Below are 560932 nucleotides of genomic sequence, written 5' to 3'. Positions count from 1 at the left end.
AAGATTTGAGAAATGCCATAAATCGATTAAGAAAGGACCGGGAAATTAATAGGCAATTCGGTATATTTCTACAGAATTCTAAAATTAAGACGAATTCCAATTGTTTTGAGGAAGGATAGTGCAAAGCTGAAGTTAGTGCATAGAAGAAAATAAGGAATAAGTAGATTACCTAAAACGAGTGCGTCAAGACTTGTGAAACTCTATGTTTAATATTTCAGTTATTATAGTGAAGATTTCTTTTGATTAGTGTTACTTCAACGTAATAGTTAACTACAGTTCTAAGTGTGCCTATAGTAAATCCAGTGTATAAAAGGTGTAACCCAGTAAGAGCAGTCCCTTTTAATATTTCAGTGTGAAGAAATAAGAGTTAACTCCGCCTGATATATCTTAACATTAACTGTGGTGTTCTACCAAAAATAGCCGAAGTATGGAGCTTTAAAGTGTTTCCCCCTTGAAACGATAACTGCCTCATAATTAAATTAAGTGTTTGTTGACTAAGAGAGAATTAGAGAATTCTACCTTAAGAATAATTACTGTAAAATTCTGGAATATTGAACTGTGTGAACCATTTTCAATTATTCGGGGGAATATAGAATTGACAGCTGAATGTTTAATGCCTAATGTTTTATGTTGGTTATGAGTATTTGAACTAAGTTGATGTATAAAAGAATTGAATTATCTCATTGAATAGAGACAAGTTGCAATGATATTTAAGCATTGGAGAATAAGATCTGTAAATTTAACTTCAATCTTTAAACCTAACCGAGAGGCTACTAGAGTGTCTCAGAGATATTTTGAATATTGTTTAATTAGATTATCTTGCTTAGAAAATTATGCTTAAATGTACATCTTCTATAACCCTGTATTAAATATTTATTTTATTGAATTCAATTTGTTGTTTGCCTGATTTTTCTTCATCTGCACCGCTCATAAAAATTTATCGGACCTTGCGGAAGCCTTAAATGATAATATTAACCTCGGCCTGTAGAAAAGTGAGATTGCAAAAGTTAGTTGATGATTGATTCCACTATATTATATAGACTAATCTGAATATAGGGTGGCGCAGGATAATATAAATTTCTCTATATTTGGATCAGTAATCGACCAACAATTAATAATAAAAAAAACGGATAATTTAAATAAGAATAGCGTTCCAACAAGATGGCGGATTCAAAGCCAGGATGTACGATCCAACACAATTATCTTTTGAGTTGTATTTGCAATCTTTGCTACATGGATCTGCTCTGAACTTCATCTTCCTATCTACTAACACCCCAAGATCGCTAGCCTCATCAGTTTCTTCTAGCATTATCCCATCAATATAATACGACATTGGATATCTAATCGACAAAGTGTATGAAAACATTTAAAGACATCCATTTTCCAATGCCCATAATTCCAGCATATTAAAATCATTCTACAGGTACTGCCCATATATCTTTGCATCATCAGCAAACAGCTGTATGTGCTTGTCAAATCCTTCCCAATATCAATGTATATATGAATGTATATATTGAATAACAGTGAACCAAGGACTGATCCTTGTGGTACACCACTACTTACCTTAAATCTTGCAGACTCATATCCCCTGTATATAACTTTTTCATATCTGTCAGTCAACCATCCTCTTATCCACTCTAATATACTATAATCCAATCCGATATTCTGCAATTTGTGCAACGCCTTTCGTGTTGTATTCTATCAAAAGCCTTAGCAAATTCCAAAGGTATCAAGGTGTATCCATTCCCCTTGTCTAGTCTAATGGTAATATTATTATAGAATGTGAGCAAGTTGCTAAAACATGACCTTCCCTTAGTAAACCCATGTTGTTCATTGCAAAGTAGAGATTCACTGTCAACCCATTTCTGAATACGAGCCCTAACCAATATTTTTCAAAAATCTTCACCACCACTCCTGAGATACTGAGTGATCGATAGTTGGATACATCGGTCTTTGCGCCCCCACCCTTGTGCAACTGGATTACCATACATTCTTTCCATTCCTGCGGAATCTTCTCTGACATCAAATTATAACCTGTTCAAAGGAATAGTCGGTTCAGCTGAACCTCTTTTAGCACCCATGCTAAAAGGCCCTATTCATGAATTCTCATTCGTTTTGTGCAACAGCTTTAATACTTCCTCTTCATATACCTGAGTTTCTTCAGAACAGGTAACAGTGAACTCAAAGTTACAGTGAAATGGCACTCATTAGTTGAACAACCTCTTCTGCATCTGTAACCCTCACACCATCTGCATTCAGAAGAGTTATTCTTTCATATTCATTCTTTCTTTTGCTTGCAGCATATCGATAGAATTCTCCCTTCTTCGTGGGTTGTCTATAACTTTCAGAACCACTTTCTTTTCAAACTCAGCTTTCCGGATAACAGTTGTGATTGTTCTAACCTACTGTTTATAACGTTCATAATGGACATCATCCTTATGCATTTATTACTGGTATTCCTTCCACTGGTATTCATTTCTTATGACTCTCTTGCTTAATAAGATTACACATCCATTTGACTCCTACACTGTTTATTTTTCGAACTCTGGACATATTTTGATATTGCATCACTTAAGTATTTTTTTTAAATGCTTCCCATGCGCAGTCAATATTCTTCTCATCCAGCAATAATATCATGGCGCTGAACTCGGATTACTCCTCAGTTAGTCATAATTTTCTGCTTTGTAGTTCAGCATGTAACCTTTACTGATCTTACGGTACTCACTTCCCTAGTGAGTGCCTTAAGACCACTTTCATCAACCAGAGGCAGAATAGTTACATCTTTAATTGAAACACCCTCCGACACTATAATCAACCTCATGAGATTTTACTGCTACCCAATAAATATTTGAATAATTAAAGTCTCCCATTGTGATTACTCTTTTCGCGCCCATCATCTCTATTTGGTGGTGCATTTGTTCATCACTAGCAACCGATCCACCAAGTCTGTAACAACACCCCACTATGTAATTGATCTTGCTAGATTCCACCTCACACCAGATGGCTTCAAACTCACTGCCACATGAAATACTATTACTGGTACTACAATTATAATTCTCAACACCAACTGGATTCAAGTCATCCAGTATCATTAGCAGCACGCCCCCATCTCCTCTCCTCTCCGATCTCTCTATCCTTCCTAAAATGAGTGTATCCTTTACACTCGATACCAGTTAGTAAGTCTGATTCTGATATCCAGGTCTCACTATGACTACAATCTGAGGTCCCAACATGTCAATATGGGTAACAAACTCTACCCTTTGTTTCTGATACTCCTAGCATTCGTGTACAGACATAATAATCTCCCTGCATGTTCTTTTGCATACTTTTGTCTGCAGTCTGCCTGACACAGTTGGACAACTTGCCCATCTCTATTCTTCTCTAATGCCTTACACTTGTAGACAACTTTGCACACATTTGATGGGTCCGAATCGGGAGAACACAAACCCGAAATCGTTCTCTCTTCGTCATCATTTCCACGACAAAGCCCATTTGCGTCATTAACACAGTTATAACACTGTCGCGCTTACACTCACATTCACACCATTCCTCCCTTTATAATTTAGTTTGCCTGACTCTGTGTTAAGTCTCATACCAGTTATTAGTTTTTCCAGACTCCTGATACCAAACGCTTTCAGGTGTAGGCCATCCTTCTCAAACAAATCCAATCTTCCCTCAAACTCACTCCACATATCCAAAAACTCGCATCCATTCCTTCTACACATCCTACGCATTGAATCGTCTACCATCATTGCCCCTCTTCTCTTCCAACAACCCTTTCATGTCCTATCTCATACTGAACTTATCGCTAGTTAAGTCGTTAGTACCCACTACAATTACGATTTCGTTTACTATTTCGTTTAATTCATTTTCAATAACCTCTTCAATAACCTTCTTGGCGGGGCAAACCTTCCTGTTCTCGACTTCGCCAAGTCATCCAGATAGGTGGCGTTTGCGTACTAGCCTTTTTGACTAATCCCTAGTGTGGTGTTTCCCAAAGTGTGGTATGCGCATACCCAGAGATACACGAAAGATCTTTTAGAAGGTACGAGGCACTTTAAAAAATATATATAAAAAAAATGTGGATTACTTTTTTTATATACCTTTATATTTTGTCCCCATATTGTCACAGATAAGTGCAAGTCTATTCTAGAATTAACTTTCACTCACTAAAAATATCCAAATGATTTGTACTTAAATTGTAACGATCATTAGTGGTTTCACCATCTGTGCGTGCATCAATACATGTTTAGTCTTATTTGTGTCGCACGTTGTGACGAAGGTACAGATTATACGCGCGCGAATAATTGTTTTTTAGTAGCTGTATTATTGATTATTAACAAATCTCGAAGTGCAGTCTAATAATAATTAATATTAAAAACATTTAATTAATATTACCACCTCTCTTCCGTATTTCTTAATCTCTTTAATATTGGTTAAAAAATGAGATGTTTGACAATAGAAAATAGTGAATGAAATAGTAGCAGACGGTAGATGGCGTTGCGTGTTGATCGTCGTTCTGGTAGGTAGAGGAATGAGTAGAGAATACTGAGAGCTGTGTAATGGAGTAGAATGCCCTCCCACGATGGTTCTTTGGAGGTGTCACATAATATTAATCATATTTTTTTCGTAAAGAGATTGTTTTGGCTTCGCCATTTGTTTTCTTCCTATATTAGTGATATAGGAATTTGCCTAAAAAAAATTGTAATACGGCTATGAATTCTCATAGCTCTGTTTTTTTTTTTTTTTTTTTTTTTTTTTTTTTTTTTTTTTTTTTGTTCAGTTTATCTGTCTTTCAGGAAGAAAACTCCAGTCTTTTCACCTACGAGTCTGCAGAAGGAAAAATCATTCTGCCTGCTAACTAATTTTCAGTTGATAATAATAAAATTAGTTTAATTCTTTATCCAAGTGTAAGCAAAGAAAGTTGCGCCTGAAGTATTTTCAGGACTGAGGCAACTCGTGGCAAAGGCGGACCAAGCTCTCATCACTCCTTGTCTCAGTATCTCCCATAGCACATCTCCTTGCGACATGTATAATGCTATGCATTAAGGGAAGGGTCACTACTCAGACCACCTATTTCGACCTTTATTGAGGTCTCGTCAGTGTGAGCCAGACCTAGAAGTGGGCGATACTAAGGCAATGGAGAAGTCATATTTACCTATACGAGTTGCCAAAAAGGTGTACCACCTTATTATTAAATTACTCTGGATGTAGAGAAAGATGTCTGCAAGGAGATGTACTTTGCATTATGGGAGATACTAAGACAAGGAGTGATGAGAGCTTGGTCCACCTTTGCCACGAGTTGCCTCAGTCCTGAAAATACTTCAGGCGCAAACTTTGTTTGCTTACACTTGGATAATGGATTAAACTAAATTTATTATAGTCTAACCAATTGGGAAAAAACTTTCATCATTTTCAGTTGAAATGGCAATCAGGTTACAATAGCAATATATTAGCAACTATCAACATATGTGACAATTTCTCCTTTGAAAATTTGTTTCATTGATATTACTCGTTAGTGTTTCCTTGAACAAACAAAAGCATCGAATTCATAACAAAGAATTCGATGCTTTTGTTTAAATACAATATTGTATTTTGAATGATACAATATTGTATTTTGAATGAATTTGATGCTGAAATACTTCTTATTTATAAATATTTCTAATAAAATAAAAAAAAGGTGTGTTAACCATTTGCTTCTAATAAAAATCAATTTTAAAGAGAAATGTGTTTTCATTTGATTTTTACTTTTTTTTATTAGTGTTTATATTTAATTTATATAATTATGGAACCATCAACCACATATACATACGAGATTTTGCAGATCCAGAACCTATAGTACATTGTCGCAATGGGCAAAATTTTTTTATATGATAAAAATACATGAAATATATAACTACCCTCCAGTAAAGACATTTAAACTAAATAGGAGAAAAATTTACAAGCATTTCGCAAATCATATACTCCCAATTCGAAAACTTGATTATTAATTCAAGTGCAATATTGACATTAGATTAAAAAAAAAATCTCCATATCAACATCATGGGCATTCAAAAACACTGGCTTACCCTCCTAGCTTATCTGAAGGAATATATACCGCTTAGAAATAAGTCAATGAACACCATAGTGTGAGGAACAAACAGCCATAGCGCAAACCTTAATAAGATGTAGGACCTCCTTTCGCTAAGATCACTCCAGCAATCCTACAGGGCATATTTCCACAAGTGTACAATAGCAATCGATGGGATGGACCATTCTTCCTGTAAGCATGTAAGGCGGTCCTGAACTGTTACGGAGCGGACGCCCCTTGACCTCGCGTAACGCTAGAGTTCATCCCACAGATGTTCATTAGGGTTGAGATCAGGACTCTGTTGAGGCCAGTCAAGTGTGGCGACGTTCATGTCCACAAACCACGTAGTTACAACAGCAGCCCTGACACGATGAACTGTCTTGCTGAAAGAGACATGGTCAGTTCCGTAGAAATGCCACAAAGTAAGAAGCATTTCATTGTCCAGAATGTTCAGATACCTCTCGGAGTTCAGTGTTCGTGGCACCACAAACAGAGATCCTACACCAAACCAGGACCATACCATCACACCATCGCCTCCGAATTTTATGGTTGGGATTACGCACTCTGGAAAGAGACGTTCGCCCGGCATCCGCTATACCTACACCAGTCCATCTGCTCGGTAGAGGGTATAGCGGGATTCCTCTTTCGACAACACAGCTTTCCGAGCTTCTACGTCCCACTGTGGAAGCCCACACATTACCCGACCCAACATGCAGCGTCATCTTTGCACCACTGAAGACGATGCTGCATGTCAGTTCGGGTAATGTGGGGCTTACATATTGCGGTCCTGCCATGGAAACCCATGTTGTGAGCCTCAGTTCTGAATGTTTTTGTGCAAATTTATGTTCTAGTCGATGCCGGAAACGCAGCATTCAAGATCTCGGCCGACGAATGGCAGATTTTTACGTATTATCGTTCGTAGCACTCTACTATCAAGTTTGGTGAATGTGGTCGATCGTTCACTGCTGGTAGCACTTGCAGTTGACTCCATGCGCTTCCATCTGGGTATGGAATCATTGATTGTTGCCTGGGATGGCGTAATGTGTCAATAACTTGTGAAATTCCGTCAGTTCCCTTCTTGCAGCCATTTCACTCCGACACGCTGACTTGGGAGCATCATATGCCTCAGATTTATATCGTCTACAAACACCTCACTCGTTACATGGCACGATATACCTTGTCCGTGGGAAGGGGGGGATGTCCGTTGACTTCTTTCCAAGCAGTGTAGATATTTTTGTATTAATAGACGTATTCACAAAATCGAAGAAGCAACCAGTTACCAAATTCTAAAGTTTGCTGTTTTATTTTATTATTATTTGGTGACACTCTAAGGAGTCCAAAGACTCATCGTGGGATGACACCTACTCTACAACTCTCAGTATCCGCCACATAATCCACCAACTACAGAGAACCGCCACTATCATTATCACATAAACCAACGGCATCTACTGCCCACCTACTACCACTAGTATTTTTGTATGTAAATTGCGTGTGTTCTCAATGTTGATTTTTCTGTATGCGGGACGAAAAACCGAAGTTACCGGGAGAAAAAAACCTGCTATGAGATCGGCTAACTCACCTTCAATGAAAAAAAAAAAAAAAAATCACATAAAGATTCCTCCCCTCATAGCTATGCGGTTGTGAGCTCAAATCTCTCATACAGTTGGCAAGAACTTTAATCAGCACTTTGAACTCTGTCCGAAAAACTGCAGGAAACACACGAAGAGTCACGGACAATCCAGTCAATGCCGTTCCCAAAAGGAAGAACTGTTACTTGCAGTTCATCTAATTAACCCCGACAAATAATCAGATATAGACGAGGAAGACAGGAAACTCGGTACCTACCTAAAACACTAAAGACTTCATTAATCACTCCCATACATAAACATGGAAAATGAAACGTTATAAGTAAATTCAGACCCATCGCCACATTGTTTGTAATCAATCAAATTAGGGAGGCGTATTGTGTATCGCAAACTGGTTAACACAATATGGTGGTTTTCAAAATAATAAAGGAACAACAACACCTGAAAGATTTCACAGACCTAATAAACGCTGCGTTAGATAAAAATAGAATATTAAACGTATACACTAACGACAACAACTAAAAAGTATCTAATATTTTCAATATGTTGCAGATGGACACGATGGCATCCATTCACGTCTAAAGACGCACACGCAGCTTACGCAAATATGCAATACGACATCAACCTGATCACCAGTGAGTTAAATGAAAACGGCATATGCATAAACCTTGAAAAAAATATATTATTGTTGTTGTTGTTGCTGCACGGGCACCTCCATGCAGTCCTAAGACTCATCGTGAGAGACCCAAAGTATCAACACAATATATCATACCTCTCCTTGAATCCATCAATGAACAAAGCACTCACAACCAACTGACTCTTGCAACCCATTCCACTCATTCGCAACTCTCCAAGAAAAACCCCTATTCCTCACGTCCCTAACCACACTCTTACCCAACTTCCAGAGATGACATCTTTTGCCTCTTCTAGTCAAGTACTGAAACATTTCTCCTGCATCAATCCTATAAAACTCTTTAAAAAACTTAAATGTTTCTGTCATATTCCCTCCCCCCCCCTTTCTCTTTTTGTTTATCAACCAACTTTTGCAATCCACAAACCCTTAGTCCATCTTCATAGGAAGCATTCCACAGACCACTCACCATCTTGGTCACTCACCTCTGAACCTTCTCCACCACTTCCTGATCCCCAAGAAACTAAGTGATCAGAATTGAGCAGAATAATCCAGATGTGGTTGTATCAAGGCTTTATAAAGAAGAAGAATAACTCCTTATTTTTTTAGTGTGTTCTTAATTATCAAGTAATACTATGAGCTACCCTAGCTACTTCAGCAACATGCCCTCTAAATTTCTATTCTCTATCTACTACCCGAAATCCCTGATTTCACCAATTTCCTGTAGTATTCCCTCGTCCCAGTGGTCCAAGCATAGAGCCCTAAGTATTTTTTTCAGAAAGGATTTTTAGTGCACTGAACTCAAAGTGGAGGGATGAGCTTTAAACTAGATGTTTAGTTTTACTCATAAAAAAGCGAAGTAATTGATCTATTTCGATTTTAAAGATAACTGTTTAGATTTTTCGGAGAAAATTAAAAATGATTTCGAACTTCTTAAGGCTGCTCGAAGTAGTACAAAATATGTTAAGGTGATGCAGAGTGCTCCCAGGATGATTTGAATAAGCTGAAAAATACGAAATGACCTTGAAAATATTTGAAAGCTTTAGTATAAGACAAGAACAGTTGTTTTATAACTGTCACAAAAATAAAACATAAACACATCGTAAAACGAGGCCTAACACGACTCTCCACACTGCCAAGCACTTCAACAATAGATACGGAGGAAACATAGCGAAAAGAGCATCTGATAGCTACTCTAATCCATAATCTTCCACATAACTTAAAACACCTAACTAGTTATCGAATACTAAAAGGACTCATCGATGGAGGACGCTCTACTCTACACCTCTTATGGCAACATTTCTGGTTCCATAATGCAAAGCTATGAAAAAGAAAGTCCTACACCCGGCCGGCTATAGGACTTTCCATAGGACAAGAATAACAAAGATAATAAAGAATAATTAATAGGATAACTTGAAAATTGGTGATGATTAATTGCAGCTGAAATCTTAACAACTTCTGAAAACAGTGGCACAACTGAACACGTGAATTCAGAATGATGTTGTCACTGGAAGTGTATGTAGACAAAGGCACAAATAAAAACGCTACAGAAAGAAGAATTTCATCTAGAGTTTTAATGCTGATTTTTCAGGAAACCTCGCGGGATATGACATTAGTAAACTGATTTATAACTTGTAGGCAATAAACATAATTCATATGAGAAAAACACATTTGTCTTTTTGGTGTGTTAATATACCACATTTGTAATTACAGATACACATGTGAGATATTTACATCAGAAGAAAGTTGCAGGTTTTTTTTGTTTTTTTTTCCCAAATTCTGGAGATTTCCTCTTCATTAGAGACCTGGATAGTATTAAATAAAAATATTATGAGAAATGAGCCAATATTTTTTTTCTCCTGCATAATTGGGTTTTCATGAAACGTGAAAGCAGCTCGATTATCTTATAAGGTATAAAGATTAGCATCTAAAGGATTAGTTGTAGATAATTTTGCAAATCTAGTTGGTATGGTATATGGTATTTAAGATCTGCAGATTAAGCATATGAACATTTTTAAATAATTTTTAAGCCTTAACAGCTTTTAAGTAATGCATAATTCATATATTTCTCATATAATAATAATGAAAAGATGTATTAACTTACTATTAAAATACTCTGGAATAAACAAAAATATTGGCAAATTTTTCATCAAATTACACTATAAATTAAAGATGCCAACAAATTATATTCTTGATTTAATCCTTTAAGTGAAAACAAATAAAGTTTGCGCACGAAGTATCTTTACGACTGGACTACTTTTATATACAGGCTGATGATTTCACATCACTTACCCAATGCAAAGCACCTAACTTTTCGATTATTTGAAGATTCAAGATGACAAAGACTTTCGTTGAGACTATTCTATAGATATATGTTAGTGAAGTTTTAAGTACACCCTCTATCCAAAAAGAAACCGAACTTTTCGAAAATAGAAGAAACTAGTGGCGCCACCTGTTGTATCTTTTTGTTGTCGAAAGCGGCAACCTTTCGACATCGTGTCTACTGTTTATGATATTTTTTTCATTAGAAGCCGAGTTATAGTGCCAAGAGTGACAGTGTGTTTTGACGAACGGTCGGAAAATGAGCTTCAAACAGAGAGCCGCGATTGACTTTTGTGTTTAACTTGGTAAACGTTTTACCGAAACGCATCAAATGCTTCAAAAAAAAAAAAAAAAGCATACGGTGATGAATGCTTATCCCACACACAAGTTTGCGAGTGGCTTAAGCGATTTCAAAGTGGTCGTGAGACGCTTGAGGACGAAGAAAAGCCGGGCCGTCCGAAAACTGGACTGAGCAAAGTTAACATCCAAAAAGTGCATGATTTCATCAAAGAAAACCCGAAATTTTCCTTGAGATTGATTGAAGATGAATTGAGGATTCCAAAATCAACTGTGGACAACATTTTGACCGAGAGGTTGGGCCTTCGTAAATTGAATTCGCGATTTGTTCCCCCACAAGTTGACAGAAGACCAAAAAATGAATCGAATTGAACACTGCAAGGACCTCATTAAAATCACTCGTAAGGACTCAAACTTCCTTAAAACGATTGTTACTTGTGATGAAACGTGGTGTTTTGAGTATGAGCCCGAAACAAAGCGCCAGAGTGCTGAGTGGAGACCACCAGAAGAGGGGCAGCCGAAAAAAAGTCGCTTGGAGAAGTCAACAGTAAAGACAATGCTGATTTGTTTCTAAATTCCAAGGGAATTATCCACAAAGAATTCGTTCCGCCTGGCCAAACGGTCAAAGCTGAGTTTTATCTCGAAGTTTTGAAGCGATTGATAGCGAGAATTCGTCGCGTACGGCATGAATATCGTGACGACCGACCGTTCGTCAAAACACACTGTCACTCTTGGCACTAGAACTCAGCTTCTAATGAAACAAATATCATAAACAGTTGGCACAACACTAACGAAGGTTGTCGCTTTCGACAACAAAAAGATACAACTGGTGGCACCACTAGTTTCTTCTATTTTCGAAAAGTTCCGTTTCTTTTTGGACAGAGGGTGTATTTTAAGATTTTTTTTTTCATGAATTTTCAGTTGGGAGACTCGTACCTCCTCTGTGACTAAGCGAAAATGATTCTCGATTATTATCTGTACGAGCAAGAATATCAAGCTCTGCTCAAACTTGACACACTAAACTTACTCCATCTCGGGTTTCCTATAAGCAAAATCATTCACCAACTGACCCAGAAGCCTCCTGACATAATCTCGAGATGTGATTACGCTATTTGTCTGGAGGTTGGAGGCATCGTTTTACGTAAATGCTATACCCTCCGATGGTGTGTGTGTGGGGGGGGGGGGGGGAGAGTTGTTTCCCGGAGGAATATATTATATCCTAGAAGTACGTCAATCAATGTTTATGATAGATGAGACATGGGTTGGGGAAAAAGGGAGAAACAAGAGAAAAAAAAATGAAAGCCAGAACTCCTGCTTTGCTGCATGCTTTCTCTATGTTAGGCTTTCGATAACGATGCTGTAGTGTAAGCAGAGGTAAAATATTATGGATTTTTTAATGAAATAATAACGGTAATAAAAATGCAATTTTTTTATATGATTTCGCTCACACAAAATTGACATATTTGTCAAATAAGCAATAAGGACAAAATGACTTGTTCTTAATGTGAATGGCACGCACGAAAGGTTATAAATCAATAGCACCGTGGTATTAGTATCAGTACCATGGATAAACTGAAGATTATATAATCCTGAAACCCTGCTCTATAGACCAAACATAGAGGCTTCTCAAGATCATCTCAGGCCTCCAGGAAACAGGATCGTGGTCTTACAGCGCAAGATGGAATTCGAATTAGATAAAAAACGGAGATGCTATTTACGCTATCAACCAAACTGGCATGAATTTCAGCTAGGAACAATTTATCGATTATTATATGACACCTCCCAAGATTCATTGTAATTCAGGATTCGATTCTCGAACCCAATTAAGAACCAAACTAAGCAACATTTAGAAAATACAAAACAAGACTTGTAAACCAGGTCACATGCTACTTCCGAACATCCAAACACATGTAGTCCTTATAGTCCTTATAAGGACTGGCTTAAAGGGGCGAAGCAAGAATGCTTTTCATCTTCCCCGTTATCTGTAGAGGACAGTGTAGGGATAAGATGTTATTGAGCTATTAAAGCTCTCATCATGGCAGGAGGGTAACAGCAATAGCCGAGCCTCAGTTAGAACTTCATTAGCTACAGCATTGCCATCCATTACCCTCCAAGGATATTGGATTGAATAAATCAATCACCGCATCTCCCTCCCAAACACATGTAGTTGTAGCAGTAGTAATTTTATTATAAATTTATACCAAAAAATATATGGTGTTGTAAACGGAAACCTAATTTAGTAAGTCTTATGCCTTTATAATGATGTATCTTTAACAGATTTTTCTCTATCCTAACTGATCACAAATATGTTATTACAAAATATCTATTTCTAATCTTAAACAATATATCATTTCTTGATAAGGACTACTGATCTAAACGGCGTTGTATCAAAAGGAAACTTAGATTTTGTTACTTTATCCTCAATATACTGAAATTGTTGTATTAACAATTAATGAGTAGAAATAAGTATTGATATTTCATTCAATTATCTAGTTTAAATAAAATTTTGATTTAATTTTATTTATGCATTTAAATTATAATACCGAATATAAAATAAAAGTTTAAATATTTCTAAGACTAACCTTGTAAAATTATCATAATCATTTGATTGTAATAATGAAATTATATAATATCTAAATAAGTATTAGGGTAACTGAGAATGGTTCGGAACGAGGATGGTAAAATGGAGCTGGGTTGATATCCATACCCTTGGAGGGTAACGTATATAGCAATCTGTAGCCAATGAAGTTATAACTGAGGTTCGGCTATTGCTGTTACCCTCCTGCCATCATCAGAGCTTTAATGGCTCAATAACAACTTATCCCTACACTGTCCGCTACAGATAACGGGGAATATGAAAAGCATTCTTGCTTCGCCCCTTTAAGCCAGTCCTTATAAGGACTATAGTTCGGAACTGTTTGCATGCAAAATTTGATGCAAACATCACGCGGATTAATTAATTTTTTTAGGTGATTATTATTACTTTCTTGTAATACATACACATAATTTTGTTTATTTTAGATAATGATAATAAATTTTAGAGATTATTACTTTCTTGTAATATAATTTTGTTTCTTTTAGATAATAATAATAATAAATTATTATTATATTTAATTTTGTTTCTTTGAGATAATAATAATAAATTATTATTATATTTTAGAGATGCTCATTGTTATTATATTATACATATATTTGTAGATTGGAAAATTTTCTTTTATCACCATCATCATCAAATTCCTGCCATGTACCCTCAAGGGGTGTACAGGATATGACAGTACTACATAAAAAAATTACATCATTACTAACTTCCTATCTACAATTTTCCTCCAAATCAGTCTGTTACTTGTCAAGACTCCAACATTAGCAGATCTTATATTTCTATCGTCTAAGGCACTTTGTACCGTATCAATCCACCTATATCTTGGTCTTCCTCTGGGTCGTTTTCCTGCCAACCTTGCAGAGAACACTTGTTTTGCTAATCTTTCCTCTCCCATTCTATTTAAGTGACCATACCACCTGAGATTAGCTCTGCTAACACATTCCAGGATGCTGACAATGTCAAGTTCTTTCCTAATATCCTCATTTTTAATATGATATTGCCATTGATGCCATCTGTTCACGCATCTAATCTTTCTCAGGACTCTCATATCTGCGGTCTCTAGTCTTTGGTCAAGTGTTTTACTTCTGACCCAGCTCTCAGATCCATAAGTTAAAACTGGTTTGAACACTGTCTTGTATACAGCTAATTTAGTGTTCCGACTAATTTCTCTCTTATTCCATATGAATTTATTCAATTGACTTCCCACCATACCAGCTTTGCTGATTCTGTTGTCTATTTCTATATTTAATTTACCATCTTCACTAAAAATCGTGCCTAAATAGCTGAAATGTTTTACTTGTTCCACAGGTTCTCCATTCACAACACAGTTTACATTTTCAATGATTCTGCCTATTTTCTTGTCTTTGTCTTTTTATTGCTGACCTTCATACCATATCTATTACAACAGCTATTCAATTTAGTCAGAGAATCTTGCATACTTGTAGCAGATTTATTTAGAAGTATAACATCATCCGCATAAAGCAAAGAACTGACATTAACATCTCCAATTTTGATATCAGGTTTAATACCACTTTCCTTCATAATGTGATCCATATAGATAATGAATAACAGAGGGGATAATGTACATCCTTGTCTCACACCAGATTTAACATTAAACCATCTTCCTGTTCTTCCTTCAATTCTAACTGCTGACTTACAACTCAAATAAAGACTAAGTATTGCTTGATATAATGCCCCATTGACACCATATAACTGCAGCGTATTCAATAGCTTCTCTCTTGGCACCTTGTCATATGCCTTTTCCAAATCGACAAAACTTAAGTACAGATCTTTGTTATATTCCCATGCTTTCTCGACTATTTGTCGTAAAGTGAAGATCTGATCCTGACAGCCTCTATTTGGCCTGAATCCAGCTTGTTCTTCACCAAGCTTTTCTTCCACAATTCTTCTCAACCGTTTCTCAAGTATACTTGCATAGATCTTGCCAGGAACACTCAGTAGGGAAATACCTCTGTAATTCTCACATTCAGTTTTATTTCCCTTTTTATAATGGGTACTATGAGAGCTCTACTCCAATCATCGGGAATTCGTCCCTCTGTCCAGGCTTTCTGAACTATGCAGTGCAGCCACTGTAAGACTCTTATACCACCATTTCTGGTCGAATATCATCTACTCCTGCTGCCTTTCCATATTTCAAGCCTTTGATGGCTTTTTCTACTTCAAGTATGGATATGTATTCCTGACTGCATGCCTGGTCAGTGTTTTTTATCACTGTGCTGTCATCACTGCTTGTTTCATTTAGCAGTTTTTCAAAGTAATTACTCCATACTTCAAGGATATCATTTTCTCCTGTTTTCATGTCACCTTTATCATCTCTAACTCCTTTTACAGCACTCTTTCCTCCATTCCTAAGCTTCTTCAACAACCTCCAGAATATTTTGCCACCTTGATATTTATTTTCTATATTCTTGCCAAAGTCCTCCCATGACTTTTGTTTAGCTAGTTTTACACAGTGTTTAGCATTCTTGCATTTGTCTCTATATTCTCTAAGAGCACAAGCTGACTTATTTGACAGGAACTTTTGATATGCTTTCTTCTTTTCCTTCACTGCCTCTTTAACTTCCTGTGTCCACCAGGGAGTTCTGATTTTTTTATCCTTGCACACAACCTCACCACATGTCTCTCTGGCAGAATCAATCAATGTTTTCTTCAGAGTTTGCCACTGAATCTCCAAGGTTTGATTCCTGTTCTCAAACTCTTTCATTTTATTTTCAATAACATTTCTGTATTTTAGTCTGCAGTTCGCATCTGAGAGCTGCTCAACTTTTATTCGCTTTAAAACTTTCTTGCATGTTATTCTTTTCAATATGAAATTCAATTTTATCCTGCTCAAGACTAAATAGTGATCACTTCCAATTTCAAATCCTCTGTACACTCTGGTGTCCTGCACCAGGGAGAAAACATCACTATCAACAATAACATAGTCAATGAGACTTTTCTTATTCCTAGCCTCTTCTCTCCATGTGAATTTGTGCACATTTTTATGTTGGAACATGGTGTTAGTAATAACCAGTCCATGTCCTGAGCAGAAATCCAACAGATATTTGCCATTATTATTAGCTTTGCTCTTTTCTCCAAATTTTCCCAAATTGTTTTTGTATGTCTCACAATCATTTCCTACTCTGCTATTTAGATCCCCAACAAGGACCAACTTTTCCTTTTTCATTGTGTCAGTTGCTTTTTCTAAAGCGTCAAAAAATTCCTCCACTTCTACCTTAGTAGAACCTTCTGTGGGACCATAGGCACAAATAAGTCTCATTGTCCAGTTCCCCATTCTCATATTTGCCCACATCACTCTACTTGAGACTGACTGCCATTCAAGAAGATGAGCCTCGTATTTTGTGTTGAATACTATGGCTACTCCTTCTTTTCCTTGATTGTCATTGCCTGAATATAACGTTTTGTATTTATTGCGGTTATTGTGGTTATTATTGCGGTTATTGTGGTTATTATTGTATTATGTTTTATTTTTCGGTGACTTCAGAATGTTTTTATACCTTTGTTATTTATTTACTTATGAGGCGTTTATTGTAGCTTTATATACATAATAATAATTCTATTGCATCCCAGAGGGTTAATAGTTACTATTCAACACTGAAGAACTGTTATAGATGGTGGATAGTGGAATACAGTAGTCCATTCGATTCCACAAATCGAACTTTTAACACTCTAAGGAAGTGACGAAGTTATGATCTGTGGCAAGAGTATCATCTCTCACCAGAATACATTCACAAAAGGACATACTGAACTACAACAGAAAAAAAGACACGCCATTTAATCTTTGTAATGCACTCCGTGGCCAAAATATTGTTAGAAACATCATCCATATCAAATGAAATCGAGCTTTAACCTGCCACCACGTTACAGACACTGGCTGTAAATATCTTCATACTCTTGTAGAAGGAATGGTTTCGATTATTTTGAATTACAGCTGAGTCCTTAAAAGCTCCAAATTTTATGCTGTAAAATTATTTGTAATTAATAAATAGGCTGTATAATTTTCATCAGAAAAATCTTTGTTTATCATTGTTCAAAGTTCCCATCATCGTGTGGGCTCTGAAGCATACTCACCAGGAATATTGATCTGATAAAGACTAAGCTTTAAAACTTGGCTATTCCATATAAAAAGCACGAGAACTGCGGACCATTTATGTGAAAATACTTCATTACCAAGTTTAGTAAATTGCAGTGTTATGATTTTATTTATCATAATTTTATTATAATAAATAAAACAGACAAGGAAAAGTGCTGTTAAGTTCACTGGGAAGACGATTGATTCTGTTCATGTTAGAAAACCACTTTACGGGTAAGTTTTTTTTATTTTATTTTACAATTTGCCCTTTACTTTTAAGAATTTTTGGACAATAACAATAAAAGTATTTTTTATTACTTTTTGCTGCACTGTTTACCTTTTTCTTGAACATACTTAGGAACAACTTGTGAAGTTGTTAGAATATGTTCTGTTTTTGAAAAATTTGTTTTACATAATAGTATTACTTCATTTCTCTGAAAAAAGCAATGTTAGATCCCTATGTATTCATTATCCTTATGAATATGAATAACAACTTTTAGTCCTTATAAGGACTGGCTTAAAGGGGCGAAGTAAGAATGCTTTTCATCTTCCCCATTATCTGTAGATGACAGTGTGAGGATAAAGTATCATTGAGCTATAAAAGCTCTGATCGTGGCAGGAAGGTAACAGCAATAGCCGAGCGTCAGTTAGAACTTCATTGGCTACAGCATTGTCATCCATTACGCTCCAAGGGTAATGGATGACACCGCATCTCACGGTCGATTAATTCCCACCCTGACTGACAACTACATTCAAGATTGCTACTTATATTTTCATATATAAAAATAAAAAAGGTGTATTATTCTATCTATATTTTTATTTAGAAATAGCTGAAAAACATAACTCTTTAATTAAATATATTATAATAAAAGAAAGTAAATTCTTGCTTTATTTTTATCCATATTATAATATGGATTTTGAAGAATCCTTGGAACTTATAAATGGCCACTGCTATTCGAAATCTTTCCAGAATCGAAAATTGAGAGATTGTGTTCTGTTTGCAAATGATACGATGGCTCTTCCGATGTCTACAAGACGTCCTTATTTGCAGCTAATTCGTAACCTTCAGGTTCCTATTGTGTAGAAACCTCTTTTTTTTCCGCACGTGTTATTATATATAAGTTGGTTTATCTTTCATTATAGTTATCATTATAGCCATTTTCTTCCCGGAAATCTTTACATGCAGTTTTTCATTTTGATTTCTTTTTTTCACTCGTGATAAGGATTTTGTAAACAACCAGATTGATCTAGTTAAGTTTATATAAACGCACAAATTATATTTATCCTTTTATTCTTAATTAATCATAATTTTAGAGGCAGATTAGATTTAAAGTTAATGCTATCCGTAAACAATGCATCTTACCTACAAATGAATAAACCAGTAGTTACGCATTGCATTATGGGACTATAATATAATATAATAGACGACTTAATTGACGATGTTCGGGTGGTATATGAAGGATTTAAAATACAATCCAATTCTAATTTTGTAGCCGTTGCTAACCCTCAAGAACGTAAAATACAGAAAAGTTGCCTTAAAGCAACTAAGAATCTTGTTGTAGGCTTGTAGCTGAACTGTTAGGGGACCACCAATGGGCCCTCTAACAGCCAGCAACAACAGGAAATACTTCTGCAACTAACTTCAGTATACTCCGCGCTGTCTGTAAATTATCAAAACACCATAAACACTGTCAATTTCCTCGCAACTGGTGTCTCCCCCCCCCTCACTCCCCAAGTCTTACCCCTCCCCCAGTACCACACAGCCCCTTCCGTACTTTAGATTAGTTTGTATTTCAGGCAATTTCCGGTGAACAAGCAAGTTAGCTCAGGTTTATAGACGCGAGCACAACCACCCCGACTTCCCTTAGAAGATTGTTCGTATTTAAAAGCTAAGAGAAAGTCGAGCAGCCAATGTTCCCAAGGTATCGGCTCCCACGGCTCAGGTGGGGAATAAGGGTAGTGAGCGGTTGGTTACACCCTAAAGCTTCCCGTTTTTGAATTGTCTCTCTACACTCCGATGAGTACACAGGTCAGACTTTCCCAAAATTGTTGACAGTCTTGAAGCCAGGAAGACGAATCGGAAGCTGTGATTTTCAAGTAAAGCACAAATCCAGTAAGCTGGCGGATCTTGGGAATACGGTCAGGTTTCGCTTTAAACTGCAAATGTTAATGGTTTTGGTTAACACAGAAAAATATCCAGCCGTCTTTTAATAAAGTCGTTTTTTTTATGATAATTCCACCCACAAAAGTCTGAAATCTAATTAGCACATATTAAGACTGGTGGAGAACTGTAAATGCATAGGAGTCGGGTTTTATTGGATAATTTTTTTATAATGAGGAATTAATAGCCTTGGTTACAATTTTCGAAAATTTAATGTCATTTATTAATCAAGCTTGCTAGTGAAATTTCTCACTTATAAAAGAATGTAACAAAAAATAACTTTTACAGAAACAAATAATATTTCATCATATTTTAAGATATTTTCTTTTAAATGCTATTTTTATTGATACAGTAATTTAATTTCCAGATAATTAAAGTAGAATATTTCATATTATGTTAGCATTCTGTGATGTTATGATGGCTTCGTAAATGTATATAAAAATATTGTGGCTTTATATATATTTTCGTATTTACTTACTTAATCCTCTTCACTCCACCTGGGAGCATAGGTTTTCCACCACCATTTCCCACTGGACTCTGTTTTTTTACTTCTGCTTTTATTTGGTTCAAGTTTTTATTAATATTTGTTATTTCTTTCAGTATTGTTCTTTTCCATGTTTCTCTTGGCCTGCCTCGTTTTCTTTTACCTTGGGGGGTTCCAATCAACCTGTTTTACTATTATTTTTTCTTCTTTCCTCAACACATGCCCCAACCATCTCCATTTCCTTTCACTTATCTGTGGCAACATGGGTTTCTGGTTTATTCTCTGCCTTAGTTCTTCGTTTGATATTTGTTTTGGCCAATATATTCTCAGTATGATTCTTAAGCACTTGTTTAGGAAGACCTGGACATTGTTAACTATCTCTTTTTGTTTAACAGTCCACGTTTCTGATCCATACATTAGTATTGCCTTTACATTTGAGTTAAATATTCTCATTTTAGTTTTTATATGTCTAAGTTGGTTGAAAGTTGAATAAGCCATCTATTTATATCCTCAGTAGTTCCTTCTTTTATTGATACTACTGAACCAAGGTATATAAATTGTTTTTCATTAAGCGGCATTTCTTCTATTGTTATTTGTTTATTCTGCTTTGCATTTATTTTCATCAACATTGTTTTATTTTTATTTATCCTATGACCAACTTTTTTGGGTGTTTCTACAAGTGTTGTTGTTTTTTCTTCTATATGTTGGTGCTTCTGTGAAAGTAAGTAGATATCATCTGCAAAATCTAGATCGTGGAGTTGGTTTTGAAGTAACATTTTCGTATTTAGAATATTATATGATTTTTCATCAAGTTATATGTATTCTAACTCGCTTTTCAGATCGTTATAGTGTCTTCAATCTTTCAGTATTATGATATTGTCAAAGATGTTGATGCAATGTTTACATCGTCAACACTCATGTCTTTCAATTTGTATGTTCTTTTTATTTCCTTAAACTGGAATTTCTGTTGTGATCTCTCAGAATTACTATATTTACTCCTGATATGTACTGTATATTTAATTTGAATTTCCTAGTAATACTATATATAACAATCTAAAATCATATTACTCTATAGTTGAAAATCGCATTTAAAAATACAAATGTTACTTAAATTAGCTCAATGTTTATTTCCATTTCATAAAAACAAAACAACAACAACAACAAAAAAAGCAATCACATGCAGAAAGATGAACCAAGTATTAAGAACGCAGGAGGTTGGCTGCAATTGAATTCGCATTCTCAACAATCAAAGCTATTATGTTAGCAAAGTAGACTTGCGACGTCAGTTGTGTTTTCAGATGAAGTAAGTAAAACACGTGACGGATAGGTCAGTTGAAGGATTCTTTCTATAGACATGTTTTGGAAGCAAAGGTCACCTCCACAATCTATTCTTCATTTCAGATTATTTCTGTTGTAAACAATGCGGCATCTAGAAAGGAAAGAAAAAATTTGTCGGCACGCTAACCATATAGCACAAACTCAGCAAGGCGAGTTAATTCTGTCTATAATAGGAGGACTAAAGCAATGAATCCTTAAGTGGGACCGCTTCTTCATCTCCATCCTTTTTATAACGTTTTAATCCCGTTTGATGCAGGGTCCGCTATGATTATAGGGGACCCTGCTATAATCATAGTCGTTGGAGGAAGGGGGGGGGGTTCACACGGCTCGTTTGCCTGTTCTGGGGGGGGAAGAAAAACCCTAGTTTCAGTGTGAAAAAACCCCTACCACCACATGAGACCGGCTAACTCACTTTTCGTCGAAAGAGACCAGCTAAAGGTTCCTCACGTCATGAACGGGAATCGAATCCAGGTCTTTCCTGGACCAAAGGGCTTCGTCTATACCGACTGAGCTACGAAGGCTCTTCAAGTGGGACAGCTATCCCTGATAAATAATAATGGGCATAGCATCCAAATAGATGATCATGCGTATGATATAATTCAGAGATATATTGTTGACGAACGCTCCTTTGTACAACATATTATTAAAAGAAAATATTAAATGACAGGCTGTAGAAAAAAAATATACCCAAAAATACAAAGCTATGAAGAAAGTAACCAATACTGTAATATATAATAATATTTTTCATCTCAAAGATAAACCTGATTATCCAAAACTATTAGAATTACTTGCATTGTTTATTATGTTCTATCTATGCATGTACCAAATCTATATATTACTTGTAAACAGATTATCCCTCATTGTTTGGAAGGAATACTGGAATTTCGTTTTTATTTTTTTCTCCTCATATACGAGGTCTGTTCGAAGAGTTCTTTGACATAAATTATAAAGAAACTGGGCACGCTAGCGTAGTGTTATGTAAGCAGATATGTATGGACACGTTGCAATATGACCAAACAAGTCATTTCGTAACCTCAGTTGTTAGCACTGCTTTGATGAGTGACCACGAGTATCTGTCTTCTTGAGTGTTCTGATGTTATTAGGAATTAATGAATGACGTGTGTACATCAATTTTGCGTTAACCTTGAAAAAACAAACAAACAAACATATAAACTCAAATGCTTAGGGATGCTGAGATGTAGCATCAGTAGCATCCAGGATGCTACTGATACTCACTAATTGCAAAATGATTTGAATAGACTGGAAATCTGGGCAAAAGAAAATGGTTGTCGGTTTAATCTTAGTAAGTGTCAAGTTATGCACTTTGGCGTGATTACAGTTCCAACGGCATATTATATTAGCGGGGTTATGCTACAAGAAACTGAAGAGGCAAGGGATCTTGGTGTATTGGTGGATAAGAATTTAAAAGTTCAAAGGTCACATAACAAAAGTTGCATATACAACTCAGAGGATAATTGCGATGTTGAAGCGAACCTGGACATGTAAGGATAAGGAAGTCATTTTGCCTCTTTATAAAGCTTTGATAAGACCACACTTGGATTACTGTGCGCAGATTTGGTCTCTCGGGTTCCAAGAGGATAAAGAAGCTGTGGAAAGGGTGCAAAGAAGAGTTACAAAGAGAAACAAAGATTAGAAGAGTTACTACTATAAACTTTTGAATGGGTGTTATAGGATATCAACTGATGAAATTTTTCGTTATATGGAAGACGGGGAGCGAACACGGGGCATCCACGGTTGTTCACAGTCAGGAAAGGGGTAAAAGCTAGGTTTTTCTCCCAGAGAGCAGTGAGTGAGTAAAATAGTTTGCCTTTAGGGGTAGTGAGTGCATCTAGCGTGAATTAATATAATTAATATATATATATATATATATATATACACAATTACAATAATCATCTTTAGTGACATTCCAACTTGTGATTTTTACAAAATTCAGCACATGCTGCATATGCGATTCATTTTCTACGTTGCATTTCAATTAAAATTTTGATAATAATACTTTTTTGCATCTATATTTACAACACGTGTTCTAATATTAACAATGAGTATTACACGGAATTTTTGAATAATGGATAATAATAATAATAATAATATGATAATGTCTCGGATAAATTACATACATTTGATTATTACAGACATTTTTTGCATGTTTACACATTATGTATAAAATAGCAATTTTTCTATTTTCATCGTACAGAGTATTTACATATTTGCAATTAATGCATGTTACCCTTGATGATCTGTACTTTATACTGTACGCAGTTTAAGGCACATTATTTCTTTTCAATATTTTTTATTTGGATACAAATTCATATGCAGTACTTCTTTTTTATATCTGTATCTTCATTATTGTTATACACTTTACTGACTGTTTTATTACATAATTTGCAGTCTTTGATTATGAGGATTATGTGTGGATGAGTGAGGCAAATTAATCCTACCTACTTCGAAGCTTGGGTTAGCTTTTATGAAGAGAGTGGGATTAGCCTTCACTATTTATGTTGTTTTTGTTACTGTTTATGGATGGGATGTAGGCATTCAATGCTGATGATTTGTGATGTGTATATTAGTGTTAATGGTATATTAACTTTGTTGGTGTATTTTTCAGAGTTCGTGTTTTAATGTTCTGTAGTTATCTATGTGTTTTAAATTTCTTGGTAGGTTGTTGAGTTGCGTGAGTATCTGATGTGATCTCACCAAAGAACCATATGAGTTGTTGAAGGGTGTAGGGATGTAGAGAGTCGTTGTGGGTCGTGTTATATGATTTGTGTTTCTGTTGTTTTGATAGGTGATGTTGAAGTAATGGTTCAGATTTTTAATGCTCAGGATTCAAATTCTGAGCATAAGTATCACTATGTGCTGGTCGGATATTGGCTGTTGTGTATAAAGTGTCCAAATCACTGTTGACACAATTGTCCTATGTAATATTTCTAATTTTGTTAGGTGGCTGTTTGATGTATTTGCATAGACTGTATCTGAGTAGGGATTCGCATTGATAGAGGAGTTTTTTTATGTTAGATGGAATAATGTCTTTACTTGGAAGAGTTTGCTGCGATGATCCGGAGTTTAGTGTGTAGGTAATCTATATGTTTTGTCCATTTAAGGTGGCAATCTACTGTATGTAAAGACCAAGGTATTTTGCATATGTTACAGGTTCGATTTCGGGACACTGGCAGGTTTTTTTTTGTTGTTAATGCAGCATAATAATAATAATAATAATAATAATAATAATAATAATAATAATAATAATAATAATAATAATAATAATAATAATAATGTCTTAAAGCAGCTCAAAGATATTCGACTCGAAAGGTTTAAACATAGTCGAACTTCGGTTCAAGATGTCATTCACTTTGAACGACCTTCGACATCCCGTATCTACGATTTAGGCTCCTGTTTGCGAAAAGCTCATCAACAATCGACGAATTACTGTTCGAGAGTTAACCTGTGAAACAGGAATCTCAGTTGGATTCTGCCACCCAATTCCGACCAGAGATTTGGAAATGAGGAGGACTGCTGAAAAGTTTGTGCCGAGACGTCTCACTCAGGATAGCTAGTTTCTGACTGGAAAAAAAAAAAAAAAAAAAGCGAAATTTATTACATGATATTTTTCTGCATTGTTATTTCCAAAATCTTCCTATGATGTTTATTTAACTACTTTTAACAAACATTCTTATCTCTCTCAAAGATTTTGATGCAATATTCAAAATCTTTGAGAGAGATAAGAATGTTTGGCTACTAAATCAGACCATATGCATATGATTTAGTAGCCAGACTTTTTCTCTAGCTACTAAATGTATTTATTTTTCCAATCAGTCTCTTAAATTTAGTTCTTGTTTGCAGACGTTTTCACATTTTCTTCAATAATCATTGTGTATTTGAGTCTACAATTCACATCATTGTTCGAATTTATATATATATATATATATATATCAACAATAATATTCTCCCCATGTGAATTTATGTGCATTTTGATGTTAGATCATAGTATTAGTAGTAACTCGTCCATGTTCTGAACAGAAATCCAACGGTTACCATTCATTATTGGTAATGTTCTTTTTTTTCCAAAATTAATTTTCCAAAATTGCTCAAAACATTTCCCCCCCCCGTATATTGGAGATTCATTTTCAACTCTTTTGTTTATGTATCTAACAAGAACCAACTTTTCCTCATTCTCCATGTCAGCGGTTCTCTTGACTGACTCCAATTTTTTTTTTTTCCTTCTCAGTAACCATTGGTACAAATATGCCATTGTTCAATTCTTTATTTTGAATGTATGATTTAGAATTATCTCACCTGTTTTTTTGTCTTCTTTGTCTGAACTGCAGCAATCATATGGACGTGATATTTCTGAAATTCCTTTTCTGTTGTTGTTATTTTTTAGAATTATGGCAACTAAGGGTATGAGTCTGCTAACTGCGTGTGTTGTTCTGACAGGATTGTCTTTATTTCTTTTTTTTCCCCCCTCAGGATGAAACCCTCGATTTTGCAAAAGTAAAAAGCCTTGTAATAACTGACAGCTAACTCACCTTCAGTTGAAAAGTCCTTAGAAAGGTTCTTCGCCTCCTAGACAAGATTCCGACTAGAACTTGTCAAACAAAGGGCATCGTCGAAACCGAGTGAGAATTCCTTTGATAGTTCCACGTCTCTTAGATTATGTTTTTTTCGTTGACGTTGCCTAGCTTCAGTTCTGTTAAATGAGTAAAAGAATTTCATCGCTGGGTTCTATCGAATCGTTGGACTAGAGTCTGGATAATCTAACTCTCACCCCACTCGCAGTACTGTATGATTACGATCATCAGTGGGTGGCTGAGATTCTCATAAATTTATTTTATGAAAATATTTTTGAAATTTCATAAAAACAATTTTTATGAAAAAAAAACAAAACAAAAACATAACATTTAATAACTTTAATAACTTCTGGGGGGGGGGGGAGAAATGTTTACTAAGACCTTTTCACTAGAAATTCTTATGGAGTTTGCATATAGATTCACACTCTCTTTTCACTATGTTTATTGTTTTTATGTCCAGTTAGTTCGTTGTCTGTTCCCAGTAAATGCATTATAGCATACATTTTTTTTTTCTATTTTCAAGGGCATTCGAGCAAACTGATACATTTATCATATAAATGATAAATGTATCAGTTTTTACACGATTTCAATGTTATTGAAGTTATCATCTAGTTAAGGTGATGATATCTCGCTTGGAACTTTTTTTTATCTGAATATGACACCATTTCAATAAACTAATAGTATTATCCCAAATTGATTTTAAGTGGAACTAAATAATATTTTGGATATTTCACTTTAATAGTGAAAGCTGTCACAATTCGGTTCCACGAGTACATGCCCATTTCAGCTCAATAATACAATTTACATTATCGATAATAGTAAAAAATTAAAAAAAATAATAATAACCTTCTACATGCATTTTCATTCCCCAAAAGATAGAACTTTTTTAGTCTTAATGTTTAGAAATTGACAGGGAGGTGGTCTTCACCCTTGAGCTCATTTCTATCAACGATTTTTAACTTGAAGGGTGAGGAGCGTACGGCGGACAGAAGATGCCATATCTTTATCCTAATCCTAAAAGTTATTACTGTGTGAATACTACAGGTGATTTTTATGAGATATGAAATTAAAACTTCGGGTTCTGGGAGAAAAAAAAAACTACTTGCTTGTGCCAAAGATCAATTAATTTCTGAACAACAGACCAAAAAAAAAGTTCTGGTCATTGACTAAAAATCGAAATGCTCTATGTATCATTGTCTGAAGAATTCAATGAAAGAGACCACTCTACACAATAAAGCATAAGATTTGCTAAGAGGGAGATGGGAAAATGCATTTTGTTGTTGTTGGAAGTTATATTCTATATCTTAAATAAATATTTTATATCTTAATTATTACACACACACACATATATATATATATATATATATATATAGTCATCCACCGACTTACGTAATACGCGACTTACGTAAATTCGCAGTTACGTAATAAATCTCGAAAATTACAACTACTAACGCGTATGAGGGGAGTGAGGCAAGTCCACGTCGTGCTCCCTGGGACCTTCCGTAGGATACACTCCCTACAAGGATGCTAACGGATCTCTGTGAAGAACAACGGACAAATCAGTGGAAGAGGATTTGTATCCCAACAGTGAAATGTGCGGAAGAATCTTCAGAGGAGCAGACCTCTATAAACAACCCGGGCTCAGCTGGCTCCGGCTGTCAGTACCCGGTTAGGGCCCCTACCTAGGGTTACAAGGAAAAATAAAGGATTCAATCCTCTGGCAAAGGGAAGCAGCTTTGTCAGTACTGACACAAGGTTGAAGTCTCATGATGACGGTAAAGCTTGTGATTAGAAAATTGCAGATATTGTGTACGTCTGTAATACTGTAGAGCAGAAAGCAAATCGAGAAACTACTGCTCTATTCTCTCTCCAGACTAACCACCATGGCGAGCAAATCTACACAGATGGCCCCGAGTTACCGGCGTCCCTTAAATGGGACAGGGGTGCAAAGAATCCCCGGGCTCAACATGGTGCGCTCAATAAAACTAGGAACCTGGAATGTCAGAACCTTGTATAAAGCAGGTAAGCTAAGAAATGCTATCCAAGAAATGAAAAGACTTGAAATTGGAATTTTAGGAATGAGTGAAGTTAGGTGGCCAGGATCAGGCAAAACTCAAGTCAATGACATGACAATGTATCACTCTGGAAGTTGTGAAAACAACCATCAAAACGGAGTTGGAATAATAATAAACAAAGAGATCAATAAGTCACTGTTGAGCTTCATCCCTTACTCAGATAGGATGATGTTATTAAAACTGAAAGGACAACCACTAGATGTTAATCTTATACAAGTCTATGCCCCTACTGCTGACAAGAGTGATACCGAGATTGAAGAATTTTATGATCAATTAAAAGAACTAATGAAAAATACAAAAAAGCATGATATTAACATAGTCATGGGTGATTTCACTGCTAAAGTTGGGAAAGGTAGAAGTGGAGATGTAGTTGGCGAACATGGACTGGGCACAAGAAATGAGAGAAGTGACCGTCTTTTTCAATTCTGCCAGGAAGAGGAGCTAATAATCACAAACACATGGTTTAAGCTACCACCTCGAAGATTGTATGCTTGGCGATCACCACAGGATAATAATGGGAATATAGTCAGAAACCAAATTGATTACTTACTAATTAATCAACGATTTCGAAGTTCTATAAAGAGTACAAAAACCTATCCTAGTGCAGATATTGCTTCTGATCATAACCTACTGGTGGCAGAGTTACAACTTAGACTGAAAGCTATGCTTAAGAAACATCAACAAAAAAGGTTTGATTTGGGAAAATTAAAAAACACAGAGATAAGAAGCAAATTGAGTCAAGATCTGAATCAAGCGCTAGCACTTATCAAGAATGATGACATCATGAGGGTTGATGAATCGTGGGACAAATTGAAATCTGTCTTCATAGAGAAATGTACCAATACCTTATGTCCTAATAGAGCAGTAAAAAAGAAAGATTGGATGACTATGAAATTCTTTCTCTCATTGATCAACGCAGATCATATAAAAATCATAATCCAACAAAATATACAGAGGTTCAGAAAATAATTAAACACAAGATCAAAAAAGCAAAAGAAATCTGGATGAATGAAAAATATAAAGAAATAGAAATTCTACAGGAAAAACATGACAATTTTAATCTACACAAAAAGATGAAAGAGACCTCAGGTATATATAAGAAAAAACAATTCTGTATCCTTCGAAACAAAAAGGGAGAAATTATATCCAAAAAGGATGACAAAATACAAGAATGGGTGAAATATATAGAAGAACTCTTTACTGATGACAGACAGAACCCAGAAAATACTTATGAACATATGGAAGGTCCATGCATTCTAAGATCAGAGGTAGAATGTGCATTGAACTCAGCTAAAAATGGTAAAGCCCTAGGACCAGATAGAATACCGGCAGAAATAGTAAAGTTATTAGAAGGTGACAACATTAACATATTAGTAAAGCTATTTAATAAGATCTACGATACAGGCATAATCCCTCAAGACTGGTTACAGTCGACCTTCATCATGCTACCTAAAAAAGTAAATGCGAAAACTTGTAATGACTACAGAATGATCAGCCTAATGAGTCACGTTCTCAAAATGTTTCTGAAAATAATTCAAAAAAGAATATACAGAAAATGTGAAGACACCATCAGTGATACCCAATTCGGCTTTAGAAACGGCTTGGGAACAAGAGAGGCCCTTTTCTGTTCTCAGATGTTATTTCAAAAATGTATTGACCAAAACAAGGTAATATTCATTTGCTTCATCGACTTCAAGAAAGCATTTGACAAAGTCCAACATGCTAAAATGATTGTACTATTAAAAAGAATTGGATTAGATGGTAAAGACATCAGGATCATTGAAAACTTATATTGGAACCAAAAGGCATCTGTTCAAGTTGATGACATTATTACAGACTCCATTAACATCAAACGAGGAGTAAGGCAAGGATGTGTGCTGTCACCTCTTCTTTTTAACATCTACTCAGAAGCCATATTTCAAAAAGTCTTGGAAGGAAGAAAGGAAGGGATTAGTGCAAATGGTGAAATCATCAGTAACATCCGATATGCCGATGATACAGCTCTTTTGGCTGACAATATTCAGGATCTTCAAAATCTTTTGGAGCTAATAAATGCAGAGAGTGAAAAAATGGGATTAAAAATAAATATCACCAAAACTAAATTCATGGTCATAAGTAAGAAACCAATTCTTAATTTAGCACTTTCTTTAAATAGGAAACAAACAGAAAGAGTGGCAAAATTTAAATATCTCGGATGCTGGTTAAATGAAGATTGCAATCCAGAAATGGAAATAAAAGTTAGAATTGAAATGGCAAGAAAAAATTTTCTCTTGATGAAATCAACACTGTGTAACTGCAGTTTAAACTTAGAGCTTAGAGTACGCATGGTTAAATGCTATGTATGGTCTGTGCTGCTGTACGGTGCAGAAACTTGGACCTTGAAGACAACATCAATAAAAAGACTTGAAGCCTTTGAGATGTGGTTATACAGACGAATGTTAAAAATCCCATGGACAGCAAAAACGTCCAATCAGGAAGTACTGAAACAAATGGGGAAATCACGTGAACTTTTAGATACCATAAAAAGAAGGAAAACTGCATATCTTGGTCAGCTACTTCGTAATGAAAAATATAAGCTACTTCAATTGATTATAAAAGGGAAGACAAATGGAAGAAGAGGACAAGGAAGACGAAGAAAATCTTGGCTGGCAGATATCAGACAGTGGACTGGTATGAACTCTGAGAGACTGCTCAGAATAGCTGAGAATCGCTCAAAATTTGCCAAGGTGGTCGCTGACCTCCGATAGGAGATGGCACTCAAAGAAGAAGAACGCGTATGAACATGTTTGCAGCTTTTGCGTCTTTGACATCCATTGCAGTATGCAACGACATAATGTTAACTAGACTCGGCATTCACAGCAAATGTAACGAATAGTAACAGGCAGTGACAAGGTACCAGGTAAACGCCGAGAGCAGCAGAGGGCAAGTGCGCAAAAGCTGTAACATTCAAACTGAAATCTACCAATTAGAAATAAGGACACCGTAAACAATTCCTCCTTTCCCCGACCAGTCAGTAGTCCATGGCTCGCGCAGTTAGTTTAGTCACTTGTTCATCACCGTTAGTGTTCGTTGTTTATTTACCCTTAAAATGGATTCGAAACGTAAAACCCGAATGCGCTGGTAATAAATCTAAAAAACAAAGGTCTGCAATTACTTTAGAAGAAAAGTTAAAAATAATTCGTATGTATGAAGATGGGAAAATTATATCAACAATAGCTCAGGATATAAATCGAGCTATTTCGACAGTGAATACGATAGTGAAGGATAAAGTTCGCATTGTTGAAAGCATGAAAGCTGCGGTAACGTTGAAGGGCACAATCATTACCAAGAAGAGGCTGGGCCCGATTTCAGAGAGCTAAATTAGCTGTCACAAGACATTTTTTTATTTGAAAAGTGCTATTTCAGTTTGTTTTTATATTCTTTTATATATTTTCATATTTTTATATCTGAGTAAATACTGCTGCATGATGTTTCATTTATAAAATAATACTGTGTAAAATAATATACATATCTGTATATATACATACATATAATAATAATAAATATTGCAGTTTCTTACGAAGTTACACTTAAGTAATTTACAAATTCGACTTACGTAAAATTCAAGTTGCGTAAAGGTTTACGGAACGCATTACTTACGTAACTCGGGGGTGACTGTATATGATTAAAATATTTTTAAAAAATCCTTAGCCCGCATTACAAATTTAGAAAACCTGTTACATAAAGCGAGTTTTTAGTTCTTAGTGATTGTATTACTGTAAAAGGTAAATTATAATTATACGTAAACAAATAAATAATAAAATTAAATTAAACAGAATGACGGTAATAATAATAAAACTGAAATAATGCATTGTTTTTGTTATTTTCTACTCAAACCTCTATATTTAATAAATATATATACTGTAAAGGAAAATTACGGTAATTTCGAGTGGCAATGCTGTAGCCAATGAAGCTCGGTTATTGCCATTACCCCACCATGACCAGAGCTTATAGCTCAATAACATCCCATCCATACATTTTATTCTACAGATAAACCAGAATATGAAAAGTATTCTTGCTTCACCCATCTAGCAAAAAAAAATATGTAGGTGAGTTTTCCTCTCAATTTGTTGAAGGCGTATACCTGTAAACAAAGAGCAAAGGTTAATGCTCTTTGTTTACAGGTATACTTTATGTTTACAGGTATATTTTATGATAAAATGTAGTTTTAACTAACTACATTTTATCATAAAATATTATTACTACAATCATTTACATTTAATTTTAAATGTAGAAACTTAGCAGAAAATTTATAAAATTTTCTGCTAAGTTTTTCTGCTATATATATATATATATATTATTATTATTATTAATATATATATATATATTAATAATAATATATATATATTATTATTAATTATTATTATTAATAGATATTCAAAATAAATTACAATAAAATAATTTAGTTAATAAATTATTTTTAAATATAAACAAAAAATGAATTGCAAATTAAGGAGCACGTGAAATGGCTATGAAACAGCCAAACATTTTACAAATAAAGACATTTAAAATTAAACGTAAGGGATTCTGGTAATAATATTTTATGATGAATTCTTCTTCCTCTTACGTCTCGATTTTTAGAAAAATGACAACATTTTAATTAATTCATTATTCATATTAGCTCAATATATATATATATATATATATATTGAAAAAGACCATTAGATTTTCACTGACAACCCGTTCGCAGTATAATAACCAACCCGTAGATCCTTAGTTCGGCCCAAGTTTCAGGTTTACTTAATTTAAGATTCCGATATTTGACAGTCGATAAACCAGGTTTCTGACATTTTCTCAAGCTTCCCAATCCGTCTTGTTTAAGGCACCTCTCCCCGTACTTGCCCTCGATCCTTTATTATTATTATCATTATTACGCGACACCTCCATGGAGTCCAAGGACACCCACTCCTCTACTATTTAATTCTTCTAATACCACTCAACTATCATCAACGCCAAGAACAATATTTTTTTTCTGTAAATTGCGTGTGTTCTGAAGGCTGATTTGTCTGTGCGCGGGAGAAAAAAACCCTACTACCTTCGTATGAGATCTAACTCACTTTAACTGAAAAACCCCATATAAGGATTAACCTCGTAACGACGAGAATCGAACCCAGGTCTTTTCAAATCGAAGGGCGCAATGTTCCGCTGTTCTTCCAATTGCGCTAAGGAGACATTTTAAATCATCTCCCCCCACCACACACACACACACACACACACACACACACACACACACACACACACACACACACACACACACACACAACCACTTTGTCTGATCACAAAGAAATATCTTACTTAAGGAGATAACACATCTTTATATCCCATTTCTCTCCCCCCATTTACTTCTTGACTGAAATCATAGCCACACTTTTTTTTTTTTTTGTCTGCGTTATTTGCACCTCTAAAACACTAGGGAAAACTACGTCTGATCTTGCCAATTTCTTTCCTCTAAGACAGTGGTAATTAACATTTTCACAATCGTCACACAGTTCTAAAAAAGTGAAACAACTTTGCATGACGCAATGAATTACGTCATTGTAACGAACATTCAAGTACCTTTTTCTTTAATTGTGATTCACTTGATGACTTATTTATATATTTTTGTAAAACAAATAAATAAGAAATAATAATTTTAAGATTTGTATTCTAATCAGTTCCCACAGAGGAATTTTCACCTCTTAAGATAGTTTTACACAAATCGTTTGAAAACCGTGATTGATGACCGGCTCTACTAGAACAGCGCTTCCCAAACTGTGGGCCGCGGCCCCCTTGGGGGCCGTTGGTTTTGTTGAGGGGGGCCGTGAAATAATGAAAACAAATTTAAAATGTTTTAAGACTAAGAAGAAAGTTTTTTATTTTAAAAGAAACGTATTTAACTTTTATTATTTATTATTTCTTTTTTGTTATTTTTTATATTTTAATGGAAAAATTCACACATTGGTGTTGGTTCACAAACTTTGCTTCCTGCGTATTTCGGCGCTTAACGAATATTAGTAAATATTGCTTATTCATATGTTTCATTTCAAAGCAGTGGTTAATTGTATTTACTTCGAATGCTCTCCAGGGAAGCTCCAAATCTTCCTGTCCCTTTCATCATGCGTTCGTAATCAGGGACTGTCGATATTGACTTTATATACATATCAAAACTCGTTTTATATTATCACTGTCATCCGAGCTAGTTTTTTGTTACCAATAAAAGTTTCGCATATACTTCACACATGAAAAAAGGCTTAAACAAGTTCATGTGGGGAGATAGTAACTCGCTTGCAGTGGTAAACAACACGCCCTCCCTAAGAGCCACTATACTGCAGAGGCAATAAAAACAAGTACTTTTATTATGCCAGTGAATAAGGTATGAATGAGGAGTCTGTGTAATATATTTCTCAACAAATAGGGGAATTAGAGACAACTGGGATAAAAACACACTAATTAATGAATCACATGTCCCCTCATACAGAAACTATGCTGTATAGACTGAAACAAAACCATCTGCCGCATGGGGAAACACAGTATCTAACTAAAAAAATTCGTAAAATATTAAAACTAAGTAATATATATATATATATAGAAAGTATTTTACCTTGGGTATAATAAATGTTAAAAATACCAAGCAATTTTAAAGCTGGTTTTACTCCATTTCCCAAGTAAGCAAACAGACAAACAAGTCAGGTTTGCGCCTGCAAGTGATGCAAGACTAGCTGATCTTACAGGTAGTGCAAGACCAAGGCAACTCGTGGTAAAGGTGGCATAAGCTCTGATCACTAATCTTAATATTTACCCTTAATGCCAAAACACATCTCCAAGAAGGAGATGTATGACTACATCTTACATTTATACTTTCTACATTTATATTCTTCTTTCTACATTTATATCTCCTCCAGAGATTTTTATTTAATAAGGTTAAAACACCTTATGGTAACTTGTTCTGGTAAAATACTTAATAAGCTCTGTATTACCAAATCTTAGTATTTCTAGCTTGGCTCCCACTGATGAGACCTCAATAAAGGTCGAAACCGGTCTGGGTAGTGGCCCCTTGCCTTTAATACAAAACATCATACATCTCCTTCTTGGAGATGTGTTTTGGCATTAAGGGTAAATATTAAGATTAGTGATCAGAGCTTATGCCACCTTTACCACGAGTTGCCTTGGTCTTGCACTACCTGTAGGATCAGCTAGTCTTGCATCACTTGCAGGCGCAAACCTGACTTGTTTGTCTGTTTGCTTACTTGGGAAATGGAGTAAAACCAGCTTTAAAATTGCTTGGTATTTTTAAATAATGAATGTTATGGCAGTTTCATATATGGAATTCGGTTGAAGAGAGTTAGCATTTCAACTCAATTGTCAGCTATGCTTTTATCTTTCGGTCGCGCGATCTTTTGTTAATACTGCACCAATCATATGCACGTTTTAATAACCTGCCTTTGCTGTCTGTTTCGCGTTAGGCTTAATTACCGTAAAGGGAGAAAAGTCACAAAAGAGAAAAATATTCTTGGTCCGGGGATTCCCTTATTCAGGTAATATTCACTAATTTCATTATCAGTCTGTGGTGTGCCAGTATCGGTAAGTGGTGATATTATTTGATCTATTCTACGTTTAAAAATTTAACCCTGAGATGGATAAGTGGCTGATAAAAAAAAATCCCGCGAACAATCAGAAGAAGCAGAAACAGACTCAAAAAAAAAAAAAAAAAAAAGGACAGTATTTCATATTTTACCAGAACAGCCCGCATCGTCTTCAGAACCAAATGGTAAGAGGCAAAAAATGTAATATATGCATTTGATTTTTGCAATATTCGCTGTGTATGTTTTGTATTGAATATAAATACAATAAATATTATAATAATATATCTCTCTATTACGATTTTTTTTCGAGGGGGGGCCGTGAAATTTTTTAATTTTAGCAAAGGGGGCCCTGACATCCAGAGGTTTGGGAAGCACTGTACTAGAACATATAAAGAAAAAAATAAAATAAAATAAGCCATTTATATTTCTCAGCAGAAGGTGAAGATTTGTCAACTTCAGATGTTGATAACTAAAGTTGTTAAGCTAAATCAAGCTTAACAACTTTTCACATTCTTTGCAAAACAACAGATGGGCTATCAGCGTGCATAAGAATAAAACAAATGATAAACGAAAAAATTTCCGTAATCAGAAAAAAATAAAATAATAATACTAAGACGGTTTCATTCTTTTACTAAAGAGCATAATTTAAAATATTCTTAAAATTGATGTCTATAAAATATTATATACGGTGTGCTTCGGCTAGGAAAAAATTCAACAGAAAAATTAAAATATATTAAAAAAGAAAACAAAAATTTTTAGAGCAGAATAAGTTAGTGCTTTCTTTATTTTATATTTACAAGACATTCGTTTTTCAAAACTGCATATTTTGAACAATATCCACTTGATGGTTCTTACTTAATAACATTATAAATTTTTTAGGAGAGGGGTATTATAGGGAACAGAGGGAGAGAAGCGATAGAAATATATACCTTGCATATGTTGAAAATTCTTTTTTTTTTTCAAGTTTAAAAGTTATTATCAGTATTTGTTTACCTAATACAATCAGCGAACATTTGTGTGAGAGCAATAATCATTCTAGACTACGAAGTTTCTTCTTTTCACTAAAAAAGTGAAAAAATAAAGTACTTTATTTGATTGACATTGCCTTAACTGATCGCTTGGTTCCGCTCGACAGCAACTACAATCTGATTTTTTTTTTTTTTTTTTTTTTTTTTTTTTTTTTTTTTTTTATGTGGCTCCCATCCACGAATGGTTTATGTAAACCTATAGTACATTCAATCTGTGAGTGGGCTCATGTTTTTTTCCCCTTCTATTTTTATTAATTTTATGTGATTTTTTGCGGTTTTATGTGAGTGGATTAATTTTGTTTTTTATTTTTATTAATTTTATACGAGTTTTATTTATTTATGTGAGTGGGCTCATTTTTATTTTATTTTATTAATTTTATATACGAGTTTTATTTTATCTTATTTTTATTAATTTTATATAAAACTCGTATATTTTTTATATAAAAAAAATAAAACGAGTTTTATTTTTCTATTAATTATATATATATATATATATATATATATATATATATATATATATATATATACGAGTTTTATTTTTTTTTTTTATTAATTTTATATATATATTTTTTTATATACGAGTTATATATATATATGTATATAAACCAAACTTCTAAATCCATCCTTTTACGCATGGAGGAACATCAAAGAGACATTTCTTACAACAGAACCAGAACCAGCGCTCTCTCTAGCCACGTTCTCTTCTCCGTCAACGCAGATGATGGCCGCCAACACATCGTTGATTGGCAAAAAAACCTGTAATATCCATGTGTGCTATGATGAACTGGAAAGAAGAATAATTGAATCTAAAGAAATATCACTTGATTCATCTCATATTAATAACAGCCTTAGCTATAATATTTCTGATGCGCACATTGCTACTGTCCAATACTGGCGCACTACTACCAGCTCACGCACGTAATCAACTTCAGTTGGAACTCTAGCACGCACTCCTTTTAAATGTACTTGTTTTATACTAGATCTGTTAATGTATTTTTTCATGTGTCTGTTATTTTTATTTTACTCTTTACCAATGATACCTGAAGAAGTTGTATTTCAACGAAACTAGTTGTATCTTAACAATAAATTTGTATTCTCGGTATAAAGTCATTTAATTTCCTTTATATATATATATATATATATATATATATATATATATATATATATATATATATACACTGGAGATCTGAAGTGGCTTGAAAAAGTTCGTTTGGTCTGTCGAGCAGGATTTTCGGAACAGATAAAATAAATAAAACTCGTATATAAATAAATAAATACGAGTTTTATTTATTTTATCTGTTCCGAAAATCCTGCTCGACAGACCAAACGAACTTTTTCAAGCCACTTCAGATCTCCAGTAAGCAGGAAGGTGCTCTCACACCGAGAAATGAAAAATGAAATATAACTCCTGCCTTATGAATAAGTAACGCCGTCTCTAAAAATTCGGACGATCCCTAGGCCACTCAATTGTGGGCGAAAGACCGTCCATCTCAGCGGTGGCTCCACTCACTGATGGCCTTCCACCCACCACCGAGCAGAACCGCTCATATTCCGAACACAAGCATTCACCGACAAAGCCCCTCACCGGGCCGTGCTGGAAAACCGGAGACTCAAATTGCTCCCTTAAAGCAAAAATCTTAAGAGAGCGAACTCATAATAGTCCCCCACTGGTTTCAGCCTTTATTGAGGCTTCATCAGTGAGTAGCTAGACCAAATTAATACATACATCTCCTGCCTAAAGATACCCATTCTCACAGTGCAATTCGAGCCTATAATAGTCCTTATAAGGACTGGCTTAAAGGGGCGAAGCAAGAATGCTTTTCATCTTCCCTGTTATCTGTAGAGGACCGTGTACGGATAAGGTGTTATTGAGCTATTAAAGCTCTGATCATGGCAGGAGGGTAACAGCAATAGCCGAGCCTCAGTTAGAACTTCATTGGCTACAGCATTGCCATCCATTACCCTCCAAGGGAATATTTCTATAGTATATTTTATTAAATTTGGTGGATTAGGATTTTAATATTCTATAAGAAATAATAAACGAACATAATTAAATTAAAGGGATATTATAAATTGCTACAAAATTATTAAATTTTATTATAATATATTTAATAATATATATAACTTTTTGAAAGATAGCGACGATCCTATAGTTATTCATTAAATTTTATTATTATTAAAAATTATATATATATATATATATATATATATATATAATTACTTGGTAACCCTAATATACAATATCCCCAAGTTAAAAAATGAATTATATATATCCTGAAAATAGAATAGTGTAATTTATAGTGTTAAAATAATATGTTCCCTAAAAGTCGATCATTTTCATATTTTATACAAATTAAAAATGTTCCTTTCCCAAATTGCATATTTTATTTCTATTAAGCCTAATTTAATTATTCCAATACGTAGGTTTAGAAAGGTAAAGAAATATGTTCATTTTTACCTAAACGACCATAAGTCATTGGCTCAAAGTGACAAAACCGGAGAAATAACATATTTCTATAGCAGTGGGAACTTTCTTAAGCTTTGTTCCACTAGCTGCACATTGATTTTGCTTGCTCCTAGTCTCCCATCAGAAACACGAACATTTTCCCATGAGACAAACATAATTAGTGACCAGTGAAGGGAAGGGCGTGAGATGCTACAGGACTTAAGTCAGTCTACCCAGGAGAAGTGAACATATACGCATACTCACATTATCTATGTGCTATCTCTATTTATCTATCGATCTATCGATGAATATATTTTTTGGTTGAATGATGTTTCGACGCTTAAGGGGATTTTCTTTATGGATGTGAAGACGATGACACTCTTCCCTAAGAATTTTTTTTTTTTTAAGTTCCTCAAATTCTTTGTCGTACTCATATCGACAGACGGTCCCATTTTGTGAATGCATCTTTTTCTATTTGATTGGTATTTATTGGGATTTTTCGATTATATTAATTATAATATAATTTAGGGAGATCAAAGAACTCCCAGCTGTGCAGCAGGTTGCCTAACATAAGACAAGGTAAAAAGTATTAGAAAATTTTGCTGACCATCTGCCCCATCAACCAGGTTACACAAAACCCAGTTTTTTAAACCATTTGTTAGTGGGAGAAAGGTGGCGTGCAACACGGCTTCTGCTAATTCCATTCCTTATATTCAACACAAGAGTCGCCCGATGTTCTATTGTTAGAGTCATTTGGCCTTTCGTCTCAGCCGACTGGCGTTTACAATGCAATCTCTTTCTCGAATAGGGGTGTATGTGGGGTGATCTCCAAGAGTGCTAACGGACGCTCATAAAATGAAACGCGCGACTGCCACGTGCAGCTGTTAAGTGAAGTGTGATGTTAGAGACCAGCTGTATACTGATAGGGAGTGCTTAACTTCCTTCCCCCCCCCGCCCCACTCCAACCACCCTCCCGTTTTTCCTCGAAAATGGGGGTGACAAGAACCGCAGTCTGCACCAACTGTTATGCCTTCGTTTAAACGAAGCGCTTTTTTTTTTCTTTTTTTTTTTTTTTAAGCTTCAATGTTTTCGTAGTTTGCGGAAGGCAGAATTTTTTAAAAGACAGAAGGTAGCAAATGATTCACAGAAATTGGCCCATCTGTCAATGTAGATTTAGAATAGCAAAATTTCCATATGGGAAATTATTGCTCATCCGTAATCCCCGAGATTCAAACTTAGTACGAAATAATTGAATTAAACAGAAGCAATAGTAAACTGCATGATGCAAAAAAAGGGAAAATTATCGTATATGTTGGAGTATAGGAGAATATTTGAAGTTTAAAAAAAATTCTGAAACCAAGGTTAGTCTTATACTTGGGGTATAAAATCTCAACTTTGAATTCGGCGATGGAAAACACTTTTTGAAGGGTAAGCGTGCTTTTTTTTTTTTTAATTTAAATCTTAACCTTGCTGGCATAATCACACGATTTACAATATACCAGCATGATCACATGATACGAAACCGAAGTCTGCCATAAACATAACAAATCATTCTAACAATAATCATCCATAAATTACAATAAACACCTGCTAAAATATAAGATTTATAAGTACTATAAGAGTTGTAGAATAGGTACCCTCCCTCGATGAACCTTTGGACTTTTTGATGGTGTCACGAAATAATAATAATAAATAATAATATTTTATTTCAGGAGGTATTTTGTAGGCATAGAAATATTATTAGATTTTATGTTTGCATATCATTTTGAAAATCTGAAAAATTTAATTTGAAAATTTGCACTATTTCTTCTTTTCTAGAAGTAATATTTAAACTGAATTATGGTGTTTAGAAGTATTTCTTATTTATCTTTATAAACAGGATTTGGATTTACTATCACTGTCAAGTAATGGTAATGAATTATCTGATTGTTATTAAATTATTTTACCACAACTAGAATGATAAAATACTATCGCTTGCGAAGCTGTTTTTTTCAACAAATAGCTATTTCCTTCTAATTTCTAATACATTGAAATTAATTATCAATTTACTCGCATAACGTTGCTGGTTCCAAGGATGAAGCAAGATGCTTTTTATACTCCCTGCTATCTGATAAGGATACAGTGAGGGAAAAATTATGAGCCATATGCTCGCCCTGAGAGGGCATGGAGATTACGTATCATTACTTGAAATTAAGATGACTTTTGGTGTTTTGTGTTTGCAAAGATCCGTTTCGTCGTAGTTAGCAGCTTGTTGCACCAGTTGATTGGGGGGGGGGGGGGGGGGTAGACGTTTTTAAAAAGAACTTTGCTGCTAGAGATTGTGGGAAAGAGTACGTATAGGGGATATCTGTGTCCCGATGGAGTTGAACGTCACTGACAAACTATGGAGCGTATAAAATTATCCATAAACATTTGTTCTGCACTCGTTGCAATTTGAGAATATTAGTATTGTAGGTATCGCTCCAAGATGAAGCATTGTAATAATAGGACGAATCATCATCTGGTGGAGAAGAAGTTTGACTCTGGTGTTTAGTTTGCTGTTCCTGTTAATCGGGGGGGAGGGGGAGATGGCTTTAGATGCCTTTGCACATAAGACCTTGATATGATGGTTGAAGCTTAGTTTTCTGTCCAGCATACACCGAGATATTTGGCTTCTGTTTGCCAAGGAATTTTGGTATTTAACAGGAAGATGTCCCTTTAAGGAGATACCGATGTTCTAGTGAAGAGCATAGCTATGCTCTTCTGGGGGGGTTTACTTGTAATCTCCATTTAGAGAACAATTACTCTAGAGTATTAGCAAGTTTTCTTGGAGTTTTTTGGTGACAAGATGTGGCTGAAGAGATCTGGTTAGTATCACTGTGTCACCTGCGAAGAGGGCCATGATGGATGACAATGGGTTGTGCGAAATATCTGCCATATATATTGAGAACAGAATCGGAGCCAGCAAGGATCCTTGCGGAATTCCAGCCAAGATACGACGCTGGGTGGATATCGTCTCCCGTTTATCTTGACCTGCGCAAATCTGTCACAAAGATATGATTTAATGAACTGTACCGTCTCCAACCGTATGTTAACTGTGATAAGTTTGCACAGTAAACCATAGTGCCAGATTTTATCAAAAGCTTTAGCTATGTTGAGGAATATAACTCCAGTGTGTTGATGCCAATTAAAGCCAGTGGTGACAAACTCAATTAATCTGTGAATTTGCTGGGTAGCGGTGTGATGTTGAGGAAATCCAAATTGTTCTTCTGGAAGAATGTTTAACTTGTTTACTGAGGTTTCGAGTCTGGAAAGGATAATTTTTTTCCACAATTTTTCTTAAATTTGAGATCAGGCTAATGGGACGATAATTATGAGGTAGATACGGATATTTTCCTGGTTTATGTATTGAAATTATATCTCCAATTTTCCAAGAGGAAGGAAAATATTTTAATCTGAATATTGCGTTGATTATGTTGGTAAGATGCGCAATGGCTCTACTGGGAAGCAATTTGATGACTTTATTTGTGATGCCATCAGGGCCAGGAACTTTTTTTTTAATTCTTTAATTTCTTCATGATATCATATATTTCCGCTGGAGAGGTAGGTGTGATTTAGCTGGTACAGGTGTCCGAGAGTTTTAATGTGTATCTGACATGGCGATGAATTTTATATATATGTGGTTGAAGTTGAAGTTTTCATATGCGGGTCTACATTGCTTTTCTAGGTTTCTTGCTATGGCTTCAGCTTTTTCTACGTCCGTATATGCAAGGCCCAGGTCTGATTGGAAAGGGGTAAGAGATTTACTCTTGTTTCTGAGATTCGTCAATAGTTTCCAGATGGAATGATCAGTAGATGAGACAGAAGCCAAACTTGTCTTCATAGTAGGTTTCTCTGCATTTCAAGAGCCTCTCTGACTGAGTGATTGAGTTTGCTGAGAATTTTTTTGTCTTGTGGAGCACGAGTGTTATTATATCTTTTCCTTGCTTTGTTTTTCTCTTTAATTAAGTTCATAATGTCTTCTGGTAAACGAATGGGCTTGAGGGCAGTTGTAGTTGAGGTGACTGCCGTTAGACCTGCATTGACTTGTGTAGTGAGATTCTTAACTGCTATTTCGATTTCTTCCTTGGATCTTATACAAGGAACAGGGTCAATACACTCCGGGAGCACCCTAGATAATTTTTCCCAAGATATGAAGGCGTGTGTGTGTGGGGGGGGGGGGAGACAGTTGTTCTTGTTTTCCCAGATGGAGTAGGATTGGATTAGGATCCGACGATAGTTCATTTGATGTACTTAGGCTGAATTGATGTTTAATATTCTGTAGAATGACTATATCTAGAATGTCCGCAGTGCCAATAGGACTATGATGAGTTGGTTCGGTGGGGCGTGCCACAACAGCGTAGTTAGATCCTGTGTAGTTGAAAAGGATGCGGCCATTTTTGTTGGTAGTTCTGCTGTTTCAAGAAGGATGTTTGAAGTTCAAATCTCCAGCGATAATGATGGGCTCACTAATGCCAATGATAGCATCTAGATCAGAAAATAGCAAAGTTTTTAATGACGTGTTGTAGGCAGCATAGATTTTAAGTTTTTCCAGCTGAGCTTGTGAGAACTATGCTAGTGATCCAAAGATTAGGTTGAGAGGTTCAATAATGAGTGATGTATAATATAACTTTTAATGATGATAGTGCCACCGCCTCTTTAATTAAGTATGTGGTTTCTGTGGAGCTGGTATCATTAGTTTGAGGTTATCTGCAGGTCTTAGATGGGATTCGTTTATTAAAATAATATCTGGATGATATCTTTGAGTGAATTCTTGTAATTCTAATATTTTGTTTTTTAATATCAATTTACTGCTTTATTGGCACTAAGTGTATTATCATGATGTAGAATAAATACTAAAAGGTGTATAATATTTTAAACTGTTTCAACTCATTAAAGCTAATTTAAACTATCTAAAATGTTGATTCACGACATAATTCACCAATTACAGATAATAATATCTATGTCCTATATTTAGTTAAAAATAAAAATAAAGAAAAACATAGACTCAAAGAGCTATACAGGTGGTTCGTCTACAGCAGGCTTTTACGAACACCTGTGCCCACAGCAGGAGTCGAATATTTTGACTACGCTATATATATATATATATATATATATATAGCGTAGTCAAAATATTCGACAGTCAAATGCAATATTTCTGCTTCACAATCTCCGAGCATTACAAATGATGTCTTTGAACTCGGTCTCTTCTCTCATATCTGAGCTTCTAGAACAGAAACATTCCGTGATTTGTAAACAGTTTGCCGCTCTTATCACCTCACGTTGGAATGCTGAAGTAACGTGATAGCCGATAGCATCGCTATGGTTTACGTCGTAGTCATAGTTGAAGAGGTCGTGATCGAGCCGCCTACCTGATATACGCAGCAACTGTTCCTCACTGGTACATCGAGCTATGTCGCTAGTTCAGTCACGTGTTCGTGGATACCCACAAAGAACATTAAAACACCACGCGAAAAAAATAGGTCGATTTCTAAAGCCGCGCTTTTCACTAAGAAATACTTGAAAGCGCGCTAAATTCCTTTGTTATTAAGATTTTAATTATTTATAATATAAACACGATGTCGGAAGTTCTCGTTCTTGTTTTCATTTTAATAAGAAATATAGCGAAATTAATTAAAATTTGTTCTGCATATTTTTTTCATAAGAAACTTTTGATAGCCAACAATATTAGTCTTTATAAGTAAATGAGAGTTGCAGTAAATTGATTAATGACTCGTTTCGAATCAAGTCACTTCACTCACTTTGTTTATCATTCGTTACAAACCTTTCCATGATCACTGTTCATCCGAATCGACATCTGTAATTTCCCCCCGCTTACTTCTAAATCTGTTAAAACACGTGCAACCATTTAATACCACTTCAATTTCTGTTCCTTTTATTCGTCTCCAACTATTGTTGCCTTTTGAATCAGATGGAAGTCTATTCGTGAATATAACTGGCAGTCTTCACATCCAATGGTAATTTTTTTTTTTTAATTTCCCTTCAGCTGTCTACTTATTCACAGTACTACCAATGCATTATAAGGTTCCAGGACAATTCATCGAACATCGAAAAGACTCCGAAAAAAAAAAAATAAATAAAATACCGTATATGTCGGCGTATAGGACGACCGGTGTATAAGACGAGGCCTAAATTTTAGGCTATTTTTAGGTTTTAAGCTTATGTCGGTTGTATAAGACGACTTCCCCCAATTTCTTCTTTCTTGTATTAATGCAACGTTAGGTATTGTTGTTATATCCGTTATTTTTATATGTATGCATATCCGTTATTTTTTTTGCATATCATAGATGCGAATTACCCTAATTAAAAGTGATTAGCTCCAATTTTAATTATTAATTTTGCATTTTTTTAATTTTTGGATTATTAAAACTGTTATCATTTAAAATCATGGAACCAGCAACAAAACGAAGAAAGTATGAAGCTCGATTTAAAATAAGGCGAATTGAAATGGCAAAACAATCTAATAACTGTGCTTCTGCAAGAAAGTTTGACATAATCGAGAAGATGGTAAGAGAATGGAGGAAGAAAAAAGATATTTAAAAAAAAATTGCCAAAGAAAAGATGTGCGATGAGAACGGGGATCACCCGATGGCCGCAACTGGAAAATCACTTTGCAGAATGGGTATTCGAACAAAGGCAGAATGGTTATCTTGTTACAAGAAATATGATTAGAGCATATGCACTAAAATGGTCAAGATTGAATCCGGATGAAAGTATAGAATTTCAGGCTACTTCAGGATGGTGTAATCGTTTTATGGACAGACAAAATCTGGTAATACGAAAAATTGCTCAAAAGCTACCAGCAGATCTTGACCACAAACTTACCAGTTTCCATAAATTTATTCTTCAGTTGAGACAAGAACATAAATTTCTATTTCAAATATTGGAAATATGGATGAAGCTCCCATGAGCTTTGATATGATAGCAATAAAACAGTGGAGTCTAAAGGTAGTAAGAATGTGCTAGTTCGAAGTACAGGTCATGAAGAAACAAGGTTTACGGTTGTGATGCCATGTTTGGCTGATGGAACCAAGTTAAAACCAATGATCATCTTCAAACGTAAACCTAAGATAAAATTTCCTTCAGGTGTTTTTTGTACATTTTCACGAAAAAGGATGGATGAACGAAAATGGTGTGAAATTATGGATAAATAATGTGTGGAACACGCGCCAGGCGGTATAATGAAGAAACGCAATTTATTAGTATGAGATGTTTCGTAGTCATTTAATTGAGAACACTCAAAGTCTTCTAGAAAAAAATAACACAAAAATTGCTGTTATACCAGGTGGTTTAACTTCTATATTGCAACCACTTGAACAAACCATTTAAAGATTACATGCGAGAAGAGTGGAATAATTGGATGTTGACTGGTGAAAAATCATTTACAAATGGAATCATTTACATGGAATAAAGTAAAATTAGAGACTGTAATAAAATCATTTAAAAAGTGTGGTATCTCTAATCTTATGGATGGTACGGAAGAGGATCTGTCGTGGGACACTGATGACGATGAAAACGAAATCAATTCACGGGATTCGAACTGGGATCCATATGACGATCATTTAAACAATGAACCTGAAGAACTATTTTCAACAGATGATGAAGAAAATTAACATGAAAATTGAGGTTAATAATTATTATTTGTTTTTTTAAGACTTACATATATTGTAATATTTTAAATGTTCATCCAAGAAATTAAGCTTCCCTTTTTATACTCGCCAATATATATAAGACGACCCATGATTTCGAGGGGTTTTCTGTAGTATTTGAGACGTCTTATACGCCGACATATACGGTAAATAAAATAAAATAATTCGTCGAACAATTCATCTTAAAACAGTTTATCGAAAGAAATTACCCACAATTTTCAATAAATTATCGTTATATTTTCCTTGCGAAATGTTGTTTTAAAGTTTTATTTATTTATTTATTCGTATGGCGTTTCCTCCCTTTTCTCTCCCCCCGTCCCTATTGGGGCGAGTTGAGTTCCTCATGGGGGGGGGAATAAGTATTTATAACTGTAGATCCGTGTATGTGTGTTCACGGAGCCGGTTCGCCTGCTTAAGGGATAAAAAACCCTAGATAAACTGGCGGGAAAAAAAAACTGCTGTCCACGCCCAAGACCGACGTGGACAGCAGGTTTAAATTTCAAAATGAAATCAAATATACATCGGAAAAGCTTTGTTAAAATTATCTGACTTACCCAAGATGCAGAAAACATGATCGGATATCATAGAGGATTTTAACAACTATTTTGTTCTTTTTTTTTTCGAATGTTATACTGTGACGTGTACGTGCTACTTCACAGTGAAGTTTGGTGATCCATCTTTTAATTTTAAAATAAACATAATAATGACTGTGGCTAGTCGCTGTCATGGAACAGAACACAGAAGTACTCGTGTAAATATCAATATTGAATTGACTTGACTTTAAAATATTCTTCACCATTAGAGATTCCTTTAAATTTCGCTTTGTTGACAAAATCACAGTCGCGATGAATTTATTTATTTATTTTTTTTTTAAATCCAACAATGCAGATAAGCATTTGATAATGCTTACCTGCAGTGGTAAAGATTTGATATACTCTTCAGTAGTGCAACACGATGGTGGCAACATTCCTTTCCCACGTTTTCCCCCCTCAGGAAAATGCGTCCCCTATTTTGAACCACTTGTAATGTACTCTTATCCTCCAGAGAAAGATAAAGGAGTCTTCTCTCCATAGGGCCATTATAAGTGCGCTTTGGTGGCGAATGGGGGGGGGGGGGGTAAACATTGACTACCATCCGTTGGATATCATGACAGTTCTAAATGTAATAAATAAAAGAGTTGTGGGTCAGTCACCAACGCGCAATGAACCAGCGTGGTGAATTATGGCCCAAAATTCCAAAATGAATGGAATGGCAATAAAATGACCCTCATTTCCCGGACGCCAGATTGTTACTGCCTACACACAGTAGCAGCAACAAGCAGTTAAACATGAGTAGAGGGGGCTACGAATCCCGCGTAAAACAGATCACGCTACATTGGAAACTACACCTTGGAACTTTATAAGACTCTCAGCAGTGAAGCACAGCTAATCGAATTAACAGCAGAGTTAAAGCGACTAAAATGGGACATTCTTGGATTGTGTGAAGTTAGACATATTGGTGAAGAAAATCTTCACTTTAAAAAAAAAAACAAAAAAAAAACGGAGGCCTATTATACCGTTGGCACTGACGAAGAAACTGGTCTTCTATCATGATGTGTCACAACTTTACAAAGGAAAATATCCGTTCAAAATTATCAAGGGAGATTTTAGGAAGAAGAAGAAGACTTTAAGGCCAAAATTGACACAAAAGTACCAGTGAAAGCTGAATGGGACATTTTGGATTTGGCACAAGAGATGATAGAGGAGCAACACTCGGAGAATTTTTCATAAAAAGAAAACATGCATGTAATGAGTCCTTTTTTTTAAGGAAAAAAAACATGAAAAGTGGAAGTGGAAAAGTCCACTTTCTATGAAGATTTTCAGTTCTTTCCAAGAGGAAGAAATAATGAAATTGAATTGATCCTCAGTAGCACAAATATACATTTCAGGACTAATTGGATTATTAGCACCTTCAACATTGAAAGCTGATATCGCATAGTAAGCGGTAAGATCCAAATGAATTATTAAAAGGAATAAGAAAATTGTTTCGACAACAAAACCTAAATTCACACAAACTCAATACCGAAAAAGAAAAATTCCAACTTGAATTAAAGAACAGATTGATAAATTTTAATATCGATGACAATGCTGATCTATCAGAAAGTAATGACATTATTGTTATTATCCCAGAACGCTTTGCAATGCTCACTTGAAATAGCTTACACCACAGAACAAAAACAAGGTCAAATATCTGAAGAACCAAAACAGCTTATGAAGAAAGGAAGAGAGATAGCACAAACTGGAAATCCAGTGGATAAAGCTGAATATACTGAAAACTGTGCAAAGCATTCAGAAAACGTATCATGGAAGAATAGTCTATGATACGAAAAAAAGAAAAAAAAGTAATCCAAGTACAGGATAGGAGCATATAAAGAGATTTATTATTTATTTTGGTTTTAAGGCCAAATCAACTCAGGCTATGTAGTCCGTATAATTGTGTGTGTCAATTGCATGTTTACTTCTGACCGGTTAATCTATTTTGCGGCACGAGAACCCCCCCACAAGATTCTTCATGACCAGAGACAGATATACTATAGTAAAGAGAACTGAAGAATTTTACTCAACATTATATTAGCATAAGAAAACAAATGAAAAAAAAAAAAAAAAGGAAATATTTGAAGCGCCAGAAATCCTAACAGAAAAACTATGTGGAGCACTCAAAGCATGCAACATGGAAAAAGCTCCAGGAGAGGATGGGGTCATAGCTGAACTTCTAAAAGTAGGTGGAGAAGTGATCTACAATATCTCAGCCATACTTTTTATCCTATGTCTGAAGAAAAGGGTGTACCGAGAGCATGGAAAAAGATTACTATTATTCTGAAATACCCGTAAAAAAAAAAAAAAAAGAGGCAGAAGACCTGAAGAACTGTGGACCCATCAGTCTGCTATTGGTAGACTGATGGGTGATGCACAAAGTGTGTTTATAAAAATCTTGACTCATAGTCTTTGTTCAACTGTAGATTTTACGCAGCCAAAGTTCTGTTGTACAACAGATTATTGAATTGGGCAATGAACACAAATCTCAGTTATGTTTTTTTTTTCGACAAAAATTTTTGCAATACTTAAAGTGCTACGACAAGGATGGAAACGTCTCTACTGTTGAAATACAGAGAGGCATAAGACAAGGTGAGACAGTATTCCCAAAACTATTTACCACATGTCTAGAAAATGTTCAAATATTTTAATAGGAAAGAAAATAATCTCAAAATAAATGGGAGATATTTAAGCCATTTACGATTCGCAGATGACACTTATGACGGTGGTCTGAAAAGTTCTCGGCCTCCACCATAAATGGCTATACTATCGGCAAGATTTTTTTTCTAAGTTGGTACATCTGTCATAAGCATCCATGTGAAATTGCAAGTCATTCTATAAAGTAGTTTCTTTTATACGGCTGTCTGAAGCAAAAGTGTTGTCTAATATCCCTTGAAATGGATAAAATTGAGTATCGTGCGGTTATAAAATTCTTTGTAAAAGAAGGTTTAATGCCAAAAGAAATTCATTCGAAGTTCATAAAAGTTTATGGGCACTCTTCTCCATCGTTTTCGACAATTAAGAAATGGGCTGCCGAGTTTAAACGTGGCCGTACCAACTTCGAAGATGATCCACGTGAAAAACGTCCAAAAAGTGTAACAACACCAGAAATCATTAATCAAGTGCACGATATGATATTGGATGACCGGCGAGTCAAAGTGCGTGAAATTGCTGAGACTATAGGCATTTCATAAGAATGTGTAGGATATATTTTGCATGAAGAATTGCAAATGAAAAAGCTTTGCACAAGATGGCTGCCGCGCTTGCTCACAGCAGATCAAAAACGCATTCACATGAAAATCTCTGAACAGTGTTTATTACTATGGATGAAACTTGAATTCACCATTACACACCAGAATCCAAACATCAGTCAAAAGTTCAGCGCCAAAGTCGGTTCCATCGGCAGGAAAGGTCATGGCATCGGTGTTTTGCGATGCTAAAGGCATTTTGTTTGTTCATTATCTTGAAAAGGGTAAAAACAATAACCGGGGAATATTATTCCGATCTTTTAACCAGACTAGACGAAAACATTCGTGAGAAAAGACCGGGTTTGCAGAAGAACAAAATCATCTTTCATCAGGACAATGCACCTGCCCACAAAAGTGTTTTGGCAATGGGAAAATTAAGGGATCTGCACTATGAATTGTTGGAACATCCACCCTATTTCCCCAGATTTTGCTCCCTCTCACTTCTATCTCTTTACAAAACTAAAACTCTTCCTCGCTGGTCAGCATTTTCCTTCGAATCAAGAGGTGATTGCAGCTGTAGAGGGACATTTTGCAGATCTTACTAAGAACCACTACAGGAACGGGATAAGGGCTTGAGCATCGCTGGAATAAATGTATTAGCCTTAAATGAGATTATGTTGAAAAATAAAAATAATTTTAAAATTATAAATTCGTTTTTTTCATTGCTAGGCCGAGAACTTTTCAGACAGCCCTCGTATATTTACTTCAAGTCCACATAAAATATTCGTATGTGTGAACTCCATTTGCTAAATAATAATAATAATAAAATATTACAACAGCTAGTTTAAAGAAAAACGTAAATAAGACCTAATTTATGTTTTCATGTTCAATAGCTATGTACAGCTAGAAATAATAAAAATCAATAATGATCAAATTGAACAAGTAATAGTCCCCCCCCCTCATCCGCGGAGACACGTTCCAAGATACCCCGCGGATAGTACCGAACTCTCTATATATATACTATGTGTTTTCCTATACATACTTATGATAAAGTTTAATTTATAAATTAGGCACAGTAAGAGATTAACAACAATAACTAATAATAAAATAGAACAGTTATAACAACACACTGTAATAAATTTATCTGAATGTGATTGGAATCTTAGCAATCTCAGCATGTGTGTGTAGCTTTCTCTATCTTTGCAACGAGTTGCCCTGGTGTTGGACTACCTTTGGGATCAGCGGAATTGTCTATTACTAAACGAAAGAGCCATACAGCTTCATTTCTGCGATGTAAAATTACATCGGCCTTAAATTGTCCTACTTGACTTAAGTAGCTAAGGCAACTGGGGGGGCGGGTGCCAATGATTGTATTCTCTTAAGCTCTCAAGTCAGCTTACGAAACTTTCATAGTTTCTGCAAACATTCGGCTTTGAAATAATGTTGGATCTAATATCCACTTTGCCGATGTAACTGTAAATTGTTTAATTCCGGAATTTTCCATTTAATATCTTATGTCGTAAAGGTAAGTTTTTAACAAGTGGATTTTTCTTATATTGACATGTGGCACGAAACAAAAGGACGTTAAATGTAACAGGAAATTCAAAACCTAAGAACAGTTTAGTATGAAAAGATCTATGCTTGGTATCACAAGACTGAGTCACAAAAGGAATGCTTGGATAAGAAATCAAGTTAAAGTCTCTGACATAGGAAGAGTGAAACGTCTGAAGTAGCAATCGAAATCTGATGGACTCATGTCGGAACTATATTGAGAGGGAGGTTAAAGAAGCACTCGCATCAGAGTCTTGTCACACAGAGTGCGCGATATTCGACTCGAGTTGGATTTTTCCTCTATTTTGAAGTCTTATTTCATGGAGCAAGAACACCAAAAACGGAAACCAGCACGGCGATTTTACTCAGTGTGGCTTACAACCGACTTCAAGGTGGAAACTATTACATCATCATCCAAATGACCATGTGTGAAATGTTTGAAAACCCCTGTACTAAAGAGAAATAATTCGTTGTTCATTTGATGCTTCTTCATTATTAGAAGCATTGGTATTATTTAAACCGAGTTTTTATTTATTTTTTTCTTAATTTTTAATAGTTGTTCCAAGAGACTATCTAAAGTCTCCATTGAGCCACGCGTACAAGGACAAGTAAATAATTATAGCAAATTTGAAAACAGATCTATTCTGGTTGGATATATCTTACAGTTAAGTATTGTTTTTTCAATCTTTTTTCTAAAAGTGCTTTAAACGTACACAAGTCTTGCAAATGTTCTGAATAAAGAAATTTACGCTACATTTGTAAAATGTAGTTGCAGAAAAGATATTAAAATAACTGTTTCTTCCCTACAAAACTTGCTTTATTGAACTTAGTCGGAGTAGTGTAATTAGGATGATTGTGGTTTCTCAGAATTTTCATGGTGTGTGTCATTCGTCAACATTACTTCATCTCTCTCTCTTTCTCTTTGTAAGAGAACATCGGTAGCTTTTTAACAAAACGTGGAAAACTGAGAGTATTTGCTTTTTTTGGGGGGGGGGGAGATGGACCGAGTCCTTGACTCTTTATCCCTTCATCTGATTGAAGAAAATATATGGATGGGGTGTTATTTAGCTATAAGCTCTGGTCAGCGGGGTAACGGCAATAGCCGAGCCTCGGTTAAAACTTCATTGGCTACCCTGTATTATGTGCGGGGTTACCTCTCCAAAAACTCGTGAGATCCTCCCGATCACCCAACAATGAGTGACCCGAAGGATCGTTTAACTCAGCGATAATTCCACTTAGTATTAACAGGCTCACCCCACCACCGAGCAGAGCCGCTTGTATGTCATCTGAGGGGTAACGGCAATAGTCGAGCCTCAGTTAACTTCTTTGGCTACTGAATAAGTAAAGCCATCTCTAAAAATTAAGACGATCTCTAGACCACTCCATAGAGGCGAAAGACCGTCCAACTCAGCGTTGGCTCCACTCAGTGACGGGCTCCCCAACCACCGAGCAGAACTGCTCATATTCCAGGGAAAGGCATCCACCGACAAAGCCCCTCACTGGGGCAATGCCGGAGAACATCCTCCCCGGTGACTCAAAATGCTCTCCCAGGGCAAACCTCCCGAAATCTAAGCCCCTCCCCCTCACCGGGAGCAAAATTTCGGAAGAAACCTAACAGAGCGAAACTCAGTGTCCCAGGGTAACGGCAATAGCCGAGCCTCAGCTAAAACTTTATTGCCATCGGTTACCTTGCATCCATCCAGTGTGTATAAAACTTCATTGGCTACAGCATTGCCATCCGTTACTCTGCATCCATCTAGTATATATTCATCAAAAAAAAAAAAAAAAATATATATATATATATACACATTGAGGTTGATTTACTCGGCTGTTAAACATATTTTTTAAAGAATTGAATGACATAAACTGAGAGCAAAGGAAAAAGGTTTAATAGTATCACACGACTAGTTTAGGCTTTTTACAGCCTTCTTCAGGTGTTTTCATAAAAGAAAAGAAAAAACATTAAATATTGAAGATAAAAAACTGCGAACAGCACAGGAAAGTCACTATACATATTCAAAGTTGTTCCTTCGTTGGCCACATTGTTGGGTGAGTGCGTGCATATAGCATCTCGTGAGCGCCAGTATTTGATAACAGCAGCATGACAGTCTGGGAGGTTGCAGCTTAAATTATTATTTGAATGTACAGGGTTGAGGATGATTTCTCTAGATTCTACAAATTTTCTCTCCAATTCGTCATGGCAACGGAAAATGTTGTTAGATCTATCCCAAAGGATTGTATGACCATGCTTTTCATCATCAGAATCGGCCGAAAAAAAGGATATGGCTGGATAAAGCACTGGCACGCGTTCTCTTGTAAGCGATCTCCCTCCTTTGCTCCTCCCAGGGCCCACATCCTGAAGCGGGCCACCAGGCCAGGATTTTTGCAGGCCCCCTACCTGTCGTTCAAGTTAAGGACAACACATTGCTCTAGAGGGTTTAGGATCAATTAGTTTAAATGATAACACAAAAGCTTAGCCAAATCATTTTCGATGCACAAAATTGCTAGGGGATTAAGTCGTTCTTGGGTATATCTAATATACCTAGGAAATTCCCATTATGAACATCTCCAATCTTCGTGTTCTCTCCTTGAAATGCTAAACCTCTGGATGATTAAAATAACGTTATATCTACAATCCATTAGAAAAGTGCTCTCCACTTATTTGTTTCATATTGAATTTGTAGTTGTAAGTCTTTATCGATTCCATGTCCTTTCAATGACTGCAAAAGGGATTTCCAAGCCAGACACTGTTTTCTGTGTTCGGCACTATTTTCGTGAAGAGGCAATATACCATACAACTTTTTCCAAGGCTTATTTCTAGGCGAAAATCCTTCTTGGGCTAAACTGCTTAAGTTTTTGTTATTAGAGTCGCAAAAAATACGACATGGTAGACAGTGAAGAGTTTCTTTTGATACACACAATGTGAACCATTCTCTTGGAAAATGTTCTCTTGTTCTTTCATCTTTCGTTTTCATATAGAGCAAAAAATCTTGAAATTTCCTACCATTAAGATCTCTTGGCAATTCCTTATAAATCTTTTGGAATTCTTGAAAGCTGATAGTTCGTACTAACTCTTGCCGCATATTGTTTGAGATTACTCTAAGCCAAATACTAGGGTCATCATATTTTATATCAGGTTTTTCAACAGGGCCTGCAACTGAAGCATCATCATCATCATCTTCCTTATACCCTCTTTTACCTTGCGGTGTGGAGGGTCCATTGATCATCGGACCTCACTCCGTTTACAGGATAAGGTGGTCAACCTTATGCCCCGGTGTATCCTATGGCCTGTAGTGTTGAGTTCTCAAGCCAGTTTGCCTGCATTGCGGGATGAAAAACCCCAGAATAAACTGGGGAAAAAACCCTGCTGTCCACACTGGCTAACTTGGCTATGGCTGAGGAAGATCCTTCAGCTCCTCACGTCACCGACGGGAATCGAACCTAGGACACTCCTTCCCCAGGAATATGGTTGAGAAGCGCATAGCCACTAGGCTAACCGCGCGGACACTGAAGCATCAACTGTATCATATTCTTCCATAGTCAATCCTTCTGCAGATTTTTCACTTGCGGCCTTTCCTTCAGTTGCAAGAGGTTCACATGTAACGGTCGCTTGACTTTCGACTGCTTTATGAGTTTCGATTTGACACTGATATTCTGTTTGGATTTCAGTGTCACAAACATTATCACCACCTTCACTATGATCAGTACTGGGAACTATGTCCTTTTCTTTATTAGATCTGAAAAATTTGGTTATGAATTGACGACCTCGCGATGCTTTCTCGAATTTAAGTTTCCTCTTTTGAGCTCCGGACTTATGTTTGTACTTTGAATCAGACATTGGGATTTTATTGACTTTAACTTGAACGTCTTTGCTTGCTTGAGAGTAATTTATTTAAATATTTTTAATATCTCATATTTTATGATCTGAAAAGAAATAATAATTAAGTTTGTTTCATACAAAAAATCATAACTACAAAAGCTTTATATTTTCTTTTACTTACTAACTAGCAAAATTTTAATTCAAATAACGAAAATTCTTCTCAAATAAAGAATTTTGTAGAAAATTTTCAGTTTCTGGAGATCAACTTAGCCAACTAAAACTATCAAATAAAGCTTTCTCTTTTATGAATAAAATAAAATTCTCTCACATCCGTAGCATACGCACCGGCAGGGTAGTGTGCTGGTAACATCGGGGCAGCGTCGGCATTGAAACGACGGCGTGCATAGAAAGCGATATGGGCGAACAAAAAACGAAAACTAAAGTAAATCCTTTCAAATGGGAAGTTCAGAAGAGTCTGAAAAGATGGATAATGGGCTGGAAACGATTGCAAAACCTAGTAGTCCCTCTCAGCACATATTCATTCTTATTTTATAAAGTTTCTTTTTGTCTTTTGTTAGTCTCACTTAACTGGCCGACCCAACAAGACGCCCCCCCGCCTAATTATGGGCCCCCAGGCTATAGCCATATCAGCCCTACCCTTGTGGGGGGCCATGGCTCCTACATACGCAATTCAATAGACTTATCCGTCTGGCCAAAGAAAGGAATGTCGCAGTCGCCATATCTTGTACACACGGATTCATGTTAAATATGTATAGTGACTTTCCTGTGCTGTTCGCAGATTTTTATCCTCAGTGTTTATTGTTTATTTCTTTTCTTTTATGAAAACACTTGAAGAAGGCTGTAAAAAGCAGAAACTAGTCGTGTGATACTATTAAACCTTTTTCCTTTGCTCTCGGTTTATGTCATTCAATTCTTTAAAAAAAAAAATAATAAAAAAAAAATATATATATATATATATATATATATATATATATATATATCGCATATATATATATATATATATATAGGGACTACTAGGGACTATATAGGGACTACTAGGCCCATAATTAGGGGGGCGTCTTGTTGGGTCGGCCAGTTAAGTGAGACTAACTAACATGAATTCGCATATATATATATATATATATATGCGAATTCATTTTTACTCGGTTGGAATATTATGAAAAAGTTTTAATGACTGTTACCGAGAATCATCAAGAATTACCGAGAAGTTGAAAAAAATCAACTTCTTCAGGTGTCAAATACAAAGAATTATATAAAAAATAACAGAAACATTATAAAATAACAACAGATTTAATATAAAAAACCGTAGTACAGTTTAAAAAGGAAAACGTGCTAAAGTTCCAGTTGAAGTTAACTACGTGCGTTAGCTATCTCGAGAGCGCCAATACTGGACAATAGAAATGTGCGCATGAGATAAATTGTAGCTGAGGCTGTTATCCATATTGGTTGAATCGAGGGATATTTCTTTAGATTCAAGTATCCTTCTTTCGAGTTCATCGTAACAAGTATGTATATTGGATGTTTGAGACCAGTCTATGAGGTGTTGGTGGCCTTCGTCGGAGTTTATAGAGAATAGAACGTGGCTTGAGAGAGCGCTGGCTCGGGGTCCTATTGTAGGATATGTCTCTTTTGTGTTCTTCAATGCGTAAAAGGACAGATTTAGCAGTCTGACCGTCGTTTACCTACTATTAAAGATTCTTCTTCCCCAAGAGTATATATATCTTTGCCATACATCAGCTCCCTCTCTCCCAAACCGGCAAAAATTGTTAAGTTCAACATTAAAACATATTTCACTACGTTTCCTAAACTTCGCTCCATACTGAGTAGATCTAAAGTAAAACAACTCTCTCTTCAGTATCCAGGAGTTTACAAGATCATTTATGAATGTGGCAAACCATACTACGGTCAGATATACTGTATTTTTTTTTTTTTTTGTAAAGCAAATATTCTTATAAGGACTGGCTTAAAGGGGCGAAGCAAGAATGCTTTTCATCTTCCCCGTTATCTGTGGAGGACAGTGCAAGGATAGGTGTTACTGATCTATTAAAGCTCTGATCATGGCAAGAGGGTAACAGCAATAGCCGAGCCTCAGTTAGTACTTCACTGGCTACAACATTGCTATCCATTACCCTCCAAGGGTATTAATTAATCACCGACTGTTTAAGTAAAGGTGATATCTCAAAAAATCGGACGATCTCTAGGCCACTCCATAGTGGGCGAAAGACAGTCCCTATCTCAGCGTTGGTTCCACTCAGTGACAGGCTCCCCGACCACTTCGGAATTTGAGCAGAATCGCTCAAATTCCGAAGAAAATAATTCATCGACAAAGCCCCTCACCGGGCCGTGCCAGAGAACACCTCCCCGGAGACTCAAATTGCTCCCTTAAGGCAAAAACCTCAAGAGAGCAAACTCTCGAAACTCATTATCCAACGGGGTAACAGCAACAGCCGAACCTCAGTTAAACTTCATTGGTTCAGCATTGCTATCCGTTACCCTCCAAGAGTATTAATCAATCACCGTATCTCACGGTCGATAACCATTCGATCTTCCTTAGTCCTTATAAGGACTGGCTTAAAGGGGTGAAGCAAGAATGCTTTTCATATTCCCCGTTATCTGTAGAGGACAGTGTAGGGATAAGGTGTTATTGAGCTATTAAAGCTCTGATCATGGCAGGAGGGTAACAGCAATAGCCGAGCCTCAGTTAGAACTTCATTGGCTACAGCATTGCCATCCATTACCCTCCAAGGGTATTGGATTGAATGAATCAATCACCGCATCTCACGGTCGATTGATTCATCTACCAAATTCCATTCGATCTTCCTTTAGTCCTTATAAGGACTGGCTTAAAGGGGCGAAGCAAGTATGCTTTTCATATTCCCCGTTATCTGTAAAGGACAGTGTAGGGATAAGGTGTTATTGAGCAATTAAAGCTCTGAGGGTAATGGATGGCAATGCTGTAGCCATTCATTGGCTACAGCATTGCCATCCATTACCCTCCAAGGGTATTGACTCTTCCACTACTTTATCTAATCAAAATATATTTAAGAAATAAAAAGGTGTATTTTTATATTTATATTTATTTTTATATATTTTTATTTAAAAATTTAAATTTTATATTTATTTTTATCTAGTAATATATATATATATATATAATAATAATAAATTTTTTACTATTCTATAAACTTGGTTATTTTAACTCCTAAGACTTGAACTTTGTTTCAGGCGCAAAATTAATTGTTTGCATACTTGGGATTAGGAGTTAATATATATAACTACTCACTGAGGAGACCTCAAAAAAGGTTGAAACCGGTCTGGGTAGTGACCCCACCCATAATGTATTGCAGTATACGTCTCTTAGTGAGATGTGCTTTACATTATGGAAAATACTAAGAATAGTGATCAGAGCTTTACCCACCTTTACAATGAGTTGCCTTGGTGTTGCACCACCTTTAGACTTGAACTACGTTTCAGGCGCAAACCTGTTTGCTTACTTGGGATTAGGAGTAAAATAACCAAGTTTATAAAATTACTTGGTAACCCTAATATATATTATTCCCAAGGTATAAAAAATTATTTACACATATATAAACAATATATATATATATATATATATATATATATATTCCGTGTATTTATATTTATATTTATTTTTATATATTTTTATTTAAAAATTTAAATTTTATATTTATTTTTATCTAGTAATATATATATATATATATTTTTTTTTTATCCTGTTGTCCTTTCTAGATAAAAGCATACCTGCAGAAACAAAACATTCAGAAGGCTACCATGGACCTATAATAAAGCCTGGAATTTTTGTCTCCTATATATACACGGAATTTCTAACTCAAAGTACACATGGTTCTTATTGCCATCTCCTTTATACACCTCTATACCATGTGCATCATTTATATAGCTATATAGCTTCCATTTATATTTTCTCACATGATGTTTGCTTCTGTTCCAGTACTGTTATTAATACGATAAACAACAGCATTTATTTAAAAAAAGAATAAAAAAAAAACATGGAAACGTTTAGAAATATACGTAAATATAGCAAGTACAGTTGACTGATTAATATCTTTCGCTAACATCTTTGGAAGATATTAGAAAGAAAAAAAAATGGATTGCCTTCATTCAACAACATTCTTTCTTGAAAAAAAAAAGTATGATAGATGATGTGAAGAAGTAGCTTAAAATAACCTTTTTGACTAAAACATGCTTATTTGGTATAAGAAGTTCAATCGATATAGTTTATGTGTAATTTAGTACGTTAGACATGTAGACTTGATGAACTTTTACACCAAGGCTGTTTGATCAATCTATAACTGAACAGTTTGGTGTACTGAAATTTGTATTTCAGGATTTTGTACTGTCATCAGTAAGCATTATTAAATACTTACTTCCAATGATTATCAATTAAAATTGGATTTTTTTTCTTTTATTTCCATTAATATTTTATCCTATTCTCCTTTCTAGGTAAAAGCATACCTGCAGAAACAAAACATTCAGAAGGCTACCATGGACCTATAATAAAGCCTGGAATTTTTGTCTCCTATTAAACATTGCTAGCTTTGGTGAGTGAAGCAATAGGGAAGAGCCAAACCAGACAATGCTTTCGTCATACAGAACTTCTATTTTCGTACAACTACATTTTACTGTACGTTTAATGCTCAGTACTATTTGCAAAGTGAGATTCGTGCCATGAATTGTCATGGTGATAGTGCAATGATGTGTGTGTGTGTGTGTGTGTGTGTGTGGTCCGGCGAACGCTTTTAGAGCGTGGGAGAAAATTGCTGATAGGTTTATGACTGATAGTTATTGCTGATAGTTATTACTGATATTGCTGATAGTTATTACTGTTGGAAAAATAAATATATATTTATGAAATTATTTTATGTGCTTACCTTTGGAAATTCTAAAGAATAAATTATTATTATTATTAATTGCTGCCCTAAATCGGCACACAAAAAAATTTATACAGTAAAATCTCTCGTAACCGGCACCCAGTTAACCGGCAATACCAAAATAACGGCACTTTCGAAGGTCTAAATTTAAACCCGAAATTTAAGCCTATGAGATAGAAAAATATGCATCGGGCTTGCATTCTGGCAAGATTTGCCGAGCAATTTTCATCTATCTCAGCACACGATGTTATGAAACTTCATTGTATACACAGTGAATTTTTAAAGCTCCAGTGACAATTTTGTAAGCGGCAGATATTCGAAGTTATGTTATGACGTCACACTAAGAAATTAACAACAATTTTCATGTGGTAATACGTACTGTAAATTTTTAAATGCTGTTTAAATTTGATTTTGTGAAATATAAACTTATGTGCATGTGTTTTAAATTTTAAAAAATCCGCACCATTTTTTATGTTATTTATTTATGGCCAGCAGATCGAAAAACACGACCAACGAACTTCGTATGCTGCAGTTTCTACACATGACATCACAAAACACGAACAGGTAAGTTCTCAAAATATATATTCAATTATGCAGCAAAATCTCGTATCCGGAATCGGCGAAGTCCCGTTATTGCCGGTTAAGAGAAATTCTACTCTATATTAAACCATACAACTGAGTCCTATTTTTTTTAAATTTACATTTAATTTAAATATTATTTTCAAATATATTATTTTTATCACAAAACATATATTAAAAACTAAATATCGCATTCTAAGAACACATTCTGGACAAATATTTAAGCATTATCTATTTTAGCAAAGCACGCTTAATATAATGTTCTTTGAGCATTTAAAACAATCTACAGCGCAGGCGCAAAACAGAAATCAGCAATACACGCTGATCACTCAAAAATAAAATAAAACTAAGAAAGTCTCCCGCACAACCCAACAAGATTGTTTCTGCCAATCTAAAATGTGTATTACGCTGTTAAAAAATAAACATGGGGGGGGGGGATGTGATGTAGTACGATCATAACATTGTTATACTTAAATAAATTTAATAAATATTTTTTATTAACAGACTAATAAAGAAATATGGTTCAGTATTAATTTTAGTTGAGAGTATATGTATTCACTATGTTTCTATTTTTTAGCTTAATTAAATAAATTACCTAAACTAGTAGTGTCCAGAATTTCTAGTGTGTCAGTCAATAGCAGGTTGAAAAAAAAGATTGAAAACAATGTTATAGAAAGTTATGGAGAACATTAATAAGTAAAAATCTCACATTTCCAATAGAGGGCGTCCTGAAATTTCCATTTTCCGATTACAGTAAAGGAAAACTTTTGAATTTTAAACTTGGTCTAAGCTTCATCACTAAGATTTATCTAGAATTAAAGATTAAAAAAAGAAAACTTCGATCTAAGCCGCATCACTAAATATTACCTAGGATTAATAAAGATCAATGTTTTATCAAGTTGATTTGACTTTATCAAACCAAAAACCAAATCTGTCAACCTGCGATTTAAATTCCAGGTGTGTCAGGCTTAGGGGAAAGAAAACCAAATTTCCTTGGGAAGAAAGCCAACCGTTTGGCAGGTGTGTTTCCCGCAATATTAAGAACAGTGTGCTTGCAGGTTTCATGAGTGATTTTAACTAGAATCTTACTCCGAGCGAAGTATTCCCTGTGGTATTATGTTTCTCGCATGACTCAAAACTGTCCCCTTGGTAGGCGTGCAGAAATTCAGGCGCCGTACCAGGCTAATACTGGAACGCTGTCTCGAGCCATCCCTCTCCCTGTACAGTGGCGGACTTTGTCCTATATTTCATGACTACTAGTCAGGAAGGAAAGAACACGATAGCGTCCTCTCCTCCTCATTTCTCATCCCCCCCCCCCTTCTCTCTCTCTCTCTCTCCCTTCACTAGCATCGTGAGTTAATACACTACATGTTTTCGGCTACCCACGGAGCCCACTAATGATCACACTATGCGGAGCGGAGTGTAATCTTTATCGTGGTATTCACATAGGGAATTTCGTGAGCCGCGGTGACCAGTAGCCATGGGAGTTGACGAACAGGCAAAGAACCACCAGCGCAATAGATCTGGATCTTCCTCGTAATGAGTGATGAGGAGATTGTGTGTGTGTGTGTGTGTGTGTGTGTGTGTGTGTGTGTGTGTGTGTGTGTGTGTGTGTGTGTGTGTGTGTGTGTGTGTGTGTGTGTGTGTGTGTTGCTACAAGCATCACAGTTTTTCAAAGCATGGAAACTGGTAAAAGACAGATAACATCAAACTACAATCACTCACTGATCCTAACGCGATCAAGTAACACACACACACACACACACACACACACACACACACACACACACACACACACACACACACACACACACACACACACACACACACACACACACACACACACACACACACACACACACACACACATCCTCGTATGTGCTCTTCCTTGTGGTTATATCAAATTGTTTTTGTTCTAGATGTTTAATATACATCTGAAGATTCATGCTATCTTTATCAACTGCCGATAAATTGGGAAATGAGAGAAACGAAGAAACAATTGGGAACTATAAACTAATAATAGATTAATAAAGAAATGTATATTTAGATATATGATTAATAATTATTGTTAGTTATTACTGTTGGAAAAATAAATATATATTTATCGAAAATTTAAACGCTAAATTATTGTAAAAAGAATAAATAATTCCCCCAACGTCTATTATTCTTCAAATGGAGTAAGCATAGTTCCTCTGTCCCTGACTTTGGGAAATTTGTGAGCAGCCGAACTCCACTCTGAGCTATTACCGTAGCAGAGTTTACGGCTATCGATGATTTTAAAGTTATCGGAGGAAGAGTACAGTGTTGCCATCTCGTAATCCTAACTTTTACTGTTGTATAAAAAATGCGAGTTCTATGGTCGATTTTTAGACAATAATACGAGTTAAGGTTTAGTTGAGGTTATAGTTCGAGTTTCCTGGAGAAGATAAAAAAAATTGATCCTTAATGTCGGCATCAAGGAAATATTTAACTTAGTAACCAGCAGATAAAAAAGAGCTAGAAAAAAAGTTTTTTGTAGTTGACTAGATTCGAACCTATAATAGTCTTTCTTCTGATGGTCTAGCATTATTTAGCCAGAAATAAACAAAATTTCTCTTCTTAAAAATAAATAAATAAATGATGATGGTGATGATGATGATGACTCGTTTATGACAGTGGCAGAATTTGACATGCAAGACTCTAGGAAAAGAAATGTAAAAAAATTCTCAAGAAAGCTTTTTTCTTAGTGGAAATATGAAAATAAAAAAGAAAAGAAAAGAATGAGGGGTTTCTTAGAAGTACGTGTATATCTTTCATGCTTACACACAAAGTTTTTTATGCCTATCTTCGCTTACGTATGGTGATTTCATTTGGATAAATGTCATCCTTCAACATCGTATGAGCGAGCATTGGTAGTTTGAAAATCTCTTAAAACGTATATATATATATATATGTATATATATATATATATATATATATATATATATATATATATATATATATATATATATATGTGTGTGAAAAAGTTTTAATGACTGTTACCGAGAGATAAAAAGATGACAAAATATATTTAAAAAGATACTACTAGTTTACTAGTTTCGTTGAATAGATCAACATCTTCAGGTATCACAATCAAAGAAGAATATAAAAAATTACAGAGACTTAAAATTGTAATAACAGAACAAGTATAAAAAGACAGTAGCGTGTTTGAAAAAAATGCAAGTATGAGTTCCAAACAAACGTATACAACGCGCTATCGGGAGTGCGCCAGTACTGAACAGAAGCAACGTGTGCATCAGAGAGATTGTAACTCAAGCTGTTGTTGATATGAGAGGAATCTAGAGAAATTTCCCTGGATTCGACAATCTTTCTTTCGAGTTCATCGTAGCACACATGGATGTTAGAAGTTTGAGTCCAGTTTACAATGTGTTGGCGGCCTTCATCTGAGTTAGCTGAAAAGAGAACGTGGCTAGAGAGAGAGCGCTGGCTCTAGTCCTGTTGTAGGAGATATCTCTACGGTGTTCATCCAAACGTAGAAGGATAGATTAGGCAGTCTGCCCATAGTATGGCTTTCCACAATCACACAAAATCTTGTGTGATTTTTTTCAAACACGCTACTGTCTTTTTGTACTTGTTCTGTTATTGCAATTTTAAGTCTCTGTAATTTTTTTTATATATTTCTTTGATTGTGATACCTGAGGATGTTGATCTATTCAACGAAACTAGTAAACTAGTAGTATCTTTTTAAATATATTTTGTCATCTTTTTATCTCTCGGTAATCAGTCATTAAAACTTTTTCATAATATTCCAACCGAGTAAAAATGAATTCGCATATATATATATATATATATATATATATATATATATATATATATATATATATATATATATATATATATATATATATATATATATATATATATATATATATATATATATATATATATATATATATATATATATATATATATATATATACAGTATATGCGAATTCGTATATTCTTGTTCCGAATAATTGTTACATACATAATATAAATCTGAAGATTCATGCTGGCTTTATCAAGTGCCGATAAATTGAGACATGAGAGAAACAAAGAAACAATTGAAAACTGTAAACTAATAATAGATTAATAGAGAAGTGTATATATATATATGGTTAAGTATTAAAAAATATAACGAGTTTACATATTAAACTGAGGTACTATTATTAAGCACTTTAAAAATTAAAACTATATTTATAAAAGAATCTTTAACATTTTTTATAAATTGGTATTAAAATTTTCTGTTACCTGTGGGGAAAAATGTTTTACTGTAATTTAAAATAAGTTTAACACCGTTTATAAATAAGTATAAAAAGTTCTATCATCAGAGCTTTAATAGCTCAATAACGCCTTATCCCTACACTGTCCTCTGCAGATAACGTGGAAGATGAAAAGCATTCTTGCTTCGCCCCTTTAAGCCAGTCCTTATAAGGACTACTGGACGTTATTTTTAATCTTCTTTGCTTGTGGTGTCGTCAATTATTAATGTATTTACAGGCAATTAATAAGGATTTTAGATGAACTAAAATAAACGATAATCAAAAAAGGCTTTATTATCAGTGAAAGTGCCGTATTTTACCTCTTCGATGAAAATAAATATACTGGCTACGTATTCTGAATTTCTTAAAATATATTTTTAAAAAAGCGTTGGTTTTAGTCGACATAATATTGCAAAAATACTCTATGGAGAAATAAATAGTGATGAATATATGAAAAGAAATACACACACACAGAAAGAGAGATAAAGTTTAAGTATATAAAATAGTGTGTATGTGTGTGTGTTGTGTTTATATATATATAAACAAATAGGACTAAGCCTAATAAGGTTTGAATGCTGATAGAATAGCAGGTTATCATAATTTGGTTGCATGCTGAACTTCAAATCCGGTTGGTTTTTATAGCATTATTTAATATATATACAGCAACCAAATCGTCTGCCAAAACCTTCACATTAGTGGGCCTATTATTAACCCCGGATATACTCTCCAGCGAACGGGTAGTGATTCATCAGGATATAAACCAACACAGATGGGATGGGGTGAGATGCGGTATTCGCACTCCAGAGAAGAGACAATGTCTCTGCAGTACTAGCCACCACGGATGATAGATTAGTTCACCGCCCCAGTGTAATACTCTCGCATTTCTTAATGAAGCAATGTGATGTTATACTGACCACTTCAAGCATTTAAATCCTTCATATTACATTTGGAATATTCGAAAGAAAAATCCCAGTTTCTTTCAGCATGCAATATGAGTAACAGTTACAGAGATTGTTGCTGATATAAGCCGAGAGCCTGAACTTTCCAGATTAATTTCGAAAGCATATGATCACGGTTCTAACTTCGATAATGTTCACTTCCATTTCCATTTTGCCAAAACACACCTAATTTTCTTAAAAGTAACTTAAATTACTTCTGATTCAAACCTATTCTTAGTGAAGGCTAATAAACCTGTTTACCTGAATTCTTGCAAAATTTAATTGTTTTATTTATAGCAGAAAAAAATTTTTTTTTAAATTGTTATTTTGGAGAATATCCACAAATCATTAGAAGATGGAGAGAATTCTCTTCTTCGAATAAATTTGACACCTAATATTTCTTAGCATGAACATATTACAAATATTGCTTGCTCAGCATTTAAAAATTTGGATTTCTCTTTCGTTGAAAACAGTTTCTTAATAACAAATTCGTCCAACTATTTACATTTTTTGAATTTTGAGGTAATCTTTTATGTACTCTCTCTAAAAAACCTTGATTTGGTACCAAACAGAACAATTAGGTTGATCTCTGATCAATTCACGCTAACATAGACGTTCATTTTTCTGTTATTGAAATGTTTAACAGACACTTCTCTGGTCACTATTCATCAGAATTGACATCAATAATTTCTATTGTGCATAAGATAGAAATATTATTTTATGCACGATATTTACCTGAATATCGTACATAAGATAATCATACAGAATACAATACCGAACTCAGAACAACAAAGTTTCTTCCGTATTCGGAGAATGTTTTCACTGCTTATCTGATATACTCTTTGTTACATAATATATTTAGGTTTTATTCGAAAAAATTCTATATCTGTTATATACTAGCGATGTATATAACTAGGTGCATAAATGAATTATTGAAATAAAGAGCTTAAAGGCTTCAAACTGGTAATTCTAAAGGAACAATACGTTTCCATGGCAACAATGCATTCTACTTGGAAATATCGAATGTTTAGGTACGTCTTTCTTTCTCCTATCCACCACTCAGGGATTTCGCACTTTAATGTCTTTAATATTAACCTCATTACATAAACTGCGTGGTCAAAATAAAATAGACAGAAAATTTCGGGACAATTAGACTACAGCAGACGAAGGAGAAATTTGTAAAGGAGAGAAAGACGCGTACATTTTTTTCTTCCACATATGTCAAAGGACAAAAAAAAAAAAAAAAAAAAGTGAGTCAAGTACAAATAAAACAGGAGGTTGTCCGTAATTCAGAAGCAGCAACAGTTTTGTAAATAAGATTTAAAGTGTTACGTGCGAGCGAGGATTAGCCCTGCTTGTCCATATGCAAATTGGCTCGCTGCTTTAAGGTGTTTTCGTTCAGAAAGAATCAAAACTATCCCACATTTACAGAGAACAAAGTGTGATGAAAAGTGGGGGAAACGGGTAACATAGTTGAGATGAGCCAACTAAAAAAGTTCCAAAACCTGCTGTAAAATCAGTGGAATCAGTGGAATACCAAAAATGTTCATGTATCAAGGCGATGTTCAACGGCTTCTGCCGATAAAATCATTGAAACAGTTCAAGAAAGACCTAGAAAATATTTCTATAGTCAATTATGATTTCTGACTCGAGGGACTTTTTTTTTTTTTTTTTTTTTTTAAAGCGCTGGTTCTGAAGTTAATTGATCTTGGATCCAACTCGGAAGAATCGACTGTAGAGCTCACATTAATTTAAACAATAATATGATATCAATTTGGGTTTCGGAATATGAGATGCCTGCAGTTTTGTGCAGCACTTTCGTCTCAAAATGTTGAAATCGCTGTTACCCAGAGCTGAACTACTGTCGGCGACTAAGAATATAATTGGCTGCACACCAAGTTCCAAATGTTTGTTAGAACTAAAAGAGTTCGCATTTTCCCTTGGAAATAAATTCTTAGTGAAGGCAATATTAGTTTTAGGGAAAATCAGGAGATAATCAAGGTTATAAAGAATATAAATGTTTGTACAACGTCACTGGAGTACGATGCGGACTAGTTCGATGTGTCAGTTTTGTTTTGCTTTTATTGGGGGGGGGGGGGGGTAGGAGGAGGAGTTTGTGCCTCTTTGGTCGGTCATTTAGAGTTGGTTACAAGCCTCTGGTTCGATTTATTTTCGCAGAGATCAGCATGTCACTCTTCCCACATGATTCCTTCTCACGTGCCACAGTCTTCTCTTCCCAAGGTGGGGAGGTAGTAGATCGGATGCCGTGACGCGTTACACGAACGTTGTCACGAGCCTTTTTCTTCCTCACCTACGGTCAGGGGATGATGTCCTACATTCCGTGACTTCCAGTCAGGAGAGAACGAAAGATAGAAAGCGATCGTGTCTTCTCCTCCTCGATCGTCCATCGTGAGGGCTGCACACCCTGCGTGTTCTCGGCTACCCACCGAATTCTCTCGGTTACGGTCACTTTGCAGAACGCAATCGGTATCGTGATGTTCCCATGCGTAGACGCGTGAGTAGCGACCAGTAGCCATGGGAGTCGACATGCCGGCATAAACCTCACAAAGCAGATCTTCGTTCGTGTGAATGAAATGAGTGAGAGAGGGAATTTGGACATTCGTTGTTTTCCGATATTACTGAACATATCAGGCATTGCAAATATTAAAAGAGAAATAAACACTAGCAACGTAGAATAGACTGTCTGCATTTGAAACATTGTCGTACTAATTATTATCGGCTAGCTTTGGCAACAAAATTCTATTATAGATAATAGAACAATTTTATATTATAGTTGATAAAACAATAGCTAATAGTGCTAAAAAATAGCGAGTATTAGTGGAATAGATTCCTTCCATGATTAGAATATCGTATTGTAAAACAATTTATATCCATCAGGCTTAATATTCCTAAACGGTGTGACAATTACGAATCTTTTTTTACAAAACTCTAGGCAGTATAAATCACAGATTCTTAAACTTTTTTCTTTTTTTCTTTTTTTTTTTTTATCCACGACTCCTTTTCATAAGACGAAATTATTAGCAACTGTTGGCAGTACCGGTTAAGTTAAATTAGTTTTTATATATATATATATAATTTATAAAAGATACATTTTATATTTTACCAAAACAAGAAATGCAAGACGCAATAAGAAACACAAAGAATTTTAATAAGATATAATATTCAAGCAATAATATCAAGGAACGGAAAAGCTATCTTATCCACTCATTTCCGAGCTATTCAACAGTAAACACTAAAATAATATTCTTGAATATCATCAGGAAGTATCAAACAGAGTGAGTCATTGGAAAAGGAAGCTGACAGGAATAAAAATGAAAAGTTGTTCCTTTTTCCAGCTCTAAACAGTAGAGTAGGAAATGAATGCAAACATATGCGAATGTTTGGGTAAAATGGAAGAAAACGGCAAACCTACAGAAGATACCGGAGATTGGAAATTGCAGCGATGGAAGCCGAGCAGCAATCAGAGTTGCATATCAAAAATGCATATAAGATGCCAAGGAAAAAAAGCATTCCAGAAAATTACACTTATATTAAATTTAGGTCGGCAGTAGAGGTCGTATGCAGAGAGGGGCGGGGGGTGAGAAAGATGCACCCCATCGTCGCTGTTATCCACCGTCTATATAGATTATATTATGAAGGCAATTAGGCCTGATATAAGAAGTGGAGATGTTAATCTTAACTCTTTAAATCATGCAGATAATGTTATCCTCTCAAATAAATCAAGTGCAAGTATGCGGTATTCCTTAATTAAACTGAATAACCGCTGTTGCAAATTTGGTATGAAAATCAGCAAAAAAAAAAAAAAAAAAAAAAAAAATCAAAGTACTATGACAATAGGCGGTAACATTGAAAACATGACTTGTATCCTGAAATGGAGAACCTGTAGAAGAAGAAACATTTCAGCTATTTAGGCAGAATTTTTATATGATGACGATGATGATCAGAGCAGTTAAATATGGAAATAGGCAATAGAATAAGTAAAGCTTATAAGATAGCAAGTCAACTTAATAACTTTATATGGAATAAGAGAGAAATCAGCCAAGACTAGTGGGAAAAGAAATATTAGAAAAACAGCTGTTTATGTCAGGTCGACAGCATAAAAACCCAGAGAAAGTTCAAGATCTTGGTCGATTGATGTAGTTAAAAGATCGAAATATAAATTTGACATATTAGAGTCTAAAGAAATATACTTATTTACAGGAACTCTTTTGAACCACTAGGCAATTATTATAAATTTTCCTACAGTCATTAATGTGCCAAGTTTCCTACAATTTGTCAGTATATTATTTCCACTTTTAGAAAAATAATAATATAAAGTAATTTATATTTTTATTTATATACTTAATTCTTAATTTTAAATTGTTTAAAATATTTCTAGAACTATAAATACATTGCATACACCTTTAATCTTTTAATATTATTATTTGACAAGTACATTATTGACTGCAGTCAATAATGTACTTGGTCGCTAGTGAGTCTTCACTGATACGGTTGTGAACTTTCTTCTCTGTAGAACGTGGTAATTAAATATGATGGTTTTGAAGTGTAGCTGCTAGATTAACTAGCAGAGACGCGTTTATTTAAAGTCATTAAATTGCGGACTATACTGAATCTAAGAACATAAGCAAAGGTAAGTGGACGGTAATTGCAACGAGGGCGATTCGTTAGGCCTAACAGCCGATAGAATCGCCTTTGTTAGCATATTTATTCCAGATACATTTACTTGCGTTTATATGCAAACTGTCAATAATGAATGTGTCAGATTTGGACGCCCTCACAGATTCGCTGGACGAAGAGCCAGCGCTCATACTTGTAAATAAACTTCAAAGGAAATTTAAGCTCAAATGGCCATCAAACTTGATAGATCCTGATACAATTATAGACTCTCTAGATAAAGGATTGGCTTTCAGCTTCATAAAGAAACTCCTTAAGAAGTTCGAGCGTGAATGGCCCGGCTTCCTGAATCTTTACTCTTCACCTGAGACTGACGATGATCCAAATGAAGACACTCCTCAAATGGAGGAAAATTTAAATCCAGTCACCTCTGAATCTACTCATTCAGATCAAGGAGAGAAGCACGTGCGTAAAAAACGCAAAACTCTCGCCTCGGAGTCAGCAAACGAAAATGGCATGGATGAAGATGCCCCCAACATAGATTCCTCTGCCTCCACCAATGAAAAGGTGCCTCCAGTCATTCTTAGGGAAAAACAGAGATGGACAGCCCTAAGAACCACCATGGCCAACCTGCAAATAAATTACTCCACTGCCAAGAACATAGAGGAGGGCATCAAAATTCAGCCCACTACAGTGTCTGACTGTAGAAATCTAACCAAGGAGTTGGACACAAGAGGTATACAATACCATACCTTCACACTTACCTCGGAGAAAAATCTTAAAGTGGTACTCCGAGGAGTATCTGAAGACATTGAAACAGCTGAAATAGCTGCTGACCTCAACATGCAAGATCTGCCTCCCATCAAAGTTAGTAGAATGTACAGATCTAACAAGACCCCTATGCCTCTAGTATTGGTAGAAATACACAACATCTATAAAGATATTTACAATTTGAAGACAATCTGTGGGCTCAAGATCTCACCAGAGCCACTTAGGAAGAGGGCCTCTTCTGGGCAATGCCATAGATGCCAAAAATTTGGTCATGCCCAGAAGTTGTGCAAAGCCCAATACAGATGTCTGAAATGTGGTGACACCCACCCCACATATACCTGCTCCAAGCCAAAAACCACCCCGGCTAAGTGTGCTAATTGTGGTGGCCCCCACCCTGCAAATTACAGAGGATGTATATGCCACCCAAAAAACAGACAAACTGAGTTAATCAGTCAGTCTAGCTCACTGACAGAAACGAAAGCCCCAGAAGCCCAAGTTCATCAGGCTCCTATTAGCTTGAACAAGATGACAGGTGTTCACCCACCATCAACTGAGCCCCCTAAGAAAATAAATCTTCAACACCAAACAAGAACATATGCTGATGTGGCCCGCCCCAAAAAAGCAATCCATGACCAGAATATGACAAATCCACATTCAAATATAACAGCCATCATCACCTCTTCTCTTGTAAATATGTTACAGGATTTCAGTAACGCAAATCCATCACTGAGCACTACAAAAAGTTTCTTGCAGCAAACACAGCTCATTTTATCTGCACTCTCCAATGCATAGGAAAAAATTTACCCCAGATTCTCTAATGATTATCTCATGGAATGCCAACGGCCTTAAAAATAAAATACTAGAAGTACAGGAATTCAATGACAGATATAATCCGGATATATTATTAATTAATGAAACTCACCTGAGACCTGCTGACAATCCTAAATTCAAAGGATATCAGCTCTACAGGAATGATAGACTGGATTACAGAGGTGGTGGCACAGCCATCCTCATCAAAAATCACATCAATCATCATTCTGTAGCCATTCCTACAACCACCAATCTCGAACTTACAGGTATCAATGTCATCACAAACTCTATCGGAAACATAAAAATATATTCTGCTTATAACCCACCATCAAAAACATTGCTGACCACAGATCTGGATGCTATCCTCGGCATTAAACTGCCGGTTATTATTGCAGGAGATTTTAACGCAAAACATCACGCCTGGAGCAGTAGGTCTATAAATAGGAATGGCCGCATCCTCTATAACTACACAAGCTCAAATTGCGCAACTGTGGCTGGTCCCTCAGTGCCAACTCACCACAGTCCTACTGGCTCATCCGACGTCTTGGATATAGCTGTCCTTCAGAACGTTAACCTACAGTACTCCCTGGAATCATTGAATGAGTTATCATCAGACCACAATCCTATTCTGCTCCAAGTGGGTTATCAGAGGGATCTTCCCCATTCGCCTCATACCTTCATTCCCTGGGAAAAACTATCCAAAATGCTTCCAAACTACATTGATCCCATCCCTCATATTAATTCCAAGGAAGAAATTGATTCTGCAGTCAATAAACTTACTGATCAAATCAACACAGCCATAGCATCTATCACCTCAAATTCAGTTGCCTTCAAGCCTAAACGACTACCAGATGACATAATGAACTTAATCAGGGAGAAAAATAAAGCAAGAAAAAGATACCACAACACCAGAGCACCCCAAGACAAGAAATATCTCAACAAAATGAACAGTGCAGTGAGAGATGCACTTAAAGTCCATAGAAACAAACTATGGGAAGATAAATTAGCCTCCATATCACCTGGTGATCAATCCGTTTGGAAGTTCCTGAGAAACATCAAAAACAAAAACAAATCTCTTCCTCCTCTCAAATAGAACCTGAACATTGTTTACACAGATACAGAAAAAGCCGAAACTATAGCTAAAAATTTAGAAAAACAGTGTAGCCCTTCATACAATAATCTAAATTTCAATCATATTTACAAAGTCCACCGCCACGTCAGACACGTGTTAAAACGGCCTGATACTTGTACTAGCCAACTCACACCTATTTCCCCAGCTGAAATTTATGACATTATAAAGAATTTAAAGAATAAAAAAGCTCCAGGGCCTGACGGCATCTCCAACAAAGTTATTAAACTGCTACCCCGAAAGGCCATCATATATCTCACAACAATAATAAATGCTATGTTCAGGTTTAAGTACTTCCCCTCTGCATGGAAGTTGGCAGACGTAGTTCCTATATACAAACCAGGCAAGGATCCTCAGCAGCCTCAAAGTTATCGTCCCATAAGTCTGATATCTAATCTGGGCAAAATAGCAGAAAAAGCTATCCTTTCCAGAATTCAACTTTCAGTAAAAAAATTAAACATCCTTCCTTCAGAATAGTTTGGTTTTCGCCAATTTCACAGTACCACCCAACAAATTCACAGACTAATAGAATTCATTATCACAAGTTATAATTGGCATCAATACACCGGGGCAGTTTTTCTTGATTTAGAGAAGGCGTTTGACAAGTTATGGCACTTTGGACTACTATACAAGTTGATTTTAGCTGGCATTCCATCAGATCTAGTTCAAATTATAAAGTCATTTCTTAGTGACAGACGAATGCAAGTCAAACTAAATGATATATTATCTACCCAACGACGCATCTTGGCAGGAGTTCCTCAAGGGTCCCTTCTGGCACCGATACTTTTCACGATTTACATGGCGGACATTCCGCACAATCCAATGTCATCCATCATTGCCCTATACGCAGACGACACAGCTATACTAGCCAGATCTATTAAACCTCACCTTGTCACCAAGAAACTGCAAGAAAATCTGCAGAGATTAGAGCACTGGTTCTCGGAATGGAGACTGCAAGTAAACCCTCAGAAGAGTATTGCCATGTTCTTCACTAAAAACTCAATACTCCCCAAAGATGATATCTTCCTATTTAATACCAAGATTCCCTGGAAAGCAGAAGCCAAATATCTGGGTGTACTGCTGGACAGAAAACTAACTTTCAGTTCTTCACTAAAAACTCAATACTCCCCAAAGATGATATCTTCCTATTTAATACCAAGATTCCCTGGAAAGCAGAAGCCAAATATCTGGGTGTACTGCTGGACAGAAAACTAACTTTCAGTTCACATATAAAAGCCTCATGTTCAAAAGCATCAAGAGTCATTGCACAGCTTTACCCTCTTATCAATAGGAATAGCAAGCTGGATACCAAAATAAAACTGCTCCTTTATCAACTGTTGATTCGACCCATTATCACTTACGCATCCCCAGCCTGGAGTCACACCTCAAGTACCAATATCCTCAAACTACAGAAAGTGCAAAACAAATGTCTCCGCATGATATTAAACGCACCATGGTACGTCAGAAATGTCCAACTTCACCGGGATACAAATATCCCCTACATCTATTCTTTCCTGCAGTCTTCAGCAGTGAAGTTCTTCTCAGTGTCCTCTTCACATCCAAATGAATTAGTGCAACAAGCAGCAAATTATGATGAAACAGACTTCTCAAAATATAGTAGACCGAAGGCCATCCTACTTCCAAATGAAGATCTCTGAATCGCACCCACTCAGGCAGAGCTCTTAGCTCATAAACTTTTCCTCACACAGTAATCCTTATCAGATAGCAGGGAATAAGAAAGCATTTTTCTTCGCCCTTATAGTCAGCAACGTCTTGCGTCTTGCGTCAATAATGTACTTGTTCACTGCAAATACGAAAATAGTGCTGAAGTATGGTTCAGCACTATTTTCGTATTTTGCGCTTTGTAAATTATATTCTACTTTTTTTGAACAAATTTTCATGGAATGAAAATGCATTGTGAAAAATGTGCAAAACTATCTGTTTTAGTCGTTTTATCAAGCTCTTCATATTCATATAATAACTCCGCAAGTGATTGGGGCAAATTCTTATTGAAATTTAGCATTTCAGAACGCTAAAAACTTTTCGATCAATGCGAAATCATGTTTCATTAACCATTTCAGTGCAAAATCGCAAACCGTTTTAAAGTGATAATAAATAATTCCGTTCAGGACAAGTTTTAGTAGCAAAATTTAGCAAACGACATATGTTTCAAATGACAATAAACAAATCTGTAGTACTTCAAGCAGTAAATTAGCCCTTTGAGCCCAATTATATAGAGTCATTAGTTGCCCACATAATGCATCTTCTCATGTAATGTGAAATCCTATTCTACAAATAGGATTTCATACGCGCCACAATTTCCGCTGAAACAGATCAATAAAAAAAAAAAAAAAGAAAGAAAGAAAGAAAGAACGTTGCTGATTAAAAGACATATCATCAACATTGTTAAATTATCAGGGTGACCATTCAGCAAAAATATTTTGTACCAACTTATGCAAGAAAAAGGTACTAAATCTGGAAAAAAAAGTACTAGATTTTTATTTGCTTTCGTTTCAGTCTGTTTTGGGCATTTTACGATATTACTATCTTATTATCATAGATGAACTCGATGTAAAACCTCTAAATTAACACATGTACGACGAAAATGAAAAGAAAAAGTCAAACTCATCTCACTGTATCCTCTATGAGTCCAAGAGCTGCAGTTGTCATTCATCATAACAGAAGTCCCAGTTGTAACTCTAGCACTTAATATGTGTATTAATTTAATATATAATTTTTAGTGTTTTAAAATAATGTAACATTAAATTTTCAGTTATTTAATATGCTATTTACATATATACATATACAGGGGTGCCCATTCACCAGAAAAACACTGGAAATATTTATTATTTATTCATTATTTTTAGCAGATTTTGCTAAATTAATTAACTCTTCAGAAATAGTAAAATCTGTAGCTGATGAAAGTTTAAATTTTTCTTTTGTCAAAAGGAGTCCATTCATCAAGGGAGTTTGTAGTGTTGATTTCTTATTTATTATCACTGCTGAAAATATTCTTTCAGTTGCTGCTGATGAATGAGGGAGGCACAGTACAGCTTTAACTGATGTTAAATTAGGGAATATTTGTTCTCCTACAGCATTTTTCATTTCAAAAACCTAATTCCAAAAAAAACTTTTTTCAAATGCTTCCACAGTCTTCAATAGTTGCCATTCTCTATCAAGCTCTTCGTAACGCCCCTAGATATACATTTCTATGTCTAAAAACTGCCCATTGTTGGTTGGATTCATCTTTTCAATGGGGTCCAAATGACGCTGTGCATAAATAAAAGGTGGTTACTCATATTAAAATATTTAATTTTTCCGCTTGTTTGAATTGCTATAGTGATCTTATGATGCACGCGAGAGGTGTTTGAATAGCAAAGAATATATTTTCATTAGCTAATACCAGTCGGATTGCGTGAGTATGGATTCGGGGGTGGGGCAGAGAAGATTAGCGAACAGTGAGAAGGGAAGAAAAAAAAGAAAGAAATCATGCTTGTGTCACTTAATGTGACATATGGGAAGGTGGGAGAAGAGAAAAATATTAAACTCATATGTCTAACTCTCATGTTGTTGTTATTATTATTATTCGGAAGGAAGAAAGTACTAGATCTGTTGGTGAACGTACTAGAACACTAAAAATTTACAAAAAGTACTAGATCTAGTACGAAAGTACTAGATGTGATCACCCTGTAAATTATATTATACATTTATATACATTTATAGCATTATTTGCATTTATATATATATATTTGATTAAAGTTTATAAGGCAGAAGACTGGAATAAGTTCATAAGATTTATTTTAACTGAGAGCACGACATTTTTTATATATACACAATCCGTCGATTAGTGCGCGTAATGCGTTCTTTAAAACAGGCGCATTAATCGAAAACGCACTAATCGAATATAATAACCTATGGGAAAAAGTATAATTCGTTCCTCAAATTTCTTTTTTGACCCTTAATTTTTTTATAAAAGAATTAAGGTATGAATCAGGATCTAGTTAAAGGAAAACCATGAAGCTGAAAGACAATAAAACATTTTCAGAATATAAATTTTATTATTCTACTTCTTAACAAAGAATTGAGCTAACGTAGTTTGGCGGGCATTTTTTTTTTTTTTTTCATACAACCGACGGTATGGCCCTATTGCCTCTTCTACTTTTCTGCAAAATTTTACTGCTTCTCTCTTCATCAGGGTCAGCCTCTAAGCATTGCTGCTTAAAAACTTCGACTGTGCGAAAAATATTTTCGAATTGTTTCTGTGAAATTTCTTTTGGCTAACTATCAGTGGTTAAATTTTCTTCATATTCTTCGGGATCTTCCCGATGTGCATCTAAACTTAGCAGGTCGGAATCACTCACTTCTTCAGAATGAGATTTAATTAACTCTCGGTTATCATTGAATTGGCGAAAGAAATGAAGGACGTACAAATTAGTCGTCAATACGCGAAATCACGTGCTTTATAGATAAAATTTTTCAACTGTTATACAAGCAAAATAGTTACCACTTTAAAAACTGCAATGATCATAAAAGAGAAGTTAATTTTTCGACGTATATAATAATAAACAACTCATCTCAGAAGACGGATTGATTACCCTATTATCGGAAAGGATTCTCCTTTTTGTGACATGCGCAGAAGTGTCGAAGGGTCTCGAATCTGTGAGCGTACTATAGCAGACGACATAAATTTTGGCGGTAAAAATTTGGAACATAGTGTATATGGAAGTAGTGTAGCATGCCATTAAAAATAACTTCGTAAAATGTTTTAAATCGCTAACTAAATTATTTCATTCTGGTGAGTGATTTTTTAAAATAGTTAGCCATAAAAATGTATAGATAGAAAATTTTTTAAATCTGTAACATTTATTTTTAAGATGTATATAGGCGCACTAATAAAATTTTAGAGGCTCACTAATCGAATTTGGGCATCGAAAAAAAAAAAAAAATGACGCACTAATCGAAAATGCACAAATCGGGGAGCATTAATCGAGGGATTACTGTATTTAAAACCATTTCTTTTCTAATTTACTGATTAATGTAAAAAAAAAAAAAAGGCCTGTTTTCAAGGTACTGTCTCGTAAAATCGACCAACTAAGGGATAAAACTAAGTGTTTAAGAATACCCTTAGTTTTTACACTTTTCCAAATCGATTTCTTAGCGAAAAATACCGTTTTTCGTGCAAAATGTTTTGCTATTCTTTCTATCGTCCATCAAATGCAGTGTCTTTGCCAGTTTCTTTGAAATATCGTATGAGCTATGGATATTTCCTACCGCAGTGCTTATTAGACTGTGTTCCGCGAAAAATTGTAGGTTTTAATTAGAGCATGCAGACATATTTACAACTTGTATTAGATGTAGTTTGCGAGAGAAAAAAAAAGATCGGTGAATGAGTAAAATAAAAATACTAATTTTTATTGATTATTCGTAAAATATATATTTTACGTAATATATTTATTATTCGTAAAAAACAGTTGAATTACTTTATTATTCGTAAAATTATGTATCATGTTTCCTTGATTAAAGTATTTTATTGGTAAAAGTTCATTGTCATGAATTTTTTCCGATAGTTTTTTTTATAAAAATTTACATAGTAGTTCCTTGATAAAGAAATTGCGGAACCGTACATATTTTTATGTAGGGTTAGGCAGTTCTAGCGGATATTTCGTGTCCCGCTTTCCGTATGCATATGTGTGAGTGTGAAGCATTTACCTGCCTTTTCTCCGCGTACTGTCTTCCGGTTTTTTTTTTTTTTTTCAGGGTTTCGCACGTGCGTTAAAATCAGGCATCCCCACTTTTATCCACTATCCCATGGGAAAGTGTCATAGTAAAATGAAAGGATGGACGAAACACTTTTTTTTTTTTAAGAGAAGGGGAGATTTTTGGCGCTTTATCGTCAACTTGACCTTCCTACTTGATAATGGATTTAATATCCACGAAGAAAATAAAGAAGTGCAATAGATAACGACTAAAAATGAACAAACATCACTGACATTATTATAAAAGTATACCAAACTTGTATCCACACACACACACACACACACACACACACACAGGCTAAGTATTGCGATTAGGTTATCTCCGATCACAGCTAGATAATGCGAGACAAACAGTAGCAAGTAATATTAACCTTTACTTCTCTCTTCTAATATTCCAGCTGTGAAAATCACGCATTTACTTTTCCAAGAGAGAAAAAAATACACAGAGAGTAGAAATAATAGGAAGTAGGCTTATCATTAAACCACAAATCTACCGGTGGTTGCTGTGAGCTGCTATTAAAACAAAGCGCAAGTTCCGGAATCCGGTATGAGTTTTTCCCGCCTGCTCACGTATACAGAAAACCGGATTTGAACACACGATATTAGGGATGAAGTCTGAGAACTTTTTTTTTTCGTTTTTTTTTTTCTTTCTCCAACACTCTTCCCTGTTGTACATATATTATACTTTATAACTTGAACGATGAATATGTTTAACCATCCATAATAAATTCTCATCCACAATTATTAGTAAGATGAATAAGGTGGATATTTAATAGCGAAAATGGATTCTCTCTACTACAACTACACAATTACAAAAAGAATAGCATCGATGTAGCTCATGCATATCGTATGAGGCGACTAAAATAAGTACCCAGGGAGAGTAATGGATGGCAATGCTGTAGCCAATGAAGTTCTAACTGAGGCTTGGCTATTGCTGTTACCCTCTTGCCATGATCAGAGCTTTAATTAATAGCTCAATAACACCTTATCCCTACACTGTCCTCTACAGATAACGGGGAAGATGAAAAGCATTCTTGCTTCGCCCCTTTAAGTCAGTCCTTATAAGGACTAAAAACGCGTGGTTTTTTTTTTAGCATAACATGGTTGTGCTATGGTAACTGATACGAGATAAATACTTATTTAAAAAAACATAATAAGTACAGTAATTCCTCGATTAGTGCGTCATTTTTTTTCGATACCCAAATTCGATTACTGCGCCTATATATACATCTTAAAAATAAATGTTATCATCAACCACACACGGAATTATCGCGCGTTTATTATAATTTAATATAATGAATCTGATATAAATACGTTATAATATAAACCATTTGGTTTGGCTATTAATGCTAATTCGTTATCTTAATTTTTTAAAAAAAATATTTATTTTATGTATTTTTCCTAAAATATATTATTTTATACAATCTTTAATGTAATTAGTATAATTAATACCTGAATTTCTACATGATACACAGCCTAAAATTATCTTGAAAATGTAGGTTCTGTTAACCAACAGAATCCTATTCGTGTTTGTGCTATGGTAATTGACATGAGATAAATACTTATTTAAAAAATAATAATAATAAATTGAAAGAACGGTCTTTCTATTAACGTGTCTCGTTAATGTGCTTTTTTTTTTTTTTTTTTTTTTTTGTAGGTACTTAATGACCGATAAAGATGGGAAAATCTGTTTTTCGCGTCGCATACAATGAATTGAAGCTTTCTCATCCAAAACAACTGGAGGAATGTTACAGTCCCACTGGTAGGTAATAATTTTGGGAAACGCCCCGGGGTGTAGGTTCTGTGGGAAATGTGAAAGCCCACAGGACAGAAAGAAATGATCTCAATTACCCATCTATTTGGTTGTCATTTGCTGACCTGCTTGAGGCTTCGGTGCTTCCCACATAAACTACCATTACGGTTGCATCTTACGGTTATCTGTTTCTGGTTCGTTGCGCGTGCAGCTACTGTCACATGGCAAAAATTATCGAGTTCGCGTAACTTCATCATTTTTGTTGTTCCTCTCTTTCGATATGCACGGTAGCGTTGCCTGGAGAGAGGAGAGAGGCAGTTAAGACATTCCGTAGTAGATAGATGGTGTGAAAACAGATCGCTGTGCGATTAAAAAAGAGAGAGAGAGAGAAGTAAAAAAAAATTTTAAAAAAAAACCTCTACATAAATCATTTAACGGCTAGTTTGAAGGAGTGTGTTATTCTCTGAGATTTTGTTCTAACTAGTGTTTATGCAGAACATTTAGAAACGCTGAAAACAGCTTTAGCAATGCTTATTATTGTCGTTATTCAAAGAGCTGCCAATAGAATATCTTGAAATCTGCGACCATTGTTAATTTGTGCTTTCAGTAAAGCAATGCCATTTCTAATAAACATAGAATTTTGACATTATGCGCATGCGTCCGATGCTTATGTAGAGTAAATAGGTTGCTACAGCAACCAACTTTCCCCGCCATTCGTTTTTATACATATTAAGCTTAATAATACTAATATATAATATATATAACAAAATCATACACAAAATCATATATATGTTGGCATCGTATAAACAAGTTTCAAATTGTGATTTCAAATGTTATTTATTTTTATTCATTGAATTTATTGATATTTATTTCATTCGTTTTCATTCATTTACAGTAACACATACAGTATACGCCATATTTATTTTAACGTTCCTTTCAGAGCTTATATATACAATTTTTAATTTAAACGTTTTCCTTAATTTGTCAAGCAAATGAGGAACAAAATCTTCAGTTCTGAGTAGTGATCGTCCCATAATGCATGGCGTTATACACAGCTAAAAAAGGGGAATGTGTTCTGCATTTATGGGATAATAGAGCAACTTGGTGTGAAGCCACCTTCCTTTGAATACAAGTACGCGCTAGTCTTGAAAATATTTCGCATGTAAAACTGCTCACGCTTAAGCAAAACAGAGATCAAAATAAAAATATAATTTCTTATCAACGTATAATTCACTTTCCTTACAAGAAAAGACTAGATATACATAAATTTAGAATTGAAAAAAATAATAATAATAAATAATAATAATAATAAATACACCCTGAAATGTTCCACATCCTATGAAGCTTTAACTGCGGCTCGGCTATTGCCGTTACCCAGGGAGAGGTAGTAGGAATTCTGGAAGAGAAAATGGCGGCCCGTGTGTTAGTGTTTTGTGTTGTGTATTATTGATGATGAAATTAAAGAGTCAGCTGAGTCATTGTGTTGTTAATTAGTGGCGATAGTTTTGAATGATAAATGATATATACAGAAGTAAGTGTTCTTCATTTTCTGAGGTTTTTTAAGGTGAAATATTTGCTACCGTTGCTGGTAGATCGATTTGATCTACGGGATATATATAATAGAGTAACATTTTATTGCTGGTAGACACCTAAGAGTGTCTACGGGATCTGCTAGTGGACCCTCAAAAGTCCACAGGATTGTCTTTGCCTGCTCGGGGCACCTAAGGGACCTCTACTCTTTCTCCATCTGTGTCTCAACACATTTTTATTTCTTGAAATGACAAAACTTCTAAATGAGACCCAATTCGAAGAAGTCTACAGGGAATTCCTCAGACTGGGAAAGCTACTGAGTGATAACTGGCCGGGAAAGGTTAAACTGTATGACACGTTTCCCCCCGAATGTGTCTCAGACGCTGTCGCTGAAGATCATTTAGAGTCGATGCCTTCTACTCCTTCAGACTTTGCAGAAGTGCGTGCTCACAAAGTCGTCGCTGAAGATCATTTAGAGTCGATGCCTTCTACACCTTCAGACTTTGTAGAAGTGCGTGCTCGCAAAAAGCGAAGAACAACAGAAGAACCGCACAATGACAATACTGTAATGGAACAGGATTCTCAGGGTTCGGACGCCGCTACTTCTCCCAAAGAAAAGGTGCCTCCGGTCATCCTTAGAGAAAAACAAAAGTGGGCAGCTTTACGATCCACAATGTCCAATCTGCATATTGGCTTCATTAAGGCCAAAAACATGGATGAAGGCATAAAGATTCAGCCAGCAACAGTGACAGACTACAGAAGGTTGACCAAGGAACTGGACAACAGAGGCATCCAGTATCATACCTTTGCGCTCAGTTCAGAAAAAAATTTAAAAGTAGTCCTTCGTGGTGTCTGTGAAGACATTGACACAGCAGAAATCCCTGCTGACCTAAATTCTCAGGATCTGCCACCAGTCAAAGTGAGCAGAATGTATAAAGCAGACAAAACTCCCATGCCATTAGTCCTTGTTGAGATTCACAAAATATATAAGGATATCTACAACTTAAAAACAGTCTGTGGTCTCATCGTCACACCGGAACCACTCCGTAAAAGATCATCTTCTGGGCAGTGCCACAGGTGCCAAAAGTTTGGCCATGCCCAGAATCTATGCCGAGCAGAATATAGATGTTTAAAATGTGGAGACAGCCACCCAACCAATACCTGCACTAAGCCAAGGACCACCTCGGCCAAATGTGCCAACTGCAGTGGCCCTCATCCGACGAACTACAAAGGATGTACTCAACACCCAAAGAACAGACGGATGGAGGCAATCAATCAGCCCTCCTCCTACAGTACAAGAACACCAGCGGCCCAGACATCAAAACCGGAGACTCAGCGACCACAGTCGGAGACCTCCAACCAAAAGCAAACAAGAAGTTATGCCGATGTGACCCGTACAACTAGGCCAATTCCAGAACAAAATCAATCAAGAGCACCTAAAAACCTAACAGCTATTATCACGGCCTCACTAGCAAACATGCTACAAAATTTTAGCCTATCAAACCCTACTGAAACCTCCACTAAAAGATTTCTTCGTGAAACACAGGTCATCCTCACAGCTCTCATAAATGAATAGTAACAAACTCATTCCAGCATCTCTTCAAATAGTTGCTTGGAACGCAAATGGCCTCAAAAACAAAATCCTGGAACTCCGTGCCTTCACATCTAGGTATCAGCCAGATGTTATTCTAATCAGCGAAACTCATCTAAGACCCTCAGACAACCCTACAATAAGGGGCTATCACCTATACAGAAATGACAGACTACTCTACAGAGGTGGTGGCACTGCCATCTTCATTAAAAACTTCATTAAGCACCACTCTGTGAGCATTCCTTCAACCACTAACCTTGAGATCACAGGAGTGGAAGTAGTCACCAGCTCCACTGGCAAACTGAAAATCTACTCAGCTTACAACCCTCCCCAAAAATCTCTACTTCACTCTGATCTAAATGCCATCTTAATCATCAGAGGGCCCACCATTATTGCCGGGGATCTGAATTCCAAGCACCCTGCCTGGAATTGTTCAACCACAAACAAGAATGGTTGCATTCTTTTCAATTACTTAGGATCAAACAACGCTGTTGTGGCAGGCCCCACCGAACCAACTCATCTCAGTACGTTCGGCACTGCTGATATCCTGGATATAGCTATCCTGCAGGATATTAAACTTCAGTACAGTATCATATCTATGGATGAACTATCATCCGATCACAATCCAATACTGCTGCAGCTGGGAAATCAGGAATTCCTGTGTCCTTCTTCTCACTCCTACATTGTATGGGAAAGACTGTCAGCAGCACTCAAGGATTATATTGGACCTGTTCCTCACATATGCACAAAAGAAGAAGTAGAAACTGCAGTTACAAATCTCACACAACAAATTAATTCTGCTATAAAGGTAGCTTCCTCCTACAAATCTGCCCGCAAGCCAGATCGTTTGCCTGAAGACATCATGAACTTAATCAGAGATAAAAACAGAGCTCGAAAGAGATTCCGTAACACGTGTGCACCACAAGACAAAACAAATCTAAACAGACTAAATGGGGCAGTAAGAGATGCACTGAAAGCTCACAGAGACTATGTATGGGATGAAAAGTTATCCTCCATTTCACCTAGTGATCACTCCATCTGGGGACTACTGAAAAATACCAAAAACAAAGGCAGATCCCTTCCCCCAATATTAACTGATCAGGGCCTTGCTCACACAGATGTGGACAAAGCAGAGGTTATAGCGCACAGCTTGGAAGAGCAATGCAGGCCTTCGTATGGAAACCTTGACTTTGACCACATACATAAGATTCACAGCAAGGTCAGACACTCACTCAAACTTCCTATCACCAGCACTGACCATATTGCATCAACATCACCTGCTGAGATATATGACATTATTAAAAATTTAAAGAACAAAAGAGCTCCTGGACCAGACGGCATTACTAATTGTGTGATTAAACTTCTGCCCCGGAGGGCAGTAGTGTACCTGACCAGTATAATAAATGCAATTTTAAGATTTCACTATTTTCCTTCCACCTGGAAACTGGCTGACGTAATTCCCACACATAAGCCAGGCAAAGACTCACACCTACCCCAAAATTATCGTCCAATCAGTCTCATCTCAAATCTGGGTAAGGTTGCAGAGAAGGTCATCCTCTCACGACTTCAGACCTCAATAAATGACCTAAACATCCTTCCAAAAGAACAGTTTGGTTTTAGGCAACACCATAATACTACCCAGCAAATCCACAGAATTGTTGAATACATCACAACCAGCTACAACTGGCGCCAGTGCACAGGCGCTGTTTTCCTAGACTTATCCAAAGCATTTGACAAAATCTGGCATTTTGGACTCCTGCACAAGCTTATCTCAGCCGGCATCTCACCTAAAATGGTTCATTTAATCCACTCATATCTTCAAAATAGATCAATGCAAGTAAAAATCAACGGTTCTACATCCTCCCAGCGCCACATCTTTGCTGGAGTGCCGCAGGGATCTCTACTGGCTCCATTGCTGTTCTCTGTATACATGTCTGACATCCCACACAATCCGATGACTTCCATTTTGGCCCTATATGCAGACGATACGGCAATACTAACCAGATCTCTCAGACCCCTTTTCATTACCAGAAAGCTTCAAGAAAACACTCTAAAGCTGGAGGGTTGGTTCTCTAAATGGAGATTGGAAGTCAACCCCCAGAAAAGCTCAGCCGTTCTTTTCTCAAAAAGGCCAATGTCTCCTGTAGGAGATTTGTTAGTATTCAATATTAAAATTCCCTGGCAGTCAGAAACAAATTACCTGGGTGTAATTCTCGACAAAAAGCTATCTTTCAATCAACACACCAAGTCTGCATGCACAAAGGCATCTAAAGCCATAGCACAGATCTATCCGCTAATTAATAGAAATAGCAAGCTCAGCAACAGAATCAAATTGCAGCTATACCAGTTGACGATTCGTCCTATAATCACCTATGCCTCTCCGGCCTGGAGCCACACCTCTAATGCTAACATCATCAAAATACAGCGAGTGCAGAACAAGTGCCTGAGAATGATTTTGAATGCCCCGTGGTATGTTAGAAACACTCAACTCCACAGAGACACAAATATTCCCTATATCTTCTCTTTTCTACGATCCTTAGCCACCAAGTTTTTCCTAAAGACGTCCACACATCCCAACGATTTGGTTCAACAAGCTACAGCATACGATCCAACGGACATATTCAAATACAGAAGACCAAAAGCTATATTGGCCTCCTTTAGTGATGCATAATCTCCATGCCCAATCAGGGCGAGCATTCTGCTCATAAATTTTACCTTCACTGCAACCACAACAGATAGCGGGGAATATGAAAAGCATCTTGCTTCACCCCTAAAGACATAAATGTCAATTGTCAATTGCCGTTACCCAGCCATGACTAGAGCTTTTAGCTCTAGTTAATAACACCCCAGCCACACATTTCTTCAATCAGATGAAAAGATAAAGAGTCAAGGACTCAGTCCATCTCAAAAAAAAAAAAAAAAAAAAAAAATATATATATATATATATATATAAATTATTTTAAATTATTTTAAATGACTGATATCGAGAGATAAAGAGATGACATGGTTTATTTAAAAAGATACTACTAGTTTACTAGTTTCGTTGATGAATGGATCAACTTCTTCAGGTATCACAATTAAAGAAATATACAAAAAATTATAGAAATATACAAAAAATAACAGAGACTTAAAAATAATGCGAGCTTTAGTTCCAGAGGCAATGTGTGCGTCAGAAAGATTGAAACTTAGGGAGTTATTTACATGGGAAGGATCTAAGGCAATTTCTCTCGAGTTCATCATAGCACACATGGATTTTAGAAGTTTGTGTCAGGTCCACAATGTGTTGGCGGCCTTCGTCTGAGTTAACTGAAAAGAGAACGTGGCTAGAGAGAGCGCTGGCTCTAGTCCTGTTGCAGGAAATATCGCTACGGTGTTCTTTCAAACGTAGAAGGATGGATTTAGCAGTTTGGCCGTAGTATGGATTTCCACAAATACATAAGATCTTGTACACTCCTGGAAACTGAGTTGGAAGATGTTTCTCTTTAGGTTTACTAAGTATGGAGCGAAGTTTTGGGAGTGTAGTGAAGCAAGTTCTGAAGTTAAATTTCTTGAGAATTTTAGCTAGTTTTGGTGAAAGAGAGCTGATGTAAGGCAAAGAGATGAAGGCTCTGGGTGGAAGAGGAATCTTCAGAAGCAGTTGAGTGACGGAGAGAAAGAAATGTTTCAATCTTATTAGGAGAAAAACCATTATTGATAAAAGCTTTTTTAAGAAAAAGGAGTTCATTTTCAATTTCTGTTTCTTCTGTTAGTTAAGATTTGGCCCGGTGTGCTAAGGTAGAAATAGTACCAAATTTTTGCTGAGGGTAGTGATGGGACGAAGCATGAAGGTATCTGGCAGTATGAGTAGGTTTTCTAAAAATTGAGATTTTAATACTTTCAGAACATCTGGTTAGTTTCAGATCTAGAAAGGGGAGACAGTCATCGGATTCCAGTTCGAAGGTAAAAGAGATTTTTTCATGAAACTTGTTTAGGTGGTCCAAAAATAAATTCAGGTTGTTGACACCTACTTCCCAGATGAGAATATCGTCTATATAACGATACCAAAATTTTGGTTTAAGGGGGAAGGAGTATATATATATATATATATATAGTAAGAAAGTAAGAAATAAATAACACAAAACTTATAAAACTAACAAAGTAAAAAACATGGACTTTCCAGCTTATATATATATATATACACACCGGATTTAGAATTCAGAAGGTACTACCAGTCTAACATACTCGACAAAAAGAAACGTGAACTGTAAAATAAACCATAGAATATTACTTGTGAAATTCACTAGTGTGCAAATGGAAATGATCATCACGTGATTACCATTCTGTGTCTTTACCAAAAAGCAGTAATAAAATCCAATCGCTCCTGCACACTATCATAAAGTTTAAATATCATATAAATGAAATTAAGAAATTGTAGTTTTATAAAATAAAACGAAATGTTTTATATGAAATAAGTACCGGATCAGCTGTGAATTTTTTTTTTTAAACATGTAGTTATTAATAGCCAAAATTCATTCATTATGTTTTTGTTATTTCTCCCAGTAGCATACGTAAAGAGACACAAGTTGTTGGTGGTGATGGGCGGTAGATGGCGTTTATGGTAGTAGTGGCATTGTGTGTAGTTGAAGAATTATTAAATAGATGTGTACAGCAGAGTAGAGTGCCCTCCTACGATGAGTCATTGGAGGTGTCACGTGATAATGATAATAATAATAATAATAATAATAATAATAATAATAATAATAATAATAATAATAACAACAACAACAACAGATTGAAGTTCTAAATCAAAGTTTCCCTTAAGCTTTAACAATATCCTATACTAGCCGTTGTGTTTTTCCCTTAAGGGAGTAGAGAATGGCATCGAATAGGCATGGTCACTGTTGGTAGATAGACCAATTTCAGGCCATTCTCCATGAGGGAAATTTTTCGTAATGATTTTGGTACAATAATCTTAGATATGTTCTATAAAATGAAGGCTTCCCTTAATTGAATTTATCCACTGTGTATGAGCGACTAAAACTAAATCATGAGAAATTAATTCTAATGTCAATAATACAGTCCTATGGGATATGTAGAATAGACATGAAGTCTTTATCTAAAAAGTCTAATGAATCTACAGTAATAACTGTTTTCGATCCCTAAATTATAAAAAATCAAAGTGCTGTAGATCGAGTTCCAAGCAGATTATAATTCAAGTTGAAAACGTCTACAAAATTAAGGAGTCACATTAGAACTTCCCAAATCGAGTGAATTACCCTTACATTTTCCAGTTGTCTTTGAGAGAGTTGCATTCGTCCATACGACGGTTTGAACGACATGACGCACCCTTTGAATCAACCGATACACAGTATACGACGTCGTTGATCGCTGCATCTGTGTTTAGCTGTAAATTATAAGTTTATTATTATTATTATTATTATTATTATTATTATTATTATTATTATGTGACACCTCCAGGGAGTCCAAAGACTCATCGAGGGAAAGTGTGCCAACAGCATCGAACGATTCACTCTTCCAACTACTAACCGCGCTCCAACTTGCCTAACTTTTTGCTTGAGCCATTAGTAGCAGAGGCTCTACCAACGACCAACCTTTATAACTATTATTCCATGTTATTGTTGTTAATAACGGCAGATAAAATTCAAAGTAAAGGTTAAAAAAAGTAAAAAGTTAATATTATGATTATCCCTAAATGCGACAGTAAGATGTTGCTCAGAATAACAGGATCTCATATTTAGTTTAAAACTTCATCACGGGAAGCTTTTAAAATCCTTAACAGAAATGCCGGTAAGTCAATGTCCATATGTCCTTAGCATCAGGTCATCTACAAGCTAGATCCTAAGTATGTTGACTCTTATCTGATCGATACATTTAGATTTCTATCTTCCATCATTAAATGTCCATTGACTTCATTGGTCTCATTAAAAATTTACAGGGCTCCCAGTGCTTATGAGGCTAGTAGTAGATCTTTTGAATGTAAACGAAGTGCTAACGACAGCTACAAGACAGCTACAAGACAAAAAATATATTGCGTGCTAAGAAAAGCACTAAAAACACGAATAATGTCTCCTTAAACGACTATGATTTTAAGTAAATAAATTATCGTAATAATACACCTTTCTCAATGTTTGGTAAATAAATCGTTAAAGATATTTCACCTGTGACATAACCATAAAACGTATTTAATGTTATTTTAATATTAATATTTCTTCAATGTCAGGGCTGGATTTTCGTAAAAATTTACTTACTGAACGATTGATTTGATTAAGAGATTAAAAAAAAAAAACAGAGAAAAGATGAAAGTAAATGGTATATTTTAAATTAAACAACTTAGAATTTTTTTTATCAAAAAGTAACACATAACCAAAAAAAAAAAAAAAAAAAAATCCGCAAAGCGTTTAATGCATATATCGTCTGCTCTTTACTTGTTCATGAAAATATTTCTAGAAATATTTTAATAGCAATAGTAATTTCTATAAAATATTTATATAGAAATAGCAAATAAACTAATAAATAAAGTTCTAAGTATAAATACATACATCGTATTCTCATTGCTTGTTCATAAAAATTTACATTCAAGGTTAAAGATGTGTATAAAATCTAGATAAATAATAACACAAAACTGCAGAAAACTTAGACTATTTTTACTTAGGTAATGTGTGTGAAACTAGATGGCGCTAGCGGAAATGAAACAAAACGTTCGTTTTCAGTAATATTAGGTAATATTAATATATATTCTTTAGTATGGAATCAATCCGAAATCAACGATGTTGAGGGAGGGGGAATGCTAGGAAAGTTTTGATCTCCGAAATAGCTACTTCTCGGGAAAGCTGTGTTTCTTTGTAACAGTGTGTTTAACATCATTCATAAGCATCTGTTGTGGATTATTTGTAGTTTGGTAACGTTTGAACATGGCCACTTAACCCTCAGGATTGCTTGCCTTCTTGTAAATAGAATTACAGAATTTTTTGTTTGCATTGACGTCAATTATCCATTTCTTGAATCATCGTTCTAGTTCTGCGATTGAGTTTTGTAGTTCCTGGTTGTTAGTCTGGGTAGGAAAAAGTGAATAATTATTGAAGTATCGTCCGCATATAGGGATATATAGGGCCGTGATGACGACACTTGGGTTGAACAATAGTCGCATAAATGGTGTAAACCAAGTGATGATAGTAGGGAGTCCTTGGGAACTTTGCTGTGATTTTGCGTTCGGATGATTTGGTTCTGAAGTTTCACTCTGAGTTCCAGTTTGCTAAGATGGAAACCGATGAGTTTAATCAGGCCTAATAGAAGTTCGCCTAAAGGATTGGAAAAGAAGTCCAATGCGCCATATTTTGCCAAATGTTTTAGCAACGTGAAGGAAGACTACTCTCGTGTGCTGCCTCCAGTTGTACTCTACGTTGATGTGCACCACGACTCTGAAGACATGTTGTTTGGTTAAGTAGCTCTTCTGGAATCAAAACTGCTAATCGAGGATGAGGTTTGCTGCTTTCGTCATGTTTTGCATTCTTGTCAGTATTACTCTCTTGTGGGAGATTCCATCGAGGCCTAGTTCTTTCCGATTCTTATGCTTCACAGTGATTTCAGCGGGGATGGTCTGTAGTCTGTTGGATAGAGTTTGGGTTTTAATTTTAGGATGTGTACCTTTTGGTACTGATGACATTTTGGACTATTATTATTTCTAGGATATCATGAAGTTCTGCTTTATAATACAGAGGTCAGAGAGCCTAGAAACATCAGGTTCTACTGGAGTTCAGGTCTCCTGCTAGTAAGGCTTGATTGTTTTAGTATTTCGACTAAATCGGGTATACATCGAGTCAATTTTCAGGGGCGGCCTACTTTAGCGGTTAAGACCTCCATTCCCCAGTAATTTCTATGTTGACAGTCGAGGGATTACCAATTTCGTTGTGCTCAAAGTTGCGTTTTACAAAGATGGCAGTACGACCCCGCATTGGATCTGTCATTACACTGTAGTACGTCGTTCCTGAACTTTGGGTTGTCAGAGATTCGAGACCTAGGATCAGCCTAGAGTCGTTGTGAGTTCCTGTCGCATTTTGTTTCCTAGGCCATACACGTTAAACCTGTTTATGTTTAGAAACATCTGGTCTTAATACCGAGAATTAACTGAAGATTACTGTGCGACCACAGATTCGAGACCCTTCACAACGACTCTGGGCTGATCTTCTTAGGTCTCGAATCTCCGATAACCCAAAGTTCAAGAACGACGTACTACAGTGTAATGATAGACCCAATTCCGAAATAGGATAATCAATGCGTTTTGTGGGATGAGTGTTTATTATTGTACGTCGGAAAATTAGCTTTTCTTTTATGAAACGTCTAGTTTTTAAAGTTGTAACTTTGTTTGTACAACAGTAGGAAACGTTTACGTATAAAGCACGTGATATCATACGGCGTCTTATTCCTTTTCCCCCTTCAACATGAATTGACTCTTCTTGGCATATTGCCAACCGAGGGTCTCGCATCTGTGGTCGGACAGTACTCACTTTACTCAGGCATATGTCGTTATCTGGAATGGACCAACATATTACGTTTTGGCCCTCGATTTACTAATTGTGTACCCACCTATACTTTTCGCATCATTGCTACTATAGAATACGCTTTGAAACCTTTTGCTTCAGTATAACACTGGCAGCATTTAGGCCACTGCACGCTCGAATTAAAAACCGTCCTTGATCAAGTTTGGTTATGTGGTTGGTGTTTAAATTATGTAAAAGTAACTAAGGCTAACTAAATCTCTTTTAGTTTAAAAGTTCTTGAAATATTTCTCTTGTACGGTGAAAGGAATTGAACCCAGGTCTTTCCAAAGTGTGATATCGCTGCCAACTGCATTATAGAGGTTCTTATAAGATTATCAGACTTCGATTGTTTTTATGGATCTTTTTACCTGTTTTGTGAGCGGAAAATAGAAGAGAAAATTGAATAGGAAATAGATAATCCGTGAGTTCCTGTCACTTCCATCTGTCATTTGTTTGCTATGATAATAACACATGATTTAGCTGAACAAATGTGATAATTAATTACTCCCGAAAAAATACAGTTAAACGATGCAGATGAAGCCGTAAACAAACCCAATCGTATTTCAGTAAGAAAAATATGACGTCACATCTATCTTGTCTTGAAAAACAGAAAAGTTACATGAATGACGTGCTCACGCACCAGTTACAGAATGGCGTCAAATGACATCGTCTGCTGGTGCCAGTTTGTTTTTGACTACGTCATTTGCTTGTATATTTTATGTTTCAAACGTTGTCGTAGTTTATAATTTTTACTGTGAGCCACAAAGAAAACAAACTGGTGTTATAAATAGCAAATATGGGCCATAGCTTATACACACATTGCCAACTTCCTTCTCAGATAACTTTTAATATGTCGTTCAATATACTTTTACATGTTGTAGTAAATGGCAGCCAAAATATGAACCAATTAACTCTGTGCGGCTTGGAGGAGAGAAAAAAAAAATTCTACCCTTCAAGAAAAGTAAAAATGATTTTATATCATTATCGACAGTATTAGCAAAGCATGCGCGTGCCTATCTCAAATATGACGATCTCTTCATTTGCAGTCCTGCTGTTACATAAGTAAGAAAAAAAAATATAAATAAAAACTACTTAGCCGTAAATTACCTGTCACAAGCCATTTGATGTGTTGAATATTACACGAGTGTGGTCTTCTTGAGCTGTGCCGGAAAGGTAATTTATAGAAGCTGATAATGCCGCGGAGAAAATTCCTTGAGTTGATTATTAGGTGGTAGTTTTTATTCGACATTTTTATCTGCACGGTGGCTAGGGCATTTTAAAAGTATTTTTTTTCTTTCCTTTTTTTTGTGAAAGACGATTGCCCAGATATTGATATTGGCATGAAGGATGGTTTTGGCAACTGCAAAATAGTATCATCATCATCATCAAATTCCTGGTATATACTCTCAAGGGGTGTACAGGATATGATAGTACTTCATGAAAAACCTGCATAATTACTAACTTCCTATCTACAATTTTCCCTCAAATCAGTCTGTTACTTGTCAAGACTCCAACATTTTCAGATCTTATATTTGTATCGTCTAAGGCACTTTGTACCGTATCAATCCACCTATATCTTGGTCTTCCTCTGGGTCATTTTCCTGCCAACCTGGCAGAGAACGCTTGTTTTGCTAATTTTTCTTTCCTCGCCCATTCTATTTAAGTGACCATACCACCTGAGATTAGCTCTGCTAACACATTCCTGGATGCTGACAAAGTCGGGTTCTTTCCTAATATCCTCGTTTTTAATATGATATTGTCATTGATGCCATCTAGTCAAGTGCTTTTCTTCTGACCCAGCTCTCAGATCCATAAGTTAAAATTGGTTTGAACACTATCTTGTATACAGCTAATTTAGTGTTCCGACTAATTTCTCTCTTATTCCATATGAATTTATTCAATTGACTTCCCACCATACCAGCTTTGCTGATTCTGTTGTCTATTTCTATATTTAATTTACCATCTTTAGTAAAAATCGTGCCTAAATAGCTGAAATGTTTTACTTGTTCCACAGGTTCTCCATTCACAACGCATTTGACATTTTCAATGATTCTGACTATTTTCATTGTCTTTGTCTTTTTATTGCTGACCTTCATACCATATCTATTACAACAGCTATTCAATGTAGTCAGGGAAACCTTCAGACTTGTAGCGGATTTATTTAGAAGTATAACATCGTCTGCATAAAGCAAAGAACAGACATTAACATCTCCAATTTTGATATCATGTTTAATACCACTTTCCTTCATAATGTGATCCATATAGATAATGAATAACAGAAGGGATAATGTACATCCCTTGTCTGACACCAGATTTAACAATAAACCATCGTCCTGTACTTCCTTCAATTCTAATTGCTGACTTACAACTCAAAGAATAAATATTGTTTGATATAATTCACCACTGACACCATATAACTGTAGCGTACTGAATAGCTTCTCTCTTGGCACCTTGTAATATGTCTTTTCCAGATCTACAAAGCGTAAATACAGATCTTTGTTATATTCCCATGATTTTTCAACTATTTGTCGAAAAGTTAAAATCTGATCCTAACAGCCTCTATTTGGTCTGAATCAAGCTTTTCTTCCACAATCCTTCTCAACTGTTTCTCAAGTATACTTGCATAAATCTTACCAGGAACACTCAGTAGGGAAACACCTCTGTAATTCTCTTATCTTACATAAAAAGTCTTACAGTGAAGCCACTGTAAGACTTATATATATATAATGAATAACAGAGATAATGAATAACAAATAAATGAATAAATAAATGAACAAATAAATAAACAAATAAATGAATAATGAATAACAGGGATAATGTACATCCTTGTCTGACACCAGATTTAACATTAAACCATCTTCCTGTACTTCCTTCAATTCTAACTGCTGACTTACAATTCTATATAGCACCATATATATATATATATATATAAAAAGTCTTACAGTGGCTTCACTGCATAGTTCAGATATTTTTATACAAAGTGTTTTATTTAAAAAAAAAAAAAGAGTAATAACTGAACATGTTATAAAAGCTTGCAATTCATTTTGTTAAAAAAAATACTTCTTTAAAAACTCATACTTTAGTTTATGATAGCTAATTATTTAATATATTATTTGGTAACAATTACTTGCATTTTTTTTCTGGAATTTTAGGATCTTTTATTTATTTTATTTTTATTTATTTTTTGTAAAAACTAACTCAAATCTCTCGCAATCATGTGTAAGCGCCCTCTAACGAAAAAAAAATTATTTGTCATGTATAGTTTGAAATTTCTTTTGAATTTTGAAGTTTAAAAAAAAGAAAAAATCGCATTTTCCACTGATCGATATCCAGGTGATATCTACATTTCATCTAACATTCCGCACATTTTTGCCGCAGTTTTTAAGAACACACATTAACATTTAGCCTTGGGATAATGAGACGCCCAGTCCTGACGAAATGACGTCTCTCGTAGAACCTACGTCCTTCTGCCGTTTCAAGTGTTAATTATGGGTCATCGCATCTCCTTTTTTTCTAATGAACTTGTTGTGAGTAGAATAATAAAGCAGTTTGTTGGATAGAGCAAGAGCGGTTGTTCATTGCATGGCGTGCGATGTCAATCTATCAACGTGATTAATTGGTAATTATCAATTTTTCCGTGTAAGTTTAGGAAGCTATATTACTCTACTTTCTTTAGATACGCCTTTCTTCAGATAAGTAAGGAAAGGCGAAATCGCAGAAATAATAAAAGTTCACTTCTATTTTCTATTACAGGAGCAGAAGATAGTTTTTGGTTCAAAACCCGAAGCGCGCAAAGGTGCTCTTTTATATCATTGTAGCAAAATTCTATTATTATTTAAAAATAAAAAATAAAAGTGAAAATGCACAATTAAATTTTTAAGCCATTGGGTTTACAAATTAACTGCTTTTCATTTTTTGCAGCTAAAATCGTCATTCTTTTATGCAGTTGTATATTTCAACGCTTCCCAAACTGTGGGCCGCGGCCCCCTTGTGGGTCGTAAGTTTTGTTGAGGGGGCCGTGAAATAATAAAAACAAATTTAAAATGTTTTAAAACTGAGTAGATTTTTTTAATCTTAAAAGAAACCTATTTAATTTTTATTATTTCTATTTTGTTCTTTTTTAGATTTTAAAGGAAAAAAATCACACATTGGTGTTGGTTCACAAATTTTGCTTCTTGCTTATTTCGGCGCTTAATGAATATTAGTAAATATATGCTTATTCATATAAGTTTCATTTTAAAGGTATTGATAAGAAGCACAAAAAATATTACAAACGCAAAATCTTGGAGATAAATTGTATTGAATATAAATACAATAAATTTTATTTTAAAGGTATTGATAAGAAGCACAAAAAATATTACAAACGCAAAATCTTGGAGATAAATTGTATTGAATATAAATACAATAAATTTTATAATAATATATGTCTGTATTACGATTTTTTTTTCGATGGGGGGCCGTGAAATATTTAAATTTTTCCAGAGGGGGCCTAGGCATCGATAAGTTTGGGAAGCACTGGTATATTTCACTGTGGCAGGGATAGATGTTGAAAATACAAAAATGAAAATTTTCTTATTATTTTGCAGATACGAAGAAAGACCCATTGATGTATTTCTCGAATAATTGGACGTTGTGGTCTTTATGCAAGCCTAAAACCTTGTGTCAACGTTTTTGGTTCCATAATGCTACACTACCAGAAGAAAGACAGTTATAAGTTCGATTATAGTCCCCAAGTAGAAAAATGTTTTTCTTGCCCTTTTTTCGGATGGTTCCTTAGGTAGTCAATCTTTGATGCATCTCTCGAAAACTCCGATTTTTAAACTCTGCAACGCATAAAAATTGCAATAGAATTCACATTATTTCAGACGATATACGAGTTAGCGTTTAAGGTCAACAGGTGGCGAGTGTTTTTTGCCTCGATGCATAGAAATCATCAATAGCCATAAGCTAAGGGCAGAGCCCAGCTATCTACTGATTCCCAAAATCCAGGGATAAAAGAGTTCTGCCTATTCCCTTTAAGAATTTTTTTTTAGAAAAATTATGTTCAAAAATTTAAAGTTTTGTCTATTAAACTATGTACTGTATTTATCTATTTTATAGCAGTAACTGTTTTGTAATAAAAAACCGGAGAAGTAATAGAATAAGACCAACGCTTAATCTTGTGCTATTTACTATCATTATGGATGGCATACGAAATATCAATGCTAAAAGACAGTTACTATGCCGGCCTGGTTGGCCGAGTGGTTAGCGTATCCGCTCTCCAGCCAAAAGGCTGCGGGTTCGAATCCCGCCGTGGGCATGGATGTTTGTGATTGTCTAGTTCGCTGTAGTTGGTGGATTGAGTGGTGGAGATAGAGTTGTGGAGTGGATGCCCTCCCTAGATGAGTCTTGGAGGTGTCACGTAATAACTCATGTATAAATTTTCATTAGAAGTAGAACAACATTCTGCAAACGCCTCTTATTCCCCCAAGGGAGTAGCCGAGACCATTTAGCACTTGACTTTTGAAGACTAGTGGGTAGCTAGTTTCCACCTCAACTAATCACAGAATAGCTGGTTCAACAGGATCAGTGATTTTAATTGGCATCTGGGAAGGAGAGTACAGCAGACGTGCCATCTTGCAGTCACTAATCCCAAAATTATATTACTGCTTGAAAGAGTCAGTTCTACAGTAGATTCTCGAGTTTACAGGATGGGGAAAAAAAAAAAAAAAACGAGTTTCTGAGAGAGAGAGAGAGAGAGAGAAACACTTGTCTGGGAACCTTTCTTCGACCATTTCCGGTATACCGTCATTAAACTCGAAGCTAGAACTGTCTTTCTTCGAGCTGCTTAGCGATATAGACACAACACTACATTCACGGAATTCAGGCAGATTATATTGACGCTAAAACCAAATTAATTAGACAGGCCTGCGATGGAAAAGTTGTCTGAGAAGTAACAATTGATTCTTAGAGATTTTTAGGTGCTGAGTTCAGAAAAAAAATAGCAAAAAAATTCCATTACCCACCAATTTTATCATTTTTATTAGTAGTATTCGGATTTAAATTCAGTATTATTTATTTATTTAGGTATTTATTTTCATTCTCCTTCATTTACAGCTAATTAGTTGTGTAAGTGCTTTTTTTGAAGTGCCTTTTTTATGGTAATAAAGAAATTTCCACGAAACTTCTCATTCTTAAGATAGGAGAGGGAGGGAGGAATGCAGATAAAAGGTTTAGATATAGAGAAAGAGATTTTCTTCCTTACTTTTCAGAGGAAGGTGATTTAGTTTATTGTAGTGATATTCCTGGACTGATAAGCAAATTCAATGTAAAATATGAAGTCATGATTGGAGGTTGTTTATCGATTCCTCAAAAAGAAGCCTCAAAGCTGTGCTACTCCATAATTACAAGTATGCTTCAGTACCATTAGCACATTCCATGCATTTGAAAGAACGATACGAAAATTTAGTCTCCATTCTCAGCAAACTTAAGTACAATGATCATGGATGGACAGTTTGCGGTGATCTTAAAGTCATATTTATGATTTTGGGACAACAAAGAGGATATACCAAATACCCGTGCTTTTTGTGCGAGTGGGACAGCCGAAATCGAGAGCAACATTGGATCAAGAAGGAATGGCCAGAAAGAATCACATTAGAACCTGGAAGTAAAAATGTTACACGAAACTTTGGTTGCTCGGGAAAAAACTCCTTTTACCCCCGCTTCACATAAAGCTGGGATTGATGAAGCAATTTGTCCAGGTTTTGTTGAAAGAAGGAGTGTTTTAAATACATTCTGCAAAATTTCCGGGATTATCTACAGCAAAATTGAAGGAAGGTACTTTTATCGGTCTGGACATCAGGAAACTTATGAAGGATAAACTGTTTAAAAAAAAGGGAACTGTTGAAAAAGAAGCATGGAAAGCTTTGAAAGAGGTGGTGACCAAATTTTTAGGAAATCACAAGGACCCCAACTATAAAATGATTGTAGAAGACATGCTACAGAAATTCAAGGATTTGGGATGCTCCATGAGCTTAAAAGTGCACTTTCTGAACTCTCATTTAGACTACCTTCCTGAGAATCTGGGAACTGTCAGTGAAGAGCAAGGAGAGTGATTCCACCAAGACATCAAGGAGATGGAAAGAACGTAGCAGGGCAGGAGGAATGTCAACACGATGGCAGACTATTGCTGGATGTTACACAGAGATGACCCAGGAAGAATTTCACAGAAAATTTTCAAAGCTTTGAAGGAAAGACACCACAACGAAATATAAAGTATGTACTAAAGATTGATCTTTAATTACTTTAATTAAAAACTTTTTTCCAATTATTTAAATTAAGGGGATATTAAATCCCACATTGTTTTAAAACCGAATAAGAAACTCAAAGATTGGAATCAGAGAGTTTCTTGCCGAATATAGTATAGTAAACTATAAAGTATCGGCGATCACTAAGCGTCCGCTAAATGCAAGTGACCCCGCACGTAGTGCAGTACGGGAAATCTCGCAGCAAAGTCGGTAAAGTTCTGATCACTATTCTTAGGTATTTACCATAATGTAAAAACACATTTCCTAGGAAATGTATGCTGTTATTACATTATGGTGGGGAGGTCACTACCCAGACCGGTTTCAGCCTTTTTTGAGGCTTCATCAGTGAGTAGCTAGACCAAGTTAATACCAAAGTGTATAGCGAAAAGAACTTATACTCTGCTATACGAGTTTCCAAACAGGTGCAACCATTAAGTTACTTAAATATAAAGAGCTAAAAAGCTTCATTTCGGCAACAAAAACATTATTTAAATTAAGGGGATATTAAATCCCACATTGTTTTTAGTGATCGCCGATACTTTATAGTTTACTATACTATATTCGGCAAGAAACTCTCTGATTCCAATCTTTGAGTTTCTTATTCGGTTTTAAAACAATGTGGGATTTAATATCCCCTTAATTTAAATAATGTTTTTGTTGCCGAAATGAAGCTTTTTAGCTCTTTATATTTAAGTAACTTTTTTCCAATACTTTCATTCCAAAAATGTTTAAGGAAAAATTTAAATACTGTTATTATACTTAATATAATGCGTTTTAAAGCTATTTTACTGTAATATTGAGATCTATTTTGTGAAAAAACCTTACGTGATGGAGAAAAATATTTGAAATTAGCGGTCAAAAATAAATCAGAAGCAGTTAATAGTTTCCAGACAACTTTTCATGACTCGAATTTTGCAGGCCTGTGTTATCTCATTCCCAGAAACAGTGTGATGCAAAGTTGTAATAAATAAAGGACTGAGCAGATAATGGAATTCTAGTTGTAGTTAACAGCAGTGAATGCCTGACCAAAATGTAGAAACAATTATTTTACAAAAAAACGAAAATATTAGATTGTTTAAAAATCACATGGGAAAAACAGAAATTAACTTAATGAATAATCTCAATATTTAAACTTATTGGGCTAACGATAACCTGCTTACTGGAAATAAGACCATAAAAATATTAGAAATTAATCAGATATTAGATATATCATATAAATATCTTACACCAAACACTTCGTAAAAAGAGATAAGTTGAAGGGTGGTGTCGACAGTGTAAAATCCACTATGAGGTAAGTTTACTTGTTCGAAAATTATGCTTTCTCTGGTTGTGTCCATGAAATATCCATGCTCTTCAGCTGCTGACGAACAGCTGTGGTGTTGCTTGCAGAAGCATTTTGGAACACGGTAGCGAGTGTTTTAACTGAGGAGAGGCAATTTTTTTTGCACCACACGCTTTACCAATTATTGGTCCAACACTCTGTGATTTTATTATTATTATGTGACACCTCCAGGGAGTCCAGACTCATCAAGGGAGGACACCTACTCTACAACTCTTTGTCTCCACCACTCAATTCACCAACTACACTAACGCCATCTACCGCCACTAGCATTTTCACAGACGATCACAAACATCCATGCCAACAGCAGGATTCGAACCTGCAGCCTTTAGGCTGGAGAGCAGATACATTAACCACTCAGCCAACTAGGCAGGCACAAATTAATCACATGGCCTTGAATTGTTGCAAAGGTGGTATCCTACGATAGCTCCAAGTCGAAAGTCACCACTGATCTCTGCAGTATGGGTCTATTTTACTATTTCTCTGTGAAGACTGCAAGACTGTTTCCGTTCCTTTATATCTGTATCAGCCATCGTTGCATCGTATTACAGCTATATCCACTACTACTACGAAGCAGTGTCCACATATTTTTTATTAGATAATGTACTATACTTAGCCTCCTTCATGAATTATGTGGCAGCTGGATTACATACTGTCTGATTGAGAGTGAGACCTAATGCATTATCATCAGGTTTGGTTCCACATACTACATAGCGGTCAGACGGTGGATAGTTATTCACATGATGTTGACTCTGGGTGGCCACTCTCGTACATAATAGTTTACGGGAGTGAGGCCCTCTGCTAGAAGTGACAGGATTGCATATGCCCTTTCCACACAAATTTAGTAGGATAATCACAAAAATTCATGCCCATGGCAGTATTGGAACCCACAGGATCAAATTCCACCTTTTTGGCTGGAGAGCAGATATGCTAACCACTCAGCCAACATAGCATGGTGTTGTGGAGCTTCATTTATATTCAGAAATTATGATCGTTAATAAGAACGTTTCTTAAATGTGCTCGGCAAAAATACATATATGACAGTGTAATGAACATGCTCATGGGTAGCAGCCCAAAATGAGTGACAGCATACTCAATTTTCAGATTTCTGATGCATGTATTTGTGCATTATTAAAGATACCAAGAAATTATATACTTGGTTTAATTCATTAACTTTGTTTGCTTACACTTGGATAAAGGATTAAACCAAGTATGTAATTTATTGGTATCTTTAATGTATAATATAACCAAGTGAAAAACTTTCAACAAGAGCAATTATTATTAGGTGACACCTTCAGGAAGTGCAAAGACTCATCGAGGGAGGACACCTACTCTACAATTCTCCGTTCTCCACCACTCAATCCACCAATTTTTGATATGTTCCTCTTGAAGGAACATATCAAAAATTCTGATATGTTCCTCTTGAAGGAACATATCGGAAAATTGATGATGATTAAAATTGTTTTTTTAATAAAAATATAATGAACAAAACTCTTAGCCCTTCAAAGGTTTTAACTAATTTCATTTCAATTTTCAGACTTCTGATGCATGTATTTGTGCATTATTAAAGATACCAAGAAATTATATACTTGGTTTAATTCATTATCCAAGTGTAAGCAAACAAAGTTTGTGCCTGAAGTATATTTCACTTTCTGTTAAATCCATTGAAACATATGAAGCAGCTATTCAAAACTCCTTCACAGTTCAACTCCAAAGCCACAAAACCAATTTGTCCTCTTCCTCTATGTTCATCACCGTACTGCTGCCCTCTGGAACAGTCTTCCATCTTGTTTCCCAAGAATACAATCTGCAGCTCTTCAATTCAAACAAGTTCCTACTTGACCATCTACAGTACTAGTATACTATAAGTTCACCAACCTTTTGTGTATGGGATCTTATTAAAAAGGGAGAGCGAGAGAGAGAGAGAGAGGGGGTGTTTGTGTGTGTGTGTACTTAATATGAAAAGTCACATTTTTTAAGAAACTATAAATCAAATTTACATTTATTTTTATTCTCTACAAAATTTACAACACAATTTTAACTAAATCCAGACCACTTGATGATAGAGTAATTTTTTTTGCCTGTAAGGAAAAAAAAAACTATTAATTTAGGAAGCACTTATAACAAAATGAGAAATCACCTCACATTATAGTAAACTGAATACTTAAAATAAAGATTATTTACAAACATAATACTGTAAACATTTATTATTATATCCATCCATTAAAAAAATTACATTTTTAGAATTAAAACGAGTATGGTCAGTCCTCGCCTTATGATGGAGTTCCATTATGACGATTCCATCATATGTCAAAAAAGGTCATGAGTTGGAAATCTATGAACCATAAGGATATGTTAACAATTAACATACCTGAATGATAAAATGTGTAGGTCTATTTTATCATATTTTTAACTAATTTTACTTTTTGTTTATAGTGAAATAATACAATGATGTACATATTATAACATAAAATTACTGTACTGTATTGGAAGAAATATTGAAACATCAGTGTACAGTGCTTCTGTGCACTTACCAGTAAAATAATCAGCTGGAAACACATGAAACAATAAGAGTAATTCTTCAAAGCTACTGCTTTAACCACATCACCGTCAATATGGATAAAATACATCACTCCTCTACACTTCGTATCCATCATATATTTCAATGCAATATCAATGGTATTACAATTTTAATATGCACTTTGAATCCATGGTAACCTGGATGTGTATATATATATATATGTCTTGGCCGGTTTGGTGGCTAATGATTCCTTGGAGGAGGATGCAGTGGAGCCTGGTTATCAAGTACAAAGCAGTCTGAAGAATGGTTCAGCAGATGCATAACTTGTGGAAGGTCTAGGCTTGTCTTCAGAGGGTGAGGTGATGGCAGGAGTGGACATCAATGTACATTACATCCAACCTAGTCTGCAGTTTCCTTTTTGTTTTCTGCATAAATTTTTCTCTAACAAGCAACTGCAACTTGTTCAATATTAACAGAGGCAAATATCTCTGTCAATATTAATTTCAATCTGCCATATTAATAGAGGCAGTTGCCTCTATTAATATGGCAAATTCAACATGGCTTCAGATTGTCATGCAAAACAGTCAGTCATGTTTATGGCTAAAGTTATAAGTAAAAGGCCTGATATGGTCTTACCTTTTACTGCAAAATACCTTTAAGTACCTTTTACTGCAAAATTTCGGCAATGTCTTGCAAAAACTACCTGTAGCATGTACTGTCACAAATTACTCTGCAGATGTTCTTCTGTTACTATCATTTTATTATCATAATCCATTATCACCATTAAATTAACTTCGATTGCTGACTTCTCTAATATTTTCTGAACAAGCAGAATTTAGAAATTTGCACTGTGTGGATGAACTTTTCACCAGTTCAGTTCTGATTCAAAATCTCATATCCAGGTTTCATTTATGACAATAAATCTATTCAACAACTGTGTGCCTTCACTCTCATTTTGGATGCAGCAGTTCTTCTGTATCCTCTTGTGAAATATTCACTGGTCTTTTATCAGTTAGTGCAGTATCTTTGGTGGCAACTTTTCTCTTCTTCAAAATTTCAATAAGAATTCCGAAAACAGATGTGGAGGTGATGTTTGCTTCATTTGTGATTTCATCATGTTTTGCATTGATTTTCCAGCAGGCTGTTGATGGCCTGTGCTTCCTGTATCATTAATGCTTTGTCCACCCTTCAAAAATAAGATGGTCACAGTGACACTGCAATCATCTCCAAAAAATGCATGTTAAGCATCTGAATCTCTGACATTTCCTTGTAAAGTTTCAATTTTAATGTATGAATGCTGGTCACCATAAACAGTCTGGCTTACAAGTGACATGGGGGGGGGGACTATGAATCTATGACATCATACATGTGCAGTGTACAGTTTTTGTAAGAACTCTCTCAAATGAGCTGTCTCAGTACTACACCACTGATTACAAAGTACTACACTATATTACAAAGACAATACAGAAATATCTGAATTATATTATCATCATCATCAAATCCCTGCTATGTACCCTCAAGGGGTGTACAGGATATGATAGTACTACATGAAAAAAAAATTACATCATTATTACTTTCCTATCTACAATTTTCCTCCAAACTAGTCTGTTACTTGTCAAGACTCCAACATTATCAGATCTTATATTTCTATCGTCTAAGGCACTTTGTACCGTATCAAACCACCTATATCTTGGTCTTCCTCTGGGTCATTTTCCTGCAAACCTGGCAGAGAACACTTGTTTTGCTAATCTTTCCACGCCCATTCTGTTTAAGTGACCATACCACCTGAGATTAGCTCTACTAACGCATTCCTGGATGCTGACAATGTCAAGTTCTTTCCTAATATCCTCGTTTTTAATATGATATTGCCATTGATGCCATCTGTTCACACCTATAATCTTTCTCAGGACTCTCATATCTGTGGTCTCTAGTTTTTGATCAAGTGTTTTACTTCTGACCCAGCTCTCAGATCCATAAGTTAAAACTGGTTTGAACACTGTCTTGTATACAGCTAATTTAGTGTTCTGACTAATTTCTCTCTTATTCCATATGAATTTATTCAATTGACTTCCCACCATACCAGCTTTGCTGATTCTGTTGTCTATTTCTATATTTAATTTACCATCTTCAGTAAAAATCGTGCCTAAATAGCTGAATTGTTTTACTTGTTAAACAGGTTCTCCATTCACAACGCATTTGACATTTTCAATGATTCTGACTATTTTCATTGTCTTTGTCTTTTTATTGCTGACCTAAATACCATATCTATTACAACAGCTATTCAATTTAGTCAGAGAATCTTGCAGACTTGTAGCAGATTTATTTAGAAGTATAACATCATCTGCATAAAGCAAAGAGCTGACTTTACATCTCCAAGTTTGATATCATGTTTAATACCACTTTCCTTCATAATGTGATCCATATAGATAATGAATAACAGAGGGGATAATGTACATCCTTGTCTCACACCAGATTTAACATTAAACCATCTTCCTGTACTTCCTTCAATTCTAACTGCTGACTTACAACTCAAATAAAGACTAAGTATTGCTTGATATAATGCCCCATTGATACCATATACCTGTAGTGTATTGAATAGCTTCTCTCTTGGCACCTTGTCATATGCCTTTTCCAAATCGACAAAACTTAAATACAGATCTATGTTATATTCCCATGCTTTCTCAACTATTTGTTGTAAAGTGAAGATCTGATCCTGACAGCCTCTATTTGGCCTGTTCTTCACCAAGCTTTTCTTCCACAATTCTTCTCAACCGTTTCTCAAGTATACTTGCATAGATCTTGCCAGGAACACTCAGTAGGGAAATACCTCTGTAATTCTCACATTCAGTTTTATTTCCCTTTTTATATATGGGTACTATGAGAGCTCTACTCCAATCATCGGGAATTCGTCCCTCTGTCCAGGCTTTCTGAACTGTGCAGTGCAGCCACTGTAAGACTCTTATACCACCATACTTCAGCATTTCTGGTCGAATATCATCTACTCCTGCTGCCTTTCCACATTTCAAGCCTTTGATGGCTTTTTCTACTTCAAGTATGGATATGTATTCCTGATCAGCCTGGTCAGTGTTTTTTACCACTGTGCTGTCATCACTGCTTGTTTCATTTAGTAGTTTTTCAAAGTAATTACTCCATACTTCAAGGATATCTTTTTCTCCCGTTTTCATGTCACCTTTATCATCTCTAACTCCTTTTACAGCACACTTTCCTCCATTCCTAAGCTTCTTCAACAACCTCCAGAATATTTTGCCACCTTCTTGATATTTTTTTCTATATTCTTGCCAAAGTCCTCCCATGACTTTTGTTTAGCTAGTTTTACACAGTGTTTAGCATTCTTGCATTTGTCTCTATATTCTCTAAGAGCACAAGCTGACTTATTTGACAGGAACTTTTGATATGCTTTCTTCTTTTCCTTCACTGCCTCTTTAACTTCTTGTGTCCACCAGGGAGTTCTGATTTTTTTATCCTTACAGACAACCTCACCACATACCTCTCTGGCAGAATTAATCAATGTTTTCTTCAGAGTTTGCCACTGAATCTCCAAGGTTTGATTCCTGTTCTCAAACTCTTTCATTTTTTCTTCAATAATCTTTGTGTATTTTAGTCTACAGTTCACATCTGAGAGCTACTCAACTTTTATTCGCTTTAAAACTTTCTTACATGTTATTCTTTTCAATATGAAATTCAATTTTATCCTGCTCAAGACTAAATAGTGATCACTTCCAATTTCAAATCCTCTGTACACTCTGGTGTCCTGCACCAGGGAGAAAACATCACTATCAACAATAACATAGTCAATGAAGACTTTTCTTATCCCTAGCCTCTTCTCTCCATGTGAATTTGTGCACATTTTTATGTTGGAACATGGTGTTAGTAATAACCAGTCCATGTTCTGAGCAGAAATCCAACAGATATTTGCCATTATTATTAGCTTTGCTCTTTTCTCCAAATTTTCCCAAAATATTTTTGTATGTCTCACAATCATTTCCTACTCTGCTATTTAGATCCCCAACAAGGACCAACTTTTCATTTTTCATTGTGTCAGTGGCTTTTTCTAAAGCCTCAAAAAATTCCTCCACTTCTGCCTTAGTAGAACCTTCTGTGGGACCATAGGCACAAATAAGTCTCATTGTCCAGTTTCTCATTCTCATATTTGCCCACATTACTCTACTTGAGACTGACTGCCATTCAAGAAGATTAGCCTCGTATTTTTTGTTGAATACTATGGCTACTCCTTCTTTTCCTTGATTGTCATTGCCTGAATATAACATTTTGTATTTATTGCTCAGAAAGATCTTACCAGTTTTGGTCTTTTTTGTTTCAGTCACCCCTATTATGTCGATCTGGTACTTATCTAATTCCTCAGCTAGCTCCATTTCTTTGCCATTCAGGCTTCTTATGTTGATAGTACTGATCTTTAACTCTGGTGATGTTGAGTTGGTGTTTGTTTTCAGGTTTGTTCCAGTAGCTGATTTTTCGCTGTTCGCCCTGGTTCCCTGGCGAAAACAACGGGGGGCCTTGTTTAACCGAGCGACGCCCCAGCCGACATGAAATTTTGTCATGTCGTACCATCATTTTTTATTTTGGTTTAACCAGTAAGAATACAATTTGGTCGGCTAAATTCCAAATTGCCAGCCCATCCTCGTTCGTTCAGTATCCAAGTAGATACCCAACAGGGTGCACCACGAGAAGGTGAGGATTGGACATTAGGTCAGAAGCCCTGGTCGGTTCTCCGCATTCCTTTAAAGGCTATGTGGAGGTCTCCTCTCAGTTATACAGCTTTGACCCTTAAGCACCCCTAATTAAATTATTAGATTATTAAATTATTATTAGTGAACGAAACCAGTGACTTGTCTTTATTAAAGCTGTCTTTTTATCAGCTAAGAAACATCTACTTATATGACCTGATTAGATGGCAATCCTGAAGGAAGCATGTTAGAGGATCAATCTTCATAATTTATTACCAAAGTACCATCATCATCATCGAATTCCTGCCATGTACCCTCAAGGGGTGTACAGGATATGATAGTACTACATGAAAAAAAATTACATCATTACTAACTTCCTATCTACAATTTTCCTCCAAATCAGTCTGTTACTTGTCAAGACTCCAACATTATCAGATCTTATATTTCTATCGTCTAAGGCACTTTGTACCGTATCGATCCACCTATATCTTGGTCTTCCTCTGGGTCGTTTTGCTGCCAACCTGGCAGAGAACACTTGTTTTGCTAATCTTTTCTCACCCATTCTATTTAAGTGACCATACCACCTGAGATTAGCTCTGCTAACGTATTCCTGGATGCTGACAATGTCAAGTTCTTTCCTAATATCCTCGTTTTTAATATGATATTGCCATTGATGCCATCTGTTCACGCCTCTAATCTTTCTCAGGACTCTCATATCTGCGGTCTCTAGTCTTTGGTCAAGTGTTTTACTTCTGACCCAGCTCTCAGATCCATAAAGTTAAAACTGGTTTGAACACTGTCTTGTATACAGCTAATTTAGTGTTCCGACTAATTTCTCTCTTATTCCATATGAATTTATTCAATTGACTTCCTACCATACCAGCTTTGCTGATTCTGTTGTCTATTTCTATATTTAATTTACCATCTTCAGTAAAAATCGTGCCTAAGTAGCTGAAATGTTTTACTTGTTCCACAGGTTCTCCATTCACAACAGAATTCACATTTTCAATGATTCTGCCTATTTTCATTGTCTTTGTCTTTTTATTGCTGACCTTCATACCATATCTATTACAACAGCTATTCAATTTAGTCAGAGAATCTTGCAGACTTGTAGCGGATTTATTTAGAAGTATAACATCATCTGCATAAAGCACAGAACACACATTAACATCTCCAATTCTGATATCATGTTTAATACCATTTTCCTTCATAATGTGATCCATATAGATAATGAATAACAGAGGGAATAATGTACATCCTTGTCTCAGACCAGATTTAACATTAAACCATCTTCCTGTACTTCCTTCAATTCTAACTGCTGACTTACAACTCAAATAAAGACTAAGTATTGCTTGATATAATGCCCCATTGACACATATAACTGCAGTGTATCGAATAGCTTCTCCCTTGGCACCTTGTCATATGCCTTTTCCAAATCGACAAAACTTAAATACAGATCTTTGTTATACCAAAGTACCATGGAGGTTAAAAGCACAGATATGAAAAAATTGGTTAACGATAAAATTTTTTTATTTATGCAGTGTATACTTTGTTTGCTTTTAGCTTGCAAAATAGTGAAGGATTTATATAATTAAATGCACTATTAATACAGATATAAAGCAAATCATGATTTTTAATAATATAGATAATTTTATCTATTATTACTCTATGTTTTTGAATATGCTTAGGCAAATGAATGCTTGTGATAACATAATAAGTGTTTGCGATAAACACAGAAGATCCCCCCCCCCATTAGGAGATGCCTTATTATGCCAAATTTTTCTTGCACTGTCCTGACTCCCTTATATACCTTCAATAACATTTTCATTTTTGCAACTCAATGCTACTACTCATCCAGCTAGCTCCTACCAGATTTACCCTCCTGACATACAGTCTGGACATGTCACCCAAAATCAACAAGAACTTAGGCATTTAAATGACTTAATATGGAAGTACAATGATAGTTTTTAAAAACTAGATTAAATGAAAAGAAAGTATCCAGAGGTTATGTTATATAAGATTAAAATAATGATGATGACAAAAAATAAGAGTAAAATGAATAGTTAGGAAGAATAGCTAACAGGAGAACTTTAAGGAAAATAAGGGATTGTAAACTAAAAGATAAAAGATGAAATTTGGACAGACATGGATACAATCAAGAAAATGAAAATTTCCTGGCTGCACTAGGAAATTTTGATTTTAATGCAGTAGGCATAATGTCTAAGATATGAAAGAAATTTCATGTTATATTACGGTTTTTTAAAGTAATTTTAAGACAAACCAACTTATATAGTCAACTGTCACTATAGCAAGATATTTTCTTGGTTTCAATAAGTTCACCTGAGTGAGAGTTGACATAAAAGTAAATGCTTCTCTATCATTTTGTTGAATTCATTTTTGCTTTTGTTTCTAAGAACTGAAATTGTTCATTTAAAAACATAAATTTAAAAAAAAAAGAGAGAAATAGCCATAAAACATTTAGCATAGAATAACTAAAATTAATAACTTAAGAATCTTACTGTCAGCAACTAGATTAAATAATAGGAGAAACAATTCATTTTTATGTCCAATTTTTAAGATAATTTTCAGTGAATTATTATCTTAAAATAGTTCTGGACACATTATTTAATTTTTTTAAAATCCTTTTGAATAGCAAATGGCTCACCAGTTCGAACTAATGTTATTCCATTTGGAAGAATATGGAGAGATCTTAAAAGAACAACACCAGGCTCAGTAATCCTTTCCTGATTAACATAAAATCCACCAGCTTTAATTATCCTATGAGCTTCATCTAAAATAAAAATTAAAAAAAAAAGAAAGAAAGATTCTTACATTATAAACTTATGTTCTGGTTCTCTTCTTACTCTAGCTCTTATCAAATAAATATTTAAATATCTGCCATTACATTAAATCTTTTACCAGCAAAAATTTATTCTCCAAAATTAAATCTTTTACCAGCAGAAATTTATTCTCCAAAACAATTTAAGATTTTTAAATTGAAAACTACAAATATTTTACAACTTCCAGACAGCCAGCTTATCTTTATCTTTAGTTTTTCATGTTACCATTATAATCTTTGATTCCTTTTACACTACTCTCTTCTCCATTTCTAAGAATTTTCAATAGACTCCAGAACATTTTATCACCTTCAAGATATTTATGTTCTATATTCTTCCCAGAGCTTCCATTTAGCTACTTCATCATCAAATTCCTGATATGTACCCTCAGGGATGTACAAGATAAATTATGATAATATTACCTGAAAAAGTTACACCATCTATATTGCTAATTTTCATGACAAATTTATTACAACAATTATTCAATTTTGTCAAGAAATCTTGCTGAAGTGCTGTATTTATTCAGAAATATAACATCATCCGCATAAAGTAAAGAGCTAAGATTAACAGTGCAACATCAGTTTTAATACTACTTTCCTTCACAATGTGATCCATATAGATAACAAATAACAGTGGAGATAATGTGCACCTGATTTTACATCAAACTATCTTCCTGTATCTCCTTCACTTCTAATGGCCAACTTACAGCTTAAACAGAGACTATATGTTGCTAGATATAATGTCCCATTTTAGAGTCTCCATAGTTCAGTTGGTATAGGCGAAGCCCTTTGGTCAGAAAGACCTGGGCTTGATTCCTATCAAGAGCGAGGAACCTTTATCTGGTCTCTATTGACTAAAGGTGAGTTAGCCAGTCCCATATGGAGATAGGGATTTTTCACTGGAAACTCTAGTTTTCCCCAGAACAGGCAAATCAGCCCTGTGAACACACATGGATCTACAGTCATAAAATGCATACTTAATCCCTCATTAGGAGGGCTCAACCCATCCTAAGGGATGGGGGGGGACCCATACAAAATAAATTTATACCATAAAACAGTAGCCTTTTGAAGAGCTTTTCTCATGGCACCTTGTAATATGTCTTTTCTAGATCAACAAAACTTGAATACAAATCCTTGTTATATTCCCAAGATTTCTCAACTATTTGTCTTAAAGTGAAAATCTGATCATGACAACTTCTATTTGGCCTGAATCCAGCTTGTTCTTCACCAAACTTCCTTTCCGCAATTTTTCTTAGACATTTCTCAAGTATACTTGCATAAATCTTATCAGGAACATTCAATAAGGAAATACCTCTGTAATTCTCACATTCAGTTTTATTTCCCTTTTAATCGACTGGTACTATGAGAGCTCTACTCCATCATATAGAATTTGATCCTCTGACCAGGCCTTCTGAATTTTGCAATGCAGTCACCATAAAACTTTTATACTTCCATATTTGAGCACAGCTTTCTCTATATTCTCTATGAACATGTGTTGATTTTCTTGCCAGGAATTTTTGATATAATTTCTTTTCCAGGATTTTATCTTAAACGTCTTGAGTTTCATATACAGTTCTCATTTTTTTAGTCTTCAGCTTACATGCTTCTCACTGAGCCAATTTTTCAATGTTTCTCCCAGTTTTTCACAGTATCTGTAAGGTTTTTTTTTTTTTTTTTTTTTTTCACTCTCAATTTTTTGCCAATAATAAATTTTTATGTTGGAATTTATAATTCATATTTGAAAACTGCTCAACTTCGATTGTTTTTAAAACTTTCATATACATTCTTCTTTTTGATGTGATATTTTTTATTGTGTTTAAAAGTAATAAATAAAATAATAATAATCAGCTGACTTCTTTTATTCCCTTATATGGAACAAGTGAGGTCTTCTGCCCCTATCTAGCTTTTGGAGACAACCCTCAGAAGAGACTCTGCCCAATGGCAGGCTCACCCCACCACTAGGCAGAGTTGCTCATTTATCAGGGAAAGCAACCACTTCAGCACTGAGGTCTCTTGTGGGAGCCAGACCCAGAGGTTAGTACTACCCACTGAAATATTTTCAGTACTAGATTACACCTGGATAAAGGGTTAAACCAAGTATATAATTTCTGTATCTTTAATTTATAATATAATCAAGTGAAAAAACTTCCAACAACTTTCTCTAATCTAGAGTAATTTAATAATAAGATGAACACCTTTTGGCAACCCATATATGAAAATGTGACTTCTGCATTATTTCAACCTTAATGTCACCTCTGGGTCTGGCTCCCACTGAAGAGACCTCAATGAAATTTGAAACCAGTTGGTTTGATTCCAGGGAGCAATTTTTTTCCTCTCTTAAGGTTTCTGCCTTAGGGAGCTTTTGAGCATCCAGGGATTTGGGTCTGTTGGAGTGGCCGGATTAGGTCTTCCTTGGCTGATTCTTTTCCCTGGAATATCAGTGGTTCTGATATTCCAGGGAAAATGTGACTTCTGCATTACTTGGTAGGGGTGCTTGTCACTGAGAAGAGCCACTGCTAAGTTAAATGGTCGCTCATTATTGGGTGATCTGAGTGATCGCACGCGTTTTTGGAGAGGTAAACCTGCACTTAAACAGGGAAACTGGTCTCGGTAGTGACCCTTCCCATGATGCACAGCATTATACATGTCTTCAAGGAGATGTGCTTTGCATTATGGGATACTAAGGTAAGTGATGTGAAGTCTTGGTTTCCTTATATGTGAGTTGCCCCAGTCCTGAAAATACTTCAGGCGTAAACTTTGTTTGCTTACACTTGGATAAAGGATTAAACCAAGTATACAATTTCTTGGTATCTTTAATTTATAGTATAACCAAGTGAAAAAACTTGGTTATACTATAAACAAAAATGCTAAAATTAGTTGTATACAAGAGAGCATTCAAAACAATTTTAGCTTATGGTTCTGAAAGCTGAGTTAGAAATAAAATTTAAAAAAAATTATCAGACTAGATCATAGATATGAGTGAGAGTCCTGAGAAATGTTTGGGGAGCAAAGATCATATTAAAAATATTATTGGGGGGGGGGGGGGGGACTTGACATTATTAGCATTTAGGAATGTGTGAGCAGAGTCTATAAAGTGATATGGTCACTTAATCAGAATGGTAGAGAATAGGTTAGCAATACGTGTTTTCCAGGATGTCATAAAAAAAAGAAAACCAACATCTAGATGGACTGACGCAGGAAGAAGTGCTAAAGAAGACTGACTGAAATATAATATCTGATCATATCCGAGTCCTGACAATTTGGAGAAAATTCCAAACTAATATGGAGGAAAATTGTCAACATGAAGTTAGTAATCACATAAATTTGTTATATTCTATCATAGTATGCTATACACCTCTCGATAGAACATATTAGTAATTTGATGATGATTAATAAGATGCATTATCATTTATAAAGTACAAACACTTAAAAGAGTAACGTATATACATTCAGTGATATTGCTTTCTATTACAGCTGAGTAGTTTTTTTTTTTTTTTTTTTTTGTTGTTGTTGTTGTTAATTACTGTTGATTTACTATACTAATGTAGGAAGCTTTCTATTACTAAATACTATCACATTTTTGTATTAGCATTAATTACTAACCTAATGTGGGAAAACACTTTGCCTTCATAGCCAAATCCAAAATGGTGGTTCCAGGCTCCATTAAAAGTTCCTGAAAAGAGGCTTGCTGAAATGCCTGTTTCAATTCAACCTCTGTCAGCCTAGACACAGTTTCTAGTGATGAGTTATAGAGTACATCAGTAACATTTTTAGCTGATTGTAATCCTTTCTCTAATTAAAAATAAACAAAGTCATCAACATGAATTCCAGTAATAGATTATTATTCACATGCTTACCAATAAAATTATAAATCTAAATCATATTAAAACATTTTAAAATACCCACTAAGAAAAAAAAATAGTTTTGTTATAAGAAATGTTCACTGTATCACCGTTTTCAGGAACGTATATCCTCTGAGATATATAAGATATTATTATAAGCAATAATTTTCATTATCTATTTTCAGATTTGCTCATTTATCAGCTAATAATCTATATTAAAATCTATACAAAATGAAATGTAACTGGAACATCAATGAGATGAAACGAGTATCACTACCTCCACTTAAGGATATTCATCAAAATATGATGAGAAGTAAACAATCATGTTAGACGCTACAAAAATGGATTAGAAAATAAGTAGAGCAAAATGATGTTCTCAAAGGTATGTTTACCTTCATAGTTATATGAGGTGTGTTCAAAAAAAAGACTGAACTTTTTAAATAGCATGCAAACTGGCACAGAGAGCATGCTGGAGCTACCGAGTGCACCTACCAGAAGTAGGTGCACTCGGTAGCTCCAGCATGCTCTCTGTTTGTTGTCCAAACAGAGAGCATGCTGTTTGGACAACAAACTGCCATTTGTCCCATTCTACTATGAGCACTAGTTGTCAAGTTACATCCGCTGAAGTGAGCACGTACACAAGCTGTTCATCAGATTAGTGACAATGAAAGAGCTTGAAGAAGAATGTGTGTGAGTGTGTATGTGTGTGAAATTTTGCCACAAACTTGTTAAGCAATTAAAATGTCTCTGTAAAATTTTTACCAAATTCGGTCAAAGATCAAGATGATGTTGGTTGTGTTTTTTGATTGGAAAGGCATTGTCCATTATGAATTTGTACCACATGGATAGATGGTAAACAAAGAGTTATACCAGGAAGTTTTAGCACGTTTGAGGGATGCTGTGCGCAGGAAGAGAACTGAATTGTGGGAAAACCAGACTTGTCTGTTCCACCACGACAATGCGCAGCTCCTCATTTGTCCCATTCTACTATGAGCACTAGTTGTCAAGTTACATCCGCTAAAGTGAGCACGTACACAAGCTGTTCATCAGATTAGTGACAAAGTGACAATGAAAGAGCTTGAAGAAGAATGTGTGTGTGTGTGTGTGTGTGTGTGTGTGTGAAATTTTGCCGCAAACTTGTTAAGCAATTAAAATGTCTCTGTAAAATTTTTACCAAATTCGGTCAAAGATCAAGATGATGTTGGTTGTGTTTTTTGATTGGAAAGGCATTGTCCATTATGAATTTGTACCACATGGACAGATGGTAAACAAAGAGTTATACCAGGAAGTTTTAGCGCATTTGAGGGATGCTGTGCGCAGGAAGAGAACTGAATTGTGGGAAAACCAGACTTGTCTGTTCCACCACGACAATGCGCAGCTCCTCACCCACAGTTATATGACAAAACATCAGACATCCGTTGTACCCCATCCACCCTATTCGCTGGACTTAGCCCAAGCAGACTTTTTCCTGTTTCCAAAACTTAAAACCTCTTTGAAAGGATATCATTTCCAAACAATAGAGGAAATTCAGGAAAATATGATAAGAGAACTACATGACATCACAGAAAGTGCAATCCAACAATGGAAGAAGCATTGGGAACACTGTATCCCCATTAAGGGAGGGGGACTACTTTCAAGGGGACAGTGTTTAAAATGTTGTAAAATGAGCAATAAAGTCTTTATAGCAAAAGTTCAGTTTTTTTTTTAACATGCCTTGCAAAAAAAAATGTTTTGCTGTCATTTAGTAATTCAAATACATTCAGCACAAAACCAATTTTCTCTTTATTATGCACAAATTCTTTATAAAACATTGTGGACATTTAATTATATGTTCGAAAAAACTGTAAAAATAATATATATATATATATATATATATATATATATATATATATTGCAAAGAGAATGATATATATACATTGCTCTCTTGATGATATATATATATATATCATCAAGAGAGCAATGAGAAAAATGTGTGTGAAAGTTCAGTTATGGTATGGTATGCAAACATCATAAAGATACGAATATCTTCACAACATACACTCTGTCCAAAAAGAAACTGAACTTTTCGAAAATAGAAGAAACTAGTGGCGCCACCTATTGTATCTTTTTGTTGTTGAAAGCGGCAACCTTCATTAGTGTTGTGCCAACTCTTTATGACATTTGTTTCATTAATAGCTGAGTTATAGTGCCAAGAGTGACAGTGTGTTTTCACGAATGGTCAGAAAATGAGTTTCAAACAGAGAGCTGCGATTGACTTTTGTGTTAAACTTGGTAAAAGTTTTGCCGAAATGCAACAAATGCTTCAAAAAGCATACAGTGATGAATGCTTATCCCATACTCAAGTTTACGAGTGGTTTAAGTGATTTCAAAGTGGTCATGAAATGAGACATTTCAGGGTGACGAAAAGCCAGGTCGTCCAAAAACTGGATTGAGCAAAGTGAACATCCAAAAAGTGCGTGATTTCATCAAAGAAAACCAGAAATCGTACATGAGATTGATTGAAAATGATTTTGGCATTCCAAAATCAACTGTGCACAACATTTTGACCAAGAGTTTGGGCCTTCGTAAATTGAATTCGCGATTTGTTCCCGCAAGTTGACTGACGACCAAAAAATGTATCGAATTGAACACTGCAAGGACCTCATTAAAACTGCTCGTAAGGACTCAAACTTCCTTGAAATGATTGTTACTGGTGACGAAACGTGGTGTTTTGAGTATGAGCCTGAAACAAAGCATGAGCCTGAAACAAAGCACCAGAGTACTTAGTGGAGACCACCAGAAGAGGGGCATCCAAAAAAAAAGTCGCTTGGAGAAGTTAAAAGTAAAGACAATGCTGATTTGTTTCTACGATTCCAAGGGCATTATCCACAAAGAATTCATTCCGCCTGGCCAAATGGTCAATGGTGAGTTTTATCTTGAAGTTTTGAAGCGATTGATAGTGAGAATTTGTCGTGTACAGCATGAATATTGTGATGCAGGCAGCTGGTCACTTTTGCATGATAATGCACCATCTCATCGTTCAAACATTGTTCGACAGTTTTTGAGCAAAAAACCAAGTTTGTGTGTTGGATCACTCACCATATTCACCTGATTTAGCACCCTGTGACTTCTTTCTCTTCCCTCAACTGCATTTGCCGAGGAAAGGAAAGTGATACGACACCACTGAAAATATTCAAGGTGCAGTAATCACAACCTTCAACAGTATCCCAAAAACCAATATAAAAAATTCATTTAACGAATTAATTGACCGTGACAAATGCTGTATCGAAGCTGAGGGAGAGTATATTGATTGAAATAAATTATTTGAATAATTATAATTGGCCTGTGTTTTATTTTCTATCAAAAGTTCGGTTTCTTTTTTGGACAGAGGGCGTATGTGGCGAAGGGGTGGAAAAAGACAAAGTTCTAGAACATGACCAAATAGATTGCATGTCTAATTATAAGAATAGGCTAGGTGATAATTTATTATGTCTATACACAAATGCCAGGAGCATCAGAAACAAAGGGGTTGAGTTCGTTGCTTTTTTGAATATGATGTGGCCTAAGATTGCTGGCATTAGTAAAACCTGGCTATCAGAATCAGATATGGTAACTGGAATCGAGTTTAATGGGTATACTATTTTTAGGAATGACAAAAGAGATAGGAGAGGGGGGAGGAGTACTACTAATGATATCAGATGACTTATGTCCAGTTAGGATAGAAAAGAAGAAAACAATGATGGTAACAATGTCCCATGTAGCGGTGTGTTTGAGTCTATCTCTATCTGGTGTGAAGTGGAGGTTAACAGAATGAAATATATGGTGAGTGTTGCTACAGATCTGGTGGCTCAGTTGCAGGGGCTAAAGAAATGCATCAGCAATTTAGCCTTATGGGTGATTCATTGCATTATTCTTTAATTTTCCAAACATCGATTGGATAGAAGAGAAATCTCATGATAAGAAAGAAGAGGAATTTATTGAATTGTTGCAAAACAACTTTCTCAAGCAGTATGTGAAAGAAGGAACTCAAGGTCAAAGAGTATTGGATATGCTCATAGCATCAGAAGAGGTCTCTGTCAAGAACATGGCTATGTTACCAGCAGTTGGTGACAGTGATCATGCTGTGCTTTCTTGAGAAGTATCTAATTGTACTGATGCTCCGATTAGAACAGGGTTAAATGCTAAACTACACAGCTGGAAATGATGATCAACTTAGGAGAATACCATCTTTAGTCCCATGGTTTCAGTTACTAAATGGGAAAAATGTCAGCAATGCATGGGAATCTTTGAAACAGTGCTTAAATGAGGATATCTGAACATATCCCTAGTGTTCGAAGAATGAATAGGTTGGGAGGGAAATGGATGTGCAACCTTATTAAGCAAGAGATTGACAAGAAGAAGATGATGTGGAAAGAATATCGTGAGAATAAGAGAGAGAGGGGTTATGAAATATTATTATTATTATTATTAAGGGCAACTCCAAGGAGTCAATAGACTCATCGAGGGAGGCCCTAATATCATGTCAAGAACAACTATTCAACATTCACACAGTATCTATCATACTTCGTCTTGAACTCATTTACAGTCATGGCACCCACAACAGACTCTGGCACTTATTCCACTCATTCACCACTCTCCAAGTAAAAAACCTAGCTCTTTCAAAAATATCTTCTGAATTAATCTTATAGAAACCCTTCAGTAATTTGAATGTCTCAATCCTATCACCCCTTTTCCACCTATCAAACAATTTCTGCAACCCACAAATCTTCAACCTGTTCTCATAAGGTTCATTCCATAGACCTGCTATCATCTTGGTCACTCGTTTCTGGATCCTCTCCACCTCCTCCCCATCCAGAAGAAACCCTGGCACCCATATCTGGGCACGCACAGTAGTCTAGATGGGATCTTATCAAGACTCGATACAGAGGAAAAATAACTTGTTTGTCTCTGCTTGTTAAAGTATTTTTCAGCAACCAAGTGATTTGATGAGCTGATTTAGCCACTTTTGCGATGTGCCCCCTAAACTTCAACTCCCTATCCACCAACACTGCCAAATCCCTGGCCTCATCAATCTCCTAGAGTACAGTTCCATCAATGTAGTATACTGCTGCTAATCTTTTCACCCCAAAATGTATAACCTTACATTTTGCCACATTAAATTGACATCCATTCTCTTTAGCCCAGTCCTCCAAACTATCCAAATCACACACTATTGCTCTACCTAACTTTGCATCAGCAAACAAATGAACAGTTCCTCTCAGATCCTTTCCTATATCATTAATGAACAAATTGAACAGTATTGGTCCAAGAACAGAACCCTGCAGTACACCATTAGTCACAGGCCATCTTTTGGACTCTACCCCTGAATAAACCACTCTCCGATATCTCTCCATCAACCACCCTCCTATCCATCTCACCAACCCTATATCCATCCCCATATGCTGCAGTTTACTGATTAGAATTCCATGTGGTATCCTGTCAAAGGCCTTAGCAAGGTCCAGTAGAATCACTGTAAACCCATTACCCTCATCCAGTTCAGCCATCACTGTGTTATAAAACATGAGCAAGTTACTGAGGCATGATCTATCCTTCACAAAACCATGTTGTCCCTCACACAGTATCCCATTTTCATTTATCCATTCCTGCATTTTTCTCTTGACAATTTTCTCCAAGACCTTTACAACGATTCCTGATATGCTGATCGGTCGGTAATTTACAACAGCAGTCTTGGAACCTCCTTTATGCAGTGGAACTATTTTTCCCTCTTTCCACCCCCTTGGGACTAACCCAGACCTGAGACTCAAATTAAACAAAATAGTCAAGGGCACTGACAATTCTTTAGCCGCTTCACATACGACACGAGCTGGTATACCACCCAATCACACAGATGTACTGACATTGAGGTTTTGTAATAGACTATTCACCTCCACTTCATTCACCACAATTCCGGTATAAGCTGTTGGTTCTTTTGTTCCTGCAATGTCACCACCTGGATGATATACTCTTGCAAAGTGCTCGCTCAGTAATTCCACTATATCAACTGAATCGGTTACCTTCCTACCATCGACATTCTTTAAAATCATTCTGCCGTATGCATTTTTTCTTTTACTTGCAACATATTGAAAAAACTGTTTGGGATTCTCTTAAGCCTGTTTGGCTAACGTTCTTTCATAATCCGCTTTTGCTTTTCTTACCACATTCGTTACCCTTCTGGCCTACGCTTTATACCATTCATGTGCCTACCGGTCACCTTTCTCCTTAAATTCCCTCCACAGTTGTTTCTTTTTTTGCAGCTCAAGCTTAATGGTGTTATTCATCCATTTAACCCCCACTTGATTTATTATTCGGACTCTAGGTATACAGTCAGCCATTGCCTCCTGCAAACACTTCTTAACTGCCTCCCATGCACTATCAACATCCAGCCCTTGTAGTTTTACATGCCATGGCACTGAACCAATCAAACTCCTAAGCTTGTCATACTTACCAGCCCAATAATTCCACATGTACCCTGTCTTAATTGTAAATTCCACACCTTTAGCCACCTCCCAAGTCAAGACCCTATGATCACTCTCACCAATTGGTGGCAATGTGGTCATATTCGTTACAGCCAAATTCTCAGATGCAATTACTAGGGCAAGCATTCTCTGACCCCTAGTATTTTCCATTACGTGCTGTCACAGATAGTTATCCCTTAATAACCACATAAAATCCAATTCCTTCCTCATATGTATACTCTCCTCCTTCCAATCAATGTTACCATAGTTGAAATCTCCCATAATAATTACCCTCCTTCCACTCATTTCTTCTGTTGAATGATATATAAAGCTCAGGCCAGATAAGTAAAGAGTATTGTGTGAAAAGCTAAATTGAAGTATGAAAAAAAATTGTCCATGCAAGCTAGACGGCACTCCAGTAGAATTTTATCATTATGTCGTAAGCAACAGAAAGAATGAATGTGAAAGAATAACTTAATTGAATGCAGATGGTACTTGAGTGTCAGAAGCTAATGAGGTTCTGACACTCAAGTACAATGAGGTTAATGAGTGCTCACTTTGCTAAGATATATCAACCAGGTGTATGTAAAATAGTACACAGCTACTGCTACATTGGATGAAGAATTACAGGTTCATGAAAAGGAGGTTGAAGAGCTGTTGCATAACCTGGATAAGAATTTGTTAATAGGGACAGATGGAATATCAGCATGTTTGCCAAAGAAATGTTCAGCCAAATTGGCTAGGCCTTTCACGTGTTTGTATAACTTGAATCTCAGCTCAGGAATGTGACAGTTACAACGTACAAGGGTGGTGCAAAAACTGACGTGTCTAACTACCGACCTATTCTTACCTACTTCAGTGAAGACTAGAGAAGTTGGTAAGAATTCTCATACAGAAATGGGTAGAAAAAAACAAGCAATACTATGCAAGGTGCAGCATGGGTTTACTAAAGTTATGTCATGTTTCAGCAATTTGCTCATATTTTGGAAGTTTTTTCCAACATCTTTCTCTAAATCCAGAGTAATTTAATAATAAGGTGAGACACCTTTTGGCAACTCGTATAGGTAAATATGACTTCTCCATTGCTTCCACCTTAGTATCACCACCTCTGAGTTTGGCTCCCACTGACGAGACCGCACTTAATGCATAGCATTATACACGTCTGCAAGGAGATGTGCTTTGCATTATGGGAAATACTAAGACAAGCAGTGATGAGAGCTTGGTCCACCTTTATCACGAGTTGGCTCAGTCCTGAAGATACTTCAGGCACAAACTTTGTTTGCTTATACTTGGATAAAGGATTAAAACTAAATTTATTACTGCTCATATTTTATAACAGTGTTATGGCCGAGTTGGATAAAGGGAATGGATACACTATGATAATGTTGGATTTTTCTAAAGCATTTGATAGGATACCACACAAAAGACTGTTGTCTTTTGTGTTGGAGAATATCCTACCAAATGCTTTTGTGTTGGAGAATATGAGATTGGAATATAAACTCTTGACTTGGATCAAGGGATGGTTGACAGATATCAAAAAGTGATATACAGTGGGTGTGAATCTGCCAGATTTAAGGTGACAAGTGGCATATTTCAGGTCTCAGTCCTTAGGCCATTATTGTTCAATCTATACACTACTGACATCAGGAAGGTCATCAGATGTGCAACTGTTTGCCGATGATGTGAAGATAATGAAATATTTATACAGTGGAATACCTTAAATAACCCACGAACAGAAATGTTGACTAGAATAACAAAATAAATACGCTGTTATTTACAGATGATCAAGTAACAATATCAGCAATAATATATTATTAGTTACAGCTTAACAAATTGTATAAACCTAAAGAGAACTAAAATAATATAAAACTCACCCAATGGAAATTTTAATCACTTTTTTACATATTTATACAATTTGTAAATTTATATTTCTATAAATTTACGTATATTTATACAACAACAACAACAATTTGTATCACTTATTTCATTTTATCCTAGTCCAAACAAAAATGTACCTTAATGAAGTTTTTTTTCCTTAATGAGTACAACACACTTTAAATTGTCTACATAATTTCAAAAAACAAACAACTGGTTGTTTTATTCATACCTCCATGAACCAGCAATGTGAGATCCTCTGCTAACTTCTTCTGTCCAAATCTTGAACCTGGATTTTTCTAAAAGTATTATAAAAATAATGAAAAATAATTAAAGAAAACATTATGTAATTAAAATGAATTAAAGTTTCAGGATAACTTGGTACTTTCATAATGGAATTAATTCAAGATTTGAACAGAAGAAGTTAGCAGAGATTAAATGCAATTATTGAAATTCTTACAATAATTGCATTTAAGCTCTGAAGAATATCTGAATCTTTTTTGTGGGGGGGAGGGTATTTCCTCCCCACAGATACTTTATTTGGATGCTTAAAGGTCAAAACTGGATAACTGCAAGGAGGAGTGCATATCAATTACTTGAGGTATAAAAAGCTATCATAAACTTGAACCGTGGAATGGCAGCTGGAGTAGATAACATTTGACTAGAAATGCTTAAGTATGGAGGTATAAAAGTTTTGCAGTCACCACAGTGCAAATTCACAGGGCTGATTGAATTCCCAATGATTGGAGTAGAGCTCTCATAGTACCAATTTGCAAAAAACTTAATAAAGCTGAATGTGAGAATAATAGAGGAATTTCTCTAGTAACTGTGCTTCCAGGTAAGATTTATGCAAGCATACTTGAAAAAAGGTTGAGAAAGATTGTGAAAGAGAAACTTAAAGAAGAATAAGCTGGGTGCAGTCAAAAAACATAGGTTGTTGCAATCAGATTTTCACTTTAACAATAAAAGTTGTGAAATTATGGGAATATGAAAAGGATCTGTACTTAAGTTTTGTAGATCTGGAAAAGCATACAAGAAGGTGCCAAGAGAAAAGCTTTTCAAAACACTACAATTACGAGGTGTGACAATTTTATTCCCGGAACGGCAGCGTAGTGTCACCCGTGGTGATTTGGTTGGAGTCACATGAGTAATGGGGTTTGTACATCTTTTAACTAATGCATGCATGCATAAACCTCAAGCCGATAGAGCATTTGCTAGTTGGCTATTGCAAAAGCAATAGAGATCTGCATGTCAACTTTGGTGTAAAAATGTGTGATCGAAATTTGGAGCAGTGTGTTAACATCAAATTTTGTATGAAAATCAGCAAAACTGCTACTGAAATGTTGATGCTGTTGAAAGTGGCATATGGCATCCATGCCATTCTCTTATGCCACTCAAAGACACCTGAAAAAGTCAGGTGTCTTTGAGTGGCATAAGAGATTCAAAGTTGGGCAAGATGTGAACGACAACCCCAGAAGTGGACAGCCAAAAACAGAAATGATGGAAGCAAATGTGAAAAGAGTGCAAGATTTGGTACGGTCTGACAGATGATTAAGTGTGTGATTAATTTCAAAGTGGCTGATAAATTTCAAATGAATTGAGAAAGTCAGGTTAATTTTAACTGACAAATTGAGTATGCAAAAGATTTCTGCAAAGTTTGTGCCTCGGATCTTGACAAATGAACAGAAGCAGCAGTGGGTTCAAGTTGTGACTGATCTTTCTGCAAATAAGCACATTTTTGTGAGTAATTATGGGTGATGAAACCTGGTGCTTCCAGTACAACAAAACAAAATGCCAGAACATGCAGTGGAAAAACCCTGAGTTCAACACGCCCAAAAAAAAACATGCATCTCATGTTCGCAGTTCAAGACCATGCTGGTGCGTTTCTTTGATCAAGGGGATAGTCCACTATGAATTCATTGAACAGGGACAAACAGTCAAACAACAATGCTATTTAGAGGTGCTGAAAAGATTATGAGATTCTGTTCAGAGAAAAAGACCCGAATTGTGGCCTGACAAGTGGATCATCCATCACAACAATGCGGCAAGCCATAGTGCACTCATCGTGAGAGAGTTTCTGCAAAAAAATTGATTACCGAATTAGGTCATCATGCTTATTCACCTGACTTAGCTCCCAGTAATTTCTGATGACATCAGGATAGACAAAGATTTTCTGACATCGCTGATATCCAGCATAACGTGATAAAGGAACTCAAGAGTATTCTGCAAAAAAAGAGTTCAAGGCCTGCTTCCAAAAATGGGAACACCGCCTAAATAAGTGTATAATTGCACAAGGGAACTACTTCGGAACTATACATTAGTGACAGTAGCCAGTAATGTATAGTTCCGAATGTAGGTTTTTTACAGGTGCATTCCAGGAATTAAATTGTCACACCTCATATATGGGGGGAATGGAACATTATACTGAGGAATACATAGTCTATATTTAAGTTGTCAGTCAGCAGTTAACATTGAAGGAAATACAGGAAGATGGTTTGATGTAAAATTAGGGGCAGGACAAGGAAGAACATTATTTACACTTTATTCCTCATCTATATGGATCACATTATGAAAGAAAGTGGCATAAATAAATTTAGGTCTGAATAAATTTATATGGAATAAGAGGGAAATTAGCCAAAATGCCAAACTAGAAGTATACAACACAGTGCAAACAAGTTTTAAGTTATGGATCTGAGAGTTGGGTTAGAAATAAAGTACTTGATCAAAGACTAGAAACCACAGATATAAATGTTCTAAGAAAAATTAGGGGAGTGAACTGATGGCATCAATGGACGAATCATATTCAAAATTAAAAAAAGATATGAGAAATAAACTGGACATCATTAGCATTCAAGAATGTGTCAGCAGATCTAATCTAAGGTGGTATAGCTACTTAAATAGAGTAGGTCAGGAAAGGTTAGCAAAACAGGTCTTTGATGCCAAGATGGTAGGAAAAGAGAACCAAGAGGAAGACCATGGTCTAGGTGGATTAATTCAGTCAGAAATGCTTTAGAAGCACGAGTTAATTATGACATTAATAGTAATGTAAACTTAATCATGTAGTAAACTGAACACCTCTCAGTGATACATATCAGGAAATTGATGATGATGAACTCTCCTGATGAAGTGTACTGTAATGTTCATGAAACTAATAGAGGTTTAAACTCAATAAAATAACTGGTCATTAGTCTCAATTTAGAATTTATACTGGATTTAAATGCTTGACAAACCTGACCAGCATTTCTCAAATTATGTATGACTGGAGCTCTTTTTCTTTTTTACTCTCTGTTCTTTTAATATCATTTTTTTTTGTGGTTCTTCACATTTATATATATACTTATATGCATGTATGCAGTTTGCTGAATTAAATATGGTGATCTATGCTACTAGTAAAAATAAATAAATTCAATTTCATTTTTTATTCAATCATTATTACATGTTTCTTACAATGTATTTATTAATTTTTTAAGTAAGCAAAGAATTAATGTGAATGATGATGTTGTTTGGCATTATAAAAACAACTTCAAAGAGAAAAAAGAAGTCAATTTAATTCTCACATCCTGTCTGACATCCATTTCTTACTTGTATTTTTTTAAAAAATCAATTTCTGTACTTGATTTCCAAGAAAATCAAAGTTGAAAAGACAGTAACACACCTATGTCATAAAGAAAAGCATTAAAAACAAAACTGTTTTCTTACATCCATCCATCCACTGTTTTCGTACATGCATCCATTTTACACCCATCCATGGTACTAAATGTACTGTAAAATCTCTCATGATAAGTGACTTCATAACTTATCATGTTCAGTTTTACATTTTTAATTTAAGAGAATGCACTCGCACAATTGTTCAATTTTGACTGAAATTATGTTTACTGTAATATTATTGTATTCAGCTTTGTTAAGAATAATGCATTGCATGATGTCATCAAATAAGTCTAATAAGTAATGTTAAATACATAAGTCTAATGCTAAAACTAGTGAAGAATTCTGATAATCGCCATAACTGGAAAATTCCAAAGACCCGCGAAGAATAATGGCATCATATCCAGAGGTTAATATGTGACCAAAAATGCGCACAAAGGGAAGTCCGGGCCTATATAAGGCAGCTTGCCGGAAAGGAATTTTATCTTAGGGGTTCTATCTCTTCCCTTACCTGAAGTCACTGTCATGCAAGATTTCATTGTCAGGAATTGAAGGAGAAGTGCCGTTTGTCATCTACCTGGATCGCCGAGTCGCTCTATCGCTATACATCACTGCATGTTAAAGATCCAACAAGGAAAGGTATAATCAACTACTCAAACAAGGAAGAAATTTAGTGGGACAACAGGAATGAGTCAGCAAGCGGAAAGACAAAAAGAAGACTTACGTGTGTACAAACGTTTGATGTGAGAGACTGTCTGCTGAACAAATATCGTAAGTAGTTATAATACTGAACAAGAGTATATGTTTGTGAGATATTGTATGTTAAAGGTGAATTAGGCTTAACCAAGGTATGTCCTATATTCAGGTAATGTTACTGGATTGTGAAATAGCTTAGAACTAAGATTAGATTATAGAGAATTGAGAATTGTAATGGCTTTGTGTAATAAGTAAATCGCTCTATTTGACTTAATTAAATGGGGTTGTAAACAACATACTGGACTGATTCTGTCAATGCACTATCCTAAAAAAAATTATTCAAACCAGTATAAGATAGAAGTTATTAAGATTTACATTTAAGCGACTAGTTTAAAATAAGAATAATATAAGCAGCGAATATAAACGATATCTGCTTTGTCGTTGGTTTAAGATCTTATACTCATGCACTCAATATACAGGTAGGTTAAAAATTCAACGTACAAACTTTGAGGAGAGGCAGGGAACATCAAAATCAACCATATTCACATAGGAAAGCATGAAACGCCACCCAAAAGTGATAGGTGGTGCTGTTAGCTAGCGCTGCAGGTGAGCAATTAGGGCTTCCTCATTCAAGCTTTCAATGTCGTATGAAGAACATGCGTCATTTTATGAATGCTGAGATGGCAGACATGCACTTTGTTTACGGGTTAGCTGATGGTAATGGACGAGCCGCTGTACAAAAGTATCGCAAAAGGTACCCAAACAGATGTGTACCACATCACCAAATGTTTGAGCATTTGCATCACAATTTGTGCGACTATGGATCATTCAGGGATCGCAGGCATGATAGTGGGCAGCCACGATCGACGCAAAATCCCGCCATGGAAGAGGAAGTGCTGCATCCAATAATCCAGAGACAAGCACACTACCATTGCCTCTGCTATAGGAGTATCTCGATCCAGTGTATTGCGCGTTTTGCACTCTGAGTCCTTACATCCATTTCATCTGCAATGGGTCCAGTTACTGATGGCCGAAGATTATCCACACGTCCAATCAGGACGTGTGGAATTTGTGCAGTGGTTTCTGCAGAAAAGTGCCGTAGACCCGATTTTCCAAATTGTGTTTTGTTCGTAGATGAAGCTTCATTTACCCACAAAGGGGGGTCTTCAATCACCACAATGCTCATGTGTGGGCCCATGAGAACCCATACGCTGTGCAATCACATGCTGCACAACAACGATTCGCCATTAATGGATGGGCAGGTATCGTCGCAGACTGTTTAGTCGGCCCGTACCATTACCACCCCGACTAGACTCCCAGAAGTATCGGACCTTTCTGGAAGAAGGTCTGCCAGATTTACTGAACAATGTTCCAATGACTGTGCATCGGCAGATGTGGTTCCAACACGATGGAGCTCCAGCCCATTTTGGCATTTCTGTGCATCAGTATTTGGACAGGTCCTTTGGGGATCGATGGATTGGGCCTGGTGGACCCGTCGCATGGCCCCATACTCACCTGATTTATCAAGCATTGATTTCTTTCTATTGGAGACTCTTAAAGCCATGGTGTATGAAACGCCTGTTGCTTCTGACATGGACCTCGTGGCAAGAATCACCATCGGCGCTGCTAATATCTGGGAAACTCCAGGTATTTTCGAAAATGTATGCCAATCAATGCGTCGTCGGTGTCAGGCATGCATCACTGCTAATGATCGTAACTTTGAGCACCTGATGTGAAACCATATTATGTATCCAACTACTACTGAACTGTCAGTTACGCCTAATAAAGTTTTTTACACTACTTACTGCCTTGTGTTATTTCTATATCTTTGTGTCCCAGTTAGTACCTTCTAGTGGCATTTCCAGTTATGCTTTTCTATGTGAATATGGTTGATTTTGATGTTCTCTACCCTCAAAGTTTGTACATGGAATTTTGAACCACACCGTATAGTCTAACTGGCACAGTTGTTAAACAAATGAATTTGTTAGACTATAGAGCGTGGAAGATAAAATATAGTAGAAACATATACAGGGTGTTCGGGATAAATTTGACATATTTATAATTAATTATATTTTTCCGTAAGTTACATGTATTAACACACACTTCTCTTCATTTAAAAGTTTGGACCCTTCTTCATTCATATACAAGATGTCAGAAAGGATGGATAGCTGGAACCCACCTGAATCATGGAAGAGAATAACTTGTATCATGATGATTCGTGCCCGCCATCAAAATAAGGATATTACGACTGCTGCCCAATGCTCCCTGAATACAGTAAAAACAATCAGGCATGAACTAGAGACTTGCAATGGTGACTACGAGGATGTAGCAAGAAGAAAGATCCCTAGCAGACGATCTGATTGCGTTCGTACAGCAGAATTTCTCGCAAATCTGCAGGAACAGGTGTTGAAGAACCCTGGCATTGGAATTCGGGCTTTGTTCGTGGAGTTGCTAACTGTAGTCAAGCCCTGGATAACAAGGGTAGCCAATGGTAGGCCGTATGTATGGCAGCAGGATTCGGCCCCTTGCCACACCTCTGGGAAAAGTCAAAAATGGTTGTCTGAAAATTTCTACGACTTCACCAGTCCAAATGTTTGGCCTCCAAACTCCCCAGACCTTAACCCCATGGATTATTTTGTATGGGGAGCAGTTGAAAAAGACACCAATCGCACTTCCAGTAATACAAAAGCCCAGTTAATGGATAAAATTAAAACAGTTTTTGCGGCCCTTCCCAGGGAGACTGTAGCATCAGCTTGTTCGAGGTTCCGAAGCAGAATTGAAGCTGTGATCGATGCTAATGGTGGTTATTTTGAGTAAATCTTGTTGATAGTATTGTAATTAACTCTGCCTGTAATGTTTTTTTGTCAATTCATTAAATTTAATAGATACAAAGAAGATTTTCTTTTTCCTTACGAAACTGTCAAATTTATCCCGAACACCCTGTATATGGTGGCAATTGAGAAGTAAGACAGTTGACCATTAACGATAATTAAGTAAGGAGAAATTAAAGACAGAGCAGGGTAGTGTAAGTACATAGTATAACAAAAGGCACAGCCGACAAGAATACTGAATGTATAACCACAGATTATATAGTACTATACATCACTCGACCTGTGATGTATGGGATTATCATTTAAAAAAAAAAAATTGAGAATATTCATTCTGGCAACTCGGTGAACAAGTAATCATTAATTGAACTTTACAGAAAGAAAAACATACCTCGAGTTTTTCTTTCAGTAAAGTTCAATTAATAATCCATTTCTAATTCATTCATTGCAATATTTCTTCATCTTCCAAGTTACACTGCTTGGAAAGAAGTCAACGGACACTGCCATGGACAAGGTGCATTGTGCCATGTAACGAGTCACATGTTTATAGCCAGTATAAATTGGAGGAACATGATGCTCCAAAGTTAGTGCTGCTATATCCAGGTGAAATGGTTGCGAGAAGAGAACTGATGAAGTTTGAAAGAAGCATTGTGATAGGATGCCATGTTGCAGACCTATCTTTTTGGAAAACTGGGTGCCATCCCTGGTCAACAATCAGTGATACCATACTGAGAGGGAAACATAGGGAGTCAACTGCAAGTGCTACCCACAGTGAACAACCCATCACTATCACCAAATGCAACAGTAGGTTGCTAGGAACGATAATATGTAAAATCTGCCATATTTTGAATGGCTAGGAAGAATAATATGTAAAATCTGCCATGTTGGATGGCATGTTGAATGGTGAATGCAGAGTGCCAGGCATCAACTAAAACATGAATCTGCACAAAAACATTCAGAACTGAGGCTCACAACATGGGTTTTCACGGTAGGACTGCAATATGCAAACCCCACATTTTTCAAACCAACATGCAGCATCATCTTCAGTGGTGCAAAGAGCATGTACAGTGGGACATGGAAGCTTGAAAAACTATATTATGGAGTGACAAATCTTGCTACACTCTCTTTACTGAGCAGATGGACAGGTGTGTGGGTGGTGGATGGCTAGTGAACATCTCTTACCAGAGTATGTAACCTAAACTATGAAATTCCCAGGTGGGTGTGATGGTATGGTCCTTTTTTCCTAGAGAGGCATCTGAACATCCTGGACAATGCAATACTTTCGGTTTTTTGAGGTGTTTCTAGAGAACTGCCTATTGTCTCTTTCAGCAAGACAATGCACCATGTCATAAGCCTGCTGTAACTGCGTGATTTGTGGACATGAACGTCACCACACTTGAATAACCTCCATAGAGCTCTGATCTCCAGTTCATCCCACAGATGAACTGGAACGTTGGGTGAGGTCGGGACATGTCTGCCCCACAACAGTCCAGGACCCCATTACATGCCTACGAAAAGAATGGTCTAAAATTCCCATTGATTGCTACCATACTTATGGAAAGTATGCCTGGTAGGACTATGATGTCCACTGATTTTCTTCCAAGCAGTGTAATGTAAATAGGGGTCTAATGGGAATCCACATTTTACTAGTATCAGTTGAAGAAAAAATATATAAATAATTTATGATTGCTTCACTAAAAGATGTTCTTTAATCGATGCATAAACTATACCTAGGATACCATTTTCAGCATATTTTTTCTGTAATGAGTTTAAAAACAAAAAAGAGCAGGATACTTGCTACCAAAATGCAGTCTTGCCTTTATCTTGCAAAAGGTATCTCAGCTCACCAGATAGAATCAGATCTTGCTCCTTGGATTAACATTTACCTCTGGCCTCTCCTGGCATAAACACATAACATCAAAAGCTTCCTCGGCTTCTAAAAAACTGGGCATTATTTTCCACTTATCCAGTTACTGTGTAGAAATCCCAAATCCACCCTTCCTTAGAATACTGTTCACATGTCTGGAGTGATCTACTTAAAGCTTCTATAAATATTCTTGATGCTGTCCAGAGGAGAGCTATTCAGCTAGATAGATGATCATTTCAGTGACTCACTTTAGCACTGTAAAATACATATGTGTATTTAGATCTTTTATCTTTATGCTTTAATTTACTTATAGTTCTTCTATATGATGTTTCTTATCTATTAATTAATTTTTTTTCAGTTGTGCAATCAACTCTTGGCCGCCACTTAATTTACTGATAGAGTGTGCAAAACCTAGGTGACAAAGGGATTGCCTCTCGCAAGAGCCAATTCCTTTGTTTCAATTCTGATGCTAATCCTTCTTCAAATTTAGGAAACACTTATTTGATTATGCTGGACAATCCAAAATTCTAGACAAGAGGAAATTTCATTGTCAAGGATCCAGCAATCAGAAATGCACACTATTCCTTAAATCTATATTTTCTGTTCTAAACTTTAATGTCATGCAAATCTTAAATTTCTCTGCAGTCGTAGCTATCTTTAAACATTAATTCCGCACAAATTCAAATTTTCATGAGCGATGCATTAAGACCAAGATCAGGCAGACTATTTAATTGATAAAAAATGGATTTATTCATAGAACTAAGTAAGATACAAATAACAACATTTATGTGGTTAAAAACTAAAGCTATCAAGCAGGCTAACGTTAGTTAACAAAACATCTCCAGGTCATTCTTTACATCTCTTATAAAGCTAAGTTTAAACTCCTTCTAATTGCTTAACATTTCCAGCTAATCATTCAACAATTCTCAGAACCAGGAACTAACAGACTGTACATGCCATAATTCATTTGACACAATTCCTTACAATTCTCAATCGTATAACTTTATGGTTCCACATTATGATTCTGGTTTTTTAAAGTCCTATCACGCACTGTAAATCTAGTAACTAATCAGTTCATTTCTCTGACTCCTATTACTCCTCTCAGTACACAAGTAAATTGAATAAGATACTACTTTACCGGGGATTCTGGAATTCTTTGGCTTCCTTCTTGATCGTCTGTAGGATGTCTGGGTCTCGCTCGTTGATCCAACATCTGCATAACTCTTCCTAATAAAACGGACTTGCGGGTTCGATCATGACTCGGTTCCTTCGGTATAATCAAATCTGGTCTGCCACGATCAGATCAAGAGGTTCTGCATAACTTCTCGGTCTACGCTGTATTTTCCAAAGAGCCGAGGTCTGTACTCGAACTGGATTTCAGCTTGACTGCCGGGTTGCATACCGATATCGTCCGCTTTGATCGTACTCCTACCACCGTCCACGGAACTCCAGAACTAGATGACCAGCACAAAGGGAGAAAAAGCCTTGAGTTTGCGTCGCCAAGCTCTATATATCTTTGTCACGATGTTCTCCCTCTTATATCACGTTCTTTCTCTCGGCACCTATATTTTCTTGCACCCGGTGCATCACTCCTCCTAGCATGTTTACGGGTAACTTCTGCACGTAATTCAATCCTTGTGTACATGACTGCCTCTGGCCTTCATTCCTAATCTGCTTAGTTCGCTAGTAGTAAGACTAAGATATTCGCACACTAATATAATCCTTACATATTTTCAAGTTCTGATAACTTCACAAGAACTAATAACAGTACTACAAGGGCATAAGGAAAATATTTAAGTTATGAACCTTATCAATAATTCACAATCAACTTTAATTTTACTAATGTACAAATATTGCTCCTGGAATTTTGTTACTTGTTAGATTTGAATGAAATAATTTAGAATAAATTCTCTTTCATTCAGGATTTAACAGCACTATCTCGCACATGTACTGCTTCATTTTTTACAGATACTTTTATGGACACTGATCTAGCAACATCATTTTTCTTCTGTTTTTTTGTTAGCATGTTAAAACAAGAGAAGCAGTTATCCAACATCTCTGTTTCCAGTTTAATTGCAAACAAATTGCATCCGCTTATCCTCTTCTATTCCATCAATATATGCCTCTGAAACAGCCTTCTTCAAGAAGTGTTTCCCAATAACTAAAACCTACTTTTCAAGAAAGATGTCAGTACTGATTTCTTTTTTCCCAACTCTCATCTGTACCCCATGAAAATGGGACTGACGTGCTATGGGTTTTCATTCCTTCTTTTAAGGTTACGTGGTGGTCAGCATTCATAGTGAAAAATTTATGGAGCCACAACACACGTGTTGGAATAATTACTTCACTTAACATTAAGAAAGTAACATTCAAAGGTTTGACGTCTGTATTGCGGTCATCATCAGGAAAAATACATATGTATAAGATACAAGGTACATGACACTATGTAAAATATCACGAGAAATAAGTTTTGTTTAACGAATTTTCGCTAATTATTTTTCAATTAAATTTTTGTCTAGAATAACAAAATATAAGAATGTATTAAGTAGTTGCAATAATAAAAGAATTGTAAAGATGTACATGCTGTTAAAAGTGCACCTGCACTAAAGAAATGTTACTAAGAGCTTAAAAAGACATAAGTTGGATTAGTGCCGAGCGCCAAAAAGATCATAAGGTCAAACGGCCTGCGATGACGTAGGTTCATTCATTGCTAGTGGCTAATCCTGGAATATTCCAAATTGAGAACAAAGAACTGTGATTTGAATAAAAGGGAAATACAGCACGTGGTTCAGGGCTTTTTTCGAGCTGTGGCTGACCTTTCCTGGACTTTAGCGCAGCACCTACGAGGGCTCCTTCCGGAGTAGAAGGATGATAGTTTTTCCCGCCACCAATGCCTATTGTACTTATGCCGCCAACTCGCTCTAGGCTGCGGATAGCCACGGCAGAACTCCAGTGCATATTCGAAGAAAGACTATCAAGGGTTTGACCTGATAGAAGTGGCCACGTGTATCATTAAGGAATCGAACTTTCCTCTTGGGAAATTGTTAACAAGTAAGCCCTCGTTTTGTTTTGCAGTATGTGATACGATTGTGTCTAGAAATCATAAATAGAAAGAAAAAGACTAATTGTTAACTGGCGGCTATATGTGAACTGAAGGTCTTGTTTTTTTGAAGAACTTGTTTTGTTAATGTTATCTGATTCTCGGGATGCTTGATACGATATCTGATTTAGCCTTAATTAAGAAGTAAATGCAATGGAAGAGAATTACTGTGTTAACGTTCTTATAACAACTGTGCATGCTTATGAGCTATATTTGTCCCATAGAGGATATTCTGTGATAAGTAAGATTGAGTAATTTTGCTAGTAAAAGTGTTATAATCTATGATGTTCAGATAGTGAGTTAAAGTGTGATATATGGTGCATTTTGTTTAAGTTAGTATTTAATCATTCTTTCTATGCTTTGTATCATGTTTTCGAAGTCAAAATAAATATGTTTTGTTTTTTTCAACTGCCTGATTTAATTCCTAAGCCAATGCACTATCCCGAAAATAATACCGAACCTGCGGGAGTAAAACTTAGTATCGAACCACAACTTGCCTTTTAGGAAATTGTCTAGAAGTCTTCGTCTTGCCCCTGACTTTCAAACATAAAAGATCAATTAAGTGGTGCAGTCGTAAAGAAAAATAAATTTCTTAATTGATATTGTGCGATTGTTCAGGGACTGTCACATTAGATAGATCTTCAAAACGAGGTCTGACTAGCAGCAGGAAAAAAAAAAAAGGGGGGGGGGGGCAAGAAGTAATATTAGATAAGGAAGTAAATAGGCAGATAAAATAAGTATAAACCAAAAAGCTAAAACGAAGAATAGTAATATATTACAATGGAGCAGTCGACAGGATAAATAAAATTCTTAATTGCTTTGTGTACGATTGCTCATTGATTTCCATGCCAGATAGATCTAAAAAACGAGGTCTATCTAGCAGCAGAAGAAAAGGGGGGGGCAAGAAGTAATACTAAATACGGGAGCAAGATGGATAGAATAGAAGACACGGAATATTTTACAATGGCGCAGCCGTCGGCAGGATAAAATCCACATAATAAAATTTAAGTGAAGTGGATTGGGATAGTTTTGACTTAAGGAACAGGTAAAGTTTAGGAAGTAAGAATATTTCCTTTTTGCAATTGAAATTGAATTTATATGAATTGTGATACTACCGATTGTAAAGTAACTAGCACTGACATAAGAATGGATGACAAGGAGTTTTTTAGGACTGTAAATCCTCACCTTGTTATTCCATCATTCTCTGGGGACAAAAATGATGACAATTCATTCCTATTTTGGTTTTGTAGAGGAATTAAGAAAAATTGGGAGGTGGAAGGACTTCCGTTTACTGATTCTCCTAAGAAACAAACTGATTGGTAAAGCAAAGATCTTCTTAAATGCTTCCCCTATTCTTAGAGACACATTAGAGTATACAAAGTTTAAGGATACTTTAATATCTCAGCATTCCAAAATGAGGAACGTAAGCCCCAATCTTTGGAAGTTACAGAAATGCAGGCAAGGAAACAAAGAAAGTGTTACAAACTTCTATAATAAATTACTAACTCTTGCAAGTAGTCTGAGGGTTTTTGAGGAGGATAAGCTGCATTTAGATTGGGCAGTCTTCCATCAATTTCGATTGGGATTAAGGGAAGAACTAAAAGAAACAGCATATAAAAAGAAAATAAAGAACTTGGAAGAGTGTTACCTTGCAGTCAGAGACAGAGAGGAAAGGCTCGGTGATATACATCCCGCCTCTATCTCCAAACAAGTACACTCTATTAAACAAGTAGGTGATTCCACGTGTAACTCCAAAAAGGTTCTTGATATGCTGCAAGAAAAAACCCCAAGAGAAGTGGAAGGAAAGGACATAAACCTAGAGAACATGGTGCATATTAAGGTTGTGACTGAAGAAAAATTGACCACCAAACCGAAGGTAACTGATCCCTTTGATATGGAGTCGGTAAGACTATTAATTAAGCATGTAATAGAGAGGTTACATCAACTGGTAATGGAGCAATTAGACGCCATTATCAAAGAATTAGGTGAGCTCAAAATGATCGCCCAAAATTTAATCCATGTCAGAAAAGGGGGGGAGGGTAGTGAAGAGAAAGACAGAACAAAGCCACCTAAATGTTACAACTGTAACAAGGTAGGACATTTAGCTAATAACTGCTTTATGTGGAGAAATTCACCCCCTAGAGGAATGAGATATGAATCAAATGTCATGTTTAATAAGAAGTTCTGATAGTTCTATGACAATTATTCAAGGCTTGGTAAGAGGGATACCGTGTGATATCCCACTGGATACTGGGTCCCACGTCTCAGCTATAACCGGGTCATTCTTCAAGAGAGTATGTACCCATATCACAAATAACGTGATAGAGCTGAGAAAGCCAATCAAGCTAACAGGCATCTCAAAATCTGAAGTATGTACTCAGAGAAAGATAAAAGTAGGCATTAAGCTACCTGAGTTTAATTTGAACTTTTCCCAAGAAGTATTAATTCTTCCTATGTCCTCTCATCCGAGCGTTCAAATTATTTTGGGATTAGATTTTCTGCAGAAGTGCGGCTTTTCATGTGATTTCCAAAATTGGAATATTTCACCTAATGGGAATTAAACATGCACAAAATGGCAGCAGCAATCCAAGGTCTCAGGCAGAAAAAGTGGACAAGAGAACCAAGCCAGTAAATAATGGCAGAAAGATAATTAGAGAAAGAAAGAAAAAAATATGTACCGATTTGACTCGAATGACTCTTTCGATAATCTTGTAGAAAACGGAAGTCTCAAAAAAGGGAATGGTTACTAAAACATACACAATCTCCAGTGTTGCACTATCTGACCCTGTTAAGAGGAAAGACAGTAACATGAATAAGCTAGGCAGTACTGAGACTTTAAGTAAAGTCTTATATAAACCTCCTCATCGCCAAACCTGGGGCAAGCCCCATATTATAGAGGCTCAGAAAGGAGATCCTGAGTTGAGGAATATATAGGAAAAAATTTAGAGAGGTGACCATACTCCCAAGAACCGAGCATACCTCAAAACACTTTACCTAGATAAAGATGGACTTCTCTTGTCAAGGAAGAGAGTTTTAAGAAAAATTGCAGAAAGATTTCTTGTTCCAAGAAACATGATTCCATGGATAATCTACCAGTTCCATGATTCAAACGGACATAGGGAATTTGATGAAACATGGCATCAGATCAGTGAAAACTACACAAGAAAAGGAATGAAAAATAACATAGCCGATTATGTGGCAAGTTGTCGTATGTGTCAACAGAGATTTGAAAATTGAAAGTGTAAGGAACTAGTCAAGGTTCCTCATGAAAACGAGGAAAGCAAAGAACAAAAAAATTAACCCTTCAGTTTAATTTTTTTAGAGAAAAGGGTGGCCTTTGTAAAATATCGTAAGGAATAATTAGTGAAAATTTAAGAATTTTCGCTAATTATTTTTCAATTAAATTTTTGTCTAGAATAACAAAATATAAGAAGGTACAAAGTAGTTGCAATAATAAAAGAATTGTAAAGATGTATATGCTGTTAAAAGTGCACCTGCACTAAAGAAATGTTACTAAGAGCTTAAAAAGACATGTCGGATTAGCGCCGGGCACCAAAAAGATCATAAGGTCAAACGGCCTGCGATGACGTAGGTTCATTCATTGCTAGTGGCTAATCCTGGAATATTCCAAATTGAGAACAAAGAACTGTGATTTGAATAAAAGGGCAATACAGCACGTGGTTCAGGGCTTTTTTCGAGCTGTGGCTGACCTTTTCTGGACTTCAGAGCAGCACCTACGAGGGCTCCTTCCGGAGTAGAAGGATGATAGTTTTTCCCACCGCCGATGCCTGATGTACTTCTGCCGCCCGCTCGCTCTAGGCTGCGGATAGCCACGGCAGAACTCCAGTGCATATTCGAAGGAAGACTATCGAGAATTTGACCTGATAGAAGTGGCCAACTGTATCATTAAGGAATCAAACTTTCCTCTCGGGAAATTGTTAACAAGTAAGCCCTCGTTTTGTTTTGCAGTATTTGATATGACTGTGTCTAGAAATCGTAAATAGAAAGAAAGAGACTAATTGTTAACTGGCGGCTATATGTGAACTGAAGGTCTTGTTTTTTTGAAGAACTTGTTTTGTTAATGTTATCTGATTCTCGGGATGCTTGATACGATATCTGATTTAGCCTTAATTAAGAAGTAAATGTAATGGAAGAGAATTACTGTGTTAACGTTCTTATAACAACTGTGCATGCTTATGAGCTATATTTGTCCCATAGAGGACGTGGCCAGACGGACGAATTCCCAATGATTAATTGAACTCTCATAGTACCCATATATAAAAAAGGGAAATAAAACTGAATTACAGAGGTATTTCCCTACTGAGTGTTCCTGGTAAGATTTATGCAAGTATACTTGAGAAACAGTTGAGAAGGATTGTAGAAGAAAAGCTTGGTGAACAACAAGCTGGATTGAGGCCAAATAGAGGCTGTCAGGATTAGATTTTAACTTCACGACAAATAGTTGAAAAATCATGGGAATATAACAATGATCTGTGTTTACGTTTTGTAGATCTGAAAAAGACATATGACAAGGTGCCAAGAGAGAGAGAGAGAGAGAGAGAAGCTATTCAATACGCTACAGTTATATGGTGTCAATGGGGCACTATAATCAAATTCCTGCCATGTACCCTCAAGGGGTGTACAGGATATGATAGTTCTGCATGAAAAAAATTACATCATTACTAACTGCCTATCTACAATTTTCCTCCAAATTAATCTGTTACTTGTCAAGACTCCAACATTATCAGATCTTATATTTCTATCGTCTAAGGCACTTTGTACCGTATCAAACCACCTATATCTTGGTCTTCCTCTGGGCCAAGTTAAGTTTTCAAATACCAAATTTCATTAACATCTCTCTCTCTTTCTTTTAAGCAAAGCAAAGATTTTATATGCATATGGAAAGACAAGGGGGGGGGGGGAATAGAATCTAATAAATGCTGTTGCATTTCATTAAAAAACACCTTGTATTTTATTATAATTAAAAACTACTGCATTTATTATAAAAATCAAGTGGATATTAAATCCAGCATTATTCTAAAGCCGAATATAGAAACTATAAAAGTTTCGTATGAAATTTGACCAGAGCTTACAGGAATACACTCGCTGTTATTACCGAGTTTCCCTAGCTGGACCTTATAGGAGACATGCGCTATGACAGCATCCATATATTCGCCTCCTATTGGTCCATTTTGATAAAGTTTCACTGGCCTGACAGCTGTTTCAAACTGGTTATTTTGTTAGAGTAAACTACTGCAGTAGACTTAGTAAACCACTGCACTTATTATTAAATTCTTACAATATTATTGAATTCCTACAAATCAATGCTTTTTTTGGAAAGGTACGAAATGGTACAGCACCTTTATTAACTGTATGACATATAGATGGAGTTCATTTAGAATATTTTAATATTCAATAATTTTTTACATGCTTATCTTCTATGAAAATAAACTTTTATTTAATGAAATTTTTATTTTTCAATACTTCTGTTGAAAAATATCTAAACAAAGCTTTTTTGTCAATGTCTATGTAAAGTTTTTTTTATATTTGCTATATAAAAATGTTTATTAAAAATTATCGTATACATTTTACTTATTTTTTATATACTTGTACGATACATTTATGCTTAATAAACTGTGTGTTATATACTTAAGTTTTGGTTCATATCCCAAAATCATTATCGCACTATGAAAAATACCCATTAATAATTTATTTATTTTTGTTATTCATGTTTTTGTTTTCATCTCATATCCTTTTAATTTTCAATTTTATTACTAGTAAAGATGAGTACTGACATCTGTTGTTTTACGATAAAAAGCACTGTTACAAATAATAAGTTAATATTTAACAATAAATAAGCAGAATACCAACCATGTGTTTCTGGATCATAGTTTCAGTAGCATCCATATGATGAAAGGTGAAATATTTCAGGAACCTTGGAACCTCACTGTCAGGAAGCCGAAGAAAATACTGAAAAAATAATTCAAAAATATTCATAAAATTAACATGTAACAAACTAAATGCATTTTAAAATCTTAATAACTGTCTTGTAGTTGTGGTAGATTTAAAAGATCTCATGATTCTTGCTATTTTGGTGGAGACTGATCCAGCATAGGGTATTTCATCACAGAGGAAAAAGACATACTTGCTGAGCTTTCCCTTATATCAAAAACTCTATCACAAAATGGCTGTCCTCAAAATATAATCAACAAAATTCTCTATAGAAACAACCTCGGACGACTCAGTACGTATCATCCATCGTCATACCCTATGCTGGATCAGTCTCCACAAAAATAGCAAGAATCATGAGACCTTTTAACATCCAACAAACAGGCTGCAGATTCAAATCTCTTCATGGGCATAGTTATAAAATGAAGTAAATCTGCATATCTAGGCATTGGATGGCATTTTCTCCAATCCAGATGTTACAGTTATACCACCAATACTGAGTCATTGGAGCCCCATTTATTTTCAAAAGCCTACACCACGCAAAGGTGTGTGTATGTGGGGGGGGGGACATTTAGTTAGAAATGACTATGTGTTGCACATCACCAACCTCATTAGCAGCCCTAACATCAAAGTCAGCAATAAAAGCAGACTAAAAATGAAGAATCTTTTATCAAAACCAACATTATTATATGACAGTGAAGCATGGACAACAAAGAAGGAGATAAGAAAAGAATCACTGCAGCAGAAATGAAATATATAAGAACAGCAGGTCATACAACACTAGATAAAAAGAGAAATGAAGACATGGCAAAAGAACTAACCAAACATCAATAATGGAAAACTACTGAACCAAATGGAAAGAGCATCTTAAATGAATGACATATAATGACATTAAATGAATGACAGACTGATGAAATACTGGGGACTGGGATTGAAACAGGTCAACTGGCCTAGATTTATGAAAGGAGGAAGAACATTTCAGAAGGTTGTATCTATCTATTTTTAAATGCATTTTTTATTTAATTTTTCAATTCACTTTTTTAAACTCTATGAGCTATTGGCCTATAGTAAACTAGAATGTAAGATTCTCGTTCATATTCAGACACTCTCCAATTCAGTAGTCAACAAAGAGGGTATAACTTTTTTTTTTTTTTTTTTTTTTTAGCCATGCAGGCAAGAACACATCTATGAATGCTGTGCAGGGAATTATCAAAAATCAGTTGCTTCATTTTCATTCAATTTCAGAATAAGCCACTCATTTTCAGTGGTTGTGCTTGTACTGGTTATAATAGACCAAGCTTCTGTGGCACTAAACCACATTGTGCCATTCAAATTGCTGGCTGGGTTACTGCCAAGGAAAGTCAGCTTACCTAGTAACTACTTTCCATGACCCGATCATTTCATTTATGGTAGACATCTACTTTGTCTTCTTTTTCCTCAAACTGCTGCCTGTCCATTCCAAAATTTTCAGTCCCATTCAAGCGAAAAAAATTATCTTTGATTTTCCAAATAACTGAAGAGGGTGACAAGTGATTCTTTTCATTTTTTATGAACAATCATTAATGGACTGACGTATTTTTTACAAGTAATTAATAATTCTTATTTTCTAACAGGCAATAATTATGGCAAAGTGATGAGAAAGTTGTCAACATTCATTTCATTCTCGACTGAATAACAATTTGACTATTAAATATTTCAGGAAATTACAACGTATACTAAATATTAATTAAAAAAAAAACTTTACTCAATACTTCCTATATTTCGGCAATGTTACATTGCCATCTTCATGGGAACATAAAACTATGATATGTGCACACAGGCACTAACAATGAGCAAATGAGGCCAAAGAGAGTAACTAATGTTGTTCCCAGAGTCCTAAAGGAGTCACTTGGCAGACTAAATTGCGTTGTCTTGGCTGTTGGGCTGCTGTCCTCATGATGCAAGCTTCCCAAATTTGGGGCAATCTCATGCACCTAAAAAAAAACAACAGTCTTCCTGTCCTTTCCTAGACACTCTGATTACATGCCAGCCTGATGGATCCTTGGCTTTCTCTGTTTACAGAAAACCACCCATACAGGCAGATACATTCACCAGCAATTCCCCCCCCCCACAACAATATGGGGTTATAAAAACCCTATATAACAGGGCAAAATTAATCTGTTCAGATGACAATGCTCTAACCACTGAACTGAACCACATCCTTAACATGCTCTTAGCCAATGGCTACAACTCTCCAAAAAATCCAGAAAATATTAAAACCACAACCCCTCCCCCCCCTTTCATAACAAAGATCACACTAAATCTATCACCATTCCTTACATCCGGGGCACCTCTGAAAAGTTAACCAAAATCCTAAAAAAATATGACCTCATGACCTTTTACAAACCATATAAGAAATTGGCATCCCTTATCCGCTCCACCAAAGACCAGCCACTTCCCCCTAGACCTACCTGGAGTATACCAGGTCCCTTGCAGCTGTAAACTGTCCTACTATGGCCAAACAGGCAGGACAGCTAATATCAGGATATCCAAACACAAAGACTACATCCGGTTTCACCAATACAGCCATTCTGGGCTTGCAGACCATGCTCTGGATACCTGCCACAGAATACCCTGGGAGAAAGCCACTTTACTACACCACAGCAAATATAAATACAAAACATTGTTCATGGAATCAGCCTCAGCTCTAAAAACCTTCTCAAACCTCAAAATTTGGGAAGCTTGCATCATGAGAACATCAGCCCAACAGCCAAGCCAACCCAATTTAGCCCTCCATGGGGCACCTTTAGGACTCTAGGAACAATGTTAGTCAGCTTCATTTGCTCGTTGTTAGTGCCTTCATGCACATATCAGTTTTATGTTCCCAAGAAGATGGCAATGTAACATAGCCTAAATATAGGAAGTCTTGATTAAAGTTTTCTTATAATTAATATTTAGTATACATTGTAATTTCCTGAAATAATTTAATAGTCATGCATTACCAACGTATAAGCTTATCTACAAGAATGAATAACAATTTATATTTTAAGAAATGCAAATATATATAATGTGAGTATTTATATACCTATATATAAATATGCATGTATGTATGAGTTTAGTTTTTATAATATTGCAATACATAGTGATAATTGCATTGAGCTATTATTATATTTACTTATTTTTGGAGACAAGTTTTGCAATGAAATTTCAATTTTTAATGCAAATGTTGATTTTATGTATTTCATAAAACAAATTCCATAACATCCATAAAATGTTTGATTAAAAAACTCATCATCATCATTGGCTCAACAGCCCTGTGTGGGTCCTGGCTTTCTTCAGAAACTTCTGCCAGCCTTCCTTATTCCATGCCAAACTCCTCCAATATTTGACTCCTACAACCATAATATCTTTCATCACTCCATCTTCGCATCTTAATCTAGGTCTTCCAATTTTTCTTTTCCCTTCTGGCGTAGCATTAAACATCTTAACTATTCTATTACTATCCATGCATATAATGTTTCCAGCCCAACTTAATCTATTTATTTTTACATACTTAATAATGCCGGGTTCATTAAATAATTGGTATAGTTCAGGGTTATATCTTTTTCTCCACACACACACACACACACACACACCATTCTCTTGTACTGCTCCAAAAATATATCTGAAAACTCTTCTTTCAAACAGACCTAGCAATCTTTCATCTGCCATTGATAATACCCAGTTTTCAGAGGCACAAGTTAGTTAGGCCTCTGAAAACTGGCATAACAGGTTAAAAAACTCATCATCATCAATTTCTTGATGACTATGACAGACTTACATGATTAAGTTTATATTATTATTATTAATCTCTTATCAACAATTGTCCTCCAAATCAGTCTATTACTTGTGAGAACTCCAATATTGTCATATCTAAGATTTTGTGCTTCTAAGGCACTTCTGAATGAATCAATCAACCTAGACCGTGATCTTCCTCTGGGTCTGTTTCCTGCCATCTTGGCAGTAAACATCTGTTTTGCTAACCTTCCTCACCCATTCTATTTAAGTGGCCACAGATTACCACTTTAGATCAGCTCTGCTGAGACATTCTTGAATGCTAATAATGTCAAGTTCCTTTCTAATATCTTCATTTTTAATATATGATTTAGCCAATGATGCCATTGGTCAATCCCCTAATTTTTCTCAGAATCCTCATATCTGTGGTCTCTAGTCTTTGATCAAGTGGTTTATTTTTAACCCAACTCCCCAATCCATAACTTAAAACTTGTTTGAACACTGTCTTGTATACTGCTAGTTTGGTGTTTTGGCTAATTTCCCTCTTATTCCATATAAATTTATTCAGCTGGCTACCCACCATATACCAGCTGTTGTCTATTTCCAGGTTTAACCTGCCATCTTATAGCTGAAATATTTTATTTGTACTATAGGATCTCCATTCAGAATGCAAATGAAGTTTTCTATGCTCCTGCCTATTTTCATAGTTTTGGTCTTTTTTATTGCTGATTTTAATGCCAAATTTGTTACAGCTGTTATTCAATTTAGTTATAGAATCCTGGAGACTTTCACTAGATGTGTTTAGAAGTACAACATCACCTGTATAAAGCAAAGAGCTAAGTTTGATATCTCCAATTCTGATATCTGCCAGACTTAATGCCACTTTCTTTCATAATGTGATCCATATAGATGATGAATAAGAGTGTAGATAATGTCCATCCTTATCCTACCCTGATTTTACATCAAACCATCTTCCTGTATTTCCTTCAATTCTAACTGCTGATTGACAACTTAAATATAGACTATGTATTGCTCTGTATAATGTTCCATTCACTCCATATAATTGTAGTGTTTTGAAAAACTTTCCTCTGGGCAACTTGTCGTACACCTTTTCCAGGTCTACAAAACTTAAGTATAGATCCTTGTCATATTCTTCCCACAATTGCTCAACTATTTGTCTTAAAGTAAAAATCTGATCTCCACAACTTCTATTTGGCCTGAATCCAGCTTGTTCTTCTCCAAGTTTCTCTTCCACAATCTTTCTCAACCTCTTTTCGAGTATGCTTACATAAATCCTACCTGGAACACTCAGTAGAGAAATTCCTTTGTAATTCTCACATTCAGCTTTATTCCCTTTTTTTTATAGATTGTTAGTATGAGCGCTCTACTCCAATCATCCTAAATTCGACCTTCTGACCAGGCCCTCTGAATTATGCAGTGTAGCCACTGCAAAACTTTTATACCTCTATATTTAAACATTTCTGGTATCATCTACTCCAGCTGCCTTTCAAAAAACTCACTGTGCCAGATTCATTACATAGTTTATTCTTATCATACCATATCATAACTACAAGTGTAAGCCTTCAGTTTTGAGATCAAAAAGCTACATGATATCAGAATATCACTATCATTATTAAAAACAGACCAAAAAACACATGAAAATTAACAAACAAAAATACATTTATTCAGCAAAACAGAGGAATTAGGTGGATTGCATCATGTAATATTGCCTCCTGCAAAGGATTGCTCTCTCTTTTCACATTATTACAACACAAAAAACAACAACAATAAATCGTACAAAATATTTATTAACTGGCTTATATTTTGCTGGATTTCACACCAAAATCTTCAGAACACAATAATTTGTTACAACACACATGCAACAATGAATAAAGGAAATAACTGAAAAACATGAAAATTAACAAACAAAAATATATTTATTCAGCAAAACAGAGGAGTTGGGTAGATTGCATCATATAATATTGCCTCCTGCAAGAGATTGCTCTCTTTATCACATTATTACAACACAAAAAACAATAAATCATACAAAGATATTTATTAACTGGCTTATGTTTTGCTGGATTTCAAACCAAAATCTTCAGAACACAACAATTTGTTGCAATACACATGTAACAGATAAAAGACCTGAAGTACTAATTTGGTTTGGTGCCCTCTTATGTTGAATAGAAGTTTTTACAGCTGTTAGATTGAAGCTGATCTTAAGCTTCAACCCAACAACCTATTTTCCAAATGTCTCCATTCTCTATCACAGTAAGCATGTTACAGTCCCCTGGGATTGTAACATTGTTTACTATGAATTGGCAGGAGGACTGATTATCATTTACACCAGAGAACACATAAAATACATTTCCTACTATTTTTATGGCAAGGCAGAACAAGCAGACTATTCTTTGGAAACCCATTCTCACAGGATTAGATGGAAGAAAACCAATGTGCTATGCAGAAGTTGTCAGAAGTCAGAGAGACTATTTTTAGAGTTGGCAGTGGCCTATGAAACGCTCTTCCAACCTCAACAAGTATAGCTGCATTAATCTGACAAAAATTTAGGACACTGTGAGCTTAAGATCAACTTCAACTCAATGACTGCAAGAACATCTTCTATACAACATAAAAGTGAGCCAAATTAGGGTTTTAGGCCTTTTGTTCTGTTACAATTTGAATTGTTTTCTGTACTCATTGTCAGGTATGTTTTGTAACAAGTACTTGTGCTCTGAAGATGCTGGTTTGAAATTCAGCATAATAGAAGACATATCTTTGTGTGATTTATTGTTTTTTGTGTTGCAATAGTGAGAAAAGAGATGAATAATGTTCACATCTAAGACTGTCTACAAAGCTCCTTCAAAGGACTCCATATGTTATGTAGTAATAACAATATTCAGCATATTTCTGGACTTCTTTGGTTTGCAAACATAGCATGTGCTGATTGTTGGACTGTTACGATATCTAGCATTTCAGATTTTTACAAAAATAATAAAATAAATAAGAAGTTATCATCTAGTGCAATTTTAAAGGGAAAAAAAAAAAAACACCTTAGAATCTAAATTGTCCAAGACTGATGGCAAAGGTTTTGTTTCTATATATTTCTATGATTAGGAGAGGACCAGAAGTAATAGTACTATGGTTTCAGTTTTCTCCAGAACATTATTACATTACTGCCTAAATTTTAATCTATCATTTTTCACTTTCCATTACAGGCCTATCATGGTCAGGCTTAAGTAATGAAGCCAGTAAATTTCCAATATACTACAAGTGGGGGCTATAAGTGAAATTTTCAAAAATGTTATTGGTAAAGACTGGTAACTCCTTACTTATCTCCAAGTGAGATCATGGTGTATTAATAAGCCTATAATGCAGAGACACCTGTGACATATCCATAATTTTTAAAACATTTAACCACAGTAAAATATGAAATAATTAAAAGAATTGAAGATTAATTTTCATATGTCAGTGCCATCATTACTAACTTCCTATCTACAATTTTCCTCCAAATCAGTCTGTTACTTGTCAAGACTCCAACATTATCAGATCTTATATTTCTATCGTCTAAGGCACTTTGTACCGTATCAATCCACCTATATCTTGGTCTTCCTCTGGGTCGTTTTCCTGCCAACCTGGCAGAGAACACTTGTTTTGCTAATCTTTCCTCTCCCATTCTATTTAAGTGACCATACCATCTGAGATTAGCTCTACTAACGCATTCCTGGATGCTGACAATGTCAAGTTCTTTCCTAATATCCTCATTTTTAATACGATATTGCCATTGATGCCATCTGTTCACGCCTCTAATCTTTCTCAGGACTCTCATATCTGCGGTCTCTAGTCTTTGGTCAAGTGTTTTACTTCTGACCCAGCTCTCAGATCCATAAGTTAAAATTGGTTTGAAAACTGTCTTGTATACAGCTAATTTAGGGTTCCGACTAATTTCTTTCTTATTCCATATGAATTTATTCAATTGACTTCCCACGATACCAGCTTTGCTGATTCTGTTGTCTATTTCTATATTTAGTTTACCATCTTCAGTAAAAATTGTGCCTAAGTAGCTGAAATGTTTTACTTGTTCCACAGGTTCTCCATTCACAACACAGTTGACATTTTCAATGATTCTGCCTATTTTCATTGTCTTTGTCTTTTTATTACTGACCTTCATACCATATCTATTACAACAGCTATTCAATTTAGTCAGAGAATCTTGCAGACTTGTAGCGGATTTATTTAGAAGTATAACATCATCCGCATAAAGCAAAGAGCTGACATTAACATCTCCAATTTTGATATCAGGTTTAATACCACATTCCTTCATAATGTGATCCATATAGATAATGAATAACAGAGGGGATAATGTGCATCCTTGTCTCACACCAGATTAAACATTAAACCATCTTCCTGTACTTCCTTCAATTCTAACTGCTGACTCACAACTCAAATAAAGACTAAGTATTGCTTGATATAATGCCCCATTGACACCATATAACTGAAGCGTATTGAATAGCTTCTCTCTTGGCACCTTGTCATATGCCTTTTCCAAATCGACAAAACTTAAATACAGATCTTTGTTATATTCCCATGCTTTCTCGACTATTTGTCGTAAAGTGAAGATCTGATCCTGACAGCCTCTATTTGGCCTGAATCCAGCTTGTTCTTCACCAAGCTTTTCTTCCACAATTCTTCTCAACTGTTTCTCAAGTATACTTGCATAGATCTTGCCAGGAACACTCAGTAGGGAAATACCTCTATAATTCTCACATTCAGTTTTATTTCCCTTTTTATATATGGGTACTATGAGAGCTCTACTCCAATCATCGGGAATTCGTCCCTCTGTCCAGGCTTTCTGAACTATGCAGTGCAGCCACTGTAAGACTCTTATACCACCATACTTCAGCATTTCTAGTCGAATATCATCTACTCCTGCTGCCTTTCCACATTTCAAGCCTTTGATGGCTTTTTCTACTTCAAGTATGGAATATGTATTCCTGACTGCATGCCTGGTCAGTGTTTTTTATCACTGTGCTGTCATCACTGCTTGTTTCATTTAGCAGTTTTTCAAAGTAATTACTCCATACTTCAAGGATATCTTTTTCTCCTGTTTTCATTTCACCTTTATCATCTCTAATTCTTTTTACAGCACTCTTTCCTCCATTCCTAAGCTTCTTCAACAACCTCCAGAATATTTTGCCACCTTCTTGATATTTATTTTCTATATTCTTGCCAAAGTCCTCCCATGACTTTTCTTTAGCTAGTTTTACACACTGTTTAGATTTCTTACATTTGTCTCTGTATTCTGTAAGAGTAAAAGCTGACTTATTTGCCAGGAACTTTTGATATGCTTTCTTCTTTTCCTTCACTGCCTCTTTAACTTCCTGTGTCCACCAGGGAGTTCTGATTTTTTTATCCTTGCACACAACCTCACCACATGCCTCTCTGGCAGAATCAATCAAAGTTTCCTTCAGAGTTTGCCACTGAATCTCCAAGGTTTGATTCCTGTTCTCAAACACTTTCATTTTCTTTTCAATAATATTTCTGTATTTTAGTCTACAGTTCACATCTGAGAGCTGCTCAACTTTTATTCGCTTTAAAACTTTCTTACATGTTATTCTTTTCAATATGAAATTCAATTTTATCCTGCTCAAGACTAAATAGTGATCACTTCCAATTTCAAATCCTCTGTACACTCTGGTGTCCTGCACCAGGGAGAAAACATCACTATCAACAATAACATAGTCAATGAGACTTTTCTTATTCCTAGCCTCTTCTCTCCATGTGAATTTGTGCACATTTTTATGTTGGAACATGGTGTTAGTAATAACCAGTCCATGTCCTGAGCAGAAATCCAACCGATATTTGCCATTATTATTAGCTTTGCTCTTTTCTCCAAATTTTCCCAAAATATTTTTGTATGTCTCAGAATCATTTCCTACTCTGCTATTTAGATCCCCAACAAGGACCAAATTTTCCTTTTTCATTGTGTCAGTTGCTTTTTCTAAAGCCTCAAAAAATTCCTCCACTTCAACCTTAGTAGAACCTTCTGTGGGACCATAGGCACAAATAAGTCTCATTGTCCAGTTCCCCATTCTCATATTTGCCCACATTACTCTACTTGAGACTGACTGCCATTCAAGAAGATTAGCCTCGTATTTTGTGTTGAATACTATGGCTACGCCTTCTTTTCCTTGATTGTCATTGCCTGAATATAACATTTTGTATTTATTGCTCAGAAAGATCTCACCAGTTTTGGTCTTTTTTGTTTCAGTCACCCCTATTATGTCGATCTGGTACTTATCTAATTCCTCAGCTAGCTCCATTTCTTTGCCATTCAGGCTTCTTACGTTGATAGTACCGATCTTTAACTCTGGTGATGTTGAGTTGGGGTTTGTTTTCAGATTTGTTCCAGTAGCTGACTTTTCGCTGTTCGCCCTGGTTCCCTGGCGAAAACAACGGGGGCCTTGTTTAACCGGGCGACGCCCCAGCCGGCATGAAATTTTGTCATGTTGTACCATCGTTTTTTATTTTGGTTTAACCAATAAGAATACAATTTGGTCGGCTAAATCCCAAATTGCCAGCCCATCCTCGTTCGTTCAGTATCAAAGTAGATACCCAACAGGGTGCACCACGAGAAGGTGAGGATTGGACATTAGGTCAGAAGCCCTGGTCGGTTCTCCGCATTCCTTTAAAGGCTATGTGGAGGTCTCCTCTCAGTTATACAGCTGTTGATATTATTTTTGAATAGCTGGAGGTTTTAATATTTGGGAATAATTCATAATAAAGGCTTTCCAACTGAGATAGATGGAATGAGAGATGAATGGGAGTAACAGTTTCAATGAGTCAGTGATTCAACTGTATAAGGATGTTGAGTAGCTACTGTTCATGATACTATAGGTTTGGTAGAAATAGGGAATGATGGATGCCACTTCTGCTGAACTGTCATCTATATTTGAATACCCAGATCTCTGGACCTGAACCTTTTGTTGTCTGTGAGAATAGATAAAAGAGTTGATGCATTAGACAAAAGTGAAAACATGATGCATGGCCCAGTTGCATGCTGCAGTGGATTGATGAATGGCCAAATGAACTAATGTAAACTCCATATACAAATGAAATGGATTGTGTAATGAAGGCAGTATTTTTGAAAATCTACTGTAAATTCTTAAATCAGTGAATTTGCTTATTCTTATTTTTTACCAATGAAAATTCCACAGCTATTTTTATTCCATTCAATACTCACATTCGTATGGAGTTTTTTTACTCAAAAAGACTTTCAGCTCCTAAAGTTATGCACAACTTCTTCCAAGTTTTATGCTTTCCTATATTTTCATGTTTTCTGTGTTATTTGTATCTCGTTTAAAAATTTCTATCCTTATTTTGAGATTAGAGAGCTTGGAAATCATTTGCATGGGAAATAAATTAAATGAAATTGAACAAAGAATTTAAATATTTCCCACTAAATTTGAATAGCAATAACATCCCTGATTATCTATCAGAAATAACATAATAGTGGCAAGAAAAAGCACGTACCTGGTAGAAGTCAAAAGGTGTTGTTTTATTTTCACTTAACCAAAGAACAGGAATACCTGATGTTTTTCCATATTTATGTCCCATATCATTGATGAGAAGGGGAACTGTTAACCCTAAAAAAGAAAACATATTAACATTAGTGAAATCCATTGAAATTTCATAAGAATGTATTGGATTTGATACTAAGTTGTAAAATAAATGTACTATGATTCACTCTTATACTATGATGGGAACCAAAACATGTCTTAATACCCATTGTACTTTGTCACTTGTCTGAAAAAAAAAAAAAAAAAAAAAAAAAACTGTACCAGAAATGCTGAAGTATGGTTAGTAAAATTTATTTTGCCACACGAAGTAACCGGAGCATAGTACGTGGACAAAGAGGGCCATAATGTGGGCGGAAATTTGTTCTGTAGAAGAATTGTGTCATTGATTGGGACATTTGTAAAAAGAGCAGAAACGTTGAAACTGACTAATAGATCATTTTTTCAGAGTGTTATGTTTTTAATTTTGTTTATAAAGTGTCGTGTGTTCATTATATTACATTATATCTACATTACGGCCTCTTTGTCCATGTACTACGCTCCGGTTACTTCGTGACAAAATAAATTTCACCCACAAAAAGAAGGTACGGCCATGGGCTCATCACTATTCCCCCCCCCCCTCAATTGCTAACTTTTATATGGAAGCCTTTGAGCAAAGTGCTCTTGATTCCTTCACTCTAAAACCTACAGTGTGGCTTAGGTATGTTGACGATGTTTTCGTTATCTGGCCACACGGGCAACAAACATTAGACACATTCCTTAGCCACCTGAACAAACAACATGAACGCATACAATTTACTATCGAAATTGAGAATAAGAACTCACTCCCGTTCCTGGATACACTAGTCACATGTCTTCCTTCAGGCAATCTATCATGGTCTACCACAAATCGACACATACTGGCCAATACATATATGCTAAATCATACCACCACCCATCACAAAAATATGGAGTCATTAACACCCTTAAAAACAGAGCTACAACAATTTACTCTAATCAGCAAGCTCTTAAACTAGAATTAAAACATATTAGCAACACATTTAACACTACAGCCTACTTAATACTAGAAACTAGAATTAAAAAATATTAGCAACACATTTATAAATAATGGCTACAACAAAAATACTATTAATAAAGTCCTTCATAAAACTTCATCAAAAAAGAATTTAGATTACAGTAAAACCATAGCCATCCCATACATTAAAGGGTTATCAGAAAAAATCAACAGAATCCTACACCATTATAATCTCAATGCCACCTTTAAACCACCTACAAAATTAAAAAAACATATATACAACTCCTCTAAGGATCCTCTCCTCCCATTGGCACATCCTGGAGTTTAATGCATCTACTACACCTGTAATTTACCTTATATTGGTGAAACTGGACGTACAATCCCTATAAGGAAAAAAGAACATAAAAGACACATTAAATATAACAATTTTGATGAAGCAGGCCTATCAGACCATGCTCTCAACAACTTACCAAATTGATTGGAAAAGTGCCCACTCTCTACACCATACAAAAACATGGTATGAAAGAAAATTTAAAGCAGCCGGCAAAATTCTGATTAACCACCCTAATATCAACAATAATGGTGGCATGAAAATTCCAAGAATCTGGATGGCACACATTCAGCCTACTTAATACTTAGTACCCAGCATATTTTAGGACCTTAAGCAACATTCAGCTAGTACTGGAAACCATTCCATATCAACTGGTTGAAATTTATATGTATAATCATGTTTTTAATATATATATATATATAAACATGTTGCTCTCCAGCTCAATGTAATTTTGTAACCAATAGATAATAATAATAATAATAGGACTCTAACATTGATGTAGTCGAGGTTTTTTTTTTTTTTTTTTTCACCAGAGGTCAGGCCAATAATTGTTGTAATGGTTGGTCAGTAACTTCAGCAAACCATGTAGATTGTAGTGCAGCTCGTATCTCTGTATATAGTGTATATGCTCCGGAAGATGATCTTGATATAAAGATCGAAACATCGAATGTTGATTTTGGTTTATATTAAACAAGTTTTACTCAAACACGGTAGTTGTCTCCATAATTTTCCAAAATGTATTCTGATCACCAAATAAGCCTAAAAGAAAGGATTCTATTAAAGATCATTCTAAATAGGATTGAAGCCAAAGTCAAGGAGGATACTTGAGGAACAAGCAAGTTTCAGGAAAGGCAAGGATACCAGAGATCAGATCTTTTAGATACATCATTGAGAAGTACAGAGAGTTTAGATTCCTTTTGATAATGTACTCTAAAGTCTGATTGTGTTCAGCATGTGAAATTATAGGAGGAAATGAAAATAATAGGTTTCCAGAAACATATTAGTAAGTTGGCAGCTAACTTATTTAATGAGAAAAAATCCACAGTAAGAACAGGTTTGGATTAACTGATTGGTTTCAAGTAAGCAGAGGAGAATTAGCAAGAATGCATACTTTCTCCTCACCTGTTTAGTGTCTTCACTGAGGCATCATTCATGTAGCACTAAATGAGATTAAGACAGGAATTAGAACAGGTGGCAATGGGTCTGTACTGTATTATCAGCATACCTCAAATTTGAGGTATGCTGATAATACAGTACAGTGCTCCTTGGTAATGACAGGGAAGAACAAGACAAATCCTTGACAGATCTAATATTATCAGCAAGAATTGAGAACTTGAGCTTAACCTTAGCAAGATAAAATTATGGTTCTTGAAGGAAATATAGACAGGGAAGTTCCCACAAAACAAGTATACCTTAATGGAGAAATAATTGAGGAAGTCAGTAAATTTGGGTACCTGGGATCAATCATTAATATGAAGAATTACTGTTCAGAATTCAGAAGAATTCTGAACTTTCTTTTTTCTGAAGAATTCTTTTAGCATAATCTTCTCCTGATGTCTTCTGAAAAGAATTCAGAAGACATCAGAAGAAGATTATGCTAAAACAACAGTCAGCCCTTGTCTAAAATCCTGGAAGAACAGATCTATCACTACAGGAACCAAGCTGAGGATTCTGGATGCAGCTGTTTTTCAACAGCAATTTAAAGAAGTGAAACCTGGAACCTAAAGAAGTCTGACAGGAAAATGATAGTTGCTTTTGAGATGTGGTGTTATTACAGGAGACTGTTGAGGATCTCATACCGAAAGGTGGACAAAAGCAGCTATTATTTTCCTAAACAAAGTTTATCTATAAGTGCTAGAAAAGATCAGTAGAAGTTGAAAGTACTAAGGCAACTGATGTGAAGCTATCAGCCTCTAGCTGTGCAAACTTTGCTTATATTTGGATAAAGGATAAAACAAGATAATTTCTTGGCAATTTTAATTTATAGGATCAGTAGAACTTTAAGGCTCCTTAAGGGTATTTTTCTTCTTTGGACAGTATGTCCAAAGAAGAAAAATACTTTGGACATACTGAAGAAATGGAAGGAGGACTTCTCAAAACAGTAATAGAAGGTAACGTTCTTGGAACAAGAAAAAGATGGATGGATGGATGGTGTGTCTGGAGTGAATGATTATTGAAGAGATGAAGTCTCCAGAAAGACATAAAACAGGACCGCCTGGCAAGGATATGTGTGGCACATCACTGAGGAGCAAAGTGACCACATGGCTTCTGATAACATCCAATGAAATAACTATAAATTCACATGTATGCTACAGTAATTAATTTTTTAATAATATATAAACGTTTTGTCTTAAGTATCATAAGACGTCATCATTACAGTTATTAAACAACAACAGGAATTACATTCAAAAAACACATTAGTGCACATGCTTACATTGGAATCCCTCTATGTATACAGTAGAATGTTTAAGGATAAATACATAGAGGGATTCCAATGTAAGCATGCGAACTAATGTGTTTTTTTAATGTAATTCCTATTGTTGTTTAATAACTGTACTAATGATGTCTTATGATACTTAAGACGAAATATTTACATATTATTAAAAATTAATTACTGTGGCATACACATGAATTTATAGTTATGAATATGCCACAGGTTTCACTATATAAGAAACATTCAATGAAACTATGAATGGCACAGCGGCGGCTGGCTGGCTGGCACCGTGCCATCTTGGTATTGGGGGGGGGGGGGGAGCAATGTTATACCTGCTGCTGCCTATGAGTAATAATACTATGGTACCTTGCACAGCTGAACAATTGGTTTTTTTTTCTTCCATGTTTAAATTTCCATAGCTATTGCTAACATTCACATTGAAGTTCTTGGAAGATAAAACTACATAGGCATTCCATGTCTCGACATTTTGCTAGTATTATCAAAGGCAATTTAACACTATATGCTCATCGAAGACAACTAGCAAAAATGACCTGGATAACAAGAACAGTCGTGTATGGAGGGCAACATGCACTCTTTGTGATGATTCCTGTTGTTAATGCTAATGGGTCAGTGCATCAAATTCTATGTAAAATCATTCCATCTATTCTGTTAGAGTTAATTGGATTCTGTAGAACCTGTGCCGCTTCCTGGAACAGTTGCTTTGATTTAAACTGAGATTTGTGAAGTAGCCTGGCTTTCTTCCATCTTATGAAGTGGTCTTTCTCTTAGGCATGTTGAGATAGTCCACTTTTTGGTTCTCCATTCTGGATGTATTTTTTTATGTTCTTTTTTTCCTGAGCAAAGTAGTTCACCCTGTCTGTCTGAAATATTAGGTTACATATTGGGAGGGGAGGCAGTACACACCTGAGAAGGAGAGAGGATCCAGGCAATCCTTGATTTCTCTTAGACAGATAGATACTTTGTTTAGAGATACGTATACTGTTCTGATTCTGTGTCATTTCAGGAGGGAGTCCAGTTTATCTGTTATGTCTTTGATGTGAGGTAAAGATATAGTGTATGTATAGTCTGGCTTGGGAGGGAGAGATTTGTTGTTCTTTTTAAGGAGTTTGGCAAGGGCTTTTATTTTTGTTATATCTATTTTGTTGGAATGATATGAGTAAAGCCTGTTGTTCCAGGTGCAGTAGTACAGATCCTGAGGATGAAATTCACTCTGCCCTAGAAGCTAAAGTTTTGAAAATTCCAAGTTTCTGGGCACAATGGTAGTGTGAAGTGCCATGTAGGTATGGCATTTCACACCACCTCCCCTACCTAGCCTGTGTGTAAGTGTGTGGGAGGGTTATGGTAAACTGAACATATGGGGACCCATCTGCTTGCAACCAAATTATTAATGACTATCCAAAAAGGCAGGAGTCCCTTCTTTTTCCTCTTCCACAGTGAAACTAACTCGAGGATGGATATTATTGAGGAAATGTAAAAATTAGGGAGAGCTGCAGTGCAGTAACTTTGATTGTTGACCCAGTCCTTCTTAGACTTAAAATCAGTTGATTAAAATATTTTTTTTATTATAATTTTGTTTTTAATGATTTGAAAAATTAAAAAAAAAATTATTTTTACACTATAACTAGACTATTTTTATTGACAAAGTATCTCAAAATTACAGTAAGAATTCCTTCCTGGTTTGATAGAATATAATAACATTTGGTATTTTGTTCAGTAGCAATACCATATTAATAGTGTGATACAAAACCTTTGGTATAAATCTCACAAGTCTGGTCTCACACAACATGGTGTTTGGACCAAACAGAATTCTCTGAAATGAACTTGGACCTAATTCATAGATACAATTTTAAACAAGAAGATATGCTGAAGAAGAGGTTTTAGCACACTGTCCTAACTTAAATCAAAATGACTGTCTCCCAAATGCATGGGAAATTCTCATACTTAGCAAATATCAAAAATGAATAATTTTTGAATTATTCATTGTATTACTTTGTATTCTACTTCAATTTGCTTGTTCATTCCACACTGACGATGGACTATTATTTTCTGTACAAAATATCTTTTGCTAATTTTTTAATAAATATATACTTCTGTTTACATGTTTTCACACTCTATTAATATCTCATTGTTTGTTGTTGTTATGTTCCATCGAGTCGTTTGCGACTCCTATGAACATACATTCTCCATTCAGATCTGTCCCTGGCCATATTGTTCAGAATTTCCAAGCGCATTCTAGTTGCTTCTTTAACTCCATCCACCCATCTAATTCTTGGTCTTTCTCTTCTCCTGCTTCCATCAACTTTAGCAAACATCATCATCTTCTCCAGACTGTCATTTGCTTGAATAATATGTTCAAAGTATGACAATTTTTGCTCGATGATCATAGCTTCAAAGGAGCAATCTGGCTTTATTCTGTCTATCACTGATTTATTGGTTTGCTTTGCAGTTCATGGTATTCTTAAAAAGCATCTCCAAACCCATAATTCAAATGCATCTATCTTCCATCTTTCACTCTTTCTCAGGATCCAACTTTCACATCCATACAGTACCACAGGGAATACCATTACTTTCATGATTCTGATTTTTTTTGCGAGGCTAATATCTTTATCATTAAAGATCTTGCTTAAATTTATCATTGCTTTCTTTCCGAGTAATAATCTTCTTCTATCTTCTTCCATACAATAACCATCTTTATCAATTCAGGATCCTAGGAGCACAAAATTGTTAACTGCTTTCATTTTCTCCCCATCTACTTCAAAATCATTAAGTTCACATGTTGCCATAACTTTTGTCTTTTTGAGGTTAAGTTTAACACCATATTCAGCACTTTCTTCTTTAACTTTCATAATAAGTTCCTCCAAATCTTCTTCTTCGCATTCTGCTAGCAAGGTGGTATCATCTGCAAACCTCAAATTATTAATGACTAAACAAACACACGTAATAACCATTACGTGAGTTTGCTTAGTCATGAATTCTCCACAGGTTTCATTGTACAACAAATTATTAATATTTCTTCCACCAATTTTAATTCCTACTGAAGACTCCTCCAGCCCTGCCATTCTTAAAATGTATTCGCTGTACAAGTTAAACAGGTAAGGAGATAAAATGCATCCTTGTCGCACTCCTTTACCTATAGTGAAATACTCAGTTCCTCCACGATCTGTTCGGTAGCTTCTTGTTCATAATAAAGATTCCTCAGAAGGATAATGAAATGCTCTGGTACTCCCATTGTTTTTAATACATTCCACGGTCTCACATGATCTACAGAGTCAAAAGCCTTGTTATAGTCAAGGAAACAAAGGTAGACATTCTTTTGATATTCCTGTGCTCTTTCTATTATCCATCTCACATTGGCGATTTGATCTCTTGTTCCTCTGCCTTTTCGAAATCCTGCCTGTTCATCTGGCATTTCTCTCTTTATGAATGATCTTAAGTAAGACTTTACTTGCATGAGAAATCAGTGCTATAGTTCTGTAATTTTTGCACTCTCTTGCATCGCCTTTCTTCAATAAAGGTATATAAACTGATTTTTTCCATTCCCTGAGCCATGTAGTTGTGACCAAATTCACTGACAGAGAGCTGTTAAAATTTTAACTGCCTTTTCTCTCAGGGCTCTGAGCAGCTCAATAGGTATTCCGTCTCCTCCTGGTGCTTTCTTACTGGATAGCTGTTGCAGTGTCCACCTCACTTCACTCTCCAGTGGTACTGGCTCGTGTGTATAATCCTGCTCTTCAAATTTCTCAGTAATTTTGGAGTCCTTTCTGTAAAGGGTTCTGTATACTCTTTCCATCTTTCTTTGATGTCTGCAGCTTCTGTAAGATATCCTTTGTGTTTACTTTTCAATATTGTCAAACTGGCACTAAACTTCCCTGTTAGTTCTCTGTTCTTTTTGAAAAGATCTCTTGTTTTGGTCTTCTATTTGTTGGCATTCCTGATTAAAGTATATTTCCTTGTCTCTTCTGGCTTGTCGTTGAAACTCTGCATTCAAATGCCATACTTCCTGCAAATTTCCTGTGGCCTTCATTTTCCTCCTTTCCTGAGCAGTTTTGATGGCATCTTCTGACAGCCATTTAAACTTCTTTTCCTTCTTACAAACTGTTGGAATATTCTTCTTTTCTGCTGTTTTAATTATATCTTTAATCTCTTCCCACAGTTCATCTGGTTCTCTTTCATTTAAATTGAGTGTGTTAAATCTATTCTGTATATTAATATTGTATTCAGCTGGTATGTTTCCAAGATCATATCTGATTGACATTTGTTGTTTTCAGTTTCCGTAATTTCACATGTATCGTAGCCACTAATAACTCATGGTCTGTTCTACAGTCTGCACCTGGAAAAGTCTTGATAGACTGAATTGCACTTCTCCACCTTCTTTGTCCAAGTATATAGTTAATTTGATTTCTGTATTGTCCATTAGGTGATATCCATGTGTACAATCTTCTTTTGTGCTGTTTGAAGTAGGTGTTAGCAACAAACAAAGAATTCTCTGCACAAAACTCAACTAGTCTCTTCCCTGCAGTGTTACGAATACCTAAACCAAAACAACCCGTTATTCCTTGTTCCTCAGTCTCTCCCACTTTTGCATTCCAATCTCCGATTAGTAGCCATTCGCTTTGGTGTTGCATCTATCACTTTTTGTAACTTGCATTAAATTCTTTAATGTCTTCTTCTGGTGCCTCTGTAATGGGTGCATAAACCTGAATGATGGTCATATTCATTGGATGTCCACTCACTCAGAGAGAAATGATTCTATCACTCACTGGATTATAACCTAATACATACCTAACCATCTTTTTCCTGAGCAAGAAAGATACTCAATTTTTACGACTTGTTTCATGTCCTGAGTAATACACCATATAGTCACCTGATTGAAAATGGCCGATTCCTGTCCATTTAAGTTCACTTATTCCCAATATATCCAGCTTCTTGCACTCCATTTCCATCTTTATTATTTCCAACTTACCTTGGTTCATACTTCTAACATTCCAAGTTCTAATCCTGGGTTTCTTGTGAAACAGGGAGCCTCCCTTTTCCAACCAGCAACATCCATGACCAAGCTTCCTTCTGGGTTTGACCTGGACACATCATAAAAACTAGTTCTACTCGTGGAAACCCTCTGTTAATATCTTATAGGTTTCATAAAATTATGACTCATATTAGAAAATTGTATTTTTCAAAAATAAACTCTCTCTGTTGGTGTTTAAATACAAGTACTGAAGAAAGATACCAAAAGATTTCATTTCACTTAAGTTCCCTTATGAAAATACAACTTTCAAACATGATATTTCAAATGTGGTATTAAAAAGAGAGTTTCTGCCTATCTCTGATGAGAACCAACAGTTCGAAACAGTGATCAGGCCAGTGAAACCTTAATCAAAAGAAAAGATGAATATGATCTCCTGGACATCCTTTTAAATAGTGCAATATCAAGGCAAATCTCATGTGGCTAAGATTGTACCTCATAAGCTCTCAGTCCAATTTTGAAACTTGGCTATAAAGCAGTACACAGTTGACACTCACTGTGGCAAATGCAGAGCGACAGTCAGTTTGTTACAGTTGGATAGTTTGCTATAATGAATTTTTTTTAGCAGTATTGTAACTAGAGAACTTTGTTATAGTAGAATCTACTATATTAAGAGTCCACTGTAATGTATTTGTCATCCTTTCTTTTTTTGATGTAAAATTAGCCCTTTTTTTACAATTAATTTTCTTTGTGAAAAACAATAAATATATAAGTATAGGGAAAAAACAATACCATATGTAATATCTTTTCTCACTTTTGCCACAAGATCATGACCTGCACTAATATTACCCAACTGGTCACCACCACCAACCTGTTAAAAGAAAAAAAAAAAAATATATATATATATATATATCAAAATTTATTGAGTTAGTTAATAAGCACAAAAAGCTTTGAATTCTAGAGCACTATCCTATAATTCTTCTTGCTTAATTTAAAAAACAAGAAAACTAGATTTATGCAACATACAGATAACGATGCTTCAGCAGATGTTAATATTAAACACTGGTCCTGATGGTATTCCACCTATTGTGTTAAAAAATTGTGCCACAGAACTAACACCTATCCGGTATTACCTCTTCAATCTATCCTATTCAACTGGCATCTACCCTACAACATGGAAACAGGTCCACATCCAGCTCATCCCAAAGAAAGGTGATAAAAGTCAACCAACAAACCGCCGTCCATTGCTCTCACTTCTCTTCTGTCAAAAATTATGGAGAAGGTCATCAACAACCAACTCTTGAACCACTTAGAAGCATATCAACTAATCAGTGACCAGCAGCATGGATTCTGCAACTCACGATCTACAGCTGATCTTCTTGCTTTCACCACCCATCTATGAACTCAGGCAATGGGGAAATTTGGATTTGGTTTGGCCTAGTCACCAAATTGTCATCATATGTCTGTTTTCCTCACTCTGCAACTGGATCACCAACTTTGTCACTGGTCACTCACTACGTGTCATGGTGGACAGTTTACTCTCCTCAAATTTCCCCACAATGCAGGAGTACCCCAGGGTTCTGTTCTTTCACTCACTCTTTTCCTCTTGTATATAAATGACCTGCTCTCACAGATTTCCAATCTTATCCAAAGCTTTGCTGATGGCAGTACACTCCATTCCTTCTTTACATTCCACAAACCTTGTAATGATCAAGTATTAGAATCCTCAAGATCTACCACGACCAGGGACCTGAACTCAGATCTCCTAGCTATATCCTAGTGGAATAAGGACAACCATGTAAACTTCAATGCCACCAAAACTCAGTTCTGATCTGATCTCTTGCAAGAAAGAGCTTGCATCCTTCAGTAATACTGAGATATCCAAATACGATAAGATTTCTCTTCTTGGACTGATTTGCACCTCTGATCTTAACTGGCACAACCATATTCTGACTATAGCTTCTGCAGCCACCAAAAAACTTGGTGTACTTTTTCACACAAGACACTACTTCACAGCTGATAACTCTATACAAGGCCTAAATTCACACAGCTATGGAATGCTCCCATATTTAGGGTGATTCACCAAAATTCTCTTTTAGATTGCTCAATTCTATCCAGAAGAGGGATCCTGATAATTAATGATCCCTCTCTCACAAACCCCACTTCAATCCCTCTCTCACAAATGTTCAGTTTCTACCTTGTGCTTCTTCTACAAATACTCTCATGGACAGTGTTCTGCAGAATTGACCACTCTCCTCCAAAATCATTAAAACAAGAGCCACTACTAACCAACATCCTCTTAAAGTCCATCTTGAAACTCACCAAACCAATGTCACTGCCTCCTCTTTCATTCCATCTACTTCTGTCCTTTGGAACAGTCTCCCCCAATCTGCCTTTCCCAAAGATTACAACCCTCAGCTGTTCAAGCAAAATGTCAACAGACTCCTCCACTCTTCTATTCCTCTTGCTCACATATGGCATTAATGTGCTATACATGTAGCCTTTCATGTGTGGATCAGATATTTAAATTAAAAAATAAATAAATAAATAAAAGCTAGCATTACTTGATGATAAATTGTTCCAATACAGTCAATTCTCACTATAGAAACACTGTTACAGTTAATTCATTTATTATAACAAACTATTAAAATGTCCTGACCAAGTCCCATTATAATAATGATGCTTTAAATAAATATATAATGAACTTTCTGGAATATATCTCTTGACTCTTACTATAGCACATTTATAGTGACCAAAGAGATATTAAATATATAACTGTAATAATGTATGATGCTGTATTAGGACAAATACAGCATCATACATTATATTAAGACAAATGAAAAGCCTACTATTCTATTAAGCACTGAAGTGAATACTTTCAAGCATTGCTTGTCTACCATTTCACCTAGATGTTTCTTATTTGAATATTTCAGTGTGCTGAGTGATTTGCTGAATGCAGCAGTTATAACTGTTGATTTACCACATCTACTGACTAGTCAGCAACTTTTATACTTATTACATTAATTAAGAATTTTAATTTAGCTTATATTTTATGTGTTATTATGTGCATGTAGTTTAGAGTGTGATTATGTAGTTATGATGTTTCTGCCCTGCTATTTAAGGATGTAATAGCAACAATGGTAATTCAGATTTTTCTTCTCACAAAACAAGCAATTAACAGATGTGATATGCTGGCCTCATAGCTGCTTTGAACTGAATTCGAAACAATCCAATCCTTTCAAATTCTTCTCAATGCATGAATCAAAAGTTCAGCGAGATATCATATTCCATCTACAGTTTCTATAGCTATATTTCTAGGGTACCAATATCCAGCACATTTAATCTTCTCTGATAACAGACTAAATAATTGTTTCATGGACTAAAAATTATTGCATACCTGGGATTCTTACTGTGACTGAAAATAGTACTTATCATCTTTTTTAAACAACATTAACTCAATGATAGTTTTAGATTTCTGTGATTATAAAGATATTCTTCAAAATTCCAGTATAATGACAACATGATAAATGCTTATATTAAATTTTTTTATTAAACCTACAAATGCTTGACTATAGTTTTGGGTGTCAGGAGCATGCAAATAATTAGCTACAGATGTAAAATGTATCACAGTAAGCAATGAAAAAGAATACAATGGGTGAAAAAATTAAAATAAACAATGAATGTGTGAAGGATGTAATAGACCAGAAATGCTTGTCAGACAGCTTTGCTTATCCAATTGCTTATTTCCATACTTAATTTGCCATCTTCACCAAAAATTGTGTCTAACTACGGAAAGTTCTTCGATGAGAATGTAGCTGATATTTTCCATGTTCCTGTCTATTTTTATAGTTTTGTCTTTTTTCTTTTTTTTTATTGCCGATTTTTATACCAAATTTGTGACAGCAGTTATTTAAAAGTAGAACATAATCTGCATAAAGAAAAGAGCTCAATTTACCATCAGTGATTCTAATATCAAGCTCAATGCCACTTTCCTTCTAAACGTGATCAATACCAATGATAAATAACAGTGGAGATAGCATGAATGCTTGTTTTACATCAAACCATTCTTCCTGTACATCCATCAAATCTAATAGCTGGCTTACAACTTAAATACAGGTCATATCACTATAATGCCAATTTACAATATACAATTACAGACTTTAAACAGCTTTACTTTTGGAACATTGTTGGCTTTTCCAGATCTACAAAATTCAAACACATATCCTTGTTATATTCTCATGATTTCTTGAAGTCTATCATAAAGTAAAAAAATTGGACCTTAACCTGTTTTTATCCTGAACCCACTTGTTCTTCACAAGAATATTTTCTACAATTTTTCTTATCTTGTTCCTTCTTTAGCTAAGTAGATTTGCACCAATCCTACCTGTACTACAGGCAGGATTGGTGCAAATCTACTACAGGTAGTATTTAAGATTTCTACTACAGGTAGTATTTAAGATTAAATACCTGTAGTATTTAAGATTAAATACCTGTAGTATTTAAGAGTCACTCATAAGAGAGATTCTTAAATTATAATAGATAATCAATTCTTCATATGAAGTATCTTCTCAGCTAGGCTACTTATGTATGGAGACAATGACCTCATATCAAATTGCACTAGTATTTCCTAATAATGCCCAGCACATTCCCTTATCCAGTCTGGTTTCAACCTTTATTGAGGTTTCATTGGCAAGCACCAAACCTGTATGTAGAATAATACTGAGAGCTGAATCAATGAAGAAGTCATATTTTCCATATACAAGAACAAAATGGTGTATCACCAAAATATTATTAAAATATCCTGGCTTAAAGATAGTTTGTTTCTGGTTGGTTACAAATTAAATTATAATATAAAAGAAATCATTTTCCAGTTTAATTCTTTATCCAAGCATGAACAAAAACAAAATACTCTTCACAACACAACAGAAGTATCTTCACAAGTAGTCTACTTGTATGTAGAAGCAGATAACTTTATAAATTACACAAGTAGCATAGTCACGAATATAGTTTCAATGACAGGTCATTTATGTACAGGAGAAAGAATGTATATAAAACTGTAAAACCCTAGGATATTTATGCACTGGAGAAATCTGAAGAGGTGACAGTCAACCACTATGATATAAATAGCCAGAGAGGAAATTTATCATCCAGATACACAGGGTGAAAGGCAAACCATAGAACATCAGCTTACTGAGCAGGTCTTCATGATATACCTCATCAAATAACTTAGAAGAATCAACAGGAACTGCACAGGTTTCTTCAAACTTTTCTTTCTATGGCACATGTCCTGAGGTAGATGATGCAGACTAGAAGATTGACTGTGGATCTAGAGTGGAAGACTCCATACTGATGTTCAGTAATTATCTGGTGGACTCCTAGGTGGTGAGGAAGTTGACCATTATTTTGAAGAACACTGAGGATGAACATAATGAGCAAGAGTTTGGGGGGAGACTTTTTATCTTCCTTTTTTGGAATGGATACAAGGTTGCTTTCATGATATGGAATACATAACAGCTGAATAGGAAAGAATATAGAGATGATACTTCCAGGTATTATTATTCCTGTAGCAAAGTTCGTGAATGCATTTGGAAGGATACTATGATGATCAAAACCCAGATGCATCTGATGTCTTTCTGGTGTTAAGACCATGGAATTCTGGCATGCAGCTCACTGTTTCTGGATAATCACAATAGGATATGATTAGTCTTGACCATTGTCATTTATGCAGGAGATGGAGAAGAATAATTCAGAAGTCACTTTTGTTTTTAGGATGATGTCATGGTCATTCAATCTGGAAGAAAGGTACAGAGATGCAGTCAGTGACTTTTGAAATGGAACAGAAAGCATGACTGCCATTTGCACAAGAGGTTAGTTTTATGCATTTGGCCCATTTTATTTGTTAATGATTACTTTGCAGTTGTAAGCTTCAGCATAGGATTATGGCCTGTATGGATGAGTGATTGGCATATCCAATCTCTGACAAATGGGCTGAGGGTTTTCAAATCCTATAGATGTTTGTGACTGCCTTTAGATGGGGGGATGAATTTCAGTACTCAGAGTGAGACCACTGCTCCACTTATAGGAGATTTGAAGTGGTGGCTCAAAAAAGTTCCATGTTTGGTTTCTACAGAAGAAAAATGTTCTACATTATGTAAAAAAAAATTAAAATAAATATAAAACTAGAATTAAAAAAAAAAAATAGCCTACTTATGGTACTAATGTATTATAGGCTTATAATCTCTCATGGGTGAGAGTCCTATAAAAAGAGAGAGAGAGAGAAAAAGGAAGAGAATGAAGCAAAGCTTGTCTCAAGTCATTTGCAGTATGCTGAAATCTGACATATTTTTTTAAAAAAAATGAAGCCTTGGACAGGAAGCAAGAATTTTGAATTAAGGGGATGAAAATTCTTCATTTCAGTTAAAAAGAGTGTACAGAGGATTTGAAATTGGAAGTGATCACTATTTAGTCTTGAGCAGGATAAAATTGAATTTCATATTGAAAAGAATAACATGTAAGAAAGTTTTAAAGCGAATAAAAGTTGAGCAGCTCTCAGATGTAAACTGTAGACTAAAATACAGAAATATTATTGAAAAGAAAACGAAAGAGTTTGAGAACAGGAATCAAACCTTGGAGATTCAGTGGCAAACTCTGAAGGAAACATTGATTGATTCTGCCAGAGAGGCATGTGGTGAGGTTGTGTGCAAAGATAAAAAAATCAGAACTCCCTGGTGGACACAGGAAGTTAAAGAGGCAGTGAAGGAAAAGAAGAAAGCATATCAAAAGTTCCTGGCAAATAAGTCAGCTTTTACTCTTACAGAATACAGAGACAAATGTAAGAAAGCTAAACAGTGTGTAAAACTAGCTAAACAAAAGTCATGGGAGGACTTTGGCAAGAATATAGAAAATAAATATCAAGAAGGTGGCAAAATATTCTGGAGGTTGTTGAAGAAGCTTAGGAATGGAGGAAAGAGTGCTGTAAAAGGAATTAGAGATGATAAAGGTGAAATGAAAACAGGAGAAAAAGATATCCTTGAAGTATGGAGTAATTACTTTGAAAAACTGCTAAATGAAACAAGCAGTGATGACAGCACAGTGATAAAAAACACTGACCAGGCATGCAGTCAGGAATACATATCCATACTTGAAGTAGAAAAAGCCATCAAAGGCTTGAAATGTGGAAAGGCAGCAGGAGTAGATGATATTCGACCAGAAATGCTGAAGTATGGTGGTATAAGAGTCTTACAGTGGCTGCACTGCATAGTTCAGAAAGCCTGGACAGAGGGACGAATTCCCGATGATTGGAGTAGAGCTCTCATAGTACCCATATATAAAAAGGGAAATAAAACTGAATGTGAGAATTACAGAGGTATTTCCCTACTGAGTGTTCCTGGCAAGATCTATGCAAGTATACTTGAGAAACGGTTGAGAAGAATTGTGGAAGAAAAGCTTGGTGAAGAACAAGCTGGATTCAGGCCAAATAGAGGCTGTCAGGATCAGATCTTCACTTTACGACAAATAGTCGAGAAAGCATAGGAATATAACAAAGATCTGTATTTAAGTTTTGTCGATTTGGAAAAGGCATATGACAAGGTGCCAAGAGAGAAGCTATTCAATACGCTTCAGTTATATGGTGTCAATGGGGCATTATATCAAGCAATACTTAGTCTTTATTTGAGTTGTGAGTCAGCAGTTAGAATTGAAGGAAGTACAGGAAGATGGTTTAATGTTAAATCTGGTGTGAGACAAGGATGTACATTATCCCCTCTGTTATTCATTATCTATATGGATCACATTATGAAGGAATGTGGTATTAAACCTGATATCAAAATTGGAGATGTTAATGTCAGCTCTTTGCTTTATGCGGATGATGTTATACTTCTAAATAAATCCGCTACAAGTCTGCAAGATTCTCTGACTAAATTGAATAGCTGTTGTAATAGATATGGTATGAAGGTCAGAAATAAAAAGACAAAGACAATGAAAATAGGCAGAATCATTGAAAATGTCAACTGTGTTGTGAATGGAGAACCTGTGGAACAAGTAAAACATTTCAGCTACTTAGGCACAATTTTTACTGAAGATGGTAAACTAAATATAGAAATAGACAACAGAATCAGCAAAGCTGGTATCGTGGGAAGTCAATTGAATAAATTCATATGGAATAAGAAAGAAATTAGTCGGAACACTAAATTAGCTGTATACAAGACTGTGTTCAAACCAATTTTAACTTATGGATCTGAGAGCTGGGTCAGAAGTAAAACACTTGACCAAAGACTAGAGACCGCAGATATGAGAGTCCTGAGAAAGATTAGAGGCGTGAACAGATGGCATCAATGGCAATATCATATTAAAAATGAGGATATTAGGAAAGAACTTGACATTGTCAGCATCCAGGAATGCGTTAGCAGAGCTAATCTCAGATGGTATGGTCACTTAAATAGAATGGGAGAGGAAAGATTAGCAAAACAAGTGTTCTCTGCCAGGTTGGCAGGAAAACGACCCAGAGGAAGACCAAGATATAGGTGGATTGATACGGTACAAAGTGCCTTAGACGATAGAAATATAAGATCTGATAATGTTGGAGTCTTGACAAGTAACAGACTGATTTGGAGGAAAATTGTAGATAGGAAGTTAGTAATGATGTAATTTTTTCATGTAGTACTGTCATATCCTGTACACCCCTTGAGGGTACATGGCAGGAATTTGATGATGATGATGATGATGATAATTTTAAGAGAGAAGAAATTGCAGTCTGACTATGAAAGGATTAGAAGTTCTAGAAGTTGTTTCTCATAATTGGCATTCATGCTGCAACCAACCTTTTGGTTTATAGGGTTTTTATTATTGCAATTTTGCTATATGGTTTAAAAAAATTAAACATTTAAATTAAAAAACTGATTTATTATAAACATGTAAATTAGAAAGACCTTGAAAAATACCATAACATTGTCTTCAAAGACTCCTTATGCTTCAATAGGAAGGCAGGTGCACTAATATCAGTATTCTAACTGCTGTAATCTGTATGAGTACTGAAGTAACTACCATTTAACTTTGCTGGATTGCCCTAAAACAGATCCTTTTTTTCAGTACTGAAAGAGAACCAATCCATCATTCAATATCAAGGATAACCACAAGACAAATGTGAAGAAATGTAAGTAACATCAACATAAATTGGTTGAAATGGAAAAAGATAGTGTCTACAGGATCTTAGTATTCTGAAACCATACAGCATGCCAAAAAGAGACTGAAGAGAAGAATAAGAAAAGATTATGAGGTCACATTAGGAAATGTACCTCAATCACCAAAAGACAGTCATACCCATTCCTGAAAGTGACTGCTGATGATACATTATTCAGATGGCAACATTAATTATCAGCACTGAATCAGTTACCTGTGCAAGTTTATTGATTCAATATCTTGGACTGGCTCTGCTCAAGAACTTAACTAAAATGTTGATAGGTAAGTGATTCTTTTCTTGAGTGTGTCAATCCACTGTAGAGTTATGAAGGTTTTCATCTGGTTATAAATTAAATTAAACTTAACAAAAATTATATTCTTTAAAATTAAAGTTCATTCTTTAAAATTAAATTAAAATTATATCCTAAAATTAATGTGAAGTCATCAGCCTCTATATATATAAGTAGCTTAGTTGTGAAGATACTTCGCACACAGACTTTGTTTGCTTTCACTGGAACAAAAAATTAAACAAGAATGTAATTTTTTGGCAAGTTTAATCCTCTCTAGTTTTTTTTTTTTTAATGGAATTATATCAAAATGTAATGACTTACCTGGAACTTACATTTATAATTATCATAAAGGTGTAGCCAATCATAGGACTGAAAAATCTGATATGCAAATTCTGCAAAGGTCATTCCATCTGGACTTCTGAGTCTGCTTTTTACACTAAATAAAGATATAAATATTCTAATATACCAATGTAAATATAATGTATTATTAATTGAATATGTTCTTACATGGTCAAATTAAACATTAAATGATAGAGAGCAAGTTAACTATCTCAAAATTGTTAAAGTTTGTCTTTCTTATGTGTTTTTAATAACAGGGAATAATGGAATAAACTTTTACTACACTCTACTACTATTTAAATTTCTAAACTCTATTATTATCTGCTACTTGATCTATCTGCTTTTTAACTGGCATTCATGTCAGTTAAAGAGCAGACAGATTCACATATTTTTTGTAAAATGACAGAAATTCAGATGTTTATATTCAGTTTATAAGCACAGAAGTTGAAGATGTACACATCTTGAAAAAGAATTTCTACAACACTTTTCTGGGGGAAAAAAAAAGAAGTGTTTCTGCAGTCATGCAAGTATGATGCATGACTAACATTGTGTAATGCAGTTGTTAATAGCAATGCATGTTTGATCATTCTTTTCTCAAAAATTAGGAAACAGGAGAAATACATATGTATGATATAACTGTAGTTTCAGAACTTTCTCTTGTTTGTGTATAGCAACTTCTGATTACAGCATAAAGAGGCAGGTAAAGTGTACATATGACCAGCGCACTGGTAGCAACAGGTGATAAAAGAAACCAACTACCAGATAAAAAATTTTATAAGCATCTAAGCTATAGCAGCAAGGTCGAGTATAGCCTATTAACTGTAAAACATATGCTTCACCCAAGTATGTGGAGCTTCTATTTTATTCAACTGGAGAAAATGATATGTATACTTTCCAGATTGCAGACTATTTTGCATGTTTGACATAACATCACTGCCTTAGTGCCTGATCCTCAACTAGCTAAGGTCTAGGTTGAAGCAGCGGTATATGGAAGGCAAATGTGGATGTCATGAGTTTTGTCACTGAGTTTCAATGTTTCATGCTCCCTCATTAATTTCTCAAGGTTTTCATTATTATTATTATACGGGCACCTGCATGGAGTCTGAAGACTTATCACAGGAGATCCAATTTATCCACACAATCTATCATGTCTTTCCTTTAACTCAGTAACAGACAAAGCACTTACAACTGATTCTGGGAACCCATTCCATTCATTCACAGCTCTACAAGTGAAAAATCTAGTCCTCATGCCCCTACTGACCACACTTTTACCCAACTTCCAATGGGACAGAACCTCTTGTTCTGTCCCATTTAGCTAAGTGCTGAAACATTTCCCCTGCATCAATCTTATAAAACCCTTTAAGTAACTTAAATGTTTCTATCATATCCCCCTATCTCTTTTTTTTTTTTTGCCTATCAACCAACTTCTCAATCAATCCTCATAGAGAAGAACATTCTACAGTCCACTCACCAACTTGGTTGCTCGATTCTGAATCCTCTTCACCACATCCATAAGAAACCCAGGAGACCAGACCTGAGACAGTAATCCAGATGTGGATGTATCAAGGCCATATAAAGAAGAATAACAGCTTCCTTATCTCTACTTGCTACAATAGTCAAGTAATCTAATGAGCTACCTTAGCAATATTTCCTTTAAACTTCACCTCTCTGTCTACCACTATCCCTAAATTCCTAGTTTCATTTATTTCCTGGAGTACAACACCATCAATATGGTACACAGCTTGTAATTTATTTATCTCAAAAGGCATAACTTTACACTCTTCCACATTAAACTAACGCCCATTATTTTTTGCCCACACTGACAGCCTACTTAAACCATCCTGCAAGCTCTCCACATTGCCTTGATTCACTATTAATCTGCCTAATTTTGCATCATCAGCAAACACCTGAATATTTCTTTTTAGAGATTATTCCTTATACCATTTATGCACAAATTAAACAGTAGTGGTCTTAGCACTGAACCTTGCGGTACAGTGGTGTGATACAAGGTTCAGCTTTCATCTGGATTCTGCTCCTTCATATACCACTTTTTGATATCTGTCTCCAGCAGCTGCCCTCTTATCCACATAACAAGTGTCATATCCATCCTCATTTGTTATAATTTGCATAACAGAGTTCCATGTAGTATTTGGCCAAATGCCTTTGAAATATCCAGTGGAATCATCATGTAGCCAGTTCTCTTATCCAACTCAGTTGTCACTCTATTATAAAAAGTTAGAAAATTACTAAAGCATGATCAACCTTCACAAAGTCATGTTGCTCCTCACAGAGTATCAAATTCCTATCCACCCATTCCTGAATTCTCTTTTTGACCAATTTTTTCAGTACTATTACCACCACTCCTGAGATACTGATTGGTTTATAATTTGCTGCACCTTTGCCCGCTTTTCACTCCCTTGGAACTCTACCAAGCTGAGACTTAAATTAAAGAACCTAGTCAGAGGCACTGCCACTTCCCTTGCATTATCTTAGAAAACGTTATCTTATCTTATCCAACAGTTGTATTTACACTAAGATTCTGTAATATCACAAGAACCTCCAATTTATCCACCTCTGTTCCCACATAAGTCCCTGTCACATGTGTCACAGCATTAACCTCACTTGTATGATATACCCTTGCAAAGTGATCACTCAATCATTATCATCAATGCTTTCTGTGTCTAGTGGCACATAAGTCTGCTTCTGTCACTTCGTGACTATCACCACTCATTAAGGTTATTCTTCCATAGTCATTCTTCCTCTTACTTCACATTGCAAAAGAATTCTTTGGGATTTCCCCTGGCTTGCTTGGCTAGTTTTGTTCTTGTAATCTGATTTTGTGTTCCTTACCATACTGGTCACCCTTCTTGCCTGACTCTTGTACTGTTCATAAGTTTGCTGGTCACCTTTTCCCCTATATACCCTTCACAGCATTTTTTTTCTGAAGCTCATGCTTAATGATATTACTCATTCAATTCCTACCTGATTACCCCCCCCCACCTCCTTAGGTATACAATTTACTATAGCTTCCCCTAAAGGGGCATCTTAACTACCTTCCAAACACTACTAACATCATTTCCTTGTAGTGTTTTATGCCATGGCACATCTTTAAGCTTCATCCTAAGCTTCTCATAATCATCTCGTGATTCCACATATACCCCTTTTGATAGAATATTTCTCCTTTTTTAGGGGAATATTCTATTCTCCCAAGTCAAGACAGCATGGTCACTATCCCCAATCAGAGGGGATGTGGTGGCCACCTTCATTATGGATAGCTCTTCTGACCCTATGAACAGGTCCAATACTCTCCTGTTATTGGGGCAAACATCCCTTGACATCATCTGATGCTCCAGTTCATCCCACAGACGTTCAATAGGGTTGAGATAAGGGGTCAGTGGAAGCCAGTCAAGTGTGGTGGTGGTGGTGAAATTTATATCCACAAACCATGCAGTTACAGCAGCAGACTTATAACATAGTGCATTGTCTTGCTGAAAGAATTAATGATCGGTTCTGCAGAAATGCCACAAAGTAGGAAGCATTGCACTGACCAGAATGTTCAGATAATCCTTGGAGTTCAATGTTCGTGTCACCACAAACAGAGGTCCAAGGCCAAACCAGGTCCATTTCATAAATTTCATAGTAGGGGGTTATGCACTCTGTTCACCAGGCATCCATCTACTCGGTAGAGGGTATAGCATGATTCGTCACTCCATAACACAGCTTTCCAAGTTTCCATGTTCCACTGTACACATTCTTTGCACCCCTGAAGATGCCACTGCAGGTTGCTTCAGGTAATGTAGGGATTGCATATTTGCAATCCTACCATGGAAACCCATGTTGTGAGTCTCAGTTATGAATGTTTTTGTGTAGATTCGTGTTCTAGTTGAAGCCCAGATTGACTGGGCATCGACTAGAACACGAATGTGTCAATGCCAACACAATGAATGCCCAGCATTCAATGTGTTGGCCATTGAATAGCGTTTTTACATATTATCCTTCATTCATATTATCCCACATTTTATGGTCATGTTTGGTGAATATAGTGGGTTATCTGCTGAAAGCAGCACTTGCATTGACTCCCTGTGCTTTCATCTTAGTATGGTTTCACTGACTGTAGACCTGAAGACCAATTTGTCAACAATTTGCTGAACAAGAAGCCTGCAACATGGCATTCTATGACAACATCCTTTTCAAACTCTGTCAGTTCCCTTCTTGCAACCATTTTACCCAGACACAGTTGCACTGACTTGGAAGAATCATAACCATCCATTTTATATAAAACATTTGACTTGTTATATGGCATGATGCACCTTGCCCATGGGGGGGGGGTGTCAATTAACGTCTTTCAAAGCAGTATATATTATTTTCTTTGCATAATTCACATTTTTTTTTTTTTCATTTTAAAACATCATTTCATTCATCATCAATTTATTTGATCATACTTGGCTGTAAATAAATTTATTAGAGAAGTTTTATTTCTAGAGGGTTGGAAATAAAATTTCTGGAACTTCATCATCACATCATCATCATCAAATTCCTGCCATGTACCATCAAGGGATGTACAGGATATGATAGTAGTACTACATGAAAAATTTACATCATTAATAACTTCCAATCTACAATTTTTCTCCAAATCAGTCTGTTACTAGTTACAAGACTCCAACATTATCAGATCTTATATTTCTATCGTCTAAGGCACTTTTTACCGTATCAATCCACCTATATCTTGGTCTTCCTCTGGGTTATTTTGCTGCCAACCTGGTGGAGAACACTAGTTTTGCTAATCTTTCCTAACCAATTCTGTTTAAGTGACCATACCATCTGAGATTAGCTCTGCTAACACATTCCTGGATCCTGACAATGTCAAGTTCTTTCCTAATATCCTTGTTTTTAATATGATATTGCCATTGATGCCATCTGTTCATGCCTCTAATCTTTCTCAGGACACTCAAATCTGCAATCTCTAGTCTTTGGTTAAGTGTTTTACTTCTGACCCAGCTCTCAGATTCATAAGTTAAAACTGGTTTGAACACTGTCTTCTATACAGCTAATTTAGTGTTCCAACTAATTTCTCTCTTATTCCATATGAATTTATTCAATTGACTTCCTACTATACCAGCTTAATTGATTCTGTTGTCTATTTTCATATTTAATTTACCATCTTCACTAAAAATCATGCAATTTACAAACAAAAAATACTGTTGTTGATGGTAGATGGTGTTGATGGTAGTATGTTCATTGTGTTGGAGAATTAAGTAATGGGGAAGACAGTGAGATGTATGTAGTGGAGTAAAATAGCGAGCCCTCTCATGATGAGTCCTTGGAAGTGTAACGTTGCAATAATAATAATAATAATAATAATTCATACAGTTGAATATTAACTTTACAAGCATTTACAACATGTATGACATATGTTATAGATAATTTATTATTTCATCATCATCATGCTTTTCAAGGATTTAGGCCTGGAGTGCCTGTTCCAGTCTTAGAAGTCATTGTTGAATCTCTTTAGAGGATGTCCTGGGTTTCTTTTTTTTTTCCTAATGGTTTGTAATTTAAGGCTTGTTTTGGTAATCTTTTAATAATTTATTATTAAAAAAAAATAACTGTTCTTTCCTCACAATATAATTTCATTACAAAATTAAATGACAATGATAAACAAAAAATTAAAACTGGTACAATCTAATTAAATACTGTAGTAGATCTATACATATCTTATTCTTCCAACATCATCTCATAAATAGGTGTGCAATTGTAATATTGTACTAGCCTAAGCTTATTTTCACAGCTCACAACATAAATTAGCCTAGTGTAATTAAATATGTTAAAAGTTTACATAATGCAGATTCTTTTTTTAATACTGTTATTTAAAATGTACAATTATCTTGCAGAGACAAATCAAAGATTGGACTAGAGCATACTAGACATGCTGAGTGCATTTTGAAAAGTGAGTCTTGCACCACATCAAGTGCTACATACTTTCCTATTTTTGTGAATTATATTATCTGTATTTTTTATTGTTCATGGATAATTCATATAAATTCACCCTTCATTAAGAACAATAAATGAAAGAAAACACAAACATGATGAGCTGTGTTGTGATATATATTTTAAACTAACATAAAAGAACAGTAGAATCCTCTTTAATTATATGTAATGTGTAGTGTAAAGTAAACAATATATTACTTTGTTTTTTTAACATAACGTTTAGTTAGTTTGTTTGTTTTTTTTAAAAAAAAAACATCACCTGTAACAATTTTTATATAAAGTAGACCGATACCTTAGGAGAGTCAATTTTTTTTGTGGCTAGTAGATTTAAGTTGTATTTTTGAGGCCCTGATAGTAACTTCTGCAAACACAATTAAAATTATTTAACTATGTAATCAGTGATAGAACAGTGAGAAAAAATATTTAGAAAGAATGTAATCAAAAGTATATGCTGGCTGCCATAAATTAAGAAAAAAAATACACAATAACTCAAAAACCGTATGATGAATTTTTACAATTCATTGAAAACAGTATGATATGCAATGTGAAACATCTACAAAAATTGTAAAGAAATAATTTAATTCAGTAACAAATGGGTACATGAATGAAGACAATGGCCAAAAACAAGAGGTCAAAGTGGCTCAATAAGGAATGTGGTCATCCCTCACAGCAATACAGTGCTCGCAACAATGTCATGCTGTTTATAATGGTGTCCGGGAGCTCAGTTGATAATAACAACTATTGCACCTGCAAAGCTCTCCTAAGTCCCTCAGGGTTTGGGGGGGGGGGAGGAGGAGGTTGGGATCAGCAACATGTCTATCTAGAGCATACTAGACATGCTCAATAGGATTAAGGTCAGGAGACCTGGTCAGCCAGTACATATGCATAATAGTCTCTTCTTGAAGATATTGATCCACAAGCTTCCTTCAATGAGGACAAGCATTATCGTCTTGTAAGATAACTGTTTTCCATATCACACCTGCATATGGAAGAGACTGGGAAAGAATACAGTGATCCAGAACCTTGTCTGCAACATTTATGGTTCTGCAAGGAAGCACATACAGGCCGGTGCATCCACCCAACAAGATGCCTCCCCAAACTACCACACTACCTCCACCATAATTGTCCCTTTAACAGATATTAGAGGGATGATAATGTGCCCCTGTTCTCTTTCTCTCCAGATCAGAGCATGTCTAGTGTGGACCAGTCAGGTGTGATGCTGCCATCACTAAGTTTCTCCATCTGTCTTTCTCATAGGCTTAATCTGAATTTCCATTTCCACATCCATCTATCATGCTTGGGGTCTTCCTGCAAGTTTTTTCAGTGTTAACTTTATTTGTAAGCACTTGTTTCACAATCTGGCCATCTGCTCTCTCCAAACATGGCCAAACCACTCAATTCTCTTTCTTATAAAAGACAGAATGTTATCTTTCAAAGTTGCATAGTTTCTCATTATATCTTCATTCATATAGCCCATTATTTTGATTGTAAGATGATCCCAAAATCTTTTACAGAACATCTTTCAAATGTAATAAGTTTTTTATTAGCTCCCTTCATAGCTGACCATGTTTCACAAGTGTAAGTCAAAAGCAGGGGCGGGGAACCCCTCGCCCGTGAGTCTATTTCAATTCGCCCCTTTGCTGATGTACTCGTATGTACATGTAAATAAAATTTTATAATAATTTAAATATACAAATTGCAATCGTGACTTATAAAATCCAAAATATTATCAAGAAAATCCAAAGAAAAACTATTTTAAGTTTTCTATTTATGCTTTTGACCAGGGGTGGGGAACCTTTTTAGTATCAAGGGCGAAAATTGCAAATTTAAAAACTTCCATGGGCGACTCACAAATTTTAACTCTTATATAGTGTATGTAGTGTGCAATATATATCTCAATAAGTAAATGTGCAACATTCTCATCTGATATGGTATATTTTAATTACAATTGTGTAGACATAATTATAACAATCTTAAACTTTTTAGTGAAAAGGCTGAAACTGCTTTTTTTGTGAAAGCTTAGAAATATTAACCGCCCTTGATGAGACGGCTACTTAGTTCATTGGCAAGATTTTTGTCAGTGAGTTTTGTATGAAGCTGATTTTTTGCCAGACTTAATTTTGAAAAAAAATTGCTCGCATTGATAAGTAGTAGAAAACTGAGAAGCTATTTGGCATTATTTTTTAAAGAAGGGAATTTCTCAAAATCAATAGATTTGTAAAAGTCCAATATAGGCAGATTACTATATTTTGATCTCAAAGTATCATCACACTGCAAATCAATCAACTCTAATTGCAAGGAATCGGAAGCTTCCTCAGGGCATATATCAAAAGGTGTTTCAAATATTTGTAACTGAATTCTTTGATTTTTTATATCTTCAAATCTCCTTTGAAATTGATTCAAAACACTTTGACACTCATCAGCATACTCACTCGTTGATTTTGGATTGTGTTCTCTTAATTTTGGAAAATGTGTAAAGCATTTTTTTTTTCAGTTGGGTAAGAAATAATTGAAGCATTGATTCAAAGCTCTTGATATGAGTGAGTAAAGAGGGGCCTTGGGGTTTCAAATTACAAGGCCCCAATCCTTAGCTGATTGGGGCCTTGTAATTTCAAATTTAGATTATTCAAAGGACTAGTTATGTCTACTAAAAATGCTAAATCACTTTTCATCCTCCAATTCTTTAATAGGGACACCTTTAATGTCCAAGAAAATTTTCACTTCATCTTTAAGTTCATAAAATTGCTTGAGCATTTGAGCTCTGCTTAGCCACCTAACTTCATAATGGTACAATAAGTCCTCACATTCCGCTTTAAGATCTTGCAAAAATTCTTTGAATTCCCTGTTGTTCAATCCTTTACTTTTATCAAATTAATCAAATTATCAAATTTTATCAAACCTTTGTTTATCTTGAGTGCTTTGCACATAGATTTTCCATATGAATGAAGCAGTGGCACACAAAGTATTTGGGTTCAACTGACGTTTCAAGCGAAATCTTTTAATGCTGAATTGACCATTTTGAATAAATCTTCACCTTTAGTTGTCCCCTTCATTGATTTTAAAGCAAGAAATTCTCGTATATTGAAATCTGTAGTTATTCCCCGTATAAATATAGCCATTTGTGCAATATTTGACAGATCAGTAGTCTCATCGATGGCTAATGAGTAAAACACAAATTCTGCTGAATCTACTTTCAAAGAAGTTTGGATGTCATCAGCGATATCTTTAATATGGTCAAAAACAGTTCTTGATAGGCTAATATTTTTAAACAAACTCAGTTTTTCTGGACATAAAATCTCAACAGCAGTAAGGATGCAATCTTTCACAAACTCACCTTCATTATGGGTTTTAAGTTTTTTTAGCAATTTGTTCACACAACGCATAACTAGCTTGAGTTACAGATGGTCTTTCCTGAATAAGAAGAGATTGGCTTTTGATTATATTTTCTTTCAAAGTCACTATCTTGTCTAAACGTTCTGATCCTTTTAAATTTTCATATTTCTTATGCTTACTCAAATAATGTCGTTCAAGATTATATTTTTTGTAAACTGCAACATGTTTGTTACAAATAAGACAAATGCACTTGTCAATCCTTTATACACTTAATCTTTTCTTGGTTTATGACAAAATCCAAGACTTACATAAAACTTTATAGGAGATCATTTTGCAATTCAGAAAACTTGGTCAAAAAGTTCCTGAATGACTTGGCATGGTGCTCACTGTACCAAATCTAGCTAAAAAAACAGTTTTGCATATGATTGATTTCAGTGGAGATGCTAGTGTGGCCCATACAGATGATTCTAGCTTTATTTGCTAAGGTTCTGATAACAATGATACTGCTGAGAGGAGCAGTAGTATGATAGATGGTGGATGTACCTTCCAGCATGGGTGGATTTTCTGTAGACTGAAAAAGATGAGAATCCATTGGGTAGCCAGGTGACCAGCATGTCAAGGAAGGGCAAACAGATATTTATTCAATGGTGAAACAGATCTGTGAGTGTTGGGTGAGGTATGTTAAAAACGTTTTAGCTATATTCTGGGTTAAGGTGGACAGAGTTCAGTGTTATATTTGTGCACTTCATATCTTGATTGTCAGATATGATCTTCAAAGACACCATCATGGTTACTTTTGATATAGCCTCCCTATTCATTAATGTACCTCTAAAAGAAATTCAGAACTCATTCATACTCTCTATCCTACCCTTCCTTGACATCAGCCTTATTCACTTTTATCAGACTCTGGCTATTTCACCTGGCAGGGGAAAATCTACAAGCAGACTGAAGGCACAGTTATGGGCTCTCTCCTCTCCTTTCACCTCCCCTCTCTTGCAATCGTTTCCTTTCTTGGATCATTTTGAAAATATGCCCCTAAACTCTACCCTTCTCAAATCTACAATATGACTACACTATGTTGACGATGTGTTCTCCATTTGGCCACATGGTTCTGGTACTGAAAAAGAAAACAATAATCATCTGTCCTTCCTTTACATTCTAGTCACTCAGGTACCTAGTGAATCTTTATCCTTTTCGGTCTACAGAAAACCCACCCATACTGGAAGGAACAGCCACCATAAACAATCATATTCAGAACTCTTTTTTTAGCTAGAGGCATCCCTGTTTTACAAAATCAATAGAGCACGCTCTGTCCATCCCCAAAACCCAACCTCCCAAAAATTCCATTGACATACCCTACATCTGGAGTATCTCAGAAAAATTAGCATGCAATCTTCAAATATATAACATACAAACCTCATTCAGGCAATACCAAAAATTAGCTACCCTATCTACTCACCAAAAGATCCACTCCAGCATCTGGATCATCTTGGAGTCTACAGTATTCTTAGCTCCTTCAAAATGCTTTACTTTGGACAAACCTATAACCACTACTAATATCAATTTAGAAGAACACAGAAATACAAAATGTTATATTCAGCTAATAAAAATCAGGGAAAAGGAGTAGCTATAGTATTCAATACTGAATATGAGGATAATCTTCTTGAATGCAAGCAATATCAAGTAGAGTGATGTGAACAAATATCAGAATGGAGAACTTATTTGTGCCTATGGTCCTACAGAAGGTTCTACTAAGGTAGAAGTAGATGAATTTTTTGAGGCTTTACAGAAAGCAACTGACACAATGAAAAAGGAAAAGTTGGTCTTTGTTGGAGATCTCAACAGCAGAGCAGGAAATGATTGTGAGACATACAAAAGTATTTTGGGAAAATTTGGAGAAAAGAACAAAGCTAATAATAATGGCAAATATCTGTTGGATTTCTGCTCAGGACATGGACTGGTTATTACTAACACCATGTTCCAACATAAAAATGTGAACAAATTCACATGGAGAGAAGAGGCTAGGAATAAGAAAAGTCTCATTGACTATGTTATTGTTGATAGTGATGTTTTCTGTACAGAGTGTACAGAGGATTTGAAATTGGAAGTGATCACCATTTATTCTTGAGCAGGATAAAATTGAATTTCATTTTGAAAAGAAGAGCATGTAAGAAAGTTTTAAAGGAAATCAAAGTTGAGCAGCTCTTAGATGTGAACTGTAGACTAAAATGCACAAGCTTTATTCAAGAAAAAATTAAAGAGTTTCAGAACAGGAACCAAACCTTGGTGAATCAGTGGCAAGCCAGAAGAAAACACTGACTGTTTCAGCCAAAGCATGTGGTGGTGAGGTTGTCTGCAAGGATAGAAAAATCAGAAGTCTATGGTGGATAGGAAGTTAAAGAGGCAGTGAAGGAAAAGAAGAACCATTTCGAAGTTCCTTAAGAATAAGTCAGCTTGTGCTCTTAGAGACCACACAGACAAATGTAAGAAAGCTAAACACTGTTTAAAACAAGCTAAAAAAAAGTCATGGGAAGACTTTCGTAAGAACATAGAAAATAAATTCAGGAAGACAGCAAAATATTCTGGAGGCTGTTGAAAAAGCTAAGAAATGCAGGAAAAAATGCTGTAAAAGGAATTAAAGATGACGTGAAAACTGGAGATAAAGATATCCTTGATGTATGGAGTAAGTACTTTGAAATATTGCTAAATGAATCTAGCAGTGACAGCATAATGGTAAAAAACACTCAACAGACATGCAATCAGAAATACATATCCATACATGAAGTAGAAAAAGCATCAAAAGCCTGAAATGTGGAAAGGCAACTGGTCGACCAGAAATGATTCGTTTATGGAGGTATAAAAGTCTTACAGTGTCTGCACTGCACAGTTCAGAAGGCCTGGAGAGAGGGATGAATTCCAGATGATTGGAGTAGAGCTCTCATAGTACACATATATAAAAAGGGAAATAAAACTGAATGTGAGAATTACAGAGGTATTTCTCTGTTGAGTGTTCCTAGCAAGATTTATGCAAGTATTCTTGAGAAATGGTTCAGAAGGATTGTGGAATGGAAGCTTGGTGAAGAACAAGCTGGATTTAGGCCAAATAGAATCTGTCAGGATCAGATTTTCAGTTATGACAAATAGTTGAGAAAGCATGGGAATATGCCAGCCAGGCTGGCCGAGTGGTTAGCATATCCGCTCTCCAGCCAAAAGGCTGTGCATTCGAACCCCGCCGTGGGTATGGATGTTTGTTATTGTATTTGGAAATAGTAGTGATGGTTGGCAGTAGATGGCACTGGTGTAGTTGCAGTCAGTTGGTGGAGTGAGTGGCAGAGACAGAGCTGTAGAGCGGGTACCCTCTCTCGATGAGTCTTTGGACTCCCTGGAGGTGTCTAATAATAATAATAATAATAATATAATAATAATAATATATAACAAAGATCTGTATTTAAGTTTTGTAGATCTAAAAGGTGACAAGGTGACAAGAGAGAAGCTATTCAAAATGCTACAGTTGTATGGTGTCAATAGAGCATTATATAAAGCAATACTTAGTCTCTATTTGAGTTGTAAGTCAGCAGTTAGCATTGAAGGAAGTACAAGAAGATGGTTTGATATTAAATCTGGTGTGAGACAAGGATGTACATTATCCCCTCTGTTATTCATTATCTATATGGATCACATTATGAAGGAAAGTGGTATTAAACCTGATATCAAAATTGGAGATGTTACTGAGAATTGATGTTATTGAGAATGTTAACTATGCATATGATGTTATACTTTTAAATAAATTCAGTACGTTTGCAAGATTCTCGGACTAAATTGAATAACTGTTGTAATAAATGTGGTATAAAAATCAGCAATAACAACAAAGACAATGAAAATAAGCAGAAACATTGAAAATAGCACATGCATTGTGAATGGAGAATATACAAAACAAGTAAAACATTTTAGCTACTTAGACACAATTTTTAGTTAAGATAGTAAAAGTAAATTAAATATGGAGATCCTATCCTATCCTTCTCATCTGTCCTAGGACAGGTTGAGTCTCAATCCTAATGAGGGGTTACTGCCGTATTAATGCAGCCAGTTTGCCACTTCTCTAATGCATCCTCTAAGGGTGATATTCATCATCACTGTAATCCGTGTGTGTTCACGGAGCTGGTTTGCCTGCTTGAGGGATGAAAAACCCCAGATAAACTGGGGGGGGAGAAACCCTGCTATCCATGCCCAAGACTGGCTATGGCTGAGGAGGATCCTTGAACTCCTCATGTCGTCGATGGGAATCGAACCTAGGACACTCCTTCCCCAGGCATATGGTTGCGAAGTGCATAGCCACTAGGCTAACCGCACAGACAATATGAAAATAGACAACGGAATTAACAAAGCCAGTATGGTAGGAAGTCAACTAAATAAATTTATATGGAATAAGAGAGAAATCAGTTCAAAATACTAAATTAGCTGTATACAAGACAGTGTTCAAACCAATTTTAACTTATGGATCTGAGAGCTGGGTTAGAAATAAAACACTTTACCACAGATATTAGAGTCCTGAGAAAGAATAGGGGTTTGAACAGATGGCATCAATGGAAATATCATATTAAAAATGAGGCTATATGAAAGAACTTGACATTGTTAGCATTCAGGAATGTGTTAGCAGAGCTAATATCAGGTGGTATGGTTACTTAAACAGAATGGAGAGGAAAGATTAGCAAAAAAAAAAAGAGTTTTTTTGCCATGTTGGCAGGAAAAAGACTCAGATGTAGGTTGATTGATACAGTAAAAAGTGTCTTAGAAGACAGAAATATTAGTACTGATAATGTTGGAGTCTTGACAGATAACAGATTGATTTGATGGAAAATTGTTGATAAGATGTTAGTAATGATGTAAGTTTTTCATGTAGTACTATCATAATATCCTGTACACCCCTTGAGGGTACATTTCAGGAATTTGATGATGATGATGAAGAACACAGAACTATATATATATATACCATGCCATGGATACAACTCATTAGATCCAATGGATGAAAACCTCCTTCTTTTACAGAAGCAGATTCAAATCGGAGGTTCTATTTTTGGAATCTCCCACAGCTCTATAACATTCTTGTAATTTAAAGATATCTGGCTGCATCACACTTATCAAAAATCTGGGAGAAACTTATTTTTAAACTTTCCTCAATATTCCATTACAACACCCAGAGAGGGTACAAGTTAGGAGCCTGCCATTCACAATCGGTTTGTGTGTGCCTTCCTGTTGGTGTGTCTATGTGCATAAACTTAGTTTATTTCTTTATGCTCGTGTAGATGCCTTGGTGACCAAGGCAAAATATAGACTTAATAATCTAATAGCTAATAATTAGTTAATTATTACCTTTAGATGCATTGATAATCAACATTCAAGCATTCATTCCAAATCAATATATAGCTTATACTTGAACTTTAAGTTAGCAGAAGTTAGAAGTGGAGAAAGCACAAGATAATTCAATATTAACTCACATGTAAAGTAAGACTACATCAGGTTTACTGTTGCTCATCATCCATATGAATCATATGATAGTAAACCAACATCAAAACTGGAGATATTACATTCTAATCTTTATTCATGTGTTATCATTTGAAATAATTCTTCTAACCCATCAAGAGTCTTGAAACAAATTAAATAACTGCTGGGACAAATTTCGTATAAGATAGTTATTGTAGTCTGCAAGTGCAACTTCTTGCAATAAGTCATTGGAGTACAAGCAGGCTTGGAATTAATATTAATACTAATAAACTATGATAGCAAGAAAAGAGCTTCATTCTCAATAAAAAACCTACAGACCAGGTAAAACATTAAAGAGTTATTCTGGTAAAATTTTAAATGAAATATGGAAATAGACAATAGGATAAGCAAGACTGGTATGGTGGGAAGCACGTGAAATAAAATTGAACGAGATAAAAATTAGCCTAAACACCAAATTAGCAACATACAACACAATATGTTAATAATTTGTAGAAGAACAACTACAGGAGTAGTTTGCTTTGCCACAGTGAATTTTCTTTAGAATACCTATATTGATTTGGTCATAACTTTTTAATAGTTTGTTATTATTGTCAGTATTCAAGAATCAGTAGCCATGGGTATCATAATCTAGAAGCACTATTCTAAACATGAAACCTTTTCAAATTACTGCAGAGTAATGATCTCATTCTGGCCAATGAAATTCATCTACCAGTAGTTTTCTATTCTTTTCAATTATTACCTAATAGTAATTTAATCAATATATCAGATTAAGGAAGCAAAATAACTTGCTTCCTTAATTAAAATTAATTTAATTTAATCTTTAATTATTATGTATTCAACTGAAATGAAATATTTTCCTTTACTCACCTAGCAAGAGCCATCATTTTTCCAATTTTAAAATTTCGTCCTGTTTGACCAACAAAATTAATCACATTCTCTCCTTCATACCAAAATGCATTATTTAAAATCCTGCAATTAAAAAAATAATTAAAAGTTAATAATAAATGCATGGGTTTGTTGAAAAAAAAAAAAAAGAAAAAGTAAAGCTCTCTTTTCTTATTCTAATACAAGGGTTGTAAATAAAGTAATGGCAACATGTGCACAAAATGTAAAATATGTTAAAGATACCAAGCAATTTTATAAGCTAGGTTTTAATCCTTTTTCCCAAGTAAGCACACAGATAAGTAAGTCAAGTTTGCGCCTGAATGTAGTTCAAGTCTGAGGCAACCGTAGTAAAGGTGGAGTAAGCTCTGATCACTTTCCTTAGTATTTCCCCCTAATGCAAAGCACATCCCCTTATGGAGATGTATGATGCTGTGCATTAAAGGCAAGGGCCGCTACTCAGACCGGTTTCGACCTTTATTGAGGTCTCATCAGTGGGAGCCAAACCAAAAAATGCCAAGGTTGAAGTAATGCAGAGCTTATAAATTTTACCTAAACAAGTTGCCACAAGGTGCTTTGACTTTATTAAATAAAAATCTCAGGATGAGAGTAAGATGTAGAAAGTTTTTTAACTTGGATATACTATGTTAAAGACATCAAGCAATTTTATAAGCTAGGTTTTAATCCTTTTTCCCAAGTAAGCAAAGAGACACTACGTTCAGGTGCAAACTTGATTTACTTGTCTGTTTGCTTACTTGGGAAAAAGGATTAAAACCTAGCTTATAAAATTGCTTGGTATCTTTAACATAGTATATCCAAGTTAAAAAACTTTCTACATCTTACTCTCATCCTGAGATTTTTATTTAATAAAGTCAAAGCACCTTGTGGCAACTTGTTTAGGTAAAATTTATAAGCTCTGCATTACTTCAACCTTGGCATTTTTTGGTTTGGCTCCCACTGATGAGACCTCAATAAAGGTCGAAACGGGTCTGGGTAGTGGCCCTTGCCTTTAATGTATAGCATCATACATCTCCGTAAGGGGATATGCTTTGCATTAGGGGGAAATACTAAGGAAAGTGATCAGAACTTACTCCACCTTTACTACAGTTGCCTCAGACATGAAGTACATTCAGGTGCAAACCTGACATGTCTGTTTGCTTATTTGGAAAAAAGGATTAAAACCTAGCTTATAAAATTGCTTGGTATCTTTAACATAGTATACCCAAGTTAAAAAACTTTCTACAAAATGTAAAATAGTTTATTTATCAAGTCTATACAATTACATCTCTTCAATATAATATCCTGCTATGTTCTGCACCTGTTTCTAAATTTGTGGTAGCAACTGGATACCATCAGCAGAGTACTGCCTGCTGATATCAGTGATAGTGTGACCTATTGCTCGAAGAACCACTTGCACATCATGAAACTGCAGACCTCTGAGGGGGTTCTTTCATTTTGGGGAACAATTCAAAGTTGTAAGGACTCATAACCGGTGAATACAGAGGATGTTCCAATAGTTCCCATTGATACCTGTCCAACATCTCTATCACTAATTGTGACACATGACATTGTGCATTGTTGTGCAACAAATATGGTGGAGAATGCATGAAAAAATGTGATCACTTTCTCCTTAAAGTTGGACTTAAATGGTGCTCCAGAAATCGTAGATAGTATTGTGCATTAACAGTTTTCCCTTAAGGCACAGTATGATGATGAATGACACCTTGAACATTGTAAGTGACTATCAGCATGACTTTAACTTATGGAATTTTTCAATTTATGGAGGGTGGGGAAAGGACAAGAGGACATCCTTGGAAGCTGAGAATCAAGGCTGCCAAGAAGGGTGTGAGAGCTAGATTTTCCTCTCAGAGGGTGGGTTGTCATTGGATGTTGTGAGTGTAAGCAGTGTGAAAGAATTCAAGAATAAGTATGATAGCTGGTGTGTGTGTAGTATGTGGCCTCCCTCAATGAGTCTCTGACTCCCTGGAGGGCTCTCAATAATAATTAATAAAACCTGATCAAGGCCGCCAAGAAGGGTGTGAGAGCTAGATTTTCCTCTCAGAGGGTGGGTTGTCATTGGATGTTGTGAGTGCAAGCAGTGTGAAAGAATTCAAGAATAAGTATGATAGCTGGTGTGTGTGTGTGTAGTATGTTCAAAAAAACACTTCGCCCTCCCTCAATGAGGGCGAAGTGTTTTTTTGAACAGAATGATCCTGAATGGTGCCATTCGTTGCATTGTCTCTTCAGTTCAGGTTCAAAAGCCCTTACCCAAGTTTCATCAATGGCTACAATATGATTCAGGAATGCATCCCTTCATTTTCATATCATTCCAAATGGAGGCCAGCAACCATGAACCTGTGCAATTTTTGCATCTCAGTCAAGTGATATGGACCCAACGAGCTGAAATTTTGCACGTACTGAGCCTCTCTTTTAGGATGCATCAAACACTTTGGTGGTTTATCCCAGTTTCCTGGGATAAACCAACTGGCATACAGTCCATCGCTGATCCACTGCGAGGAGTTCTTGAACAAGCTCAACATATGCATTTGAAATAACTGCACAGCAATTATCATCTGGGTGATCTCACCCTGAACGAAATGCACTGACCAATCTTGCGACAGTCCAGTACAATAGGGTATTGTCACCACAGGTTCTGTTATCGTGACTCTAAGGTCATGATAACAGTTTCATGTCATACAACCTGGGCCTTGATCCAGGATCATTGTTCTAATATTGTGAACATACCTCAAAGCGCTACACACTGAGCATTGACTTTACCCCACTTCTCCACACAAGGACACTTGTCAGAATGGGCTGCGTCACCTTGTGCACATGTACAGTACACACAACTAGCTACTCTATCTGTCAAGAGTAACATTTAAGTTACCAACTACATCTCCTGACAGTGTTGCCACTACTTTATTTACAATCCTCATATATATATATATATATATATATATATTGTTGAAATTAGGATTTACTCGGGGTGTATACATTTATAAAACTAAATTTAACTGACTAGAACCCGAGAAAGTATAACAAAAACCTTTAATACATCACAACTAGTTTCATCGGTGCTCCGACTTCTTCAGGTGAGAAATAAAAACATAAGATATAAAATAACACGGTAAAAAATGAACTTTACAGCTTAATAAAAAGCAGAATAATAACAGTCATATTTGAATAGGTGACCGCGTGCTACCGTTGGCATGAGTAGAATGTGTGCGACAGCTAATTTTTGAGCGCCAGTACTGGATTACTGCGCTATGGGAATCAGGTAGATTGTAGCTAAGATTATTGTTTAAATGTGAAGGGTCCAGAACTATTTCTTTTGATTCGATTATTCTTCTTTCTAATTCATCCTTGCAAATATATAAATTAAGTGCGTTCCCAATCAACTTGATGTGGCTGTTCTTCAAGGTTAGAGTTTGCCGAGAAAAGGACATCACTGGAAAGGGCGCTCGCTCGTGCTCTACTGTAGGAGATGTCACGTCTATGTTCCTCAAGACGAAGTGAAACAGATTTGTCTGTCTGGCCAAAATAAGGTCGACCACAGTTGCACAAAACTTTATAAACACCAGGAAAATGCAGATGGTTGTGTTTTGGTTTTGGTCGACTCAGAAAAGAACGAAGTTTTGGCAGCGTAGTATAGTCGGCCTTTATGTTGAATTTTTTCAGAATCTTAGCTAGTTTTGGGGTAAGAGTGCTGATAAAAGGTAACTGTATATGAGTGATAGGGTTGGAGTCATCTTCTTGTCGAGGATGTTGGCGTGGTCTCAAACGTTTAGTGATGTTACGAGACGAATATCCATTATTTAAGAAGGTGTTTTTCAGGAAGTTAAGCTCTGTTTGAAGGTCTTCTTCTGTGGAAATGAGACATCTTGCTCGATGGGCGAGGGTGGAGTAAATTAAACATTTAGTTGGCAATTCTTCTTCCTTCATCAAAAACTCTGAAGATTTCGTCTCAAAAATAAAAAATTTGAATCTTTTAGACTCGGACAGAATGGTGAGTTTTGACATCGTATCTCTGTTTACGAATGTTCCTACAGATGAAGTTCTAAGTCTTCTTAAGGACAAGGTTTCTAAAAAAGTGTTCGCTCTTCTAACTCACTGCATCAATTCCGGCTATTTCTGCTACGAAGAGAAAATATACAAACAAACTAGCGGTTTAGCTATGGGCAGCCCTCTATCTCCAGTCTTAGCTAACTTTTTTCTAGAAGATTTTGAAGAGAAAGCTATTTCCTCAGCTACTTTGAAACCTAAACTGTGGTTACGTTACATTGATGACGTCTTCCTTATTTGGGGACATAGTTTAGAGGAACTGCAAAACTTCCTAAACCATTTAAATAACCAACATCAAAACATTAAATTCACATCTGAACTGGAGATTAACGGCGTTCTCCCCTTCTTGGATCTGAAGATCAGTAGATTTCCTGACTGTCTTAAATTTTCAATTTTTCGAAAAACCACCCACACTGATAGATATTTACATGGTTCTTCTCATCACTTCCCACCTCAGAAACTGGGCATCATCTCCACCCTCGCCCATCGAGCAAGATGTCTCATTTCCACAGAAGAAGACCTTCAAACAGAGCTTAACTTCCTGAAAAACAACTTCTTAAATAATGGATATTCGTCTCGTAACATCACTAAACGTTTGAGACCACGCCAACATCCTCGACAAGAAGATGACTCCAACCCTATCACTCATATACAGTTACCTTTTATCAGCACTCTTACCCCAAAACTAGCTAAGATTCTGAAAAAATTCAACATAAAGGCCGACTATACTACGCTGCCAAAACTTCGTTCTTTTCTGAGTCGACCAAAACCAAAACACAACCATCTGCATTTTCCTGGTGTTTATAAAGTTTTGTGCAACTGTGGTCGACCTTATTTTGGCCAGACAGACAAATCTGTTTCACTTCGTCTTGAGGAACATAGACGTGACATCTCCTACAGTAGAGCACGAGCGAGCGCCCTTTCCAGTCATGTCCTTTTCTCGGCAAACTCTAACCTTGAAGAACAGCCACATCAAGTTGATTGGGAACGCACTACTAATTTATATATTTGCAAGGATGAATTAGAAAGAAGAATAATCGAATCAAAAGAAATAGTTCTGGACCCTTCACATTTAAACAATAATCTTAGCTACAATCTACCTGATTCCCATAGCGCAGTAATCCAGTACTGGCGCTCAAAAATTAGCTGTCGCACACATTCTACTCATGCCAACGGTAGCACGCGGTCACCTATTCAAATATGACTGTTATTATTCTGCTTTTTATTAAGCTGTAAAGTTCATTTTTTACCGTGTTATTTTATATCTTATGTTTTTATTTCTCACCTGAAGAAGTCGGAGCACCGATGAAACTAGTTGTGATGTATTAAAGGTTTTTGTTATACTTTCTCGGGTTCTAGTCAGTTAAATTTAGTTTTATAAATATATATATATATATATATATATATAATTAATAAATGCTTCATGGGTAGTAGTAGTAGTATTTATTTACATTGCTGATTGAGTGGAGAGTGTCTCCTTTCCAAATACTGACTGGATTATCAAATCAAATCAAATCATTATCAAATCCAGATAATGATCTGGGATTTGAATCCCACTGTGATGTGGATGCTTGTGAATATCTTTATATACTAGATAATATTCATTGTTTAATATCAGAAAAGCCTACAGTGGCCTAATGAACAAATGAGGATGGATTGGCAATTTGGAACTAACTAACCTGGGAATATTCCCTGAATTTTGAATAAGCTCATATTATAGGACTCTGGCTGGCGCAGCAATAAAAAATAAATTTGCCAGTGTCCGAAAAGGAAGCATTCTTAGGTGAAGTTAAGTAAGGTATTCTTAAGGAAGTATATTAGCATATATCATTAACGAAAAGTATAAAGAAAGTAAAAAAAGATATAACAATAGCGCAGCGAGTAGGATTTTAGATGAGTAAGGTTTTTGAGTAAGTAAGAAGATAAATAAATACAAGTGAATAAGATAGTAATAAAGATAGAAAAAAGTTAGTAATAAAACCAATGAGTATAAAGGGAAAAAAATGAATATAAGAATAAAAATAAATATAGAGTAGAGAAAAAAACACTATTAACACTGTCACGTTAGGCAATGTAAAAAGAGAAGGAGAAGAGCCAAAAAAAGTGGAAAACCTGATCTGGAATCAGAGACAGCATCAGCCACTTCAGTCTCAATAAACAAGGCAGCAGTTGTGGTATTTCAGAGTGCTTCACAAGAAATCTTTGTTACCTGCATCCATCTTGAAGGAAAGATGATTAACAGATCAGATTTAAAATATTAAGGATTAGGATCCAAAAATGTGCTGTCACAAGTTACAAAAAAAGTATCAAGAAGGTAATGTGTATGACAGTTTTTCATAACTGCTCTAGTTTCAATGTAAAATACTTCTCATTACTTTAGGACCAAATGATACAATTCAAATATATTTAAGAAATGGTTTTTGTTTCATATATATATATATATATATATATATACACACACACACACACATACATACACAGCTGATCCTTGAACAACACGAAGATTAGGGATGCCGATCCCCCCCTCCCCCCCAAGCAGTTTGAAAATCCGCATATATCTTTTGACTCTCCAAAAACTTAACTACTAAGAGCCTACTGTTAACCGGAAGCCTTACCGATAACATAAACAGTTGATTAATACATATTTTGTATGTTATATGTATTATATGCTGTATTCTTATAATAAAGTAAGCTAGAGAAAAGAAAATGTTATTAAGAAAATCATAAGGAAGTGAAAATACATTTCCAGAAATGTATTGTATTTATCGATACCGTAAATTTATGTCGTCTGTTTAAAAGATGAATTGTCTGTCTGTCAGTACCTACATCAATATTGTCTTATATGATACAAAACACTGTAGATATTATACGCATTACTAACACTAGACATCAAAAATGAAAAGATAATGTGAAAAAGAAATTATTCATATTTATTTACAGGTATAACGATTCATGCATTGATAACAAAGAAGCATCAATATGATTGCTTTATGGTAGCCTAGTGCAATCGACACGACTGCTTCACGATAGCTTAGATTATACAATAATGAATGAATCTTTATAATCTTTTTATTTTATGCTAATTAATTAAACTAATTAATAACAGTTAATTTTATGCAGTTATGATTTAATACTGCATCTTTATGTGTTTATATTTCTCTCAACTGTAAATGGTGTCACGTATGGTCTGTAAGCATTTGTGTGCACGTGTATCTACATGTATTTTATGTATTCATAACATACCTAACTTTTCCTTAATATTTTTGATATTTTTAGGCTACATGGCTCATCTGCAAGTTTTTTCAAAATGTCGCAAATCTCCAAAAAATTTTCCAATAGATTTATTCAAAAAACTGCATATAAGTGGACCTGTACTGCTCAAACCCATGTTTTTCAAGGGTCAACTGTATATGGTAAAATTTTACCTCAGAGGACGAAGCGGAACATGTTGATTTTGTCTCTTCCAAAAATAATTACTATGATTATCGAATATTCTCTGGATATTTTCCTCAAGTGACTTAAGATTAGAATGTACAGTTTCTTCCTTTATGGGTATTCGTTCTTCAGACTTCCCACCTGGATCTCCAACAAGAGCAGTTGCTCCTCCTAGCTGAAATGCAAAGACAGTGTTTGATCATTTTATTTCTTATTTCAATGAAGAAATTATATAAAATAAATCTCTCTTCAAGTTAAAACAAAACTGCGCAGCTATCGCATTTTCAATAAATGCTATTCTTCCTATTTTTACCAATCACAAAGAATCAATAGCAACAAACAGAGTAAATAAATCAACATAGAAAGAATTTTGCATTTGTTTTCTGCCGAAATCAGAAATACTTAGCATAATTTTAGTGAGCCCTGTGGATATGACATACCAGGATAAATATACACATAACAGTAATAGACAGTAAGTTAATAGATTTTTCCTTACCATCTCAGAAGGCATTATTCAGCACAGACTAATACTATGCTTAACTGATAGAACATTTGTTTAAGGAAAACTGCAAAGCACTTCCTCGAACAAATAAAGAAATAACAGGAATGATTTGTCAAAAAGATTGGGAGGTGTCTTGAAAACCACAGTTAATTCCCTCTTCAAAGGAATTATATATATATATATATATATATATATATATATTATTTTTCTTGCACTTAACTCCTAACTGGTTGCTCTGGCATTTACCATGAACCTGGAATTGCAACTTATTGTTACTTGAGTTAATTCTTTGCTTTCTGAATGTCAACTATTATGAGTTTTGGTTTTAAAATATAGATACACTTATTAAAACAGAAGTGAAATAGCTAATGATTTTTTTTTAGTTATATGCATAACATTTATGCATTACTGTAGTTATGTGCAGGGCTCCTAAAATCCACTGACCACAGGCAGGTTATCAGAGATAATTGGCAAGTGAATTCTCTAAATGCCTTCAGAACATTATTTTCTTTGCATAATTAAAACTTTTTTTGTTTTTACAATTTAAAATATCTCATTCACTGTCAAGTTATTTGATCAGGGACAAATGCTAATGAATTTATTAAAGTTTTATTTCCAACTAGGAGATAGCATCTTATGTAATTATGAAGGAATTAACTTACTAAATTAATTTATCCAATATCAAAATAACATGTCAGTTACTGCTAATGTTATTAAACAAGAATTAATTAAGGAAATTGAAGACTCAGTAGAGTTAAGCCTCTACAGATATTTCAAATGAGACTGAACTTGTCCATTATTATAAGATAAATCGATAAAAATTGAAAACTGAAAGAGGCAATTGTTACTGTAATTCTGTTGCAAGTTGCAGGATACTTCAATGCACTAAAAAGTGAAATAAACAAGTTATTCTTGCCTCACTAGGCTATTAATGTTGATTCAACAGTCTCTCTATATACAATTAACTAAATAGCCTAGTAATGAAAATACCTTATACACAAACTTTTATTTTGCTTACGAAGAACTTGTATTGTTTAGTAGGCAGTGGAAGAGGATGGAGCAGGTAACATGCTGGGAAAAAATAATGAGTTAATTGCAAAAGTAAAAATAGACATGCCAGATCTTATATCAACACATTGTATTATATATAATTTGAATCTGGATGTTTTAAATTATATTAGAGATGTTCCCTTTGTTGCTGAAAATGAAAGATTTGTCTAATAGAGTGAGGCACTGGAAACATTTGTTATCAACTACTATGCAGTGGCAATGCATTTGGAGGAAACAGGCAATGAAGAAGAGGATAATACTGCAACATCAAAAGGCTTGCTAAAGAAAATGAAGATATACAATGGTATTCAGATAATACATGCGGAGAGCTACTCCAATGTTGAGAATGCAAAAATCTAACAGGTGAAGGAATAATGTATTTAATAGCTGTCTCAAATTTACTTGACCTGAAGATCTCTAAGATTTTAAGAATAAAGCAAGATTTTGAATAACTACATCAGCAAATATTTTGATGACAACGAAGAAACAGTTTCAGTAAATTTGGTGAACAATTGGTAATAAGTTCAAAGTTGTGGAGAAACATAAACATACAAGATCTTTATGGAAGAAAAATGAGTAAGAAGAACAGATTATAATTTCTCCCAAAACTGCTTGAAGTTGTATACCAGCAAGTATGTTGTCATGTGAACAAGGTTTTAATCAGAATCTAATAAAAGGGTAGCTGAGGTAATCAACAAATCCTTCCACTCTGAATGATTTAATTAATGATACATATAAATGGCACTTCTCTACAGGACTTTATTCAAGAAAAGACACACTGCAGGACATATGAAGCCCTTATGTAAAAGAACAGTAAGTGTTCTTTTGAAATGCGTGTTTAAAATGTTGACATACATTTTAAACACACATTGAAAGGAAAGGATATTTCTATACAAAATGTATAACTCTGTCGTCATAATATTTAATTTTTTAAAACATCACTTATTACAATATTGATATAAAATAGACTGATACCTTTGGCGAGTAAAATTTTTTTGTGGCTATTGATTATTCAATTTTTTATAAAATAGATTTTTGATTATTTAATTTTGATTTGATTATTGACAAATCAATTAATAAACCAGATATACAACTTATATCTATTGATTTAAGTTGTATTTCTGGAGTGCTGATGTGTATATTTATTCAACTATAAATATTTTACAATAAGGACTACACAATCTGTATTTAAATATTTTTTTTAGACATCTGCTAGAAGCAATATTTTCACTGAGAAGACACCCAAGTTTCCTGAACAAGCCCATTATGTGAAATTGACAGATCTTGTTTAAGCATTAAATTAAATATATTTCTTGCAGTTAACATATTCTCAAGAAACTTTTAGAAACACTTTACTACTTACAAGAAGTATTAAATTAACTTGGTTTGGTTCCTGTCATATCACTTAATTTTTATAAAAGCTACTGCTGCCAGTTAAAGAAATGCAACAGACTGAGCCATATGTGGTTATTAGACTGTTTCCACTTTTGTTAAGAAATATAGAATATGTCTCTCAGATGAAATTAAATTAAAAAATTATCATAGCACAGAACATGTACAAATCTCTAAAACATTTTTAATAGTTCCAAACCAATATTATATATTATCATATAATAATGTAACACATCATATTATATGATATTTCCAGAATCATTGAAAATGTCAACTGTGTTGTGAATGGAGAACCTGGGGAACAAGTAAAACATTTCAGCTACTTAGGCACGATTTTTAGTGAAGATGGTAAATTAAATACAGAAATAGACAACAGAATCAACAAAGCTGGTATGGTAGGAAGTCAATTGAATAAATTCTATGGAATAAGAGAGAAATTAGTCAGAACACTAAATTAGCTGTATACAAGACAGTGTTCAAACCAGTTTTAACTTATGGATCTGAGAGCTGGGTCAGAAGTAAAACACTTGACCAAAGACTAGACACCGCAGATATGAGAATCCTAAGAAAGATTAGAGGCATGAACAGATGGCATCAATGGCAATATCATATTAAAAACGAGAATATTAGGAAAGAACTTGATATTGTCAGCATCCAGGAATGCATTAGCAGAGCTAATCTCAGGTGGTATGGTCACTTTAGCAAAACAAGTGTTCTCTGCACAAATTGGCAGGAAAACGACCCAGAGGAAGACCAAGATATAGGTGGATTGATATGGTACAAAGTGCCTTAGACGATAGAAATATAAGATCTGGTAATGTTGGAGGCTTGACAAGTAACAGACTGATTTGGAGGAAAATTGTAGATAGGCAGTTAGTAATGATGTAAATTTTTCATGCAGTACTATCATATCCTGTACATGGCAGGAATTTGATGATGATATTATCCAAATAAATTTATTCAGCTGGCAGCTTACCATACCAGCTTTGCTTATTCTGTTCTGAGCCTAAATAGCTGAAATATTTTACTTGTTCTATAGGATCTCCATTCAGAATGCAGCTGAAGTTTTCTATGCTCCTGTTTATTTTCATAGTTTGGTCTTTTTTACTGTTGATTTTCGTGCCAAATTTGTTACAACTGTTATTCAATTTAGTGAATCCTGGTAACTTGCACTAGATGTGTTTAGGAGTACATCATCATCAGCATAAAGCAAAGCTAAGTCTGATATCTCCAATTCTAATATCAGGTCTGATGCTGGTTTCTTTCATAATGCGATCGAATCGATATATATATGATGAATAGGAGCGGAGATAATGTGCATCCTTGTCTTACCCCTGATTTTACATGAAACCATCTTCCTGTATTTCCATCAATTCTAATTGCTGACTGGCAACTTAAATATAGAATATGTATTGCTGTGTATAATGTCCCATGACTTTTCTTTAGCTACTTTTACACATAGCTTAGCTCTCATACATTTTTCTTGGTATTCTTTTATACAAGTTCCTAGCAGATAAGTAGACAGATGCCCTAAAGGGCATCTGTAGACTTATTTGCTAAGAATGTTTGGAATGCTTTCTTCTTTTCCTGGACTGTCTCTAACTTTTTGTGTCCAGTATGGTGTTCTTATTTTTCTAACCTTGCAGACAACTTCACCACACACAGCCCTAGCTGAATCAATCAATGTCTTCTTCAAAATTATTCAAATTAAGTGGATATTGAATCCAACATTATTTCAAATCCGAATAGAGAAACTACAAGAGTTTCATGCCGAATATAGATCTACCGAAACTATAAAAGTTTCGGTAGATCCAAGCATAAGCAAACCTTTTCATGACAGGGGCAACTCGTAGTAAAGGTGGGTTAAGTTCTGATCACTATCCTTAGTATTTTCCATCACAGCTTCACATCACAAAAGGCACCAAGAATTTACGCTTGGATCCGCCGAAACGTTTATAGTTTCTATCTATATTCGACATGAAACTCTTGCAGTTTCTCTGAAACTCTTGTAGTTTCTCTATTCGGCTTTGAAATAATGCTGGATTCAATATCCACTTAATTTGAATAATTCTGCATCGCTGAAGTGAAGCCTTTTTGGCTCTCTATTTCGGTAAGCCTTCTTCAAAGTTTGCCACTGAGACTCCAAGGTTTGGTTCTTGTTTTCAATTTGTTTTATTTTCTCTTCAATAATGACTGTATAGTTTAGTGGGTATGGGAGTTGAAAACCTAAGGTACCTGATGTTAGATGATGCCTTACTTCATGTAATATACATCTTTTATATTATATGGTCAAAGCAATTCCTGGTATTCTGAACGCTACCTAATGCTAACAGCAAAATTACAGTTTTATTTTATTTTATTCATTTATTAAAATGATTTAAGGCAAATGTTTCATTCATTAAGAAATTGCAGTTTATTCCAGCCAATTATAAACATATGTAATTCTATGTTAAATATTGAGGTTAACTGACTAGCTAGGTTGTTTACTGTGCATGCAAATTTAATATTTTATGAATGCAGAAAAAATTTTTATTTCCTGTATGCTCATGCGATTCCTTCAATGTAGAACAGAATCTCTGGCCAACTTCAATTAGCATGAGATTCTGTTTTGGAGATTGTTTTTCACCAAACCAACCAAATGAGCAAGCACAATTCAGGAAAACTTTTCTAAGACAGTTCTTTCTTCTAAGGTTACACATTGGTCAGCATTCACAGTGAAGAATTTATGGAGACACAACAAGTGTTAGAATAATTACTTAACATTAGGAAAGTAACATTTGACGTTTCGACCTCTGTGATGAGGTCATCATTAGGAAAATTACATATGTATAAGATACAAGCTATATGACACTGCACTATACAAAAGTAAGATGAATCTAAATGCTTATTAATCATTTAACTTAGCCTGACCTCTTGAGGAAAAAAATTGAAACAACTGAATGAGGATGGCCTGAGAGAGAGTTAGTGGTGGTTGTTTTGGATTTCTGGCTGAAGAAACTAAAACTATGAGGCCAAGTTACCTGTTTTGCAGGATGAAAAATCTTGACACCTTCATATGATGGAGAATGGAGAACTCTAAGAGAGGCCATTGCGTAGCAGTGGGATGCAACAGGCTGATAACAACAACATAACATTATTTTTCTAAAACAGAGCATTTGCCAACAATACATCAAATTATTGTTTGATTAGTAATCCAACAATGAAATAACTGTTTGGGCTTTTCGTTATTTAAAAATACAAACAATTAAAGTTTCTTTAATTACAGATGGACAATCTTTACTACAGTTTGTATTCCCATAGAGAGAGAGACCAAGAGATCCAGAAAAGACAGAGAATGAGGTGAGAGGCGATGTGAGATTAGACAAAACAACTGAATGAGGATGGTGTGTGTGAGAGAGAGAGAGAGAGGGGGGGTTAGTGGTGGTTGTTTTGGACTTCTGGCTGAAGAAACTAAAATTATGAGGCCAGTTTACTTGTTCTGCAGGATGAAAAACCTTGGTACCTTCATATGATGGAGAGTGGCAAAATCTGAGAGAGGCCATTGCCTAGCATGGGATGAAACGGGCTGATAACAAAACATAACATCATTATACAGTGTGCAATAAATAGTTTCATATACCATTTGCCATCACTGAGCCACACAATATACAATTCAAAGAAATAAAAAAGCATGTTTTTCTCATTGCTAGTTAAATACAAAACTGCAAATTCAAACTGCTCATGAATCTAACATAAAGGAGGACCTTAAATTATAATAAGATAAAACTCACTATGACAATGACATCATGGCCTTCCCTCTGCCAATGCAATAATGACATCAGGGCCAATAAATTTCCTAGATGTAAGCTATCTGCAGTAGGATCAAATCCAGAATATACACATTGGCGACCTGAAGAGAGTAACTGCATAACACTAGACCTGAAAGTATTAGCATTTATATAGTTGGATTAAAATTATGAAGCATTTGGTCTTGTACTCAGCTTTATACTAATGAAATAACTAATTAAATAAACATCACAATTATCAAATAGATTTCACAAGATTCTGATTAATATAAATGCTTTTAACTAAATACTGATATAAGTGAAGAAATCTTTGTATGGTAATATACTATAAATGTCTACACACACATTAATACAAGAACCTTACAACATCACCAACAAAGTATGTGATTTATCCAACTAATTATAAAATATTTTCCCAAGGATAAGAAAGAAAGCTACAGTACTTGTGGTCAACCATGAAGTTGAGGCAATATTAATTCCACAGCATAGCAATGAGGACTCAGTATGTATTGAAATTACGACCACAGAATCAAAATGTTTGCTGTATGTATCTAGACTAACTTAATGACATAAAATACAACTTAGAAAAAATAGGCAACATCGAGGATTTTACCATCAATCATGGCCAAATTCTCAGAATGGACAGCAATGCCCATTTTATTTTATGGTATAACAAGAGCACAAATTTACCTCAGATTTCTGAATGGAGATGTGAGGAAGCAGAAAGCTGTTCTGATCATTGCATGTTAAGTTTCATCATCAGTAACAAAAAATTAAACAAAATACACAAGACAAACCACAACTTCACTAAGAAAACCAATCCAAATATATTTGCAAAAGCATTGAAAGGAGAATTTGCCTGCCTAATCTCAGAGCATCACTTCACTGTCACCAGTAAACAACAGCTTAACTTATACAAGACCATCTCAATGTCAGCACAAGCCAATATAGACTTCCTTGCTTCTGTGCTTCCATCATGTCTGAAAAAATCCTGTGACCAAACAATCAGAATACTCAAGAAGCTAAACATTGATAGCAAGCTAAATATCAGTAAATTGGTGGAATGGTGAACTCACAGTCTTAAGAAAACATGTAAATGCACTCAGGCGACTCTATCAAAGAACCTACAACAATCAAGACAGAGTAGATAACAGAACTATTATAAAACCGAATACAGCTATAAGTCTAAAATTACAAACCTGAAAACAGAATATTGGAAAAAATTCTGTACTGTTTTGACCACACTGAATCCCTAGAACTGTGTACATAAATTAGCAGGAAGCAAGAATAAAGCAACACCAATGTTGTTCTTCTTAGCCTTTCTTCATCCACTGCAGGATATAGGCCTCCCCTGACTTCTTCCATTTTTTCTTCTCTTTTGTCTCTGACTACCATTTCCCTCCTCTCCATGTCTGGATATCATCTCTCCATTTTTTTTTTCTGTCTACCCCTTTTCTTTTCTTCCTCTCTTGGTTGCATTCTGTTATCAATCTTTCATCTCTCTTTCTCCCTACATGGCCAGCCCATCTCCATTTTGAATTTTTTATCATTTCTATCACTCCAGTTTGTTTTCTTATTTCTTCATTCTTAATTTTATCCTTTTTAGTAATTTTCAGCATTCTTCTTTCCAGTTTTTTTCTGTGCTATCCTCAGATCTTCACACTGTTTCTCTGTTATGCTTCATGTCTTGCCACCATATGCAAACTCTAGTATCACACAGCTGTTGAATATTTTCCTTTTTAAACATAATGGTAGTTCTGAAAAAAATTGAAAGAGCATATAACAGGCTCAATTCTGTTAATTTCTTTATTTTGTCTTTCTTTAAAACTTACTGTTTGTTCAAGATAGATATATTCAACTACTTGATCTAGTTCTTTTCTGTCTACAGTTATTTTCTTTTTCTTCTGTCATATACTTTGTTTTTTCAATATTTAGCTCCCATTTTTAGGCTTTCCCATGTCATAGATTGTAATTCTTTACTCTTTGTAATGAGTACTTTGTCATTGGCAAATCTTAGATTGTTGAGGTGCTTCCCATTTATATTAATTCCTTTCAGTTCCTAATTTAGTTGTTTAAATATTTCTTCTGATGTTGCACTGAATAGTTTGGGTGAAAGTGGATCTTCCTGTCTTATTCCTCTCTGTATCTGGAATGGTTTTCCTGTGTTTTCTAGTTTTATTGTTGCTGTTGCTTTTTTGTATAGTTTATTTATTAGCCTAATATATTTCTTTTCTATATTCTGTTTTTCCAATGCTTCTGTCATTTTGTCTTGAAATATGGATGGAGTCAAAAGCTTTTGGGTAATCTAAAAACATCATATGAAGGTCTATTTGGTACTCAGTTTTTTCTATTAGTGTTGGTTTATAGTATAAATAAGTCTACTGTAGAAAATTCTTTTCTAAAACCAGCATGCTCTATTGGTTGAGCTTCATCTAACTTTATCATTAATCTATTTAGCAATATTTTTGAAAACAGTTTATAGACTTGTAAAAATAGGCTTATTGGTTTGTAATTATTTATTTCTTTTTTATTTCCTTTTTTGTGGATTAGGATCAAAATTGCATTGTTCCACTGTTCAGAGATGCTTTCTTGTTTGATGATGTCATTAAATAAAAATTCAGTTCCTTTTGTAATGTCCTTCCTCCTGCCTTTAGATGTTCAGTCAGTATTCCATCTTTCTCTGGGCTTTTGTTAAATTTCATTTCTGCAATTACTTTCTCCACTTCTTCCACCATTATTTCTAGTATATTATTATTGTGTGACACCTCCAAGGAGTCCAAAGACTCATTGAGGGAAGGGGCACCTACTCTGCAACTCTCTGTCTCCACCACTCAATCCACCAACTGCAACTACACCAATGCCATCTACTGCCCACCACCACTAGTATTTTCACAGATAATTACAAACATCCATGCCCACAGCCTTTTAGCTGGAGAGCGGATACGCTAACCACTCAGCCAACCAGGTCGGTATCATCTTGACTTCTTCATTTTCAGTGGGTCCAAGATAGATATCTTCATACATCTTGGTATAAAAGCTTCACATATTTTCATTATTTCATTTCTTTCATACTTTATCTCCTTGTTTTTATTTTTAAGACATGTAATCCAGTTCTTTCCCTTCTTATTACTTTCAATGATTTATTCTTTTCTAAAATTTCTTTTACTTTATTGAAGCCATTATGGCTTCTAATATCTTTTATTTCTCTTTTCACTAGTTTTCTAAATTCAATAAATTTTATTCCTTCCTTAGTACCTTTGTGTATTTTCCCCTTCTCAATTTTTCTCTTTTCTTAAATAAGTCTTTAATATTTGACTTAATCTACTGGTTCTTGCTTTACTTTTTTGCTTTGTTTTTATCATTTCCAGATTAGATTTCTCTATTCATGATATAATGTTTTCCTTTCTTTGTGGGTTCTTTTTCATTTGAAATAAGTTTTTCTGTCAAAATCTTTTCAATTTTTTGCACCACGTTCTAATCATTTTATCTATTTTAACCTTTTTCTTTTTATTTCTCTCCTATTTTTTCTATTGTTTAATTTGATTTTAGCTGTGATTTTAAGGTCACTATCAAAATCTATCTTATTTATTACTGATATATCCTCTATTAATTCTTTTCTCAACATGAAGTCTATTTCATTTTCTGTAATACCATCAGGTGGTTGCCATGTCCATTTTTGTGCCTTTCTCTTTTTATAGAATGTATTGATTATAAATAGACCCTGACTTTCTGCAAATCTTACTAGCCTTTCTCCTGTTTCATTTCTATCTCAATACCAAACTCTCCTATACTTGTTTCATTATTGTCCTTCGTCCCAATTTTACAGTTAAAATCTTAAGATCTCCCATTACTATAGTCCATTTATTCTGATTTAATTTTAAACAATCTTCTAATTCTTCAAAGAATTTCTTTATCTCCTCATCCGAATGTTCAGAGGTGGGTGCATAAATTTGTATTATTTTTAGGTTTAACCCTTTATTAATATTTATATTCATAGATGTAATTCTTGTTGTCATTGGTGTAAAATTTACTACTCCTCGCTATCCTCCTCCTTCTACTACTGTATGAAGTATATATCTTTCTTTCTCTATAACTTGGTTTTCATTCCTTCTTACTTCATAGAAGTAAGAAGGCATGAAAACCTTACTTCTATAGATTGGGATATAGTCCTATTATATCCCAATCTAATTTGGAAAGAGCATTATCCAGTTCTTCTCTGTCATCTTTCAAAAGCATTCTTACATTATATGTACTTATCTTTAGGTTTCTTGTTTATTTTTTCTTTGCTTTCTTGTGTGTATGTATCCCATTTTTTACTTCCGTTTTCAACCTTCCTTGAGGATAAGTTGAAAACTTCATTGGAATGAGGAGTCCTTTCTGGGTGAGAGAAATTATGTCCATTTTGGCCTTGGTTTGTACTGTTTTTCTTTCTTACTGTCATTTGGGGAGTTTTTGGTCTAAATTCCCATAATGACCAGTCAGCTTGGGAATTGTATTTTATACCTTTCTACCGGGTTTCTTTACAACTGCTCCATTGGAGATCTGATGCTGTTTTTCCACCATCTCTGTAGCATCTGTTCCCTAACATGGGAACAGATGCTACAGAGATAGTGGAAACTACAGTTTGAGAGGAAAGAGTCATCCCCCCCCTCACCCTCAAATTGCTCTAATAGCACTGGGGGGGGGGAGTAAAAGATAAAATAGAGTAAAGGAAAGAAGAGCAGAAGACCCACCTAACAGATATAACATACCAAGTGTATATTGTATGAAGTAAGATTGGATCTAACTCAGGTATCTTGGGTTTGCCATTCCTGTACTTGCCAATGTGAGCCCCTGAACACCTATATTATTAACTAAAAAAACAGATGGCTTTTACACTAAAAACTTAGCAGAAACTGCAGCTATTATGATAAACAAGTTTATTCCTAATGACAACAAATCCATAGATGAAGAAATCCACAAAAACATTGAAACATACAGACAAAGAATGGAATCATACACAGACACTCCTAATGATGATGAAATTATGTCTAATGGAATTTAATCAATATTAAGATCAATGGATCTATTTTTGTTAAATTCCCTGAATTCATAACAGTTTACAATGAATGCCTCAAGAACGGGTGATTTCTTTTATTCTGAAAATGCTCTAAAATTATACCCATAATCAAACCAGGAAAAGGAGCATTCAATAAAATTAACAAATACAGGCCAATCAGTCTAATAAATGTTGCTGGTAAAACTTCTGACAAACCAAATAGCACACTTTGTCTATTCAAGAGACCTATTAAGCCACAATGAATATGTATTTAGACCTCAATAAGGCACCTGTAGATGCAATTATGGAGGTTAAAAAGTTTGCAGAAGAGTCTACAGCAAACAAATGACATACTACTGATCTCGCTTAATATATAAGGAATGCTGCATGGTGGCACTTATTAGACTTCCTTTCACTACTGAAACAAAAGTCATAGCATTTGCCGATGATGCAATGATAATGATCAGGGATATGACAGTTTACAGTTAGCAATAACAGCCAACAAAGAGCTCATTAAAAGTGCAGAGAGGGTGCATGAGAAGAATGTTACCTTCAATAACACGAAGTCTAAAGTGCTCCATATCTCACATAAAAAAATCAAAACAACCTATAACTGTCTTTCTAAATGGGGAAGTTCTAAAATACCTAGAAATAACAACAACAGAACACAAATTTAACTTTGACAAGCACATCTTATATATTGCCAAAAAAAAAAAGAAAAAAAGTTTACAAATAGTAAACATTATGGCTAAGCTGAAAAGGATAAACTAGGAATTAGGCCTATAAGTGATGAAAACAATATATACACTGGAGCTATGGTACCATTGATATCGTATGCTGCACCAAGTGCACTTGGAAAAATGTACTAAAATCTAAGAAAAAATAAACACAGTTCAATGCCTTATAGCAGTATGAATAATTAAAGGATACAGGACAATATTTTTTGAGGCAGCTTGCATTATTGCTGCCTAAACAAATTCAATGCAGATCTCTGGGATTCTTGAACTAAACTGAATAAAAGATGTGACAAATTTGACATGAAAATCAACAATAAAAAACCCAAAACTATGAAAATATGAAGGATCACAGAAAACTTCAGCTGTATTCTCAATAGAGAGCCTACAGAGCAAGTAAAATATTTCTGACATTTAGGCACAGTTTTTAGTGAAGACAGCAAACTGAATTTGCAAATAGACAACATAATAAGCAAAGCTGGTATGGTGCAGGAGCAAGTTGAATAAATTTATATGGAATACGGGAGAAATTAGCAAAATGCTAAACTAGCAGTATACAAGACAGTGTTCAAACCAGTATGAAATAGTAATGTAAATGGTAAGAATTATTCTAAGCAGTGGTGGCCTATACATATGCACTGCGACACTGCAGCACCCTCAAGGAAAAACTGAAAAATTTTAATTTTGTTTGTGTTTATAAATAATAACAATGCTTACAATATTATATAAATGCAATACAACATGTTAAAGTCTACGGCTTATGTTTTGACATTGATTGAATAGTTAATAATTGGAATTGTTCGATTAATGCTTTAGATTATGAAACAGATGCACTGCGATCTAATCCCGATATTCATTGGCGCTTGTCATTGCACGTTACGTCATTCAGACACTGCCCAAACAGCAGTGTATTTTTAATATCCTTATGTATGTTATTCCTGTGAGATATGAAACATTTATTATTGGTGCGTGTGCGTGGTGAACTAATTTTTGTCAATATTATTTTATTTTGTTAAAATAACATATAATTATTTATTTATTATAGATACAAGACTGAATTATGATGAGTGTCACTGTTGAAAATATGAAAAGAATTATATTTTTTCAATTATCGTTACACAAAGCAAATACACTGCGATCTCCAATGCCGATATTCGTTTGCGCTGTCATGCTATTGATTCGAAACTTTTATTATTGGTGTTTGTTCGTGGTGAGGATGAAATATTTTTAATAAAGCAATTTTTAATATGTAAATTTATTTATTAATAAATTCGTTACTGATTAGATTTTTTTTTTTTTTTTTTTTTTTTTGCGGCACCCCCACTTAAAATTTTCACTGGCCACCACTGATTCTAAGACACTATAATCATTATGTGGGTGTCAATTATATGAGTTCTATTGCTGGTTTGTCTATTTTACTGATAAGATCAGGAGAAACGCACACTTTCCAAGAGGAGGAGGATTCTGTGATGGCATTTAGTTCTGGTGCCACATTCTTCTAAATGCCATAAACATTTAATAGAAGTCTACTGGAATCACCTAAGGTTGGGCGCCTTCCCAGATACCTTATTCCCCTTAGGGAATAAGGTATCTGGGAAGCTGAATATTACAAACTGTTTGTGAGAGGAGAAACATCTGCACGTTGGTCACTGTGTCAGCATGCATGCAACAGTTGCCAAGTTCCAAATCTGAACACACACATACTTGATTCTCACTAACAAGTGTTTTAATACCACATAGGAATAGCTTGTAACAATAGTCCTCCCTTCTAAAAAAAAAATTTCTTCTGTAGTATACCTTTGTGACTGAAGAATGCAATCAGCATGCTTTTGATATGGGATATCTGGAAATTAACTTTTCTTTTTTGGTCTTGGTGATTGATATTTTGCACTCTGTCTTTTGCTCTCAAAAAATTATATGGGAAGCAGCTACTCTTATAATCCAGTAATAATGCTGTTTAGAAAATCAAGTTCAACATCAGCAGTTTAAACAAAATCATCGTAAAAATCCAATTACCTGAGTTTTTACCTTATTGTACAGGAGAAACAAACAAAAAACTTTTGCAGAATTTTTTTTCAAAGTCTGTGGTAATTATGGACCTTAACTGATTCCCTAATCACATCATTTAACTCATTAACTAGCATATTCAGTGATAATCAGCAGAACAGTCACTTGCTAATAAATCGTGTACCTCATCAATTTGAAGCTTCAAGTTGTTTCTGAGTGTTCATTTTGAAGATTTTGCTATATCCTCTTTGCTCACTTGCTCCCCATAGCTGTACATAACATTACGTGTCTAAGACTTTCCTCTAATATATGCTAATATTACATGTGAATTCATAATAGTGCTTCACAATATAAATACCAAGAGAAGTCATAATAAATACATTCACTGAATTTACTAATATTTCTGGTTTTCTACCTAGCATCTTCAGAGGACAAATTATATAACAGTGACAAGAACAAAAACACTAAAGTAAATTAGAAATAATTCAAATTGTAACTAAAACAGAACTAATGTCATAATATGGTGTCTTATATGAAGTGGATAACCATAAAGTTAATTTGGAGAAGTCAGGCTATCTAGTCTCAGAATGTTTTTCAGATCTTCAGCAAATTAATGCAACCATATTTGTTAAGGTTGGGGGAGTGCTTCATAACAGATGCTGATTCTAAAAATAGTCTTTCAGACCTATAGTGATTTCCATAATACTGATGTCCTCCTCCATTTAATCTTAAGTGAAGGAATATTCAGGGCATGGTCTGCTAGTCCTGACCTGCCATAACAATGATCATAGATATAATTTTTGTGTTCAAGGATGATATTAATTGATCTGCTAGTCTGTCCAAAGTAGTCCAAACTGAAAGTTAACTGTCACAAAGTGTAACGTTTAAAATTCAGGAAGCCCAGATGGGATTCAAAGTATACAATTATTTGGGATATCTCAGAAGTGGAAGAGATGAAAGATATGGGGATAGTGACAGACAAGAAAGAACCTAAAATTTCATGGATGCATTGCTAAAATTGTGAGAAAAGCAGAGAGGATTATAGCAATGATGATATGCAGGACATGGATGTGTAGATGTCAGGATTTTATAGTTCCATTATATAAGACTTTGATCACGCTGCACATAGATTATTGTGCACAGATTTGGTCACTTGGTTTTCAAAAGAATGAAGAGACATTGGAATGGGTCTAGAAATAATTCACTCAGGTGGTTTCTGGTCTCTGGAATGTTCAGTATGAAGACAGATTGAAGGAACGCAATTTGCAGAGTCAAGTGGATAGGAGGAGAAGGCAGAATATCATCAAGACATATAAGTTGGTAAGAGATTATTAAATTAACATGGATGAGGATTTTCACAGAAATGGGGAAAGACAAAAAGCTATACCTGGAATTTTTAACTCTGCAGAGGTTGTGGCTGATCTGACAGATACAAACAAATTGTTTAATATAAATATTTTTACATATATCCAGTGTATAGTTTGGAGGTCATGAGTAGCTGCACATACATATATACGAATGATATCCCACAGTTTATGCAGTCAGTTTTGGTTAACACATGTTATGTAAAGATGCGTGATATTTCATAGTAAACTGTATCTGAGAGATACCGCGACCTCCGATGTCAGTATAGTATCGATTTAGTTTTTTTTTTTTTTTTTATTTACCATTGAAAATGGCTGGAAAAATATATTGATTGGATAATCCATCAGATGTTGAAGAGATTCAGCGATTTTGTTACTCGAGTCCGATGATGAGAATGATAGAGAGTAGAATGCAAAAGTGAAAGTGTTATTTGATAGTAAATTATATCTGAGAGATATCACGAATTCCAATGTCAGTACAGTATTGGTTTAGTTGTTGTTTTTTTGTTTGTTTCTTTGTTCAATAATTTCTAGATTGTAACTGAAAATAAATAAACCATCATGTATTATATTTACAGTGTTTTTTTTAAGTTCTATCGCATTTTAGCACATACTAGTAATGAATGTATCACACGACCTATGCTGCAATTTTTTTGACCACGACCTCTGCAGGGTTAAGGAAGACTGAGTGTGGAGGGGGGGGGGGAGTAAGGAATAGACTTTTTGCAGTTTGAAGAGTAGTAGGTGCCTGGAATATATTGCCCGATATGGTGAGAGTAGAGCAGTGCATGTATTTAAGACATGAGAGACTTATAGAGTGGGATCCCCCATTATACAAGAGCATGCTGAAAAGTTATGATAATCACATGAAGGAAATAATAAATTTAGTTTAATCCTTTATCCAAGTGTGTGCAAACAAAGTTTGCACCTGAAAGTATCTTCAGGACTAGGGTAAAGTGGTACAACACTTTACTGCCTGGTATCTCCACTTGGGCCTGGCTCCCACTGAAGAGACCGCAATAAAGGTCAAAACTAGTCTGGGTAGTGACCCTTCCCTTAATGCATAATATTATACATATCTGCAAGGAGATGTGTTTTGCATTATGGGAGATACTGAGATAGGAGTGTTGGTAGCTTGCTCCACCTTTGCAAGGAGTTGCCCAGTGTTGTACCACTTTACCCTAGTCCCGAAGATACTTTCAGGTGCAAACTTTGTTTGCACACACTTGGATAAAGGATTAAACTAAATTTATTATAGTCTGACCAAGTGAAAAATAAACTTTCAACACCATGAAGGAAATGAGGAAGAACCATGTAACTTATATATTATTCTACATATTCCCCATGAAGTGTTATATACTTCTTACAACGTTGCTGCATCATTTGCAATCCACTAGGAAAAAAGTCTTTCCCTTGTTGCACAAACCAGTCCTCAGCTGCAGACATGATTTCATCATCTCTGGTAAGATGGTCAGATGCAGCCAGGTCTGGGGAACAGGGTGAATGAGGCAGACACTGAAAGCCAAAGTTGTGCATTGTCTGCTGAGTTTCATGAACAGTGTGAGTAGGTGTGTTGTCCTGAAAAAGCAACATGCCTCTGCTCAGCTTCCAGCAGTGTTTTTACTTCATTAAGTCCTTCAATCCCTTTAGAGAGCTGTTGAATCAACTGCTGCTGCTGCAACAGCTTTACCTTTTTTGAGGTACTTGTAAGGATAACACCATCCATATCCCAAAAGACAATGGAAAGAACTTTCCTTGATGACATTTGGGTTCAGAACTTCTTCGGCCATGGAGAACCTTTGTGTCTTCACTCCATTGACTGTTGTTTGGTCTCTGGGTCATAGTGATGAAGCCATGTTTCATCAACGGTCACAATACTAGCCAAAACATTTGCACCTGATTTCTCAAAATGATCCAAAATCCCTTGAGATGACTGCACATGTTCTCTCTTTTGGTCGGTATTCAAATATTTGGGGACCCACTTCACATATCTTCATATCTGGACAGCTTCTGCAAGTCCAGATATTGGTGGATAATGATGTCAACTCATTCCTTGGATATCCTCAGAGTCTCTGCAATGTTTTTGGCTGGTATTCGTCTATCATCAAGGATCATGGCATGCACTGCTTTGATGTTTTCAGGTGTGACTGCTGTGGAAGGTCTTCCTGACATGGGGGGGGGGACATCTGTTGTCTCAGGATGCCCAGTTTTAAACTTTGTCACCTATCTGGCAACTGTTGTATATACTGGGACACAGCCCCCCTAAAGTCTCACACAAGGTTTGGTGAATCTCAGCTGTCGACTTTTCTTGAAGCATGAAAAACCTGATGACGGCCCGCACCTCTGTGTCTTCAAATTTCTTCAAACCCTCTGACGTCTTATATATCCTAAAAGAAAAAAGAACAAATTATTATAATTTGATGAAATATAGGGGTTAAAGGGTTTTAAGATATATTCTTTCTTGTGGTTATATCAGTTGCTTCAATATCATTTTTGTTCTAGGTCAGTGGTTCTTAACCTTTTCAAAGTCACGGAACACTTTTGATTATAAGAAAAATTTGGGGAAACACCAAAAACATTAGGGTCATAAAACTAACAATAAAAATATGCATGGACTTGCCTTTTATAAAAATGGAACCTATTTTAATGCAATACTTGATCTTGTCGGCTTTTGCAGGTTTCAGCAATATCAGATCTAATATGTGATATAGCTCTTCTGATCTCTTTGTCAATATTAGTAAGTCTTTCATGCTATTTATTTTTTATATGGGTTAATATTGAGAAACTGAGTTCACACAAATATGATGTGAACTGTAACAAAATTTTCAGTGCCCTTGTGGAGAGAACTGGGTATTCGGATTGGACAAAAATCCAAAATTACTCAAGAGTTATTTCAGGGAATTTCATTTTTAGAGTACGATCCATTGACAAGGTAACTAATTGTTCTTATTCTTGTAACGAAAATTCATAACTCGATGTATTAGCGGTGCCAAATGGATTTCGTATCCAGTCATAATTGTGTGTATTTAAGGAAGGAAAGTAACTTGAAATATTTTCTTCCAATATTATTAATTGTTCTGTTATAACGGAAATAATTCCATCGACATTTTTATTCAGAGTAGCCAATTACACTCAGAGTGTCATGAGACATCTTTCACCGGTGGAACACTTGTAACCAGTTCGCAGAACACAAGTATTCTGGGGAACACCGGTTAAGAACCACTGTTCTAGGTGTTTATCAGAACTTTTCAGCCACCACCACCTCATAAATCTTTGGACTACATGCAAGTGAGACATGATCATAATAGGTGATGTTTTATGATAAAGATATGATACATGATAATGGTAGGTGATTTTTTTATGATTGAAACATGCAAGTTGGTAAGGGGTTATTACCAGATTAATATGGATGAGGGTTTTCACAGAAATGGGGATGGAATAAGTGGGGAGAAGTGAGGAATTTTTTTTTGAAGTTTGGAGAGCGGTAGGTGACTGGAATGCATTGCCTAATGTGATGAGTGCAGGGTAGGTGATTGGAATGCATTGCCTAATGTGATGAGTGCAGACACAGCCATGTCTCTGTATAAGTATTCCGTGCCTTAAATGTACTTAAGGCATGGCAAACTTATATCCCATAATGAATCTTTGGACTCCTGGAACATGATAATAATAGGTGATATACGAGGATTGTTTGAAAAGTTTGGTAAAAAAAATAAGTTAAACACATTTTTTTTGGAAAACATCACCTTTATTTCTCAACATAGTCTCCATTGAGGTCTACACATTTGGTCCAGCGAGTTTCCAATTTTTTCATTCCATCTAAAAAGTAGGATTTGTCAGATTGTGCAAAATAGTCATCGACAGCCTTGATGACATCCTCGTTCGAAGAAAATTTTTACCCACCGAGCCAAATTTTTAAGTTTGGGAACAAAAAGAAGTTTCACGGGGCCACATCCGGAAAATATGGTGGATGTGAAACCAATTCGCACCTCAATTCGTGCAATTTTGCCATTGCGACAAATAATGTGTGGGACAGTGCATTGTCTTGATGAAAGATCGCTTTTTTGTGCACCAATCTTGGCCGTATTTTTCTTTCAGTTCTTTTAAATGGTCTAACAATGACACATAATAGACTCCTGTTATTGTCTTACCCTTTTCCAAATAGCCTATCATGACAATTTCATATTTTTGTAACCTGATCTTATAAATTTACTGAAATGATGGGATCAGTTTTGTACAGAGACATGTTTTATCTGTTTCTATATAATTATTTTTCAAAACAGATAAAACATCAGCTATTTTAAAACAGATAAGATATTTTGGGGATAAAATTAATCCTAAACAAGCTTTACATGTTTTGGAATAATCTTTTTTTTTTTCTTTGCTGGTTTTGTGTGGAATAATTAATGCTTTCACTGATTTTAAAAGAGTAGTTTTTTTTTTTTTTTTTTTTTCATATTTACTTGCTGCATTTTTCTGTAGTTTCATTTAGGTGTTTTGCGTTGAGATCATTTGTGAATGGATGAAGATAACTTTAAGAGTCAGGTTAAAATACAACTAATCATTTGCTTCTTTATGTAGTTTTGTGCAATTTCATCAATTTCATATCACCCCATTCTTTATCAGCTTGTAAAAGGAAAGCCTCGTAAATAGATTGTGTTTCCACTGACTTTAAATGATCAAGTGAATGTCTTTGTCTATTGCTAATTTTTTAATTAGTTTATGATAGCATTTGATATTGTCACTTCCTGTGAGAGTGGTTGTGTGAATGGTAGTGGGAATCCACAGAAATCAAAACAGCAATCGCTGAACTAGACTGATACTTATCTGCATTTCGATGTGAAGAAAGACTGTTTAATTTTTTGCAAGGATAAATATTTTTATATCTATGAAACAACTTACTCATCTGGGGGGAAAAGTTCTAGTAGTAGCCCTCTCTCATGAAGATTTCTCAAGATTCTAGAAGAGGCTTGTCGGTTATAAAACTTATACTTGAAAACTACATTCACTGCTAGCAGATTCCTATAAAAATAACAGATAAGTAATTTTTCTGGAAAAAAAAATATGCACAATTTTTAATCAAAGGATAATGATATGGTTCATTTAGGACTAATATCGGGGTTGAAATGTTTATATATGAATTATGAATTTTTTTTTATAATACCTTACACAATGAGTCATTTGATGGTAGTTCAGAGATGAACAGTGGCTGTCGAAATATTTGTAGAAGATGCAAGCAGCAGAAACTCAATGCCTGAATATGTGTGTATGTGTGTGTGCTGTGAATTGGTGACAGATGAGTAGTTAATCAATCTAAGTGCTGTCTTCATTATTGTGTGCAGTGTTTTTAGAGAGCTCACTGAGGGCAATGAGCTCTCTAAAACTCTCCACATGTAAAAACAGCATTCGATGGTTGGTGAATTTGTGATTTGTATAGGGTTAATAGTTGTTCAGAGGTAAAGTAATGTTTTGAGCAAAGGCGAAATCATCCTAATTTTTTGGATATCAAGGAGACAGTAGTTTTAGTGTTGTGCAAGAGAGATTTGATATTATACACACACACATATATATATATTATTATTATTACCTCAAGACCTCATGGAGTCAAAGACTCATCTGGGAGGTCTTTTTATCACACACACACTGCTCATCATACCATGCTTTGAACACATTCAAACTCCTTGCAGACACCACACTCTCAGGCAAGACATTCCAATCATTTACAACTCGGCATGAAAAAAACCTGCCTCTCACTCCCCTACTCATACCCTCTTTATACAGTTTCCAGGGATGACCTCTGGTTCTCCCCCTGATCTCCCATTATTTTCTGTAGAACTTCTCCAGCATTGATCCTATAACAACCCTTACCAACTGTAGGTCTCTATCATATCTCTCCTCTTCCTCCTGTCCACCAGACTCTGCAAATTACATCTCAATCTTTACTCATACTCGACATGCCAGAGGTCAGAAACTACCTTAGTCAATCACCTTTGGACCCTTTCCAACATCTCTTCATCCTTCTGAAAACCAGGTGACCAAATCTGGGCACAATAGCCCATGTGTGGCCTAATCAAAGTCTTATACAACAGAACAAGAATCTCCCACTTCTACACGTCAGTGTCCTCCGCATCATTCCCAGAAGCCCTTGTGTTGTCTTCACAATTTTGGCCATGTGTTCCCTAAATTTCAGATCCTTATCCACTATCACTTCCTTGCTGTCCATCAAAGATAATACCATTGCTGTCAACCCAACTCTGGATCCTAGTTCTCAGAAGCTTCTCCAACAACTTAACCACAACACCTGACACACAGATAGGCCTATAGTTTGATGCTTGAGTTCGATCACCTCCTTTACGAAGGGGCACAATCTTGCCCTCCTTCCACTCCTTAGGGACTTGACTGAGTGCAAGACTCATATTAAAAAAATATGTCAAGATAGGTGTCAACTCCCTGGCACATTCCTTCAGAATACGTGGTGATATATTATCAAGTCCCACAGCCTTATTAACATCTAGTTTACTCAACTCCCCATACACCTCTTGCTCACTTACAGTCAGTCTCTCCTCCCCATCATCTACTGCTCTCAATCTATCTATGAAGTCACATTCATAAGATTGAAAGACCTTTATGAATTGCTCATTAAGTATCTCCACCACACATTGCGCAACAGCTGTCTTTATACCATTTTCTCCTATCAATGTCATCCTTCCATAATCATTCTTTCTTTTGCTGGCTACATATCAAAAGAACTCCTTAGGATTCTTTTTGGCTTCATTAGCTAACTGCTGTTCATACCTCTCTTTAGCTACCATCACCAACCAAGTCACCCTCCTTACCTGGTCTTTGCAGACCTCATGGAATTGGTTATTTCCACTTCTCTTATGCTGCCTCCACAATGCCCTCTTTCTCTGTACCGCATGCTTAATCTCTTTATTCATCCATCTCACACCTACCTTATTTAACCTTCTCACCCTTGGAATACACTTAGACATTGCATCTACTAGATAGTTTTTGCAAATCCCCCAAGCTGCATTGATCTCTTTTCCAGCTAACTCCTCATTCCATGCTACAATAAGACAGCCTCTTATTGTCTATTATCTATCAATAAGCCATCTCTTGAGCTCTTCATAATCACCCCCCTTGTAGTTCCACATATACCCTTTTCTCACAGAGGACCTCACACTGCTGGCAACCACCCAGGTAATCACCTCATGGTCACTCTCACCAATTGGTGGATGATTTGACACCTGATTTATAATTACATCCTCTGATGAGATGACCAATATAAAAGTGATCCCAAGAAGAGAGAGAGATCTCATCTTGTCTAGAGATTTGGGTACTGTCAAGAATAAAACAGCAAAAATCAGTCCAATCTATAGATGTATGTCAATTCATGGCATCTACTGCATTTCAATGGGCCTCCGTAGCTCATAGACAAGCCCTTTGGTTGGAAAGACCTGGGTTCAAATACCATCTCTGACAAGAGGAACATTTATCAAGTTCTTTCAATCAAATGGTGAATTAGCAAGTCTCATACAGAGGTGGAGGGTATTTTTTAATCATGGCAATTCAGGTTTTACATCTCTCAAAACAGGCAAACTAGCCTGATCTGTATAGAACCTTCCTGATTTATGCTTACGTGCAGATGCACACTTTGCTGTGCAGATGTTTAAAACAATACAGACATAGGGCTTCGGGGAATACAGATTAACCAAACTATTATGTCAAAATATGGTTTCAAACATCTGCACAGCAAAGCATGCATCTACATGTAAGCATAAATCAGGAAGGATCTATACAGATTCTATGCACATATAGCATCTGTAATCTGTTTTCTCTCTCTCTTAGGGGGAGAAAACAGAATTCTGTAATGGAGATAATACAATATGAATGATGCAAAGTAATTAGTAGCTAAGTGGGTAAACCATTTGCTTTGTGTTGAGAAGCTGTGGATTTTTTATTTTTTATTTTTAAATTATATGGTAGCATGGATGTTTGTAACACATCCAGGCCAATGTATGCAGTAACGTTCTAGCTCTGGAAATTTTTTAGTGTAATAATTAAAAAAAAAAAAAAAGTGAATGATAACTTTTGTCGCCCAAGCTTGCTTAAAGGTGACAATATATATGTATATGGCATAAAAACCTATTTACTGTTTAGATCAATGTTCCCTGTTTATCTAACTCTTGGCCTAATGAACACCAATGTACCGCAAGTTATTTTCAATCAGCCTTACACGGAAGGAGGTTGGCATAAAAATATAGCAATTTAGATTTGCGATAAGAACCTATTTATAAAGAACATGTCTGTCCATAAATTTTTCCCTGCATATATATAAACACACACACATATTAACCTGGTATGAGATCACCACCCTGGTTTCTGGAGGTCCAAAGCGGCCTGAAAAATGTCATACCCGGTCTTTAAACAGTCCCGAGATTATCTTGTAGCCTACCTAATACTGAAATCAGCAGCAGAAAATGGAGAAATAGCTAATACTTCAATTGCTCAGAGAAAAAAAAAAAGAAAAACGTCCATTTCTTTTAAACTAAGCAGAGCAAGCATTAGATTTCTAAATTACGTTTTTTTTTTTTAATTCAATTTTTTTTATAGCACGTTCTTTGTTTAAATTCCATTCCCTGCCTGTTTGTTCAAAATGTAATGTGTTCATGAGCAGTTTAAAATCAATCCCCCCCCCGCCCTTTTGTATTGTTGTTTTTATCTGAAATAAATCATACAGAAAATTAAAGAACTTGTCTGGTTTTTTTAATTATTCTTTTGTAGGTGGTGGCATACTAGTTCTGATTATCTCACTCTATGCTTGGCATCAACAATTATCTTCCCTAATTCAGCATATAATGAACATGTATTTATCAACGCTAAACTCAACTGGCAAAGGTCTTTTAAATACCACCTAAAATAAGTTAATGATCAAAATTATTAAACTTTTGGATTAATAGGGAAAAAAATGTAAGGTATTTGTCAATCGCATAAAGCACTGTTATGAAATGTATAAAGGTGAAAATAATTATAATATAACAATAGCATAACTCTTTAGCTTTATTTTAAAGGGGAAAAAATTAACAAAGCTTTTGTGAAAATATTATATGTTGTACCTCCTGTAAACATGTAAAAACTTCGATAACCGTCTAAACATAATCATGCTGCCAAACATTCATAAATTTCTAGATAGCAGCGCCACACTACTTTATATCTTTCATTGAAAGGAGTATGGACATTATTATTAAAAAAAAAGAGCCAAAAGTCTTCAGGTAGGTGATGAAAAAATTATGTAAGTCAAGTGGATATTAATGGATCCAGCATTATTTCAAAACCGAAGGTAGAAACTATGAAAGTTTCGTAAGGTGAGTTGACCAGAGAGCTTAGGGAAATACATTCCCGGCATTCACGAGTTGCCTTAGTATGGACCACTTAGAAGACATAGGCAGATCCCAAGCATCTATATATTCGCCTTTTATTAGTCCAATTTGATATGATTTCATTCACCTGACAGCTGTTTCGAACTGGTTGATTTTCCTCGGAGATCAGGTATTGTTCAAATAAAGCACCTATCTAAAAATTAGGCAATCCCCCCCCCCAGTCCTCTCCCTACGAGTGAGTGAAAGATCGTCCAACTCATCGTTGGTTCCATCGGTGATAGGCTCACCCTACCACTGAGCAGAACCGCTCGAATTCAGAGAAAAGCACCCACCGATAGAGGCCCTCTCAAGGCAAAACTCCCGTGAAATCTTAAGCCCCTTAGCGGGAGCCAGATCCGGAAAAACCCCTAACGGAGCAAAAACTCTTGTTCAGTAATACGGATATTTTTTGTAAGCGAACTATCGGTTGGTGCGTAAAAGTAATTACTAAAACAAAGAGCTAAAAGGCTTCAGTTTGGCGATGTAAAATTATATAAGTCAAGTGAATATTAGATCCGGCATTATTTCATGGCCGAATGTACTGTCTGATCAGCTTACCTAACGAAACTATGAAACTTTCGTAAGGTAAGCTGATCAGAGAGCTTGCGGGAATACATTCCTTGGTATTCACGAATTGCCTTAATATGGACCACTTAGACATAGGCTCAGCTCAAGCATCTATATATTCGAAACAGCTGTCAGGTCAGTGAAACCTTATCAAAATAGACCAAGAAAAGGCGAATATATAGACGCTTGGGCGGCGCCTAATATCTTCCAAGTGGTCTACTAAGGCAACTAAAGAATGCCAGGGAATGTATTCCCACAAGCTGTCTGGTCAACTTATTGAGAGCCTGTATAGCTCAGTGGATGTGGCGTTTGCATTCCATGGCACTTGACCGCACGAAGGAAGACTTGCTTTCGAATCTAGTTGGCGACTAGAGGAAACTTTTTCCAAGCCTTTTTTCGACCAGTTCCCGAGTTAGTCGATCTCTGCCACGGGCAAGCGTGTTATTTTCTCCCAGAAAATCGGGTTTTTCGTCCCGTAAACTCAAGAAAATCAACCGGAGAATACACACTATTTTCAGACATTAAAAATATTGTGTTAGGTTAGGGACTACGAAATGGCGACACTTGTTGAGCCGCCTCTTCATTGCGTGCCGTTTAATCAGTGATAGCCTTGGACCAGCTATCTCTGATTGGCTACCAGTGGAGACTGAACTGCGCACTCAGTCGCCAAAAGTTAGATAGGGCTAAACGGCCTCGCCTACTCCCTATACGGGAACAAAAACACATTAGATGATTTTTTAAATATTATTATTACTATATTAATTACTACAATAAAAGGCGTTTGCTGATTTTTTTAATATATATATATATATAATATATACACCCTACACATCTCATACGACCTATGACTAAGAATATGCAATGATCGCTAATTCATAAGTAGTATAGAAATAGAAGACACGACACAACATAAATAAAAAAAATGAATTTTAATTGGGAAAAGATTTTTAGAAAATTTTTTAGTGTTTTTTTTTTCTTTTTCTTTGGGGAAAGTGCCTCCTGTCCTCCTCTGGGTGTGCCACTGAATTAAAGGTAATCTTAAAGGAAGAGAATAGTAATAAACATTGAAGTATCTAAAAACTTGAAAATGCAGGTAAAATAAGATAAGCCGAAACTAGTTGTATTAATCTTATTAAATCTTTATAAGTAATCTCGGTTTTTAAGTCATTAAATCTATTTTTAAAAATGTATCACAACAACCGAGTTGAAGCATATAATTACATCTATAGCCTAAATGATGAGGCATCTCTAATTAACATAAAAAGGAATTTTAAAAAAACATTGAAGAAAATAGGCCTGAAAATAAACAGGTTAGTATTTCTCAAACGTAAGTTCCATTCAGTTTTTCCTAAATTCATCTCTTTTCAAGAAAAAATAACAACGGAACGCGCTAAAAGAATTTATCGTAAAGCTAAGATGGATCTCCTCAGCGAAAAAATTTCAGACCCAAAACGTTGTTTAGCTTTTTTGTTCACCACTAAAAGATCTTTAGCTCAAAAACTTGAAGAAATGATGGATAATGATAACTTACATGATTTTATCATTAACAGTGAAGCACAAGCCACTCGAATACAAAACAATAATAAGTATACTCTTATCCGGAAATTTAATAATCTACAAAGAATACAAAGCAGATCTAGTCATAGTGAAGCCCGTATTAATCCTGAAAAAGTTGTAGTGAACAAATCTTCTCATATTTTAACGGATGCGGAAACGGATATTCTTAGCAAAGGTCTCAATTTCATTCCCTCACCAAAATTTATCTCTAAAGAATCTCTCCTTACAAAAATAGAAAAGGCAAGTTCACTCATTCCTAATCATTTGGCGAAACTTCTTCGTATTGAATCGATTTTCATTATAAATAATGCTAAACCTCCAACAGATAATATTTCTCTGGCTGAAAGACAAGCCCTAAAAAAGCTAAAACAGAACAGTAACATTATTATTTTACCTGTATCAATTATGTGTGGCGATATTTTACCTGTATTTTCAAGTTTTTAGATACTTCAATGTTTATTACTATTCTCTTCCTTTAAGAATACCTGATGAAGGCTATTATAAGCCGAAACTAGTTGTATTAATCTTATTAAATCTTTATAAGTAATCTCGGTTTTTAAGTCATTAAAGCTATTTTTAAAAATGTATCACAACAACCGAGTTGAAGCATATAATTACATTATATATATATAATTACATTATATATATATATATATACTGGGTTCAGTAGATTCAAACCAATCTATCCATCAATATGCTAAGAAACTTGCTTCTGGTAACTACAATGAGCTAACTGCATAGCCTCAGAGTGGATTGATAGGGTCCCACTCTGGCTCCTCATTAGCCAACATCCTGCAAGATTTGAACCTCCTCATAGCACCTGGGTTAGTCCCAATAGAGTACAGTTGATGCAGTTATTTCCTCAACCATTGCGAAATGCCGATTTCTCCAGCATGCGATTGTGGGTGAGAAAATCAAATATCATATTGTCGAGTGCCCACTTAAAGCGTTGAGGTAATCAAGACTTTCTTACTGCTTCTGAGGCAATTCAGTGACTATAACATTTATATTTAAAATTGTTACTTATTTTGTAATTTAATTTCTTTTTTGTTTTAATCTTGTATGTCCTGTGTGGTTGAAATTTAATTTTGTATGATAAAAGTTTTTTCACTTGGCTATGCTACCAATTTGTATTTATATCAAATTATATATTTGGTTTAATCCTTTATCCAAGAGTAAGCAAACAAAGTTTGCACCTGAAGTATTTTCAGGACTGGGGCAACTCGTGGTAAAGGTGTATAAGTTCTCATCACTTGCCTTAGTATCTCCCATAATACAAAGCACATCTCCTTGCAGAGATGTGCTATGCATTAAGGGAATTGCCACTACCCAGACTAGTTTCGACCTTTATTGAGGTCTCACCAGTATTTTAAGAACTGGGGCAAAGGTAGTATAAGTTCTCTACTAAGATACTAAGGCAAGTGATGAGAACTTATACCACCTTTACCACGAGTTGCCCCAGTCCTGAAATTGCTTCAGGTGCAAACTTTGCTTACTCTTGGATAAAGGATTAAACCAAATATATAATTGGTAGCATAGCTAAGTGAAAAACTTCCATCAACTTACCTCTAATCCAGAGAATTTTAATAAGGCATGACAAGTTTTGGCAACTGGTTTAGGTAAATGACTTCTCCATTACTTCCATCACCTCTGGGTCTGGCTCCCACTGATGAGACCTTAATAAAGGTCGAAACTGGTCTGGGTAGTGGCCCTTCCCTTAATGCATAGCATTATACCTGTCTGCAAGGAAATGTGCTTAGCATTATGAGAGATACTAATGCAAGTGATGAGAACTTATACCACCTTTACCAAAAGATTAAACTAAATATATAATTATTCCGGTTTTGTGACCACATGTTTATTAAAGAAAACTGTTTTTAAAAGTAAACAAGTACTATCAACACCCGACAAGTTTCATTAGTCGTCAGACTAAATCTCCAGGGCTAAGAAAACTAAAAATTTAAAGCACAAACTACTAGAAATTACGAAAATTAGTTAATTTGTTGGTATTGTGAACATCTAAATAATTCGTTAAAAAACTGAATAACAGATCTATACAACCATTGTCTCCAACTAATGCATGTTAGTTGGAGACAATGCTATTTGTTGTCGCATTCTGTGGTTCATGCTCACTCTGTCCAAGGTCTGAAATTTGTAAATTTTTAATAAACGATGACCAAACTTGATTTAAAATCAAACCTTGGTTTTTGTTGCATTGCATAAGAATTTTGATCATATTTGCTGCCTCTTTTCTTGTGGAACAATTCTTATCTATATACAGGGTGTTCGGGATAAATTTGACAGTTTCGTAAGGAAAAAGAAAATCTTCTTTGTATCTATTAAATTTAATGAATTGACAAAAAAACATTACAGGCAGAGTTAATTACAATACTATCAACAAGATTTACTCAAAATAACCACCATTAGCATCGATCACAGCTTCAATTCTGCTTCGGAACCTCGAACAAGCTGATGCTACAGTCTCCCTGGGAAGGGAGACTGTAGCATCAGCTGTTTATGTAGCATCAGCTGATAAAAACTGTTTTAATTTTATCCATTAACTGGGCTTTTGTATTACTGGAAGTGCGATTGGTGTCTTTTTCAACTGCTCCCCATACAAAATAATCCATGGGGTTAAGGTCTGGGGAGTTTGGAGGCCAAACATTTGGACTGGTGAAGTCGTAGAAATTTTCAGACAACCATTTTTGACTTTTCCCAGAGGTGTGGCAAGGGGCCGAATCCTGCTGCCATACATACGGCCTACCATTGCCTACCCTTGTTATCCAGGGCTTGACTACAGTTAGCAACTCCACGAACAAAGCCCGAATTCCAATGCCAGGGTTCTTCAACACCTGTTCCTGCAGATTTGCGAGGAATTCTGCTGTACGAACGCAATCAGATCGTCTGCTAGGGATCTTTCTTCTTGCTACATCCTCGTAGTCACCATTGCAAGTCTCTAGTTCATGCCTGATTGTTTTTACTGTATTCAGGGAGCATTGGGCAGCAGTCGTAATATCCTTATTTTGATGGCGGGCACGAATCATCATGATACAAGTTATTCTCTTCCATGATTCAGGTGGGTTCCAGCTATCCATCCTTTCTGACATCTTGTATGTGAATGAAGAAGGGTCCAAACTTTTAAATGAAGAGAAGTGTGTGTTAATACATGTAACTTACGGAAAAATATAATTAATTATAAATATGTCAAATTTATCCCGAACACCCTGTATATATATATATATATATATATGACATGTTCTATCCCAGAGTACATCATAACTGGTAAATTGTGTGAAATGCCAATCCGGATTTATGTTCTCTTATTTTGTACGTCCTTTTGATGTTCGCTCATGCGGATTTTTCCCGATCTACCCGTCCGGCCCCACATAACAGATGCCATAGGAACAGTGAATATTATAAACCATGGTTTTTTCATTGTGTAATGTGGAGGTTTCGGAGGATGAAGAGATCTTGGTTTTCCAAGTGGCAGGAAAATCACTTTTATGTTGTATTTTAGAGAAGTTTGACTAATTTATCTGTTACATTCTTGATATAAGGAAGGGTGACTGCGTTCTTGAAATCTTAAGTTTCTTGTAGGTGCTGTATTGAGAATTTTCTTAATTAACTTAGTATTGAAACCATTCAGTTGTAGGATCTGTGTTAAGTAATGTATTTCTTCTTTCCGTTTTTCTTCTGTACTGGGGATGTTGTATGCTTTATCCCTTAAGGTTTTTATTAGGCCTATTTTTTGCTTGGGTTGGTGATGTAAAGTAGCATTCAGAAATCTTCCTGTTTGTTGGTTTTTCTATAGATGTAGAATGATAACTTGTTTTTCTTTCATTTATTTTTATAAGGATGTCTAGGAAAGGAAGTTTTTCTTCTAGTTCCAGAGTGAAGTTTATGTTAAGATAGTCTTGAAACGTAATCAGTTCTAGTGCTGTTCCTAGCCAAATGATGAAGATATCGTCCACATAGCAGAGCCATATTTTGGGTTTTTTGTACGTTTCATAAAGCATTATTTTCAAAATTTTCCATATAGAGGTTTGCTAGAGCTGTCCAGAGGGGTGAACCCATTGCTGGTCCTTTTTGTTCCAAAGGAAGAACGTGTTTTTTATGCAATGTTTTTAGAGCTGTACAATGTCAGGTGGGAAGAGATTTTCTAGGATGTTTACTGTTTCATTTCTTGGAATCAATCTTTGTGAAAAGGCTGACTACATCTAAACTCACTAATATGTCTAAAGGATCTACGTGTATATCTTTTACTTTTTCTATGAAGTCTGTACTGTTCTTAATGAACGATGGTGAATATAATAGATTTCATTTTGTATGTGATGCCACCATAATAAACCAGAACGTCTAATATAGACTATCACAATTCCCTTATTGAAATCAATTAAACTAGCATCTATTTTCAAAGATCACATCAGAGTAACTTTTAAACCAATTCAAACTGTTTGTAGCCTTCGGAGGTTTCCTAAAGATAGCATATTTCCACAAACATTCAGGGTGTATGGAATTCCGTGCTTTTATGGTTAGCCTAAATAGGATAGACAAGCTAAGGGATTTGAGGTGAGAAAGAAGGAACATGTTGCAGATGTTGAACATAAAAGAAAAGAAAGACAGATCTGGTCTGGCCCACCATAGAGTTGATTGAAATGTTTCAACCATACCTTATATATATATATATATATATATATATATAAATATATATATATATATATATATATATATATATATATATATATATAGAAGAAAAATTTTATTTGACTTCCGAATCCATTCAAGGGGATCACTGAATAAAAATCAATGACTAATATTAAGTAACGTAGGGGAATTGCTTATTAAATCTTTTAAGATCACAGCAGACTAACTTCGCCGAAAATTACCATGTCGTTAACTGCAGACAGCTAACTTGTGCCATGTAATTTCAGTGGCATGGAACTATGTGAATGATGTATCATGCAGACATGACCAAGAACTTAACCTAATACTACCCGTGTTGTATAGTTCAGAAAGGAGAAGGTAATTAAGAAAGAACAGCTGATGAGCCTGATATGACTGAATCAATGTTTTCTTCAGAGTTTGTCACTGAATATCCAAAGTGTGGTTCTTATTTTCAAACTCATTTTGTCCTGAATAATGTTTGTGTATTCGAGTCGACAGTTCATCTCTGAACGCTGCTCAACTTTGATTCATTTTAAAATTTTCTTAAAGTTGTTTTCAATTTATTTTCCTTTTAATTTCTTTATTAAGAAATAAAGGGAATTATTTACAACTCTCCCTTTCCTTTCACCTATATCAATTCCTTCCTCTTGCATCTTTCTCTATGTTTCATATCACAGTATAGCATAAATTTGTATAATCTATGATTTGAAACTTCATTAGGTCAGGAGAACAGAGTATCACAAATAACAAAGATCAGTTCAATAACAGTGGATAGGATATGTTTATCAGCAGCACAATCAAGATGATGTTTAATTGCATAGCTATTTCAGAAGCAAGCATAGGAAGGTATTAGGTACATATCAGCAATTCTTGTTGCTGCTAAATGGAAAACTGTTTCCATAGGTAGTCTTAACCATGAGACACAATTGAGATTAACGACATCTATCAACTAGAAAACTATCAGCACTATTGTTATATTCTTGTTATAACAGAATATCATTCTGATAAACATAATTTCATTTACTTAATATTTGTAAATGTCGTTTATTTCCGATTTTTAATTAACAAACATCTTCCATAAACAAATCATGTAAAGAAGTTAAAATGAATTTAAACGTCTTTACGTTGGGCCCTTCTGCACATGCATGCACGTACACACACAAATTGAACCTACATAAACTTTTATTAAACACTTATATAAATCACTTGAATTAATATTATTAAATGATTTTTATATGCATGTTTAATAATTTTATGTTTAATATACATTGAATATTATATATCTTACTATAGACTTAAAATAATGCATTTAAAAAAAAAATACATTCATAATTTGAGTGTTTGTGCAAGCTCCTGATAAGATAAGTATTATTTTCAGTTATCGTTGATAAAATTATTTAATATTGCGTGGTTTTGTTTGCCTTGCGTATTTTAGTGCGTCTATTTGTGTGTTTTTGGTGTGTTATAACTTATTATTTGATAAAACACGTCGCAATAATTATGGCACCTGAACGAAGGAAAATGGCGGCCAGTAATGATGGTTCGCCATCTTTATCAAAGAACGGTAGTATAAAAGAAATGAGTCAGTGTACTAGCTGTGAAATGTACGCTTTGCGAAATAATGATAATAAAGGATTGAATGTGTGTAGAAAATGTAGGGAGAATGAGGAATTGAAGTGTATTTTGAAGTGTATTTCGGATCGTGAGTGTGATAATTTTGTCAAACTTCAGAATGAAGAAAATAGCGATATGACAAGAAACGGCAAGGTCGTACATGAGAATTATGAGAGTGTGAATGATAGTATTAATGGTTTCTCAGAGAATAAAAAAGATGAGATAGATGCATTGAGTGAGATCGCGTTGTTGAATGGTGCGATAGAAAGGGCAAAACAGCAGCTAGAGTGCATGAACAAAAGTGGACTGAACGGTAGTATAAAATAATAAAAAATATTATTTAATATTTTTTATTATATAAAATAATAAAAAATAATAAAAAAATAAAGTAATAAAAGGTGACAGGAAAAATAGGCGTATGAATGTGAACATGAACAAAATGAAGGATAGAATGCTGTATGGAGACTCGTTAGTACGAGGTGTGTTAGTAGAGGATTTGACAAAATCGTACCAATCTGGTGCGACCATAAAGGATGTAACTGAGTCTATTAGAGAGCAAAAGGAAAGGGTGGAAGAAATGATTGTTGTGGCAGGTACGAATGATTTGAAAGGAGATAAAATGGAAATGATAGAAGACCTGAATGAATTGTTTGAGGTAGCAAAAGAAAAGAGTGAGAGAGTTAGAATGATTAGTCTTTTGCCACGGTATGATGACAGTGAAATGTTTAAAAGGAGGGCCATAATTGCGAATGACTTTATGCGTGGGTTATGTATGACGAGTGGTGTGGAATTGTGGACGTGTGGAGTGAGTTTGATGGGCAAAAGGATCTATATAAGATGGATGGCCTGCATTTGAATGGTTATGGTGTAAGGAGACTTGAGAAAGTGTTATTGAATGTAACGGATGTGCAGGGGCTAATGGGGGTCTTAAATTCATGTACACTAATACTAGGAGTATTAGGAACAAGAAGGAAGAGTTTTTGGCCATGGTTGGCACTTCCAGACCACAGGTTATTGGTATTAGTGAAACATGGCTGACTGTAGATGATATAGCTAGTGGGATTGAATGTGATGGGTATAGTGTGTTCAGGAATGACAGAGAGAATAAAATGGGGGGAGGAGTATTGTTGATGATAGCTGATGAGCTACAGCCAAGGAGAATAGAAGTTGAATTGCAGGATAGAGAAAAGAGCACCTTTGAGGCCATTTGGCGTGAGATTGTGGCTAGCAGAACTAAATATACAATTGGGTGCTGCTATAGACCAGGTGATGGAAAAGATGGTGGTGACAGTATGCACAAGCAAATAGAAGAAATGGGTGGAAGGAGGGTGATCATTATGGGAGATTTCAACTATGGTCGCATTGATTGGAGTGAGGAGAAAACACACGGGAAGAAGGAATTGGATTTTATGCGGTTATCAAGGGATAACTATCTGTGACAGCATGTAATGGAAAATACTAGACGTCAGAGAGTGCTTGACCTAGTAATTACATCTGAGGATTTGGCTGTAACAAATATGACCACATTACCACCAATCAGTGAGAGTGATCATAGGGTCTTGACTTGGGAGGTGGCTAAAGGTGTAGAATTTTCAATTAAGACAGGGTACATGTGGAATTATCGGGCGGGAAAGTATGACAAGCTTAGGAGTTTGATTGGTTCAGTGCCATGGCATGTACAACTGCAAGGACTAGAAGTTGATAGTGCATGGGAGGTAGTTAGGAAGTGCTTGCATGAAGCAATGGCTGACTGTATACCTAGAGTCCGAATAATAAATTAAGTAGGGGTTAAATTGATGAATAACACCATTAAGCTTGAGCTGCAAAAAAAAGAAACAACTATGGAGAGAATTTAAGGAGAAAGGTGACCGGCAGGCACATGAACGGTATAAAGCGCAGGCCAGAAGGGTGACAAGTGTGGTAAGAAAAGCAAAAAAGGATTACGAAAGAACATTGGCCATGCAGGCTAAAGAGAATCCCAAACAGTTTTTTTCAATATGTTGCAAGTAAAAGAAAAAATGTACATGGCAGAATGATTTTAAAGAATGCCGATGGTAGGGAAGTAACTGAATCAGTTGAGATAGCTGAGTTACTGAGTGAGCACTTTGCAAGAATATATCATCCAGGTGGTGACATTGCAGAAACGAATAAACCAGTAGATTATACGGGAACTGTGGTGAATGAAGTGGAGGGGAGTAGTCTATTGCATAACCTCAATGTCAATACATCTGTAGGATTGGATGGTATACCAGCTCGTGTAGTACGAGAAGCAGCTAAAGAATTGTCAGTACCCTTGACCATTTTGTTTAATTTGAGTCTCGGGTCCGGGTTAGTCCCGAGCGGGTGGAAGGAGGGGAAAAGTTCCACTGCATAAAGGTGGTTCCAAGACTGCTGTTGTAAATTACCGACTGATTAGCATATCAGGAATCATTGTCAAGGTCTTAGAGAAATTAGTCAAGAAAAGAATACAGGATTGGATAGATGAAAATGGGATATTGTATGGGGGACAACATGGTTTTGTGAAGGGTAGATCATGCCTCAGTAACTTGCTCACGTTTTATAACACAGTGACGGCTGAACTGGATAGGGGTAATGGGTTTACAGTGATACTACTGGACCTTGCCAAGGCCTTTGACAGGATACCACATGGAACCCTACTCAGTAAACTGGAGCAGATGGGGATAGATATAGGGTTGGTAAGATGGATAGGAGGGTGGTTGAAGGAGAGATACCAGAGAGTGGTTTATTCAGGAGTGGAGTCAAAAAGACGTCTTGTGACTAGTGGAGTGCCGCAGGGCTCTGTTCTTGGACCACTGCTTTTCAATTTGTTCATCAATGATATTGGAAAGGATTTGAGAGGAAGTGTTCACTTGTTTGCTGATGATGCAAAGTTGGGTAGAGCAATTGTGAGTGCACAGGATGTCAAAATTTTACAGGATGATTTGGATAGTTTGGATGACTGGGCTAGGAAAAATGGATATCAGTTTAATGTGGCAAAGTGTAAGGTTATGCACTTTGGGGTGAAAAGAACAGCAGCAGTATATCGCATTGGTGGAACCGTACTCCAGGAGATTGATGAGGCCAGGGATGGTGGATAGGGAGTTGAAGTTTAGGGGGCACATTGCAAAAGTGACTAAAACAGCTCACCAAATCACTTGGCTTATGAAAAATACTTTAACATGCAGAGACAAACAAGTTGTTGTTCCTCTGTATCGAGCCTTGATAAGACCCCATCTGGACTTCTGTGCCCAGTTATGGGCACCAGGGTTTCTTCGTGATGGGGAGGAAGTGGAGAGGGTCCAGAGACAAGTGACCAAGATGATAGCAGGACTGTGGAATGAACCTTATGAGAATAGGTTGAGGATTTGTGGATTGCAGAAATTGGACGATAGGCGAAGGAGGGGTGATATGATTGAGACATTCAAATTACTGAAGGGTTTTTATAAGATTGATCCAGAAGATATTTTTGAAAATATGACTGGTGGTGGGAGGACTAGGGGCCATGCATGGAAGCTGGGCAAGAGCGTGGTTGACAAGGGTGTTAGAGCTAGGTTTTTTACTTGGAGAGTGGTGAATGAGTGGAATAAGCTTCCAGAGTCTGTTGTGGGTGCTACGACCATGAATGAGTTCAAGGCAAGGTATGATAGATACTGTGTGAATGTTGAATAGTTGTTCCAGACATGATGTTAGGGCCTCCCTCGATGAGTCTGTCGACTCCTTGGAGTTTCCCGCAACAATAATAATAATTTTGCATTTTAGTACTGGCCTTAAAATCTTACTTCTTCTGACTGGAAGATTCATAGATAAATGAAACATACTCTAAAAAAAGAGAACAGGTGAAATATACTATTGCTTATTAAATTAACTTTCTAATTGATTCCAACTGTTCATGGGATGTGTGGATTTCTTACTTCAGCAACATGAGACTAGAATTCCTGAATTCTCTAATTTCAGATATCGATTACCCTTTGATAAAATTTACTGAAATTTTGATCTGATACTGTCTCAGTTCACAAGCATTTCAATTAGTAAAATTTTCCTGATTAGTCATTTTCAATACTGATCTATTCCTAGACAAATGATATACTTACTTTCTGCTTTGCTTTAAGTTGCCTTCACCTTCATTTTCGTATGATATTCCTGTTTTCTCTTTTTATTTATCCTATTTGAATGTGTAATAATGACTTTATCAGGGTGTTTGATGCCTATCTATAAGTTACAGTGGATAACCTCTATACATCTCTATGGTTCTGTGGCTTTAACATCTAACCTGCCTCTAACTTTCTATCTGCATGGTCTTGTACTAAGACCAAATTGCTTACTAAGTTTCATTCTTCCCTGAACTTGTTTAAACAAATGTACTCTAAGTTTTTTTTGCCTAAGTGATATAGAAGTTTACTATAGAAGCTTCTATAGAAGAAGAGAGAAAATTTTGAGGAACTAGGAAGGCAGCAGCTGAGAATAAAAAAGGAAAAGTTAGTCTTTGTTGGAGATCTAAGCAGTAGAATAAGGAATGATCATCATATAAAAATATTTTGGGAAAATTTGGAGAAAACAGCAAAGCTAATAATAATGATAAGTACCTGCTGAATTTCTGTTCAGGACAGGGACTAGTTATTACTTACCCCATGTCCTAACATAGAAATGTGCACAAATTCACATGGGAAGATGAAAGAAATAAGAAAAGCCTAATTAACTATGTTATTGTTGATAGCAATGCTTTCCTACTGGTTTAGCACACAAGAGTAAACAGATGATTTGAAATAGGAAGTAATCACCATTTAACTGCATTTCATACTGAAAAGAAGTGTGTAAGAAAGTTTTAAAATGAATCAAAGTTGAGCAGTTTTCAGAGAACTGCTGACTCCAATACACAAACATTTAAAAAAAAAAAAATGAAAGTCTGAGAACAGGAACCAAACCTTGAGTATTCAGTGGCAAACTATGAAGACAACATTGGCTGATTCAATTAGAGAAGCATGCTGTGCAATTGTCTGCAAGAAAAGAAAAATCAGAACTACATGGACTTATGAAGTTTAAGAGGCAGTCAAAGAAAAGAAGAAAGCATATTGAAAGTTAAAGCTTAGAAATTGAGGAAAGAGAACTGTAAAACAAATCAGAAATGATAAAGATGACATGAAAACTGAAATTAAAGATATTCTGGATGTCTGGAATAATTACTTTGAAAGATTGCAAAATGAAACATAGTGACAGCATGCAGCAAAAACATTCAATAGGAATACATATCAATACTTCAAACAGAAAACAAGCCATCAAAGACCTGAAATATGGAAATACAGCTTTTATGCAGTGAAATCAGTTGTTTTACGGTGACTATATGCATAATTCAGAAGGCCTACTCAGAGGATTGAATTTCAAATGACCGGAGTAGAGCTCTCATAGTGCCCACCTGAAAAACAAAAAAAATAAAGTCTGAGGGGGATAAACAATGAGAATTATAGAGGAAGTTTTCTACTGAGTGTTCGTGGTAAGATTTATGAAAGTATCCTTGAGAAACAGCTAAGAAAAATTGTGGAAAGGAAGCTTGGAAAAGAACAAGATAGATTCAGAGAAAATAGGTTGTCAGAATCAAATTTTTACTTTAAGACAAACATCTGAGAAATCTTGAGAATTTCACGAGGATCTGAATTTAAGTTTTGTAGAACCAGAAAAAAAGTATATGACAAGGTGTCAAGAGAACTCAAAACACTACAGTTATATGGTGTAAATGGGATATTATATCAAGTAATACTTAGTTTGTATTTGAGTTGGAAATAAGCAGTTAGAATTGAAGATACAGGAAGATGGTTAAATCAGGTGTGAACAAGGGTGTACGTTATCTCCACTGTTATTCATCTTCTATATGTTTTACATTATAAAGAAAAATGGTATTAAATCTGATATCAAAATGAGAGATGTTAATCTAAGTTCTTTTCTCTATGCAGATAACGTTATACTTCTGAATAAATTCAGTAGAAGTCTGCAAGATCTGACTAAATTGAATAACTACTATAATAATTTTTTTATGAAAATCAGCAATAAAAAGACCAATGAAAACCAGCAGAAACATTGAAATACATCAGCTTCATCCTGAATGGAAAACCTATAGAACAAGTGAATCATTCCAGCTATTTAGACACAATCTTTAGTAAAAATGCAAATTAAATATAGAAATAGACAGCAGAATTAGCTAAGCTGGTATGGTAGGAAATCAACTGAATTTATATGGAATAAGAGCGAAATTAGTTAAAACACTAAACTAGCTGTGTACAATACAGATTAGAGACCACAGATATGGAAGTTCTGAGATGGAAGTTCTGAGAAAGACTAGGGGAGTGAACAGATGGCATCGGTGGTAGTATCATATTAAAATGAAGATATTAGGAAAGAACTTGGCATTGTTAAACAGTCGGGAATGTGTTAGAATAGCTAATTTCAGGATATGGCTACTTAATCAGAATGGTAGAGGAAAAGGTTAGTACACATGTTCTTTGCCAGAATGGCAGGAAAAAGACCCAGAGGGAGACCAAGATCTAGATGCACCTTAAAAAGTGCCTTAGAAAAGAGAGAGAGAGAGAGATAGAGAAATATTGTAGATAGAAAGTTAGTAATGATGTAACTTTTTCATGTGGTACTATTATAATATCCTGCATACCCCCTCCCCCTGGATGGTAGTACCTGCTCCAGAAGGATCAGCTAACATAGTAATAATACTGATGCAAATGCACTAAGGATCAGATGATCTGGAGCCCTGATCTAAAGACAAACATGAAACGCAAATATTATATTTCAGGAAATTACAACATATACTGAATATTAATTTTAATGGATACTCCTGATATTTTGGAAATGTTACATACTCATCAGGGATCACAGAATAATGACATGCACAGAGGCAACAGGCACTAACACACTGGATAAATGAGGCTGAAGAAAGGCAACCAAAGTCAGGCCTAGAGTCCTAAATGGCACCCTGTAGTGGGCTAAATTGGTCTTGGCTGTTGGGCTGATTTGAGGATAAGTGCTTCTCAAATTTAAGGCAGTTCATACACTCAAGGCTAAGGACTATCCAATTTAGCCTACTAGGGGATACCATTTAGGAACAGATCCAAATGTTGTTGCCTTTCTTCAGTCTCATTTATCTAGTGTTAGTACCTGCATGCACATCATTGTTCTGTGATCTATGATGATGGCAATATAATGTTGGCAAAATATTGGAGTATCCCGTTATTATAATTAATATTCAGTATACGTTGTCATTTCCTGAAAAATAATAGTTATGTCCCACATTTGTCTTTAGATCTGGGCTCCAGATAATCTGAGCCTTAGCACATTTACACTAGCAATACTGATGCAAATGCACTATGTTAACTGATCTTTCTAGATCACGTATTACCATCCTATTTCAAGGCTTATCCATGGAGATTCCATCACACACAAGGCCCATCAGTATGGTAAGTCGAAGCTATCTAAGACAACTGAATAGGTTATCCTTTTAAAAATGCTGCTGGGATAATAACATCATTCCAAATTGTGTTAAACTGAAACACCAGTTTACTTCATATACAGGCACTAGATTCACACTTTTATGGGAACAGATTGACATCACTAGCATTCTCCTTGCTGACACAAATGAAGCTATTCATGTGCTGGAAGAGGAGCTTACTGCCACATTGAACTCTGACCTTTGGATGATCTTTCTGACATCTTGAATGCTTCAGCAGAAAGTGGAAGTCATCAATAAATTAAAATTGTATAACTTTATCCCCCCCCCCACCTCCAGACAAGTCGGCTACCAAAAATCCATAAGCAAAATGTGCCATTACATCCTATTGAGGATAACACTGATTCACTCATATACAAATTAGTCAAACATTTAGCCAAAGTGCTCTCACAATATACTGGAAGTATGCACATACTCTTTCACACACTCAGCACACTTTAAAACCAGTATAGAAAAACCTCACACACCAACACACTGATATAATGGTCAGTTTTGATGTCTTCTCTTTATTCACTAATGTTATCCTATTTAAAGACATCTTACACTAGCCAAGCTATATTTTGTCCCGATATCTCAGTCTTGTTCCAGTTCACCATGAACTCTGGTTATTTCATTTGACAAGGAAAATTCTACAAACAGAGGGGACAGCCATCTGTTCACCACTTTCTCCATCCCTGGCCAACCAATTCATGGACCTCTGAAAAGAAAGCATTAAACTCTGCTCTGGATAAACTCACTGTTTGACTATACTAGAGCTTCTTAAACTGTGAGTCGCAACCCCAAATGGGATCGCATAACCGAATGTGGGGTTGCGAAAAGTTTGGCAACAGTAAAAGGTTTATGAACGAGCAACAACCAAAAATTAATTCAGATTTGAGGCTACTGTTTGTAATTCTTTATGTAAATGGTAAAATTATATGTATATATGTATACCAAAGAATTGTTTTAAAATAAATTTCTTTATGATTTATTATCAGTAAATGTTCGATTTGTATACCTATATACCTGGGATTGCATAAAAATTTATGGGTTAAAAGGGTCGCGAGTGGAAAAAGTTTAAAAAGTACTGGGCTATATTATGTAGATCAGCGCTTCCCAAACTGTGGCCTGCGGCCCCCTTGGGGGCCGTGAAATAATGAAAACAAATTTAAAATGTTTTAAGACTAAGTAGAATTTTTTCATTTTAAAAGAAACGTATTTTAACTTTTATTATTTATTATTATTTTTTTGTTATTTTTTATATTTTAATGGAAAAATTCACACATTGGTGCTGCGTATTTCAGCGCTTAATGAATATTAGTAAATATTGCTTATTCATATGTTTCATTTCAAAGCAGTGGTTAATTGTATTTACTTCGAAAGCTCACCAGGAAAGCTCCAAATCTTCCTGTCCCTTTCATCAATCAGGGACTGTTGATATTGACTTTATATACATATCAAAACTCGTTTTATATTATCGCTGTCATTGAGCTAGTTTTCTGTTACCAATAAAAGTTTCGCATATACTTCACACATGAAAAAAAGCTTAAACAAGTTCATGTGGGGACATAGTTATTCGCTTGCAATGGTAAACAACACCCCCTCCCTAAAAGCCACTATACTGCAGAGGCAATAAAAACAAGTACTTTTATTATGCCAGTGAATAAGGTATGAATGAGGAGTCTGTGTAATATATTTCTCAACAAAGAGTGCAATTAGAGACAACTGGGATAAAAACACTAATTAATGAATCACATGTCCCCTCATATAGAAACTATGCTATATAGACTGAAACAAAACCATATGTTGCATGGACAAACACAGTATCTTAACTAGAAACTAATGTTATTAACTAGATGTGCGAGTTCGATTTCCCAAGGCAGCAATAAAATTCAACCGAATGTGTTAAAATTCGTAAAAGTGTTAAAACTAAGTAATATATATATAATGAATGTTATGGCAGTTTCGCATATGGAATTCGGTTGAAGAGAGTTAGCATTTCAACTCAATTGTCAGCTATGCTTTTATCTTTCGACTGCGTGATCTTTTGTTAATACCTCACCAATCATATGCACGTTTTAATAACCTGCCTTTGCTGTCTGTTTCGCGTTAGGCTTAATTACCGTAAAGGGAGAAAAGTCACAAAAGAGAAAAATGTTCCTGGTCCGGGGATTCCCTTATTCAGGTAATATTCACTAATTTCATGTTATCAGTCTGCGGTGTGCCAGTAAGTGGTGATATTATTTGATCTATTCTACGTTAAAAAATTTAACCCTGAGATGGATAAGTGGCTGATAAAAAATTTAAAAAAAATCCTGTGAACAATCAGAAGCAGAAACAGACTCAAAAAAAAAAGGACAGTATATCATATTTTACCAGAACAGCCCGCATCGTCTTCAGAACCAAACGGTAAGAGGCAAAAAATGTAATATATGCATTTGATTTTTGCAATATTTGCTGTATATGTTTTGTATTGAATATAAATACAATAAATATTATATAGGGGGGGCTGTGAAATATTTTAATTTTTGCAAAGGGGGCCCTGACATCCAGAAGTTTGGGAAGCACTGATGTAGATGATAGGATCTCCATTTGGCCACATGGCCTGGATACTCAACATTTTCCTAGCACATCTTAACATCTTAGGATCCAATTCACTTTAGAAATGGAAAACTACAGTCTCCTCTTCCTGCACACTCTGATTACATGCCAGCCTGATAGATCTCTGGCATTCTCCACTTAAGAAAACCCACACATACTCGTAGATACAGTCATGAGTAGTTTCCCCCCCCTGCCCTGCCCAACAATATGGGATCATAAAAACCTTATATAACATGTCAAAATTAATCAGCTCTGATAGTAGTGCCCTGACTACTGAACTTAACCACATTCTCAACACTTTCTTAACCAATGGCTGTAAGTCCCCCAAAATCAAAAAATAAAACTCCATAACTGAAACCCCCCCCCCCCCCTTTGGGGAAGACAAAGTAAGGGAGGTTCTTCCAAAGAACAAAGGTAAAGAGAATGAAAGAGAAACTGACTTGATAACTTTGGTGGTAGATAGCAAATTGATCTTGACCAGCAGATGGCTTTTATTCTTAGTTTTGGAAGAAAGTGGAGGAATGATGGTGGTCAATCCAGCAGAACACTGACTACTACTATAGAAGAGACATAAGCAGAAACTGAATGCTGAAAGAAGGGTCATTATCAATTAATCTGAATGTCCACCTCTGAATAACATCAAGCAATGATAGTGAGATTTTTGGAGCATAAAACAATGTGAGCAGCATTCCATATTTGGGTGAATTTAAGATTTATGCAGTGTTAATAGTTGTATTGTATATGTATAAAGCAATGCTTTGTGTGAAAATTACACCAAGTTTTATTATTATTATGTGACACCTCCAGAAGTTCAAGGACTTATCACGGGAAAGCACTAACTCTACTTCGCTACATACATGTCACTTACCAAGGATTTTTTCTCCCAGAACCTCTGGTTTTTCATCTGCATACAAAATCGGCCTTCAGAACACATATAATTTACAGACAAAAAACTTCACTACTACTTAATTCTCCTACTACAACACTACTACTACTACCATCAATCACCCATCATCACCAACAAGTATATATATATATATATATATATATATTTTTTTTTTTTTTTTTTTTTGTCTGTAAATTGTGTGTGTTCTGAAGGCCAATTTGTCTGTATGCAGATGAAAAACCAGAGGTTCTGGGAGAAATAATCCTTGTTACATCCATATGACATCTGCTAACTCACCTTCAGTTGAAAAAGACCATATAAGAATTCCTTTCATCATGATAAGAATTGAACCCAGGTCTTTTCCAAGACCTGGGTTACATTTTTATGGGTGGCTGCAGAAGTTATGCTGAGATGTGCTAGTGCCAGGAAAGGCTGGAGATGAAGGTCAGGCCAAGAAGAGAAATCTATGCTTTTATATCCAAGTATCAACAAAAGTGGGGGGGGGGGGGTCTAATGGTGAGTGGACACTACAAGGTTTACCAAATGAGACTATATGTTCACAATCAGTGATTTTCATTGTTGAACCAGTCCCAGGTTCTAGACGGTTTTATGAGTACTTTTCTTATAATTTTACCTTTATGGGCAAAATGATACGAAATATTTTTTCTTCTATTTTTGCTCTCACTGGACCGTTTTCATTCAGAAAACTATTTTTATGCAACTTATCAAATGCACAGTAAAAGTTTAAAATTTATGGTACACTCATCTAAGCAGACCTAAACCCTTAAAATTCTACTAAATGCACAATATTATCTTGCTAAATTTTTTATCGGTAATATAAGTGCTGTTTTAACTGGATTCATTCACTGATTTTATATGTTCAGATTACTACAATAAAACTACTCTTCATTACAGATAATTCCTTTGATGAAATGTACATCACGGGGACTAGGAAGTAATTTACAGACATCAGTACAATGCTGAGCATGTTGTGGTTTTGATTCATAGTTTTAATCAAATTGTTATATGCTGTCCATGAAATACTAAATATGGCAGAGATCCATATTTGGTCTCTAGAGCAGGGATTCAGATTAACTAACCCTTAGCCCCACTCACAGTACTGGCATGCTCTAGACTTCCTACTTTTTTGTGGTTAGTGTTAATGTAAAAAAAAAAAAAAATTAGGTTTAATGAATTTTTACTCTTATATCCTTAAAGATGAATATAATCAACTTTCTGCCATACACAGATTTCTTCAAGTATTATTATAATCAATTAAATTATTCAATTGATTCAATGATGAGCTTTCAGTTAAATACCATTTGTTATATGTATCTATTATAAGTTAACATAGCTACTTTTGCAGCTTGTATAAGTGGAATGGAAAATTGAATTCTGTATGGTGATATCAACATATATTGCTTAATTCTGAAAGACAATTAAAAATATTTTAATAAGACTGTATGATCCTAAAAACTGTATGCAGATTAATTAATTTAAAATAATCAGTAATTGTAAATCAAGCAACATGGAGAACTTTTGTTCTTGATGAGCAGAGAATAAGTTAACAGTGAGAACATCATTGGTGGTGCACAGAAGAAATAAAAAAAGGAAAAACAAAACATAACAATGAATATTTTAACACATAAAAGTTCATTGGACTAGACAGAATCCCTCTTCTGCAACCGGAGGAACTTCTTGAGACTACTAAATTTTTCTTTTTGTCCAAATTCAGCTCCTACCTCTGTATCAGATATAACACCATTATATATGATGCCATTTGTACGATTCTGCAGAGGTACAGCCTGAGTCTTTCTTTCTAATTCTTTAGATTTTTTGTCAGTTACACTGCCACAATGGTCCTGGATACAGTTTTCACAAGAATGACTGCACTTAGTTGTCAATGATCCATTATCGGATGATGGCTTATATTTCAGTGACTGAGTATGGCTAAAGAGAACTCCAGCACTACACACACACTGACCTTTTTCAGAGGGTTTGGTAAGACTAGAATTACCACTCTTCTTTGTTGGAGCAAGAGAGGGATTAGATATTGATCGAGGAACATTCTTTTGTTTTTTGTTTCTGTGCTTCTTCTTTACCTAAAAGAATAATTTAAAAGAAATCAATAAATATCTATTAAAAATCTGAATAAGATGATACAATATAAGAGATAAAGAAGCAACTTTTTAATTATTTTAATAAAAATAAATAAAATGTGACTGTGATAAATAGTAACAGACTTCTATTTACAGGTGTAGCACCCAATTTTCCAGCAGTGGATGGTCTGGAAATTCCTTTAGTCTGGAAAAAATTACAAGATTGCTCTTGAAATCCTTGTAGACTTAGATGTGCTTGGGTTCGAGGTACAAAAACGCTTTTCAAACCAATCTAATGTAATCTTGGTGGTAAACAAGCCATTTTTATTTGTGCAGTATATTATGAAATAAATTTTAACATCTTAAATAAGATGCCCCTCAGCTACATGTTAGCAAATTCATCCACATGATAGCCTTTTCATAGTTTGTGGACCAATTTTTTCACCAGCATATGCACATGTTGTGGATAGAAATTTGATGATGCTCCTTAAATCTTTAAGCCATCTTTCATTATAGTCACACTCATATTCTCATTTAAGTTCTTTATGGCCGACTGTCAGCTATTCCATTCCCATTTGATCATGCTCAGTATTTTTACCATTTTTCATAGTTTTTCTAACACTCATTTTCTTCTTGCTGTCTGCAAAGAATTTTAGTATTTTTATCCCTTTTGATGAACCAACATTCTGCACAAAACAGTTCTGTACAAAAGCACTACTATCAAGTTGTTTCAACAATTCTACCATATCTTGTATCAATATGGACTTGTGCTTACACTTGATAACCACCACCACCACTGTGAACTGGACCTTGCTTAGAAGGTCTAGTTATCATTAAATGTCAGCAAAATAAGCTAAGAATCACTCAAAATCAAGGGCAGAAGAAAGCCAGGAAGATAAGATAGAAAGGATATGAAGGACCTTAATAATTTTAGGATAGTGTATAATGAGTAAGAGGGTACACATCAGGAAATTTATGATGATATGAGATGGCAAGACTGTTTTTAGTACTAAGAAAGGAAAAAAGAACAAACAAACCTAGAAACTCTTCTTTAATTAATTTGTCTTTCTATAATTTCTCAGACAAATTTAATTCTCTTTGCATTTTCAAACAGCAGTTTAATTTAATGCCAAGACAATTAAAGAAATTCTTGAGAGAGAAAGAAAAGTTAATTAAATATCAGTGGGGTGGGGGGGAAGAGATTGAACAATGGTATTAATGGAAGAATCTTATTAAAAATGAAGATATTAGAAAGGAACTAGATATTTTTAGCATTTAAGAATGTGTGAGAAGAGCTAATCTCAGGTGGTTATGGTCACTTAAAATGGGAAAGGAAAGGGTGTTTTATGTCAGGAAAAAAAGACCCAGAGGAAGCCCATATCTAGGTGCATCAATGTAGTGAGAAGTGTTTCAGTAGACTGAAATACAACATCTGACAATATTGGAGTACTGATAGAAGACTATGCTGGAGGAAAACTGTTGATAGGGAGGAAGTTAGTAATAATGCAAAAAATAATGTCCATCCCTTGAGGGTGATTGTAGGGAATTTGATGATGTATCAAGAGAGTAAAAACTTGTGTTGCTACACTGCAAACACAGACTGGTATAAGATAAGGATTAGTGTTATGCAGGGTTGCATAATATCTGGCTTACTTTAACATACTTATTGGACTATGAAAAATGTTACGAGTATAAGCAGAGGGATGAAAAAACTCACTATAGTTTATGTTTTTACATAATATTTTTATTATTAAACACTGGATTTTCATCCAACTCTCAAGGGCATCATCAGTATGACTTTCATATTAAACAAGCAGAATTGAAACTGGAAGACTTAATGAAAATGCATGAGCTACATATACATGATATAGAGAAAACACGGTGAACTGTACAACTTTAAACAATATAAGATTAATTAATAAAAAATTATTGCCTATGGAATGTGTGGAAAAGTACCATTTCCATAATAGATAATTTCAGTCCATCACTTCTGTTCAAAGTCAGATGGCAAGTAAGGTTTCCAAACTGTCTTTGTATAAATGTTCCATAAGATGGTTACTTTTGTGAAGGATCTTAATCTTTCTCCAAAGTATTTGATGTTTGGTAGAGATAGCATATTCTGCAAGTCCTGACTCATGGAATTTAATGTAATTGAGGTGTTCATCATGACAGAGTTGCCAATCTACCAGTTTGGCCAAAGGCAGAAGTTCATCTTTTGTAGCCTAATAAAAAAGAGAAATTTTGTTAATAGGCTAACAGATCTAAGTGGTTTGGCTATTCCTTCAGACATACCTTTAACCTTCCTACCGGCCAATGTGGATGAAATAGTGACACCAAATTGTACTTCTTATCCATGTTATTCAATGGGTTTTAGAGCTTCATATCCAGATTTAGCTCAACGTCTATAGACGTCATGGCCGGTTGGGGGGGGGGGTCAACACAAGGAATGTTGACATGATGGACCACTTCTTGTGAAGCAGATGAGAAAACACTACAGTTATTAATGATTTTGTTGACATAAGACCTGATAGCCATCAGCAAGGAAGGGGGACTTGAAGTTTATTCCCCTAGATGACAGCACTTTATTAGAACACAGAGTGCACTCAACATGCCAGATTTTGGCCTTAGAAATTTCTAGGTCAATCATATAATTCACCAAAGTCTTATCTCATTAATAAAGAAAACTACTTTATCTAAGCATATGGAAACTATAGAAAGGAGTATAATGAAACACACACACACACACACACACGCTATGCTCTTCTGTTTAAGAACTGCATGGACCACATTTTTGGCAAAGCACTTGATGAATAAATGCATGGCATAAAGCTATATATTCCAATGCTATATGTATGAATGTGACTTTTGCAAATGTTAATTTTTAGTAGATATAGAGGTATGTGAAATAATTAACTTAGTATCAGGAAAAGTCAAAGATCAGCCTGCTATTATTCATAACTAAAGTCAAATATTTTGTATCAGTCAACTCATACTGTAAACACCTACATATCAGAGAAAAACATAATGACATCAGGAACTGTTGAAAAAAATCAAAATAATTTTTTTGACACTATTGAATTACTTGTCAGGTTTCAGAAACCCAATGACATTACCTACAAAACAAAATTTTGAATATACAGAAAAGTGAATGCTATATTATAGTATAGCTGTGAATTATGATCTGCCTCCTCCTCAAAAAAAAGGTGGGGTCAACAAAACTTAAGATCTTTGAAACCCCCCATCTTAGAGACATCCAAATTCACTATTTAGACTGTATTGCAAGGTAAGGTCTGGAAAGACTCACATATGTGTATATAGAACAACCACTAGCAGTGACCCAAAAGAAAAATAAAAGCAAAGATAATAAGCTGAAAATAAAATGGGATTTACCATCTCCCTTTCAATTAAAAATAAAAGCAGTTTCAAAAAAGCTGAATCCCTGATGTAATTTCAATTTGACATTAAAAACTAATACTGGAAGGTAACATATGTGCTAGCTAAATTTTGCCAGGCAAGCAATATCCTGTAGATGCAAATGATGAATACATATAGCCACAGTACCTGAGCACAACAAAACTTCTCAGATATGTAATTACAAAAACTGGCTATTAAAAAAAAAAAGCAACATATTATATCTAAGTACTCTAATTTAAAATTAACATTTGGGCATTCAACCAGAAAAATTGGTTACAACTTATTATCTCAGACCTCAAGGGAGTCAAGGACACACTGAGGGAAGCTATAAATCACCAAAACCAGCTGTCATATCTTCACTTAAATTCATTCACTAACCCCTAAAGGCAAACTATTCCACTTGCTCACTGCTCTGTGAGAGAAAAACCTAGCCCTGTGAACAAACTTAATTTACATGGATGCTTCCTGCGTTCTTCTCCCTGCCTTTCATATAACGAAAAATTCCAAATGACATCCTATAACACCCATTCAAAAGTTTATATCTCTCTATCATATCGCTCCTCTTTTTCCTGTTAACCAGTCTGTAATCCACATACTTGTGGATTATGAGGACACATACAATCTGTCCTCAATCTAAATCCCATAATCTGGATATAATCTTTGTAACTCTTCTTTTTACCCTTTCCACAGCTTCTTTATCTCCTTGGAATCCAGGAGAACAAATCTGCACACAATAACCCAGGTGTGGTCTTATCAAAGCCTTATAAAGAGGCAAAATGATTTCATTATCTTTAGATGTCAAGGTTCGCTTCAACATCTCAATTATCCTCTGAGTTGTATTTGCAACTTTTGCTATGTGACCTTTGAATTTCAAATTTCTATCTGCCAATATGCCAAGATCCCTTGCCTCCTCAGTTTCTTATAGCATAACCCTACTAATATAATATTCCACTGGAAATCTCACCACACCAAAGTGCATAACTTTACACTTACTAACATTAAATTGACAGCCATTTTCATTTGCCCAAATTTCCATTCTAATCAAATCATTTTGTAATTGCTGAATATCAGTAGTATTCCTGATTGCCCTGCCTATCTTTGCATCATCGGCAAACAATTGCACATCCGATGTTAGAGCCTTCCTGAAGTATCATTAATGTGTAGACTGAACAATAATGGCCCAAGGACTGAACCCTGAGGTACACCACTGGTTTGACACCCACTATATTCACCCTCCACCCAATCTTTCAATTCAAAGATCTGAAGAAATTGAAATGATTCTTACAGGTATAGAACATTTATTTCACACTGCAGTTATTCTCATTTGCTGTCCAGCCTTGGTTTTCCAAGAAGTATACCAAGGCTTTTCACAACATCCCACAAGACAACAATTAAGCATATCACAATTAGCTTAATCTAATCTCCATCTTCCTTTTCTGCCTATACTAGAGCTCAAAATAACTACAAGCAGCACCAGATAAATTTAACCAGTGAACTGATTTTGAAAGGATCAAAAGCAAGAAATTTTCTACCATGTTCAAACGATAGTCACATTTTCCAATGCCAAATCTACTGGCCACATCTTTTATCCAATTCTGCTTCCACCTACCTCATGCACTGATGTTTTACTGCATCGTTCCGCTACAGGGAAAAAAACAAACAAACTTACAGCTTACTTTTCATTCATTCTTGTATTAATAATTTTGGTAAATGCTTTCCTACCATTTGAAACTCAAAACTTTTGCCTTCTTTGATTTTACACCAGAAAGAAATCAGAAATATCTTGTCAAACCTAAATAAGAAAAAAACTTACTATCTTAATAGTTTCTAGAATTTTTTTATGTGGCTTCCACCCAGAAAATGCTTCTATAAACCTATAGAATATTCACAGCATGAGTAAATTAAGAATTTTTATTTTTATTTTTTTGATTTTATATATTTTTTGTATTAATTTTTAAATTTTTTTTTTTTTACCAGGTCCAGAAACCTTGCTCTAGAGACCAAACATGGAACTTCTTTCTTCAAACCACTTCAGGCCTCCAATAAGCAGGGCTGTGGTCACGCACCAGGTGATGAAATCCATCTCCCACCTAAAGACATTCACAAACATCCATGGCCACAGTGGGATTCAAACCTGCAGTTGGAGAATGGATATGCTAATCACTTGGCCAACAATTGCTCTAAAGTATTTGTGCACTATAGCTGACTCCTGTTTTTGTTAATTTCTTGTACCCTATTCCAATTATATTCAATCCTATAGCTCGGAAATTAACTCAACGATCTATTCCTGGTAAGGGTAATAAATTTTTACCATTAAATTATCATTCAAATGCTTTCACTTTAATTCTTTCAAAAGTAATGGAGAAATCCGTTAGTCAAATTTATGCTACCTGCAAATCTTTCAACTAATAAATGATTAACAGTATTGAATAGGCTGCTGCTCTCAAAATACTATGGTCAAAGAAAATTAATCAAAATGGCTTGTTCTCTGAAAGGTTAAATCTATGCCCATCATCTATGGCTAAGTATAGAATTCTTACCTTGGGTACAGAGTCCACCATGACTGGAATAAGTGGCTCCACTATTACCACATCTGAACCTAAATGAACAACAACAACAACAAAAAAAAGCATAAAAATAGATGATCACAGCATAAAAGATTAAATTCCAACATATTAATCCTATTATTTTAATTCACAGCTTAAATTTAGAGCATATCTTAATATCATCATTAGTCATATCTTAATAAATACAAAAATTTAATAATTATACAGTTATTAATAAACAGAGCACTTTATTATAATTAACTTAATAATAAACATATGCACATTGTATATTTCAACAATCTCATCTTGGAAAAAGTTTTAGCCAGGAATCCTGAGGTGCCCACCAAAAACGGTTTTTATTCTACCTTGTGCTTTTAGTAAGTAGAATGATGTATTAGACCAAATGATAAAAATCATGTACTATGTATAAAACCAACATCCTGTCAACAAAATACAGACTTATCAACTACTGCACTGAGATTGGTGATAATATATATTTCATCATGCCAACATTGCATACATAAAATCATGCCTAATATTATACTTGACAAGAAATTGTAGCTTTGTTTTTATCCAAACATAAAAAAGCAAAATTTTTTTTATGCTTGGATAAAATTGACATGCAAAGAAAAATTTGTTAAATACCTTCAAAAACTAGTATACACATTATTATTATTATTACCCCAAGACCTCATGGAGTCAAAGACTCATCTGGGATGTCCTTTTATCACACACAGCTCTTGTCTTAAACACACTCAAACTCCTTGCAGACACCATGCTCTTAGGCAAGGCATTCCAATCATTTACAACTCTGCACGAAAAAAACCTGCTTCTCACTCCCCTACTCACGCCCTCTTTATACAGTTTCCAGGGATGACCTCTGGTTCTCCCCGATCTCCCACTATTTTCTGTAGAACTTCTCCAGCATTGATCCTATAACAATCCCTTACTAATAGTGATTTTCTTCCTTGACTACTTGTATAATAACTTAAACACTTTTTTTTTGAATGTTAGTCAAGTGGGTTTTTAATTTAAAAACCCACTTGACTAACATTTAAAAAAAAAGTGTTTTAGTTAATCCCTTACTAACTTGTAGGTCTCTAACATATCACCACATGAGGTGACATCAACTGATTTCTATATAGAAAGAGTTAAATTCACATCATGAGAGTGTACTATGCACTATTTTGTGTCCCACAAGAATGCATGATACACTCCCATCTCAGATATATACAGGGTGTTCGGGATAAATTTGACAGTTTCGTAAGGAAAAAGAAAATCTTCTTTGTATCTATTAAATTTAATGAATTGACAAAAAAACATTACAGGCAGAGTTAATTACAATCAACAAGATTTACTCAAAATAACCACCATTAGCATCGATCACAGCTTCAATTCTGCTTCGGAACCTCGAACAAGCTGATGCTACAGTCTCCCTGGGAAGGGCCGCAAAAACTGTTTTAATTTTATCCATTAACTGGGCTTTTGTATTACTGGAAGTGCGATTGGTGTCTTTTTCAACTGCGCCCCATACAAAATAATCCATGGGGTTAAGGTCTGGGGAGTTTGGAGGCCAAACATTTGGACTGGTGAAGTCGTAGAAATTTTCAGACAACCATTTTTGACTTTTCCCAGAGGTGTGGCAAGGGGCCGAATCCTGCTGCCATACATACGGCCTACCATTGCCTACCCTTGTTATCCAGGGCTTGACTACAGTTAGCAACTCCACGAACAAAGCCCGAATTCCAATGCCAGGGTTCTTCAACACCTGTTCCTGCAGATTTGCGAGGAATTCTGCTGTACGAACGCAATCAGATCGTCTGCTAGGGATCTTTCTTCTTGCTACATCCTCGTAGTCACCATTGCAAGTCTCTAGTTCATGCCTGATTGTTTTTACTGTATTCAGGGAGCATTGGGCAGCAGTCGTAATATCCTTATTTTGATGGCGGGCACGAATCATCATGATACAAGTTATTCTCTTCCATGATTCAGGTGGGTTCCAGCTATCCATCCTTTCTGACATCTTGTATGTGAATGAAGAAGGGTCCAAACTTTTAAATGAAGAGAAGTGTGTGTTAATACATGTAACTTACGGAAAAATATAATTAATTATAAATATGTCAAATTTATCCCGAACACCCTGTATATATATCTAACACCATGTAATTATGGCATAAATAACCATACCAGTTTTGACCTGTAATGAGGTACGTCTCATCAATTAGAGTTAAAGTGTACAAAGACACTTTAGTACTGAAAGCTATCTCAGTACTAAAGCTATCTTAATCATCATCAAATTCCTGCCATGTACCCTCAAGGGGTGTACAGGATATGATAGTAATACATGAAAAAAATTACATCATTACTAACTTCCTATCTACATCTTAATCATAGAAGCTATAATACATGTCATATCAAAACACTACAGTTATCCATACATATATGTATGAAGATACCAGAAAGTATTTGCAATGCATTTTGATAAACTTGCCAAATGGTACAAAACTTAAATGTATGAACTCTTAACAGTTCTACATTCACTGGTGCATAAGCTTTCAAATGCCAGCAGGAAAGTTTTTTTTTTTTTTTTTCTTTAGTGTTGAGTGCATCACATATTCTAGGCAACTATTTAAGAATGCTGACCAGCAGCATTCTTAAATAGTTGCCTAGAATATGGGATGCACTCAACCAAGTATTTTGCATGTACGCTGTGTAAGTGACATTTATGCACACCTGCATACAGGTTTCAGTGGTCAGTATGTATAGTTCTATATTTCATCACCAGTGCATAAGCTTTCATATATCAGGAAAAAAAAGTTTTTCCAGGTGGACACCACATTAATCTTTGAAGTATATTGTCCAGAAATGCTTTTCAAAGTCAGTTGGTTCTTAATCATTGACAAATAAAAAACAAAACAAAACAAAACAAAAAAACAATTGCTTTGAAATTTACTTCTCAGTGGTACTGAAAACAGTCTAAGAGCAAGTCTGAATTATGTAACTCAAAGCATAATATGCTTCCATAAGGTCAGCTTACAGTATAGCGATCACAATAACAAAAATCCTGATGGCAGTCCTGAACTGCTGACCTTAACTAATATGACTATAATATTGTTTCACTGCAACATTTTTTCCTGATAAGTTTCAAGGAAGGACTGATCATTGTAAATCACAGAAAAATGAGCATCATGAGGAAAAGTGATTCTCACTTTCCCCAGTGAAGGCTGTAATATGAACGTTCTTGACAAAGTATATTGTACATTTCTGATGCAAACTGTTGTTTGCTCTCTGACTTAGTGGTAGCGGACTGCCTGTTAACCAGTTTCTGTAATCCACAAATCTTCAACCTGTTCTCATAAGGTTCATTCCATAGATCTGCTACCATCTTGGTCACTCACCCCTGGATCCTCTCCATCTCTTCCTCATTGCCAAGAAACCCAGGTGACCAGATCTGCATGCAGTAATCAAGATGGGGTCTTATCAATGCTCGATAAAGAGGAATAATAACCTGTTTGTCTCTGCTCATCGAAGTATTCTGTCCTCTTAACTTTAACTCCCTATCCACTAACACTCCTCAAGCTCTGGTTTCGTGCATTTCCTGGATTACAGTTCCATCAATGTGGTATACAGATAGTAATCTTTTTACCCCAAAATGCATAACCTTACACACTTTGTGACATTAAACTGACATCCATTCTCCTTTTCCCATTTCTCCATTCTCAAGCTGGAGTTTTGGTCTTGAGCCAATTGCGTTAAGTTTTATGCAAGAATACGAGAGGATAAGAAAAACTTCGAGAGGAACAAGCTGGTTCAAGCGAAAAAGATTTTCATTTTATGAAAAACAGTTCAGCAAATTTTGCTCAACTGTTTTTTTGTTATTGTTTCTTTTGCTGCAGAACAACCTACACCCACCAGTTCACAGTCTCGTGTCCTTTGGCACTACAAGGGGGAACCAAGTAGGAGGACCTCCATGACTTCTATTCCTCTATCCCATGGTCTGACTACTGCTTCAGTTCTGATCCAAACATCTGCTCAGACCAAATAAATAATCCTCACAGGAATGAAGACTTTCATCCCCTATTCCAGTCCAAACTGTCAGTCACCATCCAAGCTTTGGTTCTCAAAAAAATGTGCCAATGATGCAAAAAAACCCTCTGTTTATCACAACTGGCTCAAGATCAAAACTCGAGCTGCCCTTTATGCCTATACTGCAACCTGTAGCAGTTGTAAAAGAATCACCACCAAGTTCAAGTCAGACTTTGAAAGAGCCAAATGCTGCAAACTCACCTCCTTCTCAAATGGTAGTCACTCCGTCTGGTCCCATTACAAGGACATTGGGTGCAACTTCGGCTCATCCAGGTTTCCACCACTCTCAGATCCAGATGGTACTGAAGTAACCTCACCAAAAGACAAGCCAAATTACTTGCATCACTCTTCTCATACAAATCCTGAATTGATGACCTGGGCAAAGCTCCCTCCACTCCATAAAAAAGAAGAGACCTTAACAACCTGAACATAAACAAGGCATCTGATCCTGATGATATCCCACCTATCGTGTTAAAAAATTGTGCCCCAGAACTAACACCTATCCTGTTTCGCCTCTTCAATCTATCCTAGTGAACCTGCATCTACCTGACAACATTGAAACCGACCCACATCAAGCCCATCCCAAAGAAAGGTAATAAAAGTCAACCAACCAACTATCATCCAATTGCTCTCACTTCTATTCTCTCAAAAATTAAGGAAAAGGTCATCAACAACCAACTCTTGAACCATCTAGAGATCACAAGTGGCAGAATCAGCAACCAGCAGTATGGATTCTGCCACTTGTGATCTATAGCTGATATTGCTTTCACCACTCACCTATGGATTCAAGCAATGGAAAAATTTCGAGAAACTTGCATTTTATTGGTTAAATTTTATTGGTTCTACATCAGATAATATCAAATAAATGTTCTATCCACTGTTTCTGCTGTATTATGTTGATTTGCGCTGCATCTCTTTCTATGCTTAATTTCCTTAATATTTTGTAGCTGGTATGGTAGTAAGTCAAATGATTCAATTTATATGGAATAAAAGCAAAATTAGTCAAAACACTAAATTAGCTGTATAAAAAACAGTGATCAAACCAATTTTAACTTTTGGATCTGAGAGCTAGGTTAGAAATAAAACACTTCACCAAAGAATAGAGACCACAGATATGAGTCCTGAGAAAGATTAGAGGGCATGAACAGATGACATCAATGGCAATATCATATTAAAAATGAGGATATTAGGAAAGAATTTGACATTGTTAGCAGACTAATCTCAGGTGGTATGGTCACTTAAACAGAATGGGAGAGGAAAGATTAGCAAAACAAGTGTTCTTTCTCTGCCAGGATGACAAGAAAAAGACCCAGAGGAAAACCAAGATATAGGTGTAAAAAGTGACCTCTTCAATCTATCCCATTGAACAGGCATCTACCTGACGTTGTTTCAATGTTGTCAGGTAGATGCCATTGTCAATGTTGTCATTGATATGCCTTAGAAGACAGAAATATAAGATCTGATAATGTTGGAGTCTTGACAGGTAACAGACTGATTTGGAGCAAAATTGTAGATAGGAAGTTAGTAATGATGTAAATTTTTCATGTAGTACTCTCATATCCTATACACCCTTTGAGGGTACACCTTAGTTATTTGATGATGAATATTTTGTTTGAACACTATACAAGACAGTGTTCAAACCAATTTTAACTTATGGATCTGAGAGCTGGGTGAGAAGTAAAACACTTGATCAAAGACTAGACACTACAGATATGAGAGTTCTGAGAAAGGACTCTTATATCACATGAACAGATGGCATCAATGACAATATTATATAAAAAACAAGGATATTAGTAAAGAACTTGACATTATCAGCATCCAGGAATGTGTTAGCAGAGCTAATCTTACGTGGTATTGTCACTTAACAGAATGGGCAAGGAAAGATTAGCAAAATAAGTGTTCTCTGCCAGGTTGGCAGGAAAAAGACCCAAAAGAAGACCAAGATATAGGTGGATTGATACAGTAAAAAAGTGTCTTAGAAGATAGAAATATAAGATCTGATAATGTCGGAGTCTTGACAGGTAACAGACTGATTTGGAGCAAAATTGTAGATAGGAAGTTAGTAATGAGTAAATTTTTCATGTAGTACTATCATATCCTGTACACCCTTTGAGGGTACATGGCAGGAACTTGATATTTTGTAGGCTGTCTTGTCTTCCATGTATATCTTCTATTTTATTAATAAATCTATCCCAAGAATCTTGGTTAATCTTTTTCCACTTTTCTATATCTTCACCAATTTGGGCTTCTTTAGGTAATCTGTTAATTGTGATTGAAATATCATTCTAATACTTTCTTCTAATATATTTGCATACATTCGCCATACTTTGTATATTTGTTTCTATTTCTTGTTTTTTCTTATTTACTTCCTTTCTCCATTTTGCTAGTAATTCTATTTTAGAGACTACTAAATAATGATCTGAAAAAATTTCACCTCCTCTGTAAACATGTATCTCACACATAGAGCTAATTACTGATTAGTAATGACAATCAATTATAGTATAGATCTTGTTCCTCTGCCATGCCAAGTATATTTACTGTATTTTTCAGACCATAAGATACACCTTTTTAATGTAGAGAAATCGACTTAGAATTAGGGTGCATCTTATGGTCCAAAGGTAGGTGATACCAAGTAAGTCTTAGATTCCCATGTTTTTGATGCGAGTCAAACATGTCTCACTGCATATGTGGGAATCACTGATTTACATACAAAAACTTTACTGAGTCAATAATTGTTAGTGGGCAAACGTATGTGGTTTTGAATGGACAAAACAATTATTAAGTCTTTTAAAAAATGCGGCATAAGTAATGTGATGGATGGTACTGAAGACGACTATTTTTGAAGAGAGTGATAACAATAGTTCAGACAGTAATACGAAAAGTGACAGTAATGAAATGAGTGGTGTTGAGACGAGCGAAGATGAACTGAATGCTGCTAGTACAAGTTATGGTAATAATAAACCAAATTCAAGGTTTGTGAATATTCTTATATAATAATATATTTTTTCTAAAAATTGTCTCATATATTTGGAATGCATATTATCGTCTAAAAAAATACATTAACTCTTTTTTTGAAAAAAGTATCGGTTATTTTAAAATTATTGAAAGTATGCACAAGTACAGAAGTCTAATAGTCCTTGATCATTGTTATTCATGCAAATTTCTCCATATTTTCCTAAGACATTTGGGATTGAATTATCCCACTCTAGCATTAAGATTTCCTGCTATTAATATATAGTCATTTTTATTAAATTTAACTGTTTTTGTACTTCCTCAAAATTGTTCAGAATCCTCTTTTCTACTTCTTCAGGGGCATATACTCCTATGATATTTAAATATCTTCTATTTGTTTTTATTTTAACTGTTATAATTCAAACATTTATAAAATTGTACTTTCGCACTCTATTTTTCCACTTATTGATTAAAATGGCCACACCACTAGAGGCTCTGATATGTTGGTCCACTCTGATATATATATATAGTATATGTTGAGCAATGTGCTCTTGATTCCTTTACTCTAAAACCTACAATTTGGCTTAGATACATTGACTACGTTTTCGTTATCTGGCCACACAGTCGCCAAATGTTCAACACATTCCTTAGCCACCTGAACAAACAACATGAGCACATACAATTTACTACTGAAATTGAAAATCAGAACTCTCTCCCTTTCCTTGTATACACTAGCCACACATTTTCCCTCAGGCTGTCTATCCTCCACTGTTTACTGCAAACCTACACATACCAGCCAATGTATACATGCCAACCCATATCACCACCCTTCGCAAAAATTTGGAGTCATCAACACCCTCAAAAACAGAGCTATAACAATTTGCTCTAATGAACAAGCTCTTAAACAAGCATTAAAAATAACGGCTATAGCAAAAATAGTAATAATAAAGTTCTTCATAAAACTTCATCAAAAAATAATATAGATTACAGTAAAACTAACTATCCCATAAATCAGGGCTGTCCAAAGTGCAGCCAGTGGTGCAATTTTGTGCAGCCCACCTGTGGGTTTTGATTTTCACAAGCAAAAAAAATAAAATAATTTGAATTGAATGCATCTTAGATATTTTAATTTTATCACTAATCGATAATCTCAATGTTGATAATTTTATTTGGTGTTTTTACATCACTATATACCCACGTGTTTTTCAAATATTAGATGTGTCAAAGAAGCGTTCTTGCACTGTTTTGTTCCAACACACATGCTCAGGACACTCACGGGGGACGCGAGCATGTGATTAGTGCGCAATTAGTGTTGTTCATTTGTTCAGCTTTCAAGATTGTGTCGCTGCTGCTCACCAAATTACTAGATCAGCATTGTGATGCAACCCTCGGATAAAATTTTTTTCCTAATGCGGCCCTCGGATTACCTAAGGTTGGATAGTTCTGCCATACATTAAAGGGTTATCAGAAAAAATTAATGGAATCCTACACCATTATAATCTTAACTTAATGCCACTTTTAAATCACCTTTAAAATTAAAAAACATATTCAACTCCTCTAAGGATTCTCTCCCCCATCCATTGGCACATCCTTGAGTTTATTGCATCTATTGCACCTGTAACTTACCTTATATATAGAAAACTGGACGTACAATCCCTATCCGTAAAAATAAAAGAGCACAAAAGACATTAAATTTAACAATTTTGGTGAAGCAGGCCTCTCAGATCACACTCTTACCACCCTACACCAAATTGATTGGAAAAGTACTTGCTCGTTACATTATACAAAAACCTGGTATGAACAGAAATTTAAAGAAGCCTGTGAAATTATGATTAGCCACTTTAATCTTAACAATAATGGTCACATAAAAATCCCAAAAATTTGGATGGCATACAATTAGCCCACTTAGTTTCCAGCAAACCCTACTCTTTAGGACTCTAAGCAATTTTTCAGCTTTTATTGGCCACTATCCATACCAGTTGGTTGTAATTTATATGTATACTTATAATTTTTTCCTTTTATTTTTATAAACATGTTGCTCTCCAGCTTAATTTAATTTTGTAACCTAATAGATAATAATAGGACTCTAGCTTTGATGTAGTAAGATTTTTTCCCACCAGAGGTCAGGCCAATAGTTGTAACAGTTAGTAACTTTAGCATGCCATGCAGATTGTAGTGCAGTTTGTTTCTTTGTACATGTGTGTATACTCCAGATGATGGCCTTAATGTGAAGGTCGAAACATTGAGTGTTTATTTTGGTTTATATTAAACTAAAGTTTTATTCTAACACAGTAGTTGTTTCCATAATTTTCATAATGAATTCTCTTACACATTCACCTAGCACACAGGCTGACATGCCATTCAGTCCTACTGTTGTATTCATGTTAATATTTTTCAATATGCTGAGCACCTCTTGTTCATCGATCTCAATTCTGACAGTCTGTCATATCTGCAACTGCAAAATCACCACCTGGATAATACACCTTTTACGTAACTGAATGTGTTTGCCATTATTTAAGTGCCATATTTTACATTGGTGGTCATTTTGATGTAATATTACAGTTCAAAATTTATTTCTAGAAACGTAATCGTAATCTCAGTTCATTCTGCTGAGCCTGTAAGAAACTATGGGCTTGAAACAATGGTGTTCAGGAACCAATTAGGTCAAGAGGTGTATGTATGTGTATGGGGAAACTGTAGTTTAATAAATACTACAGCTGTTCAACAGAAGTATGTTTCTTTTGATGATGAAGCAGTGTCCTTAAAAATGTACTCTAGCCTCCATCTACATTATACTATAATGCATCTGAGAGACATTTTTAACTATTAGCAATAGGGTACAAAATGTAGTGCTTTTTTTTTTTTTTTTTTAATTATAACAATACCATTGATTCACTCAAAAATGGACAAAGATGACATATGAATGATATTCCCGGAGCTACAGAAAGACCCAAGAAATGAGAGGATATCAGCTGTCCCAACTACATCTTGCAAAAATAGAACACATGCTTTTGTAAAATCTGATATCCCTTGCCAAAGGTTATCCAACCTGGAATCCCCATGTTTTGATCTGCACTGGATCAAGATTTCCTTGACTCATTTCACAGCCTTTATTTGCTGCCTTAGCAGCTCTAACTATGACAACCATGCTGTCCTTTATGACTACTTATCACTTAAAACTGATTTCATACAGATTAACTAAATTATGAGATCGTCTTTCTAGGGAACTAACATCTATAACTGGAAGGGAAGATGAATCAGATGCCATCACTCATGAACTAAAACAAAAAGTTACCTATCAACCAGCATACCAGACAATCCTCACCATTCAACACCCTGGACCTTTTCTTAACTAGTTGTACCTCCAAGTATACTGTGGATGTCTTTTTTTTTTTTTTTTTAATGTTGCTCCCACCTATGAAAGGTTATTCTGTGAACCTATAGTACACTTTTGTACTATGGGTGGGCTTAAGGATTTATTTTCATCTATTTTTGTCTGCTCTCCCCTTTGCAATTGACCACAATCTTATATACCTCTTCTCTACAGTTCATCCTCTTCCCAGTCAATTTCAGCTTTGTACCCTATGGCACTACAATTATGCCAACTGGGATGGCCTCTGGAATTTTTATGCCACTTTTCCATGTTCTGATTACCACTTTTTCTCTTCTAATCCAAACATCTGCACTAGAGTAATAACTGAAATATTCCTCGTTGAAATGAGCCTTTATTCCCTACTCAGCTCCAAATCCCTAACTCCTATCCAACACTGGTTATCAAATTAAAAAAAAATCCTCTGCAGTCCACAATAAAAACAAGCATATGTTTAATGGCTCAAATTAAAAATTCTACATCAATGACCAGCTTCTTATTCGGCTTACACAACAGCACAAACCAAGTGTAAAAAAAAAGTTATCAATGACTCCAAAGCAGGCTTCATAAGAATGAAATGCAATAAACTTGCCTCCTGCTCAACAGTTGAGCCTTCGGTCCATTGTTAAGGCTGTAGAGCATAATTTCTGCCCTTTGTTTCCACCTATCTTGCATCCTAATGGCATCATGATAATCTCACTCAAGAAAAAGGCAGATCACTAGGCATCGCTTTTTTCCCTCCAACTCTTGCCTGGGTGACCATAGCAAGAGTTGGATCTCCTACCTTACCACACACTGCCCACTATATGCCTCCGCTGAACTTCTGTCAGAAGGATATCAGGAAAACCTTGATTAATCTCAATATTAATAAGGCTCCTAGACCAGATGGTATTCCTCCACTTGTGCTCCAGAATTAACACCCATCCTGTATTGCTTACATAAGCTATCATATTCTACTGGCATTTACTCAACAGCATAGAAGCAAGCCTACATCCAGCCTGTACCCATAAATGGAAACAGAAGCCATCTAATTATCAACCCATTGCTCTCAGTACTTTCAAATGTGATGGAGAAGCTTATCAACAACTAGCTTCTTCATTAACTGAGGAGACCTTTCTTCTGTCTTCATTAGAAGAGAGAAGAAAACTCCCCACAGTTAAATTCACCAACAGGATCAACATCTCACTCAGGACTTTCAGTGCCTGGAGAAGAAAATCTAGACTAAAGAGATCATCACTTTACAATACAATCATTAAATTAGAAAATAGATTGACTTAGAACACCTATCCATTGAAATAAGCAAAGAGTCATTCCTTTCCACTATTTTATCAAACAATGATAAACTTAAATCTTCTAAAACCTTGTTGAAAAAAGGATTCACGGGAAGAAAATAAAAGAAAAGGACTTGACCCTATACATTACTTAAATAATCTAAACCATGTCATTGCTTACACTGATGGATCATCTGATGAAGCACTCAACCAGGGTTTTTTCTAACTCTACCTGGAGGCAAGAAAATGCAAATTAAACCACAGCTGGCAAAATAGCTTCAAACTTCACTTGTGAATTAATAGCCACACAAAGAGCTTTCAAGTTTTATCTCTCAAATTTAGTAATAAAAATTACAGAAGAAATAACCATCTACAGCAACTCTAAATCTGCACTTGAAGCATTCAAAAATGGAAAAACAAAACTCACATAGGAAATTCATGAACAACTAACAACATTAAATTTGAAAAATAAGAACTGTATATTGCACTGGATACCAGCCCATGTAAATATTGAAGGCAATGAAAGAGCAGACAGTCTATCCAAAGAAGCAAGACATTTATCTCAAAAATTATACCCACTATCATTAACTGAGGCTAACTCAGTCACCAAAATAAGATTGGTAAAACAAACACTCAAGAAGAACAATGAAATTAATGAAAATAGACTAAAGACGGAACATTTTAAAGGCATGAAAATTCAGCCAGACGGTAGTAGGAACTATGAAGCATGCAAGAACTGTCCAGGAGTTGAACTAACACCTGCCCATATCTATTCTTGTCCAGCAATTGCTGCTGCTCTACAGAAAATTGTCAATAACCCTAGAGAAAAGCTCTACTCCATCAAAGTTCAACAGATTGCCAAGGCATTTCTACAGTCGTATCTAGAAGCTCTTCAATGGACTCGACAACAACATCAAGGTCTCTTGAACAAGCTATTATATTATGGCCTCCCTCCTGCACTCTGATTGGATTACCAGCTTCCTCACTGGTCGTTTAATGCATGTCATGGTGGATGGCTTCTTCTCTTCAGATTTCTCCAAGAATACCCCCAGGGTTCTGTATTGTCACCACACTCTTCTTTATATCAATGATCCTCTCTCTCTCTTTGACTTCAGATCCTATTCACAACAGTGATGATAGTACTCTTCATTTCTCTTCCTCATTCAAGAAACTCTTAGTACTCAAATGATAGAAGTCTCAAGATCTTCCATAACCAATGACTTAAACACTGATTTCCTCAACATCCTCAAATGGGGTGAAGACAACTTAGTAAATTTCAATGCAAAAAAAAAAAAAAAATACTCAAGCCTGCCTTATTATCTATAAGAAAGATCCCTCTTCAATCCCTTTTATTTCTGATAATGTTACAAAAAAATCAGCTTCTTGGATTGTCACATCCAGTTTATCCAGGCACAAACATAGTCTCCTCAGCCTCTAAAAAGCTTAGTGTTCTTTTCCATTTAGAACATTACTTCTTCCTCTCAACTCCTAACACTTTATAAGTCTTAGATCTGACCAACAATATTCCAAGACCTCCCTAAGAATTCTTGATCATATTCAAAAGAGGGCAATCTGCTTAATAGGTGACCTTCTCACAGATTCTCTTCAATCACTTTCCCATTGGGAGCTGTTTCTGCACTGTTTCTTTTCTATAGATACTTTCATGGACACTATTTCTCTAAATTGGCATTTTACCATTCCTCCATTTTCTTCTAACCATGTAAGAACTAGAGCAGTCCCTAACCAACTCCAAACATACAGAACAAACTTATCTTCCTTCATCCATCCACCTCTATTCTCTGGAACAATCTCCCCCCATACTGTTTTTCCCACCAACTACAACCTCCAACTCCAAAAAACATATCAATAGGCTACCTCTTTCTCCTTAATCACTTACCCACATATGGCACTGTAGTGTTATGGATCCTGTACCCTTCATGTGTGGCATCATAAAAAATATAGCTGGAACTCAGTGGTATAGAAAAGCTCAAGATGAAGATGGAAGAATTTTATTTATTAGGTGGAAGAGACCTTTAGCAGCAATGGATTGATGAATTAAAGTGAATTGTCTTTAGAATTGTGCTTACACAAAGTCTGTGTGGGCCTTTTAAGCAAGTTGTTCTAACAGGCTAGTTTTTGCTATAACAATGTCAGCAATTTAATTCTTTTATTACTTATAAAAAACTATAAAGAATTTTTTTAAATTGGCAGAGGTGGTGGATTTGTACAAAATCTTATGGAGGTTGTGAAAACAATTTACACTCGTGTGATTTCAAATCAAACATTGTTTTAATTCTTTTTACACTACACATTCAATAAGAACAAGATGAAAGGTCTTGCATATCTGAGAAAATCTTCCAAAGAGCACCAAATTATGCCCCTTAAAAGGCATCCTTTAGTGAAGTCAAACCTATAGGTTTTTATATATCTCTAACTTATAAAAGGTTGTAAAATTACTGTACATTGGTACCATGGGTAGTTAAGGAATTCATTTCTTTTGAATTTTTTTTTTTTTTTTTTCACGCAGTCTAGAAATCCAATTTAACTTTGGTAAAGTGCTGTAATTAATGATTAGTTTCTTTTATATTTATATGATTCTTGCCAACAAAAGGATAAAACTCATAGTATATTAGTATGGGAGTGGACTAAACATTTTTTAAATTTTTATTTATATATTTATTATTTTTATTTTGCATAATCCAGAAATCCTGTTCTAGAGACCAAACATGGAGTTTTCACAAGTTGCTTCAGGTCTCCACCAATAAGAAGGGGAAGTGGTCTTACACCCGGTGATGGAATTCATCCTCCACCTCAAGAATATTCTCAAATATGCATGCCCTGTTTGTTTCTCTCTCAAAATACCACAATGACCGATAACCAATGTATACACATGCATAAAATACTGTAACAGAACAATGAACTATAAGGAGATTTGTAACAATATTACATGAGTTTTATTTGCAAAAAAAGTATTCCTAAAAACATTTCATGATTCTCTATGAATCTACCTAGCTTTTACTTTAAACACAAAAAAGTAGAGTACAGTAATAGTACTCTACAATCTTATAATCAAAGATACGTTTACAATTGGTATTCATGTCTTAAGTAGTAGCATGATATTAATAATACATACTGAAGGATGTAAAAGCATACCCTTGCTATAAGACTGTAGAGCCTTATCTGAAATAAATGTTGGACATATTCACAAAAAACTAAGATCTCAAATGAAATACATTATGCTTAATTTTAAGCACAAAGCACTAGTGCCATTGGTGTAGCTGTGGTTCATTGTAGTTAGTGGAGACCAAGTTGTAGAGTAGATGCCCTCTTTTGATGAGTCTTTGGACTCTCTTGAGGAGTCTTGTAGTAATAATAATAATAATAATTTCTTATATCTACAAAGATAACCTTTCAAATTCACTGCCTTGCTTTATTTCAATATGACAATACCTCATGAAGGTATACCTCACAAGTCTGCATTACTACTAGTGTCCCAACAACAAATTTCTTCAATATTAATCTGCTATTTGCCATGGGCCCAATGTAGAGACATCTAACATTTCAATCTTCTAAGGCATTATTAATTGTATCAATGAGCTTGGTCATCTTCTGAGCCTTTTTCCTAGCATCAAATATCCATTTCGTAGTTTTTCCCTTTCTCAATCATTTAAATAATAAATGTTGAGTAATAATAAGTTATGATTTTCCAGCTTAGATCAGTGTTCACACATTCTTGAAAGCTAACAATGTTGAATTCCTTTCTGCTATCTTCATTTTTCATATGATTCTGTCACTGATGCCATCTGTTCATTTCTTTAATATTTTTTATATCTGATTTCTAGCCTTTGATCAACTATTTCTAACCAAAAGTCATATCCACAAGTTAAAATTTGAATACTGTCTTGAAAATTAGCAATGTTTTGGCTAATTTCTTTTTTATTCCATATAAATATATTCAACTGGGTTCCTATTATACTAGCTTTGTTTATTCTATTATCTTATTTCAAAATTTAATTTGTCATCACTAAAAATTATGCCTAAATAGTTGAATTTAATTTGATTTAGAGGTTCTTCAATGAGAATGCAGTAGTTAAGATTTTCCATTTTCATACTTTTCAATATTTTATACTTTGATGTTTTCTATAAATTATATATTTATAGAAAACATCAAAGTATAAAATATTGAAAAGTATGAAAATGTTTTATGAAAATAGAAAATATATTTTCTATTTTCATGCTTCATCATTTTTTGATTTTCATATCAAACTTGTTACAGAATTATTCAATTTAGCTAAAATTTAATTATGTAAAAACCTGTGCTGAACCTATCTGATTTTGATATCAATTTTAATGTCACTATGTTTCATAATGTGATCTATATAGATGTTAATAGCAGGAGATAGTTGCTCTGTATAATGCCTCATTTACACCATATAACTATATTGTTTGCAACAGCTTTCCTCTTGGTATCTGAACATATTCTTCATTATTGGGACCTAAGTCTCAAGTAAATTTGTTTCCAATTTCTCATTTCAAAATTTTATCACATTCTACCTAAGATTGCTTGTCAGTCAAGAAATTTAGCTTGATGTTTAGTGCTGAATATTAGACCTTCCTTTTCATTATTGCCTGAATGTAGCATATCACAACACTTATTTAGCAGTATAACATCTGTTTTTTTCTTTTGATAACAGCAATTGAAACATATCAAAAACTAACTCTTCGAAGAGTATCACTTCTTTTCCAGCAATACTGCTCACACTGATGGTGGTGGTAACACTCATCTTCAATCCTATTTGTTGTTTGATTGATAAATTTGCTTTATTCAATAAATTTACTTCCTCCATCTAGTCTATTATTGATTGTTGATCACTTTAGTGAGCCAGTCACTCATAATTCTCGTAGAAAAGCTTATACGTGTTATACATGATTATTACTTAACTTAAGGAATTCACAACATACACTAGAATATAAATTAAACTAAACTTTAATATATATTTCGGCAATGTCACATTGCCATCTTCAAAGGAACTTAAAATAAAGACACGTGCATGCAGGCACTACACACAACAAATGAGGACGAAGCGAGGAAGCTATTGTTTCTCCTAAAACTCCTGATGATACTATGATGGTGTTTCCCTTATCTGCTTTGGTGATTACTATTGCTTTGTTTTTCTTCATTTCCTGCAGAGCTTTATATTCACTATTGGATATGTTGGTTTTTTGGTGGTCTTGCTTTGGTAAGAACATCCAGTCTAATATTGTTGGCGATGTGGTTTGGGAGGTGGCGGATCCCACATTCAATCTGGATCATTATATCCTCGGCCGGTATTTTTCTGGGAGCAATGGCGAAGTTGTCGCCACGTGAAAGGGTGACGAGTGCTGCAGGCTTCAACGTAACTGAAGAAAGGTTGACTACAGTGTTGGTTGAAAGTTTTGGTTCGGGGTTCGAGTTCTTTTTTAATTTCTCAAATTTCTTGATAGGTCGACCACGTATTTTCTCACATTCTTTATCTGCGCAGTGCACGAACGTCTATAAAATTGACCAAAGCTTGTGATTTAACGTGTTGGAAAGCTCTTCTTCAAGCGCCCAAATAGCTTTGTTTGCATCAGCTAAGAGAACGGCGTAGCAGCAATTTGTTCCCGTAGTAGAGCATAGCTGGCACGGTTATAAATTCGGAGAGCCTTTTGTGAAAAGAAGCGGTGTTTAAATTTCACACAATTTGGGATTATTACCTGATTATCCTGGCAGCATTTTAGGAAGGTCAGACGATTCGGTTGTCTTGGTAACTTCGGCTTCATGTTACTGTATTGGCGAGCCTTGCATGGAATGGAATCTCCGTGGATGATAGTAGTTCTTGTAGAAAGGCTTATATGTTGGTTGTACAAGATTATTACTTAACTTAAGGAATTCACAATGTACACTAGAATATAAATTAAATTAAACTTTAATATATATTTCCAATATTTCGGCAACGTCATGTTGCCATCTTCAAAGGAACTTAAAATGAAGACACGTGTATGCAGGTACCACACACAGTGAATGAGGATGAAGCTATTGTTTCTCCTAAAAGTCCTGATGGTGCCCCCTAGTGGGTTATGTAGGTATTCTTGGCCGTTGTGCTGAAGGTCTCCTGATGTATGTCTCCCAAATTTGGGGAAGTCACATGCAACCAAATTTGTTGAGGTTTGGCATGTTTCTTAGGGCTGAGGCCGATTCCATGAAAAGTCTTTAAAATTTGAACTTGCTACGGTGTATTAGTGTGGCTTTCTTCCACCGAATTCTGTGGTGTGTATCCAGAGCATGGTTTGCAAGACCAGAATGGTTATGTGAGAATGGATTCTTGTCCTTGTGTTCGGAAATTCTGATATTCACTGTCCTGCCTGTTTGGCCAAAGTAGGACAGCTTAGCTTCAAGGGACCTGGTATACACCAGGTAGGTCTAGGGGAAGTGGTTGGTCTTTAGTGGAGTGGATAAGGGATGCCAATTTTCTATATGGGCTGTAACAAGAGGTCAAGTCATGTTTTTTTAAGATTTTGGTAATTTTTTCCGAGGTGCCTCGGATGCAGGGAATGATGGACTTAGAGTAATCCTTGTTGTGAAGGGGAGGGGGTTACTGGTTTCAATATATTTTGGATTTTTTTGGGGGGGGGTAGCCATTGGTTGAGAAAATGTTGAGTATGTGATTTAGTGTTGAGGATGCCATTATTATCAAATTACTTTGGATTTAGAGAAAGATGTTGGAATCGGCCTCAGCCCTAAGAAACACACCAAACTCAACAAATTTGGTTGCATGAGACTGCCTGAAATTTGGAAGACGTACATCAGGAGACCTTCAGCCCAAAGGCCAAGAATACCTACATAGCCCACTAGGGGGCACCATCAGGACTTTTAGGAGAAATAATAGCTTCCTCGCTTCGTCCTCATTTACTGTGTGTAGTGCCTGCATGCACGTCTTTATTTTAAGTTCCTTTGAAGATGGCAACGTGACGTTGCTGAAATATATATTAAAGTTTAATTTGATTTATATTGTAGTGTACATTGTGAATTCCTTCAGTTAAGTAATAATCAGAGTCACTCATAATATTTATACTATCCTATGCAGGTCACTAAGAATACTCTCAATTCACTATGTTTACACACACACAAAAAAAAAGAAACAAATTTTTTAGTTTGTATTTTCATTTCTTTTTCCTAATAATGCTTTGTGCATCTACTTTATACTCCATAATGTGCTTTTTGCTTTTTTTTTGGGCCATTCATTTAAATCTAACCATGTTTCTTGCCAAATTATTGAAATTTAACATGTCATTCTAAATGACTTCTTGCTGAAAACTTTCATTGTCCCATTGCACTGTGAGACTAAATGTGTATAAAGCATGTTTAAAGAAGCAAATTATGTAAAGTATTAATGTTAAATAAAACTAATTATGAAATTAAGAAATTACTTTGTAAACATATAAATATGCAGATATAAATAAAAAAATAAATATTACATTATCTTACCATGTGCTGCTCTGCTCTCCTCCAGTGCAGACTTGCAAGAGGAGAGCAAAGTCAGTCAAACATTTGTCATAACCATAAATGCATAATACCCTCCCCCAAAATGGATAGAGCATCTTCAAGGTTTTTTATTTTTTTTTTTTAATTATACAGAAAGAATTCAATAGCACATATAGCAGAAAATCCTAGGCCAAAGTATTTTTTGCAAACTGAAATATTTTGGATATTATGAAACATTCTATGTTAGCAAAGGTGCTGAAAAAGTGAAACTTTTATTTTAGAAAACAAAACTTATAATAGCATTCATTCATTTCCATATCTTGGTGCAAAGATTCATAGCTTTATTATTGAACACGCCTGAATTATAGCAGATAAAGAAATGGTGCAAGGAGATGTCAGTATGGATGAAACAGCATGCAGTGAGCAAGTTTCTGGCTATAAAAATGTTATCTGTGTAACATTTTTTGCAGTAAAACTTTCACTGACAAAATAAAGTTAGTATTTATGAGGATCAGTACTGTTCATCACTAGACATATGCATCCACACCTTAGAGATGACATCCTAAGCAATAACACAGCAAGAAGTCGAACACACAAAATGTAGTTCACTGCAGTCAGATTAATGAAATGCTATAAGAAAGCATATTTTGCAGCAGACAACAGCAAATAAAAATGCCATTACACATAAGCAATGCCAATTTCATGCCAATACAATAATTACTTATCTTGGATGAAACAGTGCAGTGAATCCTATGTGTGTGTGTGTAGGATGGTTTTCCAAATGCTAAGAAACAGAAATTTGCTGGAAATCACCCTTGCAATATGAATTGCACAGCATTAGGTAGAGATGAAAGATAAGTGCATGATATATGAAAGCAAGACAATCTACAGAATACTGTCAAAGATTAAACAAGATTATAATGCCATACATGCATAGTATGATAATGCAACATAAAATAAAGACTCTACCAAGAAATTATATTCTTAGTTTCATCCTTTATCCAAGTGTAAGTTTGCACATGAAGCAACTTCATGACTAGGCTACTTGTATATAGAGGTTAAATGTCACATCAATTGCCTTAGTACCCCATAATGCAATGCACATATCCTTACGGACCTCAATAAAGGTCAAAACCACTCTGGGTAATGGATATTACCCAGACTGGTTTCCCATAATCCACAGCATTATACTTGTCCATAAGGATATGTTCTTTGCATTATGGGATACTAAGGCAATTGATGTGAAGTCATTTGCCTTTATATACAAGTAGACCAGTTGTGAGGTTACTTCACATGCAAACTTTGTTTGCATACAGTTGGATAAAGGATGAAACCAAGAATATAATTTTTTGACATCTTTATTTTATAGTATAACCAAGTGAAAAAACTTTCAAGATAATGTAACATGTTGTAAAAAGTTTAAGTATATTGTGTTCATAGAACAGTTCCTTCAGAACATTCCAAGTGTTTTGTTAATTTCATAAAATGTTACATTTCATTTTAGGAAAATGAAATGTAACATTTTGTCAAGAATAACAACTATAAAAATTTGAAAACAAAATTAGGAGGTATTACTATTTTAACAGCTTACATAATTCAGATAGTGCTGAAATGTATAAAAAGTAAATATCAGTATATGTAATTATCAAATCAATAATTAAATACTAGTATACTAGTCTGTGCATGTATAACGCACAATAATAATAAACATTGCATATCAGCAGTGTCTATTTAGGTCAGGTTCAGACTAGGGATTGTCAGGATCACATTTTTACTTTAACAAACAGTGGAAAAATCAAGGAAATACAATAAGGATCCATATTGTAGTTCTGAAGATGGTGTTCAATAAAGTGCTGAGAGAAAAGCTGTTCAAAATGCAACAATTATATGGTGTAAACAGAACATTATACTGAAAAATATATAGTCTAAACTTAAGTTACATGTCAGTAGTAAAATCTAAAAGAAGTATGGCTTGCTATAAAATCAAATGTAAGTCAAGGGTGCATGCTATCTGCACTATTATTCATCATCTATATGGATCACATTATGATGGAAATATGGCATTAAATCTCATGTCAAAATTGGATATTCAAACTCAGTTCTTTATACTTTTAAATGATGTTATACTCTTAAATAAATCTAGCATTAATCTTCAGCACTCTAAACTGAATTACTGTAACAAATTTGGTGTGAAAATCCAAAATAAAAAAGATGAAAAATATGAAAATAGGCAGGACATATTTAAAATTTGAAAATACGGGAGTCCATGCAAATAATGATTGAGAGGAAAAATGCAAACAGGAAGTTGGTAATAATGTCAATTTTTAATCATTTGATACCTATCACAGTATCCTGGAACACCCCCTCCCCCTTTTTTTTTTGAGAATACATATCAGGAATATGATAATTTTTTAAATCTGAATATGGAAAGTACTTCAATAGTCATTTGGAGCTTTTTATAATGCTCATGCCATTGGAGTTAACAATGTTAACTGTAGTATAATGATTCTGGTTTAACCAAAATATAACTATGAAAGTAAAGTTTACTTATTCACTCAACTAGTTTCATATGCATTATGGTGCATCAGAAATAAAGTTAATTTTCAATTTGAAAACATTCAGTAGCAGAATGAGTTTAGTATATAAACTGATGGACTTGTCATTAAACTAATGGTACACATCTGTGCTGAAAAACCACGTTTCATCGATGATCTGTACTGTGTAACACCCATCATAACTTAGTGTCTTTTATATAGGCTGATACCAGTTGGGTTTAGGATAAAGTCTTGTTTATTGCACTGTGTTGGATAGTGTTATTTCAGGAAGATTTCTTTACACTTGCAAGTAATGATATTACATGACATTTCCCTTAGTTACAAAATTACTTGAGGTTTTTCTTTAATAGCATGACAAGCAAGCCTTTTGTATGTGTGTGTGCACGCTGGATCTCATTATAATATCAGAGAACTTAATGTAAACCAATCTAGCTACACTGCCTCTGCTTGAGGAAGTGATCATATAGTTTGACCTGGGAAATTGCCAGAGATGCAGACTTTTCTGTTAAGAAGAGGTACACCCTCTGTCCAAAAAGAAACCAAACTTTGAATAAAAAATAAAACACAGGCCAATTATAATTATTAAAATCATTTATTTCAATCAATATACTCTCCTTCAGCTTCGATATGGCATTTGGCAAGGTCAATTAATTCGTTAAATGAGGTTTTTTCATATCGGTTTTTGGGATACTATTGAGGGTCGTGGTTACTGCCACCTGAACATTTTCGATGGTGTTGTATCAGTTTCCTTTCATCAGCAACTGAAGTCAGGGGAAGAGAAAGAAGTCACACGGCAAAAAATCAGGTGAATATGGCAAGTGATCCAACACACAAACTTGGTTTTTGCTCAAAAACTGTCTCACAATGTTCGAACGAGATGGTGCATTATCATGCAAAAGAGACCAGCTGCCTACATCACGATATTCATGCTGTACACGATGAATTCTCACTATCAATCGCTTCAAAACTTAGAGATAAAACTCATCATTGACCGTTTTGCAAGGCAGAACAAATTCTGCGCGCATAATGCCCTTGGAATCATAGAACAAATCAGCATTGTCTTTACTTTTGACTTCTGAAAGCAACTTTTTTCGGATGCCCCTCTTCTCGTGTCTCCACTCAGCACTCTGTTTCGGGCTCATACTCAAAACACCAGGTTTCATCACCAGTACTGAGGTCCCTGCAATGTTCAATTCAATACATTTTTTGGTCGTCGGTCAACTTGTGGGAAAAAAATCGCAAATTCAATTTACGAAGGCCCAAACTCTCAGTCAAAATGTTGTGCACAGTTGATTTTGAAATCTCCAATTCATCTTCAATCAATCTCATGGATGATTTTGGGTTTTCTTTGATGAAATTGCGCACTTTTTGGATGTTAACTTCGCTCAGTTCAGTTTTTAGATTGCCAGGCTTTTTGTAGTCCTCAAGCGTCTCACGACCACTTTGAAATCGCTTAATCCACTCGTAACTTGAGTATGGAATAAGCATTCATCACCGTATGCTTTTCGAAGCATTTGATGCATTTCGGTAAAACTTTTACCAAGTTTAACCCAAAAGTCAATCACAGCTTTGTTTGAAACTCATTTTCTGACCGCTTGTAAAAACACACTGTCACTCTTGGCACTATAACTCGGCTTCTAATGAAACAAATGTCATAAACAGTTGACACAACATTAATGAAGGTTGCTGCTTTCGACAACAAAAAGATACAACAGGTGATGCAAACTAGTTTCTTCTATTTTCGAAAAGTTCAGTTTCTTTTTGGACAGAGGGTGTATATGAATTTACGAAGCAGATGAGCTGAAGAGTCAGCTTTCAGCAGTGCCATGGCATAAGAATTTGGAAGGGAGAGATGGTGGTGGTGCAGGGGAAGTGGTCGAGGAGGTTTGAAGAAAGCAGTATCAGAATTTATATTCAGAGGCAGAAGAATAAATCAGGAAGAAGTTAGATGGATGAATAGCTTAACTAAGCAGGAGTTGCAGACAAAGAAAAAGTTGTGTAGAGATTATAAAGAAAAAGGTGATCAGCATGCCCATGAGCAGAACAAGGCACAGACAAGAAGGGTGATCTTCATGGTAAGGAAGGCCAAAACTAATTATGAGAGAAAAGTAGCTGATGAAGTGAAAAGAAATCCTAAATAATTCTTTCACTATGTATCTAGTAAAAGGAGGAATGACTATGGAAGGATGACTTTAAAAAGTGTCACTAGTGGGGAGGTAACAGAAGCAAACCAAAGAGTTGAATTACTGTGAGCATTTTGCAGGGATGTATCATCTAGGTGGTGATGTTGCAATGGCAGATGTGACGGATTATATGGCATATTGGCTCCACGTATTACAAGAATGTAAAAGGGAATTATCAGATCCTCTGACCAAGCTGTTTAAGTCTTAGAAACCAGGAAGGTGTTGGTGGACTGGAAAGAGGGCAAAATAGTCCCACTGCATAAAAGAGGCTCCAAAATAGATGTAGCAAACCAAACTATAGTCCAACCAGCATCTCAGAAGTGGTGATTAAGGTATTGGAGAAACTGGTTGAAAGGCAGAATTCAGGAGTGAGTGGAAAGTATATGGTATTCTGTAAGGCACAACATGGTTTTGTGAAGGGTAGGTTTTGCTTGTAATTTTCTTACTTTTTATAACAAAGTGACAATGGAGTAGGATGAGGGAAATGGCTACTAGGTGATACTGCTAGACTTTGCAAATTTGATAGGATTCCACTGTTGCATAAATTAGAGCAATGAGAATGGATATGAATCTGGTGATTTGGATTAAAAGGTGGCTGATGGACATATATCAAAGAATGGTGTTGAGTTTGGGAGAAAGCAAGCAACCATTGCTCAGTACTAAATTTCTTATATCAATAATAAAGGAAACTGATGAGGTCAGGAACTTAAGGGAGGTGACTGTGGACAGGAAGTTGAAGTTTAGAGGGCACATTGCAAAGGTAGCAAAAAAACAGCACATCAGATTATGTGGTTGATGAAGAACACACTAACAAGCAGGGAAAGAAAAGTTATTATTGCACTATATATAAGGCTACATCTAGACCACTGTGTGCAGATCTGGACATGTAGATTCCATAGGGATAAAGTGCTGGAGAGGATCCAGAGACAAGTGACAAAGATTGTTGCTGATGTATGGAATGCTCCCTATGAGAATAAATTGATGGTCTGTGAACTTCAAAAACTAGCTGATAGAAAAAAAGAGGAGACATAATAGAAACTCATAAGTTATTAAAGGGGCCTCAAGTTTTTTTTTTTTTTTTTTTTTTTTATTATCAGATTGACACTGAAGACTTTCAATACATGGTAGGAAGGGAGAGAACGAGGAGTCACCCATGGAAATTGTGTAAGAGCATGGTTAGCAAGGATGTCAGGACTAAAGTTTTTGTTTGGAAGATGTTGAGTGGAATGGGTCGCCAGAGGTGGTTGTGAGTGCTTGTCATGAATGATATGATAGCTATTGTGCAAATAATGGCTAGTGTGTGAACAATGAATTGCCTGTGATGAGCGACTATGGATATATCTGCATTATAATAATAATAAATGTATTTTTAACTCGTCACTCAAAGGGTTAATATACTAGCTATTTTATCTGTGATGTTTTTGATATATGACAAAGTGATAGTACATTTATAGTTTATTTTCTTGCACGTTTGCAAAGACATCAGCAGTTTGGTAGAATGTTATTAAGAGTTAAGATTGCAGCCATTCTTTCTAAGCACTTACTTCTTATTCATTTCTTGTTCCTTTATGTTGTGTCACCAGCTATGGTGCATGCTCTGTTAGAACTTTAATGACATCTCTCATTTCTGGGTGGTGAGAAGTAGAACATAAATATCCATGAGTGTTGAATTTTTCCTGTATATTGAGAAGGCTAATCTGTTCCATTTAGTGACTAAGATGAGCACATGCAAGAAAGGAGGTATTCTGTTTTCTTCAATTTCTGCTGTAAAATTGTTTTTAGATTTCAGGAAGTTGTTGAAACTAATAAATGTTTCTTTTCACCCTGGCCAAATGAGGTAAATATTGGCATAAAGTAGTGATATTTTTGATTTAGCATGGTATTTTTCAATGGCCATCTTGTGAAAAGATTCCATATGCATATTCTACTAGAAATGTTGATAGTGTCTGGTAGAAATGGTTCTAGGTAATAATACTGGTTCTTCTCCAGGTGCATCAGTGAAGACAAATTACATCTAAATGTACTCTATATCCACAGGATCCAAAATGGTTTCCTTTATTTTGCTGATGAAATTTTGAATTCTTCATGTAGAAAGTTGTTTTTTTAACATGAGGAAAATTAGAAATTTTTAGAAAGGTGTTGTATAATGAAAAATGTCTTACAAAAAAGACTGTTGGAAAATGTCTTGCAACTGGTCTTAAGGGGATGTTTTCTTTTTGGATTTTTAGGTATACAGCTCCATAGATCCATGATAATCTAGATTGTTTCATTATCTGTTCTTTAATTTCTTTAGACCAATGCAAAGGCCCACTCTTGATCAAGTCATTTATTTTATTAAGTGTACTCTTCAAGCAGAGGTTATCTAAATATCTGTAGGTTTTATCTTTTTGTAAGTCTATCATCTTGTTTCTCTAATCATTGAAATCTAGAATTATAGCAAAAAAACAACTCTAGAATATAGAATTGTGTTGTCTGTCAGCTTTTAATAAAATAGTCATCATTGTTACAAATATCGAGTCTTCTTGATCTCTGCTTTAGATTTCTTGTTGTTGGTTTGAAATTCATTTAAATTGCTGTTATACTTGTTCACCAGTTTATTTTTTTATATGGAGAACTGAACCCATCCATGAGAGGTTGATCGATCTATAGAATGCTAGTATTATGGATAGGCAAGAGGGACCCGATTTACAATTTGACCTGTAGAGTCATGGATTGTATTCTTTGGTAAACACATAAGGTAGAAGACTATTCCACCTTATGTGTTTGGTTCTGTAGATATGGAGTTGAACTATGAAGGAGTACTGACTAGCTATCACATGCATTTGAATGCATTTGACAGTGAGTGGGGGAATTATTGATGCAGATTCTGATGAATGTTAGCCACAGAAGTATTTGCAGAAGTTTCCAAATCTCTTATTACTCTTTTTCCAGAGGCTCTTTTTATATGTGAATCTCTCCATTGTTGTGTATACTCCTATATATGTGAATGATGGCATAGGACAGTCTTTAACTTTACACATGTTAATTAATGACTTCCAGATGTAAAGGATCATTGCTTGATTTCTAATTTTTCCAAAAATCAGTTATATGAGGAAGAATTCATCATAAAATATTATTACTGGAAGAACATTCAAATGTCTTTATTTGTAAAATTTTCAGTTAAGTTTCAAAGCCATTCTCAATACAATTATAAGAAAACACAAAAAAAGAGAACAATCCAGTTGAAAGCATGTAATATGTTGGCTTCAGAAACTTAGCCAAAAATTTTACAAAAAGACATTTGAATTAAACATGCTTCCAGTAATAACACCCCCCCCCCCTCCAGTCCAAAAAGAAACCTAAATTTTCGAAAATAGAAGAAACTAGTGGTGCCATCTGTTGTATCTTTTTGTTGGCGAAAGCGGCAACCTTCATTAGTGTTGTGTCAACTGTTTATGACATTTGTTTTATTAAAAGCTGAGTTATACTGCCAAGAGTGACAGTGTTTTGACGAACGGTCAGAAAATGAGTTTCAAACAGAGAGCTCCAATTGACTTGTGTTAAACTTGGTAAATGCATCAAATGATTCAAAAAGCATACAGTGACGAGTGCTTATCCCGTACTCAAGTTTACGAGTGGTTTAAGTGATTTCAAAGTCGTTGTGAGATGCTTCAGGACAACGAAAATTCGGACGGTCCAAAAACTGGACTGAGTGAAATTAACATCCAAAAAGTGAGCGATTTCATCAAAGAAAACCCGAAATCATCCTTGAGATTGACTGAAGATGAATTGGGGATTCCAAAATCAACTGTGCACAACATTTTGACTGAGAGTTTGGGCCTTCGTAAATTGAATTTGCGATTTTTTCCCACAAGTTGACCGACAACCAAAAAATGTATTGAATTGAACACTGCAAGGACCTTATTAAAACTGCTCATAAGGAATCAAACTTCCTTGAAATGATCGTTACTGGTGACGAAACGTGGTGTTTTGAGTATGAGCCTGAAATAGAGTGCTGAGTGGAGACCATCAGAAGAGGGGCATCCGAAAAAATGTCGCTTTCAGAAGTCAAAAGTAAAGACAATGCTGCGATTCCAAGGGCATTATGCACGCAGAATTTGTTCTGCCTGGTCAGATGGTCAATAGCGAGTTTTATCTCTAAGTTTTGAAGCGACTGATAGCGAGAATTCGTCGCATATGGCATGAATATCGTGATGTAGGCAGCTGGTCACTTTCGCACGAAAATGCACCATCTCATCGTTCGAACATTGAGAGACAATTTTTGAGCAAAAACCAAGTTTGTGTGTTGGATCACTCGCCATATTCACCTGATTTAGCATCCTGTGATTTCTTTCTCTTCCCCTGACTTCATTTGTCGATGAAAGGAAAGCGATACGACACCATTGAAAACGTTCAAGCAGCAGTAACCATGATCCTCAACAGTATCCCAAAAACCAATATAAAAAACTCATTTAACGAATTAACTGTGCCAAACTCTGTATCGAAGCTGAAGGAGAGTATATTGATTGAAATAAATGATTTGAATAATTATAATTGGCCTGTGTTTTATTTTTTATCAAAAGTTCGGTTTCTTTTTGGACAGAAGGTGTATTTTATAATGAATCCTTGATTTCTATTTAGTGTGTCTTTTGAGCAAATGACCTCGGAGGACTTGAACAATTTGTTGTAGTAATTCTCTAAGTATAGCATCCTCCATGCTATACTTAGAGAATTACTTCAACAAATTGTTGAAGTAATTCTCAAAGAACTTCACACATTACCGTGTGAATGTTCTTTGAGGATGTGTGCTAAAAATCTGCTTTTTTCTTCCAGTTCGTTTTTAATGTAACCCATATGTTCTTTATAGCAGATTTTGAAACTTCTCTCAGTCTGACCTAATATTTCCCACAAGAGCAGAGAATTTTGTATACACCCTGATGTTTATAAAATGGAACTTTGTCTTTAGGGGAGTGTGGAGAACTTTGTAAGGTGTTGCCTGCTGTGAAGCCCATTCTGATACTGAGTGCCTTTAGTATTTTGGCTATTTTTCTTGATGCAATGCCAATGTATGGAACAGATACTGTCTTTGTGTTATCATGGGGTGGTTTGTCAGAAAAGTTTCATTAGTATCTTTTTTGGAGCATCCATTTTGGAGGAACTGATGAAATAGGATTTGAAGCTACTATCATGACATACCATCAATTTTTAGTATGTTTAAAGCTCTATTTTTCAGAGTTTTGATTATACCTAATTTTTGTTGAGGGTGATGGAATGAGCTTGCTTGTAGGTACCTGCCTGTATGGATTTTTTTTCCTATAGACTTCTAATGATAATCCTCTAGTGATATTTTTGTTCACAAGGATGTGTAGGAATGTAATGTTCTTTTCTATTTCAAAAGAAAATTTTATTTTTGGATGTTCATTTTATTCAGAAAATGTAGAAAATCTTCATGTCTTTCTAGACGTGTTTCCAGACAATAAAGATCATCCACATATCTTCATCATACATATGGCTTTAAGGATGTGTGTTCAACAGATGATTCTTCAAATTTTTCCATGTATAATTTGGCGATTGGAGGCGATAGAGATGAGCCCATTGCAAGACCATGGTAGCAAAAGTTTCCTTTCCAAGTGAAAAATAAAGATTTTAGGCAATGTTGGAAGAGATGTGTGATGTCCAGAGGAAATAGGTTTTCAAGTATATCTATTGATTCTTCAACAGGGAAATTGGTAAATAACAAAACTATGTCTAAACTGCGTAATATATCTGATGAGGAAAACTGAATTTTTGAAAGTTTATCTATAAAACGTTTTGAGCTTTTTAAAAATATGAATTTACTGGGGTGCTTTAGGATCAAAGCTGTATAAATGAGAGGAGACCTCTGCATAGCGCTTAAAGGAATGCAGAGACCCAACTAGGGCTACTGACCTAATGTCCTATCCTCGCCTTCTCATGGTGCACTGTGTTAGGAATTTATCTGGATATTGAACAAATGAGAACAGGTTGCTATTTGGGATTTAGCCAACCAAATTGTATTCTTATTGGTTTAAACCACAATGTAAAATGATGGTACAACATGACAGAATTTCATGCCAGCTGGGATACTGCCCAGCTAAACAAGGTGCCCACTGTTTTTGCCAGGGCACCAAGGTGAACAGCTAAGTCAACTACTAGAACAAATCCTGAAACACATCCTAACTCAACAATAGAGTTTAAGATTAATACTATCAACATAAGAAGCCTGAATAGCAAAGAAATGGAACTGCCATTGTCATAATAGGAGTGACTGAAACAAAAGAGACAAAAACTGGTGCGATCTTTCTAAGCAATAAATACAAAATGTTATATTCGGGCAATAACAATCAAAGAAAAGAAGGAGTAGCTATATTATTCAACACTAAATACGATGCTAATCTTTCTTGAATGGCAGTCAATATCAAGTAGAGTATCAAGCAACATCAAGTATCAAGAAAATATCAGTATCGGGAACTGGAAATGAGATTTGTGCCTATGGTTCCACAGATGACTGTACTAAGGTAGAAGTGGAGAAATTTTTTCGAGGCTTTAGAGAAAGCAACTGACACAATAAAAAAGGAAAAGTTGGTCCTTGTTGGGAATCTAAATAGCAGAGTAGGAAATGATTGTCAGACACAAAAATATTTTGGGAAAGTTTGGAGAAAAGAGCAGAGCTAATAATAAAGGCAAATGCCTGTTGGATTTCTGCTGAGGACATGGATTGATTATTACTAGCACAATATTAGTAATAACCATTGTATACAAATTCACATGGAGAGAAGAGACAAGGAATAAGAAAAGTCTCATTGACTATGTTATTGCTGATAGTGATGTTTTCTCACTAGTGCAGGACACTAGAGTGTACAAAAGATTTGAAATTGGAAGTGATCACTGTTTAGTCTTGAGCAGGTTTAAACTGAATTTCATATTGAAAAGAATAACATGTAAGAAAGTTTTAAAGGAAATCAAAGTTGAGCAGCTCTCAGATGTGCACTGTAGACTAAAATATACAAGCATTATTCAAGAAAAAATGAAAGAGTTTGAGAACAGGAACAAAACCTTGGAGATTCAGTGGCAAGCCCAGAAGAAAACATTGATCGATTCAGTCAAAGAGGCAGGTGGTGAGGTTGTTTGCAAGGAAAGAAAAATCAGAACCCCCATGGTGGACACAGGAAGTTAAAGAGGCAGTGAAGGAAAAGAATAAAGCATATCAAAAGTTCCTAGTGAATAAGTCAGTTTGTGCTCTTAGAGAATACAGACACAAATGTAAGAAAGCTAAACACTGTGTAAAAGTCATGGGAGGAATTTGGCAAGAACATAGAAAATAAATATCAAGAAGGTGGCAAGATATTCTGGAGGCTGTTGAAGAAGCTCAGAAATGGAGGAAAGAGTGATGTAAAAGGAATTAGAGATGATAAAGGTGACATGAAAATAGCAGAAAAAGATATCCTTGAAGTATGGAGTAATTACTTTGAAAGACTGCTAAATGAAATAAGCAGTGATGACAGCACCAGGCATGCAGTCAGGAATAAATATCCATACTGGAAGTAGAGAAAGCCATCAAAATCCTGAAATGTGGAAAGGCAGCAGGAGTAGATGATATTCAAAGCGAAATGCTCAAGTATAGAGGAATAAAAGTCTTACAGTGGCTGCACTGCATAGTTCAGAAGGCCTGGACAGAGGGATGAATTCTGGAATATTGGAGTAGAACTCTCATAGTACCCATATATAAAAAGGGAAATAAAACTGAATGTGAGAATTAAAGGTATTTCCCTGAGTGTTCCTGTAAGATTTATGCAAGTATACTTGAGAAATAGTTGATAAGGATTGTGGAAGGGAAGCTTGGTGAAGAACAAGCTGGGGAAAAAAAAAAAATTAGCTAATGCCTTTTTTGTTTCTGTATAGGGAGCAGGTGAGGCTGTTTTAGCCCTTTCTAACCTTATGGAGACTAAGTGGGCAGTTCAATCTCCACTGGTAGATAATCAGAGATAGCTGGCCCAAGGCTATCACTAATTAATTGGTACACAGTGAAGGCGGCGACTAACTAGTGCCGCCATCTTGTTGTCCCCAACCCTAAGACAATATTTTCATCATCATCATCATCATCAAATTCCTGCCATGTACCCTCAAGGGGTGTACAGGATATGACAGTACTACATGAAAAAATTACATCATTACTAACTTCCTATCTACAATTTTCCTCCAAATCAGTCTGTTACTTGTCAAGACTCCAACATTATCAGATCTTATATTTCTATCATCTAAGGCACTTTGTACCGTATCAATCCACCTATATCTTGGTCTTCCTCTGGGTCGTTTTCCTGCCAACCTGGCAGAGAACACTTGTTTTGCTAATCTTTCCTCTCCCATTCTATTTAAGTGACCATACCATCTGAGATTAGCTCTGCTAACGCATTCCTGGATGCTGACAATGTCAAGTTCTTTCCTAATATCCTCATTTTTAATATGATATTGCCATTGATGCCATCTGTTCACGCCTCTAATCTTTCTCAGGACTCTCATATCTGCGGTCTCTAGTCTTTGGTCAAGTGTTTTACTTCTGACCCAGCTCTCAGATCCATAAGTTAAAATTGGTTTGAACACAGTTTTGTATACAGCTAATTTAGTGTTCCGACTAATTTCTTTCTTATTCCATATGAATTTATTCAATTGACTTCCCACGATACCAGCTTTGCTGATTCTGTTGTCTATTTCTATATTTAGTTTACCATCTTCAGTAAAAATTGTGCCTAAGTAGCTAAAATATTTTACTTGTTCCACAGGTTCTCCATTCACAACACAGTTGACATTTTCAATGATTCTGCCTATTTTCATTGTCTTTGTCTTTTTATTGCTGACCTTCATACCATATCTATTACAACAGCTATTCAATTTAGTCAGAGAATCTTGCAGACTTGTAGCGGATTTATTTAGAAGTATAACATCATCCGCATAAAGCAAAGAGCTGACATTAACATCTCCAATTTTGATATCAGGTTTAATACCACATTCCTTCATAATGTGATCCATATAGATAATGAATAACAGAGGGGATAATGTACATCCTTGTCTGACACCAGATTTAACATTAAACCATCTTCCTGTACTTCCTTCAATTCTAACTGCTGACTCACAACTCAAATACAGACTAAGTATTGCTTGATATAATGCCCCATTGACACCATATAACTGCAGCGTATTGAATAGCTTCTCTCTTGGCACCTTGTCATATGCCTTTTCCAAATCAACAAAACTTAAATACAGATCTTTGTTATATTCCCATGCTTTCTCGACTATTTGTCGTAAAGTGAAGATCTGATCCTGACAGCCTCTATTTGGCCTGAATCCAGCTTGTTCTTCACCAAGCTTTTCTTCCACAATTCTTCTCAACCGTTTCTCAAGTATACTTGCAAAGATCTTGCCAGGAACACTCAGTAGGGAAATACCTCTGTAATTCTCACATTCAGTTTTATTTCCCTTTTTATATATGGGTACTATGAGAGCTCTACTCCAATCATCAGGAATTCGTCCCTCTGTCCAGGCTTTCTGAACTATGCAGTGCAGCCACTGTAAGACTCTTATACCACCATACTTCAGCATTTCTGGTCGAATATCATCTACTCCTGCTGCCTTTCCACATTTCAAGCCTTTGATGGCTTTTTCTACTTCAAGTATGGATATGCATTCCTGACTGCATGCCTGGTCAGTGTTTTTTATCACTGTGCTGTCATCACTGCTTGTTTCATTTAGCAGTTTTTCAAAGTAATTACTCCATACTTCAAGGATATCTTTTTCTCCTGTTTTCATTTCACCTTTATCATCTCTAATTCCTTTTACAGCACTCTTTCCTCCATTCCTAAGCTTCTTCAACAACCTCCAGAATATTTTGCCACCTTCTTGATATTTATTTTCTATATTCTTGCCAAAGTCCTCCCATGACTTTTGTTTAGCTAGTTTTACACACTGTTTAGCTTTCTTACATTTGTCTCTGTATTCTGTAAGAGTAAAAGCTGACTTATTTGCCAGGAACTTTTGATATGCTTTCTTCTTTTCCTTCACTGCCTCTTTAACTTCCTGTGTCCACCAGGGAGTTCTGATTTTTTTATCTTTGCACACAACCTCACCACAAGCCTCTCTGGCAGACTCAATCAATGTTTCCTTCAGAGTTTGCCACTGAATCTCCAAGGTTTGATTCCTGTTCTCAAACTCTTTCATTTTCTTTTCAATAATATTTCTGTATTTTAGTCTACAGTTTACATCTGAGAGCTGCTCAACTTTTATTCGCTTTAAAACTTTCTTACATGTTATTCTTTTCAATATGAAATTCAATTTTATCCTGCTCAAGACTAAATAGTGATCACTTCCAATTTCAAATCCTCTGTACACTCTGGTGTCCTGCACCAGGGAGAAAACATCACTATCAACAATAACATAGTCCATGAGACTTTTCTTATTCCTAGCCTCTTCTCTCCATGTGAATTTGTGCACATTTTTATGTTGGAACATGGTGTTAGTAATAACCAGTCCATGTCCTGAGCAGAAATCCAACAGATATTTGCCATTATTATTAGCTTTGCTCTTTTCTCCAAATTTTCCCAAAATATTTTTGTATGTCTCACAATCATTTCCTACTCTACTATTTAGATCCCCAACAAGGACCAACTTTTCCTTTTTCATTGTGTCAGTTGCTTTTTCTAAAGCCTCAAAAAATTCCTCCACTTCTACCTTAGTAGAGCCTTCTGTGGGACCATAGGCACAAATAAGTCTCATTGTCCAGTTCCCCATTCTCATATTTGCCCACATTACTGTACTTGAGACTGACTGCCATTCAAGAAGATTAGCCTCGTATTTTGTGTTGAATACTATGGCTACTCCTTCTTTTCCTTGATTGTTATTGCCTGAATATAGCATTTTGTATTTATTGCTCAGAAAGATCTCACCAGTTTTGGTCTTTTTTGTTTCAGTCACCCCTATTATGTCGATCTGGTACTTATCTAATTCCTCAGCTAGCTCCATTTCTTTGCCATTCAGGCTTCTTACGTTGATAGTACCGATCTTTAACTCTGGTGATGTTGAGTTGGGGTTTGTTTTCAGATTTGTTCCAGTAGCTGACTTTTCTCTGTTCGCCCTGGTTCCCTGGCAAAAACAACGGGGGCCTTGTTTAACCGGGCGACGCCCCAGCCGGCATGAAATTTTGTCATGTTGTACCATCATTTTTTATTTTGGTTTAACCAATAAGAATACAATTTGGTCGGCTAAATCCCAAATTGCCAGCCCATCCTCGTTCGTTCAGTATCAAAGTAGATACCCAACAGGGTGTACCACGAGAAGGTGAGGATTGGACATTAGGTCAGAAGCCCTGGTCGGTTCTCCGCATTCCTTTAAAGGCTATGTGGAGGTCTCCTCTCAGTTATACAGCTTTGACCCTTATTTTTAATGTCTGAAAATAGTGTAGGTTCGACAGCAGATTTTCTTGTGTTTACAAGATGAAAAACCTGCCTGCGCCAGACAATGGAGACTAGATTTGAAAGCAAGCCTTTCTTCATGCGGTTGAGTGCCGTAGAGTGCAAACAGCACTTCTACTGAGCTACACAGGCTGTCAGGATCAGATTTTCAATTTACGACAAATAGTTGAGAAATCATGGTAACATAACAAAGATCTGTATTTTAAGTTTTGTAGATCTGGAAAAGGCATATGACAAAGTGACAAGAGAGAAGCTATTCAAAACGCTAGGGTCATATGGTATCATGGGTCATCATATGAAGCAAAACTGAAGTGTTTGAGTAGTAAGTCAGTAATTAGAATTGAAGGAAGTACAGGAAAATGATTTAATGTTTAATCTGGTGTCAGACAAGGATGTACATTATCCCCTTTGTTATTCATTGTCTATATGGATCACATTATGAAGGAAAGTAGTATTAAACCTGATATCAAAATTGGAGATGTTAATCTAAGGTCTTTACTTTATGAGGATGATGATGATACACTTTTAAATAAATCGTATACAAGTCTGCAAGATTCTCTTATTAAACTGAATATGTGTTGTAATAAATTTGGAATGAAAATCAGCAATAACAAGACAACGACAATGAAAATAGGCAGAAACATTGAAAATATCAACTGCATCATGAATGGTGAACCTATAGAACAAGTAAGACATTTCATCTACCTAGGCGCAATTTTTATTGACGATGGGAATAAGAGAGAAATTAGCCAAAACACTAAATTAACTGTATACATTATTCAAGCCAATTTTAACTTATGGATCTGAGAGCTGGGTTAGAAGTAAAACACTTGCCCAAAGACTAGAGACCGAAGATTAAAGATGAAAGATTAAACGAGACTAATGATGAGAGTCCTGAGAAAGATTAGGGGCATGAACAGATGGAGTCAATGGCAATATCATATTAAAAATGAGGATATAAGGAAAGAACTTGCCACTGTCAGCATCCAGGAATGTGTTAGCACTGCTGATCTCAGGTGGTATGGTCACTTACAGTGGCCATACCACCTGTTGGCAGGAAAAACACCCATTGGAAGACCAAGATATAGATGGATTAACTGAGTTAAAGTGCCTTAGAATAAAGAAATATAAAATCTAATAATATTGGAGTTTTGACAGTTAACAGACTGATCTGGAGGAAAACTGTTGATAGGACGTTAGTAATGATGTAAGTTTTTCATGTAGCGATGTCATACTATCCTGTACTTTTTGAGAATGCATGTCAGGAATTTGATGATGAGTTGTATGCCCTATATGAGGCTTGAGAAGGTTAGATAAGTGTTTAGAAAGAAGATATGTTGGAGAGCATCTGCCGTAAACTATTGGACATGGAAGAATGTCTGTCTTGTGAACTTTGGCGTGTCATATATCTTGGAGTGATTGGCTATCTAGATTTTTTAGTTTTTTTTAAGGTCTGTAAATTCAAAAGTACTGGAGATTAGATCATTTGTTTTTAAGTGTGATAACTAAGTTGGTCCATTTCCGAATATGCAGAAGAGTCCGATAACATGAAGGTGATCTTGATGTCATAGTCTGCAAAATTTAAAACTACTGTTGAATTCCCTTTATCTACCTTTAGTATAATGGTTTCACCACTGTTATGTAAACATCTGAAGCTTCTTCCTCTAAAGCTGTGAAATTATTTTTGGCACGTTACTGTAAAACTGAAGTGCTAAGTAATTTTGTGGATAATGTCTCTTGAGGCATTATCCACAAAATTTATGTAGAAATTTAGTAGCTATTTCAACACTGGTCATAATGTCCACTTTTGGGATGTGTCATGGAGTGATGGCATAATTAGTCTTTGTTCAAAACTGAAGCTTCTATATTAAGATTCCAAAAGGTTCTGTTTTTGTGAACTCTGTTGTACAAATGGTTGAATTTTTCTCACAATCTACGTTTGCAATGTTTGTCTATTCTTGAGACCTTCTTCAAACATATGCTATTTATGACATTCCATGTATCTGGGGGATACTGAATTAGCCAGAGTACAATGTAGACAATTTGCATTTTGCCGAGTTGAGAATAAGTCTGATCTAGTCTTTTGTATTTTGGTTACACTAAGCCTTTCGTATAAGTACAGAAGGTAACTACTTCCATCTCATGTTCCTAAATCCTAACATACCAGTTAGGATTTAGGAACATTAGAACATTATTGTCTGAAATAATGCAACTTCTATAATCAAATTTTCAGCTGTAGGGTTAAAACTTTATTTGTCAAAGATCGATACTCAAATGATGATTAAGAAAGACTAGAAAATGTTCACAGAGGAAAAAGAAGTTAGTGACTAGATCAAACTATAATGGTCTTTTCTCTGAATGCTTAGCACTATGGATACAAAAACATTACTAAAGACCATACACAGCATTTAGACTGCAGTCTAATGAAAAACTTGGAATTAAATTAAAATGAAATACTGTATTATAATTTTTATGATAAAAATTCTTTGGATAAAAGAAGAAATGAATACCTAAAAATAATAAAGTAAATAACTGCTAAAGGCTTACCAGATGACATCAAATCCACACTGCTGGATCGTTTCTTAACCTTTTTAGTTTCAGGCTGAGAATATCCATTTATTGAATTACGGCGCTTGATCAAAGTTCTGGCAGGAAGGTTAACATTATCTTCAGAAGTTTCAATAAATTGAAAGTGTGAAGACATCCGTCTTACACACAAAGACAAAATCGTAATCATGACTATTGCCTCCACAGCCATTAGACAAATATGAGTTTCTAGCATCTGAAATTAAATTTATTTATTGATTTATTCTTGATTTACAGAATACATGATGGAGAAGAAGCATTTCTAAAATTCTGGCCTATAAATTTTTTTTAAATAATTAAATATGATTTATTATGTTATTTTTACCTGTAAAATAATATATAAAATAGATCTATGTAATGGTTAGACAGTGGTAGTGCAGATCCTAACACAGAAATTTGGTCGATCCTTTAGGTTTCAGGTTCACTTGACACAATCTTCCTATTTAAAATTCTGATATTTTACAACCCACAAATCCTGATTCTCAGCCTCATAAACCCCCAATTCAGGTTTGTGATATTTCTCAATCTATATATCCAGGTTTCTACAATAATATTAATTTTCTGAAGATAGTGGGTAATAGATAATCTGAATTGCATGTTGAAGTTTTAATCAACTTCCTGGTATGTACCCTCAAGGAATATTCAGTATACACTACATCAGAGGTGTTCAACCCGTCGATTGCGGAGCGATTTTTGTCGATCTCGTGTATTCTTCCTTAATTACAAATTTAATTAAAACTGAAAACATATTTTATTTATCATTATTTTGTATTATTTTTAATTCGCTTTAAGTGTATTGCTATTGTTTATTTATTTTTGTTAAAATTGTCAAATCAGTAATTTTCTTATAAGTCCAGGTAATTGAATTAATTTGGATCAGTGGAAGTCAAACAGTGAGCCGAGTGAATATGATTATAAGCAAAGTGTAAAAACTAGATTGTAGCTTAAATATTAAATATTCCAAAGCACATTACATTGAATTTTTACTTAGGTTAAGTCCCATGTGAATATTGGGAAAAATTAAACTTTTTTGTCACATAGTTTGTATTAGATGTTTTTGTAAACAACTCTTTTGAACCTAACTGTATATACTGCTTTAATAAGAATATGTTAGAGTGTTAAAAACAAAGGCAATGTTTTTGTCGGCAAAACTGTACATGGCTGCATTAGAAAGATTGTTATTGAAACTTGTATGTATGAGAAAGGCTTGCAGGCTCTAAGTGTAAACATTTCTGAAGTCAGTCAGAAAGAGTTCAAACAACTTTCCGATGGCTGTCAACTTACAATCAAAAGAAAGCGGAGGAGAACAAAAGGCGTACTGAACTTGAAACTTAAGATGAAAAACTCATACCAATTCTTTTGGAGGTTGCCAAACTTCATGCGAGGTCTCAGAGGAGGCCTAATAAAAAGGGACTGAAGCAAGCAGAAGGGGTCCTAGTTCCAGAATTGATGTCAGAGAGGAGACCGCCTAGTCCAGAGTCACCGTCAGAGAGACTGCCCAGATCCACGTTGCTTGAGAGAGGAGTTTTCTGCTTCCAGAAAGGAGCTTATCAGTTCGAGACATCGATAGAGAGAGACCACTTCAAGGCCACAGACAAGGTTTCAAATTGCCAAAAGGAAGAGTTCCAATTTCCGGAGAAAAGTTTCCAGGCCAGGTTAATGTCAGACATTCACCAGTGTGTTGCGTTTTCATTACAATTTGATGAATCAAATGACTTCGCTGATATTGCTCAGTTAACGGTATTTATTCGCATGGTATTTCAAAAATTATTCAAGTAAATAAGAACTTTTGAAAATTATACCATTATTGGGAAGGACTAGGGGAGAAGACATTTTTTCGGCATTTGATGAATTTGTGAAACAACACAGACTTCCGCTTTTTAAACTTGTGTCTATTACTACTGATGGTGCTCCTGCAATGATAGGTAATAAATCAGGCTTCATTTCATTATGTAAAAACAATGACAAATATCCAGATTTTTTAACGTACCACTGTATTATTCACCAACAAGTACTGTGTAATAAAAGATTAAACACAAAAGATATTTTGGATATTACATTTAAAATTGTAAATTCTGTTCGAGGAAAAGCCCTGCAATGGCAGTTATTTAAATTACAGGCAGATGATGATAGGGAACTTCTGTTATACAATAATGTTCACTGGCTCAGCAGGTCAATTATTAGAAAGATTTCTTGTATTAATTAACGACATAAAAAATTTTCTTGATGAAAAAGGAGATATTTATCCACAATTGAGTGATAAAAGATGGTTGTTACACTTATCATTTTTAGCAGATTTCCGTACGAAATTAAGCAATTTAAATTTGGAGTTACAAGGTAGAGATAAAAATTTAATTGACATGTTAAGTTAAATAAATACTTTTCAACAATACTTACTTTTATTAAAGAAAAATATAAATGACTGCAAATTTAGACATCTTCCATATTTATTAAAATTTTTTGAACAAAATCAAGAAATGCTTCGCTATGATTTAAAAGAATTTATTCATGAAATAGAATTAGTTGAAGAAATAAATTCAAGATTTAAAGATTTTAATAAAACTGAAATGATTGTATCTTTTATCAATAATCCATTTCAAGAAAACTTGATACATCACAGAAATTTCAAATAAAATTAGTGGGCTGTTTGATATAAACCAAGCTGAAGTAGAACTTGAGATAATAAACATTCAAAATAGTTTACATTTAAAATCAATAAACAATGAAGTCATTTGGAAGTATGCACATGAAGAATTCCCAATATTAATGATACTGCACGAAAAAATCTGTGTTTTGGATCGACATACTTGTCAGAATCCACGTTTTCAAATATGACCGTCATAAAAAATCAATTAAGAAACCAAATTACAAATGAGGGGTGCTTAAGGGTCAAAGCTGTATAACTGAGAGGAGACCTCCACATACCCTTTAAAGGAATGTGGAGAACCAACCAGGGCTTCTGACCTAATGTCCAATCCTCACCTTCTCGTGGTGCACCCTGTTGGGTATCTACTTGGATACTGAACGAACGAGGATGGGCTGGCAATTTGGGATTTAGCCGACCAAATTGTATTCTTATTGGTTAAACCAAAATAAAAAATGATGGTACAACATGACAGAATTTCATGCCGGCTGGGGCGTCGCCCGGTTAAACAAGGCCCCCGTTGTTTTCACCAGGGAATCAGGGCAAACAGCGAAAAGTCAGCTACTGGAACAAATCTGAAAACACACCACAACTCAACATCAGAGTTAAAGATTGGTACTATCAACATAAGAAGCCTGAATGGCAAAGAAATGGAGCTAGCTGAGGAATTAGATAAGTACCAGATCGACATAATAGGGGTGACTGAAACAAAAAAGACCAAAACTGGTGAGATCTTTCTCAGCAATAAATACAAAATGTTATATTCAGGCAATGACAATCAAGGAAAGGAAGGAGTAGCCATAGTATTCAACACAAAATACAAGGCTCATCTTCTTGAATAGAGGCAGTGTCAAGTAGAGTGATTTGGGCAAATATCAGAATGGGGAACTGGACAATGAGACTTATTTGTGCCTATGGTCCCACAGAAGGTTCTACTAAGGTAGAAGTGGAGAAATTTTTTGAGGCTCTAGAGAAAACTACTGACACAATGAAAAAAGAAAAGTTGGTCCTTTTTGGGGATTTAAATAGCAGAGTAGGAAATGATTGTCAGACATACAAAAATGTTTTTGAAAAATTTAGAGAAAAGAGCAAAGCTAATAATAATAGCAAATACCTGTTGGATTTCTGCTCAGGATATGGACTGGTTATTACTAACACCATGTTCCAACATAAAAATGTGCACAAATTCACATGGAGAGAAGAGGCAAGGAATAAGAAATGTTTCATTGACTATTTATTGTTGATAGTGATGTTTTCTTCCTGGTGCAGGACACCAGTGTACAGAGGATTTGAAATTGGAAGTGATCACTATTTAGTCTTGAGTAGGATAAAATTGAATTTCATATCGAAAAGAATGAAATGTAAGAAAGTTTTAAAGTGAATAAAAGTTTAGCAGCTCTCAGATGTGAACAATAGATTAAAATACACAAAGATTATTGAAGAAAAAATGAAAGAGTTTGAGAACAGGAACCACACCATGGAGATTCAGTGGCAAGCCTTGAAGAAAACCCTGATTGATTCAGCTAGAGAGGCATGTGGTGAAGTTGTCTGCAAGGATAGAAAAATTAGAACTCCATGGTGGACACAGGAAGTTAAAGAGGCAGTGAAAGAAAAGAAGAAAGCATATCAAAAGTTCTTGGCAAATAAGTCAGCTTCTGCTCTTAGAGAATACAGAGACAAATGCAAGAATGCTAAACAGTGTGTAAAACTAGCTAAACAGAAGTCAAGGGAGGACTTTGACAAGAACATATAAAATAAATATCAAGAAGGTGGCAAAATATTCTTGAGGTTGTTGAAGAAGCTTAGAAATGGAGAAAAGAATGCTGTAAAAGGACTTAGAGATGATAAAGGTGACATGAAAACGGGAGAAAAAGATATCCCTGAAGTATGGAGTAATTACTTCGAAAATTTGCTAAATGAAACAAGCAGTGATGATAGCACAGTGATAAAAAAACACTGACCAGGCATGCAGTTAGGAATATATATCCATACTTAAAGTAGAAAAAGCCATCAAAGGCTTGAAATGGGGAAAGGCAGCAGGAGTAGATGATATTCAACCAGAAATGCTGAAGTATAGTGGTATAAAAGTCTTACAGTGGCTGCACTGCGTAGTTCAGAATGCCTGGACAGAGGGACGAATTCCAGACGATTGGAGTAGAGCTCTCATAGTATCCATATATAAAAAGGGAAATAAAACTGAATGTGAGAATTACAGAGGTATTTCCCTACCGAGTGTTCCCGGTAAGATTTATGCCAGTATACTTGAGAAACGGTTGAGAAGAATTGTGGAAGAAAAGCTTGGTGAAGAACAGGCCAAATAGAGGCTGTCAGGATCAGATCTTCACTTTACAACAAATAGTTGAGAAAGCATGGGAATATAACAAAGATCTGTATTTAAGTTTTGTCAATTTGGAAAAGGCATATGACAAAGTGCCAAGAGAGAAGCTATTCAATACGCTACAGTTATATGGTGTCAATAGAGCATTATATCAAGCAATATTTAGTCTTTATTTGAGTTGTAAGTCAGCAGTTAGAATTGAAGTACAGGAAGATGGTTTAATGTCAAATCTGGTGTGAGACAAGGATGTGCATTATCCCCTCTGTTATTCATTATCTATATGGATCACATTATGAAGGAAAGTAGTATCAGGTGTGATATCAAAATTAGAGATGTTAATGTCTCTTTGCTTTATGCGGAAGATGTTATGCTTCTAAATAAATCCGTTACAACTCTGCAAGATTCCCTGACTAAATTGAATAACTGTTGTAGTAGATATTGTATGAAGGTCAGCAATAAAAAGACAAAGACAATGAAAATAGGCAGAATCGTTGAAAATGTCAACTGTGGTGTGAATGGAGAACCTGTGGAACAAGTAAAACATTTAGCTACTTAGGCACGATTTTTAGTGAAGATGGTAAATTAAATATGGAAATAGACAACAGAATCAACAAAGTTGGTATGGTAGGAAGTCAATTGAATAAATTCATATGGAATAAGAGATAAATTAGTCGTATACAAGAGCTATACATTAGCTGTATACAAGACATTGTTCAAACCAGTTTTAACTTATGGATCTGAGAGCTGGGTCAGAAGTAAAACACTTGATCAAAGACTAGAGACCGTAGATATGAGAGTCCTGAGAAAGATTAAAGGCGTGAGCAGATGGCATCAATGGCAATATCATATTAAAAACGAGAATATTAGGAAAGAACTTGACATTGTCAGCATCCAGGAATGTGTTAGCAGAGCTAATCTCAGGTGGTATGGTCACTTAAACAGAATGGGCAAGGAAAGATTAGCAAAACAAGTGTTCTCTGCCAGGTAGGTAGGAAAACGACCCAGAGGAAGACCAAGATATAGGTGGATTGATACGGTACGAAGTGCCTTAGATGATAGAAATATAAGATCTGGTAATGTTGGAGTCTTGACAAGTAACACTGATTTGGAGGAAAATTGTAGATAGGAAGTTAGTAATGATGTAAATTTTTCATGTAGTACTATCATATCCTGTACACCCCTTGAGGGTACATGGCAGGAATTTGATGATGATGAAGAATTACAAATGATCATTTGGATCATTGTCTGCGATTGGCCACTTCTTCATATCAACTTGACTATGAAAATATTGCGAGGTCCAAACAATGCCAAATTTCACATTAACTTTTTTTTAATCAACCAGCATTTCCTGTAACTTGCGAGTTTGTAATCAATCTGTTGTTTTTTTCTAACTTTGGTTTTCCAAAATAGAGAAATAAATATTTTATTTCAATATATTTGTTTTTTTTTGTTGTATTAAAATTTTAAAGTGATAAATAAATTTTTAAATACACAAATAAAGTTTTTTGTATTTTTTTTTTAATTGTTTATTTGTGCGTAATCAGATATCAGGTTGGGGGAACGTGATCTATATAAGAGAGTAGATCGTCGAATAACTTATATATAAGAGAGTAGATAGCCAAATAACATTTTATAGAAAAGTAGCTCGCATAGTAAAAAAGGTTGAACACCACTGCACTACATGATTAAATATATATTACTCTTAGTCTTATATTAACAATTTTCCTTCAAATTAGTCTATTACTTCTCAGCATTCCAATATTGTCATATCTAACATCTTATACTTCTAAGGCATTTCTGGCTGAATCAATCCATCTAGACATTGGTGTTCTTTGGGTCTTTTCATCCCATCTTGGCATTAAATAACTATTTTGCAAACTTTCTTCTCCCATTCTGTTTAAGTCACCATACCATCTTAGATTAACCCTACTCACATATTCTTGAATGCAAGCAATGTTGAGATCCTTCCTAATGTCTTCATTTTTAATATCATTCTGCCAGTGATGCCATCTATTTAGGGTCCTAATTTTTCTCAGAACCCTCAATATCTGTGGTCTTCAATCTTTTATCAAGTGTTTATTTTTAACCCAAAACTCACAGATCCATACTTTAAACTGGTTTCAATACCATCTTTTATACTGCTAGTTTGGTGTTTTGGCTAATTTCTCTCTTATTCAATATAAATTTATTCATTTGGCTCCCCACAATATCAACTTTCCTTATTCTGTTGTCTATTTCCAAATTTAATTTGCATCTTCCCTAAAAAAGTGGAAATATTTTACATGTTCTACAGGCCCTTCACTGCAATGCAGCTGAAGTTTTCTGTTTCTCCATTTACATAGTTTTATTTTTTTTATTGCTGATTTTCATGCCAAATTTATTACAGCTGTAAAAGAGAATACTAGAGATTTGCACTGGATGTATTTAGAAGTACATCTGCATAAAGCAAAGAGCTAAGTTTGATATCTCTGATTCTAATATCAAGTTTAATGCCATTTTCTTTCATAATGCAATCCATACATATGAATAAGAGTGGCAATAATGTGCATCCTTGTCTAACACCTGATTTTACTTCAAACCATCTTCCTGTATTCCCTTTGATTCTAACTGCTGACTTGCAAATTAAATACAGACTATGCACTGCTCTGTATAATGTTCCATTCACTCCATATAATTATAGTGTTTTGAAAAGCTTTTCTCTGGACAGCTTGTCATGCCTTTTCCAGATCTACAAACTAAGTACAGATCGTTATCATATTCCCACAATTTCTCAACTATTTGAGAAGTAAAGTAAATATCTGATCTTGACAACCTCTATTTGGCCTGAAACCAGCTTGCTCTTCAACGTTTTCTTTCACTATTTTTCTCAATCTCTTTTCAAGTATGATTAAATAAACCTTACCTGGAACACTAAGTAGAAATTCCCCAAATTCTCACATTCAGGTTTATTCATTTTTTAAAATGGGTAGTATGAGAGCTCTACTCCAATCATGCAGAATTCGACACTCTGATCTATGCAATGTGGCCACAGCAAAACTTTTATACCTCCATCATGTTGGAGGCTTAATGGAAACTTGCTACCCTTGTCCATTCTACAAAAGATCAGCTCCCTCCTCTCTCAGTACCTGGAGTTTATAAAGTACCCTGTTCCTGTAAGCTGGCATACTTTGGACAGACAGGCAGATCAGCAACCATCCACCTGGAGGAACACAATTCATACATCTGCAACCACGACTATGGTCAGTCAGGTATTGCTAACCATGTCTTGGATACAACCCATAGGATCTCATTGGAAAAAACCACCATGTTCCACCACAGCAAATTCAAAAAAGAGAGACTATTCTTAGAATCAGCAGCAGCTCTCAGAAGTCAACCAAATCTTAATAAATATGGTTGCATTAAGCTTCCTAAGATTTGGGAAACACTTATCATCCTACATTCCAGACCACCTACAACCGCCCTTAGAGGGCACTCCACCTAGTTAGGACTTTAGGGTCACCCATGTGGTTGGGCTTAGTATTGTTTGTTATTTGTGTTTATGTTACATTAGTTTTTTTGTGATGTCTCAGTGACTGAGATGAAATATAGGAAGTATTAAATTCTGTTTTAATTTTTTCTGAGTATTGTAAAAAATCCATTACGCTTCCAACATGATGTCCTCACAGCACTTAAGCTTCTACACACGGGTTTATACCTCCATATTTGAGCTTTTATGGTCAAATAAACTCAAGCCACCTTTCTACATTAAGTTTTTGACTGCTTTTCTACCTCTAGTATTGATATATATTAATATCTACAATCCTGTTGAAAATTTTCCACTACTGTCCTGTCACTGCTTGTCTCGTTGAATAGTCTCTCAAAGTAATTACTCCAGACATCAAGAATATCTATCTTCAGTTTTTTAAGTCAGCTTGATCATCTCAGATTCCTTTTACAGCTATTTTCCCCATTTCTAAGCTTCATCTAAGCAGTGCATAGTTTCCATTCTGATATTTACTTTCTATATTGTTACTGAAGTCTTCCCATGACTTCTGTTTAATTACTTTTACACATGGCTTAGCCATCTTACATTTTTCACCCTATTCTTTTAAGGTATCTGCTGATTTATTTGCTAAGGACTTTCGACATGCTTTCTTCTTTTGCAGGGCTACTTTTCTTTATCCTCTTTTGTCTGCCACAGTGCTATTCTTCTATCCTTGCAGACAACTTGACCACATGCTTTTCTAGTTGATTTAATCAATGTCAGTTTTTCACAGTCTCTAATACACTAACTGAGGCTCAGATAATAATACATTATCTGAGGCTCAATTATCCATGGGACTGGATTAACCGTAATCCTCTGTAGTACATACAATTTTTTTTTATTTTAAATTCTCCATGCAACTGCATTTGTAAAATAACAGAAGTCATTACTGCATGTTTTAAATAACATTACACCATTCATGGACGTATAAGAAAAATAAAACAAAAATAATGCTATGAAGAAAACAAAAATTATGGACTTTCTATCTAAATAATTTAAGTGTTCAGTTGTGTATTAACATATTACACAAATGTTTTTTTTTTTTTTTAAATGTATTTAACCCAATAAAATGTAATTTGGATTAACCATGTTCTCTAATTATCCAGGCTCTAGAATCTCCCAATTACCACAGATAATTGAAATTTTTTAAAGAATTATTTAAAGTTTTCTTCAATAATGCTTGTATAGCTGAATCTACAGTTTATTGGGAAAACTGTTCATCTTGAATTATTTAAAACAATTTCTTATATACTGTTCTTTTTAATGGAATATTCATCTATCCTACTTAAAACTAAATGATCACTTCCAATTTCACATCCTCTGTACATTCTTGTATCTTGAACCAGCATGAAAATATCACTACTGACAATGACAGCCAATAAGGCTTTTCATTTTCTTGTGTCTTCTCTCCATGTAAACTGCATCTTTATGATGGAACATGGTGTAGTAATGACTAATCCATATCTTGAGCAGAAATCCAGCTGATACTTATTATTATTAGCCCAGTCTTTTCCTCAAAATTTTCCCAAAATGTTTCTATATGCATGGTGGGATTCATATTTCCTACACTGTTTAGCACCCCAACAAAGACTACTTTTCCATTTTCTTTATGTTAGCTGTCTGTCTACTGTAATGACTCAAAATAAAAATTCCCCCACTTCTTCCTTAGGAGAGAACCTTCTGTGAGATCATAGGTACAAATAAGTTTCATTGTTCATTTCCACATTTTGAAGTTTGCCCACATAACTAGTTAAAACTGCCTTCCAAGAAGTTTATCTTCATGTTTGGTGTTGAATGGTATCATTAATCTTTTTTTTTCCTTGATTGTTATTGCCAGAATATAACATCCTATACTTATTTAGTAAGATTCACCTGTTCTTGTATTCTTTGTCTCAGTAATGCCACTTATGTCCATGTGGTACTTTTCTAGTTTTCTGAAGTTTTATTTACTTTTGATCGATACTCCTTATATTGATGGTTCCTATTTTCATTTTGTTTGATGTTTGGTTTGTTCTTCTTCGAGATGTTGAGTTTGAGATCCCTGTAATATTCCCGTGATTTCTCTCCAAAATCCAGCTTGTTTTTCCCCCAGCTTCCCTTCACAAATTTTCATCATTTCAATTATGCTTGCATGAATCTTAACTCAATAGAAAAATTTCACTACAATTTTCACATTGTTTTATTTTTTTTCCCTTTTCATCTGCAATTTGACCTTCTGACCAGGCCTTTTGAATTATGCAGCACAGCTAGTGTAAAAATTTATACCTCCATACTAGGTATGTTTAGTTATCTTCTCCAGTTACTGCATTTCCACATTTATTGACTTTTTCTACCTGAAGTACTGTATGTAGTCCTTGACTGCACTCCTCTCAAATATATTTTATCACTGTCCTATCACTGCCTATCTCATAACAATTTTTGAAAAATAATTACTTCAGACATCCAGAAAATCAATAAATTTCTATGTAATCATTATCATGTGATTTCTTTTATAGTACTCTCTCTTCCCATTTTTAGGGTTTTTCAACAGTCTCCAAAATATTCAGTTATCTTTCATATTCTTACCAAATTTAATTACTTCTGTTAGCTACTTTTTAAATTGCTTACATTTTCCTTTATATCCTCTGATGGTACTTGTCATTTTGGATATGATTTCTTCTTTATCCAGGAATACTTATTCAACTTATTACATCAACATGAAGTTCAGATTTTTCTATACTTGCAAACAAATAGCTTCATCACGATTCCCTTGATGAATCGATCGATTCAGATTTTGCTACCGAGACTCCAAGTTTTGGTTCTTGCTTTCGAACTCATTCCACCCCCATAATATTAGTATCTTTGAGTCTACTTGTAAAAAGCTGCTTGACTTTTTTTAAAACTTCAATACATATTTTTCTTTTCATTTTATCCTGCTCAAAACTAAACGATCACTTCTTAAAATTTCCCATATACTCATTCTGAACTACTGAAGATATCACTATCAATCAGATAGATATGTGTCTTATCTCCATTTATGCACATCTATGTCGAGAAATGGTATCAGTAATGACTAATCTATGATCTAAAATGAAATCCAGTATTTCCCATTATTATTAGCTTTGCTCTTCTCTATAATTATTTCCAAATGATTTCTATATACACTTTCTTACTGTGATGTTTAAGATCACTAACAAAGACCAGCTTTTCTTTTATGTCAGCGGACTTTTCTAATAAAATTGTATTTATTTTTTTCACTCTTTCTTAAGAGAATATTCTGTAGGATTACCACTAGTTTAAGCCTGTCCAATTACCTTTTGAAATTTGCTCACACTACTTGAAACTATCTAATATTCAAGATGTTTATCTTAATATGTAGTGTTAAATGCTATGGCTCCACCTACCTTTCTTTGATAGCTATTACCTGAATGTAAAATAATAGTTATAATTTAGCAATATTATTACACCTGTTTCAGTCTTCATCTCTGTAACACCAATTATGTTGACATGGTTTCTTTTTTCTAATTCATCCACCATTTCTGCTTATTTTTATTTATATTTTTTAATCAAGTATTGCTTTTTTTATTAAATCAACATCACAGATCCCACTTCCCTCATGTTAAGTAGAATTCAAGATGTTGAGTTAATGGAAAAAACATGTAAGATTCAGAATACACGACAAGAAACCAAGAAGTACAACTATCTTTTAAGGTTATGACAAGTTATTTGGAATTACAGATGAAGCAATATGATAACAGACCAGTGTATTGTCTGTTAATTGGGTGTGTTTCTGGCCAGTTTGGCCATACAGCAAGTCTTTTACTTTAGATGTATTAACAACTCCGTCAATAGCATTGTTAGTTTATTCTTATTATAGATACTTTGTGATAAGAATGAAGCATGTTATATTTTAATCCCATCACATGCAGGATAAATAGACAGATCTTGTTGGAAACAATGTTTAGCTAGGTTATACTTTTCTATTCTATATGCTACTGAAATAAAGGTGGGGACTAAAGATTGTTAAGACTACACTGTCTTAATCAATGTAAGAGTTGAAGAGGACTGAAGCAGAAAGTCAAGCCTTGTCTTCATACAATGGTATTATATGATTGTGGAAACATGGATGGATAGAAGTTGTATCTCATGAAAATATCAGAGAACCTGACTGCCATTTGAGCAGAAGGCAAGTTTTCTGTACTTGGCCCTCTCAAAGTCAGATTTAGATTGGCTGAATTTGCAGCTGTTGTGTGCTGCCTTACAGGCTGAATGGTTTGCAGCACAGGATGGAAATGTGTAGATAAATATTGTGCAAGTTACTGTATTCTAGATTAACACTATTTTAACAACTAGAGAATACATCCATATTTACAAACACACTTATCAGTGTGCTATACTATAGATAAGTAGAATGCACACATTGCAGAATGAGTGGGCTGCTAAAACACTGAATTTTTGCAGTGTTGAATGGGAGCTAAGATTGAGATTAAACTGTACACTTCTTTGAATGTCTATGACGTTCCTCCCCCATCAAACTCCATACATTTTTTATATTTTCTGCAATTTAAAAAAATAAAATCAAACAGATTATACACATATCAGGTTATAATTATATATCAAAGTTTCTTACTTGTCTATGCATTGTTTTTTTCTCTGTAAGTAACAAATCTATAGCATGACTTAAATTCGATACTTGTGATTGTAGATGACCAATGGCTTCTTGCTGTCGAAGATCCTACCAAAAAGTTTTGAAAAAGGTGAACACATGACTTGTTATAGCTTGAAACTAAATTAAAGTACAAAACAACTTTAAGAAAAAAAAAGGAGAATAAATTCTACATGGCTATTTCCTTTAAGAAAAACAAAGATACAGAAAAATGCATTGAACTATATAATACAAGATATACAACAATGTCTTTTTCCCATGATTTAAAATAACTGACACTGGGTTTTATAAGGCCGTATAATTATACCAACTAGTTTTGCCACATATGCTAGTGGCTTCTTCTGGGTTAGGAAGAAGAAGAAAAAATAATACAATAAAGGAATAAATCTGAACCATTACATAACTAAAAAACAGAACATATAGGAAGCATTAACAAAAGTAAAAAACAATACGTGGAACGTAAAAGCGAAACTGGCACAGGCTGGTCATTGTTCAATGATACTTGTAGTTCAGTGAGTGTGATACTTGGCAGAAAAGTTAAATCTGAAGTGCAGAAAGATCTAATAAGTAACTTCTTAATATCATATAGAATTATTCCTGTTCTTTGGTTATGTCTTAGTTCATGTTTACCCCTTTATTGTATTATATTTTTGTTCATCCTAACCCAAAAGAAGCAATTAGCATATTTGGCATAATCATCTGTAATATCAGTTTAATAAAACCCAATGTCAGTTATTTAAAATCACATTTGTTTTTTTTTGGTTGAAAATTCCACAAGCTCATCTTTATCCTAACCAGTTATTCAAACTCTCATCATAAATCAGTATTACTATTCTTTTAGTATAGCAATACAGTACCCTGTAATGCAATACAGTATAATGCACTAAATACTCCCTAAAAATTCTCAATGCTGTCTAAAGGAGAATAATTCAACTAAATGACAATCTCTCTCACATCACACACCACCTGCCATCTTTTCCAAACATATATGCAAGTTTTTCTCTCCTCTTCATTATCTGCAATGTAACCAATGACCACACTTGGACTTCGTCTGATCAATTTAGGTATAGGCTTTTTTTTTTGTCCTCTTCCTGCTCTGAAGATGAGGTTGATCTTTCCATCTTAATCTTGGATGTTCATGGTCTCTTTTTCCTGTAGGTTTATATTCTACTGCTAATTTAGGAATCCTATTATTCTTCATTCTTTCTATGTGTTGCAGCCATTTTTGCTGGTATTCTTCTATTTCTTGTATGAAGTTTTTTGTATCTAATCGTTCTCTTATTTCTGTGCGTTTCTTTTTTTCTAATCTATTGAGTCCCAGGAGAGGTCTTAGAAACTTCATCTGTGCTGCTTCCAATCTTTGTTTTTGAATTCAGGTTTCACTTCTAAATTTGAGAGATGGTTTAGAGATCATATTATGTAATCTTAATTGAGTTTCTTTAGTAATTTGTTTTCCACTCCTTTTCCAAATTTTTTTTTAATTATGCCATTCACTCTATTGTAAATTAGTGGTCTTGCTTCCAATTGTGAATCAGTACTGTATTGCAAGATTATATTTCCTAAGTATTTGAATGCCATAACTTGTTCTATTATATTATTGTTAAGCATAATTTTGATGGTGTTTCTACACATTGCCATAGCTTTTGTTTTAGAGATTTTCGTTTTAAATCTTATTGCTATTTCATTTAAGTGGTTAGTTGCAATTTGGAGTTTAGCTTCTGAATTTGAAATCAATACTTGATCATCTGCATAAAGTATTGTATTCAACTGTATTTTATTTGTTAGTTTAATTCCATCTTTGACAGTTGTTTTCCATTCTTTTAGGATTCTGTTCATATAAGTGTTAAATAGAATTGGGGATAAGCCACAGCCTTGTCTTACTCCTTTATTTATAGTTATAGGGTCTGATAATGTTCCATCTGTAAATATGATGCAAATTTTTGTTTCTCTGTACAGGCTTTTTATTGCTTTAATTAATTGAAGAGGTATTTTATCATCTTGTAATATTTTCCAGAGTAGATTTCCCACTCAAGTTATCATAAGATTTTTCATAGTCAATAAATAGAAAGTAGGCAGGTTAAATTCTTTTTTTTCTATGATCTGTTGCATTGTAAAAGAGGCATCGATGCATCCTCTCCCTCTTCTAAAACCACACTGTTCTTCTTCTAAATAATTTTCTGTGTATAGGTAACCCTCGTATAATGCGGATGTTAAGTTCCATAGAAATGCTGCATTATATAAATCGCGTTATACGAGACACAGATCACATAGAAAAAGCAGGGTTAAGTTCTGAACTCATTTTTTTTTTTTTTTAAATTATATAAACAACAATCCAACAAAAACAATATTTTTATTTAATTCAGGTAATCCATGTAAGTTAGAAAACAAACTATGAGAAATGCGTAGTATAAAATTATAAGTTGTACATAAATTTCATTGCACATAATGCATAAATTTTATAGCACAATAAAATATGCATATTTTAATCTTCATCACTGTCTTCAAAAATAACATTTCGTAGATGTTCTTTAAGTGGCCGGAGGTCGTCACCACTTGAAATCTCTTGGACATCATTTGTATAATTCTCATTGCATACTTCGGCTGGTTTAGTCATCAAGAAGTCAGTAATAAGACTTTGCTTTCCACTATGTTGCAATTTTTTATTAAGTTCATAATATGGCGCTAAACAAATATCCAATTGTCTCGTGAATTTTCCCGAGCGCTCCATTGAGAGATCATTATCGGTAAAATAACTTCCTAACTTTCTTGCCAAGTCCAATCCTTCTAATTTCTTTAAACTGAATTCTTTAATGGATTCACCACAATCAGAATCTTTGGCAGAACTTTCCCCAGCATTTGGTTCGACGCCATCTATTAATTGTACCAGTTTCTCCTCATTTAAATCTGTTTCTCCATTGATTAATTCACTAATTTCGTTTTTAACCATATCGCAAAAGCCCTCTCCACCAAAAATGTGCACGACGTTTATTATACGACGTAGCTCAGCATCCACTGGAGGTACGATATTTTGTTCCAGAATGGCTTCAGGCCATATTTTTTTTCCAGCTAGCATTCAGCGTAGAGGGTTGTAATTGCTTAATGGACAGAGAAATAATTTTTACACAATTCAATATTGAAAACTCTTTCCACGCTTGAGGCAGTGTCATGTTTGGATTAGATTCCATTTTTTCCAAAATGAATTTAAATGTTTGCCGAATATAACATAACTTAAATGTTGATATTATTCCTTGGTTGAGTGGTGGAATAAGTGAAGTAGTATTAGGCGGCAAAAAGGTTATTTTAATATTCGGATGGCTTAAATTTGTTGGGTGTCCTGGTGAGTTATCTAAAATTAGTAGAATTTTGAAGTCCACATTCTTTTTCTTTGTGTAACTTTCTACATCGTGTACAAAACACTTGAAAAACCAATTTTCAAACATGCTAGCTGTAACCCATCCCTTTTTGTTGGCCCCGCCAATAAACAGGTAGGATGGACTTAGTGCCCTTTCATCACACAAGGATTTGCAGATCGGTTAATAAACATTGGTTTTGTCATCTAATCACCTGATGCGTTACTACAAAACAGTAGAGTAATTCTATCTTTGGAAACTTTGAATCCAGTAGCTGATCTTTCATTTTTCGAAATATAGGTGTGGTTTGGCATTTTTTTTTTTCAATATAACCCACATTCATCTGCATTGAACACCTGGTCTGCACTGTAACCACCTTCTTTAATGATTTTTAAAAGTTCTGCTGGGTATTTCTGGGCAACTTCAACATCTGCTGATGCTCCCTGGATTTTAAGATTATACAAAGAAAACCACTTTTTAAAGTTTTCGAACCAACCCTTACTGGCAGAATATCCATGCTGAGATATTTCTTCTGAGGAATCTTGATCGAGTTCTTTTAAATGTTTATAAACTTTGAGAGCTTTTTGCTTAATAAGGTGTCCATCCAAAGGAATTTTCTTTTGAGTGCAATCTTCTATCCAAATCATTAGTTTTCTCCCTTTTTTCTATTAGAATATCACAAACATGAGTTAACGTGCTTTGCACTTACTGTAGACCCAGCAATAATACTTTCTCGGATTTTATGTTCATTTTGTTTGATTGCTCGAATTGTTGATTCATTTAAATTCAGAGTCCTTGCAACAACTCCTGGTTTTTCTCCAATTTTCAACCAATCCAAGATTTTAATTTTTTCTTCGGGAGAAATGAATTTCTTCTTCAATGTTGGTTTTTCCCCTTTCATTGCAGTTTTAGTGGCCATTACAATAAAATTAAACTTTTACATTTAAAAAAAAAGCATTACATATGTATGTAACTCGCCAGAAAATAAACTGCTCTGCTTGAGAATAACACACTTATGATTTTAAATGTGCTTTCCTGACAGAAAACAAAGACAATTTTCAACAATAAACACTTTATACAGTAAACCCTAGATGGCGAACCAATGGCACTTGTGTCAGAGGTGGCATGTCTGAGAATTTTGCTGGCATGTCAACGATTTACAGGTGATATCCTTTTATATGTTTATAAATTATTCAAGTTTTTTTTTAATTGTTACAATATGTACAAGCTGAATTTTGTTTTACACAAGACAGCAGCTATAAAGACATGCATATGACTGGTGCAGTATTAACAAAAGATCGCACGACCCAAAGACAAAAGCAACCGACAAGTGTTGAGTTGAAATGCTAATTCTCTTCAATCGAATTCCATAACATCTGAAACTGTCATAAGATTCACTATTAGTTTTAACGCATTCACAACAGGGTGTCATTTATTGTTCCGATGGAACGTCTCATTACTGACTGGCTCAACTCTCACAAACGTTTCAACCCTTGGTTGAATTTTTATGGCTTCTTGTTTGTGTTTGAGGTGGCAGGCGAACTCACACATTCATTACATACCATGTTTCAATTCTTGGTAGTCTTTTACTTTAAGTTAGCCTTTGTGATCTGTCATAATGACATCGAGAATTTCAAATGCAATAAAAAAAAACACTTATTTCATAATTAAAAAATTGGACAATAGTTTTTAGTTAGATACTGTGTTTCGGTGCAACACGTGTAGTTTCTAGGAGGGGACATGTGATTTATTAGTTAGCGCTGTTTTTATTCCATCTGTCTCTAATTGCACTATTTGTTGCAAATGACAGACTGCAAAAGCCCTCTGTACAGTACCTTATTCAGTGATACAATAAAACTAAATTCGATAATACTCATAACTACTTGCACAATACTGGGAGACACAAATTTAATAAAGATAAAATTTGATTTTTAAGTCCTCCGGTGAAAAACATGAAAAAAAATAAAAAATAATAAAAAAATAAAGGGTTACTAGAAATTGTAGACCGCGTTATATCGAAACCGCGTTGAACAAGGGATACCACAATTTGTAGACTGCGTTATATCGAAACAGCATTGTATAAGTACCACGTCATACTAGGGTTACCTGTATTTAATTAATCTGATCTTTAAGATGTTTACATATAATTTAGATGCAGTTATTAAAAGAGTAATGCCTCTGTAATTTCCACATTTGTCCTTGGGATCTTTTTTTTGTGAAAATTTATTACTACTCCAGTTTCCCATTCTTTTGGGATCTTTTGATATTTCCAGATATTATTGAAGAGTTTAGGTAGGCTTTCTTTTAAGGTATTGTCTGCATATTTAAGGAGCTCAACACATGTTCCATTCAGGCCCAGGCTTTTTCTATTTCTTGATTTTTTTTTAATTCTTTTTCTAATTCTTCTATCACTATTTCTTCTGTATTTTCCTGTATATTGATATCTTCAATTTTGTGAATTTTGTCATTGTTTTCTGTTTCTTGTTTTTTATTCTATCCAATCCTCTTTGGAAATTAAATTTTCTTAATTGGTAATTTTCTGTTTGTAATTGTCTGAAAATTTTAAAATCTGTTCTTTATGGTCCAGTGATATCATGCTCTAATGATTTAACATATTTGGACTATTGTGTCTGGTCACCTGGTTTTCAGTGTGATGTGAAGACATTGGAGAGGGTCCAGAGGCAAGTGATTAAGACAAAATCAGGACTTGGACTGCTGGCTATAGAGAAAGGTTGAAAAAAAAATGTGGATTGCAGAGTTTGTTTGTTGGATAGGAGGAAGAGAAGCGATATGATAGAGGATTTCATCAGATTAATCCAGATGAGATTATAAAAAGAGTAGAAGGTGAGAGGGAAAAAACTAGAGATCATCCCTGAAAGTTATGTAAGAGTGTGATGAAGAGGGATGGTGAGGAGTGGGTTTTTAAATTGAACGCATTACTAGAATGTGTGTTTAATGCAAGGAGTGTTAACGATTTTAAGATTCAGTATAATAACTATGTTTTCAGTTGAATGAACCTCTCATGATGAGTCTACTGACTCCATGGAAGGCATAACAATAATAACATCCTACTAAATATCTTGTCCTATAAACATCCATCTAACACCATATACTCCCAAACCATTAGTGTTATTTCCAATGAGATTCTTTGCTCTGAGAGTACACAATTCATCTCTTATTATGAGTAACACTCCACCATGTTTACCTTCCCTCTCTTGCCTAAATATGCTATACTCTTCGATTTCTATCTTAGAACATCCTCCTCAGTTAACCAAGTTTCACTGATACCAACAAACTTTGGAGAGAGACAGTCAATGCCAAAACTCATTCCTTTATTCCTAATGCTTCTAGCATTTGTACAGAAAAACCAGTGTATTGCCAGCATTCTTATAGCCATTAGTACTCTCCTCTTATTCCACCTGGCTCTGTACAAAGTGTATCCCCCCCATTTCTCAAGCCACTATCCCCCACAAGGCCATTCCTGCAATATTCCACCTATGCATTATAGTTTCCTTGTCCCAGCATACTCACTTGCTCAGAAAACAACAGTCTCTCCAAATGCCTGTGCCCTTCTGCATTCAAACATACACCATGCATCCATATCTCTTTTCTTGCACATTCTCACTATCATCTTTCGTCATCATGGAGTTTTCACTTCATCACTAAATTAGGTTGGTACTGCTGTACTATTATTACACTAAGTTGCATGTACAACTCTTGGTAGCTACCTACTTGCTATAGGTAACTTAAACAGTTAGCACAGTCACTCACTAAATGGTGGATTCCATGAGCAGCAGTATATACGCTAGTTTCCATAAATTAAGGAACAAAGAGAAAAATCACAATAATTCAGGGGGTAAAAAAACATATGAAAGCTAGATATATACAGTAAAAAGTGATGCTGAGTCCGGTTATCATATACAAATGAGTGGCGCTGTCAGTGATATATGCAGGTGAGCCATAGCACAGAAGTATGTGTTTTGGAATAGTTTTCCATTTCATGTCTTGAGTGAGAACAAAACATTCTGTGATAACAAAATTCTTATATATGGTATTTAAGTCATCTTAAATGGCTCACAACGTTTCCTGGACCCCTATGTTCATCTGTATGTGGGTGCAATAGGAGGCATTTATAATAATGCTAGTCTTCATTAAGTGAACCTTGTGGACAAAGTATGGACTGGCCAACCAGATTCCTTAACAATCCTGTAGGGAATGTTGCTGCTCTCAAGCCCCTCCCCCGAATCCTTGAACTTAAAAAAAGGCTTTTCAATGGCTGCTATTACCAAATGAGCCTCTGGACACCATTAGAAACGGTATGAAACATTGCTGTGAGAACTGTATGAGGGATGACCAGTTTACTTATTTTGAGGCACTTCAACAATCTCATTTCGAACTCTTATTTTTGACCATTTTCTCACATACCCATTTGTTACTGAATTAAACTATTTATTTACAATTTTTGTTGGTGTTTCTTTCACATCTCATATACTGCTTTTCAGTAAATTACATAAAATTTCATTATACAGTTTCTGAGTTATTGTGATTTTTTTTGTTGCTTAATTTATGAATACCAGTTATAGACATGTGCACACACGTCTATAACTGGTATGATAGTACAACACAACTGCTATTTCATTACTAGTTTCCTATCAACAATTTTCTTCAAACTGGTATAATTATACCTTTGATTTGAAAAACTAGAACTTTTCAAATCAGAGTTATGACTCAATCTTCTAAAGAACTCTAAAATGGCCTTTTGCTAAGTCATTTTCCCTGTTATTTTGGTTTTGAAAATTTGTTTTGCTAATATCTCATTTTCCACATTACCTAGAATAATCACCATACCATAAGTAATCTTACCACCTTGCAGATATTAATATTTAAAATATTAATGACATTATCTGATCTGATCAACTGCTTTATTTCTAACCCAACTCTCAGATCTATATATTAAAATTTTTATAGTTGGTATGGTATGCCATCGTACGTACAGAGATATTTTGGCTGATTTCTTTTTTTCTTCCATATGAATCAAATTTAGTTGATTTAACCAAGCCAGTCTTATTCCTCCCTCTCCCCAAATTTAACCTGCCACCTTCAATGAAAATTGCGCCAATTCATGCACACATTTTTAGCTAAAATATGTAACCTGAGAAATGCAGTTGATGCTTTCAATTTTCATGATTTTATTCATTAATTATACTACTACTGTTTTTTATTTATGCACACTATTTATGCTACCAGTAAGTTAGTATAAATAGTGCAATTATAGTATTGGCCCTACTAGGATCTACATCTATGAACAGTTGCCTTAAAGTAAAAATCCAGTCTTTTCTAGTTTGTCTAAATGTAGCTTGGACCACACTCATTTTCTCTTAATTTTTCTTAGCCATTTCTCAAGTATCCCATATAAATCTTTAGGAACTCTCAGTAGGTAGTTCTGACGTTCAAGCTTATATGTTGATAAGGATATGAACAACCTAGAGAGACGTGATATACAAAAAATGGTATAATTAAATTATTTTAGTTATGCTAAATTAATTAGACTTTGTCATCTCCTTCCTAAAAACACTATTATTCACTAATTTAACTCTCATGATTAGTTTTTACTACTCTTTTTAAACTGGTATATAATAAAAACTCTATTCCAACATCTAAGATTTGACTTTGACCAAGCCTTATGAATAATTCAATGCAGAAGGCTTGGTCAAAGTAAAAACACTCAGTATTCCAGTATTTCACAGATCAAATATTCTCTTTTCCAGCTGCATTTGCAAATGTCAGGCTTATGATATGTGTGTTTCTGCTTTTAGCACTGCAATATACTGATCACTGCATTTCTCCTGGATATTTCCTAATATGGTTTTATCTTTGGCTGATTCCTTTAATAATTTTTCAAAATAACTGAGTCTTTCTAGAACATTCTTATCTATAGTTTTTATATCCCTTCTGCAATATTAGGATCCTTTTGTGTGCTTGCAGATAAATGGAAAATTGAAGAACCAATAGCTTAACTCATTGTGCCATAACTGTATATTCTCTACATGCATGTGAATTGATACACATTATCTCTAACAAGAAGTAATGTCTAATACAGAATTAGATACCTAACAAGTGATTATTATTAGCACTTCATTTTTCCTAATATATTCTCTATGAGATTTATTTCTTACTATGTTGTTTAGGTCTTCAATGACTATATTATTTATCCTCCTGGTATACCTGCTGCCAGATATAACCCCTGGAAGTTGAGAATTGGACAATGGCTCATAAGTTCAATCCAGTACCTCATATTCTTTATAGGCTACAGAGATATCCCCTCCCCCTTATCTAGCTTTCATAAAGTTAATTCCTCTCAAGCTTCACTGAACTTAAAACCTATTCAGTTATGCACTGAGTAGATGCATATTTATGTTTTTCAATACAGAATATGAGGATATATTAATCTTCTTAGAAATTACGGGGAGGGGGTGTCAAACTACATGGTTAGTATCTGTATGCTACATGAATTAGATATACATAATACTTAATTTCCAAATTTCCATATGAAGGAGCAAACTATAAGTTGTAGACAATGATTGAAATGACTAATTATTATAATATTAATGACCAGTAATGTGTCATCAGGTGATATTAGTAGCAGCATCCTCAACTTACCATGCATCCATTTCTATTACTGTCAATTGCATAAGTTTATAATTTATATGAAAGGTTGAAAGAGCTTTTTTAAAGAAAGATTATTGGTCAAGTGACCTTCTCAAAAAAGCAAATTTCCTGAAAGTTAAGTAAGAGATGTATAAATCAAATTTGTATAATTCAATTACAATTTTAAATCCTGTGGAACTTCGAATTAACAATTTATTTAAATACAGATCCTTGTAATTCATTCAATAAAAAACAAAATGCTTCACTGGAGTTAGTATTTCTCATTTACAAATATTTATAAATTGCTATACATACCCTTTCAGCAGCTTTTTTGGCAGTATCATTAAGTGTACCAATAGTACGATTAAATGCTCTTTGCATCTCTTCCATTTGTTTTCTATAACGCTGACTCAGTTCCTGAAGGTACTGGCTACTGAGTGACATATTTAATTCTAAAGCTTTGATACGATTACCCATTCTCATAAATACTGATTCTTTTTGATTTGAAGACCCTGCTCCCATTAACAAAGGATCTATTTTTGGTGGTATTACAGATGAATCAGTTTTACTTTCCTTTAGAGTTTCACCTTGAAAAGGCTGTCCTTTATCTTCACTCCTTATTTCTTCAAAATCATCATCTAATATCTGAGATGAAACTGTAATTGAAGATATACTAAGTGTTTCTTCTTCTTTTCCATTTTGCTCAGTAAATTCATCTATAGATAATATTCCATTTCCCTGATACTGTGTTTCTAAGGCTTCTTGATTTGGTTCTGCAATGGATGGTTGGACAATAAAAGATGAAACAGGTTTGTCCGACACACAGGAAGTTTGTAAATATTCTTCCTTCACTGAATCAGCAACAGGTCCAGTATCACCATTATCAACTTTACTAGGAGGAATTACACTGGGAGAAGATGCACTCTGAGTTATATATTCAGAGCTTAATGGAGGTTCACATTTTTTGTTGGTACCAAGTTCCCACGGCATTTCTTGATCTTTCTGGAGAGTTCTAGTGGGCTGGATAGTGCCTAAAGAGATACAAGTAGTGCCTTTATCCATACATTCCACAGTTTTCAATGCTTCGGATGATATAGTTTCAGCAAGAGGCAGCATAACTAGTGAAGACACAGGTAAAACAATACTGCTGTCTATTAGTAATGATGACTCTATTAAAGTTTCATCTGTCATGGAAGGAACAGGAAGAGTTTTCTGTGTTTCATCAGAAAAAATTTTATCAGTTTGTGCTGCTAGAGAAGTATCAGGAAATTGTGTGGATACTGTTCCTGTTACAGATAAAGTAGAAAGTTGATATTCTTTATAGAACTGACAGACAGAATCAAATACCACTGGACCTAAGGCTGCTTGAATAAAGCGACAAGCTGAAGCAGGTTCTGAATGAGAATGAAAATCATCTACAACAGGTAACGCTGAACACTGTCCACAATCTTTTAAATATGGCATCAGCAATAACTGCAAGGATAAATAATCAGGAGTTTCCAATGAAGATAGAGATGCATTTAACTGCTCATCATCTGTCATATTCAGAGTACAGTTCCAATGCTCCCCAGAAAAATTGCTGAAATCAAATAATGAGTAAAAAAAGTCATTAAAAGTAATTATTTTTATACATGCATAACAAAATATGGATTAAAGTAGTTTCCAATCTTCTCTCAATCTGATTTCATAATTACAATATTTTATGAATTAGTAAATCCATATTAATTATTAATACTAATTCTTTTCCATAATGACAATGTTTATTATTATTCTCATCACACATACATAATATTTATAAATATACAATTTAAGTATACTATCAACATTTTCTGTTGGTTTTTACATTTTGGGCTGACTGTTTGTTATAAACAAATAAAATATTTTCCTTATATATATACAAATAGGGTAAATAACATTATCAAATAGTTTTTATAGTCTATACAAATTTGTAAAATAAGTTAGTGAGTTTTTACAACATTTTATTTATTTTTTTTTGTGTGTGACCAAGGGCTGTAGCCATAATGATTACTAGAAAATTAAATTTCTGCAATACATTCACCACAAAATTCAGTGATCTGTGAGAGCTCACATAACATGGTTTATACTTGTAATATATTAGAATCATAACTGGACATGATATATAAGTTATAGTGATCTCTTATGATGTACGTTAAAAAAAAAAAGGTCAACATTATTTAAGTCTCATGAGGTAGTCTCTCAATCTTTTTCTGAAAGCATATTCTGAGGTTATTGATTTTATTTAATTTGAGAGTTCATTGTAGCTGCTTGTTTCTAGGTATTCAAAGGATTTATGAAATATTTTTTTTGTTTGCCCTGGGTACTACAAGCAAGTTCCGGCCACAGTATAAGCCATAGTCTAAATTATATACTGAAAAACTTATGTTTTTTTCTTACATATAATATACAACCATAAAGATAGAGATTATTTAAATTAAGGGGATATTAAATTCCACATTGTTTTAAAACCAAATAAGAAATTCAAAGATTGGAATCAGAGTTTCATGCCGTTGTTTCTTAGTTCCCAAGTTCCATTGAGTTTTTTATTCGGTTTTAAAACAATGTGGGATTTAATATCCCCTTAATTTAAATAATGTTTATATCGCCGAAATGAAGCCTATTGGCTCTTTATATTTAAATAATTTAATGGGTGCACTTTTTTGACAACTCGTATAGCAGAGTATATAAGTTCTTTTCGCTATACCCTTTGATATTAATTTGGTCTAGCTACTCACTGATGAAGCCTCAAAAAAGGCTGAAAGCAGTCTGGGTAGTGACCTCCCACCATAATGTAATAACAGCATACATTTCCTAGGAAATGTTTTTTACATTATGGAAAATACCAAGAATAGCAGTCAGAACTTTACCACCTTTGCTGCAAGTTGCCTGAGTTTGTACTACGTACTAGGACTACTTGCATTAGCTCAAGCTAGTAATCGCCGATACTTTTATAGTTTATTATACTATATTCGGCATGAAACTCTCTGATTCCAATCTTTGAGTTTCTTATTCGATTTTAAAACAATGTGGGATTTAATATCTCCTTAATTTAAATAATGTTTATATCACTGAAATGAAGCCTATTGGCTCGTTATATTTAAATAAAGATAGAGTTTCTGTAACGGCAAAATATCATGAAGGCTGAAATTAATGAAATACATTCATTTCATTAAGTACAATGGTGACGTCAATGCCCTCTGGGAATTTGCATGTTTTCTGCTTTGTATTGCCAATCATGTTAACCAACTGCCATTCTTTACTTTTATCATTCACATAAGAAAGAAATGTCATTAAGAGATAATGTTTTTTTTGAGTGCTTTATTTTTTCTGCAACAATTAGGACTTTAATGATATGTTTAGTGAAATTTTTAGTCATGTTCAAACATGACTAAATTCAAGGAATTCTTCCTATGCTTATAACAGCTTTTCTTTTGTCCTTATATTTTTTTAGTTCATCTGTTATCCAGCGTGTGTGAACATCCTTTTTTCATAGTAATTCTTTTGTCATGTGATTTGTTGTCTCATATTTGATCATTTTGAGGCAGTTGATAATTTTCTTCATGTAATTCTCAAATTTATTATAATTGGTACCAATTTTCAATTTTTCATGACTACCTGCACAGCTCATATCAACACTACTAGTGTAATGATAGATTCAACAATATAGAGTGATCTGTTATTTGCTAAAATAGATTGCAGAGGATACCTCATAGTCCATTTTGTTTCTTATGAATATATGACATGAACAACTCTAAGTTGTATTGGTCGAAGTATGCAAGAAACCCATGTGCAGCTAATATATATTTAGCTAAATCCAAATTTATATCCCTCACTAGTATGACATTATCATATTTAAGGTCTTTAGGACATTATGCAGCTCTACTTGGATACTGAACGAACGAGGATGGGCTGGCAATTTGGGATTTATCCGACCAAATTGTATTCTTATTGGTTAAACCGAAATAAAAAATGATGGTACAACAGGACAAAATTTCATACAGGCTGGGGCATCGCCCGGTTAAACAAGGTCCCTGTTGTTTTCGGGGACCTTGTTAACCGGGTGACGCCCCAGTTGTCTAACACTGACCAGGCATGCAGTCAGAAATACATATCCATACTTGAAGTAGAAAAAGTCATCCGAGGCTTGAAATGTGGAAAGGCAGCAGGAGTAGATGATATTCGACCAGAAATGCTGAAGTATGGTAGTATAAAAGTCTTACAGTTGCTGCACTGCATAGTTCAGAAAGCTTGGACAGAGGGACGAATTCCCGATAATTGGAGTAGAGCTCTCATAGTACCCATATATAAAAAGGGAAATAAAACTGAATGTGAGAATCACAGAGGTATTGCCCTACTGAGTGTTCCTGGCAAGATCTATGCAAGTATACTTGAGAAACAGTTGAGAAGAATTGTGGAAGAAAAGCTGGGTTAAGAACAAGCTGGATTCAGGCCAAATAGAGGCAGTCAGGATCAGATCTTCACTTTACGACAAATAGTCGAGAAAGCATGGGAATATAACAAAGATCTGTGTTTAAGTTTTGTCGATTTGGAAAAGGCATATGACAAGGTGCCAAGAGAGAAGCTATTCAATACACTACAGGTATATGGTATCAATGGGGCATTATATCAAGCAATACTTAGTCTTTATTTGAGTTGTAAGTCAGCAGTTAGAATTGAAGGAAGTACAGGAAGATGGTTTAATGTTAAATCTGGTGTGAGACAAGGATGTGCATTATCCACTCTGTTATTCATTATCTATATGGATCACATTATGAAGGAAAGTGGTATTAGGTATGATATCAAAATAAGAGATGTTAATGTCAGCCCTTTGCTTTATGCGGACGATGTTATACTTCTAAATAAATCCGCTACAAGTCTGCAAGATTCTCTGACTAAATTGAATAACTGTTGTAGTTTATATTGTATGAAGGTCAGCGATAAAAAGACAAAGACAATGAAAATAGGCAGAATCATTGAAAATGTCAACTGTGTTGTGAATGGAGAACCTGTGGAACAAGTAAAACATTTAGCTACTTAGGCACGATTTTTACTGAAGATGGTAAATTAAATATAGAAATATACAACAGAATCAGCAAAGCTGGTATGGTGGGAAGTCAATTGAAGAAATTCATATGGAATAAGAGAGAAATTAGTCAGAACACTAAATTAGCTGTATACAAGACAGTGTTCAAACCTGTTTTAACTTATAGATCCTGAGAGCTGGGTCAGAAGTAAAACACTTGACCAAAGACTAGAGACCGCCGATATGAGAGTCTTGAGAAAGAGTATAGGCGTAATCAGATGGCATCAATGTCAATATCATATTAATAATGAGTATATTAGGAAAGAACTAGACATTGTCAGCATCCAGGAATGCGTTAGCAGAGCTAATCTCAGGTGGTATGGTCACTTAAACAGAATGGGCGAAGAAAGATTAGCAAAACAAGTGTTCCTGCCAGGTTGGCAGCAAAATGACCCATAGGAAGACCAAGATATAGGTGGATTGATATGGTACAAAGTGCCTTAGACGATAGAAATATAAGATCTGATAATGTTGGAGTCTTGACAAGTAATAGACTGATTTGGAGGAAAATTGTGGATAGGAAGTTAGTAATGATGTAATTTTTTTTTTTTTTTTTTTTCATGTAGTACTATCATATCCTGTAAACCCCTTGAGGGTACATGGCAGGAATTTGATAATGATGATGAACTTTTATTATAGTATATTGTTGTTAATCTCTTACTTTGACTAATTTATAAATTAAACTTTATCATAGATATGTATGTATAGAGAAAAACACACACACACACACATATTTATTCACAGAGTAACTGACTCAGTTTAATGATAGGTTTAAAATTATTAACTGACTTAAACACTGAGAAAAAATAAGAGATTTAACAAGGTTTCCCTACTAGTTTCATCAGAAATGCCGACTTCGTCAGGTGAATACAGTACCAGGAAGTAAACATCTTAAAAATATATTGTACTTTAGACAAACACAGAGTTTAGAACAAGTAGTAGTTGTGTTTAAAATTGGGTCTGAGTGTTAGTTCTGGTGTGATGCACGTGTGAGTGATATCAGGAGTATGCCAAAACTGGATTACAGTGCTATGTGAATCGGGTAGGCTGTAACAGATTGCTGTTTAGATGGGTAGGGTCGAGAGCTTTCTTTTGATTCCAAGATACATCTTTCTAATTCATCGGAGGATTTATGGATATTTGAAATTCCAGTCTATTTGATGTTGTCATCCTTCAACATTGCTATTGGCAGAGAATAAAATACTGGCTGGACAGGGCACAAGCACGGGTTCTGTTGTAAGAAGTGTCACATTGGTGTTCTTCTATTCAGAGAGAGAGAGAGAGATGGACTTTTCTGTCTGGCCATAATAAGGTTTGCCGCAACTGCCAATGATTTTGTATACTCCTGGGAACTGAAGAAAGTTGTGTTTTACTTTAGGTTGACTGAGGGAAGATTGGAGTTTTGGAAAGGTGGAGAAATATGTTTTAACATTAAATTTCTTCAGGATTTTCGCCAGTTTAGGAGAAAGAGAACTTATATATGGTAAGGAGAGGTAGGCTGCAGGGTTTGAGTTATCTTTATTACTATGTTGATTATGTACACTAAGATGATTATAGATACTTTTAGGAGAGTAATTGTTATTTAAGAAAGTCCATTTGAGATAACTAAGTTCTTGTTGAAGTTCCTCTTCTTTGGACAACAAGGATCTCGCCCGATGAGCTAGTGTGGAAATAATTCCTAATTTTTGAGGGAGGTAGTGGTGAGATGAAGCATGTAGGTATCTATCAGTGTGTGTTGGCTTTCTAAAGATAGAAATCTTGAGACCACCAGTTGTTCTAGTAAGTTTTATATCTAGAAAAGCCAAAACATCATTAATTTCTGGTTCGGATGTAAAATTTATATTTTGATGAAAATTGTTTAAATGATACAGAAAGGTTTGTAAGTTTTCTGGGCCGTGCTTCCGAATTAGGAAAATGTCATTAATGTAATGCAGCCAGATTTTGGGTTTCATTATCACTGAGGAAATAGCTTTTTCCTCAAAATATTCCAGAAAAACATTGGCTAGCACCAGACTACCCATTGCCAAACCACTGTTCTGTTTGTAGATCTTGCCTTCAAATAAGAAGTAGCCTGAAACGACCCACATCACACGATGAACAAGTAAGGCGAAAATCTTTTTATATAACTTGTTTTTTAAAAGACTAAGGACTTTCTGGGTGTTGGAATGTTGGTGAATAGTGAGACGATGTCGAAGCTGACCGTTCTGTCTGCTTCGTTAAGTAGGATGTTCTCGATCTTCAAGACAAAATCAGCCGAGTTCTTGATATATGTAAAGGATTTTCCTGTGAGATGTTTCGAGGAGGAAATGAGATATTCGAGAGATTGTATGTAGAGGAGTCAATGCCTCAAACCCAACAGCCTACATCTCCTTATTGTATATAAGTTCTTTCTCCTAAACTGGCAAAAATCCTGAAGAAATTTAATGTTAAAACATATTTCTCTACCTTTCCAAAACTCTAATCTTGCCTCAGTCAAGATAAAATAAAATACAACCTTCTTCAGTTCCCAGGAGTATACAAAATCATTTGCAGTTGCAGCAACCCATATTATGGCCAGACAGAAAAGTCCATCTCTCTCTCTCTGCCTAGAAGAAGATCAATGTGACATTTCTTATAACAGAGTCCGTGCTAGTGCCCTATCCAGCCATGTTTTATTTTCAGCCAATACCAATGTTGAAGGATGACAACATCAAATAGACTACAACTTAATATCCATAAATGCTCTGATGAATTAGAAAGACATATCTTGGAATCCAAAGAAATAGCTCTCGACCCTACCCATCTAAACAGCAATCTCAGTTACGGTCTACCCGATTCACATAGCACTGTAATCGTTTTGGCATACTCGTGATATCATTCACACGCAAAGTGCTTCACGACAGAACTAACGCTGGGACTCAATTTTAAACACAACTCCTACTTGTTCTAAACTCTGTGTTTGTCTTAAGTACAATATATTTTTAAGATGTTGTTTAATCCCTGGTATTGTATTCACCTGACAGAGTCGACATTTCCGATGAAACTAGTAGTGAAACCTTATTAAATCTCTCATATTTTTTCTCAGTGTTTAAGTCAGTTAATAATTTTAAACATACATACACTATCTGATCAAAAGTATCTGGACACACCTCTGTAATTTGTAAACTGATGTCTAGATGTCACTATGACCTTACCAGTATAAAAGGAGGCACGGAGCTGTGTACTGTTCAGTGATAAGAAGTACAAGCAGAACGGGTAGGTCAAGGGAGCTCAGTGACTTCAAACGTGGACTAGTTATTGGTTGCTATATCAGTAAGAAATCTGTCAGAGATATTTCAACCTTCCTCAAGTTGCCCAAGTCAACAGTTGGTGATGTGATTGTGAAGTGGAAACATGAAGGTGTTAAATTGTGAATGAAACTATGTTGTGTAATTTATTTTTTTTCATTCACATTTAACATTGCTTATTATGTATTAATCATAATTTGTATAAAGATTACTTATTGTTCCTTAATTAAAGATTACTATTTAAATATTTATTCTAAACTTAACATACTATTAATTTATTAAATAATAATATGTGTAGAAATTTATGATAACTAAAATATATGATGTAACGAAAAGTATTATTATAATTAATTCTATATGTAATGAAAAAGCTGAATAAGTAGCTCAAATATTCTGTTTATTCTTATTTGTGAAATTTTAATGTTATGTAATCAGTTATGTAAGAGTAGAGCGTTGTATTACATTAGTGAGTTGTTTACGTTCATGCGTTGTCATGGAGACGCATGAAATAAACAAGCACGAGTCGAAGAGTAGGTGACCTTGGAACCAGAAAGGAGAGTTATTTTATTTATAAGAGTGACTTGAAACTAGATGGTAAATTAGAACACAACATGAAAATAGAACGTCACGACAAATGGCGCAGCCGGCAGGATGTGATTTAATCGATAGGAATTGAATTTAACAACTATAAATTAAGAAATTGAGTTTAGTTTTAGTAATAACAATCATAGAAATGCTCCCTGAAAATTTAAAAAAAGGTGAAATAAATAAATCACAGTGAACTGGTTATAATCTGGAGTCAGGCAAAGATAAAAGTTTATTTTAAAGTAGAAAGATTGTATTATTTAAATTGGTAATTTATTAATCACTATGGCTGTTACATCAAGCTCTGAAATGAATGATAGTGAATTCTTTCGTACGGTAAACCCGCAACAGGTTTTTCCCCAATTTTCAGGTGAAGAATCTGATGATGTACTATTTTTCTTTACCTATGTTGAAAAACTTAGAGTAATAGCAAGTTGGACTGATTTTCAATTGCTAGTTTTGATTAGAAGTAAATTAATAGGTAAAGCAAAAACATTCTTATATTCTTCTCCAATACTTCGGGAAACCTTTGAGTATTCTAAGTTTAAGGAAACTTTATTGTCCCAATTTTGTAAACTTAGAAGTGTAGGTCCTAATTTATGGAAGTTACAGAAAATTATTCAAAAGGATAAGGAGACTGTTACTGATTTCCACAATCGTTTATTAACATTGGCCAACAGTTTGAATGTTACTGGTGAAGATAAACCTCACTTAGATTGGGCAGTATTCCAACAATTTAGACAAGGTCTTAGGCAAGAATTGCGAGAAACAGCCTATAAGAAGAAAATTTCCACCTTAGAAGAGTGTGTCAAAACTGTCAAGGAAAGAGAACAAATATTAGGAGACCTTTATCCCTCAACCAATGTAAGTCTTGTTAATGTTGTGAATAAGACTGACACTTCCTTCAACCAATCAGAAATAGAAAAGAGAAGTAAAGTTGAAAAAGGAAAAGCAAAGAATATTGGAGAAAATTTAAGTAGTGTGAACTGCATGACTGAAAATAAAGAGCAATTGGACAAGAAACTGATGACAGAAGTAAAAACTTTAATTCACCAGGAAGTGAATAAATTGAATCAGTCAATATTAAGTAGTCTTGATGAAGTTATGAAGCAATTGTCGACTATTACCTTAAAATCTCAAGAAAATCAAAACCCCACTACAAATAAAATTAATGAGATGATCAAACATGAAGTTGAAAAACAAAGCCAACCTATTTTAGATAGTCTAGATAAAGTAATCCGAGGATTAGATAATGTTAGACAACAAATGTCTGTTATTCCTCAATCCAAGACAGATATAAAACAAAGAAATCATGTTAAATGTTATAATTGCAACAAAGTTGGACATTATGCTAGGAACTGTTTTCATAACAAGGAAAACTACTATAACAACAGATGGAACTCAAAATTTGGATATATGACTCACAGGAGAAATAACAGAATTCAGAAATATCAAACATCTAATGAGAGAATGATGAGAATTAGAGGTGATATCCTGGGCTCTAAATGCGATATCTTATTGGATACAGGATGCAATGCCTCTACAATCAGAATGGATTATTTCCTAACCTTGAAGAACAAACTGTGGAAGAGCACTGCCAAGCTGAGACAACCTGTAAGAATTACTTCTCTCTCAGACTCAAACTCTGTGGCATATGAAAAGCTTCGAGCAAGAATATACCTACCAGAATTTGGACTGTACGTGTGGCAAGACCTACTTGTTGTCCCCACTACTTCCAATCTAAGTTCTCACATTATCTTGGGAACAAACTTCTTAACAAGATATCAATTTTCTTGTGACTTTTCTAAGAAGGAAATATCCCTGATGAACAAGAGGAGATATACCAGAAGAAATGAAATTCATGATTGTGATAAGACTAAGTATCAAACAAAAAAGTTTAGATTGCCACCTGAATCAGGACCATCTACTAAAGAAAAGTCGGCTGTGAATCAATCATCTAAAAGAGATAGTGATGATAACTCTCATGTGCACATTCAGTCTGACACACCTCTTGTCACGGATGAACAACAAGTGGTAGTGACAAAGCCTAAAGCAGAAATTACCACTGATAGTGGGATAACAGTTGAAGTCGATTTTGGTAAAATAAACAATCTGTATAATGGAACACATCACCAAGTTGTGAAACAGCTAAAACTTGATTCCAGTGATAGAAAACGTGAATTTAATTTAGAAGAGAAAATCCCATACTATAGACATAGAAGACACAAAAAAATTGATAATGATAGTAATGAGAAATTTAATGAGAATGTAAAAGAGAATAAATACATTAAACATAATAAGGAACCAAGTTTCAGTCAAACTAGGTACTACTTGAGGAATCCGAAAGGAAATATGTAATCCAGTCCTTCCGTGAAGGAGCCTAGTATAAAAAAAAAAAAAAAATTTCTTATAACAAAAATTTTTTTTTTAAAAGGAAGGGTGAGCCTATGTTAAATTGTGAATGAAACTATGTTGTGTAATTTATTTTTTTTCATTCACATTTAACATTGCTTATTATGTATTAATCATAATTTGTATAAAGATTACTTATTGTTCCTTAATTAAAGATCACTATTTAAATATTTATTCTAAACTTAACATACTATTAATTTATTAAATAATAATATGTGTAGAAATTTATGATAACTAAAATATATATATGATGTAACAAAAAGTATTATTATAATTAATTCTATATGTAATGAAAAAGCTGAATAAGTAGCTCAAATATTCTGTTTATTCTTATTTGTGAAATTTTAATGTTATGTAATCAGTTATGTAAGAGTAGAGCGTTGTATTACATTAGTGAGTTGTTTACGTTCATGCGTTGTCATGGAGACGCATGAAATAAACAAGCACGAGTCGAAGAGTAGGTGACCTTGGAACCAGAAAGGAGAAAGGGGAGGCAATAAGAATTTTATAGAAAGAAAAGGGGAGAGAGTTTTGCGGAGCCTGAAGGAAAGTAGGATATAAGCAAGGAAGTGAAAGAAAATTATAAATTCTTTAGGACAGAAATTCATGAGAATAGTGTTTTGAAGTGAGCAAAAACGTAGTGAATCATATACTCAGCTGCAAGTGAAATCAGCTGTTGTTGTAGAGGAAAATTGATGTCGTAATCGGATAAATAAAGAACTGGACATTCAATGGGAAATTCTGATTAGTTCCAGTTAGTCTAGGATTACGTCTTAATTCTATGTTGCCCTGAGAAGAATTATAGTGAATTTAACTAGTTGGAGAAAAGTAAACAAGGAAAGATATCAGTACCTTATTGCCGTTGTTTAGAGTAGTGAAGCGTGATTAACAGTAGTTCAGTTAAAGCGTTGGAGAAATTTTATTAATGTGTTCCGCTAACGTAAATAAGTTAATTCATAAGTGTGCTCACAATTAATTGATGTATTGAAGATTGTATCTAGTAAGAGTAGTCATACATGTTTGTTTATTCTAACATTAACTATAACGTATCTTCTAAGTTCAGGGTCAGAAATAAGATTGCTTGGAATATTGTCTACCTTGATTAGTGCATGCTGTGAATTTAAACATTAAGTACAACTGATAGATATGTGCAGACTGATCAAATGAGAAGTTTTGTTTTATTAACTTGAGTTAAGAAAGCTTGTAATTTTGAAGCTGTGAATTGTATATTAAAATTTAGAACATTGAATTGGAATGAGTGACTTAGCAAGATCTATTAAGTTATTTGTATTGTTTAATTTAAAAGTAGAATTCTTGTATTTGTTATATATCATATATTAAATGTTTTATTTTGTTAATCTAAATATTGTGTTTGCCTGAACTCCCTTTTTATTGCACCGTTCATAAAAAATTCGAATCTTGCGGGTGCCCCAAGTAGAATAATAATAAATGATTCGGCCTAATGAGAAGACTGCTAACTTAATTAAGAATTGATCCTACTATTTTATATAGACTAATCTAAAAATAGGGTGGCGCAGTATAATTATAAATTTCCCTACTTTTGGATCGGTGATCAATTCGCAATTAGTTATTTTATTTATAAGAGTGACTTGAAACTAGATGGTAAATTAGAACACAACATGAAAATAGAACGTCACAACAAAGGCACAACCACAACAAAACCACAGTCGGGTAGGCCTCGTTTAATGACAGACAGGGAGCGTCGAGTGTTGAAGAAGGTGGTTCATGGAAATCGCCAGACATCGAGTGAAACATCACCTGGGAGTTCCGCAGTACTACTAACTGTCCATCCAGCACCATGACTGTGCATAGAGAGTTAAGAGGAATGGGGTTTCATGGTCAAGCAGCTGCCCATAAACCAAACATTTCTCCTGTGAATGCTAAGCGCTGCCTGCAGTGGTGTAAAGAGCGACGCCACTGGACAGTGGAAACGTGATTTGGAGTGATAAATCATGCTTTACCATGTGGCAGTCTGATGGGAATGCCTGGGTGTGGCGAATGCCTGGAGAATGATTCCTGCAAGCATGTGTAGTGCCAACAGTGAAATTTGAAGGCAGTGGCAATTATAATGTGGGGATGTTTTTCATGAAATGGACTTGGCCCTCTCATAACACTACACGGAAATCTAAATGCGGAAGGGTACAAGGACATTTTGACCTGTTGCATACTGTCTACGGTATAAGATCAATTCAGTCAGCATGACAATGCTACCTGCCATAAAGCAAGGTCTGTGAGGTTTGTGGACAATAACATTCCAGAAATGGACTGGCTGGCCCAGAGCCCTGACCGGAATCCCACAGAACACCTTTGGGATGAATTAGAATGCCGACTTCGCTCCAGACCCCAATGACCCACATCACAAACTGCTCTGGCTACAGATCTTCAGGAAGAATGGGCTGCCATTCCTCCAGAGACATTCTGACACGTGGTAGAAAGTTTCTCCCAGCAGAGTTAGTACTGTCATAGAAACAGAGGGTGGCCCCACCTCCTGTTATTGTCCACTACTGGAAAGTGCATCACAGGAAACTCTGATTACAGTTTCGAGTAAGTGTCTGGATACTTTTGATCTGATTGTTCTTATAATAGTGGGAATCAATATGACTGAGATAAGCCTTGTGATACTCATTAAATGTAATTTATTCATCAGAATGACTGAACAAAGTTTAAATATAGTTAGGTGATATATAGTGGAAATTTGCACACCATATTAAAGCTTCACTGCTACATTTTGGATGTTTGCGATAAGCAGGTATTCAATTCTGTTTTATGAATTTTATCATCTCACACTTATATATGCACCACGAAAGACAGCAGAAAACTTCAGCTTATCATATAGTTTCACAGTGGAAGAATTATTTTCCACATATTGGTGGAAAAAAAACCATAAGGCAGGAGCTGAATTTCTTCTCAGTAAAAAAAAAGAAGCATTATTAGGATAGAAAACAGTAAATGAAAGAATAATAATGGCAAGATTGGCAGCAAGACCATTTAGTATCACAGTAGTCCAGGTCTATTCATCCACTCCAGAAAGTATTGAATAAATAGTTATTCTATAACAACTTGGGAACAATCTTGAAAGGGGGAAAAAAAAATACCAAATAAAGATGCTAATCATTGGAACAAACTGGAATGGACAATGAAAGATGGGAAAAGAATAATAGGCAAATATGGATATGGAGAACGCAATGAAAGAGGAGAAAGAATGCTCGAGTTTACCTTCATGCATGACACAGAATTCCAGCAAAAGGACTGCAGGAAATGGACATGGCAGCCATCTAATGGAAGAAATTAAGAACATGTCAGACATGTTACTCATAAGAGCTGGTCACATCAATCAGCAGTATTAAACATTTCAAGGAGCAGACATGGAATTGGATCATAGTTTAGTAATTGCAGAATCAAGTGGAAACTTTAGTAACAAGTAAAGGCACAGTTTCAGAGTCAGAGAGATATGAGGACACCAAGCAAGGAAATCATACGGAAAGTGCTTATGGGGAACTGAATGACTGAAATAATGAAGTGGTGTCTACAATCAAGAAAGTAGTGGAACAAAGACCCAGAGACAGAGAAGCCAAAGAAGTGGATTTGAGAAGAGATAAGGATATACTGAAAAGTTGTGATAATCACCACGAAGGAATTGAGGTAGAACCATGTAACTTGCACATTATTCTACATATTCCCCATGAAGTGTTATGCACTTGTTACCATGCTGCTGGTTCATTTGCAATCGTCTGAGAAAAAAGTCTTTTCCCCTTGTTGCACAAACCAGTCATTTTTGTTCTAGGTGTTTTATCACAACTTTTCTGTCACCCCCCCCCCCCCCATAATTAAAGAAAAAAAAGCATTAAAGATTAGGAGAGACATTTCTGTGGAAATGGAAGAACAACATAAAACAGAAAATAAGTTGAAGAAAACTAAAGCTTTCTGGATACATCTGCAGAATGAATAGATGATGTGAAGTAGTCGTGCAGAAAGAGATTGCAGGATTTGAGTCACCTAGCAATGACCAAAGAGAAATTGCAAATAATGGTGAAACAAGCATCAGACACCAATAGGCACTGGACCCATGGACATTGATGATTATTTTTTTTAATAGTAAATCCTTTATTATTTATTCCCTAGTTGGATATCCTTAGTTTCACAGATGTCATCTGTGGTGTGATGATTATAACCTTTGGGCATTACTAATTTTTAAAATTTCACATTTTTCCAAAGTAATAAAACCGTTTTGCATTAAGAATGTTTGTAAAATAAACTAATGCAAAATATTTGCAATTAATCTGTTTAGAGCTTTGATATTAAATGTTTTAATCTAATATTTCTGAGTAACTTTTGATTGTTAATGTACAAAATCTGTTATTTTTCATTTTAAAATATTACAACTGATATATAATTATACTATAGCATTCTTTTAACAGATCGAGTTGAAAATTTCTCGTATCAAAATTATTCATGTTAACAATAAGCTATCTTTTAATAAGATGTAAATTCTGCAGAAATCTATATATTAACCTGCTTAAGGTTTGAAATTTTTTGAAGGTATCTATTGTATTTACATAGCTAATAACTTTACTTCTACATAAGATATAAACAACTTGTGAAATGTAACAAAAAAGAAATTTATTCAACATATCCATTTTGGATATAAAGCACAGTAACAATTCTGAAGTACTGCAAACCACATTCTGCAGGATGAATTTGGGTTATAGCACCGATCACGTTTTGTTATCCTAGCATGAAGATCATATAAAGAAATGATTTGTTGAATAAACTTCAGCTTTAGCATGTTCTCATAAAAATATAATAGGAACAAGCATGGGGAGCGAGATGGCCAAGATGTTGGCCACATCCTCCATCTATCAGGAGAAAAAAAAAGCATTTTATAATTCTCAAGCACTGCAGATGAAGTGGCAAGGTGTCCCTATCTTGCAGGAAGACTTACTGTCAATAAGTCTTGATCACCTCATTTCATGAGTAAGGTAATTCTACAGCTTGTTCAAATAAACCTCACCATCTGCAAAAGTTCTTATAAAAAGAATAGATGCAATCATGCATAATTTTCCTAGTATACATCAATGTTCATTTCCAAAGGATCCCTTTCATGTTCCAAAACTTCCTGTGATTTCTGTCTCCAAATACAGAAACTATGGTGATCACCCTTGTCATCAATGTAAATAATCCCTTTAATGTTCCAAAACTTCCTGTGATTTCTGTCTCCAAATACAGAAACTATGGTGATCACCCTTGTCATCAATGTAAAATGTTGCTTCATCACTGAACAATGTCATCCATAATTAGGGGTTATTTTCTATTTCATGATTAAAATGATGGCAGTAAGCTAATTTGCATGGTAGTTTTCCTCCACCACATTTGGTGGACTTGAATCATATACACTCAAGCTTGCTCTATTGACAGTCATCATTTACTCACAGTCTTACAATTCATGGGAATGGTCTCGTTAAATTTCTTTATCCAGCTTGAAATTGAATTTTTGTGGGGTGCTTCATTATTATATAAGTCCTAAATTTTCTTCCAACATCTGATACAGACTTCAGCTCAGCTAGATAGAGAACACAAATGACCTTTTCTTCAGCTGAAGCCATTCACAGTATAATGTAAGGTTTATTATCTGAAAAATAAAGAAATTAGAACTAACAAATGACTCAATGCTTTTATTTTAATCTTTAATTTTATTTAAATCAGATGAGTGTTTAAGGAGTGATAACAAGTATCATGTGAATAAGAGTAGCCCCCAAACTACATTTTCATGAAATTCAAAGCTCCCATGTAGTTATATTTCATGATAAAATACATTTTGCCTATTTATTCCTCCTTTTAATCTTCTTTCATTAAAAATCTCTTTACCTTAATATACAAGCTTAGCTTACTGCTCTCCTAATGCCATCACTCTTGAGCTTTTCTGATTTTCTCCAGTTCAACTCTGAAGCTAAGAAGTTATCTTCTTTCAGAAATTAAGTCTATTACTCTTGATACCTTCATCACTGATGTTTCTTGCAAGTGATGTTTTTGTATCCTCTAGGAAATTCAGATATTGACTTCCTCTATAGAACTGTACTCAGCCACTCTGAAGCTCTTATGTTGCCATTATAAGAATGCCAAGTTGTGTAATTATGATTTCTGTTCATTTCCATGGCTGGCTTGTAGATAAATTTCTCTACATTTCTTGAGGAAATTTAAATATTACATATCATAAGTAGTTTTGCTTATTACATAAACATCAATACTGTGAAGACAATGTAATCAAATAGAAAAATGTTTTTGGAAAGAGGACAAGGCTTTTTTTTAATAGGAAATCTTCATTTTCATTAATTGCACATATTTTAGCAACATACTTTTTGACCTGCACAATTATTCATTTATAAAATTAAATATTTAAGTAAAATAATTTAAAATAATCAAGGTACAAACCTCTCACAATGATGAATTTTTTCTGGACTTTGATCCCCAGAGAGATTGGCATCTTAAAAAAAAATAAAATAAAATAAAATAAAGCCAGTTTACTTTCATTATTACAAAATCTCACTACAGCAAATGCACTCATTCACTTATAACTGGAAAGTTCTAAATAACTGGTAGCAGCAATACTATTTTAACACATTCTGTGGTGTTATATTTTCAGATAACTGGCTATTCATGCTGCATGGGTCATCAATGCATACTTTGCTATTACTACCATGTCATCGATTGCTACTTTTATATTAAAATTTTTTGCAACTTGGGTACCAAATTTTTAACTTATCTTTATAATAGACCTGAAGTATCACTTTACAGTTGACAGTCACTTTTCTTTTGCAATTCAAATCACTTTCTTTTTTGTTTTTGTAATTTTGAAAGATGTCAACAATTCTCAGTCATATTTCAAGTAAGATTTAACTTTGTGATAATCAACAATGATTTTTGGCCTAGTACAATTGTCTTTGTTGTAGTAGTAGTAGTAGTAGTAACTGTTTCAAATGATTAATTAGTGGATAATAAGAGGATGTAATGTTTATGTTTCAAGACTGCAATACCAATCTTATCTTATGCAAACAGTTCCCCTTGCTTCAATATTTTTTAAAACTACTTCCTTTGAAATTCCACAATGGTTTTTCAAAGTGTTCCAACTAGATGAGTATTTGCACAAATCAACTCTGCCAAATCCATGCATGTGTACCAATTATCAGTACATAATGTGTCCTTTTCCTAATATAGTTTCACAAGTGATATAATAAAGTTGGTAGGACTTATCTCCTTTGCATATCTGATCTTTTATAGTGCTATATCTGAAAACTAAGTATCCTGATAGAGAACATAATTTGAATAACTTGATTCCATATTCATGTCTTTTTTTGTTTTATATACTGTATACTAGATATACAGTATATACAGCATATAGACTGTATATGCTACTAGAAAAAGCAATAGACAAATATATAATACAGTTTCTGATAAAATATTACTCTAAGACAAATGCAATAATTAAAAAGGACACACTCACAACAGAACCCATAGAGATCCAAGAAGGAGTAATGCAAGGATGCCCATTATCCCCATGCCTATTCAACATATATCTAGAAGAAGTTGTAAAGAAGGCAATAGACAATGAGCCTGGAATCAATGTCAACGGTTGCAGATGATCTCGTCCTTCTTGCAAGAACCCCAAATGAACTACAAAAGTTGATCAACAAGCTAAGCGAAACCTGTAAAACATATGACATGACAATAAATATACAAAAGACAAAAGTGATGAAAATAGGGAGGAACAGAACTACCATCTCAGCCACCCTAAAAGGAGAACAAATAGAACAAGTAGACAACTTCATATACCTTGGATCAAAACTAACAGAAACAATAGATGAACTCAAAACAATCAAACACAGAATAGCGATAGGATGGACCACCATGGGAAAATTACAGAAAATCTGGAAAACAAACAAGATATCTAAGCAAGCCAAAATCAAATTATATGAAGCAATAATTATATCAACGGTCATCTATGGAGCAGAAGTGTGGACAGTTAAAAAAAGAGAGGAGAAAAAACTGCTGGCATTTGAAATGAAATGCTTAAGAAAAATAAATAGAACAAGTTGGATAGAAAAGAAAACAAACATCACAGTCAGACAAGAACTATTGTCTTTTTAGACAACAATAGAAAAAATTAGAAAACAACAACTGAAATGGTTTAGACACACTGTACGGATGGACGCAGACAGACTTCCTAACGTCCTAATCAATACTTTTCCAACTGAAAAAAGAAGACCCGGAAGACCAAGAATTACCTGGCTGAAATTAATAAAGAACATATCAGGATGCAGAACATATAAGGAACTTTTTCAAACAGCAAGGAATAGAGAAGACTGGAAGATCCTGCTCAAGAGAAGACTCAACCCGTTTTAGACGGAAGAGAAGAAGAAAGAAGAATACTGTATAAAATTGACATGACTATGAAATGGTATCAATGATTCATCAACAGAGAATTTCGGCTGGATCATAACATTTCTGGAAATTTTTTATTCAATGCATCAATGAGAATTCTGATTTTATATAAAGAATCAGTTGAACTTATTTGTTCATTTGTTATTTGTAAAATGCAGTCAGTATTTGCAAATTCTGCAAAAAAAGTTCAAAATGATTCAGAGACATAATAGTGCTCAGAAAAATTTATGCAGGGTCTTTGGTTCAGTCAAGATGCATTTCAGGAAGCTCTACTAATCCCATCCATTTAACAATGCCAAAAAATCTTTCTCATCTTTAGTGGCCAGGGGGAGGGAAGGGGTAGCTGAGTAGAATAATACAAATTAGTCTGCTCAGCTACTTTCTTACAATCTTGCATGTCAGCATTTAATAATTTGAAATCAGGGTTACCTGATAAAGGTATCACATGAGGCTAGTTTCTATCTGGATCTCACCATCCTTTTAATATTTTCATCAATAGTGTTGTCTTCACTCTCAGAACTAGATAAAATGTGGCAGTGTTTAGTGGGATAGATTACCTGTATTTCATTTGATGTATCGCTTAAAATCTTTCTTCAGATTATAAAATTTGAAAGATCTGATGATATTTCACTTTATGTGGCAAAACCATTTCATCAGAAGTATTGTTAAGAAATTCCTTTTTCTTGTAATGCAATATTTGTTATTATAAGGGCAATATATAATTTATAGGAAATAAATGGTTTACTGCAATGATGTGTCTGGTAAGCTGATACCTCAATGTAACAATGAATGACAAATGGCTCGATACAAAGTATGAACAAAAGAACCTTGTGCAATAGTTGAACACTAATGACAGAATAGCACTGCCATGAGTGAAAACAAATTGCTATGCCACGTGGGTCATCACAGTGATGCACAATATGATAAATGCAGGTCATAATGGTCAAATGTCAAAATTGGTCTGGTAGTGACCCTTATAATGCACATATCCTTACAGACATTATACATGTCTGTAAGGATATGTGCTTTATGATATAATCTCATAATATCCATTATGAGATTATATCTTGGTATCTCATAATATCCATTATGAGATACCAAGGCAAGTGAAGCCATTAGCCTCTATATACGAGTTGCCCAGTGTATCCTGTTAAGGTGCCAACTTTGTTTGCTTACACTTGGATAAAGGATTAAACTAAGTGTAAGATTAAACCAACAATTAAACCATCTTTAATTCATAGTATAACCAAGTGTAAAAACTTTCAACATCTATCTTTAATAAAGAGTATTTAATTAATAAGGTGCGACACTTTTTGGCTACTCATATGTGGAAATATGACTTCTGCATTACTTCAACCTTAGTATCACCTCTGGGTCTGGCTCCCACTGATGAGACCTCAAAGGTTAAAACCGGTCTGGGTAGTCACCCTTCCCATAAAGCATAGCATTATACATGTCCATAAGGATATGTGCTTTGCATTATAAGATACCAAGGCAAGTGATATGAAGTCATTAGCCTCTATATACAAATTGTTTAGTCCTGAAAACAGTTCAGACACAAACTTTGTTTGCTTACACTTGGATAAAGGATTAAACCAAGAATATAATTTCTTGGCATCTTTAATTTAACTTCCAACATGATAAATGCACTAGACATTATAATTATGTCCAATCTTTAATTATGTGGCAAATGTTTTTAATTGGTAAACCAGCTGCTGCATTTACCTTGTATTCCTGTTCTTTGAATTGCTCGTTTCTATACACTAAAAAGGTACTGATAATTTAAAGTTTATTACTGTGATTATATTATTTTCATTATTTGATTATATGATATTTCTTTTAATAGCTGAAATCGTAAATGGTCTGAATGGAAAGTCTATGGCAGTTTATTGGTGACCCACATGACTTAGAAGATGTTAATGGTATTTTGCTATAGCAAATCTATATAACAAATGCATCCAATCATAGTTTCACTAAAATGAAAACTGATTGTACAATTATCTTTTAAAATAACATTTGTGGTTTTCAGACCTAAAAAATTTCTATTCATTAAATAATATTTCCCTTCTAATCCCTTCCTTTCTTCCATATTTCAAAAAGTCTTGGAAGGAAGAAAGGAAGGGATTAGTGTAAATGGTGAAATCATCAGTAACATCCGATATGCCGATGATACAGCTCTTCTGGCTGACAATATTCAGGATCTTCAAAATCTTTTGGAGCTAATAAATGCAGAGAGTGAAAAAATGGGATTAAAAATAAATATCACCAAAACTAAATTCATGGTCATAAGTAAGAAACCTCTTTTAATTTAGCACTTTCTTTAAATAGGAAACAAATAGAAAGAGTGACAAAGTTTAAATATCTCGGATGCTGGTTAAATGAAGATTGCAATCCAGAAATGGAAATAAAAGTTAGAATTGAAATGGCAAGAAAAAATTTTCTCTTGATGAAATCACTGTGTAACTGCAGTTTAAACTTAGAGCACGCATGGTTAAATGCTATGTATGGTCTGTACTGCTGTATGGTGCAGAAACTTGGACCTTGAAGACAACATCAATAAAAAGACTTGAAGCCTTTGAGATGTGGTTATACAGACGAATGTTAAAAATCCCATGGACAGCAAAAACGTCCAATCAGGAAGTACTGAAACAAATGGGGAAATCACGTGAACTTTTAGATACCATAAAAAGAAGGAAAACTGCATATCTTGGTCACCTGCTTCGTAATGAAAAATATAAGATACTTCAATTGATTATAAAAGGGAAGATAAATGGAAGAAGAGGACAAGGAAGACTAAGAAAATCTTGGCTGGCAGATATCAGACAGTAGACTTGTATGAACTCTGAGAGACTGCTCAGAATAGCTGAGAATCGCTCAAAATTTGACAAGGTGGTCGCCGACCTCCGATAGGAGATGGCACTCAAAGAAGAAGAAATAATATTTATTAATTTGCAGATTATAATTTCTATACTGTTTCTATGTAAGATTAATGCTTTTATATTAATTATTTATGACTAATGCCTCTTTGTGCATTAGTCATAAATAATTTAACATTATAGATATATTAAAACGTTAGGATATAAAAAAATGTAAACCAAGGGTGTATTCCATTTCAAAAAGAGTTAAAAAGTAGGATAAATAAGGCATCATTAAATAAAGTAAATTAAAGCTTTATTTAATGATCTAAACTGGTATAAGATCAAATTCAACCTTAAAGGTCTCTTATAAAGGAATGCAGACAATCAACTAAGGCTTCTGACCAATGTCCAATCCTTGCCCAGATAATAAGCAAATTTTTATTTATTACTGCAATTAGGAATGACTGCCAAACTATTTTTATTGGCTTAAAACATAATGCAAAATGAAGCAAGCTTATTGAAAGTTCCTGGGACCTAAATCAGCTTCTGCCTTTAGAAAACACATAAAAATGTAAAACAGCAAAGTTCTCTGTCAAATTAGCTAAACAAAAGTCATGGTAATACTTTATGAAAAATAAATATCAGGAAGGTGACAAAATATTCTGGAGGCTATCAAAAAAAGCTTAGAAATGGGGGGAAAGAGTACTATAAAATGAATCAGAGATGATAAAGTGACATGAAAACTGCAGATAAAGATATTCTAGATGCCTGGAGTAATTACTTTGAAAGATTACTAAATAAAACAAGCAGTGACAGCACGATGAAAGAAAAAACTTAACAGGAGTGCAATCAATAAATATATATCAATACTTGAAGTAGAAAAGCCATCAAAAACCTGAAATATAGGAAAGGCAGCTAGAGCATATGATATTCAACAATAAATGCTCAAATATGGAGGTATAAAAGTTTCACAGTGGCTACACTGTATAATTCAGAAGGCCTGGTTAGAAGGTTGAATTCCAGATACTGAATCACAGCTCTCACATAGTAACAATCTATAAAGGGAAATAAAACAACGTGTGAATTACAAAGGAATTTCCCTAGTGAGTGTTCTTGGTAAGATTTAAACAAATATATTTGAGAAATGGTTAAGAAAAATTGTGGATGGGAAGCCTGGAGCTGGGTTAAGGACAAATAGAGGTCATATCAGATTTTCACATAAGACAGTTGAGAAATCATGGGAATATAATAAGGATCTCATCCAAAAAAAAAGGCATAATGCAAGGTGCCAAGAGAAATGCTGTTCAAACTGCTATAGTTATATGGTTGCATTTTTGAAAATTATGGAGACAACTACCGTGTTTGAATAAAAACTTTAGTTTAATATAACTAAAATCTACATTCGACGTTTCGACCTTTATGTCAAGATCATCTTCTGGAGCATACAACTACACATGCTATACAATAGGCAGTCTTAGCTAACAAACAATATTAAGCATGTTAAAATTGCAAGTTAATTCACAATGGTTAGCTAAATTCCTTCAGTCTTGAAGTAATATTAACATTAAAACTTTAGAGAAATCTCTCTCACAATTTCCGCTCCTAGTAAAATACAATATAATATAGCTTACTTGGGATATAGTCGTCTCTTGAAATCACTATCCTCTGTAACGTTCCGATCTTGGCTACACACACACGGGTTCCTTTTTCCGAGATCGATTAGGGCACTTCCTATTACTGAGATCGTCAGGAAACTTGGCATCAGGAAATCTGGTACTGACTTTCTTCAATACTCAAACGAGTTATCTCGCACTTCGGATGTCTGTTGGCTGGAACTTCGGTCCCAAACCTTGAATCGGCATGACATATTCAAATCTGGAGCTGGAACATAACTTGGGCGAAGGCGAACTTATTCTGCCACGTACATTGAAATGAATCTCTCTTCCTATGTGGCCATCTACAGGCGACGACTGACCTCTACTACGGCTTACGAAAAACTGACAACAACAAACCATGGCAAGAACCACTTCCGATGATGGATACCAAGCTCATGACCCTGCTTTCTCATTAAATCATTAAAATCTCCCCCTTTTATCTTGCTCAATAGACCTTGGGTCCTGCTACGATTTATTCCCTTAGGAATTCAAAGAGGTCCCCCCCCCACACACACAGTTTGGTCACTATCTTAAGGCAGGAAACCTCGTACATTCTTGACCATCGTGGGTGTGGTAGCCTAAGGTCATATACTTAATCCCACCTGGGATATCTCTTTGTCTTAACAATTTATTAATACAATTCATTCAGACATTTTTTTTTTTCTTTGTCTTCTGGTCTTTTTGAACAGAAAAATTAAAGTTAAATATTAACTAAAATTACTAGTATTTTGAATTAATTTTATTTTCCAAGTAAAATCAGTATAGAAGAATTTTCTTTCTAAAATCCTTCTATACAATATTTTACAGTATGCTTGAAAAAAAGTATTCCCCATAGGATTGCTGTATTATCACTGCGAAAGGAGTTCCTGCATCTTATTAAGTTGAGTGTAGTGGCTGTTTTTTCCTTAACTATGGACACCATAGGTGTTTCTCATCTATGGTGTCTATTGACATCTTTGCAAGTAGTGCATTTCAGTTCTCACAGGCACTTCTTATTGTATGAATAAATCTAATACTGGATTTCCTCTGGGTCCTTTCCTTGCTATTGTCACAAATACCTTCCCCCCCTTTCTCTCTCTCATTCTGTTTAAGTGATCATCCTGAGATTAGCTCTTCTAACGATGTTAAGTTCTTTCCAAATATCCTCATTGTATAGTATGATACTGCCATTGATGCCACTGTTCAATCCCTTAATCTTTCTCAGAATTCTCATATCTTTTGTCTCCAGTCTCTCTGATTAAGTGCTTTATTTCTAACTCATCTCTGGAATTCATAATTTAAAATTGGTTTGAACACTTGTATACAACTAGTTCAGTGAATTTGGCTGATTGGGTCTAAATAGCTGAAATATTTTGCTTGTTTTATAGATTCTCCATTCAGGAGACAGTCCATGTTTTCAATGTTTCTGCATATTTTCATTCTCTCTCTCTCTCTGATTTTCATACCAAATCTATTACATCAGTGATTCAGTTAAGTCTGGGAATCTTGCAGACTTGTATTGGATTTTTTTAATTACACATATAGCATCATCTGCATATATCTCCAATTTTGATTTCAGGTTTAATACTAGTTTCCTTCATAACATGTGATCCACATAGATGATGAATAATAGTGGAGATAATCTTCACCTTTGTCTCACATCTGATTTAACATCAAACTATCTTCTTATACCTCCTTCAATTCTAACTCCTGACTTACAACTCAAATATAGACTAAGTATTGCTTGATATAATGTCCTATTTACACCATATAACTATCCTTTCTTTTAGGCTTACATGGTGATCCAAATGCTTTTTTGAAAATTATGGAGACAACTACCGTGTTTGAATTAAAAACTTTAGTTTAATATAACTAAATCTACATTAGACGTTTCGACCTTTATGTCAAGGTCATCTTCTGGAGCATACAACTATGCACAGGAAACAAGCTACACTACAATCAAACCGATTTGTTAATGACACTGACCAACCACTACAACAATTGTTGGCCTGACCTTTGGTGGAAAAAAAAAAATTATACGTCAATGCTAGAGTCCTATTATTATCTGTTGGTTGTAGAAATACATTGGGCACAACAACCAGTATCTATCTATATACATATATTAACATCATGTATACATTCCAGCCAGTTGGTATGGAATGGTTTCTAATACTAGCTGAGGATTGGCTAGAGTCCTGACTTATGCTGGATCTTACATATTAGGTAGGCTGAATGTGTGCCATCCAGATCCTTGGAATTTTCATGCCATCTTTGTTGTTGATATTTGGGTGGTTTATCAGGATTTCGCAGGCTTCCTTAAATTTCCTTTCGTACCAGGTTTTTGTGCGGTGTAAAGAGCAGGTGCTTTTCCAGTTGATTTTGTGTAAGGTGTTGAGTGCGTGGTCTGAGGGGCCTGCTTCACCATAATCGTTATATTTAATGCGTTCTTTCTTGCATATAGGGATTGTCCGTCCTGTTTCACCAATGAACGGTAAGTTACAGGTGCAGCAGATGCAATAGACTCCAGGATGTGCTAATGGGAGGAGAGGATCCTTAGAGGAGTTGAATATGGTTTTAAGTTTAGTGGGTGGTTTAAAGGTGGCATTGAGGTTATAATGTTGTAGGATTCTGTTGATTTTTTTCGATAACTCTTTAATGTATGGGATGGCTATGGTTTTACTGTAATCTAGATTTGTTTCTGTGGTAGTTTTATGGAGTATTTTATTAACAGTATTTTTGTTATAGCCATTATTTATGAATGTGTCCATGATTTTTAGTTCTTGTTTCAGGGCTTGCTGGTTAGAGCAAATTGTTGTAGCTCTGTTTTTAAGGGTGTTAATGACTCCATATTTTTGTGATGGGTGGTGGTATGAATTAGCATGTATGTATTGGCCAGTGTGTGGCGGTTTTCGGTAGACTGTGAAGGATAGACTGCCTGAAGGAAGACATGTGACTAGTGTGTCTAGGAACGGGAGCGAATTTTGGTTTTCGATTTCGATGGTAAATTGTCTGTGTTCGTGTTGTTTGTTCAGGTTGCTAAGGAATGTGTTTAGCGTTTGTCGCCTGTGCAGCCAGATTGCGAACACGTCGTCAAGCCACACCCTGAACAACGGCGAACTTATGCTACTGAATAAAGGACTGAACTATGCAATAGCACCTAAAAAGGTAAAGAAATTGGATTTTATCTACCACATTGAAAGAGGCATCAGGTCCCTACCGAACAATATAGCAGATAAAATATGACTAGAAACTAGTAATGTCACCGCAGATATGATAGTCCTGAGAAAGATTATAGGCGTGAACAGATGGCATCAATGGCAATATATTAAAAACGAGTATATTAGGAAAGAACTAGACATTGTCAGCATCCAGGAATGCATTAGCAGAGCTAATCTCAGGTGGTATGGTCATTTAAACAGAATGGGTGAAGAAATATTAGCAAAACGAGTGTTCTTTGTCAGGTTGGCAGCAAAACGACCCAGAGGAAGACCAAGATATAGGTAGATTGATATGGTACAAAATGCCTTAGATGATAGAAATATAAGATCTGATAATGTTGGAGTCTTGACTAGTAACAGACTGATTTGGAGGAAAATTGTAGATAGGAAGTTAGTAATGATGTAATTTTTTTTCATGTAGTACTATCATATCCTGTACACCCCTTGAGGGTACATGGCAGGAATTTGATGATGATGAGAATTATTTATAATTCCAAGCATATTTTACTGTAGCAGTATAGAGCCTGAAATAATTTGTGTGTTTAGTGTTAATTTTTATTCAAACATATATACACTGTACTTACAGTGTGTATGTATGTTTCAAAAGTTGCAGCACCCCCACGATTTCAACCCACGAGCCGCCACTGGATGAGACCATTTAATAATATGACAATTTACTTAAAACTGTGATCACAAAAAAAAAAAAAAAAAAAGGAGTAGCAGCTACAGCATGAGCCTCCGTAGCTCAGTCAGTATAGACGAAGCCCTTTGGGCGGAAAGACCTCAGTTCGATTCCTGTCAGTGATGTGAGGAACCTTTATCTAGTCTCTTTCGACTAAAGGTGAGTTAGCCAGTCTCATTCGGAGATAGAGGAGTTTTTTGCCTGGAAGCTCTGATTTCGGAGCACAAGTTTCTTTCTTGTGGAAGCCCAGCGATGGTAAGGTGTAAGCATACAAGTTCTTGGTAAAGTGGGAACTTTGCTTTGGCTTTTAATGCAAGAATTGGAAAAAAAGTTTAATGCAATAAGTCAGCCTTGTCCTTGGGTGATGTCGCTATGGTACCAGCGAGATGTTAGAGTAGCAGTAACACGAATGGGCAAAAGTTGTACCATACGGCCTTGGTAAGAGACAAAGGCTTGACCTGCCATTTGAACAGAAAGAGTTCAAATGGCTGTCATGGCACATATAGCCCTTTCAAATTTGGAGTCCTTTAATAATGTTAAAACAATTTAAACCAAATGTGATTCTGAAATTTAGCATTTCAGCCACTTGGAGTGAAATGTCATACTTGTTGGAAAAATCAAAGTTTGAATTGTGGTTGGGAATTCTGGATAGAATGAGGGACAGTGGTCTGCATTCCAGTAAGGATCATTTCTGTTATTCAGTCTGAGAAGGTATTTGGATAAGGAGAATAAAAACAGAAGTCAAGGATAATCATCTTATTTGGCTTCTTTATAATGCCAAAGGACATGAGATCGAGAATTATTGGGTGAAAGTTGTTCCATAGTGAAGGACACTTAGATGAGGAATGGAAAGAACATCTGGTAATCCAATTGCACAAGGGTGGTGCCAAGACCAATGTATCTAACTATCGACCAATCAGTTGCTCAGGAGTAGTGGTGGTGAAAATTTTGGATAAGGATTCAAAGCAAACCCATTTCTGAAAGGGTTTGCTTTCAGAAATGCGTTGACAGTCAAGTTCTACTTTGCAATGAACAGCATGAGTTTACTAAGGGAAGGTCATATTGTAGCAACTTGCTCACGTTCTATAATAATGTTACCATCAAATTAGACAAAGGGAGTGTATACACTCCAGGATACTTTATGGATTTTACTAAGGCTTTTCACAGAATACAGCATGGAAGACTGTTGCATAAATTGGAGAATATGGGTTTGGATTTTAAAACATTAGCATGGATAAGAGGATTGCTGACTGACAGATATCAAAAAGCTGTATACAGGGGATGCGAGTCTGCAAGATTTAAAGTAACTAGTGGTGTACCACAAGGATCAGTCCTTGGTCCACTGTTATTCAATCTGTACGTTAATGATATTATGAAGGAATTTGACACGTGAGATACAGATATTTGCTGATGCAAAGATAGGTGGGGTAAGGTGTGAATAGGCTGGAATTGTGGGCATGGGAAAATGGATATCAGTTCAATGCCAGTAAATGTAAAGTCATTCACTTCGGTGCGATTAGATATCCAATATCATATTATATTGGTAGGATTATGCTAGAAGAAACTGATAAGGCTAGGGATCTTGGAGACAGGAAGTTGAAGTTCAGGGCCATGTAGCAAAGATGGCAAAAACAACTCAAAAGATAACTGCAATGCTGAAACAAACTTTCACATGTAAAGATAAAGATGTCATTTTGCCTTATTACAAGACCTTGATAACACCTCACTTGGACTACTATTGTGTGCAGGTCTGGTCTCCTGGTTTCCATTGTTTCTGATACAGTGGGGGAGAGAGAGAGAGTGTGTGTGTCAACAAAGGAGTGGGTCAAAAATGATATCAGGATTGTGGAATACTGATTATGAAGATAGATTGAGAATGTGTAGGCTGAAGGCACTAGCAAACAAGAGAAAGAGGGGTGATATGATTGAGACAAACTTCTGAAAGGGTTATACCAGATACCAGTAGATGGTATTTTATTTCATGGAGAGTGGGGAAAGGATGCAAGAGCATCCTTTGAAATTGAGAATGAATGCTGTCAAGAAGGGGGTGAGGGCTAGATTTTTCTCTCAGTGATGTGTGATTGGAATAGATTGATATTGGATGTTGTGTGTGCAAGCAGTGTGAATGAATTAAAGAATAAGAATGATAGAGAGTGCATGTAGTATGTGGCCTCCCTCGATGAGTCCCTGACTCTCTGGAGGTCTCTCTCTTAATAATAACAAGAATTATTATTCACTATATTGGCGATGGGTTAAATCAACCTCCTATTTTTTATTTAATTTTGAATAACTCGATGAAAAATATTCAAAAAACCAAAGTATTAGAACAAAAATAATAATAATAATTACATACCCAGATATGAATTGTATGAATATGCTTGTATAAACTTATAAAACTTGTATACACTTAATAGCAAACAATGTATTTGTCTGTAATTTTAAAACCATATGCTTAATTATAAAGTTTTTTCTCTGTAATTAAACAATACTAATTAATACAGCAATTTCAATTAGTCTTTAAAACCAACAATGATTTATGTCTATTTTAAAATCAATTCAGCCAACCATTGTTACCAAATTTTTCCACTTCAGCCTTCAAAATTGAAGATCTAATCTACTGAGAATCCAGCACTACTTCGTGTAGTGAACAATTCAAGCAATGTTTCATTGACATTTGTAAACACTTAAAAAATCTTTTTAACTTATTTTGTGAACCGAGAGACAATTTCTTTTAGTAGAAATTTCCAATAGAAGAATTCTTTAACTGATTTTACAGTTGTGGCAATATAATAAATTTAGTTTAATCCTTTATCCAAGTGTGAGCAAACAAAGTTTGCGCCTGAAAGTATCTTCAGGACTGGGTTAAGGTGGTACTACACCAGGGCAACTCGTTGCAAAGGTGGAGCAAGCTACCAACACTCCTATCCTAGTATCTCCCATAATGCAAAACACATCTCCTTGCGGATATGTCTAATGTTATGCATTAAGGGAAGGGCCACTACCCAGACCGGTTTCGACCTTTATTGAGGCCTCTTCGGTGGGAGCCAGGCCCAAGTCGAGATATCAGGAAGAAGCATTAGCAGGTCATCTCCACCTATAGGAATTGCCAATTGGTGTGCCACCCTTTTTTAATAAATTACTCTGGATTTAGAGAAAGATGTTGAAAGTTTATTTTCCACTTGGTTAGAGTATAATAAATTTAGTTTAATCCTTTATCCAAGTGTGAGCAAACAAAGTTTGCGCCTGAAAGTATCTTCAGGACTGGGTTAAGGTGGTACTACACCAGGGCAACTCGTTGCAAAGGTGGAGCAAGTTGTGGCAATGTTTGAGCAAAGTGAGGGAGAAGGTGGGTAGTGAGAAAATGATCCCCAAGGACAAGATTAGGTTATAAACTGGTCTGTAATCCATTGGTCATAAAAGCTGTTGGAAGTTTTTTCCCACTTGGTTAGACTATAATAAATTTAGTTTAATCCTTTAACACTTGGATAAAGGGGCAAACTTTGCTTCAGGACTGAGGCAACTCGTGCTGAAGGCTATTATGCATTAAGGGAAGGGCCACTATCCAGACCAGTTTCGATCTTTATTGAGGTCTTGTCAGTGGGAGCCAGACCCAGAGGTGGTGATACTAATGTAAGTAATGGAGTAAAGGTGTAGTAAGTAATGGAGAAGTCTTTTTACCTATACGAGTTGCCAAAAGGTGTCTCACCTTATTATCATATTACTCTGGATTTGGAGAAAGATGTTGGAAGTTTTTTTCCCCCCACTTGGTTAGACTATAATGAATTTAGTTTAATCCTTTATCCAAGTGTAAGCAAAGTTTGCACCTGAAGTATCTTTAGGACTGAGGCAACTCATGGTTAGTGGCCCTTCCCTTAATGCATAGCATTATACATGCCTGTAAGGAGATGTGCTTTACATTATGGAAGATACTAAAACAAGTAGTGATGAGAGCTTGTCCACCTTTGCCACGAGTTGCCTCAGTCTTGAAGATACTTCAGGTGCAAACTTTGTTTGCTTATACTTGGATAAAGGACTAAACTAAATTTATTATGTCACAAAAGCTAAGTTGTCCTTTCATTTTTTTTTTTTTTTTTGTCTATTCTGAGAATTCAGAATTGCAAGAACTACCCAAGCAATTAAGAATATTTGCATAGCTACCAATATTTGTATGGTATATCCGTGGTATGCTCATTATAAAAGTGACAAAGTGTATGGGAATGTGTAAATTAAAATCATTATGGCTTTTTGCTCATTACAGCAGTGATCACATTATTTCCATGCTTGTTACAAAGTTTGACTATAAAGGTGTCTCTGGATTTTTATTGTAAACACAGTAAATAATTTGGACTTAATTCTGGAGAACTCTGGAAGAGAGCTAACCACAGAAGTAAACAATGACACTTATTGTATCAATGAAGATTTTAATATATAACCTAAAAATAATAGGAAGTTGTCAGAACAATAGTCACAATGCATTATTATTATTTGTTTGTATAATTTATACAAACAAATCATTATGAATTGATTTGTTTGTATAAATTCACATACATTGGATCGCATATATATTACGTTCTGTTAATAAAAATTTGTGCTCGAATGTAGATTCTCTGACTGCCTTATTACTTCTGGCCCATGCTACAGAATAGAGTATAACTGCTCTAAAGAAAAAATATTTATAAACCGACCTTCCATGCTATCACGACCAAGAACTTGAGCAGCCTTTTTCACAATACTAATAACTGCTTCCGTTGCACTTCCAAATAAGTTTTTTGAGGATACCATATCTTCTGACTGCACTGTATCTGATAGGTAAAAGTAAGGACAACGTTATTCTGAGCAGAAGTTATTTTACCTTCAAAATACCATGAAATGAAAAATATAGGATTAAAGGCATCTTAAAAAGTTTTATATAAGTGAGAAAAACAGAAGTATATATAAATTATAGAAATTTTTCAATGCATCCATATTGAGCAACTTATTAGGGATCTTAGATTTTACTTTATTCATTTTACATTGGTCTGTAGTAGCTTAAATACAAAACTATTATATAATAAGATATGCTATAGATTTTTAGTATACTATGCATATGGTATACTGAAAATACAACTTTACTGCTGTTAAGTACTTTGAAAAATGGATCTGCAAATAACACAGAAACCAACTACTAATTTAATTATCATCATTTATTATGGCTAATTTTTTTTTTAAAAAATAGATTTAGTAATCTTTTGTGACATATATCCATTAACATTTTTTTACTCCCTGATAAACCAACACGTAATATTAAAAAATTACAAAGGCAACATTTCTTTTCCCTACATTGGTGGAATGCCAAGATAGCAGAACTATTAGTATAAGGGAGACAATGTTTAACAGCCTCCACATCTTACAATAGTTCTTACATTTGTCTAAAGAGTGTTCCATTTCAAAAATACCAAAGTACGAGGGTGGTCTGAAAAGTTATCGGCCTAATAATGAAAAAAACAATTTATAATTTCAAAATTATTTTTATTTTTCAACATAATCTCCCTTAAGACTAATACATTTATTCCAGCGATGCTCAAGTGCCATTATCCAATCCCTGTAGTGATTCTCAGTAAGATCTGCAAAATACCCCTCCACAGCTGCAATCACCTCCTGATTTGAAGAAATATGCTGACCAGTGAGGAAGAGTTTAGTTTGAAAGAGATAGAAGTCAGAGGGAGCCAAATCTGGGGAATAGGGTGGATGTTCCAACAATTCATAGTGCACATACCTTAATTTTCTCATCGCCAAAACACCTTTGTGGGCAGGTGCATTGTCCTGATGAAAGATGATTTTTTTTTTCTTCTGCAAACCAGATCTTTTCTCATGAATTTCTTCGTCTAGTCTGGTTAAAAGATTGGAATAATATTCCCAGGTTATTGTTTTATCCTTTACAAGATAATTAATAAAAAAATGCCATTAGCATCCCAAAACAAGATGCCATAACCTTTCCTGCTGATGGAACAGACATAGTCTTCTTTGGTGCTGAACAACCGGCTTCTGTCCACAGTTTTGACTGATGTTTGGATTCTGGTGTATAATGGTGAATCCAAGTCTCATCCATAGTAATAAATCGATGCACAAAATCAGTTTTATTCTTGTTCAAATGCTCCAAGCACTGTTCAGAGATTTTTATGCGAGTGAGCAACCTGTGAGCAACCACAGCACCCATCTTGTGCAAAGCTTTTTGCATTTGCAATTCTTCATGCAAAATATATCCTACATGTTCTTTTGAAATGCCTATAGTCTCAGCAATGTCATGCACTTTAACTCGCTGGTCATCCAATACCATATCGTGCACTTGATCAATGATTTCTGGTGTTGTTATACATTTTTGGGCGTCCTTCACGTGGATCATCTTCAAGGATGGCATGACCACGTTTAAACTTGGCAGCCCATTTCTTAATTGCCGCAAACGAAGGAGAAGAGTGCCCATAAACTTTTATGAACGTCGAATGAATTTCTTTTGCCGTTAAACCTTCTTTTACAAAGAATTTTATAACAACACGATACTCAATTTTATTCAGTCCTTCCAAAAATAGCTACAACAGAACATCAATCAAAAAAATTCTATTTCAACCTCCAAAACAATCAGAACAACAACAAAACCACAACTATAAAGGAGCAGTGATTCTCTCATATACAAAATAAGTCGCAGATAAAACAGACTACTTTGCCGACAGAACTTAAAATGTCATCATGAGTATCAAGGATTTAGGCCTAACATGACCTGTTCTGGCCTTAGAAGTCATCGTTTAAGAGGATGTCCTGGTTTTCTTTTTTCTAATGGATTGTACTTTAAGGCTTGTTTTGGTAATCTTTCTGTTTTCATTCTTTGAACGTGTTCCATCCATTTATGTTTATATTTTTTAATTTTTTCTATTACTGGTTCTTGGTTTAATTCTTTCATAATTTCTTCGTTTCTTTAGTGATCAAATAGGGTATACTTTGCAGTTTTTCTCATAAACTTCATTTCTGCTGTTGTTAATCTTTGTCATTTTGTTTTATTGTCCAGATTTAGGTTCCATACATTAAGACTGGTAGGGCTAATGTATTATATACTTTTAGTCTGGTTTGTTTTTGAACTAGGTTTGGTTTAAATATAGAGTTAATTACACCTGTTATTTTTAAATATTTTGCAATTTTTACGTTTATATCTTTTTCATATGTGATTATGCATCCTAGGTAGTTAAATGAATTCACCTGTTCTAAGATCTTGTTATCTATTACTATTTTAGTTCTTGCTGGATCTTGTTCTTTAAAGGCCATAGTTTTTGATTTTTCTGTTGATATTATCATACCATAATATTTGGCTATCTTATTTAGATCTAAAATAGTTTTCTGTAAGTTATCTTCAGAATTCGTAATTATTTGATCGTTGGCAAAGAGGAGTGTGTTTAAGTTTACTATAGGAGAGAGTTTAATTCCTTGATGTAAATTTTTATTCCATTTTATTATTATTTCATTTAAGTAGATATTAAAAAGAGCTGCTGAGAGGGGGACATCCCTTTCGGATCCCTTGGATTATCTCTCTCATATGTGATAGCCCGTGATTTAATCTTATTTGTATTTGATTATTTTCATATATACTTGTGATAGCTTTTAGGATATTATTTGGTATTTGTCTTCCTTTTAATATGTTAATATAATATGTTTCTTTTAACTTTGTAAAATTCTTTTTCTAAGTCAATAAATGCAATATGTGTTTCTAAATTGTATTATCGTCTTTGCTCTATTATTAATTTTAGGCAAAAGGCCAAGTCTATACATGATCATCCTTTTTAAATCCATTCTGTACTTCTAAGATAAAGTTTTCGGAATATTTCATTAGTTTGCTATATATTTTGTAACAGGAATTTAGTATACTAATACCTCTATAGATTTTAGGGTCATCTCTATTACCTTTTTTAAATATAAGAATCACAATTGCTTTTTTCCATTCTATTGGAGGGGGGGGATACCAGTTGAATAAATTTTATTTAAAAATAATAAGAGTCTTTCTTTGAATCTTGTTCCTGCATATTTATATAGTTCTGAAATAGCTTATCTTCTCCAGGTGATTTTCCCATTTCTTGTTTCTTTCAGACTGATTTCTAATTCTTCTTTAGTTATTTCCTTTTCATTTTCATTAATTGTTTGCCAGTTGTCTTTTTTTAAATATTTGTCTGTCCACAATTCTGTGTAGTAATTTAGAAATTCTTCTAATTTCAATTCGGTGTTTAATTTTATGTTTTCTTTGGTATCTGCATTTAAGTGTTTCAAAACCTTATATACATTGGATCTTATTTTATATAAATCATGTTCTAAATTAGAAACAAATTTGTTTCATGATTCTCTGTCTTTTTCTGACTTCTCTTTTAGCTATGGCTGTTATTCTTTTATATTATATTTCATCTTCTAATCTTTTACTGCTTAACCATTTGTGATAGGCTTCTTTTTTCCTTTTGATTATTTCTTCGATTATATCATCCCAGATCTTCATTTTTTTCCTTTTATTGAATTTTTTGGTCCATTCTATTTCTATTTCTTCATTTTGTTTTAGTTTATCTAGATATTGGTTAATTCTTTGTTCATATAGCCATTGTACATTTGTGTCATTCAATAGCCTAGTTTTATAAACAAATGTTTTAATTTTTCTTTCTGTTCTTGTTAATTGTAGCCATTTAGGTGGTAATCTTAATTTTATTTTAACAAGGAAGTGGTCACTGCTTATTTCATATCCTCTGTGAACTCTAACATCTAAGGAAAATTTTGATGTCTTTTCGTTTAATATAAAGTAATCTAATATTGATTTCCATCCTCTTGCTTCCCAAGTATAGTTATGTATGCCTTTATGTTTATAGAAGGAATTCATTATTTTTAGGTTATTATAAGCTACAAAGTCAATCAATTTTTTACCATTCCTGTTGAGAGAGTATATTCTCCATGTATTCCTATATTATTATTAATTTTCGTGTTTCCAATTTTTGCATTTAAGTCTCCTGCTAAAATTATATAATCATTTTTATTTATTTTATTATATATGTTTTGTAGCTGATTATAAAAATCAATATTATCCTGTTCTCTTCCTTCTTTTGGGGCATATAAACCAATTATTGTTAAAATGTCATCTTCTACCCAATCAACAAAATCTAATAACCTGAAACCTCCACATCCACCTTAAAAAAAAGGTGTCTACAAGATCAGTTGCAACTGTGGCTTACACTACATAGGACAGACAGGCAGATCTGGAGAGTACACCGATCAGAACACTAAGGATGTTGAGAATGAAAGAAAGCACAAATTAGGACTGGCAGCACAAGCAACAATTGATTGTTCATTACATACCTAACAGTTATAAACAGTATAAATGGAGAACCTATAGAACAAGTGAAACGTTTTAGCTACTTAGGCACAATTTTATGAAGATGGTAAATATAGAAACAAACAACAGAATCAACAAAGTTGGTATGGTAGGAAGTCAACTGAATAAATTTATATGGAATAAGAGAAATTAGTCAAAATACTAAATTAGCTGTATACAAGACATGTTCAAACAAATTTTAACTTACGGATCTGAGAGCTGGGTCAGAAGTAAAACACTTAAAGACTAGAGACCACAGATGTGAGTCCTGAGAAAGATTAGAGGCATGAACAGATGGCATCAATGATAATATCATATTATCATCAAAACGGGGAATATTAGGAAATAACTTGACATTGTTAGCATACTAATCTCAGGTGATATGGTCACATAAACAGAATGGGAGAGGAAAGATTAGCAAAACAAGTGTGCTCTACCAGGTTGGCAAGAAAAAGACCCAGAGGAAGACCAAGATATAGGTGGATTGATATGGCAAAAAAGTGCCTTAGAAGATAGAAAATATAAGATCTGATAATTTTAGTCTTGACAGGTAACAGGCTGATTTGGAGGAAAATTGTAGATAGGAAGTTAGTCATGATGTAAATTTTTCATGTAGTACTATCATATCCTGTACACCCCTTGAGGGTACATGCCAGGAATTTGATAATGATGATAGTATAAACAGGAAAAGAACAAAATAAATCCATAATGTATTAAGCTGATATTCTGTTGGATTTCAAATCAACATTTTCAAAACAGAAAAATACCTTTCACTATACATAGGGCACTCAATCAGGTAGTTTATACAATTCAAATTTTAACAGAAAGAACTGATGTCCTATCTAGGACAAGATAAAAGAAAGAAATTAATTTGCTATGTTAGAAATGGTAGTAAAATGAATTTCTCCCAAATTTTGATAAATTAATGCAGCCATACTTTAATGTTAGATCGAGTGCTTCATAGCTGATGCTGGCAAACTATTCTTTCAGACATGTAACACCTAAAATGTGTTAGAGCACTGTAGAATTCTTTCCTTAAATCCAGAGTGAAGAGTATCCAAAACTCAGTATGCAAGTCCTAACTTGCTGTAATGACAGATAATGTCTACATTATCTAGATTTTATGTTCAAGGCAGGTGGCAGTTTCTTCCGGTCTGCACACACACTTTTTTATACAGTTCTCAGTATTACATGAAATTTTCTTTAGGAGAATGGGAAAAAAATAACTATTCAGATGTAAGGTTTAAATGTAACATGGAGATTATATTTATTGAGCAATTTGGCTACCATTTCAGATGTATTAGATGGGAATAGCTCTGTTGCTATCATTCAGCATGTCAGATAAGGGTGGGATGGGAGAGAGAGAGAGAAAAGAGGGTATGTAGTATTTTATCTACATGATTAAGTTTGGAGCTGAACTGTATATGTATACTGACCAGTAGCCACTTGTTGCTTGTGCTTTTACGTGTTTAGAAAAAACCTGCAGGAATGGTGGTGGCCTGATCAGTGGAGCAATACCCATGGAAGGAAAAAAGGCTGCAGAAACAAACAACATCTACATAAAAGCAACTGGAGAAAGTTTGAGTGAAAGTCAATTAAGAGACTTATCCTTATCTGGAAGTATCCTAAGTTTGGGTGGATTTCTGATTTATGAAGTATTAGGAGTTATGTAGGCAAAACATGTTTGGAACAAAAAAGGACAAAGTTCCCCCCCCCCCCCTTCCTGGTCCAAATACACTGAACCAGCTTTTTGTCCACTTCTTCCAATTACTCGTATTTTGTGCTTTGGAACAGTGTTTCCCATACAGTTTATCTCAAGAACTAAAAACTTCACTTGTTAAAAAAATATATCAACAGGTTCCTTCTTTTCTTTACCATACATGATGCTGGGGTATAGGTTTTGCAATCATCTACTGTGTGTGTGTGGGACTGATTAGTATGCAAACAATTAAGTTTGCACCTGAAACATAGTTCAAGTCTAAAGATGGTACAACACCAGGGCAACTCATTGTAAAGGGGGGGGTTACAATGAGTTGCCCTGGTGTTGTACCATCTTTAGACTTGAATTATGTTTCAGGCACAAACTTAATTGTTTGCATACTTGGGATTAGAAGTTAAATAACCAAGCTTATAAAATTACTTGGGAACCCTAATATACAGTATCCCCAAGTTAAAAAAATTAATTACACACACACATATATATATATTTTTTTTCAGAAGCCTATACACACCTACATGCCTCGTCCCATCATTATAGACCTCAAAAATTGGGTATTATTTCCACACTTGGAGCAAGAACCTGCTGACTCATCACTGACAAGGACGAACTAGCCAAAGAACTTCAACATTTAAGAAACACTTTCCTTCAACATGGTTATAATGACCACACACCATCCCAAACTACTAAACCAACAAGAGACCAGAGAAATTTCTAATGAAGAAAACAGAGGATTCATCATGCTCCCATATATTAGCTCCATTTCCATAAAAACCAGCAAAAATACTTAAGGAATACGAGGGATGTCCAAAAAGTAAGTTCCATTTTTAAATATTTTCACAGCAGCACTGCGATCGCAATGATGCACATGTGTGCTGAGTTTGTTGATTCCTTAGCAAGGATTGGTGTCATTTTCAGACATTCTTGAAGTGCGTACGCTTCTTGATGTATGTTTATAATGCCTAAGAAAATTGAATCACCCGCTGCATGTAAAATTAGGTCAGTTATCCGTTTCTTGAATGCAAGGAACATTAAAGCACCTGAAATTCATTGGCAAATTATTGAGGTTTATGAAGAACATGCAATGAGCGATTCAATAGTATGAAGATGGGCAAGACTTTTTAATGAAGGGAGGACAGGTGTGCACGATGATGAACGAAGTGGGTGACCATCTTTAGTGACTTACGATTTGATGTGTTCAGTTGAAGAGAAGCTTAGACAGAATAGGATATTCACTATGACATCACTCTCGCTGCAATTTCCAGAAGTTTCACATTCATGTCTTCATGAAATTGTGTCAGAGAAACTGAATTCCATAATACCCCTTATAGTCCTGACCTCGCAGCAAGCAACTTTCGCCTGTTCAAACAAATGAAATCTTTCCAGATGATGAGATCAAAGAAGCAGTCACTAAGTGGTTTACATCACAGGTAGTAACCTTCTACGATGAAGGTGTAAAATTCTTGGTGCCCCGTTATGATAAGTGCCTGAACAATGGCAGAAATTATGTAGAAAAGTAGTGAAAGATGTCTACTTTAATTTCCGATAAATTTTTTTTTTGTGAGTATATTTTCATTTCTCTGACAGCACATCGGAACTTACTTTTTAGACGTTCCTCGTAGTATTTACCCCCTTTTTCAAGATGAGATCACTACTCCAATCCACAAAACCTCGATATAGCCCACTTCCATAGCTGGATGCTTATTGGCAATGGTGCGATTTCCCATCACCTTACTATCGACAGACAGAAAAATCAATTGAACAACACATTGAAGAGCATGTTTTAGATATTGAATACCATAGAAGTGAAGCCTCAGCTTTGTCATCACATGTGTTCCACTTCAGTTGACCCACAAGACACTTCGCAAATAAGACCAAGTTTTATGGGATAAATCAAAACTATTACACCATTGCTATGATACTACAGAGAAAATCTGGGAGTCTTTGGAAATAGCATTAAATCCTAAACATCTAAATATTAACCAAAGTATTAACCTATCTGAGTACATCCTACTCTTCATTAGTCAAACACGTTCACATGAATGCATAAACACACAGAACGTTCTGATTAATTAGAAATATTTTTAAAATATTAGTTGTGGAAAGTTTTTTCACTTGATTATACTATAAATTAAAGATACCAAGAAATTATATACTGGGTTTAATCCTTTATCCAAGTGTAAGCAAACAAAGTTTGCAGCAGAAGTATTTTCAGGACTGGGACAACTCGTGGTAAAGGTGATATGAATTCACATCACTTGCCTTAATATCCCATAATGCAAGGCACATCTCCTGCATTACTTCAACCTTGGTATCACCTCTGGGTATGGCTCCCACTCATGAGACCTTAATAAATGTCGAAACCGGTCTGGGTAGTGACCCTTCCCATAATTTCTTGGTATCTCATCATCAAATTCCTGTCATGTAACCTCAAGGGGTATATAGGATATGATAGTACTACATGAAAAAAATTACATCATTACTAACTTCTTATCTACAATTTTCCTCCAAATCAGTCTGTTACTTGTCAAGACTCCAACATTATCAGATCTTATATTTCTAACGTCTAAGGCACTTTGTGCCGTATTAATCCACCTATATCTTGGTCATCCTCTGGGTCGTTTTGCTGCCAACCTGGCAGAGAACACTTGTTTTGCTAATCTTTCTCCGCCCATTCTGTTTAAGTGACCATACCACCTGAGATTAGCTCTGCTAACGCATTCCTGGATGCTGACAATGTCAAGTTCTTTCCTAATATCCTTGTTTTTAATATCATATTGCCATTGATGCCATCTGTTCATGCCTATAATCTTTCTCAGGACTCCAATATCTGCAGTCTCTAGTCTTTGGTCAAGTGTTTTACTTTTGACCCAGCTCTCAGATCCATAAGTTAAAACTGGTTTGAACACTGTCTTTAATACAGCTAATTCAGTGTTCCGACTAATTTCTCTCTTATTCCATATAAATTTATTCAGTCGACTTCCTTTTGTACCAGCTTCGTTAATTCTGCTGTCTATTTCTATATTTAATTTACCATCTTCACTAAAAATCGTGCTTAAGTAGCTGAAATGTTTTACTTGTTCCACAGGTTCTCCATTCACAACACAGTTGACATTTTCAATGATTCTACCTATTTTCATTGTCTTTGTCTTTTTAATGCTGACCTTCATTCCATATCTATTACATAAGTTATTCAATTTAGTCAGAGAATCTTGCACACTTGTAGCGGATTTATTTAGAAGTATAACATCATCCACATAAAACAAAGAGCTGACATTAACATCTCCAATTTTGATATCATGTTTAATACCACTTTCCTTCATAATATGATCCATATAGATAATGAATAACAAAGGGGATAATGTATATCCTTGACTCACACCAGATTTAACATTAAACCATCTTCCTGTACATCTTTCAATTATAACTGCCGACTTACAACTCAAATAAAGACTAAGTATTGCTTGATATAATGCCCCATTGACACCATATAACAGTAGCGTATTGAATAACTTCTCTCTTGGCACCTTGTCATATGCTTTTTCAAATCGACAAAACTTAAATACAAATCTTTGTTATATTCCCATGCTTTCTCGACTATTTGTCGTAAAGTGAAGATCTGATCCTGACAGCCTCTATTTGACCTGAATCCAGCTTGTTCTTCACCAAGCTTTTCTTCCACAATTCTTCTCAACCGTTTCTCAAGTATACTTGCATAGATCTTGCCAGGAACACTCAGTAGGGAAATACCTCTGTAATTCTCACATGCAGTTTTATTTCCTTTTTTATATATGGGTTCTATGAGAGCTCTACTCCAATCATTGGGAATTTGTCCCTCTGTTCAGGCTTTCTGAACTATGCAGTGCAGCCACTGTAAGACTCTTATACCACCATACGTCAGCATTTCTGGTCGAATATCATCTACTCCAGCTGCCTTTCCACATTTCAAGCCCTCGATGGTTTTTCTACTTCAAGTATAGATATGCATTCCTGACTGCATGCCTGGTCAGTGTTTTTTACCACTGTGCTGTCATCACTGCTTGTTTCATTTAGCAGTTTTTCAAAGTAATTATTCCATACTTCAAAGATATCTTTTTCTCCCATTTTCATGTCACCTTTATCATCTCTAAATCCTTTTACAGCACTCTTTCCTCCATTCCTAAGCTTCTTCAACAACCTCCAGAATATTTTCCCACCTTCTTGGTATTTATTTTCTATATTCTTGTCAAAGTCCTCCCATGCCTTTTGTTTAGCTAGTTTTACACAGTGTTTTGCATTCTTGCATTTGTCTCTGTATTCTCTAAGAGCACAAGCTGACTTATTTGCCAGGAACTTTTGATATGCTTTCTTCTTTTCCTTCACTGCCTCTTTAAGTTCCTGTGCCCACCATGGAGTTCTAATTTTTCTATCCTTGCAGACAACTTCACCACATGCCTCTCTAGCTGAATCAATCAGGGCTTTCTTCAAGGCTTGATTCCTGTTCTCAAACTCTTTCATTTTTTCTTCAATAATCTTTGTGTATTTTAGTCTACAGTTCACATCTGAGAGCTGCTCAACTTTTAATCACTTTGAAACTTTCTTACATGTTATTCTTTTCAATATGAAATTCAATTTTATCCTGCTCAAGACTAAATAGTGATCACTTCCAATTTCAAATCCTCTGTACAATCTGGTGTACTGCACAAGAAAACATCACTATCAACAATAACATAGTCAATGAGACTTTTCTTATTCCTTGCCTCTACATGTGAATTTGTGCACATTTTTATGTTGGAACATGGTGTTAGTAATAACCAGTCCATGTCCAGAGCAGAAATCCAAGAGGTATTTGCCATTATTATTAGCTTTGCTCTTTTCTCCAAATTTTCCCAAAATATTTTTGTATGTCTCACAATCATTTCCTACTCTGCTATTTAGATCCCCAACAAGGACCAACTTTTCCTTTTTCATTGTGTCAGATGCTTTCTCTAAAGCATTAAAAAATTCCTCCACTTCTACCTTAGTAGAACCTCCTGGGGCACTATAGGCACAAATAAGTCTCATTGCCCAGTTCCCCATTCTGATATTTGCCCACATCACTCTACTTGAGACTGACTGCCATTCAAGAAGATTACCTCGTATTTAGTGTTGTATACTATGGCTACTCCATTTCCTTGATTGGTATCTTTGTTTTTATTTCTATTTCTTATTATCTTTAGTTTTATTTCTTGGTATCTTTATTTTTAAAAAATCAATCTCTATTATAACTGCATAACAGTTGTCACCTTTGTTAGTGTTTACTGTTATGTCTACTAGTTCACTTGTTTACACCTGAAGAAATTCTGTGCAATTAGGATGAAACATTGTGTTACCAATTAAAATAAATGTTACCAACTTATTCCAGTTTTCTGCCTTATAAACTTTAGTCGAATATTCATGAACTGGCAAAGTCCACACACACACAAGGTAGCCCATAAATCACAAAAGGGTTTAAACAATTAATAACTATTTATTATTTTTTTTTTTTTTATTATAATGAAATACAGAACTTGGAGATTTTTTTTTTATTAGTTATGAAAACCCACTTATTTTAAACCCTTTTGTCATCACAATGCATGCAAGCATGTGTGTGTTTTATTTTGTAAAACAAGGTGCTGATACCGATTGTTTACTAGTGGGAAAAATTTAAAACTGAAAAGGATATGAATAGTAGACTCAAGTTATTTACTGATATTTTTACTTCAGGAATGTTTTAAGAATAAGTATATACAGTTTATTAAGCATAAAAAATAAGTAAAATGTCTATGACAATACAAATTTAGTTAAGATATTTTCTATATAAAACAAATGTCATGAAAAATGTAAATTTTATTAAATAACTAAGTTTGTTTGCATATTAGGTAAATATGTAAAATATTACTGAATATCAATAATTACTAAATGTACCACCTTCAGTTGTCACTGTTAGTAAAGTTGTCATACAATTATATACAATGCCATTTGACTGTATATCATTGTATAACTGTCGCAAAAAGCATTGTGTGTGTGTTTGTACACACACACACACACACGCATGTACATTTTAAAGGTTGACTTATTGTAACAAGATGTCCTGCTCATCTCCAAACAACATTATTCTAAAGGAAACAGCAGCCTTATAGTAATAAAACATTTCTTTGATATCTCCAAGTTCTGTAATGAACATTGACTATAGGTTTTCAATCAAATTCAAAACTTAGATTTGTTTGATTAGGATTACAATTTGAAGCTTATTCATTTCTACTTGGTGTAACATTTTTTTAAAAGCAGAGTTCCTTGTACAATGAAAATTTGTTGGTTTTGTAAATGTCTTAACTTTTATTTAGGAGAATTCACTCACCTAATCTATCATCCTCATCATCAGGAACTGGATGTATATTCTCAGGTGTTTCCATTTCTTCATATTCATCCACCATAGATGTACCAAACGCCCTCAATACACTAAGTGGACAATAGTGCTCTGTTCCATAGTGTCCTAATAATTCCATCTGGAAATAATGTTTCACAGTTACACTGAGAGAGATAAAAAAAACGATGTGCACACATGCCAGTACATATGTCATGCAAACAAAAATTATTTAACTGAATCACAGATATGTAATAACTGTGGTGGAACAAAGAAACTTTTGGTAAGTGATCAAAATGCTGTTTTTATCAAACAAGAGTGGTTCCCAACCTTTTTCCACTTGTGTACCCCTTGTTTTTAAAATAGCTGTTTTTAAATACTGACATTTATTGTTCCATAACTAATGTTTTCATTTTGTTTACTTTACTGGTTTTTCCGCTATTACTGATTATTTTTCGTGTACCCCTGAACGGTTAGCACATACCCCTCAGGGTAGGCGTACCACTGGTTGGGAACCGATGAACTAAGCAAATGATATGTGATACCCAGACTTGAAAAAGATAGTTAATTGTTAGCAAAACAGATACGTGTTGCTAGAAGGGCAGGAAAACAACCCAGAAGACCACAATCTGTGGACTGATACAGAAGGAAGTGCTTTGGAAGACTGAAATATAGCATCTCTAACAATACAGCAGCAGCAGGAATGGAGGAGGAGGAAGAGAAGCTTGTTCTATAAGTATGGAGTATGACTGTGAAGGGATGTTGGGTGGTAGCTGTACATCTTTCAATGGATTTGGTAGAGATAGAGAGAGAGGGAATTATTGATGATAGATAAGTGAATATTTATAAGAATAAATAAATGGATAAGGTAGATTTTTCTATTATTTATCTTAAAATATTACAACATAAGCACATAATCAGCTTTGTTCTATTTAATAATCACACATATTGCAGTATCTTATCAATGCTATCATGACAGAAGCCTGCAAAAATACTAGGTACAAAACAGATAAATTTCATTAAACACTCGACTATAGCATTATAACATATTACTTACTAAAAAATTATTTCAAAGCAGATTACACTCAACTCTCATTGTAGTAAACATCACTGCAGTGAACTTATTAGGATAACATGCTGAACATTTTAGACAATATCCATAGCAAGAATGCTATTTTAAAGCAAATCCAAAATAAATTTTCCACTATAACCTTTGGTCTCTCAAGTGTAACACTTCAATAGTAAAAGCTTGGAGAGCTGGGAGGAGACTTCTACATAGCCTTTAAAGGAACATAGAAAACTAACTGGGGATTTTTAAATTAATGCCTATTCTTTATCTTCTCATGGTGGATCCATTAGCAGATATCCACCTGGATAATAAACAAATGAAGACAGGCTGGAAATTTGGCACTTAGTCACCAAATTGTATTCTGTATTGCTTAAACCAAGAATAAAATGATAGCACATGATGAAATGTCATATAGGTTGGGATAACACTTGGTTAAACAAGACCTACTCCTGCTGTTTCATCAACGAACCAGAGCAGTGAAAACTGAACTACTGAGACAAACTCAATCCCAGTAAAATTGAGATGGACACTATCACTACAATTGTGAATGGAAAAGAAGTGGAACTAATCTGTGTAACAGTGATCAGGAAAATGTAATAACAATATTTAACACTAAACATGAACATTTACCTCTCGAATCTCAGGCAATTTCAAAATGTAAAATTGGACAATAAGATTAATTTGTTCTGCCTGCCATGATCCTACAGAGAGTCCTAAGAAAGAAGCAAGAATTTGAGTTCAAAGAGAAGACAGCAGGAAAAACTGGCTCCTCTTAGGGAATGAAACAACAGAGAAGGAAATTAACACATGACATATAGGAATATTAGAAAAATTTGGAGAAAAGAGCCAGGTAAATAATAATGGTATCTTTGGATTTCTGTTCAGGACATGGACTAGTCATTACTTATGTTCCAAAATATGCAAATAAAATTCATATGGAGAGAAGACACATAAAAATACTTTTTTTTATTATCCCCCTCATTATAGTGAGTACGAGAGTGGCAAACTTGTGATATCTCTTGCTGGATGATGCCTTACTTCATGTAATACATACCTGTTACATTACCTCTAGATTTGCCCTAACTCTTCTTGTCCCTTCTTCCCAATATTATCAAAGTATTCAAGGGCTAGGAATGAGCCCCCCCCATCAACCTCTGCCGAACAGCTAGGACACATTCTGAGGTCAGGGTTGGCAGAGGACAGTGACATCAAGCAGGATGACACAGGATAGCAGTGCAAGAATCCACAAGTCAAAGGCAGCATTCCTAAGCCTCAGTGAATGGAGGTTACTGTCTTGGCATCAGGTAAAACTGAAAAGCTGTAAAACTAAAACCATCAAATAAAACTCCTAGCCATGAAAAATGCAACGAAATGGGCAAATAAAATGTATTAGGACATACCTCAAATAAATGGACCAGACAATTGGGACCACTGACAGATAATAAAAATGCAGATAGCAACCTGGAATGTTGACACAATGACCAGATGCAGTGCTGAATTACATAAAGTTTTAAATCGAAGATGCATCAAAAACTGTTGTATTCAAGAGATGAAATGGAAAGGATCTAAATCAAGGAATATTGGAAATGTATCTACCACAGTAAGGTAGCAAACCGTAACAGAGTTGGTCAGTGATCAACAGTTAAATTAGCTTGTTGAGTGCTAAATTAGCACTCGTGCATGAACATTAATGCTGCTTATGCCCTGAAAACCAGCTGCAGTGATCTAGAAAAGCAGTCATTCTGGAATGGTCTTGACAACTTCTTGCAGTCTATACCAACAAATTACATAAAATGATATGGGTGGTGATTTCAACAACCACGTAGGAAGGATGAGTGCAACCTACCACAACTTAACAATCAATAACCACTGTTATAGGTCTACCAACCCACAGGACCAAGAGATACTGTGTTTTGCATTAACATATTATTATTATTATTATTATTATGGGCAACTCCAGGGGTCATTAGACTCATCGAGGGAGGCCCAAATCATATTCATCACAGCTATTCTACATTCATACAGTATCTATCATACCTCGCCTTAAACTCATTCACTATCACAGCATCCACCACAGACTCTGGGAGCGCATTCCACTCATTCACCACTCTACAAGTAAAGAACCCAGCTCTAACACCTTTACTAACCACACTTTTGCCCAGTTTCCATGGGTGTCCCCTAGTCCTCCCACAACCAGCCCTGTTCTCAAAAATATCTTCTGAATTAATTTTATAGAAACCCTTCAGTAATTTGAATGTCTCAATCATATCTTCCCTCCTCCGCCTATCAACCAATTTTTGCAACCCACAAATCCTCAACCTCCTCTCATAAGGTTCCTTCCACAGACCTGCTATCATCTTGGTCACTCGCCTCTGGATCCTCTCCACCTCCTCCCCATCAAGAAGAAACCTAGGTGACCAAATCTGGGCACAGTAGTCGAGATGTCTTATCAAGGCTCGATACAGAGGAACAATAACCTGCTTGTCTCTGCTTGTCAACATATTCTTCAGCAACCAAGTGATTTGATGAGCTGATTTGGCCACTTTTGCAATGTGCCCCCTAAACTTCAACTCCTTATCCACCAACACTACTAAATCTCGTACCTCATCAATTTCCTGGAGTACAGTTCCACCCATGTAGTAATCTGCTGCTAATCTTTTCACCCCAAAATGCATAACCTTGCATTTTGCCACATTAAATTGACATCCATTCACCTTAGCCCAGACCTCCAAATCTATCCAAATCATCTTGCAAAATTTTGATGTCATCTGCATTCACTATTGCCCTACCCAACTTTGCATCATCCGCAAACAAATGAACTGTTCCTCTCAGATCCTTTCCTATATCATTAATGAACAAATTAAACAGCAGTGGTCCAAGAACAGATCCTTGTGGCACACCACTAGTCACAGGTCGTCTTGTGGATTCTACTCCTGAATAAACCACTCTCTGATATCTCTCTGTCAACCCTATATCCATCCTCATATGCTGCAATTTACTGATTAGAATTCCATGTGGTATCCTGTCAAAGGCCTTAGCAAGGTCCAGTAGAATCACTGTAAACCCATTATCCTTATCCAGTTCAGCAGTCACTGTGTTATAATATGTGAGCAAGTTACTGTGGCATGACCTACCCTTCACAAAACCATGCTATCCCCAATACAGTATCCCATTTTCTTCTATCCAATCTTGTATTTTCCTCTTGACTATTTTCTCCAAGACCTTGATAATGATTCCTGTTATGCTGATTGGCCAGTAATTTTCAACAGCAGTCTTGGAACCACCTTTATGCAGCGGAACTATTTTCCCCTCTTTCCACCCCTTTGGGACTGACCCCGACCCGAGGCTCAAATTAAACAAAATGGTCGAGGGCACTGACAATTGTTTAGCCGCTTCACGTACGACACGAGCTGGTATACCATCCAATCACACAGATGTATTGACATTGAGGTTCTGTAATAGACTAGTTACCTCTACTTCTTTCATCACAATTCAAGTATAAGCTGTTGGTTCTTCCATTCCTGCAATGTCACCATCTGGATGATATACTCTTGCAAAGTGCTCGCTCAGTAATTCCACTATATCGACTGATTCGGTTACCTAGGGAGGTAACCGAATCAGTCACATACAGTCAACCATTGCCTCCTGCAAACACTTCTTAACTACCTCCCATGCACTATCAACATCCAGCCCTTGCAGTTTTACATGCCATAGCACTGAACCAAGCACACACCTAAGCTTGTCATACTTACCAGCCTTGTAATTCCACATGTACCCTGTCTTAATTGTAAATTCCACTCCTTTAGCCACCTACCAAGTCATGACCTTATGGTCACTCTCACCAATTGGTGGCAACATGGTCATGTTCGTTACAGCCACATTCTCCATTGCAATTACTAGGTCAAGCACTCTCTGCCCCTTGGTATTTTCCACTACATGCTGCCGCAGATAGTTGACCCTTAATAACTGCATAAAATCCAATTCCTTCCTCCCATGTGCCCTCTCCTCTTTCCAGTCAATGTTACCATAATTGAAATCACCCATAATAATTACCCTTCTTCCACTCATTTGCCTATGCATACTATCCCCACCATCAATTCCATCACCTGGTCTATAGCAGCACCTAATTGTATATTTTGTTCTGCTAGATTCTATCTCACACCAAACAGCCTCAAATGTGCTCTTTTCTCTATCCTGCAGTTCAACTTCTATACTCCTTGGCTGCAACTCATCAGCTATCATCAATAACACTCCTCCTCCCTTTTTATTCACCCTGTCACTCCTGAACACGCTATACCCATCGCATTCAATCCCACTAGCTTTATCATCTTCTGTCAGCCATGTTTCACTAATACCAACAACCTGTGGTCTGGAAGTGCCAATCAAGGTCAAAAACTCTTCCTTCTTGTTCCTAATACTCCTGGCATTAGTGTACATGAATTGCAGAAGCCCATTTGTCCCATCCCTACTTTGATGCCTTATACTAACTATCCCATTCTGATTTGTTATCCTTTGTACTCGCTCGGGCATAATATACTCATTCATACACTCAACTGCCTCCCTGAAGTCCACATATCCACTCCCCCCCCCCTTAATAAATCTAGTTTCCCTGAGTCTGTACATCCACTTCCACATCATTCATCAACACTGTTTCAAGCCTCTGTACACCAACTCCATTCAAGTGTAACCCATCCATCTTATATAAGTCCTTTCACCCATCGAACTCATTCCACACCACTCTCCATGCATAATCCACGCATAAAGTCATTGGCGATTATGGCCCTCCTTCTAAACACTTCACTGTCATACTGCAGTAAAATACTATCCTAACTCTCTCACTCTTCTCTTTTGCTACCTCAAGTAATTCCTTCACATCTTCTATTATTTCTATTTTGTCCTCTTTCAAATCATTTGTTCCCGCCACAATTATCAACTCTTTCATCCTCTGTTTTTGCACTCTAATAGATTCGCTGACGCCCTTTATGTTCGCACCCGGCTGGTACGACTTCATCAAATTCTCGACTATCACACCTCTTAATAGCAAATCCCCATACAGTACTCGCTCCTTCATTTTATTGACGTTTACAAATATTCTATTATTTGTCGTCACAGACTTACGCCGGTTATTAGTCGGTACGTTCAGTACACATTTTTCCATACGCTCCAGTTGCCTTTTCGCTCTGTGTATCGCACCGTTCAAACGCGCAATTTCACTACTCGCATTTATCTCACCATTTTCATTATCAATCAAATCATCCATTCGTTCTGTATTTCTACCTCCAATATGATTTAGCAATTATTAGTACTTTCTTCACAAAACATACAGAACACCTTATTACATATAAAAGTGGTAACATAAGTACTCAAATCAATAATATTATGGCAGAATGCTCATCTTTCAAGATCCTCGAAGACTGCAAAGCAATAGCAGGAAAACTGCTCAACATGCAACACATACTGCTAATGGCAGAGCTTCTGATGCCAAACCCAATGACAGCTCTTAGCAAATAGAGCTAAGAGCTAATTCTTTAAAATTCAATGGCATAAACTTGACTAGCAGGAGGGATAAAATCTGTGTGAAGAACCTGTGGTGCATCGAGAGGGACTTAAAAGTGGGGGTGACTTCCAGTGTTACTGCAGTAAACAAGCTGCATACTATTTAGGCATATTGAAGGGACCTACAAATGGCAACAAGGAAACCATATGATGGAAGGAAAAAGTAAAGGACAAGCTTTGTAATAAGATGCTCTTTTTCAAGCAATGGCAGCAAAGGAGGAAGTGAGAAGAACTGTAGCACAAGTGCTGGTAGCTCTGATGATTTTTATGCACAACTCAAAATGGCCCAAAATGATAAGGAATTCCTCAAGAATGCAAAACAAAGACTAAGGCTTTGAAAGTTTTTTTCACTTGGTTATACTATAAATTAAAGATGCCAAGAAATTATATTCTTGGTTTAATCCTTTATCCAAGTGTAAAGCAAACAAAGTTTGCACCTGAAGTAAGTTCACAACTGGGCTACTTGTATATAGAGACTAATGATTTCACATCAATTGCCTTAGTATCCCATACTTGTCTGTAAGGATATGTGCATTGCATTATGGGATACTAAAGGCAATTGATGTGAAGTCATTAGCCTCTATATACAAGTAGCCCAGTTGTGAAGTTACTCCATGTGCAAACTTTGTTTCCTTTACACTTGGATAAAGAATTAAACTAAGAATATAATTTCTTGGCATCTTTAATTTAAATACTCCAGGCAATCAAATACATAAATGAACACGGGGCGTTACTGACAAAGAATGCGAACATAAGATAGACATGGAGGGAGCATTACCATCACCTGCTAAATGAAAAGCAAAGTTTTGCTCAATCTGCCAATGATGGAAGGTCCTGTGCTGGAGATCACAGAAGGTCCCAGAATATTATACTAACCAAGTGAAAGACATATACCAAAATGTCACAACCAAAGTGAGAGGCCCAACAGGAACCAGCAAAAAATTGGAGATCAAGGTGGAAGTACATAAACTGGAGCTAAGCCAGCTTCTGTTTAACCTGGTCATGGACTATCTAACAGCAGACATTCAATGACTTGCCCCATGGGATATTTTATATGCTGACGACATTGTCTTGGTGAGTGAGCTAGGACCCAAAAGACTTACAGATGATACTAGATAAGGGGAGTACAGCTCTGGAAACTGGTGGCTTGCAAATTAGCTGACAGAAGACTGAGTATATGTGCTGTGACTTTTTCATTTGGCCCTAAAAATAACAACAAGATACCCCCCCCCACACACACTCAAGAAAGAAGGCAGACAGCTTCAAGCACTCTGGCTCAATACTCACAAAGGCCAGTGCCATCAATGCAGACATGATTTCATCCAGCCACACGATCACTGGCTGGATGAAATGTAGAGTACTGTCTGGAGTATAATGTGATATGAAGGATGCCAGTATGAGGAAAGGGGAAGATATATAAAACAGCAGTAAGACTTGCCATTATATATGCTGCAGAATGTTGGCCTCTTAAAGAAACAACAAGAACCAAAATTACATTAGAGAGATGAAAGTGCTGAGGTGGGCCAGAGGTGTTACCATGTTGGATAAAGTGCATAATGAACATTACTTTGGGAGCTTCAAAGTTAGACCGATAAAATAACTGGGTGACAGCTTAAATGGGTTGGACATCCTACAGATCTGGAGTAATGGAAATAGGCATGGAACTGGGACCCTGTGTAACATGGATATCCCTCATGATTCAATGTAGAAGATGCCCTCTATTCAAACTGTTGTATGTCTCCTTGAACACATTCACCAACAAACGCTGATGAGATATTAAACTCATTCTCCACTTTCCAAGAAAAAAATCTAGTCCTTACACTCACTCAATTTCCTAGCATGACATCTTGTTCTCCCCCCCCCCAGCCAGGTGAAAAAGTTTCCAATGCAAAAACCTATAAGACCCTTTTAGTAACAAATATTTTATCATATCCCTTCTTTTTCATTTATTGATCTAGATATGCAACTCACAAAACTTCAATCTATTGTCACAGGTATTCCACAGACTACTTACCATCTAGGACAGTCATCTATGGATCCTTTCTGCCACCACCTCATCTCAAAGAAACCCAGGTGACCAAACTAATGCGGTAATCCAATATCAAAGCCTTATAAAGAGGAATGATCGTATCCTTTTTTCTACTTGTGTATTTTTCAATAACCAAATAATCCTATAAGCTACTTGGCAACTTTTGCAATATGCTTTCTAAAAATCATCATCATTATCAAATTTCTGGCATGTACCCTCAAGGGAGTGTACAGGATATGAGAGTACTACATGAAAAATCACATCATTACCAACTTCCTATCTACTATTTTCTTCCAAATCAACCTGTTACCTGTCAAGATTCCAACATTACCAGATCTTATATTTTTGTCTTCTCCTTTTATGACTTCTTTATGCAAATAACTCCTTTTTACCTTATTCTATCTCTTTAAGCTATACTGCCTTCCGCACTTGCCTTCTTATTCCTTGAACACAAGAAAATTTATTTGATAAGCTGTGCCACTGATATTAGTTTTCTAGTAATAAGAAGTGGTAAGTGCGTCCTGTAGTTTTCCATTACATTCAGATTATCCCCGATTAATTAATATCTGCAGTCGTAGTCTACTATCTATCCTTTATTATCCTTTCTCCTGGGTTCCCGCTAATAGGCTCTAATATTTTTCGGAACAGTGCAGCAAAAAATTAAATATCAGGCGACACTCTATTAACATTTTAAACACATTTATTTAACATAAAACAATGTACACTAATATTTCATCAAAGAAAAATAAATGCTTAGTTTAACTCTAAATAGCACAATTATGTTAAGATTCCCTTTCAATTTATGATAATCGTGTCACATAAATATCCACTCCTATCCAATATCGTTTCTATTCTAAGCAATTATACTATTAACAAACTGTTGCTCCTTATCTGTTATACACAGAAGAATATCATTACACATAAAAGTTCGATCCCTCTGATACTAAGATGATACTCTAGGCAAAGTGCACTATTAACAAACAGTTACTCTCTGACTGTTACATTCATAATCTTCCATTGTTTATTAAATATTTTACATCCAACCATTAACTTCGCTCAAATTCAGCAGCTTAATCTTAACAGTCCTCTAATAAAGTTCTCCCATAATTCACAAAATTGAAGGAAAAAAATCGAACTCACTTTAGGGCTGCTACCCACTGCATATTCTCATTCCCTGGCTTTGGATTGGAATCCTGACCTTTTCCTCCCATATCAGGTTTTCTCTCCCTTTTTACGCCAGCGATAGATTTACTGACGGCTTCTGTTGGGATGCTGTCCTCTCGGCACTCGGGCGAAGATTTTTGGCTTGAGGAGTACTTGCATGTGCGTTAAACTAACGGAGCAATTCTTTCTCGCTCGAAAATTCCTCTGTTTGGACGATAGCTCCCGGCGAAGGTTTGTCATCAGATCAAATGCTTTGTCTGGCAGACCGGCTTCTGTCATCTTTCTTTCAGACCACTGGCATGACTTCTCCTGCAGTCGCGTTTCGATGGCTTACAATTATAATTAACAAACATGTTGATGGACAACCGCTAGGGTACCGGTGACGATCTACGGGTAACCGATGACAACCCATGGATAACCGATACTCCGGCCAACGCTTTTTATTCACCTTCTTTCGGATCCCTGCACGAAGATATGGGACCCCGAATATTTCGGTGTGATCCCTTGTTCTTTCTTTGATCTTCTACTACACTCCTTTAATCCTATTTGTTTTGGGCAGCGGAAATGCATCTGAAGTTTGTCGGTCTGTCTGACACTGACCTTGAGTGTTTACAGGTGAAATTCACAAACAACTTTCACATATCCTTATAAGGAGCTAACATACAATGTTTTCTGGTGGCAAGGTATTGCTTTTGTTCAATACATTCTAGAATTTTCCTTTTTTAGGGCAGTAAATACAGACAATTCCCACGGGGATTATTTACATTAACAAACTGTTTTAAATATACATAGACATACACATTATTTTTATAACATCCTTACAGGGCTTGACCTCTGTAAAAATCGATGAAAATGCATTGTCATTTTGAAGCTACATCAAATTTTTACACTAGTCGATGGAGGCCAAATACAAAAAATTCAACGCTGTTGAACTTTCCGATAGAAAACAGAAAATCATTAAAAGAGGACATCAACAAACTAGCTGAAGAATGCAACATCGATTCTAAAAATATCGTCAGGTGGCATCGTTTCAGGCCAATAAATAAAAGAAAGGATAGAACGAACTTTCCACAGCTCATAAAAGAGACTTGTGACACTCCAACAAGCACAGCTAAATTAATATCAGCGATCAACAACAAGTTCAAAAGGCACCTGCCCCCAATCACGCATATGTGCTCGACCAAACTTAACATTTGCACAGAGAGAACAAGGTTGTCAGTTTTGAAGAGAACTTGAAGAAAAATGTCAAAATGGAGACACCAGTTGGATCATCGACTACAAGCAAGTCAAGCTGGCGCAAAAATCAAGTGACTCCACTAGTAGCCACCATGGAAACCAGTATGCAGACACTGTACAGAAAATATACAGTGCAGTATGCAGGCACTGTATAGAAAATTGACCCTTGCCGTCAAACATATGCCTCACAAAACCTTCCATATCCACTTCAACATCCATGGCCTAAACTCCAACCTTAATATTGTCCAGTACCACCTTCAGTCTACCAAACACCACCTACTCTTTCTGGCAGAAACTCAAATCTCACCTCCCTCCAGCACTATTTATCTCAACTTTCCAAACTACTCACTCTTTAACAACTTTTGTCCCAAGGGTGTTGTCTGTGCATACATCTGCTCTGACATCCCTTGCCAGAGAGCACCCAACCTAGACCTTCTTTGGTTGAAAATATCCCTTCCCCACTCAGTCAAATTCACTTGCTGTCTATTGCTCCCACAATTCAACGAACCATGCTTAGCTCTTTAATTTCTTCTACTTAAAAATTGATTTTCTCCAATCTCACCTTCCCAACAGCAAAATTATCTTCCTAGGAGATTTTAATGTTCACAATACCAGTTGGTTTTCTTCCTCCAGTTGTACAGATCTTGCAGGCAGAGATGCCGAAACATTTGCCATCACTAACGACCTTACACAACTTGTTCACATGCCAACCAGAATACCAGATAACGCAAACTACTCCCTAAACACCCTGGATCTTTCCTTACCAATGACCCATCCAAATGCACAGTGAAAGTAGTGAGCTCCCCCCCCCCCCCCCACAATCTAGTGCTCATATCCTCCGAATGCAACAATGCTTACACAGATACTCCCATACAAGAGTATGTTTGGCATTATAACAGTACCAAGTGGGACAGCCTCCGCAACTTCTATGCTACATTCCCATGGTTGGACTATTGCTTCCGGCCTTCCAACCCAAACATATGCACCGAACTTCCAAAGTAATCCTCACCAGCATGGAAACATACATTCCACACACTACTCTGAACTGCCATTCCCTAACTAAATCTTGGTTCTCCAAAAGATGTGCCAAGGCTGTGCATATGAAACACCAGACATACCGTAACTGGCTGAAATCAAGAACCCCAGCCTCCTTTAGAGCTTATATCGAAGCCTGGAACAGATGCAAAAAAACAGTCAATGTTTCCAATACAAAGTTAGAAAGAGCAAAAAAGCAGGAAACTAGCAGCCTGTCTAAACGGCAGCTGAGCCTTTTGGTCTCTCCCCAAAGCAATTGGCCGTAACTTCTGCCCAACACTATTCCCACCCTTATCATACTCAGATGGCGCTATTGCATCATCACCCCAAGAAAAAGCCAATCTTCTGGCTTCACACTTTGCTTCCAATGCAGGCAAAACTGACTATAGTAAATGTCCCCCAACCATTCCAGACATCCAACATACAATGCCCCTATATCCTTTTGCCAGGATGAGATCAGAAAAATACTGTCCAAATTAGACACAAAAAAGTATCCTGGCCCTGATGGTATTTCCCCAATTATCCTGAAAGTTTGTGCACCAGAATTGACTCCTATCCTATGTCACCTATATATACTCTCTCATACTCCACTGGAATCTATCCCACAAACTGGAAATTGGCCTATATTCAACCCATTCTCCCAAGAATGGTGACAAGTCACTGTCGTTCAACTACCACTCTATTCTTGCTTACCTCAGTCCTGTCTAAAGTAATGGAAAAAATCATCAATTCCCAACTTCTACACTACCTTGAAGACACCCACCTAATAAACGACCACCAGTATGGATTCTGTCGCTTCCAATCAACAGGAGATCTGCTCACATGTCACCCATCTCTGGACAAATGCCATGGAAAAGTTTGGCGAATATCAAGTGGTTGCACTTGATATCTCCAAAGCCTTTGACTGGGTTTGCCACAAAGGCTTACTAAGCAAACTACCATCATTTGGTCTGTCCCTGGACTTCTGTAGTTGGATTGCCAGTTTTCTGTCTGGATACATACTGAGTGTGATGGTGGATGGTTCCCTATCCTCTCACCATTCAACTAATGCTGGGAGTTCCACAAGGTTCTGTCCTCTCACCAACCCTCTTCCTGCTATATATCAATGACCTACTTCAGTTAACTTCCAACCCAATACACAGTTTTGTAGACGACAGCACATTACACTCCTTGCTTTCATTTGATAAACCCTACCCTACAGAACTCACCTCAGCCTAGAGAGAGCATCAGCCACCACCACCACCCTCATTTCCGATCTCCAAGCCATCCTCCAATGGGGTTCAGATAACCTCAATTTCAATGCTAATAAAACCCAGTTCTGTCCTATTTCACATAAAAAAGAACCATTTTTTTCCCAGTATTCTTTTTGATGATACCCAAATTTCCAGACAGTTTGAGATTTCTCTTCTTGGAATTACCCTCACATCAAACCTCTCCTGGCATAAACACATCACAACCATTGCATCCTCAGCTTCAAAACATCTAGGATTTCTCTTTTGCTCAAGACGTTATTTCACCCCTGAACAGCTGTTAACATTATACAAATCATAAATCCACCCAACTATTGAATAATGCATCCATATATGGGGGTGGGACACCTAAAAGCTCCCTCAAAATGCTTGACTCAATACAGAGGAGAGCAATTAGACTACTTACCAACTCACTCCCTCCACTTTCGCACAGACGTTTGGTTTCTGCAATACGTATATTCTACAAATATTTCCATGGGAAATGCTCATCTGAAATAACATCAATAATTCCTCCACTCAGTACTAAGCTCGTTGAAACACGTGCAGCTGCTTCTCAACATCCCTTCACAGTACACCTAGAAACAAACAGAACAAGTTTATTTTCTTTCTCCTTCATCCCTGCAACTGCTGCACTGTGGAACAGTCTCCCCCCCTGCCTGCTGTGTTTCCCAAGGAATACAATTTACAGTCATTTAAATCAAATGTAAACAAGTTCCTCCTTTCCCAACCAACTATCCATACACGGTACTAATGTACTATAGGTTGATCAACCAACCTCTTGTGTATGGGCACAACATAAAAAATGTCCTCAGCAGAAATCCAACAGGTATTTGCCATTATTATTACCTTTGTGCCTAATATTATGGAGACCATTATATTAAAACCACATTTAGGATAACTTTGTTACCTGAATTTTAGAGAGAAATCTTGTTAGGAAAGTAGGTCCTTTCCAGTTACAAATTGAACTGTTTCTGGAATTATCAATTACATTTACAATTATAAATGTAGAACATATGCTTGTAGGAAATCCAACCAAAAATTAGTAAATTTGATAAATTATAGCATAAGGTTTTAAATAATGACTTCACACATGTAAGAGATAACTAAACAGAGTTTATTACTCCTATATATTTTGCTCAATATGTCATGAGCTTCATTCAGGGAAGAACTGGTAACAATATTTCAATTCTGAATACAAGAATGAATCATGCAGCATGTATATAATATCACGTGTCTCAGTAACAGGTTGTGCAGATAGGAGGAAACACTATCAGAGTTTGGAGATGTGGGTATAAATGTATAATTAATTTTAAAAATTTATAAACATCATCATCAAATTCCTGCCATGTACCCTCAATGGTGTACAGGATATGACAGTACTACATGAAAAATTTACATCATTACTAACTTCCTATCTACAATTTTTCCTCCAGATCAGTCTGTTACTTGTCAAGACTCCAATATTATCAGATCTTATATTTCTGTCATCTAAGGCACCTTGTACCGTATCAAACTACCTATATCCTTTCTTTTAGGGTTACACGGTGATCAGCATTCATTTAAAAAAAAAATTTTTTTTTAATTTTTATGGAATTTACAGCCGTGTTAAAAAAACTTTTATTATCCCGACGTTTCGATCTTCACATCAAGATCATCTGGAGCGTACATAAGTATACAGAACAAGCTGAGTTATATCATTAACGGTAAGCTACAGAAACAATGATTTGATCATATATTATTCTACTGGCATGACCTCTGGTGAATAAAAAATAAAATAAAATAATTTTTTTTTTTTTTTTTTTTTTTTTTTTTTTACATCAAGCTAAATTCTATTTTTACATTGACAAGAATAAACATTCTTTTAGATGGTTTTCTTTCAGAAACAATTGGTGTCCTACTTTTAGTATTACAATTCCTATATTTAATTTACAATACTGGATTTTCTACAGTCCTGTTAATGGTTGTTCTTGGTGAGGAAGGTCGAATATATGCCTTCCATATGTTTGGGATTTTTAAACCATCATTGTTGTTCAGATTGGGGTGGTTGCTGATAATCTCGCAGGCTTCCTTGAATTTCCGTTCATACCATGTTCTAGTGTGATGTAGACAGCTGGTGGTTTTCCAGTCAATTCTGTGTAAGGTATTCACAGGGCATGATCAGAAAGGCCAGCTTCACTATAATTATTATATTTAATGTGTCATTTATGTTCTTTTTGTCTAATAGGAATAGTGCGTCCTGTTTCTCCTATATATGGTACGTTGCAAGTACAGTAAATCCGGTATACTCCAGGGTGAGCTAGTGGGTCTTTGGATGAGTTCAGTAAGTTTTTTAATTTTGCAGGAGGTTTAAAGGTGGCTTTGAGGTTGTACTTTTGTAGTACTCTGTTTATTTTGTCTGATATTCCTTTAATGTAGGGAATGGTTATAGTTTTACTGTAGTCTGGTTTGTCTTTATTTTTTATTTTGGTTTTGTAGAGAATTTTGTTTATAGTATTTTGGCTGTATCCGTTTTTTTTGTAGGTTATTACTGATAATTTTAAACTTGTCTTTCAGTACCTGTTCACTGGAACAAATCGTCTGAGCTCTGTTTTTTAGCGTGTTGATGACACCTAGTTTTTGTGTTGGGTGGTGGTAGGAGTTTATGTGTATATATTGTCCCGTATGTGTCGGTTTTCGGTAAACAGTGAAGGAAAGATTGCCCGAGGGAAGAAGTGACAAGTGCATCTAGAAACGGAAGGGTGTTGTGCTTTTCAATTTCAATTGTGAACTATATGCGTTTGTGTTGTTTGTTTAGGTGGCTAAGGAATGTGTCTAATGTCTGGCGGCCATGGGACCAGATCGCGAAAACATCGTCAACTATCTAAGCCAGACTTTGGGTATTTTTAGAGGGGAGGAATCTAGGGCAAGTTGCTCAAAATGTTCCATGTAAAAGTTAGCAATAGGGGGGGATAATGGCGAGCCCATAGCTGTGCCTTCTTTTTGTAAGTAGAAGGCGTTTTGCCATACAAAATAACCTGACCGTAATACATGCGCAAAAAGCGCCGTGATATCTGGAATTATAGTATAAGGTTTTATTTTGATAAATTATAGTATAAGGTTTTAAATAATGACTTCACACATGTAAGAGATAACTAAACAGAGTTTATTACTCCTATATATTTTGCTGAATATGTCATGAGCTTCATTCAGGGAGAAGGTAGAAGAACTGGTAACAATATTTCAATTCTGAATACAAGAACGAATCATGCAGAATGCATATAATATCACGTGTCTCAGTAACATGTTGTGCAGATAGGAGGAAACACTATCAGAGTTTGGAGATGTGGGTATAAATGTATAATAAATTTTAAAAATTTATAAACATCATCATCAAATTCCTGCCATGTACTACCCTCAAGAGGTGTACAGGATATGATAGGATATGAAAAAGGAAACCACCTATATCTTGGTCTTACTCTGGGTCTTTTTCCTGACAATCTGGCAAAGAACACTTGTTTTGCCAATCTTTTCTCTCCCAATCTGTTTAAGCGACCATACCACCTGAGATTAGCTCTGCTAACGCATTGTTGGATGCTCACAATGTCAAGTTCTTTCCTAATATCCTCATTTTTAATATGATATTGCCATTGATTCCATCTAGTCTGGCCCCTAATCTTTCTCAGGACTCTCATATCTGCAGTCTTGAGTCTTTGGTCAAGTGTTTTACTTCTGACCCAGCTCTCAGATCCATAAGTTAAAACTGGTTTGAACACTGTCTTGTATATAGTGTTCCAACTAATTTCTCTCTTATTCAATATGAATTTATTCAATTGACTTCCTACTATACCAGCTTTATTGATTCTGTTGTCTATTTCCATATTTAATTTACTATCTTCACTAAAAATCGTGCCTAAGTAGGTGAAATGTTTTACTTGTTCCACAGGTTCTCCGTTCACAATGCAGTTGACATTTTCAACGATTCTGCCTATTTTCATTGTCTGTCATTTTATTGCTGACCTTCATACCATATCTATTACAACAGCTATTCAATTTAATCAGAGAATCTTGCAGACTTGTAGCGGATTTATTGAGAAGTATAACATCATCCGCATAAAGCAAAGAGCTGACATTAACATCTCCAATTTTGATATCAGGTTTAATACCACTTTCCTTCATAATGTGATCCATATAGATAATGAATAACAGAGGGGATAATGTACATCCTTGTCTCACACCAGATTTAACATTAAACCATCTTCCTGTACTTCCTTCAATTCTAACTGCTGACTTACAACTCAAATAAAGACTAAGTATTGCTTGATATAATGCCCCATTGACACCATATAACTGTAGCGTATTGAATAGCTTCTCTCTTGGCACCTTATCATATGCCTTTTCCAGATCTACAAAACTCAAATAGAGATCTTTGTTATATTCCCATGATTTCTCCACTATTTGTCGTAAAGTGAAGATCTGATCCTGACATCCTCTATTTGGCCAGAATCCAAATAGAGGCTGTCAGGATCAGATCTTCACTTCTACAGTTCTTCTCAACCATTTCTCAAGTACACTTGCATAGATCTTGCCAGAACACTCAGTAGGGAAATACCTCTGTAATTCTCACATTCAGTTTTATTTCCCTTTTTGTATATGGGTACTATGAGAGCTCTACTCCAATCATCGGGAATTCGTCCCTCTGTCCAGGCCTTCTGAACTATGCAGTGCAGCCACTGCAACACTTTTATACAACCATACTTCAGCATTTCTGGTCGAATATCATCCACTCCTGCTGCCTTTCCACATTTTAAGCCTTTGATGGTCTTTTCTACTTCAAGTATGGATATGTATTCCTGACTGCATGCGTGGTCAGTGTTTTTTTTTTTTTTATTTTTTTTTTTTTTTTTATCACTGTGCTGTCATCACTGCTTGTTTCATATAGCAAATTTTCAAAGTAATTACTAAATACTTCAAGGATATCTTTTTCTCCAGTTTTCATGTCACCTTTATCATCTCCAACTCCTTTTACAGTCTTTCCTCCATTTCTGAGCTTCTTCAATAACCTCCAAAATATTTTGCCATGTTCTTGATATTTATTTTCTATATTCTTGCCAAAGTCCTCCTATGAATTTTGCTTAGCTAGTTTTACACAGTGTTTAGCTTTCTTCCATTTGTCTCTGTATTCTCTAAGAGCACAAGCTGACTTATTTGCCAGAAACTTTCGATATGCTTTCTTCTTTTCCTTCACTGCCTCTAACTTCCTGTGTCCAGCATGGAGTTCTGATTTTTCTATCCTCGCAGACAACCTAACCACATGCCTCTCTGACTGAATGAATCAAGGTTTTCTTCAAGGCTTGCCACTGAATCTCTAAAGTTTGATTCCTGTTCTCAAACTCTTTCATTTTTTCTTCAATAGTCTTTGTGTATTTTAGTCTACAGTTCACATCTGAGAGCTGCTCAACTTTTATTCGCTTTAAAACTTTTTTACATGTTATTCTTTTCAGTATGAAATTCAATTTTATCCTGCTCAAGACTAAATAGTGATCACTTCCAATTTCAAATCCTCTGTACACTCTGGTGTCCTGCACAAGGGAGAAAACATCACTATCAACAATAACATAGTCAATGAGCCTTTTCTTATTCCTTGCCTCTTCTCTCCATGTGAATTTGTGCACATTTTTATGTTGGAACATGGTGTTAGTAATAACCAGTCCATATCCTGAGCAGAAATCGAACAGGTATTTGCTATTATTATTAGCTTTGCTCTTTTCTCTAAATTTTTCCAAAACATTTTTGTATGTCTGACAATCATTTCCTACTCTGCTATTTAAATCCCCAAAAAGGACCAACTTTTCTTTTTTCATTGTGTCAGAAGCTTTCTCTAGAGCCTCAAAAAATTTCTCCACTTCTACCTTAGTAGAACCTTCTGTGGGACCATAGGCACAAATAAGTCTCATTGTCCAGTTCCCCATTCTGATATTTGCCCAAATCACTCTACTTGACACTGCCTCTATTCAAGATGAGCCTTGTATTTTGTGTTGAATACTATGGCTACTCCTTCCTTTCCTTGATTGTCATTGCCTGAATATAACATGTTGTATTTATTGCTCAGAAAGATCTCACCAGTTTTTATTCACCAGTTTATAAACAATTAACACTAATCACTTCCCAAAACTTAGAGCTGGGCACACAGTCTGTCAGATTAAGATTAAGATTAGGGTGGAAGCATAGGGCTTCACATCATCATCATGCTTGTCAAGGATTTAGACCGAGAGTGGCCTGTTCTGGCTTTAGGAGTCATTGCTGAATCTCTTAAGAGGACGACCTGTTTTTCTTTTTCCTAATAGTTTGTAATTTAAAGCTTGTTTTGGTAATCTTTCAGTTTTCATTCTTTCAATGTGTTCCATCCATTTAATCTTTGTTGTTTTCTTTGCATTTTAATAGTAGCAGAATGGTCAGTCTGTCCAGAGTAGCAAAGGTATTTGATAAACACCAGGCAAGGATAGAGGTGATAATTCAAAAGCAATTCTAAGCTGTTCAATTGAGGTGCTTGGTGAAACATCCAGAAAGATTAGAGAGCAGTAGGAGGGTTGGTGGTGGAATAATAATGTAAAAGAAGTAGTGACAGCTAAGAGGAAGGCAAAGTAGAAGTGGGACGAGTCAAGAGTGAAAGAGGACAGAGAGGAGTATAGAGAGAAAAAGCAAGAAGCCAAGAGAGTTCTTGCACAGGTGAAGGCCATGGCATATCAAGACCTTATGATCAATTAGAAACAAAGGAAAGACAGAGAAAGATTTATTGATTGGCAAAATGTAGAAATAAGGCAAAGGACATCGTACATGTGAGACAGAAAAGACTCTGGAGGAAGAGTATTAAGGAGGGATGTGGATATAAGAAACAGATGGAGAATATACTTTGAAGGGCCTTTGAATGAAGAAAATGTAAAGACTCACAGAGAAGATGGGGAGCCTTATGAGGGGATGGTGCAGAACATTAGTAGAGTGGAAGTGAAGGAGGCCATAATGAGGATGAAGAATGGAAAATCGGTGGGCCCTGACAGGATCCCAGTGGAGGCATGAAAGGCACTTGGGGAAGAGGGAATTGACCTGTTCCTTAGCAATCTCCGGAAGTGTCTTAGGGAGAAGGTACTGGAGAAATATGTCAGGCTGGTGCATGAGTTGAACGGAATGTGAAGACAAGAGTTTGGACCTGCCTGGGAGAGATGGAAAGTTTTCCAGTGACAGTTGGCTTACATCAAGGGTCAGCATTAAGTTCGTTCCTGTTTAATATTGTGATGGAGGTGGTAACAGAGGAGATGCACCTTGGACTATGTTATATGCAGATGACATGTGCTGTGTGCAGAATCAAGAGAAGAAGTGGCAACTAAACTGGAAAGTTGGAGGTAAGTACTGGAAGAAGGTATGAGACTGAGCAGAAGTAAGACAGTATGTGTTACAAAGTGGATGGCAGCCAGGCAGATCTGGAGCTGGAAGGAAATGTCATGTAAGGGGAATGGTAAAAGTTATGAACTTAGGAGCAAAAATACAGGAGGCTAGGTTGAGATGGTTCGGTCATGTGATGAGGAGGGAGGAGGAGTAAGGAAATGGGATGCAGGATACAAGCAGGATGGAGGAACTGGAGAGAGATGGTTGGAGTGCTATGCGATAAGAGGGTGCCGATCAATCTAAAAGATTGAATCTACAGGACAGTAGTGACATCAGCTATGACATATGCTATGGAAACTGTGGCCCTGAGGAAAAATAACATCAGCAGGATGGGGGTAGCGGAGATGAGAATGCTTAGGTGGATGTGCGGTGTGACCAGAAAGGATCATCTGAGAAATGACTATGTAAGGGGAATGGTGAAAGTTATGAACTTAGGAGCAAAAGATACAGGAGGCAAGGTTGAGATGGTTTGGTCATGTGATGAGGAGGGAGGAGGAGTAAGTGGGAAGAAAGGTCATGCAGATGGATGTGCAGGGAAGGAGGAAGGGCAGGTGGCCAAAGAAGAGATGGTAGAGGAGGACTTGAGAATGAAGAACTTGGATGTGGCTACAGCCCAAGACAGGAGGTTGTGGAGGAGACTCACTACAAACAGCGACCCTACTTAAGTGAGAAAAGCTGCAGAAGAAGAGGAAGAAGGATAGAGGTGATAATGTATCTTTGAGATGTGGTAAGAAAGATGATATCTTCTGGGCTGGTATGCAAATTATATCTGCAAAGGGTTCTTGCAATTTGTTCAGACGTTCCTTTAAAGTAGGGTATGCTGATCCTTTTAACATAATATTTTCTGTATTGAGATCTCACTGTATTCATTAAGTAATATAGTAAGTTTCATTTTATTTAATTCTTCTAATAGAAGAGACTCAGGAGGTATAAATTATGCATGCTCAGTGTACAAGGCTTTTGATAATACCTATTTTTTGTGAAGGATGATGATAAAGTAAAGATACATGGAAATATCTGCCTGTAAAGGATGGCCTCCTGTAAACAGAAAATTCAATATTACAGAGTAACAATTTATTAAAGTATTCCAAGAAGGGGAGACTGTTATTAGATTCACATTCAATAGTGAACTTGATGCAATACATAAGGAGTTAATTTTATCCAGAAATTAAAGTATTGCTGTTTCAGAATGAAACCAGACTGAACAGATGTAGGTGTCATCTTTCCAATGAGGAGAAATGGTGTTAGAAATCTGATCCTCTAAATGTTTCATAAAATAATCAGCCAAAACAGGTGATAAGACTACCCAGCACAGTACCCTTGATCTGATGAAATCATGTATTACAGCAAGTAAAATAACTGGCACTGATAGTAAACTTCAATGATGATGTGAGGGGATTGTACCTGTAAAAGTTGTAGAGTTTCTTGAAGTGGTATTTATTCTGGTTGTTTATACCATGAAGCATTTATGAATAATAATCAGTCCTATGGCAGTGATTCCCAAACTGAGTTCAATGGAACCCTATGGTTTCGCAAACTCTTTCAGGTTCTGCAAGAATTATATAGGAAAAACCGCAATAAAATATTTTATATCACATAAAGTGCAAATAAATTTAGTAAAGTCAGCTTTCCTAAAAAATTTTCAGTTATTCTAACTCTGATTTATGGGTGCAGCTTGAATTATTGTTTCATTACCACCTTCTTGAGTGGCAAATCACAGCTTGACAGCCATTCCCTCAAGTGTTACATGAATGTCACACAATTTTTAACTGAGAGCATAGATTGATCACTTGTATTTTTCCATTGAAAAACAAGCTTCAACCATTGTGTTCTCAGAATTATTTGTGAACAAAAAATGAGGAAATTTTTTGTAATCTTCATGGAATAAACATTAACATTATTTGGACTGATATTTACAATTGGCTTAGAATTAGATTGAATTAGAATTAGATATTCCCTATATGGGAATAAAAGGCATTAGCTGATGATTTGATGGCATCACCACTGGAAATACCATTACTTTGACAATTCTAACTTTCATGGCCTTATCATTTTTGTCAGATTTTACATAGCATTTTTTTTTCTCCCCATGACTACCTTCTTTTAATTTCATCTTCACATTTGTCATAATTTCAGATTCTGGACCCCAGAAAATCATTTTATACTTTTGCTGATGCTATTTAACCTTTATTAGAAATATATAATAAATTTAGCCTTGGAAAAAGGCTAAATTTATTATATATTTCTTAGTTATTGAAATTACAGTTGGTGTCATATATATTTCTTAGTATTGGAATTACAGTTGGTGTCAAAAAAAATCAATAATCTTAGATTTGATCTTGACTAATAGCAGATAATGAATATCAGACACAAGAATTAAGAGATCTAAGGATCTTAGTGATTATGGATTAAATATCAGCTTTCGCAAATCAAAAACAATATCTTCAGGCAATAACCTTATGAGAATTTCAGTTGATGAAAAATTGAAAAAGTGTAAAGATTCACCTACTTGGGAAGTATACAACAGAGATGATTGGTCTAAACATGACATTAAAGCACACATTGCTAAAGCCACTGCTGTCCTTCAGAGATTACACAATCACTTTGGAAGGACAATAAAATACAGCTAGCTACAAGACTACCTCATCGATACCCTTGTTAACTTGCCTTACTATATGGATGTGAGAGGTTGAAGTTTGCTAAAAGAAGATGAAAAAAGATTATTGGTCTTTGAGATGAAGTGCAACAGAAAACTTCTGAAGATACCACATACAGCATACATAACAAATGACAAGGTTAGAAGGAAAATCCACTCCACTGCTAGAATACAAGAAAATACTATCACTAAAATATGTCAGAAACAGCTCTGGTGGCTAGGCCACATAGCTAGATCAGACAGCTTACCTAAATTAGCACTAGAGGGCTTGACTTCTGATAAAAGACACCGGGGACAATTTAGAATTACTTGGATAAATAATACTAGAAAGTGGACTAATTCTTTGTTCTCTGCCTTGTTAAGGACATCTGGAGAATACTCCTTGAAGGTACACACCAGAAAACAAAGAATGGGCTGCTGATATAGCCTATGCCAGACTTAAGAGGGAAATTATTCCTTATTAATTTTAGAAGACCACATCCCTAAGTAGATACAAGTAATAAACACTGAGTTTATTTTTGAAATCATCACCCGATGTGGAAGCTTTACTGAATAATTACTCCTGCAAGACAATGACTTACAACAGGACCTTTAGTAATATAACAGTAAGTGGTTTTGATTTTGGACTTCAAAAACAGTTTTCTATAACATTCTCTTCTGCCTTGAACTACAGTTTTCCTTTATCAGCACACGTGATTATCATTCCTCATTAGTGATGGTAAGAACAGTAATTTATGAATAAACTATAAAGGAGGGGGGGGGGTAAATTTATACAACATTTGAAGTACTTCAAATCTAATTTTGTTTACCAGTAATTAAACTGTATATATTCTGAACAACATTGCAAAGAAACCTCTATTAATGGAATAAAAAGTACATAGCCAGAACAAATTACGTAATAAAAGCAAAATCATGTCCTTTTGATAAATGTCGTAGAAAGGCTTATATGCTGGTTATACATAATTATTAATTGCCTTAAGGAATTCACAACGTACAATAGAATATAAATTAAATTAAACTTGAATATATATTTCCAATATTTCGGCAGCCATTTTCAAGGAACTTACAATAAAGACACGTGCATGCAGGCACTACATACAGTAAATGAGGACGAAGCAGGAAGCTATCGTTTCTCCTAAAAGTCCTGATGATGCTCCCTAGCAGGCTCTATAGGTATTCTTGGCCGTTGTGCTGATGGTCTCATGATGCATGTCTCCCAAATTTGGGGATTGTTGGTGAATGTATCTGCCTGTATGGGTGGGTTTTCTATAAACAGAGAAAACCAAGGTTCCATCAGGCTGGCGGGTGACTAGTGTGTCTAGGAAAGGGAGGCTGTTGTTTACCTCTTTCTCCAGGGTGAACTTGATTCTGGGGTGTTGGTTGTTTAAGTGTGTTAAGGAGGAGGAGTGTCAGAGCCATGTGGCCAAATAGCGAACACATCATCAACGTAGCGAAGCCATATGGTTGGTTTTTGTGGGGCAGAGTTTAAGGCTTTCTCTTCAAAAGTCTCCATAAAGAAGTTGGCCAAGGGTAGGGAGAGTGGTGAACCCATGGCTGTCCCTTCTATTTGCTTGTAGAATTTTCCCTGCCAAACAAAATAGCCCAAGTTCATTGTGAACTGAAATAGGGCTGAGATATCAGGAGGCAATATAGCTTAGATTAACTCTAATGTTTCTTTGAGTGGGACATTTGTGAATAAGGAGGAGACGTCAAAACTGACCATAATGTCAGTATATTGGAATGCAAGGTTTTCTATGCTGGCTTTGAAGTGGGCTGAGTTTTTTGTGTGTGATGGTGTGTTGCCAGTATAGTGTGCGAGTGCATTGACCAAATGTTTAGCTAATTTGTATGTGGAGGAATCAATGCCATCCACTATGGGACATAATGGCACATTTTCTTTATGTATTTTTGGGAGTCCACATATACGGGGGGGGGGGGGGGGGGGGTGTTACAGAGTTAAATGGTTTTAATTTGTCAGTAACTTCCACAGGCCAAGAAGTGACCTTTTCAAGGAGCCTATGGAGTTTTCTAATTTGCGAGTTAGTGGGATTGTATTCAATGGGGAGGTAAGTAGCACAATCTAATAATAGAGCATTAAGCTTACCTCTGTAGTCCGTTTGGCTGAGTACTACGGTGGCATTCCCCTTATCCGCTCTAGTGATTACTATTTCTTTGTTTTTCTTCAATTCCTGCAGAGCTTTATATTCACTATTGGATATGTTGGTTTTTGGTGGTCTTGCTTTGGTGAGAACACAAGCTACATCCAGTCTAATATTGTTGGTTATGTGGTATGGAAGGTGGCAGATCCCATGTTCAATCCAGATCATTATATCCTCGTCCAGTATTTTCCTGGGAGCAATGGCAAACTTATGGAATGTGATAGTGTTATGAGTGCTGCAGGCTTCAACGTAAATGAAGAAAGGTAGACTACAGTGTTGGTTGGAAGTTTTGGTTCAGAGGTCGAGCTCTTTTTCAATTTCTCAAATTTCTTGATATGTCGAACTCTTATTTTTTCAAATTCTTTATCTGTCGCAGTGTACGAGATGTCATATAAAATAGACCATAGCTCGTGATTTAATGTATTGGAAAACTCTTCTTGTGCCTGAATAGCTTTGTTGGCATCAGCTAGGAGAACTCGCGTGGCAGCAATTTGTTCCTATAGCAAAGCATAACTGGCATGGTTATAAATTCGGAGAGCCTTTTGTGAAAATAAACAGTGCTTGAATTTCACACAATTTAGGATTACCTGATTATCCCAACAGCATTTTAGGAAGCTCAGACGATTCAGTTGTCTTGATAACTTCAGCTTCATTTTACTGTATTGGCAGGCCTTGTGTGCGATGGAATCTCCATGGATGATAGTAATTCAATTCTTGCAGAAAGTCTCGTTGCCGAACTATATATTAAAGTTTAATTTATATTCTATTGTACGTTGTGAATTCCTCAAGTCAATTAATAATTTTTATAAATGATTTTATTATATGTTTTTGACTATGGATTTCTTTTATTACAGTGACAGAAGTCTATCACAATGGTTCCAGTTGATTAAATTTTGTGCTATGTAAATCATGACATATAACCATTTAAACTATTTACTTTACTAAATTTTTTTATTTAAATGTTTATACATTAATAAAAAATTTAGTATAATAAATAGTTTGTCTGCTTGAAAGTATTCTGTGTTTAATAATCATTAAAACTTTAACTTATGGTAATATTAAAGGATGAACATAACATTTGTCAGAAAATAACTATAGTAATGGAAAATTCTAAATCATTAGTCAGTTGGAAATTCAGTTACAAACTTAAAGTATTCTCATCTTACCTTAATGAATTTTCCAAAACCATGTTGATGAATGTGAAATGTCTGCAATGTTCGCTGATCAAGAGCTGTGAAGGTCCCTAAAGGTGTCCACTCTCTGGTAGGAAACCGATCACTCCAATATAATGCGAAGTCTTTAGGTGATGAAGAGAAAAGTTCAAAGTTGGCTAACTCAATCTGAAATAAATGCATTAAAATAATTAACACTTAAATACTCTCAAGTATTTTCACTACATTTTACTTTTGCAAAATCAAAACTATTGTAAAATTCGATGTAGCGCAAAAATACCAAAGCTCTTTACATCAATTTTTACATAGGTCAAGTCTCATGAGAACTTTAAATAACCTTGTTTGTTTCTATGCATATTTTGCTAAACATTATGAGGGCATAAGAAAGGTTGTTTACGAATATTGTGTGTAAGAGAAAGTGCTTACAAGCTCTGTGCATAAACACCTCCAAAGTCAGTCTGAAAAGTTCAAACAACTTTCCACTGGCCTCCAACATATGATCAAAAGAGTGCACGGAAGAGAACAAAGAGTGAGTTGAACTTAAAAGAAGATGAAAGAGTCATGCCAAATTCTTAGGGGGGGTTACAACCCTTCATGCAAGATATCTCAGAGAAGGCGTAATAAAAAGGAACAGAGACAGGGCATAGGAGGCTTCCAGTCATCAGGAGTCAGAACCAGAGCAGAGGAGAGCTGCAGACAATAAGCAGAGTCCAAACCAGAGCAGTGGAGGCAGAGAACAAGGAGAGGGAAGCCCCAGTTATGAAGCAGGAGAGTCCAGGTCCAGTTGCCGAGAAAGCAAAGGCAAAGCACTGTTACCAAAGAGAGCCAGAACACTCATCGGCAGTCAGCAGTTAGAGGCACAGTCATCGGCAATTAGTAGCAGAAATGGTGGCAGTTAGAAGCAGAAGTTCCCGAAATAGGATCCAGAGGAGAATTTTGCCCGTATGCCGAAACCTCTTGCATGTGCTATTCGAGTACCACTGCAGGCCAAAACCCCGCCAATATCCCGACGTGATACCGCTGAAGCAAGACACTCCTGAAGGAAGCCTAAAACTCCAGATGAAAGAAATGCCATAAGACTTTAGTGAAAGACTTTTTGACTGAATGTGCAATACAGAGCCTTTGTAAGTTCCACCCTTTTGTACATTCCCTCTTATAGTATGTTATAGATGGACTATTAAGAATTTGTTTAATAGTAATAAGAAGTGTCCTTAAGAGAATCAATTGGCATATTGAAAGTCATCATCAAATTCCTGCCATGTACCCTCAAGGGGTGTACAGGATATGACAGTATTACATGAAAAAATTACATCATTACTAACTTCCTATCTACAATTTTCCTCCAAATCAGTCTGTTACTTGTCAAGACTCCAACATTATCAGATCTTATATTTCTATCGTCTAAGGCACTTTGTACCGTATCAATCCACCTATATCTTGGTCTTCCTCTGGGTCGTTTTGCTGCCAACCTGGCAGAGAACACTTGTTTTGCTAATCTTTCCTCTCCCATTCTATTTAAGTGATCATACCACCTGAGATTAGCTCTGCAAACGCATTGTTGGATGCTCACAATGTCAAGTTCTTTCCTAATATCCTCATTTTTAATATCATATTGCCATTGATGCCATCTGTTCACACCTCTAATCTTTCTCAGGACTCTCATATCTGCAGTCTCTAGTCTTTGGTCAAGTGTTTTACTTCTGACCCAGCTCTCAGATCCATAAGTTAAAACTGGTTTGAACACTGTCTTGTATACAGCTAATTTAGTGTTCCGACTAATTTCTTTCTTATTTCATATGAATTTATTCAATTGACTTCCCACCATACCAGCTTTGCTCATTCTGTTGTCTATTTCTATATTTAATTTACCATCTTCAGTAAAAATCGTGCTTAAGTAGCTGAAATGTTTTACTTGTTCCACAGGTTCTCCATTCGCAACACAGTTGACATTTTCAATGATTCTGCCTATTTTCATTGTCTTTGTCTTTTTATTGCTGACCTTCATACCATATCTATTACAACAGCTATTCAGTTTAGTCAGAGAATCTTGCAGACTTGTAGCGGATTTATTTAGAAGTATAACATCATCCGCATAAAGCAAAGAGCTGACATTAACATCTCCAATTTTGATATCAGGTTTAATACCACATTCCTTCATAATGTGATCCATATAGATAATGAATAACAGAGGGGATAATGTACATCCTTATCTCACACCAGATTTAACATTAAACCATCTTCCTGTACTTCCTTCAATTCTAACTGCTGACTTACAACTCAAATAAAGACTAAGTATTGCTTGATATAATGCCCCATTGACACCATATAACTGCAGCGTATTGAATAGCTTCTCTCTTGGCACCTTGTCATATGCCTTTTCCAAATCGACAAAACTTAAATACAGATCTTTGTTATATTCCCATGCTTTCTCGACTATTTGTCATGAAGTAAAGATCTGATCCTGACAGCCTCTATTTGGCCTGAATCCAGGTTGTTCTTCACTAAGCTTTTCTTCCACAATTCTTCTCAACCATTTCTCAAGGTATACTTGCATAGATCTTGCCAGGAACACTCAGTAGGGAAATATCTCTGTAATTCTCACATTCAGTTTTATTTCCCTTTTTTATATATGGGTACTGTGAGAGCTCTACTCCAATCATTGGGAATTCGTCCCTCTGTCCAGGCTTTCTGAACTATGCAGTGCAGCCACTGTAAGACTCTTATACCACCATACTTCAGCATTTCTGGTTGAAAATCATCTACTCCTGCTGCCTTTCCACATTTCAAGCCTTTGATGGCTTTTTCTACTTCAAGTAGAAAACTAGTAAGTAAACTAGAAATTTACTAAGTTGAATTTGTAAGCAGAGAGTAAATAAGTTTTTGAGTTAAAGAGATTATTTAGTGTTGAAGTAAAAGGGTTCTAATTTTATGCTAAAGATTTTATAGATAAATAGAGAAAGCAATCTCCCTATTGTTTAATTCATGTATATTTCATATTAATGTAAATAAATGCGCTTTAAGTATTTGATAAAAGAGTGCTGCCTGATTCTTTATTTTACAACTGCACTGTTTCTAAAAATAATCAGACTTGTGAGCGGAAAACATTTAAGGCAATAAAAGCACAGTTTAGTTACTTACGAACCACGACTGTTAATGTAAAGTTGGTTGAAGGAAATTTCACTACTTATTAGAGAGGGAGATCTACCAGATGTTTTATTTAGTCTTATGCCAAATAACTGATGTACTGGTGGCGCAGTCTTACAAATAAATTTCCAGTTTATAGGCATTCGACTAGTAAATACGGAAGGAGGATAACCATAGTACACAGTAGAATAAGTGAGAAAGGTTATGAGAGAGAAAGCGCACACTGCTAATTAGCAATCAAGAATAAAAGATATTACAATAACTTAGCAGACAGCAATTTATTCCACTATGGAGTATAAGGAATGAATAAATAAATACAACAAAATCTGGATTATTCAGAAATACATATTTCTTTGAGAGCAAAGCTATATTAAAGACTACGTAACAGCTGATCATCCATATGGGAGTGGTGTCGAGGCTAGCTGGTGAACGGACGTGCTATCAGAGAGCTCCTGAGAGATTTGTGTTTTTTGTTGATTTATTGGTGTTTTGGATTCAATTTAATGGACTTAAGTGTGTAATTTTGGTATATTATTGGAGCTTTATTAGCGTGGTTAGTGTACTAAAGTGTTTTATAACATAATCTATGTCGGGAAGTCGCCGCTAGATGAATTCGTAATGTGTAGTGTTCGTGCAAGCTCCAGATAAGATAAGTATCATTTTCAGTTATCGATACAAATTACTTAATATTGTGTAGTTTTGTTTTGTTTGCCTTGCGTATTTTAGTGTGTCTATTTTTGGTGTGTTATAACGTATAATTTGACAAAACACGTTGCAAATAAGGATGGCACCTGTGCGAAGGAAAATGGCAGCCAGTAATGAAGGTTCGGCATCGTTATCAAAGAACGGTAGCATAAAAGAAATGAGTCAGTGTACTAGCTGTGAAATGTACGCTTTGCGGAGTGCGGTCGGAGTGTGGTTAGATGATAATAAAGGATTGAATGTGTGTAGAAAATGTAGGGAGAATGAGGAATTGAAGTGTATTTCGGATCGTGAGTTTGATATTTTTGTCAACCTTCAGAATGAAGGAAATAGGGATATGACAAGAAACGGCAAGGTTGTACATGAAAATTGTGAGAGTGTGAATGTAGAAAGTGTGAATGATAGTATAAATGGTTTCTCAGAGAACAAAAAAGATGAGATAGATGCATTGAGTGAGATCGCGTTGTTGAATAGTGCGATAGAAAGAGCAAAACAGCAGCTAGAGTGCATGAACAAAAGTAGACTGAATGAACCAACCAATAATAAAAGGTATGACAGGAAAAATAGACGTATGAATGTGAACATGAACAAAATGAAGGATAGAGTGCTGTATGGAGACTCGTTAGTACGAGGTGTGTTAGTAGAGGATTTGACAAAATCGTACCAACCTGGTGCAACCATAAAGGACGTAACTGCGTCTATTAGAGAGCAAAAGGAAAGGGTGAAAGAAATGATTGTTGTGGCAGGTACGAATGATTTGAAAGGAGATAAAATGGAAATGATAGAAGACCTGAATGAATTGTTTGAGGTAGCAAAAGAAAAGAGTGAGAGAGTTAGAATGATTAGTCTTTTGCCATGGTATGACAGTGAAATGTTTAAAAGGAGGGCTATAATTGCGAATGACTATGCGTGGGTTATGTATGACGAGTGGTGTGGAATTTGTGGATGTGTGGAGTGAGTTTGATGGGCGAAAGGAACTATATAAGATGGATGGCTTGCATTTGAATGGTTACGGTGTAAGAAGACTTGAGAAAGTGTTGCTGAATGTAGTGGATGTGAAAATTCAGGGAAACTAGATTTGTTAGGGGGGGGGGTACAGAGATACAGTCCTTATGGAGGCAGTTGAATGTAAGAATGAATATAATATGCCAGAGCAAATAAGGACAACAAATCTGAGTGGGATAGTTAATATAAGGCATCAAGGTAGGGTTGGGGCTAATGGGGGTCTTAAATTCATGTACACTAATACTAGGAGTATTAGGAACAAGAAGGAAGAGTTTTTGGCCATGGTTGGCACTTCCAGACCACAGGTTATAGGTATTAGTGAAACATGGATCCCACTAGTTATATCATCTACAGTCACCTGACAGTAGATGATATAACTAGTGGGATTGAATGTAATGGGTATAGTGTGTTCAGGAATGACAGAGAGAATAAAATGGGGGAGGAGTATTGTTGATGATAGCTGATGAGCTCCAGCCAAGGAGAATAGAAGTTGAATTGCAGGATAGAGAAAAGAGCACATTTGAGGCCATTTGGTGTGAGATTGTGGCTAGCAGAACTAAATATACAATTGGGTGCTGCTATAGACCAGGTGATGGAAAAGATGGTGGTGACAGTATGCACAAGCAAATAGAAGAAATGGGTGGAAGGAGGGTGATTATTATGGGAGATTTCAACTATGGTCGCATTGATTGGAGTGAGGAGAGGACACACGGGTGGAAGGAACTGGATTTTATGCGGTTATTAAGGGATAACTATCTGCGACAGCATGTAATGGAAAATACTAGGGGTCAGAGAGTGCTTGACCTAGTAATTACATCTGAGGATTTGGCTGTAACAAATATGACCACATTGCCACCAATCGGTGAGAGTGATCATAGGGTCTTAACTTGGGAGGTGGCTAAAGGTGTAGAATTTTCAATTAAGACAGGGTACATGTGGAATTATCGGGCTGGAAAGTATGACATACTTAGGAGTTTGATTGGTTCAGTGCCATGGCATGTACAACTGCAAGGACTAGAAGTTGATAGTGCATGGGAGGTAGTTAAGAAGTGCTTGCATGAAGCAATGGCTGACTGTATACTTAGAGTCCGAATAATAAATCAAGTAGGGGTTAAATGGATGAATAACACCATTAAGCTTGAGTTGCAAAAAAAGAAACAACTATGGAGGGAATTTAAGGAGAAGGGTGACCGGCAGGCACATGAACGGTATAAAGCGCAACCCAGAAGGGTGACGAGTGTGGTAAGAAAAGCAAAAAAGGATTACGAAAGAACATTGGCCATGCAGGCTAAAGAGAATCCTAAACAGTTTTTTAGATATGTAGCAAGTAAAAGGAAAAATGTACATGGCAGATTGATTTTAAAGAATGCCGATGGTAGGGAGGTAACTGAATCAGTTGAGATAGTTGAGTTACTGAGTGAGCACTTTGCAAAAGTATATCATCCAGGTGGTGACATTGCAGAAACGAATAAACCAGTAGATTATACGGGAATTGTGGTTAATGAAGTGGAGGTGAGTAGTCTATTGCATAACCTCAATGTCAATACATCTGTGGGATTGGATGGTATACCAGCTCGTGTTGTACGAGAAGCAGCTAAAGAATTGTCAGTACCCTTGACCATTTTGTTTAATTTGAGTCTCGGGTCTGGGTTAGTCCCGAGCGGGTGGATAGAGGGGAAAATAGTTCCACTGCATAAAGGTGGTTCCAAGACTGCTGCTGTAAATTACCGACCGATTAGCATATCAGGAATCATTGTCAAGGTCTTAGAGAAATTAGTCAAGAAAAGAATACAGGATTGGATAGATGAAAATGGGATATTGTATGGGGGACAACATGGTTTTGTGAAGGGTAGATCATGCCTCAGTAACTTGCTCACGTTTTATAACACAGTGACGGCTGAACTGGATAGGGGTAATGGGTTTACAGTGATACTGCTGGACCTTGCCAAGGCCTTTGATAGGATACCACATGGAACCCTAATCAGTAAACTGGAGCAGATGGGTATAGATATAGGGTTGGTGAGATGGATAAGAGGGTGGTTGAAGGAGAGATATCAAAGAGTGGTTTATTCAGGAGTGGAGTCTAAAAGACGTCTTGTGACTAGTGGAGTGCCACAGGGCTCTGTTCTTGGACCACTGCTTTTCAATTTGTTCATCAATGATATTGGAAAGGATCTGAGGGAAGTGTTCACTTGTTTGCTGATGATGCAAAGTTGGGCAGAGCAATTGTGAGTGCACAAGATGTCAAAATTTAACAGGATGATTTGGATAGTTTGGAGGACTGGGCTAGGAAAAATGGATGTCAATTTAATGTGGCAAAGTGTAAGGTTATGCACTTTGGGGTGAAAAGAATAGCAGCAGTATATCGCATTGGTGGAATCATACTCCAGGAGATTGATGAGGCCAGGGATTTGGGAGTGTTGGTGGATAGGGAGTTGAAGTTTAGGGGGCACATTGCAAAAGTAACTAAAACAGCTCACCAAATCACTTGGCTTCTGAAAAATACTTTAACATGCAGAGACGAACAAGTTGTTGTTCCTCTGTATCGAGCCTTGATAAGACCCCATCTGGACTTCTGTGCCCAGTTTTGGGCACCAGGGTTTCTTCGTGATGGGGAGGAAGTGGAGAGGGTCCAGAGACGAGTGACCAAGATGATAGCAGGTCTGTGGAATGAACCTTATGAGAATAGGTTGAAGATTTGTGGGTTGCAGAAATTGGACGATAGGCGAAGGAGGGGTGATATGATTGAGACATTCAAATTACTGAAGGGTTTTTATAAGATTGATCCAGAAGATATTTTTGAAAATATGACTGGTGGTGGGAGGACTAGGGGCCATGCATGGAAGCTGGGCAAGAGCGTGGTTGACAAGGGTGTTTGAGCTAGGTTCTTTACTTGGAGAGTGGTAAATGAGTGGAATAAGCTTCCAGAGTCTGTTGTGGGTGCTACGACCGTGAATGAGTTCAAGGCAAGGTATGATAGATACTGTGTGAATGTTGAATAGTTGTTCTTGACATGATGTTAGGGTCTCCCTCGATGAGTTTGTCGACTCCTTGGAGTTTCCCGGAACAATAATAATAATAATAATAATAATAATAATAATATGAAGAATCAATTAATGGTTGATCTGACAGCAAAAAAGAAAGATATTTAAATTTAAAATGAAATTAAATACAGAAATTTTAATTTAATTTTTTACTTTTTAATTTAAGATTAAACAGTAATCTCAAATATTACAATATTATATTGTAATATCTGATCAATATTGCAACATCTCAGGATATTACAATATTCAGTATAATATTCATTTACTCATAACTAATTCTGCAGATGCTGTAGCCTGCTTATTCAGATCTCAGGATAAAGATATAAAAAATTATTATTATTACGGGTATCTCCATGGAGTCAGTAGACTCATCGCGGGAGACCCAAACTAGCAAAACAATATCTGTCATATCTCTTCTTGAATTCATTTACAGACGAAGAGCTCACAACTAAGTCAGGCAATGAATTCCACTCATTCAACACCCTCCAGGCAAAAAACCTTGTTCCGACACCTTTGTTAACCACACCCTTCTTTAATTTCCAGAGATGGCCTCTTGTTCTTCCATCACTATCACACAGCTGAAACATTTCCCCTGCATCAATCCTATAAAAACCTTTTAGTAATTTGAATGTTTCTATCATATCCCCTCTTCTTCGTCTATCAACCAATCTCTGCAATCCACAAGCTCTCAATCTATCAATGTAGGGAGCATTTTTTATATCACTCACCAACTTGGTCACTCTTCTCTGAACCCTCTCCACAGCCTCCTCATCTCCAAGGAATCCAGGTGACCAGACCTGAGCACAGTAATCCAAATGTGGAAGTATCAATGCTTTATAAAGGGGAATAATAACCTCTTTATCTCTGGATGTCAGTGTGTTCCTCAACAACCAAGTAATCCTATGTGCAATCTTGGACACCTTAGCAATGTGTCCTCTGAACTTCATCTCCCTATCTACCAATACCCCTAAGTCCCTAGCCTCATCAATCTCTTGGAGTACCTTTCCATCGATGTAGTACACAGCTGGTAATCTTTTAATCCCAAAATGCATGACTTTACACTTTTCCACATTGAACTGACATCCATTTTCTTTTGCCCATTTTACCAGCTTATTTAAATCCTCCTGCAAACTTTCAACATCAGCTTGATTTTTTATTGCACTACACAACTTTGCATCATCAGCAAACAACTGAATATCTCCCTTTAAGCCGTTTCCTATATCATTTATATACAAATTAAACAACATTGGCCCAAGCACAGAGCCCTGAGGCACACCACTGGTTACCTGCCTCATTCTGGACTCGGCTCCTCCATACACCACCTTATGGTATCTCTCCCTGAGCCATTCTCCTATCCATATCACCAATTTAATATCCATTCCCATCTGCTCCAATTTGCGTAACAGTGTTCTATGGGGTATCCTGTCAAAAGCCTTAGCAAAATCCAGAAGTACCACTGTGTAGCCAGTTCCTTTGTCCAACTCAGATGTTATTCTATTATGAATAGTTAATAGATTGCTAAGGCAGGATCTACCTTTAACAAAACCATGTTGGCCTCTATAGAGTATCATATCCTGATCCACCCATTCTTGAATTTTGTCTTTAACCAACTTTTCCAATACTTTTACCACTACTCCTGATATAGTGATTGGTCTGTAATTCAATACCGCAGTTTTAGAGCCACCCTTATGCAAAGGAACCACTTTGCCTAACTTCCACTCCCTAGGGACCATACCAGAGTTCAAACTTGAATTAAATATCCAGGTAAGAGGGGTTGACAATTCATTTGCACATTCACGCAACACCCGAGCTGATATTCCATCTAAGCCTACCGCAGTATTTGCATTTAAGTTTTGCAATATATTTAATACCTCTGATTCTTTAGCTTCAATTCTCACATTAGGTATTGCTATAGGTATAGAGATATCCTCACTTGGGTGATAGACTTTTGAAAAGTAATCACTCAGTAACTCGACTATTACATCTGATTTTGTCACCTCAATACCATCAGCACCCACTAAGGTTATCCTTCCGAAGTCATTCTTCCTCTTACTTGCCACATAGCGGAAGAACTCTTTGGGATTACCCTTGATCTCTTTGGCTAAGGTCTTCTCATAATCTGATTTAGCTTTTCTTACTATGCTGGTAACCTTCCTAGCTTGAGCCTTGTACTGCTCATGGGTGTCCTGATCGCCTTTCTCCTTGTAAATTCTCCATAACATTTTCTTTTTTTGCAGTTCAAGCTTGATACTACTGCTCATCCATCTAATGCCTGCCTTGTTTGACCTCCTGACCATGGGGACACATTCTGATATTGCTTTCCTCAGATACCCGCTGATTTTATCCCAAGCACTGCTAACATCTTTCCCTTGCAATATGTTCTGCCATGGGATGGCTGCAAGCTCACTCCGAAGCTTGTTATAATTGCCTAACCTGTAGTTCCGTACATACCCCTTCTTAATAGAAAAATCCACAGATTTTGCAACCTCCCAAGTCAATACCACATGATCGCTTTCACCAACTGGAGGTAACGAGGACACCTTACTTATGCATATAACCTCTGAACCAATAACCAGGCCCAAACACTCTCACACCACGTGTCCCTTCAGTTACGTGCTGTTTCAAGTAATTATCTCGTAGAAGATGTATGAACTCCATTTCCTTTTTGCTACGTGATATTTCCTCCTTCCAATTGATATCACCATAATTAAAATCCCCCATAACAATCACTAAGCCTTCACTCATTGCACTAAGTTGCTGATGCATGAATTCAATATCTCCCCCCGTACTCCCTGGCCTATAGCAGCATCCAACTGTATATTTGGTTGCATTGGTCACTATTTTGCACCAGACTGCCTCAAATGAACTCTCATTCACATGTCTATCATCATGATATACTACTTTCTTTGGCTGCAACACATCAGCTATCATCAACAGTACTCCTCCTCCTGTTCTATCTTCTCTATCCTCCCTGAAAATACTGTACCCATCACATTCAATTCCAGTGACCACATCTTCTGCTGACAGCCAAGTTTCACTGATGCCTACAACTTTTGGTGAGATTTCACTGACTAATGCCAAAAATTCTTCTCTCTTATTTCGAATGCTTCTAGCATTGGTATACAAAAATTGCAGATTCCCTCTAGATCTTGTACCGGCTTTAGAACTGAAATATAAGTCACTAACTACCGTAGTCCTATGCCGATTTTTATCCCCTCTCTTCTGCAATTTATTCTGCCTATAAGGATCAATAGTTACACAATCAGTGCTAAAGTTTCTCTCTCTTACACTCAACCTTTTCAATATTAGTTTCCCTGCCCAATAACTTCAACCTGTTCAGAAAACAATAACTTCTTCAATCGCTTATGTCCTTCCATGTTAAGATGCAGGACATCTCTAGCATACAACTGCCTTTTTCCTTCAAACACACTCCAAACATCAACAAACTCCAGACCTCTTTTTCTGCACATTCTTGCAATCATATCATTCATTATCATTGCTCGTCTACTTAACTCGTAATTGTCAAAACGAGGCAGCACACACACTATTCTCCCATTGACACTTTTCCTCTTCACAATATCTAATAATGTTCTTAAATCTTTTCCTACCCGATTTATACTACCTCTCAGGTCATTCGTACCCACCATAACTATCATCTTGTCTGCTTCATGCCCTCTCTTTATTGCTAAAGCCACTCTTTCTATTGTCCCATCAGCCAAGCACTCCTCATGCATACCACTCTCCATACCCTTAATCATAGAATCACCATATATTTTACCACTCTTAACTTCATTCAAGTCCACACTCATGGACTCATTCTCTACACTATTCAGCATGACTTTCCCAGCTTCATTACTCAACTCTCTATTACTTACCCCCCCACTCTCACTACATATCATTTCTTCTAGGCCACTTGTGGTTTTATTATGTTGACTCCCAATCACTCCCATACTATTTATTACTAAATCATTCACCAAAGACTCACCCATATGTAATCCTGTTCTAGTTACTTCAGCTAAAGTAATCTCTATAGTCCTAATTTCTCTGTTTAACACATTAAACTCAGCTTTAACTTCCAGTATCTCCTTACCGATCACTTCCACTTCCTCATGAAGAAGATGAAGGTCATTTTTCATTTTCATAAACTCCCGCCGAAGTTCTTTCGCTACGGTCCCGATGTCAGCTTCCATTCCTAAACGCTCCAGCCTATCCCGACACTTCTCACATACGTCGACATTTTCGTTCTTCTCATTTTGCCAGACCGACCACAGATCCTTCACATTTTTCGGTGCATACATGTAGCAGTTTCCGCAACGCATCCATTGCGAAAAATCTAACGCTGAGCCAGCCTTTCGTGTAGTAGTAGAAGTCCTGCACGCCGCTGACGTACGTTTCTTGTTGGACGCCATCTTTACACGTTGATATAGTGAAACTAACGGCAGTGAAAACACAATATATACAACACAGTTCTAAACAATAATACCACTGAAGGACACTTGTTTCTAACCGATGCACAATTGCAGCACAATTTGTGACAAAAAGCCACACTATATTTAACTTTAAAAACACGTTTTCTAGACTAGCTAAACTCGACCGCCACATTTACCAAGGACACTAGCGCCACCTAAATGTACTTAAAAGATGTTAAATATACAGAGAATTAACTACATCATTCAAGAGGAAAAAACCATTGCAGATATCTTATGATACAATGACAAATAGACTTCATATTTGCTTAATAGATGACCCTTTCCTCACAGACTCCCTTCAGTCACTAGACTGTTCTGCAGGTACTTCAGCACTGCTCCTCTGAATTGGCTGCTACCATTCATCCACTTTCTTCTAACCAGAGAACTACTAGAGCAGCCACTGGCCAACACCCATACACTCTCCAGCATCGAACACAAACTAACTTCTCATCAGCTTCTTTCATTCTGTTCACCTCTACTCTTTGGAATAATCCCCCCCACCCCCTGCCATTACTGTTTTTTCCTTCTGAGTACAACTTCCCACTCTTTAAGAGACATATCAACAGGCTACAATTGCCCACACATGGCACAGTAGTTTATTGGTCTTGCAACCTTTCATGCGTGGAATCGATATCAAAATGTCAAATGCTGGTCACTGTTGATATATTACCTTCTTCATTCTATCTCAGATAAACTTTTCATAAGAGAAGATCTGCAGTGGTCAAGTATTAAAACATTGGTTCTTATAGCACTGTGTCAAGTGAATCATTTCTTACACTTTTTTCAACTTCAGGATGCAACTATTATGAGATGTAAAGCTTTTGATTTGCTGTCAATAATGTTTCTCCTTGACTGCGTGAAAGGTTAGCTCAGATTTATGTGCTGCTTTTTTTTTTTTTGTCACTAATATGTTCACCCATTCAGATTTTTCACAGCAGCATATTTGACCTACATAACATTCTGGGCACACAGAATATCTCAATTTATAAAACAAATGGCATGTGTGCATGAAAATAAGTTTTCTGAGCTGCTGAATTTTTGACTGTTTAATGTCGCACTGCAGAAATTGTTAAACTTTGCAGAATTAAATATAAAGGATTATTTCAGAATAGGTTTAAGCTCACAAGCAGTCTTAAGTAGCGTAGTATTATATTATATTCATTATATAATAGTTCCCGATTTACGCTCACGCATAGACCCACACTTCACCGTGCAGGCATTCGAAATCGAAAATCCCACAGAATAGGTTGGCCAATCCTTATTCCAAGAGTGTCCCATGTCTTAAACATGTGTGTTTACGAATTTTAATTTAACATTCCAATAAAAAAAAATATATAAAATAGTGTTATATTATATTCATTATATTATATGTTATATTGTATTATATAATAGTGTTATATTATATAATACAATATAATAGTATTATATTGTATTATATGCAATTTTCATTTTTCCTTGGCATAGATAGAAAACCTAGAAAAAATAAATTAAATAAAATGGAACCAAGTAATTGAAGAAAAAATTCTGGCAGGAAGACTTGAATGCAATGTGATAACTGTCACAAGCAGGGTTATGCTGACTATATCATGAAAATTGAAGAAATTAACATAATGATGAGTCACTTGACTCCGTGGAGGTCCCAATATTACACACGCAGTTTATCATATTGTGCCTAAAATATATTCACTGTCTCCACATTCACAACACACTCAAGCAATACATTCCAATCACCCACCACTCTCCATGCAAAAAGTCTGCTCCTCATCCCCTTGCTCACACCCTCCTTATACAGCTTCTGTGAATGACCCTTGTTTTCCCTTTGTTCTTCCCCATTCTGTGTAGAACATCATCCACATAATCTGCTAACAACCCCTTAATAATTTACATGTCTAAATCATATCTACCCCACCCCCTTCTCCTATTCACTAGTCTCTGTAATTTACATTTCCTCAATCTGTCTTCATACTCAACATTCCAGAGACCAGAAACCACCTTAGTCAATTGTCTCTGGAACTTCTCCAATATCTCTTTATCCTTATGAAAACCAGGTGACTAAATCTGTTCACAGTCCATATGTGGCCTAATCAAAGCCTTATATAGTCAAACCATAACATCCTGGCTTCTACACACATTAGTGTTCTCCACATCGTTGCTATACTCCATTGTCCTGTCTTCATGATCCTAGCAATGTGTCCCTGAAATTTTAGGTCCTTACCCACAATCACTCCCAGATCCCTCATCTCACCACTTCCTCCAAGATATCAACCAATTGCATACTCTGTATCACATCATTGCTTCCCAAATTTTAAAACTTGACACTTTGCAACATTGAACTGGTAATCCCAATCGCTTATCCATTTAGCCAGTGCATTCAATTCTCTTGCAAAGCTACAAGCATCAGCTTCATTTCTGATTGTTCTTCCCAACTTTGCATCATCTGCATACTAATTAATAAGAATGCTATATTTGGCTGGTATATTTGAATTACTAAAAGGTGTAAATATGTGAACCATCATTAATAAACCATATGAAGACGGGAAATATAAAGGAGAGAAAGAACAGGCACAGAAATACTTTCATTACTAGCAAACGAATTATTAATAATTAGCATGTGTCTTCTAAGCTGTGTGGAGCAAATAGCATGTGATCCTATAAATTCTAGAGATGCATGTGCATTTATAATAGCATAATTAAAAAACTAATGAGGAGAGGGGATAAAAGATTTGTTTGCAAAGTATAAATAACTAACCAATAGTAAACAGCCACTATATACATTTCATAGCTATTACTTGCTACTTATTTATCCCTTTGTGCCTCAAGGCACACAAGGCCGAGATCCATTTCTTCCAGATAACTGTCCTGAACCACCAGTGCTTCTCTCGAGCTCTTCCAGCTAGCCAGTCTTTCCTTTTCTGCCATTCTCTGCAGTTAATTTAGGCCTTCCCACTGTCAATTTTCCTTCTGGGATCCATGTCAAAGCCAATCTAAGAATCTCTCTCTCTCTCTCTTTGTTATCCACTCTCAACATTCTCTGGCATTCCATATTCAAGCAATAAATGTGCTTAGATGTGGAATGCCAGAATTACCCCAGATGCTATACCAGCACTGCAGCAAGCCTTAGGGATCCCATTCCCACACCATGGGGGGATAGGATACTTTCTGCAACACCAATGACAGTTGAAGGCAAGCCTGCTGCTAGTCAAATGATCCTCGCCAGGCCATTTAAGACTTCCATCTTGCCAAAGTAATGCAAGATTACTAGGATCTCCCTTTCCAGATGTGTACAGGTCATACTGCACAACAAACACTGAAGACACAAACTGCCACAATTCTCCTACTGCATTCTCTTCTCATGAATAGCTGATATTTCATGACATCCATTAATGTTCTCTGAAAATCTAATTTAAAGTTAAGAAAGAATATCTCCACTGAAATTTTCTGTATCCCAGATAACTCATGGCTATACATGATTTTCAATTTTACTTCATTATACAAATATTGAAGGACATTCTTGAACTGTCCTTCAAAGTAAGAAAAGTTGCCAGTTGATCACTGAAGTATATGCTCCAGTGTCAAAGTACTTTACAAGCATCCTGCAATATTGGCATCCACTAAATTTCCAAATCTGTTAGATCTAGTGTTGTTAGTCTTACAATAAGGTTGATACTGTAAAGAGTTAGAATATCTCACTTCTCTTCTAAACATATATTGTACAACAATGTGAAGATTAATAACATCTACATGTTATATTGATCACTTGAGGATTTAGGTGTAAATATGTCTACAGATCAAATCAATGTCTAGATATATGGCCTAGTACTCCACATCTAAAACATTTAACAGCTCTAATTCTACCCATGTGTCTTTCATGTAGTATTCTTTTCTCATTAACATACGTTCTTATGAAAAAACATTTAAAATATTAGAAAACCAAGCACTCCTGAAGAGTATAAAGTTCCCTGTGCTTGCAGTTTAGCCTATTTTGGACAGATTGTTAGATCTGCTAACATCTGCCTTGAACATAAAAGCTATATTTGCAAGTCAGGACAGGCTCATCATGCTATGGATATTCCATCACACAGAATTAAATAATGAGCCCGTTCTGACTGAAGATAAGTGTGATGCACAGAAGTTATTATAGGTCTGAAAGCTTATTTTTGGAATTGACATCAGTTACAAAACACTCCTCTAATCTCAACAGGTATAGTTGCATTAATTTGCCAAACATGTGAGAGATAGTTATTCTAAGACCGGACTTCTCTGAATTAACTTCACTTTTTTTTTTTTTTATCTGGCTCTTAGGGCCACCATTGAATTGGACATTAGTTCTTTTTCAGTTACAATCTGAAATGTTTCTAACAATACTTAATTGCAATATTTTATTTTATTTTATTTTATTTTTTTATTTTTACAACAGCTGTAATTTGTTTACTGAAGATGATTCGAATTTTAGCAAAATCTCAATAAATTAATAACCTTCTGGTGTTGTTTATACTATGAAGTATTGCTGTGCTTCATAGTATAACCTATCAATCAAATAATTTTTTTATATGTACTTGGGGAAAAAAATAAAATGCAGACTTATGAAAAAAAACACTGGTTTTATTTTAAAATAAAATTTCAGTAGTAATTCTGATAGGTGTTTATGAATGGTGTCTACTAAATCACATTAATACTGTTAAGATTAACTATCCAGTCTATTTGCTTCATATGCACTATTTTTGACTTATACATAAAATAGTACATAAGATAAAGACTGACTGGCTAATGTAGTGTGTGAGAGAGAGAATATCTTTAAATGCATAATTTTTCATTAGTGTAATTCAAAAACAATAGAATCCTATTGGGAATTTAATACTAATCCCACACGCAAAAGGTTGTTCAATAGCACATTAGTAGCATGAATGGGCAGAACATTGAGGAGAAAGGAGCAACTTATTAACACTGCATTTAAAGACGAAAATTATACTCTAGAAAATATATAAGAGGGAGGGCTGTTCCAAAAAACACTATCAGAGAGAATAAACAAAGGGAAAGAAAAATTTGTTCTGACTCTGCAGTGTAATTGTAAATGTAAGCAGTGTTTCATTACCTTCTGTAAGTGTTTTAACAAATTCAGATGATAATATTTAGTACTTTCTTTCTGTAATGTGTGTGATTAGTATATACAAAGTGTTTTGTAGACGTGAGGATGTCAACAAAGTAACAAACTCCTTCATTCAAACATTGTTGATAATGTTGATATGAATCAATAAATTTGTATTAACTTTTTTATAACCATAATACCATAAAAATCTAAGTTAGTATATTGGGAGGGAGGCGGGACCTGAAATTAGATTAGAAAATTTCCAACTCATAAAACATCAAACTGGTCCCTTCTTATCTGAAAACTTCAGTTCAATAATTATTGGAGAGAAATTATTCTAAACCAATGTGTATATATATTTAAAAAATTCCATCATTAAAACATTCATTTCAAAAACAACTTACCAGTGTAGTCTGAATTGTTTCGCAGAGTTCAACAACAAACCAAATTTTAGCTTTGCATGGATTTAACATATACTCATCAACTAATTCATTCAAAATCCTGCCAGTACTTTCAGCTTCAGCATTCGAAGCAACTATCTTGGCACCACATTCATAAGATGCATAATTTCTTCTTCTCTTGTGATTAGCTATTTTCTTACCAGGAACACCAGGAGAAGGAACTTTATGACCTTTTAAAAGTGAATAAATTATAACAGTATACATAACAATGTACTATTTGAAAGAGTGCATGTCTAGTTCTCAAACTGTGCTTTGTGGACCACCAAGAACTCGCATTCAATGAAAATTTCAATCCACAGCTTATTTTACAAATAGATAATAGTTAAAACAGCTAAAATAGTTAAAACATCACATTTGTTGTATGACTGAAAAAGTTTGTATAAATGAAAAGGAATCGTTTACATTTGTAGGTAATGCCTCATTAGATCCATCTCAGAAGGCTGGATCAGCAAGCACATATAGCTTAATCTATTAAATAAATCAATTAATTATTAAATAATAGTGATTTTGAATGTTGCCAGAACCATTAAGTAGAGAGCACTTTCTTGAATTTGCTGTATGCTGAAACTTCACCCAACTGGTGCACAACTAAATGCATACTAATATGCTTCATAGGTGAATTCAAAAGAACCAAAGAGCAAAATCTGAAAACAGTAGTTTCAGACATTTCTTGGAAGTTCCAGTATCACTGAATTCAGAGCAGAGTGCTGCTAAGAAAACACCTCATGATTTGATGCAAAAATATAAAAGCTAGTTTGACATAAAGTTAGTTATCATTATGCAGGCTCCTACAGAGGACTTCTTCCAGATCACACATACTTCCTAAATCTTTAAAAACATTCTGAAAATGCACATTCATTTGGTAGTACATTCTACATACTTGCTGCATATCATATTACTACATTTCTAAGGATGATCCAAAGTTCATCCCCCCCCCCACACACAGACCTTATACTTCCTAACGACAACCTTACTCCATTTCTAGAGATGATTCAAAATTCATCCCACCACCACCACCACATACACATGCCTGTCAATTGCTGTAAAATCCAACTTGTGTTTATACTTGTTGGAAGTTTTTCCACTTGGTTATACTATAAATTAAAGATATCAAGAAATTATATACTTGGTTTAATCCAAGTGTAACAAACAAAGTTTGCACCTGAATTATTTTCAGGACTGAGGCAAGTCATATATAAAAGATGACTTCACATCACTTGCCTTAGTATCCCATAATGCAAAGCACATATCCTTATGGGTATGTATAATGCTATGCATTATGGGAAGGGTCACTACCCAGACCAGTTTCAACCTTTATTGAGGTCTCATCAGTGGGAGCCAGACCTAGGGTTGATACTAAGGTTGAAGTAATGAAGTCACTTTCATATACGAGTAGCCAAAAGGTGTTACACCTTATTATTAAATACTCTGGATTAGAGATAGTTGTTAAAAGTTTTGTTGATGAGAGCATGTCTGTAAGGATATGTGCTTTGCATTATGGGATACTAAGGTAATTGATATGAAGTCATTAGCCTCAATATACAAGTTGCCCAGTCGTGAAGTTACTTCACATGCAAACTTTGTTTGCTTACACTTGGAAAAAAGATTAAACCAAGAATATAATTTCTTGGCATCTAATTTCTGGTAGTAGAGTATGCATGCACACACCTGCCAATGAGACTGAAATGATGGGTGCTCTGGATCCAAAAGAAAAGAAAGGCAGTTTAAAAGATGAAAAGCTTGCTTCCTAAACTTCAAAGGCTTTCCACAAATTTGACATTTGTGGAAATTCAAACATAGTGATCATTGTGTATGAATTACAGATTAGCTATGACAGCATTGTTAACGAGAGTGAAGGCCACTTACAAATTGACAATTTTGTTATAAATAAAACTGTAAATACTTGTCACATACAGTTGTACAGTGCAAAACTGGTAACTGTGTTAAGTAATATGCAGTATACCAGCCTTTATGCTTAAATCTGTATTCACAATAATATAATTTCCTTTAATCTCTTCCTCGCCCATGTGTATTTTCAAGCAAATACTACCACCAAACAAATGCCATAAGTACTAATGTTGCAAACTTACATAAGGCTACTTTTCTCTGGCAATAATCAAAAATAACAGTCTACATGCAATATAGACCTAGTACTGCAGTAACAGGTCTGTATTATAATAAATCACTTTAACATATCTCCTATTTAGTATTTAGATTAACAGACCTATCGAAAATTTTATGTTTTAGTAACACTTAGTGATTACATGTTACCCAGGAGATAAGTAATGTTTATTAATTTATGAATTTTTCAATTTGGAAACATAATTAGTAGTGACTACCAATAAGCTCCTATAGCAAGTCACAAATTAACTGGCTGAGAGCATTATGTTTTATTTATTTTTTTTGCCAATCCTAATTATAGAAATATCTTAATGATCAATGTTAAGAAACAGAAGAGACTCCAACCAAGATGGTAATTCAAAGAACTTCCTAGAGCTTCTAACCCAAATCTTCACTTCTGTAGTGAATCTTGCTAATAGGTTTCCATCCAGATATTGAGCAAATGAGAAGGGACTAGCAATTCAGGAATTAGCTCCAAATATCCTGCCATCAAATTGCATGATACAAACTATGACAGTATTTTTTTTTATTATTATACTACATGGAGTAAAAGACTTATTCAGGCTTCCAAATAAATAAGGCAGTGGTCTCACACTAGGCAATGAAATTCATCTCCTACAGCCTGTTGGTTGAAGAGCAGGTAGACTAACCATCAGGCCGGCAAATATGATTTGAGGTGGTGGGGAAACATGAGAGTTTAAGCAAAACAAGACTCAATAAAAGATCCTAGCTCCCACCAATATTTCAAAACATTGGGTTTTAGAGTTTTTCAGTGAACTCTTCCAATTCACAGGAACTCACTGAACTTCAATAAACATTTCATATAATTTAAATTCACTTATTCAAATCTAATTTTCAATTCTTTGAGTTTTGAATTAACTGAGATTTACTGTATTAGCATAAATAAAAATTAGGAAAATTTTATACTATATAATTTTCTATGGTTATATTTTATACTAATAATTTGGATAACTGTATAAATTTACTAGCTGTCAACTTTGTACCAATGAACAGAAATTAAATAGGTTTACAAACAAAATGGAGAACTGAAAAAGTTAATTATTAGTTAATATATGGTAAAATGAAAATAATTTGATTCATTTTACTTTAGCATCCATTTCTCATTTTGATTTTCACTCTTCTAGGTTTAATATCCTTCCTGTTCAATCGGTACACTTTTGTAAATATGGTAATAAACTATCATCCTAGCAGAGATTAACTTAAGATTAGTTATGTGAAAATCATATAATGCACATTATTTACCATCTTTTTCTTGTTCAGCAAGCATCATTTTTTTCCATTCATCAAATGAAGGCATTACTTCAGACTCAGAAGACTGTTGTGAAGAGAGTAATTCTTCTGTGGTGCTGCCTCCTTGATCTAAGTAATCGTGTGCCTGAGGATAGACATCTGATTTATCATCTTTATAAATGTTGGCAGTCTCCAATTGAAGTTTTTCATCGATTTTAGGCTTCAAAAACTTTTTATCTATCTTATTTTCTTTGGTCAGTGAAGGAATGTTACTTGTTGATTTCAGTGAACTCGAGTGGTCATCTTGACTATCACCAGATATTGAGGGATTTTCCTTTCTAATGGTAAAATTTTAAAATAAATTTCAATTCAGTAGCTTAATTATTCTGTAATTATCAAGTACCAGCATGCATGATGTGTTATTAATATACTCTAACATGGATACATTTTTGATTTATAATAAAACAGTAATAATTAACACCAATTCATTTACTAAAAACTTTCTTAACTCCTGTAAAAAGTGAATATGTAATACCTGGTTTTTTTTTTTTTATATTTAATCCTGTCATAACTGCACCATTGTAAACGGGGGGGGGGGGGTCTATTATATTTATATATTCCTTTATATATATCTTATACTTAATTATATATCTCCTTTATTTTCTCTTTACATTAATTCTCTTTATCCTAATTTATTTTCTTTATCCTATCTTATCTTTAATTATATCTCTCTTTTCTTATACATTAATTCCCTTTCCTTATCACTCTTTAATTTCGTATATATATCTCCTTACGCTAAACTGCGTTCCGCACTTGCCTTCTTATTCTTCGAACACCAGAAAATTTATTTGTTTAAACGATGCCACTGATGTTCGTTTTCTATTAACAAGAAGTGTAACATGCATCCAATAGTTTTCTATTTACCCTCAAATTAATTAATTAATATCTCTGCAGTCGTGGTCTATTATCTATCCCTTGCTATTCTTTCTCCTGGGTTCCCCCTAATAGGCTAATATTTTTTCGGAACAGTGCATCAAATAATTAAGAATCAGATGACACTTATTTAATATTTTAACAACAAACTTTTAATTCACATAAGACAAATTTACACTGCATTTGCAATAATAGAAAAAAACATCTCAATTCAAATCTGCATAAATAAATTAGTTAAGTTCCTGCATTTTACTCACACAAATCATATCACATATTTAAACTAATTTTCTTAATATATCATAAATCATTTATACTGAGCAATGGTACTTATTACTTAATTGTTAACTCTTATTCATTGAACACAAGCAATATCTTTTACACACAATTGCGCTTTTCTTTCTATGCTGGGAATATTCTATAGGCAAGTTTCACCAATTCAGCAAACAGTTACACTATGGCTTATTTCAACTACAAATTCCTGACAATTAATTACCTTATAATCTTTAACTGTTAATTATGCCTATTTAGATCAGACTCTGCTTTACAGTCCACTAATAAGTTCTCTTAAAAGCTCAACAAAATTTAACAAACGGGTCAACTCACTTTATAGCTGCTACTCACTGTGCACTTGGCTTCGAATTGGACTTCTGTTCCTTACTTCCGTGTCAGGTTTTTCTCTCCCTCTTTACGCTGCCGATAGATTTACTGACGCTTCTGGGATGCTCTGTCCTGCCATACTTGGGGCGAAGATTATCGGCTTGTGGAATGTTTGCATGCGCATTGGACTAATGGAGCAATTTCTTCCCTCTAGTTCACAGCTCCTGGTGAAGACTCGTCAGTTCATCAACAAATATCAGCTTTGCCTGGTGGATCGGCTCCTCGTCATCTTTCTTTTAGATCTCTGGCATGATTTCTCCTGAGGTCACAATCCCAAAGATTGTACATCTGTCGGATAACTGCCGACAACTTCTAGACGTCCTCTGGATCACCGACGAAAATTTCTGGAACCGATGCTGCGATTTTTTCGACAATGCCTTTTATTCGGTCACTTGCGAATCCTTGCACGGAGATATGTGACCCCCGAACATTTTGGTGAAATCCCTTGATCCTTTTCTTAGACTGACCCTTCCTCTGTTTTTCTTCAACACTCCCTAAATCCTGTTCGTTCTGGCAGCGGACATCCATTTGAAGCTTTTGTCTGTCCACCTAGCACTGACCTTGAGCGTTTCCACATAGAACACACACATAAAATTTGATGTCTTTACAAAGAACTAAAAATATACTGTTTACTAGTGGCAAGGTATTGCCTTAATACTACACCTTCTAGAATATTCCCTTATTTGGCAGAGAACATATACAATTCCTATTGGAATTATTTACATTTAAACAAACATCTATATACAAGTTATAATTCTTCCTGGGCTTGACCTTGGTAAAATTTATGTAAAAATATTTAGACTTTTTTGGAGCTACATAAATATTTTTACACATACTTACACATTTTAATTTTTAGTTTACGGTTGATTTTGAGTGATACAGGCCTTTACCAATGTCACTAAAAATAGCATTCTATGAAAACGTTGCCTTCATAGTCATTATGCTCTTCTCCACATATCATTTACATTCACATTTAAATGGTTTTAATGGAACGTGTATACTATACATAATTAATAAACTTCCACAGTTTACACATGTAACAAAAAATATAGAGAATTATATTCAAATACTACAGTATATTTCATCCAACATTACGTAGACATCATCAGGGAGAAAGACCATTAAATACATTCAAAACATGAATCAAATAATGAGACAGAGCATGTACATACTAAATCTTGGTCTTGTGTCTTGGTCACAGTTGAAGTATATAATTACACTATTAGAGTTCAAAGGAACAATTGTAAAAGCCGTGTAGATAAAATATAATTTCAAATAATTATTAATTAAAAATTTTTAATCAAAAATTTACAAACAATTAATAGTGATCACTTCCCAAAACTTAGAAATCAGATGCAATCTGAGCAATGAGGTTCAAAAGGTGTCACACCTTATTAAAATACTCTGGATTACAGATAGCTGTTGGAAGTTTTTCTACTTGGTTATACTATAAATTAAAGATACCAATAAATTATATTTGGCTACTCATATATTAAAATATGACTTCTGCATTACTTCAACCTTAGTATCACCTGTGGGTCTGGCTCCCACTGATGAGACGGCGATGAAGGTCGAAACCGGTCTGGGTAGTGATCATCCCCTTAATGCATAGCATTATATATGTCCTTAAGGATATGTGTTTTGCATTATGGGATACTAAGAGAAGTGATGTGAAGTCATTAGCTTCTTTATACGAGTTGCCCAGTCCTGAAATACTTCAGGTGCAAACTTTGTTTGCTTACACTTGGATAAGGGTATATGTGGAATTACCGTGCTGGCAAGTATGACAAGCTTAGGAGATTGCTTGGTTCAGTGAAATGGTATGTAAAATTGCAAGGGCTGGATGTCGATAGAGCATGGGAAGTGGTAAAGGAGCATTTACAGGTGGTTATGGCTGATTGTATACCTAGGGTCAGAATAGTAAAACAAGTAGGGGTTAAATGGATGAATAACACCATTAAGCTTGAACTGCAAAATAAGAAACAACTGTGGAGGGAATTTAAAGAGAAAGGTGACCTGCAGGCACACAAACGGTATAAAGCGCAGGCCAGAAGGGTAACGAGTGTGGTAAAAAAAGCAAAAGCGGATTATGAAAGGAAACTAGCTATGCAAACTACAGAGAATCTCAAACAGTTCTTTCAATATGCTGCAAGCAAAAAAAAAAAAAAAACTGTATACGGCAGAATAATTTTAAGGAATGACGATGGTAAGGAGGTCACTGAATCAGTCGATGTAGTGGAATTACTGAGCGAGCACTTTGCAAGAGTATATCATCCAGGTGGTGACATTGAAAGAATGAAGGAACCATTAGTTTATACAGGAATTGTGATGAATGAAATGAAGGTGAATAGTTTATTACAGAACCTTAATATGAATACATCTGTGGGATATCTTACATGAAGCGGCTAAAGAATTATCAGTGCTCTTGACCCGTTTAATCTGAGTCTCGGGTCTGGTTTAGTCCCGAAGGTGTGGAAAGAGGGGAAAATAGTTGCGCTGCATAAAGGAGAATCCAAGACTACTGTTGCAAATTACCGACCGATTAGGCATATCAGGAGTTGTTGTCAAGATCTTGGAGACGGTAGTCAAGGGAAAAATACACGAATGGATTGATGGAAATGAGATACTGTACAAGGGACAGCATGGCTTTGTGAAGGGTAGATCATGTCTCGGGAACTTGCTCAAGTTTTATAACACAGTGATGGCTGAACTGGATAAGGGTAATGGGTTTACAGTGATGGTGCTGGACGTGGCTAAGGCATTTGACAGGATAGCACATGGAATTCTAATTCATAAACTGCAACATATGGGAATGGATATAGGGTTGGTGAGATGGATCCAGAGTAGTTTACTCAGGAGTAGAGTCCAAAAGAAAGCCTGTGACTAGTGGTGTGCAACAGAGTTTTGTTCTTAGACCACTGTTGTTTAATTTGTTCATTAACGATATAGGGAAGGATCTGAGAGAGGAACGGTTCATTTGTTTGCTGATGATGATGCTAAGTTGGGTAGGGCAATAGTGAATGCAGATGATGTCAAAATCTTGCTGGATGACTTGGATAGATTGGAGTTCTGGGCTAAGGAGAATGGATGTCAATTTAATGTGACAAAATGTAAGGTTATGCATTTTGGGGTGAAAAGATTAGCAGCAGTATACCACATTCGTGGAACTGTACTCCAGGAGATTGATGAAGCTAGGGACTTGGGAGTGTTGGTGGATAGGGAGATGAAGTTTAGGGGACACATTGCAAAAGTGGCTAAATCAGCTCATCAACTCACTTAGTTGTTGAAAAATACTTTGACGAGCAGAGAAAAAGTTTTTTTTCCTCTGTACCGAGCCTTGATAAGACCTCATCTCGACTACTGTGCCCAGATTTGGTCACCTAGGTTTCTTCTTGATGGGGGAGGATCCAGAGGCGAGTGACCAAGATGATAGCAGGTCTATGGAATGAACCTTATGAGAACAGGTTGAAGATTTGTGGGTTGCAGAAATTGGTTGATAGGCAGAAAAGGGGAGATATGATTGAGCCATTCAAATTGCTGAAGGGTTTCTATAGGATTAATTCAGAAGATATTTTTGAGATCAGGACTGGTGGTGGGAGAACTAGGGGACATCTATGGAAGCTGGGCAAGAGTTTAGTTAGAAGGGTGTTAGAGCTGGGTTCTTTACTTTTAGAGTGGTAAATGAGTGGAATAAGCTGCCAGAGTCTGTTGTGGGTGCTATGACAGTGAGTGAGTTCAAGGCAAGGTATGATAGATACTGTAAGAATGTCGAATAGTTGTGTGGACATGATGTTTAGGGCCTCCCTCGATGAGTCTAAAGACTCCCTGGAGTTGCCCGTAGTAATAATAATAATAAAGGATTAAACCAAGAATATGATTTCTTAGCATCTTTAATTTGTCATAAAATTATTCTTGTAGTGACTATCTGTTTATTCTGCCATTTCTTGCATTTTACCTGCTAGCTCTGCCAACAAATTCAGTAAGCAATAATTATATTTTCTAATAATGTTGGTGTCCTTGACATTATTAAAAATTTAATGCAAAATTTAAGTGCAAATCTGCAGTGGGCATGTCAAAATTAACAGAAGTTAGTTTGCAGTCATATTATTATTGACTTGCACTATCACAACTGAAAAAAAAGATTTATGGCTTATATACTGTAGAAAATTTCTTTATTGCCACTGTAACAATTTTATTTCAAATCATTTTGCCACTAAAATAATGAAAGTAGGTAGCTTACCAAATTTTTAGGATAAATCCCAAATTTAAATAAAAACCCGTCCAGCCAGATGGTTATATGCAAATCTAATGAACTAACAAACGAAAAAGATTTGCATATAACCAGATGGTTATATGCAAATCTTTTAGAGACGTGAGCATCTAATAGATGCTCACGTCTCTAAAAATGATTACATAGTGATCTCAAAGTGACTGCCTTGCTAGCTGAGTAGGCAAAAAACTGCTTTGTCAAGCACTAAAAGCTGCAGATTGGAATCCTGTGTAAGACATGATTGTAAAAGCCTGCTCTGCACAAGCTAATAGTTTAAATTTATATGATTTATCTTTAATTATACTAATTAAGGACCAAATGCACTAAACTTGCTTCCTACTTAGATGGCAGCTGGACATTCTGGTCCCTCACCAAGACTGTCGGGCAGAACTTCTGCCCTACCATGCCTCTCCCCCCTTCACCCATTATGATGGAACAATGGTAACATCTCAAAGATAAAACAGACCTCTTGGTATCAGTCTTTCTCGAATTGGTATTTAGACAAGCAAGGCAAATCAACTATTCCATGAACTACACACAACACGTCTCTTCTTTCATTTCAGTAAAATTTTTTATGTTCACTACAACCATGTCAGGAATAGTTACATACATATGTAATGCTTTTTTAATGTAAAAGTTTATTTTGTTGTGATGGCCACTAAAACTGCAACAAAAGGGAAAAAAAACAACATTGAAGAGGAAATTCATTTCTCTCAAAGAAAAAATTAAAATCTTGGATCGGTTGAAAATTGGAGAAAAACCAGGAGTGTTATTGCTAGGTCAACAGTAAGTGCAAAGCGCGTTGCTCGTGTTCGCGATATTCTAATAGAAAAAATGGAGAAATCTCTAATGATTTGGATAAAAGATTACACTCAAAAGAAAATTCCTTTGGATGGACACCTTATTAAGCAAAAAGCTCTCAAAGTTTATAAACATTTAAAAGAACTCTATCAAAATTCTTCAGAAGAAATCTCTCAGCATGGATTTTGTGCCAGTAATGGTTGGTTCGAAAACTTTAAAAAAGCGGTTTTCTTTGTATAATCTTAAAATTCAGGGAGAATCAGCATCAGCAGATGTTGAAGCTACCCGGAAATACCCAGCAGAACTTTTAAAAATCATTAATAAAGGTGGTTACAGTGCAGACCAGGTGTTCAATGCAGATGAATCTGGGTTATATTGGAAAAAAATGCCGAAGCGCACCTATATTTCAAAAAATGAAAGATCAGCTACTGGATGCAAAGTTTGAAAAGATAGAATTACTCTACTGTTTTGTAGTAATGCATGAGGTGATTACATGACAAAACCAATGTTTATTAACTGATCCACAAATCCTCGTGCGATGAAAGGGCTCGACAAGTCCGCACTACCTGTTTATTAGCAGGCCAACAAAAAGGCATGGGTTACAGCTAGCATGTTTGAAAATTGGTTTTTCAAGTGTTTTGTACCCGATGTGGAAAGTTACACAAGGAAAAAGAATATGGACTTCAAAATTCTACTAATTTTAGAAAATGCACCAGGTCACCTAACAAATTTAAGCCATCCGAATATTAAATTAACTTTTTTGCCACCTAATACTACTTCACTTATTCAACCACTCGACCAAGGTATAATTTCAACATTTAAGTTATATTATATTCGGCAAACATTTAAATTCATTTTGGAAAAAATGGAATCTAATCCAAACATCACACTGCCTCAAGCATCAGAAGAGTTTTCAATATTGAATTGTGTAAAAATTATTTCTCTGTCCATTAAGCAATTACAACCCTCTACGCTGAATGCTTGCTGAAAAAAAATATGGCCTGAGGCCATTCTGGAACAAAATATCATACCTCCAGTGGATGCCGAGCTACGTTGTATAATAAATGTCGCACACATTTTTGGTGGAGAGGGCTTTTGCGACATGGTTAAAAACGAAACTAGTGAATTAACTGATGGAGAAACAGATTTAAATGAGGAGGAACGGGTGCAATTAATAGATGGCGTCGAACCAAATGGCAGGGAAAGTTCTGCCGAGGATTCTGATTGAGATGAATCCATTAAAGAATTCAGTTTAAAGAAATTAGAAGGATTGGACTTGGCAAGAAAGTTGGGAAGTTATTTTACGGATAATGATCTCTCAATAGAGTGCTCGGGAAAATTCACGAGACAATTAGATATTTGTTTAGCGCCATATTATGAACTTAATAAAAATTGCAGCATAGTGGAAAGCAAAGTCTTATTACTGACTTCTTGATGACTAAACCAGCCGAAATATGCAATGAGAATTATACAAAAGATGTCCAAGAGATTTCAAGTGGTGACGACCTCCAGCAACTTAAAGAACATCTACAAAATGTTATTTTTGAAGACAGTGATGGCGATTAAAATATGCGCTTTATTTTGTGTCTAAAACATTTATGCAATGAAATTTATGTACAATTTGTAATTTTTATAATACGTATTTGTCTCATAGTTTATGTTTTCTTAACTTACATGAATTACCTGAATTAAATAAAAATATTATTTTTGTTGGATATGTCATTGTTGTTTATATGATTAAAAAAAAAAAAACAATTTCGGAACCTAACCCTACTTTTTCTATGTGATCTAAGTCTCGTATAACGCAGCATTTCCATGGAACCTAACATCCACGTTATACGAGGATTACCTATACTTGAAGAAAAAATATAAGGAATGAGTGGCTGTATTTTGTGGATTCTTTATACGTTCAAGTTCCTATTGAGAAGTCGATATATTTTCAATATTGTAATGTAATTTTTAGTTTGAGTGAAGATTAGATGAAAAGCTATTTGTGTGGAACTGAGTTGTCAAGTAAAAATGCTGAAACATTGCATATACATTAATCTCTGCTTTAGTACTGGATAGCTGAATTTTATGAAGTAAACTATTAATGTTTTTGGCACATGTTTTAAATGGTAACTGAATATACTAGAAGTAAGGCATGTATTATCATTTTCTGGTGTTACTGTGTGGAAGAAAATTTGTTGCTACTGTTTTCCTTAGTGAAGTTAAGAAATGATAAGAAACTCGTCTTGACTTCCCAGTTTTCTATTATGTTTGTTTGGGTAAATGAAATGTGTTAACTTCTGCCCTTGCAGATATTTTGTATTTAATATCAGAAGATCCAATATTTTAAGGTTATGAATATGTGAGTGAGTAAAAGGGTCACTATTATTTTAATACAAACTGAATTAATATATTGTGTTTATATATATATATATAAGCCTGGGGAAAATAACCTTTAAATTGTGGAGGAAAATATATACAACAGAACCTCAATAAGTAATTAGCAATATAAATACTCAATTTTGAGTTTACCTTTGTTTAAACTGTTTTAAATCATGGAATTATGAAGAATACTGTCAGATATAAAATAAGCCTTATGATAATTATGGATGCAATTCATTTAACTCAAAGAGGACTTGGAACTCAAAAAAAAAAAAAGATATTTCACCTACTGGCTTTATAATTTATTATTGCCTCTGGACCCTTTCCAACATCTCTTCATCCCTTTGAAAACCAGGTGACCAAATCTGTGCACAGTAGTCCATGTGTGACCTAATCAGAGCATTATACAATGGAACAAGAATTTACTTATTTCTACAAGTCAGTGTCCTCTGCATCAATCTCCAAATTCATTGTGTTGTCCTTAAAATTTCAGATCCTTATCCACTATCACCCCAAGATCTCTTATTTCCTCCACCGCCAACAATAATGAATTATGGACGTTCCATTCAGAAAAGGTTATATTCTGAACTAAAAAGCAGGAAATTATAACCACCTGAGGAATATGCTGATCTCTGCACCATGGTATCAGCTGTTGGATGGAAAGGATATCAACAGTGCATAGGAAGTGTTTAAAAAATGATGCAATATTCAGAATGTGTCTCTAGAGTTCGAAGAATAAATAGAGTAAGAGTAAAATGAATGCATAATCTAATTAAGCAAGAGATTCATAAGAAAAAGTTGATGTGGAAGGAATAGTATGTGCATAAGGATGATGTCAGTTATGATAATTATAAACAGCAGACCAGAAGAGTCAAGTCTGAGAATGAAAAGAAACTGGCTCTGAAAGTTAAAGAAACCCAAAAGAATTCTGTCATTATGCTACAGGTAAAAGAATGAATTTGAAAGAATAACTCTATTGAATGCAGATAGTATGTGGGTAACTGATGCAGAAGTGATTGTTGAGGAAACTCATGTATATGAGAAGGAAGTACTAGAGCTGTTGCACAAACTGAATAATAAGAATTCTGCAATAGGAACTGATGGAATATCAGCAAGGATGCTAAAAGAGTGTTCAGCTGAACTAGCTATCTCTTTGACCTGGCTATATAATTTGAGTCTCAGAACATGGAAGATTCCACAGGAGTGGAAAGAATGTCTGATAAGCCCATTGCACAAGGGTGGTGGAAGACTGATGTACCAACTTATCAGGATTTCTGGAGTGGTGGGTGGTGAAAATTTTGGAAAAGCTAGTTAGGGCTCCATACGTAAATGGGTTGACAGAGAAACTATATTCTGCAACAAACAACAAGGAAAGGTCATGTTTAAGCAACTTGCTCACCTTCTATAATAGTGTTACCATTGAGTTAGACAAAGAGAATGGATTTACCATGATACTTTTGGATTTTGCTAAGACTGTTGCATAAATTAGAGAATATGGGATTAGATTATAAACCTATTAGCTTAGATAAGAGGATGGCCGACTGACATATCAAAAAGTTTTATATGTGGGGGGGTTGAATTTGCAATATTCAAGGTAACCAGTGGTGAGCCTCAAGGATCAGTCTTGATCTGTTGTTGATGCAAAGGAATGCTGCTGATATGTGCAATACTTGCAAAATGATTTGAATAGGCTTGAATTGTGGGCACGTGAAAATGATAGTCAGTTCAATATTAATAAATGTAAGGTCACAAATGCACTTTGGTGTGATTAGATATCCAATGTTGTATTATTAAATGGTGGGATTATGCTAAAAGAAACTGATCAGGCTAGGGATCCTGGAGTTTTAGTAGACAGGAAGTTGAAGTTCAAGGTCATATAGCAAAAATTGTAAATACAACTCAGAAAATAATTGCAATGCTGAAACAAACCTTGACATGTAAAGATAAGGAGGTCATGTTTCTTCTTTACAAGGCCTTGATTACACCTCACTTGGACTATTGCATGGAGGTCTGGTCTCCTGGTTTCTGTTGCGATTTTGATATAGTGGAGAGAGAGTGTGTCAACAAAGGAGTGTCAAAAATGATATCAGGATTGTGGAATACTGATTATAAAGATGGATTGAGAATTTGACACACTCTCTCTCTCTCTCTCTCTCTTTCCACTATATCAAAATCGCAACAGAAACCAGACCTCCATGCAATAGTCCAAGTGAGGTGTAATCAAGGCCTTGTAAAGAAGAAACATGACTTCCTTATCTTTACATGTCAAGGTTTGTTTCAGCATTGCAATTATTTTCTGAGTTGTATTTACAATTTTTGCTATATGACCTTGAACTTCAACCTCCTGTCTACCAAAACTCCAGGATCCCTAGCCTGATCAGTTTCTTCTAGCATAATCCCACCAATATAATACAACATTGGATATCTAATCACACCAAAGCGCATTTGTAACCTTACATTTATTAACATTATAATTATTAACAGACACTAGCATGCAGGAGAAAGAGAGGAGATATGACTGAGACTTCAAACTTCTGAAAGGGTATATACAGAATTTCAGTAGATGGAATTTTTAATTTTATGGAGAGGTGGGTAAAGGATGCAAGGTCATCCTTGGAAGTTGAGAATGAATGTTGTCAAGAAGGGAGGGGTGAGGGCTAGATATTTCTCTCAGAGTTGTACATTTGGAATGGACTGTCATTGGATGTTGTGTGCGCAAGTAGTGTGAATGAATTCACGAACAGGTATGACAGCTTGTGCGAATAGCATGGCCTCTCTTGATGAGTTCCTGACTCCCAGGAGGTCTTTCTTAATAATAATATTTAATTTCATTAATTAACAGTAACATGATACTGTCTAATCTGTATTGGAAAAGTTGCATATTCCTGTTTTTTAAAACATCAGAAAGTAAACATTAATTTTCTAGAAAGACTGACTTAATGAAATTAAAAATACCAAAGAATAAGGAATGATAAAATACATTATACTGACTTTAGACAAAAGCTCATATCTTTGGTAGTATATTCAGAAATGCATCTGTAAACAAACAACTATAAATAACAAAGCTAACCTGAGCGTTAATCATGCTATAAGAAAACAATACTACTGAGCACATAACCCTTCAAAAATGAAAATACTTGAAGGAAAAAGTTGAATATACTATGAGGTTACTTCAAGATACTAAAAAAAAGCAACTAAAATCATTCCTAAACAATGACAAGAAAAATTACTGAACACATTTTCAACTATTAGTGTTGTTATCCATCTTCACTGATATTTCAAATATCAATGAAGATGGAGAAAAAAAAATAGATATTTAATACAAACTAGAATAAAATTTTTGGTCCTTGAAACTTCATCTTAATTATTTATGATGGGTTATGTCAACACACAATTAAGGAATAAGAAACCATCATAAAACTATTGTAGTTTTTTAATAAGATTAATGCCTATTATGAGTGTTTTCTTAGTTTACCTTTCTTCTGGGATCTTCTGATGCAGGTTAGGAAGTTGACTATCTAATGTCAAAGATTCCACATTTTTAATATCCTCTATTTGACTATGCTGTTTCTTGTGACTAGCATCAACAGGTTTTGTAGAAGAAGGATCTACTCTAGCCCTCAATCTTTCTTTTTTCTGCATCTCTTGATTTTCGCTAATAAAATACAAGATCATCACATTAAATAAGTTTGATTCTTTAAATATTAATATAATATGCAGAACAAGACATGGCAGTTCCAATAACATGTACCATCAAGTTATGATTTTTAACAAATGCATCAATACTTTTATAGTACAGTGTACTTTTTATACATTTCTAACCATGAATTTCACCACTCATGTGACACCATCACCTCGTTAATAAACAGAATGATAGTTAAAGTCGCATGATTGGTATCTAAACCAGTTTCCAGATTATGTAAGTATCTTTAACCCATCTACGGCAATGTAGGATGGTTTCATAACTTTTCATTATTTCTGGAATGTGCATTAAAAAAATTCACACGTGTGTATAAATCTCAAATATTTTATTTAGAGATTAATCAGCACTAATTTAAATTATAATGAACTTATGATATATAGTGCATGAAGTGAATATTACAAATTATCCATTCAGATCGGATAGAAGACTAACTTTTTGTAATAACTATGAAAACTTAATGTCATTTATTTACCACTTAGGTATTGCTAACTGTTATACCTTAACAAGATTATAGAAGATCCATTTTAACTATGACTGCCTTATACCACATACCGCACTCAGCACCATTGCATTCCACTTGCCAACCAATCTATACATCTTTCAGAGATGGCCTCATATCCCCCCCCCCCAAACATTATGCAAAATCTCCTCTGCAGTAATCTGGCAAAATAGAAATCTTTCTCACTCATATCATAGAATACTGTCTAAAAAATCATGGTCTGATGCTTATTAAATTATCTGAATTAAGCAAGCACCGGATAATAAATTTTCCTAAGATTCAAGAACACTTCTCCGAGTTATTAAGCATAATAAATCATTATGTAACATAAAGAAACGGACCGTGATGCCTAAGGGTCAAAGTAGTATAAATGAGAGGAGACATCCACATTAAAGAACACTCCTCCGAGTTATTAAGCATAATAAATCATTATGTAACATAAAGAAACGGACCGTGATGCCTAAGGGTCAAAGCAGTATAAATGAGAGGAGACATCCACATATCCTTTAAAGGAATGCAGAGAACCGACCAGGGCTTCTGACCTAATGTCCAATCCTCACCTTCTCGTGGTGTTCAGTATCCAGGTAGATACCCAACACCTGTTGGGTATCTACCTAGATACTGAACAAACAAGGATAGGCTGGCAATTTGAGATTAAGTTGACCAAATTGTATTCTTATTGGCTTAAATCAATATACAAAATGATGGTACAACATGACAAAATTTCATGCCAGCCGGGGCATCACCCGGTTAAACAAGGCCCCCATTGTTTTTGCCAGCGAACAGCGAAAAGTCAACTACTGGAACAAATCTGAAAGCACACTGTAACTCAATATCACCAGAGTTAAAGATTGGTGATATCAACATAAGAAGCCTGAATGACAAAGAAACGGACCTAGACGAGGAATTATATAAGTACCAGATCGACATAATAGGGGTGACTGAAACAAAAAAGACAAAAACTGTTGAGATCTTTCTGAGCAATTAATACAAAATGCTATATTCAAGCAATGACAATCAAGGAAAAGAAGGAGTAGCCATAGTATTCAACAGTAAATACGAGGCTAATCTTCTTGAATGGTAAGCAGTCTCAAATAGAGTGATGTGGGCAAATATCAGAATGGAGAATTGGACAATGAGACATATTTGTGCCTAATAAAATGTAAGAAAATTTAAAAGCAAATAAAAGTTGAGCAGTTCTCAGATGTGAACTGTAGACTAAAATAAACAAAGATTATTAAAGAAAAAGATTCTACTAAGGTAGAAGTGGAGGAATTTTTTAATGCTTTAGAGAAAGCAAATGACACAATGAAAAAGGAAAAGTTGGTCCTTGTTGGGGATTTAAATAGCAGAGTAGGAAATGATTGAGACAAAAAATATTTTTGGAAAATTTGGAGAAAAGAGCAAAGCTAATAATAATGGCAAATACCTGTTGGATTTCTGCCCAGGACATGGACTGGTTATTAATAATACCATGTTCTAACATAAAAATGTGAACAAATTCACATGGAGAGAAGAAGCAAGGAATAAGAAAAGTCTCATTGACTATGTTATTGTTGATAGTGATGCTTTCTCCCTGGTGCAGGACACCAGTGTACAGAGGATTTGAAATTGGAAGTGATCACTATTTAGTCTCAAGTAGGATAAAATTGAATTTCATATTGAAAATAATAAAATGTAAGAAAGTTTAAAAGCAAATAAAAGTTTAGCAGTTCTCAGATGTGAACTGTAGACTAAAATACACAAAGATTATTAAAGAAAAAAATGAAAGAGTTTGAGAACAGCAACCAAACCTTGGAGATTTAGTAGCAAACCTTGAAGAAAACCCTGATTGATTCAGCCAGAGAGGCATGTGGTGAGGTTGTCTGCAAGGATGGAAAAATTAGAACACAGGAAATTAAAGAGGCAGTGAAGGAAAAGAAGAAAGCATATCAAAAGTTCCTGGCAAATAAGTAACCTTGTGCTCTTAGAGAATACAGAGACAAATGTAAGAAAGCTAAACACTGTAAAACTAGCTAAACAAAAGTCATGGAAGGACTTTGCCAAGAACACAGAAAATAAATATCAAGAAGGTATTAAGATATTCTGGAGGTTGTTGAAGAAGCTTAGAAATGGAGGAAAGAGTGCTGTAAAAGGAGTTAGAGATGACAAAGGTGACGTGAAAAAGGGAGAAAAAGATATCCTTGAAGTATGGAGTAATTATTTTGAAAAATTGCTAAATGAAACAAGCAGTGATAGCACAGGGTAAAAAACACTCAACTGCCATACAGTCAGGAATACATATCCATACTTTAAGTAGAAAAAGCCATCCAAGGCTTGAAATGTGGAAAGGCAGCAGGAGTAGATGATATTCGACCAGAAATGCTGAGGTATGGAGGTATAAAAGTCTTACAGTGGCTGCACTGCATAGTTCAGAAGGCCTAGACAGAGGGACGAATTCATGATGATTGGAGTAGAGCTCTCACAGTACCCATATATAAAAAAGGGAAATAAAACTGAATGTGAGAATTACAGAGATATTTCCCTACTGAGTGTTCCTGGCAAGATTTATGCCAGTAAAACCTGAGAAATGGTTGAGAAGAATTGTGGAAGAAAAGCTTGGTGAAGGATAAGCTGGATTCAGGCCAAATAGAGGCTGTCAGGGTCAGATCTTCACTTTACGACAAATAGTTTAGAAAGCATGGGAATATAACAAAGATCTGTATTTAAGTTTTTCGATCTGGAAAAGGCATATGACAAGGTGCCAAGAGAGAAGCTATTTAATACGCTACAGTTATATCATGTCAATGGGGCATTATATCAAGCAATATTTAATCTTTATTTGAGTTGCAAGTCGGCAGTTAGAATTGAAGTACAGGAAGATGGTTTAATGTTAAATCTGGTGTGACACAAAGATGTACATTATCCCCTCTGTTATTCATTATCTATATGGATCACATTATGAAGGAAAGTGGTATTAAACATGATATCAGAATTGGAGATATTAATGTATGTTCTGTGCTTTATGCAGATGTTATACTGCTAAATAAATCTGCTACAAGTTTGCAAGATTCCCTGATAAAATGGAATAACTGTTGTAATAGATATGGTATGAAGGTCAGTAATAAAAAGACAAAGACAATGAAAATAGGTAGAATCGTTGAAAATGTCAACTGTGTTGTGAATGGAGAACCTGTGGAACAAGTAAAACATTTGAGCTACTTAGGCATGATTTTTAGTGAAGATAGAAAATTAAATATGGAAATAGACAACAGAATCAACAAAGCTGGTACAATAGGAAGTCAACTGAATAAATTTATATGGAATAAGAGAGAAATTAGTCGGAACACTGAATTAGACAAGCAAGTGTTCAAACCAGTTTTAAATTATGGATCTGAGAGCTGGGTCAGAAGTAAAACACTTGACCAAAGACTAGAGATTGCAGATATGAGAGTCCTGAGAAAGATTAGAGGCATGAACAGATGGCATCATTGGCAATACTATATTAAAAACAAGGATATTAAGAAAGAACTTGACATTGTCAGCATCCAGGAATGCATTACCAGATCTAATCTCAGGTGGTATGGTCACTTAAACAGAATGGGCGAGGAAAGATTAGCAAAGCAAGTGGTCTCTGCCATGTTGACAGGAAAACAACCCAGAGGAATACTGAAATATAGGCGGATTGATACGGTACAAAGTGCCTTAGAAGACAGAAATGTAAGACCATAATATTGGAGTCTTGACATTTAACAGACTGATTTGGAGGAAAATTGTAGATAGGAAGTTAGTAATGATGTAAATTTTTCATGTAGTACTATCATATCCTGTACACCCCTTGGGGGTACATGGCAGGAATTTGATGACGAAGAAAGGGACCAACAAATATTTTGCTAATAAAGCAATGTTTATTAAACACAAATATAAAAATAAACTGAAGAAGCAAAAGTACAGATTTGTCATTGCTCTGTTGCAAATTCCAGGAAACTAATAAATTCAGAATGCAGTTATTACAATGTACACATGGACATTGAAGGAATATAGCGATTGATAAGACATTTGGGAATAATATGTAATTACCACTGTTGAACATATTACTTCCCTCCATGTGATTATAAATCATCAGAGATCCACTTTAGACAATACAGTATCATACATTCCTTAAACTCATCAGCCTGCACTTTCACCACCCTCTCAGGCAATGCATTTCATGCTCCTACTACTCTCCATGCTAAAAATTTACTTCGTTTTGCAACTTCCAGGTATGGCCCATTTGTTATTGTTCCTTTCCCTACCATACAAAAAATTTCTCTATTGTGAAATCCAGTCAATATCTTAATTCAGATGTCTGAATCATAGATGTCCATCTTTATCCACTGAACTCTATAGTTTGCATGCCTTCAGTCTATCCTCATAACCAACATTGCACAGTCCTAATATCATTTTCGTTATATCTGTCCTTCACTCTCTCTCTCTCTCTCCAACATTACTTCATCCCTTTCAAATCTGAATGAACAGATCTGAGCATAGTAATCCAGATGTGGTATGATCAGAGCATTACAAAATGGAATCAATTATCTCTATTGGTCAATGTGTTCCTCAATATTGCAGCAATTCTCTGGGTCATCTTCACACCCTTTCCAGTATGTTCTCTAAGCTTCAAATCTACAGTATTTCCCCTGAAATCCCTTGCTTCCAGTTCTTCCAATATAACCACTAAGTGAGTATCAGGCATTTCATCTGTGGAACCCTTACATTTAACTACATTAAACTGGCATTCCCCATTCATTTGTCCCATCTTTCCAGCTTATTCAAATCCTCCTCAAGACCTAAAACATCAGCACTATCACTAATAACTCTCCCAAGCTTGGTATCTGCAAACAACTGGATATCTCTGCAGTCCAGTGACAATATCATTGAGAAAGATTGAACAGGAATGGTCCTAGTACTGTACCAATGGAACTCCACTTGTAACCTTCCTATCCTGTGATACTGCTCTCTGCAATATACAACAATACATCCTCCTCAGTGTTAACCAGGTTTCACTGATACCAACACTTTTCAGAGAGACTGAGTGAATCAATGTCAAACACTCATTTGCTTTATTCCTGGTCTTCTGGTATTTGGATAACAGAAAAACCAGTACACTCTTGGTATTCACACACCTATTATTACTCTACAATATAGCATACATCTTCTCATTTCTCAAGCCACTATCCTACATGAGGAGATCCATGCTACCTTGCAATTCTAGTTTCCCTGCCCTAACAAACATACCTGCCTAGAAAATAACATCAAACACCTGCATCCTTCTGCATTCAAAAGTAACTTATCTCTTGCAAACATAGCCATATATTCCACACCTCTCTTCCTACTTGTGCTATCAACTGATTTATTATATCACTACTCTTAACTGAGGGAATGGACTCACCATCTTCCATCTCACACATTTTTAGTGTACAATCCCTAGTAACAATCTCACTATCTCTTGCCACACAATTTACACTAGCTCTTATGTCATTTGTATCAACCATCACTATCATCTCTTCTGTATTTTCACCTCACTTCATTATCATCACTCTCCATCATTCCTCCAAGCAAGAACTTGTTTTTATTGTTTTGTCAATGTTAATATTTTGCTTGTGTAAATGTATTTTTTTTTATTTTTTAATGACCCACCTTTTGAATATAAAAAACTTTTTTTGGGGGGGGGGGGGGGTTAAGTGACTAAGTGGCTGAAGTGACTAAGACTATGAACCAGTGTAATGAGTCTGTAAATTGCATGTGATCTCCTGGACAGTATGTTTTGTGGAGTAAAAAATCTGAGTTTAAAGGAGGGAAAAAACTCCGCCTTGTATGAGAACAGCACTTAGAGAAGTTCTTTATGCCTTAGATGAATTCAAACTCCTATTTTTCCATCCAAAGGGAAATGTGTCAATATGATTCCTTTATGTCAAGGGGGAATCATACTGACTGAGATACCAAAGATCCTATGAAAAAGTCATGTCATCCTATTTAAGGCTGAGAATTTAGGAAGATGATTTAAATATTTCAATTGTTGCCATAGTAGTAGCCAGTATGTGGCACAATTATTGGTTTGGGGGATGGATTTTTTTTCCCCATGGTGCTCAGTTGATCCCCAAGAACTTGAAAATTAACTAATATAATCCACTCCCAAATTAAGAGTTATTGCTGCTGCCAATGTTGATTGACTTTGGCTTCCTATTGGAAGGCTAAAATCAAACCAGTTTAAATTAAAACAAGCCAAGAGAGGAGAGAATAGCTTCCTTTTTTTCCTAACATTAATTTGCTATATTAACCATATTCCACAAAAAGTGACTTGATTAGTTATCCAAAATATCTAATCCCCTTTTTACCCTTACCATGCAGTGAACTCAATCATTTAATAAAGTTAACTATTGTTTTGTGAAATCCACACCATTTCAGCTAATTATAAAATCCAAAATTTTTGTAGTATATATAGATAAATATGTAACTGAAAAGTAATGCAAAACAAGAAAAACAAAATGTAAGTACATTTTCATCACTCATTTCCTGTAAATAACAATAAGGTTATCAGCTGTGTCAGCAGCATCTCAGGAAACTATTAATAACACTAAGCCCATGACCTTCAGAGTCAACAACACGTTAAATACAAGTGATGGCACAGTTACAACTGTTACAAGATGCCAGCACACACAAAAAAAGTACATAATAGGCACATAAGCAGTTTCAATGATTTATAGCAAAAGAATTGATGTTTGATAATCTTATTAGAGATGTTATTACTGTTATCAGAACTAGATATTTTAAATATCTCAACCTGGAAAGTTTTCCCAAGTGATTTGAAAGCAAATTTTTTTTTAATATTTAATCATCAAGTATGGCTAAAAATAAAGAATTGCAGTTTTTTTTTTGTTGTTGTTACTCATTAGGTATACAAATAAATGTATTTGATCAGAATACAAAATTTAACAAGCAGTGATGCATAAGTTCAAGAATTGAAAGAGTCCAGCTTATGACTCATTCACTGTTAAAATACTCATCGATACATGACATTAATTTATCACTCGTTATGAGTAAAACTTACTTATTCCCTTCTTGAATACACCTTTTTAACTTCACTTGAGTTAAGTTATGTCAATTCCCCCCCCCCCACACACACACACCATTATTTCTTTCTTGCTATGTAATGAAATTCTTTTCTGCAATCATCTTTTAGGAATGTTTTCCCCAGCCTGTATCACAAGCATACCCTATAATACATTCTCATATTCTATCAACAATTATTGCTTCTCAATATTTTTCACTCTCTAAATCTACCAATGGAGTGTAATGAAATCTGTGTACAGATGTTGGTTCCCAGAACTTTCATTACAAATCAACCAACAGTGATTGAAACAAATTATGGGAATTCTCATTACATACCCCTAACTCTATCACATGCAACTAACACAATGAAACAAACTAATTCTTATAAAAAAATCGAACAGTATAGGAACATGGAGAATGCTTTTTTTTTTTTCAGGTGCAGTCATGAAGAAGTCAAGAAAATATAATAGTATTCTTCTTCTTCTTCCCTTCAGGTATTAGGCCTAGTGGCTTGTTACGGAGCTATCTTTAGCCCTTTCTAAGCCGTACCCATCATGAGGATAAGGTGGCTAGCTCTATGCCTCTTGGTGTGTCCTATGTCTGTAGCTACATGTGTTCACAGGGCCGGTTTGCCTGCTTGCAGGAGGAAAAACCCCAGATAAATTGGAGAGAAAAACCCTGCAGTCCATGCCGAAGACCAGCTAACTTGGCTATGTCTGAGAAAGATCTTTAAGCTCCTCACGTCGATGATGGTAATCGAACCCAGGACACTCCTTTCCCAGGCATATGGTTGCAAAGCGCATAGTCACTCGGCTAACTGAGCAGACTATAATAGTATCAAGATCCAAAATAGATGTTGTAAGTTGGCATTGCTTGCTTGAATGTTGATCACTCAGGTTGATGTATAGTGAAAAAAAAAAAAAAAGCAGATGCCTAAAGCTAATAACTAAATTTATCTAGCTATTTAGATTACTAGGTATTGGATAAAGAAAATGGCTATACCATGATACTACTGAACTTCACAAAACCATTGGACAGAATAACACATGGAAAACAATTCAAAAGTTGGAGCAAATGAGAAGGAATATGAAGCTAGTAGCATGAATAAAGAGATAGCTGACGGACACCAGAGAATAATATATGGTGGAGTGGAATCTAGGAGAACAAGGGTGACTAGTGGAGTTCCTCAGGGTTCTGTACTAGGGCCTATCTATCTCCTTTCCATCTGCTTCAGACAGGTTGGGTCTCCTCCTAATGAGGAGTCACAGCAAAATAATGCAGCCGGCATGCCACTCCTCTGCTGCATCCCTATTGGAGGTATTCATTACTGTAGTCCGTGTGTATTCACGGGGCCAGTTTGCCTGCTTGCAGGATGAAAAAAACCACAGCTAAACTGGAGGGAAAAACCCTACTGCCCAGGCCCAAGGCCGGCTAACTTGGCTATGGCTGAGGAAGATCCTTGAGCTTCTCATGTCTCTGACAGGAATTGAACCTAGGACACTCCTTCCCCAGGCATATGGTTGCAAAGTGAACGTACTAGGGCCACGATTCTTTAATTTATAAATCAATGATATAAGAAAAAATGAAATAAGAAAAAGGGATATTCAGTTGTTTGCTGATGATGCATAACTGGGGAGGCAATAGTTGATAAAGGTGATGTAGATATCCTGCAAGATGATTTAAAATTGGCATTGTGGGCAAAGGATAATGATTGTTGATTTAATGTTGCTAAATGTACGGTTATGCACTTTGGGTTGAAAAGGTTACAAGCTGTGTATCATAGTAACTGGATTGCAAGAAATTGATAAGGCTAGGGACTTGGAGATAATGGTGGTCAGGGAGTTGAAGTTATGTCATATTGCAAAAGTTGGTAAAATACCTCAAAGGATTACTTGAGCTATTTTACTAGTAATTATTTACTAGTGGTTCACAATCCTTTTTATTATCAAAAAAAATGTCCAATGGTCTGCGGACTAGAAACAATCATTTTTGTCTCTTGGAGCAACTTCTTGAAGATGTTTCTTCATAATTCCCCACAAATTCTTAATGGGGTTTAAATCTGGTGAGTTTGCCGGCCAAGGAATTACATTGATTTGCCTTTCTTTGAGCCATCTAGTAATGGTTTTGGGAGTGTGACAAAAAACTGAATCTTGATGAAAAAGGAAATCATCACATAAATCTTACAATGCCAGTAGCATAAAGGGCTCAATTTCTTGGTACACTTTGCAATTTACCTTTTCATACACAATACACAGCCTACCTGGACCCTCTGCAGTCATACAAGTCCTTACTATGACAGAGGTTGCAAATTTCACCAAACGTTTCATGCATTATAACATAGAATAAAAGCCAAAAGGCTATTTTTCTGGCAATCTTAATAATAATGAAGGGGATACAAATCCTTTGATGTTTATCTGCCAGTAAGTGAAACTCTAAGAACTAGGACTAAGATCTCATAGATCCTAGTTCTTAGAGTTTTGCTTACTGGCAGATAAACATCTAAGGATTTGTATCCCCTTCATTATTGTTTCATGCATTCTTTATTAAATTCTTCTTGCTTAAGACACCAAACACATTCGTTGATGAGCATGGGGCATGCAAAACATACTTGCATCGCTAAAAAGTACCTTTTTCCAGTTCTCTCAACCCCACAACAGTCTTTGCTGACACCATTGCATTCCAGCTGCTTTTTACTTGGAAGTCATAAGGGCTTCATCATAGGCACACACACAATTTAAATTTAAAAACATTCACACCTAGTTCTTTCTTGTGAAAATACCTTACACTTCAGAAGCGGTTTTTCTTCACGATATTCTTCAATCTCCTCTCATCTCAATATAGTTATTACCTTTCAACCCTATTGCAGCGATTAGTTTGAAAAATACAGTTATTAGAATACTATCTCGATACTCTAATCACGCTTACTTGAGAACATTTCAATTCCTTAGCTATAAACTGTTGAGTTTGGCCTTCTTTGTGTAGAGACACCATATGAAACTTCTTAGCTTCCAATATGTCACTTACATGACCCATGTTTAGCAAATGATTAACTGAAATCCACATGCAAACAATTCCTCACACACAAGTCAGTCCCACAGCTACTGTAATATATGCAATTTCTATGCTCTCCTCAAAACCAATCAGAAAAATTGAATATTCTAATATTTTGAACCACATTAAAAATTATTCTAACTTTGTGAATATTTTCAAATAACAGTTTTCTTATAATTTATATTAGATTTTTATGTGTTTACATCATCTAAATCTACAAAATGTAGATTTAGATGATGCTAATTCATATTTGGTAATAATTATTTTCTATGCAATAAATTAGAATTGCAAGTCATTTTAACACGTTTTCTTCGATTATTCTGATTTTTTGATTTGGAAGTGCATAACAAATAGTTGGAGAACTGGAGATCATCCATGGAAGTCATGTACGAGTGCAGTTAGTAAGGATGTGTGGGCTAGATTTTTTGCATGGAAAGCATTTTGCATGGTAAATGAATGGAATGGATTGCCATAATTAGTTGTGAGTGCTCTGACAGTGAATAAGTAAGGAGAGGTATGATAGGTTTTGTGTGTATAAAAATTAGCGTGGGTCTCCACAATGAGTTTCTGGACTTCATGGAAAGACCATATAATAATCACATTTAATCTTGGTTACCAAAGGTATCTTCATAGGCAGAAAGAAATATATTGGGTATGTGCATGTAGGCATGCTAGTAGGAAGGCATATACAAACTGATTATAAAAGGCAAGATCCTAAAGTCCTAACTGGCACCTGCTATGGATGTGGTGATGGACACTTGCTGAAGGTCTCAAAATAACAATCTCACAGATTTCTGGCAATATGGTGCAACTGAATTTGTTTATTTGGAGAATGTTGTAGTATTGTGGCAGATTCAGAAAATAGTCTCACTAATTTAAATCTGTTTCATGGGAGGGAAGTTTCATTAGATCTGGTATAGTCTGCCACTCTGGAATGACTAATGTAGATGGACATTTTTCCGTGTTCTTCAAGACCAGCCTTCCTCAATCTTTTTTACTCTGTAGGAACCCTTGAAATAATTTTAAGTGTTGCAGAATCCCTATATAAAAATTATTATATCTTCCTGTTTATTCATATATTATACAATATACTTCCCCCAATTCACAATCTTTCATGGAACCCACTAGCAAGAATCTAGTGGAACCATAGGGTTCCACAAGAAACTCCAGTTGAGAAACCTTGTTCTAGATCAGGGGTCGGGAACCGGTGGCTCCGGAACAGCATGTGGCTCTTTTATGTTGAATTAAAATATACATAATTAATACAAACAACTAAATATTGTTTGTGATATGGCCTGTTCGTGGTGCTAGATACTATGCATGTGATATGTGTTACGCATGAAATTTGTTACCCATGACTAAGTATGCTTAAATATCTATTAAAATACATAATATTGTATTTTTGTTCGGACTAATTCTTTTGCAATATAAATTCTGACTTTTTTGCAATATTATACTTAAACATGTTTTGTGATTAAAAACTTGATCAAACTTAATGTTGTTTTATTTATTGAACATATAAAAAATTTATATGCAAACATAAAAGTGGTATTTGATATCTGGAAGTACTGAATTAAAATCAAATTTACCCAAGTTTGAACTAACTGCAACTTCGAGTCACCAGGAAAAATCGAATTGAAGTTACGGCTCCCAAAATTTTGTTTTAATCAATTTTTTTTGGTGGAATGACCCTTTGGTTCAAAAAAGTTCCCGACCCCTGTTCTAGATGGACACTGGTAGTTCTTCACATTTGTTTGAAGTACTTAAGCTTGCAGGAGCAAAGGATATCCCCCACCCCTCAATCTTTACACGGGACATTTTTTAAAACATGGCCCTAAACAGTTTAGGGCCATGTTTTAAAAAATACCTTTTAAAGATACCTTTGACTATACTAAGTTGATGACATGTTCTCCATTTGGCAGAGATATGTTAAAAATGTTTTTAGCAAACCTCAATAGCCAAAACCCAGAGATCCATTTCACTAATGAAAAGAAAAACAATAACTGTCTGCACTTCCTTGACACTAGTCATCCAGCTAACAACTGGATTATTTTAAGTCTACAGAAAACCCACCCAGACTGGAAGGTACATTCACCACCCTTTGCAGCAGTATAGTGTTATCAAAACCTTAACAAACAGAGCTAGAAACCATCTGCTACCACATGAGCCTATGTGGTAGCAGATGGAGCCTGTCCACATTTTTAGATACCTGCTTCTTCTCTTAACAAAAACAGAGTGCTCTCTGCCCATCTGATTCCCCTACCTCAAAATTCATTGCCACCCTCCTATATCTAGGAGACACCTAAAAAAAGTGTGCATTATTTAAAGTATAATATTCCAAGGATCTAAGAATCCCTTGCTCTTGCAAGCTTAAATACTTCAAAAGAGACGAACTGCCAATATCCATCTAGTAGAACACAGAAAATACATCCTTCCTCTACACTACATTTGCATTCTGGTGGTGGAAGACCAAGACTTTTTTTTTTTTTTTTTGTAATCCACACACAAAACACCACAAGACTTGGAAATTTTTAGGAAATTAGGAAATTTTTCATCTTTCAACCACATTTAAACCTATTAATCAAATTGCTTATTTCGTGCCATTTACTAAAGGGTGTAGAACTCTGGACATACAACTGATTTGCAATTACAATGGAATCTATTCATTCCAAATAATTACAAGTTAATTTACTTCAAACAGGCTATTCTGTCAAACAAATTTCTGAACACTTTCCTACAATGAAGCAAAAAAAAAGAAAAAGAAAAAAAAAAAGTCAAATCTGACCTTGCTGAACATGAAATTATTAATATTGGCCACAGGATCCTGGGATAATGCTAAATTATTGTGCACTTGCTCCCACAAATTTGAGCATCTTTTTAAAGAAAGTGCTGAGTCCTTTATCAACCTAATCTCAACCTCAAATGACATTATATATGACCAAAATTTGGAGAACTTAATTGTATTTTTTTTTTTCCTATTTTAGATCCTAATAGTATCATGTTCACCTGCATTCCTCACAACTACACATAAAAAAAAGTTCTTCATGCACCATTATTGATGCTGTTTGAATTCTCTAATTATGTTACAATTATAATTTGGTTAAGATATTTAAGTCACTCTACACTGACATTCAACTAGCAGAAACAATTTAATGTTTGAAAAATTTGTTTTTGAAAATCATTTTATACTTTTAGCTTTTTCTTTCTTTCTTCTCCTCCTTTTTCTGGGGAAAAGGAAGTTAAACTCAAAACGGTAACTTTTTATGAATAATGTGGGACAAATTTTGATAACCAGAAAATATATCATAGCATACATATATTATAATATGTAAATATAACCAGAAAATAAATATTTTCTGAAATAGCCTGGTTTCAGAAGCACCTGTTCAAAGACAAAAACAGTATTATTTACTTCTTTTTATTTTTTTAAATTTTTTATTTATTCTTTATTTATATGAAATGGCAAAATGAAGTCACAGATTTGGGTTTCAATACTGCAACATGAAATACTTCATGGAAAAAAAAATAAATGTGTAGAAAAAAATTAGTACATATGCACTGGAAGGGTTTGGAATTAAAATACTTGAAAAAATAAATCTTTAATCAACCTGTACTGAATCAATGTGACATTTTCATCACACATTTTACAATTAAAATTGAATATTACAAAAAAATGATATTCATCCACATTTTTAATGTTAAAAGACAAGATTCTTCTGAAGTTCTATTGGCTACTACTACTTAGAAGGTAGCTGATTTCCTTCAACAGCATTATACCATTGTTATTTGAGTTTTTATTACAGGTTTGTATGGCATAAAAACCATGTTTGAGTTCAAGAATAGAGTTACAGGTTTATTTAACCACTGACCCTCCCATATACACAGTAGTATTATACTATAGGCTTCAACCTTTTTTTTGCAGATGGTTCCCAGAAACACTGGTTACTACTACTAGAAATGAGAAGGAAATATTCCAATAAATGACAGAAATAATCTTGCTTCAAATTGAAGATATCAAAATCACAAAGTATCAATATCACATTCTTGCATTTTTCCTAAACTAAGGACAGTCATAATATTAAGAAAAAACATCCCAAAACTTACTAATTTCTTCCAAATTTATCATTTATAGAAGCTAGAGGTTATTTTCATACAACATAATGATTTTGTTACAACAAACTTTAGCAGAGCCATACTAGAAAGCACAAACATTTATTTCTTATATATTAATTATGTGTCATCAATTTCATATATTGTTACAAACAGTCTAAAATCTGAAACTGCAAGGAACAGATTATCTGTTCTTATTAAATGCTACATTATAACTCAGATTTAATTCTGTTTACATATCTCATGACTAATCCATCTGAAAATCAAGAATTAAGTGGAAGAATTCATCATAAAATATTAATACCAGAAACACATTTAATATTCTTATTGTAAAATTTTCAGCTAAGTATCATAGCCATTGTCAATACAGTTATAGGAAAACTCAAAAAAGAACAATTGAAAGTATGTGATATGTGCAATATCGGCTGCAGGAGAATAGCTTCATCTGCATTAATAGATATTCAAAATAAATTACAATAAATTGATTTAGTTAATTATTTTTCAATTATAAACAATATTCAATTACAATTAAGGAACGCATGAATGGTGAGTATTGGTTAATATAACTTCCCAAAATTGAGAAAGTTTAAGGCAATCATTTTTTGTTCAGATTTGGGTTGTGAATATGTGCTTCACAGCTTTCTTTGTAGAGTTTTTCTAGAAGAAAGTAACTTTTGTGTAACATTGGTTTTGTTCCACTGAATTCTGTGTTTTGCAGATAAAGCATGATTTGCTAAACTGGATTTGTTGAGTTTGTTAAGATAAATGTATTCCTGATGTTCTTTCAGATGAATTTGTGCAGATCGACCAGTTTATCCATAACAACATAAGCCACAAGAGCAGGAGGATTCTATAAACTCCAAGATAAGATAGAGGAGGATATTTGTCTTTTGGTGAGATAAGGAAAGTTTTAAGTTTGCAAGCTGGATGGAAAGCGCATTGTCTTAACAGCACATCTTTTGCTCCAAGACTATATGGCCTTCCTAAATTGCATAAAGAATATGTGCTGTCAAAAACTATTGTGAATTGCATTGGATTTCCTACGTATAAAATATTAAAATATTTATCTAATCTTCTTTGTAGAATTACTGAAAATTCTGCTTCCTTCATAAAAAACTCAACAGATTTTAAGAATAAAATTTCAGGATTATCCTTACAACCCACAAATTATCTTGATAGTTTTGATGTAGTCTCACTCTACAAAAATCTCTCTGACAGATACGATTGATTTGCTTTACAAAGACTTTCCTCCAGATATTGTAAAATTATTCAACTTGGTAATTAATTCAGGATACTTTAGATGCCAGAACAAACTATATAAACAGATTGAGGAAACAGCTATCGGGACTCCCCTTTCTCCAACCCTAGCCAATTACCTTATGGAACATTTCGAACAATATATTCTGACATTTTTACACCTAAACTATTGGTTTAGTACCGATATGTTGATGATGTGTTTGCTGTATGGAACTCCTCTTTGTCTGATCTTTATGAATTTCTTATATATAATTCAATTTAACCCGAGAATCAAATTTACCCTAGAAGTAGAAGACAACAATTGTCTTCCTTTTTTGGATGTCTTTATTCTACATCAACCAAATGGCAGTTTACAGTTCTCAATATATAGAAAACCAATTCATACTGGTAAATACATTGATTCTAACTCTCATCATCATCATACTTGTCAGAAATATGGTGTAATCAACTCCTTTGTTGACAAAGCTCATAAAATTTGTTCTTCTACAATTTATTTTAAACAATCATCATCGTCATCAAATTCCTGCCATGTACCCTCAAGAGGGGGGGGGTGTACAGGATATGATAGTACTACATGAAAAATTTACATCATTACTAACTTCCTATCTACAATTTTCCTCCAAATCAGTCTGTTACTTGTCAAGACTCCAACATTATATCAAATCTTATTTCTATCGTCTAAGGTACTTTGTACCATATCAATCCATCTATATGTGCTGGTTGTGGTTAAGTTGTTGGAGAAGCTTGTGAGAACTAAGATAATACCACTGACAACAATGGTATTATCTTTGATGGACAGCATGGATTTGCTAAAGGGAGGTCAAGTTTTAGTAATCTACTTATTACAATAAAGTTACTGCTTCCTTAGACAGAGGAGAAGAATACACAGTAATATACTTAGATTTTGCAAAGGCTTCTGATAGAGTACCTCATGATAGGTTGACAGTCAGACTAGTGCAGATGGGGTTGGATATTAGATTGGTGCATTGGATTGGAGACTGGCTATCTGATAGGTATCAACAAGTTGTGTATGGGGGAGCAATATCCAGGAAAAGGAGAGTCACTAGTGGAGTGCCTCAGGGGTCTGTTTTGGGGCCATTACCGTTCAACTTGTATATTAACGATATAGGTGAAGATTTGGATGGAGATATTCAGTTGTTTGCAGATGATGCAAAGTTGGGACAAACCATGAAGAGTAGTGAAAATGTTGTGGCCTTACAAGAAGACTCAAATAAATTTAGTGATTGGGCACGGAAATGGAGGTGTGAGTTCAAAGTTGCAAAATGTAAGGTTTTAAAATTTGGAAAACAAAGATGAGATGCAGAATTTATGCTTGGTGAGGATATATTGTTGGAGGTGGAAGAAATAAGAGATCTTGGGGTGATAGTGGATAAGGATATGAAATTTAAGAGACAAATAGCCAAAATTGTGAAGACAACAAGTATGCTTCTGGGAATGATGCGGAGGACATTAACGTGTAGAAGTAGGGAGATTCTTGTTCCGTTGTATAAGGCTTTGATTAGGCCACACATGGACTACTGTGCCCAGATTTGGTCACCTGATTTTCAGAAGAATGAAGAGATGTTGGAAAGCTTCCAAAGGCAATTGACCAAGGTAGTTTTCTGACCTCTGGAATGTCGAGTACAAGAAAAGATTGAGAAGATGTAATTTGCAGTCTGGTGGACAGGAGGAAGAGGAGAGATATCACAGAGACCTACAAGTTGGTAAGGGGTTGTTATAGAATCAATGCTGGAGAAGTTCTACAGAAAATAGTGGGAGATCAGGAGAGAACCAGTTCACCCTCTTGAGTAGGGGAGTGAGAGGCAGGTTTTTTTTTTTCGTGCAGAGTTGTGAATGATTGGAATCCCTTGCCTGAGAGTGTGGTGTCTGCAAGGAGTTTGAATGTGTTCAAGGCACGGTATGATGAGCTGTAAAATTCAATTGATCATAAGCTCTAGCTGTCAATAATTGTGATCCAGTCTGAACAGATATACCTACAATCTGGCATCCATCCAATGTTTTCTAAGACTCATCTTGCTTCGTATTGTCTATTCTGGTAGACTGTTTATATATATTATTCCATCCTTGTGCTGAGTCTACCTGACCACTGGATTTTTCCTACTTTGCTCTGGAAGAGTTGAAATTTCAGGATGTTGGAGACCAGGAAAAACCATGAAACTGTTCTGCATATTCTGATAATCACTTCTTTAAATATTTAGGCTTAGGCAATGTACAGACAACAGACAGATAACCAATGCAAAATCAATTGTTTTATCTATATAACTCTTGGGAGAATATTCTGTAAAAATATATTTTACAATTATCATGAAAGATTGCAATATATATAAACTGATCTATATTATTATATAATTACAGTGCATTCTCCTCCTGGGTAGTTGATTTAGTTTCTGAATGCTGATCCCCCTTATCAGAAGAGGATGCAGCTTTTCCAGTAATATCCACTCCCGAAATCTGCAAAAGCAAGACAGAGTAATTATATTTATTTCCTTAATACTAACTAGGAGAGTTAATATTTATACACTTTCTTGCATAAAACACAGAAGTGAAGCATAAAATAAGAACATCAATCACTATTTCAAGATGTCAAAGTAGTAGGAGAATTGATAATGGCAAATTTTTTTTATTATTATAAAACTGACGTATGCTATAGAGTTTCTTAATGTCATACACTGAAATGTATTATAGTTAGCAGAGATACATAATTTTTTTGCTCTTTAATTTAAATTTCATAAAAACAATACACAATACAGAGATAATACCAATGGGGCTCAACATTAATTAAAGCAAAAATTAATCTGAACAAAAAAAAATTATTACATGGCATAACATTAGTGCCTATATTATCAGTAGGAATTTGTGACATGGTGAATACTTTTTTTGTATATTGCTCAAAACAAATTGGGTGATTTTGATAACACAACAAATACCAGATTTATGGTAAAGTAAAAGTGGTTCCGATTTTTTTTTTCTTTTGGATGAAGTGTTAACTATCACGTCAGTAGCTGTAATTCAAACCTCTCACTAGCTGGATTGCATTAAAGGAACTAAGGCTATGAAAGTTATGACATTAGTGTTGTCTCTAAACTGCTTTATCATCATTATTATTATTATCACATCCTCTATGGGTGCCAACACCCATTGTGGAGAAAGGGGACTCATTCAGTTGACATAATCATCTTGAATCTCAAAATTAAACTTGCTGCATTAATGACATTCTGGCAATGTATTTCATTCACCCATAATTCTCCAAATAAAGAAGTGAATCCTCACACTCTTCACCACTCTTACACAACTTCCAGGGGGATGATTCCTGGTTCATTCCCTCTGTGTTAATTTGAAAAAATTTCTTCACTAACTTGAACAACTCTGCCATATCCCCTCTTTTCTTCCTATCCACTAAACTGTAATTTATATTCCATTAACCTTCCTCCAAAGCCAACATTCCAGAGACCTTATACTGTTTTAGTCACTCATCTCTGGACCTTCTCCAATGTTTCCACATGAGAACTAGGTGACCAAATCTGAGCATAACAGTCCAAGTGTGGTCTGACCAGAGCTTTATTACAAATGGTACAACCACTTCCTTATCCTACATGTCAGTGCATTTTGTATCATAACAGCAATACAATGTGCAGTCTTTGCAGTATGTCCTCTAAACTTTAGTCTATTGTCAGCTATTGCTCTCAGATCTCAAATCTCATCCACTTCTTAGTATAGTTCCATTAATATAGTACAGTCATATCTCCAAACTCCAAAATGCAACACCTTGCACTTATTAAAACTACAAACCCCACTCATTCACCCAAGCTAAAAGTCTATTCAAATCTTCCTAAAGGGAATTATCAGCAGTGTTCCTTATAATCCTAAATATGCATCAGCAAACAACTGAAGATTGCCAAATCCACATGAAATATCATTAACAAACAAGTTATACAGAATGTACCCAAGAACAGAACCCTAACCTAAATAAAGGTGCACTACTGGTTACCCTTATTTTTTTGAAACATTGCTCCATGTATGCAACTTGCTGGTATTGTTCAGAGAGGCAACCTCCAATCCACCTAACCAATATACTATCCATTCCCATCCTCTGCATCTCATACACCAACTTATGAGATAATCTATCAAATGCTTTTGCAAAGTCCAAGAATATCACTGTGTATGAATCTCCCTTATCTAACACTAAACAAGATCTACCCTTTGCAAATCTATGCTGACCATCAAAGAATTCTGTCCAGCAAGCCAATCCTGTATTCTAATCAATCTCTTCAACACTGAAACAATGGCAGATAGACTAAGTTATAACTGGAACTTTTGTTCCCCCTAACTATGCTTGTAGAGTGGTACTATGTTGTCGTTTTTTCCACTCCTCCTTAGGAATGTTACTCACTGCAACACTTTCATTAAATAACTAGGTTAAGTGCATAGCTAAATGTTTTGTACATTCCTTAAAAATACATGGTAATAGGTCATCCATTTCCATAGCTTTATTAACATCAAACCAAATCAACACCTGATTCTTTCACTCCTAATACTTACCTTCCTTCTACATGTTGTGCAGCATCATTTGCACTGGTATAATATACACTGATAAGTGCTCATTCAATAATTCCACTACATCTTCCCATACAGGATGTTATCGTCATGCCTCATCTCTTCACCTCCTTCTCAAAAATTAGGCACAATCACAAACTAAAGAACTTCAGACTAATTCCTTTGTTCTCAATGGCTATTCCAAGAAAATAGTTAATAGGATTTTATTTCCAAATCCAACACAGACTCCATCACAATACCATATATTGGAAGTTTATCAATTAAAATAGCTTCTCTTTTCAAAGATCACAATACCAGAGTAACTTTTATTCCAATTCAAGCTGTTCGTAATTCCTGGGATTTCCTAAAGATAGCACATCTTTCTACAAATACCCTGTTCCATGTTCATATGGGTTTGGCCTACACAGGAAAGCCAAGCTGTGGATTTGAGATGAGAAAGAAGAAAAATATGTTGCAGATGTTGACCACAAAAAGAAATGACATCTGGTTTGGCCAGTCATTCTTCTAATACCAATCGACCACATGGTTTGTGGTCGATTGGAATGCTTCAACCATGCCTTATTTAGAAGAGAACCTTTATTCCAGACAATGGAAGGAATCAATTGAAGTTATTCATTCACATGGATCATTGAATAAAAACCAAGGACTGGCACTGAGTGATATATGGAAATCTCTCATTAAATCTTTCAACATTAGAGATTTCAAGTTCACCAAACACGTTCTATCGCTAACTGCAGACAGCTAATGCATGCTACACGTTTTTATATTTACTGTCCAGCATGAACTCGCAAATCTGTATTGTAATAGTTTTTCAATGATTAATCAACTTCATGTTCATTGTATTTATATTTGTTTTGATGCTTCTAACCCTGAAGAAGCTACCATTTCTCTTTTAGGTGGTGAGACTAGTCAGTGTATTTTATTTGGGTAATAACTGCTAAATTCTTGTTTTCTATTAATTGTTTTTAGTTATAGAAAATTTTTTCATTAAAATATACATTAATACTTTTGTTCATCCAAACAGTCTGCAAATCTTTCACATTCTTTGATGCATACATAAAACAATTCTCACATGGCATTTACCAAGAAAAGCCCAGGACAAAACTATCTTCATGCTGAAGCTTTGCATGCTGCAGATATGCATTTCCTTTCAAACATCATTTTCAGAAAGCAGTAAGAACACAAAAGAACAAAATTACAACAAACACTACTGAAGAATACTTGTATCTAGAATGAAAAAAGGAAACACAATCATACAAAAAAAAAAAAAAAAAAAAATTTAAAACAATGTTTTCTTAGTATAGCTCAAATATACTGCTACCTTCGCTGATGAAACAAGCAACACATCATCTTCATACATTTATATTTAGACTATACACCTTTTTACTCTGGTTACTGTGTGTTTTGTCGGGATTAAAAAACTGTTTCCCAAAGGGAAAAGCCTTGAAACAGAGGCTAACTCAGCTTCAGCTGAGAAACCCAGTTGACTAATCTCTGGCCAAAACCAAAGGGAACTGTGTCATCCATCTACACTACAGAGGCTTTCCTTTGCTGTTTACAGTGGATCTCATTCAATGTAAGAAATTAAAAAATGCTGGGTTAAAAGAACACATAAGGTGAAAATTTGCACAAATGAGCACCATCTGCTATATCTAGTGTAGAGCAATGCAGGATTCTGCTTACAAAAAACAGGATTTTAAAGAAGAAAGCAGAATGCTGATGAAAAATGGGAATTTCAACATTTTGTAGTCTCCTTACAAAAGACAAAAGTTATATTTGCAGCATGAAAAATTAAAATGCAAGTTGGCATTATGAGCTTCAGACAAATATGCAAAAAATGGAAAAAAACTCAAACTGAAATTTCAGAATCTGCACAACAAAAGTTTAGATTTACACAATAATGCACTCAAGTCTCTGAAGTAAATTAGAAAGTAGCACACATAGGGAGAATTTTTATTTTTTTATTTTTAATTTTGTTATATAAAAGAATGAAGCTTCATCTGCTTGCATTTTGTACCTACTGCAGCAAAAATACGTTCAATTCTTTACAATGGCAAAAGTTGTAATTTCCACAGTCCACAATATTCTAGAGCCAGATGGGATTTAAAATTAGATTAATTCTTTCATCATTATCCTTTCAGGGATTTAGGCCCAGTGACCTGTTCCAGTCTCATTCCATCTTTCCCTTGGTCATCCCTAACTTTTATCTTCTCAAACTGGGTGGTATCAGAGTATTTCAGGGTAGTCTTGAACTACCCATTCTTTTCAATATGTTCAATCCACTTCTTTCAGTATTCGCATACTTTGTCCAATACTGAGTATTTTTAGTTCTTTTTGTATTTTTAAGCTTTTTTTTTTTGTCGCAGAGAGTATAACCTACTGTCCTTCACAGGAATTTCATTTTCCCAGTTTCTATTCTTTTATCTTCTGCAGTTTTTATGGTCCATAATTCACTTCTGTACAGTAGAGAAGGTCTTGCCAAAACTTTATAAACGCTTATTCTTGTATACTTTTGAACTTGGTTAGGTTTGAAATTAAAACTTCATTTCATCATTCTAATGAACAAATAAGTTACAAATACAAGAAATGTTATCTTATGTAACAGTTCTTGTATTGCATGATATCATTCATAATCACAACAGCAACCTGGTTGGCTGAGTGGATGGTGTATCAGCTATTCAACCAATACATCATGGGTCCATATTTCATAATGGGCATGGATATGAAGGTCTTTAGATGGCAGATAGTTTATTTCCTAGTGAGACAACCACTCTATTTACTGAAAATAATGAAGTGGCTTGAAAACGTTCCATGTATGGTTAGTAGAGAAGGGATCAGATCTGAATTATCCAACCCAATGACAATACTATAATGAACTAATAATGGCCTAAAAAAGGAATGAAGGTAATCATTTTGAGAGAGCCAAGATAGAATGCAATCATGAAAAGTCAAAGCTACACATTTACATAAGTGGGCATGTTAGCAGTGCGAGATATATCCGCTAGACATTGGGGTCTAGGTTGATCTTGGAGTTGGGTGCCCACATCCATCAGAGGAAAGATGGAGCCTTCGTGGTACAAGGCACAACTGAGTGATAGATGAGTATCATCACCCACTGTAATATATCAGTGTTTTGCTTACTAGATGCTTGAAACAAAAATCATTTGGATTTTAGACAAATGATTTTTGCTTGGAGAAAAACCAAACATCCAGTTTGGTTTTTCTCTAATTCTTTGAGCATGCAATATGAGCAATGTTTTCAGAATTATAATGGACATTATGGAAAGGCCAATGTTTTTTTTGTTTTTTTTCTCAGGATACAGCTTTCAAATGACTATTCCACAGACTGGGCCATTAGACAATATATCCAACAAACCTAATGGCTATGCTTTAGGAGACTTCTAGATCAGTTAGTAAATAACTTTGCTTTAACTATTCTGCCATGTTGCTTGAATGATGTCTGAGAAGATGCACTAGGGAAGCAGTGCCGAGGGCTTGACTTGCAGAGGAATTGAGTGTGATCCTCCATGAGTATGGAGGATCAAGGAAAGCAAAACATCACACACACAAAATGAGGGTGAAGGCAAATCTAAAATCTTACAGATTCATTTCTCAAATGCAGTGATCTTAATTCCAAATTTAATAACGCTTATTTCCACTTCCTGCCTGGAAAAACTATACCTTTACTCAAATTTCAGTTCAAACATTACTCACCTCAGTTTTCAAGTACATTCTTTATAATTTCATCTCAAAAGGTATCATCTGTGTATATAACCTCTGATATCACGTTAGAATGCTTCAAAACTTAAGAATCTTCCCTTTTCAGTTTTTTTGAGTAAAACTCTGCTCCATTCCATCATATTCATTTATTACTGTCTTTATTGCTCCCTAATACTAACTATTTTAATGTTTTGATTTTTTCTTTAAATAGAAATTTTATCCAGTCCAATTTTTTTATTCTTTGGAGATTTTTGTGTTGACAACTCCAAGTGGTTTTCCTTTTCAAACCTCACTTAATACAGCAGGTACAGCTGCTGAAGCATTTACCAACAATCTTAGCTGTTCACAACTACCAGAATACCAGATAACACTAACCACCAGTGGGCACCCAGAGGGTGGGGACAATGGGCCCTGAACCCCCCCCAAGAAAAAGGAAAAAAAAACACTAGAAAAATTTCCAAAAATCTTTTCCTAATTAAAATTCATTTTTATTTATGTTGTGTCATATCTTCAGTTTCTATACTACTTATGAATTAGCGATAATTGCAGATGCTCAGTCATAGGTCGTATGCGATGCGTAGTGTGTATCAAATCGTCTACTCAACTCAGTCCCCTCCCCCAAGATTAAATCCAGAGTGTGCTACTGCTAACCACTCTCCAAATACTCTAGCCTAACCAAACCAAACTGGCAAATACCGAATGCTAACATGAGGTTCTTTTCTAATAATAATTTCATTTTATATATGATTCTGCCATTGACATCTGTTCACATCCCCGATTTTTTTTTTCTCAGAAAGTCTGTGGTGTTTAATTGCTTTCTTTCTAACCAAACTCTTAAGATCCACAAATTAAAATTGGTTTGAACACTATCTTGTATTCCTTGTCATCAAAATCTGCTATGCTATTTTCTATAATTATTTCAAAAGTTACTGGTTCCTCAGAATTGGAATCTAATTCTCTCAACCCCACTCCCCCAACTTTCCTCCAAATCTATTAAAACATTCATGGCAACTATTCCATTCCTTCACAATTAAACCCAAACTCACAGAGTACTTTTTGGTCCATTTATTCCTTCTCTTGCTGTCTTTAAAACAGTCTCCCATGTTATGTATTTCCTAAAGAATACAATCCACAGACCTTCAAATCCTTCAATTTTTTTGTCCATCCACAGTATGTATTATAGGTTGAGCAACTTCTGGATGGGTTTATCATTAAGGAAAAAAATAAAATGATATGTTTATGTTTTGTGAATGAGATTCACAAAAACTTATTTTAGTTTTTTCAACTTTCGCCTAATTTTTAGTACAGATTTAAAATACCAAAGTTATTAAATTCTGCTGAGCTAGAGGGGAATTATTCTAAATATTTTTCCCAAAATATCCAACAGAAACCAAAACTAATGAAAACATATTTCTGTAGATTTCTAATATCATTTTTATGACCTTCCACCTAAACAATGCATAGTCATTGCTTTACCTAATTTACAAACATTTTTGCCAAACTGAGTCACTAAAAAAAATAATTCAACTAAAATGAAAAACTGGATTGGCTTGACATTTGATTAAGATTACAAATACTGAATTCCTAAAAAAATCTTCATCCCGAGTCAAAAAAAAAAACATGTATACAGATTGGTGAACAGGAAATATGTTCATCAACCTACATTAGATAATTAACAATGATCTGTTAATTATCTAAATGTTATCTGTATAGACTGCCCAGTACAAAATTCAGGTTAATACCAAGGAACGGCATATTCAGCCATTCAGAAATTGCTGGCCTTGGCTGGTCAAGAGCTTAGTGCACTTGTTCTGCAACAAACAGACTACAAGTTCAAATCCACCATAGCTATGGATATTAGTGATTCTCCTTAGTGAGGTCTAGTGGCTTGAAGAAAGTTCTGTGTTTGACCTTTGAAGCAGGACTTGTGTTATATAAAAAAATATATGTATATATAAAATATACATGTAGCCCATCCATAGTACTAATGTACTTATTATCGTTTACAATCGTTCATTGGTGGGAGTGACAAATTCTTTGTAACATGCCAAAACGTCAAACAAATGTGATATTTCAAGATTGTTAATCAAATAAAAATTTCAATAAATGAAACTATCTTTCATACCATGTAATTATTATTATTATGTGACACCTCCAGGGAGTCCAAAGACTCATCAAGGGAGAGTGTGCCAACAGCATCAAATGATTGATGCCCTTCTAACTACCAACCACGCTCAAACTTGCTTAACTTTTTGCGAGCCATTAGTAGCAGATGCTCTACCAATCGACCAACCTTCGCTGGCAGTTTTATACCTTTTTGGTTTTATATATCACAATTTTTAATTTCAGAACAAAAAACAGCACATTAAGTTTTTTTTCCTGCGACCCCATTTTAGGGACATAAGGATTCATTAATAACTATTACAAGTATTATCACACTAGTCCACCGTGGTGATTGTAATACATTCAGTATAGTTACTAAATTTATTTTGGTGGTCAAGATTATTCCATGTGAACTGAATATTCTACCTCTTAATATAGATAGAATCATTCGAAAACTCGAGTTTCCAGGGGAAAAAAAAAAAACACCTATCTCCGTGTGAGACTCAGGTCTTTTCCAATCGAAGGGCACAATATCCTGTTCTTCCGGTTGCTCTACAGAGGAGCTAAGGGATTCACATGTAAAAATACTCAACATGTTAAACAAGTATGGTTACTATATTCTTATTTTGGCAATTTTCACCATTCTGTGTGAATTGAATACCCTACTTATTAGAGACCAGAAGTTGTTTGAAATTTATTGTTTGGTCTCTAGAGCAGTTTTCAGATTATTTAACTTTTGGTACACTCATGCAATTTTTTTTGTTAGTAGAATTCACATATAAAAAACTTACCATGTTAAGCAATTACAATTTTAAATTATAATTCTTTTGGTTGTATTTATAGTAAGAGAAACAGTTTTAGTCCCTTACCTGTTCCTGAACAAAGGCATTGCTTGGTCCCTCACCAGCTGTAGCACCAGATGCATTATCAGTAACAACTTTAGAGCCCTCTTGATCACAAAAACACTGCCATCTGAAAAATTCACAGAATAATTTAGAGATAAAAACAAATTGGAGAAAAATTAATGAATGATTAAATACTTAAAATTAGGGGAGAATTGCTTGTAAATGTCTCAGTAACTACAGAGATGAAATGACTGATTCTAAAAACAGAAAACATTATCAACTAATTCAGAAATCTTTTGTTTTCTCTACAGCTATGTTTTGTGTTTTAGGAAAATACTCTAATTTACATCAAAGCAATGCTTCCATTGGCAGCTTTACTTACTTTTGCCACGAGTTGTCTCATAACATGAATGCCTTTTTTCTCAACATGCATTACTTGTAATGCATGTTGAGAAAACTTGTGGCAAAGCTGGCTCACACTCCAAGTGACTCCAGTTCTTTTGTGGAATATCTAAAAATTTGTTTTCATATTTTCCTTACTTATTGCTGCACACTGAATGTAAGTGCAAATTTCAGCTCCCTAGTCACAGAGGAAGTGACTAAGCATTTCACTCTACCTTCTAATAAAGAAGGTGGAGCAATAAAAGACAAAAACACTAAGAAAATGTAATTTTTTATATGGTGCTGTAACAAAGGCTGTTTGCCTATATTGTATATTTATTGTATTGTAAACCTGTTTTGGTTACTGCGCCTTTGTGATATCTTTACTTTCTTATCCTCTCTTAATCTACTTTCTCTATTCTCTTATTAAGTTTATCTACCTTTCACACTACGAGTCCTATGCCTATGGATACTAGAAAATTTGTTAAGACTGCACCACCAGTATCGTTTTATTTGGTGTAACTAAGTAATACGGCTGGTTGATTTCTCTCTCTAACACAAATTCCTTCAGTAAAACTTTACACAAACAGTCGTGGTCTATTTGCACTTAACTATAAGCTCCTGCTATCTTACTTGGTTACCGCTCTTAGGTTCGCATTTATTTAGGAACGGTGCATTGTAATTAGAAAGATCAGGTGGCACTCTATTGACATATAAACAAAGCACGTTTATTTACACTAGTATGAAAAGTACATGAATCAAACGATAGGTAGAGAAGGAAATCTCCCTATCTATTAAATCTTTAGCATAAAAATAGAACTTTTCCAATTCAACACTAAATAACTCTTTAGCACAAATACTTATTTACTCTCTGCTTACAAAATCAACTTATTAAAATTCTAATCCACTTGCAAAGATGTTAGCTAACAATGTTAAGTTATTTCACAAATTTCATACCAATTTCTAACATGCCAATCGACTCTTATAGACATCTTATTACTATTAAGTTAATTCTTATCAGTCCATCTATAACATATCTCCTAGGTTATAAAAGGGAATGCATAACAAAAGATGGAACAAACTTACAGAGGCTCTGTGTCGCACACTTATCCAAAAGTCTTGCACTAAAGTCCCTATGCTTTTCCTTTCATCTCGGGCCTTAGGCTTCTGTCTGGAGAGTCTCGCTTGCATTTCGTCGGGATAGTGGCGGGCTATGGACTGCAATTTTCTGGTACTCAAAAAGCTCAGGCAAGAGGTTTCAGCATATGGGCAAATTCTCCGGCACTTGAAGCTCACTCTGCGGCTAGTGGCTTCAGTTGACCTCCAGTGACAAAAGACATCTGACCGACACTGGTCTCTGGTATTTACATTGGCAATTCCTTCGTCATTCCGATTGGCTTCTCCTCTGGCATGGCTCGCCGTAATGTCCTGTCCTCTGGATTCTACTCCTGGAATTTGTGCCTCTAACTGCCAATAGAGTCTGTCGATCTTCAATCCCCTTTTATTCCACCGTCTTCAGGGCCTTGCGTGAAGGGTTGAGACCCCCGAAGAATTCTGAGCAACTCTTTGATCTTCTGTTTTGACCGACCCGTTCTTTCTTCTCCTGGTATATTACATAAATCCAATTAGACAGACACCAGAACCACTTGTGAATTTTGCGGTCCCTTTTCAGAGTGACCTTGATGGTGCGCATACACAGAACTTGTAAACAATGGTTTTAAAAGCACGCTGTTAAACAATAACATATAGGTTGGAGTGACATAGCATTTTCTTTTGTTTCTTGCAAACATTACCCTTTCTTTGTTTACTTTGTTTTTGCCAGGTTAAATTTATCATTCAATAAAATATATTCTTTTTATAAAATGTTATCTTTATATTACAATCTTGTTAGACGCGACCTCTGTAAAAATCAATGTAAAGTGCTTGTAAAATTTCAAGCTACATCAAATTTTACAGTGCAAATCATTCTTGTATTCAGTCACCTGTAGTACCAATGTACAAGGTGGTGCAAAAGTAGTGAGGAAGTTTACAATAATAACTTTTTAAATTGTAAGATTTGAATTTATTTCTCTTCAAAACATAATCCATGGAGAATTTTATGAACTCGGTATGGAAGACTATGTCCTGTAAGTGACTGCCATTTTCAGCTTCACAAAGCTGGGCTCTTTTGAGAAGATTTTCCATTACGCGTGTCAGAGTATGTGGTGTTAATTCCCGTATTTCAGCTTGAATGTTCTCCTTGAGCTGCTCTGTGGTTCTGGGTTTATTCAGATACACCCTCTCCTTAAGATGTCCCCAAAAGAAAAAGTCAGGGGGCTGTTAAATCTGGCAAACGAGTGGGCCAATTGAATGCAGAATTTCTTGAAATTATATGTTCACCAAAAATCTCCCTTAAGACCCCCTATTGTGGCTCGAGCAGCATATGTGGCCCGATCCTGTTGAAACCACATCTCTGGAGTATCAGCAAGAGCTGGGCTTAAAAAAATGTTGATCATATCGCGATATCGCTCACCAGTTACAGTTATAACGTTGCCATTGTTGTCTTCAAAGAAAAATGGTCCAATAACACATCGTGATGTAACTGCACCCCAGACCGTGCACTTAAGTGCTGAAAACGTCCCACCAAGTGTCGGATCATCGATTCAGAGGGATGCATTTTGCGCATTAATATGACAGCAATAAGCTCATTGGGTCTGGATTACTGAACAATGATGTTCAAAATAAAGCTCTCTTGGTTCGTTGCATAATGGTGTAATGTTCCATACTGAATCTCCCAGATATATTTTACAAGCTCTGAAAAGAAAAATTAGAACAACATTGAATTTCAAAAAGTTGATTTTTTCCCAACCTCTTCGCTACTTTTGTGCTATCCTGTACTATAAGTTTAGAATCTTTCTTGGTGACATTCAAATAAAAAATAAGAAAAAATAAGGTGTAAATAATTTTTACACCTGTTACAAAGCATGGATAGATACATAGAAAACCAATGTGAATCCATTTCATTATCTGATCTCCAGTGCTACCAAGAAGTCCAGATACCATAGAAATTACTATGTTGGTTTGCCTTAACACTGTTTTCTAGGATTATATGCAAACACTGACAAGATAAAATGTCCTATGGTTTGACCACAGAGTTATAAACAGGGGATATCCTGTTTATGAATCTTGGAACCTTTAGCAGATTGTAACTGATTGGCCTAGTTGAAAACCTGCTACACATCTTTCCTTCTTATTATAGTCCATCTGAAAATTCCATATAAAGAATACTCTTGGTTTCAAAAATAAGATCTCAGAACTTTGTTCTGGTTCTATGGATTTTAGTCGCAACACTGTATACTATTTTACTGACTTTGGAAGAAAGCTTGGAATTACTTCAAGATTAAAAGGATGAAGAGATATTGGAAAGGGTTCAGATATGATTGACTAAAAAAGACCTAGGACACGACAGCAACAACTGGCAGTGTTTCAACACGAATACAGTAATGAATTTAACATTTTTATTCTGGTTACATATTTGTATATACTAATTGTGAAGTTATAACATTTAATATGTAATTAATTGTTTCTAGTCTTTTGTTATGTATAAATTTTTTTACTAGTACTCTGTGATGTAAGTGACGATTTACAAAACTTGTTATAATTGCTAATTTTTTTATACAACTTTTTATTTACCTTAATGGGTACTTGGGAGAAGGGGGATGACATCAGCTAACACTGAGCCAAGTGGAGTCTAGAGGGGATAATGCTGGGTATAGAAACAATGGCATTTAATGCTTTATACTAATGCCAGGAGTATCCGGAATAAGAATTGGTGGCGCAGATAGCATCAGCCTGGCCAAAAATTATTGGGATCACTGAGATGTGGTTGCCAGAAGAGAATATAATAACAGGAACAGAAGTCGCTGGGTACAGCATTTTTCAGCAGGATAGGAAGGGAAAGCGTGGTGGTGGAGTACTGCTTATGATAAGTGACGACCTATGTCCTCTCAGAGTGGAGACTTTGGGAGACAGTGGCACTAATGATTTTGAAAGCATATGGTGTGAGGTAGAGGTGGGCAAGCCAGGATATTTAGTGGGGTGTTGCTACAGACCCAGGAGCACAGAGGGCGGGGACCAGGAAATGTTTAGACAGTTGAGTTTGGCAAGTGCAAGAAGAATGATTGTTATGGGAGATTTTAACTACAGTAGTATAAACTGGGGAGAGGAAGATGCATGTAGCAATACGGGAATGGAATTTCTAGAATTTTTGAGGGATAAAGGTCTTAGGCAACATGTAATAGAGGGAACAAGAGGTTCAAGAGTTTAGGATTTGGTTATAGCATCAGAAGAGTTGATAATAAATGAGATGACATCTCTCCTGCCAGTTGGAGAGAGTGACCATATGGTTTTGACTTGGAAAATGAATAGACATGCAGGAGTATCAAAGAGACGGGAACGTATGTGGAATTATAAGGCAGGTGATTATAATAGTCTAAGATGTCAACTTGGGGAAGTTTCATGGAGGGAGGAATTGGAAGGCCAGGATATCATTAGTATGTGGGAAATTATGAAAGAATATTTGTTAGCAGCAATGGTAAGTTGTATACCATAAGTGAACAAGAGGACACAATTTGGAGTAAAGTGGATAACAAACAATATTAAACAGGAATTGCATGCGAAAAAGAGGCTATGGAAGAGATAAGGAGATAGGTGAAGAGAAGATGCATGAAGAGTATAAGACACAAGCCAGAAGAGTGACTAGTATGGTAAGGAAGACGAAACTGGAATATGAGAGGAGATTGGCCCTAAGATCCAAAGAAAATCCCAGGGAATTTTTTTTTTTAGATATGTGGCCAGTAGAAAGAGAAATGACTGTGGAAGAATGATATTGTGGGATAAAAATGGAAATAGAGTGACTGGTGCAGAGGACATAGTGGAATTGTTCAATGAACAGATTATTGGAGTATTTCATCCTGGAGGAGTCAGTTTTAATGCTGGAGGGATTGGGCAGGTTCGAGGTTTAGAGGTACAGGAAGAGAGTTTGTTTCAAATACTGAGTACTCTTGATGTCAGTAACGCTGTGGAACTGGATGGTATTTCACCACGAGTTTTGAGAGAATGTGCTAGGGAACTGACAGTGCCTTTGAGCTGGCATTTCAACGAAAGTCTGGCTGTGGGAAAGGTGCCAATGAATGGAAGAAGGTAAGATAGTGCCATTGCATAAGGGCAGTAGCAGACTGTAAGTGTCTAATTATAGGCCAGTTTGTGTGTCATCAGTAGTTAGTAAGATCTTGGAGAAAGTAGTGAAGGAACGTATACAGCATTGGGCAGATGAAAGTAATGTTATCTATGAGAGTCAACATGGATTTGTGAAGGGGCACTCTTGTTTTAGCAATATGCTAGCCTTTTATGATAAAGTTGTAAGAGCATTAGATGAGGGAAAGGCATATACTGCCATTTTCTTAGACTTAGCGAAGGCATTTGACAGGGTGCCACATGATAAGCTGATATTTAAGTTGCAGCACATGGGTCTGGATGTCAGATTGGTCAACTCAGTGGTGCACCCAGGGGGGGAAGGGGCCCGGGCACCCCCCAAAGAAAAGGGAAAAACACTAGAAAAATTTTCAAAAATCTTTTCCTTATTAAAATTCATTTTTTTTATTTATGTTGTGTGCTACTTATGAATTAGCGATCACTGCAGATGCTCAGTTATAGGTCGTATGCGATGTGTAGTGTGTATTCGCAAAGTGTCTACTGAACTCGCCCCCCCCCCCCCAAAGGTTAAATCCCGAGTGCTTGGCCCCCTTCAAGATTAAATCCTGAGTGCACCACTGGGTCAACTGGATTCAGGATTGGCTGTCCAATAAGTATCAGGGAGTTGTGTATGGTGGGGCAGTTTCAAGGAAGCAGAGGGTTACAAGTGGGGGTCCCACAGGGCTCAGTACTGGGACCTATATTGTTTAACCTTTATATCAATGACAGTGTCAGTGGATTGCAAGGGGATATTCAGTTGTTTGCAGATGATGCAAAGCTGGGAAGGATTATTAGTAATAGTGCACATGTGGCAGTCCTGCAAGAGGATTTGAATAAGCTAGATAGATGGGCAAATGAATTGGGGTTTCAGTTTAATGCAGCAAAATGTAAGGTCTTGAGGTTTGGGAAACATCGATGGGACACTGCATACTTTATGGGAGGAGTTATACTGGAGGAAATAGGGGAGACAAGAGATCTGGAGTTGATGATTGATAGAAACATGAAATTTAAGGGACATATTGCAAAGGTGGTGAAGGTAACAAAGAGGATTGCTGCAATAATGAGAAGAACACTGACCTGCAGAGATAAAACAGTTATCATTCCGTTGTATAAGACCCTGATCAGACCACACTTGGACTATTTTTCTCAGATTTGGTCCCCAGGATTTGAAGGAGATAAATTAACTGTGGAAAGGGTACAAAGGCGGATAACAAAGATGGTTTCAGGACTGTACAATGATAGTTACGAGGATCAGCTGAGGGAATGTGGACTGCAGAGTTTGATGGATAGAAGAAGAAGAGGTGATATGATTGCGACTTTTAAATTGTTGAGAGGTAGTTACAGGGTTGACACTGGGGAGTTCTTTCGTTTGGTTGAACAGCGGGAAGGGGTGATGACAAGAGGCCATCCCTGGAAGTTACGAAAGGAAACTGTGAGCAAGACGGTGAGGAGTGGTTTCTTTGCATGGAGGGTGGTTGAACCATGGAATGCATTGCCTGATGGAATGTTGAGAGCGAGAACGGTCAATGAGTTTAAGGAGTGGTATGATAGCTTTTGTGTTTCTTAGGGGGGGGGACCTCCCCTCGATGAGTCTCGACTCCATGGAGGCCTGAATAATAATAATAATAATAATATGTGGTCGCAATACCGAAAGCTTTTCATATTATTTCAAGATTTTCCTACTGGCAATTCCAGTGTGTGTTTGCAATTCATTCAGGCTATTTTGTTAGAACAAGTTTTACCAATAAATGTAAGGTACATCTAAGATGAAGTTCTTTCCCTTATTATTGCTAATTACTTCACTGAGCATGTTAATTGCAAGAATCATCAATATTACATTATATATTGTGAGACAGAAAAATTTGGTCATGTACATGCTATCACCTCTAAACAAAGTTCTTTGGCGGGAAAAAAAAAAAAAACTACATGCAGTGAGATCATATCTTAACTATATTTACTCTTCTGACTGGTTTTACTGTTTTGACATGATGAAATACTCAAGTTTTTGGCAGGTGAAATCTTGCTACCTCCATATCAGACTATTTTACCTTCAACTGAAACTTTCTGACAAAATAAATAAACGTATGGTTGATGCCACCTCGACTATGGAAAATCTCAGCAGTTTAAGATGATACAAAGAGCTGTGAACCACCTGCTACATTACCCTAATTTCAAAATATCTAATAAGTTACGTTTATTCTTTGTGAAAATTATTTTTGTTAATACATAGATCATTAGGATTTTAGTTCATGATCATGCCTATGCTCTATATTAACTCGTGAACTTTCACACTACTGTTATTTCTGCTTGATTCCTCACCAATTGACCTAATTTTGTAAAAGCACAGGAAGCCAATTTTCATTATAACTCAAAAACAACTACTTTAATTGTATTTAATTATTGCTGAATACATGTTTTAATATTTGTTTTATCATATCTGGAATGAAAATTTGAAAGATTCACTAATAGTGACGACATTAAATTATCAGATCAGAATATGCATGATTCATTCTATGTTATCGTTTTTCTTTTCCTGTTAATCAATGGGAGAGTACCGCTAAAAACGAAGGAAAAATTTTACTTTCGGTAGTGCGGGTCACTATCACTTCAGAGTGCTGATAGCGCAGTTATTTGGTACCAAGTTCAACAACCGAGTCAAGAGTTCTTGAAACACGTGCTAAAAACATTCACAACAAGGTGCTTAGAAAAGCGAAGCATGTGACCTTGGCAATGCTCGTTGGTTTCATTCTGTAAGTCAATGGCTAGATTGATATCCTCCCGTTATTTTTGACAACTCTGCACAACTCATTATAGCTAAGTAAACATCGTAAAGCGATTTACTAATGGTGGTGGGGTTACGTTAACTTAGGCATGCGAAAAGATGCTGCAAAAACCATTTCAAAAATAGAAAATGGTTTACAAATGCAATTGGGGGATGTTTTAAGATTTTTAGCGATCAATGAAATATTTAAAAATGCGATAATGGTCTATAATTGACAAAAGCATTCCGATGCTGTTATTTAGCACTGAATTTAAAGTGGTGCCTGTCGATCTTCAGAGTAACTTTCATGAAGGTAGATCTGCAAAAAAAACCTTGCAAGTTCTAGCCAATGAATTAGAACTTTTTCTGATGATTATAGCGTTAGTTGACTGTTAGCATAAGTATGCAAGATTTTCTTCAAGATTAAAATTTATCTATTAATTTTTAACTCTGAAATTCAACAAAATGACTTTTTACGATCATCTCGGCCGAGTTTTTTTTTTTTTTTTCCAAAAAAAAAAAAAAAAAAAATTCTTTGTCTAGCAAGTCGCAAAAATACACTGAACTGCACACATACTCTCCCGAGATGACTTGGATCATGGTGACCCAATTCATCTGGGGAGAGTATTTTGTATGGGTGCATGTGTAAAGAACACTCAAACATTCATGCCCAAGGTGGGTTTCGAACCCATATCGCTTGGCTTAAGAGCGGATACGCTATCCACTTGGCAAACCAATCCGGCATATACAGGGTGTTTGTCAAAAAAGAATGACCCGATTTCAAATAATTATATTTAATAATGAAAATGTGGTATAGTTACAAAATAAATTACCAAGTAAGGCCTAAAGTTTCACTTGCCACAATTACAAATGCTCAATGTGAATTCATTTGTGGTTCGTAGTTGCAGAGATATACAATTTTCAAATCAGGACATTCTTTTTGAAACACCCTGTATTTCGCTTAAATCTAAGTATTGACTTTGGAAGATAGATAAACATTACTATTAATATCTCCAATAACTCATCTTGGGAAACGGCACTCTAGATTGCACACAACTCACCGTTTCAACTACTTAATCCTTCATATATAAGCGATATCTACCACCCATTACTACAGTCTTTTTTTGTCTGTCAATTGCATGTGTTCTTTCGGCCGATTTGCCCATATGCGGGATGAAAAACTCGAGTTTCCAGGGAAAATAAAAACAAACAAACAAACAAACAAAAAACCTGCTATCTCCGTGTGAGATCAGCTGACTCACCTTCAATTGAAAAAGCACTTAAGAGAATCGAACTCAGGTCTTTTCCAATCGAAGGGCGCAATATCCTGTTCTTCCGGTCGCTCTACGAGGAGCTAAGATAGCACGAAGCTAAGAAGTTTCTTCCTCATGCAAAATAGACAAATCGGCTATGCACTTTATTGAAAGAGAAAAATAGTTTGAGCGGGTGAAATTGAGTGGGTTTCCAGAAGGACAGCGACCACATGTGTTCCTTGTAAGCAATTTATTTCAGAGCTGGTGATGTTTATAATTAAGGGAGATCCCATATACCGTATTTCCTTTTTGAAACTACCTATGCCTAAATTACAGTTATACACTACCGTTTCTCGTGAATCAATTATGATTTTTTTATATAAGATAATCACAAGGCTGTTTTATCTCGGCAATAATGAGTAATTAATTTTTTATTTATTCGTTTGAATCATGCCCAGACAAGTCGTACAAATTACTGTGACCCTATGTTCTTAACAAAAATCAAGAACATTTCTAATACACACATATATAATCTTGCGAGCCGGATTAACTGTGTGTCCATCCAAAAGTTTGTAAATACAAATCAAAGGTTATAAATGCGTATTCATGTATTCCAACATTCCTTGCCACAAATTATGTTACTGTTTAACATGCACGAGCACGTAGACATATGCCTGCCATCAAATGGTCCATAAACATTCGCGAGCAAAATTATAAGCAGTGAAGGCGAGTCTAATTGAATTTGCAATAAAACTTTCTGAAATGTCACTAATATAAATAAACAACCCCAGAAGTAGTAATATAATTGCATTTTGATATCTTTGAATACAACTTTTACTTCAACCTCTTTTCCGTAAAAGTTGAGCAATTATTGTATTACAATATTAATAGAAACATCACAGTGAACTGCAATGACGTACACTACTCCTCCTAACCAAGCTCTACTGCGCTTTGTGTCGGATCACAAAGGGCAATGGCTAACATTCTCAGCAGAGCATAGAACCATCGCACTCAATCATCACGCGATACGTGGGAGTTATTCCCTCTAGCTTGATTTTTTTTTTTTATACTTATAGCGAGGTTGGTATATTTTTTATTATAAAATTCAATGACTGATTAGTTCGATTAAAATTTGTCGAATTGCGAGTAAAATTTTAAGGGCACGTGTGTCAAACATTTTTATAAAGCGCATAATGGATAACACCCAGGGGGAAAAAATGAAATCGCAACAATGATGAAATACTGGGACAATCTTCTTTCTTTATTTTTTTCAGATGTGTTAACCGTTATTTTCTTCATAAAAATTTTAGAATTTCAGGAGATATTCTGATGGGTTATGGAAAGAACGGGAAACAATCCCAGAAAAAAGGGTTAGATTCTCATTGTGACGAGAATAGTCTGCACCCGGACTCTTTCGACCGAAAGAGTTAGCCGGTTTCATGCAGCTGCGCGTTTTGTTTATTTTTACCTTCTTCCAGAAATTCGGGTTTTTCTTTCAGCAAAAACAGAAAAAACGGCAAGAGATCATATATGCAATTAACAAACAAATAATACTGCGTAGTAAATGGGCATAGCTAACGGTATAGCAATGTCGTGGTTGTATATATTATTATTATTGCATGACATCTCCAGGGAGTCCAAAGACTCATCGAGGGAGGGCACCTACTCTCCGTCTCCACCACTCACTCCACCAATTACTTTCATCATCTACACCAACACTAGTATTTTCACAAACGTCCATGCCCACGGTGAGATTCGAACCCGCAGCCTTTTGGCTGGAGAGCAGATACGCTAACCACTCGGCCAACTATATAGAGACACTATACATCCATGTCAAAGGTGAAATTCAAACCACAGAATTTTTGTCAGAGAGGAAATACGCCAATCAGGCTAGCAAATTTCCTTGCTTGTTCAAATACAGTACTAAAATAGCATTAACTGTGGAATTCGGAAACTCGATTCAACGCTTGCAAAGTTACTTCCATAGTAACCTTCCTGACTAACTCAACTGAAGAAATGCTTACAGGTTCGATTCTGATCATTCAATTCAAGGCTTTTTTTCTTTTTCTTTTTTTAATTAGGGCTTTTATTTCCTTCCATCCACTTCCTGAATTAATCTAGAGTTTAGGCAATTCTTCTCGATCTAGAAGAAGTTTTTTTTTTTTTTTTTAACCCCACAACCAGTGGCATAGCTTTTGCCGCCCCTCTCAACACACGCTACAAATAATACAAAAAGTCAAAACGACGTGTAGGGAAATAAATTCAAGCACTATGTTTAATTTTTGAAGTAAAACTTTAATTCCAACATTCTAAAATGTTATTTTTCTGCTTTTCTGTTAGCAAAATCGTCGATGACATTGGCGAAGTCTATTTCATAGTAATGTAATTCTTAATCAATTTTAATTTAGAAAAACTCCTCTCACAACTAGCAACACTGACAGCAATTGTGAAGAAAATTCGCAGTAGTATTACAATATTTGGAACCGAGTTCTCGAGAGTGTATTTTAGAATTAACTGCAAAAGTTCAAAAAGGTTGAAAGTGCCGCCGGGGCGAATAGCTCTCCCCTAGCTACGCCACCCACAACTCAGAAAAACTTACCATGAAACAGATGACACTGGGTTATAATTTGTCTGAAAGGTGAAAACGTCGCTTACCTAGTTTCAAAATTCTGGACGAAAAGAGTGCCGTCCAGTCGCGTTAGGGAAAAAAAAAAAAAAAAAAGATTTGTTACTAGTAGAAGAGTATTTAACAAAATCCGAAAAAACTACCAAGAAACCTCGGAATGTGTTGTAAGAAGACGAAAACTTTGGTGGATCCAACAAAACGTTCATTGTGGAAAACTTAAAAATCCTAAGCCATTGCATAAAGCAATTATCCCAAATGTCAGAGGCATAAAAGCGAATAAATACAATTAAATTAGATTTTCGGTTAATAATAATAATAAAAAAATAGTGTGGTTTTTAAGACCGAACTTAAGTAGAACGAAAATTCCGGTCCCTGTGTTCTCATTGCCTCTTGTATACGAAAAGCAAAAGAATAATTCGAAGGAAGAACTAGTTACACTAACTAGCCGTTACAGGAGTACTTCCGTTGAACCGCTAGTTTCTCGACCTTTTCATATCCGTAAACAAGTGAGCTGTGTGTGTGCATATGAAGGCGATCTAGATGAATGCATCTCAACCTGAATTATTAATAATTCATAAGAAAAGAATACCATTTCAAATGTATTCCATTGAAGTAATATTTTAGTACATTTTTACTTTTGATATTTTAAGTATTGACATCTTGAAAGAGTTTTTGTTTTGTTTTTTAAGTTGTTAAAATCTGGTTTTATTTTATTATTTTAGAGAGGGGAAGAGAGAGGATACGGTAGTGAAGATATTAGAAATGAAAAGATTATGAACGAAAACCAACCTAGGAAGTTCGTGGGCCTTATGGATCTGTAAGGCGGATTATATTACTTTGTTTAATATCACGGGTGTAGATTAATCTGTGAATTGCGCTGTATACAAGTCGTTGCAGGCCTCTAAATTAAAGTGCTGGTCAACATCGAGTAACGAAAATCGTCCACTACAAGAGAATTATTCGAACCCATAGCCTGAATAGGGAATGCGGAGACACTATTAAACTTGGCCAAACGGACTGGCATATTGAAACATTAGATCTTTTTATATATAAGATCTAATTATCCTCCTTATGATTATTCCAAAAGCACAATGTTTTTATATCTTTTATTTAAAAAATGCAGGTTACATTGCATATTTGTTCTGGATTTAAAGAGGTAACCGTAATTAACACTGAACTTTCTTCTTCCGTTCTAGTCTTCGAAAATTTCAGAATTACACATCAGCGGTTTGTAGATTCACTGGTGCCAACCATTCACACTTCTTCGCAATTAACGTCACAGCACATTCCGCATTACATTCTTCTGATGTGCATTTTTATTTTCAAGTGTTCTAAGGAAGGAAACTTGTGTATCAATTGAAAACAAATGTTCTAATCAAACTTGCCAGAGGCTGCTTGCCTCCCCCCCCCCTCTCTGGGTGCGCCACTGATTGACTGGCGAAACGCATTACTCACGTAGTTTGAAGTATTACTGTACTGGCATATTTACTATACCTATGGTAAGAAAAAAAATGTTAAAAACATACAAATTTAAATGTGTTTATAAGTACTTCGTTTCCTGTTAAGCATCTTCCCATGACCAATTTTGTCTTTTCCCTGCTGTTCCATAAACACATAAAAAGCAGGGCTATTTTTATAAATCCTCTTTGCTCATTTTAAACCTCCGGATCATTAGCAAATATAAGAATACCAAAACTGTATGCACCCCGGTACGGAACGAGATCCTACAAAGGGTGCAATGAACCCGAGCGGCACAATTTAGGGGCGGTATAATCGAACACGTACATAAAAAATAAGGCATAAATTTGTGCATATTTGTCACCTTCGAATGCGAGAGATTTCAGTGAGGGGCTGGAGTTGCTGGGTAGTTAAATAAATGGTACGAGCTTCAGCACTACTTACTTTAATCACTGCTCTCAGCACACTGAACAAACATTCTAGGAGTAAAATAGAGAATGCGCAGTGGGTGCATGTAATAATAGCGGCATACAATAAATAAGAAAAAAAAAAAAATCAGCTAACGCCTTTTTTTTTTTTATTCCCGTATACGGGGAGTAGGCGAGGCCATTTAGCCCTAATAAATAAGAATGATAATATAAATACACAAAACATAGTAATTAACACTAAACAAAAAATAAATACTTTATGCTTAATACATAATGGAATGGGATCTCTTGTTTTCGTAATGAAAAAAAAATTACGGGACATATTTATTCCAAATTACTCGAGTAAGCTTCTTCCACATTTTTCGTCTTACTTAACCTAGAACGACCTAGAGCAGTGTTTCTCAAACTTCGGATATCCGTGTACCCCTTCCTAAATTTTCATTATTACCAAGTACCCCCTTTCAAAATAATAATAATAAATAAAATAAAAAAAAGTATTTTATTGTAAATGTCTATGTTATTTGAATTTAGATGTACACGTAAACAAAAAAAAGCCTTATTTTTAATATAAACAAAATTGATTCATATAATTACTTTTTATCAGTCGCTATCATTTCAGGCTGGCAATGTACATTCATATAAGAAGATTCACGAGTGATCGTCCGCGAATTTGCACTATTCAAATGAAGCAGTTATCACAATTTGAGTAGGAGAATTCATACTTAATATATAATTTACTGAGAAATATATACGTTTAAAATAATTTTTTCTTAATAATGATTCCATGTATAATGATGCATAACCGAAAATTGCCACGTACCACTCCCCCCAGAGACCTTTAACGTATCCCCGGCCAGCGTTTCTAAAAGTGTGGTAAAATTACCACACTTTTAGAAATACTGGCCTAGAGTGCAGAGTTGTTTCTCGAAAATAATATACATAATCATTTTAGTAAATATCTACGTTAGTATTAAAGAAGTTTTAATATTAATTTGCTAATTTATTTCTTCAGATCTAGAAAAAGAAATAAATTAGATCTACAAAATAAATTATCTAATGACACCAGAAAAGAAACTGATATAAATGCCATAGATTTATGCGATGAATTAGATACTATTACAGATTATTTAAAACCACAAATGACATGTTTAGATATGTTGCAATTTATATTTGAAAATAATTTAACAACGTTATTTCCGAATTTGGTAATAGCTTTATGTATTTTTTAAACAATACCATTAGCAGTTGCTTCTGGAGAAGGATCCTTTTGAAAATTAAAATTAATAAAAAATCACTTACGATCGAGTATGTCACAAGAAAGATTAAAAAATTTATCCATATTAAGTATAGAAAATGAAATATATAGCAATTTAGAAGATATCATAAAAGATTATTATATTTACTGCTATTTTGCTTGCTTCTGTGTAGGAGTGCCCCTATTTAAAGGTCATTGGCATTTTTACTCGCGGATTCTTAGGGATGTATATTTTACCAATAAATATAAGTAGCATAAAGGAAGAGAAATTTATACCTACCTTTTTCTGGGTGTTGTGGCTTTTCGTCTTTCTGCGATGTGCAAACTACTGTGTGTGTGTGTGTGTGTGTGTGTGTGTGTGTGTGTGTGTAGGGGGGGGTAGGCAATGTGGGAGAATTAAAATAGAAATTGAAAAAATGGAAAATCATAAAAGATTTTCTGTAATGAAAGCCAGACGAACATCTCAGTTGGAAATTAATAAAAATAAGGTTTTTGTTACTATTTGTAATTTTTTTTTTTTAATATACATTCCTCGTAATGTGCAGAATAATAAAATGATTCGTAACGCGCTATTGTACTTCGGGATCTTTTAATTTTTAATGGAAGAGTGGCGCAAACCCACGGAACGGCCATATGACTGTAGAAAAATGAGGAAATGTGAAGACCAGATAACAGAATTTTGAGGGGGGGGGGGGCAACAACAAAAAAAAAAACCTTGAAATTGGCCAGTGTTCACGAAGAAAGGAAATAGAGAACTTTGGTCCATCTGACCTGACAATTTTTGTTGGAGCAGACGTTAACAAGAAAAATTTCAGTTAAAAGTTTAATTTGTTGATCTTGTTATATCTATCTGTATGGAGGATAATTATTAAGATCCATTTTTACCAGTGGCCTAACTACCATGCTATGAAATCCTGAAATGCGGGAAATCTGAGTTCCTCAGCCCCACAGAATTCTCAAGGAGTTAAATTCTTGGCGACTTCAGGGTTTTTTATACTATAAATATTTAATTGTTAACACGTGACATTGATAAAACAGGAAAAAATGAATTAAATTTCAGCACTAAAACTTAACTTTCGATTACTAGTTTTCAAAAAAAAAAAATCATGAATTATTAACAGTGATAAAAAAAATGAATTAGTTTCTGCGAAACCTCAGCTCTTTGAGGCCGTTTTCCAAGGTAGACAAGAATACTGCTTGACTCATAACCAACAATAACTGCTTTGCTTTTTTACAGTTTAAACTTTCTTAAAGAACAGTTTGAAGCTTAATTTCTGAAAATAGACAGCATTCTTTCTGTCTTAGTATAAAAACAGTAACTGGAGGAGGAGGGAGAAAATAATACGAAGTATGGCGTGTTTAAGTTCGCTGATGCAATAAGTAAGCAGAGCCGTGCTGTGCACAGACGAACTGAACGGATGAACAAAAATGAAAAACGAATGTCATTGTAGTACGATTCAGACACCAAGGACGGCTGATTTCACGATTAGCTACAAGTCCTTCAGAGACATTTTCTTCGGAGAACTAAAGTCGACTATGCAGTTTCATCAGTAATTTTTCAGACATACTCTCATTTAATCTGATGGTTATATCTTAGTCACGAGCGACTTAGCCTGTGGTCATTTTCAGTCCACTTTCTATTATGAAAACAGATTTATCAAGATTACATGTTTCTTTATATGCTTTTCCCACTAATAAATTTTAAACACCAGTGAAATTTTATATGAATTGCCTGCTACTACAAACCTTCATACATTTTTACCTTCAATGAACCGGATATGGTTTGACTAAACAGAGCGAACATAAGGTAGAAATGCCCTCAAATATGTTAATATGAAAATTTTAAAAATCTAATTACTGTAAAATTCTTGTTGTAATCGAATAATTTACGAGTTTTATAAAATAAATCCGCTAACGCTTTTTTTTTTTTTTTTAAATTCCTCAAAGGGGATACACAGAACTCTAGTCCTAACCAATGCCTTACGCGGAATATATTCCAACGTGTTTCCGGATTCTCAGTAATACACATCCGGGAAAATTGAGATTTTGTTAGTTTATTTTTTGTTCATTTAAAATGTCAAGTTCTACTCTAAACTACCTTTCATATAAATTATGTTAATTTAATATGGGAAAAAATTATTAGTATTAAATTTTTTTCCCACTGGTACTGCATAAAAATTTGATCAACCAAATTGTGACATCTACCAACACATTTTATACTTCTTTAAAAGCAATGCAGACGGTAGAAAGCATAAAATAGTTGTTTCACACCAAAACCCGTGAATTTCGAATCTTCATTTTTCTGAGAAACAGCACCCATCTCAGAAGTAAAACATATCAAGTGAGACCGGCTCTCTTCCATAAGGGCTTAGTATTTTGTAGCTGCAGGCATTAAGGTAAAGCTGATATCCAGTAGTTTTTGACTACTCTTTAACAGTTGTTTTGGAATTCCGTCATTATGACCAAAGCAACTAAATTGTCGGAAAGCTGCGTGTTCTAGTTGCGGATGACAAAAATCCAAGTTTCCAAGGGGGGGGGGAACCCTTTGATACTTAAGCTTTTCTCTACTAATTTCGAGTATTTTGTGGTGCTCTTCGTCAGGCGAAGTACATAAACATATTTAGCATTAGAGTAATGATGTTCACTAAATGCTGGCCAATGTTAGTTTTTTTTTTTCGGAAAAATTTCCGGTAAAACAGCAATATCGAGTTTTTCATCCCGCATACAGGCAAAATCGGCCAAAAGAACACACGCAATTTACAGACAAAAATACTACAGGTGTGTGTGAGGTGTGTGTGTGTAGATGGAGAATTAAACAGTGGAGATGGGTTGTTTGGAGTAGTGTACCCTCCCGCGATGAGTCCTTGGAGGTGTCACATAGTAACAGATTCAATGTATGTTACAATGCATATCATATCCAAAATCCGCGTTGAGCTTTAAATTTTTTTTTAAAAATCCTCGTTGTTGGCTGATACTAGAGTAACATTTCTGAAGAGTTGAATTTACTTATATTCTTAGCATCTTCGAAATCTTATCTGTCACTGATTAGATATAGGGAAGAAAGAACTCCTCAGTTGTCCCGTTTATTCTGGGCATGGTAAATTAAGAGTGAAACAAACTGCTGGAGGATGTTAGGCTGGCTGAATAACCGACATATCTGCAAAGAAATGAAGTGGGGGGGGGGACGAACAAGAAGCCATCGCTGGAAACTACGAGGTGGGTATTCCTCTGTCCACTTTACCTGTTTCATGGGATAAGACCCTCCTGTTTCAGTAGGGTAAATCTACCAATTCTGTATGACTGGCTAACTCACTTCAGCTGAAAGGGTCTAAGAAAGGTTCCTCAAGGGATTCGAACCCACGTCGTTCCAACCAAAAAGCATCGTCATTACCGAATGATCTAACGAGGCTTGCAGGTGCGGTGAGTTAAGTGAAACATCGATTTTTTGCATGGAAAGTTGGGAGTGAGTGGAATTCTTTGCCAGATGCGATTGTGAATGCGTAGATGATAAATTTAAAATTTTTATGCCTGTTAGGCTTTCTTCTTTTAGTTACTTCCTATGATAAGTCAGACTTCTAGAAAGTATGTGTAGCAGTCTACACATACTACACGTAAAATGGTTATATTTTCGTTACCTTTTAATTTGAAGGAGAGTTGACATTTTCACAAACTTAAATATTTTAATAATAGTTTGTTCTTCAAATTTGTATGTATTTAATTTTCTCCACTCCGCACAAACAAAAATTCCTCCACTGCAATAAGCTTTTCTCTGGGCCCACACTAAGTTCTCGAAACCCAATAATATCGAATTTCGTCGGTAGTTAGGCTATTGCGTCCATCAATCCACTATAGTTCGTGTAACAATCCTGTGCAACTGCTCGAATAAAAAAAAAAAAAAAAACGGTATAACACGGCTGACCCCAACTTTCTTATATTAAAATGCGTGACCAAATAGTGGCGTCCTAATATGATGGCCATTTCTTTCTTTTTTAAAAAACATGAAGCACAAACTAATTATAAAATCACAGGGATGTAATTTCAAGAAATATGCAACTTCCGCTTAAAGCATGGCAAGTAAACCGTAACTGGCCTCACCGAAGTGAATAAAGTTTGTTGATTTCTGACTACGGCAATTAGTTATCTCCTTTGCAACTGAGTTTAATGCGTTCTAGTTCAGAGACCCTGACGAGAAAGGCTTTTTGGCTGACTTATCTAACCGTACGCTTATCAACAAATGGTTTGGCGAAACTTAAACATCCACGGTTAAAGAAAATTGTTACACAGCTGTGCAATATATTGACGCAACAATTGTCAGGTACACAGAAGGAAGTTGGACTAAAAACAAAATCGAATAATTAGGAGACAAACTGTAAATTCGCAATGAAAATAAATTTGGAAATAAAAGTCGGAGATTATCGTACTGTCAAGCAGTTTGAAGATCTATTTATCGTAATATTTTTAACTTGAGATAAACATGCACGCCCACACACGCAGATCTTTAAATTACAAAGCACATAAAATAGCGTTAGTGCGATTCTAAACAAGCCATTCAATGTTCCTCGAAGTGTAGACACTACTGTCTTTATGGCTTCAACCTAATAACTTTCTACGCATTAAAATTAATTAGCTAGATTGTTTTAATACGGTAATTGTGTTACGCGGTCATCATGCTTAATTCATTATTCGTAGCTGCTGTAATGCAGTTATTAGCATGCAATGTATTAACGCGATGAGTCATGACCACATTATAACGATATTCAGACCTGTTATAATTCTAATGTATTGAGTTAATATCGTTTTTGTACTACGTTTTCATTAAAAACAACAACAAAAAAAAATCTTTGTTTAACTCGAATCAATTATTTATTAAATTATAATTCTGCACACTCCAAACGTAACCTTTAAAATGAACAGTGACAGATATATTTTCCCAACACCCGTTTGCATTTTATGGGCGTTACTTAACTTAGCCGTACACTATGGGGGAGAGAGCCCAAACTCAAGGAAATCAACCCAGAAGATAACTCCATGTGAAAGTTTGTAAAATCTCTTCGTACCAAAAGACAACCACTTCCCCTTTAAAGACCAATCTTGGAATGGCACACTCAGATGAAGAAAAAGTAGAAGCCCTAATTGACAATCTGGAAAATCAATGCAGCCCATCTTACGCATACTTAAATTTCAATCTTATTTACAAAGTTCATCGTAAAGTTAGAAATGCACTAAGTCAGCCTAAGGATGATTCAGAAACCATCAGCCCCATATCTCCAACAGAAATAATAAATATCATTTCCCATCTGAAGAATAAAACGGCCCCCGGCCCTGACGGCATTACCAATAGAATAATAAAGCTACTCCTACGGAAAGCTATAATTCATCTAGTTAATATTACCAATTCCATTTTAAGATTCCAGTACTTTCCCACAGATTGGAAAATCGCGGACATTATACCTCTGAAAAAGCCTGGTAATAACCCACAACTTCCCCAAAGCTACAGGCCCATCAGTCTTCTTTCCTGTCTTGGCAAAGTAATAGAAAAGGTCATCCTATCAAGACTATAATCAGCAGTGGACCAACAGAAAATAATCCCAAATGAGCAATTTGGGTTTCGCAAAGCTCACAACACGGTGCAACAAATTCACCGACTAACAGAACATATCACTCATGGTTTTAACTGGCACCTTCACACTGCTGCTGTATTTTTGGATGTTGCCAAGGCCTTTGATAAGGTCTGGAATCAAGGCCTTATCTTCAAACTAATTGAAAACAATATCCCAATTAAACTAGTGAAACTCATATATTCATATATTAATGAAAGATACATGCAAGTTAAACTCAACGGAACTGTGTCATCAAGGCGCAAAATTCTGGCGGAAGTAGCTCAGAGTTCTCTTCTGGCCCCAATACTTTTCACAACTTACATGGCATATTCCTCTCAATTCAAGAACTACTACGGCCCTTTATGCCGATGACACCGCTATTCTAGCTAGATCACTCAGCCCTCGCCTAGCAATTACAAGACTCCAAGGAAGTATCAATGAGCTAGCAAACTGGTTCACCAACTGGAGGATTCAAGTGAACCCCCTCAAAAGCTCAGCCATGGTGTTTTCAAGAAGAAAGATCTGCAACAAAGACATCCTGCTCTCTGGTCATAAGATCCCATGGCAATCAGAGACCAAATATCTTGGGGTATTAATGGATAAGAAACTTCTTTTTAACAAATACATCAATCTCATTTTCTCCAAATCTTCCAAAGTAATAGCACAGCTCTACCCATTGATCAACCGCAAGAGCAAACTGAACCTACATAATAAATTGCTTCTTTACCGGATGGTAATACGTCCAGTCATTACCTACGCCTCACCAGCATGGAGTCACACTTCAAGATCAAACATTTCAAAATTACAGAGAATCTAAACCAAATGCCTTAGGATGATCCTGGATGCACCGTGGTTCATCAGAAATTCACAGATTCACCGAGAAACCGGCACTCCATACATCTCCTCCCTTCTTCGTGATCTTGCAGAAAAATTCTTCGTGAAGTCAAGTTCACACTCAAACCCACTAATCGTACAAGCTGTCAATTACAATGAGACTGGTTACTACAAACACAAAAGACCGAAGGCTATTCTTCTCTCAACCTATCATAGCTAACACAACTGCCCTCAGAGGGCGAGCTTAACTGCTCACAAACCTCCCATTCCCAAACAACTCTCATCACAGATAAAGGGGATTATGAAAAGCACTAGTGCTTCACCCATCCTGTCAGTAATGTTAATGGGGGAGAGAGAGATTCGGTTGACTGTCCCTTCTATCATCGTCATATTTACAAACATGCAACCTACTCAACTACTGCGTATACGCAAATACCATCCCGATTTTTCGTCCTGTTATCCGCTTTTCTCAGAAAAGCTAGCGGGACACTAAAATGTCCGATTTTGAGCTCACTCGATTCCCAGCATGATACGTGCACACGCATGGCTATACACCGATAAGCCAAACACTATTCATTTACGTAGCAACTTAACACTAGTTGCGACGAAAGTTAGTTTTTCTGGATTTTTCACTCTTCGTCGAATGCTTTTTTTAAAAAAAAAACTGAGTAGTGACAAGTACAATAATATATTTGAGGTTTTTTTTTAAAAAATTAATGGCAATTTTCTTATTTTGAATTAAAAGACGACCAAGTTAAACAACTGAAGGAATCATTGCTTTATTAAATATTATTGTGCAACTACAAGATGTAGAATTTCATTTTTTATGACAAATTATGAAAAATATCTTGGATGAGAGTTAAAATGTGCGGCTTTTATGGCAAACAAAAATGGTCACATTATGTATATTACAAAATGCTACAGGTGACGTCAACAAATTAAAAAATAAAAATAAAAAATGAACTGAACTATATCCCTCATGCTAACCAAAACCAAGACAGGGACCATGTATGCGTGGAGTGTAATACGGAAACAGGATGCAAGTGTCAAGGATATCATGCAAAGAGATCACGGCCATGTGCACATTTTAAGAAGTCGGAACCTGTCTTCTTCCTGAAACTATTAAGCATTGGTAAAAATTTACGAACAAAGGATTGGAAGATAACAAAATAGGACTAACAACCTGCGACTCGGAAGTAATACTGGATAAGCTTGTATTCAAAAACACTCGACCTGAAATCCACATAAAAGAGTTCCGTTAAATGTGATATCGTACACGCCTTGTTGGGGATGTTAAAAGATAATATAAGAATGAAATTAACAGGACAAATACTCACAATGAAATCGTGTATGACGATTATTAACTTCGAGTTTTGTAATGCACAGAACTGCAAACTGAATGCATGGCTGCACAGCAAGTCCTTAAAATATTATATACAACTATGCTAAGTTCCTGAAACTCTTTATGTCATACCGTTAAAAACAGCATGCTAGTGCATTTACAGAAGAATGCCATACCTGACTACGGTAGATGATGCAGTACAACTGGTGGATAGTGTTGAGTAGTACAAAATGGTTTACTGCGATGAGGCCCGAAACTCACTAGAGGTGCCATGTAATAATGAATGAAGTACCTTTCGAAATATGAAACAAATTTTCACCTAATACTAAAAATCAATGGTAGTTTTAAGTTTATAAGGTCACATCTAATTCAGGAAGAAAATTATCCTATCAGCTTGTATGGCACTTGTTATTTTAAGATTATATACGTACAATCTTAAAATGTATTCATGCTCTTTCGCTACATAATCCTATAAGAACGTAAACAATGGCTATCTGTACAATCTTGGAATTTCAATTAAACAAGCAAGAAAATTAATTTCACATTTTTAGTTAAATTTCAACATATTGATCATTCTGTATTTATAGCACACAAATTTTGGGCTGAGAAAATCTCCGACAATTAGAAATTACAGTACTATGATTTCAACGGACGCAAACCTCTAACTACAGACCATGTTACGGGTTGGTTAAGAACCATAATTGCTGAATTAGCAATTATGATTCTTGTAATCAACCTGTATCAAAATTGTTAAAGGAAAGGTCTTAAGGATGGTTTTTATTTATGAATACTTCTGATCGTCATCTCATTTAAGTCAAGTTTCAATTAGTCACTACTGTCGACGTACCACTCTCAAAGTCGATTCATGGTTACCTTGCAAACGATATTACTTATCTTGCTACAGTACATATTTGGAGAAAGATATGCAGGCAAGAATACATCTGTTTATGATTTTTACGATCACTTCCATAACGTATTGTGTAAAGTATTTAAAGCCATGTCACTGTTCCTACACCTAATCACGATTGGGTCATGTTGCAAGAATCACTATTTTATTTAGTAATTTACTTTAAAACAAAAACATTCACATAACCGTCTGTTGATTATTATTCGTTAACTTTTTTTTTTTTTTATTCGAGTGTAATTTTAAACACTTATAATGAGAGGGCATGATTCGTATTCATCAGCGGACACAAGTTCCCAATAGGTGGTCAGGAATCCCGTGGTTGCGTGAGAGGCGCAGACTGGTGCAAGGAGTGGGATGCTTATTATTGAAAAAAGCACAATTATTTGCCAATGAAATTAAAGGTAGAGGATGGTAAACAAATAATATCAGGAGTCATATGAAAAAAATGTTGAAGGTACGAAAAAAAAATTCTAATTATGTAGCGGATTATTTTTTTCCTATGAGAAAAAATGACTTTTTTTTTAATCTAAGCACTTACGTAACATTACCCTAGTCATGAAATACTTTTAAATATGTTGTATGATTGTGATCTCTTTATATCTAAAACTTAAGAGATAAGAATCATACAAACATATTTTAACGTGTTTAATGACTTGAATCTTGAAAAGACATCCGTTCTGAATGATAAAAGGTTAGGACACGCTGCTCTCGTGTGATATGCATTAACTGTATGTTCTAAGAATGCCTATTTTGCGGGACAAAAACGTAAAATCAGAGAATAGAGAAACAGCCATCGCGTGAACTCTAAAACCCAACCTTCCAGGGTCGAGAAAAGTCGAATCATTTGTCGAGTTTAATCCAAGTGATGCAACAGCGATGGTTGTACTCTGGAGCCATCATAGCCACTTATAACTTCAAAGCATATATTTAAAAAAAAAAAAAAAAAAAATTAAATCAGATGAAATGCCTTAAATCTTATAAGTTATATTTATAAAAAAAATAGACAAAATTAGCTGAATATATAACGAATTTTTTTATCCAATCACTATAATAATTTTATCTAAAAAACCAGTGTACATTTAGATTAATTACTCCTCCTTGAAAGTGTGAATTTTTATTATTTTCAAAAATGAAGTATTTTAATTATACGGTATTCTAAGCAAATAAATCTCGGCCACAAACTAGGTATTTATCCGTGTTTTGTTAAAACTGGATCAAAGGGTCAAGCATGAACTTCAACCTGATGTTTTCAAGTACGCAGTTTAATTGTGTCAGTAGTGATAAGGCCAGCAGTCAACAGCGTGCAGTATGTAGGTATATGTAAACTTATATGTAAACTGATACGGACTATAGAACGAAGGAAAAAAGGATTCGTTCAATTCAAGTACGTACGTCAACGAGGATCGTGATGTATACAATGCATTACTTCAAAACACGTGAAGGAAACATTGTTTTCACTTTAAATAAATGAAAATGATCTTTTACAAGTTCTATTAAGATCACTAAAGTATCAGTAAATGTAAACAATAAGATTATTTATTATGTTTGTTTTCATGAAAGACGTCTTTATGCTGTTTTTGGCCACATCTGAAACTGAATTTCAGGAATTTTCTGTTTTAATTTTCATACCTCTTATCGTACGAATTCTTATCATTACGTGGCACTTGCAGTAGCGGCACGGGGTGGGAAGGCTTCCTTGAGTCCTTGGGACTGTAAACATTTACGTGTCGTAAATGACATCACTTATTCCGACCTCCACGTCACAAATGTGTAAAAAATGCATTAACATGACATTCAGATAAAGTATTTTTGTAGCTCTCAATAACATTCAGACTACATAGCAGTAATCATGTTAGCTCTAATTGAAAAAAGCTTTATATAAATCTATTCATCATACGCGATTGCAACGATTTAGTTATAAGACTTAAGGATGGACGATTAACTCAACTTGTCAGTGTAATTTAGTTATCGTAATCACGTTTCGAACTTTTTTGTGTTGGATAAAAATGTTTTATAATTCAAACAAGCATCGCATCAATGTGTCTGTTAGTATTAACTTCACTGCTCTTTCTAATGATTATAGCAGTTTATAAACAGGAAAACAGTCACCAATCTTCTCAAAAAAAAAAAAAAAACATTTGGTTTTAAACAGATAATTGTCCTTTCTTTGCTTAAGCTCAGCGGATTCTAATGATAGTTTAACCTACGCCAACAAGCAATTTCAAGAGCTGATGTTTAAACTTCACTCTTTCTATTTCACTTTTTCTTCACTCGTTCTATAGAATAGATTATGGAGTAGTATCCACACTCGCTTCGTGGAGATGTTCGGTATTAATAATATTCTTTTTGCTGGTTCATCTGGGTCACTGAAAATGGCCACACAACTTGGACGAAAATTATGTTATAAATAAAAATTTCGTATATTTAATCGGTCTAATAAAAGTTCTTTGGCGAAACGTAATAGCCATAAAATGAACACTACGAGGTAGGACACTGGTCAAGGGCGCCAGTGACAGTATTTTACCAATTATCGCAACTGTCACACTAAAAAAGGCGCACGGCTATGCATTTAGCAAGAATATCAAAAACCTAGAGCTGCGTAGCTAGATTTTTGGGCCTAAATTTTAGCACTGCACTACATTTTAGACGCAATTTCACAAGCATTCATATCACACAATAAATTAGAGTAATGAAAGATGGTTATGCAACTTGCCTTAAAATTATGCTGTAAATAAAATAAAAAAAAATCGTAAGCTTCCTTCCTTGCTACAGTCATTTTATGCGCAGTCGTAGTTTTTAAGTTGGTCTTCAATTCTTATAATGTGCATTTAAGATATCGACGGCATTTACCTATACGAAGGATCCAAGGGAAAAAAATAATAAAAAAGAGCATGTTCATCTAAATCGTTCAGTGTTTTTTCAAGCTGCTGGTCGAGACCTGTTAGTGGGTCGTGAAACCAGTTTAGCGGATCGCGACGACCAGCGTGTTTTTTTTTTTTTTTTGAAATCCTGTTTCCCCGTTAAAAAAAAAAAGTGTCTCACAGATTTCAAAGTTTCAGCATTTAAGCGAGGCAAGCACATTCGGCGTGTTACGCTCAACTGGGAAACTCGCTTGACAGTATATATTTGCTTTTGAAAATTTCCTTTACATGAATCGTTTGTTTTTTGCACTCACTGACTGCATTATAAACAGGTGTTACCACGTATTTTCTGCAAACTGAAAATTTTAAATAGGTTGTAGGACAAATGCATTTAGTTAGATACTAAGTTAAGGGCTACAATAAAACTACTGTTTTACTTTTTGCTTGCCTACAGGCGGTGTCTGTGTGAGGGAAGCAGTTTTTCATCCACTTGTCTCAAATTTACACTAACTGTCGGTAGGTATAGTACATGCACTAATTGGATACATAAATTTTCTAAAAATTTCGTGCTAAAGGGTATTTCCCCGAATGTAAATTCGCTACTTATAATTACATGCGGGATACAGGCAGACAAATTTAATGAAGATAAAATTTGATTTTTAAGTCACGCGGCGAAAAACATATGAAAAGATAAAGGGGTACTACCATTTGTAGACCGTGTTTTTATCGGAACCGTGTTGTATAAGTACCCCGTTCAACAAGGATTACTACAATTTTAGACCGCGTTGTATAAGTACCGCGTTATACGAAGGTTACCTGTATATAAGTGACAAATTAGATAATGCATACATAATCCGTATGAAAAGTAATAACTGTTTTGCAAACGTTCTTTGTTTACATGCCTTTGACCTTGAGAACAGCAATCATAAAGCGGTTGGGAAAATGTCACATTCGGAAAGTCACGATTCTAGTCAACGTTTTCAGAAAATGTTGAGCAAATGTGCAATTAAAAAAACCGAAGCAAATCTTTTCCTTACTACACAAATTTTAGCGTGCATAATTTAACAAATGACAAAGCGACAGTTATAAATGTGACCTTATACGTTTAAATTCTTACTGGTATATTCCCCCCCCCTTCAGTAGTTATAAGCAAAATATGTATTGCTGATTAATACTTGAGATGAAATGCAATTAATAATTTGATACATTGTAATGAAAGTATTGTGCTTAAGTATATTGTTATAAATTCTTAAAAACTTCATTTTGTTCAACAAGCATAAAATCTCGAACTAATTTTTTCGTTATGTGGCTAGCATAAGAATGAACGATTGTGGACGAATAGTCTTCCTGGATGGAAAAGGTCGTCTAATGACCAAGGCGAATGGCACTGTAGAGCTTGTTTTATGATTGCTTTATTAGAGTGTTTCATTCTGATGGGGGGGGGGGGGTGAGTCTTGTGCGAAAGAGAATGGAGACGGAGATTAGAAATGAAGTAGATGTATTTACAATAAACATACACCGGATGTCGAACAAAGCTGTGGGACTGAATGAAATTTCGGCATGAGTGTTAAGGGAATGCGCTAATGAACTTACAGCTCCCTTGGCTTAGCTATTTAATGAAAGACTTGGAACTAGAAAACTCCTTGGAGAGTGGAAGGAGGGTAAGATAGTGCCACTACATAAGGACAGACTGAAGTCATGTATTTTTGAAGTTTGGCTGATAGAAGACGAATGAAGTGGTATGACTGGGACTTTTAAGCTCTTGAGAGAATTTTTAGATAATGGAAAATAAGGAAGGTGCAAGAACAAGAGGCCATCCCTGGAAATTGCACAAGGAAGCAGTGAATGAGCAGTATTATTATTTATTTATTTATTTTTATGTGGAGAGTGGTGGGTGAGTGCAATCCATAGCCTGCGTAGGTTGTGAATGAGTTTAAGCTTCAGCAATGATAGATAAGTTATGGGCAGGAGAGATTTTCTGTAAGTCTATGGACTTTTGTAATATATGTATACCTCTTAGATAATGTATGTAATTATTAATTGTTATAGACCACTCTCTCTCTCTCTCGATGAGTGTTTCTCTTTCTTCTCTCTCTCTAGGAGAGTTGATGTAATAATGATATATATCCAGACAAAGGCTTAATATAAAAATTGTTATAAAAATATAACAATCTTACCATCTCACATGAAATATCCTATATGTGGGTAAGAAGTTAATCAACCATGAAATGTGCCCTGGGAACCAAAAACTGTATATTTTTAAAAGCACTTCAAGACCCACACTGCTAGCTATGAACAAGATGTGCTACACCTTTTAAAGTAATAAACTCTCTTATCAATCAAGGTAAAAAGTTTAAAAAAAATCATGGCTGCTACTTTTAATAAATTTAAAATATGTAATTATATATTTAGTTTTTTTCCATTCAAAGATCATCATGAAATTCCTGACATGTACCCTTAAGGGGTGTACAGGATATGATAGTACTACATGAAAAATTTACATCATTACTAACTTCCTATCTACAATTTTACTCCAAATCAGTCTATTACTTGTCAAGACTGCAATATTATCATATCTTATATTTCTATCGTCTAAGGCACATTGTACCATATCAATCCACCTATATCTCGGTCTTCCTCTGGGTTGTTGTTTTCTTACCAACCTGGCAGAAACCACTTGCTTTGCTAATCTTTCCTCGCCTATTCTGTTTAAGTGACCATACCACCTGAGATTAGTTCTGCTAACGCATTCCTGGATACCGACAATGTCAAGTTCTTTCATAATATCCTCATTTTTAATATGATATTGCCATTGATGCCATCTGTTCATCTATAATCTTTCTCAGGACTCATCATATCTGAAGTCTCTAGTCTGTGGTCAAGTGTTTTACTTCTGACCCAGCTATCAGATCCATAAATTAAAACTGGTTTGAACACTGTCTTGTATACAGCTAATTTAATGTTCTGACTAATTTCTCTCTTATTCCATATGAATTTATTCAATTGACTTCCTACCATACCAGCTTTGCTCATTGTGTTGTCTATTTCCATATTTAATTTACCATCTTCACTAAAAATGGTGCCTAATTAGCGTAAATGTTTTACTTGTTCCACAGGTTCCCCGTTCACAACACAGTTGACATTTTCAACAATTCTACCTATTTTCATTGTCTTCGTAATGCTGACCTTCATACCATATGTATTACAACAGTTATTCAATTTAGTCAGGGAATCTTGCAAACGTGTAGTGGATTTATTCAGAAGTATAACATCGTCTGCATAGAGCAAAGAGCTGACATTAACATCTCTAATTCTGATATCATGTTTAATACCACTTTCCTTCATAATGTAATCCATATACATAATGAATAACAGAAGGGATAATGTACTTCCTTGTCTCACACTAGATTTAACATTAAACCATCTTTCTGTACTTCCTTCAATTCTAACTGCTGAGTTACAATTCAAATAAAGATTACGTATTGCTTGATATAATGCCCCATTGACACCATATAACTGTAGCGTATTGAATAGCTTTTCTCTTGGCACCTTGTCATATGTATTTTCCAGATCAGCAAAACTTAAATACAGATCTTTGTTATATTCCCATGCTTTCTCGACTATTTGTCGTAAAGTGAAGATCTGATCCTGACAGCCTCTATTTGGCCTGAATCCAGCCTGTTCTTCACCAAGCTTTTCTTCCACAATTCGTCTCAACCGTTTCTCAAGTATACTTGCATAGATCTTGCCAGGAACACTCAGTAGGGAAATACTTCTGTAATTCTCACATTCAGTTTTATTTCCCTTTTTATATATGAGCACTACTAAAACTTTACTCGAATCATCGGGAATTCGCCCCTCTGTCCAGGCTTTCTGAACTATGCAGTGCAGCCACTGCAAGACTTTTATACAACCATACTTTAGCATTTCTGGTCGAATATCATCTACTCCTGCTGCTGCCTTTCCACATTTCAAGCCTTTGATGGCTTTTTCTACTTAAAGTATGGATATGTATTCCTGACTGTATGCCTGTTGAGTGTTTTTTTTTTACCACTATGCTATCACTGCTTGTTTCATTTAGCAATTTTTTGAAGTAATTACTCCATACTTCAAGGATATCTTTTTCTCCTATTTTCATGTCACCTTTATCATCACTAACTCCTTTTACAGCACTCTTGCCTCCATTTCTAAGCTTCTTCAACAACCTCCAGAATATCTTACCACCTTCCTGATATTTATTTTCTATGTTGTTGCCAAAGTCCTCCCATGACTTTTGTTTAGCTAGTTTTACACAATGTTTCACTTTCTTACATTTGTCTCTGTATTCTCTAAGAGCAAAAGCTGACTTATTTGCCAGGAACTTTTGATATGATTTCTTCTTTTCCTTCACTGCCATCTGTTTTCTTCAAGGCTTGCCACTGAATCTCCAGGGTTTGGTTCCTGTTCTCAAACTTATTTTTGCTTCAATAATCTTTGTGTATGTTAGTCTACAGTTCACATCTGAGAGCTGCTCAACTTTTATTCGCTTTAAAACTTTCTTATATGTTATTCTTTTCAATATGAAATTCAATTTTATCCTACTCAAGACTAAATAGCGCTTCCAATTTCAAATCCTCTGTACACTGGTGTCCTGCACCAGGGAGATAGCATCACTATCAACAATAACATAGTCAATGAGACTTTTCTTATTCCTTGCTTCTTCTCTCCATGTGAATTTATGCACATTTTTATGTTGGAACATGGTGTTAGTAATAACCAGTTCATGTCCTGAGCAGAAATCCAGCAGGTATTTGCTATTATTATTAGTTTTGCTCTTTTCTCCAAATTTTCCCAAAATATTTTTGTATGTCTCACAATCATTTCCTACTCTGCTATTTAGATCTCTAACAAGGACCAACTTTTCCTTTTTTTATTTTGTCGGTTGCTTTCTCTAAAGCATCAAAAAATTCCTCCACTTTTACCTTAGTAGAACCTTCTGTGGGACCATAGGCACAAATAAGTCTCATTGTCCAGTTTCCCCATTCTCATATTTGCCCACATCACTCTACTTGAGACTGCCTGCCATTCAAGAAGATTAGCCTCCTATTTTGTGTTGAATACTATGGCTACTTCTTTTCCTCGATGATCATTGCCTGAATATAACATTTTGTATTTATTGCTCAGAAAGATCTCACCAGTTTTTGTCTTTTTTTATTTCAGTCACCCCTATTATGTCAATCTGGTACTTATATAATTCCTCAGCTAGCTCCATTTCTTTGCCATTCAGGCTTTTTATGTTGATAGTACCAATCTTTAACTTTGGTGATGTTGAGTTGGGATGTGTTTTCAGATTTGTTCCCTCAAAGATAGTAGCATTTATCTAATTTTCCATCTGTACCCTCCAAAGCATTCGCTTGCTACAGTAAATTTTTTTATGTGAATCCCAATTATGAAGAATAGTGTTAGTGTGGGTGGGCTAACATTCAATCGAGAAATCCTGTCTAAATGTGGGATTTTTTTCTAACCAGTTTAAGCCTCAAAATAAGGTAGTATCACAATGGGTACTGAAATTCATCTACCACATGAAAACTCACCGTATACACAGAGGATTCAAACTAATGTGTTTGAATCTGTGGGCCCACTGGCTGGAGAGCAAGTACTTTTAGTTCAATCAACCAAGGCTAAGATTGGTTTGCCAAATGAATAGCATTTTTACAACAACGTTTACATCACTGAAAAAATTTGAAGACCTGTGTTCTGAATTCAGAAAGTATAACATGCAATTGTTATTTGATCAATCATGATTTTTCAGTGCAAATTTGAATTTAGAAAAAAAGTCACAAGATGTAAAAGATTTTTTTTTGGGGGGGGGGGATAAAGTAGGGTACAGAACAAAATTATGCCATTTTGGCACCAAATTTGTGGCCAAAAGCCAATTGCCAACAAATTTGCTGGAGAAGATAATTCCCAATGGATTATTTCTCAGATTATTTTCATACACATATCCACATGGATGGCTGGGTTGAGCCATTTTGAAATTTCAGCTAAAGCAACTACCACACACCATCTTCATAACGTGTCTGTATTATTCTTCTGGCTAGTTTGTGTGTTTTGCAGTATGGGGGGAAAAAAAATTCCCGATGCTACCTCTTGCATGAGACAGGCTAACTTGCCTACAGCTGAAAAAATAATCATATGGAATGCAACTTGATGGCTTATCGACAATTTAATCCAAGTTGTTGATGAGTGAGCCCAACATCAAGTATTATCCCCAGGATTAGATTTAAGGTTGATGTGGCCCTGTGCTATCACTTTTAAGAGGCTGCATCTACTAAATAAATTTTATCTTAGTAAAGTTATCTATACTGAAATGGAGGCCCTTTATAATGCAAGCCTTTGAGCTATGGCTTGTCTAATTTATGCATAAACCCAGTCCTGATAATACCACTCCACTTTCAAACATGCAAAACCAATCAAATGTTTGAGTCAGTCAAAAAGTAAATTACTCTTGATAAGAAATTATATTCTTGTTTTTATCCTTCACTCAAGAATGAGTAAAAAAAAAAAGCCTGTATATGAAGTATTTACGTGACTAGCTACTTGCAGAGCCAAGTGACTTCATACCAAATTGCCCCCATTATCCAATAAGGTGTAACACACTTCTTTTCAGATGGCTCATCTGTGACATACATGTAACATAACTGAAGGTATTTCACATGCAGACTTTTGTTTACTCATGCTTAGGTAAAGGATAAAAACAATAATATAATTTGGCAAGTATAATTTTCTTTCTGATCCAGTGGAACAAACCTTCTATAACTATCCCTCATCCAGAATATTTTAATAAGATGGTGACACATTTTGCTAGTTGTACAAGTTGTGTAATTGTAATACTTCACACACAAACTTTTGTTTACTTATGTTTGAGTAAAGGATAAAAACAATACAATTTCTTATGAAGTATAATGTACAGAGTTTCTGTAGGGTTTTTGCAATTTAAAGTAGTATACGATGCATATGATAAAATTTCCATGTCACTCCTCTAAAATTGATATTGGTACTAATGGCCATTTAGCCTATTTTCATAATGGATACTCGTTATGAAAATGGACAAAATAGCCATAAGTACCAATTAAGGTATGATATTATCTACTCAAAAATACAAACAACTTAAAAATAAATAGAGAATAAAATATGATGGGTTGTTCACTAACTAGTGAAAACACTGTGCTAACTGTTGTACTGTTATATTTGTAATTAAGGAAATGCTTTAGGGAAACCACAATCTGTGCTTTTCCCATGCCGTAAGCACTGAAACAAAAATTTCTCTGGTCTATCGTTTTTCAACTACAGCTCTGCAGAAATTCACAGGTGTCAGGAACATTTAAATGAGCCACATAAAAAAAAAAAGTAACTCAAAGTGAGTATTAACACTAATCCATGTTTTATCTGCAGAAGGACAAATATCTGTCAATGTCTAAGAATTTGTAAGTATAATTTCCCTTCTGACCCAGTGGAACAAACCTATAACTATCTCTCATCCAGAATATTTTAATAAGATGGCGACACCATTTTTTCAGTCACAAGGCATAGTCAGCCTCTGTAGCTGGCTATGCCCTCCGATTGAAAAACTTTGAGCTCAAATACCATCTAGGATGGTATTTGAGCTCAAAGAAAAGTTCTTTGAAATACCAAAGAACTTTTCTTGGGCTTTTCATGGCAGAATGTAAGTTAGCTAGTATTATATAGAAATGCATGATTTTTTTCCTCTAGCAAAACAAACAAAACTGACTTATAAATACATGCAACTGACAGACATAATGTAGCATTAAACTGCCTTATCAGAGCATTCATTATTTATATTGCCAAGTTACTTTAACATCATAAGCCATCAAGAATTGCATGTTAAGAGGAAAATGAGGAGTAAGAATACCAGATAGTGTATGTGGAAATGTCATGCATTGATTATGTGGCATTTGAAGCACACAAATTCAATAATTTGTAAATGTTAATTTTTATTCTATATGATGTTATTCTTAATTTTTCAATTTTCAAAAAACAAATGTGCAAATAAAAATTATTATTTTTTGACAGAAAAGGAAAATGCTTCACCCAAGATTCTCTATATACTTATGTTTTTCTGAAAATATGCAGCATTAAACCAAAAAAAAAAGTTTATACTATAGATTTTATCGTCTTCGCTTACTGTTAGACCCTATATGAAGCAACAAAAGTCTGATCTTACTCAGAATTATTCTTAATTTTTAATTAATCTCTTATAACAGAAACAATGAAAGATTAAGAATTAATATACAGTAACTTAAATATCATAAATAAACTTCATTTAACCATAAATATGTAAAATTCAAACAGCTGACTTATCCTCTACCCCTTTCTAACAAGCTATACTTGCAAATTATAGTACTTAAATAGTTAATTAAAATTCACAGTCACCATTATTAATATCTCAAAGTATAAGACATTAATAGCAGAGATATTTCTGATTCACACAACACTACTGTGGCTCAAAAATGTTTCAGCTCTCACTATGAGACAATGTCCTACAAATAGCCTAAAAATTACCTATTTTATACTTACATAATGGGGGGGGGGGGGGAATTAGTCTAAAGTTTTTTGAGGGAGCATCATCCAGAAAAAAAAAAAAAAAAATTACTGAGAAAATTCTGGAGAGAGAGAGAGAAAAATCAATAATTATAAGACAATATGTTATTAGCCTTATAGGTTGGCTTGTGCTTACTTTCATTTATGGCTACCATATTGCTTATTGCTTTTTAAATTGGTTTTTATTCTTATACAAAGTTTTTGCTTGGTTACCATGTAAATTATAACAGACAAATTATATTCCTGTTTTAATCCTTAATCTAAGAACAAGCAAACGTTTTTGAGCACAAAGTATATTCACGACTATACTCATACTACACATAAATTGTGTTAGTATCCTATAATGCAAAGCACACATTATAGGATACTTAGTATCCTATAATGCAAAGCATACCCTTCCTAAGGAAGTGTCCTTAGGAAGGGTATGCTGTTATACATTATGGGAAGGGTCTCCCAGACTAGTTGATTTTTATTAAGGTCTCAATAAGAGCTAGACTCAGAATGATACTGAAATTATCAATCAATTTTATTGGCTTAAAGGGTGAAGCAGATGCTTTTCATTATTCCCTGCTATCTGATGAGGAAAACTGTGAGAGGGAAAATATTAATGCGTCTGTTGCTCGCCCTGAGGATTAATCGTTGAGATTGCAGTTTAAAATAGCTTTTGGTCTTTTGTACTTGGTGTAATCTGTTGCGTCGTAATTTGCAGCTAGTTGAATTAGATTATTAGGATGCACAAATGCTATTGAAAAGAACTTAGTTGCTATAGTCTGCATGTAGGTATAAATATAGGGGACTTCGGTGTCCCGGTGAAGCCATGGTGTGTTCAGGATTATTCTGAGACATTTATTCTGCACACATTGTAGTTTGAGGATATTAGCAGTATGACTCCAAGCCAGAGAAGCATAGATGAGTATAGGATGAATCATCAATTTATATATATAAGTAGCTTGATTCTGGTGCTCAATTTGCTGTTTCTGTTTATTAGAGGATAGAGCTGTGTGATGATTTTTGATGTCTTTAGATATCGAGACTTGATATGGGAGCTGAAAGTCAATTTTCTGTCCAGTAATATGCCAAGATATTTGATCTCAGACTGCCAAGGGATTTCTGTGTTAAACAGGAGAACGTCTCCAGTAGGAAGCACTGATCTTCTGGCGAACAGTACGGCTACGCTTTTCTGAGGATTTATTTTGAGTCGCCATTTGGTGAAATATTGTTCAATTATCAGTATATTTTCCTGCAGTTTTTTGATTGCTAGGTGCGATTTTAAAGATCTAGCTAATATCGTTGTATCATCTGCATATAAGGCTTTGATAGATGACAGTGGATTGTGCGGAATATCTCACATATAAATGGAGAAAAGAGTCGGTGCCAGTAGTGATCCTTGTGGGACACCAGCCAAGATACGTTTTTGTATGGAGAGTGTGCCATTTAACTTAACTTGCATGCGCCTATCATAGAGGTATGATCTGATCAGATGAACCACTTCCAATGGTATTCCAGATGTTATCATTTTATATAACAAGCCGTAGTGCCAGACTTTGTCGAATGCACTGGCTATGTCAAGGAAAACGGCCGCAGTGCATTGACGCCAGTTAAATCCCGTGGTGACATATACTACTAATCTGTATACTTGTTGTGTAGTACTGTGCAATTGTCGGAATCCAAATTGCTCCTCAGGAAGAAGGTTTAGTTTGCGTACTAGTTCTTGGAGTCTAGTGAGAATGACTTTCTCTGCAATTTTGCCTAGGTTGGAGATGAGGTTAATTGGGCTGTAGTTTTGAGGTGATTGAGGTCTTTTCCAGGTTTATGGATTGGGATTACATCTGCTAGTTTCCAGTGGGAAAGAAAATATTTGTAGTGTAAGATGGAATTTATAATGCTAGTCAGATGCACAATAGCTGTGCGGGGTAGTAGTTTTATCACCTTGTTTGTGATTCCATCAGGTCCAGGAGCCTTTTTGTTTTTAAGCTTCTTGATTATGTCGTATAATTCTACAGGTGATGTGGGTGCAATTTGACTAGGGCATGTGACAGAAAGCTTGAGCGAAGATCTGACATGTTGATGGACCTTGTATATGTGATTGAAGTCGAGATGGTCATATGAGGGTTTGCATTGCTTTTCTAGAGATGTTACTATTGCCTCGGCTTTGTCTGCGTCGGTATGGATAAGGCCAGTATCTGTTTGGAGAGGGGGGAGAGGTTTGTTTTTATTTTTGATGTTTTTGATAAGATTTCATATGGAGTGGTTGTCAGGAGAGATAGAATTCAATTTTCCTTCCAAAATTTGCTTTCTGTGCACATCTCTAACTGCAGAGTTGAATCTGTTCAAGATTCTTTTATCTTGCTCTGTTCTTTTCTCTGATCAAGTTCATAATGTCTTCTGGTAAGTGGTAAGATCTGGGGGTAGTTCTGGAAATAGTTACTGCTGCAATGGCAGTGTTGATTTGTTTAGTTAGATCCTTTATAGCTGTTTCAATTTCCTCTGTGGATTTAATCAATGGTACAGGACCGATATATTTTGGGAATACCTTGGATAGCTTATCCCAAGGTATATATGAGTGTGTGGGGGGGGGGGAGGGCCAGGTTATCCTGGTTTCCCAGCTTTAATATAATGGGATTGTGGTCAGATGAAAGATCATTTAGTGTCACTACACTGTACTGGAGTCTTTCATTCTGTAGGATAGTTATGTCCAGTGGATTTATTTTTTTAAAATTTTATTTTAATGTATTCCTCTTAATACATCAGCCCGACCGTATGTGTTGTGTAGGCACTGTGGGGCCTGCCACAACCACATTGTTGGATCCAGAGTAGTTAGCAAGGATGTGACCATTTTTATTTGTGGAACGGCTATTCCAGATAGGATGCTTGGCGTTAAAGTCACCAGCCATGATGACAGGCTCCCTGTTGACCAGTACAGCGTTCAGATCTGCAAACAGTAATGTTTTTTACGGAGGATTATCTGCTGCTAAAATCTTTAGTTTGCCCATCATGCACGTGAGAATTTCTATGCCTGTAATCTCAAGATTAATGGTGGATGGAATATTTATAGAATGATGATTGATGTAATTTTTAATGTAAATAGCAGTGCCGCCTCCTCTGCATTATAATCTGTCTGTTCTGTACAGCTGGTATCCATTTATTTTGGGATTATCTGATGGTCGGAGATGGGTTTCACTTATCAAGAGTACATCCAGCTGAAGGCTTTGGGTGAACTCCTGGAGCTCCAGGATTCGACCTCTTAATCCATTCGCATTCCATGCTATGGATTAAGGGAGAGTTTGTGAATGTATCTGCCTGTGTGTGTAGGTTTTCTGTATACAGTGAAGGCAAGTGTATCATTAGGCAGGCATGTGACTAAGGTGTCTAGGAAGGGGAAACAATTGTTCTTTTCCTTTTCCATAGTAAACTGGATTCTTGGATGTAGGCTATATCATTTACTAGGAAAAGGAAACAAACAATTGTTTATCATCTGAAAAAATAGCCAAGATACTAAAAAAGTACAACCTACACACAGCATATAAGCTCTACTGCAAACTTGCTACCCGCTTATCCATTCTAAGAAAGATCAGCTCCCTCCTCTCTCACTGCCTGGAGTTTACAAAGTACCCTGTTCCTGTAAGCTGGCGTACTTTGGACAGACAGGCAGATCAGCATCCATCCGCCTGGAGGAACACAAGTCTTACATCTGTAAACACAACTATGGCCATTCAAGGCTTGGCTGACCATGTTCTGGACACCACCCACAGAGTATCATGGAAGAAAACCACCATGCTCCACCACAGCAAATTCAAGAAAGAGAGACTTTTCTTAGAAGCAACAGCAGCTCTCAGAAACCAACCAAATCTTAATAAATACGATTGCATTAAGCTTCCGAAGATTTGGGAAACACTCATCACCAGAGGTCCCACCTTACATTCCAGGCCACCTACTACTGCCCTTAGAGGGTGCTCCACCTAGATAGGACTTTAGTGTCACCCACATGGTTGGGTTTAGTATTGTAAGACTTGTGTGCGCATGTTACATTAAGTGTTTTTGTAATCCCCGTAGATGTCCTAGTGACTAGGACAAAATATAGGAAGTATTAAATTCTATTTTAATTCTTTTTGAGTGTTGTAAAAAATCCATTAAGCTTCCAACATGATGTCCTCACAGCACTTAAGCCTCTACACATGAACCGGAATAGGGAAGCTGAAAGACATTTTGGACCTCCGCCTACAGAAAAAATGATTAGAACTTGGCGTGGTCAGAAGGAGATTTTGTACAATTTGTGTAATGAAAAGTGTGCGGAACCATTGCGAAGTGGCCAGAACTAGAGACCGAAGTTTTGAAATGGGTGCAAGAAAATCGGCAAAATGGCATTGCCATTTCAACAAAAATGATTCATACACATGCAGTCAAAGTAGCCTGTGAGCATAACATTGAAGATTTTAAAGGTGGTGCGTCATGGTGTTACTGTTTCATGAAACGCAGTGGACTTTGTATGCATACAAAAACCAGTCAAAAAATGCCAAAAGAATATGAAGACAAAATTATTTCTTTTCATAAATATGTGATTCAACATCGAAAAAATTACAATTTTGAAATGGTTTAAAGTTTAGGTTTTTTCCAGAAAATTGTATTAAATTTCTTGGGTGCGTCTTATACATAGGAGCATCTTATACACCGGAAAATACGGTAAATATTTTAGTTAAAATGTAAAAATAACATTAGCTAAGAAAATTCTTGTAAACCTTTCAAGATGAAACCACAAATATTTTCACTTGGTTACCAAGTAAATTATAATACACAAATTATATTTTTGTTTTAATTCTTAATCCAAGTGTAGACAAACTTTGCGAAATATGAAATATCTTCCTGACCATGCTACCTACACATTAGGCTGTTGACTTCACCACTGGCTACCTCAATATACACATCATAGCAATATACATTATATATGATTTTAAAAGATGTATGTACTGCTATGATACTGCATTTGCATTATGGGATACTGAGGCAACAGCACCTGTATAAAAGTAATCTAGTGATGAAGATAGTTCACATTGTTTACACACCTGGGTTAAGGATTAAAACTATAATAGACAAAAAAAAAAATGATATTGTTTATTACATATGTTATGTATACACCTAAGGCTTTTTTTATAACTGACTTTTATGAAAGTTATTACATTGTTAAAAATGTGAAGAATCTGATTATTATTTAACAGTTTTATATAATAATGCAGGTCATTTCTTATGAAAACAATTGCAGGTTTTCAGTTGCAGACTGAATTAGATATTAAACGAATATTACAGCATACCATTCTACATAATTTGAGAATGAATTTATAAAGAATACCAAGAAGAATGTATGAAATTAAAGGGAAAAGGCCAAGAGGAAGACATGTAAAAGATGAAACCAGATAAGAGAAGATTTAAAAAAGAAACTTGTGCTTGAACAATGTTCATGAAGAAAGAATACTGGAGGACAGAGAAAAAAAATAGAGCAGTTGCTGAATAGAATAATTGCCAAAGCGACAAAGACTGATGATAGTATCGCATCTGTTAATCGTGCATATTTTCTAGATTGATTTTATCTGTTTCAGTGGATGAACCATTTTTTCATCCACCAAAATGGATAAAACTCAATCAAGATATGGAAGCTATAATTAAAAATCTGCCAATCTCATATGAAACTAACTGATCTTTAATAATCAGTGATACTACTTACTGCATAAGTGGGTAGTATCACTGTTTTCCAACCCACAGGCTGCAAAGCTTGAATCTCAGTGTGGAAATGAATGTTCATAAATGGACATCTACACTTTGTGTAGATGTTTTTCATATTATCTAGCACTTAGTCCATCCCACCCATTAATATTAGTAATAATACTAATATTACTAGTTAATCTTTTGTAGGTGGGATTAACACACAAGTCATAAAATTACAACATGAGGATGTTATAAGGGTTGCACAAGTGTTTGGAATTTTTTTTTATTTTGCATAGAAGTTGCTTCAAAATAAAACTGCTTTCATGTACAACCTGCTGTTCTGTAAATTAACACTACTGTTCAGATCTTATTGTGTGGACTATAATGATACTGTTGATTTTATCACTTGGCATCTGTCTAGGTATTAAATCACACCTCAAATGAGTCAAGTCTTACTACGGAAGACTCATCCAAGGCCAGTCATACTTCTCTTTTAATTCATTCATTCAACGTCCTCACTACTTTCTCTAGTAACATATGCCACTCATTTGTATTAGAATGATTACTGCACAAGAATCCCCATGGAGTCTGAAGCCATCAGGAAGGGTCCACACTGTCCTCACAGCATTATCATACCTCTTTTCTGAATGCACTGACTGACAAAGCACTTACAGACTGGCAATCTCTTCCACTCCACTCTCCAAGCAAAGAACTAGTCCTCAACCACTGCAAATTATACTTACTCAATTTCCAGAGATGATCCCTTGTTCTGTCCTCTCTAGCCAAGTGCTGAAAAATTTACTCTGTATTGATTGGCTATTATATGCTACTCAGTTTTGCATCATCAGCAAAGAACTAAATATTTCTCTTCGAATTTCCTATAGAATTTTTAGACCAATTTGTTTAATTAGTCCATAAATTCAACCACAGAACTTTGTGGAACACCACTTGCTGTCACCTGAATTCTGCTCCTCCATATACTACTACTGGTATCTGTCTATCAGCCACCCTCATATCCATATTGGTAACTTCTCATCCATCCCCATTTATTACATGTGATATCCTGTTAAATACATTCAAAATCAGGCAGTATCATCATGTTATTCCCTTTATCCAACTCAGCCACCATGAACCTAATATACATATTCTCTTCACATCATTGCCAATCAATCTTAACTTCCACAGACTGATCTACCTTCCTCTCCCTTTACTACATATTGGAAATGTCTCCTATGCTTCTATCCTATAAAAAATCTTATGACTATCTTATCCTCCTGACACTCTACAATCCTTTATTTTCATAGTCATTCCACCAGTGATGCACCCAGAGAGGGGGCCAGGGGACCCTTCCCCCCCCCCCAAAGAAAAAGGAAAAAAATTGTCCAAAAATCTTTTCCTAATTAAAATTCATTTTTTTATTTATGTTGTGTCTTCTATTTCTATACTACTTACAAATTAGCGAACATTGCAAATGCTCAGTCATAGGTGGTATGTGATATGTAGTGTGTATTCTCAAAATCGTCTAACCCCCACCCAAGATTAAACCCTGAGTATTGCATTTTCCCCTTCTCAAAACTAAGATTTATGCCCTGTAGTCAAAATGCATGATCACTGATCAAGGCAATATAAAGAAGAATGTCTTATCCCTACTCAACAGTATCCCTTTTAAACTAGCAGTTATTTGTATTGTCATTACTACCTTTACATGTCCTCTTGAACTGTGATCCCTTTCACTGTCATACACAGATCCAATGTCTATGCATGTATGTGCCAGAAATATCACCCATCTATATAACATGCTGTCAGTGGCATAAGTGCAATTTTTCACTGTTCTCTCTCTTTTTCTCTGCAACAAGTTTTAGTCCCTTGAGATATTTAGACATCAAAGTCCCTCTCACTGCAGGGACTTGAAGAGTGTAGTTACACCCCATAACTGCATTTGCCTTCATCAAAATGCAAAGCACTACAACATTCTCTGTCCACAATAATCATCTATTCAAGTTATCCTTTGATATGGATATCCAATTCATTCTCATCCTATTCCAGACTTTGCATTACCAGTAACAACTATATGTCTCCACCACCTTTAAACCACTTAAAGACTTAACATGGAGATTAAAAAGCAGTCCGAGGACAGAATCCAGTAACATTTCAACTGTCAATCCTTATTTGCTTTCTATTTACTACTCCATATATTACTCTAAAATGCTATTAGTTAAGATTATGCTAAAGTCATGAGAATTTGTCAACCAACTACATTTTGTGAAGAAAAGGGAAATGAGTTTCAGAAATAAAATTACCATTTCCATAGCATCTGCTAGTACAAATCTAGTTATTCTTGTTCTTAAATTTCTTGAAAATGGCAACGTGATGTTGCCGAAATACTGAAGTATATTAAAATTTATTTTAATGTATATCCTAGTTGACGTTGTAATTTCCTTAAATTACTTAGTGAAAAAAAAAAAAAGGAAATCTAATTATTGTAGAAATTTAATAAGAATGTATTTAAACCATTAACATCTCACTGATGGTAATGTTATTACAGTATTGTCTAGTCTTTATGGAATCAGTGATTTACTGTGCAAGCACAATTCTTGGATACAATCATGCTTTGAATAGTGTGCTGTGCTACAGGTGTTCATTAGCAAACTGCCTTTCCACCAAAGAGAAATCTGATCTCTTCTCAATGAACCTTTATACTGCATCCACACAATGATATCGCTGAACCTTGCTTCCTACCATATCAAATTTACCAACATCTACTAAGTAATACAGCACTCAGTATATTAAATTCTTAAGTCTATATTGCTGCATCTGTCCTTACAACTAATCCAGTAAAAGATGCAAATTTTGTAAACTTCTAGTGTATTTCATTCCTCCCACACAAACACACAGCATCGCCAACAAAATTCTTGTGTCCAAATGGCTGAATTAGACTGCTCTGCAGGATAATTAGTCTAAGAATTCCTAGTGAGAGGCTAATTATTTTCCTTATCTCTGCTTGTTAACCATCATCTTAACCAATGCAATATAATATTTTATTTAAGGCATATGTTCAAATACAGAATATAACAGCTATGAAGCCATGCAACTAAAAATGGCTAATTGTCATTAAGAAATTATTGCAAAATTGTCAACCAAAGACATTTTCATCATTATTATTATTATTCAGGCCTCCATGGAGTTAAAAGACTCATCTTGGGAGGTCCTTCCTAGAAAAAAAAGCCTATCATACCACTCCTTGAACTCGCTGACCATTCATGCTCTCAGAAATGTAATGCATTTCACGGTTCAACCATCCTCCATGCAAAGAAACCACTACTCACCCTCTTGATCATAACTTCCTTTTGTAACTTCCAGAGATGGTTCCCCTGTTCCACCAAGCAGAAGAACTCCCCAGTGTCAACCTGTAACTACCTCTCAACAGTTTAAAAGTCTAAATCATATCACCTCTCCATCTTCTATCTACCAAACTCTGCAGTCCACATTCCCTCAGCCAATCCTCATAACATTGTACAGTCCAGAAACCATCTTTGTTATCCACCTCTGTACCCTTTTCCACATTTAATTTATCCCCTTCAAATTCCTGGGGACCAAATTTTAGAACAATAGTCTAAGTGTGTTCTGATAATGGCTTTATACAATGGAATAACTCTTATCTCTGTAAGTCAGCATCCTTCTCAGTATTGCAGGAGTCCTCTGGATTACTTTAACCACCTGTGCACTACGTTCCCTGAATTTCAGGTTTCTATCAATCATCACCCCCAGATTTCATCTCCCCTACTTCCTCCAGCACAGTTCCTCCAACAGAGTATGCAGCCTACCATCAATATCCCAAACTTCAAGACTACATTTTGCTGCATTAAACTGATACCCCATTCATTTGCCCATCTGTCCAGTTTATTGAAATCTTCTTGCAGGGCTGTTACACCTGCACTGTTATTAATAACCCTTCATAGCTTCACATAATCTGCAAACAACTGAATATCCCCCATGCAATCCATTGACAATGTCACTGATATAAAGATTAAACAATACAGGTCCCAGTACTGAGCCATGTGGGACCAAACTTGGAATCTTCTGCCTCCTTGATACTTCCTTACCATACATAACTCTCTGATACATATCAGATAGCCAATACTGAATCCAGTTGACTAAACTGACATTTGCACCCTGTCAAATGCCTTTGCAAAAAAAAAAAAAAAAATGGCAGAATATGCCTTTCCCTCATCAAATGCTCTTGTCATGTTTTTTATAAAAGGCAATCACTAAAGCAAGGGGCACCCCTTAACAAATTCCTGTTGACTCTCACAGATAACATTACCTTCATCTGCCCAACACTGTATATGGTCCCTCACTAATTTCTCCAAGTTCTTAATAACTATTAAGATCTTGTCTTAATAGTTATTAAATCTATAATTTGTCACTTCCAGTCTGCTACTGCTCTTATGCAATGGCACTATCTTACCTTTCTTCCATTCCTTGAGTACCTTTCTCATAGCAAGACTTTCATTGAAAAGCCAGGATCAATAAGCTGTCAGTTCTTTAGCACATTCTCCCAAAACCCATGGCAAAATTTCATCCAGTCCCACAGCTCTATCGACACTAGAGTACTCAGTATTTGAAAAACCTTAAACCTGCTCTATCCCTCTAGTATTAAAACCTACTCTCCAGGATGAAATACTCCAATAAAGCGTTGATTGAACAACTCCACTGAGTCTCTTGCATCAGTCACTCTATTCCCATTTTTATCCCACAATGTCATTCTTCCGCAAGCATTTCTCCTCCTACTGGCCACATAACTAAAAAATTCCCTAAGATTTTATTTGGATCTTAAGGCTAATCTCTTCTCATATTCCAGTTTCACCTTCCATGCCATACTAGTCACTCTCCTGGCCTGAGTCTTTTATTCTTCATGCATCTGCTCTCCACCCCCTCTCCTTATATCTCCTTCCATAACTTATTTTTCACCTGCAGTTCCTGTTTGATAGTTTATCATCCACTTTACATCAAATTATGTCCTCTTCTTCACTCATGAAATACAGCTTACTTACTATTACTTAGAAATTTTGAATACTGTAAAAAGTTTCTGCTGAATTATTTAATCAGTTTGTGCAATGAGACAACTTTGCCACTTCAACAGTAATGTACAAAAAATAAAATTACCAATAAATGCCCAAAGTGTAACATTTTATTAATAGTGATGCAATGAGCAAAATTTACTATATGGACATATCCAGGATTTATGTTACTTTTTGGAATTGGGGGAGGAGATGCCTGATACAGTAAATCATGAAATTTTTTGCAATACTGGTACTTTAGTGACTGCATTTTCTATCATTAGGAAAAACTGAGAAGTGTTCCTTCTGAATACATTTTTGCTCCACTAAGATTAAACTAGAAATATAAAAATTTAGCACTTTTACTTTTTTGTTCTGATCGCATTTAAAGAGCCAAGACAAATTTCTTAGAACAAGTATATCTATTACAAGAAAGCATTAAAACACCAATTGCAATAATATACCTACAAAAAGTCAAAACTAATGAAGATATAGCAGAATGGAAAACTAATAAAGAATTTGTTTAAAGTTTATTTTTCACTTGGTCAGACTATAATAATTTTAGTTTAATCCTTTATCCAAGTGTGTGCAAACAAAGTTTGCACCTGAAAGTATCTTCAGGACTGGAGTAAAGGTGGTACAACACTGGGTAACTCCTTGCAAAGGTGGAGCAAGCTACCAACACTCCTATCTCAGTATCTCCCATAATGCAAAACACATATCCTTGCGGATATGTATAATGTTATGCATTAAGAGAAGGGCCACTACCCAGACTAATTTCGACCTATATTGAGGTCTCTTCAGTGGGAGCCAGGCCCAAGTGGAGATACTAAGGCAGAAGCATTAGCAAGGTCATCTACTCCTATAGGAGCTGTCAAACAGTGTGCCACCTTTTTTTAAATTATTCTGGATTTAGAGAAAGATGTTGAAAGTTTATTTTTCACTTGGTCAGACTATAATAAGACTATATAAAGGATATGTATAATGTTATGCATTAAGAGAAGGGCCACTACCCAGACTAATTTCGACCTATATTGAGGTCTCTTCAGTGGGAGCCAGGCCCAAGTGGAGATACTAAGGCAGAAGCATTAGCAAGGTCATCTACTCCTATAGGAGCTGTCAAACAGTGTGCCACCTTTTTTTAAATTATTCTGGATTTAGAGAAAGATGTTGAAAGTTTATTTTTCACTTGGTCAGACTATAATAATTTTAGTTTAATACTTTATCCAAGTGTGTGCAAACAAAGTTTACGCCTGAAAGTATCTTCAGGAGTGGGGTAAAGTGGTACAACATAAAAAGGTGGCACACCATTTGGCAGCTCCTATAGGAGGAGATGACCTTGCTAATGCTTCTGCCTTGGTATCTCCACTTGGGCCCGGCTCCGCTGAAGAGACCTCAATAAAGGTCGAAACTAGTCTGGGTAGTGGCTCTTCCCTTAATGCATAACATTATACATATCTGCAAGAAGATGTGTTTTGCATTATGGGAGATACTGAGATAGGAGTTTTGGTAGCTTGCTCCACCTTTACAAGGAGTCGCCCAGTGTTGTACCACTTTACCCCAGTCCTGAAGATACTTTAAGGCACAAACTTGCACACACATGGATAAAGGATTAAACTAAAATTATTATAATAAAGAATTTATAAGAGTGTCTGAAGTACTTAAAAACACGTTTAAAAAAAAAAAAAAAGGAAAACATGGAAAAGGGAAAAAAACAGGAAAATTCATGTTGGAGGTTTAATGGAATATTTACAGCACTAGGAAAGGATTAAAACTAATTTTAATGCTTCCAATATTTTGTCTTAATCACAGAGACATCTCCAGGGATTACAAATAACTTGGAACACACACAAAGACAATGCAATACTAAATGAAACGTGGGTGACTGAAGTCCTATCTAGTTGGTGCATCCACTATGGGTGTTTGTAAGTAGCCTAGGATGTAAATTGGGACCTCAGACAATCTGAAATTTCAGAAAGTTTTATGCATCTGTATTTAAATTCGGTTGATTTCTGAGTGCCGATACACAGATTCTAAAAACAGTCTTTCCTTTTTAAATTTACTATGGTAGGGCATGGTAATTTTTCTTCCAGGAGATCCTGTGGATTGTAATTGTGGATTGCATACACAAGATCTCCTGGAAGGAGATCCTGTGTATCCAATCCACAATTACACACAAAAAAAATGTTGCTCATCATTACAGATATATAATTAATTACACTGGAAGAACTACAAGAAACAATAGAAAATCAACTGGATTTAGGAAGCATAAATACAGAGCTTTGGAAGTAGTGGAGAATATTTATATTAGATTCTTGAAGTTAATATGTTAGAGCAAATGTAAAGTTCTATTAGAATTGTTAAAAGCTAAGGATAAGCAACACTTTTTTTTTTAGACAAGAGCTACAACCCCTACAAAACAGACAAAAAATACTGCATGCCCTAACCAATACACAGAATCAGAAAATAACTATTCCCTTGTTGAAAGTTTTTCAACTTGGTTATACTATAAATTAAAGATACCAAGAAATTATATACTTGGTTTAATCCTTTATCCAAGTGTAAGCAACAAAGTTTGCACCTGAAGTATTTTCAAGACTGGGGCAACTCGTATATAGAGGCTAATGACTTCACATCGCTTGCCTTAGTATCTCATAATGCAAAGTACATATCCTTACGAACATGTATAATGTTATGTATTATGGGAAGGGTCACTACCCAGACCGGTTTCGACCTTTATTGAGATCTCATCAACAACTATCTCTGATCCAGAGTATTTCAATAACAAGGTGCAACACCTTTTGGCTACTCGTATATGCAAGTATGACTTCTGCATTACTTCAACCTTAGTATCACCTCTAGGTCTGGCTCCCACTGATGAGACCTCAATAAAGGTCAAAACTGGTATGGGTTGTGACTCTTCCCATAATGCATAACATTATACATGTCCACAAGATATATGTTTTACATTGTGGGATACTAAGGCAAGTGATGTGACGTCATTAGCTACTATATACAAGTTGCCCTAGTCTTGAAAATACTTCAGGTGCAACCTTTGTTTGCTTACACTTGGATAAAGGAAACCAAGTATATAATTTCTTGGTATCTTTAATTTAAAACTATTCCCTTATATTCAGAATACTGAAAAGATAGCCAAAATTCTCTGCAAATATAACTCCATGCCATCAAACCACAAATTCAGTTAACTCCCTTCATCTGTTCCAAGGATCATCTTCTTGCACAACCTAGAATGTATAAAATCACATGTGACTGCAGCTTAGCTGACTTTAGACAGCCTAGTAGATCTGTTAATATCTGCCTTGAAAAAAATAACTACATCTGCAATCCTCTGTATGGCAATTATTTGCAAATTGCGATTTGTTCTCTGATGATAATGCTAGGTACAAAACTGCTGAAATATTGGTAAGTTCAATAAACTATTTTTCTTCTAGTATTGTTATATCACAAAGCACTATTATGAATCACTACAATAAAACACATCTTGCAGAGATCTGTTTCAGCTCCATCTCTTCTGTTGGTATTTTCATGGATACTATTCTACCAAACTAGTATCCATCAATTTTTCTACTTCCCTTGGGCTTGTTAAAACACAAGCAGCAGCTGCTAAACATCCCTTTACAGTCTAACTACAAGCACACCAAACCTGCTTCTCCTTTCCCTCCTTTATTCTGTTTGATTATGCTCTCTGGAATAACCTTCTACATGAAGTGTTCCCACCTTACAACCACCTGCATTAAGAGAAATGTCAATAGTTACTTCTTTCATACACTTCATCTACATTCTACACACAGCACTTATGCTATAAGTCCCTCTCTAGAGCTTTCCACATTATAATGGAAAACGAGTGACCAAATCTGAGCAACTTTATATAGGGTGGGGTGCAAATACTCCTCATCCCTAGTTGGCATATTCCTTATCAAAGTAGTAATACATTATGCAGTCTTTATGACACATGCAATGCGATGAACCACAGGTTACTACTGACCATCCTCGGATTGTGAATCTTGTTTACCAATCCTATACACAGCCTTATACCTTTGCACTCCAAAGTGAAGAGGTATAAGGTCCAAGCTAAGGTCTATTTAAATCCTCTCTAAGGGAGCTAATATCAGCATTTCTCCTTGTAATTCTCCAACTTATTTTCTGAAGATAACACAAAATCATCAGCCAATTACATGAAATATCTAACAAATAAGTTGATATTTCATTAATTAATAGAACCTGCATCACACTCATCTGATTATATATAAAGAAAGGTAATAATTCCATTTGTGGCACAGCTCTTTCCCTCCCCTCCCTCAACTTCCATAAACAACCTGTTGGCATTATGTCCTTGCCAGGTTCAAGAATAACATTGTATATATAAGACTCCCTTATCCAACACATGTTACATAATCATAAAATCCAAGTTGATTACTAAAGCAAGTGCAGGTAGCAAGTAGAAGAGCAATTTGGTACTGGAAGAAACAGCTGAATATGAAACCAAGGGGTGATCTGGGCAAATGGTAGAATAAACTCAACAAATGGAACAGAGTGAAACAAATATGGATTACATATTAACAGTAGTAGGGCAAAAGCTTTAAATCACAGAGGAAAGGTATAAATTACTTAGTGGGCAAGTCTTGGAGGAGTGAGAAATATTTGTGATGTACTTTCTAGTAATGGAATTTTAAATTAGAAAATATTGGAAAGGATTTCAGTGGGAAAAAGCTTCTTTAATAGTGTAAGTAGTTTATTCTGGGACAATGAAGTTGGAGTGAGAGCTTTTGATTAACAGAAGTTACTTTTTTGAATTTAGTCACATGCAGGAGAGACATGAAGATTGACAAAAAAGACATTAGGCAACAGGCCCAACATTGTCTTCAAAACTTTCATTTTGAAGACAATGTTAGACAAAAACAAGGAAAGGCAGTATAAGAAATATGGACATTAAGAATATACTAGGACTAGAAAGTGTTGAGGAAACATTTGTAAACTCCTGCTTGACATGAAAAGAATGAATTCAGAAAGGATACCAAGAAGAATGTATGAAATAAAAATTGACAGGGAAAGACCAAGAGGTAGATTGGAAAAGGTTAGAGAGACTAGATGATAGATTTAGAAAAAAACTGAGCTGCAACAGTGTGTGATGAAGAAAGAATAGGGGAGGCCAAAAGGAATTAGGTGAGAGATGAATGTCATCGTCCTGTGCGAGGTCACTACCCCACTTACTGGAGGCCTGAAGTGGCTTGAAAAAGTTCCATATTTGGTCTCTATAAGCAAGGTTTCCAGACTACATAAAAATAAATACAAAAATTACATAAAATTGATCAAAATAGAAAAATATATATCCCTAGCCCACCCATGGTACAAAATGTACTATATGTTTGCAAATAACATTTTATGGGTGATAGCAATATAAAAAAATAGAAAAAAAACAACTGAAGAATTTTCATCTGCCTGACCTGACAGTTTCTTTGGAAAAGTTGTTGATGAAAAGAAAGCTATAGATGAAAAAAAAAATCTGCAGAACAATTAAGAGTAGAAAATTAGAAAAATAAAACAGACCAGAAGCCCATCTCATTTCATAAATAAAATAAAATACAAGCAGCAGAAATGAGATTTCTAAGAATTAAAGGCTGTAAAAAATTAGACCATAAAAAATGAACATATCAGAAGAAAGTTTATTTTTCACTTGGTTAGAGTATAATAAATTTAGTTTAATCCTTTATCCAAGTGTGAGCAAACAAAGTTTGCGCCTGAAAGTATCTTCAGGACTGGGTTAAGGTGGTACACACCAGGGCAACTCGTTGCAAAGGTGGAGCATCTCAGTATCTCCTATAATGCAAAACACATCTCCTTGCGGATATGTCTAATGTTATGCATTAAGGGAAGGGCCACTACCCAGACTAGTTTCGACCTTTATTGAGGTCTCTTCAGTGGGAGCCAGACCCAAGTGGAGATATCAGGCAGAAGCATTAGCAGGTCATCTCTACCTATAGGAATTGCCAATTGGTGTGCCACCCTTTTTTAATAATTTACTCTGGATTTAGAGAAAGATGTTGAAAGTTTATTTTTCACTTGGTTAGAGTATAATAAATTTAGTTTAATCCTTTATCCAAGTGTGAGCAAACAAAGTTTGCGCCTGAAAGTATCTTCAGGACTGGGTTAAGGTGGTACACACCAGGGCAACTCGTTGCAAAGGTGGAGCAAGATACCAACACTCCTATCTCAGTATCTCCTATAATGCAAAACACATCTCCTTGCGGATATGTCTAATGTTATGCATTAAGGGAAGGGCCACTACCCAGACTAGTTTCGACCTTTATTGAGGTCTCTTCAGTGGGAGCCAGGCCCAAGTGGAGATATCAGGCAGAAGCCTGATAACCAAGTGAAAAATAAACTTTCAACATCTTTCTCTAAATCCAGAGTAAATTATTAAAAAAGGGTGGCACACCAATTGGCAATTCCTATAGGTAGAGATGACCTGCTAATGCTTCTGCCTGATATCTCCACTTGGGCCTGGCTCCCACTGAAGAGACCTCAATAAAGGTCGAAACTAGTCTGGGTAGTGGCCCTTCCCTTAATGCATAACATTAGACATATCCGCAAGGAGATGTGTTTTGCATTATAGGAGATACTGAGATGGGAGTGTTGGTAGCTTGCTCCACCTTTGCAACGAGTTGCCCTGGTGTGTACCACCTTAACCCAGTCCTGAAGATACTTTCAGGCGCAAACTTTGTTTGCTCACACTTGGATAAAGGATTAAACTAAATTTATTATATCAGAAGAAAATAGACAAACTACCAGAACAGAATGGATTCTGAAAAGGCCAATCTTGTACAGACTCAATTTTTCCCTTTAAAATTATTAATCAAAAAGAAACATATATAGCCTTCATTGATTACAAAAAAAAAAAAAAGCCTTTGATAAAATTAATAGACAAAAATTATTTAAAATAGTAACCAATGTAAATATACCAAATCAGCTGCTACAGTCTATTCAAGAAATATACACAGGGAATAAAATAAGTCAAATTAGAACAAATGTCAGAATGGAAAGACATATCAAGGAGGATGACCAGGATGTACCCTATTGTCTCTATTTAAAAAAAAAAAAATAAATAAATATATATATATATATATAAAGATAAGCCGAAATTTGAAACGTTTTTATTCAAGTTTTGAAATGTCCAACAATGTGTTTGCCTTCATGAGACAACAATTTGTTAAGCTGATAAGCAGAAGGATTAAAGATAAGCTGAAATTTGAAACGAAATTTGTCACATCTTCATTGTTTTGAAACGTCTAACGATGTGTTTGCCTTCATGAGACAACAATTTGATCGTTTCAGGATTACAACAATCAAACTCATTGTTGACCATTAGAACAAAACGTTATGCTAATTTCAGTATTCATTACTGAAATTAGCATAACGGCACCAAGGAGGGCATAGCGCTTCCCTAGTGTGTGTGTGTGTGTGTGTGTGTGTGTGTGTGTTAAAGATACCAAGAAATTTTATACTTGGTTTTAATCCTTTTTCCCAAATAAGCAAAACAAAGTTTTGCACGTGAAATATATTCATTTCTGAGCTACTTATATATATAGATGCTAATGACTTCATATCAATTACCTTACCCATGTAGTGGCCCTTTCCTATTATGCATTGTATTATATATATATATATTATATAAAGCACACACCCTTGAAAAAGGGTGTGTGCTTTGCATACTTTGGAAACGGATTAAAACCAAGTATAAAATTTCTTGGTATCTTGAATGTATACTACACCCAATATTAAAAAAAAAAAACCTTTCTACATACACACACGTTTAAAATTATTAACTGACTTAAACACGGAGAAAAAATTACAAGAGATTTAATAAGGTTCCACTACTAGAAAACAACATCTTAAAAATATTGTACTTTAGACAAAACAGTTTAGAACAAGTATATTTTATTTATTTATATATATATATATTTCAGGTCATTTTATATATATAAAACGATCTGAAAACAGAATAACCTATTCAGTATGCAAATAAACCCATAAATAAAGACAGATATACTATTATTTGGAGATGATCAAATTGTATTAGCTACATAAGATGATCTACAGAGGTGAGTAAAATCATTAAATGAAATTTCAGAACAATATAATAAGAATATCAAAAGTAAAGACAAAAATAATGGCTTTCAAAGGAGAAAACTCAAGAAGCAATATAGTGATAGATAAAAAAATATTAGAACAAGTAAATACTTCAAATGCTTGGGATGTGACATATCATATGAAGATAAGAAAGGTATAGATGTTAAAATATTAAAATTTTGTTCAAGTACAATGACATATAACATATTTAAGTCGTCCCTTTAAGCCATCCAATAAAATTGAATTTCATATTGAAAAGAAGAACATGTAAGAAAGTAAAGAGAATAAAAGTTGGAGCAGCTCTCAGATGTGAACTATCGACTAAAATACACAAATATTATTAAAAAAAAATGAAAGAGTTTGAGACCAGGAACCGAACTTCGGAGATTCAGTGGCAAGTCCTGAAGAAAACACTGATTCAGCCAGAGAGGCATGTGGTGAGGTTGTGTGTAAGGATAGAAAAATCAGAACTCCATGGAAGTTAAAGAGACAGTGAAGGGAAAGAAGAAAGAATATCAAAAGTTCCTGGCAAATAATTCAGCTTGTCCTCTTAGAAAATACAGACAAATGTAAGAAAGCTAAACACTGTGTAAAACTGCTAAACAAAAGTCATGGGAGGACTTTGCCAAGAACACAGAAAATAAATATCACAAAGGTAGCAAGATATTCTGGAGGTTGTTGAAGAAGTTCAGAAATGGAAGAAAGAGTGCTGTATAAGGAATTACAGATGATAAAGGTGACATGAAAACAGGAGAAAAAGATATCCTTGAAATATGGAGTAATTACTTTGAAAAACTGCTAAATGAAACAAGCAGTGATGACAGCACAGTGATAAAAAACTGACTAGGCATGCAGTCAGGAATACATATCCATACTTGAAGTAGAAAAAGCCATCAAAAGCCTGAAATTTGGAAAGGCAGCAGGAGTAGATGATATTCGACCAGAAATGCTCAAGTATGGAGGTATAAAAGTCATGCAGTGGCTGCACTACATAGTTCAGAAGGCCTGGAGAGAGGGATGAATTCCAGATGATTGGAGTAGAGCTCTCATAGTACCCATATATAAAAAAGGAAATAAAACTGAATGTGAGAATTATAGACACATTTCATTACTGAGTGTTCCTGGTAAGATATATTCAAGTATACTTGAGAAATGTTTGGAAGGATTATGGAAGAACAAGTTGGATCCAATCCAAATAGAGGGCATCACAGATTTTCACTTTACAACAGATAATTGAGAAATTATGGGAATTTAACAAAGATCTGTGTTTAAGATTTGTCGATCTGGAAAAGGCATATGATAAGGTGCCAAGAGAGAAGCTATTCAATACACTACAGTGGTGTTAACGGGGCATTATATCAAGCAATACTTAGTCTTTATTTGAGTTGTAAGTCAGCAGTTAGAATTGAAAGAAGTACAGGAAGATGGTTTAATGTTAAATCTGGTGTGAGACAAGGATGTACATTATCCCCTCTGTTATTCATTATCTATATGGATCACATTATGAAGGAAAGTGGTATTATACCTGATATCAAAATTGGAGGTGTTAATCTCAGCTCTTTGCTTTATGCGGATGATGTCATACTTCTAAATAAATCCGCTACAAGTCTGCAAGATTCCATGACTAAATTGAATAACTGTTGTAATAGATATGGTATGAACGTCAGCATTAAAAAAGACAAAGACAATGAAAATAGGCAGAAACATTGAAAATATCAACTGCATTATGAATGGAGAACTTATAGAACAAGTAAAACATTTCAGCTACTTAGGCATGATTTTTAATAAAGATGGTAAGTTAAACATGGAAATAGACAACAGAATCAACAAAGCTGGTATGGTAGGAAGCCAAATGAATAAATTTATATGGAATAAGAGAGAAATTAGCCAAAACACTAAATTATCTGTATACAAGACAGTGTTTAAACTAATTTTAATTTATGGATCTGGGAGCTGGGTTAGCAATAAAACACTTGACCAAAGACTAGAGACTACAGACATGAGAGTTCTGAGAAAGTTTAAGGGCATGAATAGATGGCATCAATGGCAATATCATATTAAAAATGAGGATATTAGGAAAGAACTTGATATTGTCAGCATCCAAGAATGCATTATTATTATGTGACACCTCCAGAGAGTCCAAAGACTCATCAAGGGAGAGTGTGCCAACAGTGAACAATTGTACCCCTTCCAACCACTAACCGCACTCAAACTTGCTTAACTTTTTGTGAGCCATTAGTAGCAGAGGCTTTACCAATCGACCAACCTTTGCTAGATTAGGAGAGCTAATTTCAGGTGGTATGGTCACTTAAACAGAATGCGAGAAGAAAGATTAGCAAACCAAGTGTTCTCTGCCAGGTTGGCAGGAAAACGACCCAGAGGAAGACCAAGATATAGGTGGATTGATACAGTAAAAAGTGCCTTAGAAGAAAGAAATAAGACAAATAAGACCTGATAATATTCTAGTCTTGACATTTAACAGGCTGATTTGGAGAAAAATTTTAGATAGGAAGTTAGTAATGATATAAATTTTTCATGTAGTACTATCATATCTTGTACACCCCCCTTTGAGGGTATATATCAGGAATTTGATGATGAAGTCATCCCTGGTACAAAAACACACCAGAATCAGACTATATAATATCCTGTGTAAACCAACTGTATTATATGGAAGTGAAACATGGACCATAAAAACGAAGAATGAAAAATGGACTTAAGCAGCAGAAATGAAATTTCTCAGAAAAACAGCTGTATATACCCAGTGGGACCATTAGACAAATGAAGAAATTTTACAATCCCTGAATAAAAAACCAATGAACTACTATAAAAGTAAATATAAGCAAAAATAGTTACAATATCTGAATTGAATGGACAATAGCAGACCACCAAAAATACTATACAGATATAACATAAATGGAAAAAGAATTGAAAGACCAAGAAAGTGATGGCATGAGACTAAAACAGGCCACTTGGCCTAAAATCCATGACAGAAAGATCAGAAGAAAATTATATGCGCACGCACACACACACACACACACACACACACACACACACACACATAGTTTAAATGAAAATATCAAAGAAATCTGAGAGAAATGGAAGCCCATTTTGTTTAAGATGGAAAGAAACTACGACCTATATAAATTAATACATTTTCGAAAATTATGGAGACAACTACCATGTTTGAGTAAAACTTTAGTTTAATTTGTTTAAGTTAAGGGATATTACATCCCATATTGTTTCTTAGCCGAATAAGAAACTCAAAGAGTTTCATGCCGAATATAGAAACTATATATCCCTTAACTTAAACAAGTTATGTCGCCGAATTTGAAGCCTTTGGCTCTTCATATAATTAGTAACTTTAGTTTAATATAAACTAAAATCCACTTTCGACGTTTCGACCTTTATATCAAGGTCATCTTCTGGAGCATATGCACTATATACAGAAAAGAAGCTACACTACAATCTACATGGTTTGTTAAAGATACTGACCAACCGTTACAACAATTATTGGCCTGACCTCTGGTGAAAAAAAAATAAATAAATAAAATAAAATAAGAAATGAAAAATAAAAATATACATCAATGCTAGAGTCCTATTATTAATATTATCTACTGGTTGTAAAATTACACTGGGAGCAACAGTAAGTCTGTGTGTGTATATATATTAACACAATGATCATACATATACATTCCAACCATTTGGTATGGAATGGTTTCCAATACTGGCTGAAGATTTCCTAGAGCCCTGACGTATGCTGGATACTACGTATTAGGTGGGTTGAATGTGTGCCATCCAGATTCTTGGAATTTTTTTTGTGATGTGGTGGTATGAATTAGCATGTATGTATTGGCCAGTGTGTGTCAGTTTGCAGTAGACCATGAAGGATAGACTGCCTGAAGGAAGACGTGTGACCAGTGTATCCAGGAACAGGAGTGAGTTGTGATTTTCAATTTCGATGGTAAATTGTATGCGTTCATGTTGTTTGTTCAGGTGGCTAAGGAATGTGTTTAGCATTTGTCGCCCATGCGGCCAGATAATGAACACATCATCAATGTATCTAAGCCACACTGTACGTTTTAGAGTGGCAGAATCAAGAGCACTTTGTTCAAAAGTTTCCATATAGAAGTTAGAGATTGGGGGGGGGGGGAAATAGTGGCGAGCCCACGGCTGTACCTTCTTTTTGTAGGTAAAATTTATTTTGGCACACGAAGTAACTGGACCATAGTACGTGGGCAAAGAGGGCCGTAATGTCGGGCGGAAATTTGTTCCGTAGTAGAAGGATTGTGTCATTGATTGGGACATTTGTGAAAAGGGCAGAGACGTCGACTGACAATAAATATATAAATACATAAATCCTTCATAACATAAATCCTTCAATTGTATGCATTCATGTTGTTTGTTCAGGTGGCTAAGGAATGTGTTTAGTGTTTGTCGCCCATGCGGCCAGATAATGAACACATAGTCAACGTATCTAAGCCACACTGTAGGTTTTAGAGTGGCGAAATCAAAAGCACTTTGTCCCAACTTTCACAGAAGTTGGGACATCTGTGAAAAGGGCAGAAACGTCAAAACTGACTAACATAAATATATAAATACATAAATCTATATAAATTAATAGAAATCAAAATCAAAAATGAGAGGAAGACCAATTACAAAATGGAAAGCTACTTAAGACTTCTTATGTACACTACCATTACAAAGCTTGTTCTTTATTTTTGTATACTTTTTGATGTCAATTGGGGGGGGGGGGGGTAAGCTTTATGAAACATGTCTTTATGTGATTTAAATTGAAGAAACATTAAATCATGTAAAAATTTACATGAATTGAAGAAACATTAATATAGTAGTAATCAAAAGCAACATCAGATAGGCTCTCCTCAAATCCTTATAGTATTACAAATATTTAAAAATTAAAAAAATTTTCACAGCATACTAATACATAATCACATTTTCAAGAATGAAAGGCAGCAAGTAATTTGGCAACAGCATATTGCAAATATCTCTCCATTGCTGAATGTATAGTTATTCATGCATTTTTGTATTTGCTATTTTTATTTTTTTATTATTTCTTTTTTTATACATGATCATTGTTATTCTAGTTGTTTAAAATACTATTCTACTTCCACATTACACTAAAATGGATATAATACTATAAATAGGATGTCATCCATCTTGAAACAAAAACAAATCATTTTATATTACATAAAGAAAAACTAATGCTTAAAATAAATAAGAGGAATGCTGCTCTACTCATCACCCAACATTGCACATTTCCAATAACAGGTGTAATATGTAAACATTGTAGATAAAAATGCATGCCATGCTGTTTAGAAAATGTTTTTTGAAAAAGTATGTATATTTCATTGCTCAAGTAAATAATCATCCTGCTCGCTAGATGCTTGAAATAATTCCATGTTTGGTCTTAAAGCAGCGTTTCTAGATTAATTATCTAACCTTAATCCACAACACCCCATGGTAGTAATTCCATAACATTACATTTTTTTCATGGCAAGGATTCACATAAATTATGTAAATCACACTTATGAATCATATTTATGTGATTCACATAAATTATGTAAATCAGTGCTGCACATTAAAAATGTATATTAAAATACAATTAAAAATTATATCAGAAACATGATCTGATGATGAACATTGTGTTATTCTATAAATAAGGTTCTTTGCAAATAGAAATCATAAATGTTAGCAATAAGTCAATATATTTAACTTGTTCATGATGGGAATTTAACTATTATTATTTGACACCTCCAGGGAGTCCTAAGACTCATCGAGGGAGGGTACCTACTCTACAACTCTGTCTCTCCACCACTCAACCTCATCCACAAACTGCCTCATCTACACCAATGCCACTACTGTCCACCATCACCACTATTATTTTCACAGGCAATCACAAACATCCATGCCCACGGCAGGATTCGAACCTGCAACCTTTTGGCTGGAGAATGGATATGCTAACCACTCGACCAACCAGGCTAGCAAAAGGTTTTCATAAGATTGATGCAGGGGAAATGTTTCAGCTGTGTGATAGTGATGGAAGAACAAGAGGTCATCCCTGGAAATTAAGGAAAAATGTGGTTAACAAGGGTGTGAGAATGAGAACTATCATGAGGCTATTTGTTCAAATGTTGGTCAACTTAGATAAGCCAAAGGAATTGATAAAAAGAAAATGTTGCAATGATGACTGTTAGCAAAACAGCAGGGTTAGTTGGTGCAAGCTGTTTATTTCTGTCAGAGCATCTGCCTCTTTTATAATGATATGAATTAACTGAGCAAAAGCATAAAAACATTCTTTCAATACCAGTAAATGGATCATGTAAACATAACTAGCTTAAATAATGGTAATCTTTTTTGGTTAATTTAAACCATGAATATTTAAAATAGTTATGTTTAGTAGCATGTAAAATTATTGTTATTATTCATGCTTCCATGGAATCAAGAGACTCATCACAGGAGGTCCTTCCTAGGAAACAAAGTCTCTCATGCCACTCCTTGACCGTTCTTGCTCTCACCACTATCAGGCAATGCATTCCACAGTTCTACCACCTTCTACACAAAGAAACCACTCCTTATCCTCTTGCTCACAGCTTCCTTTTGTACTTTCCAGGGATGGCCCCTTGTCATCGCTGCCCAGTGTCCGCCCTGTAACTGCCTCTCAACAGTTTAAAATTCTCGATCATATCACCTCTCCTTCTATCCACCAAACTCTGCAGTCCACCTTCCCTCAGCCGATCCTCACAATTAGCATTGTACAGTCCTTAAACCATCTTTGTTATCTGTCTTTGCACCCTTTCTACAGTTAATTTATTCCGTTCAAATCCTGGGGACCAAATTTGAAAACAATAGTCTAAATGTGGTCTCATCAGGGTCATATACAATGGAATGATAACTCTTCTATCTCTGCAGGTCAGCATCCTTCTCAGTATTGCAGCAATCCTCTGGGTTACCTCCTTCACCTTTGTAATATGCCTCCTGAATTTCAGTTTTCTATCAATCATCACCTCCAGATCTCGTCTCCAGTACAGCTCCTCCAATCAAGTGTGCAGCCTCCCAAATGTCTAGACAAATTAGTTCAGCAAGTATGAAGTGAGAGATTTTAATTATTGTAATATAGATTGGAAAGAGAATCAGCATATGGAAATAAAGAATATTAGGTGTTTCAACATTGTCACATCAAAATTGATTCATCCATTTTGTTTTTCATGTAGATGGATGGACAAACAAGTATGATGTAGCTAGCAGATGTTGGCTTCAAATATGCCTAAAAAACAGCTTTTTTCAACTTCTTCAACAAAAAAAGGTCAACATTTATTTATTTTTTCTCTCTCCAGGAGTACTTAATATTTCAAATTATGGAATTAAGTACTCTGGAATTTAAGTATAGAATATTAATGCTACAGTTATTTGGTACAAATAGCATTATATTGTGTAATGTTTAGTCTATATTTGAGTTGTAAGTCAGCAGTTAGAATTGAAGGAGGTACAGAAAGATGGTTTGATGTTACATGGGTGTGTGACAAGGGTGTACATTATCTCCACTGGTATTTATCATCTATATGGATCATATCATGAGAAGGAAAGTAGTATTAAATTTGATATCAAAATCAGATGTTAATCTTGGCTCTTTACTTAATGCAAATAATGCCATACCTCTAAATAAATCTAGTACAAGTCTGCAGAATTCCATGAGTAAATTGTACAGAATAACTGCTGTAATATATTTGGTATGAACACCAGCCATAAAAAGACAGACAAAAATAGGCAAAAACACCGAAAACATCAACTGCACCCAGAATGAAGAACCTATGGAACCAGTATAATATTTCACTATTGAGGCACAATTTTTAGTGAAGATGGCAAATTAGATATGGAAATACAGAAATGGTAGGAAGTCAGCTGAATACAAATTATATGGAATAAGAAAGAAATTAGTCAAAACACTAGATAAGCTGCATACAAGAAAGATAGTGCTCAAATTGATTTTAACTTATGGATATGAGACCTGGGTTAAAAATAACGCACTTGATTAAAAACTGGAGACCACAGATATGGGCGTTCTGAAAAAGAGATTGATGCCATCTGTTTATTCCTCTAATCGCATTAAAAATAATATCAGGAAAGAACTCAATATTGTTAGCATTCAGTAATGTGCTAGCATAGCTAATCTAAGGTGGTGTGGTTACTTATACAGAATTGAAGGAAAGGTTAGAAAAAACAGACATTGTTGCCAGAATGGTAGGGAAAACATCCAGAAGAAAACCAATATCTGTGTGGATCAATACAGTAAAAAATGCCTTAGAAAACAGAATAGAAATCTAATAATACTGGAATCTTGACAGATAGATTAATTTTGAGGAAAATTGTTGAGAGGAAGCTAGTAATGATGTAACTTTTTCATGTAGCACTATCACAAATCTTCCTGTATACCAATGAGATTATATATCAAGAATTTGATGATGACTATTAAGTATTATGAAAGGTAATAAAATAACAAGACAAGATTTCAAAGTGTTTTTGAGAGAATTTGCAAAACATTTGACAGTTTGTTTAGATCAGTTATTTAATTATTCTTGCAATTGGAAGTCTTCCAAGAATAAAGATAAGATGCATTTTTCAGGTGCTTCTATGTGCAATTCTCATGAACTGGCTTCAGTTCATGAGAATTATTCTTCCACTAGCTCAAAGTTATATATCGAATTCTTGATATATAACTTTATTGGTGTACAGGATATTATGATAGTACTACATGAAAAAGTAACATCATTACTAGCTTCCTCTCAGCAATTTATATATAAAGCTGCTGTCAAACATTCATGTGCAATCCTACTTTTAACCGACCAACCTAATTTTATGTCTTTCATTCCACCCCATCTCTGTCCTCTAGAAGAACCTTTCTCATGTAGCAGTGTCTAAGGACTGTGAACCACCTGCTATTTAAAAAGCATCAATAGGTTCCTTTAATTTTTTGCTCATACACCAGCAGTGTGGGTTTGCAACCTATCATGTGTGGGATTAATATACATTATTTAAAAAAAAAAGAAAAATATATTTACTAAATGAAAAACTGCAACCAAAATCCTAAATGTGTTATTTATTACATAACTTAGTAAATAATTTTAATTTATATGTGCACATAATGCTGGAATAATATGTTGCAGATACTAGAAATACTCAACTGCAATATAATACCCGATCAGTAGCATGATGAACTTAAGCTGGAGTGAAAAACAAGCGTTTAAGACAGCAATTAGGATAGGTAACAGTGAACCTCTTGAAGAAAAATTAAATTCATTTTTCAGGTAGTAAATATTGTATAAAAGCTTTTCAGAATATTGGAATATTAATCAATACTAAATGATCATCTGTGGTGCGGAGTGGAGTGGCTAATCCCTGATCCCCCCCCCCAAATAATGAAAACACTCGTGAAATGAATTAAACCACCTACTATCAGCTGATTTGAAACCTATGGTAAACAGTTGAAATAAACACAAAAACCGGCATATACTGCTGTTGCCAGATGTTTCACTAAAAATATAGCGATACCTAGAATTTAAATTTCAAGTCAGTAAAACAAATCCAAATAAATCTGGACGCAAAACCTGCAAGTTTTCTTTCAAAAATTAAAACAAACTTTCTATGACAGATTGACTGAGATCCAGCTGCTTGTTGGGGGGGGGGGGGTAAATTTCCGAATTAATTAGAAAATAAGTGGGTTATCTAGGTGGATTTTTAAAACTTTTTTTTAAATTTAAAATGCCAATCATAATCACAACAAATACATTTTTTTCATGGGGGAAAAAAAAAGACCTCACCAAACAAACGAAATTTTATATGGATTTCTTTAAAGGTTACTTCTTAAAACTTACCCTAAAAGATACAAGCTATAGAATATGAATAATGTTCTTATTCTCTCACTATTCTTCATAATTTCGTATATCTTGCTTTTCTTTAACCATTCTCAAGATTTAACATGAAACTAATCTTTAAACCAACGGCATAACAGTGCACACATACAAGTAAAGGCATTCACACTCGTACATGCTAAGGCTCTACCGTTCTTAACTGACGTGTATTAGAATACACACAAAAAGGATAGAGTGCCACCTAACAATCAAATATCGAATTAGAGATCACAGCAAACATTATTTTCGATAATATACGTTGAGTTTCTTGGCTGTCACACAACGGAAGGAAGAATTTAGATGCAAAGAATGGAATTAAGACAACATTAGTACTCTACTCACTATACGTTAAGAACATCCCCTAAATCATAATGTTAGAAAGTTTTCTTTCGTTTGAATTTAAGAAAAACATGGTGAACGTTATGTTATCATATATCACGAAAACTTCCATGCAGCTCGATTATAAATTAAAGATACCAAGAAATTATATACTTGGTTTAATCCTTTATCCAAGTGTAAGCAAACAAAGATTGCACCAGAGTATTTTCAGGACTGGGGAAACTCGTGGTAAAGGTGGTGTGACTTCAGATCACTTGCCTTAGTATCCTATAATTCAAAGCACATCTCTTTGCGGACATGTGTAATGCCATGCATTATGGGAAGGGTCACTACCCAGAGTTGCCAAAAGGTCACTACCTTTTGACAACTCGTATATAATAACATGACTTCTGCATTACTTCAACCTTGATATCATCTCACCTCTGCGTCTGGCTCCCACTGATGTGTTTTTGTGCAGAAGTGGTTGTGGCAAGTGGTTGTGGCTATAGCCAATGAAGTTTTAACCGAGGCTCGGCTATTGCTGTTTCCGGGTCTGGCTCTCAAGGATATGCTTCTGCGCAGAAGGGGCAGTGAGATATGAGACAGGGAAAACCCTACCCCCAAGCAGACTCTTCTTGGGGGTAGGGTTTTGCCTCTCTGAGTGGGGCCACCGCTGAGATAATGCTCTGCTTGGTGGTGGGGTGAGCCTGCCAGTAGGGGAGCCAACACTGAATTAAATGATCACTCAGATCGCTCATTGTTGGGTGATCTGAGTGATCGCACGAGTTCTTGGAGAGGTAACCCCCACACTTAAACAGGGAAACTGGTCTGTGTAGTGACCCTTCCCATAATGCATAGCATTATAGGAAGATAACGTCTCCAAGGAGATGTGCTTTACATTATGGGATATGGGATATTAAGGCAAGTGATGTGAAGTTATACCACCTTTACCACGAGTTGCCCCAGTACTGAAAATACATCAGGCGCAAACTTTTTTTGCTTCCACTTGGATAAAGGATTAAACCAAGTATATAATTTCTTGGTATCTTTAATTTATAGAATTTTCTCTCACAGAATCGTAAGTGGAACAGTTTGTCGGTTAGAGTAGTGAGTGCATCTAGTGGAAATTAGTTCAAGAGAAGGTATGTCAGTGTGTGTGTGGTTATCTGTATTTTTATGTTGCTTCCACCCACAAAAAGGTTATTTGCTAACTTTTACTATATTTTGTACCATGGATGGGCTAACGCTTTTTATTTCTGCATAAGGAGTAGGTGAGGCCATTTTAAACCCTATCCTGCTTTTGGAGACTGAGGGGGATGTTCACTCTCCACTGGTAGCTAATCAGAGATAGCTGACCCAAGACTATCACTAATTATACATGACATTCGGTGAAGAGAGGCGGCCGAGAAGTGGTCCTTAATCCTGACACTATGTTTACTGTCTGAAAATACTATGGGTTCTAGGGTCAATTTTCCTGAGTTCCCCGGAATAAAAACCCGAGTTTTTGGGACAAGAAACCCCATTTGCTTGTGCCAGAGATCGATTAATTCGGAAACCGGTCGAAAAAAGGCTTAGTAAAAGTTCCTCTAGTCTGCGAATGGAATTGAACTTGCAATGTTCTTTCTTCGGATGGTCCATGGACGGCACACACATTACTTCCACTGAGCTACACTTCAGCGTATCTCAGTGGAAGTAGTTCATTTCACTCTCTCATTGATCAAAGTGCACTGCAGCTGAATTTTGGAGAGATATTATGTAAACAAATGTTTCTTCGGTTTTTATTTATGCATCTCATTTCTTTGTATTTGTTTTTTACATACTCTGGAAATCCTACTCTAGAGACCAAATATGGAACGTTTTCCAGCCACTTCAGATCTCCAGTAAGTAGGGCAGTGATGAAAGCAGGGGCGCACCAGCAGTGTCCGGCGCCTGTGTGCAAAACTTTAGTTGGCGCCCCTATACTCCTTCTCCAATAAAAAAACACTTTATAAAAACGTTATTTTTAATATTTGATGCCAATAAAGTGAGTATTTCATTTTGAATTTCATCTCCTAAATAGGAGGGCATATTTTTAAAATCAGGATCATTAGCTACACGTAGCATGTGTTCCAATATAAAAGGATCAAATTTTTCTAACATCTCAATGCAATTTTAAAAAAATTGCCATTGTTGCGATCATAAAGTTTATTACTTTTATCACGAAGAACTAGATTTTGTTTGCCTAAAATCTGTACTACAAAAATTGTTATTTTGATAACTTCATACCAAGGCCTTATCAGCCAACTCTCCTTACTTTATGACCCTTGTGCTATTAGAGTACTCGAGGGCCATGGGGTCTTTTCATTTCTGGCCTTACAACTATGTCCTCTCTATAAACCTTACTATATTACTTCTATAATCTACCCTTTCCCCTTCAATATACCCTATTCCTCCTATGGGTTTAAATTCGGAAGAAGGCAAGTTCAGAAACCTTAAGGTAGCAGCCCTACCATTGAACTATTCCATCGTCAGGCTAGTCCCCTGACATGGAAAACATAACCATACTTGTAAGCTGACAGAAAAAGATAAGCGGATTGAATCTATGGGAAACGACCCTAGAATGGAAAAGGGAAAACGAAAATGGAAACGACAAAATATAATACACATATCAAACTGGAATGTAAGAGGAATAGCATATAAAGAAATAGAATTAGACCAGTTATTAAATGAAAGAAATTTTAAAATAGCAGTAATCACTGAAACAAAAAAGAAATTAAAAGGAACTATGAGAACTGAAAATTTTAATGTGATATACAGTGGAGTCGACAGAGACCAAAGAGCACAAGCAGGAGTCATGATTTGGATTCATAACTCCCTTTCAAAACAGTTAAAACATTATAAATTATGGAATGAAAGAATAATAGAAGCTAGAATAAAAATAGATAGTGGCTATTTAACAATAATTGGTTTATATGCCCCAGAAGAAGGAAGAGAACAGGATAATATTGATTTTTATAATCAGCTACAAAACATATATAATAAAATAAATAAAAATGATTACATAATTTTAGCAGGAGACTTAAATGCAAGAATTGGAAACACGAAAATTAATAATAATATAGGAATACATGGAGAACACACTCTAAACAGAAATGGTAAAAAATTGATTGACTTTGTAGTTTGTAATAACCTAAAAATAATGAATTCCTTCTATAAACATAAAGACATACATAAATATACTTGGGCAGCAAGAGTATGGAAATCAATATTAGATTACTTCATATTAAATGAAAATACATCAAAATTTTCACTAGATGTTAGAGTTCACAGAGGATATGAAATAAGCAGTGACCACTTCCTTGTTAAAATAAAATTAAGATTACCACCTAAATGGCTACAAGTAACAAGAACAGAAAGAAAAATTGAAACATTTGTTTATAAAACTAGACTATTGAATGACACAAATGTACAATGGCTCTATGAACAAAGAATTAACCAGTATCTAGATAAAATAAAACAAAATGAAGAAATAGAAATAGAATGGCTTAATATGAAAACGATACTAAATGCAGCAGCAAATGAAAGCTTAGGAAAGACCAAAAAATTCAATAAAAGAAAAAAACTGAAGATCTGGGATGATACAATCATAATCAAAAAGAAAAAAGAAGCCTATCACAAATGGTTAAGCAGTAAAATATTAGAAGATGAAATAGAATATAAAAGAATAAGAGCCATAGCTAAAAGAGAAGTCAGAAAAAGACATAAGAGAATCATGGAATAAATTTGTTTCTAATTTAGAACATGATTAATATAAAATAAGACATAATGTATATAAGATTTTGAAACACCTAAATGCAGATACCAAAGAAAACATAAAATTAAACACTGAATTGAAATTAGAAGAATTTCTAAATTACTACACAGAACTGTTAAAAAAGACAACTGGCAAACAATTAACGAAAATGAAAAGGAAATAACTGAAGAAGAATTAGAAATCAGCCTGAACGAAACAAGAAACGGAAAATCACCTGGAGAAGATAAGCTAGGTTCAGAACTATATAAATACGCAGGAACAAGATTCAAAGGAAGACTCTTATTATTTTTAAATAAAATTTACTCAACTGGTGTCCCCCAATAGAATGGAAAAAAGCAATTATGATTCCTATCTTTAAGAAAGGTAATAGAGATGACCCTAAAAACTATAGAGGTATCAGTATACTAAATTCATGTTACAAAATATATAGCAGAATCTTAAATAACAAACTAATGAAATATTCCGAAAACTTTATTCTAGAGATACAAAATGGATTTAGAAAAGGACGATCATGTATAGACCCAGCCTTCTGCTTAAAATTAATAATAGAGAAAAGAAGAGAATATAATTTAGAAACACATATTGCATTTATTGACTTTGAAAAAGCATTTGACAAAGTTAAAAGAAACGTATTATTTAACATATTAAAAGAAAGACAAATACCAAATAATATCCTAAAAGCTGTCACAAGTATATATGAAAATAATCAAATACAAATAAGATTAAATCACGAGCTATCATATACAAGAGAGATAAACCAAGGGGTCCGACAGGGATGTCCCCTCTGAGCAACTCTTTTTAATATCTACTTAAATGAAATAATATTAAAATGGAGTAAAAATTTACATCAAGGAATTAAACTTTCACCTACAGTTAACTTAAACACTCTCCTCTTTGCAGACGACCAAATAATAATTACAAATTCTGAAGATAACTTGCAGAAAACTATTTTAAATCTAAATGAGATATTCAAAGATTATGGTATGATAATATCAATCGACCGTAGAACCCACATTATTTCAGACATTAAATATATTGTGTTAGGGTTAGGGACCACGAGATGGCGGCATATTTGAGCCGTCTCTCTTCATTGAGTACCGCTTAATTAGTGATAGCCTTGGGCTATCTATCTCTGATTGGTACCAGTGGAGATTAAACTGCCCACTCAGTCTCCAAAAGTTAGATAGGGCTAAATGGCCGCCCCTACTCCCCGTATACGGGAATAAAAAGGCGTTAGCTGATTTTTTTTTTTTTTTTAATATCAACGGAAAAATCAAAAACTATGGCCTTTAAAGGACAAGATCCAGCAAGAACTAAAATAGTATTAGATAACAAGATCTTAGAACAGGTGAATTCATTTAATTACCTTATGATCACTTATGAAAATGAAAAAGATATAAACATAAAACTTGCAAAATATTTAAAAATAACAGGAGTAATTAACTCTATATTTAAACCAAACCTACTTCAAAAACAAACCAGGCTAAAAGTATACAATACATTAGCCCTGCCGGTCTTAATGTATGGAAGCAAAATCTGGACAATAAAACAAAAAGACAAACAAAGATTAACAATAGCAGAAATGAAGTTTATGAGAAAAACTGCAAAGTATACCCTATTTGATCACAAAAGAAACGAAGATATTATGAACGAATTAAACCAAGAACCAGTAATTGAAAAAATTAAAAAATATAAACATAAATGGATGGAACATATTCAAAGAATGAAATCAGAAAGATTACCAAAACAAGCCTTAAAGTACAAACCATTAGGAAAAAGAAAACCAGGACGTCCTCTTAAACGATTCCACAATGACTTCTAAGGCCGGAACAGGCCATGGCCTAAATCCTTGATACGTATTATGATGATGATGATGATGACTTCATACCAACGTTTCCTTTCATTATCTAAAACTGTTTGTTGCAAATGATCAATACAAGTTTTATTTTTTCAGGATGTAATTTATGTAATTAATTCTGTCCATTTTTTGTAATTGTTCAAATGATTAGATTTTTCTCATGACGATTCAGGTACATTGCAAGATGTTGCCCATATTCTGCTGATAACAACAGAATATAGATAGGATATAATTAATATATGTTTAGAGCAAATGCGAGTGTGAACAAGATTAAACAAATCAAATGCGCGTCATCCTGTAAACCGTAAACTCACGCAAGTTCAAGTTTTTATTTATGCTAAACTACTTGTTAGAACTAGGGTCAGAATAAAATAAGATCTTAAGGAATAATAACAATAAGTGATTATAAATAATTTGTTAAGACAAATCTTTAAAATATAATTAAAATTTAAACAAAACTGTAATTTATTTTGATATAATTAATGAATAATATTTTTTTAAAAGTATTTACTCCTCGCCTGAAATCGTTGGCACCTTTACTATCCTGGCGCCTGTGTGCATCGCACACATTGCACATATTGCCGGCGCGCCTCTGGATGAAAGGTGATGAAAGTAATTTCCCACCTAAAGACAATCACAAGCATCCATGCCCACGGAGTGAATCGAACCCTCGGGCTATTGGTTAAAGAGCGGGTACGCTAACTACTCGACCAACGAGGCTGGCGAAATCTTCGAAAAAAGGACAAGGAATTTTCGACTGTGGTTACTTCAACTTTGCGGAAACTAGACATTAGTGACACTTGGTTTATCAAAGATGGTATAGTCATATGCAAAGAATATAAGTAGTTAGCGTACCCACTCTCCAACCAACAGGATGTGGTTTCGAATCCCGCAGTTGGCATGGATGCTATCTCCAGGGGTTCAGGTATTCAGCAAGGGAGGCGATACAAGTAGTCACCTGTCTTCTCCTGGATGCAACTCCTCCATAAGCTAATATTTTGGAAGATTAGCTTATGGAGGATTTCATCTGTCCATCAGCCACCTCCTAATCCAAATCAATAGATTCACATCTATTCATTTGCTCCAATTTGTACAACAGAGTTCTGTATGGAATCCTACAATATGCCATTGCAAGGTATAGCAGTATTACAGAGTAGCATTTTTTTATCTAACTCCATTGCCAGTTTGTTATAAAAAGTAAACAGATTACTAATTACTAATTAATAATAATTCGTCACTCTGTAGTACTCACAGTTTTCAACAATGTATCCAGTGCACCACGCTAATTGATTAAGAGAATGGCTTGGTTTGTCATAGGCTATGAAGTTTGTAATGATGCTCTGGCAGAAACCTATAGGTGTAACCTTCCCTCGCCCTAAGTCATACAAAAAAAAGGGGGGAACTCGCCATTAGCAGAATTGGCCTTAACAGTTGCTCTTAAATTGCTTAATTATTCAATAATTGCTGATTAATATAGTTACTTAACCCTTTGCGGGAAGTATCAAGTAGATACTTGATACTTCCAGACTCCCTGGAGGTGTGATGTAATAATAATAATAACTTAAACGACAATTAATTACTCCCTAGTTCTAGTGTCACGCGCACCTACAGTAATCTGCGTGTATTAGTTGACTTTTTTCCTTACTTATCATGGAGTTTCTCAGTGGTACATATTATACACGCATATACATATTATATACGTGTGTGTGTTGCAGAAACTATTCGGAAACCCTTACAAGAAAAATAAGGGTTTCCGAATAGTTTCTGCAACACACACACACGCACGCACGCACGCGCGCGCGCGCGCACACACACACACACACACACACACGCACGCACGCACACACACACACACACACACACACACACACACACACACACACACACACACACACACACACACACACACACACACACACACACACACACACACACACACACACACACACACACAGTAAGATGATAAATCTGTAATTACTAAATTGAGCTTTTGTGTTTTGCTTGCGTCGTATCTAAATCGGTTATTATATTAAAAATTGTATCCAAAGAGCTGAAATATTTTACTTGTTCCATAGATTCTCCATTAAGAATGCAGATGAGATATTCCATGTTCATTCCTATTACTCATTTTTATTTGAAATTTGTTACATCAGTTTATTCAGTTATTTAGTTTAGTTAAGGAATCCTGTAGATTTGTATTGGATTTATTTAAAAGTATAAATAAATATATTTAGGAGCACATATCGTCTGCATATATTAAAGAGCTATGATTATCATCTCCAATTTTCATATTGGTTCTAATGCCAATTTTCTTCACAGTGTGAATTTTCTCATAGATGATGAATACCAGTGAAAATAATTTGCACTCTTGTGTCACACCCGATTTTACATCAAACCATCTTCTTTCATCTCCTTCAACTCTACCCATTGACTTACACATACCGGCCACTGAAGTAGAAACCTTTATGCAGATTTGCGTAAACATCACTTACGCAGCGTATATACAAAATATTTGGTCACTTGCGTCATCTCGTGCTCTAGGCTACTAGAACAAAACTCTGTGTTTGGACAATTCTGGTCGAATAGCACTACTACAGATGCCTTTCCACATGTCACGTTTCTGGTGACCTTATCTATCTAAAGTATTATTATGATACTTTTCATTTTTCTATTTAAACATTGTCTACCACTATTGCTTTCGTGTAACTTTGGCTTCTTTCGTTTATTTTCTAAATACGAACAAAAAAGTTCTCAGATTAGTTAATAACATAAAAAATCATATTTTCTTCAATCTATATTTGAAGGGTTCAAACTTTTTTCGCGTTGACAGACGGTTATTTTGTTCTACGCTGCAACTTATACAGCTAGAGAAGATTGCTATCTGGTACGTGAGAAACAATGCAGACGGCAAGTTAACTAAAAGAAACATAAAAGCAATCTTTCTTATCACACAGAATCCTTTGTAATAAGCAAGTAGCTTTGTCCTTGATGCATAATAGTTTCATATTTATGCATTAAAGCAAGCTTGATTTCAACCAAAAGTGAACTGGATCCATATAAAAAGCATGCTAATAGATATATAGATATTAATAGACATCTCTTTCAAGCTTAGTTTTAATACTGTACCACTATTGTACCGTTCCTTGCGAAGTAATAAAGAAAGTAATTTTCAATAATACTCTAAATAAAGATATATTGGATAAAAGAAGCGTACAGCTCCGTTTCGTCATTTTTAGAATCATATCATTATATCATGAGGCTGAAAGTAATAAATAACGTACTCAGCACGTGCAGGAAATTTATCATTCGAGAATTAATTCAGCTCATAGAATTTTTACCAAAACCGAAAACCAACCAATAAAATTAAATGGACTGGCCAAACATGATACCGTGCTTAATTATACGTGAATATACCAATAAATTAGATACAGCAAAACGAAGGTGCCAAGTTGAGAAATCTAATCGTATCACGAACTCTACCACAAACAACTTGGAGAAATCTTTTTCTCACCATAATTTCTCTATAATTCTCCCAGAAGCGACCTTACTGCAGGCATTTGCCCTACGCCACGAATTGAAATGAGGTAGAAAAATAATTCATATGGCTTGATGAAACTATTTTACAGGCATTTGTCACAAACTGGTGGAGATCGTGTATTATGTAAATTTTCACGCAGGAATAAATGTCAAACAGTGGGCAGAGAAGTTAGTCGCAACGACGACTTCTGGAAGAAAAGACTAGTGTCAAGTAGTAAAAACAAGAAGATATTTATAATAGCTTTGCAATAAAAGGGGAATTTTCAATGTCGATTTCACAACCAGAAGAATTTCGGCTTTTTACATGCCGTGAAACACAACCTGCCAGAGAACACAATTTACAGATCTATTCGTTTTCTCGACCATAATTACTTTGGCGCAGTCCAAAAAACATAACACCAGCTAGAAGTTGTAGTAGACGGAATTAAATACTTTTTTTTTTGAAAGATCTAAAACTTTCGCTTTTTTGTGTGTGTCCTTTTTTTTCCCCTTTGTTAAACTTTCGCTGGTGTTAGGTATACGAGTATATTAGGAGTTGTTTATGTATATTTTTTATGTCAAACTCGCTCCATGAAAGGTTGCCTTTTGCGTTCCAGTACCTTGGAAAGCTAATGGTTAAACAATTAGAAAGCTCACTCTAGAGAGTACACGTGATAACTTTTCACACTATTTCAGGACTCCAAAGGATGGTAATCTCACTCACACCGTGTCAAGAAATCATTTACCACTTATGTTTTTATGCTGAAGGCGAAATTGGATCACCAATGGCAGGGCTATAGAATAGGATTAAATTAAGTACAAAACACTTGGTTTCCAACAGAAGACGTTTGTTTTCTAACAGAAGACGTTTCAAATTTCACGTGTCGTTTCATTATTTTAACATAGTAAGTAAAAATTAATACAGATAAGTACCATAAAAAGCAGTCCTACACCCCATCAAAACATATCCTTTAGCCACCGTCAAAGCAACAGTGCTTTGGTGGAGGCCAGTGGATGTTTTAAGCTCAAGGAGCTAGCTGGTTTCATGCAGAGGTGGCAGAGTTTCCTCCGCACTAAGCAGGCAAACTAAGAAAAGAATAGACGCAATTAAGACTTAAACTGGCCTCATAGTTTTAGTTGCTTCAGCGCATGCATTTTTTTTTTTTTTTTGTTTAAACATGCAGGATTTTATGAAATTCAGGGGATGATGCACATAGCTTCTTCTATCCAGTTAATTTTTCTGTACCTCTCCCCCAATCAGATTCGTTACTGCGTGCAACGAAGCCTCATTATTCCTTCAAGACCAGTCGTTCATACCAACAAATGACAGATACGAAGCAATATTGCAATGTCATATCTACTGAATGAATGAGAGTGCACTATTGAAAGGAGAAAATTGAAAATTGAAAATTGAAAGGAGAAAGTAAGGAGAAAACACAATATTTCAGAGAAACTTAAATTACACACACACACACACACCAATAGCTAGGCGGTACCATTTGAACTCACACTTTCCATCCTTCTAGCATACCATTTGCCAATTTATAATATGAGTAATAAAAATTAATCTTGGATCATTCTTCCTTCAACATAATCACCAATTCACGTACTGTTGATGGATGCACTTGATCTGGCCCACAGCGTTCCATTTAGTCCGAAAGTATCGCATTAGCCTTAAGTATTGAATGTTCATCGGTTGCCTCTATAGAACATTTTACTAGGACTTCGAGAGAAGACCTGGATTTGAATCCAGTTCGGAGAACCTTAATGCATTAGCTTTTCAACCAAAGGTAAGTTAGCTGGTCTCATAAGAGAATGAAGTTTCCCCTCCCAGAAACTTAGGTTGAAAAACCAGCATACGCGTTTCAAAGGATCGCGCACAATACACTAACCTTATAGGCTTAAGTTGCGCGACCATAATTCTAACCCCTCCAGAATATAACCCATTTGTTAGTGTTTATTCTCATGCAACCAAAGGTCCGCGTCCATATTAAGGGGGAAAAAACTTCGAGTTATTACACCGCTGCCGATAAAATTCACATGTTAATCATGACAATAGCAAATTGTAAAGTAAAACATAAACAAAGCTTAAGAAGAGAATAAAAGAGTAACATTATGCGTATGCACATAAAGTGTCGAAAGTCTAATAAGAGGAATTCTGATTTAATCTGTATTTTTTTAATTTTATTTTAAAATTCACTCTGTTTCATTATCGAGAAGGTGAGTAGCATTTTGTTAACTAAAGTGATAAAATAATGTGATAATTTAGGGCTCTATGATCGCCTAAATTTGTGACGAGGACGAGATTGCTAAAATTAAATATAACCAGTGGATGTCAAGTGACCGATGAGACAGGACCATCGAGTATCAGAATGGCAGTAGCAATCAGAAACTAGACAATAATGGAGATAAGCTATTCCCACATCAGTCGAATAAAAATTGGCGCCGTAATAAAGGATATCAAGTTAAACCTAAAAACAAATGTTTCATCTAAAAGGTACCAAAATAACTTGCTTTCATTAAAATAACAAATTATGCAGTTCACCCTTCCTCTCACAATGATTTCCCTTGGAATGACTCTCGTTCATTTAATTTCTCGCTAAAGAATGGCTACTTCTTGGGATGAGAGGTCTCTCCAAAGTTATTTGCTAATCCGTGAGAAGAAAAGTATAAATTTCTCACAAATTCAGATTTGCTTGCCTTGTATTTTTTTGTTAGACAGAATCACGTCTGTTGAGCCAGCATGTGCAGTCGCACCTGTTGGTTTAACAAGCGCCACTACATCTACCTCATCTTGCTGCCAAGAGACAATAATCAACGTGTTTAACAGAATAATTTGATGAAATTTGAAAAAAAAAAAAAAAAATTAAATTTGAAAAATGTGATTAAATTTAAAAGATCCAGAAAGCATACATGCACTCGACTCCATAAATGTAAATATTCTAGGACTAATGGAGATAGAGTGTATATCATTACAAATTTATTGTTTTCATTAAATATATCATTATTTATTTTTATTGTTATTATTTTTTTGCGTGTATTATAAACACAAAAAATTAGAAACAGAAGATCGATACTATGTTTAATACTAGTGAGTTAAATTCATTTATATACACCCAGTTCATTTCAAATATATCACGAACTGAAATGTATCTGACAATTCAAGAAAGAACAACACACGAAAAAAAATTGACTCAAGCACCTTAACCTTTGAATCAGTTAAAAAAAAAAATTCGTTTTTGATGACAACTAAACTACAAGTAAGCAATGAAATGGAATAAAATATCTTTTCTTAGATCTTTAAAAACTGCCTAGAATTAAGAGATTACTATATAAATCAGGCATTCAACGTGCGCTTTTTTATTTATAGCAGCATGCTCTGCAAACTTTTCCTGACGTTCATCATTTCTTGCTGTTGCGTATCCATTAATATCTTCTTTTGCAATAAAGCCATTTCCTTTCGTAATTCATTTTGAACAGATGAATACTGCTCCTGATGTTTGCTATCCAACTCCTCCATTCCCTAAAGGTTGTTAGAAAAAAAATGTTCTGATTAAAAAATATATATCATTTAAGTAAATAAAAGAAAATATTTGGCATATATTCTTCTGGAGATCTGTGTATGCGAAGTGGGCATATTTTCACTCTAAATATCTCATAATTCAATAGATTATTAAAATAACTACACAGTTCAATGTGGTTACGGCACTAAAAAATCCGCGATGCGCAAATGAAAGACTCAATGTTAGCAAAATATTTTTTTAAAAAAAAAAAAGTTTCGTCAACATGGATGATGATTAGCATTATGTTTCATCCGCTCAAAAAATATATGTTGCATTACTTATTCGAGGTAATTTCGATGCGAGTCCAACCATTGCTTTCCAGATTTTCCCAGTTATGCAAAACGAAACTTTTTTGGTCTAACTAATTTATTAAGAAAAATGCAGAATGGAAACGACGTTTTTATTTTCGCTTTTTTATTTATTTATTTATTATACAACATTTTAAGAAAATTAAAAATTAATAAATTGAAATTTACAGCCAGAGTCGTGGATAAAACACGATAAAATGAGTCATAATTGTCATTATTTATTTTTATTATAAATAATGCTTATCACATACTAACTTTCGTGGATGTGTGTAAAATGAGACTTACCTTAAAGAAATGCTCCCCAAGTTGCTTTAAAACTTTCAGTCTTTGTCCCTGAGAAATACGCATCTGTTGCTGGTGCTTTTGCTGTTGCATCACGAGTTTCTGTAGAATGAAATAATGGTATTTAAAATTAATTCTTTTTTTTTTTTTTTTTTTTTTTGAAGGTACTCTAATATACAATCTTATTTAAGATTTAAATAAGTCTAATTTTTAAACCAGTACTTCTGACTTAAGCTCACGTACCCTTCAAACAGTATTTTAAATTGTAATATAATTGCGATTATATACAAATGTCAATTCCGCCAATGAAAGGTTAGACTTCTAGCATATCTAGTACAGATAGTAGGCTAAGAGTTAAATAGATCGGGAATCATCCAATCTAAAGACCAAACATGAAACTTTGTCAAGCTACTTCAGTCCTCCAGTAAGCAGAGTGGTTGTTTCACGCAAGGCAATAAAATTTATCTGCCACCTACAAATATTCCAAACATCTATCCTCACAGTAGGATTCGAACACACGACCTCTAATTGGAGAGCAGAAGTGCTACCGCTCCCCTCGGTCAACTGATTTTATAGATTAATAATTTATAATACTAAAATACCGAACCTGGAAGGCTTCAATTTGGCAAAATAATAATATAAAGAGAGGAGGTTAGACACCATCATTTTTTAAAGCCAAATGAATGAAGAAAACCGGAGAATTTGAGAATAAACTTTGCTTAGGAGTAATTTGGCTTGCACTACTTTAAAGACATGGACTTTGTCCAGGAGCTCATATAATCACCTTTTATTAGTGCATTGATTTGGTTTCAGCTATAAGGCCAGTGAAACCTAATCAGTGCACTAATAAAAGGCGACTACATGGGCTCCTGGTTAGAGTCCTCGTCTTTTAAAGCATAAGAGTGCAAGCCAAAGCGCTCTTATGCCGAAGGTTTATTCTCATAAACTCTCTGATAACATTCGAAATTTTTGTTTCATTCATTTAGCTTAAAAAATATAATGGATGTCTAACATCTTGTGACATAAAAATGATAATAATTTTTGTGCCCTTCAAACTGCCACATTTATATTTTCGTATAAAGGTTTCCAAAGAATGAAGTTAAGACGCCTGGGTTACATCTCTGATTTCAAACATTGAATCAGAAGGTTTAAAACATGCAGTTTTTATTCGTCAATGGTATTACCAATATGAAGTAATAGGTTTCCAAACTTTTGTCCGAATCTTGCATGTCAAGGTATGTCGCGGCATCGCTAAAGAGTGATAACTTTTGGAACATCAAGAGAAGGGATAACTTCTACGGAGTATCTTCCAAGATTCAGATGCTGGTAGCATGATTTATTTTCTCTAAGCATGATGTTCACAATGCAGTTCTATAAGTTCTTTTATTCAGAAATATTTTTAAAACATAGTAAGTTCTATTAAGCTTTATATTTTAGTTTAAGATTGTTGAATTACTGATAACTGAGATGTAAGTGTCCAAAAATATTGTCATCCTGTGGCGTAGGTTTTCTTTTCCTAATTTCAGTTTAAGATTGAACTCTTAATTCCAGAACACGATGCTACAGCTTCATTCAACCTTGTAATTACTGAACGAGATTAAAAAAAAAAAAAAACATTAGTTGAAATCACTATGCTTTTAACTATTTATTTGAATACATAAATAAAATAGCTGTAAAAAAAAATGTCCTGTCCAGAGCCTTCTAAGGAAGATAATGGTTTGCACCACAGGAAGATTTCTAGCTCTTTTGAAGGAAAGCAAAACATATCAGAATTTTTCCTTTTATTTTATTTATTCATTTTTATTTTCATTTTATCATTTCTTTTATTCATTTATATTTTAAGACATGTCTTTCGCATACAGAAGGTAAGTCATGTTTTAGGAGAGGGGATGACGGAAAGATGAATTCATCTTCTGGGAAGAAAAGTGATACTCCTCATTATAATTACCAACAATAAGCAACTGAAGTGAATATTATTTCAGTAAAAGTTTCAATTTGGCATCAACTCTATTAATCCTCACATTAACAGAAGAAGAAGAGTGAGAAGATATGAGACAAACTTGTTAATATAATGGTGTAGTGTGCAGTGCATGTAATGCAGGAACCCGTGAAGCGAGGAGATCCCAAAATTTAAAAGAAAAAATTGGGTCCAGTCGGGCGACGCGCTATCTGATGAAGTAAGAAATTTAAAAGTGATAAAATTTTGCTGAACAAAAGCAAGAAAAATGTTCTTTATAATTAGTTTCTTGTTTTGTAAAAGTACAATCAATAAACAGATTATTTATTTATTTTTAAAATATTGTTTAATAGCATATATTCCAGATACCATCTTACATATTAAATTAGGAGCCTCGCCAAAATGATTTGGCTCCGCAATCGCTATGGGCGGGACTGAGAAGGGAGATCCCAAAAAATAAATATCTCAAAAAGATATTTCTTTAACTTCAAATTTTCCAAACTGTTTCATCATTCGGCAAGTAATACCTTAGATATACTACTCGAGAGAGAGAGAGAGAGAGAGAGAGATCCCCGATTTTTTCCGCTGCTAGTTGGTTGACAATTTATGTCAGAAATCATTAACATTTGTGTGAAGTATTACTTGAATTTTTATTTTCAATGATCCAGAGAGCGATATTACTCGAGGAAAAAAAAAAAAAAACACGAAATCAGACATAACAAATGAAAACACTGCGCTGAAACAGGCAACTCTTCAAGGTTGCTCATTTTCTTCTTCTTCACAGGCGAAAAGTACTGTATCTTGCTCACACTCTACTATTCATTTGGCAGGATGACAAAAACGTGAAAGTAAAAACACCGAGAATATGAATAATACTCATTTGAGATTTGAAGTATTTATTTTAAGCTGAAATTTCAATGCACACAGTTACATTGTATGAAATCTAAGTAGAAATTTAAATAATTTAAGAGTAATCTTACTTTACATGTTCATTGTTGCGTTTTGTCGTTTGACAAATAATAAAAAAAACTACAAAAAATAATAATGAAAGAAAGAAATCTAAATTTAGTAGGGCGTAAATACATTAATTATGAGAGGCAAGAAAGAGTTGTGTAAAGAAGTAGGAAGTAGAGGGTTTTTTTTTTTTTTTGCCATCTATGTCACACATACCAGAAATTTTCATCCATATATTATATTATATACTGAAATTATTTTGCCATTTTAAAGTAAGCAAAACAATGCTAAATATGAGAATGCTGACAAAGCTAAACAAAGATGGGCTTTGCAGTGAATTTACATAAAATTGCAAGCTACTTCAATTATAATTATGAGAAATTATCTTACCTGAAGTTTATCTTCTGCTTCTTTTGCTTTGTCAAGCTCTAACTCTGCTTGCTGAATGAAAGTGCTCAGCTGTTTGCGAAACTCTTCAATTAGCTGTTTTCTCTCAGACATCTGGTTTTTAGTAGCGTCCAGCACTTTTCGAGTTGTTGAACGCATCGAGTCCTATTAAATAAAAGGCAATAACCATAATCAGTTTATATCTTTATAAAACATTGCCTCAGTAGGTGGGTCGGTTTCGACGACACTTTTTTAGTATAGAAAGCGCTGGGTTCGGATACTGTCTAGAACACGAAGAATTTTTATCAGGGCTTTTTAATTAAAGGCAATTGAGACGATCTCAGTGGACGAAAAATTCCGAAACTCAGGTTGTTTTGTCTCACAATCAGACAAACCAGCCTGAAGAACACACGAAATTTACTTGGGATTAAATTTACATTACAAAACAACTGCATTACAAACAATATAAAAAGCATTATATGGGTTTCATACGATGGCACCATTCCTGCTAAATAAATAAATTTATAAAATAAATGTTAAGAATTAATACAAGTCTGCTACTTATAATATTTATTTTGTTTAAAGTATTATTCAAGAATATGTTAAATATTTTAATCAGTTTAAATTTGTGAATGAAATAAAATACACAAGTATGAAAATGATCGAAGATCATAAAAAGATGTATTTCGTAACAAAACTCTTATATCATAAATGGCCATTCAATGTATATATATATATATATATATATATATATATATATATATATATATATATATATATATATATATATATATATATATATATATATATATATATATATATATATATATATATAATATATATATATATATATATATATATATATATATATATATATATATATATATATATATATATACTTGCACAACTACGTGACCCGCACGTAGTTGTGCAAGTCTTAGGCAACTCGTGGTAAAGGTGGAATACGATCTGATCACTATTCTTAGTATTTACCCTTAATGCAAAGCACATCTCCTTGAGAAGATACACCCAGACTTGCACTACTTGCAGGCGCAAACTTGACTTACTTGTCTGTTTGCTTACTTGGGAAATGGATTAAAACCAGGTTTATAATAACTTGGTTAAGGTAAAAAAAACTTTCTACATCTATCTCTCATCCTGAGATTTTTATTTAATAATGTCAAAGCACCTTATGGTAACTTGCCTTGGTAAAACATTTATAAGCTCTGTATTAAACCTTGGTATTTCTAAGCCTGGCTCCCACTGATGAGACCTCAATAAAGGTCGAAACGGGTCTGAGTAGTGGCCTCTTGCCTTTAATGCATAGCATCATACATCTTCTCAAGGCGACGTGCTTTGCATTAAGGGTAAATACCAAGAATAGTGATCAGAACTTATTCCACCTTTACCACGAGTTGCATAAGACTTGCACTACTACGTGCGGATCACCCAGACTTGCACTACTTGCAGGCGCAAACTTGACTTACTTGTCTGCTTGCTTACTTGGGAAATGGATTAAAACCAAGTTTATAATAGTTTGGTATCTTTATATATATATATATGTGTGTGTGTGTGTGTGTGTGTGTGTGTGTGTGTGTGTGTGTGTGTGTGTGTGTGTGTGTGTGTGTGTGTGTGTGTGTGAAAAAGCTTTAATGACTGATACCGAGAGAAAAAAAGATGACAAGTTATATGTGAAAAGATACTACTAGTTTAATATATATCTTCCTTATAGTACATAATATAATATATATGGTTGCGAAGCGCATAGCCTAGCGGCTATGCGCTTCGCAACCATATGCCTGGGGAAGGAGTGTCCTAGGTTCGATTCCCGTCGGTGACGTGAGGAGCTGAAGGATCTTCCTCAGCCATAGCCAAGTTAGCCAGTCTTGGGAGTGGACAGCAGGGTTTTTTCCCCAGTTTATTCTGGGGTTTTTCATCCCGCAATGTAGGCAAACTGGCTTGAGAACTCAACACTACAGGCCATAGGATACACCTGGGCATAAGGTTGACCACCTTATCCTGTAAACGGAGTGAGGTCCGATGATCAATGGACCCTCCACACCGCAAGGTAAAAGAGGGTATAAGGAAGATGACAAGATGATGACATGACCACTAGTTTAAATATGACATTTAGGATACTTCAAATATGACAATAAGATCTACTTACAAAACTCAGGTCTGGCCATGGGCAGCCTGCTCTCTCCAATTCTCGCAGATATATTTCTCAACGATTTTGAGGAAAAAGCTATTAACTCCTTCCACCTTAAACCAAAATTCTGGTATCGCTATATTGATGATATTTTTCTCATCTGGGAAGATGGTGTCAACAACCTCAATTTATTTTTAGACCACCTAAACAAGTGTCATGACAAAATCTCTTTTACCTTCGAAGTGGAATCCGATGACTGCCTCCCCTTTTTAGACCTGAAACTTACCAGATGTGCTGAGAGTATTAAAATCTCAATTTTTAGAAAGCCTAATCATATTGATAGATACCTTCATGCTTCCTCCCATCACTATCCCCCACAACAATTTGGTATTATTTCCACCTTAGCTCGCCGAACAAAATCTTTACTTACAGAAGAAACAGAAATTGAAAATGAACTCCTTTTTCTTAAAATTTTTTTTATTAATAATGGCTTTTCTCTCCTAAGAAAATTGACAAATTTCTTTCTCCCAGTCACTAAACTACTTCTGAAGATCCCTCTTTCCCCAGAGCCTTCATCTCTTTGCCTTACATCAGCTCTCTTTCACCAAAACTGGCAAAAATTCTCAAGAAGTTTAACTTTAGAACTTGCTTCACTACGCTCCCAAAACTTCGTTCAATACTTAGTAAACCTAAAGAGAAACATCTTCCAACTCAGTTTCCAGGAGTGTACAAGATTTTATGTGATTGTGGAAAGCCATATTATGGCCAGACTGCTAAATCCATTCTTCTACGTTTGGAAGCACACCGTAGAGATATCTCTTATAACAGGACTAGAACCAGCGCTCTCTCTAGCCACGTTCTCTTTTCAATTAACTCAGACGAAGGCCGCCAACACATTGTGAACTGGACTCAAACTTCTAACATCCATGTGTGCTATGATGAACTCGAGAGAAAGATTGTCGAATCTAGAGAAATCTTTCTAGATTCTTCTCATATCAATAACAGCCTAAGTTTCAATCTCTCTGACGCACACGTTGCCTCTGTTCAGTATTGGCGCACTCACGACAGCGCGTAGTATACGTTTGTTTGGAACTCAAGCTCGCTTTTTGTTTTCAAACACTCTACTGTCTTTTTTTACTTGTTCTGTTATTGCAATTTTAATCTCTGTAATTCTTTATATGTTTCTTTGATTGTGATACCTGAAGATGTTGATTTATTCAACGAAACTAGTAAACTAGTAGTATCTTTTCAAATATACCATGTCATCTTTTTTTCTCTCGGTATCAGTCATTAAATCTTTTTCATAATATTCCAATCGAGTAAAAATGAATTCTGAAAAAAAAAAAAATATATATATATATATATATATATAATACTGTATCACATACTGTGGTGTATGTGTGTGTGTGTGTATATATATATATATACACATATGTGTGTGTGTGCGTGCGTGCGTGCGTGCGTGCGTGCGTGTGTGTGTGTGTGTGTGTGTGTGTGTGTGTGTGTGTGTGTGTGTGTGTGTGTGTGTGTGTGTGTGTGTGTGCGAGCGAGCGCGTAAAGAGTAAAAAGAAAAGCTCAATAGCTGTAAGCATTACCTTGTGAAAGAAACTGAAATCAAGAAAATATGAGAAACCATTTTTATTAGTAGGTTTTACTGCTTCAGTGATATGAAATGACCTTCAGCATGCGTCAGCCTTGATTTATCAACAGCTGCCCTGATACCTAACAAATTAGTACGTCATCTTCGTACTAAACATTTTGAAATGAAAGATATATCTGGGGAATTATTTTAGAGAGAACACAGAAGTACCTAGTAGGATATTGTTTTTAAATTACTGCAGTTCCATCGAAAAACTTGTCTAGCATCATCTAAAGTCATTTAAAAAATTTTAATTAAAATTTAATTTTTAATTTTTTAATTTTTTTATTTAATTGTTATTTTTTATATTGAAGCACTGGGACAGAAAAAAAAAGCTTTAACATGCAACATAAGATGGACTCCCTGGTATACTGAAGAAAATAAAAGCACTATCTGAAACCAAGAAAACTGCATTTAATAAAGATTCATAAGATAAAACTAATATATACAAAAATGAAGAATATAAAATAATAAGAAATGAAATAAATAACAAAATATGACTCATAAACAAAAATATCGATGAAGAGAAGGCTGTTCTAAACAACTGGAATATGACTTTTACGGAGCACAGAAACAAGTATGGAGAATGCTCCGAAATCAAAGAAAAAAAAAATATTTGGATACATAAATATACCAATCATTGAAAGAGAACAATGGGAAAACTATTTTACCAAATTATATGAAGGCGAAGAAGAAGAAATAAAAATGTCTGAAATACCACAACCAGAAAACACAGCAGATTTTGAAATAAATAGCAATTTAATAGAATCAGTCATTTCATAATTGAGAAATAAGAAATCATCTGGAACTGATGGAATTTATAATGAAATGCTAAAATATGGAGGTAAAGAAATGACTGAAAACATAAGAAATTTAATAAAACATATAGTTCATAAAAGACAGATTCCCAAATGAGTGGAGAATGAATATTACAATACCAATATTAAAAAAAAAAAAAATGGAACAAAATGGGAACCTCAAATCTATCCAGGAATAAATATAATGTGTACCACCCTAAAAATATCCACAAAAATTATCAAAGACGAATTAGAATCAAGACTAAATTATAGTGATGAATACAAGGATTCCGTAAGGGAAGTCATGTACTGATGCCATATTTGTTATAAAGCACATAAACATAAAAAGCAATAGAATTTAACAAACCAATATTTATCTGTTTCATTGACTTAGAGAAGGCTTTCAACAGAATCAGATTACAGGATGTCCTGAATGTAGTAACGTTAAGAAAGATATCACTGCAAATCATCGAAATGATCAAAGATATATACACAAAAAAGTGAAAGTGTGATAAGATATCAGAACACAAATACACACAAAAAATTCCTATAAGGAAAGGAATTAGACAAAGTGATCCTTTAAGTCCATGTTTATCTAACATAATCATGGACGAAATAATCACAAAATTTAAGAAACAGAAATTAAATGTAATAAAAGTTAAAAATGAAAATTTAAATTTGATTGGATATGCAGATGCTGTAGCATTACTTAAAGAAAATGAAGATGATCTCCAAAAATTTCTCTGTTGATATTTGCATGTTAATGAAAATATCAACAAAGAAATAAAATAAAAAATCAATGCTAATTGCAGAAGAACCGATCTGATGTAAATTAGAACTAAATGGAAAAATACTGGAACAAGTAATGAAATTTAAATGCCTAGGAATAACTGTGAAATGGGTAGACAAACAAGCTATACTCTGCAAAGAGCAGCTATCGGTTTAATAAAGGAAGGTCATGTTAGCAATTTGCTCATATTTTATACTAATGTTACAGCCGAGTTGGATGAAGGGAATGGATACACTATGATAATGTTGGATTTTTCTAAGATATTTGATAGAATACTACACGAAAGGATGTTGCATAAGTTTGAAAACATGAGATTGGAATATAAAACTCTTGACTTGGATCAGAGGATGGTTGACAGGCAGGGTCTAACATAAGATGTGCAATTGTTTGCCGATGATGAGAAGATAGGCAGGGTAATCAGGAATGCTACTGATAATCAGCACTTACAAAATGATTTGAATAGGCAAGAAATTTAGGCAAACGAAAATTACTGTGAGTTTAATGTTAGTAAGTGTAAAGTTATGCACTTTGGCGTAATGGTAGATAGGAATTTGAAGTTCAAAGGTCACATAGCAAAAGTTGCAAATACAATTCAGAGAATAATTGCGATGTTGAAGCGAACCTTGACATCTAAGGATAAGAAGTCATTTTGCCTCTTTATAAAGCTTTGATAAGACCACACCTGGATTACTGTGCGCAGATTTGGTCTCTCGGGTTCCAAGGGGATAAAGAAGCTGTGGAAAGGATGCAAAGAAGAGTTACAAAGATTATATCCGGATTATGGGATTTAGATTATGAGGACAGATTGCGAGTATGTGGATTACAGACTCTGGTTAACAGGAGAAAGAGGGATGATATGATAGAAGTCTATAACTTTTAAATGGGTGTTACAGGATTGCATCTGATGGAATTTTTCGTTATATGTAAGGTGGGGAGAGAACACGGGGTACCTATGAAAGTTAAGTTTGTTCACAGTCAAGAAAGGGGTAAGAGCTAGGTTTTTCTCCCAGAGAGCAGTAAGTGAGTGAGTGGAATAGTTTAACCTTTAGGGGTAGTGAGTGTATCTAGTGTGAATCAATTTAAGGGAAGGTATGACAGCTGGTTTGGGTGATTTACAGCCTCCCTCGATGAGTTCTTGACTCCCTGGAGGGCTCAGATAATAATAATAATAATAATAATAATAATAATAATAATAATAATAATAATAATAATAATTTCATGACTATGGATTGAGTATAATGCCTGGTAAGAATACGTCAGACCGAATCCTCGTACTAATGTCATTATTGAACGTCGGTTACTTTAACATGAGTAACACTGTGATCTTTACTGTCGTTTTACTGTCGTGGATTAAAAATCGGAGTTTCTAAAACTTACTAGAATGTATTAACTCGGAGTTAGTTTGATTTAATTGCAACTTCGGAAAAATGAAAAATCTGAGTTAGTTGAAACTTTGATTTTTAAATTAATTTTTCACGTCTCCGCACTTTCTTTAAAAATAATATACCTGGTGGATGAAAATTAAGGAAACTTTGGAGGGGGGGGGAGTAATTTTTTTCTTTCTTTTTTTCATATGACTCCCACCCACAAGAGGTTGTAAACCTATAGCATATTGGTACTGTGAGCGGCCTAAGAATTTTTTTCTATGTTCATTAATTTAAAATTTATTTTTTACAATATAATACGGCTTGCTTATTTTGTTAATAAGACATCTAGATTAGAAATTAAAGAAGCTTCTTGATAAACTTCAGTGATAGTATATCGTTTAAAACAGAAAATATTTTTTTACAATTTTTAGTACCTTGGCAAAATGATGTTATGTTTGTTCACCAGATTACACTGCTAATGCGAAATCGAAAACTCCCGCAGTATAACTAAAAAAGATTTCGAACAGACTAAAACTAAAAACGTTTAGAGCAAAATTTTCCAAAGTGTGGTCCTCGGCAAGGTACCGATGCATCGAGAAACCTTACCAATCCTCAGAAAATAAAAATTCAAATATAGCACGTGAACTCGACAGAAAAAATAAAACCATAAACAATTTTTTAAAAAATAATTTATTATTATTATATTCAATTAACAGGGTTCACAGTTAGAGAGTAACAAGAAACATGAAATAGAGTAATGAAATCTTTCACTGGCAAGTTATTATTATTATTACTGAAGAGAGGAATGTGCAACTATTACTACTTATTCAAGCTTAATAACATACCAATAGAAAATGTATACTAAGTACGGGTTTGTTGCCTAACCGATAGTAGATACCAATTTGAAATATCAGATATTTTTACCGTCTTTACACATTTGTTATGCAGTCGATCACTCATTCATACAGATATTATTATTATTATTATTATTATTACGGGCGACTGCAGGGAGTGCTTAGATTCGTCGAGGGAAGCCCAAAACATCATGTCCACACAACTATTCGACTTTCTCATAGTATCTATCATACCTTGCCTTGAACTCACTCACTGTCATAGCACCCACAACAGACTCTGGCAGCTTATTCCACTCATTTACCACTCTAAAAGTAAAGAACCCAGCTCTAACACCCTTGATAACCACACTCTTGCCCAGCTTCCATAGATGTCTCCTAGTTCTCCCACCACCAGTCCTGATCTCAAAAATATCCTCTGAATTAATCCTATAGAAACCCTTTAGCAATTTGAATGTCTCAATCATATCTCCCCATTTCCGCCTATCAACTAATTTCTGCAACCCACAAATCTTCAACCTGTTCTCATAAGGTTCATTCCATAGACCTGCTATCATCTTGGTCACTCGCCTCTGGATCCTCTCCACTTCCTCCCCATCAAGAAGGAACCTAGGTGACCAAATCTGGGCACAGTAGTCGAGATGATGTCTTATCAAGGCTCGGTACACAGGTACAATAACTTGCTTGTCTCTGTTCGTCAAAGTATTTTTCAATAACCAAGTGAGCTGATGAGCTGATTTAGCCACTTTTGCAATGTGCCCCCTAAACTTCATCTCCCTATCCACCAACACTCCCAAGTCCCTGGCCTCATCAATCTCACGCAGTACAGTTCCACCAATGTGGTATACTGCTGCTAATCTTTTCACCCCAAAATGCATAACCTTACATTTTGTCACATTAAATTGACATCCATTCTCCTTAGCCCAGAACTCCAACCTATCCAAATCATCCTGCAAGATTTTGACATCTTCTGCATTCACTATTTCCCTACCTAACTTTGCATCATCAGCGAACAAATGAACTGTTCCTCTTAGATCCTTCCCTATATCGTTAATGAACAAATTAAACAGCAGTGGTCCAAGAACAGAACCCTGCGGCACACCACTAGTCGCAGGCCGTCATTTGGACTCTACTCCTGAATAAACTACTCTGATTTCTCTCCATTAACCACCCACCTATCCATCTCACCAATCCTATAGCCATTCCCATATGTTGTAGATTACGGATTAGAATTCCATGTGGTATCCTGTCAAATGCCTTAGCCCGGTCCAGCAGTATCACTGTAAACCCATTACCCTTATCCAGTTCAGCAGTCACTGTGTTATAAAACTTGAAAAAGTTACTGAGGCATGATCTACCCTTCACAAAACCATGCTGTTCCCCGTACAGTATCTCATTTTCATCAATCCATTCCTGTATGTTTTCCTTGACTACTTTCTCCAAGACCTTGACAAGGACTCCTGATATGCTGATCGGTCGGTAATTTGCAACAGTAGTCTTGGATTCTCCTTTATGCAGCGCAACTATTTTCCCCTCTTTCCACACCTTCGGGACTAAACCAGACCCGAGACTCAGATTAAACGGGTCAAGAGCACTGATAATTCTTTAGCCACTTCACGTAAGATCCATGCCGTTATACCATCCAATCCCACAGATGTATTCACATTAAGGTTCTGTAATAAACTATTCACCTTCATTTCATTCATCACAATTCCTGTATAAACTAATGGTTCCTTCATTCTTTCAATGTCACCACCTGGATGATATACTCTTGCAAAGTGCTCGCTCAGTAATTCCACTACATCAACTGATTCAGTGACCTCCTTACCATCGTCATTCCTTAAAATCATTCTATGTACTTTTTTTTTCTTGCAGCATATTGAAAGAACTGTTTAAGATTCTCTTTAGCTTGCATAGCTAGTTTCCTTTCATAATCCGCTTTTGCTTTTTTTTTTTTTTTTACCACACTCGTTACCCTTCTGGCTTGTGCTTTATACCGTTCGTGTGCCTGCAGGTCACCTTTCTCTTTAAATTCCCTCCACAGTTGTTTCTTTTTTTTTTTTTTTTTTTGCAGCTCAAGCTTAATGGTGTTATTCATCCATTTAACCCTTTACTATTCGGACCCTAGGTATACAATCAGCCATAACCTCCTGTAAATGTTACTTGACCACTTCCCATGCTCTATCGACATCCAGCCCTTGCAGTTTTACATACCATGGCACTGATCCAAGCAATCTCCTAAGCTTGTCATACTTGCCAGCACGGTAATTCCACATATATCCTGTCTTAATCGACAATTCCACACCTTTAGCCACTTTATGATCACTCTCACCAATAGGTGACAACATGGTCATATTCATTACAGTCAAATTCTCAGATGCTATTACGGTCAAGCACTCTCAAACCCCTAGTATTTTCACTTACATGCTGTCTCAGATAGTTATTCCTTAAGAATTGAATAAAATCCATCTCCTTCCTCACATGTGTCCTCTCCTCATTCCAATCAATGTTACCATAGTTGAAATTCCCCATAATAATTATCCTCCTTCCAGTAATTTCATCAATTTGTTTATGCATGCTATCTCCACCATCTATTCCATCACCTGGTCTATAGCAGCACCCAACTATATATTTTGTTCTGCCAGTCTCAATCTCACACCAAATAGCCTCAAATGAGCTCTTTTTACTATCCTGCAATACAACTACAATTCTCCTTGGCTGCAGTTCATCAGCTATCATCAATAACACTCTCCCCCCATTTTATTCTCTCTGTCCCTCCTAAACTCACTATAACCTACACATTCTATCCCACTATCTATATCATCTTCCATCAGTCATGTTTCACTAATGCCAATAACCTGTGGCCAGGAAGAGCCAACCAAAGCCAAAAATTCTTCCTTCTTGTTCCTAATACTCCTGGCATTAGTATACATGAAATGTAGAGGTCCCTTTATCCCACCCCTATCTTGATGCGTTATTCTAACTATCCTATTCCGATTACTTGTCCTTAGTACTGGCTCGGGTACATTATATACATTCTTACACTCAACTGTCTCACTGATGTTCGCATATTCACTCCACCCCCCCCCCCCCCTTGGTAGTTCTAGTTTCCCTGGTTCTGCACATCCATTTTCACTTCATTCAGAAACACTTTTTCCAGTCTCCGCACACCAAACCCATTCAAATGCAGGCCATCCATTTTGTATAAATCCTTTTGCCCATCAAACTCATTCCGCACATCCACGAATTCCACACCACAAAATATGTATACGCGATGATCTGCAAAAAAAAAATTACATTGACAAAAACCGGTCCCGAGCTTGTATGTAAAGTTTGGGAAACCTCGGTTTACTGAAAACGAGAGAGAGAGACAGAGAGAGTGAATGGTGTTTAGCGTAGGCTGAGCTATAGTGCGGTGCAGTTTCACCGTGGTGTGGTTGGCCTAGGTTTATTGTTTGATGCGTGTGAAATCCTGAACAGCTAAGTCAGAGACGTAGCTACGGGGTGGGGATGAATTAACTGCATTAACTTTTGCAGTTAATTCTAAAATACAGTCTCGAGAACTCATTTCCAAATATTGTAATACTACTGCGAATTTTCCCTACAATTGCTGTAAGTGTTGCTAGTTGTGAGTGGAGTTTTTCTAAATAAAACTGATTAAGAATTACCTACATTACTATAAAATAGACTTCGCCAATGTCATCGACGATTTTGCTAACAGAAAAGCAAGAAAAATAACATTTTAGAATGTTGCAATTAAAGTTTCACTTCCAAAATAAACATGGTGTTTTAATTTATTTCCCTATACGTGGTTTTGACATTTTGTAGTATTTTTGGTGTGTATTGAGAAGGGCGGCAAACTCTAGCTACACCACTGCTAACACATATATAAAGCTTAGGCGTTTTCTTAAATAAAAAAAGAAAAGAAAAAAGTAATACATTTGTCTGCATGCATATGCATCAGATTTTCATTTTCTTAAGATTTTTAAAACCCTAAAATTTCTGTTTCTTTATTCTCTGAAAGAATAGGAGTGTTTTTCTTCCTCGCATAGTTGCCTGACAGTTACCTACACAGCGAAATCCATGTAGTAGTCATCCTGTAATTGAACATAAATGGAAAGAATTTGTATTTAAATATTTCTTGGCAGTAATATCGTAAAACCGTTCTTAAAATCTGGTGAATGATATTTATTTTATATGAATTTCATATTCAATTATATAAAAATTAAAATATCAATTGATTATAATGGGAATGAATGCTTATATATCGTTTTAACAACCTTCTTTAAATGTGCCAGCGGCCATACTAGGCTGAATACACCGGTTCTCGTCCGATCACCGAAGTTAAGCAGCGTTGGGCCCGGTCAGTACTTGGGAGGGTGACCACCTGGGAACACCGGGTGCTGCTGGCGTTAACTTTTTCATTTGCTTTCGTGCTTATTTTTTACTTTCCTTCTTTATATATATACATACATGTATCCCTTGCTTCACGCGGCGGAATTAATTGCGGCAATCCCTAGATATACTTTGATTAACGCGCCTTTAACCACCCTGCGAAGCTCGCAGCTGATCTGACATATACAAAATGTTTAAAATAAATATTCTTACACAATTCAGTGTATAGCTTGGAGGTCATGCGTACTGTGCTTTCATATGTTACGAGTGATATTCGGCACTGTTTTTTGCTGCCAGTTTGGTTTAACACATGTTATGTAAAGGTTTGTGATATTTGACAGTAAATTGTATCTGAGAGATACCACGACCTCCGATGTCCGTATAGTATGGTTTAGTTGTTGTTTTTTTATTCGTTGTTAAATAATTTCTAGATTGTAACTGAAAATAAATAAACCATCATGTATTACTGAAATAGAGAGCCAAAGGCTTATTTATCATACATGTCTTCTAGGAGATGTGCTTTATATTATGGAAAATACTAAGGAAAGAGATCTGGAGCTTACCCCACCTTTACTACGAGTTGCCCATAAGGTTGCTTATGATTGATTCCGCCGAAACTTTTAGTTTCTATATATTCGGCAGGAAACTCTTGTAGTTTCTATATTCGTTTATGAAATAATGTTGGATTCAATATTAACTTAATTTGTATACCTTCATGTATTATAATTGCAGTGTTTTTTCTTTATGTTTCATTGCTTGTTTGCCGAGGTCTGAAGAGTCATTTTGCTTGTTATCGTAGAATTCATGCCGATAAGAAAAAAACTAAAACTGTTCAAACGACTCTTAAAAACTTCTTTTGATAAAAAAAAATTGCAGTAAATAATGTAGGTACATTATATATATTACAATATAGTTCGCCCATTTAGAGATCCTTCGACACTTCTGCGCATGTAGAATCCATTCCGATAATAGGGTAATCAGTCCGTATTGTGGGATGAGTTGTTTATTATTACACGTCGGAAAATTTTTAACTATAAAGCACGTGATTTCGCGTGTTGGCGACCAATTCGGACGTCCTTCATTTCTTTCTCCCTTTCAGCATGAATCTACTATTCTTGGAAAGACGCGAAGCAGAGAACTACAAACGGTGGGCGAACTACTGTGAAAATACTTTTTTTTTATGTTAAATCATATTACACACATACCAACTGAATTAGAAACCTTTATACAGTTATACAGATTGTATTAAGATTATTGTACAAGTACATCACATAAACACATATTTATTCAATAATATTGCATTTAACAGATTCGTTTGAAGTATGCCTCAATAAATCTTATCTGTCATCACCAGAAGCGTAGTTAGAAGTGGGGGGGGGGGGGGACGGTCCGCCGCGGGCGGCATTTTGAACTTTTGCAGTTAATTCTAAAATACAGTCTCGAGAATTCAGTTGCAAATATTGTAATACTACTGCGAATTTTCCTCACAATTGCTGTAACTGTTGCTAATTGTGAGAGGAGTGTTTCTAAATAAAACTGATTAAGAATTACGTACAATACTTTGAAATAGACTTCGACAATGTCATCGACGATTTTGCTAACAGAAAAGCAAGAAAAATAACATTTCAGAATGTTGAAATTAAAGTTTTACTTCAAAAATAAACATAGTGTAGTGACTTTTTGTAGTATTTTTGGTGTCTATTGAGAGGGGGCGGCAAACTCAGGGACAGCCCCAGGCGGCAAAAGCTCTAGCTACACCACTGAGCTAAGTTTATTGTCACGTTGTCAACAGGATCATTTTAGACATTTCTGAGGACACCCAATTTAACACACCAACAAGCAGTGCTACAGCCATCTAGTGCAGAGATTTTGAAGGAAAAAAAAAAGTGTTGTCAATAACGGTTACGTTAGCGTTATTTTTGATGCTGTTTGAACATATTCTGATATTTTTATGAGGAAAGCATCGATCTTAATTACTCTTTTTTTTTTTTTTGTAATACAGTGGGATCATGTTCTATGTGTTAGACAACTGTTATTGTAATGTTTTAAGTTACTGCAGTTTTAGAAATATTAATGAAGCTTTTTTTTAACCTTAAGAAATTAAAATAAAAGAAACAAATGGGATTCTATTCATTAGCTGAGTTTAAAGTATATCATTTAGTGTTTTTTTCGTGTGTGTGTGTGTGTGTGTGTGGTGCGTAAATTTCTTCATTTATTTTTTCATTTTATATAAGAATTTAATATATTTTTTTCATTATTGGATTTCTTTCTTTTAATGAACTTAACAGTGGTACAATACTGTATTTGAAAAGGGAAAAATCGAATTTTATTCTTAAGTGCTTTGGATGTAAACAACTCTTTCAATTACTTCAGAATACTTTCTTTTTTAAATAGTAATTACAGACAAATGACATTGTTTTATGATCAATAAACATATGAAAGTGACGCCACATCTAGAAATATAGAAAAAAAACACATTTTTTTTTTTCATTTCCAAGAAGGAACTAGTAAAGAATACTTGTGGGAAAGATAAACTAGTCTCAAAAAAGGTTGGAAATCGCCGTTCTAAATATTTCTATTTTACTTAAACCAATAGAAATGTTTAAAGAAAAAATCCTACTGTGTCCCTAATAGGTTGTCCACAGAGGACATAACAGAGTATCCTTGAGTGAAATTACATGGGCACAGTATTTTCTGTTCCTCAATTGTAGATCCTTATTATGATCTGGAATTGATACATGCCTTTCTGTGTCTCCATTCCAGATCACAATAAACAATTTGAGCATACTACGTTTAGGAATGGCGATGTTGAAAGCAGATACCCAGTTTTCTTGTCAGATGCGATGCCAGCCTCAAAATAAAATAGATCTGTACAAAATTATTCAGTGAGTGTTCTCGAGTGATGCGAATTATATCGCTGTCATCCGAATGCCTTTGAAGCCTAGGCCGCGCCACAAGTGTCTTTTCAGCCATTAAACAAAATACATACTCAGTCTCGACGAGAGTAGTAAGTACAAAAAAAAAACATTTATAAGACAACTTGTTGAAAGGAAAGCAAAATAGGAATAGCATAAATTTGCCAGCATGAACTATATTATATTGAAATATAATAATTATAATAAATATAATTATCATATAATTATAAATAATTATAATAATTATATATATAACTATAAATATAAATATAAGAAATCTAATTATTGAAACAAGAACAATAATAATAATAATTATTATTAGTAGTAGTATATACAAGCACCTCCACTTAGTCCTTAGATTCATCGTGAGAGGTCTATTTAAAAAAAAAAAAAGCATTATTAATGAATATCAATACCTTCACAATGTCGCTTATTTTGCCTTGAAAATCATTCAACGACAAAGTAAATTCAATGACAAATAACTGACTCTGTCAATCTATTCTACTCATTCCCCACTCTCCAAGTAAAAAAATTTAGTCCTCACTCCCGTGTAACCACACTGTTACTCAATGGATGACCTCTAGTTTTCTTCACATTATTCCTGTACTGAAATATTTCATCTACATCAATTCTGTAACCACCCACCCTAAGCATTATAAGTCTCTATCGTATCTTCCCTTATCCTGTACCCCACAAATCTTCAATCTCTCCTCATAGAGCATCATGCAGTCCTGCCACCATTTTAGTTACTCTCCTGTGAATCCATTTCACCTTATCCATGTCTCCAAGAAACCCGCACAATAATTACAGATGAGGCCCATCAAAGCCTTACAAAGAAGAACAAGAATAAACTTCTTATGTCTGCATGTCAGAGTGTTCCTCAATAACGAGGTAATCCTATGAACTGTTTTCGCCACTTTTGCAATATGTCCTCTAAATTTCAACTCCCTATCTACTACCATCCCAGTGAAAAGAATACTAGTTAAAGCTGATATTTTTTTTTTACTCCGAAATGCATAACCTTATCCTTTGCCCATGGCCCCCACAAGGAGGGGGAGGCTGACAGGGCTCTAGGGACCCCGTCTTGTTGTCGGGTCTGCCAGTTAAGTGAAACTAACAAAAGACAAAAAGAAACTTTATAAAAAATGAATGAATATGTGCCGATAGGGACTACTAGTTGGTTAAGTTGAATTAGTTTAAGTTGATCTCAAGAAACTGAACATTTTTTACAAAATTCTTTATTTGAGAAGAATCTGTCTTATTTGAATTAAAATTTTACTAGTTAGTAAGTAAAAGATAATATGAAGCCTTTTTAGTTATGATTTTTTTGTATGAAACAAACGTAATTATTATTTTTTTTCAGATCATACAAATTTGAGATATTAAAAATATTTAACTAAATTGCTCTCAAGCAAGCAAAGATGTTCTAGTTAAAATAAATAAAATCCCAATGTCTGATTCAAAGTACAAACATAAGTCCGGAGTTCAAAAGAGGAAACTTAAATTCGAGAAAGCATCGCGAGGTCGTCAATTCATAACCAAATTTTTCAGATCTAATAAAGAAAAGGACATAGTTCCCAGTACTGATCATAGTGAAGGTGGTGATAATGTTTGTGACACTGAAATCCAAACAGAATATCAGTGTCAAATCGAAACTCATAAAGCAGTCGAAAGTCAAGCGACCGTTACATGTGAACCTCTTGCAACTGAAGAAATGGCCGCAAGTGAAAAACCTGCAGGAGTGACTATGGAAGAATATGATACAGTTGATACTTCAGTTGCAGGGCCTGTTGAAAAATCTGATAACCCTAGTACTTGGCCCAGAGTAATCTCAAACAACATGCGGCAAGAGATAGTACGAACTATCAGCTTTCAAGAATTCCAAAAGATTTATAATGAATTGCCAAGAGATCTTAATGGTAGGAAATTTCAAGATTCTTTGTTCTATACGAAAACGAAAGATGAAAGAACAATAGAACATTTTCCAAGAGAATGGTTAACATTGGGTCTATCGAAAGAAACTTTTCATTATAAACTGCTTAAGTTTTTGCCCAAGAAGGATTTTCGCCTTGAAATAAGTCTTGGAAAAAGTTGTATAATATGTTGCCTCTTCACGAAATTGTGCTGAACACAGAGAACAATATCTGGCTTGGAAATATTTTTGCAGTCATTGAAAGGTCATGGAATCGATAAAGACTTTGAAACAAATAAGAGAGCACTTCTGCAAACGGATTGTAGATGTAACGTTATTTTTATCATCCAGAGGTTTTTAGCATTTCAAGGAGCGAACACGAAGATTGGATATGTTCGTAATGGGAATTTCTTAGGTATATTAGAATTAATTGGAAAGTACGATGAAGTGACACGACAACATCTCGGCAAAGTTCAACAAAATCAGATGGAAGGTAAAAGTATGAAAGGATATGCACATTACTTGTGGAATTCGCAAAATGAGTTTATTGGCCTTTGTGCGGGCAAAGTTTTCCAAACTATTCTAGACCAAAGAAGAGACGCAGCTTTCTACGGAAAAATAATAGACGCAACATCAGATATCTCTCACAATGAACAAAACGTCCTAATTCTCAGATACATATCACAAAACCAAGACTCAAGGGAATTTGAAATCAATGAACGTTTCATTGAATTCATGAACTTTACAGGAAAAACTGGAGAAAAAATAACTGAAGAAATACTTGCAACTCTGGAAAAAAACAGTATACCTCTCGAAGATTGCCGTTCACAAGGTTACGACAATGGTGCAAATATGCGTGGGAAAATAAGCGGCGTAAAAACTCATTTTACAAAAGAACAAATGTACCTTATTCTCTCCCTGCGGTGCACATTCACTAAATCGCGTAGGAGTCAATTCTGCCAAAATCAACCTAGATGTTATAACTTTGGGGGGGGGGGGGGACAGAGTGTTTCTACTCTTTTTTTTTTTTTTTTTGCTCGCCGTCCTGCACGCTGCAGAAACAAGTTGGAGTGAAAGAAAACATTAGCCCGGCGTACTTGCTGTGTTAGATTTCATTTTCGGAGAGATGGACACAGAATTAACTCCTTCAACACTGAACAATTAAAGGCTTGAAAAAAATATTTCACATCTTATAAAGGTATGCTAATGACAATGTTTCGGAACAAAATATTAGCAAATAATGACAAAATGAACATTATTATACAAAGTAAAGGAATATCTTTTGAGGTCGAGTCCGCACTTATAAGAGAATTAATGCAAGAGAGACAACACTTACATGACTCGTGGGAAAATGTTGTCCAAGAAGCAAAACTAGTTGCTGGAGCAATCGATGTACAACTTCAATTTTGCGAAAATCGAGAAACTACTGTAGAATCTGAACAAGATTTCAAAATTTTCGTAATTTATCCAGTATTGGATTTCATTATGAATGATTTAAAAACAAGGTTTGAAGCAGCAGATAATATATGTGAATTATTCTCGCCTATTTTAAATTTCCACAACTTGGATGATGGTCAACTTATCGCAAAAGCAGCAAAACTTGTGAATATGTATGAAAAATATCTGTCAGAAGAGTTACTGGATGCAATTCTTCACCTTAAAAGTATTCATAAGATAGTTTTTGGCACAGAAACAAGTCCGGTGAAAGAACGCAATTTATAGCAAAACCCGCAAGGTATATTTGCCAATATCTGCCTCGCCATTAAACTATTTTGCACAATACCGGTTACTGTTTCTTCAGCTGAGAGATCATTCAGCAGACTGGCCAATTCATTGAAAACGTGGCAAAGAAGCCCAAGTAGCAAAGAACGACTTAATCACCTAGCAATTTTGTGCATCGAAAATGTTTTGGCTAAGCGAGTTGATTTTACTGACATTATTAATAAATTTGCGTCGACAAAAGCTAGAATATATACTTTGAAGCAATTTTGAATATTATTATTAGTTTGTATTATGTAGATGTTTTTAGTTTTTTAAATAAATATTACTTTTGTGTTATCATTTAAACTAATTGATCCTAAACCCTGTAGACTGTATAGTAATGGTTGTTCGTTAACCTGAACGAGAGGCAGGGGCCCGCCAAAAATCCTGGTCTGGGTGCGCACTCAGGATGTAGGGGACCATGCTTTTGCCACATTAAATTGGCATCCGTTCTCCTTTGGCTAAAACTAAAATTAATAGCTAAAACCAAAGCCAGAAAAAAAAATTAATTATTATTTTTTAAAATTTACTTTTGAATTGATTTATTTTTATATTTTTTAAATGCAAATATATGTATACCAATGTTGTGTTATTCTTATTTTTATTAAAATGAGTTATTATGGAAATATCGACTTTTATTTTCAATAAACTAAAAAAAAAAAAAAAGAAAGAAAGAAACATGCGTATGAATTTGATTAACTGAAATAGACTTGTTCTTTTGAGGCCTCATAATGATGTTACGCCTAGAGTCTCCAAAAGTATAAATGCGGTCTGGAAAATAAAGCAAACAACATAAGGAGCTCATTTACCTATAAGAAAGTACCTTAATATATTGCGCCGGTGTGCGTGCCGACTGCTAATGTAATATTAGGCATGAAATTAATTCCTTTTAAACACATCCTTGTCTCCATCTAAAGCAGTTTTGTCCATTTAATCATCATGAAAATTTGAGTACTTCTATATTATTATTTGAAAAATTAATAGTAATATAGAAAAGCAATTACCTGGGTATACTGCTCCAGTCTCCTTCGCTTAGCCATCAGCGTTTTGTTAATATCTGCGCCAAAGCACTCTAACAACTTTGACATTTCTCCACTAAAATCGTTATTACCAGACTCCTCGCCATCTAATTCCGAAGAATTTCGTTTAATTCCGGACTTATTTCTTGCTGGTGAACTCAATAATAAATCTTCTTCTTCCTCGCTTACGGAATCATTTAACTTTTGCAGAGGGCTTGCCTTTGTGCGCTCTTGTTTGCGAGTTTTCTCTTGATCCTTTCTTGTTATTCTTCGTGACATGGCTAATTTAGTAAAGTCTGAGAATAACAAAAGTCAATAACTATGCTTTAAACTAGCGTATCGGGGAAAATAACAACTTAAGATTTTTCGTATACACACGTAATCCATACACGAAATACTGACTTCCACAAACACTGAAATAGCAGACGCCGAATATTTGTGAAGAATAGGTGTCGCTTATTATAAACGCACACAAAAAATTATTTTTGCAAAATATGAATTAAAATTATAAATTAGACTTGGAGGAAGAGACTTTTTTTTAAAAAAATAACTTAATTTTTACATAAAATAATATTATTTAAATAGAATCAAAATAAAAAGGTCAAATGCAAATATTCTGATTTCTATTCAATAATTTCAAAGCTGAAAAAGAATTCAGCGCTTCTTAAATTTTATACATCAAGGTGAAAGTGCATGCGTTTATTGTCCCTTCAGATTTTTTTTTCTTTTTATTTTGCTGAGATCAAATATCGGTTACATCAATAATAAAAGTTGTTTTTGAAAGAAATGCTAAGTTTTTAAAACGCTAATTTATTTTTTCCAATAGGACCATTAGTGTGATGGTCATACTGCAAGTGTCGTTAACGTGAAACTGTCATAGTGCTGGGAACAGAGAATTATCCAGCGTCTTAGACTAGGTCTAACCTGGGGCAGAGCTGACTACTACCGGGTGCGTCCCCAGGTGGCGGATCGGGGAACAGCCTTCAGATATGGAAGCTAGCTGCGATATAAGCAGAGCAATCTGGCGAATAAGCAGCCGTGGACCAACAGCGACTGAGCTATCAGGGCGTGGGGGAGCAGAAGTGGCAACTCTGTCTCACTTAAAACCTCACAAAGCCCAATGACAACTCGGTGACATGGCGAGTAGTGCCGCCATTAAATAAGCACCTGCTGGGGTCACTGCCCCTGACATTAGGAAGCAAGCAACATTGTCAGTACTGACATTGAAGCCAAATGATGACGGAAAAGCTTGTAATCAGAGATTTGCAGATGGCAATATGATTATATTGTGTACGTCTGTAATATTGCAGAGCAGAAAGCAAACGGAGAAACTACTGCTCTACCTTATCTCCAGAACAATCACATGCCGAGCAAACCCTTACAATTGGCCCCAAGTTCCCGGCGTCCCTTAAATGGGACAGGGGTGCGAAGAATCTCCGGGCTCAAAATAGTGTCCACTTTTAAAATCGCAACTTGGAATGTCAGAACTCTATATGAAGCTGGCAAATTAAGAAATGCCATAAGAGAAATGAAGAGGCTGGGCATCCGGATTTTGGGAATTTGCGAGAAAAGATGTCCAGGATCTGGAAAGTGTCAACAAGATAATACGACAATGTATTACTCTGGGAATGATGAGAACAAACATCGACATGGTGTAGCTGTAATAGTAGATGAAGAAATCAATAAATCAGTAATAAATTGGATTCCATTTTCTGAAAGGATAATGCTGTTACAACTTAAGGGAAACCCCGTTAACATAAATATCATCCAAGCTTATGCACCCACAGCTGATAAAAGTGAAGCAGATGTTGAAGAGTTTTATGAACACCTAAAAGAGATTAAAAATCTAACAAAGAAACATGATATAAACATAGTGATGGGTGACTTCAATGCAAAAGTGGGAAGAGAGGGGTGATGGAGAAATTGTTGGAGAACATGGCTTAGGCACCAGAAATGACAGAGGAGATCGCCTAGTCCAGTTCTGTCAGGAAGAAGATCTAACAATAGCAAATACCTGGTTTAAACTTTCACCCAGAAGACTGTACACTTGGAAATTGCCTCAAGGTAACCGACATAACATTGTCATGTTATGTCTGTTATCTTGGTCAATTTATCAGTATGTAATCAATAAAATTGATTACATACTGATAAATAAAATATTCCACAGTAGTATAAAGAGTGCAAAGACTTATCCTGGAGCAGATATCTCATCAGACCACAATCCCATAGTTGTAGAAGTACGTCTTAGATTAAAATCAGGTAAAAAATCACAAAAGAAGAAAAACGAAAATTGATGTAGAAAAACTGAAAGACCCGAACATAAATAAAAGTGCCAAGACACAGCTTAACCTGCCATTACAACAGATCAACATAGAAGAAAATAAAAGAGTGGTGAGATTCTTTCTCTTATTGATACAAGAAGAATGTACAAAAACAAAGACCTAGCCAGATATACAGAAACACATAACATCATCAAGAAAAAAATAAAAGAAGCCACGGAAAATTGCATGAAAAATTTATGTACTGAAATTGAACTGCTTCAGAAGAAACATGATAATTTCAATCTGTATAAGAATATCAACGAAATTCCGAAAAACTCAGGAAAAAGCAAATAGTGTCTCTAAGAGACGAAAATGGAAAAATAGTTCTAGAAGAAGAGAATAAAGCACAGATTTGGATAAAATATGTAACAGAACTTTTCAATGATACTAGACAGAAGCCTATAAATATAAAAGATAATATTCAAGGACCAGCAATCATGAAATGCGAAATAGAGAATGCAACGAACAAGTAAAACAGGAAAAGCCAGTGGACCAGATGGTGTGCAAACAGAATTTTTAAAATTAATAGAACCAGATAACATCAAACTTCTTGAAAAACTATTTAATAAAATATATGAAAGTGATGAATTTCCATCAGATTGGCTCAAATCTACATTTATCACTGTCCCAAAGTGAAACCCAAAGTGAATTCCTTCCGACTTATTAGTCTAATGAGCCAAACATTAAAAATATTTTTGAAAGTAATTCATAATCGCATTTATAGAAAAAGTGAAGAAACTCTAAGTGAAACACAATTCGGTTTTCGGAATGGTTTTCGTACTAGAGAGGCCCTTTTCTGTACCCAAATATTGATACAAAAATGCATAGAAAAACAGAAATCTGTCTTTATGTGTTTCATAGATTTTGAAAACGCATTCGACAAAGTCAGACACACCAACTTAATAGAAGTCCTTCAACAAATAAGGCTAGACGAACAAGACATAAGACTAATAACAAATCTGTATTGGAATCAGTCAGCTACCGTTCAATTAGACAACATTACCACCAGTGATATTAACATCAAAAGAGGAGTGAGATAAGGATGTGTGCTCTCACCACTCCTGTTCAACATATACGCAGAGGTAATCTTTAAAAAATCATTGGAAGAATGTCCAGAGGGAATCACAATAAATGGAAAAATTGTTAACAACCTTCGACATGCAGATGACACCGTGCTAGTTGCAGTTAACATTATGGATCTTCAAAAACTCATTGACAGAATATACATAGAAAGCCAAAGAATGGGAATAAATATAAACATCAACAAGACAAAATACATAATCATCAGCAAACATCCAGCCTCATCAATGAAACTGACACTCAATGGGAAAAATATCGATCAAGTGTCAAGATATAAATATCTTGGTTGCTGGCTTAATGAACGGTGGGATCCAGAAATAGATATAAAGACAAGGATTGAAGTTGCACGGCAGTCATTCATGAAAATGAGAACACTATTCTGCAATAAAGACCTAAACATGGAAGTCAGATGCCAAATGCTGAAATGCTACGTGTGGTCTATTCTGCTCTATGGAGTTGAAACATGGACATTGAAGGCGACAACCATCAAGAAAATCGAAGCCTTTGAGATGTGGCTATACAGAAGAATGCTAAAGATATCATGGACAGAAAAAATTACCAATGAAGATGCCTTAATTCCATTGGCAAAGCTAAACATCTTGTAGAAATAATCAAGAAACGAAAAACATATCTTGGCCACATCATGAGAAACAACAAATACGAACTTCTACAAACTATTTTGGTAGGAAGAATAAAAATAATAAATAATAAAAAAAAGGAACTAGAGGAAGAAAAAGAATATCATGGTTTGACAACATCAAGATATGGACAGGAAAGAGCAGTGCACAACTGCTCAGATTAGCACAAGAGCGCAGTTTGTTCGCCAAGATGGTCGCTGACCTTCGATAGAAGATAGCACAATAAGAAGAACACTAGGTCTGTCTTTATTTATTTTTTATTTTTTCCTGGAACTGACAAGAGTGCCCCCAGCCCAAACCGGAAGAAACTTTTCCACACTATTGCCTCACTGCTGCTAAACTTATAAATGGACAACAACGATCTTCTGGTATTTCCTACAAAATCTTGCTTACCAGAGTTAGAGAGAAAGAGAGAGAGAGAGAGAGAAATGATATTTGTCTTATATAAGAAGCCTTTCAATACTATAGATTTCCGTATATTTTAGTCTTGAACATATTTCTGAAGCTGAATATCCTGAACTTCTTAACGATTAACATGGTAGCCTGTGATAAAATCTTGCTGAAAACCAGTGTTTGTACCAACCACTTTGCTTCAAATTTTCGCCGATGTGAAAATCTTTTACAGCAGAAGTTTATTTCTGTAGTAAAAATAATATGAATATCGAATCAAGTGTTTCCTAAAAAAAAAAAAAAATTAAAAGAAAAGAAAGAAAAATATCTCAGTGTTATTAAACCATTAAGGATAGTCAAAAGCAAGAATGTTAACGACAGGGGTTCTCACATTTAACTGATCAAGTGCGAAAAATGAAATATTCTTTTGTTTTTAATGGTAAAAAATGAATGGGAAGGTATTAAATATTTTACTCATCTTATATATCATAAAAATCATTTAAAAAAATTCTGTAATGCCTTTTTAGAACAACTGAGCCTAAGATATCAATGATTTCAATAGTCACCGGGGAGGAGAATACAGCAGACAACTGCCCATTTCATGATCATTATCCTAACAGGCATATATAATTGCCTGAAACAGCATTAGGGCTAAGGTTAAAGTCGATATTTTCGAATATTGGTTAAAATCTATAACCTATATATCTCGGGAAAAAAATCTTACTTGTCTGTGTAACTCATCGACTCACATAGAGAAACGGTGAAAAAAAGGCCTAGAAAAATTTTATCTAGTCTGCAACTGGAATTGAACTGATAACAACTTTTCTTTTAACGGTCTAGTGCTATTAATGCAAATGACCCTTTCCAAAGGGCTACAAAGGCTCCATTCATATGCATCATGTACTGACATAATATTAACAGGATCTGCATAGTCTAGTCTCGTGATAACTTCTGTGTTTGCTAGGTCTGCAAAAGGAAGGTGATTTAACTTGGATTCTATAATTAATTAGAGAAACGTTTTCTAAGCTTTTATCCAGTGCATTCCAAAATTAGTCAATTTTTGGTACAGGCAATCATGGTTTTTTTAGTCGAGCGGAACTTCGGTTTTTAATTCCAACAGCTTAACAAAATCAATCATAGAACACACACACAGGAATAGATGCAAATATATTATAGCTAACATTAGAAATCTTTCTTAATGTTAGCTATAAACTTTTCTAATATTATAGCTAACATTAGGAAAGATTTCTTCTTAAGGATTACGCAGTGGGAATTCACTCAATGTCCACGATAATGAGTGAAGACTTCCAAAAAAAAATTAGGTCTGAAAGAGTGCTGCTTCCTTCCATTGGATAATAAACAAGCATAAAAGGATATTTCGATAATAAAGATTAGAGATGGAGATGTTAGATTTAACGATCCACATTATAACTTCATTGGGAATCACTGCTCTAAATCTTAGTCCATTTCGATACAAAGTATTTGAGAAAAATGTGTCTGTATAATTTTTTCAACTTAGTCTGTATTGAATAGCAACATTTTCAACTTAGTCTGCATTGGATAACAGCATCACGTTTCCTTTATAACCAATATCTTGCAACTTGCCCAAAGATTTTGGTAATGATAAAGAGGTTAATCCCATCTCTGTAGTTTACTATGCCAATTTGAATAATTTACCGGTTCCCAAGTTAATCGAAGGACAAGAGTGGGTTTTCTTCTGGAAACTCAGGTTTTTCATCCAGTAAACTCAAGAAAATCGACTACAGAACTCACACAATTTCGGACAAGAACATATCCTGTTACGGTTAGGTACTAAGAGATGGCAGCACTTGTTTGTCAGTCTCTTTATCGGTTGCCACTTATAATTAGTGACAGCCTTGGGATAGCTATCTCTGATTGGATACCTGTGGAGATTGAACTGTCCACTCATCCTCCAAAAGTTGAATAGTGCTAAAACGGTCTCGCCTACTCCTTATAAGGGAAAGCGTTATGTGATTTATATATAATGCCTATCAATCTGTCTACTAAAGCACGCATTTGTTGTTTGCTTGAGTATAGGTAGAGTATGAAGATGGAGTTCTTAATGCGAGCCACCACTTATATCAAAAGTAAGCTGAATTTTATTTTAACTGCTTTATTTTTTCTGTTTGACCAGGGCTAGGACAGTGGATGAGAATTTGAATAGAATGGGAGATGAAGACCTTCATGCCTCTGAGGATAATTTCTGTGACTCAATTGCAGCATGTCTTATGGTTGGATGACCTAAAACATTAGTCACACCATGGTAAGGAGAAGTAAAAGTTTTGGAGGTCATCCATTTAACGCCATTGTAGTGATAGAGGATGCAAGCTCAGGAGTAGTCTGAGGAAAAGCATTCCGTGAGAGAGGAGATTTACACGGAATTGTGGTTCCCAAGAAGAGGGATTTTATGGTGTATCGGAATGGAGAACTAGTTAAAAAGAGATCTTGAGTATTGGGAGAGTGAAGAAGGTTATTAGGAATTCATGTTATTATATGAACTATTTGCATTAGGTCGTTGCTTAGCGTAAAGATTTCCGCCACTTGTTCAGGTTGGTGGGTGGTGTCAGAAAGAGCAGCGAGTTGGAATTATGATGTTGAGGTCGCCTAGGTAGATGAGTTCCATATTCGATGCTGGATTACAGATGATGAAGTTTCATGGAAAGGAAGAGCTCTGATTAGTTATCAGAATTTGGTGAACGGTAAATGCAGCAGGTGAATATTACTAAATGATGTAAGGAAACCTTGAACTAGAGGAAGTCGAAAACAGGGGATTCTAGTTCAGCCACATACTGGAAAGCAGTTCCTGATCTCACAAATGGCACCATACTAGCCTTGTGGCGAAAGGAATTGTGAAGTGTATAATTTGGACATTGGCAATGGACAGTAGTGGATGTAGATGCTATTCGAGTTTATATCAAGAGAAAGGGTCTGGTCTGCATGACTGTAAGTGATGGTGAATGTCATTTATATTGATGTTAATGAAACGGATGTAAAAGGGAGTTTTTAATGAGGAAATTCAGGCATAGTTTGCATGTGGTGATTGGTAGCGTTGTTTATTTTTTTTATTGGAATTGGTTTAGGAGGAAGATTTCTTTATTTTTTTTTTTTTGTAGCAGCGCCACTGTCATTGTAATATTTATAACGCGAGCTTGACAATTTGTCCAGCATATCACTACTTAGACTCCCTCTCCAGGCACGACCCAGCAGAGTATGTGAAAGAGAGAGATTATACACCAGTTGATTGAGAAGCCTCCTGACTTGTTGCTGACATCTCCGTGCCCGCATACCGACTGACGGCTAGCCTGCGGCACCACAATTTTAATTGATGGTGGTGCCACAGGCTGGCCTGAAATGGAAGAGGTTATGGGTCTCTGTGTTTGGCTTAACCTTGAAGGGTGTCACTCCCACTGCATGGAGAAGAGAGAGAGAGAGAGGGGGGGAGCAAAAATTGGAATCCTTGAGTACTTATATACAGGAGACCAGCCACCATTGCAAAATGACATTAATATGCAAAAAAAAAAAAAGAAAAAAAAAAAGAAAAGAAACGCATACGAGAAAAATTGAAAAATTAAAAGTCTAATTCACTTAGTAAATAACTCTGAGTGTTTCAAAATGCAGTGTGCAGCATAACTTGCCATTATTTTCTGGTTTTCTGACAAAGCGATATTAATAGCTTTGTTATGTATATTTTCCTATTAGTACATCTTAGCCATGACAAATTGCCATGTCCTAGACTATGGAATTTGAGGTTCATGGCAGATAATGAAAATGATCTCATTGTCTGTCATGTGTATTAAAAGTATTTAATATAGGTTGTGCTTAAATTTAATAGGATAATTTGGAGTTTTACGAGGATAAAATTTTAAAAATATCGTGCTATTACAAAATCTAAAATCCCCATATTTGTTTAATTATTTTAAGTGAAGTATTTTAGATTTTGTGATGGATAGCATTATTTACAATGATATCGAACCATCTGTCTGCAAAAGCCTCTTGCATGAAAATAATCGTATACGAAGAAACACTTGTTATGCCTGCTTCAAATGAATATTATAGTTCTGGAGTGCTAATATATTTTGCTTTCATCTAACTTATGGTATCAATCATATCATAATCATTAACGAGAGGGTGGTGCGTGATTGGAATGGATTGCCATTGGATGTTGTGAGTGCAAGCAGTGTGGATGAATTCAAGAATAACTATGATATCTGGTGAGTGTAGTATGTGGCCTCCCTCGATGAGTCTCTGACTTCCTGGAGGTCTATCTTAATAATAATAATAATAATAATAATCCTCCCGAAGGAACACGGCCTTGTCGTGGCGGTGGGGCTTGCGTGCTTCAGTGATGTTGAGAGCTATTCTGGCGATTGCATAGCTACTGCAGGGCTCAACTGAGAAGCCAGACTAACAGTGTTCCATCCCCCCCATCTTAATGGTGAAAAGGAAGAAGAGATCCATACCGGATCAGTCGACGCCCTGGTCATCAAGGACTGCGTCAGATGTTGGGGAAGCTGCGCATCATGCGACAAGTGGGCTACAGGACCCAGCTTTCCTTGCTGGGCAATCAGAGTAGGAAGCTGAAAAGCGACTGGAAGAAAACAAACATAAAAAATGGACTGTAGATGAAAACAGAGAAAGTATGAAATGTTTTTACAGATCAACACCAGAAAAACGAGGTTTCAGAAAGCGTATACATTTAATTTGGAAACAAAAATTCCCAGAATCTGCAATAACAGAACAAAGACTTATGGACCAAAAGAATTTCATTTTCCGTAACAAAATATTTACTGAACTTGAGCTGCAAGAGTTACGTAATAAACCAACAACTCCAGTAACAGAAAATCACCAGGAGGTAGCTATATCAAACTTTGGAATTCAACTCAGTAAACATCAAGCTTACGACATACCTCAGAATGTTTTGACGGAAGGGCAGTGTAAAATGAAGTCAGGGATATTGGAACATATGAACTCCATAAATGACCGTATAAGACTACCACCATTAAAAGCTTTACAACAATCTAAGCTAAAACAGCTCCTCTTAGACGCAAATGCTGTAATTGAAACCATCACAACCAACAGTGTAAAGGAAACAAATCAGCTCCTATACAGCACAGACTGATATCATTTCAGTGAAGCTTGGTTGCAAACCGAAAGAGCAAAAGCCGAGGAGATGAAACAATCTGCACCATGGAAAATCCAGTTAGAACGAAAGGTCAACAGGCTTCGAGCTGATCTAAGCAACTTAAAAAGTTTTAAAGAAGGACGGTTGAAATAATTTGGCCAACAAAACAATTGCTGAAGTTACCGAAGAGCGAAAACAGCGACTGCACAGAAAATTAAAAGATATGAAGCAATTTGAAGCAAGAATAAACCAATGTGTACAAAATATGCAATTTCGACAGAGCCAATGTCAGTTCTTTCAGTCTCTCCAGAGAAATACAAATGCAAACCATCATTCGCCCGGAAAAGAAGAAACTGAAATTTTGGAAGTCAATCTGGGATAATCCTATTGAACACAATAAAAATGCTTCATGGATTAAGGAAATAGAATCAGAAATGAAACAAAAGCAAATGTAAAACGTCATTATCACTAAAGAAATGGTCAGTGCTCAAGCTAGAAAATTAAAAAAACTGGAGTGCACCTGGCAAAGACAAACTACATGGATTTTGGTTAAACATCTAACCCGTCTACATGATCGAATGGCAGAACAATTTAATTATTTGTTGCAGTCAGGCTCAGTGGAAGACTGGATGATATCTGGGCGTTCTTTTCTCTTCATGAAAGATAAGGATCCAGACCCAAGTAACTATCGTCCAATAACATGCCTACCAACTATGCTCAACCTGTTCACTGCAATCATAGCAAATTCCATATACCACTACTTATCAGATAATCAGATTTATCCGATTGAACAAAAAGGCAATTTTCAAAAATCTAGAGGAACAAAAGACCAGATCCTTATTAATAAAATGATTCTCAGAAACTCAAAAAGACGAAAAACTAATTTAAGCATGACATGGATAAACTACAAGAAAGCATTCGATTCCCTCCCACACTCCTAGATCCTAAAATCACTAAAAATATTTGGAATTAGAAAAAAACATATGTTCGTTTCTGGCTACTGCTATGAAATCATGGAAAACAACATTAATAGTGAATAATGAACGATTTGGAGATATCAGCATTAAACGTGGAATTTTCCAAGGTGATTCCTTGTCACCATTGCTCTTCAACATTTCTTTGATAACTTTGTCTATGATTCTGAAAAAAACAAAACTTGGATATGAAATTCCTAAATATAATATTAAAATTTCCCATCTGTTGTATATGGACGAATTGAAGCTATATGGAAAATCGGCCCAACAAATAGATTCTTTATTGAATGCAGTTCGTATTTTCATTCAGGACATCATAATGGAATTTGGTTTAGATAAATGCGCAATTTTATCTATTAAACGAGGAAAAATTAATGACGCTAGCAATTTTGATTTTGATCGAGAGAAATATATAAAAGCAATTTTAGCTGACGAACACTATAAATACCTAGGAATATTAGAAGCCAATGATATTCTCCACTCGAAAGTTAAACAACAGGTAGCATCAGAATACACTAAAAGAGTTTACAATATTCTGAAAACAAAACTAAATGGATTAAACACAATCAGAGCAATGAATTTTTGGGCTATACCAGTGATCCGATACACAGTTGGCATAATAAATTGGACAAAAGAAGACCTGGAAAAACTAGACCGCAAAACTAGAAAACTAATGACTATGCATCATGCATTACATCCACGAAGTGATGTTGACTGGTTGTACCTGCCGAGGAGAATAGGTGGACGGGATCTGCTGCAATTGAGACAGACTGTGGAAGAAGAAGAAATTGGTTTAAGAAATTACATCGACAATAGCTCTGAGCCAATTCTTCAAGCAATTACAGAAGAAGGCATTCTAAAAGCAACAGGAAACAAATCCTATTACAAAAAGGAACAACAAAATATCCGATATGTGCGCTGGAAAAATAAATCCTTGCATGGCCAATTTCTTCGAGATACTGAGGACAAAATTGACGTGAACAAGACATTGGCAATGGCTACAACAGGGATACATTAAAAAAGAAACAGAAGGATTTATTCTAGCATCTCAAGAACAGGCATTATAAACTAATGCAATCAAAACAAAAATTTTCAACGTCGATAATAACAGCAAATACAGATTATGCGATCAGAAAGATGAGACTGTAAAACATCTAATCAGTGCCTGCAGCAAGATAGCTGAAACTGACTTTATCTACCGCCATGATCAAGTGGCCAAAATAGTTCCTTGGCAGGTATGCAAGAAATATGGCTTTCCGACGTCTGATAAATGGTGGCAGCATTAAATAGAGACAGTATTGGAAAACGAAACAGCAAAAATTCTCTGGGACTTTAGAATACAAACTGATCGGCATTTGGAACACAATAGACCTGACATCACAATTATCGAACATTGACAGGTTTGGATTATTGATATCGCAGTACTCAGTGATAACAACATCAACAACAAAGAACTGGAAAAAATGACTAAATATCGAGATCTGGCAATCGAAGTTGGCCGACTGTGGTTTAAACACACCAAAGTCATCGCAATAGTTATCGGTGCACTTGGTGCAACTTCAAAGAAGCTGCCCAACTATTTACAGCAATTAAAAACCAATGAAGTGACCCCATATGACCTACAAAAAACAGCATTACTTGGAACAGTCTATATTTTATGACGCTACCTGACGGACATTCTTAGATTCTTGGGTAGAATCTGAATTATTCTGAATCACCAGTCAAATTTTTATTTATATGATATCTTGTTTTGACTGTGTATCAATTATGCCAATAAAATAATAATAATAATTAATCACAGATTGAGTTGCTGTGAGTTGCAGCGTCTGTCAGGTGGAGGAAGGGTGATATGATGGAAATATATAAGTTGGTGACTGGGGTTTTATTGAATAGATACACGAGAATTTTTTTCAATAGATGGTAATAAGGAAAAGGTCAAGAGGTCATTCATAGAAACTGAACAAGGGTTTTGTGAACAGGGGAGTGAGAAGAATTTTTCTTATGGCGAGTAGTGAGGGAGTGGAATATGCTGTTAGTGAGAGAATGGTGAGTGCTACATTGGTGAATGAGTTTAAGGAGTTGTATGACCGATGTTATGTGAGAGTGATTAATTATTCCGGAAAGTTGTTTTTGTTGTTTTAGGTTTTTAAAGTAAATATGTCGTACATGCTGATGCTATGCGTCGAGTGATCCTTCCATGTTGAGTCTCGGAAACTGCGAAGTTGCCAGTTTAATGATTATTTTAAGCAATGATTATTGCATTTTGACTTTTTAGCAGTTTACTTTAATTATGCGTGGTATTAGTATTTAAGGTATACCACCAAACGTATGTTATCATGATAATTGATATGAAGAACCAAGTGAATCTATGGTTACATTGCCATTACTGGTGATGCAACCATGGTTTGAATATTAATGGAAATTTATATGCATGTGTTTTATGACGACAACAATGATAAGTAACGATATTGTTAAGCACTGGTTAATACCATATTATATTGTCAAAACAGTTCTCGATGAACATTTACTAAATCATCTATCAACTTAGAATTATTTAGATCTGGGAAATTACTAACACCAAAAAACATTCAACTGAAGGAAAACAGTGCAGCAACAAAAAGTTAATTCTCCTCTATCATCGGTATGGATGTCAAATATTCTTTGCTGTTTCGGACTGGGTCGACTTAATACAATGTCAGAAATATGGATAATCGGAAATCAGAATGCCAGCTATTAAAAACAATTCTCGCATTTACTGCGCCATTAACAGGAGCAATTCTTGGTGTAGCAACATTTCGTTTGATCGAAAGTTACGGTGGGTCGAATGTTTTAAAGAAAATAAATTCATTCTAAAAAAAAAAAATTAACTTCATAAATTGATTAAAAGGTCATGCATTATTTTAATCCATTGTAATTATGGTTAAAAGTGATAGGCCGAATATATTTCTTCTTTCTGTTTTTCTTGTGTGCGTGTGCATTGTTCTAAGCACCCTCACTCACAAAAAAAAAAAAAAGAAGAAAAGAAAAACAATAAATTACATATACGTTTATTTATATTAGGGTTTTTTTTTTTTTTTTTTTTTGAGTTACTGCTACATTGTCAGTTATGAAGTTATCGAAACTTCCTTGTTACTGTAGATTTGTTTTGATCATGATGGATCAGGCACTGAGATTTGAAAGCATTGCTCTTTTTGAATATCTTCTCTGAGTTATAGGTATTAAGTTAGGTATCCTGACGATACATTATTTTAAATAAACTGACTGACAATATTCTTCTCGCTTTCAATAAGTACTAGTAGAAGTTGTATTATGAAGAAAGGGAGAGAATAGAATATGACAGCAAGGATTGTAACAAAAACATGTATTAAAACTTTTATTTAGATTTATTTTATTTGAATATTTAATCAATAAGAGAGAAATTAGTCGGAACACTAAATTAGCTGTATGCAAGACAGTGTTCAAACCAGTTTTAACTTATGGGTCAGAAGTAAAGCACTTGACCAAAGACTAGAGACCGCAGATATGAGAGTCCTGAGAAAGATTAGAGGCATGAACAGATGGCATCAATGGCAATATCATATTAAAAACGAGGATATTAGGAAAGAACTTGACATTGTTAGCATCCAGGAATGCGTTAGCAGAGCTAATCCCAGGTGGTATGGTCACTTAAACAGAATGGGAGAGGAAAGATTAGCAAAACAAGTGTTCTCTGCCAAGTTGGCAGCAAAACGACCCAGAGGAAGACCAAGGTATAGGTGGATTGATATGGTACGAAGTGCCTTAGACAATAGAAATGTAAGATCTGATAATGTCTTGACAAGTAACAGACTGATTTAGAGGAAAATTGTAGATAGGAAGTTAGTAATGATATAATTTTTTCATGTAATACTATCATATCCTGTACACCCCTTGTGGGTACATGCAGGAATTTGATGATGATGATGATGATGATGAATATTTAATCAAGTTTGAACGCAATTAAATGTTTTCGTTCATTACAGTGTTTGCTGTTAAACAATCTTAAAATTGTTTTTATATATATATATATATATATATATATATATTTTTTTTTGTCGGTAGCCAGAAGATGATCCTGGAAACGAATTCATACTTTACATGACATTATTACATATACCGTTCGCTCGGTTAGCCTAGTGGCTATGCGCCTCGCAACCATATGCCTGGGGAAGGAGTATCCTAGGGTCGATTCTCGTCTATGACGTGAGGAGCTTAAGGATCTTCCTCAGCCATATTAGCCGGTCTTGGGCGTGGACAGCAGGGTTTTCCCCCCAATTTATCCGAGGTTTAAGCAGGCGAACTGCTTCCGCGAACACACAGGCTACATTTCTCTAGAATGTAGACTCTAGAATGTGTCGTATATAGCAGCCCCTAAACAATAACGAAAGACTATAACACCAACATATATATATATATATATATATATATATATATACACACCTTGGAATGAATGTTGTCTACAGTTTGGTTTAAACCCACGTGTTCCGATAATACTGTTTCTTTTTTCCTATATTTTCTTGTTAAAGAAAGAGGAACATTTATCAGGATGTTAAAATCAAATAGAGAGTTCTCTTATCCTACGAAATTTTATTTATATATTTTTAATTTAAATTCAAATACAGAAACAAGAAAAAAATCATATTTTATCCCAACTACAACTGCTAGGATTCTACTCTCTCCATGAACCGTCTTTATTTTCCAGTTAAAGTTTGATTTATCGAGAAGGAATATCCTTGAAATCAAAATTTTCCTAAATTTACATAACTGGAGACTGTTTTTTTTATGATTTTTTTAATTTTCGTATAAATTTTACTTGCAAAGCATTCTTCGAATGTATTGTTATTAAAAGTGGTAAAAATATTAGAAAGTTTATGAAAGGGAAGTAGTTCTTGTAAGATTCATTCGAATTTTTTTTTCATGATTTAAAGTATATACATGTTTATAATAATGATAGCATTTCTCACATTCCCACAGAGGCCAAGACAGCAGCAGAACGGGCAGCCAGAAAGATTCAAAGATGTTGGAGACTTCACAGACTTAAGAAGCATTCCCAGAAATTATTGCACAACGTTTTCGCAAAATATGAGAGTGCTACAGAAATTCAGACCACCTGTTCCGGATATCGACAGAGGCAGCCCTACACTAAAGTCAAAAGACAATCCTTAGAATTGCAACTACCAGAGCTGTTTGGTACCAGTGACAACACACAAACGGAGCAAAAAGTAGGGTTTGATTTTACTAATTTGTCTGTATTTTAATCAATAGCAGTTAACGTGTATTAGTCATTTATTAACACAGGCTATTACTGTGTGTATGTATGTATCTTTTATTTATGGATTTGCTGCCGTGGTACTTAGGAAAGTGTTTAAAGTTTATTATTATTATTATTATTATTATTATTATTATTATTATTATTATTATTATTATTACGTGACACTTCAGAGGAGTCCAAGGACTCATCGCAGGAGGATACTCCACACCAATGCACTGTTTACAGTGCTCAATCATCTATCTACACACAACTTCAGCATCCACTACCAACCAGTGGTGTAACTAGAGCTTTTGCCGCTAGGGGCGGTCCCTGAGTTTGCTACCCTCTCGATACACATCAAAAATACTACAAAAAGTCAAAATGGCGTATAGAGAAATAAATTAAAACACTATGTTTCTTTTTGAAGTAAAACCTTAATTTCAACAATCTAAAATGTTATTTTTCTTGCTTTTCTGTTAGCAAAATCGTCGATGACATTGGCGAAGTCTATTTCATAGTAATGTAGGTAATTCTTAATCAATTTTATTTAGAAAAACTCCTCTCACAACTAGCAACACTTTCAGCAATTGAGAGGAAAAATCAGTAGTATTACAATATTTGGAAATGAGTTCTCGAGACTGTATTTTAGAATTAACTGCAAAAGTTCAAAAAGGTTCAAAGTGTCGCCCGGGGAGTACCTCATCCCCCCCCCCCCTCTAGCTACGCCTCTGCTACCAACTAATGGTATTTATACTTGTCAACTGGCATATGTACTCTGGCCTTGAAGAAAATTTATATATTTTATCTTATTATTTTTTTCTTTTTCAGAAGAGCATTCTAAGTTATGAAAACCAAAAAGTGGACATCCATTACCAGATGGTACTGGGATTATGTAGACAGTCATCACCTATATCATTTGAGAGCGTTTTCCCCTTCAGGTCAGTGAGACACAATCTATTATACTGTTTTATTTTGAATTCTGTGTCTTAATATACCGCAGTGGAAGCGAACTGAAATAAACGTTTCGTTGAATATTTTAATGATCTAACAACTCCTCACTACTGAAGTACTGGAAGGTAATCTCATATATGCATAACGACTTAATGGCAACAGAATGTGGAATTTCAAAAAAAAACAAAAAAAAAAAACAACGGATTGGCGAAAGTTCGAATGCCGCGAAATGGGTATGGTACAGAGGCTAATGCTGGTCTTGAAATTCACGCTTGCTCTTGTTATCATTCAGGGAGTGAGAGCTGTGATTGAAGTCTGATTAGCGGAATAATGAATTAC

General features: G+C 35.3%; 3 protein-coding genes and 1 non-coding gene across 4 annotated transcripts; 1 reads left to right on the top strand and 3 right to left on the bottom strand.

The window, feature by feature from the left end:
* Positions 1-103972: 103972 nt before the first annotated feature.
* Positions 103973-220469, bottom strand: TyrRS-m (Tyrosine--tRNA ligase, mitochondrial). Its single transcript, XM_090405237.1, has 13 exons — positions 220427-220469; positions 216213-216332; positions 202153-202300; positions 195429-195613; positions 187927-188028; positions 172219-172333; positions 163223-163301; positions 153623-153735; positions 142262-142360; positions 124487-124553; positions 115668-115856; positions 111894-112019; positions 103973-104082 (listed from the first exon to the last, which is right to left on the bottom strand). Exons 1-13 carry the CDS (start codon positions 220465-220467, stop codon positions 104039-104041), a joined length of 1428 nt encoding a protein of 475 aa, XP_090261363.1. The 5' UTR covers positions 220468-220469; the 3' UTR covers positions 103973-104038.
* A 21067-nt stretch (positions 220470-241536) lies between these two features.
* Positions 241537-507443, bottom strand: LOC150098723 (SUN domain-containing ossification factor). Its single transcript, XM_090405371.1, has 15 exons — positions 507261-507443; positions 442954-443056; positions 434061-434158; positions 415471-415650; positions 402977-403302; positions 399536-399762; positions 381676-381849; positions 354931-355078; positions 342174-342290; positions 327090-327141; positions 309591-310854; positions 299242-299346; positions 286089-286323; positions 248156-248214; positions 241537-242204 (listed from the first exon to the last, which is right to left on the bottom strand). The coding sequence occupies exons 1-15, from the start codon at positions 507317-507319 to the stop codon at positions 241764-241766; spliced, it is 3588 nt and encodes a 1195-aa protein (XP_090261497.1). The 5' UTR covers positions 507320-507443; the 3' UTR covers positions 241537-241763.
* A 12403-nt stretch (positions 507444-519846) lies between these two features.
* LOC150098721 (synaptonemal complex protein 3-like) lies at positions 519847-544243 on the bottom strand. Its single transcript, XM_090405589.1, has 4 exons — positions 543813-544243; positions 524236-524397; positions 520938-521036; positions 519847-520304 (listed from the first exon to the last, which is right to left on the bottom strand). Exons 1-4 carry the CDS (start codon positions 544104-544106, stop codon positions 520146-520148), a joined length of 714 nt encoding a protein of 237 aa, XP_090261715.1. The 5' UTR covers positions 544107-544243; the 3' UTR covers positions 519847-520145.
* On the top strand, positions 536119-536237 carry LOC150098722 (5S ribosomal RNA). Its single transcript, XR_016549561.1, has one exon. It is a non-coding gene; the product is annotated as a 5S ribosomal RNA (ribosomal RNA).
* Positions 544244-560932: the final 16689 nt, after the last annotated feature.

This window comes from Typopeltis vanoorti, chromosome 15 (assembly GCF_054136105.1).
Source record: "Typopeltis vanoorti isolate ZY-2024b chromosome 15, IOZ_Tvanoo_1.0, whole genome shotgun sequence".
Lineage (NCBI taxonomy): Eukaryota > Metazoa > Arthropoda > Arachnida > Uropygi > Thelyphonidae > Typopeltis > Typopeltis vanoorti.
The sequence above is the reverse complement of the archived record's forward strand: the minus strand, read 5'-3'. Positions and strand labels throughout refer to the sequence as shown.

Bases quoted from the DNA above. Each gene is read 5' to 3' on its own strand.
- TyrRS-m (XM_090405237.1), bottom strand. From the start codon at position 220,467: ATGTTTAGACGGTTATCGAAGTTTTTACATGTTTACAGGAG. The intron at 188,029-195,428 runs GTAAAATTTTAC...TTTTAATTGCAG, and splicing joins GTTCCGCTTCGTCCTCTGAG to GATTTTAAATAATGCATTTT. The intron at 172,334-187,926 runs GTGAGTAAAGGA...ATCTTTATTTAG, and splicing joins AAAATGATGGCTCTTGCTAG to TGTAAAAAGCAGACTCAGAA.
- LOC150098723 (XM_090405371.1), bottom strand. From the start codon at position 507,319: ATGAAGAATAGTGAGAGAATAAGAACATTATTCATATTCTATAGCTTG. The intron at 443,057-507,260 runs GTAAGTTTTAAG...TGAATTTTTCAG, and splicing joins TATAGCTTGTATCTTTTAGG to ATGGCAGTGTTTTTGTGATC. The intron at 342,291-354,930 runs GTGAGTGAATTC...TTTACCTATCAG, and splicing joins TGATGAGGATGATAGATTAG to ATACAGTGCAGTCAGAAGAT.
- LOC150098721 (XM_090405589.1), bottom strand. From the start codon at position 544,106: ATGTCACGAAGAATAACAAGAAAGGATCAAGAGAAAACTCGCAAACAA. The intron at 524,398-543,812 runs GTAATTGCTTTT...TTTATTTAATAG, and splicing joins GACTGGAGCAGTATACCCAG to GACTCGATGCGTTCAACAAC. The intron at 521,037-524,235 runs GTAAGATAATTT...TTCATTCTACAG, and splicing joins AAGCAGAAGATAAACTTCAG to AAACTCGTGATGCAACAGCA.